The 576,716-nt window shown below is 37.2% G+C and overlaps 34 protein-coding genes, 2 long non-coding RNA genes and 2 other non-coding genes across 56 annotated transcripts in view; 19 read left to right on the forward strand and 19 right to left on the reverse strand.

The window, feature by feature from the left end:
• Positions 1-2,516: 2,516 nt before the first annotated feature.
• Positions 2,517-2,589, reverse strand: Trnak-cuu (transfer RNA lysine (anticodon CUU)). Its single transcript has one exon. It is a non-coding gene; the product is annotated as a tRNA-Lys (tRNA).
• A 671-nt stretch (positions 2,590-3,260) lies between these two features.
• On the forward strand, positions 3,261-19,738 carry LOC143187083 (uncharacterized). 3 transcript variants are annotated; one of them, XM_076391054.1, is made up of 6 exons: positions 3,261-3,382; positions 3,610-3,952; positions 4,084-4,337; positions 4,447-4,512; positions 4,658-10,069; positions 19,429-19,738. In XM_076391054.1, exons 1-6 carry the CDS (start codon positions 3,334-3,336, stop codon positions 19,458-19,460), a joined length of 6,156 nt encoding a protein of 2,051 aa, XP_076247169.1. In that variant the 5' UTR covers positions 3,261-3,333; the 3' UTR covers positions 19,461-19,738. The 3 variants fall into 3 exon arrangements, with proteins under 3 accessions (XP_076247169.1, XP_076247160.1, XP_076247178.1); XM_076391045.1 differs by lacking the exon at positions 19,429-19,738 and adding an exon at positions 19,325-19,428; XM_076391063.1 differs by lacking the exon at positions 19,429-19,738 and adding an exon at positions 19,325-19,428 and having other exon boundaries at positions 3,311-3,524.
• Rexo5 (RNA exonuclease 5) lies at positions 10,744-14,838 on the reverse strand. Its single transcript, XM_076387909.1, has 10 exons — positions 14,631-14,838; positions 13,541-13,716; positions 13,296-13,471; positions 12,984-13,230; positions 12,708-12,906; positions 12,394-12,619; positions 12,188-12,332; positions 11,868-12,118; positions 11,393-11,783; positions 10,744-11,316 (listed from the first exon to the last, which is right to left on the reverse strand). Exons 2-10 carry the CDS (start codon positions 13,667-13,669, stop codon positions 11,023-11,025), a joined length of 2,058 nt encoding a protein of 685 aa, XP_076244024.1. The 5' UTR covers positions 13,670-13,716; positions 14,631-14,838; the 3' UTR covers positions 10,744-11,022.
• A 96-nt stretch (positions 19,739-19,834) lies between the features above and the next one.
• LOC143188173 (uncharacterized) lies at positions 19,835-44,489 on the forward strand. The gene is made up of 9 exons (XM_076392259.1): positions 19,835-20,017; positions 30,493-30,744; positions 40,478-40,711; positions 40,890-41,065; positions 41,205-41,502; positions 41,738-42,241; positions 42,312-42,542; positions 42,968-43,211; positions 43,434-44,489. The coding sequence occupies exons 1-9, from the start codon at positions 19,901-19,903 to the stop codon at positions 43,526-43,528; spliced, it is 2,151 nt and encodes a 716-aa protein (XP_076248374.1). The 5' UTR covers positions 19,835-19,900; the 3' UTR covers positions 43,529-44,489.
• Positions 42,702-42,783, forward strand: Trnal-aag (transfer RNA leucine (anticodon AAG)). Its single transcript has one exon. It is a non-coding gene; the product is annotated as a tRNA-Leu (tRNA).
• Positions 44,490-46,044: 1,555 nt separating the features above from the next.
• On the forward strand, positions 46,045-47,767 carry LOC143186389 (uncharacterized). 4 transcript variants are annotated; one of them, XM_076390076.1, is made up of 5 exons: positions 46,045-46,235; positions 46,319-46,513; positions 46,637-46,816; positions 46,885-47,018; positions 47,138-47,760. In XM_076390076.1, exons 3-5 carry the CDS (start codon positions 46,699-46,701, stop codon positions 47,297-47,299), a joined length of 414 nt encoding a protein of 137 aa, XP_076246191.1. In that variant the 5' UTR covers positions 46,045-46,235; positions 46,319-46,513; positions 46,637-46,698; the 3' UTR covers positions 47,300-47,760. The 4 variants fall into 4 exon arrangements, with proteins under 4 accessions (XP_076246191.1, XP_076246183.1, XP_076246200.1 ...); XM_076390068.1 differs by having other exon boundaries at positions 46,338-46,513; XM_076390085.1 differs by lacking the exon at positions 46,319-46,513 and having other exon boundaries at positions 46,657-46,816; positions 47,138-47,767.
• A 5,201-nt stretch (positions 47,768-52,968) lies between these two features.
• Pip (heparan sulfate 2-O-sulfotransferase pipe) lies at positions 52,969-126,311 on the forward strand. 2 transcript variants are annotated; one of them, XM_076391978.1, is made up of 9 exons: positions 52,969-53,057; positions 53,319-53,551; positions 79,625-79,773; positions 111,277-111,350; positions 122,323-122,529; positions 122,855-122,934; positions 123,239-123,520; positions 124,566-124,720; positions 124,906-126,311. In XM_076391978.1, the coding sequence occupies exons 3-9, from the start codon at positions 79,713-79,715 to the stop codon at positions 125,100-125,102; spliced, it is 1,056 nt and encodes a 351-aa protein (XP_076248093.1). In that variant the 5' UTR covers positions 52,969-53,057; positions 53,319-53,551; positions 79,625-79,712; the 3' UTR covers positions 125,103-126,311. The 2 variants fall into 2 exon arrangements, with proteins under 2 accessions (XP_076248093.1, XP_076248092.1); XM_076391977.1 differs by lacking the exons at positions 52,969-53,057; positions 53,319-53,551 and adding an exon at positions 67,629-68,207.
• Positions 54,959-56,794, reverse strand: LOC143188354 (uncharacterized). The gene has a single exon (XM_076392562.1). The coding sequence runs from the start codon at positions 56,792-56,794 to the stop codon at positions 54,959-54,961; it is 1,836 nt and encodes a 611-aa protein (XP_076248677.1).
• Gbs-76a (Glycogen binding subunit 76A) lies at positions 94,424-199,223 on the reverse strand. 4 transcript variants are annotated; one of them, XR_013003275.1, is made up of 4 exons: positions 199,177-199,223; positions 193,340-193,430; positions 94,985-95,206; positions 94,424-94,689 (listed from the first exon to the last, which is right to left on the reverse strand). XR_013003275.1 is itself a non-coding variant. In XM_076391960.1 (2 exons), the coding sequence occupies exon 2, from the start codon at positions 138,527-138,529 to the stop codon at positions 136,262-136,264; it is 2,268 nt and encodes a 755-aa protein (XP_076248075.1). In that variant the 5' UTR covers positions 138,530-138,631; positions 184,683-185,078; the 3' UTR covers positions 127,717-136,261. The 4 variants fall into 4 exon arrangements, 2 of the variants coding, with proteins under 2 accessions (XP_076248075.1, XP_076248072.1); XR_013003274.1 differs by lacking the exons at positions 193,340-193,430; positions 199,177-199,223 and adding an exon at positions 184,683-185,078; XM_076391960.1 differs by lacking the exons at positions 94,424-94,689; positions 94,985-95,206; positions 193,340-193,430; positions 199,177-199,223 and adding exons at positions 127,717-138,631; positions 184,683-185,078.
• Aln (divergent protein kinase domain 1C) lies at positions 187,180-196,672 on the forward strand. 2 transcript variants are annotated; one of them, XM_076391968.1, is made up of 5 exons: positions 187,180-187,542; positions 187,704-188,449; positions 192,339-192,499; positions 194,423-195,110; positions 195,441-196,672. In XM_076391968.1, the coding sequence occupies exons 2-5, from the start codon at positions 188,300-188,302 to the stop codon at positions 195,669-195,671; spliced, it is 1,230 nt and encodes a 409-aa protein (XP_076248083.1). In that variant the 5' UTR covers positions 187,180-187,542; positions 187,704-188,299; the 3' UTR covers positions 195,672-196,672. The 2 variants fall into 2 exon arrangements, with proteins under 2 accessions (XP_076248083.1, XP_076248086.1); XM_076391971.1 differs by lacking the exon at positions 187,180-187,542 and having other exon boundaries at positions 187,681-188,449.
• Atpsynf (ATP synthase, subunit F) lies at positions 197,504-198,710 on the forward strand. The gene is made up of 4 exons (XM_076391984.1): positions 197,504-197,702; positions 197,781-197,879; positions 198,223-198,339; positions 198,421-198,710. The coding sequence occupies exons 1-4, from the start codon at positions 197,624-197,626 to the stop codon at positions 198,447-198,449; spliced, it is 324 nt and encodes a 107-aa protein (XP_076248099.1). The 5' UTR covers positions 197,504-197,623; the 3' UTR covers positions 198,450-198,710.
• An 860-nt stretch (positions 199,224-200,083) lies between the features above and the next one.
• Positions 200,084-209,080, forward strand: Hel89b (histone acetyltransferase 1). The gene is made up of 15 exons (XM_076386773.1): positions 200,084-200,216; positions 200,779-200,828; positions 201,189-201,436; positions 201,511-201,866; positions 201,953-202,307; positions 202,374-202,996; positions 203,419-204,197; positions 204,268-204,838; positions 205,264-205,561; positions 205,629-205,930; positions 206,015-206,328; positions 206,405-207,155; positions 207,453-207,728; positions 207,802-208,440; positions 208,524-209,080. The coding sequence occupies exons 2-15, from the start codon at positions 200,818-200,820 to the stop codon at positions 208,722-208,724; spliced, it is 5,724 nt and encodes a 1,907-aa protein (XP_076242888.1). The 5' UTR covers positions 200,084-200,216; positions 200,779-200,817; the 3' UTR covers positions 208,725-209,080.
• A 302-nt stretch (positions 209,081-209,382) lies between these two features.
• Agps (alkyldihydroxyacetonephosphate synthase) lies at positions 209,383-218,977 on the reverse strand. The gene is made up of 6 exons (XM_076386787.1): positions 218,780-218,977; positions 218,121-218,210; positions 212,656-212,936; positions 211,310-211,598; positions 210,445-210,754; positions 209,383-210,374 (listed from the first exon to the last, which is right to left on the reverse strand). The coding sequence occupies exons 1-6, from the start codon at positions 218,866-218,868 to the stop codon at positions 209,601-209,603; spliced, it is 1,833 nt and encodes a 610-aa protein (XP_076242902.1). The 5' UTR covers positions 218,869-218,977; the 3' UTR covers positions 209,383-209,600.
• Positions 218,978-219,363: 386 nt separating this feature from the next.
• Vito (nucleolar protein viriato) lies at positions 219,364-221,225 on the forward strand. Of its 2 annotated transcripts, XM_076390636.1 has the most exons (5): positions 219,364-219,614; positions 219,872-220,108; positions 220,198-220,382; positions 220,456-220,561; positions 220,738-221,225. In XM_076390636.1, exons 3-5 carry the CDS (start codon positions 220,291-220,293, stop codon positions 221,215-221,217), a joined length of 678 nt encoding a protein of 225 aa, XP_076246751.1. In that variant the 5' UTR covers positions 219,364-219,614; positions 219,872-220,108; positions 220,198-220,290; the 3' UTR covers positions 221,218-221,225. The 2 variants fall into 2 exon arrangements, with proteins under 2 accessions (XP_076246751.1, XP_076246742.1); XM_076390627.1 differs by having other exon boundaries at positions 219,364-219,925.
• Nthl1 (Nth-like DNA glycosylase 1) lies at positions 221,210-222,861 on the reverse strand. Its single transcript, XM_076390594.1, has 2 exons — positions 221,792-222,861; positions 221,210-221,691 (listed from the first exon to the last, which is right to left on the reverse strand). The coding sequence occupies exons 1-2, from the start codon at positions 222,377-222,379 to the stop codon at positions 221,284-221,286; spliced, it is 996 nt and encodes a 331-aa protein (XP_076246709.1). The 5' UTR covers positions 222,380-222,861; the 3' UTR covers positions 221,210-221,283.
• Positions 222,862-223,061: 200 nt separating this feature from the next.
• Positions 223,062-226,223, reverse strand: LOC143186816 (uncharacterized). 2 transcript variants are annotated; one of them, XM_076390607.1, is made up of 3 exons: positions 225,686-226,223; positions 224,656-224,850; positions 223,062-224,535 (listed from the first exon to the last, which is right to left on the reverse strand). In XM_076390607.1, exons 1-3 carry the CDS (start codon positions 225,935-225,937, stop codon positions 224,299-224,301), a joined length of 684 nt encoding a protein of 227 aa, XP_076246722.1. In that variant the 5' UTR covers positions 225,938-226,223; the 3' UTR covers positions 223,062-224,298. The 2 variants fall into 2 exon arrangements, with proteins under 2 accessions (XP_076246722.1, XP_076246731.1); XM_076390616.1 differs by having other exon boundaries at positions 223,062-224,481; positions 225,686-226,220.
• Positions 226,224-227,252: 1,029 nt separating this feature from the next.
• On the forward strand, positions 227,253-233,264 carry Vps8 (vacuolar protein sorting 8). 2 transcript variants are annotated; one of them, XM_076392383.1, is made up of 15 exons: positions 227,315-227,442; positions 227,787-228,065; positions 228,213-228,506; positions 228,594-228,812; positions 228,881-229,060; positions 229,133-229,378; positions 229,448-229,588; positions 229,653-230,108; positions 230,169-230,914; positions 231,132-231,519; positions 231,589-231,756; positions 231,837-231,984; positions 232,182-232,422; positions 232,514-232,727; positions 232,805-233,264. In XM_076392383.1, exons 1-15 carry the CDS (start codon positions 227,362-227,364, stop codon positions 232,901-232,903), a joined length of 3,900 nt encoding a protein of 1,299 aa, XP_076248498.1. In that variant the 5' UTR covers positions 227,315-227,361; the 3' UTR covers positions 232,904-233,264. The 2 variants fall into 2 exon arrangements, with proteins under 2 accessions (XP_076248499.1, XP_076248498.1); XM_076392384.1 differs by lacking the exons at positions 232,182-232,422; positions 232,514-232,727; positions 232,805-233,264 and having other exon boundaries at positions 227,253-227,442; positions 231,589-231,697; positions 231,837-231,978.
• Positions 233,265-233,375: 111 nt separating this feature from the next.
• Positions 233,376-234,790, reverse strand: LOC143188081 (uncharacterized). Its single transcript, XM_076392136.1, has 4 exons — positions 234,697-234,790; positions 234,159-234,368; positions 233,842-234,060; positions 233,376-233,744 (listed from the first exon to the last, which is right to left on the reverse strand). The coding sequence occupies exons 1-4, from the start codon at positions 234,772-234,774 to the stop codon at positions 233,463-233,465; spliced, it is 789 nt and encodes a 262-aa protein (XP_076248251.1). The 5' UTR covers positions 234,775-234,790; the 3' UTR covers positions 233,376-233,462.
• Positions 234,791-236,942: 2,152 nt separating this feature from the next.
• Positions 236,943-241,594, reverse strand: Scny (ubiquitin specific peptidase 36). Of its 3 annotated transcripts, none has more exons than XM_076392134.1 (8): positions 241,456-241,594; positions 240,015-240,556; positions 239,784-239,891; positions 239,476-239,702; positions 239,003-239,401; positions 237,993-238,915; positions 237,762-237,898; positions 236,943-237,287 (listed from the first exon to the last, which is right to left on the reverse strand). In XM_076392134.1, the coding sequence occupies exons 2-8, from the start codon at positions 240,508-240,510 to the stop codon at positions 236,950-236,952; spliced, it is 2,628 nt and encodes an 875-aa protein (XP_076248249.1). In that variant the 5' UTR covers positions 240,511-240,556; positions 241,456-241,594; the 3' UTR covers positions 236,943-236,949. The 3 variants fall into 3 exon arrangements, with proteins under 3 accessions (XP_076248249.1, XP_076248248.1, XP_076248250.1); XM_076392133.1 differs by having other exon boundaries at positions 237,978-238,915; XM_076392135.1 differs by lacking the exon at positions 241,456-241,594 and having other exon boundaries at positions 237,978-238,915; positions 239,784-239,902; positions 240,015-240,153.
• A 3,546-nt stretch (positions 241,595-245,140) lies between these two features.
• LOC143187617 (uncharacterized) lies at positions 245,141-262,666 on the reverse strand. The gene is made up of 4 exons (XM_076391846.1): positions 262,411-262,666; positions 254,045-254,213; positions 251,139-251,398; positions 245,141-250,459 (listed from the first exon to the last, which is right to left on the reverse strand). The coding sequence occupies exons 2-4, from the start codon at positions 254,210-254,212 to the stop codon at positions 250,360-250,362; spliced, it is 528 nt and encodes a 175-aa protein (XP_076247961.1). The 5' UTR covers position 254,213; positions 262,411-262,666; the 3' UTR covers positions 245,141-250,359.
• A 1,064-nt stretch (positions 262,667-263,730) lies between these two features.
• LOC143184917 (venom serine protease 34-like) lies at positions 263,731-266,038 on the reverse strand. Its single transcript, XM_076387519.1, has 8 exons — positions 265,921-266,038; positions 265,613-265,833; positions 265,292-265,516; positions 265,002-265,200; positions 264,716-264,916; positions 264,487-264,638; positions 264,241-264,394; positions 263,731-264,164 (listed from the first exon to the last, which is right to left on the reverse strand). Exons 1-8 carry the CDS (start codon positions 265,928-265,930, stop codon positions 264,139-264,141), a joined length of 1,188 nt encoding a protein of 395 aa, XP_076243634.1. The 5' UTR covers positions 265,931-266,038; the 3' UTR covers positions 263,731-264,138.
• Positions 266,039-279,281: 13,243 nt separating this feature from the next.
• Positions 279,282-281,940, reverse strand: LOC143186454 (uncharacterized). The gene is made up of 2 exons (XM_076390130.1): positions 281,863-281,940; positions 279,282-279,656 (listed from the first exon to the last, which is right to left on the reverse strand). The coding sequence occupies exons 1-2, from the start codon at positions 281,888-281,890 to the stop codon at positions 279,373-279,375; spliced, it is 312 nt and encodes a 103-aa protein (XP_076246245.1). The 5' UTR covers positions 281,891-281,940; the 3' UTR covers positions 279,282-279,372.
• A 16,671-nt stretch (positions 281,941-298,611) lies between these two features.
• On the reverse strand, positions 298,612-334,762 carry LOC143186448 (uncharacterized). Its single transcript, XM_076390124.1, has 2 exons — positions 334,423-334,762; positions 298,612-300,094 (listed from the first exon to the last, which is right to left on the reverse strand). Exon 2 carries the CDS (start codon positions 300,091-300,093, stop codon positions 299,239-299,241), a length of 855 nt encoding a protein of 284 aa, XP_076246239.1. The 5' UTR covers position 300,094; positions 334,423-334,762; the 3' UTR covers positions 298,612-299,238.
• A 1,272-nt stretch (positions 334,763-336,034) lies between these two features.
• On the forward strand, positions 336,035-339,035 carry Nup75 (nuclear pore complex protein Nup75). The gene is made up of 8 exons (XM_076390099.1): positions 336,035-336,155; positions 336,501-336,927; positions 337,012-337,391; positions 337,471-337,790; positions 337,875-338,092; positions 338,156-338,374; positions 338,455-338,554; positions 338,632-339,035. Exons 1-8 carry the CDS (start codon positions 336,126-336,128, stop codon positions 338,840-338,842), a joined length of 1,905 nt encoding a protein of 634 aa, XP_076246214.1. The 5' UTR covers positions 336,035-336,125; the 3' UTR covers positions 338,843-339,035.
• A 221-nt stretch (positions 339,036-339,256) lies between these two features.
• Positions 339,257-342,157, forward strand: LOC143188495 (protein VAC14 homolog). The gene is made up of 7 exons (XM_076392795.1): positions 339,257-339,431; positions 339,525-339,906; positions 339,973-340,546; positions 340,630-341,201; positions 341,272-341,390; positions 341,491-341,570; positions 341,633-342,157. The coding sequence occupies exons 1-7, from the start codon at positions 339,328-339,330 to the stop codon at positions 341,938-341,940; spliced, it is 2,139 nt and encodes a 712-aa protein (XP_076248910.1). The 5' UTR covers positions 339,257-339,327; the 3' UTR covers positions 341,941-342,157.
• Positions 342,158-342,250: 93 nt separating this feature from the next.
• On the reverse strand, positions 342,251-345,494 carry Ikkepsilon (I-kappaB kinase epsilon). The gene is made up of 4 exons (XM_076392793.1): positions 344,703-345,494; positions 343,302-344,475; positions 343,018-343,219; positions 342,251-342,949 (listed from the first exon to the last, which is right to left on the reverse strand). Exons 1-4 carry the CDS (start codon positions 345,124-345,126, stop codon positions 342,500-342,502), a joined length of 2,250 nt encoding a protein of 749 aa, XP_076248908.1. The 5' UTR covers positions 345,127-345,494; the 3' UTR covers positions 342,251-342,499.
• Positions 345,495-346,265: 771 nt separating this feature from the next.
• On the forward strand, positions 346,266-357,320 carry LOC143188493 (alpha-1-macroglobulin). The gene is made up of 22 exons (XM_076392792.1): positions 346,266-346,459; positions 346,989-347,167; positions 348,270-348,511; positions 348,601-348,717; positions 348,965-349,131; positions 349,463-349,574; positions 349,679-349,912; positions 350,144-350,353; positions 350,468-350,790; positions 351,224-351,576; positions 352,097-352,152; positions 352,220-352,340; positions 352,416-352,563; positions 352,811-353,039; positions 353,130-353,335; positions 353,707-354,059; positions 354,177-354,418; positions 354,554-354,808; positions 355,209-355,601; positions 355,999-356,230; positions 356,749-356,921; positions 357,090-357,320. Exons 1-22 carry the CDS (start codon positions 346,350-346,352, stop codon positions 357,129-357,131), a joined length of 4,497 nt encoding a protein of 1,498 aa, XP_076248907.1. The 5' UTR covers positions 346,266-346,349; the 3' UTR covers positions 357,132-357,320.
• A 103-nt stretch (positions 357,321-357,423) lies between these two features.
• LOC143188496 (uncharacterized) lies at positions 357,424-358,545 on the forward strand. The gene is made up of 3 exons (XR_013003533.1): positions 357,424-357,766; positions 358,270-358,324; positions 358,405-358,545. It is a non-coding gene; the product is annotated as an uncharacterized LOC143188496 (long non-coding RNA).
• Positions 358,546-362,214: 3,669 nt separating this feature from the next.
• On the reverse strand, positions 362,215-369,045 carry LOC143188214 (uncharacterized). Of its 3 annotated transcripts, XM_076392346.1 has the most exons (13): positions 368,189-369,045; positions 366,512-366,573; positions 366,268-366,341; positions 366,060-366,144; positions 365,891-365,982; positions 365,530-365,816; positions 365,154-365,453; positions 364,805-364,933; positions 364,510-364,579; positions 364,138-364,431; positions 363,928-364,067; positions 363,366-363,733; positions 362,215-363,270 (listed from the first exon to the last, which is right to left on the reverse strand). In XM_076392346.1, the coding sequence occupies exons 1-13, from the start codon at positions 368,258-368,260 to the stop codon at positions 362,622-362,624; spliced, it is 2,622 nt and encodes an 873-aa protein (XP_076248461.1). In that variant the 5' UTR covers positions 368,261-369,045; the 3' UTR covers positions 362,215-362,621. The 3 variants fall into 3 exon arrangements, with proteins under 3 accessions (XP_076248461.1, XP_076248463.1, XP_076248462.1); XM_076392348.1 differs by lacking the exon at positions 364,805-364,933; XM_076392347.1 differs by lacking the exon at positions 364,805-364,933 and having other exon boundaries at positions 364,510-364,666.
• A 505-nt stretch (positions 369,046-369,550) lies between these two features.
• On the forward strand, positions 369,551-370,860 carry LOC143188355 (uncharacterized). Its single transcript, XM_076392563.1, has 6 exons — positions 369,551-369,790; positions 369,952-370,097; positions 370,199-370,355; positions 370,431-370,550; positions 370,635-370,797; positions 370,848-370,860. Exons 1-6 carry the CDS (start codon positions 369,553-369,555, stop codon positions 370,858-370,860), a joined length of 837 nt encoding a protein of 278 aa, XP_076248678.1. The 5' UTR covers positions 369,551-369,552.
• Positions 370,861-371,153: 293 nt separating this feature from the next.
• On the forward strand, positions 371,154-373,223 carry Ppat-dpck (Bifunctional Phosphopantetheine adenylyltransferase - Dephospho-CoA kinase). The gene is made up of 5 exons (XM_076389043.1): positions 371,154-371,942; positions 372,006-372,349; positions 372,412-372,666; positions 372,755-372,937; positions 373,021-373,223. Exons 1-5 carry the CDS (start codon positions 371,351-371,353, stop codon positions 373,213-373,215), a joined length of 1,569 nt encoding a protein of 522 aa, XP_076245158.1. The 5' UTR covers positions 371,154-371,350; the 3' UTR covers positions 373,216-373,223.
• Positions 373,224-373,525: 302 nt separating this feature from the next.
• LOC143187945 (intraflagellar transport protein 22 homolog) lies at positions 373,526-374,719 on the reverse strand. Its single transcript, XM_076392044.1, has 4 exons — positions 374,424-374,719; positions 374,112-374,281; positions 373,841-374,040; positions 373,526-373,757 (listed from the first exon to the last, which is right to left on the reverse strand). The coding sequence occupies exons 1-4, from the start codon at positions 374,460-374,462 to the stop codon at positions 373,588-373,590; spliced, it is 579 nt and encodes a 192-aa protein (XP_076248159.1). The 5' UTR covers positions 374,463-374,719; the 3' UTR covers positions 373,526-373,587.
• Positions 374,720-374,794: 75 nt separating this feature from the next.
• LOC143186794 (uncharacterized) lies at positions 374,795-379,838 on the reverse strand. 2 transcript variants are annotated; one of them, XM_076390574.1, is made up of 6 exons: positions 379,587-379,838; positions 379,113-379,159; positions 376,638-377,271; positions 376,092-376,258; positions 375,454-376,003; positions 374,795-375,360 (listed from the first exon to the last, which is right to left on the reverse strand). In XM_076390574.1, the coding sequence occupies exons 1-6, from the start codon at positions 379,624-379,626 to the stop codon at positions 375,245-375,247; spliced, it is 1,554 nt and encodes a 517-aa protein (XP_076246689.1). In that variant the 5' UTR covers positions 379,627-379,838; the 3' UTR covers positions 374,795-375,244. The 2 variants fall into 2 exon arrangements, with proteins under 2 accessions (XP_076246689.1, XP_076246696.1); XM_076390581.1 differs by having other exon boundaries at positions 376,638-377,853; positions 379,587-379,837.
• An 853-nt stretch (positions 379,839-380,691) lies between these two features.
• Positions 380,692-383,114, reverse strand: LOC143186787 (uncharacterized). Its single transcript, XM_076390563.1, has 7 exons — positions 382,948-383,114; positions 382,753-382,878; positions 382,577-382,674; positions 382,274-382,445; positions 381,951-382,204; positions 381,327-381,870; positions 380,692-381,245 (listed from the first exon to the last, which is right to left on the reverse strand). The coding sequence occupies exons 1-7, from the start codon at positions 383,009-383,011 to the stop codon at positions 380,803-380,805; spliced, it is 1,701 nt and encodes a 566-aa protein (XP_076246678.1). The 5' UTR covers positions 383,012-383,114; the 3' UTR covers positions 380,692-380,802.
• A 546-nt stretch (positions 383,115-383,660) lies between these two features.
• On the forward strand, positions 383,661-388,213 carry LOC143186030 (uncharacterized). The gene is made up of 6 exons (XM_076389397.1): positions 383,661-383,847; positions 383,919-384,092; positions 384,163-384,364; positions 384,478-384,673; positions 384,761-384,846; positions 384,916-388,213. Exons 1-6 carry the CDS (start codon positions 383,661-383,663, stop codon positions 387,776-387,778), a joined length of 3,708 nt encoding a protein of 1,235 aa, XP_076245512.1. The 3' UTR covers positions 387,779-388,213.
• Positions 388,214-388,655: 442 nt separating this feature from the next.
• LOC143188454 (UPF0489 protein C5orf22 homolog) lies at positions 388,656-390,135 on the forward strand. The gene is made up of 3 exons (XM_076392721.1): positions 388,656-389,003; positions 389,226-389,371; positions 389,982-390,135. Exons 1-3 carry the CDS (start codon positions 388,941-388,943, stop codon positions 390,133-390,135), a joined length of 363 nt encoding a protein of 120 aa, XP_076248836.1. The 5' UTR covers positions 388,656-388,940.
• Positions 390,136-533,944: 143,809 nt separating this feature from the next.
• LOC143188280 (uncharacterized) lies at positions 533,945-536,974 on the reverse strand. Its single transcript, XM_076392473.1, has 3 exons — positions 536,915-536,974; positions 534,364-534,494; positions 533,945-534,284 (listed from the first exon to the last, which is right to left on the reverse strand). The coding sequence occupies exons 1-3, from the start codon at positions 536,962-536,964 to the stop codon at positions 534,151-534,153; spliced, it is 315 nt and encodes a 104-aa protein (XP_076248588.1). The 5' UTR covers positions 536,965-536,974; the 3' UTR covers positions 533,945-534,150.
• Positions 536,975-575,352: 38,378 nt separating this feature from the next.
• The window catches only part of LOC143188114 (uncharacterized), a 14,310-nt gene continuing 12,946 nt past the window's right edge, over positions 575,353-576,716 (forward strand). The window contains exon 1 of the long non-coding RNA XR_013003483.1: positions 575,353-575,412. This is a non-coding gene — a long non-coding RNA (uncharacterized LOC143188114). The remainder of the gene's footprint in view (positions 575,413-576,716) is intronic.

Consider the following 576,716-nt stretch of genomic DNA (forward strand, 5'->3'; position numbering starts at 1 on the left):
TGTGAAAATACGTGGTAGATACAATTCAATAGTTTACCTGTCCATAAAAAAGGAATTTTTATACATAAACTAAGGAATAATTTTTTTATTTAAGTTTATTTATTGACATGCAAGATTAAACATAAAAGTATTATACTTTTAATAGAAATTCTTTCTTTGAAAATGATTTTAATCCGAAGGCAGAGAAATATGGACAAGTACTCTATGTTAAATTTCAATTATGGCTATCATAAATTCTTACGTTGATAATCTTATGTCAGAATAATTACTGTAGAGTGTTTTCTATTGGCCTATATACTAAGAAAGTAAACTATGATACGTCCTTGATAGCAAGGGTAATAGGATCACCTACCGAGCAGCGACCAAAGTAACCCTCCATTTCACAGCAACCCCCAGCTTGGGTGTCACCATAGTGACACGTTGAAGGACACGTGCGTATAAGGCACGTGTTCTTATTTCGACATGCGTGATAGCCAAATTAGAATATTTGGAAATCTTATTGAAAACACGTAATCAAATCCATTTGAGTCTCAAAATGAGCAGGAAATGAAATTGAAGAAGAAAAGAATCTATGTTGAAGAATTTATACATGTAGCTATCGGTAATTGAATAATAGTAGCAAATAGGAGTACATAGGATGTGCACAATTTCCTGTTTCCTTGTCTTCAGCTGTATTTGGATAATATGAGCAATGTTCGAAACGTCTCGTGAAGATGTAAAACCCTACCTAGAAACTATCGATTCAAGGCCACGTAGACGTACGTCCTAGCGAAATTAGGTCAAGTTACAAGACCCCAGGTTTAGAAGTTGTCCAGGGTCGATGGCACCACCCGAAGTGGAAGACAGAAATAGGTCATTAAAATGTAGGGAGACCTTGAAGCCCTTAATTTTAATACAGCGATATAAACAAAATCGAAAAATTGTACGTTTCACGAATTACACAAGGTATATAGTATTTTTGATTGATGATAAGATTAAAATCAAAATACAATGTATCGGTAAATGTTGAAAGCAAATTTGCAACGCATTAAGGGGATCTATTCGACATCTTATCTATAATCATAAAAGTCATAATCAAATTTATTTGAAAAATTTTAGAAACAGCTGTAGGTGTCGTGATGGAATTCTAAATAAAAATAATCTTCAATTTCTGAAAAGTTTTCCTGACCCTTCGTCATAAGTTTGTGATCGCAGATTCTAATGTTTTGCAACGCGATCCTGTGATTATACATCCTAATATTTTGCAACACGATCAGGCAATAAAAAATCGTGCTGTTTTGCAACATGAGTGGATTTATATTTGACGATAAGGAGGTCATTGTACCTTCGTTAGGAGCACATCATCCAGTATGACCAGCCATTGAGATTCCACTATTGTAAACATTTGTCATACCATTTTTAATGTCTACATATTTTGTTTTCGCCCGTGTTTTCTTTTATGTAACGCAATTTGCATTACGTCAACAACACATTTGAATAATCGAACAATCAGAAAACAAAATATTAACATCCTACAATGGCAAGAATAATACTGCATTGTCACATCAACCGTCTCTGATAAATCATCATTAATTAAAATTTTCAAAATGCTACTCTCTTACAACTTCGCCATTGATTATTTTTCTGAAAATCCGCAAATATGGAGGAGTACACTTATTAACGCATTTCCGTTTCTGTAGACTCTATTATCTAGAAATAAAAGTAAAAATACAAATATTACTTGACCTTAACTGACAGTACAAAAAGTGCATCACTTAACTTTGACACCTTTGACATTTTCGTTATGTTTTAACTCGGACATTTCACTTTTAAAGTGTCGAATACGAAACCACAATTTTCAGTGCACTACACATTTCCATCGCTGAAGAAACTCGACTGATGTCAGTCTTTTCTTAGGGTGTATTGTTTATCAGTTGTATACATTTTCCCGTTTATATCATATGTAAATCACTGAAAACGATAAACGGTGTGAATCATTGAGCTGAGGATCTTTTTTGACATTTACACGGTCCACTTTCCCGTAAGAAACACATTTCGTCAACACACTCTTCAGTTCGAAGTCGACCTTTCACTAAATGTTAGTGATAACTACCACACGAACTAATATACTACTACATTGAACCTATGTTATTTTTTGTAAGAACGTTTTCTTGTGTATTACATGATCAAACTTATTGTTACACATAGAGACATTCATTTTTACTGATCTTCAATCTTTTACTTGTTTTCTAAATTCATATTCTTTTTTTTAATTCTAACAACTAATTTTTAGAAAATAGATAAGCAGGTAATTATTAAGTATTTAAATATATGAACTTACCTTCTTCATTCTGATAAAATACAAATTTCGTATAGGTATAATACTCCTATATTTTGTATTACTAACGTAATTTAGAAGGCTTTTTAAAGTTTATTTCTGTAATGGATTTATTTCTAACAAAAAAACAAAAACCAAATTCTTCACATCTGTTGAAAATTAATTTTAAAATAAAAATATGATTAAGAAAAAAAGAAATCGCCCAACGTGGGGCTCGAACCCACGACCCTGAGATTAAGAGTCTCATGCTCTACCGACTGAGCTAGCCGGGCATCTGGAAACAATTTTAAAGTTGTAATTTTTGAGGTCATCACCATGTACTTACGAAAAGAAAATAATTACATTCTATAAATATATCAGTCGTCAATAATTTGTAAATGTATAGAAACACAAGTATATTACAATATAGCAATATATGAAGCGTCATCTGTGGAAAAATGTACTGTTATACTACAAAGTTTTTTCTTCCTTATTATAAAAATAAAACAGTGTACTTTTTTAAAACAGTATACCTTGTGACATTGATTTAAGGATATTCGAAAAATTCTTTCGTATATTAATTGAATTCTGTTTTTCCAAATCTGAAGGTCCATGAAATTTAATCAATACCTTAAATCGTAATTTCCCGCGCATTTTCTCATAGGACAACTGTTTTGTAGAACTGTTTCTAATCAACACAGAGTTTGATTACCCTACATTAATCATGTCAGACATTCCTGTACTTTTCACAGCAGTCATTGTATGTTTGTCTTCGAATATTTTTAAGAATTCAGTGAATAATTCTTGAACGAATTCAAGAAAATCGAAATCTCGCAAGCAGAACATTGTCGCTTGGTGTCTCTGCCAGCAAGGTTCACGGCGGATGTCTTGCGCGCAATGCAGCAAGGACGTCCAGTGTGTCGTGATTTTGAATTCGGGCGTTAACACGTGTTTATAAGTACGAAGATATCGACTTGCATTTTATTTTTTTTTTCGTGTGTATCACTGCCTGATGCGTGCTTCAAGCGATAGCTAAAATGTCACGGTCCGTAAAAGATTCTGATGAAGAGTTCGAAGTAAAAGCTGGTTTGTATTTTTCGCTTTTTTTAGCGTCGAATATGCGCACGCGGTTCGACTAGTCATTGACTGTGTAACGGCTGATTCTGTATCGAATATTGTAGTTTTATCAACTTTAACACGCGTGACACTGTGCTATTCTTGTTTTAAAGTTACGTCAAGTAAAAAACGTGTATTCGACGAGATCTGAGCGAACGTTCCTTGTTTCATTCTTCATATGTACTGTGTATTTTCAGGTCGTAGGACTCGAAGTCTTGCCGGCTCCCTCGCCCTTGATTCTCCGCTGCGTCGTAGTACACGAATCAAGCCGGCTGTGAAACAAAATGAATCCTCACCTGAATCGCCTTTAAGTGATGCTAGCAGTGTTAGTAATACTCAGTTGAGAGCCACGAGACGACGAACGGCTACCATGGATAATACTACTGCAGCTGAAAAAAGCAGAACCCTAAGGTCCAGAAGAAATTCTGTTGCTTCAGACATGAGTGAAGCTACAGAGGCAGAACTTCTTTCTACACCTACAAAAAAGACTAAAGGCAGTGCTGCTAGCGATCTACTGAGCAAAGCTAGTAATCGAACAAGGTACTTAGAATGAGAACTGGTTCAACAATTATTCTGATTACATTGTGTTTGACATAATTTTGAAAGGAATATACTTTATGCAAAGGCAGGCCTGTATTTAGTAACTGAATACTTTTTTATTATATGATTAGTAAGCGATTTACAAGAGCTGGTTCAGAAGCCAAATCACCACCAACATCTAAACCTAAGACAACACGCAGAACAAGAGCCAGTTCTGCGGAACCAGAAAATATGGAAGTAAAAGGAACACCCACAAGAGTCAGAAGACGAACATCAATGTTACCTTCAGAAGCAACTGTTTTAGAGGAAAAAGAAGAACGTATGAGGATTCCTGTTGTAGCATTAGATCGTACTTTACCTAATCTTGCAGAAGTTAATGAGACAGGTATATTAGGTTTTAGAATACACAATAATTTTGTATCATTTACAAATATATTGTACTAAGTTTTGGACATAACTTGTAATTAACATATTATAAATAAATTAAATATCAGTTTCAGAAGACAAACTTGGTAAAAGTTACAATATAGATGAGAAGAATACAGAAGATACCATATGTGGTAAGTTTAGTTTGTTTTCCTTGTTTGTGTTGTATAATTCTACAAATCTTTATAAAAATTTTGTTTTATTTCTTTTTAAATCATAATAATATTACGTTGTTACATCGTAGTAAAAATAATTAACGTGTATTTACGTTTATAACAGTCAAGGAAGCACATAACAATGCTGCTGACAAGCCTCCTTCAAATACTTTTGAAGATGTTAAAACGAACGTACCCGTTGATGATGAAAAAATAGTGCCAACTATCAATCAAAATGTAGAAAACACTGAAAACTCTGTTGATAGTGTAATGAAAACGGAATCAGCAGCAGGTAACACATCTCAATTAGTTGTTACTCATGCTAATCAGGATGCATCTAAGGAGTTAGGGTTAAAAATTGAAAACTTATTGAATGATTCACTAAAAGAACAAAATGAAGATGTTAATAATAAAGAGAATCAAGAAGTAAATATTATTAGTGATTTGCAAGGTAGGGAAGACACAGCTTCTAGTGTATTACAAAGTCCAAAACCACTATCTTTAAATAATGTAATCGCTACTAAATCTACGAAAGAATCATGTAAATCTATTAATGAAACGAATTTAACGATAAAGCGTCGCCATTCGAAAGAATTGTTAGAGATTGCAGACAATAATGATACTACAAAAGAATGTACTAACGATAATGATGCAGCCAATAATTCAACTACCAAAATAAATACATCAATACATGAAGATGATGGAGATAGCTCTGATACTATGCAAAAATTAACAATAAGTACAGACACAGAATCATTAACTGGAACTCCACACAATGAAAGTTCAGATAAAAATGGTTCACCTATAGAAATGAGTTCAAGTTCAAGCTTAGACAGTAGCATTAAAATTGTAGAATGTACAGAGAATATAAATAAAGTAGACAGTCACGAATCTAGTAACATAGTTGACAAAGAAAAAGAATCAATAGAGGAAACTCGTTTGGAGGACGAATCTAATATAGATATAAATGTCAAAACAGATGTTCCAACTTCAGAATTAAATAAAACTACAGATGAACATGAAAATACTGAGGAAAATAATACAAATAAAATCGATAACAAGGAGAAAGAATCAATACAAGAAAGCGATTTGGATGATGAATGTAATGAAGATTTAAATATGAAATTGGATGTTTCACCTTCACATATAGAGGAAACTACAGATGAATGTAAAAATTCTGAGGAAGATATAAGTAAAACTGATAACAAAGAAAACGAATCAGTACAGGAGAGTAGTTTAGATAATGAATGTAACGAAGATTCAAATGTTAAAATGGATGTTTCAACTTCACATATAAAAGAAACTACAGATGAACATGAAAATGTAGAACAAGATAATACAAGTAAAAATACATCTACAAAGGATGAGCATGAAACAATAGAGGAGAAAGAGAAAATTGATGCAATAAAACAAAAGACTGACATTTGTTCAGAGTCATTGAATGCGTCTTTAGACACAAATAATAAATCCTCCGCTGTTTTAGAAGATGAAACTACTGTAGATAATTTAGCGGGTTTAGAAAAAACGAATAATTTGTCAACTTCTGATAGTACGATACGGCAGTCCTTAGAGAAGGCTTGTACAAGTTCAGAAACTTCTACATCTATTAATAAAAATGAAGATGATGTAAGTGATCCCGTTAAACTTACTCAATCTTCTGCTGTTACAGAGACTCCAGTTGAGGCTTCTGAAGAAGTACCTGAGAAAGAACTGTCAGAAAAAACTTCCACGTTGGATAATTCTTCATCTTTGGAGAAACAAATTGTAGATAAAGCACAGTCACGCAACGAACAAGAAAAGTCTGAAGAAAATGAAGAAGAATGTAAGAAAAATCAGGAGGAGAATATGGAAGTGGATGATAACGATTCAGATACGAATACAGAAAATTTATTTCAAGACATTCCAGCCGACGAATGGAAGGAAAAGAATACTGATATTGATAAAGACTCACTACATTCAATGTCTACGGAACGACTGGAGAATGAAAGCGAAACTGATTGTGATCTTGTTTTAGTCGACAGAGAAGCTTGGTTAGCTGCTGAAAATATAAAAGCAGAAAAGGAAAAAGATGTGTTTGATTATGATTCAGATGATACTGTTTTAATGAAATCGCGAAGAGATTCTTTAAAAGCACAACAAGAAGAAAAATTGATGAATTCATTTAGAGATGAATCAAAGATGAATACCAGTAAAAATAAAACTTTAAATACAAGTAGTAAACGAAAATCTATCCAGCAAAAAGAAATTGAAGACAAGGAAGTTGCAGAAGATGTAGAAGATGTAGATGTAGAAGAAAATGCAGTACAAGCTGTAGAAGATACAAAAGATGTAGCAGAAAGCGTAAAAGGTACAGATTACTCTTCGGATGATGAAAATGCAGAAGAAAAAGACATAAAAAATGTGAGTAAAAGAAAATCCATGACGAAAGAAACTAATGACCAGTCCGTCGTTGAAAAGGAAACCCTATCTACATCACGTAAAAGTATAAAAATACAAGAAAATTTAAATAAATCATCTGCTAATTCATCCTTAAATAAAAGCAATTTATGTGGAGATATTTCAAAAAAACGAAAATCGCTTAATAAATCTGTTCAAAATGTAAATGAAGAACTTGAAAAATCTAATAGGACGGAGTCTGCAAAGAAAAGAAAATCTTTGAATAAATCGAAACTTGAAGAAAATGAAACGGGTGTCAAAGAAAATGCCGAAAATCAGTCTTCAAATAGATCTTCGAAGAAAAGAATAAAACCAAAGCAGCTGGACGCAAATGTAAACCAAATATCTGATAGCGAAACTGAGATATTTAAAGATGATAAAAAGAAGAATAGTTCTATTAAAAAAACATTCCAATCCTTAACAGTAGAAGGGTCAGATTCTGATGTCAATAGAAGTAATGTTGACTCAGAAGATTCACAGGGTGAAAGTGTAACATTACCTAAATTTTTGTTTGGTAGAGTAAGTGATAGTGATACTGATAATGAAAATGAATCTAGCCAAAGTATAGACTCAGACATTGCAAATGAATACAATCTTTCTGGTAAAGACACATTTCAGTTTTCTGATGATGATGTACCAGGAGATGATTGTAGGGCATCAGAAACAGAATCTTCAGATCCAGAAGATGACGGAGCTGATCTCATAGACTTTGTGGTTGATGATGATGAGGTTGAAGAGGAAGAGGAATCTGAAGAAGAGGAGGGTGATGGCATAGAACAAGAAGAATGCGAAGAAGAAAAGAAAGACTTGGAAATAGAAGAAGACGAGAGTGAAGAAGAGAAGGAAGAAATAGAAAATGGAAAGGATAAAAATGTAGAAGAATCAGAGAATGATGAAGATAAAGAAGCGGCAGAAGAACAAGATGAAGAAATGCAGGTGGAGCAAGAAGTAGATGACGTTGAAGAAGAAATAGAAGAAAAAATGACTGAAAAGGAAGAAAACCTAGAAGAAGAAGAACATGTTCAAAAAGCAAATAAATCGTTAGATACTTCTAACAAAAAACGTAAATCAAGAAATTCTATCAATTCTAAACCAGATGCATCTTTGACGGATAAGGGCGAAAAGGAACATAACGTATCAAACATATCTCTTTCAAGTTCTCTTAAAATGAAAAAGCTAAAACAGAAGCGAATGTCTAACGAAGTTACAGATGATATCGAGCAATCATTAAACAAATCTCCAATGATACTTAATAAAAAATTGCAGAAGCTAAATAAATCAATGGAATGTAGTACTCCAAAAGTAAATTCTAAGCAAAAGAGGTTTAGTATCACTTTAAATGCATTAGATGTAACTGATGATATTATAGACGATACACGTTCACAGAAAAAGAAAGTTGATGATACAACATTAAAAATGGAAAATAGTTCGAAGAAATTAAAGAAAATAAAAGATAAAGAAAATCTTATGCATAGAAGTCTTCCATCTGAATTAATTCAATTAGTAGAAAAAACAAATGTTTCAAAACCCATATCTTCTAAAATAACAAATTTAAATAAAACTACAGTGACCCCATATAGTGAATCACCCACAGTAAAACATTTGAGGAAAGATAAATTGAATGACACAGCGCCAGAACTGAAATTAAGTGATAATTTTAAGAAGTTGATGAACAACAGCACAATCATTCAGAAAGAAAATATAGACGAGGAAGGATCGAATTCAGAAGCCACTGAAAAAGTAAATAAATCATTAGAAAAAAAATTGTTGAAAGTAGCTGATAATATATTAAAGACTGATGATCAAAAGAAACGTAAGAGACGGAAGAAGTCAAAAGTAGACAAAACTACTCCCGTTCAGTTTATTGAAGACAATTTGGAAGAAAATACAGATTCGTCAATTACAAAAACGAAACAGAATCGCAGCAATTCTACTGGTACTCCTGATGGGAATGATGAACAGGAAGAAATACCTGTAGACAAGAAAAAGAGGAAGAAGAAAAAGAAGATGCAAGTTGAAGTTACAGAGTCTGTACAGGAAGAGTCACATGAAAATGTTATCGAAACAAAAACAGAAAATAATGATGAAATGTATAATGAGGTAAAAAAGAAGAAAAAGAAAGGTAAGAAGCTTGAACATGACGACGAAATCCAAATATCTATGAAGAAGAAAGCTAAAAAGGAGAAGAAAGATGGAAAACCTCAGGAACTTTCTACTGAAAAATTGCCTAAGAAGAAACAAAAATTGTCTAAAGAAGTTCTTTTGCAAAATGAAGAAATGTCAATAGAAACAGTACCTAAGAAGAAACAAAAATTATTAAAGGATGCCGCTTTCCAAGATACAACTTCAATAGAAACATTACCTAAGAAAAAGAAGAAATTATCAAAAGCTGTTGATGTAGCAAACAAAGAAGATTCGCCTAAGAAATTATCCAAAAAGAAACAAAAATTATCAGCAGAGAATGTTTCAAAAAGTAAAGAAAAATCTGCTCCGGTAACTGATACGTTACAACGATCTAGTAATGTAGTATCAGATTCAGATGAAGGGCCAGAGATAGTGGCATTTTCTAAGGCTCGAGATGAAGCGTTAGAAATGGTGAAACGTGCTTCAGATAGTGTTAAAGCTAGTAAGGAAATAAAGAAGAAAAAACAACAGGAACACGTAGAGAGAATGCTAAAAGAAAAGGAAATTAAAATTCAGAAATTGGAATCTAAGAATTTAGCGAAAAAATCTAATAAATCAGAAGTAGAGAAAAGAAGTATTAAGCGACTGCCTGATGAAATTCTCGAGAACCTGTCAGACGTGCCATCGAATCCACGGAAAAAGAGAAAATTGTCAAAGTCTGATGATCAAATCATACCGTCTCGTTCAATGTTTGATTTAAAGACCAAAGGAACTAAAACTGTACGCGTCGAAGACGATTTTAATTCATTAAGTTCCTATGGTAGCACAACTCAATTTGATATTGTCAATCTTCAGAAGATTAAGAAGAAGAGGAAAGTTCCAGAAATAGCATCGTTTAGACAAAAAATGCTTGCTAGGAATTCTCGTCAACCTGTATCAGCTTACTTGATGTATTTAGAGAAACAAAAAGCATCAGGTAAAGATAAGTTTTGTAATAAACCGTAATAAGCCGTTAAATTTAGTTTATTCATATAACACGACCTATAAGTAGTATAGAATATCGAATTAGATATTACTAAAGAAAGTAATATTATATTTTAAGCCTAAAACAAGTATAACTGTTGGATTATCTTTCTACCTTTTGTTAGTTTTGTGTGTTAATGTATTTGTTTTCAATATATTTTGATAATTTTTATTCTTTTATTGATTCATTACTTACTTGTGCCTATCTTTTGGAACTCAGTGCTTGGGTACACCCACTAATAATTATTATGTTTTTATATCTTATAACTATTCGAAGTATTAAACAGTAATTATTGTAATCTAGTGTTGTAAGTAATGTACATTTTTAAATATGAATTGTTGCTGCATTTTAGTAAATACTGTGGAATCTTTACTAAAGTGGGATAAAATGTTTTTATTATCGTAAGATCGGTGCGTCAAAGTAAAAGTAAGATACAGGATAAAAATAAAGCATTACAGATATCCATTTGTGAATATTTGTGAATCCCAACTTTATTGTTTTTTTATAAGTAATATGTGAATATTTCAAATTATAATAGAAATATACATTTTCATATAAAAAAGAAACATTTAAATATAATTTAAAAATAAAACAAAACAACCTCTAATATTTTCTTCAATTTGGACTCTAGTTCATAATTCTCTAATTTTAAAAAAAAATAGAGCTTATGCACTTTCTGAAATTCTTATTAAATTCATTGATACAGTATAAAAAAACTTTATTAACGATATAATGGTTGTACATTTCTAGCAAATAATCATCGAAATGGAAATTGATTATTGAGTAACAATCTTGTTTTCTAGTTTTGTGTGTTGGCCTGAAATTGGTATTAATATTACTAGAATTATAACATTTTTAAATGATTGTTTCTTAAATGAAATATTAGTGTAGAAATAAGTGTTGTTTCAAGCACGTATTACACAATCTTCAGGTACTTCTCTCTTCAGATTCAGAAAACATGCACCATTTGCTGCGTTGTTTTCTCCCGCGAATACAACACATGCTAAACCATTTACTGCCATATTTTTCCACAGTTTGTGAACCCACTTATTTACAATACGAAAAGTTTTTTCTATTTGATCAGTTTTTAATTTTTCTTCCTCTATTCTCACATGACATAAGGTAAAAGCATGTTCCATTGCTATTTGAGAAGTTCTTATTACAGCTTGTTTATCATTATCCGCAACTACAAGTCGTAGCTGCAATAAAAGTAAAAATTTTTTGTAGAATAAATAGCGGTTAATACGTAAATTTAACAAAAATAAAAATACATACTTGATCATCTTTGCTAAAATTTTTATCATCCATAATATTAATAGAAGGAATTAAATATTTAGAGTATTCATTCATAATTTCTTCATTTCCCACAACTGCAGCTGTTTTTTGGCGCTTCGTTACATGTTTGAAGATCGAAGTAGCATATCTTCGCATTTCTGCTTTCAGTGTTTTATAATCCTTACGTTTTTCTGTTTCCATTTTTAATACTTCCATGTCACATCGACCAAGCAATACGGCGTCTCCATAATCCACGCTATTTGCTAATTTTAATTGTGTTAATTTCAAAGAAGCCTTTGAATCTTCAGTCGAACAATGCCCAGCTTTACTTTCCTGTATTCTCTCCCCGAGAAATTCTCTTGCTAAAGTTTGTAATTTTGTTTTCCTGTATCTGTATCGAACATAAGAAATCATATAGTATTTTGAGAAAATATATTTTTTGATAGCAAAACTAGGATCAGTAATAGGTAATTACCTATCTCCAGTAATATTAAATATTACAGATGTGTCAATAATGTATGGATGCATCATTCTCAACGTATGAAGATCAAAATTTAAACTTTGCCCTACAAGAATAGCATCTGCAGGAAGTAATTTTCGTAAAGTTTGTTGAACGTCGGATAGAGTAGTTGTGACATTATCCAACATTTCTTTTGTTATACCACTGAATCGAGTGAGATAATCTGTGATAGGATTTTCCGGTTTCACCAGACTATCGTAAATAATCTGTGATAAGGATTTAATAGAATTTTTGTATGTATTTATTCATTCCAATAATATTAATTTTATACTTACATTCATGCCTTCATCGACAAGAGATATTCTAGTCAGTTCTAATTCTCCAGAGGTTGTCCTACACATTTCACAGTCCAAACCAAACATCGGAGACTTTGCATTCGCTTCTATATACGCATCCTTTGTCATTACATAGTTTCCATACCTAAACATTAAATATTTAATTATAGTTAACAATAGAAATTTAAGGATACATTAATACTAACTTCTTTGCTAATTCACCCCGTAGCGGTACTGGATAATTTTCTTCAACCATTTGACATAAGGACAGTAGTAACTGTGTTCGAGGAAACTTATCAGTTGTTGGTAGTTCAGGTTCTTGTTTAATAGATTCATTATTAATAGCCGCAGAATGTTGTACCGGGAAAACAGTTCTTAATAATTTTATTACGTCTCCTGTACTTTGCAAAGCAGCTTCTAATGATCCATACTCTGAAAAATAATTTAGTATTTACTTTTACGATTTTTGTTATAACAATTATAGTTATATACAATTCAAGTTATATTAAAACATATGTACGTTTAATTAGTCTATCACTTTGTACCCCAGTCATGGGAACAGCTGCTAGATCTTCTATTACTGATCCTCCATATGCTGCTGGCGTTACTACTTCCACGCGATGTTCCAAATGCGTCGTGATATGCGAAAACATACTTTCATAAGCCATGAAATGATATAAAGAAAGCCCTTCGACAATAAGAACCACGGTATGTGTGACCTTTATAAATGTTCATTTGTCAAATTTAGAACAATTTTCAAGATCCAATCTATATGTTCTTAACATTTCCTATATACCTTATTGTATTTTTCAAGTTGACACCATCTTGTTGGCATGTAAGGCGAATAATGACCGTGTAATGAATATAGTAATAAATGTTGTACATCACTAAGAAAAATAGGAATCCTATTTTCACTTTTACTATTAATAGTTAAACTAGCATTTTCGCCAACTCCTTTTAAACGAAATCGAGGTAACTGTTTTAGTTTCTTTTTGCGTTCCCTTAATTGTTGTTTTAATTTTTTATAGTCATCTTCATTTAATCTGTAATGTAAGAATTATTTAAATACTTAAATAATATATATTACTTTATATCAATTTTTACAAACCTAGGTTTTTTGTTACTAAGAGGATCTGATTGTTCATTAGTTTCCACATCTTCTTGAGTAGAATTTTCTAAGTATGTCTCATTCAGATCTTCATTACATGGTCGTTTACGCTTTGAGCTTTCTTCTGTACAAGTTTCACTACTGTCTGTATCATTTGACTGCTCTGCTTCTTCAGCCTAAAATAATATTCATGCTCAATTAAATTATGGAACTCAGGATATAAACATCTTGTTCACTATACTAACAGCTTTCTTAAGAGCAAGTATTTTTGCTTCTCTATCCTTGTCATTTAATTTAGTAATTTCCAGAAGTGCAGCCATCTTCTTTTTCTTTTTTTCTATTCGTTGTAATTGTTTTGTTGTTAAATTCTTCATGATATTTTCTTTTTATATCTTGTTTTAAAGAAATTACAGTTATATACCTTTGAATATACAGAAAAAGTTTGTGGTTTATGTTTATAAAAAATTTAAATAAACAATATTTAAGACATAAATCTTATTCTTTAGAATAAGTAAGGCAAGAATAAAATATGAATTTAGACTTTTCTTAAATAAAAGAGTATAAATATAAACTTCAAAATGGATAAATTTTTTGACAGAAGCTACAAAGTAAAAAGGCTGTAAAGTTATACAATAAATTTACATCTTTTGAATATAATGGAAAAAGAAGATTATTTATGAGGATTATATAAGAAATATTTAAAATGGAGCATTGAATAAGATTACCTGAAAATTGTAAAAGATGAAAAGAGACTTGTGTTAAATGTAATATTATACAAATATCATACATTTCTGCATATGAAGATAGATGACAGGGTCAGATATAACCCCTAATAAATAAATACATTTGGTTATATGAAAATTCAAAGATTAAGCTCTTGGATTTCATGTGACAAAAGTTTGCAAGGTAATCTTTCAATTTGATTTTTACTATAGTAGTTTATCTATAACCAGTTTTATCGTTTTTCTTTCCATTACTTGGTTACCATCCATTGTTAACTCTAAAAATGCCACTTGATAAATGGCACAGCATATGTTTTGCTCATAATTATATAGAATGTGATTAATAATTATAAAACCCTAGATCTAGAAATACTTAATTCTTTTACTGTTTTAATTAACGAATGTACGTAAAAAAAGTAATAATCGCTTTAAACTGAAAGGCCATACAATCGTTTAAATAACCACAAAGATGAAACTAATTTAGCTATATTTATCGCTTTTAAAAATAGAAAAAAAGGAAATATTCACAATAAAAAATGCATTAAGTTTAGTAAAATTTATATTTTTCGTTCGTTCGTTCGAAGTTCATTAGACGAAATAATGAAAATAGTACCATCATTGATCCTTTAAAGGTTATGTGTTTTCACCCTGTAGTTTCGATACAATAAAAGAATTTATTGTACAACTTCATATAGTAAACACAATGACTGGATATCGTTATTATCAACCTGATTAAAAATAAATGTATTCACTTAAAAAGTTTGAATATTTCTGAATAAAAACACGTAAACAGCATAGTGCACTACAGAACACATGCTGCTTTTCACTCTGGAACTTTGCATCGCTAGAGGTCAGCACATAACATTATAAATATTAAAGGCATGCGTGTTACTTTTAAATTTTGAATCCATACACGTGCATATGAAAATTCAACATTTTTTGCTAAATTTATCAAACTAAAAATTAAATAAGTTGATGAGTTGATATTTCGAAAAAATCCTGTAAACCCCTACAGACAAGTAAAATTCAATTTAATACTTCTGGCTTTTCTTATTCGATATTTTTTGAATCTTTTAAAACATTTTGTAGACTAAGCAATTTTTCATACTTGTATTTAATTCTATATTTTTACTATAGCTTGAGATATAAATTATGTTCCATAATTTAAGATTTTCCCGCGTTGTTAGTTGAAAGGTGCTCCTCAAAATGATTGTATAACAAATTTTTCTATATGATTAATAAAATTCAAATACTCTATTCTTGACCTTGTTTTGCGGTCTAAAAGTATATTACTGGCGGTTATTTGAAATTATATGCTTTGTATCATATGTGTGAGAAATAGACAGCGCGCCTTTCCCTGTTCAGGAGCGTAATGTTTTTGGTTCTTACATATAAATTCGATAATACTTAATAATTCTCTAATTTTCATTTTCTACTTTAATTATTCTCCTAAAGAATATTCACAATAATTAATGATTATTAAAATTTTTGGATATCTTTTCTTTGTAGAAATTTTCTTGAGTAACAATTCAAGTTCCTATTACGAATATAAATTTAAGTAGTTGTAGAAATTTGAATAGCACTGCAAATGAAAGGAACAAAATGTGAATGAACGTACTTCGGGAAATTATTATTGTTATTTGAAATTCTTTCTGGAAACAGATCGTAGATACGTTACTGTCGGAGAAAGCGAGTATTCACAACAGTGACACAAGCATGCACTTACGATACATTATACACGGAGAAGATCAAAAGAATCTAAGCGGCTACGATTATGCGCTTTATGCATCGGCGTGCATTCCCCACCCGCGCGGTGAAAACATATTTTTTCCCTTGAATCTATTTCTTTCTTCGCGAAGTAGCTCGCGGAGTATTACGATGAAGCCTTTTCCTATGGAAGATATTCGATACTTGTTAGGTCTAACAATAACAGTGCCTCAATTGAGTTTTTTGAAATGTTAGAATATTCAAATTCTTGATACCAAAATAATTGAATATTTAACCACTTTTTAGTAATTTGTTTATTAAAACGAAACTAGCTTTATACTGTACAATATTTTACAATTATGTGTTAAAGAAAAGGAAAATTTTCATACGACATGTACATATAAATTTTGATGAAGTAGTAAATAGGTGAAACTTTTATTCTTGCGCTGCTTAATTTATATTGAACTATACATAAGACGTAGCACATCCAATTTGCTTATATTCGTTTCCAATTATTACATGAATTAAGTGGTGATATTCGGTGTTGAAGAAGGCGCGAGTTGTGTAGAATAATTCGTGAACGTGTACTTCCTAGTACGTGTTACTCGTAATCGTATAAGACGACGAATCTAGGATTTACGATGGTCGTGCGATTACTCGCGGGAGTACGTTTCCCACTTTCTCTACCATCGGTTCGTCACAGTTTGTACAGGCATTTACAATCCTTGCTCGTCTTCTCGTTCCTAAACAGTTCGACTGGTTCTGATTGGATGAGCGCCGGCAGAGCTCACTGGGAAATGAAGTGAAAGCATGATGGTTTTTAAATTAATATTTCCTCCCATTTTTTGTTCCATAATATTAGCTCTTGTTTCAGAATCTCTCTTGGGACGCTTGTTTGAAGAATTCGTGTGGCTGAAATGTTTAATTGATTAACTGAAGCAATTTAAGGTACTGCTATTTGCTTTGAATGTACCAAATCTATACGCCTGTGAAACTTGATAATTTTAATCTGATAATTAGATCCGGCAATTAGGTTCTTCACTAACGTTTTATTTAGAAATCGGCTTAGAATGATAGATAAGTAGATTGAGGTGATGATTCTTTTTTCATTCAGTTTTTAGCTTGAATTTTTATTAATTCAATTGATTCTTTGATTGAAGATTTGAAATTATACGCAGCTTCCAAAATATGATAGCAAATTGTAGTTTCTCTGATCATGACCTAACCCAGATTATGCTACACTAGCAAAGTGTTAAATATTAGTTCAGCCGCGCGAATGAAAATCCGTAAATCCTATCGAAGCGAAACTATAGAGATTAACTCGAACATAATAATTGTATTCGAAGCACAATACGTTGCATGAAATGCCAGATACGACGTTTAATCATCGTTCGCCAGTGAAAGAGAGAAGAAAGTGTAAAGATTGTTGTGGTTTGATATGTTTGGCACTTTTGAAAAAACAATCTTCAGCATCGAAGCGTTTAACACGATCAATGAAAGTGAAAGAGAGTCTGCAGTTCAATATACGCTTCACTGTAAATTTCAGTTATGCAATTTCGTTGATTGTCAGCGATATCATCGAATACAGTTGCAGAAGAACAGATATTGATTTCTTAAAAAGATATTCCACCATTAACGGTTTTCTCGTGGATGAAGTAAATATTCCAATACCTGAACTTTGAACACTTCAAATGCTAAGTGTTTCGATATTTAAATTATGAGGTCCCAATAATTGAACATACCCCAATAACTAATTTATGACTCTAGTTTTTGTTTTCAACTGCATTAAAATTGACGTTTGAAATGAAGTAAAATTATCGTCGGTGTTCAGGTACCAGGACACGGTTGGCCATTGGGCCGTTTAAGTGATATATATTACGTAAAAATGAGTGAAGATTAGTAAAAAGTTGAAAGGCTTTATTATCTACTAATCATTATAAATTATATTCGTCTGGGTTTCATATACCAATAAAAGATTATTAACGAGAAGTCGAAAGTTTCTGTAAACATCTTTCTGTCTGTAATTATATAACATAAAATAGAGTGACACTCTGAACGTTTACTCTCACAAAGCAGCTGTTTCCTTCAGCGATATAATTGTTAACAATGTACATAGACGATGTGCATATATACATATAACTATATTGTTGCTATGATTATTATTTTTTCCGATATATCAATCTTCATTAGATTAATATTGCAATTTCAATAAAATGTCAACTTTGTTTACATCATTCCTCTGTTTTGATCGTGAAGTTATAAATGTTCCCTATGTCAACAAATTCCTTAGTTGCTTCGCTACCATCGTGGTGTGCTGATCGTTTCGTTAGAAGGTCCCATGTCCCATGTCCTATACTTCATACACCATACACCATACCCCACATCCCATATCCCATACTCCACACTCTACACATCATATCTCATATCTCATATCCTATTTTCCATTTCCCATATCTCATGTCCCATATCCCATATTCTATATTCCATATTCCATGCCTCATATCTCATACCCTATAACCCATATCCCATATCCCATACCTCACACCCCATATCTTATATCCCTTAATTCATGCCCCAATTGCTTACTGTTTACTCTCTGTTCCATTCTCCTAACTCAAAGCCATCCTCGACAGCTGGCCCTGGAAATCTGAATCGTTTCACCACGCAAAAATTTGCATAATATTCGGACCCATTGACCTCGTAGGATGCTCTGTCAAGCCAAGACAAGAGGCTGTTCAATTAGGAACGTCTTTTAATGAATTAATGATGTGAAATTTCGAAAGCACTCGACCGTTGCTTATGCCACTAAATGGAAGTCGATAAACAAAAGACTTTCAATGCCTCCTATCATTTCTCTCGATGGTCCTCTCTTTATGTTCACTGTCACGCATACGGTACCTATTCCACCATCAACGAACGCTGTAATACGAACTTCCTCGGTTCTCCTGGCTGGTCATTTCCTGCAGACAGGTAACGTTACTTCAACGATAGTCTCTTGTGTACTGTGCTCTGTTCAAGTATCGGAAAGACACATTTTATTAGGTGTCATTGCGTATACTTCTTGAAATGATTTGTCAAAATTTCTTCAAATATCGGGAAACAACGAAAAATGTAGTAGATTTCTGGACAGCATTGCATAATTAGGAAGGATATTTGATTGTCATTATTCCTGACTAATTAATTAGCTGGATATAATACAAAATTCAAGTGGGAATTGGTACAGGAATGTTAAATCGACCGTTTGCAGCAGAAACGTAGTGTTTCGTGTTTTTCTTCCGATTTTATGCACTGGAAATATAGAAAGACTGCTGTAACTCTTCTTTAAATGAGAAGTAAAGGTTCTTCTACACAGTCCTTGCCAAATAACGGTGTGGCGAGAAAGAAATAATTTGTTATTTTTTAGTAATGTACATTCAATTGCAGAGACTTATATATACCTTAAGAATTTTTCAGTAATTTAGAAATTCTCAATCAAACAATAATTCTTAGCTCAACAGAAATCACAAATTTCATCCTAAAGTTATCACCAACCCCGTCTCAAAATTTCCAAAAATCCCTCCAGACAAAACCACAGCTACAATCCTCTAAAACCGTTTCCAGGTACCACATCATCATCCATATCAGACGTACCCTGAAAGCTCGCAAAAGAACGAGAGTAGACAGACAAAAACAAGTCCCCTTCGATTGTCCATTCATTCCGCCAGGTTGTTGCAATTTTACCAAAGCAGAGGATTAGAGGAGCCCATGGCAGTGGAGGGCAAGGGACGAGAAAAACATTGCAAAAGCAATGTTGATGGGAGCAGCGGTGGGATGTTCACGAGCACACGTTTCGGTCTCGCCCACGAACACAGACGCTCGATGGGCGACGGTGTGTGCGGTGTTTAGAAAGTCCGACAACGAGAACACGGTGAGGTACACCTTGGTACCAGAAGACATACCCATCAGAAAGGTGTACCAGATGGTTTACCAGCAACACACCATGGTGGGGGTAGCCCTAAGCTAGCGGTGTCAGACGGTGCCAGACGCTCACTGCTCGTCGGTTCGTCGAGCGATCGACATCGAGTGTGCTCATCGATCGAGAGAGGATTTTTCGACCCCGAGGGACTCTTGAGTACGGGAGGATAAAAGAGAGGTAGTTCGAGGTTCTGTGAAGAAGAAGAAGAAGCTCCAAGGAAAATGGAAAAGGAGCAGCCGGATTCTTTGGCCACCGTGGCTGTCGTCTCGGAGAAGATGTCCCAGCCTCACAGCAATTACGCGCCCAGCGAGGTCTACTCCTCCGCCGAACCGCCACCGGTAAGCACTTTGACCTCTCCAAGTCGAGATGTTCCCGTTAGATCACTGAAGTGGTCTTTTTGTGGGACTACAAAGGATTCGCATTTACGGAGGCGAAAGTTCTCTTGAGACCTTCGATACTCGAGTCTCTTGAATTTTAAGATAGTGTTTGGGTACAGGAAAACTGCTCTCACATTGTTTGAAAATATATACTGTATTGTGTGAGTTAATGTGAACACAGGTTATTTTACTGAAATATTTTGTTGTTTGTAATTAATTAATTCCAGGTGGAATTCTAATTCTATTATGACACTACGTATGGAAATAATATTACTATTTATAAATAGTATTATAGAAATAGCATTAAAGAAATAATATTATGGAAATAGTATTACTATTTTTATGTATTACTACTTTTATTTATTAGTGTTTCTATTTATTCAACTTTTGATATTAATGAGCTTTCGTACTCGTTTCGACATGGAATTAGTTGATATCTGTCATGTATAAAAATTATAAAGAATCACTGTGTTTACATGAATTCATATAATATATAGTATACTGTCAGTTAGTTACAATAAACAAGTGACACAACGAAGAGGAGTAGAGTTTCCAGAATTTCATTTTGTTGCCACATTCACAATGTTATTTTAGAGATTCATGGTCACAGAGTCGCAGGAAATTGGGTCCTGAAACAGAGCTGGTTTCTCCTCTGTAGTGGTATCGAATCTTTGTTCTCGTCAAGAATCGTGTTTGCCTGTTCAATATGTATCATGGTTGGTTGGAAACTATTGTGATAGGACTAGTGTAACTTTGATCACTTTTTCTAGTATTAAGTTTTTCATTTTTTCTGTAGTATGTACACATTTAATATATTTTATGGAGGCTGGAGGAAAAGCTGATTTATTGTTAATTTAGTTTGTTTGAAGATCGGTTGTGAAATTGCTGTTTTCCTAGGAAATATTTTTTTATGAGAGTACTGGTAGTGAGAATCAGTTTGCTGGGATTGAATTCGAGTGTCTTGTGAGCGATTGTCTTGGGAATTGAGATTTTAATTGGCTTTTGTTGTTTTATGCGTGACCTCATTTTTAGTTTTATTCGAGAACAGTCTTTGGAGATGAAACATATTCAATGGAATTTAATACATAAATATTTTGTAAACTGGGAAAGATAATGAGAAGCCTCCACAGTAATATCTTTTTAATTGCGTTAAACCTAATTTTTTAATTTGAATCTAATTATGAAACTAATTCTTTATGTAGCCTATCTCATATAAATAATTCAATAGTTTTTTACATCTCGATGGTTCATCCACTTTGCATAGTTGAGAATATTTTTTTAAATTTTGAAAGTTCAATCTAGAAAATAATTCTCGATGCCGTTTTAAATTAAACAATTTAGTCTCACTTTCAAACTCTCACAAATTTATGTTCATGGAAAATGATCATACAGCTAGTGCGTAAAGTTTAAAAACAATTCCATATGGTGCGTGATTTTAGGACGTGAAATTGTTAGGGCATGAATAACAATCGTACAGTTAATATGACCCTAGTCATGAAAATCATTAACAATTAATTGGAAAATTCCTAGTATTTATTCAGCTCATTTTTCGAATTCGTCGTCTAAATTCATTTACAGTACATATAACGCTATCAATAGAAACATCACATACATATGTTTATTAACGCTGATTGCTTACGAAGGTATGGCAAAGAAAAAAGTAAATATAGGATGAAAATTAACGTTTCTAACATTTCCTCAGAGTAAAGTGGATAATATTATGCAATGCAAATCTTACTGCTTCATAGACTATATTCTGATCGTCAGATGAGATTTTGCGGTCGATACATTTACCGCCATGTAAACCACGATTAGTTGAATCAAACAAGCTTGCGTAAATGTTGAGATTGAATTCAATGAAACGATGTTGCCTGTTTGTTCGTGTGAGAAATTGAGATGTTATTTGTCAAATGATAAAGTTGCAAAGTGTTTGCCAAATGTAAGGATATACTGAAGAGTGAGTGTATGCACTACAAATTGAGAATTTATTAGACATTGCTTCTTTTTATCAAACACTGATATTAAAAATAAGATGAATTGATCTAAAAAAAATTGAAGGATAAATAGAAAGCAGAAATAAATTCAAACTCTCCATATAGTATTATAAACAAGATCACAACTCCAAGTTAGCCACAAATATAGTCATGTAAAGTATTATATTTCACATATCAATGACCCACTGTCAGTTTTCTCTCATCAAAGTCGCCAGCGAGCCAACGAACTTACAATGAAAAGATATTCTATTACGCTATTATAAAAAAACCTCTAATTGCACAAGTATTTCTTATATGGACCGTTTGATCAAAACGAAAGTTAATTATCGAGCAGGAAAAATATAAAAAATTTTCCATTAAGAGGGCAATTATATTGGTTAGTTTTACTGATCACGTGTGCTTCATAAATCGTACTCGGTAGCAGGTAGATCGAGGCATTTCGACACAACGGAAATGATAAAGTAATTTCACGAATAAAATTGTGTTAGTCTCGGAGCCCCACAAATCGAGAGCAGCGTTGTTCGACGCTTTTTTATATAAAAGAGCGCGGAAATCCGTGCAACGCATTTCCGTGAAAGTTCCTAACAGGTTTGATTGCGCGGGGGGTATGCCCCCGTGTACACTTGTTTGTTTGGTTGATCGATTAAAACGCGCGCGTAAAAACGGAAGAAGTCGGGCAGAGGAAAAGTAACCTTGTCGCGTTTTACATCTCGCTATTTCCGCGGGTAAGATTCTTTCGAACTAGATAAGGATAATGAATTTCAGACGAGTTTTAGTAGTGGAGAAAATCACCACACAACATACAGAATAACTACTGCAGTAGAAAGATTGATTTTCCAATTGTGTTTCCATATAGATATGTACATCGAGTTCAAGCCAATAATGAGAGTCAATGATGTCTAGATAATAAAGTGATTATTTTAATTGTACCTTAAATTTATTTGAAACTTAATTTAGAGTTGGTCTCAAACATTTACATATTTTTTACAAATAATAGGATTTTAGAATTAATAAATGTTTTAAATTTATTCCCAGTTTGCTATCAAGTCAGGTATCGTTAAGTTAATCATACAGTTTATTAAAATTTGTTCTGTAATTTCTCGTCAATTTACCACCATCTGTCCTTTTGACATTCATGCAGGCAACATATGCTGGAGTATACAGGAATAATTTGACGTTTAATTATGTCCGTGGGTACAGTTGCGCTAGGAAATCCCTAGAAGAAATGCGTTGCAGTTAGTGGACGCAAATGACAGGAGTCGTAATTCATATTTACCGTACAAACCCACTGCTTGTAGCATCCGTTTCAAGCAGCCGTGAATGCTTTGTCATTGACGAGTAATTTGTAATAACGAGAAAACAGTTAATTCTCGTTGAGGGAAAATTCTGTGGGAACATCTGAATTCGGTCGAGGTATTATAAATGGACCAAAGCCGATTATTTTAATGTTTTACTGGAGACACTACACTGGAAATATTACCCAATTTAATGTTTAATTCGATTATTACATAGTCGAGCACAATGACAGTTCTCATTGAGAACGAGACACTTTAGATTTCGTTTAATAATTCAGTTCAGTCGAAAGACATTACTTTTATTTAGGCACCATTTTGATTAATCGAACTTTCATATTTTGCGAGCGTAACGAGGCATGTCCTGAAAAATCATGCACAACGCAGTTTCATTTTCAGCATCGGCTATGCTTTTTTCTATTCGTTTATTTCATTAAAACCGGAAACTTTCTACTGCTCGTGAGCGCAGGCCTCTCGGTGGTGGAATTAGAAACTTCGATGGAACTGGTCTTTTGTTTCTTTACTGTTGAAAGTCAACACACGAATTTGACGGTTAACAGATTTTCAATGCCGAAAAAAGATTTGGAATGACATCAGTGTCTACTTCGGGAGTATTGCGTAAAGAACGCTTGTCCTTCAGGAATTCAAAAGGAAGAAGGAAATATTTTCAGCAAATAAGAGGCTTTGCTATTTTTTTAACTATTTATCCTTATATTGTATCTATCATTTGTACGATCAACACTACTTAGGAGATTATAGTGATTTAAATAATTGGATTTAAAGAGAAAACTACATTTGATTGGGAATTCCTACTTAGATTATTTATTAGAATTTATAGCTAATGTTATGTCGCTATTAAATTCTGTTTTTTCTATTCATAGTTTCTTCAATTAATAGTATTGTAAAAGGCTATCGACAGTATAAATCACTCTGTTTTCATTGGAAGCAAACACTGAAAGAAGTGTACGGCTAATAGATTTCACTTGGGGTGATTTAAACCGCGTTTCTTTTTCAGTCGAAGCGTGACTAGAATCGCATTATTCAGATGAAACAGAGTCCAAAGGTATCGACATCGTGCATCCCTAGCAGCATTGCATCGTGACAATTACTTATTCTTAGAAAATCAGTAGATATTTCGATTTTATAGTAGCAATTCGAATAGTTGCCAATTTTAATATTTGATCATATTTAAAGTGTTTTTTCTTTCAATATGTTAAACACAACAGTATCTACTATTGTTAAATCGAAATTATAGTGAAAAAAACTGCTTGTAAGCAGCGTAGTCTTAGGACATATCGAGCGTACCGGGAGACTTTAATGCTTGGTTTGAGCGAACAGCTACTGTGCATCGAACTCACCAGGCACACACAGAGTAGATAGTAATCATTTCATAATGCTGCTATTATTTGAATAGTAAGTAATTGAAACTTGAATTTCCTGCAATATTATGTAACATGGTACTTTTCATGATGCGCATATACATATACATTATTTCGATAATGATTCGATGAAAGTTCAGGATTATTGCTTAACAAAATTCTTTTGGTATGCTAACTTGTCCATGTTTTAGAGTAAAGTTTTAGAGTAGGTGCTGGTTCTATTGAAAACTTCATTAGCTTTTTAATTGCTTTTAGGAATATATTTTGATAGATTTTTCATAGAGTATCTGTATGAAAAAAATCATCTCTTAATATCTTCAATACTCGTTATTTTTTCCAAAGTGTAAAATTTGTTCCGTTAAAAACTGGGACAGTCTGTTAGAGTAGAATCTAAATTTATATCGTATATGGAAGAACATTCTAACACGATTGTTTTGATGCTAGTTTTTTTTTGCAGTTATAACTCATTCTCAGCTTCATACGGTGTGAATTAGCGCTCGAGACCAGTTATGTAAGTCGAAGGAAACTCGGGCGTTTCCTTCACGGAAGAACGAAAATAATTTCTAGCATTCTTCCGTAATTTTAATCGCTCTTTTCGGGTAATTATTTAGAGTAGATTCATAGTCTGACGAATAAATTAATTGTGAACCGATTGCATCGCGAAGGAAGAATCGAGGACAATCGCATGTTAACTTTGTTACACAAGTAGTGTTTACATCCTTTGAAATAGTCACCACAATCATTACAATATCACTTGGCATTCTCACATTTCATTCACGCCGAAGCACGTAGGGTTTGAATCGCGGAAGAACGACCATCGTCTCCTCGACTCTTTCTCCATTTTAATTAGCTGCAACGGGCATTTCAAATAAAAACGAAGTCCCGTACGCTTACGTTAACCGAGTCACTCGGCTCGGTTTTTGAACCTCGATTCATTGAACACTGGTACGGTTCTGCTTCTGAGATGTAGAACATTCAATCATAATCATGAGTCATAGCGACGCTTTGAGAATTCCTTGAGGTTATTTTTCTCAGCTCGGGTCAGCTCGTCAACAAGATACTTAAAAAGAGAAAACATGAAGAAATCAGTCAAAGCATTAGCATGTACCATTAATTTCGTCACTAAATTTGAGTGACTCACTATAAGCGTCACGATTACATAGTAGGAACCACAAGACTTCGGGTAATCCCAAACTTTGAACAACGGTGTAGTAATGGCGAACGATGAGTCAGGGCATGTCGAAGAGGACCTAGATAAAAAGTTTAGTCGAGCGGTAATAATAATTTTATAATTCTTTCCTCCCGAGTGCCTGGCAACAGTGCCTGTTTACTTTTGTCTGGCAGATCGAGCAGTCTCGGATGGCCTACTATCTCTCGGAGGCCTCTCACCTTACAGTCGTCCATCCACATCGAGGTCATTACGAATACGTACGAGTACAGTCTCTGTCACAAGCGGCTTGCCCTTTCCAATTAATTTCCAATTAAGCCTGTACACGTAATATCGCTTAGAGTACACCTAACGAGACTTTTTCGTGATGGGAAAATGTTAACTTCAATGAAATTATAGTTTATTTCTATTCGACGTCAGTTCAGGATGAAAATATTCTTCAACCGAAATTCAAACACAAAAACGACAGGTTCAGAATAGTAATTGTCTCTTAGAAATAATTCGTAATAGATCATTTGCAAGTGACATTATTATTTCTTAGATATAATTACTGTTCAGAGTTCAGGAGATGATCTTTAGATGCAATGCAGATCTGATTGGTTCTAGGGACCATCTCTTGAGCTCTGAACAGTACTGTATTGAGCCTGCCATTTCTATACAGGGTGAACAGTTGAATTGGAAACCCTTTGAGTGTTGACAGCATTTATTATAAATGCTGTTAGTATTATAAGTGCTGCCATTACTTATTAAAGGGTCTCCAGTTTAACTGAACACCCTGTATTTAAAATTTATTCAGTAACTTGTCGATTGGTAGCGATGGTAAAGCTAGTGTTATATCGATAGTGACCGCTCCCTAAATCGTACCAATCAGTTCGACTGTTGTAATTCTACTGTTACATGCCTCGGGGAATATGATTCAGTCTTGGAGAATTTATCGAGGCTTTCGTTGTCGCTTCAGTTTTCGATAGATCAAAGACCTCCAAGCAGCGTGCCGCATACTCAAGCAGGTAAAGGTTAAAATAAATCGCCGTGGCATCGAAACACAGGAACCTGAAGTTAATCAGTATGCCAAGTAAATTTCTGTTCGTGTCGATGCACGAGGCTCACGGTGATTTATCTTTATAGTAATTGCTATGTTCTATCGTTATTTTCTTCTTGATTATTCATAAAGCGAGAAGATCTCGTCGGATTAATGTTGCGAATCAATCGCATGAAAATACGTTTTTTAAGTATATCTTTTGGCTGCCAATGCTTTGCTTCGTCAACCAACGATGAAAACATCTAACGAGGTGCATGGTATAATTTATAATTACAATTGATAATGGATACTTACTTGTCAGTCCAGAAAACGATGTCTCAATTTTTTTGAGATATTAATAAATAATATTGAGTTGATTTCTAATACCTTGAAACTCTTAACTGGACTACAGATTTTTATGCAATTTCAAATTTTCATAAACACAGTTAAAGAAATGTAATCTACATAAAAATTTGCTTTATACACTTATAACTTTTTATACACTTAAAATTTCAATAAGTGCATAAAAATTCGCAATCTGTACGTAACTGTAATGAATTGAAACATTAGTATTTTATTTGATAATTTACATGTATCCGTTTATCTCATGTTTACTTTACTAACGTAAACTCACAGCAAAACCAAAAGAGTTTCAAGCTAATTAGACTATCTCAATAACATTAATTATCAATTACTGTCACGTAATTATCGTCGTCATTCGATATTTACAAAAAGTGAGGGTATTAGCGTGACAAGTGGATTCGAAACGAGATCGGAAACACGTTCGCACGAAAGAGTATATTTTTGCGCTGTCTAAGGTGTTCATGGAAACGGGACGAGTACGAGGCGCGAAATAATAGTGTCAAGGTACAGTTATTGAGAGTCAGACTTACTTTATCGGACTTACGTTCGTCTCGTGAGTGGCGGCCACCGATGCATCTCGTGTTACGCGCTCATCTTCGCAGCGATTTAAACGTTTTCGCGCAGATAATGTAAGTACAGCCGAGCAGAGCTGAAGAAATATGTACAACGTTGCTGGCATAATTTCCATGGTCGAGTGCGAGATATCAGATGGAAACGACAACTTCGCCTGCGGTTCGAATGGTGAAACGTATCTATTGCTTTGCCACTTGATAAGAGTGCAAAGAGTAGACCCCGAAAAGAGTTGAAGAAAGTTTGAAGTAGATTCAGTAGAGATAAAGGAAACGAGATGTATGGATAAATATTATTTGGGAATTTGATTTTATTTAGGCTTTGCTTTAGGGATAGATAGAATCTATTTAATATCCACATATGAGTAACTATCTTTTATTTAGTACTTTTGATTAAACATTTTCTAAAAAAATGAAAAATAGTGTCTTGCAAATATCAGAATATTTGTGTAACTTAGATTTTAAGTCATCTAACAAGGGACATCACTTTAGTACCATCTTTCGATTTTGATGAGTCTGCATTAGTCTTTCAAATATTTACGAAAATGTATTTTCCATCTTGATTTTAGGGAGGTTTTCACCCCCTAAATATGAATATCGAATTGAAAAAAAATATGTGTAATATTTTTCGATGCTCTACTCAAATACTAGGTTTCATTAACATATTGACTGCCATGTCACCCATATGTGGCTGACAATTTTTACATGATTGTGAATGACGATAAGTTACTCAAGAATTTTTAATGAAATTAAAGTGCCAATCAACGTGTTAAATTCGAAAGACAACACTAAAGTGATGTTCCTTGTATGTTGCCTTCGTATCCTTCTATAGGAATAAAGGAACATACCTGGTGCTTAGGAAAATGGTGAGACTCTTCGGTTTCGTTTTTCACTTTTTCCCGCGATTACTTCGAAGTAGGAACATAAGTGTACGCGAAAGGAGAGCGTGAAACTACAAAAGACCTCGACTCGGTTGGTTAGCCAGCATGAAGTTCCACGCGTTTACGCGATTACATTCTGCGTGCCCACTGCATTGACCACATTATTCTTTAATGATCCTTCCATGTGTCTTGATCGTACGTGAGCTCATTATCTATGCATGCATGCATACAGAATTTTGTTCTGAATTTTTATCCTTCTGTAAACAAGAGAAAAGACATACCACTGTAAAGTTACATATGTATATTCACAAGTAAGAAGTAAAAAAAATAGTGAGTAGCAATTAGTCATTAAAGTCACTCAATTACAGTTTCGCCACGTTTAGTATAATTCTTCATGTTTATCTATAAATTATTCTATTTACTAAAATTATTTGTAAATAATTTATACATTTACAATAAAAAGTAGAGCTACTTAGAAATAGAATAACTACTGGACAGTTAATTTTAAACTCCTTCGTCAATAACACATGGCGATCGACAGAAATTGCATTTGCAATTGAAACGAGAAACCATTCCATTATTTCATTGAAACGTTTTCACTCTAACTTTTTCTTGCTACAAACAAGGACTGTGTCTATAATAAAGCAGCGTATCATTACATGAAATTAACTTCACGACAAGTATAGTATTCAGATAATTTTATAGCTGAAACAAGCACAACAGAATATGACTCCATAATGGTAAACTTATAGAATATTGTCTAGAAACTTGCGGAGGATTGAAAGGCTAGCCTGACTACCATAAGCCTATCAAAGAACCTTGATGTGAGTGTAGTTAAATTTATGCTACCGGTTGATTTCTACTCAGTGAGATCATCACGGAAGTTAGGCTCAACTATTTCTTTCTTGACTATAGTTACTGATATAATCGTGAAATATGCATCAGATTAACATAAAATGGGAAGGACAAGAATGGGGACGGAAAGCATTGAGTAATTAGTTGCTAAGAAACGCACGTCTTCCGGTACCCATGGAACTAAAACTTTATTTCCTATTAAAGCAGAACTTGAGAAATGATGTCATAAAACTGTACTGTGTTCTTATGTTGGTTTAGTGTAATGTGATGCTAAGGAATACATTTTTTAATGTTTTCAGTACCAACGCTTCGTCTGGAACATGTAAAGTAGAATAGATAAAATAGTCGTTGCATAGAATTTCTAACATAATAATTAAAAATATGAAAGTAGGTGTTTCAAAAATTACGTAAATGCAGGTCTGTGTAACTATTGGAGCGATTGTTTTCATACCATTATTCAGAGAGAATGTGTACCTATTACAGTGGATAATATCAATGATTAAATGTGTGTACATGTGTGGGGGTTGAGTGTTTTCGAGAACAGGTAGTTTATCGAAAGTAGACTTTTTGAAAGCTTAACCTGCCGTGAGAAGATCCATAATTTTAATATATTTAAAAAGAGAGTGAAAAAAGTCCAAGTCACACCTTCAGCTGACCTCTGCAGACACCTTATTCCAATATTCACAAAAAAGTAGGTCTTGTTTGTCTTATCACCACAAGGTGCAAAACTTATCTATGCCACGTCTACGTAACATTAGTTCAACATGAAAACTGGATGTCACAAATGCATACAGTATTCATCGTTGCAAAAACGTTACATAAAAGGCGTGACAGTGGAGTGAGTAAGACCATCTTCAGAAATAAAAATTTGTAAAATCGTAGATCACTTATTTCATGAACAATCTGTTCTGTTTCAGGCATACATGAGGCCGAAAAGCACGGCGGTTCAAATCGCGAGGATCGCGGCCGTCACCTTAGTGACGATGTCCGTGGTCCTTGGAAGCTTCATCCTCGCGGCAGCTTGGGTTCGAGCCAGGGCATCTTGCACCCCCGAAGCGCTCGCTGCGATGCAGGCAGAGTTCAAGCTCCAACAGCAGCAGCAGCAGCAATCAATTGCTTATCAACAGGGTGAATTCTTGAAGCATCTCCAGCCAGAAGCTCTCATCCAAGTAAGTGTCTTTGAAAGAAGAAAATTGGTCGCAGGATTTCGTAAAAATAATTACTAATCATTATTATTACATTTTACGTATTATTATTATTTATTAACAAGTAGGATGAAGTCCCAATAAAGTACGAAAATACGAAGTTAGTATAGGTATAAGAATATCAGTCGAATGTCTAACAGTTGTGTTTACGTAGGTCTACAATATTTTAGATAATAAATTTTTCCAAGAAATTTATATTGATAGAAATATATATACATATTTTATGATTGTAAAGTGCAGTAAATTGTAAAGTCACGCGTATCAATCGATTCTCGAATGTTCTTTCCGCTCGAACGGAGTTGTTTAACTTTATGGTCGAAAGTGGCCGAGAGAAACGCGCCGCGAGAACAGCGTTAATGTGATTATCGCAGACACGCTGAAAGAAGAAGTCAATTTACTTTTCATGGCTGAAAAGGTCAAAGAGATTTAACACTTTGAATTTAAAACAGTCATAAATAAGCACTGATATCACTGGCATATGTACATCTGAGAATTAAGTATATCTATTACAGAGAAGTAGAAAAGATGATCGATTCTTGGGCGGTCCAGAATCGACGAGAATTTGAATTTTAATGCCAGCTTGAAAACCTTCCTTCTATGATGAGACAACTAAGAAGAATTGCTTCTCACGGCACTCGATGGAGAGCATGAATCGTGCTCGATCAATGGTCACACCCTTCTTTATGGTATTTGCCTTGGTATTACCAGCTATAACGAACTACCAACATTTGCTATGATTTATCGCGTAATTTTTCATCTGTAACACCGCGGGACAAGATTCGTGGCTGAGCAATTGCTTTATCGATGAGCCGAGTTTACACGAATCGGTTGTTATCGTGTATCGAATTGTGAGAAGAGACCTAGAATAATCTCCATAACGATCTAATATTAATTAACTGCAAGTTGCTTGAATGTGAGAAACAATTACTTTCTCGTATGAATAGAACCGATTTTCTGCCCCACGAGATAGGAGGATAGTTTGCTACGTGCCCAATTCAGATTCGCGCCTCTCTCTTCTTGCAAAGCTGCACAAGAATGTGCAAACCTCGCTTTGTCTCGATCGTAAACAATTCCACGCTTTCTAGGTTCCTGAGTTTTTGTGCCCAATTCGCTTATTAACGCCTCCCCTCTCGTCGCTTGTCAGTTTTGTAAAACGAGCGTGAAAAAACTTGGAAAGACTTTCTTCGACCCGATAATCTTTCTTTTACAGCTCTGGTCTTATTAATAAAAGCTAAAATTTTCATATTTTTAGTACTTAATTCTGCTGAGAAAGAGATACTGTAATCTCGTCTAGAAAGTAGGATAATTCTAACATTTGAACAAAACAAAGCACTGCAAATTATCCTGATCATTAAACTGCAGATCTTTGCATTTATAGAAAATTTCAATGTGCAAAAGTCTACAGAATCCAAATATGCAACCCTGTACAAAATATCGAAAGTTAAGTAGCTCTGTAATATTTGGAGAGTGAAGCCAGTCTTTAATTAAGTTCCATTTCTCTAATTGTATATACGAAACTAAGAAATTACACAAATATCCGCAGTTTACTGATCGTATTCTTCACTCAGTAATTTGTTTCAAACGAAACTCAATTATTCAGGATACTCGCTTGTCTCAATCTCTCTCCCAGTGATTTCAATGCCAGCACCGATTAATCGTTCTAATCGTAAGGGCGACTTCAGCGACTCGCGTCTGTTACGCGCGCCGCGGCTCGTTCCATGCTCGTAAATCGCGAGCTTTCGAGGAGAAGCCCCTTTGTATGCAAAGGAAAGATGGTACACGGGTACTTATCAGTAGGAAGCGAACGACAATTAATTCTCCATTGAATGGCACGAGCTAAGAGGGGAAGCCATGCCGTGTAGAAGGGAATAAAACGAAGAGAACGAAACGCGCAAAGAAGCCGTGTGCCTCGGTGCTAGGAGCTGCGTTCAAGGAGAACCGCCACAGAGATTACGTAATTCGGGTTACGCTCGTAGATTCACGATCCTAAGTCGAAACAGGAAATCGCCTTTTATCGTCTTTCCATTTACGAATCTTGCTGTCTACTTATTTAGAGAATCGTAAGTTATTCGTTGATCGCTTGGAAATATTTTGTTTTATCTTCGTAAATCTACTTGCTATTCCTTAAAAAACATAGGATGTTGAATATACTCTAGAACACTTATAAATCTTAATAGGTGTTAGAAATTTTAAAGGGTGATTCTACATACAAAAATAAGACGAAAATCAAGATTGATGAAATTGAGTCTGGGGCTTCATTGCAGAGTTGTTAGTTGTTTCAAAAAATTCACGTGAAATGCGTCTGACTTGGGATTTATCTACTGCCAGCGTGTATTAGGCAGATCAGACACAACGAAGTGAGTAGAATAAGTGTCAGACAAATTTCACGCGTATCTGAGGCGTTTTCTCAACATTTAATAACTGAAAACTGAAGTCTAAAACACAATCTTGTCTAACTACATTTTTGTCTTATTTTAGAATTTTTTAAATTTTTTACACCTGTCGTCGAACACTGGTATTTCGTAATCCTTGGAACGTAGACACGTAAAAAGATTTGAAAAGAATGTTACGTATATTCCACTTTTTACCTTTCATGGAGCCCAAGTTAATTCCAGCCTATCTATTACATAAGAAGTGTTTCATTCCGCCATTTGATAATTGAATACTTACATGTTATTGTGATAATTACTTATATAGATTAGAATAACCCGTATGTAACAGAATATCATGACTTTTGTCTCGTTTTAACTTAATAGCTCCTATTCTCTTATTTTTAGTTTGACGTGCTTTGTTAGTCACTTTGCACAATTCCTCGAGGTTAAACATTGAAAAGGAGGTGATTGTTACTAACGCGTGATAAAAAGCACAGGTGTTACCGTATTAAAACGAGGACGGTCTCAGACTAACCAGAGCACGCAGAACCTCCTGTTCACATTCTTCTGGGACAAGGACGACCATCGTTGCTGATTTAAATAAAATGTTGTTGAAAATTTCCAACTAGACTCTTTACTTCTCTCTGGAACTGGTTCAAGTAGGATTTAAATTTAGTCTCAAATTCAAGACCACTTTTTAGGAGTTTCATGTAAAAACGTTAGTAGTAAAAAACACATTTTACATGATTTTTAATAACATTCATCTAGATTATTGTAGAAAGTAATATATGTATATACATAGAATTTCAATACATTATTTATGAGTTGAATAATTAGAATTTTATGACCCACTTGGGACTCATTGATTTTTCCACAGGAATTGGCTAATTGTTGCACTTGCATTGTCAATGTATAATTAATGTAAATGTGTGAAATTGCATGTTGCACATGCATTTATAATAACAGTACCAGAGAAAATATACTCTGATATTCCCATATGAGTAACACGATCTTACAGTTCAACAACATACAATTTTTATTCAGGGTTAAAGAATGAATACTCAAAGCACAATAGCAAATTATATTGTTTACCTACTAATCAGAACTGACTTGAAAACATAATTCAAGTTCTTCATTCGTATATTTAAACTAATAATTCAAAGTTTATGCATCATTAACATCACATAGTATCTACCATAATACACATTTTTCAGAAGTGCAGTATATCAGATTAGCTAGGCTTATTAATAGAAAATAGACGATTCCAGATTAATGAAGGATTTATCGATCATTTATGGCCACTTCTAATGATCGATCGATCTATCGGTCTTCACCGTTACCTGAGGACCGTACGTCGAGCAGGAACACGTTCAATCGCCAGTCATGTCGCGTAAGCCAATCTTACTTTCTATCGATTGCCTTAAGCGAACCGGAAGTGGTACTAAGCTCGCGTTATTTAAACGATCAGTGCGCCTAACGATGACAGGAAGACCGATCTTTCGAATTTCACTATGCATGAAAAGTCGAAGCTTACTTACTAGTCGTAAGTTACTAGTCGTTGCGTGCTAGTTCTTTACTGAGTTCAAATCCACGTACCGTTGTTGCAGTACTTCGAGAAAGGAAAGACTTGTACCTGATAATTAATCGGTCGCGTGTCGAAAGCTGAGCACTTGCCGCGAACATTAACACCCATTCTTTTTTCTCGCTAACAAGTGAAAGTTTGACTCAAGAGACCATACACATTCTCTTCTTCAACAGTAATCCATGGAAGCGTGATCTTTTTCTTTCATCAGTGATCGATCATTTGAAGATTTCCATAAATGCATAAGGATTCAGTCTAGTAATCAGGATGCAAAAAGTGTTGCAAGATGAGCGATTCATTTGTGCGTTTTTTTATTATCTTTGAGGTTTACATCTTTGAGAGCTATCCCGTACTTTTTTCCTCGTTTCTATTATTGAAAGGTGTTCGTTAAAAGAGAATAATGAAAGAATTTCCAGCCAGTCTATGCAACATTACGTTCTTCTTCGCTGTTTTTGAAGGGAATGCATTATGAAACGTTCCGCTGCATGCGACTCGTTCGATTGGAACTAATTTTTGCGTAACGGAGGAAAGAAAATTGCCCAGCATTTACGTACCCTCCCTTGCCAGGGAAAATCATTCCAGAGTCCACTACTTTCTATTGTGTGTCTGATTTCAATTATTTTTTTTTATTCGTGCCAACTTACATCAGAAATTTTACCATAGAAACAGCAGCTATTATTAGACTAATAGTATTTATAGATAGTTTGCAGGTTTTTATGCCATTTCATATATTTATCAATACTGTTAACCCTCCTGTGAAAGGGTGAAACATACTCCTGTTATTACGCGGATAAAGTTCCAGGGATCCGCCATTTTGTCTATACTAATATTTAAAAAATATTTAACAAAATAAATAAAAAATTCTCATCGATCACTCAAACCCAAACCGTGTAGTTAAGAGTTAACCAAATGGAACGTAAATAAAATTTTACTTTATCTTCCAGATACTATAACTTGCACATTATTTTTTACATTTCCTATGTTTCTGAATATTGTATGCATTTTGAACCTTTTTGCACATTTAAAATTTTCATAAATTTGATGCATAAAAATTCACAGTCTACGTTCTATAAAGAAATGATAAAATTGAGTATCTTTAAGATATTTCAATTCATGAGTCACTAAAAATGATTCAAAGTCGACAGTTTCTGTTTGCATTCAGTGTCCTCTCCAGTGAAACGTCGGTTGTGAATGTGTTAATAAAGCATTTAAAGGATGCTGCGCCTGATTTTTGTGGCTCTCGACGGAGAGGCGAGTACCACAATGGAAAGTGGGTTGCTCGTCGTATGCATCAGCGGCAAGGTGAACGTTCTCTAAAAAGATTTTCTCTCCGCGAACTAACTGTATTGTTGCCTCTCCGTGTCTGAGACTCGTCGTTCACATGCTGCATCACCTTGACGGTAGAAACTGCTCCTTATCAACTGTATCAAGAATCCTTTTCGCTCGTTTGTCGCGTTACCACAAAATGGTGCTCTGTGACTGGCTGTGCTCGTCTCCGCGGAGTAGAAAATTCTCCCGCTCTCACGGGAATCTTCTGAATTTCACTTTTCCTTAACGATGATAGATCTCGAGTCGCGGATTTCTTCGTTTGTAATTAGTGGAGAGTGCAGGATACTGCGTGCCTGCAAAGGATCAGAATAAAAAGCCATGAAAACGTTCTTCCTTGAAGTTAGTTCTTTAAAGAGGATGATTAAATGGCTCGAAATTGAAAGACATAAAGAATAGGAAAGTGTGTAGAATACAGACCATCAATTTTCTTTCAATTGAAGTTTCTTTTCAATAAAACTGATTTATCGACCATCAAAGCTGTCTTGTTCAATTTATGGGACAATAAGGTACCTCTTCAGACGAAATAGCTTTCACCAAGTCGTGGTGAAACAATTTACCAGAACAATAGACAAGTAGCATTCAACTGTGTTATAGATATCTGAGAAATTATGTCGCTAGAAGCTATTTTTTTTTCAATATGAAGTTCTTCGCGAACTTACGATAAAAATTAAAAACGTGGAAATATGAAGTAATGAGTTTCTCGAGTTAGAAACATATCACACAACTCAAAAAAATATACTTTCTTGTTACTATTTAAATAATTTGTAATTTACATTTGAAGAGTTCATTGAATAAATTCTATAATTTTGATCTTTAACCAGTAAAATTTGTATAACGAATAGAAGTGCGTTTACTAAACTAACTTATAGATGTAATTAAAAAATTATGTTTTCTAAGTTGTGTCACTTTTGAAATACATTTGTGATATCGTAGGAGGAGCAATAGACAAAGGTGTGCCGACGACTTCCATCTTCCAAGCGACAAAGACAAGCAGATTTACGTCGTTGAGAATGCGTTGTACCCTGCAATATAAGCTTGACAGTGCGTACATCGCCTGACGACGATGATTATCCGTCATAATGGCCCGTTAATTGATAGTCAGGATCCGTAGAGGAGGTTGGCAAGATTTCTAAAGAAAGCCTGTGGGAGCGAACGGTCGTGAGCTCGTCGTCGCGAAATCGCAAATTGCAATATAGACTTCTATATTGTGTGCTGCGCGAGATCCGTTAATTTTCTTTTTCACGTCAATCTCTTTCTGTTTAAGAAATTGAAGTATAGAAAATAAATTAAATAAAATACCTATGAAGTATTCAATAATTTTTGAAAATTTGAATATTTGAATGTTATCTAATATATTGAAATATTTGAAAATTTGAAAATTTAAATACTTGTATATTTGAATATTTTAATATTTGGATATTTGAATATTTGGATATTTGGATATTTGGATATTTGGATATTTGAATATTTGCATATTTGAATATTTGCATATTTGAATATTTGCATATTTGAATATTTGGATATTTGAATATTTGGATATTTGAATATTTGCATATTTGAATATTTGAATATTTGAATATTTGAATATTTGAATATTTGCATATTTGAATATTTGAATATTTGAATATTTGAATATTTCTATATTTGAATATTTGCATATTTGGGTATTTGGATATTTGAATATTTGAATATTTGAATATTTGAATATTTGAATATTTGAATATTTGAATATTTGAATATTTGCATATTTGCATATTTGAATATTATAATATTTGAATATTTGAATTTTTCAATATTTCAAAACCAGATGTCAGCCTATTTTGAAGAAATAAAGAAAATAGTGGGAGTTCTTGCAGTTCCAACTTTTAATAAGTCACCGTTTATGTAATAGAAATCGGAAGTCATTATCGCATTATCGGTCGATATTACAAAACCGATAGTTGTCGAGTAATGACTGCACACCATTATTCGTTCTTAGGCTGTTTTAACTGAAGTTTCCGGGAATTTACTTTCACGCTTGATTTCCATAAAGACTTTACTATTGTGTTTTTACGTCGCGAACACTTTTTAATAAAGTGACAAAAAACCACAAGCAAAACCACCTTCAACTTTCAAGGGGTTCTCGAAGTTTCACTTGCTTTATTTTAGCTTGACGATTATACAGTTTGTCGCTTGTCCACCGCAAAATCTACCGTAATTTCTCAAGTGAAAAGTGCTCAGTCTGTTACGGCACTGTCCGTAGATTTCTTCCTTCTTTCCCTGTTCCCTCAAAATACATGCAGCGCTATCCAAAATGTTATTTAAGCTATTCACAAGCCACAATGATTAACTCTACTTTTTGAATTTTTAAAAATTTTTGTACTAAAGCACTTAATTAGTGCTTACTTTTTTATATTTAAAATAAATGTAAATATGTTTATTTTGTAGAGTTATTGTGGAATATTACAAAGTCTACAGTTCTTTAGACTAACCACGAAGTTCTTATTTGTTTGCCAAATTCGTAGCTGCAGTGTTCCCCTTAGACATAAAATATCACAGATATTCCAGCAGCGTGCAGTGTAATATATGCGTTGCACAAATTGCAAAACACGTTATGCAATTATCCCCGAATTTTTGAGAAGTTCTTACGTGAAACTCGCCTCGACCACTGCATTTGCTAACCCTGCGATGTAACGTGTCTTGTATCTTGCATGAAAACATTCTTTTAATATTTATAACGTAACGAAATGCGTAATGATAACACGAAGTTTTTTACTACAAACCTTTGCCAAGTTGATCATATTAAGGTGAACAGGAAACAGTTTTCAAAAAGGTGAAATAAAATAAGATTAAGTAATAAAACTTACACGACTTGTTTCAATGTTACCATAAACGTTTCAAGGTTTTCTAACTTTCACATTAAAATAGAACATGAAAGAGATTTTATATGTACCTACATATACATACATGATTTTATATGTTTCCTACATGAATTAAACTTTCTAAAGAATCCTCTTCAAATAAAAATCATAAGTACTTTTGTACGTCCAAGAGAAATCATAGATAAAAACGACAAAATGTTTTGAATGAATAAATTCCAACATAGGCTTCAATATTGATTCACTCTTTTTCCCTCGTTATTTCCAATTTTGTCAAGACCACCGAGCCATCTAACTTTAGTCCTGCGCTGGCTGAAACTTTCACGCAAACCAAACACGCGATCGAAGCTGCCCCATGTATCTCCCGATCGTCGGAGGGAAGATCGAAGTCCGTTTGAGCAAGGCTGGAATTGCGAAAACCAGAAGCTGCTCGGTAGCCGAGTCATTCTGGCGGCTGCCTTTCATTACGTTCACCGATATTCTAGAAAGTTGTCACTTCGCCTGAAGTAAACGAACGCGTACGCTGGCATCGTTTGTGCTCGCCAGAGCCTGATGCAACTAACGTTTCTTGCACTATAATGGTTTCCTGTTGACCGATCACAAATTAAGCTCTCGAAAGTACCCACCATCAACTTCCTTCCTATCGCCAATTTCCAAATACGCATTTCGTATCGTTTCCTCATTCCCTGTATCTCGTAATGGCGGCCTAGCCTAGTAGAGATCACGGTTTTCGTATTAAACAGAGTCGATGCACTTAAATGCAATTCACGTGTGTAATTTAAACGTTTCCTCTCTAAAAACTTTGATATCGTTCGAAGGATGTGAAAAAAAATATAAATAGGTATCATTTAAACATCGTTAGGGATATCGCTAACGGAACATATAATGGAGGCTGATCAAGAACCCATGAAACTGCTGGACCAATTGCAGCGGCTGTTAATTGGAGCATATCGCGATAGTGTAATGCCTTGGCTAGCCATTAGCAGCGTTATTGGCGTCGAAGATTAAATATAATTACAACGGGTAATATTTATAACACCCTGCGATAATTGTATCGTATCTTCGCGACGAGTCAGCTTATTTCCTGGTGCGCAAGAGAAATTGGAAAAACGTTGAAGAAGCGATGAGCGAAGCGCTCTTCTCGAATGTTCCTTAAGGCTTTGAAAGCTGGATAAATATCACCACGGCAATCATTCGTTGATGCAACTCGTCTTCCTGGTCGCGACATCAGGTCGCGAGTGAAAGTGAACTCTCCTTATGTTATCGCAGAATAACGCCGACGAAGAACGATAGAAATTGAACACGAGCTAGTCGTAAATTAGAATTATGGATGCAAGCTAAAGTGGAAAGCGGAACAACAGAAGAAAAAGAGTATTTTACTAAATTCAATTTTGGAAGATACTGCTTCTGAGACATTTATACTTCTGGTTACGAGTTAATAGTCCGTATTTTTATAGTAACTCGAGAGTTTAATTCTTTAATGAATTACCTACTTGTTAATATTATTCGTTTATGAAGAAGATTACTGAAGTACTCAAAGAGATGTTCTCGCGTAGGATACCAGCGAGACGAAGGAAGCACAGCAAACTCTGGCTGAGCAAACACCAACGAAGAAGGAGCCTGAGCCAGACACCAAGGACATAAAGATTCAGAAGGAGGATGAGAACAATTCGAAGTCGGACAACGAGAACGGTGACCATGACGACGAGGACGATGACTATGATGACGACGAGTTCCCTCCTGTGCACATTAAACTGCCTCTCCAGTTTGACTTCGATGAAATTGCGGGCGTAAGTTTATTTAATTATTGCAAACTGAGGAATAAATTATGTAAATGATACTTGATAAGCTTCGAATATTTTTTTATATATAATACTACTTGAGGATATTTTATAAAGCAGATCGAATAAAAATAATTGAAGATATTTTATTCGTTATTAAGAGGATTATTATATTGTCCCTTTTTAGACTCTCATTCAAGAAGCACGCAGCAGAGTTTCCTGTGTCGTAGAAAGACGAAGAGCCGACCAAGTAATGGATGGCGCAAACAACAATAATGTAGAAAATGGTACCGATTCTCGTTACCAGAGACTCAGCGGAGAACGCGTTGCCATTTTGTGTGAATCTGGCAATCCTCATCAAGAGTACGTATAATTTTATATCACTATCTTTTTAAGCAACGTTATAAAAAAGTTATTTGAATCTACGAATACTTAGAAAATAAATACTTTTTTATTATTTTGTACACATAAGGAACCTTGCTCAATTGTAATTGCCCTTTAGGCAACAAGAACAAGAGATGCTCACTCCAATCATTATTCCTCTGGGAACCGTCCAAGTACCTCTTCAACCTCAAGAGCAAAACCCAGACTACCATCGGTACCAAGTTCACACCCAGTATCAAGTTCCTGATATGCAGCAATTACCTCTTAGCGACCCACGCGGGCTGAATCACATCCCACCTGGTGTTCTTCCCCCTGAACTGAGAAATATGCCTCAAGTGAACGTAGAGATGAGACCACCGCGAATGGGACCGCAGGCGCCTATGATGGGACCACAGAATCCTGCGATGGGACCACAAGTGAGTCCATGTGTGACTGAAAATAAAAGAAACTACTGGTAGTTTAATTATAGCAATAAATATCAAGTATCACTTTTCCCTTCATAAAAATGTAGATACTATTAACTTAACTAGTTCCCTCACTTGTCGTCAATTAAAAATTTAATTAAAATTTTGTTTTGATTATTAGCTCAATATTAGAAGTAGATCAGTATTAAAAAAAGAAAGATTTCAGTTTCGATTTTAATTTGTTTAGATTGAAGTGCGCCGAATTCCCATCGAAGTGCGTCACTTCCCCATAAACCCACTGAGAGGTATGCGACCACCGATGGCTCAGGAACCACAACAAGTAGGACAAGTGCCCATGATGTTCCAAGCTGAGCAAGCACCTAGCGCCTACGGTCAAGAACAGGGTACACCGATGATGCCTCCTCCAGCACCGCAGCCAGAAGCTCAAGTTCACGAACAAAGAGTCATCTCACATGTGTTGATCCCACAGACCGAACAGCGACCACCTCAAATGCCACCTCAGATGCAGCCTCAGCCTCAGCCACAACCTCAACTTCAGCCACAGCCACAGCCTCAGCCTCAACCTCAACCTCAAGTTCCTGAGAGACCACGCTCTCCCTTCCAAGGAATCCCATTCGAGATCCGACGAATCATTCAGCAGGTGCCTTTGGAAATCAAGAACATCATTCAACACATTACTGGTGAAGCGAGACCAATACCTGTACAGGTACCAGAAGGTGCTCGCCGTGAGGTAATAAGTGTGTTCAATGTAGTTTGATGATGTTAAGTATTAAGACTGTATGAAGTATTTTCATTTCCAGAATGTCCAAGACTTCAAACCGTTCTCGGAAGGGGCACAGCCCATTCCTATAGGACTCCCACTTCCGATAGAGGTTCGAAATCTGTTGGAGCATGGAAATATTGAAGGTCGTCAGCGACCAGATGGTTCCAACGAACAACAGGAAGCTAAACCTTTCCCTGGACCGGAAGATGACAGCGAGGAGGAGCGAAACTTCCCGGTACCACTGGAAATCCGTAACATAATTCACCAGGTAATGATATATTAAAAAAAAATCGATTAGCTAAACTATGTTAAGAAAAAAGAACAGTATATAAATAGAATATGCAATTTCTATATTTCTAATAAAAAGATATTATATGAAAGAAAATGAGAACCACTGCACCGGCAATTTTTCACTAGGATACCAACAGGTAGCGTGGCCGAGCGGTCTAAGGCGCTGGTTTAAGGCACCAGTCTCTTCGGAGGCGTGGGTTCGAATCCCACCGCTGCCAGTTTTTTTTCTTCTTGTTTTCGACTTCATTATGCTATAAGTGTTTCATGCCATGACGTTTATAATAATTTACGTAATGTGTTTTATTATTTTTAATTAGGAGTATTCCTAGTATTTACTCTTATTGAGTTCTTATAACTTTGATAAATTATGATGTGATATTAATAATTGTTTTTCTTTTCCAGGTTGTCGAAGGCAATGGTTTCCCCATGTCAAGAGCTATTCTGCCATTGAGACCTGTGGAATCTTTGGAAATACCTGTGGAGGCTCGCGCTGAAGTTACTGATGGACAATCTTCTGAGCAAGAACAAGAGCAGCGACAGCAAGAACAACAGCCAACTCATATGATGATGCAACAACAACAGCAGCAACATTTGCAGCAACAGCAGCAACAGCAACAAGAACCGGAAGAGGAAAGCCGTCCACACTGTGAGTACTAGAGTTCATTGACTTTCGTATTATTATATTTCATACATATTTCTATGTCTATTCTTATCTGTGACCTTAAAATGCTGATTAGAGTTCACTGAGCTCAAAAAAAATTACGAATGACTATTACCTTGCGCAAAGATAAGTAAAAGTTATCAACAAACAACTTTCTTTACGTCTAGCTAAAAGAATGGAAATGCATATTTCTTTATCTGTTTGCAGACGTGCAGCCACGCTCGGTGCGCTCTATTCCAGAGGCATTCAGCCACCGCCGCGAGAAGCGCGTCCGTCGTTGCGCCTGTGATTGTAATTGTTAATTCCACTTCCATTTCGGATCGAATGTCCCGTGGTCGTGACCAGTCGGAGAGGATGTCCCAGAAAAAAAAGGCGCCACGAAACACGTTTGACGAGTTTCTGTGACCTAAAAGATTATTTCTTCCGAGAAACCCTAAAGCGTGAATTCCTCCTTTGAAATTAATCATCCTTACGAAGCTTGATCCTTAAACCCATGACCAGGTACTAACAAAGCGTAATTCCGTGTTTAATGGAACAGGAGTCAAGAAGATTACAAACGTTTCGTTAGGCTTGTAGTATTATCGCGTGGCTCAGCTAAGCGGTCATATTTTATTTAGATTACTCATGATACGTTGGTGGAAAATAAAATAATAAAAGTGAACTACGTGGCTTGGCCTAACACCATCAGATGCAGAAATTTGAACTGGAAAAAGGAACATTTATAAATAATGGGAAAGGAGTTTCATCGGTAGCAGTGATATCTCTTCAGCTAACAGACGTTCAGTAGAGAGGGTACATTATTTTTTTTTTCTTTGCAGTGATAAACAGCTACATGTAGGGAGAATGAGAAGACGCGTAGGAATGAATCTGTGATCGTTGTTGCAAAAAGATTAGCTTTTTGGATAATTGGAAATAGGCTCACCTATATTTCACGATTACTTAACAGTAATTAACAGTGTATTTTCAACATATTTTCGGTCATCTACGTTTATATTAGTTGGTTTATTAGAGGTGAGAAAATAAAGTTTGAAAATTCTTCTGGAATGCATTAATCCAGTTTCAGGGTGTGTTTGTACTTTACGTTAGTTTGGGTCCTTTATTCGCGGACTCGTTTTCTGACAAACAACTTTGCATCTATCCTAAATTGTTTAAGGTATGGACAGTATATTATTCTGTATTTCTGTATTACACACGTGCATACATATATACCTTCTTTTTCATGACAATTAATAAAGCCACAAAACTATTGATTAGAAGCGGTAATTCATGAATGTGTTCGTTTTATTTTTCAGCTAGCTTTTTAGTCGTTGACAAGTATACATTTAAAGATATTTTTAAGGAGATAGAGGAAAAGAATACAGATATTTACTATGGAAATATTTCAATACGAAACTTTTAATATACAGGTAGAAATCATTTTATTATAGTAATACGATCAAATCGACGATATTTTTATATTATAAATTAGAAATATTAAATCTCTAAACAGTTAAATTCTATAATAATTAAATTAATAAATTCGGTGGTTTACAAGAATATATTGCATAGTATATTTTAATGAGAATGCCAAAGTGTTTAATTTGCATTCATATATGTACCTTTTCCCGCCACTATTGTTGAGTTCGGCCGCCATCTTTATGTTCGAAATGCGCGCGGTGTCATTTCGTTCCCAGACGCGCTGGAGGTCAGACGTCTGAATCTTTCGTCGTATTAAACACGTCTTATTCCTTTCGGTTCCCGATCATTCATAAAGGTACGTGACTTTAATTTTAACATACTGCCACATAATTCAAGGAAAAGTTATTTTAATTTCGATAATTGTAATGAATAATACTTGTTTGAAAAAATGTTGTCACTCTTGTATTGTACAAGTATTCAGCAATATATTGTAGCCAAAAACGTCTTTTACGCTACTACAATTACATAGATTTAACAAATTTTGAATGTCATTTCCATTTTGACATTGTTAGTAATAAAATATAGTTGATATATGCCTGTTTTTTATTCTGATACGTTTCGTAGACTTTCATTATATTTTCCATAGTTTTGAAAGCAAAATAGAAATAGTTTAGGCATATTACTAATTTTCTTTATATTTTGTGTTCTGTGTAATAGATTTTTTATAGAAAACCATAAATTTTGTTTTGTACAGTGATCGTCAGTGGTGACTCCAGTTCGTGCTTTGAGAATCTTTCGCGGTTACTTTGCTGTTTCATACTGTATAATGGGTGACACCGTAGTTTCGCTTGAGGATCTCTCGCGTCAATTATTCTTTCGATTCTCGAAGCTGCGCGCGCAGCCCACTTCGAATGGAATGGCGCAGAAGTGTAGAGCTCGTCGCGAGGTAAGTGTTTAGTATTCTATTTTATTGTGTTACTTAAAGTAACTTTTCTTCGAATTAATATAGAATGAGAATTAGAATTTATGTAACCTATAGAATAAGAAGAATGCTGGAAAGTCTTTTTGATATATTTTACTTTTTAGCGCCGCTTGTGGCTGCTTCTTTAGCGCCCCTTTTGGCTGCTTTAGCGTCCCATGCGACTGCTCTTTTAAAATGTTTAGAATAAGAATTTTGTAGTTATTCATGTTGTGAAAATTTTATTTCTGCGATACACAATTTTTGCTGAAACCGACATGGAATTACCATGAGCGTGAGTTCATCTTAAAAACGTGTAGTGAGCATGAGCAGTGAGCCTATATCGATGATCATTGACACATAGCTTTGTTCACCAACACCACTTCAGTGAATAGTTCGTAAACTCTCCGTTATTCGTGAACAGAGGTCGCTGAGATCAACCTTGAATTTCTATATCGGTAAGGCAGTCGGACTTGGGACACACGAAAGTCCAGAAGGTGATATGTCCACTCGTAAACCTCTCTTGTGATTACGCTCGCTCAACGTTAACAATATTGTGTTATGATTTTGGTTTCCGACGGTGTTTAAGTTTTGAAAGAAATTCGTATCGTTCCCACGTTGTACGAATTAAGGAAACTGCAAATTACTTGAAGGTGAGCTTTCGTGTTCGTGGAATGCGTCATGCCGACTACGGTGACGTAGCACATTTTTTAGATTTCACAGTTCAATTAAAAAGAGAAACGAAATGTTGATAGATCGATCAGAGTTTTAACAGTAACAGAGCAAAGGACGAAGAGTTCCGTATCGTCAATCTGTGTAGGAGTCATTCGCTCGAGATGATGCATTTCGAAGGAGAAAGAGGATCCATGAGATCCTCATCATCACGAAATATTCATTGCTGTCTTGCAACAGCTAGATATAACAGTTCAAAGTAAATCTCTCCTAATTCGTGTTTAAATGATTGTATCTCATATGTTCATGATTCACGCGTCATTTAATTAATGTAACCATTGTTCCTGCAAATTCACATTAAACATGCAAATGATCTTTTTAGTGAGCATAGATATTTCGTAGACCATCCAGTCTGAGCGTACTGTCAACCTGAGTAAACGGGATATGGATGAATTGCAAAATCAGAACAGTCATGAATTGATGCTTTGTAGATACGACAATAGTAACAATAACAGATTAACGGATTATTTAGTATTGGATAATCGTACGGACGATCCACTCAGTAAGCAGTTGTAAAAGGAAGTACAAATTGGATGCGTATAACTAATAAGGAACTATATGTATTTGTAGGTGTGCCAGAAGTTACTATGAATTTAAACGAGAGTTCTGCACAGTTACCGGTTTATCCGGTAGAAGAACCAGAAGAAGATATGTTTGATTATGAAACTGATATATCATTGCAGGATGTAAATACAGAATCTGAGGTAAATTGATTGTTATAGGAAGAGTGATAGTTTAATTATACATGTGTTATGAATTACTCTTTTTGATGCTTATGTAATACAGTTATATTATAGTTACTTTATTATACATCCATTTTTAGGAGCAAGTGGTACCGTCCAGTCAGTTAAGTAGCAGTTATAAATATCCTGAGGAACTTACCATTTCTGATGATGAGGTAGATGAGGGCATATTTGAAGACGAATCAGCATCTGATTTAGTGTTACCGGATGATAACAATATGTATAACTCTCAACCGCCGTGAATTTTTGTTTTGCCGTAGTTGGTGTTTTTTAGAATACCACTATGTGTTGATTCACTACCAACATTTAATGTTATTGAATTTGTCCATCGACCAGAGGTTTATCAAACCTATTTTAAGAAGCTTTGTGATAGTAAAGCTAAAGACTATTGTTCTTTTTTAAATAATTTAAATGGCTCTATAATCTGCAGCCATTGTTGTATTATTTCTACTTAATTTGAAATGAATAATGTGTTCAAAGTTTATTTAATGTTAACATACATTTTATTAAACATTTTATGCAGAAAATGAAACAAGTAAACAACACATTGTGTGATATTTCTTCCACTATGTGTTATATATAGTAAGATTATTTTATGAGCAGTTAACAATCCCATTATGATTATTAAAATTATTTGAATAAAATCCAATGGAGAGGATTTATTTTTAAAATAAATATGTTCAATGATAAACCTTACTGTAGTAACATGAGTATATTGAAGTGAGTAAAAAAATTTTAAAGAATTGACAAGATTAAAATTGTGTTATTTATCCAAAATTTAAATCAAAGTTTATTTTAAAAATAATATTTAAATGTACGTTATAATTATGAGTTTAATTATTACTGTATGTGTAAAGTGACATATTTCAAGTAATTATGTAAAAGAACAGTGGACGTACAAAATAAAATGAAATGTGTGAAATTGTTAACGATGTCAGTCAACGGATTCCGTCCCCTCATTTACACTACTTGTAAGTGGAGTTATATTTTGTTGTGAAATAGTACACGTAATTATTTACATTTATAATCTATGACATTCACCTTTACCATTTTTTAAAAAATGTTTTAACAAAGTGATAACTATATAGATATATAGTTTCGGTAAAAAAAATTATTTAAAAGAGTAAAATTAGACATATAATTATCAGTGTTGCTCATATCTAGGAAGTCACTATTACATAAATATACATATGTTTTACTGGTTACATAATAGTGATAATTTTACTATCTGGAAATAACTTCTTATCAATAACAATATTTTCTTATCTTGATAGTTGCTTTAGAATATTTAATTTTTGAAAATTTTTATATTTTTCATACTTCAAATTTATATCAATATTTAATAGATGTCATTTCCTATTACATATTTTATAAAATATGGAAATAGAAAGTATTTCGTTTCATTTATATATTTTTAAAACTTTTTCTAAAACGAAATGTAAAATAATGGCTTTAGTTAATTTATACAAGCCAAAGCCAATTTTATTTGTGATTTGACCGTCATTTCAACAAATGACAGTAATTTCTGAAATGACTACCTACAATCATTCGGAAAACAGAACACAAATTACAAAGTAAAGAAACCACAAAGATGAATGGAAATAAGAGATCTTTTTGATTGAAAGAATATACCCTCCGATTTCGATTTTAGTTTATTATTGACAATATATATTTTTCATGAAATTGAGTAAAATTTGATAGCGAATTTGATATTGCGTTTCTTTAGAAAGCAGTTTTTCTGTCATTTAACACGCGAACGAGCCTACACAATGTCGCATGGTAGAATTACTTTTGAATTCGTGTCCGAAAGTGAAATTGCATCGTGTCGAGTCGTGTTTCAAATGCTTCTCAGAAATCGTTCTCGACAGTCATGATTAAAGCTTCTCTGCGCAGTATTAATTGGGATATAATTTTAAATTAATAAAGGAGAAATAGAAATACAACAAAATCTGTTGTAAAACTTTATCAAATTTTCTGCACATGTTTACTAATAATATGTTTTGTTTGAAGAAAGTAAGATCAATGAAATTATTTAGTGCCAATTTTGTTAAGATCTACAAAATTAATTATACCACTTATCTTTTAGATAGTTGTGGTTGTAAAAGAAAGATCAAAGTGTGAAACATTATAAGTTTCGCGAGAAGTTATGAAACTTTTTCACCTTATTGCATGCTCAAGGCATGAAAATACTTATTTGTGATTCTTCTGGAAGATGTATACTCTTCAAGTTCTCCACGTAAGACGCGCATGTAAGATTTACGACGTCTCATTAAACTTCATGTTTTACTGGATTTTAATTGCGGTTCTCGCGCGGCTGATTGTATCAACGCTCTTATTGTCTCCGATTAATTACACATAAAAACTCGCATTTTTTTTTCTTTCGCGTAATCCAACACCGAGGTACATGATCGGAGAATGCGGAAATGATTGCGAAATTTCATGTTAGTTTCTTGCTGAAACAAGAAAAGCTGTCTTCGCATTTTGGTACCTAAATACCACACATTTCTCACTAATTTCTATATTGTTCCAAATGATTCAAGATGAGATTTATTTGTTCTAAACAGTTCATTAATATTAAACAATTTAATCGAAGAGATTTCAAGATAATTTATATTAAAAGTGTGTTACAAATGAATATTAAGTAAATTAATACAGAGAAACCTGTGCCGAATAATATAATGAATTATTTAATATTTGGAAACAGGCGAATTTTAGGATGTGGTATCTAAAAATCACTGATTATAATTTCATTTAATTTAGTATGCATGACCCTATTAAAATCAGGTTTTACTGCTGATGGTTTTGTATTATTAGTAGAAATCACAGAAACAGTATTTCTCTTATCAGCATATATATATGCACATAGGAAACAGAAATATAATTTTGATGTTAAGATCTCCAAAATTGTAAAAGTTAGGCATTCATTTAAATATTAAAACTGAATACTCTCAGAAGTTCCGACATACATATTTTGCTTCATGCAAAACAAAGAGCAACAAACCTCAGCTTTATACGAATAAAACGACGTATATTCAAGTTACTAATCAAACCTCGGAAAATTAATAATTATTAGATATGTTTTATTCGTTTTTCAAACCACCAAGCTTTTATAGGGTCATAAAAAGGTCTATTGAATTAAATTCCCAGCGTTCATCGAGGTAGCCACTGAAAGTCCTTTCAAATTTTGAAATCATCTATTTTACGATATATGATGTTCTACACGGAAACCACGAATCGATTCTAGCCCGATCGTGTGACACGAAAGAAATTGAAAAAGACGCTACTCCTTTCGCAAGTGAAACATATATGGGATTTTGTAATGGTATCGTTCGAAATAAATCTAGGAAGTGTGTATTTCATCGGCATGGTGTTCATCGTGCATTACGATCTCGAAAATCGTACAACACGATGTCTGTGTGTAATTCAAGCCTGAGTCCAGTTTTGCTGGTACAGAAATACCGGGCGACAGTTTTGCAAGCAGTTTCGTGTTTCACGTAAAAGGACGACAACTTTCCGTTCTCGATGATGCCTGAACTGCACCCTTCAATTCATTTTACTATTATTTCATGCATATTCATTAAGTTAAAATTAATTGCATGAGCAATCTCTGTGAACGACACGGTCTGACGACTGAGAGTCGGATTCGTATGAAGTTTATAATGCTTTAAAGAGAGTTAATTTGGTGTTAACCCTGAATAATTAAGAATTATTATGCATCGTGTGAAAATCAGAAATCTCTTTATTATATAAAACCATAAGTTCCAGCCTGGAACTTCCAGGAAATAAATCATAGAATTCGATCAGCTACGAATAGTTAAACACTTTGCAATTCTAAGTAGTTAAATATTTGTATAATACATTAGATATTTGTATATTGTATGTATACTGTATTTAAGTTGTTCATTTGGCATGAAGTGAAGCTTGTTTGAATTTTCAGTAATTATCTATCCTGATTGCGAATTTCTTCTGTAGTTCTTCCCCATGTATTCAGTGTTTTAACTCCTTTGAATTGCATATCATTCATTTGTAATCGTATTATTCATCTTGTTCGCGTATGCAAATTTCATATTGTACTACTTCAACGTGAAATGTTCTCTATCCACAAATCAAGGGAAGAACTTTTACTTCACCCACGCGACTAGTGAAAGGATGAAATCATGCGTCCCACGTTTCATTTGCTGAAATTAGACTTGTTTATGTTTCTATGAAGATGTATATTTTGCATGATAGAAAATTCCATTGTGAAAGATTAATATGCGAAATCGACTATTTCGAAGCGTTGAACGTAGTGAGTTCTTAAAACCGGTTCTCATTGACCTAAATCTTCTTCAAAATCCGTGCTCGTAATCTCGATGTTCAATGAAACAATTTTTTATAATCGAAGAGGCAATGAACTGCTCATAGATTAGAAATTTTTTCACAATGTGGATCAGTAGATTTTTGCTCTAATATTTGAAATTGTTTCTGCAACAATTGCATACTTCCTGAGTTAATTTCTTTATTCATTTCACAGTACATGATTTATTCTAGCAACTAATACATTCACAGAACTATAAAACTGTCACCCGCATGTGGGTACCGTTGTTGTCAAATTGATGTTTGAAAATATTTACGACTTCAGTTATATTCAAAATGTCAAATATCTCAGTATTCAAATTTCCTAGTATCATAATCTCGAATTTTCCTTAATTTTCTATTTGCTTCGGTTACTCAATTCCTGTACTTATAACAAAATTGGCTACCTCCTCGCGAATAGCTTCACGTGTACTCGAAAACTAATTATAGTCGAGTACCTCTATATATATATGTTTCCTTCCTCTCCGCTATGTTTTATTTTCTAAAATTTATAACTACCACGCTATCTATGTCGACACACTTAAATATTACCCACTCGTCTAGCATTCAGCATTTTCTGCATTTTTCCCAAGTTCAGCACGCAGGGTAAAAAAATATACCGCAATCAGGATGTATCTCGAAACACCGTTCTAAGTTAAAACAGAGTGCGATATGCTTTCAAAGCTGGTTTTCTCATCACGTTGTGGCAGCGGTTAATAAAGTTCCGAGTAGATATCGACGTGGAAGCGTTTTCTGGCCGCGAACCAAAATCCATTCCCGTCACTCTTGACTTTTACCGCCGCGTGATACTTCTTTCATACACTTTATTCGATACATCGGGTTTTGTGTGCCAGAGAAGACGATTGGTCGAAGACGCATCACCTTGTGATGGTCACGCATGAATCATATGCACGTTCACGAAGAGCAAGGTCGATGAACTCCAGTTTTGGAGCTTTCACCTGGGTTTTCACCTTTTCTCCTCTGAACGTCTGTTGGAGATCTCGTGGCACCCCTTTCCTTATTCTTATTGATGTGTCCAGTAACCTACATTCTCCCTTATAATTTACTTCCCATGAATCTCTTGCACTTTGATCTGTACACGTGATTTGAAAGAGGTTTTTACGGGGCTTGATTGTAAAAGTTCGATTTATCAGATTCGTATGGTTTTGTGGTGGTTATTGTAGGGAAGAATACATGCTTTTAAATCGGTCATCTGCAGGCAGCCGTGACATTGATTACAAGAGATTATAAGACAGGCTTTTCTTCAAATTTTTTTACTTTAGCCACGAAATAGTTGTGGTCAGGCGTAACTTCAAAGAAAAGTGTTACAATGCACCATAGTTAGGTAATCACGAGAGAAACCGCGGTAGATTAGATGTATCTTGATTATGAGTTCCATAGCAAGTGCATTGAAGTTCTATTTTCTTTTCTGTTTGTTTTTCAATTCCTCCTTATATAATTTCTTGTAGGTGTAAATATTTATATAGGTACTCGATCTATATTTAGCAACAACTGAAGATCATTTTTACTAACCAGCTTAACTTTCTTTTCAGGTGATGGGAACTTGAAAACAATTCGGTATAACAGCAGTTGTATTCTTGAAGAAGTGGATGTAATGGGAATAAAATTGAAAAAGGAGAAAGAAAATGATTTTCATTAGAAAAGGTAATTTTTAATACCAGTACTTAACATCAGTTACTTAGCACCAGCTACTCAGAAGCAGGTGAAAAACGAAACCAAAACAAACCGAAGTTTGGTCCACACTATAATCAATTAGCAGTGTTCAAAATTTCGAAAGGAACACCGAATTCCATAACGTCAGTTTGCCAACAGTCTGTCGATTACATAAATCACGTGAAGATGTTTCCCTAGCGAATTATGCCAGCGGTGTATGTCAATATTGAACGTACGTGTTTGTGTTCGCAGATAGATATCGGACGGTAGTCCTGACAGACACACGTTCGATAACCCTGAGAGGTACCGTTGCTAAACCGGAAGTGGAGAACGCGGGTATAGAGTGTCAGTGCCACGAAATTGCTCGGGACCTTCACCACCGACCGAGACACGGCTGGTATGTGAGAATACGCCTCTTTGGCGGCGTTTGAAAGCAAACTATGGGAATGGCACCCTCGGCAATGCCGTTGACAGATTGGAGACAGGTATGTCGATCTTTTCAGTGTCAATTTTCATTTCGTGATGGAATTGTTTCATAGGGATAAAAACTGAGAGAAAATATACTTAGAAATATGGTAATTCCAAGGGATATGGCCTACTTTTTCTCAGTGCGCCACTACATGATAAATACAATTATTACAATAATGCGAATAAAAAAATATATTTCTAAAGGGCAATACATGTAGAATTATAATTTGCATGTATATATGAAAAATAATCTTTGGGTTAAGAAAAAGAAAAAGAAGTTGCATATAGTTACATATGCAAAAGGATAATAGGAAACGAAAATTTAACTATTTTTAAGTTGGTGTAGCTTTTCTGTATCGATACCTTCCAGTACTGGTAATTGTGTAAGTGGTTTAAGTGAAAAGTTTGAAAAATGGAATTTATCACTTATTTGACATTGCACCGATCTAAATTACAAGATAAGTGATAAATTCCATTTTTTCAAACTTTTCACTTAAACCATTTTCTGTACTAACATTTCTATGGCAAATTTGAGCTCTTTTTACCGAGAAAATGAGCGATTCATGATTGTCGCGAAGCGTGTCGATCCATTTAGAATTCAATCGCACTTCAGGGTTCCAAAGTTCGCGTGAAAGTCAAGGCCAGCCAGTCGTAAACCAGGAGACACATAATTTCATTTACCATACGCTACACATACGTGTGTACAGGCACAGTCACGTTCGAAAGAAAGCGAATGGGTAACCAGTTTATGAAAATTATCACGGTTGCTTTCTCGACCGTCTTGAACCCTTTCAAACTGGAAGACGTTCATTGTCTCATAACGAAGACCCTGTAATAAAACGACGCGTCCGTTTCCTTTGGAAACGTCTTTTGCAATTAAGTCAAAATTTATGAACGTTCCATATAACGGGTCTCGTCATTTACTCGTGAATGCTCAGTCATTGTTTGCAAATTAAAACGCATTACTGTTCAAAGGTACAGTTTCCGTTCTCATAAATTTTTTACGATTCAGTCCAGTTTTCCACAATTTTTGTCATTTAAAAGCTCATTGTCAGAGATTAAGTACTCATTTATTTCTCTTAAAAATACAATACTTCTCGTAACAAAACATGCACTTCATAATCGTAAGTGATACACGCAAAGCACTACATACACATGTATACAATACGTATATTTATATACTAGCAACTACGAGGAGAAATTTCCAGTAAAACTACAAAAAAGTATTACAAAACAGAGAAATATAGAAGAGGTAATAAATGAACTATTTATTACCAAAAATGCATATCGAACAATTAGAACAAAGCTGTAGGTAATGCAAATTTAGCTACATAGCTCGTACCCTAATATCAAGCCTATTATTAAAAGCAAACGCATAGATACTTCAGTGTAACACGTTGTTCGATAAGAGAAACGTGGTTTAATTAAATGTTGTCGAATACTCCAGCCTGGATCTCCTCAAGGCAATTATTGCTAATACAGACGAAGTTGTCTTTTTCGATGTTCAGTCCGTAAAGAGCACCGTTCTCCAATCGTACAAAGGGATTGTTCGAGATATCGAGGAAGACTAGGCTCTTCAGATTCCTGCACGAGCCCTTGGGTATCTCTTTGATTTGGTTATTACTCAGCCAGAGACTGAACAACTGAGGTAACCCCTCATAACTGTCGCCATCGATGGTCGTCAGGTTATTCTGGTCTAAGTAGAGCTCTTTAAGGGTCGGTAAATCGAACGTGCCTCGTGGAACACTCGAAATCTTGTTTCTACTTAAAGACAACGTGTTTTTAGGTACTTTGACGAAACTACCCGCCTCGAGACTGTCTATTTCGTTGAACTCGAGGGACAAGTCTTTCAGTGTTTGCGGTAAATAAGCGAACGTCTTGTTGCTGATCTTTCTGAGCTTGTTCCCATCCAAGTTCAGTGATTTCAAGTTCTCCAAGTCGCTCAACACCGGCTGTTCTATTTTCGTCAGATTGTTGTTCGCGATGCTGAGGATTGACAGGGATGTCAGGCCTTTAAAGACGTTGCTCTGAAGGGTCTCGATGTTGTTGTTGTCCAACTTCAAGAGACGCAACGTGTTGAGGTGAGAGAAAGCTTCATTAGGGATCGATGTAATCAGATTGTTGTTCAGTAGGAATATTGTCAATGACGAGGGCAAGCTGGAGACGAAGGAGAGATCGCGCAGTTGGTTGTCGTAGAGGAACAGAAAGGTTAATTGTGTTTTCTGCAGAGCACCTGTCTCGATTTCTGAGATGAAGTTGGAATTCAGCTCTAACCATTTAATGTACGAGTTCTCAATCACCTGACTCTTTACAGACCTAATCTTGTTACGTTCGAGGTTCACCGCGAATAGGTCTGCAGGTAGATCGTTCAGCATCTCCTTGGTAATTTCAGTTATGTCATTGTTCGCCAAGTTCAAAGCGAATATTGGCAAGACTTGTAGCTGGTACCAGCCTTTTTGGAAACCTTTAATGCCCAAATTCCTAAGGTCCAATATTGGACCTATGTTTACCATCGACAGTTCCATGCACGAGCTTCCTTCTGCAATCTCTGTGTCCTCTTCCAAAGGTTCTATCGAAAGAACTATACCATTGGATATGCACAATTTTAGTTTTCTAGCTGCTAGAAATAATTCAATAGTTGGTGAGCGTTGGATCTTCAACGCTGCTTCAAAGTCCGCCTTTATCTTATCCACAGCCTTTCCTTTTTTCCGATACTTCTGCTCAATGCCAGTCGTAGACTCCTTTTGCGGTCGAGAGGAAAGACTGTCGATTAGCTCTTTCGTAGTGTTCTTGAATGCTTGTGTACTAATACCATCGAACATGTTTCCCTTGGTCAAAATCGTCGTTGATTTTGTCAGGCCGCACAGTTTGCCACTGTAAAGGTATTTCATAGGATTGTAAGAAATATCGAGAACTCGAAGTTCCTTTAGCGCATAAAACGGCTCGTTGGTCAGGGAGCCTAGTCTATTATACGACAGATTTAATTCATTTAGATGGCTCAAGTTGGAGAAGATGCTTGCTGGAAGTGTTTTCAAGGAATTGTTTGCTAGGTTTAGAGATCTCAGGTTCGATAGGTAGCATAGGGCATTTTCGTTGATATATCGAATTTCCATATTTGATAAGTCGAGTTCCGAAACTGGGTCGCCTCTGAATTGAACGTTCTTCAGGGTTCCATTCTGAAGGTCTACGATGTAGTTCTCAAGAGTCGATTGCTGTGGAGCGGCTGCTACTAAAGGCAGGAGTAGAATAGATAGCAGCATTGTTAAAACCTGGAAAATAAATCAAGTAAACCTTTCTCAGAGTATTGTTTTCGATACGGAATTTTTAAGAAGAAATAATTTTTATAAGAATTTATTTGTTAACTTCCATTTAAAAAAAATTAAAGTAGTTTTTAATATAAATTTAATATTAGTAGACAAAGAAAATTTAATTTCCCGTATACATAAACTAAATTAATTATTTCATATTAGATTAAACAATATTTTTCTAGAATTATGAGTATCATCCTATTATGCAACAGGCCTTTGCACTATTGAAACAATCACGACACTTCGTGTGTATCTTGAAAGTAACTTGAATCGCGCACCATTTAACCGGTTTTACTACTTTTTGAAATTGGAGCTATTGAAGTTGTGCTTATATAATTTCAATGTTTTTTAACAATTTTTATGACCTTAAGTTGCTTTAACAAGCAGTATTTCTCGTGGAATTTTAATTTTCAAGTCAAGTTTTTGCTAGTAATTTTATTTATTCCTATTACAAATAAAAGATCAGACAATCAATAGAAATACGATTTCCCAGGTAACGTTAACAATTATATCTAACGCTAAAATTATGTCCTTTTAACGAGCAAAGATTCTCAACTGTAACATTCACTTTAATTGAGGCATATAAACAATATTTCATGGATTTCGTTGTTGTCTGAGTTTATATTTAAATTTATAAACATTTATGCATACCTTCTTACGTTTTATAATAATCTATATATTTTTTAGGAGGTATTTTGTTGCTTAGTAATCATTCAGATAGAGAGATTTGGCTGTCGCTACTTTCTTCGGACTGTCTGTCAATGATTTCTTATTCTACTTGGAAAGTCTAATTGAAAGTTTCCAGTTTAAAAGTTTCACAACGAGAAATGTTGATACTTTGAAAGTATTTTTATGACTTATTACAAAAGCAGTAACGTGTTTTAACAAGCTTCTTATTAATTAATACAATACTTCAGGTTCTGATTTAGAACTTAAATGTAATGAAAAAGTTCATATAAACATATATCTTATTTGATCTTGTCCACAAAATATGCAAGGATACTTGAAATCCCAAAACTGGACAAAGGTTTAAAAAAATTCAGGAATCATCAAGGACTATTGGAAGTGTAGTTCTAGCGATGATGAGGCGTCTCCAAACATGAGTTGAAATGCAATATAGTCATTCTGAGCGTCTCCTATGAAGATAACCAGATACTAAATGACAAAACCCAAGACTCGCTATATCTCTTAAATAAGATGAAGTAGGATATATGTATATATGAACTTGTTTCATTATTTTTAAACGCTGAATCAGCTCCTGAAATATTGCCCACTTATTACGGGACACGTTGTATAATTTTATAGAATATTCAGCTTAATAAATTCTACATCTCGGCAAATATTTCCTGCAAAATGAGCCTTCAACTTGGCGAGCTCTCCTCCTAAGTATTCAAACAAGAACACTTCACTAGAAACGCAGTTCTCACAATTCAATCAATATTTTTCAAATAATGGAACGGAAGATTGCTTACCAGTAAGAGGTAATCGACCAAGGATCCTAAAACCACACGGGGCTGGAGACTCAGTGAGACTGTCCAAGTGCCTATTCCTGGCGAGCAACTCGCGACAGGACTCCTAGGGACGGGTTAAGAAAACAGGTCTTGCAAGCCCTTATGTATATTCCGCGTATATTAGGTGTGTTCGAGGGTCTCATGGATTCGTGCACATGTATCACATGAGTGTGTTGCGTCTATTTAGCGGGGGACGCACTAGTGGGAGGATGCGCAATCTCTGGATAAAAAAAGGAAAAAGACGAAGACCAAGCCGTGGGTACGAACTTAGTTAAACTCCCTGGCGGGACTATTAGTGACAAAATCTCCTCACGTATCGACTGCCAGAGAGCAGGAAAAGGAGCTGAGCAAAGCTCTGCATCTCGATCTTCTTGGAAACGAACCCGAGTCTATTATTAATTCGTTCTATTCGAGAAACCATCGGGGTCTTCTGCGACTTCTTCGAAATCACGTTTCTTATCTGCTGTCCATTGTATTGATTTAATTATTGCATTCGATGGGGCTTTCGTTGAGATGAGAGTTTCGGTAGAGTGAACAATAGTTTTAATAGAAAATGAGATCTTCACATTTAAATTTATAAAGTAGTAGTATTTTGCTACACATTTTTTAGGGGGTAGCCTTATTTATAGGTAGTAATAATTCGAGAGATTTGCTTATCACTAGTTTTTTATTATGTCTGTCCATGATTTCTTATTCTACTGGAAAATTCTGATTTGAAAACTCATGGTTCAGAAGTTTTACAACGAGTTTTAAACTATTCTCATGACTTTCACAAATGCAGTAAAGTGTTTTGGAAAGCTTCTTATTAATTATTCAGTTTCATAACTGTAAAAAGATGTTTGGACTAGTTACATCTATTCATACGAAATTATCTGTTAATTTGTCATAAGACGCGATACAGTACATTATTTTACTTTTTATTTTCTTCAGTTCTTCATTTTGTTTTGAAGATTGGTATGATTGCAGTTCCAATCTATAAAAAATCAATCGAACAAGCTGGAAATCTCAAATATTGGGAATATTTAAGGAACAATTGTGAATACAGATATGTTCAAAGACAACGAAGATGTTCCTGGAAGAGGTTATTCATGCATAGCGAGCTCCTGTCCTTTGTTCATCTTCATCGACGTTTATTTGCGTTCACTACGTGTTGTGGTTCGATAAACGGGCCTTCACAGTCGAAAATCCTTTGCCATGAATACGTGATTTTCTGTTCTATGACGGTGTTGGTAAGCCGAACACATTCTTTCAGAATTTCATCACTCACGAAAACTACACATTATACTATAATTAATACAGGTTGGGTCACGAGCAACAGGACCCCTAAATATTTCCATTATTCATCGTCGTATCAAAAAAGTTCTTAAGACAAAGTTTCACTATCTGAAGAGATGATACAGTGATGGGAAAAAAATTTGTCAAGGTCATTTTCTTACGAAATGTCAAGGTCATCAGTATCTTTTTTAAAAAAAAAGTATAAGATTCTATTTAAAAAGATACTATAATCACTTTAGAATCATAAAAAAGTGAGCTGGAAAAATTGTTTTCAATCACTGTATATATCTCTACAAATAGTCAAACTTTGTCTTAAGAACTTTTTTAATACAACGATAAATAACGAAAACATTAAGATATTTGTTTCTCGTGACTCAGTCTGTATACCAGAGACCAGAAAGCAAAGGCAAACATTATCTACTAAAGGAACACAGAAATAACAATTCACAAAAGTAGAATATATCAGCAAATTAGCTAATTTACACAACGCTGATTCATGATTCGAAGCTTTTTTAACTCTGATGAAAAGCCTCGGGTTAGTAGAACCTGCAGCGCCGCTTAGAGAACTCTACGTCTCAGAATTTGCATAGATTAGCTTCGCCTTTAAGACGCTGCGAACATTCATCATCGATCCAGAGGTTAAAGGATCTCTTTGATTTTATAAGTGTTCAGAAATCCTGTCTGTGCTTCACGGAGATTCGACCTTGCCTCTGGCACGTGATTTACTACGAAAGGGTGGATTTAATTCCTCGTATGATGGATTAAACTGCACTCTGAAGATGGTGATCGTGGCGGCAGTGAAGGCAGCCGTAAATTTTCAGCCCGATGTTGTCGCAATTAGTTGGAAATAACTGTACGCACAGCTTTTTTTCCAATTAAGTGCAGCGATTCCGCAAACTCGTTTGTTGGAACTATGGCGAAAATTGTTATTGAGAGGATTCTATGTACGCGTTCTGTTTCAATTTTCGAGCGAGCTTGTGTCGAGCAGTTTTGAAGATCAGTTGTACTAATCGAATAAAAAATTAGTATGCGTAAGTTAAACGTCATAGAGGACTTTCGAGTTACATGGATGGGGTATACGGTAGAGGTAATATGGCTGAGTAAAAGTCAAACCACTGTCAATTGAAAAGTGATTGATATATTTACATTTAATTGGTCACAAAGTAAAAAGAAATTATTTGTGTTTCGTATAGAATAAGTCAGAGTTGTTGAAATCTACAGGTTTCTAATAGGAATTTGAAAAACGTAAGATATGCGAAAATTGGAGGTCTAAAAAGATGTATTTAACATAGTCTACTTAAAAAATATTAACTAATTTATGCATGTATAAGCTATTATGTCATTTTACATGAGTCTTTACTATTTACTGCTATATTAATTTTTTTGGACAAATTTCTTTACTGGAATTATGCTCAAAAAATGATTTTATAATAAAAATATAGAAATAAATACATTTTTAAAATGTCTTATATACATATTGGGCGAACAAAGTCTATTGTATTAGCTCTGCAAATTTCATACCTGTATCTATAGTAAATACTAAATTGAAATGGAAATATTGGAGGCAGCTCATATTACGAACACCCATACTCATAATGTAAAAACGCTATTTTCATTAAGAAACATGTTTGAATTAATCAAACTGCTGAAGTATATTATTAATTACATACTTCTAGTGAATATTCATTTTAAGTTTTGAATTCGTCTTTTCCGAATTTGGTATAAATTTAGCGAGAGGCAATACATTTTTGCACCTAATCAGATTCACTAAACTACTTTCCCTTTGCTAACTCTTACAATTACAATCTTCCAACACATGTTTAAGTACCTAACTCAGTAAACAAGCGATTAGTTTTAGTGCTTAATTCACAAGATATTACAAATGGCCATGTAAGGAACATAAGCTTTAATCGGTACCTTTACTCTAATAGTGTACATTTAAATTAAGAAAGGTAAAATACTTTTTTGTTTAATATTTCAAGTGTGATCAAGCATAGAATATGCATTTTACGTCAGAGAAAAATTTGATAATGAACAAGTGTATAATTGCCACCTTTTCTTTTCGTTAGAGGAAGTTCCATCATTCTAACGTCATACATGTTCATTACTATATACAATTATCGGTCTTCCGTCTAGCAATTTTTATTAGCCACGCTAGTAATCGGCGGTGAACTCGTTAACGGTCCATCCTCGAACCTCACCTTTTCCGCGTGTCATCGTCAATTATCTCTCAGCACGTACTAGCTACCGGTCTTTTATCCACGATTCGAGCAAATGTTCAGATGTTCCCGCGCGATTACAAAGCGATCAGTTATCCGATTAGGTGAATCGTTGTGAAGTGATTCGATGGTAAATATAAAAATCATGTGAGAACGTAAACTGTGACCAACGTGTCATTAGTTAGAAATATGGATGCTAATTAGAAATATCGAACCTATTCTTAATTCTGTCATACTTTTTTCTTTCTTGTGTCAGCCAATATCAATTAGGAACGTCATTAACCAGGATACCGTTTTTACTCTATCATAAAATAATTTTTGTTCTTTAACTTGATTCATAGATCCTCTCGGACACTAAAAAAATCCTATTCAAAATTGTAAAGACTAGTTTGTCGTTAGTTCTCTATCTTCTATGACCATCGATCAGCATGATTTTTTCATAGAAAAATCATTACTAAAGGATTATTAATATTCAACAGGAAGAACAGACAATATCTTTTAACAAATTTATAATATTAGATATAGAAAGTACAACGTACAGTAGTTTAAAAGAGGTATCAAAAGAATACTTTTGCAGTATTCTTGTTTATACTACAAGTATCGGCGGATCCAATGAATTCTATCTGGCTAATTTTCGGATCAATTGGAAAGTTACGACGTGTTGACAATCCATTTCGCCAGTGATTGCTTCCGGTGCACGTTACCCGAGATTCGCAGAAGTATCTTGCATTGCCATTCAATCGAAGCGACCGCCATCCCCGATCGTCTACTAAATCACTGGTCAATTTCAAGGATTCGTTGCCTCTTCGATCACGGCGACGTTGTCGGGCATTTCCTGATGTAACGAGCCCAACGATGCGCTCTTGTCCGGCTCAGGATCGATTATACGTTCGGTTAAGCATGACCGATCGATCGAGCACAGTTGGCGATGGACGGCGTGGATCGTTGAACACCGCTCGATCTGTTCGATCGCGTTAAACGTCAGTCAACAGCCGGCCCCGACCGTTTCTTTCCGCGAACCGAACTGTTCTTATCGCCCCTCTTCTTTGGCGGTCCAACGTTGCGTCGGTGCTTTTTGCGCGGCAGCGAGTGAAAATCGCGGAAATCACGCGTCAGCCGAGGATCGGTGTCTCCTGACACCAGAGAATTGGTTGTCCATTCGATCTTGCTTTCGTTTCCATGGATTTTGTAATCTCGGCCCGAGTGGTCGCGATGCGGTGGCTCGAAACTGGGCGCGGTGCGCAGACGTGTCAGATTGTACAGGCACTTTTTAGTCGCGTACGCGAAACTATTCGAGGGGAGATGGGCGTTTCCGTTTGAGTTTCGAGAATTGAAATCTGTGAACCGAAGGAATAAAAAGGCTAAAAGTTTGAGAGTGGATACTGAGTTATTTGAAAATTCGAGCGTTTCTTTTCAGTTTGAAGGCTTTAAATATTGGATTATGATAAAATTTAAGTATTGGAGTATTTGGAAACGTTGAAACTGAAATATTGAAATGTTACAAGACGTACAGATTTGAAAATTTGAGGATTTAAAAGTTAGAAATTGCTTGCTCTCGTGTATAGGATGTTTCAAAGTTTCAAAATTTATTTGAATTTTTAAATATGGAATATGATAAAATTTAAATATTCGAATATTTAAAAATTTTGAAATTAGAATATTGAAATATTAAAATACATAAAGATTTAAAAATTTGAGAATAAGTGCCATATACTTTGCATCTATCTCCATCCTTCTATCTTGGCTTCAGCATGCAGTTCAGATGCCCCTGCACTGCTTGCTCTGAAGATACAAAACTAAAGTGATTGGGGTATTGTAGTGCGTTCCCCACTTCAGCAAAATTCAAATGATATAGACGTTCTTTCGTTCAGTTGTCGATTTTATTCATTGATTGTAATTGAATTTTCCTAGAGGTGATAGAGGAACATGCATTTGCTGAGTTGGTAACCTGCCATTACGAATAACTGTAACTCAGAGTGAAAATTGTAACTATACTCGGATATTTCTGTAATAATATTACGTAATAGTCACGATGCCTTGAAACTGAATACGATGTAATAACGTGGGAATAGTTCGACACATGATCGAGAAGGACTTCTCGAGAAGGAATCACAGGTGCATACTTTTAATGGAAAGTGTGAGACGTTTATTGATACTTCATGCAAACTTGATATGAATGAAGAAATCGTTAAAACATTAAAGGATATACTATTTCCTTCCACAGCTAAGTTCAAAGTTGGAAGTTTAAAGTCCAAACTTATACTCTCTTATTTCCTCAGAGTATATCAAATTTACTTATAAATGTAGTATCAGGCATACTAAATCTATGTCTTCATCGAATCTAAAGAATCCTAAAATCAGCTATTCCTACCACATAAACCATCTGCTAGTAGCTTGTATCATTATAGCAGTCATCTGCATCTACACTATGATTTGATTTCATTCGATAGCTATTTGTCGAAGGTTCCCTAGCAGATTGGAAGTAAATTCTTCGGCCCCAGGCGGTATTCCTACGATTAATTCGAAATGTTCGTGACTGGATGGGGACTAGTTCTGTTCCTCCGAGGTCGTTGCTCCTTCGAAAACGAAGAGTCCCCTGTGTAGCTGCGAACAACTGAATTCTTCAGTGAATCGTGTTTATTAGTCATTACAAAAGGCAAGGTTCAACTCTCCCCTTGGTGTCTCACGGTATTATCTGGAAAAAAGCTACGCCTGATACCTTCAGACGCGTCGAGTTAATTAAGTTTGCGCGTATGGAAGCGCGTCTAAGATCTGATGCCGCTTGGAACAGGGCTGGGAGTATACGAGAACCTTGCCGACAGTTGAGTCCTAGGAATGTTCCGTGAATATTGTTGTTTAGATAGTTTTATATCCCAGTATGAACGTATTTGTATATCTGCTCTGTTTGAATTAAGCAGATTCTACTTGAATGGTAGGTCTGGTTATATTTAGAATCGATATTTTTCGTGATTGACGAAACTTAATTGATTAAGCTTAGTTAAATAATAATGACTATAGGGATGAATGAAATTGATGTTATTAAATGGATATTTTTATTCATTTTAAAAGTAATTTACTCAAAAAGTCTGTACTTGTACTTTTTAATAATGTTTTAAATTTTAGAATGAAACATTTTTAAAAAGTATAATTTCGTTCGTTCTTTCAATATTGCATCGAAACGAGACTCGGATATTTTATAGGAGTTCATCATTAATAAGTCAATGGGCTGATTTATACTTGGGAAGAATCAGTAATTTTCCAATTACTGGCGAATGAAATTATAGAATTCATTAGTGAATTTCTGTCGAATAATTCAATGCGCTCATTAAATGTTTCTTGGTTAAAAGGTATCTTCCCGTATACCTTTTACTGCTAGCTATATAAAAATCTCAACAAAAAGTAGAAATAAATTGATTCTTACGTTCGTGAAGAACGTCTCAAAAAGAACGCAACCTGTTCAACAGGATACATTTTATAGTCGAAATAAATTTTTTACAGATCCTAAATTTTCTGAATAAATAAATTATGAGCATTTTGCTGCTTTAATAAAAAATTCTGGTATCTTTTCCCACATAGTCGCTAACATAAGTCATAAATAAAATAATACCGAACGATACTCTACTCTATGAGATCTCGTACAGTGTTTATTTTATAATTTCTCGCCACCAACTCAAGTTTATTTTCGTTTAGATCTCAATTTTTCAGCCCATCATCATTATACGCATCGTTCAAGAAAAGAACAGTTATTTAATTTATGCAGCCAAGGATTCTGCTCAGCCACGTTTGCATAATCGTATAACGAATAATTTCATAGGCTGCTAGGCGGCTGACTTTTTAATCAAACGCGATCAATAATCGTGACTGAAACGACTGCTGCAACAGTGGATAATGAGGAAACGACACTCGTGTGTGTATCTGCAATGCCTTAATTATGCACGGCTAAAAACTCACTCTAGGGAATCCATCTGCGATAAAAGCAAAATGCTGCATAATGAAACTATGTTCGATTCTCGGCTCGGCGAGTGAATTATTAAAGACTTTAGCGTTCCGTGCAATCGTCGTCGGTTAAATTCGATTTTAATTACGCGGCCAGCGCGAAAGGATTTCAATTATTGTTCGTCGCTGCTCATCTCGGTCTGGTGCTCGGCTGAATTTTGCATAAATAACGGACACTGCTGCTACGAGCCCTGAATATTTAGGGAACTGAAAAACATTTCGTGGGTATGATTGATCGTTCTTTTTCGAGCAGAGAGCAGAAAACTTTCACATTTCGGGGATAATTATTATATGAGGGAACGCAAACTCGTTTTGTGGCTTTGGGTTCGTGGTGCTCCTGAACTTTGGAAGATTTTAAAGGTAGCGCTACCTGGAAAGTAGTTAATCTGACCGGAGATTGCTTACTGTGGAATATTAATCACTATTTTCGTGGTGCTGATTTTTATTACATTCATCTGTTAGGGTAATGATATTAATGTGGAATATTCTATGATATAAATTAGCATAAAAATTGTACGAAATTTTTAGTTCTGAATAGAAAGCGTAAAAAGTTTTGAACAAAAAATTCGAAATTATTGAGTTGTTTGGAAGATACTTGAGAAAACTCTTCGATAAGTGAAGCAAGCTGTAAAACAAGCGCATGCTGCAGACTTACTGACCTACACTGATTTCTCTTCTTAACGTGCTTTTGAAAATGGGAAAGTGGCCTGAAGGCTTAACATCATTGTCAATGGAGCAATTTCCACAAGGTTACTGCAAGTAAGAAGCATTTCTCGAGGTTGAACATCTACGTTATTAACGTCATATTCATACAGCCATGCATATAGGACTTTAAGTGTAGGTATTCTAGGAACTATTAGTGACAGAGGATTGATGGCTCTTTGTAATAAGAATGGCAATCTGAAGTACATATTCTTTAGGTTGAAAAGAATAATACTGTTAGTAATAGTAGTCTTAAGATCATATCTTTATAAGAAATATACTTTAAAAGGTCTGCTGATAATGTCTACTCAAAAATCTTAAAAATTAAACTCAAAAGTTCCTGCTGCCAATATACCAGATTACAAAAAAGAGTTGAAGAGATTTTCTTCTCAATTTTACAATCAAGGGTGAATATCATAACCAGACTTCGGATTTTTATCCAATTTCATATTTTTATAAACACAGTTAAAGGAATAGGACCTAACTACAATTTTTAAAATATGCAACGTTAGAAATGAGTCAGCAGCCCATCTTAATTTCTTTTCAGATTCCATTGCTAACTGAAGGGAACTCCACGTCTAGATTACTCAATTTAAACCCTTATTGACTGAATCTTTCATCTCATATCTTTTTCATATGATTATTATCCTCTTTTTCTCTCTGCTCTGCATTTCCATTTACCAACGCCTTCGTGACAGCCGTTTTGTAATTTTCTGTATGTATCCCTAAGCTATGCCAAGCCCCTGAAATAAATAAATCTATTCAAAGTTCCTCCTTGGCGGGGTGACCGTGTCAGGAAACGAGCCTGAAGGGTCGTCACGCGACGTCACGGGAACACAGCGTAGAGAAAAAGGAGAGGCTGGAGTCGAACCCAAGTTCGGGGTCGAGCACCTTTTTGCACCCGCGTTCATTTCCAGGAAAGTGGCGCCTTTCTCGCGGCGAAAGAGGTCGGTGGGGAGGCCGTCGCGGCGAATGTGGAGTAGAATCGCATTACGGGCCGGGCTGAGTAACGGAGCGGGCGCGGAGTAGAGCGTATCGCGTGTCGTCTCCTCGTCTCCTCGGCGTTCTCGCGCGGAATCGCCGTGGCTGGCCGCCAGTCGCGTGCTGACCAGCCGACCGTGCGTACGGATCGGTCGTTGCAGCCTGCACCCAACGCCTGTCTCGGCCATCCCCTTGAATCGATGACAGAAAGTCCTCGCGAAGAACCTCGCGAGACGCACACCGTGACCCTTGACCCCTTGCCACCGCGAATCCCATCGGGGACCTCCCGCGAGCCAGCGTGATCGTCCCCGAATTTTTTTGCGACTCGCTCGGCGGAGTCAGCTGGACGCTTGATCTATGGACGGTTGATGAGAGCCGAGGGTTCCTCGGGGTAATGCGCGAGTGAAGGATCGATCGAATTCGAGGAAGCCTGTTGGGGAAGTTTCAGTGATCGATTGGAACGATAACTCCGCGAGAGCACGGTTCACGCGTTGTAAGGAAGGTGCGTGCAACGATCAATCAGCCCTCGTTCCCGCTTGATGAGTCGCGTTCGAACCTCTCGGATCTGAGGATCCGATCTACGCTGAGGTGCCCTTTGTACCACGGAGGATCTGCTTCGTCAGGAAGCACGATGCTGAACGACAGCATGTGGAAGCACAGACGGGTGCCTGTCCCCAAGAGGTGAGTTCATTGGTCTGGTTTTAATTGACGTTGAGGTGGTTTACTCTATCTTTGTAGGCTACTTGTTTCTTATTGACGGAGGATGTGAACGTTTGCTGTTGCTTTTATTGTAACCACAGCATGTGCTGTCTTGTTTGAATTGATATTCTGTTATTAGTACCTTTTGTCGTGTTCGCTCTTTTTTTATGCGAGTTTTACATCGCCTTCACTGTTAGGTTATCAGCGATGCCTTGAGAGGTGTTTTCTGTGTTATTTTGTTAAATAGTTTGGTTTCTTAGGACCATCTATATCTTAGGACCAGCTCCTTGTTCTATTCGAATTCGACTGATTGTCTTGATTCGACTGGATTCCTTCTAGTGCTCCTTTAGTTGCTAAACTAATAACGTATCAATTTAGTGCTTCGTTAATGTCATTTATAATGACTTTCTTATACAGCTTAATATCCTTGCATTTCTTGTTTGGCTGTATCGTTTTGATTTTAATCAACGTTGGAGCTCCTCTTTTATTATTACGGTTGTTATAAGATCAGTCGTCTAGTATCGGCCTTCTTAATAGCCATTCAGAGAAGTTCTTCTGTATTTATTTATCTATCTTGTAAATAATCAACCATAATACTATGTATTTATACCAAGTTCAGTTGCTCTGATTTCATTGAATAACAGGATAAATAGGAAAATAGGATTACGGCGGATGAGATGCGACAAAACATAGTTACGACAGACTTTTGCTAAGTGACACCATAATCCATTAACTGTCATCGTGGTTGACGTCTCAACACATCGTCGGATTTTACAGCTAGACTCTGTCGCGAGTCAAGCGCATTAAACTGGGAATACAGTCGATGAATCGTTGTTCACGTGGATGGAAAGCGTGAGAGCAAGGAGTCTCGTGCCTCAAATCAATTTATCAGGCAGCATTCGATGCGTTAAAATGCTTAACCCTGAAATACCGGCGGAATCGCGGGACGAATGCGTTCTTTGACTATTAGATAAGTGTCTCTGGTATTACAGCGGTGGACATGTGAGATTTATTAGACGTTGGACGAGCTTTCTCCCTCGATAGCCAATGAATTATTAACAACTCGAACGACCTTCCAGTGTGACTCACTAAAGGTGATTTGAACTTGAAAAGTAGTGGGATCGAGTTAACCCTTTGCCTGATAATTAATCCCACTCGTGGGAAAAATCGGATTATGAATGTTTTAGCAGGTATTATTATATTGTATTCGACAGTCTTTTTTCTGCTATTTTATTTAGGGGTAATTAAGGGAATCTTTCCATTTGGGGGAGTCAGATTTAAGTAATTTTTAAAATAGTAAATTTATTGTTGTATTTATTTGGAACAGAAAAATTGAAGAAATCAATTTTTGGATTCCTCTAAATAGAATTACTCGTTTAATTAATTGTTAAGTAGTTTGTAATTTTCCCTTTTATTGAAGCTGACCTGGCTGAGCACGGTCGTAAAAAAGTTACAGACAGAACAAGAGATTTAATGGAAGAAGAATTTAAATAGGAAAGGTGATTGATCGAATCTCTGATAAAATCTACTCAATTCTGTCCATCTCCTTCAATTACCAGTGTATTGATTTTGTAATTTTCTTAGCTGTTAATGTGTGAGTATACACTAATATTCAGTGGTTGATATTGAAATTGATGGATAACTGCTTCCATGTTTTTGTCTAAAATGAAGCTGCAGATTTTCACTTATATAAACATAGAAATACTCAAATTCAAAAAACAAAAATTCAAACTTCATAAAGAATACATTTGATAATTGATGAACAATTCCTGAAGCAGCCTATTGAAACCTAAGCAATTATATATATTTTTTTTTTTTTTCGTTTCACAGTCTATGAACTTGAAGCAGACCCTCGTTATACCTTTCGTGGTTCAACAAATGCATATACGGATTCGCAATTATTTCAGCCATACTGGAACACTTCATTTAATGATGAAGATGAATCGAGGCATTCTTAATATCTACTCGATGAGCAGGATCGATGGAATAGGTTGAAGGTCATTTGACAAGATCTGTGCTGTGGTGGTGAATAAACTGATCAATCACGTTGATTCGTCGCCGAAATAATTCTGCGAATTCTGCAAGAAACGTGATCAACGATTCGTCCATTCTTCTCTGCGGTTCATGCAAATTCGTGGACACTTCCTTCCGCCATGGTATCGAGAACGAACCGTAATAATTGCATCGCGCTTTACAAGGTATTTCCGGTACGATTTTTCGGGGACATCATTAACACAAATTGACAGAATATTTAAAACATTAAACCTACACTAAATTGAAAAAATTTCTAGTTAAAATTACACTAAAAATAGAATTTTTCAATTCGTAGAAATTTTTCGTGTCCTTATATTGCATCGTAATTAGACATAAAAATTGGAAAGAAGGTACAAAAACTTGTCTGTAAATCTCTTGTAGGAAGTACCGTTTTCCTAATTGCCTCGTAATCATCCGTCTTCAGCTACTTTCGATTAAACAGGTTTGCAGTAATTGCTTCTAAAAAGACGTCATTTGGTATCAATCAACGCCGCGATTTGTCGCATTGAACCTAGAGTCGACGATCTTTTGTTTCTTCTCACGAAGGTTATGCCTCTCTCATTAAGGTGAAAATTAAATGAGGTAAAATAGATTAAAACATCGTCTAAATCGCTTACGTATGACTCGTAAGTTGCTGATCTAAAACAGGTTACGTGATATTCATACAGACAGTTTTACGACGACAGGCAGACATTTTAAAGAACGATTCTACATGCTAAAATAAAAAGAAAACGATGATAGATGAAATTGCGTTTTAGACTTCATTTCCGAGTTATTAGTTGTTGAGAAAAACTCAAGATGTCTGACTTGAGGCTTATTCTACTGTCTTCGTCGTGTCTCATGGCAGTAGAATATGTCTTAAGTCAGACACATTTCAGGCGAATTTTACTCGTTTTTGCAACTATTAATAACTCTGAAACGAAGCTTCAAATACAGTTCCATGATTCTTGATTTTGGTTCTATTTTAATATGTATAATAACCTCTTAAAATTTCTGACGCCTTTTGTCGAACACCCTGTATAAAACAATCCTAACGTATTGTACCAAACTATGATCTAAATCTAGTTTCTACTTATGTATTTGTTTCGTTATTCGTGTAATTTTCTCTTTGTTCCACGAAGTTATTCTCTAACTTCGTCCCAGTTAGACGATCACAGGGCGTTTGCTAGCCGAGGTCAATAACCAGAGATCACAGAAGGCGCGCGCGCTTCTTATTAGCGTCGTCGTTTGCGAGAATCGACAGTCGTGCAGTGTATCAGTGTCGTTACAAGGGAAATAATAGTTTCCAATAGCAGTCGTGTTACGAGGCTGTCATTATCGTGAACTCTCACTGACTCGGAGGACGCCACGCGCGGATCCACACTTTCGATCGGCGACTATTCGCCTCTTCGATATTGCTTGCTGGTGAATGCTTCACCGGATATTGTTTTCTAGACTGACATATGATAAGAAGCCAGCTAAACGGTTCTTACAATGGCCCACAAATGATCCACGATGTTTTTGATCATCACACTTCCGTAAAAGGATCGCAATGAAAGGTCCTAAGTGCTTCGAAGCAGTTACAAAAACAGTGGACGAGAATTGTTTAGGATGTTCCATGTTTTATGTAGATACATGCATCAGGTAGAGTCATGTAACACAGTTTATTCATATTTAATTAACGATTAGAGAGTCTAAGCAGCTGTTTGAGAAAACGGTGATTTATCGTGAGTGAAAGAGTGAAGAATGAAGCAAGGTGAAAGTATTAGGTTGAAGATTTTAGGATTAGTGACTTAGACTATTTTTGTGAATGATTAATGCATAGAAATGTGATTCTATGCGATAGAAAGTGGTCTATTCATGCATTTCGTAAATAAGCTGCAAAAATTAAGATCCTATTGAGCTATAAATGACAACAGTCTTTTACAAAAGCAAGCTTTTTGAAAATTTAGAAAATTCTTTCTTTGAAAAAATCTAAATAAATAGGGAAAAACATTCAATTTTATTTTTCATTAATCGATACATTTTTGTTATAAAGGTTAACCAATTAACTATAATTACATTTTACACGTATGCTAAGTACATCTACGAACTTCCTATTTATAATCTATCCCACGTTAATTTTGAATCGCCCTGTACGTTACTATCTACGTCATCGACTGACTACTACCATCACTTACATATTATGATTTTTTTCGCAAGTATCGATGATAATCGCATCTCAAGGTTACGTTCTTACCGATCCACTGCAATTCGTACTGAAATTACGGCAATTTACATAACAGTTCGCAGTGTAATGGTCGAATCCATGTTGAAGACCCGTTCGGTCCGTCAAGTGGAAAGCTGAAAATCGCGTCGTGGCTGAGAGGTTAATAAGAACGTACACCGCGATACGCGGCTTGGAATCCCAAGCAACGGTGTCTCGTTCGCCGAATCGTCGAACGGGGCCTCTAAACGCGGATAATTGCTATATAACTACTTTTTTACGGTGCGTGTTCAAGTTATGTATCGTGCTCGCGTCGAGGTCGGTTGCGTGCTGAAACCGACAGCACCTCTTGCACTTTCGCGGCGGTCCAAGTGATGATCCTATTAAATACACGCGACGCCGCGCTTCCCTTCGCTGAACATCCCTGGCGCCTTTCCGCGGGTTTCCACACGTGGAAAGCGTAATTTCCCTTGCTAAGTGGGCGATTTCTTCTGTCTTCCTTTATGGACACGAAGAAGCGGCAATTAACTGTGAACTGTGCTGATGATCAAACTGCGGATCAGGCTTAAAGAAATGGGACCTGCATCATAAGATCAAATATCGTAACTTGCACTTTGCATTTCAGATTTTATATAGAGTGTTCGAGAGCTGGTGTTAGAAATTTTAAGAGATTATTCTACATGTCAAAGTAAGAAAAATTAAGAATGATGTAATTGTGTTTTGGACTTCGTTTCAGAGTTTTTAATAGTTGTAAAGATGTATGAGGCTCGAGTGATATGTGTCTGACTTGGGATTTATTCTACTGCTGGCGCGCATTAGGTCAGACAGTCGAGCCAGTAGAATAAGTCTCGAATCAGACACACTTCACGCGTACTTTGGGCTTTTTTTCAACAACCAACGACTCAGAAGCAAAGCCTGAAATGCAATTTCATCTACCTATATTTTTTTCTTGTGTTAGCGTGTAAAAGAACCCCTTAGAGTATCGTGTATATTTTTGAATATTATCTACATTCTGTGACTTTTTACAAATTTAAAATTTTCATAAGTGCCTAAAAATCTGTAGTCTAATAATGATAATTCAACTTCAATTATAGGTATTGTATATATATAACTAAAGTAAAATAAGATTCATATTTAAATATCAAATTTAGATTTGAATTTTTATCAAAATTTTATTTCAAATTTTATCTAGCTGATCCACAAGTATCGTCACCATGGTAGGAGAATGTATAGAAATTCTAAGATTACTTTTAAATATCCTCTTGAAGCAGATACCATATTCTTTACGGTTCCTCTTATGTGTAATGGATCACTCGTGGCTACGATAAAACAAGCAGGCTTACATTTCAATGCCTCCACTTGCAGGAACTAGAAAAATGCGGAGATTGCATCGCGTGGACAAAGAATCGCGAGCGCTTGCAGCTCTGCGTGATGCAAATACACGCGCAACACGATGCATCCCCCGTTTCTCTTTCAGCTTTGTTAAAATAACTAATCATGCAAATGCAATGGAGCCTGCTTGAACGACCGCTTTCCTATGCTTGACTGTATTTAACGATGAATGAAACGTGTGAAACACGGTAAGAAATAGCGTCCTTTGTCGTTTCAACGTCTGCGCTCTTTTCTGCTTTTTATGCTGCCTCGCGGCTACGGGGAATGAATCGCGAGTACTTTAAGAATGGTCTTACGACTTTTTCGACGTGTAGAGTGCTCAGGGAAGAAACTCGAGAAATATTTAACACGTTCCATTTTCTAGTGTTCTATATTTTGATTCTTGAAACACACCTTGATGCATACAAAATTCTTCAGAAATTTAGAAACGTTTTAGTGGAGTACAAAATTAAAATTTTCCTTTGTATATTTTAACCCTCAACTAGTATAATTTCAGTATTATAACATAATATACAATACATAATAAATACCTAAATAAAGAATTCCCAGCTTTCAAATTTATTATCGTGTACAAATAAAATCCCGATATTTTACACAATAAAGATTGAAAGTAAGATAGTATAAATGCTCTGACCCCACCATACCAGTCAAGAGTTAACCCAATTGATGATCACAGTGTTTTCTGCTTCTATTTTACTATAATTCTTGAATGAGTTTACTCATTTTACAAACAATTCAGTTATCGAAGACATGGCAAATCCTAACGATCTCCCATAAACGCTCAGTATTGACATAACAGGTCGTCAATAAACGTGCCCACATGTCTGCTCCTCGACAAAGGAACCGTTTCTAGAGAAACCGTTTCGACGTTCAAGCTCGCTGACAATCGAGCTCGAGAGAAATGAACGCGCGTGTCCAGATAAAAGAAAACGAGGAACGAACGGTATCGGACGCGAGACGACGACGCAGTGTCAACGACACATGGACACGGAGGAACCGTAAGGGAGTCGAGGAACGCGATTGTGTCCAAGGTGGAACGCGGGGAGGATATATCGTCTCGCGCATAATGAGGACCTGGTATCTGGAAACCCGATTGCTCCGTATAGTGGGCCCGCATTAATTTTATCCCATTCGAATTTCACGAGCGCTCGGGTAGCGTTTCGATGCGCGAGCGCGCGTGTTGCTGCGCTAAAGAGGTCACAGGGTTAGATTGTCTGATGCTCGAGGGCTGCAACGGGGACTCTAGCTGCGATTAGACGTGTGGCGTTCTTTGTCTTACGTTGCTTCGATTCTTGAACTCGTTACGTTGCTAATGCGATGTATTTGGAGCTCTGAATAGCTTGTGAGTAGACTGCAGTTGCATATGCAAATTCCTGTTTTCACGAACACGAGTAGGGAAGTGGAATCTAACTAAGACGTTGTTTCGATCTTCGAATATAGTAGGTACGTTAATTTAGATTTTGATATTTTGTACATTTCTGTATATTATATGGATACTGTACTTTTTTGCATATTGAAATTTCCCATAAATGCATGAAGATTCACAGTGTACTTTGGACGAAAGCTTCTTAAGTGTGACACTTATTTTGTAACATATTAATCACTGTTATCGTGATAAAGTAGGTACATTAATTTAGATTTTAATTTTTTGTACATTTTTGCATATTACAATTTCCCATACGTGATTAAAGATCCGCAGTCTACTTATGATGGACAGCTTTCTAAATGTGACGCTCATTTTCTAACATATTGGCTACTGCTATCGTAATTCTCTGTCGTATCTACAAAGTTAGTAATTAGCGATTAACGATGAATAATTATAATCACAATCTTACTAGTAATAGAATGATTAATCGAACAAGAGATTTATAAGAGCGCAACATTCTATGTGAAAGACAGTGGACCAATTAACATAGTTCCGCGTGTCAATAAGCAATTTCCGCTGGAGGAAGAAACTCGAACGAGTTTCTGTAATGCTATTTACTGTGTTCATCGAAGCGCACGGTCGTTATGGACTCGAAACGCTCTTCATTTTTAGGGCAAGACTTGTTCGATTATTTTGACGTTTTGTGAGATCAAACCTAATTATGTTCGAATGCGTTACAGAAAAGTATAACTCGAGAAAATTTTTAACACATAAATAACATTGCATAAATGATTCTGCAGTTTGAACATCTGAGGATGGTGGAACATAAGACTAGTAAAAATGATAAAAATCGCAGTAACGAACAGTATAAGTCTAAAAATTCAAAAATATATCGGGTAAAGTAGGTTATTAATAAGAATGCATAAGTTTTTCAGGATGTTACATTTGCCACGGTTTTTAAAAAGAACAATGCCGATAAAAAAATGTTATAGGTACAATATTTTGTGAATATTAATTGTATGTATGTTTACGAATAAAATTCAGAGGCCTTGAATGTCACGGTATTAAATCACGTCTGCAGTCGCCATTTCCGCCCTCCGTGTGCGAATTACTGCAATATAAAGCTCATCATTGCACGCTCACGTGCAATTAACTCGAATTTCATTGTGCCATAGTGTTTTACTGGTCCCGCGACTCTTCGGTAGCGACTTTAATAGTCAACGACGGCGATGAAAATAATTGACTTTAAAAGCCATCGCGTGTCCCGATGGTGCATTCCCCTTAATGAAATTGAGCCCTGCAATATCTGGGTATGAAAAATTCGGCACTTGCGTGAAAATTAATTTCACGTTCCCACAATTGACTTTTTAGAGATTACTTCCTTAGTGGCCTTTATAATCTCTTGCATCAGCAGCTCGAGAGCAGGGACTTCACGATTTTAATAGCAAAATCTTCGAGAACTGAAAATCGTGAGAATATCAGTATTAAAGCAATTCGAAAATACTATTGATTATTTGAGAAAATACTATTCTTTAATTTTCTATATAAAAACTAACGTCGCATTAATTTTATAAATATTCAATAATAATATATTTTAATCACAGACTCTCGGATTAAAAGCTGGGTTAACTAATTAAATGATGAGTTCGAATAGTGTTGGAAGTGACGAAGGTTCTTTTTGCAAACTCTTTTTCTTTCATATCGTACAAATCTATTAATATCTTTTCTCCACTTGTTACCATCACTAATTAGTAAAATACACTTGTGTTCACATGCGTGAGATAAAGGATTACATGAATAATAGCATCTTCAGAATCAAGAATACTGTTTTATAGGGAGTATTAGAGTATTGTTTTATGGCATCTCTCTAGACATATGACTTCCTTCTTAGATCTGTACGCTCTTCAACCAATTTAGCACTTTCGATACGGAAGCACTCAAGGATAGTTAAAAGATACAGTATGCCGGAAAATAATGGTGGAACATCAAAAACAGGGTTACATAATTCCTGAATGAGCATAACTTAACGTTGCACAGATTCCGCCCTGTTTACTCCAAACAAAAAGGATCTTTTTACCCAGACCCGGTTCTGCCGCGCTCAAGGCGTGATATAAGAAATGGTTTACTGGAATTTCCGGTTTCAGTGGCCACATAATTTTGCGTGATAACCATCCAACACTGTTATGCTGCGCGACAGCACTGTCAATGCCCCAACACTTACATCCACGTTAGAGAAAAGTATCGCCCACGGTACTTGGCCAAAGAAACGAGAAACGTGAGCAATTCAACGTTATTATAAAATTAAGATATTAGATTAATTAAAAAATAAGTTTCTACAGATGATCTTCTCTGTTGAAAATTGTCTGCTATTTTTCGTTATTAAAGTAGCAGAAGAGGAAGTAGTTGAAGATGTAGAAAACAGTTGTGGGAATGGACTGCAATTTATAAGAGTGAAAAAAAAAATTTCTGAAAAAATGACCTTCACATTTCCGTAATGTCTTTACGTATGACGCAGCAGGTTTAGTCAGAAAAACATGTCTCCCAAAATAATTTAACTTCGCTGAATAACAGGTTTCTGATGTCGGTGAATGTGGCACTAGGAAATTTTTCGAAAGTATACACGTGCAAAGCATACTTTTTAACACACTTTATGTAACTTTTATACAGCAATATTTTCCTTCAACGATTTTTAGAAAACAGTTACCACTCGTGTTCTAAGAAATTCCTTTTTCGATTTATTCCTCCCATGAATCACGAGCCGAGAATCTCGCTCGACTAAAGTAGAAAAAATAATGGCACAGTGTCTATTCTTCAGAATTTTTATCTCTTCCTCAGGAGACAAACAAATTCCTCCAGGATTTCCCATCTTTCTTATTTCATCCTCAATTTTATACCATCGTACATTCGCATCTTTCGCCGTCGACTTTGGTTTATTCTTTTTCGACGCGAAACGATCAGTATTACTGCTTTAATAACAGTTAATTGCTACAGGAATTAATTGTAGGATGGTTCCGATCGTAATAACGCTTACAGTATTCACGCGCGTGCGAGGACCCTCCACTTTTTCCTTTTTTTCCATAAAGCATGGAACAAAACCTTAGCCGTCTTAATTGCTCGTTCTACAAAGCCGTAAACCGCGCAGCGTGCATAAGGACGGTCAGTTTTCTGCATTTCTCGCTAGGCGCGTCCTTAGAACGCAGTTTTGCACCAGCTGCTAGGATGTCGTCAACGCGACGGTCATTCCGTCACGGTCGACGCAAGATCGCTTCCTCACGGTAAAACCAGGTCGCACGTGAAGCATCTCCGTGAACAGGGTAACCAATTGCGAGACAGATGACTCTGCCATGCCCTGGTTCCTCCGACGCTGTCAACCCACATGGCAGACGACTCGTGACATTTCTGAAGGAGGGGACGAATTTTTTACGATTTGTCAGTTTTCGTTAGATTCTGTCTGCTGAAAATGGATATTTTGTGATCTAGGAACGAATTACATGCTTGTGTCATATCAAAATTGATGGATGAGTTGAGTTGGAGATAGTTGTGTAGCTTTGAGGCAAAATGACTCAATATAATATAAAATATAATATAAAATTTATGTTTTTCAGGAAAATAAAGAGCATTAAAAGAATCTTTTTATTTAAAAATAAAGGTTTAAGAAGACAAGTCTATAAGATATGAACACAGAGTTCTGTATTTTGATTTGGTTCTGTTTGAAGTGTGATATCAAAAACGATTACATTCTTGAGCTCTGTAGTGTTTTTCACATAGTTTATTAATAGCCGATATCCTATTCGCTTTACGATTCGTCACAGATTCGAATTCATCTGATTCCAATCGCACAGCTATGTATGAGATAACCGATTAATTCGAGAATAGATTACAGGAAATTTTATTTTCATTCGTTTATGTTTCTACTGATTTATGGGACAGGTTTGTCCATATTTCTCTGCCCTTTAAGCTACGTTTACATTAGGCAATTTTTGATCGGATAACCGAGTTGGTCAATCTAGAGTCGATCAAAATGATCGTTTTAATTTGATTGAAATTGAATTTACAGGAACAATTTTGATCAAATTCAGATTGAACAACTCGGTTGTCGAACCAAAAGTTACCCAATCTGTTTAAGTATGGAAAACATCAATATCTATTAACAATATTGTACTCCCATTTTGCAGTAAAACAAGATGTAAAATGTTCAAAAATTTCCAAAAATGCAAAAAAATCAATTTTACATTTTTCCACAGCTACTGCCTTTCTGCATAGCTGGACAGTAATGTAAATGCAGCATTAGTAGCTGAATTTGTAGCTTCTACTTTGCTTTATTTTTCATGGGGCAAGGTGTTGGGTAACAATAGGTGTTCAATTAACTAGACCCATTGTATTTTGCAGGAACAAATGTTTCATTACAGTTTTATTTTTCAGGACCATCGAGCTGATCGCTCTCATAGCGATCTCCAGCACCCTTTTCCTCTTCCTGCACACTCGAGAGCTGCACTCGCGTCTACGAAAAATGGAGGTGCGCTTGCAGCCCGGAGAGGACGAGATTTTGTCAGCGAATCAACTCTCGTTCGGTGAGTTCTTCACGGTTTACTCTGCCTCTGTAAACTTTCTCTACGGATGCCACGAAAGAAACCTTTTTCTGAGAGATTTATAGGCCGAAACGCGACACGCACTTGAAATATGTTACCGTTAAACGTTTCAGCTGCACGCGTTTACTGTGTACCCTTGCATTAGGTACACTGTGCCACAGGGTGCTTTATTAGTTCCGTTGCAAGGAAAATTTATGAATCTCCTCGCGACACCAATGAATCGAATTTTTAATGTAAACTTTATTGCTCGGACTGGAATTACGTTTTTCTTAGAAAGGGATCAATTTAAAACCCATCTTCGTTTATATGTTGATATACCAATTTCAGTATCTTTTCGTAGATATCTGTAGAAGGCACTTGTGTTTAAGTTGTTTCTGGTTGAAACAGTCTAAAGCGATTCACTTTTTACAGAGCAGAAAATATTGTAGGAATGTAGGAAGATATGATTGATCCCTGTGAAAGTGAAAGACGATACGTGAAAGGAAGAGTAAATGGATTGCCTGTGGTCAGACGTATTTCTGAATCTGTGTCAGGAGTTTTAAGGGATAATTCTACATTCTAAAATAAGACGAAAGTGAAGATGGAAGAAATTACGTTTCAGACTTCGAATTATTAATTATTGAGGAAACATCTGAAATTTGCGTGAAATGTGTCTGACACGAGACTTATTCTACTGATTTCGCTGTGCTCATCTGACTAATGCACGCCATCAGTAGCATAAGTTCCAAGTCAGACAGATTTCACTTGAATTTCAAACGTTCTTGCAGTAATTAAGAACTCGGAATAGTCTGAAACTCAGCTTTAAACATAACTTCGTCATTTTTGATTTTTGTGCTTTCGTTGATTTTCCATAAACAGTAATCAATTGTGAAGTTAGTAAAAAGATTTCAATGGGGATACAGATTACTCGTGAAATAACTATTCTTTTTCTATAGTAGAATCAAATATCTTTAACTAATTTGTGACAAACGATGTGGACAGTTTCGGGGAACTGTATAGAATCATGGCGATACAATAGGATATGGGTAATTAAACCGGGTCATGAGATGTAACATAAAACGCTAGCTTCAATTAAAACCCTATTAAATTTGCTAAGCTTCACCATCCACCACGATGGAATTGACCCCCTCTCATGGTATATTTGTGATCAGAGAAATTTATGTTGACATACCATTACTATAGATCTTACAAGTCAGACGTGTCTATTTTTTAAATACGGATTTTAATTGGAAATTGTGTTAGGAAATGTTTTGATGAGAGGAGAAAGAAAAAATTTGGATCGAAATATAAAGGTTTATATCTGCTCATTACTTACCTTCATTATATCCAGAAGTAGATATTTCAATATGACTGTTTAATGGTTTCTGAAGAGTATGAGTTATGTAACAACTTTGACAAGTTAAAAAATAATAAAGGATACAGTGGAGTGATTTAGAGAGTATACTCTACCTTCTTGTAATCGAAACATTTCACAAACACCATAATGCATATATAATATGCAACTATGTTTTGTTTAGAATATTAATACAGTATAAATATTACGTAAATATTTTTCGAAAATTATGATATCTTTCGTAAACATTCTTTCATTCACCACTTCATAAGATACAATTTCTACTCACAATATTTCCTCTTCTATAACTCCTTCCACACAAGAACTCTCCCTCACATATCCATCCACACAACAGTAATCAAACACATTTCTCTCAGCAAGGCTGTACCAATAACATACAATTTCCACGAATCCTGCATTAAAAAAATAGAAACTTCCTTTCCATCGCATTACCCATAAGCTTGTACATCTCGTACAAACCCACAATATTTCTTCAAATTTTTTCCAAGCATCTTCTCCTTGCACGCCCACAATTAACGCCTCCGTGCTCAGCACCGAACACCAACGCAGTGCCAGTTGGTTTCAGCATAATTAAGGAGAGAGAGAGAGAGATTTTAGCGAATCACGCGGAAGGAAATTTTTAAATTGACTCAGGGAATAGAGGCACAATGAGTAAACGCACGTACACTGGTCGCCACACGTACACTCGTCTACTCTTGATCTGAGAGGGTTTCGACTTCCCGGTTGAAGAAGGTCAAGGTGTGAGAGTGAACGTAGCAAGTACACGTTCTCGCGTCGTCTGAGCTGCGTTTCGCGTTTCTGCGCCACGCGTGTATATGTATATCATTAGATTATTATCATTCCGTCGGGTAGTATTTCGCGTCGGCGAGATAGGTAACGGTATCGCGGGCCCCTCGTTTGTCTAGAAGACGCTAATTAGCCACCATGGATCCTCCGCGTTCCGGTTCTCCTTGTAACACAGCCACGATTTTCAATCTCTTGCCGCGCATTTCGTAATTGAATTAATCGATGCTCGTCTCCTTGCAATCGCGTATAGATATGCGCGAATCAAGCTGTTGGACCCTGTTGTTGATAACTGTCTGAGAAACGATCGGAACTGGTGGATTGTGGTGTTATTATGATAGCCATAATGCGATCGGGATAATGGTTAATTCGTGAGTGAATTAATCCTCATAATTTTTAGAATTTACTGATGAAATTCACATTTTTGGCGAGAGGACTACAATCATAAAGTAGGGATTAGGGATTGAGATTTCATGGTATTTTATGGTTGACATATAATATTGTACGTGTACATCTAAAAAGTATAAGAAATAAGGAAAACATTTTTTAAATAATAGACATTAAATATTGCAGTTCATATAATATTCATAAACGAATATTCCTCTTTTATTTGTACGGCTACTTCATATGTAGTAAAAGCTGATTTAAAGAAAAGATAAAACTTAAAAATATAATGAGGACTGTGATAAATATGATAAACCGATTGGAACAGGGATCACGAAATTGCTTCGGGTTATAAATATTAATAATGGAATAACTACCACCTGAGACGTTCTCGATGATCTTTCATCGCGATAAGAACTACTGCACAATTTGTCTAATTGGAAATATTCCAAGTACGCGTAGGAAAGTGTAGAGTTCGCGAGGAATATTGAAAATCGAAAGTATAGGATGGAGAGATCCTGATGAATTGATTTTCTCGTCTCCATAAAGGGAATGTGTATGTAGTACACTATTATTCCCTGGAGCATACAGTATGTTTTCTTGTCTGTGAAGTTACTGAAGTTATAAATACTCGTATTTCAAAGTATTTTATTTGTCTAAAATTAAACTTACAAATTGCTAGACAATAATTTTGAAAATTTTATTTGTAGCACTAAGTAACACAAGGTTAAGTCTAACTGAAATTATCAAAGCAAAGAAAATTAATTTCACACCTATTAATATTTTCTCACTTAGTTGTCATTAAAGTAAAGAAATTTTGTAGAAAAGAAGGAAGAAAGTTTTAAGCTTTTGCATTCTAATATTTTTTAGTAAAATAACACAGCATTCAGTGTGTCAAAAGATTTGCATAAACCATTTCACAGCTCATAAATTTGCTTGGTTTGGCTCGAAACTGTAACGATTTCTCCATGTCCTAAATTAAGAGCAAGAACTTGCGAAAGTAAATTAAACGAAAGAATAAGGTAATAAATTAATTGGAAAGGCTATTTTACTGCCCGGAAAGATTGATTTTGAATCCGAAACATTCTTCACAGATAAGGCGGCACGCTTCTCTCCTACGACGCGTCGTGTCTCCCTCGCGACGGATCTTAACTACTCGAATTAGTCGTTCAATTTATAACGACAGTTGTTCCTTCAATTTAGACGTTCGCTTCACAATATTTGCATTTATTCCATTAAAACGTTCTGAATCCTTGTGAAATGAAATTGCTCAAACGTATTCCCATCCACGGAAACTTAGTCGTGAATTCCATTTACCTACATTATTTATTATACTCTCTCTGTTAATTATCCCATAAATCGCGACATTATGTCGTCAGATATTCAAGATTCTCTTAACGAGTATTTTAGAAATTGAAAGTAAAGATTCTATCAGCTAAGTTTTATGGATCATACTCTGCATTTGTAGTTTCCAATTCACTTTTATGTCGCTCTAATTATGCATAATATTTAGCTACCGCCATTAAAATTAGTTTTTGCAGTTGAATTCCTCCCTACATATACTTTTTGCCCTGCTCAGTTAGCAGAAAGCGAAAAGGTATCCTATTCTCCCTGTACAGTGAGTAGCATACAGAAAAAGAATTTCTGATAAATGGTCACGGCAGTTATCCTGTTAATAATTGTTAATTATTCGTATCTGAAGCTGGATCTTAAGAAGTGCGTAAATCATTATTTAACGAGACTGAATTTCACACTTGAACTCCTGCATCAGTGTCTCCATTATACTCCAAGAATTTTCACTATCTTATCCAGCTCTCATTACAGAAATTTCATTACATAGGAAAAGCAAGAACCTGAATTTTAGATTCAAAAAGCAGAATATAGTTTATGAGGCCAAGGTTCCAGAACAGTCTTTTACTTAACAAAAGAAATTGTTTTTTATGAACAACGAATGTTAAGTTTCGCTTAGGGACTTTTATCACACATTAAGGTCTTGCTTCTAGAGAATGGTTGTGTCGCTGCGTTCAAGGAGTTCATATCTCTTGACCTCGTTTCTGGTGTTCCACTTATCAATGAAGGAAGAATTCCTCCTCGCTGTGAACCGAGTGCACGGTGGTCTCATTAAGGACAATCTGAAAAATGGTCTCATGTCGACTGGACTGCGTTATACAAGGTGTCCCAGCATCAGTGATACAACCGAGGAAGGGGTGATTCTACACGAAAAAACAAATCCAAAATAAAGAATAAAATGTTTTCATTTGAGGTTTTGTTATCGAGAAAATCAACTTTGAATGTTCACCGAGTACGCGTGCATTTAAATATGGCTTAGATGAATGAATATCGATACAAGTCATATGTCATTTATATCATTAGTATCAACATGATTTACTGTGTTACTTATCTCTGTTTTTCGATTGAGAGTAAATTTAAATGAAAATAAAGCATGTAATTTACTTAATAAACTTACTTTAGTAATGCAAAAATTGTTGAAAATGTTGCCCATTGTGCTGTATAAATAACTGTACTTTCCGAATTAGATTTGTATGAACACATTCTAATGCATTCTGTACCTTTAATCCTTCGAATGCTAAAATAATCTTCGCTTTTAATTGAGCAAGGTTTAAAATATTCTCCCCATACTCTTTTGTTTTAACACGACTCCATAGATAAAAATCAAAGGTCTTCAAATCAGGAGGTCATATTAACACGAGTTTACAGCAGTGGAAACATAAATAAAAGTCTCTATTAAGATCGACCCATCTAAGTTAAGTACACGCGTACTCGATGAACATTCAAAGTCGATTTTCTCGACAAGGAAGCCTCATATGAAAAAGTGTTATTCTTTATTTTCGATCTGTTTTTTCATAGAATTCACCCCTTTCCTGGTTGTACCACCGATGCTGGACCACCCTGTATATAATTAACAAAGATAGGCTGACGGAAGGCGGCCAGGAAAATGGATTTCCTTATGGTTATCGATTGTACAGCATCTGGTTAATTAATATAGCGCAGGTATCGATGGTGGAAACACGAGAGAGCTAGAATTTGCATTAAATATAAGTTTCACGTCGGATCGAAAGTCCTTGGGTCTGTTTGAGACCAGCTCGTAGTATCGCGAACGCAACGAAGCGCTTCCCATGAATGCGAATTCGCGTTCCGCGTAACGCGATTTCCACTTCCTTCGCATCTAGGATGAATACCAATGCCGCCGAACCAGTTTGGAAAGCGTTTCCTCCACCGTGGGAACAGACGGTTGTCGATTGCATAACTTTACATTAAATTTCAGTCGATCGTAATCGAGACGCGAGAGCAACGGATAGATGGGTTATCTTCGGTCCGAGAGACGAAGATTGCCTATTGCCGTAAAATACAGAGCATCGGACACGCAGAGATCGTCGTAGATGGGGAGATATTGGGGGGAACTTTATGGACCGATAACTCTATTGCACAGTATCTTAGAGATCGTGATGTAGTATCGAGATACATCAATCGATCGCTTGCGTTTAAATATCTAAATTACGTTGGTGGTAGATGTAGTGCGGTCTATTTCAGGTGAGTGGGTGATTTCAGTAGTTAATCAGGTTTTAATTCTTGAATCTTGACGAAATAGGTATTTGTTAACTACTTGCTGAAATCAGTCTTGCAGTGATGCCATTTCTGGACTAATTGGTGGGATGTGATCACTAGATTGACAGTAGAGAAAATTTGAAAGTCTCCATATTTCAAAATTTTTAATTTTTCAAGTTTACATATTTTTAAGCTCTTAATTTTTCAAATTTTCAAATTTTTAAATTTTCAAATATTTAAATTTTCAAATTTTTAAGTTTTCAAATTTTTAAATGTCCAAATATTTAAATTTTCAAATTTTCAAATTTTTCAAATATCCAAATATTCAAACTATAAAATCTCTTGAAAAATTGAAACACACAGGGTAATCTGCCATTTACCAATCAAACGTTTTATATAACTAAGGTTTACTGAAATATCTGTCATTTGCCAGAAACAATAGGACACAGTTGTATTCGATTTGAATGAGAATTCGCAATTAATTCTGCTTTTGACTAGTACTGTACGTCTCCCTCTTGGCTAACTTTTAATACTAGGAAAACGATTGAAACAGCAGAACAGTTCAACTTAAAATAAATTCAAATAATATTTCCCTTCATCAGAACCTGTTCAGGCTGCTCATTACCATGCTGTAACTTTCGCAGAAAAAGCATCCACTTATTAGCAAAAGATCCTCGTCACATCCTTCAACTTACTGGCGAACCTATACGTAGAAACCGGGAAGCCATAAAAACGAGAGCACAGCTTTCATTGTCTTCTAATCACAGAGGGTTGATATCAGCGTTCGCGGTTGCAAGAACGCAAAACAAAGGCAGAAAAAGTGCGCCATAACGCGCAGAGTATTGCAGAGACTCTGGATGTGAAATCTTCAGCCACAGGGCAATGGGACCATTCACCATCGAGAAAAAGAAAACCACGAGCGTCGCCTCTGGTTAAGAAAATAGAAGAGGCCAGTGAATTAACCTGTCACGCTGGTAGTCGTCGGCAAGAAGTGAAAGGAGACGCATCCGTGTGGAAGATCGGGAAAAATAAACGGAATGAAATATTTTGCAAAGGAGAAATGGATTAATCCTTCGGTGCATTTAATCGCTCGCCTTCGATGGAAACGAAAGTTCGTCTGCTTCTCGCGTGGTCGACGGGCGGCTGCAGTCGTGGTGCATCTACGAAGTCGAGGGTGAAAGGAAGATTGGAGACTCCAAGAGGAATACGTTTTCTCGATGAAAATGCTGTTACTTCGATGGGAATTAATGACTATATGCGTGTCGATCTTTGAACTCTAATGACAGCCTCCTCAGTAGTCTGGTGGATTTCTTTATATTCTATCTGCGCACTAGAGACTAAGCTTATTTCAGAGATATGGACACCTAATATCACTTACTCTGTTCAGAATCGTTCTTAATTGAAGGATAATTTCATAACTAATTAATAGACTGCGGATATTTATGCTACTTTACCTTACTTTCATAAACAGAATTTAATTAAAGACCTGTTTCACCCTCGAAATATTATAAAGTATGTTTAACCCTCTCACATTTGATGTTACGTATACTCTATATTGTGTTTTTAGTGCACAAAAATTAGAATTACAATATTTATTGTTAGTATGGTTGCATATGTGCAATATTGGCTCTTGAATAATACTAAACTTAGACTTGAAGTTATCAAATTTTATAGCTTATTTAAACTTGTTTCAACTATTTAATTCCTATTAATAAATAATAAAGAAGACTTTGTTATAGCTTGAAATCGGCCGTATGTGAAAGGATTAAGTTTCAATATTTTGTATGTGTTTGCACATTATATGGATTCTGTACATTTTTGCATACTAAAATTTTCTATAAATGCATAAAGATCAGCAGTCGACTAATTAGTTTCATACGATACGAATGATTCTTTTAATGAATACTAAATTCATTAGTGAAGACATTACAATTAACTTACAATGTCCTAAAGCAGTATTTTCGTAAACGTAAAGGGCTTAGTTTGATTGTTACTAATGCAGCAAGGAATTTGGATTAATCAAAGGACAAGAACGTTTCGTGTGGAGATGGAAATGAAACTGTTACGTTCTATATAAGTACTAATTAGCATTGAAACCATTTCTCCACCTAGACCATCTGAAGTTTCGAGAAACAACGCAAATCTCTCTCAACTGTAATTAAGATCGCAAGCGGAAGACGGAAACAGACGCTACCTTTAATTGTACGCGATCACGTTGATTAAATTTCTGCGATAATTTTAAAGTCAGCGTTACTAAATATTAATCACGTTACATTTAGATCGAAAGGAGAACACGAAGTTAATTACATAATAAATTGATGGAAATCGTCGAAGTGAATTTAATCAGTAAATACAAACACATTCATAGAATTTTATTAGTTCACAGCATGTGAAGTTTATTCAACCTGCTTTTAACATAATTTCCACTTAAAACGAAAATACAATATTGAAATATTTAAAATTATTACTCCTTAATTATCTTCATTTCGTTCAGATAGTTTCCTGATAATTATATTTCAATATGCTTTTCCTAAAGGAAAAGCTTCTAAATGTGAAAGGTTGTAAGATAGTAACAATTTAATTAATCAACGAGGCATTCGATTAATGATGTCGATTTTCTTCGAGCAGAGATGTGCGTCCAATTGAATTTCTTAATGATTTGGTGGGAAACGAAACTAAAGGGAGGGAAATTGCCTGTGAAAGCTATGGTGCAGGTGCAAATCATGACTCAAGAAATCTGCTCTTCATATTTTCGTACTTTCTAGCTGGGATCGAAACTAAAGAAATCGAGGTAACTTTCAACAGAGATTTACCAGTATTTCCGCACGTAATGTCGATCCACTTGCTTCTCTATTAGTAGCGGCAGATTCTACAGGACGTGTTGCGAATTTCCTAGACACGAGAGTCGTATAGGCAGAGAGTAATAGATGTAACACATATAGTTATGCAATAAAAATAGAAAGCAAAAATACATATTTAACTTCTAGGAAATTGCTTAAAAGATATATACCTTCGTGGTTTCGAAATTTAAATTCATCTTTGAGCTAATACTACATTGTCTAACATAACTAAGTCAACAGAGAAAGCTACCTAAATAGGAATTAAGGAATTAAATATATTTTGTTTAACATTGCATTAACTTCTAAGGATAAGTCGTTATTAATGAAATTCTAGGTATCATAATATATCAACATAATATACCATTATATTTGGATTACCTAATCTCAAGGCGTTTAGATGTTACTAACCTACCCTGAAACCACAACAGCTGCTCAAAATGACTATTGACATCAGCGCAGCGTTAAGGTCTCCTAATCACTGACCTGAGCAGCTTTCCTGCGACGTGCAAAGTAATTTATGCGCATGACGTTGTAGTTCTTTGTTTCGTGGTCCTTGGTACTTCCCAAGTACCAAGGATGATAAACAGTATTTTTTATTTCTCAGACAAAGTACCTGAACTTGACACACAGGGAAGGCTTGATCGTTCCGTAATTCCCTGTGATTTGATTCAGCGATCAAGAACCTTGACATGGACTCGTGATTTTGTAATTTAAGAACAACATACTACAGTCGCATTTCGTTAAATTAGTTAAAGTACAACTACCGCGTCGAATAATTTCTTACCGAATCTTTGTGAACCACGATTTACTCTGTCCGCCATTTCTTCTTGCAGACTCTAAATTAATATTTTTTCAACGACTCTAATTCCCATTTTCCGTGAGGATTTCTTATCGGTGTCGACGTTAAAGACACCAGCAAAATTGTGCACACCTGCAGGTGAGCATTCGCGTCCTTCTAATGGCCTATTAGAGGCAACGAAAGTGAAAAGAAGCTGGGAAGAAAGGACAGCGAATAGCTCGAAGTCGGGGTCTCGCGTGAGATGGGTCGAAAAAGATTAACGAGATGCTTTTCATTTCTTCGGTGAAGTTACGTTCGCACCTCTGGTAGTTCGCGATCGTATCGCGGGGCCACAACTCGTAATACGTCCACACGGAATGCGCGCCGTGGCCTTTCCATGGTCAGGATCAAGATCGAGGATGAGCTATGGTATTCCGTTCGCGGTCCCGAATACCATCGAACGCGGAAATGATACCGCGTTTACAGTAACAATTGCTGGTCCCCTGTTTTCTCGTAGTTTTACTATCCCACGAACATCGTTGTCTCCTCTCGATCTCCTGGAAACCAAGAAAACCTACAAAATGTTCATTCCGTCGTGCTTTTCGCTTTGGCTCTTCGATGCTTGAAATTCTTCACTTCTTATCATTGCTCAAAACAGTATATTTAGTTAGGCTGTCTTCGTTTTTAGAGGAACGGTGCATTTATTTGTTGAATACTGTCACAACTGGAATTAATTTTGATTTAGTGAATTAGTAATTTTCTATGATATTAGGGTGTTTCATGCTTATTTTATGAAATGTTATATGAGTCTTAAATTTTTGCAGCACCTTTTGGTAGTTTGTCCAAGTTTATCGAAGATTTATTGAATCAATTTTTTTTGATAATTTTAAAGTTATGATGTTAACTAACTTTAACTGTTAACTAACTAACTATAGTTGAAACTGCAATAAAATGCCTCACAGGTGTTCTATAAATAAATTTAAAAATGAGAATTCTGAGGATTCCAATTACATATCAAGATCTAATTCTTCCAACAGTAAAGGCAGTGACTTTAATATTCGATATTATCACAGAAGTAGGTCGTTGTTTATAGTTTATAACGAATATTCGAGTGGTCTGAGAGATCAGAATAACGCTCGACTGTTATCATTTCTGTTTACTATTATTTGTACGGTAACATAATTCTTAACGTGTCTACATGGAATGCACAACGTGACTTCCTCGTAGTCAAGTTCAAGATCGTGGATACTTTATGGTGTCCTTTCATGGGGGGAGGATCGTAAATACTTCAGCCAAGGGAAAGTATGTACTGCGACATCGATAATTATCAGCGTAACATTTTCTATCTTAAACCTCCTTCGATATTTTATTGTTATTAGTATACATACCTTAACCTGCTATATAATTAACAATTAAATCCTCATAATTCGAGCCTCGCTGCATCACGTTAGCGCGTAATAAACGAAAAATCATTCGGTACTAGCAAATAAAACAACAGAAACAACAAAATCGAGAAGAATTCTAAAATTATAAAACCATCGTCCATAAAAGTGCAAATACCTTCCATACCAAATTGACTCCGTGCAAGTCCTGTAGCTTCCTTATACCAAACCAAGCATTACAAGATAAGAAAAATAGTTACGACTTCGCAGCAAGTAGATTCTCTGCACACAACTTGAAGCTGTTTCACAAACACAGTTATTCCGCGGAACACCCAGTATCTACACATCTAGCGAGCAAAAACGGAGCCAAGATCCCCCAGAAGTTAGGCAAAGAAACAAGGGCACGAAGGATCTCAAGAATCGCTGAGAGTCGCATTGTTCTGTTCTCATAGAGGGAACATCACGCTTGTAGAAACGGACAGCCGCGGCTTTGCAATTCCAAAAGTCTTCTCCGTAGCGGTCTTCCCCCGCGACGGATCAAGATCATGGATGACGGTGGCCTCGGTTCCGCGTGCACCGTCTGACAAACGGCACATGCTCGCGGAAACGGTCCTCCGGCGATTGCTTTGCAATTCCAAGCACTTTCTATTCTGCGTTATCGTCGGAACGGGGCGGCCCAGTTCATAACGCTGCTTGCGTGGAACGTAGCGGGAACTTTTCGCGGTCAAGATCAAGATCGCGATCTCTAGTGAACACAGTGGTTCCGCGTTAGTTGGTCAGGGTTCTGGACCAGATCTGGCAAGCTATCTCGGGGGGTCTGCTTCTAGGCATACACGTCCAGTTTTTCACCAGGAACTGTCAGTCCAGAACTGATAAAGTGGCTACACACGTTCATTTCCAGCCGTTAGGTTTTTATCAGTCCTGCACTGATTGCTGCCTCCCTTCTAACCATTTTTATAGACACTTTTTGTTAAGTTCACACGTTGAACGCCATGCCAGATTCGCATGTTTTGAACAAGGCGTTGCGAAAGTATTTTAGTGGTCAGGCATTCTGGTTAGTAATGATCATCGTGGCGTCATAGATAAAACAGTTTGGTGTCACGTGTGACCAACGTGGCAGTCAATGTGTTAAGGAAGTTTTGGTAGGCCTCGTACTTTTTATATTTATTGAAGTATTATTCGTTTTTAATATTTCATGTTGTTGGTAAAGAACGTGTAACTGTATACATTCTGTTAAGAGTTCAACAGGATTCAGTTTCTTATTAGTTTCTTTACTTATTTCCTTCTTCTTTTCCTGCTTATTCGATGTGAAAATGCAACAAGAAGATGGAATGTGTACACTGCGTGTGCGAGGTTAGGCGTGGACGCAAGCAAACGACACCAGTTACTAAAGATACAGACTTCCTCAGAAAGAAGAAAAAACGTTAATAGAATTTTTGCACTCAAACATAAGTCTTTAAAAAGACACAAGTCTATAAGACAGTATAGCTTTGTGGAGATTAGTCAAGTTACTTGAATTCGATTGACTTGAATGCACGTGATTTGGGGCAATTTGACCAATGTGAATGTGTTATTTTACTTGACTTGAGGTATGCTTTCAAGTTTCAAGTGAAGTCGACATCCTTTCAAGAAATCGTCTTTGGAGCTCGATTTTCAAGTTATTCGTTATTAAAAGAGCACTTATAGCGTGTCTGACTTGGGAACTTATTCTACTGCTAGCGTGCATCAGTCATGTTAGATGCAGCGATGTTAATAGAGTCAATCTTCAGGTCAGACATTTTTTGCAGGCATTTACAAGAATAGTAAGACCCCGATTAGTCAGCTTGACACGACACTAGAACTTCAAGTATCTTTCTGATGGTTAATTTGATTTTTCGTCGTGAATTAATGCAAACGAGAACGCATACAATTCTTATTCGACTAATTCGATGCATGCAATTTTTTGTTTAACGAATTTATATTTGTATGACTGTAAATGACGAAAGATTGTTGGAACTTTAAGAGACCACGTCAAATTAATTAACCGAGATTGTATTAATTACACATGTTCACAGTATCCAGTTCGCCATTATTGTGAGCGTAATAGCGTGTAATACAGGTCCATTATGAAAGTCTGCCAGAAACAGGCTGTTCTCATCCCAATTATTGCTAAAAGGCAGACTTCCGCTTGAATTTTACATTTTCCACTCATCTCAGCATTTGTGCATGACAAATAGAAAAGTGTTAATTCAATATCCACAAGACAAATAATTCATTGTAGTATTGCCATTTTATACGGTTACAAAGAATATTTTATGCACGAATGTTTATTGTCAAACGAATGTACTAAATTCGTAATGACGTGTACTGAAACATTAATTTGTTACATGTTCAATCAGACAATATGTACACAGAATAACTCGATTTTACACCCCTGTAAAGTTACCATCGGTGGAAATTAATGAAATCGTGCTTAACTGGAATCTCTTCCCTTTTAATTAGCGCACGAACAACCTATTAACTAAATAGTAATGTGTGATCAGGGTACATGCTAACAAGCATAAGCCGTGCACTTTGCAACCCATGCTATTAACACGTACAATTACGTTACTACTAGCAATTATATTATACAGAGTGTACTATAAAATTCAGGAAGAGAAGAAAACTTGTATGAACATTTTCCTTCCCTGAAATCGAGTTATAATAATTTTCCTCACATCAAACTTAATACTTTAATATTTTACGAAGTATTATAGCTTTTGAATTGAATTAATACCACTTTAAAATTAATTAAGCTTCACAAATATCTTCCTTTTAATTTGTTTGATTTTTTTCTTGCACTTTGTCACATTATAATCGCTAGATATTCTAGTAGATTATTATTATTTAAGACAGAAATGAAAATTTGTTGAATAAATGATTTTTGACCTGCCTCATAGCTACAGAATTTCCATTGCACCCAATATAACGACAGTACCGCGTTTCTCACGAGGTCTCCTCAATTATCGGCACATTGTTCGCTGTCTGTCGTTACCGGTATTTGTTTTACGATGCCTGAGAGTTCACGGACGCCATCGATACTTCAATGCCTCGTTACAGTTCACTCTTGTCGTTAGTCGAAACCGCTGAACGCGAGCCCGGTGATTAATTAAGGGAACGAGAACCGATTTTCCTCGAGGCTGAAGAAACGAGGAAGTGACTTGGAAGGGCTGTGCTGCGATCTAGGAAGAAGCTGCGCGCTGGCAATCTGATCGAAACCTAATAATTTCGACAACAAGCTGGAAATAGAGCTTCGCCCAGACCCTCTGGAGCCCACAGCAAACTGGGAATTAGATCTCCAGGGCACTTTACGTGCCATCGTTTCGCAAACTTTTTCCCTCGACGAGATGAGGACGTTGCTTGCTAGTGGTCAGCGAAGATAATACACTTGAGTTTTTATTCTGGATGAACTTCGACGAGGAGGCTTAGTTTGAAAGTTAGGGCTTGGGTAGGATTCGGAGAGGCGTAGGATAAGAGCAGAGTTCTGGTAATTGTTAATTGCCTGTTTTTTTAATCATTTATTGCGTGGAGTGCATGACAGTTTCATGAGAGTACATTCCTTTTTTGTAGAAACAGAAGACATTAAGTGGAATAATATACACTGGTTGGAATAGTGTTATAGTAAGAATGGTTTGTAAAAGTATTTGTAAGAAGTAGAAGTTAACGAATAGACGATTAAATAAGTAGCACTCAGTAACAATGGACTGTTCGATAATCATTTTTCGCAGGTACAAATTGTTTCTTTCAATTACTGTGCGCAATGGAACGTAACGAACCATTCTTCATCGTGTTCTTGTGTATGGGTTCGGCCAGCCATGAAAATTACAAACGAAATAATATGAATTATCAGGTGAAATGGTGCTTGACAAGCTATCAAATACTTGGTAATATATTAAATAAATAATATGTTTGCTAAACAACTTAGAAAGTAGATAGAATCTTCTAATAGTATTTTTAAAGTAAGCTATAAGTAGAATAAAACTAAAAACTTATTACGAATGAAAATGGAAAAAATTGAAAGTGAAAAATGTAGTTTCCAAAAATTTATTACTACTTGCATTAAAATTAATTTATGTATTCACATTACCTCCTTTCGAAGAATCACAAACATACGCTTCGTTTGAAACACACACTAACTTAAGATAGCGATTCTTCGTGAAGTACAATAATCGGAGCAGCGGAAAGTAGAACGAAGAAGATGAAAAGCAGAGTTTATTCCTCGAAAGCTCGTCCATTGTTCGCGACAGCATTGTCCCGAGGAAAATGTTCCATTTCCAACCAGTTGTCTTCCAAGCATTTCTTCGTCCACCTGAAAAAAACGAAGAAAAGTGTACGAAATTTATTCCCTTAAAATTTTCAGTCTATAGAAAAGAAATCCTGATATTCATCTCGTTAAAATAGAACAAAAGCATTTCCTGCAAGTTAGTGGTACAAAGTTGCATGAGTGCACGGCGACTGTGATTATGGAAACGAGTTCGATCCTTGATCAAGGAAGCAGCCTATTCATGGAGCAGCTGTAGATAATTGAGGGACTCTCTAATGGTGAATATTGAACGGAAAGTGGCTGGTTAATAAAACGTTTACAACTCTATTAGTAATATCCACTGTTACAAATTGCTTGGATGGCATTGATCAATTATATTCTCCTGTAAGACATGCAATTAAGACTAGTTTTCAAATCAAATTTTATTTAATCGTATCTTGCGTTATGTACATATTGATTATGTGAAATTTAAGGAAAAATGTTATTGACTTATACACTAGCAAGGAATATGAATCTTCTTCCTTTTTATAGACACTTATTTATCAATTAACACCTGTAATTTACAATATTGTGTGAATTAATGTGAAGACAGGTTATTTTAGTAAAATACTTTATTGTTCATAATATTAGTTATAGGTAAGAATACAATATGCTGTGTTGACTGTTTACTAATAAAATGTGTCGTTTTTCAAAGTATGAAGTTACATAAAAATCCACAGACCATGAATGAATTTTTGCACTCCTTTCAAAGTGGCACCAATTAATATCCTTCTCATATAAAAATCCCAAAGAATCCATAGAATACCTTCACACTAACTCCACACAATACTGTATCTTCTCAATAACCAGGTCCACGAAATCTCGAAGATCCCCATAAAACCTAGACTTAAAACTTGAAACCTAGTCGAGCCACAACGAGTTCACTATCTAGCAACATTCTAGTCTGAAAGTAGCCATCCTGAAACGAAGCACAGAAAGCAGACCCAAGGTATATAATGTCCCTCGCACGTAGACATTTCGTAACCCCAGGCTGGATCCGAAGCCGCGTGTACGTCAGCAATTGGAATCAGATCGCCGCGAGCGCTTCCTGAAACCGCCAAAGCCATTAAGGTAACACGACTGGCCGCGGTACGTGGCAACGACAGAGGGCTGAAAAACGCGGTTCGTGATACCCTGGGAGGCAGATCGTGGCTGGGAAGAGGCTGGAAAGATCCCTGGCCCCGCTCGAAGCGGCACGAAGCGTCCTCGGCTGGCGAGCCATGGCTAAGAAGCTCGGACCCGTTCGAGCTTCTTTTCCTTCGCGAGAGCCGTCTGCGCGTGCATATCCTGAAACGAGGCCGATTGACCATTAATTCCCGATACCCCTTCCTCATAGCGGCTCGGGACTGGTAACCGCCTCGCGTCCGCGTATCGTTTTCATCTTCGCGCTTCCGCTGAGGAACGCGTTGCTTCCAGGGCTCTCCCTCGATTTATGGTGTCCACCTCGCCGCGCAGGCTGACCCTGGCTTCGCTTGGCTGGGGATAGGGATGGGATCAAATTCAATACGTGCTGAAGAATCTGAGACAATTTCAATACCCAAGTTTCGTTTCGTAGGTTTTGAAAACTACGACGTAGTCTTTAAAATTATGAATAAAGTATTCATAAAAGGTTCGAGTCTACTTGGTGAAAGTTCAATTGTACTTGAAAATGTCAATACCATTTGTCAAAGTACCTACTTATGAAAGATTTAAATCTATCTCATTTGGATTCAAGGATATTTACAAGTATCTTCTTTTCTTTTTCGAAGTACTCGTGAAGCGTTCGAATCTATGCAGCCAGATTGGAGCTTGCTTACAAGTAGTATATTTAAGTCCATCTCTAGCTGGGAGGAAACGTGCTAACGCAAGCAATAGCAAGAACTCGTTGTCTACTAAGATACGCCGTAGGTAATTTAGAGCGAATGGGAATCGTGTTAATTTCGTGGTGAATATGCTGATGAGGCAGGGGAGAGTGTTCGGGATTGTTGATGACGGTTCTTGAGAGATATTAGAGGAATGGGTTTTTGCAATGCTGGAATGGATAGGGAAAGTGCTGTTTAAGAGGTACGATGCTACTTCTCTATGTGTTTCGCTTCCAGCGGATGAAGGTGATTTTATGGTATGTTTGTGAGAGTTTTGTGAATGGGTATTAGTAGGGAAGGTACAAGATTATGTAAAGTAAGTTACGTTTACTCTGCAGGGGCTGCGGAGAATGTTTAAACATGAGTTTAATCAAAAAGCTAATTATGAGTCTAATATTATTAACCCTTTTCCTCTGTTATAGATATATAGCTATATGTTAATTGAAATCAGAATCTTAAGTACTTTATTTACTGCTGCTAGGAAATTATTATAACACGGAAATAAGGCTGGCAGAATGGGATAGACACCTTCAATTAATGACACTCGTTAAATCAATATTCATCGCTAAGTAAATATACTTTCCATTATGATCGAAGGCATGAGTCTTGCCCATTCTTCTAAAAGTGGGATTTCCTACATACGTCTGACTAAACTAAATTAAAAATGAGTTTTTAAAAATGTTGAAATGCCGAAAAATTTTGTTAAGATTTTCGTTTTTAAAACAAAATATTCCTTTTACAAAACTAAGTCAACACTTCAAGTCTTAAAAGTTTCGAAATCTTACTAAGCCTCGGATTTAAGTTTGGAGAATTCAAAAATTAGGTTCCAACCCATCACTAGTGAAAACCTCGAAACAATAAGAAAATAAATGCAATAGACTAATATGCATATTGAAAGCCGTCGTGTGGGTTTGAACGCTGCGTCAGTCGAGTAAAGAAAATCTCACATTAAATTTGTCGTCCATGAAATACGCATACCCATTTCCAGCTCTTAACGACGCCCATCAGCTTTAAATACTGTTACACGGATATTATACTGGAACGACAATTCAATTTGTTCAGCGTCTCTTGGAAACGATCACTGGCTTAAAGCGTGATAAGGTGTCCGCCAACGAGGATGCTGCTTCTGGTTGGCATTTAGTACAGGGAACGGGCTCTAGTCTATTCGCGGAATCGGAGTGGAACATTGATGCGAACATGCCGACATTGGAACGTAGTAACATTTGTTTTTAAAATTGTTACTGCGGCAATAAGAACATCGTGAAATAAGGTTGAAAGCAATTATGAGACCGAGAAGAACCTGATGAAGAACGCTGTCGGCCGGAATCACGGCAGAGTGGACAGGCTTGAATACTTTTAGATTAACCTAGTTCGAGCTAATAGTCCAAGAATATTCGTATATTTAGACCGACAAGCATTTTCATTGCGAATTTACGTTGAATTTAAAATATGATAATAGAAAACGATGTTCCACGATTTTGAGGTGTTCCTTTTGTTGTAATCTTGATGGACAAATTAGTAGGAAAACATCTCTCGATAAAGTGAAACAGAATTATTAATGTCAGGGGCAGCCAGAGAGTTTGGTGAAGGACACCTTCTCCTCTTGGGTTTTCTTATGTCTACATTGCCACAAGTGAGCACACGTGCTACAATAAATATACACGATATGTGGGTGAAAACTTGAGAAGTGTAAATCGATACTAGTGTATATTAAATTACAATAAACACTTCACTACTGTATACTATTTTATACTACTTAACTTTATTCTGCACTACGTTCAGCTACGAGTATTTTACCCTATAAATTAGTAATCATATTTTAAAAGATCAGAATCGTCAATTTTATTTTAAAAAATGGTCCTCATATTCGTGTTTTCTTGATCAAACCAATATCTTGTTAAAAGATACAATAACAATGTTACTATCTCACGATCTGAAGCAACATCGGTGCTACTTGCAGTCGTTTCAAAGATGCTCCCTCAGTGTTCCACGAAACTGGTACAATCGACGGTTTTTTCCAGGCTTCCCGACGCTCGTAAAAGTCGCTTTACAGTTTTTCCCAGGACTTTGGGCGAGCGTGAACCCTTCGTCCACCCTTTTACGGTTACGCCATTATCCTGGAATCTTGTAAATGTTCAAAGAACGGTCGAAGAAGCTGCAGCGTGTCACGGCGAGACGCCTCGTTACACGGCGGACGGTTCAGGAACAAGTTTCGAGGACTGGATAATTCACGCTGCGAATCGGGAAAGAAACGCACCAGTTGCCGGTAGTTCGTCCTGGTGAAATCGATCTGCTGGCCTGTTGCACTCCATTAATCTTCCTTGAGAAGCGTGGTTCACGGTTCAGTGTCTTCTATGGCAACTAATCTGACAATTAAGGAATTCTTTTGGTACCAGAGTGGTGCATGTGTAATCTAGTTTCTGGTCGCTGACCTCTCTAATCGTGGAGCCACCGACAGATGCAACTTCATTCCAATTGACACGATTTTAATTAGTCTCTGCTATCGAGAACCACCATACCGGTTTAGATTAGTGATATTAATAGAACTCGCCTAATTTCTTAAACACAAACATAGTTGGACATGTAAATTGTCCTGGTGAGAGAGGGTAGTTTAACATGAGGATGCATTTATTATTAAAATATCTAATTTTTGGATAATAATAAAGTGTGCAGGACCTCATGAAATTATTTCTATTTTTTTATATGTTGCATTTAAGACTGGAGTAGAGTAAAGATTTCGTGTTTTGAGTTGATAAAATTGTAGATTCGTGTTTGTATGTAGATGATAATGTGGACATGTGCTGTGGAGGAACAATGTTGTATTGTCCTGGATAGATGATAATCAGATGGAACAATGTTAAGAGAGTGCGATGGGTACAGTAGAACTTCTCACCCGAGTTTCACTACACGTGTTCAAATAGTCAATCATACGTAGTTAAATGTTACAAGTTGATCGCGCGAATTTTCTGCTCTACCTATTTTCATGCTGAGGAAATATCTACATCACGTGCAAACACGATGAGTAAGTGTTGGAAAACAAATGAATGTAGGGTCATTTTGACCCATGATAGTATTTCTATTGCAAACTAGTTTTGGGAAGGAATTACAGTACCGCTCGTAAGTATTCGAACGAATTCAGATATTTAAAAAATTACTTACATAATTGCTTACAATAGACTAACCATTAATTACTGCTAAAAATACAATTACTATAATTACTATATACTTAATTTTAAGACATAATAGAAATACGAAAAAACGAAATAAATATACATCAGTTACTCCAAAGAAACCTATATTTTTCTCAACATGTGATACCATTCGAATATTTATGAGCAGTATTATATATACAGAATAATCAATTTATCTACAAACCCTTCAAGTGTCGACAGCGTTTATTGTACCTGCTATCATCATTACAAGTTCCACCAAAACTCATGAGAGGGATTCCACATAAACTGATCACCCTGTAGAAAACCCCATTTTGAATACCACGCAATTTCTTTCTTTCTAGTTTCCTGTACACCAGATACATAGAACAAGTGTATTTTACACAATTCTTAGAAACAAATTTACTGTCAAACTCGTACTGTCAAAGCACAGAATCAAAGTGCCCCTGCATTCGTCGAGCAAGTGTCAAGCGAGCTTGCTGCTCCAATTTCGGGCAGAGATCGACTCCTCTCGCGCTCTTTCCCAGACCTCATCCTCCTCCTGCGGAAATTCCATCGTGGAAGTCGGGTTAACGCGATATCGGTGCCTCGGTCGCGCACAGACAATGGGGTTCGATACAATTAGCGGGCGAGCCGCTAACGAGCCGCGTCGTACATTGTCCAACGATGTAGGGAATACGCGAACACGGAAACGAAACCGGCCCAGACCTATTACACGTACCCGTGGCCCGCGTCCGATGTAAATTACAGTCATTAAAGTTGGCGCGGTTAACGAGCTACCGTTCGAGGATCCGCGGAGGATCGCCTAATATCGCGCTGCTTTCGCGCTTGTACCTTTGTCCTTTTATAGCGCCCTAGACTCCCTCCTGCCTGGGATCCCCTGACCGAGTTGCGATCGTAAATTCCGCTAATTGCACCGTTTAACGTATTAAAGTTAACGGCGTTTGTTTTTCCCCTTTCGTTACAAGGTGCTTTCAGGGTAACTGGTGGGAGGATGATAGGAAATGGAAGGCTTGGACATATTTAAAGGGGGTATTGTGGTCTAGATTGCGGGGTTTCAAGTGTTCTTTGTATTATTTTTTATTTTGTTTGGTGACATTTTTGGAATAGAATTCTTTGTATATTTTTCGCGTATATTTAAGGAATATACAATTTTTTGAATGTAGAAATATTGAATATTGTAAGAGATACAGCTGGGTGACGCAACTACATATCGCTATTTTCGAATGTCTCCTTGGAGTTTCATATTTTCGTCTATAATTTTTTAAGAAAGCGTAAAAGTTAAACAACGTATGTTCATATAACATTTTTTTCTTATCTCGACTCAGAATGTACTGACAGTCTTGCACTTTAAAGCTAGAACACTCTGTATGTCCTGTTTAATTATACTAAAGTATTTAATTCAAGCTTAAGTAAACAAAGAATTTCTGACTTAAATATTTTACCTATAGACATTGTATTAAACGAAGTAGAATCATGGTTACGCAACAGTGGTTTCTAGAAGAAAAAAGGATTAAAGCCTACGTTGAATAAAATCGACGAAGAAATTGTCAGCCGTGGCTCGACTCGACTCGCGATCAAATGAACGGTATATGGTCAACGAGTTATTCAAGCAAAAAGGTGATCCGCCTGTAAAAACATTACGGAACTGGACGTTTTTGGTCTGTTGGATTAATCTTCTGTGGTCTCCTATCCAGCCTGACCGGACATTTTATTCCCAGATCTTCGTTCTTTCTTGATGCATGACCGCAGAATCGATAATAAGTTTGATTTATTATGCAGTATCGAAGGGTTATAATAGGATAAAACAGAGTTCATTAAGTGGTATTGATATATGTGTATTAAATAACAGTAATTCTTCGAGTCGTGCAGATGACAAAATATTAACATGCAACGAGATCCGTTAACGAGATACGAGGAAATTACATGCTACATCTGTTACGATCTAACGTTACGATGGTAGCGACTACGAGTTTCGTCATTATGCATCCTTCCAGCGTAGAACTGAAAATACCAGTTTGACTGTGAAACCATCGGAAACGATAAGTAACCGAGGAGGAGAAAATTTATTGTGTAACGTGAAGTCGAAATGCAAACAGGAAATTACGGCCAAGCGTTTACTGCTGATCCAACAGGCGGCGGTTAAAGGAATAATGCGATTATCATAACGATGAGAGCATTGTGATTGCGTCGAAGTAAGCAGGCTTATCTCTGTAATAGTGACGTAACAAAGTGAATAGTAGAATCATTTCTCTATTTTATTTACCTTTTAATGCACCCTTTTCATCGTTTGTTTTCAAGAAAATGAGATGTAATGGAAATCTCCAAGGAAATTTCGTTAAAAATGTCCTTCGAAGAAAGAAATTTTCGATCTGGGTCTTCCTACAGCGATAGCTTTGATTTATGCGTTACGATCCGTGGGTAAGAATCGAGCGTGTGCAATAACGGAAAGGAAGCGTCAGTGATAAAAAAGAAATTCGAAAAAGCCGTCGAACAACTTTCGCGAGGTACAGCATCTTATAAATATAGAATATGTAGGTCGCGATCGAGAGGCTACAAGAGATCCACTTACGATGTGAAGGTACTCCGGTGCGTTTCGAGGCATGCAATCGATTCCTGGCGATCTGTGTCAGCTAAGTAGGAAAGGATTCGTGAAATCTCACAGATGGATTTTACGCGTTATCATCCGTGTACATGCATTACATCCTGTATGAAATTATAGGATGAAGAGAATAGAATAGCAATCGAAAAGTTGAAAATGAAAAAACAGTATTAGTAATGAATATTTATAAAAATTGGCAGAAAAAATTGTAGTGATTTATTGCAGTTTAAAATATCCTACACGAAGATGAGATATCATTTTTAAATACAGTGTCTTCAAATAATTTTACAAAGTTATTTTTAACATGTAATTCTTTCGTAATTAAAGAAAGTTTGTTTTTTTTTCTCTCTACATATTAGGTAACCAAGATACTCTGTCGCTTTCGAAATTGAATGGTCGCTTACAGAAGAAGGTTGCTGAACAATCTTCTTAAAAAAGGGTACTTTAATGTGCATTGAAGAACAAAAGGACTTTATTTCAAAAATACAAGCGATCTTATTGTTCCTTCAAGAACAATAGAACTTTCTTGTTTACCTGATAAATAATCAAAAACAAAGATTTAAAAAGTCTTGAAAGATCATCCTCAAGCGACTTCTATATACCACTAACTAAGAAAGTCCTACCATTTTTGACATTAAAAGATCGCTCGCTTATATGTATTATAGTAAAAGCTCTGAGTTTTATAAAACCAAAATGTGTGCAGATTCTTCTTGAAGAAAAATAGTTCAATGTGCATTGGAGAACAAAATTACTTTATTCAAAAAATACAAGCGATTTTATTGTTCCTTCAAGAGCGACAGAACTTGTCTGTCTGGTAAGCAATCAAAGACAATAATTTAAAAAACCTTCAGCAACTTTCCTGTACCACTAACATCGCCAACCAGCATGTTTGCCACTCCAAAGTTAAACGAAATATGACACAGTGATCGTTAACCGCTCACGATCGACCGTTCCCCTTCACTGTTACTTTCCACCGTTCTCCAACGATCAGCGCATCGTCCCGACCCCGTCAACGATTTCACGTGTCCGTTCGATCGTTTCGCGCAAATGGAAAGCAGGAAGTGGTGGTCCGCCAGCACCCCAACCGCCTGGAGGCGTCCACCTCTGGCGGAGATGAAAGTTCCCCCGAGTTCTGCGAGGCGTCACGTGCAATTAGAGCGCAAGATCGTCCCGTGAGAGGAGCGTGGCAGCTGCTCGCGTTGCAACAACCGCGTTCCTGCCTCCCGAGCGGCTCGCTTTCCCAAGTTCTGGGTCACCGGGTCTCCTCTGAGGCGGCTCGAGCCAAAACAAGAGTAAGAGGTCGCCAGGCTGGTCTCGTAAGCTCGAGACCGTGGCAGCGCGGTTCGAACTATCGACGAGCCATTTTTCCATCCCCTCGTTCACCTTTCGACCGATTGACATCGTTCGATGGATCGGTCGGGAGGCTAACGAGCGGGATGTCGAGGAAATGTAGACTAACCTGTCGTGGAATTACAGTCTCTGTGTTGGGATTATTGATAGGAGATATCTGCTTCTTAGAGGATCGATGCTGGTTCGATATGGATTCGAGAAAGCTTTAGTTGCGTGCACTATCGTTTACAGGTTTGGTAAGATCAAAGTGGATCTGTTGTAGATGAGAACAGAAAAGTGGGATTGTTCCTCGATGTAAACTCGTTTGTAAGTTATGAGTTTCTATTGAAGAAAGTAGGGAAACTAACTCATATTGAGAAGTTTTGGTGGAATCTGTGTACACGTGCATAAACAGTAGTTATGATAGAAAGGAAATTTAGCTATACTGTTTTAACCCTTTCGGGTCTAAATTTTGTTGCTGGATCAGAGACACTTTTTTTACTTCTATTTATCAATTATGGTAGAATAAATAAACTTAATATCAAATTTAGTGATTCCAGGTCTTTAAATTTATTAGATATTAGTTGAAGACTATTGGTATATGTAGACAATTCTACTAAAAGCAAATATATTTATTCTTTAGGTTTTGTGCACTAAAAGTCAGTATTATGTATACGTAACATGGAGGATGAAAGAAGAATTCATGTCTCGTTTTCTTCCAAAACATTCAAGCGATTTTACATCAATTCTGTCTACCGATGAAAGCTGAATATTTCCTTAACATCTAGAATTACTGGAATGTGTCAGAGGTAACAGTTAAGATCAGTGAGGTAAAGACCTCGAAGATTCTCAGGAAATCGAAATATCTGGGAACATGTGGAAAGTAAAAGTGAAAACTTCCTACATGAATAAACATGCTACTGAAGGGTCCGTGACTTTCCTGCTAAAAGTAAACTTGAGTCAAGTTTATGTATGCTTGTAAATCTGCTTTCTTTTAAATACTTGGGTAACAATGCACTCATAGCTTTCTACTATACGTTAGCAACACTAGTATTAGCTCTTTATTTGACATTTCTCTAAACCAAGCATGCTTATCCAGCTTGCACCTTCGGTTCTCTTGCAAATATATATAAATGCAGTAAATGTGTGAAAAGATTAGTAAAACACTGTTATTAAAAATATAAATTTTACAATTTTTATGTAATTTTAATTAGGGTACCTATCCATATTTCTGTGTTCCTGGATTAAAATCATTTACAAAAATAGTACCTTTATACATAAACTGAAGAATTTTTTTCGAATTTACTTACTGACATATAAGATTTAAAAAAAGTATTATACTTTCAATAAAAATTCTTTTTTTTTTTTAAACGATTCCAATCAAAGATACAGAAATAGATACAGGCATAGAAATGTGGACGAGTACTGTGGATTAATTGAAAGTACTTTATAATATCTACCTATAAATTTAGATTACTATTTTTCTAACTGAAAGCAGGATAAATATATAAGAGAAGAAAGTTATGATATTTATGTGATATCTTTATTTATTTTAGATAAGATTTTACTTATTTTACTGACATCACTGTTCCTTGCCTGCCTATTGCACACTCGCAGTAGAATATATCTCCAAGTCAGACACGCTTCACGGGCATTAAGAATCCTTAAGAATTAATAACTCGGAAACAGAGACTCAAACACGATTTTGTCATTCTTCATTTTTGTCCTATTTGAATATGTAGAATCACGTTTTCAAATTTTTGACACCTCTTATCGAACATGCTATAGAAATACACGTTATGTTTTCGAATTATGTATTATTTTAAAACCTCGTAATTTTAGCACACCATTAAAAATTGATCCATATTAACGTCGATAGCTTTAGTGTCAAAGACTATTTAATGACTAACTGATCACCGATTCCCGACATAAAAGAAAGGAAGCTCATCATAAAACGTGATTGCTAGCTCCGTCGACCGGTTATTGTTAACGTTCTGACGATTTTCTCTCCGCTGTTCGCTCCAACGATTACTGTTCCTCCTTTCCAGCTCAACCGGAACAATGAGCATTTCCTCTTTTTCGATCTCTGCCGCTTTGAATTCGCGACCGCGTAAAGGCACTTCCCATCGACGTTATGGAAATCCTACGTGCACACATTGTACATATACACGCCCAGCTTGGCCACTCCTGATTAGCATTGAACGAGAACAATACGGAAGCGAGCACTTTGGCGTTTCGTTGTTTGCGATTCTTCCCTTTCAATTGACTGTCCACTAGCTTAAATTGTTTAATTCCTGTTGTTGCCATTGCGAGATACATACTGGGTGGGTGTGACAATTATATGCATTCGTGAATAATTAGGGAGGGTGTGCTGCTATGAGAGGTATTATTGTGGAGAAGGAGAATGTTAAGAACTCTTGGACACCTTCAAAATAATGGAAATGTTGGAAATTTTGGGAACCTTAGGAAGCTCGAACATCTTAAAACCTTGGAAATCTTAAGAATCTTAGAAATCTTGAGAATCTTAAAAATTTTGAAGATCTGTGAGTAACTCAGAATGAAATTACTAGGTAACTATAACCAAGTAGTTTTCAACTGTAATACTGTCTTATGGACTTGTGTCTTCTTTAACACTTATTCTTAAACATATAAATTCTATATTTAAAATCTGAATTAAGAGGAACTCGAATGTTTTAAAAATGTGACACAGGTAGTTTTGCTTTACAGCCACAGATATTTCATAACAGCTCCAATATTAATCCACGTCTTAACGAAACAGATTTTCCTATTACAAGTCTCAACAACGCAATCAAAATCGCTTCAAGTACTTTTCCAAGCAACCTCAGCCCTCTCCTTTCCGATCAGAAAACCAGATTAAAACCATAAAGTCGAACTCCTTCCACAAAAAGCAGCATTCACCGACAATCTGCCACGCTGATCTCATGGACACTGTTTCCATCAAGATGAGCATTTTTTCGAGCAATTTTAGCGAGGCTTCCTGCAACCTACTTCCACGCACGGAGCACATTCTCACCTCCCAACCTTCCATCGAAGGCCATCCAACCAAGCAACAAACGTGCTATTCGCGTCTCACGAGAAGTCCTCTGGAATGCATCACAGACGATGCTAACTATTCCCGTCTCGCGAGATGTCCCCTGGAAAGCATTGCGTGTAATGCATTCCAGAGGACTTCTCGTGAGAAGCGAATAGTACACACAACAGATTACGAGAACGTTATTCCGATCGTGATGATGAATAATCAGCGATCACCGCATGTAGCCACGTTTTTCCAGCCTTGAAGCTCCGCTGTCCCGAGTCATGAATGACGCGAACGAATGCTCGACGCCCACGCTGTGCACCGCTTCGGGGCGAGCATGCTGCGAGCCTATCGCGCGGCTGAATCCGTATCTGTATCACTCACGAAACTTCCTGTCACGATTAAGGTCGAAACCAGACCGCCGATCGAAGCCAGAGGTCGGCCACCGGTGCAGACGTGCAACGAACTTTAATTAGATATAAAGCAACGCGATATTGCCTTGCGCGCACACTGCTCTCGAGGAACTCTAGCACTATCGATTCCAGCTCGACCACGGAGCCGACTGCTGGTGGTCTGTTTTTGGAAAAACTGGGCAGATTTGATTCTCTGCTTGGGGCAGTGGTCACGTGTGGAGAGGTGAGAACCGAGACTTTACGCAAGGTGTTTTAGAAATGTGACAGTGCCTCAGAAGCTAAAATAAGGACAAAATGTTAGGTGAATATATCTGTAACTAAGAGCTAGACTAATCCAAGTCCATTTTTCTCGATGTTCAGTTTTTTACAGGATTCTTCTGCTTTTTCTTCATTCTATTAAAATAACAGGAATTTAATTAAGTTATGTTATCAGTAATAATAAATTTAAAATTTATATTTTTTGTTTATTTTTTATTTAGCTTCTGAAGCATTGACATGTATTTCTGAAGCATCCTGTATATTCTTTACCATCTTGGGGGGATTGAAATAACTGAGGTCTGTAGAATGCATATAAAAATGGATTTAGGATTAGAGGAAAAATAAAGTAGGTAAATTGGATAAGAAATGCTAAGAGGATTTTATAAAGTGATGTGCTATGGAAACGAAACATAAGATTTTAAATTTAGCTTTTATTGACCAATTTAATGGCATCTCTTAATTGCAGGTACCGTGAAAATTACCAAGTAAATATTTACCTAAAGTTCATAAATGAAATAAAAGTGCTCTTTACAAATATTATTAATGAATGAAATTCCATGCATCAATAAATTCCCCCAGATTACACTAATCAAACGAAAGTTATACTTATATTTTTCACACATTTGACAGTAGAAAAAGGAATCAGAAGAGTTTTAAGGCAGGCACCAATGGACCTGTCATGGCTAAGTACCTTGGCACTAAACGAGTTAATATTTCCAATATAGAAATATATTAGCATAAAATGAACGTATAAGATTTAGCTCTTAATCCGATTCGCAGAAGAGATAGACCATGAAATTTCATAGACTGACTTTCACCAATACATACGAAGAATCAGATCGAACGATTTCCAAGGATCTATCGTTAATCGATCTGCTCTGATCTCAGCGCGGTTGCGTCACGAAGCGACGAGGAACATCTCGCGGGCGTGCATTCGAGTCTGGTCATGAACTGGTTCAATCTACTGGAATCGCTAGACGTTCCTATATTAGCTCTACGTGACTGAAACTTTATACCATTATTCATGGAGCATCTTCTGTTTAACTTATGTATAATTTGCATACGAAATATTACAAAGCATTTTAAGTACTGTAAATATATATATTTTTAATATGGGAATTAAATATTAGAATTCCATTAGTGGCCACTGGCTTCCATTCCTTTATTAAGTAGATACTATGTCTTGTCTAATAACAATTGTAATTAAATTCTTCTACAACATGTCTTGCATAGACTGACCAAGGAGCAGCACATACCACGTTGATAAAATTTACTATAAATAATACTAAACTCGAAAAGAAGAAATTCGAAGCATTAGGAATTTCTTTAAAATGTAAGCCTCGGATTATGAAATATTCTATGAATCTATTATCTATTAAATATCAATTTTTCAGACTCGAAATTCAAATTCTTTCGTCACATTTCCTGTATCAGTATCACTGCCGTAATCATACTATCGTTGTCTTCCTCGAACGGTTAATTCAATTAACTATTGAAGGAAGTCGTGGCGTTGTTAAAGATAGCCACCCAATGTGGCCTCAAGGGTTGCTCGTATCTGATTAGGAGATCCCAGATCGTCGATCTCGTTGACCACTTATTAGATCTTCTGGATTTGACCTCAAGCTAATAACTAACCCTCGACATTTCTCCACTTGCAATTAAGCAAGGTCGAAGGACGTGGAACCTGGAATTTGTTATTGTAAAATGAAACGTTTCGGCGATTTTATGACTTAATTAAAGACCGAGTGATATTTCTGATATTTCTGTACCAGAGAATCCTTTCGATCTGCTTTCTCCTTCATTACGTCCGCGATGAGCGTCGATTGAAAATTAACACTTTCTCCTGGCTTGAAATGCCACGAAGTGATGCACTCTTTTTGCAACCTTATATGGGTGCACTTTGGACCTTCTTTTCGACCTTTCACTTTGCGCTCGTTTTTGCTTATTTGATTCGATAATCGATACCTACAATATTTCCGATATTATGTAAGTTATGATGATATCAACAATTTAGTTAAAATTAATTTACCAAATGTTTCAATATTTCTTTTTTAAAGTCGTGATGACATAATCTTTCTTTACAGAATTTAGGATAAGTTTTATCACTCCCTATAGTTCAGCTAACTTGACCACAAAAACCGAGGATCCGCGAGAAAAATTTAATCTTTTATATTTAAGACTGATTTTACACGATTCGTCAAATCGATTTCCTCCACAAAAGAATTTTATATACATTTTAGATACAAAAATTGAAGCATCAATTAAATACTTTGGCACTATAATTTTAAAACATTCAGAAACTGAAATGAATCGCTTTGACCTGTTAATTGCTCCTTATTATACTCCTTCGATTACCACGTAATTTGCACACAGGTGGTCATTCCGCTTAGATAATTGCCAATGGCATGAATCTACATCATCGAAAAAAGAAGCGATTCGAATTCCACCGTAGGAAAGACTTCTGGAAATCCCAGTCTGTGCAGTGCAGTAAATTCATTTTAATCGTTCGTCCAGTGAAATCGTAAAGTCACGGGGGGTCAACGCAAAAAAGTAGATTCGAAAGGAGTTACAGCGAAGATCCAAATTAATCGACGTTCACCAGGAAGAATTCGTTTCATCTCAGCATTTGCACCTGAGCCTTTCTCCTATTAAGGGAAACTCTCATCGACCTTAAAAATCGTTAAACTCCGATTACATTTTTACTCGTGGGAAACATGTTCGGCAAACGGTGCCCTTTAAACTGTTAAATCATACCACGAGATCCTTATAGAGCGAAACGGTGCATACTACGAACGTAGCAAGCAGAATCTATCCTTTAAGCGTTCGGCAGAAGTCTTATAATCGCTGTGACTCGTATTCTCGTGGGGCTTTTTTCCATCGTTTCCTTTCCATTCACAACAGGTGAGAGAGGCTACTTTCTAGGCGTCCAACGACTGCCTGGAAGGCACTCGATTCCGGTCGAAGATCGTTGATCTTGGCCGAGATCCTGACCGACCTCTTAACCCTCGTTCATCTGGACGTCTCATTAACGGAAGTACCACCCTTCTGACGTTTCTGGATTCGGTCCTTCTAGATTATGCTTCGAACAGTTCGAACTAACGTTAATTTAAATCATTCTTTATCACCAATTACCTGTGGGACTTTCAAACGAGCTATAAAGATGATCGTAATTCATATTTCCACAGTGAAAGTGTTAACAGCTTGGAAAAATTATTGTCCAGTATTTAGGTGGAAAGAACGATTTCAGTGAGAGAGAAAACTGTTTTAGTGTGAGATATGTTGACAAGCGACGTTCGATCGTTAGATGCTGATATGTACGAGTATCGCGCAATTTTATATTTTAGATGAACGTAAGCTTTAATCTTTTTAGTGACTTATAAAGTTTTAACCAGTTACTATAATACGACTTCTTGTTTATTGTTACAGAAGGGGTCCAAACAGATTCTAGTCCAAGTGGGAACGTCCATTATCCAAATGGGCATCGAATATTTGGAGTAAAAGTATGTATCTAACAAGTATAAATTTATCTACAAAATAGTATCTCTGCATACAAAAATACATAGAACTCAAGTAAACTTGTTCATAAGTAGAGCACGAATTTTTAAACATTTATGAAAATTTTAAACCTACAAAAATTACAAAGTGCATATAATATTTAAAAATATAGAAAATATGACAAACAAAGTGCAAATTATAGTATTTAACAAATGAAGAAAATTTATATTCAGGTTCCATTTCTTTAACTGTGTTTATAAGAATATGAAATTGCATAAAAATTCGCAGTATGCTCATAAAAAATTTCCTATTATTCTAATTCAGTTTTAGATTTCTAAATTAAGTTGCATACAACATTAACCATTGTACCTTTCGAATATTTATTATTGAACCACTGGTTACCTTCAGCAACTCAAAGTGATGACGAAGAAAGAAGGTTGGGCAGTACTTAACATGTAGCACTCCCAGAAATGATTTAAATGTGATTCACCTTTTGATTCCAAGATTCTCTCCAAACAATATTAATAAACGTGAAACGTCTCTAGCAGTCACTTTCTACTTGCATAATGGATACTTATTTCTGAGTTGGTCGCAGGAATACCGCGCGAGCTCTATTTAATCGAATACCTTGAGTTGATTCCACAATAATTAATACAGCATTAAGTATTTATCGCCCTATCTAATTTCTAGCGATGCCTCATTACTTCCGTCTCTGCGTTTCCATGAAACAATAATCTATTCAAACTCGATTTCTATCAGGAAGCCCGTGGGTCCTATCCGCCTCTTGTGGGAAATTTTCTCGCAGTAAATTTTCCCTGGCATTAATGTTCTTTCATTAATTTTAATTTCTTCTCAAATTTCTGTGCAAAATACTGAAAAATAAAATTAAAAGTGAATTTATAATCTGTCTGCTATATTTAGATTTTCTTATAATTAAGATACATATAATATTATAATTCCTATTAAAATCACCTATATGTATACAGCATTTCAATGAAGTGTAAACCTTTTAATTAACTCACTCGGTTCAAAAATTGAAGAAAATAAAACGTTTAGAAAAAACTGAACCCTACAAAATTTAACCCTCACGTCACTTTTATGTTAATGATAACGTAATAAATATTAGCGGTCTGTTACAACGCCAATAGTAGTCACATAAATATTAATAGGTGTAGTAATTAAGGATTAAAGATCGGAAAATTGCATATTTGAATGCTTGAAGTTACTTTACAGATCGAAAATAGGAAAAACTGATATCCTAAAAAATAAAGATCTACACAGTAAAATACCTCCATACTTAAACCTGTAAAAACTCGAAACCAGGCAAGACGATGAGCTCCACTGAATAATTAGACGCAGAGTCTTCTACAGAAGAAGAAAACGAAACAAGGTGGCGCGTTAAGGAGCAATTAGCATGTTTCCCAGGAAGACTGTTCTCGTTTCGGTATCATTCCTCTCGTTATAATACCACGCGTTAATTAAACGTACCCCGACGTCGAGATTCCTTCGATCTCATCTTTTATTTTTTTCCAAGACCAGGCGCGGTCTTCCTCGCCTTTATTTCTCGCAAAAGAGGGAACGATTTTTTGCAACGTTGACGATGCGTACGCCACGGTCGAGGATTCATCCGCGTAACGAGACAGCAACCAGCCATTACGTTTCGTGAAACGGGTTAATGACAGCTTTATAGAGACGAACGATGCACGGGAGAAATATTTAGTTCGCTTCTTACTGTCAGTACTCTGCTGTCGACACGGTTCGCTGATAATACGGTTCTCGAATCAGGTAATCCTGCAATATCCAAACGGTAACGCGATCTCTACGATTCGACAGGCGTACTCGACTGTTGCCTGGTGTGCTCTGCTAACGATTTCTGACGTGACTCGCGAGACAATCAACGCTTTGACCATAAAGCCTTGTTCAGATCAGTCAAGTTATTTTAATTCGTGTGGCTAGAACGCAAGTGATTTAAAGCCTATCACTAGAGTCAATCACTCGCTCAAATTAGTTAAGTTACTTGAATTGAAGTCACTGGTATTCAGGTAGCTTGATGTCAACTTTCTGTTCACGTAAGTTAAGCTACTTGAATTCAAGTGGTTTGAATTTGGAAGTGACTTGAGGTGTTCTTTCAAGCCTCGAGTGAAGTTGACTGTTCGCGTATTCCTGAACAAAGGTTCCCAAACCTCTTAGCGATTGTTCTTTATCTTCTTTCTAGTATCTTCCAAATACAGCAGTGCACATTTAAATTCCAGCAGAGTCGGGAGTCGGCATTGTAATTCTCGCGTAACAGGTCGAGATTTTGTTCCAGGAAAAAATTCGAGTTCGAGTAGGTCTGGGTTAGGTTGGATTACACTCGCTTTCTACATAATAAGTAGCAGAGCTGGGTCATTGAAATTTAGAAGCAACAGCTCTATTGGAATTGAAGCGTAACGAAATACTATCAAGGTTGCAAACACATTACTGTCACGTCACATGAAATCATGTTACATATCTGTACCTAAAGCCAGAGTAACCCAAGTCCTTTTTTGTTATTTTTCAGTAGAGTCGAAAAACAAATGCAACCACGTATTAATTAACATAGTATTCGAAGTAGTTTATACTACTAAATTTCCTTCACTTACTTAACTAAATTCCTATTATTCTAATAAAACGAAGAGAGAGCAATGAGATCCTGTAAGAAACTTAATTGTGGAAAAAATGAACTTGGGTTACTCTGGCTCTGAGGTACAGATATTATAACAAATTTGTTTTATATTATAGCAAAATAGACCTAAAACAAAGGAGAAATTTTGTCTCACACTATGGATTAACTATAGTTTGTAACGTGAGTTCACGTGACGTGGTAATAGTGTTCACACCCTAATTCCATGTCCTTTACTATCTCATAAAGACAGAGAAATAGGAAAAGGGGACAAGTTCACGTGGCGCTTAAATCAACTTTCTTCGTTCTAAAATTGTAGAATCACATTTTTCAATTAGTATATTTATTCTAGCCGCCTATCGCCATTTCTCACATTCGATTAGTCGACGTCAGAATATCCATTAAACGTGAAATATTACCGTCAGCTGCAATTCACTGAGTTGCATTGACAGAGAAAGGATCGCGAAGACGAGTAACATAAGTAAGACGAGATAATTGCAGTCACTGTGGTTTAGGACCGCGAATGCAATCGGAAGTATCGTACATATCTTTCTGAGGCGTACGCGTTGGAACGCCTGAACAAAATTGATGCATAGAACGGATGTAATTATATCAAATATTTCTACGTATCCACTTGAATTCTTCATTTCTTGCGAATCGTATCAATTCACCAAGATAATTGAATATTTTATACCTGTTCGTGGAAGTGTTGCATGCTTTGCGATTCCTCGAATCTGTTTTTCATAGTAATCGTGATTGATATTTTTAATCTTTTGGTAACTAGAAAATATTAGTAATCATTTAGTAAGTAATTAGTTTTGCGATTATTTTCCCTCAGATCTGGATTAACCGGTAAATTTTGATGTATCTGGCGTAACCAGATCCTGATGATAAGCGAAATACTCGACTCCCTACTATGCGCATTAATATGATATTTCAGGATTCTTTTGCAACAGTGTTCGTCTCGTAATTATAACAAAATTCCATTAGTTTAGTTTAAACGTTATACTATGATACAATTAATTCATTTACGAGGAATGTAATAAAGATGTACATTGTAACTGTTAATATCTGGTATCAATCTTCACATTTCATACAAATACCTTGAAATTAACGTAAATAAATCCCATTCCACTATGCGAGTATTTCATAACAGAATCAATTAAAAATTTAATGAGGCAATTTTTTAAAAGCTCTAACAAAATTTAATAATTATAATACTATAAATAAACTCCCTTCCATCAAAGATAAAATGTTTTATAAATCGATTATTTGAGAAAAATTTGTTAATAACCCTCTTCGTATCATTAGTAAAAGTATGCAAAATAGGTATCTCGCCTACAGTATTGTATAGACGACATTATAGTAACGAGATATGCAATCAAATACTATAATAATTTAAGTAAAATTCACTTGTTATAAACTACAATTACTTTAAAACAGCTTCTAACTAAATTAATTTATATCTTATTTGAATGATCATCTTGCTTTACCTTAAGCCTCACAGTCTTCAATAGTTCTCTACGCCATTCTTCTCTATCTTAAACAAAACGGAAGGCACGACCTGTCCCCATTGTACGACCCACACTACACGAACGCCGATAACTCAATACAGGTCTTCGCACGACCGATCTTCCGTCACGATTAAGCCACGCGCACATTCATCGTTTTCAATCTAGCTTGCTTTTTACCTTGTCGAATTGAATGCTGCTCGTTCTGTGTTAATCGTATGCGAAAGAACCGGAGACCAAGCGCGAGGACTTCGTGTTAAAGGCTGCCACGGAAAACCTGTAATTGGATTAACCGTAAAAACGATCGCGTGGGAATTTCAGATTCACCTGTCGTGCCGCTTCTCGACTACTAGTTTAATATGGAAATTTAGTCGAATCGCTATTGTAGTCTGCGATTAACGATCGCTGCTAACAAATTGGGAAGGTAAACGGAGCGAATAATCCCATCGAAGCGGGAAATATTGGTATCGAGTTGGTGATGATCTTTCTATTACATTGAATGGGGACACTTGCTTCGTGGTGGGATAAATTCGATACTTTTTTAAGAATTTAATTCCTACGTGAAGTTTATTAAAAATTCTATCACAGTGGCAGTGATTTCAAGTTAACACAAATTATATTTAATTCAGTTTTATATTTATTGTGTAATGTTCTACTTCTTCTAGTAGAATAACAGTGATTTTTTATTTATACTATTCGTAATTGTGTAAATTAGTGTTGTGTTATTTGTTACTAGGGAAAGATTGTCAAAATTTACGTGAGATATGTAAAATAAGGAGGAGTCACGTAATAGTTAGTTTCATAATAACCAATATAAATTATGATAAAATTAATCGGTTTAGCGTGAAATGAACTTTCCACTTAAATAAGAGATAAATTTCACTCAATTAATAAACATGACAAGCCAAGTTCAGCGTGCATAGAAATCCGATATTTCACAAGCATAAAGTAATAACCTATTAATAATCGTTTTAGTACCATAAACAAGCTATCTATCAAATTTAATTAAATTACAGTATTCCCACCTCTCGTTATAAGTTCAAGATTCAATGGCTAAAGTGTTTCCAACAGTATCAATATTCTAACACATAATACATCAAGTACAATACTCAAACCTCTTCCCAGAGTTTCACTAAACCCTTTTTGCATAAAGTATAAATTGAAGGACTCGTACATAACTAAACTGACTCTTATCAATTTTTGTCCTCTTTTAGCAGCGCCAAAAAGTATAGTATCTTTCATTGTTGTTCAATTGATTAATGTTCTTTTTAATAAAATATTCATTAGAGTGAACTCTACCCTCCACAATATTTCTCTCATCTGTCTCCATCAATAGCATCATCCTTCCTAAAAAATTCATCGTCCCCCAATTAAGCCACACAGGTCAGACTTAAGAGAGGACCCTCGTGTAACAGATCCAACAATTCCATTTGCATAAATCAATACAATAATATGTCAAAAATAGATCTAATAGGATCGAATTTTAAACTATAAGCATATTGTCATCTTATTGGAAAGATAAATACGTTTTTCTCGATTCCATGCTCTTAGAGGTTTCAGTTCCCTCTCAAAAAACTCAAGAAAAACCATCTACTTTTAGTGTTGCTACACGAGAATCTCTCCTTAATTAGCCGAGATCAGTTACTTAAGTTTAAAATTCATTAACAAGTTCCATCGACGTCGATATCCCAGCACGATTCACGTAGCTGTTCACTATTGTTCTTGTCTGTTCCTCCAAGAAGTACAACGAGGGTCAGATCCACGCAGCGAAGTTATAGTCCATCGAATTTTAAACTATAAGAATTTGAAAACCTTATTGAAAAATCTAAATACATTTTCCTCGACTCCATGCTTTCACAGGATTCAGTTCTGTCTAAAAAAATTCAAGAAAAAGCATCAACTATTACTATTACTACACGAGAATCTCCCTCTTAATTAGCTAAGATCGGTTAGCCAAGTTTAAAATTCATTAACAAGTTCCATCGACGTCGATATCCCAGCACGATTCACGTAGCTGTTCGCTATTGTTCTTATCTGTTCCTCCACGAAGTACAACGGGGGTCAGATCCCCACAGCGAAGTTGTAGTCCATCGAATTTTAACCGTTTGAGTGCCACTAGTCATTATTATTTCCCAATCGATAATTGCCACGCGACGCGATAGCGCGTGTCATATTCTGTTATACTCTATTTTACATTACTAAATTTATTATATTATTATAGTCATGATTGTTTATAAGAAAAAAACAAGTACGTCTACAAACTGTAATATTACTCCAACTTTGTTTTAAATTATCTAAAATTGAATGGTAACAGTAAGTCACGTATCGACAAAAATCGGGCGTGTTGTGATCGTCGAATTCGCAGCCCAGATAGCTGGCACTGTTCGAGCGACAGAGAAGAAACGCAAAATCGCTCCTTGGCACTCAAACGGTTAAACTATAATCATTTCGAGACGTCATTAGAATTTTAGAAGTTTCAGTTCTCTCTCAAGAAATCCAAGAAAAAGCATCTACTTTTCCTGTTGCTACACGAGAATCCTCTCTTAATTGGCCAAGATCATTTGGCCAAGCTTAAAATTCATTACCAAGTTCCATCGATGTCGACGATTCACGTAGCTGCTCGCAATTGTTATCTGTTCCTCCACCAGCACAATAGGGGTCAGATTCACGCGGTTTTACCGTTTCCCAGCGAGCGTTACATGTGTAACGGACGAATCTCGAAGAAGGTCGAGTCATAACGGACGGCTGCTCGGACAACTGGCCTCTGGTTTTCACTCTTTTTCTAGCCTGTTCGCTACGATCGCCGCGGCTCCCCTCGTCGCGCGCCTCTTATCGGCAGCATCGCGCCGCGTCATACCATTTTACATCGATCCCTCGGCGGCGAACGGATCGAGCGGCGAGGCTGCTCTTCCTCGATCGCTCGGACGCGATTTCTCCGCGTGTTTCACGGTGTTCCCATTCCTGTCGCGTCTGCGTCTCGTCCTGCTGTTCCTGGTGCGCTCATTTTTTGCTTCTTTCCGTTTCTGTGACGTCGTTCCTGCGATGGGCGGTCTGGTGTTGCCAGAAAGCTGCTCGAGCGAGTTTCTGGGCAAAAGGGAATAACGATAGGTTATTTAACCCCTTTGGATCTGGTTTTTCAAAAACGAAACATATGAAGGCGAGGCGTGTACATCTTATGTCAGATAGTATGTACACGATGCCTTGGAGACGTCTGTTTTGTGCTCAGTTTACGCCTGAGCGTCTTGCGAGATAATTTGGATATATGAGAAATATCCAACAGTGTACGTTTTAAAGACTTTCGAAATTTATGTCTATAGGATGTCTTAAAGAGTTGTTTGGCGACTTAGAAACGTATAATGTTTTCTGAACGTGTTATAGACGTAATTTGGATGACTTAGAAATTGCCTAATGTAAATGTCGCTTAAGGGTAGTTCGCTCGAAAGTGTATGAAGAATGGAAAGATTTCGTGAATTTTTCTAAAGCTGTAATTCGAACAATTCAGATTGAGGAAAAATAATGGAACAAGCCCTCTTATATTTATTCAACAGTGTTTATAGATGCATCAATTAATTCTATACACATACAATAAACACTGTCTTCATAGCCTTAATTCTTTCAGTATTGAAATTTGAATACATAAATATTTTAGTTGCTAACTGAATGCGAATATTTAACAAAAAAATTTTCCCATAGTCTTGAATTCTATGAATTCTGTGAATTCCGTGAATAGTTCTACTAGTAACATAGTTTGCTCATGATAATGGTAGTGCTAATAAGAATTCACATGACAGGCAATGTATCCAGGTCACTGCAGTATTTCATCAAACTACATGTTTTATAAATTTATAATTTTCTAGGCTTTTAAAAAAAAACATAAGTTTGAGAATATTGAAGTTTACTATTTTTTATTATTTGCTAATAACAGTTAATGATATGCATATACACCAAACATGTTCATTCATCATAAATGGCGAAGTGGATACGTGTATCACGTTACTAATAAATTAACAGAAATTGTGCAGGTATAAATTCTGAATTTCACATATTCGAAACTATCAAATTTGTCAATTTTAGAAGTTGTTTTACGTATTTATTGTGAGTTCAGGATTCTATTCTTTAAACGCTGTTATTTTGCTTTTGATTATACGCGAACAAGTTTTGGATATTGTTGCAACCTTAATAAATGTTTTACACGAATATTCAAATTTCTTGGATGTCAAAACAGTCTGAAGAATAATACCCTTATATTTCAACTTTCGACTCAGATTTCGTTATTGCTCAAAACTTCTGAACACACGATTTATAGCTTCAGATTATGCAGATTATCCTCGTACGACAAATCCATTGTCGTAATCAGCTACAGAACGATTTTAAGTAGAGTATTGAAAGAGATATACGTGCTTTGTACTATATATATAAGACGAAGATACAGGAAAGAATAGGAAATAGAGAAGAAGATGATGAAGCTATTGATGATACATTCACTCCAAATGCTGAAATCAGGTTCTGTAAATATCACAAATATGTTGTCTAGACTCTTATGAAACAGTGTAGTCTAAAGAAGGCTTGCATTCTATCTCGCAATCATAAGATTTATTATAACGCAGTTAGAAATCGAATCGTCAATATTTGAACTTGAAACAGAAGACAAAATATAGCCAATTATTTTAAACGAAAACTGTCTAAAATATTCTCTAAAAAGAAAATTTAGAATCAAAAAATTCTATTTTATATTTTCCACTTACACCATTGACCAAGTGTATAAAACTATTCTGTAACAATGTTGTAAATATTATTTACAGAAACGTTAATAAAATAAAAAATCTACTAATGAAGAAGCTACATGTTCACATTCTTCTTAAAAAGTCGTTTACAAGTTACTGCAAAAAAGTTTAACTTTAATCCTGAATATTCCATTACCATAATACATGGAATCATTCTTGCAATAAAACTTAATGAATAAAAATATGCTTCATGGATACATAGTCCTGCATAGTGATACATTTTTGTTCGTGTAAAAATAGTGTATAATTATAATAGTTCAACTTCGCCAGAAGTAGGTGAAAAAGACGCACACAGGCGAGCAAATAGTTTAAGACAGCACAGAAAAAGATCTCGCAGTGGCTACGATGCGTGAAACCGCGCAATGGATTGTCGGCTCTCGATCTGACCATTTAATCTCTTAAAGACCTCGACCATGAACGCCAGTCTGAATTTATGACATAATTGCTCGCCATTCCGGTTGATTAGTGGCAATGACACCATTAGATTCGCATAACACATTGCAAAGGGCGTAAACGTGAAGAAAAATTCGTGTAATAATTTCAAATTGATGCAATTTCGACATGGGGAATGCATTCGTGGTTCTTTAAATGGTAAAACGATATTTTGTAGTTCTGTAAATAGTTTTACGAGGCGCATGAAATATTTCTAAACAGCTATATCACGCAAAGGAAGAAAAGAGGTAAATTATAGCTACTAATTGTCCAAATCAGGAACGAGAAATAAAGAAAAACTTAATTATGACGGATGTTTATTAGGAAGTAGAGTGTGAAAACAGAAGTAACGAGGATTGTCCAACGGTAGTTTTAAGGTTCTGTTAAGTATAATTCGACAACTCTTGAGAAAATATTGAATTACACTTTTAGATGTCATTAATAACTAAGGATTTATATTAACCAGAACATGCTTAAAAAGAAAAATCAATTAATTTCTAAAGAAAATTTCAACTTGCGCGTTACTTAAAATACAAATGCTGATAAATTCAAATTTCAAGTAAATTTGAATATCAAATAAATCTTCATATCATCGCAATATAATTCAAACGTTTTCAAAGAAAATTTCTACTTACAAATCCTTCTACACACATAGAATACTAAGAAAAGAAAGTCTGCAATTTCCAAGAACCGAGTATCTAATAAATCAATCTTGTAGCACATTCATCAATGCTACAATTGCTTACAAAAGTGACCATGGCAGCTAATCCTTGACAAGAAGGAATTCTCACGGGTTTGCGTTTAGTTATCGAGCAACGATGAGGGTTAAACCGAGAAAGGTTTTCCTCGTAATGTTCAGTATTACCCAGATAACCACGCAGCAAATTACGTCGCGATCCTTTAATACCGCGGAGCACTAAGGAGGAAGATGGGCCGTAACTTTGCGAAGAATTTCAAGAAGGATGGCGGGAAGTGAATGGGAGGGGAATCCGTAATCGAGGAGGAAGCGTGCAAACGCGTGTAGTAATATTGCAATAATATAACATAGTTACAGTGTAATGCCAGAGCCTCGAGACTTTAACAGAAGAAAAAAGAATCGTCTCGATTCGATCCAATTATTTTCCTTCAAGAATGAACGCAGTTCGAACGACTTTATCTTCGAATAAAATTTTGAGTAAATTCTTCCTCGAATAATGTTCCAATAGGAATCACGAAGGAAGTTTCCAGTTGCCAATTCTCGAAAGCATTATGGAAGAAAGAAGAATTTTTGATGTTACGTATGTACGAAGAGTTCTACTCTTCTTACTAGAACACATGTCTGACTATAAACGATCTACTTCTACTTGTGCTCTAATAATTTCACTGCAAACTGCGGTAATAAGAAATTGTATGCAAATTCTATTATTGTCAATAGATGCCTACTTACTTTCTTTCCTTTTAGTCATTTTCATAATATGTCTATTTTTTATATCTAACTTTTGCATAATGTCTCCCATAAAGTTGTAGGATAGGTTATTCAAGGTATTCAATTTATATTACTAATAAAAGGAACGAGCTACTGAAGAAAGGTGTAAGAATGAAAGTTTCAAGAGTACGTATATGATTTCAGTACAAAGAAGAAGAAGTGTTGGACATCGACGCGCTGAATAACACGAAACGAGCTGGCAGACAGGTGTTGTTCTTCAATCGCGTGCCAAAAGTGGGTTCCCAAACATTTATGGAGCTATTGAGGAGGCTGTCAATGAGGAATGGATTCTCGTTCAACAGGGATCGCGTGCAGAGAGTCGAGACGATACGTCTTGCACCTATTGAACAGGTACTGAAACATTCAAGAGAAAGTGTTAACTTCTATTCGTGAATTCAATCAATTGTTAAACCCTCAAGGAACTGTACAGACGATGGACAAGGGGTAATTTTAGACGTTAAAATATTAATGATTACTTCTTGTCAGGGTTTGAAATAAGAAAATAACTACATGTATCTGCAGTTCATTAGTTAATAGATTTTTAGAAATTTCTTTTTCTTCTTTTACTCAAAATTCAGGAAAATTAATTATTTGTTTAGATTCAACGTTAATTTTCAACTAAAATAAAGATAGATGAAGCTATAGCACCTTCTTTTATTAACCATTACTGTTTCAGCTCCAACTTGCCAGGATGGTCAGCGGCTACTCAGAGCCATCCGTATACATAAAACATGTGTGCTTTACCAACTTCACAGAGTAAGTGATTTAAAATTAAGTACTACTGATTTAGATTAGAGCTCTATCAGTAACTATGTAAAGTGAATCATTTACTGGTTAAAGTGTGCTAATATAGGACTGAGATATACAATATTAGCAAAGAATAAATTGGTTTGGATCCAAAAATATTTTCTACAAAAAGGCGAGCAGACTTCAAGTAGTATAGGTCAATCACTGCAAATTCGAAGATTCTGAAGATCTTTCAAAGAGTATCATGAACTTTGCCTATGTCGAGTTATGTCATCTAATTTTTCGAACTCTGACTCGAGATTTTTCTTTCCAGATTTAACCTACCGCAGCCAATTTACATCAACATAGTTCGCGATCCTGTTGAGAGAGTGATATCCTGGTACTATTACGTACGAGCGCCTTGGTATTACGTGGAAAGGAAGCAAATATTTCCCGACCTGCCTTTGCCAGATCCCAACTGGCTGAAGAAGGACTTCGAATCCTGTGTACTTAAGGCGGACCGTGAATGTAGATATCTGGAGGGTGAAATTCACGAAGGGATTGGCGATCATCGCAGACAGACGCTCTTCTTCTGCGGACACAGCGAGAAATGCACGTATGTACCTGTAAAATTGTAATTTCCTGTGCTCGTCTATGGAAAAACCTTGTAAATCGTATCTACCACTTCCGATCGAAAGATTAGAATTAGTTGCTAATTCAACTTATGCTTTATACCTCGGATTTTACTAAAATTTACATATGTAGTAGTCTTTGGCGACGTTTAAAATGTAAGATGTTCAAAAAATGTTTCATTTCTAAAATTTCATAAAATTTGATGTTGATTTTATAGCAGCTGACAAGAGGTACTAGAATTTTCCAAGGATAATTGTACACTGTAATGTAATAAGGAAATTAAGTTGGATTAAATTGAGTCCCCATTTTTTAAATATTAATTGTTTTAAAGGTACGTTTAAATGATCGTAAAATGTGTCTGACTGACAGACTCACTCTACTGATAATGCTACGCTCCATCTAGCTAATACACGCCAGAAGGTGAATGAGTCCGAGTTAGATACATTTCACGCGCATTTAAATGTCTTTAATAAGAGCCAAGCTCATAGCAAAAACGATTAGAATATGTTCCTATTACAAAAATCGTAAAATCTTACAAAGTCTTTTTATTACCAGCTCTTCAATTTATGTTCTCATATCTTCATACTTTCACGATACCTTTTTTCTACCCCACTATCCACAATATTTCTCCCATTCACCCAAATACTCAACCCATCTTTCCCCATCATCAGCATCATCCTCCCTAAAAGATCCTAAAAACCGACCTTTACCAATTTTCGTGTCTTTCTCAACAAAGCAAAAGATACTCCAGCATCTTTCCTCCAGCATACTTACTCAACAGATTATATTTCTTTCTAATAAAGTATTCATCATTTGTCACCTCTAATCTGAAAATATATTCTTTGAAACAAAGTCATAAAGCTTGACGAAAACTGTTTCCATTCTGAATGCCTCAATGAATAACTGAGAAATGAAGCCTCAAACACAATTTTATTCTTTACCTTAATTGCTAATATTACAACTGTTATTACTACTCTAATATTATCTCACTTTTAATTCAACTTTAATTGAACTCTGCTTCCGCAAAGGCCATTCAACACAGTGGGCGCGCTAGAACGAGCAAAGATGGCTGTGGAGAAGCACTACGCCGTAGTTGGCGTGCTGGAGGACGTGAATACCACTCTCACGGTGTTGGAAAATTATATACCCGGATTTTTCCGAGGCGCTACAGACGTCTACTATGGTAATTTTTTTGTTCCACTGTTTATGCATAACTGTTCATCCCGTAAACCTATAATTATAATAGGAAAGTGCTTTGCATACAGACCAGCCTCGACGATAGAATGAGTCACAGAAAAATCGTTAATTAATCCATTATTGACTAGCTTAGAGCGAAACCAGAAAACTCATGGGTTCCCTTTATTTCAGACGAAGTGAACGCGTTCACGAGGATCAACCGGAACTTCTTCAAGCCCCCTGTCAGCGAGGAAGTGAAGGATATGGTGCGAAGTAACTTCACTCGCGAGATAGAATTCTATCAGTTCTGCAAACAGCGACTCTATAAGCAGCTGAGGGCTTTGAAGTTGACGAAGAACACGCCGCCGTCGAGGAGCAACGCTTTGTAACGCTTCGTCGATGAAGGATACGGAAAGTTCCTCAGATTATCGATGCGAGCTACTTCGAGGGAATAGAACAATTGATGAGTACGCTCGATGACGAATCCAGATGATATAGAACATTATGTTTCGTTCACAAGGAGTATTCAACTCTTGTGCACTGTGAACAATTATTAGAATGATTACTCTGTCAATTGACAATGTGTGGCGAATGCATAGAGTCGTTAAGAGCTCATGGATATCGAATGCAATGAGAATATTCATACTGAGCATTTGGCTGTTTGCGTGTAAGCATCGAAGGAAGGTACAGAAAGTACTTGAAGAGTGAGAAACAAATTTTGGAAAGGTAGAAGACGACTCGAGACCACAATATTTCGTTTACAGAGAGTATTCAGTTCTTATGCACTGTGAATAATTATAAGAATGATTACTCTGTCAATTGACACTGTGTGAAGAATACCTAGAGTGGTTAAGTGCTCACGAATAGCGAATGCAATGAGGATATTCGTACTCAGTATTGGGCTGTTTGCATGTGAGCGTCGAAGGAAGGTACAAAAAGAACTCGAAAAAGGAGAAGCTCATTTTGGACAGGTAGAGAAAATGTTAAAGATTGGGAGATCTAATTAGGGAAGTTAGATCATCGGGTTTATCCTGTAGCAAGATTCCTTGCAGAGGATCAGCACAAGGATCGACGTTTTAGTGAACGAATATTCCAATAAGCAATACTAATCGTTACTTACCAGAGCGCGAGCTCTGAATTTAAACACAGGACACTTGTATAAAGTGCAGTCCTTATTTTGTGATTGTTCATCCTATATTATTAACGCGTAATTTAAGGAAGCAGTGACGTAATCGCTAGATAATCGTTAGACCTGTGAATATTCACTATACGAGGCATTAGCTGTATTTATTTATGTCGATGTAAAGCCACCACTTTTAGGTGAAACGCCTCGAGCGTCTGTAAGACACGACGGGGCGTCGTACTTCTTCATTTCTTTCTTTTCCTTTATGATCTGATAATCAATGCGTTGTAAAGACTGACCTAAAAAATGAACACTACTTTGATTGAGGGGTACTTAATATTGTAACAAGACAAAGACACAGGGTAACCGTAGGGTACTGTTTTCCAGGCGACTCCGCCGTTTTTTAACATCGATTTAAGCCGTTTTTTAATGTCCATTTGTTTCCTTTGTTTCGTAATAAACAGCTGCCATTTTCAACTACCATGAGTTTTCTATTTACTCCATCTATTTAAAACGCGCAAGTTTTAAAGTGAAATGTGGACAAATATGTTTTTTTATCTTTGCTACTTATTATTCTGAGATATGAAGTATCTCCAAAGAAACTCCCTTCTTTATCATTCTACTTATACATGTTATTTATTGTGATAGATTATTGTTTAAATCTATATATAAATATAGATTTAAGTTTCGAAAAGTCACGACACTTATGCAATGCAGAACAATGGCAAACACGATACAAGAGTTGTTCTTATTTTAGCGCAGCTAAGAATCCTCTAAAAATACACAGAGGAATCTTGGCCTATCGGAGTGTACGGTTCGTTAGTTCGTTCTCTGTCTTTTTAAGTGTGCTTAAAGTAAGTACCTACAACAAGAAATACTTTTTTAGTCTATGAACTAATAGTTTAACTTTTATTAACGAAACAAAGCTTCTACTTTAATTCTTCGTTGATAAGACTACAACTTTTGCAAGCGCATTCTCTGGAAAGTTTGATCAGTGTGCTGTCTCGAGCGGACAATCTGTACAATTAACGAAAAATTTATTATCAGGAACAAAACATTGTTGATACTGTGCGATTCATGGAATCAGCAAGTCCTTTGCCCTATCAAGTCGATTGATAAACTTAAGGTTCAAAGTGACCTCAGATTACCAGGTCGCAGACACTGATACTAATTAGTGAAATATTTTACATATAAAATTAAAGAACTCCGTACTTTTGAACTTTGCCTTTCAATAATATATAATTTCATTTTACTTAATCACTGCACATAATTATTTGAATAATCTCCATTCTTCATATTCGCTTTTTAATATTTTAGTATTAGTTGAATAAAATAGTTGTTTATTGAATCAGTTATTTCTATAACCCAACGATCTTCATTTCCAATGACCAATTTTAATTGAGAAAAAGGATACCAATATATTGTCGTTTCATATCGTTAGTTTTTCTGCTAGAAATACACAGAGTGTTTTTTAATGGATGTCAAAAATTTCGAAAGAGTGATTCTATATTTAGAAATAAGACAGAAATCAAGAACGACAAAATTGCGATTACAAATTCGTTTCAGAGTTATTAATTATTGAGAAAAGGCTTAAAAATGTGTCTAACTTAGAATATTCATTATTCTACTGGCTTGGCGAATGCAAGTCGGCAGTAGAATAAGTCTTGAGTCAGACATAGGTACATCACGTGTATTTTAGACGTTTTCTTAATAATTAACAACTCTGAAAGAAAGTCTCAACCGCAGATTAATTATTGTTTATTTTCTTCTTAGTTTAGTGTATAGTTTAAACTCGAATAGCCTATGTAATACAAAAATTCAGCAAATGAAAAGCACAAAATTTGCTCTTACAGCTATCCCACAAGGAGAAAAAGAATAAATTATCCATCGGTCTTCCATTTATTGTCTTAATAACATATAGAACATGAGTTACAGATATATTATATACGTCTATTTATACGTATTTAGATACTTCATTCCTCCATCATCATTCACTCCTCGCTACTGCAACTTGTATATCTCCCGAATATCTTAATCGCTACCACCCACGCCGTATTCTCGATCAGTGTATAACAATAAACGCGAAACCTAACCCTAGCTACAGAGAAACATCCAAACGAACAATGAGATTTAAAAAGTATAGTCTCGCCGACGATTTACACTTAACTGGGGAAACAAAAGACGAAGAAGGATAAAGGAAAGGGGAATAATAATCAATCGAACGCTATACGCTGCAAGATCACCGTTACACGACTACAGCCTGTCAATCTTCCGTCTTTCACCCTTTCATTTTTAAATAAAACACTATGCAAATGTCTGATCGTTGTATCAGTCTGACGTAACATTGCCATCTTTCACTCGACACTTGTTCAGAAGTCGGCTCGATCGACTCCATGCTGAACACTTTGAAAGAAAAAAGCTTTAACCGATGAATAATGTTTATGGCGAAATGACAGTGATCTATGCTCGCAGCGACGTATATCTCGTTTTAATGATGCGTTAGCTTATTGATTCAGCGCGTTGAAATCACCGAGGAACGTTAAAAAGTGGAATCAAGAGAGCTAGCCGCTGTAAAGTTCGATTGATAGATATTATTTCTTTAATAACGTAGAGATTGAATTAAAATATGTAGTTATATAACGTGTAAACGACAAACGATTGTTTATGAAGTTGCATAAAAATATATCTACTGTACGCGATTTCTTGAAGCGACGTAAATATAATTGTGAGTCGTTTAAAATTAAAATCCACGGCGCGAGAAATAATTCTTTGTACGAGAAGGATAAATAAATAGGATAATGGTGGATCTTAATCAAATTTTAAAAACGTAAATAGTCGATAAAATAGTGTTGACAATTGTTTTTTAAGTTTACAGAGAAATCTTATACGAATATAACAAATGTATTGATGTAATTATCGTACCGTGGCCTTCGACCGAAAACAAAATCGTGTACATATAGTGATTATTTTATATCAACAACTTACACCGCGTGACACTTAGATTTCTTTTACTCCTGCAATTCAGAATGATATCTGCCGCTAATTAAACAATTGAAATATAAAATATCGGTGACGATAGAACGGAACATTAAAAATATTCAACATATTCTGAAACTATATTCAACGTGTTCTTGATGAGTATTATTATTTCATATTAGGGTATGTCGAGCAAAGGTTTCAAAATAATTTATAATAATGACAAGATGACAAAAGTGTTACCATTATTTTAAATAACTTTGCAAACAACTTCGCCAAAGCACTGATCGCCTGTTTACCTTTTCAATATTCAAATTGGAGTTTCACTATTGAAAAATGAGCTTAAGAACAAGGAACAATGGCCACGAATTGCACAAGTACCACAATAATACATATAAAAATTGAAAGAGAAATAAACAGACGACAACAACGGTGTACAAATAATTCGCAAAAAAACGATTCCTAATTCATCCTGTGGAGCCACTCCGTTTCTAATCGTTATCAGTTTGTCTCACAGCCGAAATTAAACAAAAAAGAAAACAGAAAACGATCAATTTCTCCCGCCAAAAAAAAAAGAACAAATAAAAGTAAAGGAACGGATTGAAAGTGACAATTGTAATAAGTAATAAAAATAGTGTTTGCAATTAAACAAGAACATTTATCGACATCTTCAGAACCTTATTCTTTCTCCATTCATGCAGCCACACAATGACGCACGCGTACACGCACACACTCTCACTTTCTCTCTTGCTCGACTCACTGAATTTTCCTTAACATCGGTTGCACTTTGTGATTCGCATATTCTTTTCTTTTTCTCGTTAAAAACTGCAAAAGGCTCGGTAATTGGACGAAAGCTCACGGCTCTACGGACTAGAGGTGCGATGTATGCTTACGTGTACGTTACATATAAAAATATACTACCATTAAAACTACGATCTTTTTTATCGATTCACGTCTCGAACGTAGAAAACGCGCACTCCCTCGGAGAAAAATAATTTTCTGTTCGTTTCATTCTTTTGTCACGCGAATACAGATATTCCATTTACTGGAAAGACTAGAAGACTCAACGTGTTCGACTCGAGACGAGCTAAAGCAAACTACAAAAATAGAAATTTTAATATCATAACGAATAACAAGTTGTAGATTCGCGAATGACGTCCTCGGCGATTCGTGCTTGGCATTTCAACTTGAATCGAGAAATAAATTTCGCGGCATTTGACCCGAAATGATTTTCAATTGATTACAATTTTACACTAAAATTCGGTTTGTCTATAGAGAGGCTGTTCTGGCCGTAATTCTGATTTATCCTGTTTCCATCTTGGATAATAAAAAAAATTCTTGGATCACAGAATTACATTGGCCCGTTTAAAAACTTGAAGTAAAAAGTTTTTTAAAATATTCTATGTACAAATTCCAAAGCTGTAAAACCTGGCAGTTTCTTATAATCGAATTATTTAATGATTTTTAATTTATAAAATTGTATTATATTTCATGTATAAATTAAATAATATACACGTTTGACCAAAAGTTTGGAATCACTTGCCAATTTCCATTAAAATTACACTGTATTATAAAACTTGTTTACTACTGCTACTAAGAACTAGACTACGATTTTTTATAGTTATTTGAATTTGTACTTTTAATGTGAGAGCTTCGTCTTAATTCACAAGCTGATTCCAAATTTTTGGTTGATATTGTATAAATGAAAAAGAATATAACTAATTACCTAAAACACTAAAAGTGGCAGCAAAAATGCTCTGACTTTCCTCAACTTTGTGCTTCAATTGGCTCTTCGATTATGTTTCTAAAGAGTATGATAAAATCATTTTAGGTCAAACAAATATAAACCAAAAAATATCTTTTTTCCTGTCGAATATGGATGTAGTGACGGGCTAATTATGAAATACAACTACGACGAAAGTTTTTGAATTAATAAAAGTATTACAACCCTCATTATCAATTAATCATTTAATTCCTCAGCTTTTTCAGTTCAGGGCCTTCAAGAATTTCCAACTCCAAAGTGTAATTATCAAAGTGATTTCTCATACCACAATAATTCAATCCCGATAAAAAATTAGGTGCCCATCACTACAAAACGTTTTCAAAGTTTCATGCAAGATGAATTTCTCCAGTGATCGAACGAAGGAAAAAATGGCACGGTGTAAAAATATTTCTACGTCCGAGACCAATGTTTCAGTGTTGTTCTGCGCGTTTTCGAGGTCCTCAGCGACGCGAGACTCCCAGGTAATCTCGCGCGCGAGGATCTGACAATGACTTACGAAACACGAACGAAGATTAACAAAAATAATTCGTCCTCGGTTAGAATTGCTTAGAATTCTTCAAGAGTTGCCACGCGTTGATCTGCCGACGATCTGTGGCAGATTTCGTTGCTTCACGTTCAGGCATGTTTTCCACTAACGATTCAACGCGTATATAATTTTTAATTACTCCTCCTCGATGACACTCTGCGTCGTGGCTGATGCAACGACGAGTATTCCATGGATCGTTAACAATCTTGGACAAAATCGCTCTCGTTTCAGGATCTTCTTTACAGAAGCTGGATATAGTACAGTGTGCTTCAGTGATTTCGTTGTGTGTTTAATTTATTCTTTGGAATATTCAGGAGATTTATGTTAAACAGTGTTTGTTCGAAACAATTTTTAGAATGATGCAGACAATTTTTAACGAGGTAGATTCTTAGAATTTTCAAGCTACTCTTTGTTTTGTACTTTCTGTTCTCCTTTTTTCCTCATCTATTTTTAATCTCATTTTGCATTGTTTCCTTTCTTCTTTTATATTCTACTACTTGGTTTCTTACATTTACCTTTTCTTTTGAATTCTGTTCCTACTTATCTTTTTCCTTCTTTTATTCTCATAAGTATATTTCTTTTTTCTTGTCTAGTTCCTACTAATTTCTTGCTTTTTCCCTGTCATTTACTTCTAATCTCCATCTTTACTTCATTTACATTCTAGTTTTTCCTATCCACCCCCTTTCCAGCTTCATTTTCTTTTTCAACCCTTAAACTTTCTGTCTATATTCCTTCTTTTGCCTTCTTTCTATTCATAGCTCCTTTCTTTTTTATTTCTACAATTTCTTTCTTTTGCTTTCACTCGCTCCTATACTCCTCACTTATTTCTTTCAGTTTGCTTGTATTTTCTCAGTTCCCACATTTATGTACTGTTCATCCCCTCTTCTCCCTCCTTTTTCTCACCTCTCGACTGATTCATTACACTTTCTTTTTTTCCTTTACTCTCTTGGGAGTAAAAACTTGCCCTAATTCCCATCACCCTCATAATATACCTTCTTTTTATTTTCCCCTCTCTCTTTTATATCCCTTTAATTATTTCTTAACTTTTCACTTCATTCGTTCATAAATCCTACTTTTTTCATCTCGAGTTTCCTTTCCTACTCTGCTTACTTACTAAACAAACAAAACACACTTTAATATTTCACTGCAACTTTCGGCGATTACATTTTAAAAATTGTTTTGAACAAAAGAGCAAAATTCGAAGTGAAGTTCATTAAAGAACTTCGAGAAAAATTCTATTAATGTGGATACTATGCTTCCACCATATTTAAGTAACACTATCACTGCTGAAGTAACAAAATCACTGAAACACACTGTTTATGTTAAACATTAGGCTGAAGCTTCCGTAACAGAAATAAAATATCTCAATTCCCCACACAACTGTCTTCATAAATTTCAATAACTTCATCATTTCCAACATGTGAAAGAATATCCTCTGTCGTTAATCAGAATAGTTCACTCTGTTTTATATGCATATATGTGTAAACAGTATAGTATATGGACAGATTAACCGGAAGTCTTTCATTGTCTTCGAACAATGTATAAATATGATGGGCCTCAATAATGGTGGTTACGATGCGCCTATATAACAGTATGTATGTATATCGAAACGATTAAACTGTATGTATTTTTCAGTCAAAGTATAAAATATATCTCGATGGTAGAGGAACACCTTAATAATCTCCACGTTATTGCAACAAGTATCTTCTACAATCTATTATGATTAATATTGATGACGATAAAAAGAAAGAAGAAATAAAAACAGAACGTCTTGTTACAAAATCAATCAGATTGATAAGTAGTCTGTCCCCAAGTTAGCAACGATTTTGTAATATGTACACAGCGAAACAAGATGTATAATAGCAACGTAATGATGCGTCACAGTGTATAAAATTAGAAAAGACACCTGACAAGTGACTTGTATATAAAAAAAAAAAAACATCGAAGACTTCAGACTGAGCATATTCGTAAACGTGAAAAACTGCGTGGATTACGTGAGAAGCTCTGTAAAATATATCAACGATATGTACAATAAACAGTCGTGCACGCGAACGTTTCGAACGATCAACAATCGACACTTTCCCGAAACACACTTGCCATCAATACTGACGTCGCCTATGTACAGAAACTGGCCAAGAGTTTGTAATTCGAGGAAAAGAAAAATTACTCTGTTAAATAGATCATTTCAGTAATAGCAGTAACAGTAACTTTCACCTAAATGTACCTTGTTATTCAGGATAAATAAATAAGAGCATGACCAGATTGAATATCTTGGTAACCAGGAAAACAAGAATCAAGCTTTTCAAATAAAAGTGCTTGGTACCAAAAAGATCGTCAAGATTTGATCAAAAAATTTCTTTATAGAGTCGTTCAGAAGATATAAAGATATTTAAACAAAAAAAGAATTGTTAGGATGCTTAAGGTGGTAATTCGTATTGGTTGACCCTGTATAGCATAATTTAGATAAAAATTTTCCAATGATTCCAAACTTCTGGCCACTACTGTACGTCTCTCACCATGCACCTTGTCATAGAAGCACTCGATGGCAACTATTACAAAATATTCGATTATAGTTCGCAATAGAGGCCCTTGAAACGATCCAGTTCGCGATCGATCCTTTTTAACATTATTGCCTGAGACTAGCCGGGACTTCAACATGTAGGGGTCTGTACAGCAACAGTATACGAAAATAAAGGTTCGATGTTAGGAAAATAGTCAACGTGGAACACTGTTCTGCCATTTCGATCATTGTACCCTACTACTTTCGAGTTTCGATTGCTTCTGTCACTGCACACGCTTTAGTTAGGTATAATTGGTTCGTCATCATTTTGGTCAGTTGCTCGACACTAGACCTAATGGCAAATTTAACTGTTATAGATGGCTGATAAATGTCCCTGATCGCTACCAATCTGATGGGGACTAAACGATCCATCTTCTGTTCTTGATCGATTGGTATTCAACAAAGCTGCCTGATTGGCAAACAATGTGAGCAACCGTGTGCTTGAACCGCTGCCAAACGCTGCGAATATATTGCTTTAAACCTGCCTCTCTTCCACTGTCTCGCTTAATTACTGACATTATAATTACCTCTCTACTATTCGCCTCGGTTCACTGTTCCTCGTGCTGGGGCGGCACAGAGATGGGCAGAATAATAGTACAATAGTAAAAGAACAAAGTTTCCCTATTGTCTGAGGATGTGAGTTCATTATATGGTTGATTGTATGTAATATTATTTGTATAGTGTGTGGTATTAATTGGTGACTCGGAGGGTTGACAGTAGACGCATACATGGTGTTAAAAGAAATTCAGAACGTACAGTAGTATACTTGAGAGCTGAAATAAGAAATGTTTAACTGAGATGATAAAATGCGATTTTTTGGTAGAGTGAGAGTTTGGTATACTGTTTTGATTTTTGCTTCGTGTATTTTATATTTTCTAGGGACATTTAAACGAATTTTTCTACTAATACTGAGACTGATTTTCAAATATATGTTGATTAAACATTTCTTACTTCCTAATATTACGTGTCCCTAAAATCTGTAAATATTTTAACACCCTGTATAAAGGCACCTCACATCCTCGATCATCAGCTATTGTAATACTTAATAAAAATTGTCGTTCTAAAACCATTGCATCCCCAAGTAGTTTCGTCACAGATTCATAAAACGTATAAAATTCACCCTACAGTTGCAATACAAACATATCCGCACCATTGCAATAAATAATAAAAATCTCTGACTTACAAATTACAACACTTCCCTTAAGAAAACTCGATCTACAGTAAAATAAAATATAAATTATACAGATAATATCGTATGTACAAAAATTTCATCAAACACAAATTTAAGGGAGAGTGTTGCAAACCTCACAACAATATTAATATTAGTTTAACATATAAAAGAATTCCGTCGCATTTCTGGCACCCCGTGTTGGTATAAAATACAGGCGAATAAAACTACAAATAACCGAGAACTATCGATACACTGGAGGCCTATACAATAACAGTGCAATTCATCGATCGTATCGATTCTCCTGAACTTCATTTCTGTCGATTGGACTTCAGAAAAAAACAAAACCATCCCCAGCGAACGATATGACTACATGAATATTTTCAAATATATTCGTGAGCGTTTCTATGGATTGATAATTCATGCAATGGCACTGAATCAGATTGGCACAGAATAAACGTTCATATCCAACGAAGAAACGCCCCAAAGACAAGCGTCATCGTCGTCTCCCATCGACAAACACTCTGGTTCCCTCTATCAGAGCAAAAATACAGACACTATCGGTAAACTAATCAAACTTTCGTAAGCACAACAAAATCGGGCACCCAATAGGCTAGGCAAATATGTTTCGGACAAAAAATATCATTCCTTCTGAGACGTCAAAAGTTCAAAAAGTCACTTCGACCGTAAACGAACATAAAAAAAGAAACAAAAAGCCTGCAAGTCTGCTTACTAAAACCAGTGTCCACAACAGTTCATCTCTAAACTTCTCGCAGTTTCAACCCTGTCGAGAGAGTTCAGCATTTATCTGAAGATCCCATGTGTCATCAGTGAACCTCGCGAAACTTTATCATCGTCGGCATAAATTCTGTAAAATTAGGTACTTCCTAGGAACGTGTAAATAATCTTCATATTGTCCTAGACACTTCCGACCCTAAATCCTCTGAATCCTCAATGATCCTCCAGTTCTCACCCCACTTCTAACTTCCAAAAATCAGACCCCTCCCTCTCAGCAACTCGTGTCCTCTTGCGACAGCGTCGTTCATCCTTCGAAGCGTTCACGTCTATCTCGAATATACTTGTGCAAACAAGGAACAACGAACGTGTAAAAAATGTCAGTCTAACAGGCGCGTCAAGTTCCCATCCAGTCCGCTTGAAGGCTCGCCGGGGAATGGCAGGACAGAATAATTGACGCCAGTGTGTGATCCCTACTCTCCGATCCATCTTCCTCCTCCTCGTAGGACAGTTATGTACATGTAGGTACACTTTAGGAACGTTTACGTGTATCCTTAGGCCCTCCCTTCTCTCTGACTCGTCAGCTTTCATCGAGTTCTCCTCAGACTCCTAGCCCTGGCGAAACATCCGTGGCCCCATGCAGCGATCCGCGTGAACACCGACGATCGAAGAACCAATCAATAGAACACAGGCGACCACTCGTGCTGTTGGTTCTCCGACGCGGTGATCGGTATATATCCAACCGTGGAGGACGCAGGCAGACACTGGAAGCAGTAGTTCGCGCCTGCGTTATTGTCCCAGTACTGCTCGCCCTTGCACTGAAACCTGACAGCGAACTCCAACCGCTGACCCACCGCCAGCGTGTGGCAGTAGAGAACGAACGAGAATTTGTCGCTGAATCCATCACAGGAGTTGGGCACGTAAGTGGCCTGGAGGTCGCTGAAGTTTCGCCAGGAGTTCAAGGTGTATCTGATGTGCACCGACTTGTGAAAGTCGAGGTTGATCACGCGCACTGTGCCCTGGATGCACAGGGAGATGGGGTCCTGCACCAGGACGTTCTCGAGACACACTCGGCGCTCGCGGACCAGGTCCAAGAAGTTAGACAAGCCGCCTGGTTGCTGGAACAGGGGCACCAGAGTCCTGTCTAGCTTGCGACAGGGTATCGTACTGCCACGTCTGGAGTCCATGTACCTGTCAGCCCAGGAGTTGCTGGGCACGCTGTTCAAAGGACTGCTGTCCTTCTGGAAGATGTCGTCGTAGGTCAGGTGACTGTAGGCCGAGTTGGGGATCTTTGGGATTTCGTCCAGGAACGTTCGCACGTCGGCTAGGTCCAGACCGAGAACGTCCGCGAATCTGACGATCTTCTTCCTTCCTGGCGTGCCTGGGGGTGTCTTGCCTGTTTTCAGGGAGGAACATCGTCTGATCTTCTGTGGCCTTTCTTCCTCTTCCTCCTCTTCCTCCGTTGCTTCCTGGTTCTCCTGAGCGGGTACGGGAATGTCGTCTTTGACTGTGGGACTGGTCGCGAGCTTCTTCAACAGCAGGCACATTTTTTCTTCCTCGTTGGTGTTTAGTACTGTGCCGTTCTCGATTTGCAGTTTTACCTCGTTCTTCAGCGTCGCCTCGACCACCCTCTCGCCCGAGGGACATTCTAGAGTCAGGGCACCTGGTATGCTCAACATACTGCTGTACGTCGAGTGATCTTCTTCGTTCATAGGCAGATCGTCGACCTTCAAGCTACTGGCACTGCCCGATGGTTGAAGCGTGTCTTTAGGCTTCTCCTCGTCGTATGGAAGGTCCTCTTCGTTCGTGATATCCGAGGAATCAGGAGAGTCTTCTTTCACGAGGTTCTTGGCGTTCTTGATGTCTTCCAGCTTCCCATTCTCCGTGATCCCATTGACGAAGTCCACTTCATCGACGCCTTGGTCGTTCTCGCTTCTCCTGTTCAGATCACAGATTAACGTCCTGGGCCCGTGAAGAGGGATTTCAGAGTCAGAATGCGACTTGGGAAGCCGATTCTGAAGAGTAGTTAAACTGGGACTGATTATGGAGGGAGTCTCTTCTTGCAAAGACATGGTGCTTTCATCAAAGGTGCTCCAAAGGGACTCATGGCTCGCCGAAGTAGTTTCTAGAGAGCTTCTCTCGTTCGAATCTTCCGAGTTACACACCAGCTCGTCCTTCCTGAACTTCTGGTCGCAGAAGTTATTCCTCCTAATAGAGGAACTCGATTCTGACGTGTCCTCAGAATGCTCCGTGTTGGCTTCTAGCCTCCTGCGATACACCACGCCCTTGGTCTTCGTTGGTTCACAACCGTTCGAGAGATTCGAGATGGTCATTTCGCTATCCGAAGTGGTCACAGGATCGAAGTAAACTTCGTTCTTCGCTTTCTCCATATCCGAGGACTCAGGATCAAAATAGATATCAGACGAATCACTGTCTGGGGAGGTTCCCGTGATAGGTGACGCAAACACGCAGCCTGATTCTGGATCGAAGTTAGACAGCATCGTTTTCGACCCATTCGGCGAACAATTACAGGCATCGTGATGGTTCGCCTTGAGGACATGAGGATTCACCAGGAGGTCCGCCACCTCTGCTGCTGTGGCCTCCTCAGCTGGCGAACTGAGTCCATCCTCGATATCTAGGTCGAAGTCGTAGCACAGCTCCGTTTCAGGACTGTGGCGTGGCTGGTGTTGGAGGACGTGGTTGGCTGATGTGCTGTTCATTGTCGGTTTGCTGGCTGAGGACGAACGCAGCCAGGATGTCTCCTTCGGCTTCGAGGGGTCTGAGTTTCGCGAACTGTCTTCGCCACCGAGGGACGTCAGTCGTCGATGAAGGCGTCGCGCGAAGGCCTCCGCTCGACCGCGACAGTTGCTCGAGAAGAGGGAGCTGACCAGGCCACAGGAAGGGCCGCCACTGTGGGCGCTGCCCGCCGAGTCTGTGCTGCCCATCTCGAGGACGGACGAGCCGGATGTCCCGTCGGCGTGCCTGCCCTCCGAGGGCGAGGTCGTACTGTTACCCTGCTCTTCCCGCTCTGGACTTTCCGTGCTCGTCTGGAAAAGAAGAAAATGGATGCTTTAATAGTTTTGGAGGCGATCTTGCGAGGCTTGCGGATCGAGGTTTGTTATCGTCTGAGAGACGACACATCGTGTCTACGTTGTAGCTGATTCTATTTAATGTGTTGTCCATGGTAAGATGGTGTTTATTGGTTTAAGTCAATAAACTTGACTGTTGACATAGTACTTAAGAGTCAAGTTTCAAAGAAACTGATTTAATTATACTTAACTATCTCACGAAATGTACCAGCTATCAGCACATTCTATGTAACACTATCTGTAATTATGTCTGTTTGAGTGGCATATCTTGAAGTACCTAACGATACCTATTAAGATATCCGATGTAATGATGGTTAGTTATCGGTTATTCAAGTAATCGTTTGTTTAGAAATAAATTAATACAAATTAATACTATATTAAAGCATTTTCAGACTGTTCTTCAACTCAGTAAAATGTTTAAATTAATTATTAAAAGATTGAAGATTATATGAATGTTTTTCAAATTTACGTAATTTTTAAAATCGTGTAATGTCTTAATTATTTATTTGAATTTTTGCCACGTTATCAACTGATACTTAGTAAGTTTCAATTCCATACTTCAAGCTTAAAATAACTTTCTTAATACGCCTCCATAACATCCCATATATTCACACTGCCACAGGCGCCACAGGTGCCTGTTATTGCACGTCTGTCACTACTAAACCGATAATACTCTATTTTATTATAATATTAATGTCTGCCTATTTACTTAGAGCAAATTCAAATCCTCAATCCTAGCTTGGACAGTGAAGTGCAATGAACTGCACTAAAAAATTGAAACCCGAACAGTAAATTGTACAATTAAGTATCTGAAAAACTGAAGAATTAAGAAACTAAAAAATTAAAAAATTTACAATCAGTAAAATTAGAACATTAGAAACCAATGAAAATTTTAAACCCAAGGTTACGAAACTCTTGAATTTCTTAAAAACTCACACCTGTACAAGGGTATTAAAAAACTCGATGTCAACAGCTTGATCCAATACACCTGTTTCATCGATATACACACACAGCTTAATCCCAAAATAATGTTCCCAATGTTGAGTCATAGTCACCGCAAAACCTGACCTCATCAGAACTTGAAATTCAATGAAAACTGAGTACCCCACGCTAACAGTATCAAATTAAAAACAGAGTTCAGCCACGGTCATTCGACTACAGTCCACCCTATTGGCGTGCTCGAACCTTAATCTTATACATATAAACGCGATCATCCCCCTATCCAGTATCCACAAGCCACATAAATCGTATTTTCCGCTTGATACACCGCCTCCACGCCGCGGGAATAGTATTACGCGGTTGTTAACGCGCCAGCCGCCGAGCCTGCGAAGGGAAAGACGGGGAAAGAAAAGTCTCCATCGAGCTTAATTTAATCCCGCCTGCGAAAATAGCCGAAGAAACAGCTGCAGGATACGGCGGTGTCGCGTATAAATCGAAACGAATTGGCGGTGGTGGTCGGCGCGTCGCTTTGACGAGGAGGCGAACATCGACAAAAAGGTCGTCAGTGGCTTCATCTATCATAAGACAGTAGAAGAAGGAATAGGCGAGCTGTAACATTATCGGACATTGTGGCAGCTCCTTTGCCACAGCGAACGGTTACTCATGCTGCGTACATTGGAGCACACAATCATATTATTAGCCCCCTCCACCACATCTACAGTTACCGCTCCCATTACAATGTTGTTATTATAATAGCTTCGAATTACGTCCACTGAACGTCGCGCACTGTGTAATACTACACTGTAACATCCTTCGACGAGAATTGCGCGCCTCCATCTATTTATACGCTTCTTAAATCCTGTAAAGAGATTTATGAATCCGTTCGACTAGGGGGTTGAGTTGGTGGTAATGACGCGATTAGGGGGTCCGAGACTGGTGGTTTCTTTGTGAAAAGGGGTATCAATCATGGTGGGAATGATACTCTTACGAGCATATTGATTAGGGAGGGTTTGAGCACCTCGTAACCTTCTATAAATGCTTTGGAGAACAAAAACAGTACTTCCAAGAATTAACATTTTCTTTGCGCAACTGCTTAATTAACTGACGTGTTATAGATGTTAATCCAATGCAAGGATTAATAACAGTGTTTGTAAACAAGATGGCGAAAACGAACTCGCGTTAATGACATGGTGAAGAAATTTGAACACAGATCACAAGGTTGGCCCGTGGCCACAGTGTTAATAGAAGGAGTGAGCACAGGAAATGCGAATGATCGGTCGTCGCAACCTAGGTGTCGAAATTTTGACGCGCAAAATGCATCGTTGCTGCAGCTGCTAACACAAGTCGAAACTAATGGGACAGCGATAACTAAGAGAAACTAGAAATCCTCTAACTCATGAAAATGAAGATACAGAAGTTGAAGGAACACAGTAAATTAAGTAGACATCTCCAATCAAATACGCAAGCTCGACTCATCATTACAAATCAGTTTTTTCAATAATAAAATAATTCAAGAAAAATCACTTACTTATTCAAATTGACGAATACAGATCTAATTACTTGAAAATAATATCCCAATAAAATGAGATACTATATTCTTTAAACAGTCATTCTTCAAAAATCTTGTTTAAGTCAAGCCTGCTTATAATTCTAAACGAAAGGGCAATAGTATTTTTATAGAGCTAGAATATTGAGATTCAATGTTGCAGAAGCATGGACAGAAGGAAAACTCTGACAACTTTCCTTCACAACTTTCCTCCATCCAAACTATCGAAAATAATACTGGCCTCTCACCTTGCACCCAGCACGACTGCTCCTCCGTCGCTCCATGTGCACTCGAAACGCGGGACAGACAATAAAAACAGAGGGAACTTACGCTGGGAAGGCAACGTAGCCGCGAAACGCACACACAAAGACGAAGAGAGGAAGAAGAACGCCCTCGTTTCGCCTTCTGCCTTGCAATCGCAGAGGTCTGGCAATTATTTTTGGCGCCGAGCTCGCCATAGCCGATCATCGAAGGCAATTGGTCAAGAAATGGAGCGTGATGACCGCCGCCTCCATGAATCGATTCGTTTCCAACGATCGCGTCCGTCGATCCTCGATCGAGATACTGATCGAGTCGGTTCGCCCTTCGATCGACGAATCCTAGGGCATTTCGAGTGAAGACTTGGTTCGTCGAGTGGGAAACTGTTTTAGAGAGAGACAAAGGAGGAATAAAGGAAGGATAATTGAGAGTTAATGGGTAATGGGATTTTCTGTCTTCAACTTCGACGAGGAAATGTTTCTGAAATTTATACAGAGCTTCGTGGAAATTGGAACGATATAAATACCGCTGGCAAAGAATCAGTTCTGACACTGCTTTGAACACGCGAGTGAACTGACGACTCTAGCGGCGCGAAAATTCCTAGGATCCTTCGACACGCCTTCAAGCGTGGCGTAGTATGTGCGTGGCGTGACAAGAAAGTACTGAGACTGAGAATCATTCCATATTATAGAATTGGATTTTACTATAGTCCCATCTTTCAAAGAAAAAGTTCCTGCTACTCAATCTCCTTTCCTTAAAATACGTAGATTCTATCTGAAAATTTTCAAATAAGGCACAAATTCAAATTTGTTTAAAATATGACGTATTTTTTTGCTTTACAGGCATGAAATTGTCTCAACTATGACAGTTGTTGGATGGAATAACAGAGATGCCAAAAAAAATGATTGTGCTGGACAATTGACCTCTGACATTCTGGCGCCTATCGTCGACGAAAACAGTTTAATCGTGAGAATGGCTGCACATTTGGGTAGAGCTCTGTTGAGGACGCATACATGTATACAATGAAAAAAAAGGCGATTGTAACGATGGGTGAATTGGATAACCCATGCACGTAATTTCACGTGTCGCGTCACGTTGTATCCGTCTGTCACGGTTCAAGGAAAGCCTAGGTTAACAGTCGTCGGGGTAATTAATTAATCTCTTCAGTGGCTGTTCATTTACGAGCTTAATCTACTGCTGATAGAATGTCTGCAATAGCTGGTGCATTGTCGTGATAACTTCTTTTGTTTCTCTTATAGTGTTATATTGTTCCAATAATTAATATGAACTGTTACATATGTAAGTGCACAATTCATTTAAAATTTAAGAAATTAAACAATTAATCCATTAAGTCTCAAGGTTTGTAGATGCAACATTTTACTTGTTTTTTTTTATTAATTTTTTCTTATAGTGAATTTGTATTACTGAATTCTGTTTCTTCATAGTACTACTGTGAAAAGAAGTCACGTTTTTTGCAAGTCATCCATATTTTTTAATAAATTTTTTCATTTAGTGGACATCAATATAATATCTATTATTTATCATAAAACATTCTTTTTTTATCTCAACAGAATAATATACCTACATATAAAGTCTACATTCATCATATATGTATACATACATTTACGTTTTTCAATAACATTGCGTTGTGTCTTAATGGATTAATGCGATATTAAATCCCACTAAAAAAGAAGAATGTTATTAGTCACCGAGGACACTCATACCAAAATAAGTCGATCTGGAATGTCTAAAATTAACTTGAACGCATGTAATTTAAGAGAACTTCATAAGGCAGAGGATTAAATGCAAGCTAAAGCGCTCTCACAGCGTTGTAGTCTTCAGGCCAACAGCCTAGCAGCCTCCTCTTACGTAATGATTATCTATCGCGCGCGCCTAGACTTCCGATAGACAAGCAGCAGAGTGTGAGTGGGACTACATGCGTGAGGCACAGGGAAACACATGTTTCTGATACGCGATTCGGTGTCGTATCACATTTTTTCCTGAAATCCTCCCGCTGACCTCGAACACCACAGAGAGAAGAGACACTTCGCCTTGCGGCGTAAAAAGAGCACTGACGATGCGACGCCTCGAAGGTGGCGAGATTAATTTACAAAGGAACATAACGCGAAGTGTTACGTGCCGACTTTAGTTGAGAGACTCTCGTTAGCGGATGAATAGAGGATTCAGACGCGTTTGATTTACACTCAGCTCCTTGTGTAGACTTGGAAACGGGAATGCGTGATTGTTACTGGCGAGGCTTGAATATCGCGTTGCTTGTTGGTTTTTTAATGGTCTGAGATATGGAGTTTCGAGACACTTTGTAAGTGGTTTGAAAGTCAGACAGATTTAGAAGTTATTCGGAAAATAGTTAATACTTTCGCTGTTATTACAGCTACTATAATATACTATAATAATTGAAAAAAAGGCTCTACTTCAGAGCCAGCATTTGTTAATGGAATTTTACCATAAACTAGTATAGCTGGGTCACAATATAAATACAAACTTGATTAGGAATATTTAAAAATGAATAGTGAGTGTTGGCAATTCTATGAAAGAAAATGTTTTACTAACTCAAGAATTTTTAGCAGTGCTAATTCGATGGCCAAGGATTGTATTCCTTCACCATATTCGCTGCTGCTTATAGGTGTTCACAGAATTAAGTATACGTTCATCATCTAACCGCTTATAGGCGCCAGCAGTAATTAAAGGCTTAAGCAGTATAGAGGTCGTACACTGCTTTACGTCTTTCAATATGGCAATCAAATGGACACTTTAGCCCTTAATTACATGTGTTCTTTCTTATACCTCTTTCACATACCTTCAGTTATGACTTATAACTAATTAACTTTCGTTTAAAAAATTTGAATGATGTTCAATAATACATAGTAATAATGGGTAATACAGTTACTGAAAAGCTTATGATAAAAATGATCCTATCTACTTTTATCTTTTTCTTGGGAAAGCAATAAAGTGCTGTAGTATTTTTAATCGCTGTTCAAAAGACTAAAGTTTTCTTTAAAACAATATTCTTCACATAATACAAAATATAATAACACACATGTCGTGTGCGACAACAAGTGTCAGAAATTTTAAAGAATGATTCCATAGAACGAAAATCAAGAGTAATAAAATTGTGTTGAAAGCTTCTTTTCAGAGTTATTAATTTCTGAAAAAACGCCTCAAATACACATGTAAGATGTCTGACTCAGTACTCATTCTACTGATTTCACTGTGCCTGACTTGTCTACGTCAGCAGTAGAATGAGTCCCAAGTCAGACACATTTCAAGCGAATTTGAAACATTCTTACAGTAATTAATACCTCTAAAAAGCTCCGATCACAATTTTACCATTCTACGTCCTTCGTCTTACATGTTCCTGTAAAGTCACCTCCAATTAAAACCTTAAGCTTCCTGAAACCTGTTGCTGAACACCTTGTATACATTAAAATGAATTCTCGTTAAAGAAATAATAAAACTCGAGAAGTGTAACTTCTGTAATGGGTACCATTTTTTATACTTTCCTGTCGGGCACCCCATATATTCAACGATCAAAGAGACGATGTCCCTAGTGATCGGTTCGGAAATGATTTCCAGCGATCCATTGCCGACATTCGCGCCCATAATCGTCGGCTTCCTGTGAACAGGCGAACCGCTCGTTTAAACACGCGTAGGACTCGGTGTACGCGTGTACGTGCCCACGCGAGCGGAGAACGTTGCACCTGGATAAAATGAAACGAGACAGGGTACCGTTTATATCTCAGCCTCTGGACGTTCTCCAAAGCGGAATTTAACGACAGCCTCCGCGACGTGATTAGCGAATAATTAAAGCGGGAGATCGAGGGAGGGCGAACGACGACGCGGCAATTCGATATCCCTCGGGGGGTGCTTTGTTTCTAAACGGGTTCCAGGGTAATGAAAATGTGTCTGGGAGGATTAATATAAAGTTTCGTTGATCCCCTTCGTAAAATGGATAAATGGCGTCTGTCATAGAAGATGCTCAGAAGGAAAATTGGGGGTAAATTTTATTTGGTTACCTTCTGTCGCTTCATTTTAAATCTGAGCGTTAAGGGGACAGAATGTTTGAAGAGGAGCAGAGAAGTGAATGATTTGGCTGATTGACTAGGGTCAATAGATTTTTAGGTCTTTGGTCAATAGAGTAAGTATTAAACATGATACATAAGTTTAGCAGGAGATTAGTGAAGCTTATGGACTTAGAATATAGATTCTTAATACGTTGAATGACACGCTATCTAATTTCATGTTCAATAATTACGAGTTATATCGTAATCTACAGTCAATGTGTTAATTTATTATTAGAGTCATGTCAACATATACATTTCAAATTCTTGAAATAAATTACAATTACTGATAGAAACGTTCCAATTCCTGATACATTAAAGGTGTCACAGTGACGCATTATTAGCTGGCGTTTTTTCATTAGACACTAACAGATCACGTCCTAAGAGCGATGCGTAATGATTTGCTAATTAAAAGCCTCGATTTCCATTGGGAGCACAGGTCAAGGTCACAGCAATCTAGTATCATAGTATAATTAATAAGTACGATCGAATGCTACTTTGACATTAATCAGCATTTCCACGTCATCGTATTACTTAAGCTTGGATTATTTTAGTATCTTTTCTTTTTAATATGCTATTTATGATTTATCAAGTTCATGCGAGTCGTACGAAATGTATAAACAATGATTTCTAAATCAGCCGAGTTATTATCATGCCATGACTATATATATTTGAATTTCTAATTATAAATTTGTATAATGATCTCTTATTGTATTCGATTCTAAATTATAGGAAGTAGAGTATGCTAATTAGAGTAAGTATTAAGTAGAATGAGACTATTATATACAGACCTTAAAAAAAGGCTATTCTCCTTGCATTCAAAATTCTTTATTTCTTTAAGTAGAAATTCTTAAAGTAGAATTTAACCAGTTAATTATTTTCCCTATTTTATTTCATCTTAAGTGACACACAATTACACGCAATTATATATAATTCACAACAAGAAGTACAACATATTCTGAAATTTTGAGACACAATTGATCAATAGTAGTTATAACAAATTCGTCCTCGAAATTCATTAACTTTGGTCTGAAATATTTCATGGTCACTAATTTCATCATCAGTCGGACGGACCTCTGAAAATAAAAGCTTTCCCGAATCCTATTCTCGTCGTCCGTCATTGACGCAAAAAGTTTAATCGAAGCAACATCGTAAATCAATACCAACTCAAAGTCGTCTGTTCGAACTAAGTCTGCAAAGGTTTCGTGCATAAATTGCGAATTAAAGCCAGATTAAATTTATCGATATTCAAAAGGTACACGTGCCAGGGCCTCGATAGTACGCTAGACTGTCTCCAGAGCATCTATTCTTGCTCTATTGTAAAGTCACTGTTTTATTTTCGTCCGATCATTCACCGGCACAATTTAAATCGTGACTACTTGACCCACGGAGCTAGGGGCCAGCGTCACAATTTATCGTGACAGATTTATCGCCTTTGCTCCTACAAGGAGACCGAGCCAATCAACGACGCCGAGATCCTGCTCTAATTGATTAGCAACAAATTACGTAGGCCGACGATACACGTACGTGTGTGCACATATGTATGTCTGTATTTAGGCGTGGGCAGAGACGCGAGAAAACGTGCACCCTTCACTTCCACACTTCGTCAGAAACGAGTCGCGAACCAATTATCGCGGGTTCCTGTCGCCTTTTGCGTCGATAATTTTTCTTACGCAGAATTCTTTGTCTCGATGGAAGCAGAGGTGGAATTAGCTCGAAGGGAGAAGACACGATAAAGGTCAGAAGTACGAAAGCATTGCTAACAAGCTTCGAGAATCCAGTAATTGTTTGACAATTGTTCGGGAAACTATATTTAGAGTTTACATAGTAGGACCTCGATATATCGACTCTTAAGTCGACCTTAGTCAGACTCGAGAGTAAAGTACATTTTGATTACAAATTAAGACATTAGAGTAATATATTAAAATACAGTTTAAAAATTAGAACAAAAATTGAGGAATGTTAACCTTATTAAGTGAGTGAAGAGTCATCTTCCATAGTGCAAAAAAAGGTCGTATACAAAGAACTTTGTGCCAGCAGATAATATGAAAATAAATTAGCACTATAAAATAGTCATTAAATTCTTTTTCAGTGCATCTTTTCATGTAACCAAACCTCAGAGAAGATTAAATCACGCAATCTCCTACCTTTAATGAAGAAGCTACGTAATGATAGAATAAAGAGAGTTATTAAGAGCTTCATAAAACAGAAAGCGATTAATTGTTCCCTGAAACACATAAATACGCTTTAATTTATTGGAAATCGTCATGAGAGCTTCCTAATTGAAATTAGTAGTTAAATTAACAACAAAAGAAGTGTTTGTAGTAGAATGAACTGTTTAAAAATTATATTATCTCTTTATAGTCTTTTAACTATGTTAATATAGATAGAATTTATTTTATACTCTTCTAAATACTCTTCAATATAGCCTCATTATGTCATTATTAAATCATCAAATTGTTTCTTCTAATTTTTCATAGTAACCTATAAGTTGTTAATCCCAGACAAATTATCGTCTCAATTATTATCGCGATTATTTGTTACGAGCTTAAGATAAGTCTTATATCGAAAACGTTTTACTAACTAAAAGATAACATTTATAAGACAGCATAATACTCTTGAACGCGTCGACGTTTGTATAATACTTCTCCAAATAATATATCACGAGTAAATCTGTTATCGTTTCTTGTAATCTTGCAAGAATAACTAACCGATAAGAGAAATAACAATAAACCGTCACGTAAAGACAATGTTCAACCAAAGTTAAATAACCAGAAATGGTGTCTTAATAATTATTTATATACTGAATGAATTACCACTTCCTCTATTGCCTCGACATTTTCTATTAAATTAGCACAAGGAAATACAATATCCACCGTAACGAAGCCATCCATAATTAATACTGCGATAAAGATATTTTATCAACTTAACAGATCTCTTTTCTAATTCAAAGGCTTATGCTTACAATTTTTTTTATAATTAAACAGTTCTCACTTTGTCAACCCAATTTAATGTAACAAGTCTCATTTCCTTATTTTATACATTTAATAAAATTCATAATTCAATCTGTCGAATTTGAATTAATATTTTAAATATTGTGTTCCTAAGATGGTTTTAAAAGTTTACCACGATAGAGAACAAATTTCTCCACCTTGAGCTATGCTTCGCTATTCACCATCTGCTGTCTTTTATCTCATATCAAGATATCGACTTCTTGTTCCTTATTAAACCTACACTGAAAGTATTTACATTGTCTCGCGAATGCGCGCCGTGTGCGAAGTTTATTAATCGTTTATCGATGGAGAACTAATTATACAGCGCGTCAATAAGTCATAACTTGGGTTATCGTTATTGCAACCACGTTATTTTTCCGCCTCGTTCCATCGCGAATACATCATCGAGCACTGACCTTACCTCTACCTGCTCGCGGTCTTAGAAAACTCAATCGTTATTATTTTTATATTTCAAAAACTTACTCTTCGTTTATTAACATCCATTTATCGATAATTCGATGAAGAAATTTTCATTAAGCTTTTAGTGCTATTAAATTTCAAGAAGATAAAAATGTAGGTACGTAGAAACATCGATGGATATCCCCATTTACTTTTGTCCAGAGATACGATAATTCCTTTTAGCGTCTTATCAAGCGGTCACGATAAAGGTTGTCACGACACAAAATTGCATTTTGATATCGCGCTAAATATCTGCCGTGTATGGAAGATATCATATGCATCAGATAGGATTATTAAATGATTTGTAATTTCGTAAAATTTCGCGAAGCTTCCACTTGAACTGCACTCAAATGTTAGTGGTGTCTTCCTGCAGGGCGGAAGCATATTTATGCTCTTTGTCTCTTTCAAAAACTGGCATAAGTCGCGAGTTAAATGCCAAGAATATGATATGACCACTTTAACGCATATGTGAGTGAAGTTGGTATTAGAGTCTATAAATTTATAATGTTCTTATTACAGAAACGTTCAGTTATAATTATGAATGATACTGCGACTTATAGTTACGATGTAATATCTGCATTAATTTATCTATTTTCTCAGTATGAACGATTACTAATTTCCAAATTTTGAAATCTTCAAATATTGGAACATATTTAAATTTTCAGATATTCAAAATTTTAAATAATGTAATATTTAAATTTTCAAATATTCAAAATTCTAAATATTCCAATATTTAAATTTTCAAATATTCAATATTTTAAATAATCCAATATTTAAACTTTCAAATACTCCAACGTTCCAAATTTCAAATATTTAAATATTTTGATTACCATAGTATTATATCGTATTACTAATACCACAATTCACGATAAAAGACACACTATGAACAATCCAAAACAAAAACAATGTGTACCTCGTTTTTCACAGATTTACGTCCATTGAATTCAAAGCGCACACGAAATGACTCTTTGAAATTCCTTAGGTCGACTCCATAAAGTCATAGATTCGCGATTATTCGTGTTACCAATTGTTCATAATTCTTCTGCGGAAGAGGAGGGCAGTGAACAAACACCGAGGACAGCGTTAATCGATACAGTTGAATATTCATCAATATGTACTCCTTTGCAAATATTGTAACGCGAGGCCTCGGTGGCGACAAGGCCCGACACATTGCCAAGAATAAATAAAGTCGCAGTTTATATTTAGCCAAGATAGAAATCGTGACGCTGTCTGCGCGTCTCGGGAGATCATTTTGTATTCAGAACTCTACTGCTAGCCATAAAAATCGATTAAGAAACACTGAGGCGCCACTAATGGCCTCGTCTGACAAAAGCAATCTCTTTCTACCTTTGCATTTGAGTAATTTAGAACAGAGTTACTTAAATTACAGTAAGTAATTTGAACAGAAACTCCTATTTAGTTCCTTTAGAATGAAATTAAATAATATACATAATCATTATTAACTAATGTCATCGTAGCAAAATTTCCAGCTACTTATTAAACCTCCATTACACTTGAAAATTATAAATTTCATTGTTTCTATTCGACTAAGAAACTTAAATTAAAATTAACGCGTACCTCTCAAAATGATCATCTGTTCACTATGACCTTCTGATAAATTTGGCAGACCATGATGAAGCAATTAAATAATTTCCATCGCATATAAAACTTGAAGTTCTGAAGTGCTTCAAAGTTACCCTACTCCAAGTACTATTTATAATCTTACATATCATGAATTATCCGCAACACTTAATTCGTTCCACAAAATATTAACTCCTATTCAACCAACACAACACGAAGTTCACTACATCGCGTTTCCCTCTCCTCGACCTCTGCCAATCACTGTTATCAAGGAAACACGATCGTCTTGCGTTAAGTATTCCCTCATTAACCGTAACCTCTAACGCGATGATTCTAAATCACAACTGGTCGAATTCAGCGAGCGAAAAGTTCATTTTCATCGGTCAGTCGGGATGCCTGCCAATTCAGAACATTTTTACTGACAGGATAAAAACAGGATGACATTTCCGCCAGCCACGATATAGGCGCATATCCCCGCGCCTCCTTTGGCAGTCGGTGCGACACGGACGCATATATGCAATCGCGCGTGCACTCTGTAATGCACTTCTTGCGCACTCGACAGTAGCTGTCAATGCAGGCTTGATTGAATGCACACAGAGCGTACGAAGTATTCGCGCACGACCATTGAGAAATCCTCTGTTTATTTATCCTTGTGCCTATAGAGAGTAATATTTTTATTAAGGAAATATGCAGAATATGCAACAGCGATGGAACCTGTTTCCTTTTCTCTCTGTTCTTGCTTCTTGGAACGGCTCAATTAACGGGATATGAGTTTCTTGTGATAACGTGTAGAATGTTTTGTATTTAGAAGGCTTGTCTAAACATTTTAGAAGATTTTTTCATATTTCCCTATTTTACTATTGCATGCCCTTGTCACGTGCTCTGATAACATTTCTAGCAAGTTCAGAGTAGTCGAAGTGATAGTCAAATCAAGCAACGATAATGTAGCACCACCCACGTAATGAATAAAGAGTACTGAACTTCCTTAAAGGTCAGTGACTTCGAAGACAACAAAAGGACTCACTGTGTTAGAATTATCTTAATACCAACATAACAAAATCTTGATATCTTAGGATAATCAAAATATTAAATAATGATTACAAGGAAGTGCATAATAGACTTCATTAAAATGTACTACCTAAAAGTATGCATAAACAATAATAGAATACTTCTCCACATTTTTATGCTTGTATCTAACTAAAATCATTTACTAAAAGAGAACTTTAATGCACAACCTGAAAAATTTCTTCTTCTATTTAAGTTTACTAATTAACATGTAAGATTAAAAATAAAGTAATACGCTTACAATAAATATTCTCTTTCAAAACTGATTTTAATCCCAACGCACAGAAATATGTACCAGTAGGTACCCCAGTACTAATTTCTTCAGTTATTCCAGCGTTCCCAAAGCCCCTCAAATATGTCGCCGTTTCACCTTTGTTAGGTAAATTAAAATACCGTAAGCCGATGAATCTTAAACAGGTAGAACAGACGGAAGTGCAACGAGCTCCATCGACGTTGCACGCCATGGCGTCGAATACCAAGCGTGCCGTTTCTAAGACGGCAGAGAAAGTCGGTGACAAGTTCTGCCACTATCTATTTTTAAAAGCGCACGGGATAAGAACGTTGCAACACGGTCCGAGGAACAAGAGGTGCGCGCGATCGACGAATTAATCAGCCTCTCCATCGCTCCTTGTTTTATTTCGCCTTTTCGACAGGCCCCGTTACGTCCCAATAATATCGAACGTTCCTACGCTAATCTCTCTATTGTCTGATTGACGTTCAATGCGCTATCTATCTTATCTGCGGCGTGCTTGATGTAACAGTCTGTAATATCGAAATTCGCCTCGTCGAGAACCGCGAGACAGGGTACCATTCGAATACCCGCAACCTGTTAACGTGTCTCGTTCATGGAATTTACGATGCTTAGATGTTTATCTGTCTGAACTTGATCGATAGACGTTCGTCAGAAAGAATGAGAGAAAGCTAATTCCGTGTTTGAAGATGGTGGAACATAATGGCCAGGGCGAGGAAGGAACATGTCAGCGGTTAGATATTTTCTGAAGAAGTTGTTGCTGAAGTAGATGCAGTTTTCGTATTGTAGATTGTAGACTAACAAGTGATTGATATAACGAGGAACTCATAGCGAAGGGTATGAATTTGAAGTCGATTCTTGTGATGGTGGGGCGCTTTTCTTCTTTCGCTACTTTAGCGACCTTTTCTTTGTTTAAAGTAAAGCTGGAATGGCGATTCGCCAATTATTACAAATACATGCTACCACATTCGTATGCCCTCTCACGCTCCCATCGCAAATTTCACTGCAAGAAGCAACAGCTCAGAGGCAAAAAGGAAAACTTCCATTAATTTGCATTCCACTCGGCGGAACAACTGGGTGAAACAAGACATCGAGAAGATTGACATAGAATTTCAAGAGGAGGGTTGACATCGAGAAAAACTGCATTCTTAGAGTTATTATCATTTAAATACTAAACAGGTATTGATCTCGAGCACTCGGCAGAGGCGATTACACGTCTTGCAAATCGTCTCACATGAGAGTCTATAACGAGGATTAATTTTCCTTCTGGAGCTTGCGTGGAGAATTCAGAACGCCAGCTGCGATCGCTCAACTCTCGAGAAGAAACGGGGAGACTTATTCGAGGCAGTCGATTGAATAAATCTCCCTTGTATCCACAGAATCTTAACGGAGTAATCGCGGTAGTTATCATTAGATTAATGGGAAATAATTTTGCTACACGGTGGATCTTACTCAGACGCTAGGAGTCTCGATACAGGAAACGATTATGCGGCAAATTAAGGGGTATACTGTCTAGGGACTTCCATGTGCATTTCTTCATAGATGCGACTACGAATGGAATTCGCATATCTGTGATTAGAAAAAACATCAGTGATGAAAGGGTGAATTATTGAAGACGTTCGAGAATTCTCTCGAACGCCGCGAGATCATTAAATTGGAAATAATTCAGATGATTTGTATGATTTGACTACTTAATTATTATTAAAAAAGTTAAAATTATTATTAAAAAAGGTTCTAAGGATTTTGTCGTTACTATAACTCCTAATAGTGTCTCTAAAAGAAATCAATCCTTAATTATTTTTGTAAATAATTATATATCAAGAAAGAACTAAATTTAATAGTACACATCTTATTATGTAAAATTAAATTTTTCAATAAGAAGGTATATGCCCTATTGGGGTCGCAAGTGAATCGATAATCTCGAGAAACCCCTCGAGTCCACTTCCGTACCAAATTGAATTAACCATAAATTCCTCTCTTAAATAATTAATAAATATACACGAAGGAAGGTAATAATAAATCATAGCAAAATTCACGTATTATAATAAATTGGAATTCATAATGTATTTCTAGAAAGTTCATGGAAAAACCAATGTCAATTCAAAAGGACGATTATTCCTTAAGTCATACTTACGAATTAAGAATTGAATGAATAAAATGATGCAAGACACTTAATTTCAGATGAATAGCAAGCTACTGAAGCCTGCATAGAGTGAAAGGACACAAAGTTGTGCCTTCCTGCCATTTAGTACCAGAACGAACAGCTGTTTAATGCTAATTATTTATTCAGAACGAGCAATTCATTAGCTTGGTGGTGCACGTGCTACTACAGAATACACGGATCATACACGATTTACACGCACTCGAAAATTTATCATCGAAACCAGTTCATCGTGTATTGCTATTGCGTGTGTACTGGTTAGATTAAGCTCATCAGATTTACTCGTCAAGATATTAATTATCATTAAATGATCGCCTGATTGAACACACCACTAAATAAACCAGCTCTATGGATTTAAAGCGATATGATAACTAACCCTTCAAACTACTTCAAATTTTGTTCATATCTAAACTTCTAAACATAATCTTTTTACTTTACCTTAAAACTGAAAATATAAATACCAAGTTTACAGATCTATAATTACTAAAACCTACATATATCTCCTGTCGGTCAACTAAATCTCGACCAACAGTTCTGAAACACCCTATACAGAGTACTAAAAAAAAAAGATGAACAAGAGAACACAAAGAATCGAGTATACACTAATAATGACACTAATTATTCCACAGAAAAAAGGAATATTCTTCATTACACGTTCATTCATTTGAAATTTTGTTAACTCTCATTACGAAGCTAGCGCGATGTCAAAGGTCGATACGCAGGCAAGTAATTGCGAGGCAGGTGAGGTGAAATGAAGTTGAAGGTGAGCAACCAGTCGCGGAAGGGGTTAATAATAAGAGTCAACCGGTATCCGGCGTCTTATTACCAAGGGAGATTAGAGGAACGAAGCTGGACGTCAAATATAGTTGCGTTGAGGCTGCGACCAATCATTAATGCCTTCGGACAAAACGTCTCTGCACGTTGTAATTACTTGTACGCAATTTATGATGTTTAAGTACACCGCCGCGACGCTGGAAACTGTTCGTATGCCTACCAAGTGAAGGGAATAATTAATCATTGTTCTCACACGACTGGTATTCCCATATATTCATATGTATATCAATTCGAATCGAGAGAAGGAAAACGCTAGGCTCAATGAAAGTTAATGTTACTATTCCCATGCTCTTAAATATTGATTCGAACATCAAGTCTTCTTAACCCAATATAACTGGATCTAAATGCTGAGTTACTTATAAAATGCAGAAGTCATATAATTTTGCTATTTTAATACCAATTTTGATGACTATCTTAATTCACGTCTGCTGCTTACTAATGTCAGAGCTGCTAAACTCGACGCCACATTGCCAACCTTTATGGATCAATTTAGCTCCAACGATCTTTCGCTTCAGACCATGTCGAGGAAAAATATATTCATCAGTGTCCAAGTATATTCACAGGACACTTTCATCTCGTTTTTTACGATCGAAACTGGGCTATATTAAAAATGACACCATAACTTCCTGGCATCAGTCAACATTTCCGCTTCACATTCGATAAACATTAACGTCCCTGAAATATTCTCGTTGCTGGGTTGACTTATAAATCTTTTACTGCTTTATGAAATCGTTTTCTGGAATACGAAAGTTTCCAGAGGCTGTAATTTCTTCATTTGAGTAGAAATATAAGTCTATGGAAATAAAAGTATTTCAAAGCGACTGGAACAGCCACAAAGAATCTACCAGGACTTAAAACACGAACAGGTGTAAAGCAACCATTTGCACTTTCAAGCTATCACGCAACAACGCATAGTCGCGGCTAAGATAGTCGGGATAGTGTTGCGACTGCCAAGCCGCAGACGATTTTTACAAGGATGTAGGTTAGATAATCGATGCGCCGTCATATCGACGTAACTATTAAAATATCAAGTGGCACAGGAATTCGATCGCCTATAAGCGGAATCTGAAATAGAATTCGTCTCGTCCGACTGATTCGAGAGCCTCAACACTGTTACACCACCGATCAGCTTAGAGTGGTCTGAAAGATGGTATTTTTTGGCCGAAATCCAATTTTTTCCCTTCAGTATTTTCATAAAGCGATATTTTCTTTGGAACGTCAACCCTCGAAGACTCTGTCGTCTAAACATATTGTCTACTATTACTAGATAATTCTGACTGAAAATAACGGTTCAAAGTCAAGAAACATGACGCTTATTCGCAAGGAAAACGACGCGCGAAGATGCTTCCTTTCCGTGACGGTTCAACGAACCGAGGAGAGGTCGATCAAAATTCTGGGAGGCTTTTTTCGAGCGTTAGACACATACGGCCACCTTGACCTACTTCTCCCAATTAAAAATAGCGCGAGGCTGAGAACTCGAAGAGAAGCAGCCTTTGTATTCGCAATACGTGACGCCCCGAGCTTTGCGCAAGGAATAAAAATTGGCGCGCAAGTGAAATAGCAATGCAGAGTGGGAACTTCCGGTTGACGCGACACCCTGCTGGCCGACTCTTCGGAAGTTGTTTCCTTGTTGTGTTCCTTTATGTAACTAGTTGTGCAACATAGTTGCATTATTCGGATACAATGTCTATGTTTTGTTTGCAAGGGACTGTTTACTGTGAAAAAAGAACGAAACAGGAAACAGTTTTATTGTTTCGCATAGGGAGGACTTAATCAATTTCTAAAAAGTGGAAACAATACTAAATTGTGGATGTGAGTTTCATTTTCATGTGAAAGTGTTAATTGGCTATTGAGATACTTTGTGTATTATATAGAGTATATAATAATAGATGTGAATAAATTTAAGGGTTAATTCTACGTGGTAAAACAAGACGAAAATGAAGAATGGTGAAATTGAGTTTGAAGCTTTGTTTCTGTGATATTAATTGTTGAAAGGACGCCTGAAGTCTGACTAGACTCGTTCTACTGTCTCATTCTACTAACGTCGCGGTCTGGCCAGGCTATTGCCGCACGTCAGTAAAATAAGTCCCCGCGTGAGACACAGGTCAGACAGATTTTCTGGGTTCTTTAAGAATTAATATTAGCTATAAAAATTAACTTTACATAATGTTTCTTTAGCCTTAAACTAAACTTATATTTAATAAACAAAAGTTAATACCTACAGTAATACATTTTTTTATTTATACCTGTACTTCAATTTATTATATCATTTAAGATACATCAAATTTATCTTAATAAATGTATATAGTTACAGAATGTCTACCTCAAGGACGCGCGTGAATGCCTTCAGCCTTGTCAGTTGATTATATCATAGCAGTCATGATCACTTCCGCGATACGAATTGAATCATATTATTCACTCAATTGTTCGCGAGAGAAAACTAAATAACAAACGTTGACCCGTGGTGATAAGCGAACGAAACATAAAAACGTTCGTGATTATATACAATTCATCCATAATTTATATATTTCATTTAATTAAGAATTTAATTATCTTGATGATACGTATTAATCTATCACTGTGACTGAAGAAAAGCAAACAAGAAACTGAATGCTTGATCGACCTTCCTAGGCGATTAACACTTGCAAACTTAAGAATAGGCATGATTATTCACTTCAAATATTATTTAGTTAATAGTGGTGACTAGCAAATTCTATATAAGACATCAAATTAACGAGTTTTTAAATATTCAAATATTCGTATTCATTTTGACGACTTCTATAAATTGGCAAAGACTCATTAAACAGCATGCATTACACTTGAATTTACACTTTCCCTTCATCAACCATATGCCTCAAATATCCCCAAACGCCGAAAATTTAATAACTGTTAATTACACTGCCCGGATAGTGCTCCTTATCGGAACGCTATCACGTTCCAAATATCGACCTTCTCGATGGCAAGAGCGAATGGATCGTAATTAACGCGTTAATTACTGGAAACTGATATCATCTGTTGGAACGTAAGCAATCGGGTTATTGTGAATCGCGACGCGATAACCTCGTGCATGTGTTTCCCTTTAATAAATTCGATCGTCGGGGAACAAAAGGAATCGCTGTGTCGAACAGCACAATGACTCCTAGAACGAATATGTTTCACGCGACGTGAACGATTCAACGCCTATGAAAATGCAGGGAGGAGAAAAACGCGTTCGCAATATCGGGGTGTTATAATTAGCAGATGCTGAAGACCCGTTCTGCAACTTCGATTACGTATCCATTGGCTTTCAACTTATCACGCTGCCACCAAATGCCCGCCGAACGTTCAAACGCTGTATTTTAAGAACCGAGTTTTCTGAACAGGATCATCCACTAAATTTAGGGACATGGTAAATTCGTAAATTTAAATGCAATAAAGCGATCGCCTGCTTGGAAGGTTTTACGATTAGCTTTCTCCTACTTAAGAAATGGTTTTTTATAATTGCATCGTCCTTAGACTATTGTGATTCACATGTGCAAAATAACAATCGTCCACTCCAAACTGGATACTGCTCAATTGTCTTTATCTAGCCACTTGTTAATCGCATAGTTCAATGTATGCCAAGGCTGCAAGACTGATAATAGCGTTCGACGTTAGCATGTCGAAACATACGCAACGATATTCTGCATAAAATAGTACACTGATAGATATTTCTCCAACAGAGGTTGCAATCTGATAAACAGTATCTCGTTTGCATCGCTATTCTTCTCGATGGTCATCGAGAGGATCGCTATACCCACTGCGAGAACCTCACAACTGTAGACTGCGAACATTTCAGCAAAAATGAGAATAGATAAGCAGATAGAATGAAGAATAATCATCGTTTAATCATGAGAGGTTTAACAAATAAGATAAGTCCCTCTTTTGGACAATATTATTCAGGAAAATAATATTAAACAAATCGGAAGATAATCAACATACTCCAAGAAATACTCCAATAAATTAATCTTCAAATTAATTTATAAAAGTTTAAAGTTTACAAGTTCACAAGATTTCAAACTGCAATGCTTAAATTTTCAAGTCTTTTAAATCTCAAAGTCCTTTTAATCATTCCAAATCTTCAATTTCAATTTTAGGAACAGAATCACTTAACAAAAAATCTAAAACCTCTAACACGATATACGTACACCTACATAGTATTCATATATAACATTCAAATCGCCTACATCTTATACCTACATCACCCACAAATTCACCCTTCCGTTTACCCACGAATACAACAACTTACCCCAACCCCAGAATCCCTCGCGAAACCCGAGCACCGATCTCAATTCCCAAAACCACAGTTTCGCTTAACCCTCTTAGACTCACGATAACGATCTATCTTTATCCGAATCGTTACCCAAATCCTAAAGGAGTTAAAGTGCCCTAACAAAAATCACTTCCCCTCAGATTACCATCGAAAGCAGTCAAAAAGGGGATCTCAATTACCAAGATCCGTGCACAATAGTAATCCAAGCCTCGAAGAGAAGTGGATCAAAGCGGCTCGAGCAGGGGGTAAAAAACAGGGGTGGTGCAGTAACAGGTATGCATAGCCATCGCGGCGAGGAGAAGAGGTACGTTCCGGGGCAGCCAAGCCTTTGGAGGATAATTTATTTAAACGACGGCCTATCTACACGTCTATCGGGTTGCTAGTCTCGCGGCGGTGCGCTGATAAATCTCTCTTTCTCCTTGGGCCCGCGGCGTGTCCCGTGCTCTTCCCCGACTGGACAAGAGAAAGGGGAAGATGGTGGGCACGTATGCTAGAGAGAGCTTGTTAGTAACTTCAGCAAAGTGCCGGGCGCAACGGCCGTTTTGTTTCCCCGTTTCGTAGCCAGGGCCTGGCCGATAAGCCAAGTTTCGCTCAACGACCCGGACGGCCGCGAGGAGAGGACCTCGACGTGCACGTGAGAAGCGGGGATCGCTGAACCACGAAGAAATCCGGGTGCCATACGTCTTCCCTGGAGATTAGATCGCCATATCCGCCGTGACTCGATGCAACAACGCGGGATTTTCGATAATAAAACGACGGGATTGCGATCGTTAATCTGAAAAAGGAACCGGTTACCGTTACCCCCGTGCGTTCTCGGCTCCTCTCGCTCTTGATTTTTAAATGAGCTTACCCTCGCCGAAGGGACACTGAATGAATCCTCGATGGAATGCGCGCCGCGACGGAGGCGACCCATCGCCTAGTGTGATCGTTTCGAAGTTTCAAGATTTTAATATTTCAAAACTTCAATGGGTACTTGAAAATATGACGATTTGAATATTTCATGATTTCGTAATTATAGAATTTTTAATATTTGTAACGAGCAACTGTGATGGGAGTTATGAAAGTTGTCTAAGTCGAAGATATAGAAAAATTGAATTTTTCGTTTATTCTGTAATGTAAATTGATGCAAGTTTAGATAAGGGATGACAGAATTAGTTAATAGAGCATTCTAAGGGCCAGTGTACATGAACGATATCTTAATGCATGATCTCGCTGCGATTATATATTTTTCTATGTTTTCTTAATCACAAACAACGAAGATAGACATACGATCGCAACGAGATCGTGCGTCAAAATATCGCTCGTGTGTATTAGCCCTTAATTAGCTATATGAATAAGTTTCACAAGTTATACTGAAACTTTTACAAGCTCCTTTAACCATTTACTTTGCTTACAATTGTAACTATAAACAACCCATAATGTTTATGCTTCAATATTATCATGAAGAAAACGCCCCGTATTATGCTCAAAGCCTCGTATCTATGAGAAATGTTAATGCTCACCGTGATAAGTTAAACTTTTCCAAAGGGTCATTATTCTTCTTTGCACACTATCTGTTGATATGATGAATACTTTCTGTACAGCATACACTGCATGTTTCTAGAATTGTGCAATCGATAGCGCTTACTTTTTAAAAATAACTATTAAACAAGGTCTACAGCAATCCAGTAAAAAAACAACCAATGATTAACTTGTTTTAGTTGAATTTGTATCGCGTTTTTAACTATTACATAAAAGAAACAAGTCGTCACGTTTACCATCGAGCAGACACTAGAAAAAAAAAACGTGCAAAGCACGAGACGATAGGATAACTCGAGAGATTTGTATTCGTAAGAATGCAAGGATAATGTAGCGATAAAGTTTGTTATGGGTTTCAGGAGGAACCATCAGAGAGACACGCTTAAGGCGGGATTGAGATAGCCATTTCATTACTGTTCCTTTGTTTCGACCCGAATCACGTGAAATTATTAATACCCAATCGTATGAGCCGACAATAAACAAGCTTATCGCCTCGATTTTCCATATTTAATTACTCGGCATGAATGAAGCGCCGTCGCGCCGCATGTATGAATATAAATCTGTTAGCAGCTAATTATCTTTGCCTCCAGCGTTGCAATACTTGCTCGAAAATATTACATTGAGACTTGTGTTCATTCATTATCGTTTCTAATAGAAGAATTCAACCATCGCTTGTTAACACTTTCACGCTCAATATTGCTCACAAAAACTATAATAAACAATTAATGTATTCAGTTTTGGTGGAGTTGCGTAAATGTAACATTGGTCCTCGAGTAGCTCTAAACCAAAAGACTTAAAATCATCCAATTTCATGTGAAGCTTATTTAAGCTATTATTATTAATAAATGGTAAATGGTAAATACAGTCGCAAATGAATCTGCACCCTATCGCCAACCACTGCTCTCGAAGAAAAGAATTTATTCATTCACTGTTAGCTTTCGAACGATGACTAACAACCATATGGAAAATTCTATGAATACATAATCGCGTTACTTCGAATGTAATTCAAGACTCTCCGAAAGAGAACCTGTTTTCATCGGATCCACTCATGACATTGGCTTTTATTGGTTGCTCGACAGGAAATGAAATGTCGAAATTTATGCCACCAAAGTTTGTTTCAATCGTAGTTAATTTAAAATACTGGATGTTACTCACACTATTAGAACAAGTATACAATTTTCAAATGAAAAGAATGATGATAACATTAGTCTTGGAAGATGCTTGATTATTATTATTATGTACAAATGCATTATTGCGTCGATAAAACGTGCACCTCGCCGCGATGCAATTCGGTTCGATCGCGGTTGCAACTCTACTCTCAGGTTCATGATATTTTCGGTGTCAAGGTGTTCCAGGAGGCGCACACCGTCTTGTCCTGGCCTTCGTTTTGCGATGAAACGTTAATTCATTCATGGCACGCACCGCGGGGGGAATAACCTGGGCAACCACAGGTTTACCATCGAAAAATCCCAACCGATCAATTACTTCGACGAATGCTCTCGCACGAAGAGCTGCACGTGGTGCAGGTCAATGAAGAAGCATAAACAGACGTGGATTCAACAGTGATTTCTTAACATCCGTAGAATGAACAACTTTGCATTGTAAATGAAAATCTGTGTTCTAAATGAAACGGAGTGGAATTTGAATTTATTTTTGTTCAAACGAATGTTTTGATAAAGATTTAGAAACTTGAATAAATATTTGAAAGGAGATGTAACCAGATATACTTTTGACTTGAGATTTCTTTGACTAAATTTGCTTAATGTTCCGTGAATCTAAAATAGATTACTTAAGAATAAACAATTATTTCATGTGACTTTGTTTTGAATTCTGAACGAATATAAAGTAAAATCCTATTTTCAAATAAATTCAGCAGTAAAAAAGTGTTTTGAATTTCAAGTAAATATACCCCTGAAGATTCAATACATAGTTTCTTCTTCAAAAATAAAATTAAAATAGAGGTATCAGTCTTCAAATAAACATTTGAAAAAGAAATTAAATTCAGAAAAAAAAAGAGACAGAATAATTAGAGTGTGTGAGTAACGCGCAACGATGCGACGCAGAGAAAACGCTGAAAGTCATACGTGATACCGATACGGAGCAAACTAAATATAAATGTGGTTGTTATTAGATATGTGGTTTAATTTCAGAACAAATAAACTTATCTGCAGCTTTTTCGATATACCGCGATAAGACGGCGAATGCCAATGTAAATGAGCGTAGCCGAATGTGTCGCTGTACGATAGCATTCGCCAGCTGAATTATAGCAAATTGATAATAATCCACGAACCACTTCGCTCCGAAAAATTCATTTCACTGTTAACGCGTATCGCTGGTTACATAAAGGCACCAACTTTTTCGACTACGAATTATCAGGTCAATTATCGGTCACATAAAAATAACGCGTTATAATATGGTGTTTCATAACAAAAATATCAACTTATTCTTTGAACCTCGCTTAAATAAATATATACTTGAAATTATAATTAAAAATAAAATGTATAGACTTACCAGAAGATTGAAAAAAGTTATATCGAGAAATTTACATTTTAAGAAATAGGAATACTTCTGACAGTAATGATTTCCAAAGCTGAAATTTCATTTATCGTGTAATAATACTTGTACTCAAGTATTTTTATAATATAGTTTGAAATATAAAGTTGCAGACTTCTTGAAGGAAAATTCAAGAACCGAGATAGTCTTCATATCAAGCAGGATGATATACGCATTATTTTTACATAACCGATGCGAAATGCGTTAACATTATGCAAATTTTTGAAAAAAGTATTGTATCCTTCGCGTTACGCAACTTAATTGAAAATAATTATTGTTTATTCACCATTGTATGTCCATTCATCTGCTCCGTCGGCGTTTTCGACTCGTAAGTCGTTGAAGCTTCTTCCGTGTGTGTCATGATCATTTTTGCTTTTCATAAAGAGAACGAAACTACCCTCGTTGATGATTCCCCGTACGCTGTCCAATACGCTTCACGCATCTTCAGTTTCACATTTTCGGAAGCAAGCTTTGACCTGAATATTTTTATTCATCAGTTATTATTTAAAACCTTGAAGAATAATAATTCTTCGATTCTTCTGTACTCCAAAAGCAAAAAGCATTCAATTTACACGAAACAGTGCCATATCTTTGCGAGAATTCATTCTTTTTCCAAAATAATGATCGATTTCGCGCAAGATCGATCACTTGACTTATCGTTCTTACAAGAAGTTGACGAGGATACGGTTCAAAATTGTGCAAACGTCATTGCATTCCCTTCGCGTGAAGTTTGTTAAAATAAACCTCGACACAATTTATAGTGCACAGCAGACAAAGTAGATTCCACTTATTTTCAGCTGCTCCAGTTCCTTCGGTTGTTACAGTTTCTCAAATGAGACACCTTCTAACAAAAGCAGTCACAAAGAGCTGCTATCTTTCCCTGAACCCCACACGGTTCTAGCTTCTGTTCCCTTGTGTTCAGTTCATAAATAATTCCTCTTCCCCCTTCTGTTCATAGAGTTATCAACTCTTTTAATTCCTCACAACGTTGCAATTTTTTAAAGAAACTTCGCTCACAAATCACTTTTCCACTTCATATATTATATTTATCTTCTACTCTCTTCATAAATTCAAGTACAGTTCTTCTAAATTTGATTATTAGCGCCTGTTAATAGAATTTCTTCAGCAATGATCACAGATACCTTGATTCAGAGGTTACAATTATTTCCTACAGCTTTCAAATCGCTCAAGCGCAACTCCATTTCATAGAATTATCATCTCCTCCAATTTCCCCATAAAGCAGTACCAAAACATTAAACAAAATTCTGTGAAAAATAATCACAACTGTCTTCAAACATTCAAACTAAATTTCACAAAATCATCAGCTCCTCCAATCCCAAGTGCTGCAACAACAAACTTCACAAAGTCCTCCGAAGAGTAATCACAAGTCTTCGAGACATTCCCCTATCTCCAGTCAGCCCAACTGCATCCGAAGACAAAACACCACTGTCCCTCGTTTCTCTTCATAACTTGCCCGCTTCTCTTTCCGTTGGAAACCACCATCAACTCAACCAGTCAGTCTCTCTCTTCGCTTCCCGCGCGTCAGGAGTTCGAAGCCAGAAGAGCCCTTCACCCGATCAATTTTTCTCTGTCAATGTCCACCGTGTAAAATGATTTCCTCGAGCCAAACAGGTGCGCAACGAAGCTTCGCCAACGAGTTTGTTTAGCGGGACCAAAACGATTTCTTCTCTCAGAGGCGACGTGTTTGACCGACGATTTCGAGCGAAACTCCACTTTCGTGGCGCCTGTTGTTGTTATACCGGTTAACGAGAGACTCCCGATCGATTTAAGGCTGGGTAGGAGGCGTGAGGGGAGACGGGAGGATTTTTCGGGAAAACGTAGGAGCAGCAGCGGAGCAAAGACAGAAAAGGAGCCGGCGCGACCGGCCGGCTTACACACACTGACTTCTGACTGGTCGAGCTAGTAGGTGACTCCAGGGACCCCTTCCATAACGCATAGCAACTGCTCGTAAGACGACTGATAAGTTCTTGCATTCTGTTAGAATCGACAGATCGTCCTGGCCGCCGCCGTGATCGGCTGCTAGCTGGGCTGCGTGCGTTCAGGACACTTTCAGAGAAAGATAGAGCATAGGATAAATCAGATTGGTTTCTTTGAGATTGCTGGACGTAGAATTTCAATTTAGGTCTTCTACAGTTAAAAAAAATCTATTTTGTAGCTTATGTTATTTTCAATTTTCATGTTCATAGTACTTGTTAGAGCTAGCGATAAGATATACTAAAATTGATTTTTTTAACTGTATGAAGACATAAGTAAAAAATGGAGTTCTTAAGTGGATAAATGCTTTTGTTTTTTATATAAGGAAAGAGATTAATCCTTTTCTTCATATGGTTTGGTACTTATTAAAATGTCGCCAAGTGGCTGATGTTTCGTGAATTCTAGGTTTAGGGTTTTTTAAGTATTTGAACATTTCGACCTAGATTAGAAATCAAGATTAATATCTACTGATATTTTTTGACTTTAGGACAATACAGATTAGAACACACTGATTTATTTTTTGGAGTACTTATTTTATATTCTGTCACTGTCTGTGACAAGTACTATGAACATGAAAATTGGAAATAACAGCTAAAAGACGCTGATTTATTATTATTCAGCGACTTAAAATTTATTTACAAGGAGTTATATTCAAGAGTCATTTATTTATTCATACTTTTACGCTAACGTATTTTTCATATTAACTCCACGCTTCACTGAGGTTTACCATGAAGGCACAAGGCACTAAATAAAATCGTCGATTTATTAACGAAAATAATGATTAGAATTTCGCTGTGCAGCGGTTCACGAACTAGTCCAGCACCAAGCGGTTCGCGAAATGGAATCAGTTCGACGCGCGTCGTCGATCAGCCGTAAATCAACCGGTGGATGCAATATTATTAAATTATGCGCGCGGTTTGCTCGATTCCTGCTATTAAGGAGTGGATCCTCTATCGATCTTATCGCGCGGTTTCATCGATCTTATCGCGACAGTACGAAACGCCTACGCGCTCGTAATCACGGCTTAACTGTACGCGACCTACGCCAACACGTATAATGTAGCAGACCTAGGCAACCTCGTTTTTCACTGGAGATAAAGAGAGAAAGCCAGAGCAGGCTCGCGCTGAAAATAATGAAATGAGGCGTAAATGCAGCCCGCAGAGCTCCTGCCCTGCCCCCTGGCCCGCAACGCTGATCCATAAAAGGATCGCGCGAGATTGATCGATACTTCGAGACGAGCGGAAGCGTTAGAAACGCGGCGTGGATTCGATTGAATCTTCTGGGGGAACGAGATGTCAACTCGAGAAGATATCAAAGTGCGTTAATGGTTTGTTTAAAAGTCGGAAGTAGGAGATAAGGAAATGGAACAAATATGAATTGTTGATGAAGTGGAGACGTATGATCTTTGGAATATTATGGGCTTCTTATCGATTTTAAAACGATTTATGGGTAAATGGCAGAATCAGGAATTGCTTCACCGTAGTTTTTTCTTAGTTCATGAACGCAATGGGTTATTTGTTGAATAGTGTCTCAGTCATTGATCTTTGGTCTAAATAAGTTTATGATAAAATTGTAGTAAACAATACTGGGTAAACATTTAACGTCAAATTCAGTCACGTTATGTGCTTTCCATGGGGAAATTAGAAAAACCTAATGTTATGAATATTAACAATCTATTAAATTTACAAAATTAGTTTCATTTTTGTACATGGAAACTAATTAGTATTTATTTGCATAATAGATTTGCTTTCATTTGATCCTACATTAAGAGGATAAACTGTGCAAAAGGAGTTCAATTCTGTTTTAATTCACTTCTATAAGAATTAAGATTTAAAGAAATTAATTCAGTTACATGGATCACCTTGATCATGAACGAAAATACTGAAGTGAAGTAAGCGATGAAATTTCCGCATAAATAATAATAACAGAAACAACAATTTTGCTAAAAAACTGTTTCAGGGACATCTGAACCTTATCATGACTACTGAAAGATAAGAAGTGACTTAAACAGTGTAGATAATGTCACGAGATGTGAGAACGAAAATACGAAACAGCAATAAAAATCCATACTTTTCTAAGCAGAAATGTGAAGCTGAAACTCTATCTAACATAAGTGACGATATTCTCAGTCTGATTTTCCTTCGTTAGTAGCTAAATTAATGAACGTTAGAGTCATTAATATTCATTGAGCTTGATTTTCTGGTCAATTTCCTCCCAGATTTACTCTAATTGAGCCTCTCTTCACAATGCCCAACCTAACAGCAATAATCGGAAAAAAGCAAGGGTAATAAAATGTTTGACCATTAACAAAAGTTCGAGAAAAATCATTGTATTTATCACCAATAGCAGCTTTATAAAACTTTATTGTTGTTTGCTCATCTGTCTGCCATGTGAAATAGTTCAAAGTCTAATTACATTTTCCACGTACTTATAGCTTACTACAGACAATAAACTGTTATGCAAAAGCTATTACTTACGAACGAAAAATTATGGTAGGTCGGGATAAAGTCAGACTTCTCCGTGTTGCAATCTCTGAGTGCTAAAATATATTAAACGTCCATCGATGATACGGGTCTTTCTACAATGAAATGGAAGCTTTATCGATCACACCTCTACGTAAAAAGAGCTGACTTACAATGGCGAGGAGATCCTAGGAAACAAATAGACGCATTGACCTAGATAAGACTCCAAGAAGTGGCGGTATTCTTAGGCGCTCGAGTGGGCGCCAAATATCTTTAAAATTGGCAAACAGTGAATCTGGATACATTTACATATTTAAGTGCTGATATAATGTGCTATGGGCTATTTGACTATTTTAATATCTGATTACCTAAATTTTTAACTATTCGATAATTAAAATGTTTGAATAGGTAGTTAAAAGCTTGAAAATTTAAGAGTTCTAAAATTGAAAAATTTGATACCTTGAATATTTCAAAATTTGAAGATTTGAAAATTTGAGAATGTGAAGATTTAAAAATTTGAAAATTCGAAATTTAAAAAATTGCATATTCTAGAAAATCGAAAGTATATAAACGTTAAATCTCTCATGCTTAAGAAACACAACAAGTGAAGACATAACTAACGTAACTATTACTGAACCCATTCATCATTCCCTCGACATTCTCTCAACGTTCTCCAAACATCACTTTCAACCTTCTCGTTATTTTTCGTGCTTCCAATACCAGACACATAAAAATCTCTTCAGGAAAACGAATTTCAGAGAAACCAGGAACGCGAGAGGCAGAATACAGAACCCAGCTTGAAAGCTGGGAGAACAGGGGACGTACCCCCGTGAGACGCGAGAAACTCTATCGCAGTCGTAAGACGTCGAGATATTGTTGCACGCTGTTCGTCACATGAACAGCGCGTGTTGTGGGTGCCCGGTGAGCAAGAAGGATACCGCGAGAGAAGCAATAAAGATAATTCGTGTCGGGTGAGCGTGGAGACGGTGTACGCGCGAATATCGTGCAGAGACTGGTCTCGGAACGACGACATAAACCGTCGACGAACTCCATGCACCCACGAACCGCGTCTCGCCAGTTTATTTTCACGCTTATAATGCGTGTCATCGATGGTATGGACCATTCGCAGCAGCCGCGACATTCGAAGGACACGATTCGCGGGGGCTTGTTTGTCAGGGATTGGCAAACCGATGTGTTCGGTGATAAACGATGCAGTTAATACTGTTTGAGAGTACTTGGGTGGTAGATATGTTCTTTGGTGGAGGGTCTAGGTCTGGGAACCTTGAGAGAGCACATAAGCGATGACGAATGACGCTGTTAATACCGTCTGTGACTTTCTAATGGAGAATATGTACATTTGAAACAATGTCTAGGGTGAATATAAAAACCTTGGGTAAGGATATTAGCGATAAAGAAAAGTTTAATTAATATTGTTTGAGTTTGTGGGTGGTAGATCATGACGATAGATAAAGTAGTTATACAAAGTACCGATGAAGTACATGTTTACAACCAGAGGTTCGAGTAAGTGTGGGAACTTTGCCATAGAATACAAATGTTGACAAACGAAGCTGTGAATACTTCTTGTAGCTTCTACTCTATTTAGATTAAGTATTAGGGACTGTCGCATAGCTCACAGAGTCTCTCACATTTAACGTGATTTTCACACAGTTTGAATAGTTAAATTCTGTGAAAATTCACTAAAATACTTTCCAGTATATATCTTAAGATCATAAAATTCTAATGTTAAAGAAAAAATTAGAGAACATTTTTACTTGCAGTTGTGTTGCAATGCAGTAACAGAAATCAATATTTTGCTAGAGTCATAAAAAACCCTAATATACCATTCCAGAGTTAATATTGTGTAGAAATTTCTGGGGGAAAGATATGTGGGTTTTGAAAACGTCTAGGTCAAGTCTGAGAACCTTGGAAGAGACCTCTAAGTAGATGACCCCGTGTAACAGATCAGACAAACCCTCTCTCCAAACCACTGTATTTCATTTGAGAACTCCGTGTTCGTTTAATCCGCGGAAGTTAAGCAAACATTGCAGCTTCGAAATCTCTACGTTCCATCCTCCGAAATGATCAATGTGTCGCCAGGAATAGAAGTATACAACCAAAGAAAATTGCACGCGCGACAAGGCCACAACGAGAAAGCCTGCTCATCGTAGATACGGACGACACGATGTATCTGAAATTCATGCATAAACTGCATGGACAGATGGCTCGCCATCCCGAGACAAAGACCCGTCGTCGATAGTCATATAAATTATTACCACGCTCTACGAGCTATAAATACTAGTTCCCGGTTAGCTACAAGTGTTTCCGCAATATGTCTTCGCTCCTGTAACAGGGAGATGTCTCGTGGTGTTTCTGGACAACGAGCATTATAGGGGGAAAGTGCTGGCACGAATGAGGTACACCATTTACTCGTTATAGGATCACGATCCACTGACGACGAGCTTTCAGCGGAGGACATGTTTCTCAACTTGAGCGTTAACATAGCAGGAAACATTCATAGGAAAATTCAGTAACTTCAATATTATTTCTCCATGGCAAGGAACATTAAATTTTCAAGTTTTGGAATCTTTAGATTTTCGAATAAATTAAAATACAAGTTTTTAAATTTTCAAATATTTAAAATATAAATTTTGGATTTTTTACATTTCAAATATTCGAAGCATTCAAATTTTCAAAACTTCAAATATGCAGAACTTCGACCTTTTAATACAGATAGAACCAAGTCAAATCTTAACTGTCGTGAACTGTAGATCTGACGTCTCAGTGCGATTTTTTGCTACGCGATTCGGGGCTCGCGAGCCCCCGTGGGTTATCTACACAGAGTAATTGGCAAAAATGATTCAATCTATATAACGAGTAAATAAAGGGACAATCTTTAATCACTTTTCGGTGTCTTTTTTTTGCTTGTAATCGTTACTCAGCATTTTTTGATTTATATGATTTATTTTTTTATTTACATTCCAAGAAGATTTGTTAAGTCATACTTGTACCGCAGATGAGATATAAGATGAACTCAACGTCCAATGTAAATTTTGAACGCGATTTACGAACTCGCGAGCCCCCTTGGGTTATCGATTCGAAATGGATAAGAACGACAAAATATTGAAAACTATGGCAATAAAAAACAGAAATATCAAGATCGTCCTTAATCGCTCTTAGTCTCTTGTTGCTTCAATTTTTAAGTCCATTTTCTTCCAGTATGTCAACAAGTGACGAATTTCAGGTTTATTAACTTTATAGACGTGGATAATCAAGTTAAATGATTCACAGCTATTTGATAAAATTTTTTATTGCAACACTAACTTTCATATGGTCCTAAGACTTATCCGTACCTCTTCTGTGGTGCTAATAACAAACATTCATTACTGCAGAGCTGTACATATTTTTAAATCAAATAATCGAAGTGTCAATGGCCCCCTACCGATAACCTGCTCTATCGAATACAGATAAATTACAGCAATGATTTGCTTGCTAAGCAACATGTGCTGCGCTGATGTGTGATGCTCGAATTATCTAATATTAAAGGTCCACATATGAGAAAATGCATTCTATGGCAAAACAGTCTACAAATAACGAAGTACGTATGTCAGATATAAAAAAGATAAATTATTGCTGTGGTCACGTTTAGGATTTAATCTTTTTCTCAATTATATTCTTCTCAAGCGTACATTACACTTACACTTTCTAAAGACTCTTCAATTATTTAAAGAAATTAATAAAAACTTACTTTACAGACAGCTATAATCGTTGAGCAAATTAATATGGCAGTCATAAATTAATATTTTCTTTCATTCTTTTTAAATCATATCTCGAACATACAACTGAAATGGAACTCAAATTATATGTTTCAACAGAGCAGCTAAATGTTTTATTGTTTGATTTTAAAACCTTCAATTCACGATCATGCATCATAGTGTTCGGCAGATCAGAATTATTAGTCTCTTTTAATGGGTTCGTTCACCTTCTGCACATTGTTGCAAGACCTTCGCCGCTGATACGACCCTGAGATATACTTCTACAGGGTGGATCACGCAACTGGTTCTTATGTTAAGAATGCAAAAGACACACAGTGCATGTTAGGTTGAAAATAAAAAAAAATATAGTGGTCCAGAAAAAACTGAATTATAATCATATGACCTAACTTCATAAGAAATTTAATTTTCTAATAATTAATACGCCTTTAACAATATTAGAAACGTCGTTGAAATATTCACTATCTAAAGACTGCACTTTATCTTTGTACACAATACTTCATATATACTTCTTTTTAGGTCTGATGGTTATCTTCACGTCGCGTCTTGTACCATGCTTTCATGTCTCGTAGACGTACTGAAATTAGATAAACTCGCCTACAATCTGATGCACTGTTCTACAGTAGCACCTTCCAGTAACCATCCCACATATCACAAAAGCATTAAATCTACTGACAACCTTAAAAGTTAAGTAACAAATAAACGCATATGTATAATATATTCCATAATTACGACAAATTATACATCATTACATGTTACAAATATTATAATAAACTTCATTAAATTCTGCTCCTTCGTAAACAGAATGTAGCACCAAGAATTTTCTTAATAAAGTTGTCTGACGACATACTTTCCCTTTCCCCTTAGCCTTCATAATCCTTTCCTTATTTTCAACGCAAAATCCAGATTCCATCCAAGTGTCACGACCCACCCTGTACATTCAAGTACGTACCATCGTCCACATTACGGGACGTTTATTTTCGCGAGAGATACAGGGCCCCCTGAAACTCGGCGTGGCTGAAATACGATGCGTTACGCACGATAATGCGTCTTAAGAGAGCAACGAGATTTTTCTCCCTTTTCGCCGCGGAACCACACCCTCCGTCGTTCGAGCGCACATACCGGGTGTCCCCGTGAGCGCAACAAAGTAATTGCGACCGCGGTGGCCGATCACAGGCGCACGCGCGCATTAATAAGAGGCACGGCGACGTAAGCCGCGGGGAAAAATACGATTGGCCATTGAACTCGATGTGTACCTCGTGTTTCTACCCAGGATCGGTCTTTGCTTTATTTCCCTCCTCGTTTTTTTTTTTCTCTCATTCTCGGCGAGCTGCAACCACTCCCTCGACTGTGACGCGCGAATCAAGTTTTAGAATCCTTGCGACTGTCTGCTTCAGATAGCACGCGACGTCTCGAAGAGGTCTATTTTATGACTAACTTATGCCTGAGCGTCCTACGACATCATTTGGACGTCTTAAAGACGCCTACTTTTTGTCTGAATGTCTTACAGAGGTAATCTAGACGTTTTTGAGAGGTCTTATGTGTGACTTTTAGGGTGTCCTAAGGACATACTGATTTGTAACTTCGAACATGTTAGAGATATCTTTTGGATACTTTTAGGACTTTACTAAGTGTCTTTAAAAAGGTTTTTAAGGCGTCTCTGTGCTGCATGGGGTATAATCGCGCAAGAAGTGTCTCAATTTATGGCAAACGTGTTTGCTGATCAAATAGTTCGTAATTTCTTCTGCTTCTCTGCTTCCTTTAATTCCAAGGCGTACTATTAGTTGAATTGGCCATACGTTTATGCTAGAGCACCTGATACTTTCTAGTTGGCTATACATCGCGAGGCAACGTCACGCACGATCGTATGACACGCGGCGCAACTTGTCGATTTTTCCCCTGGAAATTGTTTAACTCCGATCTCGTGTCGGTTGTTTGAGGTATTCGTCCTGTTTGAACGACTAGCGGCAATGCATGGACGAGACGTGATGCGTGGAGCTCGCGTGCGCCTCACCCCGAGGAATGCTTTTTTTCCTGGCAGTTTAGAGGAAACGACTAAGTTTAACGTTGATACATGACATGTGTTAAACTACAGTTGTCGCTTTTTTTTTTGCTAGATAACCTTAGAACAAGTGTGACTAAAGACTCGATCAGACTAGTCAAGTTACTTGAATTCAGGCCACTTGTAAGTTACCTAAATTCAAGTGAGGTAGTATATTCAATCAACGTGTGCTTCAAAGCAAGGAAAAGCTGAGAGGACCTCACTTTTACTTTAAGCTTGAAAAGGGGTTTCAAGACAAGTAGAATTACACGTTCACACTATTCAAATTGCCTCAAATCACTTGCATATTCAAGTCACAGAAGAAAAAAGGAGTCTATTAGATAAGATAAGTTAGAAGTATCACTTGCTCCACTTTATTGGTTGTTGAAGGTGTGAAATAAATATCCCAGTAGCTGATCGATATCACTAATTTTATTCAATTTTATGCTTAAATTTTAATGTACTTAATAAAACAAAAAAATAGTATTAAAAAGTCATAAAATACTATACTTGGCTAAAGGGACGCAGTTCAAGTGTCAAAATATGTAATCTTTAAGTTGTCCATTTATTGGTACACTTATCATCTTAAACATCCACGTACTGAGGCATTTACCTCATGAGGACAGAAGCTTTGATATAAAGAAAAAAGTGATAATATGGAATCCTCGAGCTAAATTGGAACTTTCCATACAAAAAGGTAACATGTGTGCTATCTGCTTCCTCTGCTCATGGTCCCCCACAAATGAAACGCCTAATATTCCCTAATGTTCCCTTCAGAGTGACGGGCACGCCAAGACGTTCAACAGGGGCCAAAATCCGACGGTGAGCGACCGAAGGAAGCCACGGTTAATTTCGCATGCCAACATCGGAAGAGTCAGCCGTAACCAGAAGTCATTGCCCGTTACAGCCTCCGTCGGCCCAGCGACGTCTCTACGCACGTGCACGCGCGAGTACGTGCGCGCTCACGGGCGTACGCACACATGAACGAGCGAAACGATCAGCCCTCGGTCCCGCCAACGTCACGGGAACATACCGTGCCCTTGTAATTGCTATTACTTACGAGGATCACCCGGTCGCCATAAATAACGAAAAATTAACTCGTCGACGATACGCCGCGAGGAAAACTATAAGTGAAACACAACGAGTGTTTCGCTTAATTGGCGCAACTGGATGGCACGCAATTAATTACGAATCCTGTGTGGACCCATTGGCTAACGATAATTGAGAACGGGGGTGAGATTCATGGCGATGGGTATAAAGAACATACCTGGAACCTGTATCTGGTGTTTGCTCGTTCGACATTTTTGCTCGACTCTGTTGGATACGAGAGCTACTTCTGCTCTGTTTAACTGGAGGAAAATTGATGAAAATTGAGAACTTGATATATAATGGGTACACATATTTGAGTACAACTGTTTGTCAAATATTTTACGTCGATTCACGGAAGGAGTTGTTTATGTCTATAGTATAGAAGGGGTTGCTTAATTTAGATTATTCGAACCCTTTCAGGAAAGCAGGAATATTAATCCAGTCCTAATGAAGTTAATTATATTAAGACCCCCGAACATTTATGCTGAGAAGTTCTAAAACTGATCCCATTTAGAGCAAAGTGCTTTCGACCACTTTCGTAGCTCTTTCTCTGTTCCTGCAAGATCTATTTCTAGTGCTAGCAAAAGGTCGTCAGCTTGCTACGAGCATCGACACACAGTGATACGTGAGCACTCGTAAAGCTGAGGGGGAAGCAAATTAGTCGTGAACGAAATCTAATAAAATGAGAAGAGGATCGACAGATACTGCGGCATAGACCAGCACGAAACATGTAGCTCATAAGAGAGATTAGTGTACATGGTACTAACTTGGCTCGTCAAAGGCTAATTGAGTACAGTCTCTGAATAAGCATACGGGTAATTAGGCGTAGTTAACTACCTTGTTACTTTTACGGATCAGTAAGCGCGCGGTCACTTTGTAGGTGGAAGTTATTGAATAAAAAAAAAGCACACTAACAAGTGTTTCAACATTTTGACCTTAGTTAACCTCTTGAGAAATTTTAAAGCCGAATAGAATAATTGTATTTCATTTTGTAAATGTATTCATTTAAAATATACTTAAACCAAAATCAAAAATAACAAATAATAGGGAATTTCGGGGAATATCTATCCCCCCAAGAGTTTTCAATATATCTATTATAATTATTTATGAATTCAAGATAGACTAAACATACACATGCGTATGTTTCCTTTAAGAGGTTTAATTTAAATTAAAAAAAAATATTAGTTATTATAAACATAAAGTATTGACAAATTTTCAATGCAGAGAAGAATCAGTCAAATATTCCAAAAATATGTAATAATTTTTATTATTTTAATAAAAGAACTGAACTTGATAACATTTTCATACCTCATTAGTCCTATAATATCAATTCACTAGATTCTTCACGATCTTGAATGTATTTCAATCAACCTTCAATGAACCGAAAAATAGCAACACTTCACTCATACTTCAAATCGTTTAAATGCTATGAACTTTCGTATAATTTTATACCAAAGTCATTCACTTTTCTAACATTCTATCTTTCCAAAAATAAATATTTACATTTACAATTCACCAAATCATTCACCCACGTCAGACACAAATAATCCAAAAGCAAATTAAAACTGACCCATACAAACGAATCCATCGTTTCGAACAACTTCAGGAAACGATCATTAACTAGGCGAAACACAATCCCATATAAGAACATTATTGGACACAGCTCGGCGTAGGACTAGACGAGATAAGTGGAATCTGCACGCTGTCGAACCCCCAGCTGTTCTATCCTGCGTAGACAAAGCCTGGAGTTGTGGGAGGAGCTTGCGCCTCAGGGTGACTTTCAAGAACTAGAATCCAGCCAGCAGGTTGGATCGAACGCGCAACCCTCTGGTTCAAGGTGACCTTCGCTGACTTAATCGCGTCCGCCATGTGGAGGGGAAAAAGGCACACTATCAGAAAATATCCTATGATTGATAACACGAGTTCAAATGACTAAACACAATTAAATGGCTCTCCTGGAATACATGGATTCGCAATTTTAATAACAAGATATTCATGAGTGATATTTTATCAGTTCTGCAATTAGATTTTGGTGTTAGCTTTATCATGCAGTCTAATGGATTATTAGTTAACAGTTGCGCTTAATGGATTATTAAATAATGGATACCCCAGCCTTTTCACAACTGTTCAAACATGACGCGAGACATTCCTCTGATTTGAAAGTCACCAGACTCTATACTTCAATCCATAGGTACCCATAGGAAGCCAAGCCATAATTTTCGCGTGGCAACTTGAAAAAGTCAACACCTCGTGCAAACATCAGAAGAGTCACACTACCCTGCTAAAAGTACGAAATCAATTACCCAATGTCCCCACAGTTCCCGCTGTAGGCTTCGAGGTCAAACTAATCGGGAGTTCGGGAATCAACTCTTTCGTGGCTCGCGTGAAAGAGCGATTTCATTCGCTAGAAACCCGACAAATTGCATCCCATTTCCCTCGGTGGACTCACCTGGACGCGTCCACGTAACGAATCGCGCGATTTAAAGGTCGACGAAAGGCTGACACGATCAATCGGAAGGACGTGACGTTGGATCGAGGTCGTCGTTCGCGCTTTCTTCCACGCTTCGCCCTCGACGAACGTGAGCGTGAACTCACGCAGAAGGGGGTTCAGAGGTCGAAGGAAAAAGAGAGAGGCCACCACGACGATTCGAGCGCGAAGATCAAAGACCGACGCTTGCTCCTTTTTGCGCGTCGACAACCTGAAGACGCTAAGAGGGATTCCGCCGGGAGATCTAACACACCTGGTCGTAGGTCGTGACCCACGGGGCAAGATGCAGGGTCGAATTTTATTCTTGATTACCGACGTCCTACGATATCGTGTTACTGCCATCCTAGGCTCTGTGTACCGACAGGCCTGGCCGAACAGTTGCAGGGAAATTGGATACTCGATGAAGCTCTGGGCTCAGTGTTTCTCAAAGTCGACGTCATTGCCATCTTGAGGACGTTTCAATTGTATGGGGATGGAACGAAGAAGTCAAAATTATCTGACTCTTCTCTAAATTATTTGTATTATTTGTATTTCTTGTTTATGAAATGTATCGTCACTTTAGATCAAAACTATGATAAATCCTAGGACTTTTTTATTCAAGAGGAATATTTTTTCAGAACTGAATTCAAATAGAGACTCCTAAAAAATTGTAGTCTACACCCTGTCAGATCAACATAAATTGTATAAGAAGAAAATTTAATTTTTTTTACTTTGTGTAAAAATAAAATTGATTAGTATTTGTGCTTTTTGCACCTAAAAGGATGGTAGTCTAAAAATGTTTGAGAAACATTGCTCTAACTTAGTGAAAATAGAACTAACGGAAACTACATAGATCTAGACTCGACATTTTGTTATTCGCGCTATTAAGTTACTAAGAAAGATTCACGAAATCGCAGTGGACCAAAGTATACACTGTGATCTAGGAATGGAATCTCTAGATGAATTTAATTGGTTATTCGAGAAGCTTCGTGTTTGGAAGGCTGTACGAAGTATCCAGTTATAAATGCCATTCAAAGTAACATTTGAACTTGGTGACAACTATGTGCGAAATATATTATATTTGTTTTTTAAGTTTCGGCAAACTTTGCACCAAAGCAAAAATTGCAATCAACCTTATGCAGAATTATTTAATGTAATATACATAAGTTCGTAATGTTTATCGCAGTCTGGACACGATAGAATGATGTCAGCGCAGTGTTTTTTTAATTAAAAGTCATCGCGTCCGTTATCGGCGTCAGTTTTCAATTTATTATTCCATGTTGCTTACATATTTTTCAACTTTCGGCTGATAATTACGTCGATCAAGGACTTTAAAATAAACATGTTTGTGTTTGTTAAATACTTTTTCAATGGCAGTATGTTTGGTGAATAATTGCAATAATTACATTAATTGTATAATACAAAATAGCTCGATATTTAGCTCAGTGATTATACAAGAGGACGTTCGTTTCGGAGCCCAGTTAAGGTTTTCGAATAAAATTCGGATCTATTATATAAAGATGTTCATTGTTAAATTGATTAGCTGCCACTTACAGCGACACATAGTGATTGTCCCATTATCAATTTCATAGCAATGAGTCTTTCCATTTTTTGAGAACATGGATCGATTACACGTGACGATATTAGTCTTATGTAGTACGATCAAAACAATGAAAATTTTACGTGTATATAACTAGCTTAAAATTCCCAATTAGAAACTCCTTTTTAAATATTAATTGCCTAATTTTGTAAACCCTCATGAAGCAATCAATCACTATTACTCTTATTACTTATCTATCTCTACTTATATTATTTATTATTCAGATAATTATTACTTTAATATATATGACTGAAGTTTGCAAATTATTGTTGCTAAAGCTAAATATCATTTAAAATTGCCCAATCAATATTTTGTTGTAAAATCACAAACGCGGAAAAACTTTTACAGAGGAATGTCTACCGTATTTTCTAACGCTTCAATCAATATGTCAAAGGAGACATTCCCACGCAGCAAAGGCGTTTGAGGAAATTTGTAACTCCGGCATCGTAACCCCTTTTAATATAGGGTTCTCGTTAGAGAGCTAATGAACGACCAGACTGCACACAAGCAACGTCGAGGTAGATTAGCCGCTCATTCGCGGCTGAACATCAATTACACTTTTTTGAGCAACCTGTAAAACAGGTGTGAGGGATCATACGAAGGTCTTGGTATCAAGGAAGCCCATTCTTCTGAGGCAAACTTCGTTAACCTCTCAAATTATCAGGCTGGGTTCATGAAGATCGCGGGGCGTGATTAAATACGGACTTTAATGTAAGCTATAAATTATTTGTGATATAAGAAAACGACCGTGTAGAAGCATTAAATGCCAAAAGCTAACATTTTCTCACAGTTAAGTTTTACTACATACCTGCCACTTTTCTCTACGTTAAATAAGCAATAATAAAAATGTATACTAAGTTACAAGGTGTATAGATCAATTCTGTTATCTCATTTGTTGCTGCTCTCAATTTCGATCCAAAATTATTTTCAGTGAAGTTAATAATAAATTAGAAAAACATTTCCAATCAACAAATAATTTGTTTAATAGTTATTTATTGACGATGTCGAAATAAGTTACGATTTAACTACAACCACTTGTTGCAACTACAAATCACTGTCTTCTTAAGCGACTAATTTACTATTCAAATTCAGACTGTCCTCGCTTCTCAGCGAATCACAAAATTAAATTAAAGAGTTACCGCGATCGATCAGCGGAATACAATTAAGAGACCAATCGATTGGTATTTAGTGAACGCTATCAACAAGCATATACGATTGATTGTACGTATAGCAACGCGAACCTATCACGCGTTCAACACATGCCGATCATACGACACGGAGATATTTCAAAATGGTAGAACTAAAATTTGTCTATCTGCAATCTTTCATAGCTGCCAGCACGTAAGAATCTTCTTCAACGAACACAGTAAGAAGGCTCGAGAAGGTGCTTCAGCTTTTTGTGAATAAAATCAATACATACACAATACACATACAAATCAACGTGAAAAGAATACATAAAATCCCAAACCAAACATCATTTCTTAGTTAAAAAAATCTGACCCAAAATGTTCCTAGATGATAAAAGGAAAAACCCTATTGAAATGTTATTATTAACTGCACAGAAAATAATATAATTCCTAGAGAAATGCTTATCTATAAACTATTGTGCCACTATGTAGACCAAACTGTCGGTTAATAAATAAAGACTCAAGAAAAGATAACGTATTTGTATCAACAAACGATCTCTAAACAACGACAAGACGCTAGGCGCGTGAACATCCGCAACGAAGGCAGCAATCTCGTGAGGAAAATCCCGATGGCTAATCGGAGTGGCCGAGAATAGCGGTAACAATGCTATCTTCTGTTATTTAAACGATCGAAGTGCACATACACGCGAGGAAACGACACGTGGTCGATACATGGCACAATACCACTGTACACGAATGAATACGCATTTAATTGCGACTTGATAGTGGAAACAGAAGGGAAAATCCTCAGACTTGGCAAAAGCATTGATTGATTTCCATATTTCCGTTTATATGCAAGCAAACTAATCAATCGCCCCATATCTAATGAAACTCAATAAGTATTGGCATTTTATGTGTATACAATTTTCCACTACAGTTAGAGTTATTCGAATACAATTTAAAAAAAAAAATAATTCTCCTTAGAATTAAAAATATGAGTAAAATACATTATTTGTGAATGATAAAATTAAATTACACCCAAATGAAAAATTATTTCAAGAAAAATATAAATACGAGTACGAGGCTGATCATAACATACGCATTCTACTGGCTACAAAATCGCGCTGTGGAACGTGTTACTAATAATTGTCTGAAATATACAACTAAAATTAAATGTGAGAAGAATTAAACAAGAATTGTATTAAAAGACTAATATACAATTTTCACAGAAAATGTATCATGAACTTCAAATATTTGCTACGAATTAAATTCAAACTATATGAAATAAATAATGAAACAAGGTCTTTAGGAATTAATTTCAAGAAACATTGAATTTAGGAAAAATTATCAAAATCTTGTTCGTTTCTGTATAATTAATTCATATCGTTAAATTTATGACAGATAAATAAATGAAATTCCAGTGATTAATCAAGCATGATTTCAGCACTAAGTTTCTAGGTCGTTTGTATTTGTATAGTTGTTGTTACTTGTCACAGCAATCAATACCGAATGGATTGAATCGCAGATGATTAAAAGAACAAAGTTTGCCAGGACAAAAAGTCATATGACATTTCCTGCTATCAGTTACATTAATTTCTTCGACACTCGAGAAAGCTCCTGTGTCGAAACACAATACGCACGTTAACACTTATAAGAGACTGTAACGCGATACGAATCTGGAGCACTCTATTAACACGGGCTCTTTCGACCGCATTCAGAATTGGATCAAGTGCGCGTAAGTACATATAACTAGAGTAAATCCTAACAACTGACCCCCACGAAAATCATATGGAAAGTGGGGCGACTAATCTTTCCCGAGAAAAATTTTACTGAACTGTAAGTCACTCGATTCGACACACTGATAAGGTCTCGTATTTGTTGTCAATAATTTTGTCGAGAAGTTTCTGCTCAAAGAAGGGAAACTGTTGCGATGGAGAACGACAAATCTGAGAGCGAATGGTGCGAGCGATTAGACAAGCTATCGAAAGCAGTAGAGTTCGAGTGTAGCTTCGATCTGTCTGCTTTCTTACGATTCGAGAACATCGAACGCGGTTAATTTTACCAGAAATCACGGGACACGAGACGCTCGAAAATACAATTGATTCAGACGGTCACGTTACCAGATATGCCAAGTTTATGGTAAATACGGAGAGCGTTGTGATTCACTCCGCTTTCGAAAAACACCGATTCACTCGCTCAACCATTCTTTCGTTGACCCTCCATAACCCAATCTGTTCTTTGCTATTGGAGATAAAACTACAGAATAGATAAATAGTAAATATTTCTCATTGAACATACACTGATAACTGAATTACAATTTATCAAATATTCTATTAAAAAAAGCGGGTTTGTTCAACACTTTTGTAAGTCATTGTAATAATTCAAATATTCAAACATTCAAATATTCAAACATTCAAATATTCAAATATTCAAATATTCAAATATTCAAATATTCAAATATTCAAATATTCAAATATTCAAATATTCAAATATTCAAATATTCAAATATTCAAATATTCAAATATTCAAATATTCAAATATTCAAATATTCAAATATTCAAATATTCAAATATTCAAATATTCAAATATTCAAATATTCAAATATTCAAATATTCAAATATTCAAATATTCAAATATTCAAATATTCAAATATTCAAATATTCAAATATTCAAATATTCAAATATTCAAATATTCAAATATTCAAATATTCAAATATTCAAATATTCAAATATTCAAATATTCAAATATTCAAATATTCAAATATTCAAATATAAATTAAAGCAGAATGTGCTAAAAAAACTCAAAAATTCTATAAAATTATATACTCACATTGCTTCATATGTTAAAGTCTTACATTTAAAAAATGTTTAGCTATAGTGTAGGGTAAGAATACCAATTACTGTACGTTGACCGATTGATTACCCTGTCCCCCTTTTTATTTTCATATATAATACAAAACATTTAGGTACGTCTTTTTAATGAAATCAAATCTTTTCAATCTGAAACTGCTACTATTTGTTACATGTGGAAATAAAATAGGAGCACAGCAATTGGTCAACATACAGTAATTGGTACCATTGCTCCACGTGTATGCGCAACTTTGAAATCACATTGTGATAACAATCAACCATACTCAACTTAATTTGATCCTTGATGTCAAATTAACACAATGGTAATGAATTAGTACCTATAATAAAAGCATAAATAAAGTTAAACGGGTAGTCTCTTTTATATAAAATAAAGAACATTTTAGATACACTTTTCACATTGGTCACAAATAACAAAGCGATGTGCAGGGCACCCTTCCAGAGTAAGACGACTATAAAATTAACACCAGGGACAGATGAGGGTTAAACAGAGTTCTATTTTCATTGGACACTTTTTGACTAAACGTTTGATAATGGTAGAAATTTTACTTAAAGAAAAGTCCTCGATGACACAGTCACCAAAGATAATTGTTACGTAACAGGAAAATAATAGTGCGCGCGAAAATATACATCCGATTCAATCACGTGCGCGTTCCTTACGTTGGTATTTATAGTCTCGCCCCTGCGATGTGACGTGTTTTTATGCGTGGTACGTATATTACGAAAACGTCAAGGAATATGGGGAGCAAAATTTCAATGAAAGTGGATTTGGTTGAAATCATTGATATCTGTTGTACATGACGTCACAAGATTATCACACAAGAATATCATACACTAACCTTGCTACCAACATAAATTACTGAACACTTTCAATATCACGTGATGTCCTTCAAATCCTGACTTTTAATGAATAAATTTACAGACAATATTTTTACTAAAACCTGAAGTCTTAAGGAAAAATGTGAGATAATTTATTTTCCTTTTCAAATACAATATAGGCAGTATATTATATATGGTTTCCTATGATAAATCTCAAAACAATTGACAACCTCTGAAAAATCACTTCAAAAAGCAATCAAAAATTAAACTAAAAATAATAAATAATACTGATTCCTCCGCTGACATTTAATCCCCCATCGCTGACGCAAGAATCACTCACTACATCGAGGACGCTCAAAACAAGATCAACCACTCCTTACGAAAACACAACCAACCAATAATCATAAACCTCTATCTCCAAATGTTATTAAATCAAATTTTTTAAACCAGCTCCTCGTCATCGACTTAGAATCGCTTGAAATTTTTGAGTTAGTGACATATTTTCCTTCACAGAGTTGAACATGTTTCGCAATTTAATGAAGAAACAGGTTGAAACCTTTAACAAGGCTAGCAATATAAACCTTATTCTTCTTTATAACATTCCTGTTATTCCCTCACAGATATTAATTTTTCGTTAACTAAGTCTTTCACAACAGAAGTCCCAATACATACAAATAAAATATTAATCCACCAACACAAAGATAATTTTTCAATTAAAATCAACATTTCTGTATCACCTACTGCTCAGTAAAGAATAAACGCTCCAAAACTAAGCAGTAATAAATTACCAACCCCGCACACTCAACCCCACCCACGTCAAATAACTCAAACAGCCAAGAATAATCTGCCATTTATCTGACATTTGCAAGTGCTCCTACTTCACCAACCAAAGTCTCCGTCCCCGTCCAACCCCAAAATCAAATCTCAAATCACGCTCACCAGAGACTTCAGCCTCCACTGTCCCACTTTCATCACAGAACCCACTCTCCCAAACAATCTTCACATTAAATCACCAGAAACTCGCCCTTCGCGCCACCTCGAACCCACCGCATCCGCTGCCACCAGCGATCACACGCTCCCCCTCCGACGGTCATCTCATTCCAAGCACGCTCACTCGAGCATCAATAATCAAAGCTCGGCGAAATTAAGGTTAAAGTCCTCGGCGTCGTTCCACCCCCAATGCGCAGGTACGCGAGCCTCGTGGTGGGTAAACAAACAATCTATCGGGCAGCGGGGCCACTCACCTACTTGCCAGACGATCCTTTCGCTGCCCCTTCCAGAGGGTCGAAAGCGGGATGCACCCTCGTGACACGGTCCGAGGTCGCGGGTCCTCCTACCACAAGCACCGACGCTGGGACGTCGCCCACACGGAGGGGCACGCGATGGGGCACGCGATGGGGCACGCGATGGGGCACGCGATGGGGCACACTTTTCCTCGAGGGAGCCCGCGGACCGAGGTACCGGTCGGGTGGAGCGCGTCGGCGATGTGCGTCGCAACGCTCGCGGCGACGTGACGAGAGGTCCGCGTAGCCGTGCGTACGTCCGGCGTAAAAATGACGAGGACGGGCGTCGCGCTGCACGATCGCCGGCACAAGGGCGTCGAAGGTCGCAGCTGCGCGCCGAGCAGCGGCATGCAGGTGCGTCCCTCTTTCGCGATACGCGCGACCGCGCGCGATTTGGAAACTGCCCACGAATTCGCGCGACCGCGAGGCCCGCGGACGCATCGCGCTCTAACCACGACCGAGCTGACTGGCTGGCGGAGCCAGGGAGGGGAAAGGTTCAATTGGGGACTGGGTTTAAACATAGCCGCGGGATACCGCCGCTGTCACGTACCTCGGGATTCTGCTGCTTTAGGGACGCTGCTTTGCGAGCTGCTCGATTTTAGGGGTTTGCAGTTTAACGCGTTGAGGTCTAAAATTGCGTAAATGCAACATTATTGAAAGGTTTGGATTTGTAGGTTTTATATATTGTGAATCTTGTTCATTATTTTGCAGGGATGAAAGAGACATTTTAGGATAATAGGCACTGTATAGATGCTCACTAAATGAAGAAAATCCATGGCTTATATGTTACTGGGATACTCTAGTGCTATAAATACTTCAATTTTTTCTGTTCTTAAAACGATCTACAGTTTTGATCAGAGAGGAGAAATATGAAGCTAATGCCTCATATTCCCTTTCATAACAGTAACATGAAAAAATAGAATTCAATAACAAATTCAGAATGAAATGATACGTTTACGCAATTTTGGGGCCTAATGCGTTAAGGGTCGGAATGGTTTCTTTCAAATTTAACGTTGTTCCTAGTAAATTTGCGATGTAAGTGAAAGAGACGTAAATTCTCATCTCTGATCCGAAGGTACTGATTGCAGAAAGACGTAAATGTTCTTCACCTGTTGTTAAAGGGTTAAGAATTTTTTTTAGAATAATGTCCACATAATTTTGTTTTTATATAGATTATTTAGACGATCATAATTTTTATGAGAAGACAAGTGGAAATAGGCAACCCCTCCAGAATATAGCGCACATAATTCTGCTTTTATGTGGATTGATTAAGCAACCTTAATTTTTAGGAGATAGTAGAGAAATGGAGTGAACAGAATCAGTTCTTAGATCTCTACATCATGTTTGAAATGCCCCTTCTTTTCCCACGTGAAATGCGCTTTTTGTTCCTTTCAGGTTCTATTAAACACGAAATTGACTTAACGATATCTTACCATCGACTAAATTTGTCGATGTTTAGATGTGAAAAGATCAATTGTCCATCTATCTCTAAGCGTTCACATACTTTTGCGACCTCTCTGTAACGCATGTTTGGAATAAATATTGTATATATGCACTGTGCACGAGATCAAATTATCTTCTATTTCTATCTCTACAATACTGACACGATATCTTACTCCATTTATAAAAAACTAAGTTTAACCACGTATATTATTTCCTTTTTTTTCTAACTTCCCTTGACACATTTACACCTACTATCTTATATAGTAACAAACTATGCAAATAATAAATTAAACTCCTCATATTACATCAGAATTACAACGAATATTGTATAAGATATTGTACAGAATATCTTAATTCAAGAAACGTCATAAATTAAAAGGTTGAATGGAATGTAATATAAAGAAATTGATTCATCGTTTTCATAATTTTTTATTTTTATGGAACTAAGTAACCAACGTAACTATGCTACGACGGTGAATCAAAGGAGGCAGCACCAGCCGGGGCGTCCAATTAAAAGCTCACTTTATTCGCGGCAAGTCTACACGCTCGTAAAAGCCTAGCATGCATGTGCATGATGATGACGATGATGCATCAGGAAAAAATTCAATAGCTGGGACTGATGGAGCAGTTAGCAGCAAGACGCCGCGCGTGAACACAAAACTTTCGTTGAGCAAGCTTTCAAATTCAATTTATGATATGTGTGAGTGCGTGCAAACTTCTTTCGAGTAATGCAACGCGATTCAATTAAATCCTATAGCAGTTATAGAGTTACGTAATCACTAATTACGGAAATACAGTGAAATAAGTGTTCGTGGTACCGACAAAATTCTCTTTTGTTTTCTGTTTGTTACTGAAAAAGTGAATAGCATTTCCAAAATTAATTGTGATAAACTCTGTGAAAAATATTTGTGAAACTATGAGACTTTTTGAAAGCTGAGTGAGAATTGTGATTATTAACAATTACGAGTATCAGGATGCTTTGTTTAATTAAACTTCACCTGGTAGAATTTTATTTTATTTTACTTTCGTCTAATAATAACATATTCATAAAAATATTAAAATGAAAACACTCCAGTGTAGAGCAAACAGAAGGAATATTCACTTGATACACAGTTCACTATGTATCAGAGTTTTCCATCCATCAGTAACCTCTGGTGTGCCAAGATTAGCACACGTGCCACTGACTAGCTACCTCAGACACTTCTCAGAAGATTCTCCTGGAATCTCAACTTCCTAAAATCTAACTTATAACATTTATATCATAATTTGCTCTTGAAAAATGCAAACTGAATAACGAACTTTACATAACAAAAATATATCAAACAACATTATACAGTGTGTCTAGTTCAAACAAGCATACTCAATCATTTTAAATCTGGTGAGTAAGTTCTTTTATATAAAGATTCTAAAAAATTGTATAATAAACATAATAAATCTCTTCAAAAATAATGGATGAACTGGTATACAGAAATTATAAAGTACTGAACATACGAGATATAGTATCTCTCGACATAAAATATATTATTCATTACAACACAGACACGTGGAACAACATAAACCAATACTCCCCAAAACATCTCTACGATCCCAAGCACCAACACACTTCACATCCTCGCAGAACCAGTCTCATCGAAAAGGTAAAAGGTTAAGAGCCCAAAAAACCTGAACTGTGTACACCCAACCCCGCAACATCGTATCAAGCCCCCGATCTCGTCAGCGAAACGACGACAAATTCGAATTCGACCGTCTCGATTGCACGCGGGCCTGCGCAGGGGCCGTCAGCGGCGAGATTCGCCGCGAGGGGCGCAGCGTCGCGACGCCTCGCGTGTGCCGCAGATTATGCCGCATTGGCACAACGGTACGGCACCGCTCGGTCGGCGAAGCGCGTCGCGACGAGCCTCGGCCAGCTTGCGGATGAGTCGATCACGAAATTAAACCCAAAAGCGAGAGACACGATGCGCCGCCGCGGACGTCGACGGCGATCATCCAGGGACCCGTGAACGCGAGCCAGCTCGGTGGCGACATCGACGTCGAGGAAGGGAAAAAAAAAAAAAAGAAAGAACACTCGTGGAAACGTACGTCCTTGAACGTTCACGGTGGTGGGCTTACCTGAGGAGATTGAGGCCCGCAGGACCATGAACGTCCGACGGTTGCCCGGTTTCATGTACCACTACAAAGTGGCCACGATCTTCCTCTTCACGGCGCTCCTGTTCGTCGTCTACTTGCTGCTCCACTGGGGTATTATGTGCACGAACCTCGAGGCCTGGCGACACGTATCCAACGTGGTGAGTAGCCCCCTCGCGAGATCTAGCGTTCACGCACAATGACACGGAGAGAAACGCGTTTCACATTGCCCTTCGACGCACGCCGTGCGTAACACGCTGCGAGAGGATCACACGCGAGACACGGGGTTGAGCGCGCCGAGGGTTTGGTACGAGGGTAGAGAAAGAAGGGAAGGAGACGCACGCGCCCTCACGACCTGCACGAAACGGACTGGGTCCCGTGCCAATTTCGCGATCCTGCCTGCCTGACCGAAAGTCGGACGAGAACTGTGCGTAGTCTTGTGTTTACGAACCCAACGACCGCAGGTTTGTTGTGATTGTGAGGGTAAAGGACACCGATTTTTCGACGTTTGCGGTTGCCGACTCGCTTCGATAGGACATTGTTCTCGGATCGGATAGGCAGATGGTCTGTTTACTTTTCGATGCTTCCTGTCGAGTTTTAGTCGATTGGAGGTTTCTCCAATAGGAGGCCTCTCTATTGTTAGATGGGGGCTTAGGGAGTCCTTGGGTATCGCGGGTTTATATTTTATCCGAGGCTTTAGAGCTGTGACTATAAGGCGAAATGATCTACGTAACGTTTTCGAAAAATTTAAGTTAAAAAAGACCCAATTGAGATCTAGAATATAGAATTTATATTTTCAGAAAGAGGAAAAGACACTTAAAGATGAAGGTTTAGTACTGAAATTGAAAACTTTAAACGCTGATATCTCGAAAACAAAAATATGTGACTTAGGACATTTTGCCTTGCAACCACAGATATACGATCCGGATTCTTTTGGAATATGAGTTGTGGAGTTGTAAATGAGAATGTATGTAATGATGATTGAGTCATTCTGATGTGTTATTAGTTTGTACAGAAGGTTGTAGAGTTAGCTATTTGTCATGACAATTCTGCGTGAAGAGTGCTTGTAGTGGATATTATGCAGTGAATATTCACGTGTCATAACTATTAAAGTGCTATAAGGCAAATAATACAAAAAATTATGGAAGAATATTATTGGAAAATTTCTACAAAATTAGATTTCTTATTGTGAGAATTTGGTTTGTAATAGGATAATGGAATACATTGAAATTTGCCAGAGTCTTAATATTTTATGGTTTCATTTCATAAGTTACAATTTCTATTTTCAAATATCATCTATGATTTGTTTTATTCTTTCATCATTACTTAAAATTTTTAATGAATTTTATTTCTGCCCTATAAAAACTAGTAGCCACAACAAATGTTCTTAAATGCAGTTCGGGTCTTCATCCTCTTACCGCGAGTGGATTAACATTCCTCACGCAAGATATCTACAACTAATCATTAAACTTGTACTTATAACGAAGCAAAACAGCTTAGGGTATTACAAAGGAATTTTTGTCTTACTACTGTCCCAGAAAAATTGAACACAATAGAAAACAAAATTCACAAATATTCAACAAATAATGCCCACTATAAGTGGGCATAATACAAGTACTTTCCACAAGCAAAGAGGAACATAATACTCTCCACTACTCTCTAACACTTTTTACAATAACATACTAATTTAATCTACATTTCAATAGAATTTAATTTTAAAATATATCCAATAATTCCCCCATTTATTCTCAAACTTGCATCGACATTTCAATGCATCAAATAATTTCTTAGTTACAATCACTGGAAAGTCTCATCCACTAATACAGCTTAAGAGATTATCGTTCTTTCGCTGATTATAAGTGGATTAACATACCCTCTCTGATAAATAAAAATCCACTGATTGTGGTTATAAATTCGATTTATCGGGATCAGCTGCATCAAGGTACACAGGGGAGCTGTATTGAATGCCAGCTTAGTGTCGCTACTCATTACATTCAAGCCACACTATCGTGCTAGAATATTAAGAACGACACCATTTACGTAATGCATTATCCAACACGCACACGAGGTCGCGAAAAAAAAACGCTACTGGATGCTCTTCATGCAAAATTATCACTCTTTAATGCTTCTCAGTTTGCAACATTGTTGACAAATTAAAGAAAGTCGTAAATACTGGTAGACTACACTGAATACTATAGATATAGAATCATTAGTCACAACAGTAGTCATAGTATTTTATATTCAATAAACCTAAATCATATTATGCAAAAATTTCGTGATCCTATATTTGGAAATATTCATAGTACAAAGCAAAAAAACATATTAAACGCTTGAAATTGTTGTCACTCCAGTTTGACTAATGGTATTCCTCACAAAAATTATTTCAATTGAGGAAGTATTTATAAACATTGGAAAATTATATAGCTAAAGAAGAATAACATTCTAAGAATAAGAGTAAAGTTATGTTCAAATCATTCACAATGGCGCCATGTTTGAACCTCCTACAAACCTCTATCTCTTGTACCTTAATCAGCGCACAATTGAAGTCTTTGGAAAAATCACGAATCTAAATCGTTTTTCAGCCGATAATGTATGTGTCCCAGATAAGTAGATGGCTTTTGAGAGGTACATTCGATAAGCTACTCGGATGTTACCGTGTTTAAAGGCGCGTGACACGCATGTTATGGAGGCCGACTCTACACGAGAAATCCTCTCATCATGGCAGTCACGTCGACTAAAAATACCGTGTGCATGGTTCGCCGTGTATGTACGGATCCAGACGTGTACGCACGCACGCAAACGATCTACATGCGGGAATATACGCGTGCTGTACGGTAACGCGACCACCACCCACGCAACAAGAGAATAATTCACTTTTATTGCTCTCATTCCAGCGATGCTCGAACATCTACGGATCGAACGTAAATGTTTCACGACATGGCTGAACAGTCCACCCACGAAATTCCTTTCCTTCCAATTAATATACACACATGCATATATTTATATTTTTTTCTCTCTACCATCGTATTTTTCAGAGGAAATACAAATACAAGAAGAATTCGAATGTTTGCCACTTCTAGGAAGTGATACTTAATTCTGTGTTCATCTTTTGGAGTAGATCCAGACAGTGTAGCATCAGTCAAGATCAGAAGTGAAGAATAAAGTAATCCTGGAAACTTTTTTGTATACAAGATGTTTTTGAATTATAGTGTCCAAAATAAAGTTTTTTATGTAGGGTGTATTGTATAAAATAGTATAGCTCTAGAAGAAGTTTATCCTGCTTTCAACTAAAGTTATACAATTGAATGTTTAATGAACGCGCGAAATTAATATTCTCTTTAAATGATCATAATACGATGAAGGAGACATTTTATGGTGTCACGATCGACATGTACTCTTAAACGAATTTCACGATGTAAGTTATATCCTTGTCATGGGCTTCCTTTCTGTTGAGCCTGATTGCGAATGCCTTGAAAGTTCGTTCATGAATGGACAATTTATCGAGTATCTTTGCCCTACACGAGCATTCACTGAGAACACAAATGTAGGGCAACTGGTACTTAAATTGAAAAATATCGACCCTCGACACAGTGAGTGATACTTGACAATATCAATAACTATGGAAGAAATCTGACCCGGCCAGAACAATAATTTTAATCTTAATAACGAAATTTTGAGCGGTGATCTAAAACATAAAATAGTGCTTGTCTTTCATAATAAGAGTTCAGATGCATAAATATGCTTTACAGTGGCAACTAACCCGTTCTCTAAACTCTTCTATGCCTTTATTCTATGTCTTTATGGAGAAACCCCCTACAAAATATCTAGTCACAATAACTTTCCCTCATCCTGGAAGGAATTTTACAATAAAATGAGTAACGAGATATGTAAAGTTACGCACCCACACGTGCAAAAGAAATTCGTAATACATACGAATACTATAGAAATTCAACCATCTTAAACTGAAACTCTACCATCTCCTCTATAAGCATTTTCCTTTCATGCTTGGCACAATATCCTCACAGTACCTGATCATAATTTTCATTTCAGTGCAGTACGCACAGAAAGGGAGCTGCAATTGGAATCTTATGCGATCCTCTATGCGCCGAAAGGGGAATTCATTCGCTCGCGTGCGAAACTCTGCACGCTGGCAAAGAAGCTGTCTTCTCTGCACACTGGGAAACAACTCGTCTCGTATTCAAGGCTTCCAGGTTCGTTCCTTTCGCAATACGTACTATCCAAAATAATTGGAAGAACACCCTCTGGGTTACATTCAATTCTGGAGAGTAAGGGTCCTTCCCAACGAGATACTCAGCAATGTACACTTACAGAGAGTATCATACTTCATGAGCAATAATAAGACTCAGACGGAGCAACCAAGCGTCTGGCCACTGTACCTTAGAGGTTCTTCCTTCTAAGGTGCCTATAAATTAGGGGACAAGTCACGGAATGCTTGTCGCGCTAATGTATAAGCACCTTTGTAATGTTACAAGTCAAAATACACAAGAATAGTTAATGACTAATCAGAGTCCATATAGTTGTTAGAATAAGAAATAAATTCATTTGTAATTAAAACTATTGATCTTATAGCCATTATAAAATGCACTAATATCAGTCATCTAATTTATAATTTGTGAAATTGTAGAAATCCTTCATGTAATAAAAATCTATAAGTCACAATTTATAACTTGTAGATTCGCTGATATTATTAATTTATCAATTATCGTACAAAAAACCACTGCTAGTCACAGTGATAAACTAGTAAAAAAATCCATACACATTTAGTACATTAATTTTCGAATTAATGTACTAAACATGACTATTAGTCATGTTATTTAGTAAAAATGAACAAATTATTTGAAATACTAAATTATGATGATTCATAACAAATGCACCAATATGAATATATATATACAATATTATAATATAGATCGTTCAATTAACAGCATAATAATTATTTAACCATAAACATTTGTTAAAATATGTAATATTCTGTACTCACGTTAGTTTCCTGCCCAGTCAATTCATTACACAGTAAATATAATATGTACCTTGCATTGATAAAAATTCGTTTCAAGTTCCTCTGAATACAAAATGTAAGAGATAGATCAAGTCTTCCGTTTTCCAATTCTCTCTCTGCACCTGGAAAATAAAAATATTATACATTACATTTTATACACTTTTTTTCTTGACTTAATATGCACATAAGAAATTGTCTTCAAATAAAGATTCTAGAAAATCCATTGTAATCGATAAATAACAATGTAAATGAATTTATTTCGTGTCATCATTCTACAGGTGAAATTATATTATGTTTGCTAGCTTGTGCATTAATTCTTAAAACTATATACAACAATTAAAATTACATGCATTACCGTACAATTTACTTGACAAGAAGTTCTGCCAATAATTCTCTGCTTTAGAGCTTCCTCCATCGCACAATAAACAAATTTTTTACACGAAAACACACAAAACCGAAACACTAAAGCTTCGAAAATATAAGTTAAATTAAATAACGAAGAATTAAACGTTTGTTCTTTGGAAAAACAAATAAAAACTAGGAGACGCTCTCGACACTTGAAGAGTGACGAGGAAACAGAAATGACCGTGCATGCGCAGTAGTAGTCACGTGACTAAGGACATGCGCAGAAACAATCACGTGACTAGGTGCATGCGCAGTAACAATCACGTAACTACAATTCAAATGTCTGTATTTTTTCAAATTTAAATAAATACCATTTCATTGTAAAATAACGTGATAATATTTAATGACCACTGAAAATATAAATTCTTTATATAAATTGAATAACAATTTCTTAAATTGACATGTACTAAAAATATGAGCAACAGTGCACACAGAGAAAACATCTGCACTATAAAAAATATTTTATTTGGGACCCTGAAAAAATACATTCCTTGCAGTATACTGATCTCCCGATACCATTGAAATTGCATGTAAAATATTTGTTATGTCATCATAATTAGAAAAAGGGACACTTAGGTAACCTTACTTAAGTGGACCACCCTGCATTACAGTAGAGTAACAAGAATCAGTATTTTGCTAGCCTATGAAAGATCTCAGTGTGCTATTCCAGGGTTAAGCTTCCACGAGTCTTTGGCTTTCTCAATTTCAGAACGAAGACTCCAGCAGAGCAATTCGAGTCGTTGTTCTGGACAGACGCGTCAGGCACGAAGCACTACCCATCTGAAACGGACTTCGCCGGCATGATCAAGGATCTCGTCGTTAGCAAACTGAACGTGACGCTGTCGCAGCATCAATTAGAGAGGCTGGCGCGGCTACGTACGCACCGTGTCGAAACCGAGCCCCGAAGACGACAGCTCGAGATGGAGAATCTTTGGCCGTTGCTGCAGGAGAACGAGTACCTGATGAGCATCCTCTACGAGGACAAGGACATTTTTCCTCAGCTGATTGGCACGTGCGGGACGTTCTACGCTGTCGAGTACGTGCGACCGATCGAAACGCCCACGACGGTGCTCGCGTTGTCTGATTCGAAGCCAGAATGGGCGAAACGGCTAAAGCTGGCCGTGATGATCCTGGACCTGCTCGAAGAACTCGATTCGAACTTCCCTGAGCCGATTCATCTCTGCGACGTGAAGATAAACCATTTCGGGCTGCCCCTGGGCGGGCAAAAACTCAAGTTCCTCGATCTGGACGCTGTGTTCCCCAAAACGATTATCAGCCGTATTACGGCAGATAGGAAGAGCTGTGAGAAGCACGAGGACTGCGACTACTTCGACTGTAGATCGATCTGCTCGAAGGATAAGCACTGCGAATCACCAGTCATGAACAATAATTTACAGGTAATTTTTGGAGTCGATTTAGTAGCTTTATACTTTGACCCGCGAGGAGAACTCCCTGAGCGCAATGCTCAGTTTTTAATGAGTTCTTGCCAATTTATAAGACATGCCAAACCGAGCATGCCTGATAGCCAGTGTTGAGTCCTTGTGGACAACAATTTATGAAATATTAATTAAAATAGTTGCATGTGCCTTTTTTTGAAGAAAAGTAAAGTTATAAATAATAAGGAACCATTCTATCCACTGCTGAATTAATGAAGTCGATTGATATAACGATTACTGCATTCAAACAGAACTCACGCAGCTATTATGTAATAATTTATGGGGTTTCAGATTATATGCGAGAAGATATTCCTCGGCTGGACTCTCTCAGGGACTCTCATAATTCCGGGACTACTCATGTCCGAGCACACTACCAGCACACTGGCAGTAATGTTGCGACACTGCGCAAACCCAGGCAACGACATCGAACATTTGCCACGTGCTGCAGTGCCAGACAGTCTGAAGATGCGATTGTACAATATGCTACACGAAATGGAACAAGAGGTTGCAGCTTCTGTGTAGAGACTTTTTTAAACTGAGTAGAATGAGATCACGGTTTATTTACAGAGTGTCTCATTTTAATTTGCTCATGAATACGCTTCAAAAATGATGTAATAAATTGCTGTGAGGCTATCCAAAATCCACTGCAATAGAAATTAATATATATAAATCACATTAGTATTATACATATGGCGAAATATAATTAAATATTAAAAAATATAATATTTAATATTATGTTGATAGATACTGTCTCATTTTATATTTTAGTAATACAAGGGTATGGAAAGACATAGAATTTCAGTAAAACTGAAATCTATTATCGTTTGAATAGTTTTTAGCGATATGTTATAAGTTAAAATGAGACACCCTATACATAAACGAATCAATCTTCCACAATCAAATATCGCGGCTTAATTTATAATCATCTCTGCCTTGCAAATTTGTTTACGTACATTTTGGACGAATAGGGTAAATAAAATCTCATGCACAATTTGAGGGATTTAAATTCCTTGCATCGAATACATGCGACGAAACTGTATCGAGGGCTTTGTAACTTTCTATAAATTTGAGAAAGAGAAACGACTAAACTTTATACTGTAAAGATACTATAGGGAAATAAGTGACCATTAGAGGCTAGTGATAGTAATAAGGATTGAAGTTCTAAAAAAAGAAATCATTATTAGCAACGAGCACAAATACGAACTACTACATGACTTAATTGCAATCATACTTTAAGTTCACCTGATACGCTTAATTAGAAGGCAAAGGCATTAAAATAATTTTAGCAGAACGCGAAATTTACGAAACGTAAATAATGATAGATACTTATATAATTTAATATTGTATCATTAAAAATATTATTATTAAATTTCATCTGTTTCCTTTATTCTATTAGAATTTTGGAATTTGTAGTATAATATAATAATAGGTTCTAAATTTAATCGTTAAAACTAAAAGTAATTAGAAAAACAAATTTAGAATCTGAAATTTTCTTGAAATTTAAACAATTCAGAAATAGATACAATAAAATATTTTCAGCAACAATAAGTGATTTCTATTGTTCCATATATTATTTCTTCCATTATTTTTAAATAAATAATCATTGTCTTGAATTACACTTAGATATCTAATAAAACTTAAAAATTCAGGAAATATAATTACGAATCATTTTTACTTAATTATTAATCATTTTCAATTATACCGTACAGCTAATAAAGTTTTGGGAAACTTTAAAAATCAGAAAATATAGCTATTATTAATTTAACCCTTTGTTTTATCACATTTCAATAAAAATTGTAATAAAGCAAGGATTTAACTACATTGAATATTACAACTGTAATATGTTAATAGAATTGTAAAAGACAGGGTACATAATTAGCGACTTTAATTTAACCATAATGTAATTTTAATAGATATACAGAGTATATACCCTGTATACATTGTTTCATAAAACAAATAAATTTTTTTAATCGAAAAATTTAAACGTACCATAATCATTTAAAAAAAATATTCTTACCTTACAAATAAGAATTTTTCTATACTCACAATCAGATAGTCCCTCAATTATTTATCCTAAATGTATTATTAATATTATTGCTACTACTGCCACTATAACTTTAGCTAGACCAAGGACTAATAAATATGCATATGAATTAAAAAACCTTAGTATCACTGACTCCACTCAGATGGCGAATAATGTTTATGCTCAAAGATAGCGCGGTTCAAGTACTCACAGAATCTCCCTACAGTGGAAAGTCGTATACCAACATAAAAAGATCAATGGTATTAAGGCACTGCAATCCGTGTAGTATAGGGACTTTTTTCGCAAAACGTTGCGTATTCTGTTCCTGAAGTGACCCGAAGTAATCTCCGAATGGCACCGATTCTCCATTGATATACGTGCCGACTGAGATTCGATTATTTCTTAATAGCATTCAGTCTTTTCCTATTGTCGTCCCTTTATTGCGTTAAAAATGGCTTGGGGTGAGTATCCTGTGGATTACGATCCAGCAAAACACGGTCCCTACGATCCTTCTCGGTATTATGGAAAACGTAAGTTATACCACCTTGTCTTCTTACTAGTCCTTCCATTGGAAATTAATTAATTACAAGTAAAATATTCATTTATAGCTGACACACCATTCGGTGAAGTGAAACTGGGTGAAATTGGTTCGTGGATGGGAAGACGCAATAAAGGGATCAGTCCATTCATGGGATTGTTTTCCCGAGGTACATATTATCTCTGACAAAGTAGCCATGTTATAGCTCAAAAATTGCATAACAACTGCCTCATTTTATAGTCTCTCATCTCAGTAATATTGTTACACAGTTTAAGTATTTTTCTGTGCTTTGATAAAAAACATTTGAACTGTTTCATTTTTGTTTGTTCCAAATTCATAGAAAATTATTTATATTAATTTGTTTATAATTCTCATACATTGGCACATTAAGTTTCTCAGGTATTTCTATGGAAGAATTGAAATTTATGGTTGTTCTTTTATTCTATTGTAGAACATTCATAACGTATAAATATTGAAGTATTATTTAATATGAAATTGTGAATAAATTATAGCTTTCTGGCGCTGGCAAATGAAATACGTACAACCTAAGAAGACAGGCGTTGCTCCAGTTTTCCAAGTTGCTGTTGGAGCATCAATATTCTTTTATATCCTCAATTACTTCCGTATTAGTAAGTTGTTTGTCTTTAAATTAATAATTTTTCATTATATTATGATAAAACACTTTAAAATTGTTTGTTTCAATTTTTTAGGAGGCCACAGGCATTATAAATATCATTAAATGTTATAGAAGATACATTCAGTCAAAATAGATCATCATTGATATACGCATTAGTTAATTTAAACAAAATTTTAAATACTTGTAAAATTAAATAAATATCTTTCAAATATGTAATTGGGTATAATATTGTTTAAACATTTTCAATGATATTTTCACTGGTTATATGAATCTGTTGTGTTAGTATCATAAAACACTTACTTTTATGAATAATTAAGAAAATACATTTGTTGCAAAATATACAAACTATAATTTACTATTAAAGTTATCTGTACTTTCTGTTAACCCCCCATCAAGTACTTTAACTCAGTTTTTGTACCTTATACTTTTACTTGAAAAATGAATTGAGTTATGAACAAAAATAATTTTTGTTATAATATGTAACTAACTTACACTGAATGTTAAAACAATAACATAAGCTTTTCACAAAAGCTCATAATAATAATAATTTGGTTTACCATCAAGTTGGGATAAACAAGAAGGTAATGTAAATATTTCATTACGTGAACTTAGTACAACAATAAACTTCGCAACTTCTCAAACAAGAAAAAGAATGAACTTTTTAAAGACGTTAAAATGGAAAATTAGAATATATTTCGAGAAATGCTGAATGCATGGTAAGTCCAAATGTTTTAAATTTCTGTGTTATAAACTTCATTCATTGCTATAATACCAAATAAATTAAAAATATACTAAATTTATATATAATATAATGTAAAAGTCTACTTACAGCGACACAATAAACTCCAGAAATAGTATAATTTCTATGCTTCAAATTATTGCGTCGAACGTGAGTCGATTCAAATAACCCAAATATCTTACAATGGCGCGAAATTCAAATTCTCATTTTACAGAAGTACCTGTCACATATTTAAATTACATTTTATTTACATTCTTAGATAAAAATACGGCATTCGTGTTATCTTTCACATATTTTTATAAAACTTTAACGAATACAAATATACTCCAAAAAATGTAGAGAATTGTATACAATATTATTATAGTAACATACACGTGATTATCCACGATTCTACCATATTATTGTTCTAAATATTTCAAAGTTAAGAACTCTTTTATACAAAGCAACCAGTAAAAATTTCAAATACTCCAAAAATAAATTGTAATTAATGTACAAGTTAGAGAAGTGTGTGCCTATAAAATTATAAATCACATTTCAAAATATATCATTCACACTAACGAATCATGACGATCGTATCATAAGCAAACCATAGTACGAACTCATTTTCAAGTGACGCGCAGAATGTCGATAAATTTGATTGTACAAACAATTGAAAGCCATACCGGTCAGAGAAAACAAGAAGATGGAACAGACAATCCTAAGGTCGTAGCAACGCATTCACACTCAACACCTCTTCGCGTACTGCAAATTAATTCTGGAGCGGGCGATGCATCCGGTAAGTATGTGTACGCGGCATAAATTCGCCCAATGCACGAAGTGTGCGCAATTTGATGCGATCATTGCACGAAGAGCATCTTGATTGGTCGATCGATCGGTGAGACGCGTGCGATCCGCCAATGAGAGCAAAATCGGGGGACAAAAGTCAGGTTCCCCTGCAATATGGCTGTCAGTATAAATTTGATGCTTGTAACATGCGTTCCTCTCCGAAAAATTTGACAAATAGTCCGCCTATCTGTCCGCTTTTTCGAAATGTACATCGTAATGTAATTTTTGAGGAATCTGTACAGTGGGAAACGGCTATGCGGGTCGGCTGAACCATTACGATCGGGCACATAGTATTTCGAAATCAGGTATGTTTAGGCGCACTATTTATTTATGAGCGTACTGCGTTTGTACGCAACATCCCCTACGTTAACGTATTTCGTCGGATCTTTTTAATTAAAATTCGTTAGACTGCACCGAAGTCCCGCGGTACACATGCCATCGAGTCCCTGGACCGATTGGAAAGCGCGTCTTCACAGATGTCATCTATCAACTCCGCCTCGTCAACTTAACTGCGGCAAACTTTCGTTGGAGTTGACAATTGTACCATATCACGTGTGTCGTTGTCCCTTTTCGAAACGAACGAATAATAAATGACCCGGAGACCCCTACACTGTTTCCTCTGTTCTGTTTTTCTCTCACACAGCTGGAGAATTCAGTACTCTTGTTACCGATCTCCTGTGTCTAATTTCGCGATAAAAGCACATTATGAGTGATACACTGACTGCTGTTTCTGAAGCAGTCTTATGGAGATACTTATTATCATTCCCTGTGGAGATTGGGATAAATGTATTATGGTTTAAAAGTACTATTGATTTTGATAGTGTCTGTGGAAAGATATATATGTATATACTTTTATTTTTGTTTCAGGTATTCACAGCTGTTCATTGATCAATAACATATGCAAACATGACATCAAGGTAAATCGCTGATAATTAATTAGTTGAATTATAAATAATTATTTAGAGAATGATATAAATATTTGTGCAGATGTGATATTTTTAATGGCACAGGCATTAAATATTGGTTCAAAAAAGCATAAAATATCACTGTTATGTTAACAAACTGATATAAAGATTTTATTTTATACAATATGCAGTGAATGCTAAATAATGTTATGTATTATTTATAGCTTTCTTAAATTTTAAATATGTATACTTAAGATGATTTTAGTTTCATAAAATTAGTTAAGAGAATATAAAATATAATTATAATAAAATAGGTGTTAATTGTATCAGTAATAATGAATTGTGTACATTTATAAAAAATTATTTCCACAGACTAGATAGATTGTTTATACTGCTGGAAACAGGAACAAATGCAGTAACTAAAAGAGCTGCTGCACAACAATTAGGAGAAGCACAGAGATTACATCCGCATGATTTACATCATCTATTAGCAAGAGTTTCCACACTCTTAAAGTCTCCACAATGGGACACGAGGGTTTCAGCTGCACAAGCTGTGCAAGCAATACTTGCTCAAGTTCCTACCTGGGATCCGCATCATATTAAAAAGGAAGCACATGCAGGTGATTAATTCCTTCTGTTATTATTATAATTTAATGCGTTGAACTACAAATTTATGCACCTTCTTTGTTGCTAGATGGAGAAACAAGAAAACATGTACCAAATAATAGATTAAATTTAGAAGACTTTGACATGGAAAAAGTCTTAGCACGTAGCTCACATCTCACTGGGTCAGAAGGCAGCGAGTATGATTTAATTGCTACTGATGGAGAACAAATGCCACTTCCTAATCAAGAGGAAAAACTTGCTGCTAAATTAGGATTTCATCCACGTTTAATGGGCGTTGATACATCAGAGTTGTTCACTGCTGAAGATCTTACACCAGTAGCTTTACCACCTACCTCGAACACACAGGCTAAAATATCTGTTGGTGAAACTCTGAAAGAACCCGGCGGACTTAGTAGACGTGAAATGAATAGAGCTAAACGTAAGGTAATATATAACATCTTCATGCCAACTCCTTTTAAATATAGTAAATTGTGAATGAAAAATGTTCATGCATTATTTTACAAATACAGGCACGACAGTCAGTATCGAAACAACGTTCACGAGAACCAGAAGATCATCGCGGCACGGACGATTATCAGAATAATTCGAATGTCCAATCTCCTATTAACAGTACAGGAGAAATACTAAATAAAAAAATAAAATTGGAAGAAGTAATCTCATCAGAGATGAACCTCAACTGCAATGCACAGACTGAGTCGACAAACGGAGTACCAGATAGTACTGGTTGTTGGCCAGATTCTGTAATAGATTGGCCTCTAGAATCATTCGCAGAGAGTCTTTGTCAAGATTTATTTAGTCAGAAATGGGAAGTGAGGCATGGAGCTGCGACTGCTTTACGAGAACTTGTAAAACTTCATGGAAAAGGTATTAAAAGTAACTATTAACAGCAATATAATAGTAGTATTCAATTTTGATTGGTATCCAATATAGGCGCAGGTAAATCAAGAGATCAAACTGCAGAGGAAATGGAAGAAAGCCACTATCAATGGATTATCGATGCTGCTCTGCGGTTATTATGTGTCCTAGGATTAGATAGATTTGGAGATTTTGTTTCTGACCAAGTTGTTGCGCCTGTACGAGAAACATGTGCTCAAGCGCTAGGGTCTCTCTTGCTACTAGTGCCAAATCAAAAGAACAATGGGAATAAAAATAAGGGTATTATAGGAATACTTTCAGTAATGCTAAAACTTTTAGAACATGACGAGTGGGAAGCAAGGCACGGTGCATTACTTGCACTGAAGTATTTACTCGCCGTACGAGACGACCTATTAGATGACATATTACCAAGGGTTTTTCCAGCCACTATGAAAGGTCTTTCTGACCCTGTTGACGATGTAGGCGCTGCCGCCGCTAGCGCATTGATACCAGTTGCATCTGCTCTACCGCGATTATTAGAACCATCAGAATTAGAAGCAATTGTAATTCGTCTGTGGGAACTGTTGCGTGAACAAGATGATCTAGCAGCAGCATGCAATAGTTTCATGGGGCTACTAGCTGCTATACTTTCACTACCTATAGCTCGCTCTTGTCTTACACCTCAGCCATTGTCACAGGTAATTGACAAATAACAGTTCGGTACTTTTGTTTTAATACCGCGTATCATTTTTAACGAAATTTGAGTTTTGAGTGTTTCTACATTTATTTTTGATTCTGCATCAAATCATTTTAACAAAAAAATTACTTACAAGTTTAATTTACCATTAGCTGAAACTACGTATTAGATTTACTTGTTTTTAATTTCTAATAGTTAATAGTTAGCTTAAAAAGTAGCTGCTAGCTATTGTATTATTAGCCACAAAAGCTCTTCATATAAAAGTATTCCATGTAACTATATAAAATATAAAGCTTTTCTTTGCTCTCCTGTAAAATTTCCTTTTTGTCGAATACGTAATATTAAAATGAAGGTATCGAATTGCTATTATCGCTAATATTTCTCATTTATTATTGAGTCTGACACAAAATAATTCAATTATAGGTTTTACCACGGTTATGGCCATTTCTTAGTCATTCTAGTTCGAGCGTACGCAAAGCCACCTTACAAACGCTGCAAACATTAACCGGAGATGACGGTGCTAATAATGAAAATAAGAAAGAACGATGGGGCGAAGGGGGCGCACTCGTATTACAAGAAGCTCTCCGTCATGTTTTCCAACGCGTATTGATCGAACACGTAACTGCCATACAAGACGTAGCTGAACGTGTTTGGGAAAATCTAGTCGTACAAAGCGATCTCGAATTGTTGTTGCACGCAGCGTGCCCTCTTGTCAGCACATGGCTCTGTCTTGCTATGCAACCAGAACACGTGCCATTTAACCCGAACTTACTTATGGCAATAAGCACTCTTAATAAAGGAACCAAGAGTAACCAAGTGATCGGCACTTGCGATGGACAATCAGATCCCAGTAACAACGGAGGGAATAACGCTGCAAGTGGAAACGTAAAGTCAGTATCTGAACTGAAAGTGTATATCGGTGGAATAGAGACTGTGGCGCAGAACATAAGGAAATCAAACGTAGTACAAGCTCGTTGTAGAGCCGCGCGAATGCTAGGGTTACTATCCCATTACGTAGTACAACCAGCACCAGGTGTTATTTACACACCGGACATACCTAGTCCTGCACTTTGTTACGCTAAAGTATTACTAGCGCACTTGAACTCGCGTTCCGCGTTGCAACGCACCGTCGCTGGGTTAACGATGTCTCACTGGGCGACCGTGAACGACATGAAACCGCCCGCGATACCGGATATTCTCAGGTATACAAATGAATCTTTTAACCTTATTCATATATAGCGCAATTATAATAATATTGTATTTGCTTAAAAGGGACAAACTCTTGGGGTGTTTAAACGAATGTGTATACTATGATGAGATCGCCGCATCTTTCACTCGGCTATTACACGACAGTCGTGATTACATTGCCACTCTCAAACATTATAAATTACCTATTCCTATCGCAATAGATGCATCGGGAGTAATGACGCTCGATCAAATTGCAAATCTTGCTGGGAAACCGATTTCAGAGCTTTGTGTCATGGGCAATGCAACTGGCTCCAGTGGACCGGGTGGAAACATTGGCGGCAGCCCCAGCACGATTAAACTGAAACCAAAGTTGATAGAGAGTTTAGAGGAGCGACGAAAAGCGTTGGAAGTCGGCGCCGCTGACACGGCAGCGCAGCAGCTTTCTTACAATGTTATGTCGATGGCGGCGCTGGCTGGCGCGGCCACGATGTTGCATTGTCTACCTCCGTCGCCACAACCACTTAATCCATTGGTGAAACCGCTGATGGAGGCTATTAAACGCGAAGAGAACGAAGAGTTACAAAAATTAGCTGCAAAGCATTTGTCGTACCTAGTTGACCTTTGTGTAGATAGAAAACCCTCTCCTAATGCAAAGGTATGCAAGAGGAAAATAGTTTCATATAAAAAAATTGGATATAATAAACATCGCCTTAGAGATGAATCTGTACATTCATTCTCGGGAAAAGAGTTTAAAGATTCCTCTAAAATGTGTCTGTAGATTCGTCTCTAAAAGCGTTTTGTTTAGGCTGTGGACCTTCATGCACTTATGGGAAATTTTAGTGTGCAAGAAAGGACTTAATCCAAGTGATGTGGAAAAATGTAGAAATAATCGAAAGATAAATACATTTTATAATATTTAAAGGATTAAATAAGTATTTATATAGGTTCTGTTTCCCTAATTCTATGTATAAAAATAGGAATTTGCATAAACATCCGCAGTCTAGTTATGATTATTATTTCTGTCTATTCTATAGATGTAACAATTCTTATAAATGATTGCATAAAAATTTCATGTCGTAGATATCGACCAATTTATGTACATTCCTATGCTCCGACTCTGAATTTACGCCTCGTGTAAGTGGCGATGCAGACGCCGCGGATCTTTTTGACGGAATTCTTACTTTAAGCAATAGACAGAAACATGCTGAAAGAGTGGCTTATAATCGAGGGGCAAACAGTGGAATCGGAGGTGGAAGAGGACCTGGTAGGCCACCTGCGACAGAAATCCCACTAGAAGAATTACTAGCTTGTGAAGAACCTGAAGCCAAAGCCGCCAGAACGCGTCGGCGTGGAGCTACTTTGGCACTTACAGCTATTGGTTTGTAAAAAACAATACAAATAAAATAACTACCATTACAAATCCTTTATAATACACATTTTTATAGCTACTCTTTTCGGTGATCAATTACCTACACGTTTACCATACCTCTGGGAATTAATATTACCAAGTATATTACGAGAGGAAGAAAAAATTACTGGTTGTGAAAATACTCAAGAGGAAGTAAATCAATTAATTTTTGGTTTACAAGTTTTAGAAATTATGGCTTCAAGCCTAGATAAAGCTTTATTACCCCCTGCTCTGGAATGTCTTTCATGCTTATGTAAATTATTGGCTCATCCATATAAAGCTGTTAGACACATGGCAGCGAGATGTATTGCCGTGTTAGCGACATTGGATACAGAAAAAGTAATATTTTCAATAGAATCTATTAAAATAAGATACATACTTAATATTTTACAAAATGAGTAATCACTCAACAATTTTTTGTAGGTTATAGTACATATGACGCGAAGTGTAATACCATTATTGGAAGTAACCGGTGGAGAAAAATTATATTCAACAACAGTAACAGCACCAACTGAAGTAGATTCTATAAGGCAAGGGGCAGCTGAAGCTTTAACTTGCCTTGTCGAGAGTTTAGGTGTTAACATAGTCCCTTATGCTGTACTTTTTATGGTTCCTTTACTGGGACGTATGAGCGATCAAAATCAAGCTGTGAGATTAGCCTGCAGTGCCACGTTTGCAACACTCGTACAACTTTTACCTCTTGATCCTGGTGCAATTTCGTGTCCGCCAGATTTAGTGTAAGTAAATCTAATTTCTTGAAAACTTCGTGTAATTATGTTTTTCGGTGTGATACAATTGGAGATTTTTTTCCAGAGAGAAGAAAGCTCAAGAACGACGGTTCTTAGAACAACTTCTAAATCCACGCAGTATTCCAGACACAGAATTGCCAATTCCTGTAGCCGCGGAATTGCGTTCTTATCAACGTCAAGGCTTAAACTGGCTCAACTTTTTGAATCGTTACCGACTTCATGGTGTCCTGTGTGACGATATGGGTCTTGGAAAGACGTTACAAACTCTCTGCATACTAGCTTTAGATCATCATCGTAACCCTCATGCTCCACCAAGTTTAGTAGTATGTCCACCAACGTTAACTGGACATTGGGTATACGAGGCAGAAAAATTCTTCGAACCTAAAGATCTTTTAGTCTTACAATACGCTGGTACACCTCCCGAACGTGAGAAACTACGACCAAAGGTCACTTACCATAGGCTGATCGTTGCTAGTTACGACATAGTGCGAAAAGATATCGATTACTTCGAGACACGTCAGTGGAATTACTGTGTGCTCGACGAAGGTCATGTTATAAAAAATGGGAAGACGAAAAGTGCAAAAGCGACCAAACGATTGCACGCCAATCACAGGCTCATATTGTCAGGAACTCCTGTACAGAATGACGTGCTTGAACTGTGGTCCTTGTTCGACTTTTTAATGCCAGGTTTTCTGGGCACTGAAAAACAATTCGCAGCAAAATACTCACGTCCAATTCTAGCATGCAGAGAACCGAAAGCTGGACCAAAAGAACAGGAGGCGGGTGCTTTGGCTATGGAAGCATTACATAGACAGGTAATACTCATTTTTCATTTCTTAGTGCATTTTTAAGATACAATTCTACTAAAACAACACTAGACAACATTGTTGTACACATTATTACTTAATTCTTCAAGGACATTTTCGTCTGTAGAAACATTATGCAAATGACAATTCTATCTCATTAGAAAGCTTGTATTTTTTTAGTTAAACTGTATATATATATTTTACAATTGGAAAATGATTTAAAGAAATTCTACTGTATCTTTACTTCTAACCTCTCTTTAAGATGTTTAGGAATTATATCAAATAATATAATGTATTTCGGTATAGGTTCTACCATTTCTACTTAGACGGAACAAAGAGGACGTTCTTCAAGATTTACCACCCAAAATCACACAAGATTATTACTGTGATTTATCACCTCTACAGCGTACATTATACGAAGATTTTCGTACACGACATTCTGCTACTTTGTTGTCTGCGTCCTGTACTTCATCTTCGAACGATCCGCAAGGAGGTCACGTGTTCGAAGCATTACGATATCTACGTAATGTTTGTAATCATCCTAAATTGGTTCTAAATCCAAAGCACCCGTTATATCAGACGGTTGGTATTATATTTATATTAAAATTACTTGCTCATGATATCAATCCAACAACATTTATATTACTTAATCCAGGTATCCAACACATTGAAACAACAAAAGAGTACATTAGCCGACATAGAGCATGGAGCTAAATTACCTGCCTTGAAACAGTTACTGTTGGATTGTGGTATAGGACAGCCGCAACAGCAACAAAATCGCAATTCCGTGGCCACTAGCGGCACGCCAGATAACCAACCGCCACAGCAGCAACAGTTAGTGAGCCAACATCGAGCTCTGATCTTCTGCCAATTAAAAGCAATGCTGGATATCGTGGAGAAGGATCTTCTACGGACACATCTACCGACAGTTACATATCTTCGATTAGATGGAAGTATACCAGCAACGCAAAGGCATTCCGTGGTAGCACGTTTCAATGCTGATCCATCGATAGATGTTCTTTTATTGACAACACAAGTCGGTGGTCTTGGACTGAATTTAACTGGCGCAGATACTGTTATATTCGTGGAGCATGACTGGAATCCTATGAAAGATCTTCAGGCGATGGATCGAGCGCATCGTATAGGACAGAAGAAGGTAGTTAATGTGTATAGATTGATCACGAGGTCAACAGTGGAAGAAAAAATCATGGGACTTCAGAAATTTAAACTTCTTACTGCAAATACTGTGATTTCGACGGAGAATGCGTCCCTGGAAACAATGGCCACCGATCAGGTAACTTGTATACATTATCGTGTGAAAACTACAAATAAAAATCTGTTAACTTTTGGTAAAACTTTACTTATGATTTCTTACAGTTATTGGACTTGTTTTCGTTAGACAATGGGAAAGGAAAGAAATCAGATGCACAGGATGATACAATGTCGAAAATTGCTGGTGTTCCTGGTATTAGTCGGTCTGTCCTAGAAATTCTTCCCGAATTATGGGAACAACAGCAGTATGACGACGAATATGATTTTGATTCATTTTTATCAACTTTGAAGTCTGACAACCAGTGAACTCTTATCAATTATATGTCAGTATCATTTGAATTACATGATAATCTAGCAATGTTTATACGTATTTAGAAATTGATCAAATTGAGTGAGCGAGGCACTTAAAATTGTTACTTCGATTTACGAAGAAAAAAAAAAAAAGAGTACAAACAATTTATATTTTTAAGAAAATACTCTTATTCAGTCACAAATCCACAAATGTAAAAAAAATTGTCGAAACTTTTAAGAATTAAAAAATTGTTGAGATTCGAATAATACTCAGAGTGATTTGAAAGTACAATATCTGTAGCCAGTATAGTGACTGTTATGTAAAAAGTCATAAAAATGTTCTTTCTAAATACGAAGGTATTAATATAAATTAAAATGGTAATTTCAAGTGTCTCGCCCTGTATATTACTAAGTGAACTCACGCAGATCAAATTCAGTTAACAACAAAAGAATCTATGACCCTAATTTAATGGACTGAAACTAATGAATATTCTTTTAGTAGAATCATGTAAGAAAATGTACGAATACTTATTGAAAAGATTCTGATAAATAAGTTGCGGATTATATCGATTAAGTATCATAAGTAAGCGAGTTTTGTTTATTTATAATAACTTATAAAAATGTCGATACAATTACAATTCCGTATTTGTACCAAATGACACCACGGTGCATGTTTTATTTATATATATATATATATTATATATTATACTAGTTTCTCTTTTTTAAACACCATTTCTATGCCATTAATGATGTTTCAGTAAAATGGCAATGTCAGCTGTCTTTATTCACTACTGAATTTCTTTTCAACAGGTGCCACCTGTCGTATTATATGATTCCCAGTATTGACCATATTTCAAACTATCACAATGTTGTCTCATTTGCATTTAAAGTTCATAGCTTCGATATACAGTGTGGATCCAAGTTCCCAGCTGCAAACACATTATGTGGATCTAAATGAGCTTTAGCTGCCCTGTACAAGGACACTCCTGCTTCCCCAACAGCGTCTGAATAGAAACAAGAACGTAGTTTGCCTACACCATGGTGGTGAGACAGAGAACCACCATTAGCAAGAATTTCTTCACGAGCCATATGTTCGATCATTTCGTATGTATTAACAGGGTCTTCAAGCTCCGAGTAATTGAACGCCATATAAAAGTACACGCAACAACCTTCGTCGTAAGTTTGCGTGATGCGACAGGAGATAAAATAATTCTTGATGCCGCGTAAACAGCATTCTCTGACGACACGCGATTTCACGTTCCTGCATAATGATAAAGTTCGATTCCAGGAAACTGAAGTTTCAAAGGACTCGGCCAAGACAAAGAAATCTAAACCAAGATCTCTAATATAAGCTATGACGAAGGTTAAAACATAACCTCGTTCGCCGTTTGTTTCTCCAGCGGGTACACCATTATGTTTCTTTGCAATGCTATAAATTTTTTGTTCCTGTGCCGCAACCTCAGCCGCCACGTCGCCTTCGAATAACAACGTGGCGACACATATTTGGTCCCATTTAAAACGTTTTATCCTTGTGATATAGGCTTGCTTCAACCCTTGCAAGATCAAACCACCCCAACCTGTTCCAGGTCGTAGAACTTGACCAAACTGAAACTGTTCATTGTCCATTAAACGTATACTGGCTGGTTGGCATCGTTCCTTGGCTATCTGTTTGTGAGTATGAGGAATTAATAATTTTTTACGCTGTTTAGTAAAGTAACTGGTAATAATAATTTACCTGACGTAATGCCGCTACACCGGTTTGGAAATTCGGGAAAACTATGCTACCGTATTTGATTACTTTTGGTATTGGCCTAATCTTCAAAACTACTTCGGTGACGACGCCTAAAGTCCCTTCACTTCCGAGAATTATATGGTCAAAGTCGGGACCACAAGAGGCTCGAGGCACCATTATACCTCTTTCCAATGTTATTTCAGGATCTTCCGTTCTACCAGTGACCATCCTAATTCGTACGACTAGATCCTCAATGTTTCCATAGCGGTTCTTCTTCATACCACTAGCCCTCGTCGCGACCCAGCCACCTAAACTGTTCTTTCAAAAAATAGGGACGATTATGCCAGTAATAGTTAACTAATTCACGATATTTTATATAATTCTGTGTCCCTTAATAAATGAGTAATGCTTTAGGGATTGACTCAGCACTTAAAAATAATGAAGAGTTCACATGAACATGTCTTACTCGACCTTGTTTACGAGATATGTGGGAAGTTAATAAGTGTTGAAATACTTTGACATAAGATTGACGAGGGTCTCAACAAATTCAAGGAACATTAAGGAGTATTGGAAGAGTAGTCACATGAATGACAAGACGTCACCAGGCATATGTCGAAATGCAAAGTATTCATTTTAAGCATCTTCTGAGAAGGTAATCAGATACGAAATAAACTTGCTATATCTCGTACACAAGGTGAAATAAGATATGTGTTTATATGAACTTCTATTCATTTATTTTAGGTACTGAATTAGACCCTGAAAAATTACCCACTTATTATGGGAGACCCTGTATATGATGATGACAAGAATAATTTAGTAAATTAGGCTTGTTCTTTAAGAGGGTTGTATTTAATATGATATTATGTACCTAGAAAACTCGTAAGAATCAGGTTCATGACCAGAAGTCAGACCTTGAAGACGAAGCTGTTTTTCAAGATCCTGACCAATGATACCAGATTCGCAACAAGCAATTAAATTTTCTCTGTCTATCCATAATATTCTATTCATCTGTGAAGTGTCCAGTAAAATGATTGTTCGTCGCTCATTCGTTGGACAAGCCGCAGCGCCACTGACGCTTGTTCCACCTCCAAATGGAATACACACTGATCCGTATCGAGCGCATAGTTTAATTATTTTGACAACATCCTCATGGCACTCTAGGAACAGATTACAGAACTGCTGATAGTAAAATCTTAGTACTTGAAAAAATCACTACAATATAAACCATAATCTTATTGAGTGCACACAATACTCGTGAAGCTAGATTATTATTCATTAAAATAATAAGAGAATAAAAATACTCAAATACAATAAAAGGTATTAATAACTATGTGATATTTGCATATAACTTATGAATGTACTACATCATCAGAATGAGTAGTGATTGCCTTGTTCGAATGAATTCAATCCTCAATAAAATATGGACAATGAATTAAACATTGAGGAAGAATATTATGTTAAGTATACAGTGTTTCCTTTACATCTGCAATTTAATTAATTATCCCAAATTACTTAAACATGACAACTATAATTTTAAAAAACAGTGTCGAAAAAATACATCAGTAAAAATTAATTTCAGACTTCAAATTTAATTTTAAAAATGACAGTATACCTTATTGGGTATCTGCATAGCAGTCATATTATAACTCTTAATGTGCTGTATTTATAATTCTCAAAATTTATATAGCAAGCATTTAAATACTGCCCGTCAGCTTTATAAATAGTGATCATAAAAATTCTACAAAGGTACATAATTATCGACTCCAGCATAGTTACTTCTTATGATTCTCAAATTTAATCACTGAAATGTAAATTAAAAAACAAACATCGTTGCTTCCTTCTGTGCGATTTTCTACTTCGTTAGTTGACCCAACTCATTCATATCTCATTCACAACTCGTGTATTCGTATATACATACGTCTTTCAGAAATTACATGATGCATCTAAGTCAAGGTTCGAGAACTCCCACCACAACTTTAGTCGATAATTCTATAGAGTTAAAACTCCAGCCGAACAATACAGGCATAAAAAACAATAAATAAAGAACAGTACTAATAAAACTGTACTTAAGCAATAACTAGAATCTATGTCATGTACAGAGTGTTTCAAAATAAACTGGTCCATGAAGTAATCGTTGTTAAAACAGGGTAAGGAAACACTTTCAAAACAGATCTTAAATTATAAGTATTAACATAGTTTTAATGCATGACTTACTTGGCCAGAGGATTATGTCTGGTATGCGCTTGAACATTCCATGTCTCAGAGTAAAAATTTCTCGCAACGTGTGACCGTGGGCTCTGACCAACCGATCGATACCTTTCATCGAATATTCAATTTTTAATTCCTGAATCGCCTCTAATAGATCCGGCGATATAACCGGTTCTGGTAAATTTGTGGGTATCGGTTGAGGTGGAAGTTGCTTCTCCAATTTCACGTTAAATGTATCCTGAACCCATTGAGTGAAATACGGAAGTTCCGAGCCCCCAATTGGATATCTGCGAAGAAAACATCCCTTGAAATTGCTCAGTGATGCTGAAGACAAAAATGACCCAGTTACGGATGCCTTAAGTGTAATAACTAGGAAGTGAATTGTAAATTCAAGCTTTTCATTTAATGGCTACAATCCAAAATATACTGTATTTTTATTGACTGTTTTCTGTGACTGAATTAACGCTGCTTATACTAAATTTGGAAATAATATTATACGTCGTAAATTCAAATTAAGCCATGGAGAAACACATTAACATTAATGCGTGTCACGTTCAACTTGTGAAAAATTTAATTTGAATGTTATTTTTTAACATTTTTTACGACACAAATTCTCCTTAAAGAGGGTCGTTAAATAATTCATTTGTAAAGGTTTGCCTGTGCTTTATCGCTAGTCTGGTACATATTTTCTTAAGGTTGCAGCAAATAGAAACGCATAAAATACTGCTATATATTACGTATTTTATAATTATATATTTTTAACAGGGAAAAAGTGTAAGGTAATTCAAATAAAGTATTTTCATGTTACACGTATGGTGTTTAATCAGCATATCTTATCGTTGCGATTACTAAGCTAATCATTTGCTTCCTCGGGACTAGCCATAGTTACAATATATTAGTATATGGTACTCATTGAATTTTGTCACCAAAGTAGATAAAATAGGACTCAAAACAAATCTAACTATCAAAGGCAATATTATTTTTATGATTATTCAGTTCTGTGTATTTACCACGTGGAAATTAATTTAAATATAAAAATAGTATAAGAAATTAAAGCTCTATAATACAAATCGTAGCTACACGAGTTTACCATAACATTATAATCGTTTAAAATTAGTACTTTCTGAAGCGTAATCTGAAATTCAACAAAGAGACATTTAACATATCCTGGAGAAAAAAGTAGACTACAGTGAATCTATTAAATAAAAAAAAGTCTTCGACAGAAAATTATGCGAGACGGAAACGTCCAGCTGGAGTGGTCCAGCAGCGCGGCGCCCCTTTCGAAATTAACACTTTCGGCTTCATCCGTGTCTCCAGTTCGTTCGCGCTCATTAGAATTCATTTACGGTGCCGAGACACACGGAGATTACACTGTGTCAAATTTACCAAGGCTGACAAGCATAACGAAGATGGAATGCCTCGCCTGTCCGAAAAGATGTTGGCATGACAGAAGAATTAATAATTAATATCGATCTCAAATATCGACCTGAGTATAAATTAGGTCTAGATTTATTGCCACGACTATAAACCAGTCTAGGATCAAAACATTATCAAGTGTTGTTTAGTATATTTCACTAAGGTTTTATGGATCCTCTGTTACCAAAGAGGGTGCAGTTATTCATTACATTTTTCATAACAGCAATTGTCGCGTTCCTGGCGAACTCGTTACCTAATTTTACTGCATATGTGAGATACCCTCCACTTATTTAGGGCCCTAGGCTCTATGAAACGAGAGGCATTTATGCAAGTTAACAGAAAATTAGTGAGAATAATAGTCCGCCTTCAAAAGCAGTGGTGTGTTTTAATTATTTCAGGGACCAAATGCGGGTGTAACTTAAATTTTTATTTGTATAGTGAAATCTAGAGTTCTAAGTACGGAAATTCTTTGAGTGCGTCATGAATAATATTGTATATAGATTGTATTATTCAAAATTTATTATTTTTATACTAAAAAAGGAGTTTGAAAAAGTACAATAAATCCTGATAAAAACTGTGAATTTAAGCTGCACTTTAAATGAGAAGTGTTTCTTTTTTTAAGAGTGACATTATAATTTGTAACTTTATTTATGCGTCATCTTATACATATAAACTTGCACAATTTCAGCCATAAGAAATCTTTACTCAAAAATAAATAAAATATGTTCACCAATTCATAAATTTCACTACTGGTTAAGAAGCATTCAAGAAAAAAACAGACAAAAAATATGAAGTATTTCAAAGATATTATAGTGTGAGTTAAAAGCATATGCACACCTTAAAATATGATGCTTCTAAAGTTCAAATCTGCACCTTGAATTCTGTTTTTTTTTTAATCTGTCATAAATTTTTGCATGAATTATCGCGCGAATTTAAATTGATCTGTTGCATATCCAAAATTCTTTACTAATTTTATGCAAAGTGCATTATACGCTGAAATTTAAAAATTCATATATTCATATGGTGTCCTTACTTTCTTGTATCCCACTGCTAATTAATACTATCATACTATTATCAGAACCTGTTTCAATTTACACGCGTAATCAAAACTTGCTTTCGTTCACACATTTCGTAATATAAAAGCGATTTATTATTCATAATGCTCTAAACGCAATACTGAAACACGTTTTTTCTTCATAATCGAGAAAAGTAGAGACAAAATTCTCGCTAACTTAACTTTTTCTGCTATAGCTACTAAATAAACATATTCATTTTTTTAAAATTGTCAAAACTGCTACTGCGAAATGATAAAGTATAATTCATTTTCATAATTAAAATATGCAATTGTCCTTAACATTCTTTTGCTGTTGATCAATGCATATATTTGGCCATTATTGCCACACTATTTTCAGTATTTTTGCAAAACCAATTACAACAGAAAACCAAAGTATTTCAAAGTACAATAATGTTATCTTCAAATTAAAATAGAGAATGGAAAATAATACTTCATTTTAAAATAAAATGTCTCCTGCTCAACGGAAATCGAATGAGCATGCAACAGGCTTACGTATAGTGCGATGAATGCAACATACACTCGTGCATACTGAGAATGCTAATTTCTTTTTATGACAAATCTTTGGCAATGTAAATGCCAATCAACACCGATTAAATTTTCTCTCCCTTAATTTAACTACTCATTCTCTGATTTGAAGCTATTTTCAATGAATTAATTATACCTGAACAAAGAATAATAAAAGAAAAGACAAAAGAACCATCATAAAAACTTTTAATGAGTTTCTTTTAATATTTCATTAAATTTCGTTTTTTTCTTTTCACGATATTTGCATCATATTTGAATGAAGCATGAAAATTACACAAATCGATACTCTTCGCAAACCATGAAAAGTAAAGTTAACAAATCATCAAATGACCTCAACTTACAAGAACTTATCTTCGATGCAGTCTTGTGTCGACTTGCATAATACTGTGTATTTTAATTTTCAAAGTAGTGTTTGCAATAGAGGATCTTTGAACATGCATTTTTATACTACGAAGAATCTAAAAATACGGTTTCGTAAGAATTCATTGCCTACATGGCTAATGGTATTATTTGTTTGGTTTAGAGCTTAAATAAATCTTAGCTTTAACGCAATCGAACCACTCCATGAATACTGGAAGACATTATTACGAAAAAAATCTTTTAAGTATACTACGTGATGCAACTGCAGTTCAATATTTTTGCAGCAATAGAAAACTGTTAAATATAAATTCAATTAATTCTGACGTGATTTTGCAACGTAAGAACATAATTTTTTCCTTCTCTTACTGTGGAGGTAAATAATTTGTTTTACTTCCCCAGTACGATCGAATTCAAGTTGAAACTTTTGATTGTTCAAATTTTTAATTTACATATTGTCAAAATTCTTTCATGTACTTATTTCAATTTTCTAAATTTCAACTCTTAGAAATCTGTATTTGAACTTTCAATAAGCCTAACTCAGTATGGTAAGGATTGATACTTTACACACATTTTATTACGGATAAGTAAGCATTCTAGAAAATAACTCCACTTAAATAATACACTATATTATAATAATAATATAGTATTAATATAATTAATAAAATAATAAACTATTTTCCACCTAAATATTTGAGGTATTTACGAGGACATAAAAAATTATTTAAAGTACTGTAAACTGTTCGAAAGTGTTAAATGGTCAAACGTAATTGTAGGAAATGTTAATTACCAATTAAATTATTATAATTAATAATTATTACAAATACGAAAAAGTAAAAGATAAAAGAAGAGTACAAAATTAACAAGCAATTTCAGTTAACTAATCATAGACTTTAACTCATTTGCATTATTTACAGATATGCATATACGCGCGATTTTCCTGGTCATTATCACCAGAGCAAATATATACGCGCATTCATACTGAGTAAAAAATACAATAAGGCAGAAAATGTCAGTACCATTTAATTTAATAAAAAAAAATTTGATGATAAAAGCATAGTTTTCATCGTATCGTATGATACAAGTGGATTACACACTAAGAGAGTAGAGATCTGTCGTGAACAAACAAAATACTATTGTCGTAATCGCCTGCAATTTCTTAGAGTTCCCATGTGAGCGCGGCAATTAAATATATAGAAAGAGCAAATGGTATCTTCAGGTATGTCCCCATTTGAGAATTTCGTACGACAATTACTACTCTCAAATTGTGTATCCATCTCAAACAGTAACTCTCAAAGACAGTGTCCACGGAAGCAACTCACGATTCTCAAGTGGACATGTAGCTTTATGAGTTCTGGTTACATCTGGAAAAAGTTCATTCATACCACTTAAACTTACATCAAGAACTTCAATGAATCAACTTTTACCGTCGAGTATAATTGGGCAATGAATTAAAAAGATTCTGCATTTCTTTAAGAAAGTTCTTTTTAAAAATGCAGCTTTTGAAAATAATTGAATAACTTTTGAAGCAAAATTTAAAATGTAGATTGTTTATGAATCACGCGATATTTATCATTCAACTGTAAATTTATGTAAATAGAAATAGCATTTTTTTAAAACCTGCTTCAATGTAATACGAATATTTAAAGTATTTAAAAATTATTAAGATAAAAGTTATTAATATAGTATCCGAGTTTCTTGTTCATTCTTTGTAAGAAAGTAGAAAAAACATAGGATTCGCTTTCAAAAAATATCGATGGCTAAGAGCACTCATAAAACGACCTCCAGAAACATTTCTCTCTTATCATTTTATTCTCTTCTTTGAACAGTTTACTATGCTCTAAACAGTTTCTTCATACACCCACGAACACCAAAGACATTTACGTGAAATAGGTAAACCCATTTACGTGATCCATCCTACAGAAATATAAAAAGTACATCAAATTCTTCATACTTTCAACTTTCTCCCTGACCACCCTCCCTCAATTCAAAAATCACAGAACACCTTCCTTCAGTCAACAAAAACACAGAACTTATCAAAAAACCGCCACTCATAAATAAATACCTAAATACACGCATGCAGTTGTAAAAGACATACCTGTTGCCAGTGAACTCAAGTATTTGCTTTTCATTGACTCGGAACTCCGAATCCTTGTATCCCCAGCCATTCCACTTCAACAACTCCTGCCTTTAAACGTTCGAAAAAGAAAAATACGGTTATTCCACGTAGAACGACAACATTTAACAATAACAAAGAAAACTACTTCAAACGCAATTAAACAAACAGGCTCGAACTCGCCACACGTTCGGCGCGCAATTCTCGCACCACGTGACCGATCGGAACAGCCAATCGGCAAAAGGAGTAACAACTCGACGCACGACTATCTAGTGAGCGGAATCGATTTTTATGGGAAAACTACGAATCGTCAGAAAAGTTTCAATAACTCTCCAACACTTCCCCGTGGTTATTGCCGCGCGAACAGACAGCGCATAGGATCGCGCGATTATCACCGAGCTGGAGGGAAAAAATCCTATCGATTTTCTCGTCTCTCAATGGTAGAACAGCGCGAAGGGTGCTCCAGCTTCGGCACATCTGCCGATGAGTCAGCTGGTGCTCGCTCGAGGCGTGGCTACAAATATAATTTAAGGCACGCACGTGCTCGACCGTGTCGCGAGTATTTTCGCGAGCGCTGTCTCGGCCCGTGGTCGGATTCCGCGCGTCGCGACGCGAGCAAGAGATCGACGTGAAGCACTGACCTTTCCTTCGGCACGACACTCTCGAACCAGGTCGGCCCGTTTAAATGGTCCACGTCCTCCGCGGTCCCTTTCCTCGTGGTAGTCGACATGCCCTTAATTGACTGCGCCGCGAAGGGCCTAACCTTTCGACACCGCACAACACACGGCCTGTATGTTCCTGCTGACGAGCGCGCGCCTTCGCGGCACTGCGTTGACTATCGACACGCGCACCGGCGTACCAAATTTAAATCAATAGAGCCCCCGCCCTAAGGCCGCCCGCCCACCGATGGATCTCCTTCACGTGAAAGGGACCAATCGCTTATGACCGACACAGCATTCCCTCGTCGTAAATGACGAACGATCTCCACCTACTAACCGGCTGCAGAGCCGACTCACCGCGATCAGCGTTCTTTGCTCGCATGTCCCCTGATGCACGCTCGCTCACGTCGCGCCGGGTTGAGGGATTCTTTCCATGAAAGGGATTTCCCGCGCGCATGCGCCACTAGGCGAGGGACTCGTGCTCGCGATATCGGCGTTGCATAGTTACATTCAATCCGGTTCACTCGAGTAATTACGTATCTGTGGTATGGGGCGAGACAGCGTGGGCCACGTACCTATACATTTTCTGATCTCGAGGTGTTGACACTCGAAATTTGGAATTTTTTTATGCGAATGAGTTACTGTTATGTCGCGTGAATACATGTTTATATTGTAGCAAATTTGTTTTATGTTATAGCAAAATAGGTTTAAAGCAGAGAACCTCGGTTTATAGTATGGATTTGGTGGGATTTGGTTAGTCTGTAACATGAATTCACGTACGCGACAGTAATGTGTTCACAGCCTAATTGTCTTATAGGTATTTTTTATGGTTTAAGGGAGATAGTCCTTTAGGGCTGCTGCCTGACATTCAGCTGGAGCTGCTGTTTAATATTGCTGAAGCTGTGTACACCGTGTTGCATAGTGTATACAGTTTTAACAGTCTTAGCTAACTTTCAGACTGCAGCCTAGATTGAACACGAGCTAATCTGCTTGTGTCAAAGATATAACCAATGTAACTTCCATTTCGATTCTTGAGTGTCTTTTTAATATGTGACTTATGTTGTTTCACTTTAGAGACAAAATCACAGATATTTGGCTTTAATTGGACGATGAATAGTTTGGATGCAGGTATCGAATGACATGGTCATTGGGATCGAGTTATTTCAAAAGAATTTAATGAGGGGATATTGAAATTTCTTGGCAATTAAATTGTATGATTTTTAAGCGGAATTAAATATGTACATATGTCTTCAAGATATTTAAATATGATTTAATAAGTCACTAATAAATGAAGTGATACTTATTTTGTGGGTACTTTTTATTCGGAAATTTAAATTTTATTCATAAATTTTTTCCAAATCGTTATAAATATTTAAACTTTGTTATGTATGCGTTTCTAGTGCATGAGTTCAGAGTACACCCACGCATGCAGATTCGTATATAAACATAACCTAAAGTAATATCAATCACGTGGATAAGACGTTAAGTGCAAAATGCAGCGGAGATTACTCAATGTAAATAGGGTACCTGGCCAACCAAAAAAACGCAGAAAAATTACGCTCGTATTTGATGAGAAGAAAAGACGGTAATTATATTAGTCAATTGTTGAGGTTAAAAAGGTTATGAGCAATGTAAACATTTTATACTTTTAAACACAGAGAATTTTTGAAAGGATTTCGTAAGAGAAAATTAGAGCGTCGGAAGAAAGCCCAAGAGGAGTTGCAGAAGCAATTAAAGGAAGAACGAAAAAGAATCAAACATGAGGTAAATATCTACAACACGACAGAAAAAGAGGGGTTAAGGTTAAGGATATACAGCACTAAAAAGAAAAGAATAAAAATAAAAATTTAACAAATTAATACATTAAACTTTATTCATGCTATATGAATTACAAAATTCTGCTTTCAATTATTCATTTGTAATAATGGAACATATTTTAGGCAAAAGAACAATACAAAAAATTATTATCACATCGTGATATTCCTGAAATTCAAGAATTATTGTCCCAGCAAGAATATGAAACAGAAGGGCACACTATTAGCATATTAGAGTTAAATGTTGCAGATCTTGCAGAAAAAAATGCAATGATTGGTGAAAATAGAGGTATTACTGAAGAAGATGATAAAGATGAAGAAAAAAGTGATGACAATTCTGAAGATGAAGAAATTGTTGGAATGTCATTAAATGAAAAGAAACAAGTTTCAAAGCAGCCAGAAGATCAGCAGATTACAAGTAAGAAAGAATTAAAAAAAAGAGTTAAAAAAGCTGCATTAGAACAAGTGAAAAAGAGTAAAGCATTTCAAAAGAAGCAACAGTTAGAACGTCAGAAGAATAAAAAAGAAAGCAAAAGAAAACTCAAGAGACTAGAAATCGCTCAGAAACGTGGTGGGAAGTTTAAAAAAAAGAAATCAAGTCGCTAAATTCTTTGAATTTTGTTTTCTAAATATTGTAAATAAATACAGTTTATAATGAAAGTTCTTAAATAATTATTTCTTCTTCTTTGCTCCATCTTTCCCAGCAGATGGACATATATCTTTATTGAGGCATTCACTACATTTAGGAAATCTTGGTACACAGATCTCTTGCCCAAATCCAACAAGTAAATGATTCACTTCACTCCATTGATCTCTTGGAAGCCATTCTTCCAATGCAACCCTTGTCTCCTCTGGGGTTTTTGTTGGTTTCTTTACCCATCCTATTCTGTTACAAATACGGTGCACATGAGTATCCACACCAATTCCAGAAACTTCACCCCATGCTATTTGCATACAGATATGAGCCATCTTTGGTCCTACTCCAGGTAGTTCACACAGTTCCTTTATTGTTTTTGGTATATCACTTTCATATTTATCCATTAAAATTACAGATGTTCTCTTAATATATTCCACCTTTCTCTGCAAACAAATTTTATTAAATACTTTTATTCAAATCTTTCTCTCTTCCATAAACTGCATAAAATGACATAAAATCTCATAAACACAATATAAACCATACCTTATAAAACCCTACTGGATATATAAGCTTCCCAAGAACATCATCTGGTGTGGCTGCTAGCACATCTGGAGTACAGCCATAAGTGTTTAATCTTTGCATAGCTGCATGTGTAACTTGGTCCTTAGTCTGACTACTCAGCATTAATGCAACTAACGATTGAAATCTAGAAACTTTGGCACTGGCTTTGGGATCAGCACATTTATGACAACCCATTTCATCTACAGGTGCTGTTCTATGTTTCCTCATTTCTTTAATATACTCTAAAGTAGTTTCCCAATTTGGTGGCATCCAATTATTTCCCTCTGTCTTAATCTCTTTCTTTATGTCTACATTCTCTGAATTTTCAACTTTTACCTCAAAATTCTTCGTATCGTTCGCATCTTCTGTTTCCTCACACTTTATTTTTACCGGTGTGCGCCTTTTCCTTTCTGGCTTCTTTGGCGATATGTTTTCTTCTTTAAAATATTTCGATGTATCTGATGAATCTGTATCGCTGGATTTATTTGCAGATCGTAAAGATCTCGGTGTCGTAAGAGTATCAAGTTTTAATTTCTTGCTCATCTTCAATGTATTATAGTATAACAGCATATAAACTTAAGTCCTTCTTGCGGTAATAATGCACGCAATAGATGTGACAGTTGACATATTTCAAAGGTAACATAACCTTCCGCGTCTTCTTTATTGTTTACTCGACTATGGCGTAATAATTTTTTACTTAAACGCAAAATTGTATAAATTTATAAATGTGTATTTACATGCTATATAGTAGCATTACTGGAAAATGTCAGTAAAGTAAACGAAAGTTTGAAGGTATCATGCAATCTGCGCATGTGCACAGAAGTAATGGCAAAACTTAAAATTCGTAGTCTTTCGTGTGTTTACTACTGTATTTTATTCAGAATACGGATAAATGAAATAAATAAAATAATATTATAGAAATCATATCTTTTACAGAAAAAAAATGTAATCGGGAAGGTCTACGTGTTGTTTTTCAATTGTTTATTTTTTTTACATAATGAGAATACTTACATAAACAAATTCATAAATCATTAGCTAACATAATATGGATTTCACATAAATCATTAAAAAACTAATGACATTACATATAACGTCATTTTATGATAGCATTGAATCCAGACAAAGCTTTCAGAAAATTTTCTGAATTTTTGCTTAAAAATATATTTGCTTATAAGTTCTTCTTAAGAAATAACATAATCGTGCTTTTTTACGAGTGTTATGTTTTATTCGATTTATATAACTTATGAAACGTTAAAACTAAATGATATTATTTGTAAACAATATATTTTTATATACGATGAAAATTGGTCTTTTATCGTAAATGTATTTTTAAATAAAATTATACATATGCATAAATAAAAATTTGTTACTTAAAAAGATTTCGATAATCTTTTTAAATTTGTAGCTGATGATCAAAACATTCTGACCACGTTTTATCTTATATATACAGAATATTACACAGTCTCAATAGATATAAGAAAAATTGGTAAAACAGAGTCCAAAATTTCATTAAAAAGATAAAATATTTGTATTATAAAAACGTACTTGTATTATAAGGAGCATACGTGTTAATTAAGTTGTATACAATTTGGTGTATTAATTATAAAATAACAAAAAATATAAAATGGACAAAGTGATGTAACAAAAATTGTGCAGTGCATTCCCTTCACTGCTCCATATCATACCCATTCCACCTTAATTTTACCTTGTATCATAATTTATGTATGTTATCCTAATATATACATGTTTATTTATTTTGTTAGTCCACCCATGTCTTTATAGCCCATTCTCCTTCATATACATATACGTGAGCAAATGCTTTGTTATGAATATTGTCAGTCACACTTAATGCTGTCATTATATTTGATTTGGACAGAATAATATAAAATATCACTTGTTTATACATGCATCATGATTGGTCTTTTCTTTAAGGCCAATACCATACTAGTACAATCCACTATCATACCAACAACACTGGTATTGGTATTTACTACCAAGCATGCTATGCATTTAAATGATAAAGAAAATCATTTTTTGAAAAATAGTTCATATTATATTTTAAACCATTTCACTTGACCACTTCTCATATCTGGATCCAATGCTTATCTAACATATCACCAATAATAATGGACGGAGTGGAGGAATGCATAAATAAAAGCAATGGATTAACATATAGGACTAAAATAAGTACGATAATTGAGACCTTATACTAGTACTTGTGCTTGTATCCTATAGAAATTAAATGTTGTAGTTTAGTAACTTTGCTCAGGCAAAAAAAAAAATAATTTGAATAACGATATTACATAATTGATATCTATTAATGTTGCTATTGGAGAAAATCAACAGGGTAAAATGCTTTTCTGTGTGGGCAAATCAGTTCTATGGCAAAATGGCAAAAACTGCGATTCAGGTTGGTTTGCATAAAATAAAAACAATGTCCATATCGTGTGTTCTTACTACACATCGATGTATGTAGTTAACTTCTGTACTCAACCTGAAATCTGATTAGCAATGGTATTAGGGCCGATAGAGACAGTCGGAGGGATCGTAGAATCTTGCATCAGTGTACGCGTTTCTTCCTCTTGATCGGAAAGCGGTATCGCTGGAGTATCATGGGAACTGGACTGCTTCAACTTCAATTGGCTCGGCAGCTCCGTGAGTACTGGCCCGTACTGCGAAGTGGAACCCACCAGCAAGTCAGTCGATGGATTCAAACCGCCCAACATCTTTCCTCATAGCAACGCGTATATAAGATAAAGAAACGAACGTACGAGCCAGAGCATGGATGGCTTCCCATAAATAAAACCAAACTCAAAATATAGTGTTATTAAAAATGTCTTGCCTACCTGACCACTACTTCCAACTATTCCACCTCTTGGAGATTTTCCACGACGGAAGAAGCGAAGCCAGGCCCAGATGAAACCCAACAGAAGTCCCACCAACATCATACCCGCACCTAAGGCTATAGAACTTTTCGCAGCATCTTCAACGTGTTCTTCTACATTCGTTGCAGATGTTGCCGGATGGTCATTCACCTTTATCTATAATTATTTTTTATTTTAAGAATATATATTATGTAATACACAAACATGACTATTTTTTTATTTATATTATATTTTTTATACAGGGAGTTTCAAAACATGCAAGCAAAATTTCAGAGGTATAGTTTTAGTTATCTTATTTCTGAATTACAACTACTTTTGTATAATACCAATTGAACATCTTTTTTATTTTAGTGCGCTCAAATTTATACTCACATGTTTTAGAAAACCTTATAAGCTTGTACACCATATGTTCAAGTTTTATTATTTACAGTGACTTTTATTTAAAAAAGAAACTAATTACTAATAAAATAAAATGTTAATTATAGTCTAACATTATCTCTAAGAGAATATAACAATAAATTTCACAAATTAATACATTAAGAAAAGTAAAATAAAAAAGCAATATTAGTTACTGATGTTATTGAAAAGTAATTATAAATTTATTAATACACCAATATTATTATTATTACAGTATACTGCTATCTTTATCACTAAGGAAAATCCTTTTAGCTCCAAAATTTCCAAATCTTGTATCAGTATTGATAAAAGCTAATACATGTCACAATTTGAAAAAAAAAGAAATAAATACATGTTAAATAAACTAAATGAATACTGTAATCTATTTTTATCCTATGTATTAATAACAGAAGCAAACCTGTTATTGTCTCCCTTAAACAAACATATACAAATTAATGTTTCTATAATACTCTTTTTCTATTTTTATGTATAAAATATACAGACACAGTCTAACCAGTGAACCCTGGAACACGTTGCATCTTGCATGCAGTAAAGATATTCATATTGAAAAGTTATTTAACAGTTTTTAAGTTACCTCTATTTTGTTTTCTCCTGTTGTGTCATCCGATACTAAACTGACCAGCATCGTCGTCAGGCCAGCAACGAAAAACGACAAAGAGACCGAAAATAATACCCATTCGAACCATTTCCTGGAGCTCAGTTTATGTCTGGATATGATCCTCCAGAAACCACTTCTCAAACCGCCGCCACCTCCAGCACCGTCACCTCCGCTATCGTACGTGTAACCCACTGTCGTGGGTTGATAAACAGCACCGCTGTCTGGCATATCCTCTCGCGATATATACGCAATTTTCACGGTTCCTCGTGCCTGACAAAGGGCACTTCACACACACTCGTTAAAACTGTTACTTAAGATCGCTTGATCAGAAACGGGCAAAAGGTGATATTGCCCGATAACGTGGTTCAACAGATTGTCAATGTGTCAGCTTTAGCAAACGTTTGCAATTACTTCTAGGCTTCTGTATACTACACTGCAAACTCAATTTTTCACTGTCCCAACGCTATATACATATATTCGCAATGCAGATACAACGTGCACGTATGACGTACGGACACTACGACGTCACGTATCACCCGCTGAGAGTGCCATAGATACCATGGATTAAAGTTATACGAGTGATATTAAGAGATTCGAATGTATCTACCTTTTCCGCGAATGTTACTGATCGCTCGAGCCGTGTGGTGGCACTACTATCTATCTCATCGAGGCGTTAACACGCATACGAGCGCGTATGATAAGAAATAAAAAATATATATATTAACTGTTTGATTGCAAGGATGATATGATTACACAAGGTGAATCATGATAATCTTTAAAAATAATCATGTATGTACTAAATTATCAGTTGTTTTAGCTATGTTGCAGATAAAACTTATCCTTTTTCAAGGGGATGTCCCTTTTTAAGGGTTCGTCAAGGCTGATCAGTAATCGAATTGTCCTCTGGTCACGTCTGGTGATCCTCAAAGGACTGATTAAAGAACCACAGCAAACTGCTCCTAAACTGGAAATAAATACATGCATACGTAATACAGGTTCATGGGAACACTATACTCTTTTTTTACGTTTTTTTCTGTCTACTATTATTTTAGGCGCAAATAATTCTCAACCAATCGCTATCTTGTTTGATCACTCCTTTTAGGATTACTAGTCAGGGCAATCCAAGGGTTACACCAAAGGTTAATCCAAGAACTCAGTTGCAGTGTTCAACACCTGTTGTTGAACACCTTGTATATCATCCCGACCAGAGAAGGGGATTTTCTATAAAATAATCATTACAGCAAGAATTTCTGCTATACCTATTGTTAACAACAATTGTCGTAATGTTAATATTTTTCTTGTATAGTAAGGGAGTTCATCCGCCCTCCGAGCATTGGACACAAAAATACATTGACCTGTAGATTTAATGGTTTAAACTTTGTATATTTTATAATTTCCCGCTGCACGATGAGGTAGTACTATATTTTGCAATATAAGATGACTAACAACTATTTCCTGATACTTTCTACCAAATTTTTATCTCATATCTGTGACTACAGTATCGGGTCTGTTTTCTAAGCCCGTGTAGAGCACCCTGTATATGATAGAATTACATATGCATATGTATAGTATGTACGTGTACACTTTGATATTCTAACGAGAAGCCGCTATATTTACGCGTATCAGCTGTGGAATGACAGGTAGGATAAAAAATGGCTGAGAATGGATTGGGGTCAAATGCTGGATCTCAAGAGTACCTTGCAACAGAAGTTATTAATTTAGATATCGAAGAGGTAATTAAATAATGTGATCACGCTGATACTTTAACTTGCAGACTTTATAGTTTTCAGTGTTTAGGTTATGTTCTTGTAGTTAATTTAACCGATTATTATTTGCTTTATGTTTATCATGATATACTATTAAAATAGTGTAACTATCATATTAAATATTTTTATGTCAATATTAAAATTTGTGTTTAGATTCTTATACACTTTCTACTTATGTATACCTTAAGTTTTTCATGTAGGTGTATAATTAAATTTGTCTTTATCATATGCAATTAGTATCATGTATAATTGAATTTATCAGTTCTCACTACTAAGGCTGTTAAAATTTACATCGGATTTGTCTATGTTAGTTGGACAACACAGAATATGCTATACCTGCTGTGGAAGAATTACCATCCTTAGAGAGTATATTGACAGAACCTGATTGTGCATCACTATCAGGAACAGAAGATGAATTTGGTTTAGCACCAGGAGAAAAACTAGGTAGCAGTGAAACAACAAGTGTTGGAAGTCATTTGTCATTAAACTCTCTTAATAAATCTAATAAAACGTCACAATCAACATCTTCTGGTGCTATTTTGAGACATGTTATACTCAAGGGAATATCTGCTCAAATTGTATCAGCAAGTGTAAGTTCATAGCCAAAAAATATTTAATACTTGAAATATTATAATTTGTATTTTACTTTATATATTTATGTATACTATATAAATTCTGTAAATGCATTTAACATTTAAAAGATTGTGGTATCTAAGTAAAAAATGATATTTATATAGGAAAAAGTCAATGCTGGTTTAGCAAGTGCTGTTGCTGCTGGAGGAAATATGTTAGTAGTTGGTACCAGTCATGGTTTGGTATTAGGTTTTGATTCTTCACAAACTCTAAGATGGTGTGATCAAGAAGCAAGGCATCAAGGATCTGTCTCTGCATTATGTTTCAATCATGATGGAAGCAGAATACTAGCTGGTTTTGCTAGAGGGCACATACTAATGATAGACAGTTCTAATGGAAAAGTATTAAGAACACTTACTGATGTTCACCCTCTTGACACAGCTGTGTTACATGTTAAAGTAAGATTCATATCCTTATATATTATATTACTGTTTAATTCATAATTATGTTACTTTCTTTATACTAACAGGACATTTTCTTTGCAGTTCACAGATTCACCAAAAGTAGCACTGTGTAGTGACAGTGGTGGATCAGTTTTTGAATTAAACTTCACAAGAGTTATGGGAGTCCGAGGTTGTGATAGCAGATGTTTATTTAGTGGATCAAAAGGTGAAGTGTGTACATTGGAACCTTTATTATTGAACCACCTGCCATCACATCCCTTGAAAAATTATACATTAGTAGCAATGGCAACGTTATCAAGGGTTTGTTATTTTGTAAAAGAAATTCTAAGGTGATGTCCAATATGTACATTGTACTTTAAATGTTTCAGGTAATAGTAGTTTGCATAAGGCCAAGAATGCGTGTTGTATTAACTCACGCTTTATCTGGTGCTCCTATAGCACCTCCACAATTATCCTGGCAACTTGTTGTTATACAAGCAGCAGATGCTTCTCGTGTAATTGACCCAGTTTTGGCTCTTGCAAGAGATGATGTAGTACACTTTTATCAAGTATGAATTTTACATAATTTTATGTATTATTTTATCATTGAAAAAGATATATTAATTGAATTTTTTTATTAGGTTTGCACTGAAGCTGGTTCAAGAGTAAAATTATCTCCTCTAAGAAGGATGACCCTACCATACACAATAAGTAATTTACGATGGTTAAATCCAAGATCATTAGCAGTATTGGATACTCAAGAGAGATTGCATCTAATAGATGTCAGAGCACAGGATAATTTGGAAACTTTAGACATGAGTCGTGTTGGTATTTCATATGCATCTAGCCATTTTAAAGGTTTATCCACGGGTGGAAATGTTTCAAAGGTACGTATCAGTTAAATAGTTAGTCTAATAGTAATTTAATTAAGATTATAATATTATTTTTAAAACTAGGCAATGGCATTGGCGGGTGAACGAGCATGCTACAATACTGTAGTGACATTCGGTACTCAACTTTTACTCTTGGGAACAAAAAGTTTACACGTAGTTTGTATAAGAACATGGACGGAACGACTAAGACACTTGACAATGCAGGTATGTACTCTAATAAGCGAAATAGGGTCGTAACTGCATAAAACATTATTCTTCATCATTCCAGAAAAGATTTCCAGAAGCACTAGCTTTAGGACTTTCTTTCTATCAAGATAAAGGTAAAGCAGTTGTCGGTCTCCGTGGTTCCAAGCATCGTCGTAAACAAATAGCTCGTGAAAAAGTTTGTCAAGTATTGATTCAATACATGGAAGAATTGAATCGTTCCCCTGCAGATGAAAGTGCAGATTCCGAAATAGTTATAACTTGTGTAGATTATTGTATACAATTAGAAAATACAGAATTATTGTTTGGAAAATTATGGGACCTAGTTTCGGAATCCGAAGGATTAAAAGCCAGTTATCTGCACGCTCTTGAAAGTCCTTTGCTAGACGGTAGTTTGCGATCTCGATTACCACCATTCATTGCTCAACAATTAGTTACTCTTTACGATCAGGAGGAAAAAGTGGACTCACTTCAAGCGATTATAGTACTGCTGGATGTTGATTGCTTAGATATTCATCAAGTAAGTAAATAAATTTTATTTTATTAAATAAGAAGAAAGTAATTTGGAAAAACTCTACAGGTAACAACGATTTGTCGTCAACGAAGTCTTTGGGAAGCTTTAATACATCTTCAAACGACAGCGTTAGGTGATTTCACTGCTCCGATTCATCAATTAGTGCCGATTTTACAAAGCCTGTTAAAAAATTCAAAAGATTCGTTAACTCGAGATAGCATACAGCTTGGCAATGCGATTCTGGTATATGCTAGCTGCTGTCTCGCTGGTCGTGGTTTTCCGAGAGACGAACTTCCTGAAGGAAAGTCTCAAAGAGCAAAAACGGATGTATTGAGAGCTCTACTTTCACAGCATTCGAGCTTGGCTAACGATACAGAAAGACAGTATCCATATCTAAGGACTTTATTGCAATTTGATGCAAAAGGGTTCCTTGACGTGATAGCAATTGCTTTTCAAGAACCAGAATTCACTTCAGAAATGGGTCTAAGGCAACGTCAGAGACTCATAGATATACTATTGACCATTGTTATGCCTAGCACACCACTTAGTCCAAGAAATACAGATTATATTACTGATGAACAAAGGAATTTAGTTTTAATATTTATAGCTAATGAAATTGCGGAAAATACGGTTAGCTTAGAACCTAGTATGTTAAATAAAATGATAGAAATACTCTGTACTGACTCAAGTGTGAGATCATCAAAAGAACTTAAGACTGATAAAGAGAACGCGATACTAGGATTATTGCGTTCCAAAAAACTACGAAATATATCCGATAATACTTTACTTAACTTGGCAGAGAGAGCTAACTTGTAAGTATACATTTGAATATACTTAAATCACTGAATAAAATAAAGCTACTTAATTTGTCACCCTCGATATTATTCAAGTTTATATTCATCGACTGTATTTACAAATAAACTGTTACAGTGTAAATTGTTTAATAATGTGTTCCAAGAAATTGTATAGCATTATTAATATTAATAGCATCATACGTAGTAACTTGTATCGCAGTATATAATGTTACAGTATGCGAGTTGCGGAACTCCTCTACAGTGCCAGAGAAGATTGGACTGCAGTTTGTAAATGTATGATACTGCATTCAGCCAGACATCATGACATTTGGCCCTGGCTGAAACACCTTCCTGCAAATTCATTGCAAGCAGTTGTAATGGCTAATGCTTCAGCATTAGTGGAAATCAATGCCAATCAATTTGCTCTGCTCATAGCGACACATATGCAAAATAAAGTTGACGAAATTTTACAAAAATTAGAGAGTACTCCAAACTTGCAATACAATCTGTTAGAAACATTGTATCAAATAGTTCAATATAAAGAAGAAGATATAACGTTAGAACTCACAACCGAATTATTAGAAAAATATTTGGAATTAATGTGTGAATTGCAGCCAGAACGTGTAAGTAAAAAATTGAATTACATCAAAATTATAAGCTATATTAATTCTAACTTTATTTTTTAAATTTAGGTAGTTGATCACGTTCAAGGAACTCATGGTTGTAGATTGGATGAAGCACTGAAGATAGTTCAGAAAGCAAATCATAAAGATGCTGAAGCAGTTATGCTAGAAAAGTTGGGTAACTATCAAGATGCGTTTGATATTCTTTTGAAAGAATTTCAAAATAATCTGGAACTGGTAAATTTATTTTACAAATTAATATAGCGATATAATTATAGGCGGTTGATTTACGTAAATTTAATAAACTTTTCTTTCAGTATTGCCAGGATAAAGTGTCAGAAAATGGTCCGATACATGCTGCAATACAGTTAGCGGGAATGTGCAGACGATCTGCTGGAAATCTAGATTGGATGCCGCTTGTAGAAACAATTCTTCGCACACATTCAAATAGTAATGATGAAAAAGGTAAATTTAAAAGCGGTATATTTATACTGTAGGGATTATTTTAATTTCGAACAAAATATAAAAAAATTCTTTTTGTTTACTAAGTATTAATACTAAATACTTTTTTCCCCAATCTATAATTGTTCACTTTTTAGTAATGGTAGTATATTTTCACGTTGTTTATAGAACATACATTAATTATTTTCAATGCATTGCAGTTGAAAAACTGAGTGGCAAATTACTAAGGATTGTATTAGAATTTCTTAGCGGTACAACAGCACTGTCAACTGTATTAGAACAAATATTAAAACATCCTTTAGCGACAAGCGGAACAATAGGTGACATAAGACAATTATTATCTGGGGTACTTACACATTCTCGATATGAACAAACTTTAGTGGAAACAACTGCGCGTCTGGTCAGTTTGGAGCTTCATAAGGCACTGAAAAAATCGTTAAAGTAATTTTGATAATTCATTTAACACAATAATTAATATTTGTATTAATATTGTATATTAATTATTTGTATACTAACTTCATATTTCCTTTAGGGAGGCAGGAAGAGGTTGTGCCAGTTTGTCAATTTTTTGTTCTATATGCAGACATTTGTTATCACAATGTGCAGACTACGCAGTAATTTTCAGTTGTGGGCATGGCTTTCATTCAGAATGCCTTGGAGAACCTAGGTCATGTTATAAGTGTCTGAATACAAAGGGGTGGGCACCCCTTGTTACGAATGTCATGCATACTACTCAACCATTTCGTGTAAGTAATTTTGTTTTTAAAGAAGAGTTCAAGGTATTGCTATAAATGAGTAAACTTAAAGTAGAATTATTTTACAGGAGCATAAACAAATTTTACCACCAGAATTTATGCGCCATAGAGATCTTTCTCTAAGACTTGCACCACCTACTTTACCAGATCTTGAGGGTATTTTTTAATCTAGTCTTTCGATATTAAAATTCAATATCACCTTTCTCAGTGGCATATAGCATTCTAATCATGAAAATGACTGCAGAATCTTCTATATTACACTGGATCTCTTACATTCATTCCATGAACATGATATTGTTTTATTCTACTTTGCATAAAAAAGTAGATAATAATTTTTAACAGAAGTCACTTTTATATATTTGTGAAGATATATCACTTTATCATACTTCTTCCACGTTATTAAACCTTTCATATTTAAATCATTCTTCTGCTTAGCAAGATTCAACTATCGTATGTTTGTATATTGTAAAGTAATATACTTGTATTGTGTATAGTATTGATAAGGACTTGTGTATTTTTATTGCTGTAAATTCTATTTGCCCAAATTGCAGCATGTTGCCAAATATCAGTCATTAAGAAAATAAAAATATCAATTATATAAATAGATATTCTTATTTGCTGTTAATATACACATTATCCCAGTCATAATAATTTATTTTGAAGATATTTAAATAATAAACATTTTTAAACTAATAGGAATACATATATACATGTATATTCTGAACGTTATGGCGGATAATTGGGACAAACAGTTTTACGCTTAACATTTTTAATAATAAAAACAGGTTTCTTGGGCATGTTTTCTGTTAAAATATAATTAGGATCTATATATTCGTGACCTAATAATTCGCCTGTTAAAAGCTTCGCGACTAACGTAAAGATACTTAAATCTGATAAAAATGATTTTTTCATAGGTAGTAAATTAATATTAGAAACATATTTGTCCACCATAGATTCTAACTTTATAATCTGTGGAGTAACATTTGACACGAATAGATATTGCTGTAACTGTAATTTGAGAACAAAATATTCAACTATTATTTTATTGATTATTCATTTTATATTTCACGGTTTGTATTGGTATAAAATTAAGTAATTCTTTTACCTTCTTATCGCACTTCTCTAAACTATTGATAAGTTCTTCACTCTCAGTAATTAATTCATATCCCCTTAATATGTATTCTTGACCATAAGTAAATTCACGAATTTGTAATGATACTTTCAATAAAATTACTTCCTTTTTTACTTTGTCCAGTAACAATGATAATGGCACTCCATGTAATGTTCTACTAGCCATTCGGATTTTAGAATATTTTTCATATATCTGTATACATATATGATTCAATAACTTTTTATGATTCTTCAACTATATCTTCAGCTTAAAGCATCTGATATTTCAAAAATGAAAAAACAAAATGTTACCTGTCTATTCATGGTAGTCCACGAATTTGAAATTTGATCAGCAAATTGTTTTATTTCATTTCCATCTGGATAACGAGCTTCAGCTAAGCTCCATAAGGAATCAAGTTTATCAGCAAGACTATGTGATACATTATTGAACCAAGTAAGCTTAGCTTCCAATTCATGATTGATTCTTAAATTATAATGATTTTCTATTTTTAAGATCGTTACCTAAATAAACGTTGATAGTTTTGTGTTTTGGTGCTCTCTTTATTTACATTACTTTTTTTTAAATTTTTTCAAATAAATATTAATGCACTTTTTTATATTTTTTTTAATATCCATGAATCATGGCTATCAAATTTATTTTGTACAATTCACTTTAACTCCTTCATGCTGAGTAATTAAAAAACCCATCTCGAAGACAGCATACAATCAATTTTCGTTACAATTATGCAGTACTGTTATATTTATAAAATTAATATATATAAAGAGAAATATAGGAAATTCACGTGAATATGTTCTGAGCATGAAAGGGTTAAATCACTTAAATACTCACATTTTTCTCGAGCGTATTTATCAGTTCATTTTGAGGAGGTTCTTTTTTAATTAAGTGTTCCATCGAGGATGACGACATAATTCATAAATGTACGGGATTACCCTCGTAAATTATAAACACATACTATTTGTCGAGATTATAACATTAATAAAATGCTAAAATATATTACGTGCATCTATAAATTTTACATTTTACTTTCGCTCGGAAAATGCGATAGTCTTTTCTTTTCAACGTGTAAATGAGTCCTGTTACTATGGATTATTTACCGTCTATTTTTATGTTTTTTCCATATCGATATTCGGAATATCGTTTAAATGACGTTTCTCTTTCATTTTTTTTTTATTCGAGATACTTGGTACATAAATTAAATCTGGCGTTTATCGCTGCTTCTTCGCTGTACTGTTGATACCCACATACATGTATCTACAATATCAAGCAGTACCAATTTTATGATAGACCAAGCCTCGTTGTTTTGAACGATATACGAATTTGAACGTGCAAAGACCATAATTATCCTACCTCAGCGAATGCAGTAACATCGTGCTTATCATAAGGTTATATCATGGTAATTATATTTACCGCAATATCAAGCTAATATGATTATTCAATTGCGACTAATATTTAATATACAAGTCCAGCATATGCATGTTACAAATCCATGTACCTTTCGAAACGACGAATCTGGGAATCACAAGCATATAATAATCACCAGATCTTAACGTATGTTCGTCTCTTCTTTTGGCTAGTGTTTAATTTGCATAGAATGATATAACGAAGTATCGTATGTAACGAAACAGGCAGAACAGCCAGCTTCCGTATAGTTGGCTTAACAAATTATTTATGGCTTTTGCAATTTTCTTTTTAATGCTCTATGAAAAGTCCATAATATTAAAATCCTACCCTTATCTACGCAATTTACAATTTCTTTTTAACTAGTATTTCAATAACTTGGTATTATTATTGTTGTTATTATTATTTATAATTATCCTTAAACACGCTTCATCCGATTATGCACATTCTCGCAATCGCTCTGGAATTATTTTCATACGTATATATGTATAATATATATAAAAAAAATTCAATTCACGTATATTCACAGGTATGCACATTCACCATGTCTCTTCAGAGAAGTTATTCAATTACCGGTTTATCATTTTCATAAATGTTTCTTTTTTGTAAGCGACGACGAAGAGCATTTTTCCTGACACTGATACTCAACCAGGGTTTACACTTTTAATTAAACTTGTTTAATTGCAACTCGAAGAGGGAGCAGTATCTTTATTAATCAAAACAAAGGACGGATTATTATGTTATGAAGAACGAAAGATGTTCTCCGACATAAAATTTTGAAGATATCCTATTGTTTGAAATTTTATTTGCACAAATTTAAAACTTTTCTTTTATTACTAATCACATATATATATATTTTGCTGTCTGTTTCTCTCTCTCTCTTTTTTTGTTTATGCGACAATGTATGGGTACTCTTCACCAGATAATTTCGATAAATAATTAACAGTACACTAACTGTGACGTGTGTCTTATTCGCAGTTTATAATTTAGCAATAGTATTGATGCTTATGCAACACAAGTAATGTAAGAGTAGCATAAAATAATTGTTAAAAGTTTTTGTATAATATGAAAATGTTAAATTATTTTACAAATAACATATTCAATTGCGTAATTCAAATTAAATAACAAGAATCATAATTTTATGTCCATAAACTTAGGCGTAAAAGATTTACCTAAAAAGTTTGTCAAACTCTTAGCAATATACTGTTTAAAGATTATTAATGTAACTTTTAAATATCGCACATCCATACATTTCTCCACTGCTACACGTACAAATCTAAATTAATAACGCGCATATTATAGCGCAATTTCATAACAAGTTTTATCTCGTTCATTCTGAACACAAGATGGGCAGAGCTGGCGATACTCATCCCCCATGTACTGTGTAATACAATTCCACATACATGTGTGAGCTACAAGCCATGATAAAGTACATCAAGACTCTGTCAGGAACATGCAAGGCTGTTACGATGCAGTTTGTAGCGAATCATTGCAACAAATGTTGAACAAATAGTTTCAACATTAATTATCTAAATCAACATTGCTGCTTTAGTATTTCAGTTTCAACTGTATTAACATATCGAAAAGATATTAATTCGCGTCAGCAATTGAGAACTAACGAAGTCTTTCGACGAGAGACCCCGCTTTTGAACGTTTTTGCAATAAGATTTTTCTATTTATATTTTATCCTCGTTGCCAATGTGCTCGAGAATGATTATGGTATCTATAATGTGGAGGTCTGTAGTTTCTACCGTACCGCGGTCGAGCATGACTGGAAGTGTTATAATAATGCCTCCGGTAATAACTACCTTCAGATCGGTTCCATATTTTGCTATTTTGATACTCTTGGAAAGGATTATACCCTGTACTACTTTCCTCGTATGTTCGATGGTCCTTTACTTTTTTCACTCGACCTCGATCTATTTCCTCTTCATCCGGATTAAAATGACGTTTGCGTTCTTCCCGTCTGTCGTTATCGACTTCTCGGTCTAAATGCGTCCTATTGCCGTTCCAATTTGTAACTGTAAATACACAAACATATCATTTATATGACATTTTCCTTTATAATAATTTATATATGCATATGTAAGCTTCTAAAATAAGAATGTCTTTACACATTTTTAATTAATAATAGTTATTTAATGATAGACACCTAATACTTGACACAATTTTTTCAATGGATTATACAATAATTCTAATTCAACAGAAGTACACTTTCACTTCACAAAGATTTTGATACGATTTTGAATATTCAAATACATTTATCTTAATATATTATCGAACGTATGAATTTTTCATTTGGGTTTTAGATGGGACTTTGGATTTTCGGAGATTTGAGTCAATGCGAGCTTTTGTTTCTTGTACGTTTAACTTAGTGTTTTGTACGGTATTGTTTAATTTAGAACGCATAGACACACGATGAGTGGATGAAGATTTTGGGGGAAGAGGAGCTGGGTTCAATGGATTCTTCAACAAAATTTTTTTGCTGTACTGACCCGAAGAACTGCCGTAACCACGATGAGACATCTTTAATAAATGTGAAACTGTATCAGAGCGGTTCGTTCCATTGAAATCTCTCACAGCTGCAGCACTGGGCGTTGTGTTACTTTGGTTATTTTTATTGACCTCTTCCCTAGAGAAGCAGTGCAAATTACAAAATTTAATTATTATAATTAAAATATTATAGCGTACAATCATTGAACATGACTTACTTATCTGTAACTGACCATCCATTAGGTGCTGCAGTTGACGTAGGGGAAAATGTGTCTTTTGAAACTTCCCAACCTTTCATACTGCTACTCGCAGCTTTCGTAATTACTTTTTCATCTTGTCCTAGTTTAACTTTTACAGACTGATGCCATTTGTTTTTGCTATTGTTATTCTCTGTCCTACCATTTGTTTCTGATTTGCCATTTTGATATTTTGCCGGGCTAGTAATAGTACTACAACCAGAACCATTTTGTGTTTTTGTACATTGCACTACGTTATTAGTTTGATTTTGTGTTGTGTTACTGCCATTTGTCTTTGACGAAGTCTTTTGTATATCTTTAATACTAAGAACCGTTTTAGGTGAACTACTTTTCACCAGAGGATTTTTCTGTGTGCCATTAGCGGCATTAGCAGAAACATTTGGTTTCGGTGGGGCAGTTATATTTGTGTTGCTTTTTAATGTTCCGACTAAATTCGTCTCTTCCTCTTCGCTGGATCCGTCATAAGGAACTAAACTATTCCCATTTAAAATTTTTCCATTTTTAATATGCATAATTAGTCTTGGTTGAGATTTGTCCTGTAATTTTTGCGGTAACTGTGGCCCGATAAAGTTCGCGGTTTTCTGTGTAGAAAACTGAATTCCCGTATTTTTGTTTTGTGAGGTTACTGAATGTGTCTCTGTAGTAGTTATCACATCTTTGCTAGTTGATGTACCATTAACTGAGCCATTCAACGAAAGCAGTCCAGATGTCGATGCTTTAGGGCTCAATGTCTTGCTCAGAGGACTTCCAGGCGAAGGTAAAGTATTGTTTACAGTCAAAGTACCATTTAGTTTAACAGTCTGTTGATTTTGAACCTGAGATTGCGTCTGCTGCTCCATTTCGAAGATCATTATGTATGCATTTGTACTCAATACATTGCTCAAATTAATTGGACGAACCTGCGTGAACGATGAAAGGATATTAACCTGACAGTATATGAATATAAATATAAATACAAATTTGTGAACATTAATGCTAATACATACGCAAGAATCGTCGAAGGAATAATATTGGCCCGTCGAAACTTTGGCAACTGCTGTGTAATGCCCACAATTTACCGATGGACCCATGTGTGTAACTATCGACATAAGTTTGTATGTTAATGGCTGTGTAGGTTCTCCTGGCTCCCTCCAAAGATAAGGACCCATATCTATGGTCTGTTTAAAGCCTATATGCTTAGATATTTTGCCCCCTAAAACACTGAACCTCTTCAGCTGTACACAAAGCACTTTGGGGGGTCGTTCTAAGCTAAACTGTTTTGTGGCAGGAACTCTTCTTTTACAAGCTTCGCATTTATAATCATTGTTATCTAACTGCTCGCGACTAAAGTAACTAGTTAATGCTTCATCCAGAGTGCTCGCTTTACGTATGTCCACCAATAAATCCTATTGAAATTTAGAAATATATTTAGCTTCTGTAAAGTATTTCATGTACTATTTTACTCTTATTTTATATCTACCTGAAAATGTTGAAATGTGGTAGAAACATGCCGACATTGTAGGCACTTTACTTCAGTACGAATATAGCCACCAAAAATTTGATTAATAGGAGTTGTTTCTTTAGAATAACTGTCTAACTTGCTGGCTTTGTGTCTTGCTAAATAAGCTTTTTCCATACCCTCCAGTAAATAACGTAAAAACTCATGAGCATCTTCTTGCTGCCCTGGCACCATGGTTCGACAAATGACTAGTAAAATGAAAGAATGATGTATGAAAAGTATAACATTTAATAACAAATTTTCAAAATTATATAACACTTAATACTTACGCTTTAATTTATTATATATATAGAAAGGCTTAATGGCGCATCCAGATTTCTGATGACTAAACTGTAAAGTCTTGGCCACTGCACATGTAAGGCACTCTCCACCTCCATCTAAAATTAACCTATTATCAAAATACGATACAAAACTTTGGAATTATAATTTGAATCTCATTTTGATCATTTATAGAATGTATAGTCTGAACTATTAAAGGAATACAAACTTAGAGAACTTACCGTTCTGTTCGCATTTTGATGTGTCGTGTGAGTCTGACAACAACCAATTAACAAGCGCCGGTACATGAAACAGTGCTTGAAGAGTGCTATTTAAATAACAAGTGTTTCCAACATTATACATGCCAGCCCCAACTGGGAATGTACCCTTCCATCCCAGACAGACTTTTTTGGGGGAATATAAAGTAACAGTAGGTTCTGGTAAACTGGGTCCTTTAGTCGTTTTCTCAGTTTTCTTTATATAAGTTGTGCCATCTTTTACTTTGTCATCTGCACTCTCTGAGTTTGGTAAGCTTAATACAATATATTTGGCTTTAAGTTGATCCAAAATCGTTGTTTGGTAATCTTCCACTTCCTTATATTGAATTTCTGATTGAAGGATTCTAGAAGCGCTACTAACTAAACTTGTTGATAAATCTTCAGATGTTTTCTGCTGGCTTGTCTCCAAAGAATGGCGAAGCGTAGCCGCAACAGGGTCACAAATGCTTACAGCAGGCATTGTTACTTATTTTATTTTGTAACAAAATTTTCCTTATTTGTTCTCCCTGTCAAAATGTAGAAAAAATAATTTAAATATTTTAAAAAATAAACACAACATCAAACAGCATACGAAATATTTCAAAATTAACAAAACCAATAAATATATTCCTACAAAATTACAATTTTCTTTTTTCGTATCTTAGTCCACTCAACGTTTAATCCAACGAAAAACCCGACGTGTCAGATTACACAAAACTTTTCTCTTCCCCGCAAAATACATAAATAACACAAACTTCGAGAACAAAATAAATAATTTCCTTGTTAAATGTACAAAAGACCTACGTCATTCAGGTACAATAAAACGACCCGTTTGCTGCACAAATTTTCCGGATAATCGCCCCAAGATAAACAAAACTTCTCACAACATAACAGCCGTACGTTTTTCTTTTCCTCGCTCAAAGTACGTACATAACTACAGATGTACAGGCATTTCGCGGATGTAGAAGTGAAAGGGTTAATTTCGTCGCTAATATATTTATGGGCACACTATTAATCCACAAAATAACGTATCGATGCACGAATCATGCGGCACGGAAACGAAAAGCATCGATTATCCGGAACTTTTCCCCCTCGATCGCGCGATATCCCACTAAAGCTGTAACAGAGTGCACCAAAAGCACGCGGCGTGCAATAGATACCGCGCGAACGGGCTCATTGTTTACCTTCTCCTCGTGATTACATACATTACAGCGTGTAGAAACGATTTTTATCGGCACCAGCGTGACACATATCGCGCGCTGTACGATACTCGCCGATCGCGACCGCGTAGAATCACAATGCTATCGATTTATTCGAAATTCCACGCGTTCACGGTGCCTCAGAACGGTTACCGGATGAGTTGAACCGAGGGCGCGTGTCTCTCCGGCCACGAGCCATTTTTTCCCGCGTAGTTCATCGCACTTACCCAACGTGTCGTTCAGTCGTGTAAAATAGTCACGTTAATTTCACTAAGGAACACCATTAAAAATACCACGTATCGATGCAACGCAACATTTTTCGAATTATTAGTTTCGGGCACGCGAAATCAAGACCCATCCTCTACCGCGACGTCGGCCATTTGCAATTACATCGGTGGCCATTAAACTTTTTCCGTTGGGTTCTATGATCCCGTCGGGGGCGCCCGAAAGATAAGGCCTGGTTTCCATCGTCGACGTTATCGCGAGCCTCGTCGGGGTCTCTAGACTCCGTTTAGTTTTCCTCGATTCAGGTTCTTGTAGTAAACATCGTGCATTTATGTCTAAATAATTGTTACAGACAAGTATGACGGAATAAATTTGTATAACGTTCGATTGTATAAATTGTATTTTGTACAGGAGGATGCGTGGCTTGAATGTTGTTGTTGAAAGTCAACGAGTTTGATGTAAACTGAATTCTTATTAAAAGAATCTCGAGTTAGCGACTCGTTTTTATTTTTATTTTAGAAATATACATTTTATAAGGAAAGTAGAGGAATAGATCAATGGAACATTGATTTTATTTATTTCCCCGTGGGTCTCATTCTCGTAGCAACCTCCACGTGGTGAAATCTGAGCAATCGGTTCTGTTCCAGCTAGCTAATATGGCTGCGAACTGTTAATAGATATAAGATTGTAATTATAAAATGAGTTGCACTTATGACTGTTATTAAACTATCCTATACCTAGTCAGTGGTTCAGCTACTCACGATAAATAGTGTAATTTTAATAGTTCTCATTCGCTTTGAAGACTGTGGATCGTCCTTTCTCTGGTCATTTAATATATAATCGTTATACAATACAAATTTTCAATATAATTCTCTATTACGATTATAATACAATGATATAATGAAATAATAATTATAGTTTCTAGTTTTTTTTTATTATGGTATGTATGCACATACAATTATTATGATTTATTACGATTTTTACTGTTTTTTAGATTTTTCTTATTATTTTCATGAAAAACATGAATATTTCAAGTTTTTTTTATTGTTTGAAACGTGTTCATGGTTCGTACCAGTTAATTTTAATTCCTACCGCTTGTAGTGCTGTAATCTTATCTAAGGTATTAGTTTGTACGATCTTCACTAGATGGCAATACTGATTCAGTGTCAGGATCGTATTATATGAAGCCAGTGCCATTTCATGTTAAATTAATTAAATTTATAACATATCTTCAATTGAAATCTTAGATTTGTAATTTACTTTAAACTAAAGACAGTGATTTAACAATTTTATCGTGGAAAATAATTCACAACAATCTAAGCTGTTAAATAACAATGTTTGTTGCTTAATGTGCTCAGCTCAGCTTCCACAATTTCTGCTATTGACAATTACTAGAACCATAGTGTTTGTTGTAATAGTGTCTTTATTAATCGCTATCGATAATCTTTGCTTACAAAATATACAGATTAACATAACTTCCAAGCGACAAGATAATAATATTCCCGATAAAATATCTTTAATGTATAATAGCCATTAGTAGCAGCTTTAACACGTTTACGATGGCGAAAGGGAACATCGGTATTCAATTATTTTTACTTTCTCTGATTTGAATATTTTTAACACTTCGTGCAGTTACCTGTTCTCTATTAATCGTTTGAAAAAGAATTCGAAAATCTGTTTGAAACATGCGCGTACTAAAAGTAACGATCGTACCATGTAATCGATCAGGATCTGTTTACACGAAGGCGATGAAACTGATCGATCAATGTTTGCATTCTTAATTGTACATTAGGACATCTATGTTGTTCCTCGGATACTCTCTGGCAGTGATAAAACAGACTAAAACTTTTCGCATCGAAAAGTTTGCTTTATCCCAGTTGGTTCTTGAGAGCCACTTTTACTAAATAACTAATCATAATTGTTTGGCTATATACTACAGAACAGAGGAGAAATTCACTGAACAGAAAAAGGAAACAGTAATGGTAAACTATGTACTTTTTAGAGTGCACTGAGGAATACATGATTCTTAATCCTTTTGTTCTGTTTCGATATAGGGCGACCTGAGAAGATCATTGGCTCAATTTCCTTGTTTTCAGCGATCACGTTCGATCACACTGGATTCCACCTGCTATTGGCGTGACTGAAGGATCTGCGATTCCAGCAAGGTGAGTGTTGAAATTTATGATCGTATAGAACGATATGTCGTAAAAGGTTCACATTAAGGAAACAACGTCTTATGAATCTTTACTGGGCATATAACGATGAAAAATTACGCCATCGTGAACGTTTTACCATTACTCCGTAGACATTATCGTGATACCTCTAGTTTTAAGCTTATCGATAGAACTTTCTCGATTACGTGTACTAACCGGCAATACGATAGTGTATTCGTGCCGTTACAAAACTTTTTCTTGCATTAAGCCGTTTATTATTCCTTTTTGTAATAAATTCTTGTAACCTGTAGCGTCTCGTTAATCCGTGTCCGATAAAATCAAATTTCGCGGCAAAATTAGAACATGAATCGCGCATGCGTATTAAACTCGATGGACCGAATGAACAGAAAAATGAACGGATCGATTTTAATTAAACTTCCGCGAATGAAAAATAGTTTTCACAATGGGAAAGTAACTCTTAGAACAGAGAAAGTAAATCTTATCAGACACGAATTATAAACCGTCCACCAGTAATTCTAATCGAAATTCGTTTCAAGTTCAACGCGATCTCAACGTGACATCCCGCTTGATCGTTAAACGGCTACCTATTCAATAATATTAATGATCATAATAATAAGAATAATAATCTTTACGGTCATCGAACGTTCCCGATGACCAACGAAAAGTCACCACTTGCGCGTCCTTTGAACTCAATCTATCCACCTGTTTCTTTTATCACTTCGTCCATCCGATATGAACTCTAATATTATTTACAAGTACTCGGCGTGATACCATGGTGTTCTATGGAGTGAGCCGGAGATGCACGCGCAACATGTCCCTCAGTTCCTTCCTCTAGCGTTTGATAAGCGACGAAAATAAGAGATTTTGATATTAATAACAGAGACGAGTTGTGTGATGAATAATTATCGGCATTCGACGGCAGAGACGATCTCATAGAGCACCATTATAAAAACCCTTACTTTCTAAGTGTGTGCGTTGAATGACTTAACATTAAAGCTGGATATACAAAGTGCAACGAGGACGTTCCTTTATTGTAATAATATGTAACGAAGATAAATATGAAAAAATCGTGGACTGGATTATGTTGTTTCACATTATTCGTTTATTATGAAATATTAATAAAAAAATCATTTACATACTATTAAATTATTATCTACTGTGATAAACTATTCGGTATTGCGAAAATAGATGAAAATTAATTGTAGAAATCGTGGAACTTAATATATATATGCTAATTGTTATTGATTTTGGAAGAGAAATATGATATTCGACGATAGGAAAGAGAAAGACAGTGCACTTTAAGAATCTTCATTCGTGCACAGTGCACTTTTTCCCTCGTTGCACCTTGTCCAGAATTCCATATTAAATACTACCGTGGGAGCAATATCTTGGGGAGAAATGCAATGTATCTGAAAATATCGAAGCATCACTGAATGGAAAATCAATGAATCTCAAACGATGACACGAATTTTAATTTTGACTAAAACTCCGTCGTCCTTTCGCGAAATGAACATTCAGAAACAGAAAGAGAATCGCAAATGCATAGTACACGCAATGATTTCCCCCAAAAATATTTCCGTCGCAGTTTCCTTACCTATGTAAGAGTTATGTCGCATTCGAAAATAATTGCTTGCTCGCCTAGAAACGTATCCGTACTATTCCTCGTCAAAACTATACTCGTCTTCGCTAAATCTTCCTAAAATATAAGGGAAGCGGACATTTTATAAATTAAGGCAAACGTCTCTCACTGTAGAAGGAAATCTCAGCGAATGTGGGATGTCGTTCGGCAATAAACGAATGTTCAATGATTGCGTTCAGCTTAGCGTGGTTTCACACAATCCTTCTTTCCCTTCTCTCGGCTGTGTACACTAATGGCAATGAAAAAATAGTTGTCTACGTATCATTTGTTCATCAGATATGTTTCCCATGAAATTCTTTGCTCGTTGCGGAGAATAGGAGAAACTGTGACTCGTTTAATCCTCAACCACAGAGTTTAGTAGCGTCTGTTGGTGTACAAGAGTCTATGTCATTCAGCAGTCAGAAAGACACGGAATCTTTAAATATTGCAAAAATTGACAATTTCGTCGATATCTGTTTGACTAAATAAGTGATTTTTCTATTATCTCGAAATTTTTTATCTGAATACTGCTATCTCCCTATTACTCCAGATATATCAGGCTCTACTGTATCTACTTAAATTTGGTTACTATTCTGCTACATTAATTTTCTCCATATTTGCAAAAGCTACTATTTAAATCCAAGAAATATGTAAGTTAGTAGAGGAACTAAGCAAGGCAATGGGGGTATCCTTAACAGTGGCCTCGAGCAGCCAGTTGATTTCGTTCTGACTATAATTAAACATGTTCTAAAATAATAGTATGATCCAGGTTGATCTAATGTCAGCAGTTGAGGATTAGAAGGAGCTTGATTTCGAAGCTATATTCTCTGTCTGTGAACCATACACAAAAGTCAGCAAGCGCGAACATTTACTCCAGAATCAAGTGGAAATGAACTTAATCTACGTCGTACTCGCGTATCTACACACGCTCTATGTTTCCTTACTTTAAGTTACGAGTAGTTTTATCATTTAGTTTACCCTACTACCATTATTATTATTCTTAGCGATCATTGGGAACGGAATATAGTGTTGCCGCGAGATTCTGGCGCAAAAATGAAACCGATTTAAGCTACGTCTTCGGGGTCGACTCGTTTGATGAAAGAAAGGAGAATGCTACTTAAACGTTTACACCGTAAGCGTGAATTCGTCGTTCTTGCATTAGGAGAGAATACTATGCGTATTATTATCGTTAGCCATCGATGAGAAAATCGGTAGAAATTTCGAACGAGAGATATTTACGATGATCGTGCGATTGAATTCATCTACTGTGCTCAGTTGGTGGTAGTTAACACTTTGACAGCGATAGGTTTATATAAAATCATGCGTCTTTCAAAGTGGCACTGTCTTACTAACACCTTCTCTTTACTACTTCATTTCCTGTGCACTATAGTTATCTAGTACACGTGGATGTGTGAATTTGAAATGCTCAAAATAATTTAAACTCTTAAATGTATATTTGAGCACAGATTCATAGTATTCAAAATTAAGCTTATACCATATTATGATGGAATTATTGCGGTTTCATTGTGAAATATGATTTATTATGGTAGTGTAAAGTTCATTGATGTATAATTTTTATATAGAACATAAAAAGTTGAGTTAACATGAGTACTATAATCCCACCATGTAAACTAAGGATTAAATTAGGAGATACTTTCAAATCAAATGTCATTTTTAATGTTGCATTTTTTATGCTTTAGAAGAAGTACGACAGACAGATATCTCATACAAAAAGAGAGAAGAAATACTTTATACAATATCTTATCAATTTCTCGTCAATAATTCACCATCCACTGAGCACATGTCGCGAATCCAACTGCCACATATGAACTATGTCCTATATCCATGATAGGAAATGTAATATGATTCTAACAGCCTTTCTGGGATCGGTATAATCAACTTCCTCGAGCAATCATTCTTAGACTTGACGACCTCATCCCCCCTTCGAGAGCCTCGTTCCATGTCTTCTTCAACTTCGACACACGAACGAGCATCCTTAACGTCTATGAGCTAAGCCTAAACATCGATTTATGTTTCGTAACATGAAGCACATCGTTATAATATTTATCCCTCCCCATATATGTTTCAATATTCGTGGCCTGGTCGACCCATTGCGACGCGTCCTCGACCACGAGTTCCCGACCGTCGGATGGACAGGGGCCACGAATTGTCCTTTGACCGCGCGCAGAACAGGAAGAAACATCATCATTCTGCGCGATGTTTCGCCTCGTGCCTCGCTCGGAAGATGATCCATTTTTACACTTTTCATCACTCTGACATCCTCTATGATAACTGACATAATGTATCGAGGAGAAATCTCTGACGAGAATACGATGAACCGCGAAATGTCTTCCGCTCGAACGATGCCAAAAAATATTGTGTCTCGCAAAAATGAAGAAATCGGTGTCCCGAAGCGATGTAAACGTCTCGGTCTAAGCACAACCACAGCCCCCTTGTACCTAGACACGTCCCCCTCAGAATGATTCACCGATTAAAAAGGTATACATACGTGTGTGTATATATAATATGAATATCGCAAACCTTTCATCTCGCTTTGTTCCTTAATTCACCTCATATCAATCATAAAAATATTTTATTAAATATATCGTCGCTCGTTAGACTCCCTATCTTATTAGAACGTTCACGAATATCTCGGTTAAGTTCGGCTCGGTGTCCGTCTTAAGCTACCCAAAAACGTGCTTCTTAAATACGCCATGTACAGTTACGTTATCAACCGTTTTCCTCCACCTTTTCGACGGCGTATCTCATCGAACACAGACAGTATTGACAAGACGTTCTCCGTGGTAATTTTGCAGGAACTCGTTAGACGATATCGAGTGGGAACGGGGTGTCCTAAGTAGTCAGTCGTCTCGTGTGTCTTTCAGGGGTGACAAAGAAGTCTATGCTCGGAATAAGTGTGAACGCGAAACTTTTCACGGGATTACCAATAATCGATGAAGATGGGCGACAGATTCCCGTTCTTTATCGTCGCTAGTTGAAGACGGTTCGATGAAAGAGTTTCCGAGTCGTTCGTTAATCCCTCTTCTTCCAGAGATGAACGGCCAACCGCTTCCACCGTGCGAGATCCACGCTTCTCTATCGAACCATCGACTCTCCTCTCGACAGCTCGCCGTTCTAAGTCTCTTTTTGTACGGCTTCAAGATATGTGCGAGTACATGGTGCGGTGATAGATACTTTGGTGTAGGTGGTTTCTTAGTCGCTTAAATGTATTTGCCAGCGAGTGACCGAGCCCGAAGGCTCGACTAAAGATAGCTAGCGCGAACATCCACAGGGTGTCTTTTGACAAGGCCGCTCCAAGCTAGTCGAATTCACGAGTACACGAAATTTGCTTACCCTCTTACAGCGAAGACGACCAAGTAATCAAGCTTATCGTAGTGATCGGAATCAGGCGTGTGCAACTCGTTGCTCCTCGGAGCAGTTCTCGACGAGCAGAGTTGATCTACTGTCCCAGATAAGGGTTGAAAGAATCTTGAAATTAGAAGAAAGATTATCTTCGAATTTCACATGGATCGCAAAACGTTTTAATTGCATCCAGATCTTCGATATCAAAGGCCAAAATTGATCAATTTATCTCTTACGTGTTCCAATGAATTAATCCCATAATACAAGATTACACTATTATTACGATAATTTTCTCACTTTGCTCTATAATTCATTAGATTACATTGCTGTTGGTGTTCTCAGCTCTGCTCGTGAGAGCGCTGTTGCTCTCGAGAGCCCAGTAAAACAGGCCTGACCTAAACGTTTCATACAAAAGGCTCGATACAATTTTTCTTTCTAAATTCGTAATAAGGATAGAACGTACGTCAGACTTGTTTGTTGGCGATTTGAACACAATTAAGTCTCGAACGAAATTGCTTTTTTGGTCTCCCGTGATAACCAATGTCCCGAACAGTCGAAAACACTCGGTTAGCCATTGAAGCAGCCTTCGGGTGACAATATCGATTCGCTTTGATTCTTCTCCTCCTTTTCCAATAGGATAGGATCTACACGAAGAACTATATAGACGCCTCGACGATAAACTTCTCGTTTGCTCGAGAAAAGGCGGATATCCTCTATCGTGAGAACCGATATTCTCGATTTTAAAGTGGTACTTATTCGTTAGACCTACTTAAGGTGCGCGAAGACTGAGCTGACAAACGTAATCCGCGTGCATGGCCTGATTTCATGGTTTCGGATATCGATGAAGAGCGATCATGGAGTCGATTCGTCTATACTTAAGTTTACGACTTCTCCCTACCCAGAGTCGCGGACAATCGTTGCAAACGTGCATGCATTGCTCCGAAAATGAAATGAAGTCTGGCACGTGCGCGTGCTCAAAGAAAGACCCTGAAGTGAATCGATAGTTGGTTGTAAAAAGGCAGCCAATTAATCGTTAATTAGGTCCCTTTTTTCTCGCCACCAAATCTCTCTCGTCGTTCGCTCTTGCCCATTCGGTTCAAGAGACTTGGTTCGCAAGCACTCTGACTGGGTCAATCGATTTGCAAAGAGAATCGTCTAAGATTTCAGGCTTAGATCCAATGTGTTCGGAGTTGGCGATCTCCTCGAACATCGTCCAGATTTTTTTCGAGGATTCACGTAATACGAGTGCCTTTCGAACGTTTCAAGAAGGTGTTCTTGCTTTTTTTCGCGAGAGTCGGACTCGACGAAGGTACCAATCGATGGAACTCCATTGTTCGCAGACAATTCGATTGCTCGAGTGCTTACCAAGTGAAAGAGCAACGTTGTCCTTTTATCGGTGACAATTCGCTCGATCGACTTTGGGGTACCGGCTGACACGAAGCTAAAGGCAGCGTGCAATCTTCGAAGAAAGAAACTTGCTCTTGCGCCGCGTGCACCAATAGTTGAAATTCATTATTCTGCGTATGTGGGTGTGTGTGTACGTGATAGTGTGACAGTGTTCATTTTCCATTTTTTGTTCTCCCTAAAAAACGAGGCTGACGGTACGCCAGTTTTTAAACCAGACTGTGTTCACGAGAGTCGTAACGATGCGTGTAGAGAATGGATGAGCTAGTCCCTGGCGACGTCGATGATGATGGCGTGTTCGAGCACGGTGGAGACGATGATTGGGCCTTCTTCGAGGCCGACAGTACCTAGGTATTGTGGCCCTGTTTGCGGATTTTACTCTCCAGGGCGGAGGTCGATCGGCCGACGAGGTCCTCCAGTTCGTCGGGCGTCAGCACTGTGAAGTCTCTGCTCGAAAAATGGAATTTTTATGAAGGGTTGTTCGTCTTCTAAAATGTCGGACGTTTGTACAGTATTCTTTGGTATAATGGTAGCAAAACTTGGAACATTTTAAAACTGCATATACTCTGTATAATTCATTGCTTTATGTTTTTTGTTACTTATACATATTCATATGTATAGCGAACCACGTAATTAGGGCAAAATGTAAATTTTTCTCGTTTCTTCATATCTTTTTGAGGCAGAAGAAAATATATATGTGGAACAAGTTGTATCTCTTTTTCTATCTTTTTGGAAGTATGGAACCGTAGCTAAAAGGATGTTAATAAAAAACCCTGTGGTCTAAATTTCCACCAAACTGCTTATTTCACAAGCAGGATAAACATATATAATAAATATCTACTTTAGTATAGCTAAATGTGGCTAAATATTTATTTGAACGTTTTAAAATTTTTATGCATTTTCGTACAAAGAGTGCATCTTTGTGCATCGACTCCTACGCCTTGTGATATAAAAAAGCAATAACCCCAAAAATCCATCGTAAAAGTTCTCTTTTTCTATACAGTCTTGTACTTTAAAAATTTTAATTTCATTCTCGACTTATTTTTCATAATTTTTTCATTTTTTTCGATTTGAAATAAATAATAGAGGCAAAGTTTTCATCGAATGATAAAATACTTTTTCTTACCTATGCTGAGCTAGCAGCATGTCTATGCTAGTTACACTCCTTTGATGAGTTCCATCCTTCTGGGATGCCTTTTGTTTCTTGATGCATAGACCTCTAAGCATCGCGAGGAACACTCCAACAACTAGCAAACTGCTTCCGACGACGATGAGGGAGGTCGAGTTTTGTGCAGCTTCCGCTCCAGGTGCAAGTTGCACCAAACCTACTACTAACACCACTGCGCCAAGCAGCAACGATCCAACTACCACGTGCAAAGTGTTGACCTATAAAAAAAAAATTGAGAATTGTCGTTTAACAGTAATTTTCACTATTTATCGTCTATAAGTATTATTTTATCTTCAGAAATATACGAGATTTTTTATCATAAAGTCGTTCTCTCTTCTTTAAAAGGGCTTCATAAATTTCACTCTCAACTAATTTGTACTCTAACGAAATTGCTTTAAACGTGAAGGAAGAACATGTTTATAGTCGAGGGAGCGGAAACTATGCTATACGTATGGCGATATCGACTTTCAAGGCCCAACGCAGTAGATTTTAATTAAAGCATAGACTTCCTTGAATTACATCGTTTTCAGTTAGCAGGCGAATGTAAATTTAGTTTCCACCCACGCGTTGCACTCCGCTGGAACACCAAAACTCTGGTGGTTACTTTATTTTATAAGAATTACGAAATTTCCGTTATTTGTTCAGCTTCATCATGGTTGTTCCTTCATTCTCTTCATCAACGACCTATTCCGAGTGAAATGTATTTACCATCAACATTTCTGTAGACTTTTCACACTTACATGGTCAATTAACTTATAGTATAACATTTTTATAACTCCTCTATGAAGTTCTTATTAGTTTGAATAGTTCTAATTAAAACAAATTTATATATGACGTGTTGAGGGCATGTCTGACCACAGACGATCTCATTCTCCTTACGCTTACAGTTTTACTTAACAGTATTGGAATATCTAACATTTTCTAATATATTAAACTATGTTTTCGCTGTACTTTGGTGTTTCCAAATAGTTTAAAAAAATTTTAGGCAATTTTAAAAAGACAATGGAAACATAACATAACACAAAAATTAATAGTCAGAATATTCAGTATTATAAAATTAATAGTAAAAACACGACGCAGATGTGCTTTATCATAATGCTATTCCTGCATCTTACCTCTAATCATAGTAAACTCCATATTTTTAGTTTCCCTAGAAATCCACTAAAAACTTTAAATACTTAAAAAAAACTAAATACATAAAAAACCTCCATGAAGTAAAGATCAACGAAAATATTCGTTCAAAACTCGATAAACAGATTCATGGAGACTCCCACCTAGGGACTTAGCAAAAGTTCCCTACATCATCGTTGAACGAAGGGTTGTGTGTTGATAAACAGGAAGATTGTTAAAGTATAAAAAGATGGTTACTAAGTATAGTTGGCAGTTGAGGAAGAAATGTCCATGAAATTTTACGAGGGAACGAACATGGAGGTGGTTGGATGCGAAAATAAATTCCAAACAGGAGAACGTGCTTTATCATCTACTAACAGACTACGTCGAACTGAACGCCCACGAGTTTTGAATGACGTCACTACCCGATGCACCGGTCGCATCCGAGAAATTCCATTTTCATCCGGCCAATCTGCGAAGGCGACCCTGTCTGAACACGCTGTATCGGGTTTTCAAACGAATAATTATGCGATGGAAGAGCCGCGGATTAATTCATGCGTTTTCTACGTACGCGGGGGCGCAAGATTTCATCGAGTGCTGAGCACATTAATGCACTCGAACGAGCTGGATTGTGGAGATTAACCCTTGTTGACATATATTTTGATTACACCTTGAAAATGTATCGTTCGATGCAAATTGGATTAACTTGATTGACGAGTGGAATTATGTGGAATACTCATCGTTTAGTGAGTCGATGATTGTCTTACAACTAGAGAAAAAGCAGGCGTTATGTGGCAAACATACTCTTCTACATGGTATTGTAGAATTTTATACTACTTCTCCTCATATTTGAAAATTTGAAAATTTGAAGATTTGAAAATTTGAAAATTTGAAGATTTGAAAATTTGAAAATTTGAAGATTTGAAAATTTAAAGATTTGAAGAGTTGAATATTTGAAAATTTGAAAGGCATGATTGTAGTTGCAGGATATTTCAGTTTAAAAATAAAATACTAATGTTTATGTGAATGCCTAACGGGGCAGAATAATATCAGTGATTATGAGAGTTTGAATTTTGGCTACCATGATTTTTTATCAATTTTATCAGCTTCTGTATATTTTTTAAACTATCATTGCTAGTATAAGGAATTTCAGTAAGCCTAAATACTGTATTATAACTTTTCAAAAATGTATGTAAAATACTGTAAAATTTCAAAAACAGACGTCCTAAGAATTTATAAAATTCCAACAATGGACTGCTCATAAAATTTCTTGAAACTTGTAAAATTGTAGTTCTTTCCGAGCCGCGATTATTTCTAATTTTTTAATAAATTTTTCATCCCAGAATTAGTGATATTTTTCCTAATATTATCTAATTTACACAATGGTCATTGATACTGTGGCTACAAACTATAAACCACGAGATTTTAAGCACAGCATTTAAGCTCATCCCACAGTGCACATCCGATAGATGGACTATGTTTCTTTTAAACGCATTGTTTCAACCTTCACCTTTCGGAGTCTGGTAGAAAATAACGGACCTTGTGAACATACTATACGATATACTGTTAGATTCTTTGTATGTACTTTCTTTGCTCAAGTGGTATCGATCGTCATCTTTATCTGTGAGGTGTACCAGACTTCTAGGTACGTCGCATAAATTTGTCATTGGTGGGAATTATTTTTGTCTCAATATCCAAAAGTAGATTTTTTACTGCAACTGACGAGCTTACAAAATCGATTTATTATATCTTACCTTGCCGCAGAAGTAGTATTCTGGTGGTTCTTTGTCGACCAACGCCAACACTGCTTCGCTCTCTGCTAGTGGACTTCCAGGTTGACTGCTTGCCACTCTGGCGCCCTTTTCTTGGTAATAAGTTTTGTGGAAGACCTTCACTGAAGGCACCGGCAACGCCGTAATCATTCTGAAACACGATACGAAAATACGTTAGTGAAATATTATTGCTGGTACCCTTTGACACCCCTTTTAATATTATTTTTATTAAGTACCTTGTATCATTTTCACGCTCTGGTATATTTTTGGACAATGCACAAATTTATTGCATTCATTTTTTATTATTTGATTCCGACTGCTACTGTATTAGCATCCTTACTCATAGGTCTCTCCCCCAAACTAATTCTATTTGCATACAATATTTCTTGTATATCTATCTTTTGCTTATAGTTGCACCAGTGATTAAATATTTCTGTCAAGATTCGTTCAGCGGGAATACTTTTTCAAAGAACGATTTAACTTCTGCTCTCCAACTAGAAATTCCAATGTACTGAGCTATTACGGAATAAAAGAGAAGGTACTAGAAACTTGTAGCAAATTGAATCGTTCAATCAACAACATGAATTTCACGCATGAATTCATTCACGAATTCTATCACGAAGTCAAACTTTTGTAATTTAAATTTCTTTTCCTGTGAGATACGTAGGGTTCTTGTGAACTCGAAAGTACGTGTCCAACAACTTTAAAACGAACAATGGTCGCCTCAAATTGTATGTCGCTTTGTTCAGACAGTCCTAGCTATAGAGAAGCAATAAAAGTACAGGAGGACTTCCCATTTAATCGCTATCTACCTCGATTCCTTGTTTCTTAAGTCTTGGATGCCTTTCGCTAAGCTAGACTTCTGAAAGCAATGGAGATCCTCTCTAAACTTTAATTCAAGGAGACCTTGTACTTTGTTGGTTAATGAAAAAGATCTTTTTTGTGTACAAATATATGTTTTTTAAACACTAAACTATTAAGATAAAGTCGGACAGACTTCGCGTGATACATTCTTATTATTCTTCCATTTGATTGTGGAAGACTTGGTAACATATGTCACACCCAGCTTCTATACATGTTGTATAGTTATATAACAATTAGCATCAAGTGCCACACTCGCTCAAAAATATCACCTGTTCCTCGAATAATCTCAAATCCATTCTGTATTCTTTCCTGTAGTTCGTACATATTATCTATTTGCATTGAATACACAATAGATTTTAAACAGCCCTAAAAGTAAAAATCTAATGAGTTGAGGTCAGGAGACCCTGGTTGCCACGCAGTGGGTCCTATGTTTTGACTTACGAAGGTGTTGTTTATGTCTGATTTTTACATATTAAAGAATGTATGTTAGTAGCGTGTACTGATGCAGGTGATGGACACTTTCGAACATGTTCTTTAATCGTTCATCACTCGAAAAATAAAGTATGTAGGATATATGTTCATACGACATTTCTGACTTATTTTAATGTGTAGATTTAGCTCCAGAAATATTGACACGCATTTCTGAAACACCCTGTATTTTAGCGACGATCGTATTTCAGACGTTCTCTTAGCTCTGCGTACACACGTCAACCTTCCCGTCTAATGGAACCTCTTTCCCATTTCCGTGTTTCTTCACCAACATCCGACAACTCCCTGTCGATTTGAGACCAGGGGACACTCGTGTGTTGCCATGGCTCGACGGTGAAATGGCAATGGAGGCGACCCTACCACTTCGATCTCAAAGATAGGCGAGGAGGGAAGGTGTCCTTGGCTTTAATTTCCCGATCGCGACGAACATCCCTTTTTCCACCGCGTTCCCACAGACAAAGAAGCCGATCGTGTCGCGTTTCCAGGTCAACAACTGAGCCCTGCTTCGCTCAACATGTGGCTCCATTGTCCTTTCCACCTTTCATACCTTCGAAACTCGAGATCGCCGGATTTTATCCTCGCCCCACTTCGATCGATCGACGAAGGGTGGTTGCATCCACGGCTGATATTAATGGGAACATGTGTCTTCAGCGTATCGACTAATGATCATGTCCTTGGCACAGCTATGAACGCCTTAGCGTGGAAGTCTCGCTGTGCTTTCCTTTTTTTTTTCTCTCCAGTGGAGTAATTCACAGGATTGAGATGGCGAAATTTGATTTACTCGCCTTCTACAAGATGCTAGGTTCTGTCTTACTGATCTCAGATTTCTCTTCAATCTTGCGACATTCAAGGCAGTTGCGAAGCTAGAATGTCTTTCAATATTGATTATTGATTTGTTGTTGAAATCAGTTGACAAGCTATTCAGGTTATTTTTCTTGTAATTTTATGGGTGAAATGGTAATGATAACTCAGAATATAGGATCTAATTGGAGTTTATGTGAATAGATCATTTCTTCAATAGACTAAGATAGGATTTGAATGTCATGTTTAGAGCATTTACTGATATTTTATGATAATATATAATAATGTTACAACTAAAAGTCTACTAAAATTGGTAAACTGAAATACTTGCCAAATTCTGTACATAAAATTATTTCTCATGATGAAGTAATAGCGATTTATTACACCACTCCACTATAATATTGGCACTTCACCAAGATAAAATTAACCCTCAACTGTACGATGTTGATATAATAATGTAATATATTACAGAGTTAACACTACTTCTAAAACCTCATTTTAAAAATTCCTGTCTGTTACTCTATCTCTTAAATCAACAAGTAACTAAAACAAAATCCAGGCCTAACTCTCACTCATATTCCTGCGAAATTCTTCATTCAAAATTATCTGTGAAACCAACTTGCATAGAGTTCGTATTTTGTCCTAGATCCCTTCACGTAACAAGTACCAATAGCCTAGATTTGCTTGAGAATGATGCTAATAAAACTTCTTCTACTGAAAGTTACCTCTAGAATCTACCTATAGCCCATTATATGCTCTCCCAAATCAGTCTGTGTAACAACTGGATACAACAATGTTATAGCATTAATGTACAGCGGTTCGCGATGATTGTAGAGGGTAGCAATGATATTGATGGTGGTGCTGGTGGCGGTGGTGGTGGTGGAAATGCTGGTGCTGGTGGCCTAGATACGCTCTTGGGGCCGACGGCCGTTGCACCTCGGTTATCGAACAGCAGAGCATGCACAGGGTGCAGTTGCGCCGCTAGAAAACTATTACAGACCCGTTTTTGGCGTCCTATTTGATTCCTTCTCTGAATCGGGTGGTCGACTTTAGCACGATAGACAAGATACTTCAACTTTTCAGTAGACAGTAATAATTTAACAAATCTGAACCTTATATAAATTTTGTAATACACTAATAATATATTCTATTTCTTTCGTAACAGTGTGCGAATTAAACGTCAAGGTTTTAGAGGATTATTACTATTTAATTCTTTAAAATTACATTGTGCTATAATAGTTATTTTAACAAAGTAATTTTTAAACTTCTTGTTCTTTGATGCTATAGTCAGTTATCTATATTCTCAATGTTGCAAATTCTGTCTTCTGTGCGTAAAGTCTGCATAGTTTTTGTAGACTTTTTCGTCGCGCCCTTTTGGTAACGAATTTTCGTACAACGGTTGCTTTATCTCTAGCAGCGAATGAAGTAGACCCTCGTATTTCATTGTTAATCTTATGAAAAGTATAATTCCGCACGTGTTAATGACAAACACGATCTCGCGTGCTCACGGTTACGTTCGCGAAGGACGGGAGATGAACGACACGCGATCCGACGTGCACGTATCCGCCGCTTGTATTACCATGCGTTATACAAGCAGGGTATTCGACCGCACACGAATTCCCGGGCGCAATTTATACGCTGGACAGGCAGAAAGGATCCATGGAACCGTGTCTGACAATTACGTCTGTTTATTTGAGGGTATTTTCTACTTACAATTTGAAAAAATCAGTTTCTCTTTTCATGTGTCTTAAAATTATAAAATTCGAGAACCTATCTTTACAATATTATGTTCAAATTCAGAAAATTAACAAAATTATAATTTTTGAGAGAGTATCGTCGTTGAATTAGTCAAAGGAGACATAAAATTTGTTAAAACCTATTTAGCATTTGCTACGACACCCAATGTAACTAAAGTGAGGAACAACTAGTTCTTACATATAAGAAATTATTGCACGTAAAGACGACTAATTAAGAGTAATAAAAAAAGATTCAAGAACCAGTGCTTCAAATAACGCTCCAAACTTAGCCACGCAAAAAGAAACGTACGAACTAAAACGAAAATGTTTCCTGCTCCTCTGGAAGAGGTTCCCGCAGAAACCGCAGAGCTGCACATCAAAAGGAAAAATCAGAGAACCAGTGCTCTAATTTATGCCTTGTACCGCTATTACTTAAACCATTTCGTCTCTACACTACGGCTAACGAACATTCGGCGATAAATGAATGCAGTCACAATAACTCCAGTGCTCCAGCTAAAGGTTAATACAATTTCGTGAGCTTATGCACCAGAATGGGTTCGAGTCACTTCCACCCAGCATGCCTCGATAATTAAAACGAGGGCACAGAAGAAATCACAAAGACGCAGGGCTTCGAGACCTAGATTCGGTTCAACGTATCGCGAAACGAAGGTCCTCTACGTGCAACGTCCAGGTTACATCCCCTCCCAACCTCCCCCGCGAGGCGATCCGTCAATGGTCGCGATTCGAATCTACCTCGCGGTGCCGAAGGAAATCTCAAGGCCGCTAATTGTCACGGACCACCCCTCCGCCCGTTCGATTTCCTTCCTCGCCGACAGAGGGTGGAGGGGGGGGACTGGAGACGGATAGAATCGTACGAGTTTTGCAACGAGTCGGTTACGTGCACCGCGAAGGGGTAACCTTTATTGCTCGGAAAGGCGTAAAGTGGGACAGTGGCCTGATTCCAGGTGTCATGGCTGCAGCTGCATGTGCAGCCGACTACAGGCGGAACGGGGTATAGGCGCGCGAGCGTGCAACCAGTATGCAACGTTCCCCGCGCGTCTTGGACAGACGCCAAAAAGCTCGCGGGAATTCTCGCGGAAGCGAAGAAAAGGTAAGGGAGGAAACGTCGGATTAATATTTGCGCGTAACGCGAGCAGAGCACAGTGGACTCGCCTGTGTGTCCGCGACCCCCGCCGCGAGCCGACCCAGTTCTCGACCCGCTCGGTGAAAGCGAACCTTCGCGAGGGATCATTCTCTTTCGGCCTGGATCGAGACTAAACGATCGCCAGATAAAGGCCTCGAAACGGGGGGACGAGAGATAAGGGTTGAAGATACAGGGGGTCAGACACTACTTTGCCTAAAGGCGAGAGTTCACACATGCGATTGTTTATCATCGGGGATACTGAAACTGGAAACAATGTCCGAATGCATAAGATGGTTTTTAATGGGCACGTGATCTACTGTGGTTTTGTTTTTAATCTGTCTGAGAGCCTGGTCACATGAGCATTAATGCAAGGTGTCCACGCTCAAGCAGGTCACCTAAATATCTCCTCTGTTTTTAATAACCCAAAGATCGTCCATGTCATAATTTGAATTGTTTCGATGGATAAATATCATGGAAGAACAATCTTTTGTGTAGGATCTTCCTGTATACTCTTTTCAAATTTCATGTTATTAAAAAGCGAAGAGCTATTTAGGTGGCCTGCTTTAGCTTGGACACCCTGTATAATAGACGTTACGACATCTGTCGCATGTCTTACCTTATTTTCTTAGTTGAAAATAATAAAGACATAAGATAATCGTTCGTCAACGGTCGTCTGACTAGGCTCCTAAGCTAAACTCTCCGACCAGTCCAGTAGAAAATTTCTAAAGGTCCATATAGACTGGAATACAATTTCTAAAATCACACGATAGCAGCCAGTTTGTACCAGTCTGTATGCAATATAAGATATTTTGGCTACTAGGACTAATCACAGGTCTGAAACACGTGGAGCCAATCGTAGGTTATACTACTGGCAATGCACCTGCACCAGAGCTCAAGGTATTTTTTGGCCCATCGGATGCAAGCCTCAGGGTAACCTGCACCGCTCTATCGAGGAAACTGTTTATATTCGGAAAAAGGTTTCACAGCCCCTCGAGACCGACGACGTAAATAATTAGAGGACAGATCGATAATCAATCTCATGCATGAGGTGGCCATCGATCCCAGGGGGGAATTGGATTAACAGGACACCGGCGAAGAACTTTCGAGCAGAAATCGGTAAATAGATCAGCCCCGATGATAAACAAGCCTTTTACGTGTCCAGCCATACGATAAAATGTTGTGTTATCGGAAGCACGGCCGCGGCTTGCGCATTGTTTCGCTCGACGGCTCGTATTTTCGGCTCGTGGAAATTGGAACGAGACCCGAGCTCTGCCTTCGAATGTCGTGTCGCTGCTCGCACGAATCCGTCGACGATCGCGCGCAGTAAGTCACAGGCGAAGGCCGACGACCCTCCACCATGTTTTTTCTCCACAGAATTTCCAGCGACTGTCTAATTGAGGTAGCCATGGGAGGCGCAGTCTGGACGATAAAACGAAATAGCTGGGCAAGTATTTATGTAAATACGGGGGCTTGCATGCGCCATGCAAGTCGGTTTTATCGAGGGTGGCACGACACCAAGGTGATTCACCCTTTCGCGGAAGGTACCAATGCGCGAGGGGGGGTGTTACGTACCGTGGCGCGAAAATGAGAGAAATTGGTTGCGCGAAATGCGCTAGCAACTTCAAGTTTGAGATAGAAACTGTTTTCTGATAGGCGAGCCTTTTTCTATGATTCCTCTGGCTCACAGAATCTCTTTGACGTTCACTGTTTCCTCTACGACCAATAAGATTGCTCCCCAGTTTTTAGAAGTATAGTTTCTTGGTTATCAATATGTTTCTTTGTAAATCAAATATACCTATAGATAAAAAAGGTAAACCAGATTTTAGTACTGAAAAATTTAGATGATTACTCTTATCTGAGGTAGCCAAAACACATTGGTATATTCAAGATGGTGCAATTTCTATGGCCATTACTGTATTTCCCCTTCCAACATCCGCCTTTGATGTCGCAGCAAACGCGATTACACGAAAGCTCGAGGCTTCTTCCTCCCCGTCGTGCGTCACTTCCTTCTGTCGCGACTAGATTCTTCGAAGGAGTTAGGTATCTCGGATCTCGCGGGCCTCGAATCACCGAGACCTAATTATCGACCGCTCTAGACGTCGGGATCCTCATAAACGGCCAACAGCATTGATTTATGAACATGTCCCCCGTGGAGAGATTCCTCGTACGTTGACTCACGATCGCCAGTCGCGCTAAAACAGTCGCAACTTCGGCTGGCTCTGTTCCAGCACCTATACAGTCCCTTTCTGATGGATTTGGTAATCGAGGTCAGTGTACCCCTTTCGTTTGTCTGCGCCTATTTGCGGAGCGATTTTAATGCGTGTTGCTTCCAGCGACGAGAGACTGGTCCTTCAGCAAAATTTAATGAGCGGAATTTTAGTCTGGAGTTGCACGACACGAATTTCAAATAGTATTGTTACGGTTTTTTTATGGTTTCTGGTCTGTGGTTTCGTTAACGAAGGAGTTTTTTTAGATCTTTTAAAAGCTCGACTGTCTGGGATTAGAGAGTTACGCAGTTTCAGGTAAAGAAGCTGGTGCAATCTAAAGGAAACACAGTCGAGGCAGGTAATGGTGGATCATTACGCGAGCTCCTCGTTATTTCGACTTAGCTTCGCTTAACGCTAGCTTCGTCGTTAGACCAGCGCGGTCCTCGCGTTTCTCTGAAGTAGGGAACGAAGCTAATCACTCTGTGCTGCACACTACACACCGAGATGATCGCGATGAAAACAGTTCTACAAATAGTTCATTAAAATCTCGAGAATCGATAAATGGGTCACTGTAGGTCGTCGGGCGATATCTCACGTATCCACGATGAGTATTCGACCGTCAACTGGGTCATTCGACTGTGGCAAAAAGGGGAGCAGAATATAATCGAAAAGCTGCAGCTATCGATTTATGCCGATTCATGTGATAATCGATTGTCATGCCTTTGTTTACCAACATAACTACTTATCTCAGAGAACGAACTCAAATCTAAAAACAGAAGCAGAAAAGACACCTATATTTACTGGTAAAGCTACTGCATGAACTCAAAATTCGGTTCCCCAAACAAATCCCTACTATGACCATCTCACAGTCCATATAACTACATGAACCTCTCCCTAGGACTGGGTAGAAAATTTTCCACGGAATCAGCCAAAAATCGTCACTTCGCTCAACGACGCCTACGATCGCTTGTTGACACTGCGCTTCACCCAAGACAGCCCGACGAACGGTCCGATTCCGCAACTATTTATCACTCCTCGAACCTCGGCGACCATACCCGAACCCTACCACGCTTCACACCTGACGATAGCCGCGTACACGTAACTTACTTTGCGCTGGCTGCTTCCGACGAGCGTCCGTGAAAATCCGCGTCGAATCTCGGCGACGAGAACGTCGGGAACGTCGAGGTGTACTAGGCAGCTGAGGATTCGTTTTCACTCGCAGCGAAACATCGAGCTAGAGCCCGAGTGGATGTGCACCGCGGACCGAGTCTCGCTCCGTGAGATCGCTTCGACGGGGTGGTGGTCCCGCGAATACTGAGCCTCCGGAGCTTCGTATCCCGGTCGATAAACCACCCTCCAGGCCACCCACTCTCGCTAAGGGTACGGTCACACCTGCACTCACGTGGCTACCTGGACCGCGTGCGTTCACACGACTCGTCGTCGTCACCTCGCGCACACCTTTAACCTTTCCTGTTCGTTACACCGGTGCAGCAGCAGCTGCGACCTGGCGGGGTCGAATCAGACGGGATTCCTGCCTTCGAAGCGCGTTTTCGAAGGAACGCGAGAGACTCGTGCAGCGGCGTTCGCGATCAGCGCTCTTTGTTTGCGTTTCGGTTCGTCTGTTCGCGATGTTTGACATTTAGTTGGTCGCCGCCTCCACAAGCTCGCGCATCGTCTGTTTGGTTCCCCTTGTTTGCACACGATGCTGCTGATGTTTATTATGCGGCCGACCCCGTAAATGGAACCAAACGATGCCCCGCTGACTGCTATCACCCGCCCACGGTGTGTTCGCCGCGTGCAATTTTGCGTTATACGCAACAAGTATATGTGGGAATTTTTCAGGCTGAGGTTTCTTTGGGATGAGGTTCGAGGGAGCCTTGGGATATGGGTTACGTGGAGGTTTATATGGGGATTGGGGGATTTTGTGCGGAATATGGGATGTACAAGGTATTCTATAACTGGTGGGATAAGTAGATAGTGATTCTTCATGAAGAAGTAAATCAAAAATGTGGAATAAAGTATTTTGATAACTTGCTTGATTTCTGAGAAAATTGAGCTTGAATTATGATTGCGTGCAAGTGTACCGAAGTACAGTATGGGTGCTTGAAGGGTTCACGGGGTGAAGGGAACACTCACGGTCTGATCATTGACTGTCTCTACGGGAAGCTGGAAGCACTCCCCTTTCCCTGTTCACCTCTCAAATACCCAGAGTGCACTTCGGTGCACTTGTCCTCGGTTAGAATTCAAAGCCAATTTTCTCGAATACGAAGCATGACATCAAAATATTTTATTATATACTTTTGACTTATTTTTCTATATAGAATCATATCTTTTTCGCTTGTGCCACCAGTTCTGACACATCCTGCGTAGGGTGTTCGACGACGAGTGTCAGAAATTTTAAGGGATGATTCTACATAACAACAGAAGTCGAAAATGAAGATAAATTTTAAATTTTAGACTACATTTTCAAGTTATTAATTATTGAGAAAATGCCTAAAATATAAGTGAAACGTGTCGGACTTGAGACTTATACTACTGACTTCGATGTGTTTGATTTGGCTAGTATATGTCGACAGTAGAATAAGTTCCATATCAGACACATTTCACGCGAATTATAGACGTTTTTGCAACAATTAGTAACTTTTTTTTGCTACATGAAAAATGAAACAGTCCTACCGAGTACGACACTTTTCATCATGAGAACAATAAATTAGCTCGTGAAGAATGTAACGTGTGTCAGCAAAATAAATGGTGCAATGAGTTGAACGTTATCTGTATCGCGTCGAATCGAGTCGAGTCGAGATGAGCCAAGCCAAGATCATCAGGTGCGTTATTTTATTCGGCTGCGCAGTATCTGGTGCCTGAAAGAGAAACAGGACCGTGGCGATTATGTGAACGTAGCTTTGATATTCTTTATCGAATCGCGCAAGGTCGTACCTGGAGTTACCGAAACGATCCAATTCACGTAACTGCTGACACGAGTCTGGACACTTTGAACCAATGCGCAATTTATGCCATAACTGATAATTCCTATAAGTACTAATCGTCTAGTGACAGGATTCTGCCATAAAACTGGTCCACCGCTGTCCATCTGTAAATAAGACGCAAAGAGAAGCGATGGCAATAAATACTTGAATACATTTTCATTCGAATTTGAACAGTATGAAGAAACACCAGATTTACCTGACACGCATCTTTTCCTGGGGCGTACGTACAAAGTTGGTTCCTATTTAAATTGCGATAAATTTCCGAGCACTCTTCATTCGTAATCACGTTCACTGTGGCCTCTTGTAAGGTATCTGATTTAGCACCTGCAAACTCTGTCGTTCCCCAACCTAGTTTTGAAAATAATTCTTCTTTCAAATATACCAAGTTAACCATATGTTTTGCACACTCAACCAGATTTACTAACCCAATATTGTTGCATAGTCGCCGGCAAAAGTATCTTGCGAATGTCGGAAAGGTAGACAAGCTGGGCCAACCGCGTTACTGTAGCTTATAGTTCCATTTATCTGTGCAACGGCTATGTCGTATGAATAACTCATTTTGTTGTAATTTGGATGAACAACAACTCGACTTATTCGGTATAACGCTGTGGCATTCGTGTCTTTGCCTGAGTATCAGAATCATGAGCAATTACACAGTTGAAGGTGAGGTCTAAAGAAAATTATTCCACGAAAGCATTGGTCAGTGCTTACCTGTTGAAGGATCGTGTTCACCAACCACCACGCCCAATATGTCAATTGATCTTTCTCCGAAACAATGTGCTGCTGTTACTACATATGTAGGAGATATTATGGTACAGCCGCAATAAATTTCTCGTAGTACAGAATCAACGAGACCACACATCATGGGATACTCATTCACCCCTGTTTCCTTGCCACCGACGATTCTGGTCTAAGAACAATCGATATGATACGAAACTTCTTCTATGACTACTCTGTAGGACAAGCAATTTCATCTCATTAACTAAGCCTCGAATACTTACTGGATTCTTCCATCCGCACCGACAATTTTCGTCGGTGTTTAAAGGATTTTCAATCAATTTCGCTGCGCATAAAAATCGACCACCAGTCGACGAGGCAGGCGATGACAGTGATATGGTCATCGTGTCTCCCTCCGATTCTAAGCTGAATGACCCATTGCCGCAATACCGATGCGTTGTATTTGGGCTAACTTGAACGAGGAGCACATCCTGATTACAGTTGTAACTCTGCAAACATCATATTTCAATCTACATTTTCTTCTTTTCTCTCCAACTGTTTCCTCTTCTTATCGCCACTGCACAATATGGTGACTTTGTACTTACCCATGGTATCTGCAACGTGCATGTCACGTTAACACGGTAGTTGCTTTTCAAGACCCATGTGCACCATTGTGCGCCTCTATATGAAGACGGATACTCCCTGTTATAAACGTAATACGTATTACCAGCAACTATTTCTTCATAATAATTACATCCTGTGTTTGCAGCGTCGCCGAACTTGAGAAAGCTCGTAAGCAAGTAAACGAATAATAATAATAGCGGCACTGTGAAAAGAAGAAATGATTGAGTGGTTGAACTTCTCTATTAATATTCTGCCCGAAATTATTTGATTATCTATTTTGTGTCTATACCTTTCGTCATAACGCAGTGTGTGCAGCGGTGTTTGTAAAAATGAAGGTACGCTTAAACCGCCAAGAAATTTAGTTCGACACTTCGACAGAGAGGCGCACAATTTTCGTAGAAACACACGTGACGATCTGATGTGTATTCGCACGAATTTCGCGGTTTTTATGCGTACCGCGAAGACAAGCCAAAGTCACGACTGACAATTTTACAGGTGCTATCAGGCAGTCTTATCTAAGGTAGTTTTAACCTCGAGGATGAAAGCATATGTATCTACGGTAACAAGTCCCAATAGTAAGTAGTACTCGTACTCGTACTTACTCCAATAGTAAGTAGTACTCGTAAATGAAATTACAAGGTGCAGATGATACCTATTCGTTCATTTTTCAGGTGTTTGCGTAGCCTGTTTCTCAAGCCTTGATCAATGTTAATTACTTTAATTGGGCATTTTAGGAGTTAGCGAATTACAGTTTTTCATTCGATGTATACGTGAGATACTCGTGAAGTCGCTATCTTTTGTTTAGATAGAAGCACGCAAATTCTATTTAGCCGTCATGGTAAAGCCAATATATAATTATGATTTCAAAGAATTGTGTCGCAATGAAAAATTCTTGCCACCGTTTGCGTCTTGTTATCGCAAAGATATATATCTAAATCATTATATCATAGTCAGTGTTATCGTGCATATGCTGATCCTTTAAAAAATATTTCAGTGAAAATCTACCGTATATAAACGGTGTTATACATATTAATTTCTTATTGTTCTTACTGTTCTCGTGTTTTTTTTTCTCTATCTTGAATAGCGAACACGTAGTTTTTAGTATAATAATATTAATTACGAATCTTTTAAGGAAATAGCCCTTATATAATTTGAAATGAATTCGAGGCCGTTTAAAATTGCTTCGATGCACAATGTAATTTTTCAAACGCGCAAACACTAACAGGCCTAATTATTTTTATTTTATCACAAATTATGTTTAATATGTACGAGTTTTTAATATACCTACTCGAACGCATATTTTTCCTACTTTTTAAATGCAGCTTTAAAATGTCATGAAAAATTGTGTTCAAGTGAAAAGGAATGAAGTGCTCAGAAAACAAGTTTATTCAAAGTTCAATATAAAAAAAATAACTTTGAAAGACAATTGTAATCAGCACTTAATCTGTTCTGACCTGGAAATTTTATCTTAGAGATAGATAAATACGTGAAATAACGAGAAAAGAAGTAAAAAAGTAAACCACGAGTGGGAGGATACGCGCCATCTACCGCGCATTTTAAATACGTTACTACGTCAGCTGTAGTCAGCTGTTGTCATGACAATGGAGTGGAATACAAACCTGATAGTGCGTGACAGTGGGAAGAACGCACACATGAAGGAAGGACGTTTATTTATTGTTAAATTAGTAATAACTTTGTTAAAGAAAGTCAATCGAAATTTCTGCATCTTCAAACATTTCGAATATTTGTGATGGAACGATTGTTTGATCTTTCGTATTACTTTGAAATTTGCAAACAGGAAAAAGTAAGAACGATAATGACCAATTATGATAGTGTCGTTAAATAAAAACAAGGAAAACTAAGTTTTTTCTCGTAAGAAACATATCGTTATAATTTGTTATTTATAATTTTCTTGCGATATTTAATCCGTCTGTTTATCATTTGCAATACAATTGTAGAAGAGCATCAGTTGCAAAAGGTAATCTGGAAACAATTCACAAACCAGTATCTCTAACGTCAGACATACTTACAAGGTACCTGGTGCTCATAAAGATCCAATGGATTGTATTACCGATGATTGTGTCGGTATCAGTGGAATGAGTCCCCTAGCTATGCAAATGATACAAAATTTTTCTCTGTACCAATATTCCTTCGCCTGTACGTTGCGATGTATGTCCCACGTGGATATTTTACATCGTTATCGTACCTTTAACCTTTCTTCTCAACCAGTGACATTTTTAAGGGAGAAACGATACATCTGAGACTGCTTCTTGCTACTTAGGTGCCATCGTCTCGTCTTGCTCCTTTCAATCTTTGTTTACGCGACATAAAAACCAGCGATCTTAATTTCGTTCTCACCAAAGTCTGCAACTTTTCATTATACTGCAGAAATGTCACTGTGACCTTAGCAATTTTTTAAAGACCTCAAAGGGATGCGGACTATAAGCATAAAAGGGTGAAACTTCTGAGAAACCCTTAATGAGCAGTGATGAAGGGAATTATTAAGGAAGGATATTCATTTTTCAAAACTAGAAACTAAAATTTACTGTGATCTCTCAATAAATATAGATTGTAATTAAAGAAGTAAATAATTTCATTGTGTTATTATTATGTTTACTGTTGATATAACAGTATTTGTGAAACATGTAAATTTAACGATACTTGTGGCGTCAACCAAGGACGAGACATTTCTGGTTTCCTAGTTTCCTATTTTCCTTGAACAAGATCTAAAATTTTCCTACAGAGAAACATACGGTGAACACGTTTCATGCCCGTCCTGACCTAAGACGCAGATTTTACATTGTTCGTCGTATTCAGTAGGTGATTATTTTTAGAATGCACAGCGTATAGGTGTTACGCTATCGATAAAATATCGACGAGACCTTCTCCGCAAGGTTAACCGTCTCCACGACGGAGCTTAACGCGATGCGCTAGAGGGCGATAATTAATTTCCTAATTAACCTTGCAAAATTACCAATAATAACGTTTTGTTTAACGAGGACCCTCACTGATGCTCGAATCCTTATTCAAGAATTATACAACCAACGACTCTTAAAGGGTTACTTGTGAGGGAGATCCTTTGATGATAAAATCAGATAACGTATTTATTAATTACCTGCTTCTCGATTCTTAAGAAACGGGATTAATCTCTACGTTGTTTCCCCAAAGCTACTGTCGACCTCCTGTTAAGCCGAGGCACTGATAAGATATCAGATCTTGACAGAAGATTGCCAAACATTGCTATGAGAAAAAAGCAGTTGTAGAAATAGTAGTAATTACTATAATAATTTTTCATTAAACTTTGACAAATTTTGCTATGATTATAAGTATTCGTAGTTATTAGGCATAACCAAATGAGTCAAATTTCTAAAGAATTTTTAAAGAGTTTATGTTACTTGAGGTCTACAAAGTAGAATAGGTGTTTTTAACAAAGGAAGATTAAATTACGCACATGTTTTAGTATTAGTTAGTATTAGTATCTATAGCTATCTTTTGATTATTGAAAATAATTAAGACAAATATTTGACCCTTCATTTGTTACATGTTAAGAGCAACTTTAATTGATACAAAGAGATTTCTCAGAATACATTAATTATTGAATCGATTTTGTATGGAATAGTGACTTTCAAAGCAGCCAAAGGCAAATTACCACAAAATTCAATCTTGTTATAGCTATTAAACCCGGAAACTAAACTTTCCAGGTATATATACAGAACATTTGACCTTGCTAACGAGTGGGCAATTAAAAGTTGATGATTACGTTGTCATATACGAATTAACTACTTGGCAGTTAAATAAATTACCATCATTGAGCTACTAATTATTAATTCTTTCTAAACCGGCTAAGTGGTCGCTAAATTATTGAATTTTCAGAAAATTTGAATCTTAAGAATTTTTGAGATTTTTAATTCATAATTTTTAACCGAATCTCTACTCGAAACGTTAATTCCCTTTTCTTGCTGAATTCAATAACGCAGCAAGTCTGCTCCGAACACAATTCACGCCACGAGACTTGCGTTATAAGCCAAGGGGTTAAGGACACGTTGACAATTATATTACCATGAATGGAGTACTTACTATGGCAAGAAATCGTTATCACAAAGTAGTTACCAAATAGTGACTTTTAACGCAGCTGTAGGTAAAATGAAAGTTCATCTATCTATAGTAAAGCTAGTAAATTAAGAGATCTCACATTTTTTGCTAACAGTACGTACCACCCCCACGAGGAAATTGTCCCAAATAAGCAACATAAAAGTTTTAAAAAAAGGGAAAAGAAAATTTCTAAGTAATTCTGTCTTCGTCGAATCTGAAATTCTTTAACCATCTGAAATTTCATAGATTCAGCCACGGGGCTGATCACGTCGACGGTAGTCATATCGAATTTTACTCCTTCTCACGCAACTCTTCGATTTATTTACACGGGTGGTGTGCATTGTGCATGTGAGTCTGTTCAAATTAGGAGTAATACTCCTGGAAACTGCGGCGCTAGGAAGAAATAACTGGCTGCCGACTAATTAGGACGGGATCGATGATACTAAGAATCATTTCGAGTGCCTTCCATTCATAGAATCGATTGTTCCTTGGAACCGAGACTAGAGTCTCCTTTGGAGCAAGTACTGAGAATGAAATGAGTCATGTTCGTGGAAATGTTATTGCAACAGACTCCGTGGAAATGTGTAATGAGATACAATATCTAAATAAGATCAGTAGAAATATTTGCGCAGAGGGTACCAAAAATGATAATAACGATCTCGTAAATAGCTTAAGTAAGCTTCTAAACTTAATATTTATATCGAAAGCCTGAAAATATGGTGACTCACAGATTCGTCCATATGTGTACAAAATATCAATTAATTTTCATATTTAACTCTCGTTAGTTAAGCTTTTGTATTTAACACTTTTGTATTTAATTTCTTTTGTGAATAAATTCATGGCTTCCTGTATTTGTCTTCTGGGGATATAGCAATTTTTAGAAACGTAGGGTATAGCAATCTTAAAAATTGTTTGTACCAACTTACAGAAGCACCGTCATAAATGGAACGACTCCATTGTTAGTGAAAACGTTTTATTAAACTCTGAAAGTTACAATAGCGGTAGAGTTTTTTCTGTTATTCACGATGTTTTTTTGTTTACTGTAGGATCACATATACGATTACAGTACTGAGGCCCTCCATGCGCAATAATTACGATGTGTTTCCCCGCAAACTTTAAGTTTCGTCGTAAGTTCGTGGGTTGCATTTTCATCTGTATCGAAATAAATGATTCAGTCTTTTTTAAATTATTTGTTGAGGTCGGGAGAACAATATCGATAGAAGAATTGCGTACAGTTATTTGACATAAAAAAAATGTCCACGACTTTAAAATTTTTAAATATACTCTAAGTGAACGTTTCTTGAAACTAATAAGTTAAACTAATTACCTAAAGATTGAACAAAATCCTGCGCAGAATAACACGCACGATTTCAATACATTAACGAGATAATAATTAGATAGAAGTATATTATTCATAGAATTATTGAAAAATTACTTTGATAACGTAATGTAGTATATTAATTAAATAATCCTACTCAAATGTCCTTGTCTGTTCTTGAACAAGACTTCACTATTTTTCAACCACTTCGTTTCAACAGTATTTTATCTTTTTATTATGTTTCATTTTAATTCCCATTCTTGCTCACGTCACTCTGCGCGTTTCTCCAGTGTATTCGAAATTCTATCAACAGTTATCAAGAACGTTCTATCACGGCGGACACGAAAATGAACACGTACGAAATTACGGCGAGAGCTCTGATGCGACAAGAAAAACGATCGTGTCGTTCGTGCATGCGAAGTCCCTGTTATCAAGTAATTTCGGGGCCGTGTGCGATAAGAAGGTTCCACGATATAATTGTAACCCGCACGAACGTATATAACTCTTTTTTCATGCGACACGTGCGTATGGCTCTGTGTGTAAACGTACAACAAATACCGGAGAAATAGCATACGTATTATATGTATATATGTATATATTCTCGTATAATATATATATAAGTATGTACGTGTGTTTCAGGTAAGTATTAAAAGATCTTTCAACGAGCGTTTTATCTCCCTCTCTCTCTCTTTCTCTCACTCCCTCGCACACAGGCACACACACTCTCAAGATGAAAGGTTCCGTCTCTATCTTTTCTTTTTTTTCTTTCACTTGCAATTGGTTACGAATCGTTTAATGTTCGATCCCGCGAGGGACACTTTGATCCCCTCGGGACGAAAATAGGAGAGCTATTCACGCGCGAACGTAGCCTTTGACCTCTCGCGAGTTCGTTAATTCCGCCGCGGTTTCGGCGTTTCCCGAAAGAACCACGGAGAGCGTCGTACGACAGAGGCGAGTATATATTATAAAATATAACGTACTTTTTAAAAGCTACAAGATCACATAATCTCACGAGAAATAGAGTTCTGAACGTTGTGCATGGCGAACGTTGCTTACACCGTCCCCTCTTCGTCGACCCTTAATTAATAGTTCCTAAAGTACACCGACGAGTATTGGTGCGGGGTACCTCGGACCACCGTGGAAAAGAAAGTAGCGGAGTCCCTCGTTAATTGCAACGCCTCTGTCCCCGGATAATTGTCCGAGCTATACGAGGTCACTCAGAACTGGTGGTGCAAAAGGTTAAGCCAAAATTTTACATGAAAAAATAAATCAGAAATATAGAATGATATTTTTTTACTATGCTTAGCTCCTAAAAAAACTGACTTAAACAATTTAACCGAGGACGAGTGTATCAAAGTACAGTTTTAGGTATTTGTGGGGTAAACAGAGAGAGGGGAATGTTTCTGACTTACAGTAGAGAAAGTCAATGGTCAGACCGTGAATGCTCCCCTTACTCTGTGTTCCCTTTAATCCCTCTAATCCCTTCAATCCATCATAATTCAAATTCAATTCTCTCTGAAACGAAGACAATATGTATTAAGAAATTTTATTCTATATTTTTGCCTTATTCTTTCGAATAGAATCGCTAGGTTTCCACTTATACTATCAGTTTTGATACACTCTGTATTATACTTGGTATCAGACATGTAGAACTCGATATTTTCACCAGTATCTATTTTATTTTTATTTTTCTTGCCTATCTCTCTCGATAAATGCGTCCTGATGGAACCTCTTATATTGCAGTTAACGTGAGACTACTGTATTTCGTCTGTGCAACGTAATTGCGAGACGAAGTGATCATGTTGGTAGGGTCAGACGCAAAGGAAATCTTAGAGCTAGACACGCGTTATTTTTATTGCTCTCGCTAGTTAGAACTTCCGGTGTCCGAGGTATTCCGGTAGGCTCGATTATAATAATTTTGTTAGACTAAATTCTTTTTCCTTCTTCCTCGTTATTATCTAGAAGAATGTTAACGCAGTTCTCTTATGTACTAGTAAGTAATCTTAGCTTATGAATCGAACGGCGCTACTATGTAGTTTACGTGATAGAAACGCACGGTAGAACGCAAGTAGAATATCAAATATATAGATTAGTTAAATTAAATTAGTTAATTAAGAGATTAGTATAAATTAATGGTACACAAGACTGAGGTTAAGAGGTTCAGTAGACAGTGAAATATAAGGTGTTGCATAAAATGTGGACAAACTTTTTTGAGAAGTTAATTTAGTGCATGAAAATTGTAAAGAAAAATAATGAACTGATGCAATTTCTTAATATATTTAGAAAATAAGTCATTCTTTAAATGAAATATATTATTGATATCCAATGAGAAGAATAAACACAGATATTTTTAAAATTCTTCCTACAATCAGTATTACTTAATTTTTTGTTTTCATATATTGAAGTTAGATTAAATTAAATTAGATCCGCATTTTATAAAACACCTTCTAGAATAAAAAAAAAGAATTAATTGTAACACAGTGAAAGGAAATGAATTCCAAAGGAAACATGCAACTATATCTCAATCGTGAAACTCTTTCCACAAGAAACAAACGAACTTGCAAAACCTTGCAAAAAGGATAATCATAATAAACAATCTATCCCAGTTGTAGATCGCGTAGAAACCCTAGAAATGTTCAATGTCCTTGTTTTATAAAATAGTTCGGCGCAGTTAATGGCAATTCGCGTGTAAAACATGAAAACTTTCAACGCTCAATTCAGGAATTATTGCGGAGAAGCAACGAACCGCAAATAAGCGTAGTCTCTATAGTCAGAGTTTGATATTATTCGAATCAGTTTTCATTAGAATAAACAATTATTCGTGATCCACGAATAATCCATCTTTTGTGTCACTTTTATGGAATATTATTCGTAGCAGAATTTACTCAAATAAAAGTTGATTCAAATAATGCCTAACTCTGCCTACAGTAATCGTGGATTCGATTCATCGCGTTTAACGTGGACGATGACTCCATGAAAACAGTAGAAAAATTCAGGGTTCTTGCACGTTAGAAAAGTCGCATTTAGAATTTAAAACGGTCTATCAGCGAGCCTAAATTACGAAACTATTTACACAGATCGTTTAAACGGAAGGTCGAGCTGTATACGCGTGCTGCTCTCTTTTTCGCTGCGCTTAGGTCTATTGGCTTACATTTCTATAGATAACAGATACGTCTTTAAATTAAACTCGTGTCCAGTTGTCGCTATGTTAGACTGTGTGTGTATACATGTACTTTTTTTGTTTATATGCATGAGATTTATATATTTATATATCACTGCACTAAGTGAGCAAGAATAAACTCGGAGACTGAATTCCTAGAGTTTCTTCTTTCTTCACCTAGTGCTACTCGCTTGTAAAATACCTTATAACTGTTCATATATATAGGTGTAACATTTTGTAATAATTTTAAGTGGACCCTTAACGGTAGTCGAACGTGAACGCCTGTGTATCGAGAAGAGTTCCTTGTTAACGAATATACCCGTATCGTTTCGACTGTTAATTATTAGTAAAATCATTAAGGTATCGAGTTTCTAATATCTATACATATATTTCAAAAGTATTGAAATATTGTGCTAAGAAAAAAGATTTATATGCAATGTTTAGTCATTAAAATGACGAATAGGAAGAGTATTTCAAATTATTTTAGAATAAGTAGTGAAGTTCCACTTTAAGTAGACATTTTCACACTTTTTACTAACATTTGTCACAATCAGTAAATCTCAGAATTATTAAAAAGAATTGCTTAAGTCAATATAATTAAATAAAATGCACACTAGTTTGAAATAATTTGTATGAATTACCTATGGTCTATAAATATTCAATCAGCTACTGAAGAACACACATAAGAATACACTTCACTATCGTATCACTTAAAGTCTGATTTCATAGCAACAAATTTTCTTCAGAGTGCGTCCTTTCATTTGAAGTGTTGGAACAGTACTGAATGAACGAACTTGTTGTCTGGGGAAAGGTGACTACTTTGAAATTCAGAACACAGAAAAATTTGGAGTAGGTCAATAAAATCGTGGCAAGACGGTCAGTCAATGGGAGTCAGGTACATTATTTCAGCCATTTTTGTGTAACATTTATGGCATGGTCCTCTTACTCAGTAATCCTGCTTGTTTTTCTAACATTTTTTAATTTTTTTTTTTTACTAATTACCTTCGTAATTATTCTATGCTTGTACATTTTTGTAGACGTAATGAAAACGATAAAGATACAATGACAAGTTGATTTTTTTGTAATTTTTTTATGTATTTTGAATTTTAACTTTATTAAGTTGAGATCACAACGTCTACAATTTTTGGATTTTATTTAGTGTGAGTAATTTCCATGTTCTATTTCATTTTGTATTTATTGGGCCATGCACTCATGATTTTTCCGATTTTATCTTGATTTAAACTCTAATTAATATTGTTATGAAAAAATTAAGCAATATAACATATTTGAAAAATGACACTATGTGTAACAAATTTTTAACTTATTTACGAATTTTCTGTATTTTGTGATAAATGGACTGCAATAAATTCACGCTGACTTGAATATCTTAATTTGCATTTCACACTGATAAAGACGAAAAAAAAAGTGAAAACTGTACTTGATTCTACTTATACATGTCACATTTATAACTCTACACGTTTTCTACATTCGAAGAAATGTAATGTTATGAAACTTTCAAAGTTGGTTAATTTTAAAAGATAACTACTCATGTACGTTTCTTTGTAAGATTTTCAATGCTATCCACAAATGAATTAATACTGGAAAAATCTTCTCGACACACAGGCACAGAAGAATTTGTAACTGTTTTTTTTTTAAGTATAAATATTGCAGTGTAAATAGATAATTTAAATATTTGTTACCCGAAAGACACATCTAGATCGCATTTACGTTGCGTCATAAAATTTTTAGAAACGCTAAGCTACAGTTTCTTTTTCCCGAAAATTTTCTTCGAAAAAAAATAACATCGAAGTTAAGTGCAGGTGCTAAGAATTACATTTATAGATGAAGTGTAATTATTCATAGCGACGCTCGTCTTATCTTTCTTTCATCTAGCCATCACTCATTCTGTCTATACATCTTTCCTTAATTTTCTTTTCTGTTTTAAAGCCGTACCTGACGTTTTACAAAATTTATGCTGAACACCAATAGAAGAGTGTCAGACAAGTAAGGAAGTCTTTTGAGATCGAGTTTACAGAAGAAACCAAATGCTCAGTTATCTAACGATCGTCTCCACACGCAATACTTTTTTATATCACATAATAATACACTTCTGTATATTGAAAAATTACAAATTATATCATCGAACGATTTCTGTGAACGTCTAATTGGTCGTGACAAAAATTTATCAATAATGGTAATGATATATACAAGAAATCAATTTAATGATTTTTGTACAGAATATTAAGGGTTTCATCAAAGTTTCACGCATCTTCGTTTAAACTTTATGAAATAATCATAATATATTTTGATAGGCCTTTAGACTCGTAATTGGCTGAGATAAAATATCTTGCAAAGATGCAAGATACATTATTATTACAATCAAAAGTTTGGATACATCTGAATGTGAAATTTGTTGAGCGTTCCTTCATTCTTACTCAGGTTTTGATACTAGGAATAAAAAGGGAACATTTCTTATATCATAAGATAAGTTAACAGATTAAAATACAGTAGAATAAATGAGCTATTCAAAATATGGAAGTTGCAAAGTACTTTCAATGTATTCTTGAGCAGCGTTAATAACTTTAAGTTATCTAATTAAGTTAATACTTCTAAATTAAATTTAGTACATTTCAGAGTAGAGGTATTCAAACTTTTGAATACTGAAACTTATTAAAAATCTTAAACTACATTTCGGCGATCAACAAGTAAAATCTGAAGCGTTAAAAGAATTTTAGTAAAAAGTAGATAGCCTATTTATAAATTACACGTTCATAAATAAAAAAGTTAATACTTAGACTACGAAGACGCTGAAACTATTTTTTCAGTTGTTCAATAATCTTACGAAAATGTTTGTGTATTCGACAAAAATCGTACCTAATCGAAAGACTGAGAGGTAACAACGAAAATTTTTACTCGAGGCCTTTGCTCACTCGAAGTATATCACCACCTCGATTCTCAAGAGCGTGTCCTTTTGAACAAGGTTCCATTAATTTCTCGATATCGAAATTACTTCACGTCGCAAAGTAGAAAAACGACTAACGCGAGAGTTGAGTGTCCGTTTCTTTCGTAGACACATTTGAAGTTTAGGTTGTTTAAAATTATAATTAAAATCCATGATCTGTAACAAGAATCTTGTGCCCTTTATCAGTGATAGATATGTTTAACAATATTCGATACTAGGCCCGTTAAATGAACAGAATTTAACGAGGGACATCAGTGTTGGACAATGTGGACAGCGGCGATCTCAGAAATTCAAAAAGTGTCTACGAAGATTTCGTCGTACAACTATCGAGATACTAGGCCAATCTTGATTGGACTTCTAACATTGTAACATCGTATCCTATTTTATAGTTTGTTTCGTTAACACACACCAAGTTATAGAAGAAGATAGTAGTTTAGAAAGCAGGATGTTTTAGATACTATATTATAACTACTTCACTTGCTATAGTAAACGCAACGAAATTGCTTAGAACTTGTTACTCTCTCAGATTGGCACGTGAAATCATACTCAACATCCTTCAATGGCTTTACTATCGAATTCGACAGCACTTGGTAATCCCAATTCCTTTCATTCTCTGTTCATCTTCAGTTTTCAGCACAACCGACTTTCTACTCTTCCATTTTTCAGCGAAAATTTAGACGCTATATTTACTAACTTTTCTGCTTTAATATATTCGTGCGAAAGAACGTTTCGAGTTACAGTGGGAATGAAATTTGTTGACTACACAAGACTACTGTAATTATGTATTTTTCCAAACCTTCATCACTCTTCGTTGTTATTCATTTTACCGTCTTTTATTATTTCCTTCATTATTTTTTGACCCTTAACTGGTATATACACTGGGGTCACAGCATTTATACTAATTCAGTTTTCAATATTTAATGCAAAAAATATCCATGAGTGGCTTACAGAGACTGAAAATTCGTCAATTTTTTCTAGGTCGTTATAAATTATTTTTCTAGTGGAAATGCAGTGACTCAGTTTATATTAGCATCATAACTGAAAGTTCATACCTCTAGTATTTTCAGACAGAAAATAATTACCTCTAAAAGCAGCAGTAATATTTAAATATAACCTTTTGAGTACCTCATATCATGCAGGCACACTGACAAAGTGAATACTCAAAAGGGCACAAAAGTGGTCCTGAGCCGTCAATTAAATCCATTCCCATCGTAATCGCATGAGAAATATACATTTAACATACCTAGTCTATAATATATATAACACGTTTTTTTGTACAGAGTTTTCTTTGCTTTTTGAAAAGAAGAAAGTCTTTCATAGTGATAACGAACTGTTTTTCGATTGCGTGCAGGGTGTTCGGCGGGAAGCTTTCATCCTCGTTCGGTACCTCTTCAATTTCGGTATCATGGAAGAACAATGATCATCGCTTTCCTCCATTAAAAAAAAAAGAATCTCCAACAATAATCGTTTATCTTTCCATCATCAATATGTTTATTGTAACGTAACGACAGAGCTCAGTTCAGAATTTTCTCGACACCGAATCCCCTGAATCGACTACAGACTCTGCTCGAAAACGATTTCCTCAAGAATCCCATGCGAATGTTAATTTTCAGCCTCGCGATCGCGATAAAGAGACTCCAAAAGACGATTACCCGTAGAAAGTGTTCCACCGTTTTCCTTTCCCCCTTCCCACGACTCGTATCGACAAACCAGTCGTGTCCGAGACGTTTTCCGTGTACGAGTCATATCAGCAGCTGATAAGCTGTTATCGTGCCCGGACTGAGAATCTCGAGCACCCCGCAAACAAGATAGAAAAGTGCACTTTCCTCAGCGACGCTTCCAAGCTGAGTACATGGTTACGCATTACACGTTCACGATATATGTATAATATATGTATATATATATATATAGCATGTATATGTATATAAGTATATAGATATAGAAAGTTACAAAAGATAAAAGAATCGAGTATAATGTACACGTACAGACTGTCCCAGAGAAGAGACGACATTTTTCTCTATCCATCTCCCCCCTCCCTCTCTCAATGAGTTACCTCGTTTCATATTTCGACAGCACACTCTCTATTATTCGCGATCTTACTAATTTTGGTCTGCAAGCGCCGAGAAGTTTCATCCTTCCAGCGAGTGTTACTTTCATCGCCGACCAACTGGTCCCGATCAACTGGCCAGTTGATCGCTAGACTCGGTCATTAGGCTTCGTCGGACTGGGAGCCCTGGGAGCTGCGTTTCTTCTTGTGATTGCCGTGATGGTCGTGATGGTGATGGTGGCGGTGCTGATGCTGATGGTGGTGCTCGGGGTGCATCAGGGCGTCGGTTTCCGGCTGATTCTGGTGGCTCGCCAGGAGGTCCAGGGTGCCTCTCGGAAGTGCAGGTTGATCGTTGGCTGGGGGCGGAAGTGGCGTTGCCGCTGGCGACTCGCTCGGCAGAGGTACACAGTGCAGGACGTAGCATCTCACCGCTGCTAGGATGATACCTGAAAATTGGGACGATTCAGTTGAATTCTGACGCGGTGGCTTGATATCACTTAGGGCTTGCTAAATGTCTGCAACGTGTGGCTACTTTTTATGCCCCAGATAATGGTCTGTGAAAAGAGACGCTTGGATCATCTGTGACCTATATTACAGAGATTTTAGTTGCGTTTTTTGGGTGCGTGAAAGCAGAAAATTTAGAGAATTTGAATATTGAAAATTTTGTAATTTGTAATATTTCAATATTTGAAAATTTGAGCTTCGAAATTGAAGCTTTGAAGTTAGAATATTTAAATATTTGGAAATTTGAACGTTTAAATATTGATAAAATTGAAAATTTCTATAATTAAATATTAGAATAGTAGAAAATTGAAGTATTTCAATAGTACAAGGTTTTAATATTGAAATTTTTGAATATTTAGATATTGAAGTATTTGAAAATTGAGAACCATAAATATAGTAGAAAATATCAATTATATTATGTATAAACAATTTAGTTTCTGTCCAGATATAAGAATAACTTGAATTGCTTGGAAAAAATTTCCTTCAATGAATTTAAATAACGTCTGACTAAAGGTTGAGCGTAACTACTGTCGCATCTTATGATGCACGTGTAATAAGAGAACTCTTTTTTCTTGTAATTGTTTTAAAATCTTTATAATTTTCAAAGTAGTATTATTAAATTGAACAAGTGTGTATTTTATACTATGAATACCATTATTTTTTAATTTAGTATCATTGTGTTTCTTAGTGAGTGATCTACTTTTCGAAGTCCTTAAATGAAAGCAATCTGAAACCTGTTATTTTAATTAAGAGATCCGAGTTTATTAATGTCAACCATATTTTCACAGAGTTAATAATTTCTGGCGGTTTCAGTGGTTGACTTCTAATAAGTTTACTCCATGAAACTATATGTGAAATTTATTTGGCAAATTTTGTACAGGAGAGTAATACGACCTCGCAATAATATAGGATAATTAATGTCTAAAATAGTTCGCAAATGGAACTCTAAATGATTCAACACTTTACGAGCCATTTGTACTTCTGTTTACGACCAAGGCTACGTGTTGATTGTATCGATGCACATGAATTTAATTAACTAAGTTCAATGAACATGTAAATGCTTTGAAGCTTTTTGCATTCAAAGTTAATCTTCATGGGGAACTTCTTGTGAAGTAATGATAATATCTATTGAATGGATAATAGAAAACTTCTTATCACACAGGATAGGAATACAAGTTGTTAGAAAAACTTCTGAATATTCTGATGAATTTGATAAAACTTTATGGCATAAGTTTCATATGAAATTTCTTATTTTATATATTTCTTGTCCTCGTTTGTTTAAAATTTCAAGTTTATTCATGATGGAAGAATTCTGATTTTATATAAAATGTATGTATTAGAAATTTTAAAGGGTGATTCCACATGTTAAAATAAGACATAAGTAAAAAGTGGTGAAACTATCTTTGAAACTTCGTTTTCGAAATATTAATTGTTGAAAGAATACATAACTTACACGATGAAATGCGTCTGACTAAATTTATATCGCTGTCTTATTCTACTAATATCGTTGTTTTCGGTTGCCTAAAGATGAGTCCAAGTAGAATAAGTTTCCAAGTCAGACACACTTTACGCACATTTTAGGTAGACCTTCAACTTGAAAAAGAAGCCTCAAATACCATTTTATTTTCATTTTTAATCTTACTTTGGCTCGCAGAATTATTCTTGAAAATTTCTGACACCTGCTGTCGAACACTCTGTATGAGTATCGTATAAAATAGTATTTGATGATATTTTTACTATATTCATTTCCCATTATTTTACATAAAATAATTTTGAATAACTGATATATGAAATATCACACATATTTAGAAAAATATTGTCAAAGATTTTCTCCGTGGTTAATCTAAAGACTAACCCACCGCTTTCGTTCTTACTGCTACGAAAAGTGACTGTAACTTCGTTACAGTGAATGAATAGCTCGAAGCAATACGATTAGCTCATAAAGACGAGAAATGTCTCTGAAGACGATAAATGTCTTTTCAAGCTACATCCTTGGACGTAGCCTCAAACTTTTCGCAATCAGTGAATAAACAGAAAATTAGTCAGACTTGTGTTCAAAGCGAAACAAGTGAAAAAAGAAATTGGAAAAATGTACATGTTTTAAAATTAAGAAAATAAGATTTCTATGTGTGGTCTCATTTCTATTACCAAACAATGTACTTTCATCTTCACACATATCCCAGGAAAAAGTGAAACGATGAATTTCTTGACCTACTACTGCGTGAGTATTTGCCCAGTTCGCGGGTCATTCTGGCAAAGTTTCAGAATTTCCTTGACGCTGGTTCGTGGACTGTAAAAAATGAGCTCACCGAGGAGTAGCAGAATAGTTCCTGCTACCAGTAGAGCGAGCCTATGGTCGGTGGTCGTTGCACCTGGGGCGAGTTGCACTAGACCAACAACCAGCACCACTGCGCCCAACAATAGGCACATCACCACCGCGTGCAGCCCGGATATCTGTGAATGACAATGCTCTCGTTAAATAATTTTCCATCTCCAATGTCTGACGCAAACTATCCCGAAGCGATGTACTACTGAAAGAATGCATTAACCCATAATTTTGACCTAAACGTTCACTAGAAAAGATATACACAGTTTCTCTGTAACACTTTTGACGTTTCTATGCCAATTTAGTTTGATTTAATGGATTTTAGGGATTTAGAAAATCAAATGTTTCTTTTGTAATAAATATACTTCTAATTATAATAAAGATTTTATATAAAATATTGAAAGTTTGAAATGGTGTACGTTCTTTCTTCTTGGCTTCAAAAAAAGAATTAATTGATTAAACAAAAGACTCTAAAAACATAAGCGGAAAAATATGAAAAATACTAAAAATTATTACACGCAACTTCATGTTAAAGTAAACCATGAACTACATAATGTGATACACCACACATTTTTATTTCTCTTCTATTGCTCTTATGTTTCATCCTAGCATTTCTTCTAACAGAGCTAATTTTATTCCAAAAGATTGGTTTCATTCTCTCAAAATAAATACCTCGACATTTTCGAAGTGTTTCAGCTTCTATTTACCCCCTAGAGCCCTAGCTATTTCTTAGCAGCGATAAAGAAGGAAATTAAATTTACATGTAGCTATATTGCTATGGTGGAAAGCAAAGCGTTAACGAGTTCTTCCAATCTGTCGTGTTCGTTAAAATCAATAGATAGCAGCGTTAGGTTAACCGACAGCCGTTCTTGCGGTGTCCACTAAGGCAAAGAATTACCTTGCCGCAGAGATATATCTCGGGTAAAGGCTCCAGGTGGCTGTTGTGGCCATGGGGGCTGGGGGTGGGAGGCGAGCCTTGAGGCGGCGGCATCCATTGGCCTCCCAGGTAAAGCTGACTAGGACGTTTTAGCCTTTTTTCCTGTCGTTTGCGCTCGTGGCGTACTGCCACCGCTGGCATCGCACCGATCATCCTGCAAAACAACCACGCACAGTGTCAGCAAGCGGAAACGTCAAAATATTTTGCACACTCTCCATCGAAAACATCGTCACTTTAAGGTACTTGTATGCATCTTTACGACGCATTTTTCCGTCATTTCAAGGGGATCTAGAAAATGTGTTTTCGTTTCGCTGGTGCAAGACTAAAGAGAAACTGTACTATAGGGAATGTCCAACAACAGGTGGCAAAAATTTGATGAGGTGATTCTGTGGACTAAAATAAGACGAAGATTAAGGGTGACGAAATTGCGTTTAGGGCTTCCTTTTTGAGTTATTACTTGTTGAGGGAATGTAAAATGTCTGAATATTGGTCTCATTCTACTGGCAGCGTTGCGCGTGACCTGAATAATGAACGCTAAGAGTAGAATAAGTCTTCAAGTCAGACACGTCTTACGTACACTTTAGGTGCATCTATTCGTCGTTCTTAATTTTTGTCCTATTTTTGTATGCACAATCATTTCTTAACACTTTTAGTATCTTTTGTTAAATACTCTCTACAGCAGCTCATAAATTTATTTATGTGTTTAGGGTATTAAATCATTGTAATTTCCTCAATTTTAACACAAAATATATGATATCTCGAGATTTTGAGCACACAGATTTTGAGTAAACAAATTTCTTGGCTTAGTTTTTTGTAGTAGGTACGATAGTATCTGACGCATATCAGTTAATCAGTTCGCCCTAATTTCCAAAGTTTACACGAGATTTTAGCCACGTTTATCTTTCATTTCTGGTACATAAAAATGCTATATCATATTTCGAGGGGGTAAATGGTGATAACAGCAGGGATTAATTTACATCCGTTTCTTGTATACTTGATAATCTAATAGCTCTATCTTTAGGAAGCGATCCAATATCAGCCACGAACTATACACCACCTTTTTATGCCCTTGTTAATTTAATTTATCTAAATCTATCGTATGGTCACCATTAACCATTATAAATAATATACTTAAAGGTAATACATAATTTGTGAATTCCCCTTCATTGAGTTTTAATCGTACAAATTTAATTACGTTACGAAAATAATGTAATATTATATTAAATCAAATCTTTTACTTCTTGAATAACTTACAACACGATACAATGGCTTTTATGCAGTAAAATATACATTTTGTTTTTATACTTTTTATTTTATTAATGGACTCGGTAGCTTATTATTTAAATATTTAATGTCAAGGATTTCAATAAATAAATCTAATAATTAAAAATAGTAAATGTCCTATGAAATCCTTATTGAACATGTTAATTGTTTTTGAAACATCATTTCATTTAATGTCCAAGTAGAATGTTTTATCCATGTTCGGATACTGGTGCAATCTGGGTATTTCTTTTTCATTAAAATTTTGTTGAAACTCAACATTTCACCATGATAATTGTAGACACTCCAATTCGCTTAATGCAACAGATAATAATAATAGAAGCGTAAAGTTTCAACAAATTATACTTAACGACTATGCTCAATGTATTCAGCACGTTGTAATTGATGGATGAAATCGTCAGTAGAATAGTCTGCAAATTGTCAGACGCTATTCACTGTAAGCAATTAAGGAGAAATTAGAGAATACTTCCATTTCGTTTTTACGCACCAGGAATTAGCGTCATATTCTTATCAATTCTAAATACTGGTACTATTATTTTCATATTGTAAAATACATTCACAGGTAGTTAAAGACAATAACAATATTTCTGTTCGCTTCGAGTAGTATGTAATAAAGTATAAAATTTCTGTAAATTTTACTAAACTGGAATAATTATGCTATTAGATAAAACAATAATGTCACATGTTCTTGAAAAATTACGACTTACCTTTTAAATGATATTGACGAATATAAAATTCATATAAATCTGCCAAAGCCAGACTTCAGTATTAGCAATTATACTCTTTTCATCGATCAATTGTTCCCATTCCGCCACCAAATATGCTGAGTAAATAAATGTATTTAATGAAATGATTTAAATTAAAGCTGAAAATACTTTAGCTATTGATTTATGCATAAGCTGATATAGTTTAAAATGTATGAATATCTTTAAGAAATATAGGGTTTCGAGATTAACAAAGTTATATAATTAACGTTATACATAAATACATACTCGAGAACCTATTAGGGTGTAGAATAAATTACAAAGATTAATAAAACAAAAGCCAATTAAAAAGTTAATTAATGGATGTATAAGATAGTAATAAATGCGAGCAAATCGATAAAGCGGTCGGGAGTTTGAGTATAATTTTCAGCACAATTCTGTTATAAATATCCAAGTCACGTTCAATAACCATTTTAATGTAAAAACTAAAAACGCTATGCTCTTCTCGTAATCCTCCATGACTATTTTTCTTGCTCATCAATAATAAATATTCATAACACTTAAATCACAAATATCATCATAAATAACTGAATAAAATAAACGTAATTTAAAGCTTTCTTTCACCTATCGAGAACGGTACAGTTGTCAGTTAATTCTTCATAAACCCACGCAGTCACAGATCCTTTCCAAAACAGACTAAAAACAATCAAGGAAGAATAATTACACACTAAAGATAATTATAAATATATATAGAAATAAAGAATAATTACACACTAAAGGTTTATTTAAATTTTCTCCCATAATGTACAATAATTCATTATTTCTTGATTGCTCAAGAAAACTCCTCATGTAATCCCAAACAATATTTTATTCCTCCAATGTTCAATTAAAACGAATGTAAATTACTCTATTAATGCTCTTCAGTTAAAGAAACAAATCTCCCTTCTCAAACCTCGCAGATTTTATCATACGCCATTAGCAAAGCCATTTATCCTTACTCTACTTCATAGTTTTAACAAAGTGCATGCATCCAAGGACCATTTTCATAGCCGCCAGTTCTTCGACTTCGTTTCACCGGAAAAGAAGGCTAAGATCACACGTAAAATCGAGGATAATTGCCGCGGTGAGCATCGTGGTCGATTTTTACAGAACCATTGGTGAACAATGCAGAAATGGCGGCTGTACTTTCGGCGAGTTCGTGAACCAGGAGATGCTATGAACTTTGGTGACCCCAGGTGACCCCGTCGGTCGATACGTCACTACATCCACCCTCTTCAACCCCCTGGGCTACCCAGCTAACTCGAACGTACCCGAGTTCCATGGGGTTGTGCGGGGATCGACGGTAAAAGCGAGCCAGAGATGTTTTAATCGCTCTCGTCTACCTTCCCCATTACCCAAGATGATCCTAAGACCCAGCTTACCGCTCTCAAGCAGATCTAACTGTTATTCTAACGAATTTTACTTTGAATAATGTTCGAATAAAAATTGAAAATGGTGTAAATTATTCATTGGAAGCGATTCACTTCTTTGGTCGAATTAATTTTACTTTTTACTCGAATGAAAATTCGTTTCAAGAGCGTCCAATTCTGTTAAGGATATTTCTGTGAATAGGTTCCCCAAGAATGCATTTTCTTTTATTGAAACGTTTAATTTTCTATGTCGTCTTCAGATGTTATACCGTGAAAGTAGACGTTTAGAGCGTGGGGAATACATGTTACAGACATTTTGTGGGTGACTGGGTTCACATTGTAGAAAATAAGAAATATTTATCTTCCAATGATTTATAAGATGAGTTATGTAAGCTGTGTTGAATTCTATAGAATACTTTAGACTCAGATGTCTCAATGAAAGGTTTCTGTTGTAGTTTAAGATAAATTATTTTTGGCATATACTTACAGCTTCTTTTATGTTCAGGTTTCATTTTAACAACTTCTGAAAGAAAATTGTGCTTCTTTATCTTGTATATTTAGGGCTGTATAAGAAATGCTAGGAATGAAAACACAATACTGACCTACTTCAAGCATATATATACTATCAATATTTGTAGCAGAAATTCTGAATCTCTGGATCAAATATTTCTTCAGAAATGTGGACCCTAAGTGGTTGAAACAGGTGGAATACTATCAGCTATATATGTATGTATATATTCTATGTATTGTATACAAGCAAACAGTATTATACCTAGCAATATTAAAAGTTACTATTTGCTACATATCAAGTAGTTATTAAGTATGCCTAGAAAGGATATTAGTGAACATCAATTTTAATTTTTAAGTTTCATAGATTCTTTAAGTTCTGGTATGACTATAAAAACAAGCTAGGCAAACTTGATTTATATTATCCTAATGAACTCAGCATACTTGAAGAATATTAAAAGAATTTCCAACCTCAGACTACTAATAGTACATCTTTTACTGGACAATATGGCAAAATTCATAAAATCATTTTGTGATCAATTTTTTCGTTCATTACTTGTCAAACAATTAATTAAACAAGATTTTGGCGTTTTTTCTAAAAGGTTTTTCAAAAAGCCGTGTAATTCAATAAATTTAGCAGTACTACTAGAGTGCTCAGTGAAAATTTGATTAAAATCGTCGTAATGGTTTGGGAAACTGGGTCATGGAGTATGGCAATTTTCAATTATTCATATAAAGTTAAAGCTTGTTAACAAACCGAAGTATAGGTTGAAAATGATTCAATAGTGAAGCTATATTATTACCTGAATATTTATTGTGCATTTACGTATAAATTCTTCCCAGTTTAGGACATCCCATATTTTTGAACAGATGACGTCTGTTGAATAGCGAAAAGCGCGAGGATGAGGAAGAACCTAGTATTAAAGAAATAAATTGGTTCCGCCCGACTGAATTTGAATTTTAGTCTTTCAGTAGATCTTCTGAATCGGTTCCTCGTAAACTGTAGCCACACGTGGCTTCCTGCAGAGATTCTTTTACCCTCTTTTTTTCTTTGTGGCGCCTGCATTTGCCCATAATGCGACTTAATGCAATAAAAGAGTACGAGCCCTGGAGAGTCGATTTTTTAATGCTTTCCATTCCAGCATTTCTTGCAAAATGTTTCTCGCTAAGCACGTTAATGGGAATTTTCAGTAGAGATTAAAAATTAAAAAAGAAATAATTTGTTGAGTCTGTTATAGCAAAGAAAATGTGCAAAGTATTGCACGATTTTTACATCTCCACAGAATGAGTACTTATATGTTAGAAAAGCAATTTGAGATTAGAAAATAATTATTAGTTTGAAAATATTATTACTATTATAAGTGTTGTTACAGTTATTGTACTAAAATGGAATGGCAGAGGTACAAAGCAGAAATATTTTTCTATTTTGAATCGTGAAATGTCAAAAGGTTCTTTCAGTTCGTGTCACTTTAATGCTGACTAATGATCCATAAATTCTATGAATATTTTAAATAATCATCCTCCTATAAATACAGCTTTTTTTCACAATTTCTCATTTTCGATTAACAGATTCCGTGTATCGACTAGCTTCAATTTTTTATTAAAGTTACTCTTAAAATATCTCTAAAAATAACTATTTTCTCGTCAAAATGACACAATACTTTTTTAAAAAATACGAACTCCTGTTAAGATAATGCTATTCTATTGTATTTTTAGATTGCACATGTATCTATAGATATGCACATAAAAATAGTATTGAAAAACATTTTTACAGAGTTCTCAATTTTTTAAAATTATTTTCGCGTAGATGAATTTCTCGCGTTAGCTCGTACAATATTTTTTTTACTGTAAAGCGTTTAAATTAATACACACGATATTTAAAAAAATCTATTTCCAGTGTGTGCAAATATTTGTCACTATATGAGGAATTCTGTACTAAAGTGACATTTAATCCAATGTCTCTCATAAAACGCGCGATAAAACATAAGAATGTAAAAGACACAGCTTCGTACTCGTTGCTTCCAGTTATAAACTTTGACGTTAAAGAACGAACGTTTCCAAGCGACGCAACGTCATATTGAGAATATAAAATCGCGAAGAAGAAACACAATGCTCCCCAGGATTTGAAGAGTAATAAAGCCCTAGCTAGTGAATCGAGCAGCTTTACGTCCAGGTCGTTGAATTAGTCTCATTGCAGAGTACTCGACTAGCAAAAGATCCAACATGCGACGCGTAGGTCACGTAAAATAATCAAAATTCCATTTTCAATTTCTATCGTACAAGAAGTGTCCTTTACAAATCTGATACAATAGTATCAATTTCTTGAGGCTTGTAAAATCGTGTGTATTGAAATAGTCATCTTTTTCTTATTGGTTTTTGATATTGGAATGATTGGAGAAAAAATAGTTTCTTAAAAATGTTTATGATATGGAAAATAAAAGTTTTGAGTTTATTAATACTATGATATTCAAATACAAAGATAATAAGATATCTTTTAATTTCCTTGTCTTACGATTAGTTAAAGTTTTCTATTACTGAAGAGTTCAGGAGAATATACCTACTTTATAGACAGACTCTAAATCGTTGATAGTAGACAAGTGTTTGTCGTATAAAAAATACTGAATGGAAATGTCAAAATCTGTACAATATTGAAGGAAAGAAGTCAATATTGTAGGTAAAAGAAGAATGTAATTTTGCACAGGTGTTCGAAGGTTGTAGGATCCAATAGGCAATAGAAATATTGGTGACACATATCTTCAAAAACATTATTTTATGATAGTTTTCTCAATATTTCTACTTCTAAATTAACATGAAATTTCCTCTAGGAATTTTGGTAATGGAAGTTTTACTGCATCGTCCTCGATCGTGTTAGGAACATGTCAGAGGGCTGACTGAAAGGATAGCAAGGTATCGATAATATCGAACCGAGGAACGGGTGTAAACAACAATTATCTCGCTATTAAGTCTCCAAATAACTCAACGTTTGAAATTATATCGCGGAACTATACCTTGATTGTCAATTTAATCGATCAATAAATAGTCTTTAACTTAAACGAGGATTAAAAATATTTCTACTATAAAAATATTCCTAATTTTAATTGGTTTTATATGTTCTGAATACATATTTTAATTATTGAAAATGGATACATTTTGTAAGAAACAAAAAAGGCCTTTTCATTTCAACTATCAGTAACATTATTTATCACTATTTTACTGATTTGTTTGAAACGCTTAAATATCATAAAAATAAAATGTTTGCATTAATGCTAATAGCATTAGAGGAAACACTTCCTGTAATCTTAAATTATAATTATAATCTCATCAGCTAGGAACATAAATTTCACACATACTACTAGTTCCAGATTTACGTAAGTGAAATTAGTGTCCCAAATAAGAGTAATAATATCTTATTTTCTCATTATAGTCCTTCACATAGTAACCAGAAACAAAACGATAAAATAGTTGTAATGTTATCTTATTACATTTCAAAAATTCTGTAAAAAAGTATGAACGATAAAAACGCAGGTTTAAGATTGTCTATCACTTATCAGGGAACATTGACGCAGAAAGAATGTAGAAAGAACAGCCAAGTTAAAAAGACTGGAGCGTTTCATAAAGATTTATTCTCGAAAAAGTCGTGCAATCAGGTGTATATAAGTGGTACAATAGAGAAACGGCATAAGAAAGCTTATTAATTCCTATTTATAATAGTTGCGGTAATACGTATTGCAATAATGTATGCAAGAGCTATAATTATAGTTATAACAATGATAAAGATCGTCAACGCTCACCTCAGCCATACTCTTCTCCTTATCTCATATCTTAAAATCCTAGAGCTTGTACATACAATAAGATTACGCTTTAAATTACTTGTTCAAAGGGTTTCTGACTCTTTCTTCGATCTTGCTGTCCATTCTCACATCATCGAGGAAAGAAAAGGTCGAAATTACTCGCTTCCCTTAACACCTAGAATTTCATCGTCCTCCCCATCGTTTCGTATTCACCAAAAATTTCATTTTCGATACAAGAGATGACTTCTCACGTAAACTTTCAAAATTTACGGTCGAACAAGGAAACGACGCGCAGAGACTTCCCTCTTCAGCGAATCGACAGACTTCTTACTACTACGAAATTCCGACTCCGAGTTCGCTAGGGAATTCGTTATCTTCTGTTAAGCCTTTTCTTCGCGTGAAATTCTGCCATCTTTCTCTACCCTTTCCAGAACCGCATCGAATCGATAGTCCTGCGAACCTACGCGAGTCTATCACCCTCCCGATGGGATCTATCCTCTGTATAGGAGGCACGTGGATTGTTCCTTATCATCGACTTTCGTGGAATGTCACGCGCAGAAAAATGGAGCGAGGATGCAGAGATGGGTCGCCATAGTCGGGGTGAACTTCAGCGAAATAGTAGGGTTTTAAAAATAAATTACGAGTCTCAGCGTTTCGTGAGTTGTTTTTCTCTTTTCGTATCTATTCTTCTGCTTTTTTTCACCGATTCAATTTTTCGAGTGGCAAAATACTAAAAATGAGGAAACGGCCTGCATTCGATGACCTAGAGTAGCTAATTGTTTTCGATCCGACTATAGCTGCTCGAAACGCGAATTATAAGCGTCGATATGGGAGTCGCCACCCACACAGCAGTCGCGTGTATTCCTTAATTAGCCCTCGATTGCTTTCCCCGCGACTCTCGAACTCGCAATAGCGAAGGAAAAATAGTCGAGCGAATTCCGCGAGTCTTAATGGAATTTCCTTTTACGGAATGCTTCGCGTTCGAGGCTCTCTTCGAGCGAGAACATCAACGCCAGTTGCTTCTTCACTTTTTTGGAGCGGAAAAAGAACCAGGATAATATTCCAACGTGAACTTTCAGATGAAATATTACAACTAGATAACTGGAGACATATTAATGAAGTGTTAAGAAGAAAATGAATTGCAAAATAGTAGGTTAAAGATGCAATTATTATTTAATTATACGCAATTTTCTGTTACACCAGGTCGTTGCTGTTTGAATTATATTTAATATTATGGAAATTGAAATTGAATGTTAATTAAGTACCGCTAATTCAAATTTGACTCTTCGTAGTGAAAAATTTGTAATAATATCTAAATTACGGTTATGGATCGTTGTACGAAGCAGTATCAATTATTTGAAATTAATGAATTGATGTATTCATATCTTGATAATGTTCTGTTTGTACGCTGTAGATAATTAGAGGTTCAATGTGCCCTTTATTATTAGTTTCTAACGACGATTGACATCGACATTGCAAGAGATATGAGCAGAGTTCAATACAATTGCTAATAAAGATAACGATCAATGCAGTAACATGGACAAATCGAATTCTTGTTCGTGAGAGTAATCATAATTATATTTATAATTAAGTCGAAACATTTTTAGAAGAAGAAGAGATTTTATTTAATAGAATCCACTATACTAGTAAGAATATTAACTGCCATTTTTATGGATTATTTTATGGATGGATTTGTTACAGTTTAAAATAGTATACAATAAAAATTATTTATTTTTATTGCATTTGGATATTAATACGAAAGGGTAAAATGAACTGTCTTAAAATTGAGATTGTTAATTCTTTGTTAAACACAGATATAATACTATTTTCCAGCATTGCATTAGTTTTATCATTATAATATTGTAACAGGACTAATATTTTACAAGCTAAGTATTTCTGAAATATTATTTCTCCTGTTATTACATTGTTCCCATAAAAAAGCAAATTAACAAGAAACAAGAGTCTCAATTTGAGACACAAAAGTGTTATAAATCTTTCGTTTTCACGTATAGAATATTTTTAACTCGATGCCTCCTCGAAGGACCCTCATCCGCAATGTAAAATTGTCTTTTTTAAAGCTTTAAAGCTTTCACACTCTACAAGTGTGCGCAAGGTATTATATTAAAGTAATTGTACCACTTATCTTAACGTATTTCTATACCCCAAAATCAATGTGCCAAGTAACCCCTTCGCCCTTATGGATGAGTAGATACAGGTCTATATATATATATAATATATATATAATATATTCTTAACAGGAAATCTGTCGTGCATTAAAAATCCATGTTATAATATACAGCAATAAAAAAGTTACAACTGGTACAATATAGAATAAGTTCACCTTTAGAGAAGATAGATAGATCTTTAAATAATAATAACATGAGAGAATTATATGTAGAAGTACCTATAAGTATGATTAAAGTTAATCTGCGCTTTCAGCCTTTCAGTTTCGAAGGAATGGAAGAAGTAAAGCAAGTAATCGTTCGATTCATTCGTAAACTAATACATGAATACAGTAATGTAATCCGTGTAGAAAGATCTTCATTAATGAAGATTTCAAATCTTATGGTGATCTTGTCATTTAAATTATTATCGTCAAATTTGTAGAATAAGTTACAATTATACAAATGTAATGCCTGCTACTATCGTCTTAAGCAGCGTTGGACATGATTGTCCGCTTCGTTTCTTAAGAGTAAAATATATATTGTATATAAAACAAAGAAATTTCCATTTGTACAGACAATGTACAATGAGCAACTTCAATATTCAAGACACACTGAAACCACTCAGCGTTAAGCTATTATATTTCATGGGGCATTCAATGATACTATAGAATGATGTCTGAATATTAAAGCTACTGACTCTATACATTTACAAAGGTAATTACAATTTGCAATATTAAGAAGGCGATTCTTTGCGACGAAATGAGTCACAATTGTATAACAAAATATAATGTATTGTTTCGAAAGGAAAAAACTCTATGAGAAAAGTTCATCTCACAGCTTTGACTAACTTTTTCACAAGGAATTATTTCCTGCTTGATTCTATTAACAACTGTAGCCTTCGTGCGAGTTCCTTGATCGACAAGTAGCATAAGCCCAGCACTTTTCCTCATCTAAACTCCAGCTTTCTGTTCCTTCGTTACGAGGCGTCACAGAAAAATTCATTTGTCACGAGATCAAGCGAAGGGGCTTACGTCTTGGCAACCAAACAACCCACACAAGTAAACGATAAAATCGAAAAGAAAATGAACCTGTCGAATCGATCCAATTCTCACCGCCATAGCTGTCCAAACGCCACAGAATCGTGAACGAAAAAGGAGCCCGTTCCCTTCAACACCGAAAAGCTACAACAGGGACACGAAACACATCGCAAAAGGCACTTTCACTCAACATTCAGTCAGAACCAAATCGCCTCGCTCTTCTTTTCGTCGTTCTTGAGCACGCCTAAACCGACTTGCGTCCAACTAACGACGACACTGTCTCTCTCGTTCGCTCTCCCTTTCTCTCAGTTTTGCAAGAGCATACAAAAATTTGGAGTTGCGCGAAGTGCGAAAAGTGAGGACACCGTTTCACTTCCTTCACTCCTCTGTCGTTACCTCTCTCTGGTTCTCGATTTCGTTCCCTTCTTTCGCGCGATAATGACTACACGGTGTCCCAATTTAAAAAAGGTAGAGATGTATAATAATAATAATATATATATGTACAGAGTAAGATTCTTCGAAAGAACATTATTCACGTTTCCTCTTGGTATGAGTTTAATTAATTCTTCATTGGATCACAGAATGGTAGCGCCCGAGCGTGGCAATTTTTTTTTTCTTCCAAGATACTCGAAAACGACCTGGGACGCGAGAACACGTCGCGATCGACGCGAGACTTTGGTGAATTTTTTATTCGAGGATCTTCGTGAAAGACCATTATCAGGGCAAGTTCCCAACGCGCTGGGGGTTGCATCGCGGAAAGGGTGTCTGGGTCGTTTTCGAAGATCCCGCCGTCTAAAGCTAGCATATGTAATTAAATACCCAATGTATTATAAAATGGAATATAGCATATTAAAATTACGTACTATCTTAATGGTACTGCGCTATCAGTCACTGAACGTCGATCGTGTTCGGAGCAAGAGGCTCTTGGAACAAGTGGAACTGCCGTGTCTAATCGTAAATGCAACGCGTACGAGTTCAAAACGCATTCACACGAATGCGTCTGTTCGGAGATTGTGTGTTATCAGACCTGGACGTTATTTCAGTAAGATTACCTTCAATAATTACGTTACTCGATGAATAAGTATCTTTCGAATAGTTGTACGCTAGTTTATTCGAGTGACTGAATGATTTTTATTTTATTTATGTTAGTGTTTCGTTAGGTATTTAGTGATATTTTAATGTTGTTTTTATCTTTGATTTTACTGTACAGAGCTTAACATTCATTCAAAGATATTTCTTTTAAATGATCAGAGATTATTATTTATGAGAACTTGTAAAGCAAAATTGTTTATTCGATTTTTAGAGAAGATAGAATTAATAAAATAATTCAAGAGCTTCGTTATTCTAAGTCTTATTTCTTATTTCTCATTTGAAATGACTTATGTCCAGATCTGTATATTCTTATGTAATCGAATTAAATTTTAAATTACATTAGTATCGTGAACGAAATCGAAAGATACTCATGCCTGCATCTAGATGCAATTTTCAATTTCATAATATATTTTATAAATGGACTTCGTTCAGTATTTAGAATGAACACAAATTTCAACGAAGTAAATTAACTTACATCTACGTGACAACTTTTTTGAAGAAGTACAAATCTAAGTGTATCTTAAATGAAGTGTAACATATGTAGGTAAAATTGTAGAAAAAAAACACAAAATAAAGTGTAAAAAACATAACTTCAATAATTAACAAAAAATTAAGGAATGATATAAACAAGTATATCTTACTCTTAAATAATGCAAAGTTTTAACATATTAAGTTTTCATAAAACTAAAAATCACTCTAGATCCACAGCACTCTAGCAATACATATCACTTATCCTTTAAAATATTTCTCTCGATGAAAAATTGTATTTAAACTTCTTACTCCTCAGCGCATCCCTCACAAACTATTCTGAGATCAAGTTTAAGGAAGTTAAAGAGTTACAAACTACTCTAAACTAAATACCTCTCTAAAGAAACTCGAAACGCAACGTACCATCGACATACAAAATCCAATTGTCAAATGAAATCCGTACCCCTATTCGATTTCTATCTTCTATCCCAAATGAACTAACTTGATAATCTACGGACCAAAACTGATCAGAGCTACGTGACTACGCGAGACAGAGTCTGGTAAATCGTACAATGAAGGACAGTTACAAGTGCAATGACTGATAATCAGACCCGCGTTATCGAGACCAATCTCCCAAAACGTTAGAGGACATCATCGGTATATTGTGCATCTCCTAAAGACGCGTGGTCCAGACATCGGGTCCGTCTTGCTTTGCAGTAGATATATTTAAATGGTAATGAGTATGTTGGCGTTGTAAACGTTGTAAACGTTCCTCTCGTTCAGTATCCTTAAACGTCTATGCTATATATACTAATAGATGATTAATCGATGAATTAACTACCGATATCCCGCGACACGTTAACCACGCGGTTCCTACCCCTCTCGTCTCGCCTCCCTCACTCACCCTTGATCTTAAAACTGTCTACCTGCCCTCCCGAAATAATTTAATCTTGGTCCTTGAGTGCATTTTTTTTTTTTACACGTGAGCGTGTGTTCCTTAAGTCGACTCTAATCAACCATGCGAGCCATCCTATCTCTTGGACTTCGAGAATCAAACGGCCCACTGAGCTCCACCTTCCGCTCTGGTATTTCTCTTCGCCAGGAGAACCTCTTCCACGCGCGGACCATAAATCCTTCCGCGTTATCGGGAACGCCAGAGTCTCACGGCTCGGCTGACTGGAATATCCACGAAATACAGAGGTGTCCAGTTATAGTCACGCCAGGGGCATCCGCGCGAATGACTCGCGTGCACATCGATTCCCTTCCGTTTGCTTTCGTTGCTATACATATGGACGTTAGCTGGTCACAGTGTTTTATGTTAGTATACAATTCGAGCCACTCGAGTGAAGCGCGATGTGAAGAGGGGGATGGAGGAGACCCTCTTGCGAACAGTACCGAAATAGGTACTACTGGTCGAGTTAAAAATTTCTTTACTTTCTTGGTGCAAGCGATAAGAAGGTCGATGCTGGTTCGCTTAGTCGTTCTCGATGTATCGTGGTCGCTGCTGTTTTCGAGCACTTTCTGGGAGAGAATTTACCTCTGTGGTGTTCGATTAAGAGAGTTCATTAAGTGCAACGACTAGTTTGTAATGAGTTCTTTTTAAATTTGTAGATTTTCAAATTTTTTAAATTCAAATATTTAAACAATTGAATATTCAAATGTTCAAATATTCAAATACTCAAGTTCCATAATTTCAAATTTCCTGATCTTCAATTTTTCAATTATTTAAACATGCAAATTTTAAATACCTCAGTCTCTTTAATATGATTCAAAAATTACTATAATGGAAATTTCTTCAAACCTTTCAAAAAGATACAGACCAACTTTAAACCACGAACTACGTTATGAACTGAGAATTCTACAGACTTCTACAATCTGGCAGAGTTTCATTAAAAATTGTTCGTTACACTTAGAGAACTCACTCCGTAAAAATAGACTCGTGAACTCATCGCCTACATTTTCCGAGATACTGCGAGATACGAACCACAGAATTCGGCTAAACGAAGCCGTGAAAGGAGCTTATACACCTGGAAAGAGTAACAGTTACGTGGGAGCCCTATTCGACGGCAGTGTCGAGTACTTTCGATCGACGTAACTACAACCAGGCATCTCTGTATCTTCCTGATAGGGTCGGGGTAGCGCGCGAATATTCGGCCAGTCTCGCGACTGGATCGATTTCTTATACCTACTTCGTGCGGTCTTAACGAGGCTTAAAACCTGGTAAGAACTTCCCTTAACTTTCCTAAAAGTTGTCCTTAAGAAAATGTCACCCTATGAAAGCTTCAATGGACGAAAAGTTTAATCGTTTCCTCGTGGGGATTCTCGCGCCGACTGACGCAGCTTTCCTTGAATCCTGATACGATTTTCTGCCTCCTCAGCACGAATTCTGCGAGCTCAAAGCGAACTGCGACGATCTGGCGGCTGACGATGCGTCGAAGAAGATACTTTCTCTTCGTCACAGGGAACGCACACGCGTCGAACTCGCGATTGTCGTGATATCGAAAGCCTGTATGTGTGTCGTTGCATTTTGTCAATACTGATCGTCGGTTTGCGCTGAATCGTGTGACAACTTTACAGGTTTAGATGCGACTGAAATTGTCGAGACCTGGTGCTGTGAAATTTTGCTCGATTGTGAAAGTATGGTAGAGCGAGATTTCAGTTCTGTGATTTTGCGAGGAAGTTGGTTCTTTGGAGGCAGACTTTATATGACGTTACTGTAAGAAATGATGTTCAATAATTAATCTGTAGTGGAACGTAAATATTGTAATTGTAAAGTTGTATGATATTAAGTTATACTTTAGTGAATGGAATTTAAAATACAATAGTTTAAAGGAATGGCTGTTTTGCTCAATATTAGATAATTGTTATTTTTTATTGCAACGTTAAAATTTGCTCAACTCTGGCTATCAACTATTGAGACTGAAATTTCCTCTTATATGTTGTTAAATTCTTGTCTGTGATCAACCACATGCACAAAAGGACATCTTTCTTTCACATATAGTATTACCATCATTGCAAAACTTCTTAACTGGAAGTTCCTTAGAATTATGTCCAAGAAGAAACGCTGACTGGACGAAATATTCGAATCCAGTTCTCTCAGAAACTCAAAAATGAACAGAAACAAATTAAGAATGAACTCACTAATTATAAAAATAAATTTTTGAGCCAGTAGCACTACAATACCTTATTTAATTCCATAATGAGAGAAAGTTAAGACAAATTACTAACCAATACTTAATACAGAAGAATTACTGCGAACAAAGCCTTGGTCCCTCAAACACTCAACCACCCTCTTTCGTACTCTGGTCCTTTCCTCGCCACCACTCATCAAAACTAACCAAACTTACCCCCAAATCACCAGTGAAATCCCTACCACTAAATAATTTCAAAGCAACCCTCGAAATTCCAGCCCACAGGATCTCGACAACTCCTAAAGACTATCAAAGATTCAAGCTCGAAGTTTCATCTTAGCTCTTACAGCAGTAGGTAACGAAGATATGGAAAATCGCTAGCAGGATAGTAGAACATTTCAAGTCGAAATACAGTCTCCTCTGTCTTCCTCTCACATCGAGTAACATTCTCGAATGATTTCTGAGCAAATTCCTGTCGCCTCCCAACGTCCTCCACTGTAGACGTGACTGATCCATCCGTGGACCAACCGACGAGAAAATGTGAAAAAGGTAGAAATCACACCGGATCCAATTATACAAAATCCTCTTCGTCGTAAAAGTCTGCCGAAATTTGCTCCCCTGTGAGACCTCCTCGTTCCCACTTCTTAGTCGAGACGACGAGCCTTCCCCAGCACCTCTAGATCCTGGACACATAGAGGGGTCGATGCGCCTGCTGGGGGTTCCCATTCTGCTTCGAGTGGCGAGGGTTCTGCAGCAGCTCCCTAGTTTCGCTCGGCGATCCAGGGCTTAAGCTATTAGTCGTCGACGTCTCCACGCGATCGCTGATCTCCTCCGTGATCTGCTCCAGGTACAGGGACGATGGGACACCCTGGTGATCCCCGTTCATCACAGGCGGCGGTGAGTAAGCTGGCGGAGGACTCCTAGGCGGCGATCCAGAGTTCTTCTCGTTCTGTGCTTCTATGTTCGCCTCCTGCTGCATCTGCCTCGCTCTTCTGGCGTGTTTAGTAGTCAACCCTCCCGTCTCTACGTCCCTCTCCAGCCTGTGTCCCGATCTGGACCTGGTCAGCTGCCTCTGCACGTACTCCTCCAGGTCGTTCTCCTCCTTCTTGGCGATCACTCGGTTCAGGATTATCAGGAAGATCCCGACGAATATGGCGAAGAGACCAATGGCGACCAGCTCGTTCCACCAGCCCCCAGAGGCCTTGGTGCCCCACTGGGCCAGGTCCCCAGGCAGCAGGCCGCTCATCAGCAGGAAGGCGCCCAGGACCAGGAAGACCACGCCGATGTGGAGCATCCCCACCGATGTGACCACCTTCGTGTCCAGCATGCCCTGGCCGGCACCGCGATTTGCATGTCCGGTTTTGTGGTGTCTCGGGTGGTGGTCCAAGGAGCCCGTCGATGCCCTCGGCGACGTCAGCCCGCTCTCCCCCGATTGCGCGCTATAACGACGCTCGCGGGCACGACGCTGCTCGTCCCGACGCTTTCTCTGACGCTTGATGGCCAGCGCCGAGTGCAATCCAACCGCGTGCATCCTGCAACACCGGAAAGACAACCCTCGCTCAGTCAATCTCGCTCTACAGCTCTCTACGAGTATTACCGTGGCTCTCTACTCTTGCCTTTTTTGTTTTTTTTTAAATCGTTTCGTTCGTACGATTTGACTTTCGTCTGCTTTGACTGTGAATGCAGGCGGTACAGGGCGATTCTAGATAAGGGGACTGTGACTTCTGTTCTTGGAAGTTGAAGGAAGCTTGTGGAGTTTGGTGGTCTTTGGTTTTGCGTGATTGCACTTGGTTCTGTGAGACGCAGTGATTGGTTGGTACAGTGACTCCTGTTAATGTTTCAGTTTTGCTGTAATTTGGATTTCTAAATTTTGTGGTTTGAACGTATTCGTAACCAGCAAGAAAAATGTATTAGCTAAGAAAAATGTATTATTTTAGAAGTAGTTTAATGAATTAAGTTTGAAAAATATCTGGATATTTATGTAACATTAAAATTTGCTCTTACATGGTTTTTAAGATTTATAAATGTCACTATAATACTGTGACATGTTATTGATATTTTTGTTGTTAGATTTATATCTATTCAAATTATACAGCTTCGCTTAAGGAGTCACTGTACACGTGCCAGATGCAACTGAATTATTATACCCAATGGAATTGTATGTTTTTATACGTGGAGCTTTCTAAAGAAATGGTTTGAAAATTTGCAGGCTTTTGGTATTCAGTAGATTAAATCAGAGCTATGTATTCTAAGATGACTTACTTAAGAATTCATTTTCACTGTACACTTTTAAATGAATTAATTATTACAAGTCTGCAAATCTTTGAACCATTCTTTCTTAATACTTTCTACTTATTCTGGATAAAGAAGCAATAAGGTATAAATAATGAAAATTTAATATTTCAAGAGATGCTTCATATTTTACTTCAGAAAATTATTTTATTACTGTAAGTATTTATATCTGCTACTCTTATAGTCTAAATACATTTTTTAACAATAATTACTAAGCAATAATTATTTAGCAATAATTATTTCTAAATCTTCCAAAAAAAAAGTTAAACAGTTACTGTACGAAATTCACTTTCAGTCATGAAATTGAAGATATCTCATTAAATTATTAATTCTTGAATATTTATACCTTAGTGTCCTCATATGCATATCGGATAACCACAAGAAGTAATTCATGTAAAACAGCATACAATTCAGTCAAAGAAACTAATGCAATTCCATCTGGTATTTCGAGTGCATCATTGCATCTATCGAAGCAAGTACTATCACAGAATATAAAACATACTTTTGTATATTCCACCAACTTCCTTCACCTTCACGTAGAAAAGAGCCACAGTCTCTCCCAGTTTCCAGAATCGTCCTGTCGAGACGAGCATTGTCTGACGACTGCTTGGTTTTGTAGATGAAAAAGATTTGAAAAGTAGGATCTTAAACTTCAAGCACTAAAAATGACTTCTCATCTAATCTTGCTATCTAATTTCGCTACATTAGTCATTCTATGCGTTCAGTCACATGCAACAGGCCAAAATCTATGCCAAAATGGCCTTTCCTGTTTTTCGGGGGCAAAAAATGATCATTCTACTAGCAAAGCAAAGACTATTATTTGGATTGAAAGCACTCTTTATTTCCAATTCGCGAGAATTTACTAATTCATTTAAACAATGCTCGTCTCTAATGGACGTCTATTTTCTTTGGGATTCGTCGAAAGTTCGTAATTCTAAAAGGCTGTACAGGGTTCGCTCACAGGGTTCACAGGATGCACTGCGATAGAATCGCGCGTTAATTTGCTTTAATACGCTAATGAATTACCGAAAGGCTGCCCATTGGTGTCCTCGAACCTGTGAAAACTTCTTCTTCGACGTTATGCGTAATCGTCCTCGACGCCGCGAAGCTTAGCGACGCGACGTGGAAAGAGGAAACGAGATTAACACTTCATTTCGAGATCTCTAAAAAAGAGTGTCTCTTCAGATGAATAGAGAAATGTGAAAGCAACCAAATTCGGTCACTCGAGTCTCACTGGATGTATGAAGACGACTCGTGTACTGAATGCTGTAGGTCAGAAGTTCTATTATCTGCACGGTTTAATTATTCTATTATATCTCGTTTCCTTGTTCCTTTTCTTTGTGCGTAGAATGCATATTTCATGCATGTTCCACTTGCAACTAAGAACGTAATTAATTGGAAGGGTTATTAATAAACTATCCTTAATGTTAAAATAAGTAGAATTCTGCAGAGGATTTATGATACATTGGCGTAAATAGGTGAAATGGTGTGCACATATTTATGCACACAGAAATAGGGTTTCAAATGTCTCTATTCAATGTATGTTGAATACTGAAAAGAGGGATACAACATTCATGTATTTCAGCTTGTTCTAATTTTTTTCTGCAGTATGCACTATATACAACCATCACCAGTAATGACTACGTACAAATTTTGTTGTTTGTGAGCAACTGTAAGTATCTACGCAAAGTTGCAATTAAATATTGAACTATTGATGTGCTACGACTCTAAGATTTCTAATAACTACAAGTATGAAATGTGTCTGATTTGGAACTTATTCTACTGCTAGCGCGCATTAGTCAGATCAGACTCAGTGAAATCAGTAGAAAAAGTTTCTAAGTCAGACACATTTCACGCATATTCTAAACATTATATTTTACCAATGGAAAACTTGAAAACGAAGCCTGGAATATAATTTTCTGTATCTTCATTTTCGTCTTATTTTAGCATGTAGCATGTGTAAATTTCACTAAAATAAAATAAATAGCATCTAAACGTATAATACCATACAAATTGGAATCTGACTAATTATCTTCATTTCTAATGAAAATTGTTAAAAAATTATGAATTAAATCTTCCATTAAGCTATTTTAAAGTAAAGTTCTCTAATTCATCATAAACTAACTGAATCTATTTGGGCTCTTGATGAAGCTGACCCACGACGTGTAATTAGAAATTGGAATTAGTCTAACTCTGAAGTATGGACCTAAGCTTCCGACTGGAAACCAGGCAATTTATACAGCGACGTTCACCTGACAAATACAAATGAGGGAAAGTTCCTAGGATAAAAGTTTTGAATCGACACTATTACTACAAGCTGGCGGCGAAGAAGTGTAAGAAGTTGACAGAATACAAGTGAACATAAATTACGCGGCAAGATATGTGGTAACTTTTTTCGAATTTAATGAAACCACTGTGCAACGCCGAGGAGGAACACATAATATATTATTGTACCATTTTAGTGAGTTTGTACTAGCTGAGTGTACATAAAAATTAAAAAACAGATTGCTGTAATATAAAATAAAATGAAAGAAAACCACTACAAGTAAAATTTTTTCTCTGTCAGAATATTATATTTGTATAAAACATAATCGTATTTTGAAAGACTTTGTGAAGTATAAAAGTGATTTATCGCAGCCTTTACTATCCTCCTGACACAATCGCGATGATTACGTGAAATAAAAATAAATTTGATAACCTGATGTATTAGTTATTACCTTGCGGGAGATCGAGTTGGAGGGTTAAAAAGCATTTTTAATATTAACTTTACGACGTTCTCTGCTTCATCATAATGCGTTTATGGTTGCTTTTAAGATCGTAAACGGTAGGTGCATTTAAAAAGTATCCTACTCAATAATTTCCATACTCAATTTTGTATGTGGAAGAAAATAAAAGCCATATATATATCTTTAAACCAGAGCATTTCTCTGAATTATAGAATTTCCAAATAATCCAAATATTTCAAATATTAAACGTTCAAATACTCAACTACCTACATAAATATTTCAAATATTTAAAGACTTCGTATATTCCAATATCTACAATTTCAAAGCAATCAAACTGCACAAAACAGTAGGACACATGGAACAGCGTAAATTGTTAATATCTACTCCTGAAAGAGAGTACATATATACGAGCATATTCGCTTAGACATACTCCACAAACTTTCGAAAACTGATTAGTGAGCATCACACTTGGGAAACTCTGTTCATCAAACGCCCAGTTTTCAATGCTCCATTCGTATGCCTAATTTGAAACAAAATCAGGGCACGCCAACCAAGCGATTCCTTGTTCTATCGCTTTCAGAATCACAGCGCAATATATTCCACGCTTTTTTGCTTTCTGTCGAGTGTGCCGACAGTTCTCTCATTTCACGGAGAGCTTCGTGGAAATTCGGCAATGCTCGCTCTCCCTTCACGGGTCAGACACGAGCCACTGTAATCCACCCCTTCTCGGGGCTAAACAGGAAAAGTTGGTCTCGTTTTCTAACCGCCTCGGCTGACTGCAATTTTTCTTATCAACTGCACGCTGAAGCAGCAATAACTTTCTCCTAAGGGTATATTATGGACTAGACGCACATTTTTTGAGGCCTCTTTGAGAATTTTTTTTTTAAGAAATCAGAAGAGAGTTCTGTACTACATTTTCGTGCATACGTTTCTTAATATTTAGTGCATGTAAATTATTTATTTCAAGCGAAAATAATAAAAATTGTACAATGTCACTGGTGGACATGGTTTCAGACGTTCTGCTAATCTGAAACAACCGAGTAAATAAGCATCTTCTTTAGTATAGATGCGACTATGATGTGAATCAGAACTTTTAAAAAATCTTAATTGCATCTAATTCTTTTAATGTGCTGAAGACGAGAAAGTGGCTAAAAAATTTGGAACTCAGGCTTTGAGGTACTGCTATACGTTTAATTTTCAAGATTTCTACTTCATTTTGCAGCTGCATCCATATTAACGAAGATGCTTATTTCAGATTTACAGAACGACTGAAATTACATTCACCACTGACGTTGAGAGAAATCGTACAAAGACACATATCTCGTATAATTTGTATTATTTTCGTTTGAAAAAAAGAATTCACATACACTAAATACTAGTAAACGCATGCGCAAAAGCGTAGCACAGAACAGTCTTCCAATTTCCTAAAAAAATGTCCAACAGGGCTCTAAAAAAATATGCGTCTGGACCAGGATAGCTCTTTAATACATTCTTAGGCCACGAAATGGCATTTCTTCCCCTCTTCTTCAAGGAGATCCCCTTCAGTCAGGAGCCAGAGAAGAACGTGTCCCCGTTTCCTCGCGCAAAATCCCCCAGTGTTGTCGGTTCTCTAATGGAGCTTCGACAATGCTTTTCCCTGGGCTTTCACGAGATGTGTACCCAGCTACATCAGGATTCTCGTAAACCACGTTGCATCCTTACACACGCCCCTGGATCATCCGACTTACTTCATTCCGATATTTAAGGATGAATCGATGCGGCTGCTAATGGCGCAAGAGTAACCGCTTTCCGTGGAACGAGAGCATTCTTTAATGAAATGGAATTCCTTCTTGGAAATCGTACTGTAATTTTCTTTTGATGAAAGTGCTGCTCGCTGCTCGCTTGTGGTTGCTCGTATTACGTATTGAATTTGATGTTTGCACGGGACAGGGGGTAATAGCTGCGCAATGGAGGGAACGCTTCTAAAGAGGAAGTTAAAGACGGAAAATGAGATATTGTATGGGTTCAAGTGTTTTCATACGTTTTATGTGCTTTTGACTGAGAGGATTAAATTATTAAGTTTGTGCAGAGTTTATTTGGAAAATTTAATCGCTCTGTTAATTCGATGAAGAGAAATTGTGAAAGGGAGAAAATGAAAGTGGGGAAAATTGAAAAAGTGAAGGAGTTTTGTTTTTCTTGTGTTTCTTTTTGTAATAAAATGCATGGAATTGATGTGTGAAGTTCTTTAAAGTAGTTTGATATTTTTGCATAGTTTTACTTTTGAAAAATTTCTCTTGTATGGAGCTTCAGTTTTGAAAAGAGAGAATGAATTGAAAACATAATGCATAGCAGAAATGACTCGGTGAGTTGAAGAACAGTACGAGCCCAGAAACCTCATTTTGAGATATATGATCCCAACGTATGGTTCTGTGCATTTTACGTATCTAGATCTCAGAGTCAGAGTATTCTGTATTAAATCTTCTTGTTTTCTATATAATTTAATGCACTTTGACTCTGGGGTCAGATATACTTTCAAGATTATTTAAAAATGTCTAACTTTTGACTCACTGTTCTTCAACTCACCATTGCGTGTGATTCAAACAAAAAACCAATACATTCAAGTCTCTTTATCCCTTTCTACTCTTATATCGAATGTGATTCGAATCAGTATCCCCACAGATACTCCTATATCCACTCACCCTCGACATTCTAAAATCGTCTTAGATCTATAGCTAGTTATTGGATTTCTATCAAATTTCTAAAAAATCTCATTCTGTCTAAAATTTAAAATAAAACTGAGAGTGTAAAAGGTTAATCGATCACCTCCGTGTCCCCCATCTCCCACGCTGAAGCAACTAAACAAGAACTAGTACCTGTCGACAGTTCGATAAGAGTTTAGCGACAAGCTCGCTTGCAAAACGATTCCCATGCACGAACGAGACCTAATCGTAAGACTAAAAGAGGGGCTACTGATTTCACGGACCCCCTGTGTCGCGTTGCTCGAGTCGATTGTTTCGACTGAAAGTTTCCTTTATCAGCGAGCCGTCGCGTCGGTGAACTATGCTCGAACGCGCGCCCAGGTTTATATTTACCATCGATGGTAAGCCGAATGTAGGTCGAGCTCTGGTACGAAAGGGTATAGGCTCACCCTGCACGAGACCAGACAGCTTGCTTATCGTTAAGATTTTTATCTTCGACCCTTTATTGTCTATCGTAAACAACGCCTAGTTCCTCTATGATGCCCGCTGATCCGTATCTTCCACTGAAGCGTTTGACTGCCACGCATGAATCGCACGCGGATTCCGTGACGTTTAATTAAAGGAGAAGTCGCTTCATTTGTGTACAGCATCGAGTGTTTTGCATGCTGGTCAGAGTGGCGTATTATTCCAGCAAATCTACGCGAATGAAACCTGGAATGGGAATTCATTTGAACCCATTTTCTGAGTGTTTATGGACAGAGTGGATTATTTGCGAACTGTGAATTATTTTCTGATTGAATGAATGTTTATTGAATTATGTATATCATGTATGTATGTTTATTGAGAGAGTTTGTAATGGTTGAGATGAATTTGTTGTGTTTATTGGAGTAAGTTTACATGTAAAGTGTTTTTTCTTATGATTTACTATAATTAATATGATATATTTTATTTTTTATAGAGAATTTTCTTTTTGTTGAGTGTGATTATGTTCATTGTGATGAGACAATTTGTTTTTAGAGTTGACAACTTGAGAATGGTAAATTATATCCATGAAAATAAGGGTGTGACACGTAACTGTCACGTCACGTGAAATCATGTTACAGATTATAGCAAATTTATAGTGTGAGCTGAGGTTATTCCTTTGTTTTAGACCTATTTTGCTATAATATGAAACAAATTTGCTGTAACATGTAACTTGATTTCACGCGACGTGATAATAGTGTGTACGCACCCTAAATTACATTCTTCACTGCTTCACTAAAGAGTGAAAAAAATTTAGTGTTATCTGGTAACTTAACTCAATAATATAATCTGTATACCAACTATGTTCTATGTAGATCAGGTTTCAAGGATATTAATTTCTGTCGTCGTAATTTGATTCTTAAGACGAAATTCTAATAGTAATTATCAACATGAACTGTGCGTTAATTACTTGTACTTTTAGAATTACGTTACGCGACGAGCTGGTGCATGGAAAACGCTATATTTAAACACCTTGCATAGACTGCTTAATAGCATTATCGATCTTTCGACTTTAATTAATCGTTAAAGTCGGAGCGAAGTAACTTCAAGTACTTCATTATTTTCTTGTACGATTAGAACCACGTGTCCAAAGAGGACAGTTCATTAAAAGTTGGACGAACCTTGTTAACATTTGCAAATAGCACATCCCTAAACTTAATCTGTTTATCCATTCTATTTAGTATTAATAATATCTTCGAAAGACTTTTTGTACTGTGTTTCTTACAAAAGCATTTATTCTGACCTCATTCCTTAAATAATTGGACAATAGAAAATTATTTTTACACCGTCTCGGCTCATGCAAATTCTATGTTCATCGAAAATATTAAAAACATTTTGTCCATCATTAGACATTATAGAATCGAGGATTGCAACAGCCGCAATAGACGTTTTCATTGAATATATTTTATTTCCTTTATCGATCGAAATATTCAGGAGTCTCTTGTTATTAAAATATGTAGATCAGCCTGGCGCATAAATCGTCCCAGACCATATTCCATCTTCCTCCTCAAGCGCGGCTCCTTTCAACGTGAATGTTAAAAAATTGCAGCCTTCGTCGTCGCTCCAATTACCTCCCAAGAACTCCGACAAGCGACACGCAAAAATTGTGTATCTTTGTGAGAGTAATTTAAGACGTTTGTGCCCACTCGTGTCTACCCTCTGAATTAAAAAGCCTTCAGACACGGAACGACGCTGGAAAGTAAGGCGTCTCGTTGTTTCTTAGGCAAATATCCACTTTTTGCCTCGAGACACCAGTTCGTTATGAAATGAGGTAACAAGTGATCCACAGAATGTAGATCAAGAGTGCTTAAACTGTTTTCGTTAGAATTAAAAAAAAGTTATAATGAATTATTGGCCTCATTCATAGAAGAAAGTGACAAAAATGAGTAATAGTTTCAACTGATTAATTCTGTATAAGCTATAGGAAGATCATGAAAAATATTTATGTTAACATATATCTGTAGTTCTAAAGTAAAACGACCTATACCACATTTTCAAAAAATTCGAGTTGAGGCCTGAATTCAGATCTGAAATAAGAAAGAATTTTTTCACTGAAGAATAGGGGTTGAAGAACACACAAGGCTGAATACGACAGTACTGAAGTTGAAAATTTCATATACCAACATGTCGAAAACAAGAACATATAACTTAGGTAATTGTGCCTTAGAATCACAGATATTAGGTAACTTCGAATGTTCAATTATGCACTGTTTGAAATTTTGCTTATCCAGAATGCTTATAAAGCAGCCACAGCCATGACACTTGTAACAATGTATAACTTGGGCAGCAGACGTTTAGGTTCCAGGGTTTTGAACTTTAAAGGAATTTACAAGCGAGCTTTAACCATATGGAAAATTGGCGAACTTCATGACCCACTTTCTCTAAAACTATTGAAGCGTTTTCAATTAAATTTTCACTGAATATTCTATACTAGTACGAATGAATTAAATACACATTGTTTTTTAATGTTTTTAGAAAAATCTTACATGATGATTGAACAAGATAATGAATCATTATTTTCTTCTGTAAATGTACGTATAATCGTATAATACCTTAACTTAGTATGTCCAATCATTTCTTAGAATTTTCCATTAAAAATTTCATAAACTTTACTTTTCTTAGATATTCACCTAAAAAAATAAATCGAAATTTTCTTTAAGAACCAGCGATAATTCATTCGTTAAAAATTTTGTTGATGATGGTAACATTATCTTGATGTTACAATTAGTGTATACAGACAACGTGACAATTATTATTTTATAAACATTTTATTTTAATATTTCAGGCAATACTAAATAGTGTACAATTAAAACTTTAATTTTATTATTTTATTATTTTTATACATTGCAATTTAATTTTGACTTCTCTTGTATCTCTTGCGCAAAGAATGGGCCATAGTTCAAATCAAAATAGGGGGTTCTGTCACACTCTGAATTACATCCGTGAAACTTCCATTTCGTGGAACTGAATTTAAACACACAATCCATTGTAAGACAGACTTGTCTAACATCATGACTCAATGGTCCATTCTCTTTTGTTATCTTTCCCAACAAAATTCCATTCGCCTTACATCTATCTCTACAGACTTAACGCATTACAGCAGCATGGAATTTGCTTGGATCTTATAAAGACGAGTACAAGTCACGAAAATTTAACAAACAAGTTCTTCTCACTTTAACTAAATTAAGTCGTCATTTGCTGGACCTAGATCTAAACCCAGTTCTAATCTATAAAACTATTTAAAGAAATTTCATTCTCTTCCTCTATCTCGACAAATTCAATTTACTTCAATCAACTCGATCCACAGGACACCTGCAATACCGAACAAAAAAAGGCTAAAAAATTGCTTCCACCTGTTCCAACGAATAGCCTTCTTCAGTAAGAACGTACTTCTTCAAACACTTTTCATCCTCAGCGCAGCTAAACCACCTCATCAATCAAGCTACTTTTCTTTAACCTTCTGGGAAGAAAAGAGCCGTCGTCTTAAAGCAGCACTGGTAGCGTCACCCTCTTAAGTGTTTTCACTTAATAGCTTCAGCCTAGATGACACGTTCAACACTATTCTATGTTTCAGGATTTTGATTTCTGATCAATTTTTGATTGACAATTCTATCAACTTCACAAATGAATTAAACTGTACAGTCATAGATTGAAGACTCCTATGTCGAGATTTTTATATTTCAGTTTTCTTCTTCCTCTTTCCTCGTTCCATTTTCGCATTCCAGACAAATAACTAATTTTCACTATCCTTATTTACTTTATTTAATTAAAATATTACGACACGTTCAACTATCAAAATGATACAAATGTAATATATTTATTTATTTATTCTTATACGGCTAATAACTCATTAATAGACGAAGAAATTTACAATGACAAACGCCGCTCGCTATGTGGAAAAAATAAAAATATTAAATGTATTTGATAGCATTATACTTAAAAGAGACAGTTGAGGACGCGAAAAAATCGAATATGACAAAACAAGAATTTGCATTGCTACATATACGAATTGTAGGATCTACATTTCCCATTTTGGTTTCTCCAATATTCGGTAGAAAGAGACGTGTGTATCTAATAGACAATAATGGAGCGTAAGAGTTTATTAAACGTAGATCGGAGCAATTAATCTTTCCACTTATTATTTTATAGAGAAGTACCGCGCCATTAATTGTTCTTCTGGATTCAAGTAGGAGCAGTTTTAATCTCGTTAAGATGAGAATGTAATTACGATCAGTCAAGTTCATTCTTTGCCCTAGCCTGTAAGACGCATATCAGAGGAGTTTGTGCTGCACTCCTTCAATTAAGGTAAATGTCCCTATATCTAAACTCCTGTATTTTAGATGTCAAATGTTGAAATAAGTAACCAACCTAAAACTGTATAAAACTGTGTAACCCAATCCTTTAATTACAAGGTCCCAGAAACTAAGAATACTATCTTATGACACTAGTTCTCATGATTAATTAGGTATCCTTACCAAATTAGAATTGAAGATTAAAACCGAACAAAATTAACATTAATATTTAGACATCGAGACCTGCTCAACTCCTGAAACATTTACCCTAGACATTTGTATTTCATTCGAACATTTTCAATGCAACATCTTCCACAGTGATACAGACTTGAACGTAGCATCCTGGCGACTCAAGAAGCCTCAGAAAAGCAAAGATCAATGTTTCCAGAGTGTCCAAGAGTAAGCGAGTCGTAGAATCCTTATTTCCATCCCGCCGACACGCAACCCCCTGGAATCATTAGACTTTCAATGAGATCGTGCCAGGCCCGCGGATCGCCGGGGACACGAAGATGACAAAGGAGGGACGCGTTTCCTCGGCGCCGACGGATATTCCCCGATGGTTTCGCGATCACGACGCGCGGGACGCAGAATCGTTTCCTCCATGGCCGATCAATAAACCATCCCCTTTTGCGGAACGCAAACGCAAAGTACACGTCGTCGGACAGTGGAGTACGTGCAACCGGGTCACACATGTGCACGTGCATCGGTGCGTGAGCACGCAGAGTACGTGGGCAGGCTGGGCGCCACGATGGCCTGTTAGTCCTGAAAGAGGAACATTAACGGCCGGGTCGCCTTATTATGACCTTAATTCCTTGTAAGGAATGTCGAGACCGTGGGGAGCGTGCTTCGACAAATCTTCATTTATGAAGGACGTGTTTCTTCTTCTCTTCGTTTCCTCATATCGACCGTGTCTAGCGCTGGTCGTTCCAACGAAGACGCCAGTGCTTGGGATTTTATTTTTTACGAGACACGCTTTAACGCAGCACTTTTTATGTTGTAGTATTTAGGAGTTGTACATGGCTAAATATGAGGCAATTTTGAAATAGTCGTTTGGTAGTGTGCACTTTTCGGTAGATCTACGAGATGTTAATAATTGAAGTTCATATGTAAAATAATTTGAGAATTTGAATATTTGAGAATTTGAATGTTGGAAAATTTGAATACTTGAAAATTTGAGAATTTGAAATTCGAAAATTTGAAAGTTTGAAATTTGAAAATTTGAAATTTAAATATTTGAAAATTTTAATTTGAAATTAGAATTTAGAAAATTTGAACTTTTAATTGTTACAAAGACACATCATTCTCTATACCAAGTCATACTGAATTTAATTTTGACTAGAAATAAATATTTTTGCAGTCAACAAATTAATTCTTAAACAGACCAGCCGTAAACTAAAGTATTATTTCTTTTGGCCTCTATGTCAGACTGAAAAACTGGAAAATAGTTCGAGTCTCAAAGATACACTGAAGCGCCTTGAAAAGCTATAACTCTCGAACTTTGAACATGGAAATCAGTTTGAAAATTGATAGAGATTTGTCCCACATTTGAAATACGCGCGGTACTGGAGACGCACGAGGCGTGTGCAAGTGTAGCGCCAGTGGTGTCTGTCGGTCGTAATTTGTTTTCTGTCTGTTAGATTCGATTGCGTAGTTCTGAACGATACAGCGTGTATTAACATACGATGTAAAGTCGAAGTGAATAAATATATTTTGTTTATTGATCCACAAAATCACCATCAAGGTTATGGGCCCAGGCAATGATTCCACTGCGCAAAAATCAGGGCAAGTGAGTACGAAGTAAAGAAAGATTACCCACGTGAAAAGGGCTATATAAGTAAGGTTATGTTCGTACAACCACGTGCTTGATAGACGAACGAGTGAAAGTAAAAACGCAATGGCTAATTCGAGTCAGATCGTGGATCGAATTGATAAATTAAACGGAAACAATTATCGTTCGTGGAAATACAACACAAAAATGGCTTTAGTTCAACGCGAATTGTGGCAACACGTAACCGGCGAAGCTGGTCAGCCGCCGGCAGACAATGCAGAGGCGAGAGAAAGATTTAACCGAAAAGAAGAGAAAGCTTTGGCCACGATAGCACTTAGCATCGAACCAGAACACCAGATTCATATTATGGACTGCGAAAAGCCATCTGAGGCTTGGCAAACTTTGGCGAAAGTCTTTGAGCCAAAATCCCGGCCAAGAATACTACAGCTTAAGAAACAAATGGTCTCAATAAAACTTGAGACAGATGAAACCATGACGTCATATCTATCAAGAATGAAAATATGCAGCGACAGCCTGAAGGAGGCTGGTTACGACATAAGTGATGACGATTTGGCATATTCGATGCTGTGCGGTTTGCCAGACAGTTATGAGGGAATTGTGATGGCATTGGCAAACCTTGATGACGAGAAATTCAAGTCATCAGAAGTAAAAGGAATGCTACTTAGCGAGTACGAGAGGAGGACAGCGAAGGAGTCTACGGATACAGAAAAACGGAAGGAAGCATACCACCAGGTTAAGGGAACGTCGCATAAGCAGATTGAACAGAAGAAGGACGAAAGGAAGTGCTTCGCCTGCGGAAAACAAGGACACATTGCTACCAACTGTAGGTTAAAAGATAAAAATAAAAGGGCGAATTGGAAAAGTGGTACGTCGAGTCAATGTAAGTACAAAGATGCGTTCTTGCTAGAATTAAATAATGTACAGCTTGATAATTCATGGTTAGTAGACAGTGGTGCGACACATCACATATGCAAAAACAAAAGCTGGTTTAGTAATTATAAACCTATAGTAGATGAAACCATTTACTCAGCGGATAGCAGTGCGCAAAATAGTTTAAAGGCAGTAGGTATTGGCGACATTGACATAGAAACCTACGTAGGCAATAAGACGTTCAGTATTACATTGTATAATGTGTATTATGTTCCTAATGTGAGAAGAAATTTGTTATCTGCGTCACAAATAGAGAGTAGGCAGAAAAGACTGATTATAGATAATCATAAGTTACAAATATTAAATAAAAGGACTAATATGATAGTGGGGGAGGCCATTTGCAAGAATGGGTTATACATAGTTAGAGCTAAGGTCATTAGAAATAGTTCAAATCCAGCTGAGACACATATTACTTGCAATAATAAATTGAATGATAGTGATAAATGGCATAGAAGGTTCTGTCATGTGAACGTGGGAAATATTAATGAGCTATCTAGTAAGGATTTGGTTAGAGGACTAGAAAAGGTAAAAATCAAGGATGTCCATTGTGATGGTTGTAGTGTAGGAAAATCTACAAAAGCACCTTGTAGAAACATAGGGATTAGACAGACGAAGAATGTATTAGAACTAATCCACTCAGACTTATGTGGACCTTTACCTGTAAAGTCAATAGGGGGCTCGAGGTACTTTCTCACAATCACGGATGATTACTCAAGAAAAGTAACAGTCTATTGTTTAAAAACTAAAGATGAAGTAATGAGCTACATACAAAGATATATTGTTAGAGTAGAGAGAGAGACAGATAGAAAGGTAAAAAGAATAAGAACAGATAATGGTCTAGAATTCTGTAATAAAGATATGACTACATTTCTTGACAGTTTGGGAATAAAGCATGAGCGCTCGAACGCGTATACTCCACAGATGAATGGGGTAGCAGAACGAGTCAATAGGACGTTGCTTGATCTTGTGCGTGCAATGCTGAAAACAGCAAAATTACCTGATAAGTTCTGGGCGGAAGCTTTATTAACCGCATGCTATATTAAAAATAGAACAATACATGCAGCAATTGGCAATAATGTTCCAGAAGGCATATGGACTGGAAATAAACCAAGCGTAAAGCACATAAGGATTTTTGGATGTTTAGCGTATGTGCACCTTCCAAAGCATGGCAAACTCAACTCGAGGGCAAAAGAGTGCATATTTGTAGGCTATTCGAATCAGACTAGAGGATATAGATTATGGGATTCATCAAAAGATGATATTATACATTCAAAACATGTAGAGTTTGTGGAGGAGATATGTGGATTCGATTATATTTACAGGAAGAACACATATGAGGCAGTAAGTGACTTCGGGGAAACTATAGTTGATACAAGGAATGAAGCAGAATTAGAAAAGGTAGAAGAAGATACAGAACCAGGTGAAGACAAAAATACGAGTAACTCGTTAACGAACGAAACTCAGGAAGTGGAATATAACAATGAAAAGACTGATGTTGATTACGATGCTAGTTTCCAAGAAGTACCCTATAAGGAAACACCTATTCGCACTGGGCGACGGGGAAAGGTAGTGAGAAATCCTTGGGGCTGTAAAGGTAAGCCTAAGAACGTAGAGATCAACCTAGCTGAGGTAATAGAACCATTAACGTTTGAACATGCGATGTCTTTACCTCAATGCGAGGAGTGGAAAGTAGCCATGGATGAGGAACTTCAAAGTTTAGAGAATAGGGATACTTGGGAAATTGTTGATAAAGTCGAACACATGCAATGTATTGGAAGCAAATGGGTTTATAAAGTTAAGACAGACCCGGCAGGAAACATCATTAGATATAAAGCGAGGTTAGTAGCACAGGGCTTCGGTCAGAAAAAGAACGTAGACTATTTTGAATCTTATGCCCCAGTCGCAAGTATTTCAACAATTAGATTGTTACTAGCAATGTCCATGTGTCAAGGTTGGAAAGTACACCATTTAGATGTTAAGTGCGCATACCTATACGGAGAGTTAACCGAAGAGATTTACATGAGATTGCCGCCAGGATATAATGGTTTAGATACCAAAGTGGCGAAATTGAAGAAACCAATTTATGGATTGAAACAATCGGGTCGGAATTGGAACAATGCAATCGATATGTTTCTAGTCGAAAATGGTTTCCAAAGATTAGTAAGTAATAATTGCGTATACACGTATTGTGATCTTATACTAACTATTTACGTAGATGACATTGTATTGTTTAGTAAAAATGCGAGTACATTAGAAAAGGTGAAAGTACTATTAATGTCAAAGTATGAAATAAGAGATTTAGGTTTAGCATCTTATTTACTAGGAATAAGTATAAGTTACACTACTAACCAAACCATGAAATTATCGCAAGAGCTGTACATACAAAAACTGTTAGACGAGTATAATGTGATAGAATGTAAAACCACTAACACGCCAATTGAATTGGGTTTAAAATTATCAAAGTTTCATGGTCCTTCAAGCGAAGCAGAAAAGGACGAGATGAAAAATGTCCCGTATAGACAACTAGTCGGATCGTTGATGTATATAGCGTTAGCGACTCGGCCGGATATAATGTATGCGGCGTCGAAATTAGCGCAATTTGTGTCGAATCCCGGTAAGATACATTGGGTGCAAGCGAAAAGAGTGTTAAAATACTTGTATACTACTAAAACGAAAGCTTTAACGTATAGTCAGGGAAGTAATGATATAGAAATATACAGCGATGCAGATTGGGCAACTGATGTTGACGATAGGCATTCATATAGTGGCATGGTAGTATTTTTGGGAGGTAACCCAATTTCTTGGAAATCCAGTAAACAGAAATCCATATCCACTTCAACTATGGAAGCGGAATATGTTGCGTTAGAAAATGCTGTAAAAGAGGCAATATGGATGAACATGATGTTCAAAGAATTACGGTCATTGAAAAAATTAGATATTCCTCGTGAACCATACATTGTTAGGTGCGATAATAGATCAGCTATAGATTTTACCCATAATAGAGTAGAAAGATCAAGATCAAAACATATAGATATAGCGTATCACATAACCAGGGAAAAGTATGAGGAAGGGTTAATAAAACTAAAATATGTCGCGAGCAGTGATAATGTTGCGGATATACTTACAAAGGCATTGCCTCATAACATAGTATGTATTCATTCAAACAGATTAAGATTGTATGAGAGTTGTGCTTACGAGAGTTAAATGTGTGACAAAAGTGGGGGAATGATAGAGATTTGTCCCACATTTGAAATACGCGCGGTACTGGAGACGCACGAGGCGTGTGCAAGTGTAGCGCCAGTGGTGTCTGTCGGTCGTAATTTGTTTTCTGTCTGTTAGATTCGATTGCGTAGTTCTGAACGATACAGCGTGTATTAACATACGATGTAAAGTCGAAGTGAATAAATATATTTTGTTTATTGATCCACAAAATCACCATCAAAAATCTTGCACTCATGCGAGAGAAGAATGAAGATTTAGAAGTCAGAAATTCTATGTTCGTAGTTTATACTTCTGACATGTTTGATTTACCGAGTCGACTGATTTACCCAACTTTTACTCTCACTTGCTTTTCTCACCTCCACAATTGAAATATCTGTAATTCTCTCTGCACTTACTATATTGAATATATTAAATTTACTGTCCTCTAGGAACAAATTTTAACTACAGAGATGTAAATACAGTCCTACACAATTTCTTCATACAGAAAACATCTGTCAATACAATTCCACTTTATTAAAAATAATATCCTTTAACAAAATTTTAAATCATAATTTGGAGAATCCCATTCCTTCTAATTTATTCACTTCTCAACTTACTGTACCCTTAAGTAATGAATAACTCCCTTTGACATCTATCCTTTTTTATATTGTACAGATTTATTTTTTGATGATAAAAACTCAATCTAAATAAATAAATACTATTCGATATTTCATGTATTAGATATTATTCATCGTCAATAAAACAATTCTTTCAAAGAATTAAATAATATTTTATCACCTTTCTCTATTTATATGTTCCAAGATTTGACAGTAATATTCGAATTCTGTTTCCATAAACTGTCATTTAAACAACTCCCACGTTTTGTGAAATTGAAAGCCCTAGCAGTGAATCTTTGATAAATATGATGGATGCAATCACTCGTTTACGAAAAGATACGCCGACAGGTACAATTTACGAGATGTCGACGGGAGGACTCAACCGACATCCTTTGACGATTGTCTTTAATTTTCCACTTTTCTCGCCTTTTATCATTTTTATGCTCCCCTGATATCTCCTTTCATAGCTCCCATTAATTTCTTGTTTGCCTCTGCTTAACACTTGCCACGCTTCCAGGATGTTTCTCCTTTTTCAATCTTTCTGCCCATTCCTCTTCCCTCTCCCCCTCTGATTCTGCGTTATTTCAGTTCACTTTTTATAGGAAACGCCGCACCGTATCGATTTATCGGCACCAATAAAGTGTAATAGGGTTATTCGCTTTTAATCGATTTCCATGCTTCATTTTACGACGAAAGGCAGCGGGAGGAGAAAAAACGTCGAATTGAAAAAACAAAGAACGCGACGTAAAAGATGGACTACCAAACACTATCTTTTTATAGAGAGAGTGACGTCTTAAGTTCATTTGAAGAAAATGTTCGATAATTCATTCCTCTGGAACAAAATTCAATTTTCTTATGCAAAGGGAGAACACGTTGCTCTGGGAAACAGAAGTTGACAACGTGAAAGAAACATATCTGCTGTGGTTTTATTTACTGGCTGGCGTTATCCCTGAGGATAACTGGCGAAAAAAAATTGAGTGACATCCGAGTAAAACGAGATTTGCCTCGGGAAAATCGAGGAGTGAGCGACGAAATTCATTCAGTCGGAAAATTCGGGCATAGGTCGGTGCTTGCGAACCCCTATGACAGATCGATCATTCTCTGGGCTCTCCTCTGTTTGTTCATATCCCATTTGCCCCACAACAATGGCTGATCATCATTCCTTTCGATATTAAATGTTTAAGGAGGAGAACATCACTCTGTCAGTTACAAAAAAGTCGAACAACTTTCTTTCTATCTTTTTCTGAATTGATTTTTCTGATTGATCTGCGTAAAAACTAATTACCATCGTTTTTACATTAATGTATAATTGTATTAAATGGATTACTAGGCGAATTTCCTAATCTACTGGAGGAAAGCGTAGAAATATGAGATACTCTTTTTATTTTATGACCTAGAAAGTCTCAGCATGGCTGCAACTAAAAAATATTGATGGTTAACTTCAGAAAATTTCATGTGACATGTAAAGATAAATATCGTGAATCTTACAGAACATTTGAATGTTTTATTTTTCCTAAATAAGAGGTAAATGCACGAAAAAAATGGAAAATAGTATTCAAAGAGCCATATGTAAATGCATGGAAAGGAATTTTAGCCTTCTTTCAGTTGCGAAATCTAATTTGAGGTCGAGTATCGCTCGAGTGAGACGAATTAATATGGATTTTACATCTCTCGGAACAGACACAGCGACGTTGGTTTCATGCAAACGTTCCCCTTCGACCTCATTACCACTCTCTTTTAATTCATTAACCTCGGGTTTCTGTTCACCGAACACTGGATGTAGTTTGAAACATTTGTGAGCTTCGAAACAAGCACAAATATTCATACTTTTGTTAATATTATTCTAACATTGTGTGTGCAGCTCTGTAGAGAACCTTATATTACGAGTTAATTTTAACTCGAAATGAAAGGTTAAATGAAACATAAGTTGAAAGCAGTAAAAATTTAAATAGCGAAAATTCTAGTACAGTATTTCCTATTGGATAATACCTACAAACTAATTAAAGTTTGAAAAGTTCAAAGGCTTAAGATAATTCTCATCGAAAATTGTAGGTCACTTGTACAAGCAAATCCTATAAAATATAAAAGTGTACTAAATATAAAAAATTACAAGATACAACGTCAATAGTATGATGTTGAATATAAATGACCAGTAATTAATAAACAGGAATAGAAAGTTTCCAAGAAAATTTTACTAGCGATCTATGACTAGAAGGTAAGAGCATTGCAACACGCAAGTGATAGTGGATCGTATGTAGTCAGACGCATTTCCAACTGGCAGTTACTGAAATTCTTTTTCTGCGACAATTTATATGTACAATATTTTAAAGAAAAATTAATTATATTATTAATAATTACTTTAAAACCATGGAAGATTATTAGAAAATAATATTTAATAATAAAATATTCACTGAAATTGAATACAAACTTCATTTAAAATTCTGAAGTTGCAGGGCTGAGATTCGTTTACTCTTTCAAAAAGAATATAAATTGTATTATTCATAAATATGAAAAGCTTCTATTATACTACAAAATTCAACAAAAGAAATTTATATTCATGTTATCAATACGTTCCTAATAAATTACTTTCGACAGAGTTGATAAAGCACTCCATTGCTTGATTTTTTTATTCAGTTAGCTTTACATTCCAAAGAAACGTATGCAAATAGAACGTATAATGTTTATAAGTCCAATTGTCTGTTCTCTCTCAAAACGCTGAAATACCCTCAAGCTTTCCTTTCGCGCTGACTTTTACCTCAAACTAATATTACACATTTTCTTTACTCACAGAAAAATGCATCAACTTGTGGAACACTAACGTCAAAATTTAATCTACATATTTCATCAAATTTCATATCAACAGATTTCCCAATACCCACCACATACAAATATCATTTCCTTTTCGTTTCACATTGATACAACTTTATCGAATGAGAAGTTATGACATAAAAGCTCCACTTTTAAATTCAAAAGCAATTCTACTATACAATGAAGCTTGGCATTATTCGATTTAAATTTTATTCGAATCAAATCCCCAATAAGTTTTTTAGATGAATATTTGAATAAAAATAATGAAATTTTTTATTCAAATAAATTTTGATTCGCTAATTCACAAGTTCACATTACTTAGAAATAATTCAGTTCATTCCTAATTTTTACTTAAACATTATTCGAGGCAGTATGTTCGAATAAAAATCAATCCGAATGATGCTCGATTCTGATTAGCAGATGAAAGATGGTGAGAATATCAGAGTTAATCGACAGGAATAACGCAACTGCAATATATTTGAGAGAAGCTACTCTGTTCACGAAGGCAATGCATTGTTTCCTTATCTTCTTTCGATTGTTCATCGTACAACGGCCCTCGGTTGCCCTGCTAATGTAATTAAAGATTAAACCAAATTTACAGAATGGAGATTAGCGTCGTTGCATCGCCATGAAATCGGCTGTAAAGGCTGCGAGCGAGCCTATTCATCAAGTGCCACGCCCGGAAATGAGCAGGGATCACATAACGTTGTACGATGCACACTGCACTGCATATGCAGCACTACTAACATGGATTAGTACTGCTACTATTTTTAACCTTTTAAGGGGCAACCTGTGCCAGAACAGAAGACTCCGAGTTCGATGAAAGAATTTTCTACAAATTTTTTCTCTCAACCGTTTCCCATTTCTTCATTCAACATTTTATTTAAATACGTTTTTTTTCAAAAGTGAAGGAATAAAATTGTTACAAAAATCGAACATGCTAGTTTAATTGGAAGATGTAAGTCATATTTATTAAAAATTTGAATTTATTTTTCCTCTCAGGTTTAGAAGATAGCATCTGAATCTTTAGATGTAGGATGAAAGGAACTTCTCTTCCCAGAGCAATAATATGATAAGGTACAAGTGTCTGATATAGGATCGAAAAGTGAGTAGTTCGAAAATAGATTGCGACGGAAATAATCACAGATTACTGAATTATAGGTTTTCTTTTTATACTTCTCTAAATTTTGCACCACTTCTCTTTCAGAAATATGTGCTCCTTTAACCTGTTTTACATTTCAACAGAAAACCAGACGTGCGATCAGTAACACTGGTTCAATCAAAATTTATTTATGATAAATTAGAGTCGTTTAATTTAAGATCTGTGTATAATCGATTATACTGATTGTAAGCATCGACCACGTATTTCAAACAAACAGAGACTTCTATTTCTTGCTTTCTATTTATGAATATTGGAAATGTTTCTTGTATTGTTGAATCAGGAATTTTCAAGCAATACAATTTTCATTTCTTCGAAGGTGGGAGCTTGTAGGAAGAAGCTTTTAATTACATTTTCTACGTACAACGCTTCTCTTTTCAGCTGCATACACTTTTTAAGCTTTAAATAAGAAAATTGAATATTATATTCAACGCTATATAAAAACATGCTATATAAAACAGTGAAAAGAATTCATGCTCATATCATTTTAATTTAATTCAATGAAACTTAATTTCCAAGAAGTAGAATAATTCATCAAAGGACTTGGAACTCGACTTAAAACAATTTTTAATCTAATTTTTAATACAACTGATTTCATTTATTTATTCTCACAGTAAAGATGTGTTGTAATATATATGTTTACATGGACAGAATTCTTAAGCTGAAAACTGACAAAGATATCATGTCCACGCCACAAACCCAACTGCTCCCTCAATCTGTATGTACCAACGATTCTTACTGTCAGATAGGTTGAAAATGACGCGTGAACGAGTTGTGACTTAGTTGCGAAATGTCACGTTTGTAATTCAAGAACCCTTTGTAAACGCTGCTTATCCCTGAGTATGCGTCGCGACGAATGGCTTCGTTTCCCGTCAAGAAGCTTTACGGCCGAGCAATATTGATAATCTGTCCCGTCTAATCTCGGTTTAACCGTTAATTAAGTTAGAAGCTCCGCTGGAATTGCTTTCGACGATGGACAACGTGTAACCTTGCTTCTTACCCCTAATCATTTGTCATACTTTAACATGGAATATATTACGACATAGATTTTCAACAGTTTTCAGTTTTGTATTTAATTCTAATATTCAATAGTCTACATCTTGTTATTCCTGTTTATAGTTTCAACTTGCAACTGCTATATACAAGCTCCGTGTCGAATTTTCAAAATTTGTTAAAGTAGGACAATGTTAATTAAGTAGAGCCCTTTGTATGCTATAATGAGAGGAAACCTTGTAATAATGTATCTGCTAATCAAGCTATTAAATTTTTTTGGTGAAAATTGCAAGAGAAAGACAGCACTTTTGAATAAACCGTATCGTTAGTTGCTTATTTTAATTATATTTTTGCTCGCTAACATGTCTGGAACTTCATTAGGGTGTGTAGAAAAGCACCACACGTTTCGTAAACAATTACTGTAAACTGAAATTAGCAATGATTGCTCTGGGCAACTGTGCTCTCGCATTGATTAAAATTACCCTCGCGAGGCAGTCTGTTTGTGAACACACAATCGATCGCGACCAGTGTCATGTGACAATAACGTGAAAGTTAAAACGCCTTTTTACGATAGTTGCCCTGCACTTATTGGCTCTTTCTCTAGCTGCTTTGAATAATAGAATTTCTCAGCCATCAACCGTTTCTTAAATATGTGTCATTTATGTGCTGAATCGGTGCACATAAAGTCGCAATTTTTAATGGTGAAAATAATCAAAATAATTGTTATCCACTTTAATTGCAAGATAGTTCGCAACATTTCCTTGTTAATGACCATTAAGAGGCAAATTTAGTAATGAGTTATCGAGGACTAAATATATTTTAAAAAAACTATATTGATTAAGTTTGTCTTATTTAGCAGAAATAAAATATTTTTAGGTGGTTCTTTCATAAATAATAAGTACTTACAAAAAACTCAAATATAATCTCCTTTACAATTTTTGCACTTTTGAAAATACTTAGTCAAAAAATTACAGCAGTCATGGCAAAGTTATAGTAAAAGAAAGTACCTACAATATTTCTTTTCTATACTCTTTGTAACTCACAGCTGGCAAACTTATAGAGGTTTTCGTTTCTGAGGTCAACCCATCCACTGACAACTAACTCTTATATTGTAAAGAAGTAGAAGAAGAAAACTAAAAATCCTCGTTTGTCCTAAGTCTATACCGAGTATTAAACCCTATTCCTCGAACGTAAAATATTCTGCAAGATACTTCTGGTGCACATCTTGCACACAATTTAACGCCACAGGAACATACTCGACACGTACATACAAAGGCATAGCAATAGCCATAATTTCCATTAGCGCGTGAGCGTCGTAAAAATGACAAAACGGAGGATGATATATTTTGGTCTAGCATGAAACAAACTGTTTACATCGTTCAACACAGTCGCGTTAAATTAAACGCATGACCAGGGAGCAATTTTATTTTTACGTTCGATCTGTTTCTTGGTAGGCGAGGCAGTCCGCCAAGCAATTTCCTCTCTTGAACAAACAAGCAATAGAAGAGGATCGTAGCTAACGCGAACAACAAGTCTAAACTTATGCATGGAATCATTAATCGCGGGACACGTTCGCTGTTGGAAGGACAGGATGACTGTAAATGAAATTTCGAGCGTGATAACGTTTACCTTGATAACGCAGAGGACAACAAAATTCATGTATCAAATATGAATGGCGTTTCATTAACAAACGTCAAAAATGTTCCCGCGACAATCGAGGGCGTACAGTCGTGGTTTTTCCACGAGCGTGACGTGCTACCAAGTTTACCTGTCAATCGTAAATCGTGAAGATTAATCATTTCCTGACTGACTAGGAGCGCCTGCAAAATAACAGGGAATCGTTATGCGTTGTAAGCTATGAAACTAGTGAAAGGGAGAGAAACTGAAAACGCTGAAGTTTTAAAAATAAATTTTTTTGAAAATTGTAGACTGATTGTTACTTTGATTCTATTTGCTTTTTAGTTTTTAGGAAAGGTAGCACGTCTAACAGATTCGTTCATGTTAGAAACGAAAATATCTACCATTTATTTTGTTGCACTACACTTAAAAAAGAATAAATAGGGGAATAATTTTGTACATAAAGAGAAGTACAAAATTTGTAATTAAATTTATGTAGAAAATGAAGTTTGTAGGCTTATGAAGCTTCAGTGGAATTCAGTAGAATTTTGCTGACATGTCTGCCTATGCTATTTCATTCTACTTGTCGATTACTACAGTAAGTAGTATAACACACTAAAAGAGGTAAAAAATCTGTAATAAAATTTATCCAGAAAGTAGATTCTGAAGGTTTGTTAAACATTCGTGAAATTCAGTAGAATTTGTCTGACGTGGTCGACTATAATATCTCATTCTACTTGCCTCGTATTGCAGTAAGTAGTATAAGACAGTATTAAATCGGACTTCGTTCTACATCCAGTATAAACACCTTAAAAAAACTAACAAAAAAAGTGTAGATTTGTTTACAACATATATCTATTATAAAAGAGGAGATATTATATTAACATTTCAACATATTGTCTAAAACCAGAAAAATTTTGTCGAGAGTTGCCTAACCACCATGCCACATAAAATTTGTTATTGAAGTTCAAGATTTATCAGCTCAAATACCATCACAAAAGGCAAATGTTGTTCACCATTAGAAACCATAAATAATAAAAAATAATTGTCATATTTCGTTCCATTCGATGTTACAAGCTCAGTGCCACCTGTTCATTAAAAACACAAGCTACAAAAACAGACGAAGAGAGAATATATTCGAAGTGTCATCAATCGGGAATACTTGCTGACTCGACAGCACTCGACCATTCTGATCGCATTCGACCATCAGAGCCTCGACCTATAGCGAGAGGATCGGGTCTAAAGGGCGCAACAAGCGACAGCTCGCGTAAAACCATCGATTACAACTTGTTTGCTGGCGAACGGGCATATTCACACGAGGCTTCTAGGGAACTATCAAACAACAACGGCTGACAAGGGGAGGACACGGCGAGAAGAAACTTTTGAGCTGCCGCAGCGAGGCTAAGAGGAACGAGAGTCTTGGGGAGGGGCAGAGAGGGTTGAGAACTGTTGCTTCCAGTTCACGAAAGATTGCCAGAGAGATAACACTGAGAACTGAGCCTAACACTTGGGCATTGTTTACTGTATACTGTTTGTCGTTGAATTTGTCATTTAATATGGCTGATCTAAGGTAAATGACACAATATTTAGATGTTTAAGATGTTCAATGACCCAGTCAGTGGACAACTTAAAATTACATGTCTCGATACCTGAATTGCATTTCAGTAAGTAAATATACTGTTTTATGACATTATTTCTTTCTTTTTTTTTATTATTAGGCATATTAGAATTTAAGTTTAAAATTAAGTAAAATAAGCGTTAGTGTCCAGGTGCTAGGACATGGTCTGCGATTGGATTATTTATTTTATTACACTGTTACAAGTTATTGAATTTTGCAATGTAGCTAATGTGTATACCAGAATGAAGAATATATTTTTTGTTGTAACTAAAGATTGAAATCTGTGCTGAACTTTTATGGATCAACGCTGACCAAAAATGAATACATTTCTGTAAACTGACTGTTAGATATTGAAAAATTGGAAACTTATATTATAATATATTATGTCACTAATTTACAAATACTTTTGCTTATTCTAAAATTCTCAAATAAATTTTTCTAACAGATCTTCTTTAGATGGTACCAACGTTTGCATAATAATTACAGATGGATGAAGGAAATGTGGAATGATGATGATATACGAGGCAAATCCCCCTGCGGATATCCGTAAAGAAAAATCGACTCTAATCGATTAATAAGCAGCCTCCCTTGCGATGATATTTCAATTTCACTTAAGGGAACTTCAGTTGCTAAGAAGTTAAAACTTTATTCAAGGGAAGTAGGTTCGATACGACGCTCACTGTACCGTGTTATGGTCAAATCGAACTTTAACGCCTTGAAAATGAATTATTGCGTAGATATCGCCCAGTTTTTCCTACTTTCCTTCTTGTATTTATTTCTCTTTTTATCGTTCGGCATAGGCACTTCAGTTCACCTTTCATAAAAGGCTTATTATGTGAAGGAACTTCTGTTTTTATATAGATCTTTGGACATTAAAATACGCAATAAAACTGTGCTCAGATTCGAAGAAAAATGAATATTAATATTAACAATAATATACAAGATGTTCTGCATTTTTTCGTTCAAGCTTCAGCAATATCTTCCACGAACAAAAGTAAGACTAAAATGTTATACAACAAAAAGTCCATAAGTGCTTTATTAAGAAGTTATAATAAAAATATAAAATATGAAAAATATTATAATATTATTTCTCTCAATAAAAATAAGACGAGATACATAATGTTCATGTTAAGTAATATGCACACTGTGCACTACGAACGTGGTGATTTTAACTTCGTTTTGCCTTGTGAGCAGATAGAGAAAATACTCGTGGCATTTTCAAAACTATGATCCATTCACAAGGCAAAATGAAACTAACATCACTACGTTCGTTGTGCACAGTGAGCCTTTGTACAGACTCAATTGTATAAGAACAGTAAACATGTGCTAATCTACATATTTATGTTACTTAATATAAACATTACGTATCTCGTCTTATCCTTATTGAGAGAAATAGCATTGTAAAATTTTTTTTATACTTCATATTCTTGTCATAATTTCAATAACAAAAGTGCAATGAAAATCAGTTCATACGAGTTTAATTTGCCTAATCTGAGGCAAAGAACCTTCAGAAGTCGCCTTAACTAGGGATCTAATCTGGAGTCACATAATCCATAGCTATTTTAATTCGAACTAATCCTGGCAATTAATCTGTTAATTACCGTATTCATTGCCTCCCTTTTTTTAAGTCACTGTTACTGTTACTTCATAGGTATCTCGAGTGTCTAACGATGGACAGAATTCTTTATAGTCTCTACACACGATTTTTATCATTGTGATAAGCTTTAATGAACTAGTGCATGAAAAGGATAATACGAGATAACAAATAAAATTATGGAAGTGTAATGGACGTCCACGATTCATCAATATTCATCGGTGTATGCGTTATCCCTTGAAACCAAATTACGTAGCCGTAAATCTGATTATATCGAGCTTAATTTCACGCATTATTCATGTGAAAATCGGGATAGCCTCGTATCTAGCCTGATCTTTCATTGAAAATGTGGTATCACTTTGCTCATCGTGATTAGAGTAAATGGGACCAGATGTGGCGATAAAATAAACTACAAAAAAAAATGTACCCATAGTTTTTCATATTTCTACCTTCTACTAAACAGCAATATGCAACACTGTCCATAAAACACCACATGTTTCTCTCCCATGAAATTAAAAAGTTTCATCCTTAATGAAAAAAAAACTACTGGCTAACCCAAGAGCCCCTATAGCCACACGAAGATGCTTGATAGCGACGAACGTAAATCGAAGGACGATCGTATACCTCGTCCGTCTTCCACACAGCATAATGGCAAGCGAAAAGCACTGGCACATGGCCAACCTCGAAATCACGAAAAATGAGTACTCGTAAAGATTTGCATAACAGTCCGAGAACGTTGCCTGTCGACAGAAGACGAAACGTGCTCAGAACTGGGTCTCCGTCTTCGAAGACTCGAATAAACTCTGGGACAGGAAGAAAGGAATCGAATTATTGCTAAAAAAAAAGGAAAAAAAAGACACGTAGCCTCGATGGAAAACAAGCTCGCGCATGTGGAAGGCCAATGATTTGTTGTCCCGTGCTAAAAACGGATTCCCGCCAATATTCTCTGCACGCGCGAGACCTTCTGCACGGTTCTGATTTCTTTTTACGAGGTGCCGCGCACTTTACAACCGAGCGCTGTACCGTTCGTGGAAGTCGAAATAGTGAAGCTTCCCGATTTCGCAGCGGAGCTTTGTCGACTCATCAGAACTGACTACCCTTGCGTAAAGGGTGATTGCAGCGAACGAAATGGACCGTGCTCATGTTTTTTCGAAGTAGTTCAGTCGGTCGGGTTGGTAATATTAGCAGAGTGCATCTTTTCGTTTTTTGTGAATAATTTTTTGTGTGGAAATGGCGAGGAAAATGGTTCGTTTAATACCGACTGCGAATTGCACTGCATGCAAATTTAAATATTTATGCAGGATGTTCGAAGGAATTTTAAGGAGTGATTCTACTATATGCTAAATTAAGGCGAAAATGGAGAATGACTGAATTCCGTTTGAGGCTCCGTTTCTGAGTTATTAATTGTGAAAGGTACATCTAGAATACACGAGAGTTGTGTCGGATTTAGAGCTTATTCTACTGTCGGCATGCAGTAGATCAGACACAGCGATATTAGTAGAATGGGTTCTCTAGTCAGACACATTTCACGCGTATTTTAGACGTTTATTCAGGAAATAATAACTTAGAAACGATGCTTGCAAACATAATTTTGATATTCTTGATTTTCCTTGTACTCGATCTCAAAATTCGAAGTCAGTTTCCTCGAAAACGAAGCATGATATCAAAAATTTGTATTCTACGCTTTCGTCTTAGTTTTTAATATAGAATCATAAATTCTGAGAAGCCCTGTATTTCTTTCTCTTCGTACACATCTACTTTCTGTCGCAATAAAAATAGAACAATGATAAATCATAGTCAGATTCGAGCCATTCCATTGAAATAGTCCACCCAATATGCACGAGTAGGTCCAGAGAAAATGTCACACTCCTATTGTGAGCAGGACATAGGGTATTCGCGCCCAATATTCAACGTGTTCAACATTCTTTCTATAAATTTTGCACCAGGAATGGGGGCAAGATTTTATCAAACGCTCAGCGAACGCTTAATCTCGTAATTATGCGTATTTGCGCGGATCGTGTAATTTCCTTCGTATGAATATTCGTATCGTGTACACGGACCGAATGTGGGTCATGCGAATAACCTTTCGAACTGGCAGCTAGCGTCATGGTCCTTCAAAATCGATTCCACCACCATTAAGAGCGGATGAACCGAGTTAGAGTCCAATATCTTGGAACTCAGGTGCAGGGAGCTTTAATTATCAATAGTTCATAACAGATTTTGTAACAAATAGGACAACTATGTGAGTGGACTGAATTCACGGGTAAAATTACAAATTACTAGGTAGACGACCAGGTAGTTTGGTATATCCGTAATTCAATTGTGTGTACGAGTATTTTGTCCTTCGTAACTTATTTAACAATTTGCACGCCTCTGTATTATCACCCCTTCGTCAGGTTACTGTGACGCAACAGAGTTCGAATTGTCCAGCAGTAAATACATTATAATACGTGCCCTGCAAAGCCTCGACTATTCAAACAAGCAATGCACCCTATTCCTCTCTAGAATGAACCGTTTAGTTTGCTTTACAAAACATTTAAAACTCGGCACGTTTTACATTGCACATTATACATAAAAGCTACTCACGGTGCACTCGATATACAATGCCCGACTATATCGCATTCAAGGTATTTTCAGGCCCGTTTCTTTGACTGCTGGATTCATCGCTCCCTTGCATCAGCGCGGTGTATTTTACAAAGCAAGATACAGACGAGATTCCCAGTCGACAAAGGGCATGCCATTTAATCAAGCAAGACTGGAAGACTATATACGTGGCATGGTTCAAATCTCGGTATTATTTGAACGAAATTGTACCGAGATGATTATTCAAATAATGAATCAAGTTGCGTGATTCATCGTTATTTTCGAATAATTAATTCTGCGTTAAATTAAAGGCTGCAAATGATCTTACCTTTAATTACAATTTTCTTAAGTAGTTACTACAATTACTTTTTATTGTATTTTGTATTGAAACATTTGATAGTATCTTGCAAATATTTTCTAATTGTATGACTAATTACGTGGAAAAGTAGACATCAATTTTGGCATTGAACTTCTTTGAATTCACTCATAAATTTAATATACAAATTAACAATTCCATTCATCTGAATCACCTTGCCTAATACTGAACTATCGTCGTCAACTTTCATGGAGAAATTCTTTTTATTTTTGCTATGATAGTTTTATCCTAATGTCATATAGATACTCGAAATCAGAATAGCAACGATTGCAAGTGCTGTTAAGGACAATTTTTCAAACTGAAAATCACCTGTTAGATTCTTTGAAACAGTTATCTAAAGCGAACAATTATTCTTTGGTCTTGTCGCAAAGCAAGATCGCCTGTTATCTTGAAAGCACAAATAACGAAGTAGCTTGAACATTTCATTATTTTCAATGTTATTTTTCTCAAGTTCTTAAAACAAACCAAACTAATGTCAGAAATAACTTCAATGACTTCAGTCGCTAATAACCACAAGAAGTTGATGTGATTTAAAACACAAAGAGGGAAAAAAGAAGAATGTTATTTTTCATTTGTTTTTTCAAAGAATTTTTACCCAGCTCTGATGTAGTTAAAAGCAGCGGAAATACATCAAGAAGAAGGTACAGGAGAAGCTAATACAATGTGTACTGAACACTCGACTTTCGACACTGTGCGTTTCTTCTTTTCACCAGGGTGAGAGCTTTGTTTACAGAAACCAGTCGCCAATTATCTCTGTTGCGTTCAACCAAAATTCCCTAATGTCTCTCATAGAAGTGTAAAAGTACTTCTTACTTTTATATCTGATTCTCAATAGAAGAGTAATTAGCTACTGCAATTAATGATCTGTCAAATGTTTATATCCAGGCGGTTCGTAAATATTTGCCCACTTCCCTGAGCAATATTTACTTTCCTGCCAAGTCGACGAGAAATAAGACTGTAACAAACTACCTCTTCATTCTTTGATTTACTTTTATCTGCGTTTTTTCATTTCTTTGCATTATTAGCTTTTTCATTGTTTTCTTGAAATCTATTATTACAAGAGGAGGTTTTAAATAATTATGGGATATAAGAGGAACTGTGCTATTATCTTAGTTTATACAGTTGTAGTACTATTCAGTATTATACCTACTGTTTAAAATTTATTCAGAATATTCCAACTATTGTAAATAATATGTTATTTTATGCTTCAAAATAAATAATTATTTAGTGATACCTTTATAGAAGTATTATTTCTTATTTTAGTATTTTTTACTTTGTAAGAAAAGATATAAGAGCGTTCAGTTCTAACGAAAAATTTAAAAAAGTTTACGAGCTTTATGCACCCCTGCATTTTAATTGCATTCTTTCTCTGTGCAAAAAATAAATGGAAGAAAACTCGTGGAAATCCTTCTAGGAAGTTCTACAGTTCGTTAGAAATAGGATTCCAAACTTTAAAGGAAGCATTAAACAAAGAAAAATAAAAAATACGTAACCTACGTGAGCCTGAAAATGGATCTGTGCAGTGTAGAGTGTAATTTCTGCCTCACAGATGGTAAACAATTTATTTTTAACCAGATATTCAATGAATAAAGACTTTTTTTGAGAAATTAAAAAAAAATTAATAACAGATTCTCATAGTTAATGAAGAACCAAAATACAACAATTCAGTTGATTCGATTAGTCAATAATAACATCTTGCACTTCACATACAAGTGGACAAAAAATTGCTAAATTAAAAGAACAATAAACAATCAATGCGTACCATTCACTGCTTCTATAACGATAAATTATACTTCACGCTTGAAATACATTTTTGTATCGATGTTAGTTGTTATTTCTACTCCTATCTTTCTGTATCGTGATCTTTCAACAGCTAATATTTAAAAGTTTTTTCAATTCTCTATATCTGCAATAGTTTAATCGAACAAAAGAATCATTAATCCTCATGACAGCTCTGATGTTTCGAAAACATGTAAAATGCTTTTGTTATTCTCGTTCTCCCCTTACAGTCGCCGACCTAGCCGAGTGTTTACGTTCACATATCCAAAAATCGATTGGATCCTTAGCCTGCCTCCTTTGGGGCTCATGCAAAAAAGGCTCGCATAACAGAAAAAAACTGAGAAGAGGGAGGGTGCACATTTTCTGGATGGTAGGTAATCGCAACCCTCTACTGAACTAGGGTCGTATTCATGTCTCTTTTTAGTATTGATAGTGGTATAACGTAAAATGTAAAGAAATGTAAATTTTGCAAAAAAACTCAATTTCTAATTCCAGAGTTCATCACAAGCATAATGGTCTGTATGCTGTCGCTTCGTCTGTGTATGACATATTGGTTCTACTTCAAGTTTGCTTGAATTCACGTTTTATGTTGCATGTTTCAAAATATTGCCATTTTTTAATTCAGATTTTTTAGAGTAAGTGCAAGTTAGATCTCAGCATCTCGCAAACTTAAGATAAGCGAATTTTCAGTCGTTAGACGTTGATACCATCTATGTAAACACAAGCAAACAAAATATGAACCGTAACGAGACTTTTTATGCTACTTTTGTATTCTGTACACGTGTACTTGGTGACTTCTCGAACTCGTAAACGAAGAATCGTTTAAAAAAACTTTTGCTCTGTACTGTCGACCTAGTTTATCATAAGAAAGGTATTATGTGCCTTGTGTATCATTCATAACGAAACACCGTGCACAATATTCTAGAATTTTTCAGATAAAATATATTTCTTTAACAAACAATACTCTTTTCATTACCTCGTGCATATTTATTAGATATTGGTGACATACAAATTTTGAGTTTTTAAAAATCAAGAAATGCTTTTCGTAACTTTTGAAATATTGAACACTGCAATGACTACTCTATTAATTTACATTTATTTTTACCCTGAGAGCTTATGTTTTTTGGAGTTACTAATACATGTACGTATAGTTTATTTTTTTTTTTATATCAAAGAACGTTCGTTCATTATTTTTTTCGATAATACTATTTTTCAGAGCTTACATAAATTCTCCCCTTAAAGGACTCAATGAAATAATACTTTAAGAAATATAAACAAGATTTTCTAACTTTAGTTTCCATCACCCCAAAAGAATCCCATTGCTATGTCCGATCTCTTTATTCTTTTTGCGCATTCATTCAATTGGAATGCACAAACGTAACCTGTTGCGAGAACCCAAGTCATAGTACACGAATATCACTGTATACAAACGCCCAACTTGTCGACCAATTTGACCTCCAATCGACTAGCAAACGAAAAACATCGACAGCAAGCATTATATCCAACACTGAGAAATTCGTCTAACTGATACGTTAACCAATAACAGTTTTGCAATTGTTAAACAATAATCATTGAAATATAATAAACTCCTACATATTTTTCTTGTAAATTATTAATAAAAGGACTTCTTCTCTTTAAATAAAATTTTCATTTTTCAAAAAGCCACCAAATGTTATAACATTTGTGCTAAAATTATCGTTCTTTCCATCTAGACGTAATTCTAAAACAAATACATTTTTAACTGACCCTAATAAAACAAGCTTGTCAATTAAATTCTTATACTAAAAATGAAACAATCGTTCTACCATAAATAAAAAGAAAAAGAAATATAAACCAAAACCAAAGGCATTAAAATAAGCAATGCCTCCATATTCTACTTCGTAATTCCACCCCCCAACGAAATGTGAAAGGGGAGGCCAACGACATACTGCGTCGCACGTAGTGAACCCACGCAGACAGAATTCTGCGCAAATCACCGTCAGTTACCACTAACAATCCCCAATTAACGATAAAAACGTCGCTCACTCACCATAATTAATCCTCCGCTTATCCATTCACCCACAGCATTAAATACGAAAACCCATAACCAAATTACATCATCCCCAGAAACCGAACGAGACCCTCTACCACAGTACAATTCAACGAAGACTGCTTCAATCCTTTTATCTACCTCAAGAAGCAAGTAAAGGAAGCCGGTAAGGAGCCAAAATTCCAGGCGACTCCAACTCTCCCCCTCCCGCAGCTAATAAAAGAAAAAAGAGGAAAATAATCTCAGCCTCCACGTACCTGATTGTTGTCGAGTTTCAAGCGTTCACGGAACAAGCTGCTGCCCTCGCCGCCGCTTCACGCCATGGATCTCCCCTTCCAAGACGCTGCACTCGCGACGCACGCCACGGGGAACGATCTCTCGCCTCCTCCCCCGCCGTCTGAGCCCTGTGTTTCCAGCGAACCGATCCACTCTCGATAATTACATCTTCGCGGAACCGAACAGTCTTGCTCGTAACCTCCCCTCGTGGAGAACTCGAAAATCTCTCTCCTTGAACTCTAGACTGCGGACTGTCCTCTTAGTCCTTAGTCCTCTCTCTCTCCCCTGCGTCCGGTTCCAGCGTTCGACGAGGCGCGCACGCTCCACTACGAAAGCTCGACGACGAGTGAAAGCCCGAGCCAGCGGGAAGCACGGGCGACCGAGCCAGGACGCGCCTTTCGCGCGCACTGCGCAAGCTCGGGGGCATTGCGTGCGGTGGCTGGCCGCTGATGGGTCGCGTTAAGGGTCGTCTCTCCTCGGCTACCGTCGCCCGCCAATGGTGAACGCGACCCCTTCGAGCGACGCTGCACGCAGAGAGGGTGGGTCGCGCGCGGCGTGTTGTGGTTACAGGTGAGAGGGGGAGATGGCAAAGGTGAACGATACTGCGCCGACTGTGCGCGTCGGGGCTTCTTGGATATTTCGTTTCTTTTATGGGGCTTGGAGCTGGTGGATATGATGTTTCTAGATTGCACGCGAGACCTTGGTGACGTGTTTCATGTCCATTTTATGTCTGAACGTTTTGGGATATAAGTTGGATGTTTTGGAAGTATCCGATAGCGTACGTTTTGAAGCTTGAGAAATTTATGTTCGTGAGAATCTTAATGACACACTATATGGGCGTTCTAACGACTTACGCTTTTGGATGTTTTATGGACGTAATTTGGATGTCTTTAAAACATCCTATGAATGCTTTTTAAGGTGTTCTAAAGACACTGATTTGTAATTTCGGACGTTTCAAAGACGTCTTTTGGAGATTTTTTGGACTTTCCTGGATATCTTCGAGATGTTTGTGATTATGTGGGTCTGCAATTGGGTGGAAGGTTCATTGGTTTTGAGAAAATGTCCCATAAAACACAGAGATATCTGAAAAACGTCTTAAAGGTATCCAGTAAAGCCCTAAAAATGTCCAAAAGACGTCTTTAAGGCGTCCAAATTATATCGTAAGACGTCCAAGCATAAAATGGACATAGTATGCACTATACTACGGGTTTATTTAGGAAAATTCTTCTGAATAATTCTTCAATCGTGAATTTAGAAAACACGAGCTTTATAATGATGTAATTTTTATTACTCACTGTACAGTGGTTTTCTAGACAAAAATATGCTGGTATTGAAGGGTGAAGGGTCATGCGGAATGATGAATTGAAGTACTGACATTTATCTTTAATATTTGTCGTGAAATTGTTTAATATTTGTAAATAAAATTGATTTCTGTAATACTTGCATGTAGTTTAAATTTTGAATATTATTTTCGATACTATCGATAGAGTTCACAGAACATCTTTACGATTACTCGCGCAATATCGATTACTTCACAATCGAATTCATAGGTATCGAAAGCACAGTGCATTTAATTTGCGGGAAAAACATACAAGATAGTTAATCACGAATGTAAAACTAATGTGAACGTTATTATAAAATAACAAGTGCTTCTAACGACAGATTTTTTATTATACTGTCAAATATGGATGAAATCGACAGGCCACCAATTATAGTGAGTAATAAAATTTCACTAAACCTATTTCATCAAACACGCTTTGAATTCATACCTAACCTACATTTGTATTACTCAATTTATTAAATGCATTCAAATTCTTCTGCTACTTAAAATATAGCATAATTAAAAAAATGATTTCGTAATATTTATTAAACTTATTCTAATATATAAATTTTTCGTAGAAATTTGAATGTAGATAATGTAATATTTTAAATACTAAAATATACAATACAATTATAAAACAGTGCAAGAACAATATAAGATTATACAATTCATTTTTTACTTGAATGTTGTGAATGTAAAAGATATATTAATATTAATATTTATACTTTTAATTTATAGGATATTGCAAATATTCCCAAAAATGCAGGAATTGCTGCCAGTTGGGTAAATAGTAACAAAGTCTGTATATATAACAGTAAAAAATTGGATGAAAGACATCATGAGAAATATAACTCAACAATACATATTTTAAAGCCAGAAGTAATTTTATTCTCTCCACAATTACGTAAACTTGTGAATGAAAGTAATGGTGTATTTTTATCCATTCAAAAATTGAAATCATTTTCTGGAGATGTTAGGCCAGAACTTTTGAAACACAGTAAACAGTATCGTTCTACATTAAGGGCATGTATAGAAAGCTTACAAGACATACTTGGAAAATCATTATCTGATAAAAAAGAATCCTTAGAAAATTTCCTGACCATTTTTTATCAAATAGAATGCATATGGCATTTAACTGAAATTCTTTATATAGATGTAGTACCAGGTAAGATATTAATATTTAGAAATAAAAAGTATATCAAATATAATAAGTAAATAATATATTAAAAACATGGTATTTTACGCATAGGTGAAGTAGTTTTACCACAATTGCTAGAATGGATTAAATTTCATTTTCCATCCAGAGAAAGCATGGCAAGAAATATTTTAGACCAAAAGACAATTGGTGCTGATTTATCATATGCAACTTATTGGGAAGCAGTGATAGGTTGTGCATTACATGGGAAACTAGATTTAGTACGGGCTCTATTAGCATTACATAGTAAAGCAGATCATCCTGCATTTGTAATGGCCGAAAATATTCTTAAAATAATACCTGTATATAATGTATATGGTGGTTACTCCATAAATGAATTTATGATGCGCTGGAAACATTGGCAATTAGAACTATCCATGAATTTGAATAGTAAAGCTTTTTCTACTGACACTAATCTAGAAATGCTTATGAAGGTACTTATACTGCTATTAAATATATAAACAGAGTAAGATAGTATTATACATTTTAAATTTCTAAAAACATTTAATACAGTTAATTGCAGGAGAACAAGATGTATTATGGCAATATGCATCATACACAGATGCCTGGTATGAATTGTTGGCAGCAAAATTGTTTTATTCATCCCCATGTTGCAAACAGCCTGAACTCTCACATCAAGCAAACAGTATTTCTAAAAGATGGCACGCTAACAGACCTTCTGATAATGCTATACGTGCTTTAATGGAGAGTGATTTGCATCAACTTATTAAAGAAGTACAATACATGGGTGATAATGGATGGTTTGCAGCCCATTTAGTGGATTTGCTTTATACTTGTGGAAAACTTAAGATTTTAGACAAAGATCAAATTGAGTAAGTAATTCAATATAAGGGTAAGTGAAAGCCAAGTTTAACTACATAGAAATAAAATTAAAATAATTTGTACTATTGTATCAGAGTCACTAGTCAACTTCATGAATCTTTAATATTGGAATATGGTAACACATTGATGGGACATCACTCTTTGTGGCAATGTGGAGCAAGTTATTTGATACATTGTCCAAAACAAGGTTTATCTAGACTAGAAATATTGCTACAGTCATTACCAATGGGATCAGAAGCACGAGTGAATAAGATCATAGACATAGCACGTGATAATAAGATGGATCATATTGGTTAGTGCAATTTTTTTATTCACAAGTATTAGAAAACATTAAATATTTATAAACTTTGTTCAGTTACTAGCATATGTAAAATCCAAGGACTGAAATGTATGAAGCAAGGAAGACTTGGGAATGCGCTTGCATGGTCATTAAAAGCACAGGATAGTGGTTTCATAACATATATTGCTGATCAATTTCTGAAACAGTATGCAGAAAATGGAAAATTGGAATGTCGTGACCTGTTAGAAAATTTGGGTTTTTGTATGATGGCAAGTGATAGACTGACATTTCTAGGTAATTTGATTAAAATTCGTTTTAAATACAATTTAATTTTTAATACAAACTCAATTATTTGTATTGCATTTTGAAACCAGGAAAATACTGCGAGTTTCATCAAATGTACGGAATCGGAGAATTTAAGGAAGCAGCAAGTTTACTAGTGTCCCTTTTAGTATCAAATTTAACACCAAAATAGTAAGTACAAATAAGTATACATAGATATTCATACAATTAAAAGAGAAAGAAATTTCACAGTGAAATTTTTATTTCAGCTTTTGGTCGATCCTTTTATCAGATGCAATTCCATTATTGGAAGCTAAAGATGTAATTCTGTCTTCCAGCGATTGCTTCGAACTATTGCGTTGCGTAGAAGCGCATGGAGATGACCAAAAATTTCAGGATGAAATTGAAATCTTCCGACTAGCCGTCGCTAGAAATTTAGCTCGGGCCTTAAGCCTTGAAGGCTGTCAAGCACAACATTAGAGAATTAACTGTCATTTATTATATAAAAGTTTTCTAATTTTTTAATAAAGAATTTTCGTGTCACATAATTTCCACCCTCTCATCACTTACAACTTAACATCCATAACATTCCCAAAGAAAATAATTAAGGATAATAAATAAGAGTACTCTCGAAAATAGCGGGTGTCTAGGCGTAGTCCAAAATTTTAGAATAACTTCTGTCTTTACAAAGATTTTGTACCTCTCACAGTATATTTTTAATAAAAATACTGGTAAGCAAAGATTATATTAGTTAAATATGTATTTCTCAACTAAAATTGAAAATAGTAAGGTATGTGAGATAAAAGTAATTTAGATAAGTCTATCTTGGCGTCATTGATGATAATACGCGTGCGTTAAAGTTGATATTTGTTGGGAGGTGAAAGAGGGAAATAAGACAGCTGTCACTTTCGTCGATAAGATTCTAATTCATTTAATTTTTGGAATTCTAAACGTGACATCAGAAAATGATGTCGGAAAGAGATTATGGACCTCTCAGCGCGGCTTGTGTGCGTTCTCTTAATGATAAACTTTATGAAAAACGAAAGGCAGCTGCCTTAGAAATAGAAAAGTAAGGTTATAAATTTTGTTTACCGATACCTCTAATCATATTTATTTGCAATGTTTTAGCTTACTATTGTGTGTTATTTATATATTATTTCAGAATGGTAAAGGAATTTTCTGCGCATAATAACACGGTACAGATAAAACGACTTTTAAAAGTACTAGGTCAAGATTTAGCCACTTCACAAAATCCACATACGCGTAAAGGTGGTTTAATTGGACTGGCAGCTATGGCAGTAGGTTTAGGAAAAGACACTGGCCAATATATAGAAGATCTAATTCATCCTATCTTGGCTTGTTTCTGTGACTCAGATTTGCGTGTAAGATATTATGCTTGTGAAAGTTTGTACAATGTGGTAAAAGTAGCAAGGGGCGCAGTATTGCCACAATTTACAGATATTTTTGCAGCACTAAGTAAATTAGCATGTGATTCAGAACAAAGTGTAAAGAATGCAACTGAACTGCTTGATAGATTAATGAAGGTAATTGAAATTTGGTGTTCGTGTAGAAAAATATAGTGAAGGTATCTTATACGGCTGTGGTTTTAGGATATTGTAACAGAGAGTGGGCTCTTTGATTTAGTTGGATTTATGCCATTACTAAGAGAACGCATTTATACCAAAAATCCATTTGGTAGGCAATTCGTAATAGCATGGGTGTCTGTTTTGGATGCTGTACCTAATATGGACTTTATCATATTTCTACCTGAAATTCTTGATGGTTTATTTAAAATATTAGAAGATCCTACACCAGAAATTAAAAAAGTTACAGATACTGTCCTTGGTGAATTTTTACGTAATATAAAATCTAATCCTGAAAGGGTAGATTTTCCTGCAATGATAAATATTTTAATTACACATGCACAGAGTACAGATGAATTATTACAATTAACTGCAATTACATGGATTAAGGAATTTGTACAATTATCAGGACCCCTTATGCTTCCCTATATGTCTGGTATTCTTATAGCAGTCTTACCCTGTCTAGCATATGATGGAGATACTAGAAAAAGTATTAAAGAAACTGCAACACAAGTAAATACAAGCTTAATGAAGTTGATAACTATGGAAAATACACAAATTGTAAATAATAAGTCTGAAAAAGATGCTCAAATTCAACAAGGTAAGTTATATTTGCATAGAATGCTCAAAATATCGTAATTTATTTAGGAAACAAAAATGATAAAAAGTTGATTTCACTTCTAGATTCTAGTCAACACTGTTCCTTAGCAGAAAGTTTAGATTTATCCAGTGTTGTTGAAGTATTAATTAAACATTTAATGTATATGTCTGTACAAACGAAAGTTGCTGTTTTAAAGTGGATTCACCATCTATTCACAAACATTCCACACAAAATTTTTAATCATATTGAAAATCTATTCCCGATTCTAATGAAGTCCTTAAGCGATAACTCTGATGAAGTAGTACAACAAACATTAGTTGTAATGGCTGAAATAATTAGTTCAAAGTCTCCCGAAGCAGCGGCAACAGATTCAAATAGCGAAATGCAAAACAAGTACTTCACGAAATTTATTGTGAATTTATTAAGACTTTTCTCGACTGACAGACATTTACTGGAAGAAAGAGGAGCATTTATTATTAGAGAATTATGTGTGTTGTTAAGTGCTGAAGATATTTACAAAACGTTAGCAAAGATATTGCTAGAGGAACCAAACTTAAATTTTGCGTGTACAATGATACAAACATTAAATGTTATATTATTAACAAGTTCAGAGTTATTTGATTTACGAAATAAACTTAAAGATTTAGATTCTTTAGTAAGTATTTTTATATTCTTTATATTATAAAAGTATTATATTATTTCTTTAATGCTACATATGATTACAGGAAAGTTGTGAATTATTCAAATGTTTATATGTGTCTTGGTGTCACAATCCTGTTGCAACTGTAGCATTGTGCCTTTTATCCCAACACTATGGACATGCGTGTAATATCATTAGGTCATTGTATCCTTTCTACCCATATACAATATTGTATTTTATATTTTTTAATATTGACTTTATATATATTTTCCTTACTATTTAACTAAAAATTTAAATAATATAGTGAAAATATAGAAGTTACTGTAGAATTCCTCATAGAAATAGACAAATTGGTACAATTGATCGAGTCTCCAATATTTACTTGTAAGTACAATATATAATTTACATTAAAACTGAGTACTCTTTAAATAGGAATATTTTTTTAGACTTAAGATTACAACTCTTAGAGCGAGAACAGAATGATGCTTTAGTATATGCGCTTTACGGCTTGTTGATGATCCTTCCTCAGAGTGAAGCATACGCAACGTTACAAAGACGTTTGGCAGCAATTCCTCCGACAACAAAAGCAATACCAAAAATAGCGTCAAATACTCCAAGATCTTTTAAAGACTCATTTGACTTTTCTGAATTACTAGAACACTTTCATACTGTTCAGGAACAACATAAACAACAAAAACGTAATCAGCGATTAACAAGTTTAATAGAAAAAAATACGAACCATACGGATATGTAAATAACATTTTAATTAATTTATACGAAAGTAAACTGATATATGTAAAGATTTATACCTTTTTATTATGTGAATATACCTATAAAAGAAAATGCTAATTATTTTTTTCATCATAAATTATTACAGATGAAATAATATCAGTGGACTTATTTGCTAACACTTGTATATAAAATAATATATTTTTTATTGCATTACTGAATGTTAAATATCTTAAACAACTTTCTTTTTTATTATTACCTGCTTTGTATATACATTATAGATACACAAAAACATGAAATATGACTATTTACAATATCCAAGTGTTCATAATATGTACGATGTTTATATAACTAAAGAAAAAGGCTTTTTACACCATATGCTCTATTCAAATAAATGTTTTCATTCGAAAAGAATATCATATTATAAAATTGTTTGATTATGATATTCTTTTCACATCAAATAATTTACCTAAGAATACTGTACATTGTTTATGTTTCTTACATTACTAATTTTTGAAACTGTACATGGCAGTCTTATTCTCATAAATATAAAAAATAACTAATAAAAATCATAACATAAATTGCTAAAGCGATGTGTATTCTGAATCATCTGTATCCTCTACAGTCACTTGACAGTTGTCAAGTGTTGATAAACGATTAAGGTAGTCTATAAGCCGACCATTTTTATACAAGATTTTTGCAATACGTTCTTGCATGTCGCAAATATTTTTCCATTTCTGCGTACTTTCTTGGGCAGGCAAATTGGTTTTCTCTACAGTTTTCAATTTTCCTGGCAGTCTATCTACTAAATGCAAGAAATTCTCGTAACGTTCCTCACTTTCTTGAGATAGACGATATGAATACGTCTCCAATACATGTTCATAATTATCTATATCTTTATCTAAAATCTGAGTTTTCAGGAAGACTGTTTGTGCCATTTTGTACCAATCAGCGACACATTCAGCTCGACTTATCATCGAAGGAATACAAAATGTTTCAAGGAGATTTTTTAATCTCTGACCCGTTTCTGTAACCTAAGAGAAAATACGACAAAAATAAAGAGAAAAATTAATAAATATTGAATATTATGGATTTAAAATACCTTTATTCGTTCCAGCACATGAAATTGTTCATCATTATAGGTGAGACTACGAGTAGCTCTATCTCTTAATAAATGTTGCCAACCATCTCGTAAACGATCGACCAAAGTTGTTGCTTTTTGACTTGCTTTATTAGCCCATGGACACCACAATCCGCGGATAATAATATCCCATTCATTATGTAAACTTCCTTCCTTAACATATCTGTATTTGAAACCATGTATATAATTTCATGTAAATTGATCAAAATAAGAAAATAAATAAATAAGATGCACAATATGATTACCTTTGATGAAGTTGTACTACTGCAGGAGCTAATTCAGTTAGAAGTTCTTTGCTTTTAGAATCCAATTCTTTTTTCCAATTTTTTATTTCTAAACTATTCTGATTACCCAATTTCCTGGATATTTGTCTAGCAAGGTTTTCACTCCTTTCCACTGCTATTGCTGTACCTTCTACAGCTTTTGTGAATTCTCTTGAATGTTGACATCTTTCTAATAATCTTGTGAGTTCTGTTGAAACAAGCCCACTGAAAGCCTCTATGGCATCCTGTGACAATTTACTGCATAGCACCAGTTTGTCAATCCTTCTTTTACAAACATATCCAACTGAACATGCTGCCTTTGCTTGACTTGCATCATTTTCTACGGACACCAAATTTGCAAACAATGGAAATTTAGGTAATTCTGCATCTACTGGCAAAACTACATTGTTATTTTCTTTGGAAAATAACATCAATGGCTTTTCCTCTGATGTAGTTGGATAGCCTTTCCCTGGAGTTGATTCCTCAATAATGTTTGTTAAAAATGTATCTCCAAAAAGAAGCATTTGAGAATTTGGTGGAATGTCAGTTTGATCTTGAATATGAACTTGAAGTGCCATCAATTTTTCTTCAGGATGCAAGAATATTTTTATCAAGCTACCTTTATGTATATTAAATATATGTACACGTTTTCTGCAAAGAGTGTCTGTAACTTCTGTAAAAAATCGATCAAAACTCCATATTTTCTGAGGATCAACTTCCAACAAGCCAGCTAATAATGGAGTTACAATTTTTTTTAAACCAACACTTAACTGACAATTTTGTGGTAGTTCTCTGCCCCACTCAATTGGTCCATTTTCTGAAGTCTGTACACCTGATATAACACCAGAGGCTTTCTTTGTGGTAATATAAAACATTGTTTCTTTATTTCTACGTCCACCAAATGGCCTAAAGGGTAAATTTCCTGTAGCTACATGGTACAATGTCACACCTATGGACCATAAATCTACAGTTGCTCCAAATGTTTTTCCCACAGGTTTCCGTAAAACTGCTCGTTCATATATATCTGGATGTAAATATTCCTCAGTTCCATACAGAGATACAAATTGTTGATCTTCTTGTAATTCTCTAGCAGCACCAAAGTCAGTAAGTTTATAGATCGTACTACCATCATCAGCAATAAATTTCATGATGTTACCTTAAGAAACACGACAATAATGTACAAAATAATCCAGGTAATTGAACCAAGCTATAGCTCTGTTCCAAGTGAAGTTTATAAAAAAATTATACACAAGAAGTCATAAAATTTCATTTAAAAACAAGTGCAACTTTTCTTAAAACAAAACTATGGCCTGATTACAAGAGTCATCTTGTATTATTCCATAATAATGTATGCAATCTTACAGAAAGTAAATGTTACAATACCTGGTTTCAAATCTCTATGAACTAAATTATTGTCACGTAAATGTTTCATTCCTGCAGTTAAATGTTCTAAGACTAACAAGAACTCGCTCTCCGCAAGACCATAGGTATTCTCTGGATCGTCCAAAATATTGAAAAGACTGCCTCCTGTACAGAGTTCCATGACGATCACAGTGCCACGGCCTTCTTGTTCCTCTTCAATTGCCAATAACTGAACAATATTCTCATGATTTACTTTTTTAAGGACTTCAAATTCTCGCATCTGTACGTCATGTGGACGCATATGACTCAATTGATTGAACGTCTTAACCGCGACAGGTTCTCCATTACTTTTGTTCACTCCTTGAAAAACTGCCCCAGTGGCACCTTTTCCAAGAACACTGGTTGTACACCAGACGAAATTCGCGGATCCACGCAGGAAAGACATTTTATACTGTGTGACAAACGACACAGGTTTCGTATTTTTGTCAATTTGACAAGTGGTTTAACCTCCTGCACAGCTGATAAATTTCAATAATACTCGTTCGCGCGAATTTCCATATATTAAAGTATATTTAAACTTTCTAATGTTTCGAATTAAGCCAAGTCATTTCGTAACGCGTTACATGAAAATTTATGCGAACAGCTACTGTTCCATACTCCGCATCATCACTAATGCGTAACGCACACTTGTGTTCGTATGTAAACTTTCGAATAGATCATGATCCATTTTACACAGGAGCGTAACGATATTTCAAAGTACCCAATTTTATTTCTACCAATTACGAGTTTCACAAATTTCCAATGTATAAACAGTAACAATGTTGATTATAGAGTAAATGGAATATTCCAGTCATTTCTGCTACAAGAAACGAAAACAAAACAAAACATTCTTGAGTTATTCTGAGAATGTTCGCTGTTTCAAGCCTCTCACTTCGAAACAACATAAGTTCATTATAATTAAACATTTTTATTTCCGACAATTTCGGAAATTATTTTAATTAAAAATGTTCAATTATAATAAAGTTGTGCTGTTTTAAGTTGTGTGGTTTAAAAGTATAGAAACTTGCAAGATGACTCAAAACAAGCAACATTTAAAGAGGTTTTTGTAAAAAGTGGTCAATAATAAGAGATAACAATTTTAAAGGATGATTCTATATGCTAAAATAAGACAAAAATCAAGAATGCTAAAATTCCATTTGAGGTCCTATTTTCGAGTTATTAACTGCTACATTCTTACGCTATGTCTGACGCGAGGACTTACCTATTCTACTGCGAGCGCGTTAGCTAGGTCAGGTGCAGGAGCGTTAATGCCGTAGTCGTCTACTTAAATTGAAAATGTTCAATTATTCACTCAATTATTCTTCCTAAATTTTAAATGAGAATTTAAATGTTCCCAATGGAATGACATAATTTTCTTATCAAAGTTAAGAAGTAGTCGAAAATATCTCATAAAATCGACAACTGAATGAAAGAAGGCTCGTCACACTTGAATTTTGCTGAAGTGGGGGACGAACGAGCATTCGTTCGCTTGGTTTAAACGCACCATTACAGATAACAGAGGGTTAATAAGAGGGAGCCAATGGATATCGCACGAACAGTCTGCGCGCAGTGTAGATACAGCATGTAGAACAAAGTTTCTTGAAAATAACTGTCAAGAATAGTGTGAACATGCGGGGATTATTTATAATGAGCAAACTGGTACTTTTGGTGCTGCTTGTTTGTTCAGAACCATTTTTACAATTGTGCGATGGCAAATCGATAGCTCAGAACACTCATCGGTAATTGATAATTAATAATTAAATTGTTCACTGTGAAACTAACGTCAAACATTCTATTAAATAACAGACAATTAAAAATTTAAAAGAAAAAAGTAAAATATACAAGCAATTAAAACGTACATAAATAAACATACAATGTAATAAACACATATTACTATGAATTAGAGAATGATTATACTTTTAATTATACAGGGTATTCGACGACAAGTGTCACAAATTTTAAGGGGTCTAAAAATATAATAAATATTGCAAGTCTTTCACATGGTCCAATGTTTCTTGGTTCTAAACTCACGACATATTTATGTCAAGTTTAGGACTAATCCAGACGAGAGATTTTTCGATAGTCGAAAATAACGAAGACAGGTTTCAAACTTGACATTAATATACCACGTGTTTATAGGGAAGAAACATTGCGCCACGTGAATAGCTTGCAACTCTAGATGTTTGAGAATGTGTTTGATAGTAGATCGTTTCGAGGAGCAAATCTATGCTAATTGTCGAATCTGTTTTAATTCTGCTTTATTTTTAGGGGATATGTGTTTACGATACCGCAGGTATTGCTAGCTGATGAAACCGCGGATATCTGTGTGTCCCTGCATAATCTAGAGCCTCCAGTCAATATTACCCTAACTCTGTCGTGCCCATTCTTCACTGACACTATTTTAATTACGGAACCACTGGCTGAGACCAGCACCGTAGTGGAAACAGGTGAACTGAACTTTCATGTGAATACATTTTAAAGCAATTAAAATTTTTCGCTAAAACAGGATAAAGTGAACGTAAAACGATATTCCCTTAATGCATTTGTTAACAGGTTTCATTAAAATTGTTTAAACATTTCATTATAGAAAAGCAACAGGTATGTTAAGTTTTCCATTATTGTAGCTCTGTTTCCAGTTTCAATTTCGAATTTTGGAGCACATTTATCCATTTGATGGAAATTGTAGCGATACGTAGGACCGAACTTGTTAAATTGTTAACATTTAAGAAATTTATAGTCATTGGCCCTGATAAATGTTACTGTTTCTGATTTCTTTATTTTTCATACTTTCGATGTAAAAGCTCCAGTCTCGATATTTTCGTCCCGTGTTGGGCTCTTAAATTTGTTGAAAGCAAATCGTAAATTGAAATTGTCACTTCCTGCGAGGGAACTGAATTGGTTGATTGACTCTCTCTATGGAGGGGAAATAAGCAATCACTCAAATACATGGGAAGCTCTATTACACTGTTCTGCCCAGACCGAAACAACGAACATTGGTCGTTAAATTCGATCAAGATCCTCATCTTTAACCCCTCGAGCGTTATGCTTTATCGCTGAAAGTGTACTCTACAGTTAAATGAATTTTTCGCCACTAGGGTATACACATATGTGTCATAATCAATATGCAAAATTAGCGTATACGTTATAAGCATCATAGAAAACAAATTTTGACAATTTTGACAACTTAGACAATCTATACATAAAATTCTGTTTAGTCTGTAATCTACCTTCAGTTATACCGACAATATTGTCCATCGTGTGGGCCTAGGCTAAAAAACACGTGAAATGTGTCTGACTTGGAGACTCATTCTACTTACACCACTGCGCCTAACTTAGGTAATGCACACCCCAAGTCAGACACATTTCACGCGTACTTTGAGTATCTTTAACAGTCAATAACAAGAAAACAAAGTCATAAATGGAATTTTCTAAATATTTGACAACAATTTGGAAATAGTACATGAAATATTTTCGATATTATAATTCTTTTCTACTTCGTTCTTTGAAAGTTCTCTAAGATTTCTACTAATCATGAATCTTTTTCGACAGGTATACAAACGTGTTTAGAATTAGTAATACCAGCAACGCTATGTATGTACGCGGAATTACAACTGAAAGTCATTGCTGAAAAGAACGACTACGAATCGGTAGTAACATCGCAACAGATCGTTATCAAGCATGATACTTTCATGGCTTTCGTGGAAACTGACAAACCAGTTTATAAACCAGGCCAAGACGTTAATATCAGACTTCTTTTACTGAAGTACGATTTGAAACCATGGAAGAAAACGGTAATAACTTTCGATTGCTTTTGATCGATGACTGAAGACAGTAATTCAATCACGTGATATCTTTTATCCGGCTGATCATTTGTTAATAGATTCCAAGAATTTGGATTGAAAATCCATCACGAATAAGAGTAGCGCAATGGACAAACGTGAGTACGGAACATGGCATGGCACAGTTGTCGTTTCCGCTCTCCGCGGAATCAACTACGGTAAATGTTTAAATGGACCCATAAGGGCATGTATTTTTGTTTAAAAAATGAATGGATAGTGAAGAATAGAAACTTATAAAAACGAATAAAATGTAAATAGGAATTCTTAAATATTCATTACTAAGGAGAGCATGGACAGTAGAAAAAGATTTTGATACATATAAATGACGAAAAGATTCTTGCAAAGATGTTCACTAATTGAATACTTAAGATAAGCAACAAAAATAAATTTCTTTTTCTGCGACAGGGAACTTGGTCTATAGAATTGGAGAAAAATAGCATGTATCCTATGTTGGTTCACATGACTACGTTTAAAGTAGAAAAATATGTTCTACCAAGATTCGAATTAACAATAGACTTACCGAAGTTTATCCTGGCAGACACTAATATTATCTCGTCGACCATTTGTGCCAAGTATTGTCACAGCTTTACTATATTGTCTTTGTATATAATACTGTAGAACTTTTCTTTGCTTAAACTTTGCTTATAACACTCGATCTTCGTACTTAAACAATTTTTGTAAGTGATACCGCATTTATATGGGACATAAAAACCAAGGCTGGAAAGTTTTGCAGACTAATATAGTCCTGAGAACTAATCAAATCACTAAAATAATTAGCATACGTTTATTATCTACTTATTAGAGCGAATAAAGTTCTACTGTATTTCCAAATATCAGTACATTTTAACCACATTCTATGGCATTATCGTTTTAATAAAGATAATATAACAAACAAAATTACAGATATAGTTATGATAAAGCTGTTAAAGGTACTCTACGTTTGATGGTACTTAACGATAGCAAGGTGAGGTCCATTTCTTCTCAAAATCGCAGAGAAACAAGTTATGAGAAAGAGGTAAGATATTTTATTATAGATCTCAAGGTAGTCGAAAGTCTGGACAATAGAGAACGCTATACTAACTACTGACCAAATTTCTTAATAAAGAACGTGCTTTTCAGGTGAATTCGCTAAGCGGATGCGTCGAATTTGTATTTGCAGCCTCGTCCTTAGGCTTAGGGAATTTCACAGAAAGACCCGATACCATCATTCTGAAAGCGTATTTCACAGAAGCTAAAACTGGAGTAGTAGAAACCACCATTAGGGAGACGAAAGTAGTGCACCAAGCTTTGAAATTACAATTCAGTCCGTACTCATCTAAATATTTCAAGCCTGGCCTGCCTTATTATGGAAAGGTGAGTCTTCTACACAGTATCATCGTGATTATGAGACAAAATGATAAAAGTCACGCTTTGAATTCGACCTGTCTTAATTGACGCCTAAAGCATACAATCGATACTTTTTAACAGATGGAGAAGAAAAGAAATTTTTATATAAACAGAGTACAAGATTTCCTTGTTTTAAGTTCACAAGTGTCCCTAATACTTTTTGGAATTATTTTGTGAAACGATATTTCTGTCCAACAGTTACGAGTGCTAAAGCCAGATGGCAGTCCAGCTCCTTCCGAAAAAATTCAAATTTGCTTGATAATCGAGGGAGAATGTGATATCTTTAAATCGGATACGGATGGCTTCATCGATTTCGTCGTTCGACAGGTCCTTCAAACCACACTGCAGATCAACGCCACCGCTATTGAGTACCGTAAAAAATTGTATTCACCAGCTGTAGCCTGGAAGGTGAGAGTAATTGAATAGACTACTTTATGCATTAAAAGCATATTGTTCAGGTTGTTCGATGCTTTTAGTAGAATAACTGACTAAATAGATTTCTTTTTCCCTGGACTTCATTAGGTATTGATGTATCAACCTACTGCATACTTTCGTGTAAATAAATGGAATTCTCCATCCAATAGTTACTTGACAATATCTAAAGGACAACAACCCATCGTATGTGGTGAAAAGTACACTTTCAACGTGACATTCACAGTGCCTCCAAACGAGGATTCCGAACCAATCAACTTTTATTATTCCATCATTTCAAAAGGAAACTTTTTGACATACAATCACGTGCAATTTAAACCCGATTATAATACAATACTAAATTTTTCGGAATTCCATAAGCTGCTTGGTCCTAAGTCTACAGATAATATATCTGGAATCCCTATTGTCCACAGGTATTTATTATAAATTCATTTGTTTTTACTGATGCTTTGTGTTCGATTCTCGATGTCTGCTATGTCTATAAAGTAAATCTCAATGTCTGAGAACCGATTGTACAAATCGTGATTCTAAAAAGAGAAAATAAGTCGAAAACATTGAAAAGTATTTGTTAATATTGTACTTTGTTTTTAAAAATGTTTTCGACGTGGTTAATACGAATTAGCAGTAGAATAAGTCTTTGCATCAGACACATTAAGCGTTTCTTCAATAATTAATATTTTGGAAATGAAGCCTCATTTTGATATGCAGAATCACCACTTCAAATTTCTGACACGTGTAATCGAACACACCTATTTTGCCTTTGTTAAGTAGCACTTATTTAATAATAGGAAATAATTCACATTTAATGATAATAATAAATAAATTATGTTATTTTTAATGGCACAGATTTCCATTGAGTATAAATATTACGCCAAGCATGGCTGCCATCTCTGAACTGCTTTTGTATTACGTACGACCCGATGGCGAGGTTGTTGCAACCACGTACAAAATCGAGGTTGGTCACTGTTTTGCGAACAATGTGAAGACTGCATGGCAGCCGGATGTTCGAGTACCAGGCGCGGGTGCCTCTTATCATGTGGAGGCTGCGCCTTGGTCCCTTTGCGCTATTTCTGCTGTTGATAAATCAATCCTTTTCTTGGACACAAAGAAGAGCAATCTGGTCGCTGCTGATAAAATATTCCATCGATTAGAAGAAATCCATTTGGAACTAGAAGAACCGCCAGCAGTGGACTGTGATTGTATGTTTTTAGTTATTTCTAGCGTTGGTATTTCCTAGTTTCTCGTAATATTAACTATTTTTATTAATATTTCCTAATATTAACTATTGTATCCTAACTTACTGTAGCCATCAACCAGCTTGAAATCAAAACATAGGACGTTCGACGTCAGGTGTCAGAAATTTTAAGAAGTGACCCAACATGTCCAAATAGGACGAAAATCAAGAATGACGAAATGTGTCTGGTTTGAGACTTATTCTACTGTCGATGTCCACTAACCAGATCAGACACAGTAAAATCAGTAGAATAAGTCTCAAGTCAGACACGCTTCACATGTATTTTAAGCATCTTTTAAACAATGAATAACTCGAAGACGAAGCCTAAACCGCAATTTCCTCTACCTTTATTTTCATTTTCTCTATGGACACTAGTCGAACACCCTGCTTAACTTATGTACTTCGATACAATGCGCGAGGTTTACAATTAATGCAACTTCGTGTGAAACATACACGACGCTTAATGTCACGTTTTAAATTTATAGCGACGAGAGAATCTACTAGTTTTGGGGATTTTATAGACACTAGGCAAGCTTTTAAAGTAAGAATTTTTAAAGTAAGAATTTTGCAATTAATGAACTTTATTTCATCATTTTTCTATCTTGTAGGATTTTGGAGTGATCGTAATAAGCGATTTAAAATTAGATGCACAAAATTGCATGCCGACGACGAAGTTGCCATATGTGGCAGAAGAAACGTCTCGTACCGTTTTCGCGGGAAGATCGTTTGGTAAGTGCATTTTAACTAGCTGATATATTCATTTGCATTTTATAAATATTACTAACGCTTTACTGTTTCTTACAGCCCTCTCTCAAGCGGCCTTCCCACTAATGTCGGTAGATTATATGTCCATGATGGTCAATCCGCCATACTTTATACCATCACTTGATCAAGTTACAACCACTCGAACCTATTTCCCTGAAACATGGCTATGGGAATTAGTTCTCACCGGGTAAGAGACAACCATTTTTTAATCCTGTAATCGAACCTTTGTCTTAGACGGTCGCGATCGTGTGATACTTATCACACTAGATCAAAATTTAAAAAACTAAGCGTCTCCAAACATATGTGCACGTGAATTTTTTCATTGTCTTAGTGTCTAGAATCTACCCTCCAAAAAGTCCCATATGTTTGGAAAGACCTTGTATATCTAGAATATTTAGATGCTGAATAGTTACACGTTGTAATGCCCTTCATAGGAAAGAAGGAAAAGCAACGATAGAACGCGCGCTCCCACACACCATCACCGACTGGGTCACTTACACGTCGTGTATTTCACCAGAGCATGGTTTTGGAATCGCTCCACCGACCACCATAACAGCGTTCCAGCCCTTCTTCCTTGACTACACTTTACCCTACAGCGTAAAACGAAGAGAACTGTTGCGCCTGAAAGTCTCCCTTTTCAATTACATGGAATACAGTTTGCCTGTAAGATGCACATAGAATGACATTCGTGGAACGACTCTGTCCAATAACTCGAGGAATTGCGTTCTAACATAAGCCCTGATTGGTGTACAGGTAATAATCAAGCTAGAAGATGCACCTGGGCTTGATCTACATTCAACACAATCTTCAGTTTCGTTTTGCGTGAAGCCACGCGATAGTGTTGTTCACGAATACATCTTGAGCCCTCGTGTTTTCGGGGAAGTTAATATAACAGTTTCTGCTTCTATTGACTCGCAGTATGCTAACTACTGTGGACCACAGATCCTAGTGTACACACAGTAAGAATGTATTCATTTGTTGTGCATATGCAAGGAATTCGACAACAGGTGGGAGATAATTTAACGATTGTATATGAGAAAATAAGACAAAAATTGAGAGTGACGAAATTGTAATCGTCTGAACCCTAGATACTACAGATTTAAATGAAAAGCTCGGGAAACCCAGGTGCCCCTCCAATCTTCTACATAACGATAACTAAGCGGCCAAACTAAAATATCAATTTCATCGTTCTTGCATTTAACATCCATCTCAGTATTTTCTCTAGTACATCATCCCTTAAATTTTCTCTCATCCATTATTGAATTTTCTACATTTGTAAATTATACGATTATTTCGTAAATTAATTTAAACTTTAAATTCTGTCTTTAAGGGATGTCATCGTGAAACCGATCCTTATTATACCAGAAGGTTTCCCAGTAGATGTAACCAACTCTACGTTAATGTGTTCGAGAAGCTTCGATGAATACGATTCCTCTACAGAATGGGAGATACAATTGCCCGAAAACGTGGTGCCAGGGAGCGGCAAAGCGTATATAAACTTGATAGGGAACATTTTAGGTCCGGTTTTTGAAAATTTGAACAGTCTTGTACGGATACCAGTAGGCTGTGGAGAGCAAAATATGGTACTTCTGGTGCCCAATATTCACGTGATAAAATATCTAGATGCCGCGCAGATCCAAAATCCTGCACTCAGAGCGAAAGCGATTAAGAACATAGAGAGAGGTATGTTTCTGTGATATTTTTCATTAGGACGAAACTTCTTAAACTGTGCTTCGAATTAAGACATTTTGAAAATTAAATGGCCTCCATTATTTTATCGTCTTTTAATATTGAACGAAGGATATCAGAGAGAGCTGGATTATAGACATCTGGATGGATCCTATTCAGCCTTTGGAATGGATTTGTCGCGCTCTGGTTCTATATGGTTGACCGCGTTTGTACTGAAATCATTTTCACAAGCCCGAAACTTGATTGCCATTGACGAAAATGATCTGACAATGACTGCTGAGTGGATCGTGCAGAAGCAGTTTGAGGACGGTTGCTTCCCTATTATTGGCACCGTTTTTCTTAAACAGATGAAGGTTCGTCAAAATTGACATAAATATTGAACTGTTTATGTTCATTCTGACATGGGATTCAATTAGGAAAAACATATTTAAATCGATAAAAAATTTCAAACTTTAATACTGATTGCTGAATGCCTGTTTGTGTTACAGGGAGGTCTCCGAGAAGACGACAGTTCGTTAGCATTGACAGCATATATTTTAATCGCTTTGCTCGAATCTAAGGTCCCTTTGGCGCCGTCTGTTGTTGAATCAGGCATAAAATGCATGATAAGAGGAATTCATAAAACTACAGTTAACGACGCATATTACTTGGTTCTTTTCGCATACGCAATGGCTTTGCACAAGGACAATACACAAAGCCAAATAGTTATGGAAAGACTTATAACGTACGCTTCGAGGAAAAAGGTATGAACAAACTGTATCTTTTTATGAGTAATATAAAATAACTGTGAAACCAAACGAAAACTCAAACGCTGACTGTGAGATCGACATTTGAGTTTATACAGGGTGTTTCCAAATATATGGGATATTTTTGGAGGGTAGCTTTTAGACACAAAAACAATGAAAAAGGTTTATGCGCACGTATTCCTGAAGACGCTCAGTTTTCTATTTATAGGTATATTTCGTATATATTTTGTGCCATATGTTTAGAAATACCCTATATTTGAGTTTCTTTTTCACCTAAGAAGGTCGGTCTTCAAATGGTTTCGTTCGTACAACAAATTTAGTACTGATGCTATTGTAAAATAAGAAATTAGAATTCTGATATCAATTTTATCTAAATAACATAGAACTTGCATCCTAGAGCCTGCTTTGGTGGGAACACAAATCTAATCCATCGTTAAGTTTGAGCATCGAGATAACAGCGTATGCTGTTCTTACGCTAGTGAAATTGGGCGGTGAAGAAAACATGCTTCGCGCTTCGGAAGCTGTTCAGTGGTTGTCAAGTCAACGAAACGCCAATGGCGGTTTCATATCTACCCAGGACACAGTTGTTGGTTTAGAAGCTCTCACAGCGTACGCTGCTGCCACAAATAACAATAACACTGAATTGTTTATTACGGTGACGGCGGAAGAAATACGAGAATCACATACAATAGTTAGCGATAATTGTACGGTTCTCACACAGATTCCTTTGCCGACTTTACCAACTAAGGTTCAAATTAGGGTCAATGGCGAGGGCTGCGTTTTGGTTCAGGTAAACCAATGGTCTATTGTTATTTAATGACATTCAGTCTTGAACGTTCCTCTTTAATTTTATGGCCCCTCCTTTTGCGATTTACACTACTTATTTTTAACTTCAGTTGTGTTGCAAGTTATTCATAAGTAGTGACGCCTGTTAGTTTTACAGAGACAAATTATAGTTTATGATTTAAACATTCTCACGACAATGATATCTTCTCATGTTCCCATTCGACGGTAAGAACATTCTTTAGTCTGAGAACTAGAGTTTCCCGTTTCCAAAATACTGTCTTATATAAAATTAATCTTTTTTGAATTGTGTATTATCCGCTTTGAAATCGTAGAATGATCATTGATTAAAATTCAAGTATTTTTTAAGCCAGAAATACAAGCTACATTATATTTTCATTTAGAGTAACGTAAAATACAATGTGGAGCATGTTGCTAGTTCAGAGGCATTCGATCTAACAGTGCACTCGAAATCTGTGCCCCCCGTGAACGAATGTTCAATGCAAGAGATCACAATGTGTGCACGGTATTTGGCAGACGAGGAAAGTAACATGGCTCTAATCGAAATAGGAATGATAAGTGGATATGTGCCGATCAGATCAAGTCTAATTGCATTATTAGTAGACCCATTATCAAGTAAGTCCATTAATTCTGTACAGGCTATGATAATCGTTTACAGCCAAAATTATTTAATTCTATAATGAGTGAATGTGAATTTTAAGATGTGATCCTACATGACAACATAGAATGAAAATCAAGAATGACAAAATTGTGTCTGAGGCTTCGTTTCTGGGTTATCAATTGGTAAGAAAACCCTTGAACATGCGTGAAATGTGTCTGACTTCAGACTTTACTATACTACTGACGTCCACTAGTCAGATCATACACAGCGAAATCAGTGGAATAAGTCCCAAGTCAGACACATTTCACAAGTATTATAGACATTTTCTCAATAATTAATAACTCTGAAAAGAGGCCACAAACGCATTTTTATCATTTTTTAATTTTCGTCTTATCTTAGCGCGTAGAGTCACCCCTTAAAATATCTGACACCTGTTTCGAATATCTGATATAAAACTCAAAACTGCAGTTAAATCTAAGCATACGACTGTAAAGAAATCGTATCGAAATCAACTGTATAATGACGTTTGTAGAGGTGAAACGTTTCGAAGAGGATCACGGCGTCGTTACCCTGTATTTCGACAAATTAACCAATGAAAAAGTCTGCGTTTCGTTTCAAGTAGAAAGGGAAGTGATTGTCGATCGTCTCAAACCGGAGAATGTGAAGCTCTATGATTACTATAACCGAGAATTCACGATACTAAAGGTAAATTTAAATGGCACTAAGAAGTATCAGGCTTGGGCAAGTTTTATTTGAAATAAAGTATAAATCTTTTTAAATACAAAATAAAAAATGATTTTACAATGCCCAAGCCTGACAAGTACTACTGCAAATCTTAGAACGACAGGCCTCTAACGAACAGTAAACTTTCAGAGCTACAGTTTTCCAGCAGTTTGTAGCAGCGCAGCAGACTAAAGAAGAAGATTACGATTAAATAGTTACACAAACTATTGAGGTCCATTTTAATTGAAACGAGCTTGTCTAGAATTTATAAATACTCTTGTCTATGTGACTGATTAGGTAAAAAAACTGTTAACTGGCAGTTATCAGTCACTCTTCAGCTTCATTAAATAAAAACCTTTATATTTTCGAAGATAAACTCTATGAATTCACTTGTAATTATTTTAGCGATTAACATCTCGAAATTCTGTTTTATTTCTGCAAGTCTTGCTATATACTCCCCTGATCAATTGAATATACGCAAGAGGTTCTACAATAATCTATTAATAATTTATATAATAGTAGTAATAAATGTACGTACATGCATCCAAATGAGGTAAGTTTGATTAGCTCCATTGTTAGAAATAGAAAGTGATCTAAAAGTCGATTCCGAAGAAGCCTCAAACGATGGAGACAATTTTACGGCCCTTGGCAGAGTTTTTAGAGAATCTCTTCGTTGATCATTCAATGGAAACTTCGGGTAATATGGAAAGGCTGATTCCAGTTTACGAGCAGCCGGATAAATTACACTATAAAGAGGAAGACGCCATTGCTACCAGTGGACTCCCTGATCTGGCGCCAACTTCTGCGATAGATGAAATATTTCACAGGTATAAACGAATAATGTCTTCTTTACTATGCACAATTTCACTACATGAATAAATATTTAAAAGATACAAACCTTTCCAATAATTTAAGTGTTTAAAGTATTTCAACCATTTTAATCCTTATTTGGTATCGTAGGTGTTATTTAATAATAATTCAACTTCAATTTTTTGGTATGTAAAATATCACTCCATAACTGACGATCACATTAGAAATTCTTTTAAAACACGTTCCCAATCGACGGTTCTGGGATAAGTGTTGTGGGATTCATCACAGTCCCCTTTCTAGAAGACACTGCCTTCCCCACTCCATAGCAAGATCCTCCTGCTTACCATCTCCAAACACTCGCTCTTTTTTCAAACAGTCCCACAACACCCTCTAGTTGGAAGGCCCAGCGTAACCATTAGCCATCGCCCACCAATGGGACTGTTTTGTTTACTTTGACATGCGAAACATAAAAGTTGAAAAGTGTTGTAATCAGAATGTACAAAATAACGAACTCTTCTAGGAAGATCCTGGCGACCGATTAAAGAGCACGACGAACGACGAACAACACTTATCGTGTAAGTGAATGTATTTTACAATCTACACAACAGTTACATGTTACAATCATTATGTTCACAATTACATTTCTTTAATTTAGCTTCAACGAGAGTGAAAGAACCTTGCCCTATATGGCGCCGATAAGTTGCCATCGAATATCAGCGATGTATATTGCTCGACGAGCAGCGCGGTCAAAGTGGCGATCAGAGGATTTCGTACAGTGGATTCGCACGCGTCCCGAATCATTCAACGTGCTTCTAACATTCTGTTCTTCAGAAATTTGAATTGTTCCTGCGCCCCGCTAGATTCCCATACGTACTTACGAACCGTTAAATACAGTATCCCCTCGTTATAAGCTCTATCTCTCATACGCTCGTTTCTTCGACAAAAGTGATCCGTATAAACTGGCCTCGGTAAGGTATCTTCTGTTACAAGTTAGTCTCGATGAGATACGAGCCTAGAGCGAGAGGACACTGTACGCGTCATGACACTACATCGATAATAAACCATCCATCATATCGTTACATACAACACGTACATCATCTTACAATATTTTCTTTTCCCCTTTATTTGTATTTCTTATAAAAAAATATCTTCTTGCAGATGGAAGTTTCGCGTTAATAATGAGCAAGGACGTTGACATTGGTGCCATCAGTGACCACGTACTGATACTGAATGACTCGTTTTACACATGTAAAATGACGATGAACAGCATGGACGAGCCTGCTGAAATAACAGAGGCTCGATCCGTTTGTTCAAATCAAAAGGATAATTAATCCTCTCACTTGAATTTACTTTGAAAGATAGAACGCCGATTCGTATTTTACGAAATTCCAGAGAAGCAGGCGATTAAGGAATTTCATTTTTATCACTCCCAGAGACCTCATCGAAAAATTGGCCTCCCACCTGTGAAAACTTCGACCATATAGATATGCTATTCGCAAACTTCGCGCAGGGTATATACATTATCTTCTTCCTTTTTTTATCTACAAGTATGTTTATCAATTATATAACTAATGGTAAGGATAAGCTAACGGGTGGTACACATATGATAATGTAAAAAAATTATCACCCTCATTGCAAATGAATTTGTTACCAAATAATTTCTCTTTTTAAATATCTCTATCCTCTCTCTTTCTCTCGCACAGTCTCTTTCACACTCTTTTTTTTTTTACTATGGAATCGATGAAATTGTAAATAAAGCAATTATCTTCTTCGACGTAATAGATCGGTCAGCTTACTTTCATCTATAACTGTTTCGACAATGTGAACAACAACACGCAAGAAAGCGGATATATATTGTTTTTTTGTTGCAATTTTATTCATTATCTTCATGTCTGACCTCTACTGAAATAGTTATTACAAATTAAGAATCACCTTTTTTTTTAAACTGTACTACTATTAAATATTATTTTGTTACAGTGGATTTATGAATATTTATTTATTATTACGCCTCCTTCCTTCGTTTTTTATTTATTGTTACGCATTAAGTGTTTGTCAATTAATGCTGACTTGAATTTATAACGAATCGTACGTGTAACTCTACACGGAGCAATGTTGGATAATATTCGCGATTACTTTTTGATTACTCTTACTATCTTACTACGAACACCATCTGTTTTCAGCATTAAATATATCAAATCGTATTATCATTGTCGTCGTCATTATTATCGTCATCGTCATCATCGTTATCATTATCTCTGGAAGTATTATTATATTTATTCACGTTGTAAACAGTAAAATGTTTGCTCGAAATAAATAAAGAACTATTCGTTATTATTCAATAGAAGCTAATCTCGTCGCGACGCTTTGCTAAAGTAAATGCAAAATCTAACTGCATCAGGAATGAAAAGGAACGTTTGAACGTTTATGAATTGGCAGTAGCATTTCTCAGTTCAGTCGGCGCCGTTTGAGATATTTCAAATATCTATATTCAAATATATTATATATGTATATAATATATAATATATATTATACTTATCATTTGTAACAGGTATTTTGTTCTCTGCTTATAGGTATTCGATCATGAAAGGTAGCAATACATTATTCGCGCGAATAAATAATACGATACACATAGATATACTGGAATTTTATCGCGATTCGATTAACTTAAAGAGAAAAGGGGATGAATATGATTAACAATACTTTGTTACATTAGGATTCGTTAGTCGCAGAAATTCGTTTAGTACGCGCTAGAGGTGTATTTGTCGAAGTCATCATATTGTAACGCTTAATCGATTTCTTTTCTTTCGCCAATCATTTTTGCGACCAAAACACACCCGTACAATGCTTATTTTTAACAGTTGCCGAATATTGGAACAGCATTGCCCAGGCAGAACAACATGTTGATCCAATACATATTAAGAATATCAGTAATACATTTGGCAGTAGATACTCGAGGAATAATAAATACACATGTTCTAGGATATAATGACGATATTCCTAACAATTTGAATGAAAGAAATACAATCGTCATTTTAAGGTACTCATAAAATCATTAAATACATCTAGCTCACTACTCTCTCTCTTTCTACATCCTCTATTTCATCTATTTTAAAGTTCGTAAAGCTTTTCGTCTATATTTGAATATATTTCGTGAAAACTTCTAGAAATATTAATCCTTATAAAGCTTTTCTCAACAATTAAACCTTTCTTTTCCTTTCACTTGACCTCCTTATTAATTGCTAACACTTTCTGTCTTTCTAAAGAAACTAATAAAACGAAACTATAAAATAGCGACAGTAAGACAGTTAAATAATATGATAATATACTGCCAATGATCTTATATGGCCAAATGGATTTAGGCCTACTAATATCCAAAGCTGTAGAAAAGATGTATCTATAAAGTCATTATATTTCTTCCACCCAGAATAATAATATTATAAAAAAATATTATGTATAACTATACTACTTAATACAAAAAAATCCAGTGATACAAAAATTCTGATATGTAGTATCAATATGTTTGGAAATTAAATCTCTGTCCGCATATTCTAAATGCAAATTCACTGGTATATTAATAAACACGAATGTACTATAGTTTCATAACTAAGATTCACTTGGAATATATTGTACTGGCCTAGTAGAAAATAATCGATATGGAAAAAACAAAATTAATTGTTATTAAAACAGAAAAATGGATTGTTACTGAAACAGAATAACAATACTATAATGAAAGTACAATCGATATCGATCAATGTAGATCGAAATAAATAGGACCAGTATAAAAACTAACTTTAAAATTACTCGTTCCACCTGGGCAGTAATATGTACTTATATTACTCATGTTCGATTTTGTTGTACCATGTATAATAATATCACTTTCTAACATATGTCAAATGATCAGAAAATGTTTCTAAAGGATATATAGTTATCGAAAATGACAAGAATTAAAGACAGTACGAAATAAAAAATAATTCTGCTTGTGCGCTCCATACAAAAATGAAAGACACATAATATAGGAAAAATTAATGACTATTATATAAAATAACAATATATTAAGACACCAGCTCTATATTAAATTATACGCAGATTTTGTATTTATTACCATTACTAGTAAAGTATAAAGCATTCAATCATTTACTAAAATATTAATTAAATCAGTCAGGTTTACCGCAATACTGGCAAGCATCGGGCATTAGTAGTGTTAAATGTCAACTCAAACCAAGCAGAGTTAAGATATATATATTAATATATATATGTGTGTTATATATATTACTAATATATTGTCCATATATTTTTAGTAATATATTAGTAATATATATGCATGTGCTACTTTATTACACTTTTATAAATATATATATATATATATATATATATATATATTTACTATCTTTAATTATCAGATACTACAATGTAATAAGATCAGACTCTAATGAAATAATAATTGATAAGTTATTTCCATCTTTGTTCAAATTTAATTTATATGTTATTATACACTAAAGCATATCGTATATGTTAAGGATGGATTTAATATAGAGCCTCCTGCCTTTCTTACGCAATTTTAATGAAATTAACGACAGTATTTAACGGATTCGTGTAAAACGATTCGATTTGCCTTTTTCTTTTATTTTAACGTTAATACACTAAAGTGTAATGAAATCAGTCTATACAGATTCCAAACTTATTATCCAATGGACGTTCATAAATGCACATGTTACAAACATCGCCTGACAAATGTCACATTTACTTCGTGACATAAAACGCGTCTATTGGATTCCAATAACGATTGTTGTGATTATCACAATGATCGCCAGTGAAACACAGATGCATCAAAGATTATAGAAGGAACTTACGTGAACATTAGTATTATATTATTCAATATATTTTAGGTGCTGAACGATCGTTAATGGGACCACTAGTTTTTCTTAAGGAAGTGCCCCTTCGAATCTGATCCATGAGAGAGTCCCTAACTTGCAAAGGATCCATAATGGGAACGCGACTACCCATGATACGTCTAACACTTGCCGATTTACTCGACATATTCCCTTGTAGAGTTTGCTGTTGCTGTGCAAGCTTAGCGTTTAAAGTTTCAAGAAAACCAGACGGCGTTTTGGAATTTTTATTTGTCTGCTGTTCAACGGAATGCTTTCTCGCGGATTTAGGACTATTGGCATTATTGCCACTTGTGGCATTATTACCTGTACTGTTAATAAGCTTAGCACTTAAAACCGCCATAAAACTCTGACCAACTCCCCCTGGACCTTGCCCTTGAATATTTACATTCGTGTTGATCGTGGTCATTTGCGTGCTAGCAGATCCACGTTCTTGGGAAGCCGAACGAATCGCTGCGCATGAACGTTCGACGGAAGATCGAGTTACTTGTAACACAGTGTTATGTTGCAATGTAGCAGACGAGCTGTTATGCGACTGCGTCTGCCCCGTAGCCTTACGCAAGAGGGAAGGGCTAGCAGGGGTGTGACGCAGTTCTGTAAGGGTCCTTACTGTTTCCGACACGGAGACAGATCTGCAATACGAAATATATATTGCATTAAGACAATGTTCTGGGTGTCGCTTAAGGGGTTTTCGTTTCAGTAGGAGTTAAAAAGAATTATCTCCTACCGCTGAGGAGTAGGGCTGGCTGTGGGCGAAGAGCCTTCTAATAAAAATGCTGGCGGTGGAGGAAGGTTTTCAGCCTCGTCGCAAGTATTATCGGTACGCTCCTCATTAGAACCAGACGAAGGAGTATTGAATGTGGCAGTTATGATAGTAGACGTGCGTCTTGTCGGCGGAGGAGGTTTGCTTGCTTGTTGCATAGATCCTCTACGAACCGTCAATGTGGACGCAGCACCAGGTACATTCCAAGCATTCTCATTCTGATTCTGAAGCGAATGAGAATGCGGTATGGTAGTTTGACTACCGTATCCACTACTAGATTCAACGCTAGATTCTGACGTTTGACTTCCACCATCTTTTTCTGCACCTTCAGTCTGTAATTATTCATTAATATAAATGTTCGCAACAGTAAACTTTCCGATAATACTGTAAAATAGGGTCCCCATGTTTTTTTTTTAAATTGGGATATTTCTAAATTTCTACTTAAAAAACCTGGGACATTTTGTAAAAAAATGGGACACGTTATAAATTAAGAAAATGAACTACTATAAAAACATTTAAGATGTACCTTCTCAGCCCCCGGCGCTGTTAATGATGCGGGTGGTGGAGGCAACGGCAGCTGCATCTCCTGAGCACGGCTTGCGGCTAGATTTGCTAATTCGTGCATGTTCACATACATTGGTTGCTGAAGTTGATGTGTTGCTAACTCTGTATCAGATCACATCATCACACATTACATCTTAAACATTAAAATAATCACCGAAAGTATAATACATACCTTTCGCTAAATGTGCTGGAAGCGGTAATTTGGGTTTGCCTCGAGGACTTCCAGGAGGTTCATTCTTCACTGGAACTGTCGGCCGTTCTAAACTAGAACATCTATTCGGTATAGGAGGACGATTACTACCATTACTTCTACGCAACTGTACTCTAGACCCTTGTTGATTCGAGGAAGAACATGAAGAGGAAGAAGAAACTGGAGAAGCGGGTTGACTATGGCAACAGCCACTATTGTCTGGAGCTTGGAATGTGTAAACGCTGAGTGCTGGTCTTTGATGTCCTTTTTCATAAGCTAAAATAAATGATAATAAGATATTAAAGAGAATGAATGACATCATTCTTAATACAACACGAGTAGTAATATCCTTACCAGAAGAGATCGTATGAGGTCGTTCGTTGATCGTATTCTGATTTTGTCTGTCATACTGAACTGATGTTTCCTGTAAGTCAGGCCAAGTAGCAGTGGTTACAGGTCTTGTTGTAGTACTACCAGTATTTTGATTATTTTGAGAAGACACATTCGATACCTACGACAACACAGTTCAACTTCAGCTACACGACAGACACATTCATATTCGGGAAGTAAAAAATTCTATTTGTTGTTGAAAGTGAAAAGAAAGTGATAAAATGCTATAGCAAGCAGCTAATTTCTATCACGACCTTACCTGATGTTCGGAAATAGGTTGCGTATACAGTGTATCCTGAGAAGTGAAGCCTGAATCACGGGAACTACCATTTGCCAAGTGGCGCAGAGTCATCATACCACTGATGCTGGAGGGCCTGACACCGACAGGCTACAACGAGTACAACATCGACTACCACATACACTAAAGCAGATGCCGAACGGCAATCATGCTGTAATCTACAAGCAACTATTTCACATGGTGTACGGCTGGTGCGTAAATAATAAAATCTAATGTGCCATGCATTATGACGGCTAACATTCTGAGTACAATGACTAGCCAGACAGAAAAGAAATTTAATATCATCTTTGCGTGTTTATGAAATTTTCACCTGGGAAAGTGATCTATGCCAAGGATGTCCAGATGGGCTCGGATGACTTTTGCAAGAACCGCTGCTGCTACTAGTTAATGAACTGATCGAACACATCGAACTTTTCCTTGATCCAAGAGACAAAGAAGGACTGGAAGGAGGCGTAGCGAGTGACCATTGTGTAACATCGCAACCTTTTATATCCGTTATTACTTGTTCAGACGCAGGTGGTAGATGATGCGGGGAAGCTGCATGTCGTTGCAACTGATCAGAAACTTCTTGTAGGTGCGTCAGTTCCATTAGCATTGCAATTTCCTCATCCTACGTGTTTTGTAGATATTGTTAAAGCTATCATTTAAAAGTTATATGGTTTGATTATTACAATCATTTTACTAACAAGTACTGGCTTCAAAAATCTGGCAAGAAGACAAAATCTGCCTCTTTCCTCAAGCAGGGCTGCGCGAACGGCTCTTCTTTCTGTTTCTTCTAAACTTAAGCGTTTTTCTTGAACAACGGCCGCAGACGATTCTAGCATACGGGTTAATTCAACATCTCCTAATGCAGATCCATGACATTGCACTTGTGCTTGTACATGTAGATGTTGTCCCTTACGAGCCTTTTTCTTTTGTAATCGTAATGTATCAGTAGATCGTTTTTTTAATTCTGCTCTCGCTTTTTTGTATTCTGAAATTAATACAATTTTATACATAGTAATTTTATACATAGAATTATACACAGAAATAATATATTCTATTTACCTTTGGCATGTTCCTTATCTAAATTTATTAAAGATTTTTTCCAATCTTCTAATTTTTCTTGAAGAGGCAACACTAAGCAATCCATAATAGCACTAACAGAAAAATGTATAAGTAGAAATATAATTAATAAAAAATAAGTGCAGATAACATAAAATAGAAAGATAATTACCTGGTAAAGGATTTCATACGTGTTTCAACTGCTTTGTGTCTAAGACATATCCGAGTTAAAGCAGTTCCAATTTCTTTTGTTGCACCTTGATTTAAGCATTATTCAATTTTAGTTATTTCTATAGTACTATGTAAATATTTAAACATTCAAACAAACTAATGGAAATATTATACAGAAAAGTAACTCAAGTGGAATCATTTGTAATTACCTCTTGCATTAGTTGCAGCATCAGCAATTTTTTGAAATGTTTCAAGATATGCAGAAACAGCTAAAATAGCAGCCCTAAAGAAAGATAGAAATAATGATATAATTACAATAATTTAAACATACATTTTTAATAAATTAAAAGTTTTAGTTCAATTATTTTTTTTTTCTCTTTTAAATAGTTAATATTACTATATAATCTACTAATAAAATAAGTACAAACGTGCTACAAGTGAAACAATTATTACCTTAAACATGAATGTAATTTTGTTGCTTTTGAAATTAAGTCTTCCCATAATGGTGCTCCATTCTAAAAATAAAAATTTCTTAATTTACAGTTCTACTTCTGCAGCTGTTGATTTTGTAAATCATGTAAATATCATTGCTTTGTTCCGATATTTTTTATTATTTCTTTTAACTATAAGTTATAATATAAATTCATAGAAATAAAACAGTATTATAGATACAGTATTATAGATACTGTTTTATTATTATTATAGATAGATAAGAATATTATCATATACGCCTACCTATTTTTTCCATTACATATTTCCACAACGTAGTTATGAAATTGAATACTTTTATAACTGTTGTGTTAACATGACATAAAAACACTTGCATATAAATCATTACAAACAATGTTTAATCTTTGTAATTTCTTAACATTACATATTAAAACCCTTTAATGTTACATATTTTAAAGCAAAGAAAAATTTTCCTAATAATTAACGGTCTATCTTATTTTTAAACTTAATTATATCTTCTTATAACTGAAATAAAATATTTTTTATTTACACTATTAAATATTTTATTCAAGTCAATTTATTTGGAATACATGTACATGTATTTCTACTACATAGTCATTTATAATTATGTTTTTCTTATAAATTAAGTTGAGAAAACTTTCATTTGTGAAAACAAGTAGATAAATAATATTAATAAAGATAAAATTTTCCAAATATAGTATAAAAACTTTGGTATGTATTTTTGAAGTATCACACACTTAAAGATAAAAAATTATTTCAAATCTGTATCTCAAATAAATAAAGTTATGACTAATATGCTCACACAAGTTCAAAACCAAGATTAGTTAAAATTAGAAGTACAAATATTTGGTAGACTAAAACTTAATGACGAATCTGTTTTAAGTTTCACACTGTGGTGTCAAGGATCTAAACCAGAGCTAGAGCTAGTTTATTAGTTAAAGTGCAGATACCAAGAACATGCAACTGATTCTGAATTGTACATGAACTTTTAAATATGATTTTCAATTTGAACAAACTTCCATCATAAAAATATAAGTTTGTTTATGTTTTTCTATATAATACCTAACATTTGCAATTCATCCACCATTCTAAAATATTAAACTAACATACACTACAATTACATATTACAAACATTCAAATAAAATCACATTACTCATTAAATTCCTCCATCACAACTTGAAATACTATTTTATCCGCGTCGATACGAACTTCAGCAACACCCGTTACTCAAAACAACGTTAAAAACGTTTTCTTCCTCAACATCACCTAACATCCTCTGACATGCAAAAACGAAACAAACATTTCGACGCTCTAAAAACATGTAAATTAGCTCTTGCCCTCGTTCTATGGTATTAAAGTATCTCAATGGTTTCGTAGAACAGCTCTCGGAACGGGGGCATCGTTAACAAAGTTTACAAGTGCAACAAGGGGAGCGAGGGAACAAAAGAAAGGGAAAACCGCACGATATTTTCAGCAAAGTGCGTGGGGAACAGTTAAACAGCGTCAACAAGATATGCATCGACAACGCGCCTTCGCCTGCATCGTAAATTGTGCAACGGTATAAAGGCATACAAAAAACAATGAACAGGAAGAAAACGCGGTCGAATCACAGGTTCGGTTAACGTATCGGGCACCAAACGGCGTCGCGGTATTACTTACCTTCATGTCAGTGATAATCTGTTGAAAGAGGCCACCCAGAGCACTGCACTCTCTCTCAATTGTTGCATCCATCTTTGACTACTCGAAATTGTTTTGTCACTTGGCCTCGATAAAGTTCTTCCGCATCGGCAGATCGTGGAAACGTTTCACTTCTTGTCATCCGTATGGACGGGTACAGAATAATTTCCCTGGGAGCATCGGCGATACGTGTAACTCGCCATTTTCGTGCACGATAATAGACGACACTTTCGAGTCACACACGGAGGAAGGCAAACACGGCCAGATCTATCCTTACGCGTGAACTCTGCCCCCGTGCACGCCAGGATCGTTTTTAGACAGGCTGATTGGCAAGCGAAGGAAAGACAGTCAATGGTACGCGGGGCAATCGCGGCGACCCGAGAGAATCGTAAACACCGATCAGCTTCGCGTAAAAGGATTGTAAACACTAAGGACGGGGGCTTCGAAACAACGCACTCATCGCGACGATCAAGTATGGCTCGCGTCTGCGTCGATTCTGTTTTCGTATAGTAATATCCGAGTATCCGTGGGTGCCCCCCTACGGCGACCCCGTTCCAGAACTTCAAATTGAGGATTCGGGGTATATCTAATCGTTACTCAGGCTAAGGGTTCTCTCTTTCTCTCTCTCTCTTTCTTTCTCTACCCCTTTGACGATCACTTCCGGAGTGTCGACTGTTGAAAGAGGACATCCTGCATCGTCGCTCGCTTCTTCTGATTGGTTATTCGACGCACGGCTATGGGGAAATATGTTTGCTAGGTTGCGATACTCGACCTATCTAATGCAATGGCGTGAAGATAGCGTTGGGATAGGATTGAGAGGGAATTTTCAAAGAAATAGAGTAAAATGGTATGAATTAGGAATGAAATACCCTGTGCCTGATTATGTGAACTTTAGCTAAGTTTCGTTCGAGTCACCATCATGCAGCATTCCAGTTACATAAATGAACGAATAATAATTATAGTCTTAAGCGTTTGGAAATGTTACTTAAAGAAAATATAAACGATTTGTAATGTGTTTGGAAACATTGAATGGAAACAGTTCGTATTTATACTATTTTTAGAAGAATAGATTGAATTTCCTTTATTTTTAGTATATATTTATGATATTTAAAGTTCTTTACGTTCCTGTATAATATTATACTACATATACAATATAATATTATGTAATTGAATCTCAATGCATCATAACTATGGAGTATATTTCTCGAAATTAAGCCCAATACCTATTCAAACTGATTCGGATTTCAAATATTCCCGGAACTATTTAATTTTAGCTCCTACCACTTGTAGCGTTGCAACAAGGTAAGAAGGAATAGTAGGTGGTAGTTTTACTGTATACTTTGTTCATGCTGTTACTAATCTTTGAAAAAGCTCTTTCCTCAGATTATTCGAAAAGTATTAGAAGCAAAAGAAGACATTCAAGAAAACTAGCCATGGATCTTGAAATGAAACATGATGAATCTTTCTGTAATATATTGCTGAAATATCTTGGAAATTTAATTGAAATATCTCCTAATATTTTTAAATTCGTTGCTGTTGCCGGCTTCATCGCAGTTGTTTCTTATATGTTCTACTCTATTCATGGTAGATATTATATTTTCAAATTTTAAATTTCTTCCCACAGACTCTATATTCGTTACACTTTTATCAATTAAATAATCATGAATCTTATTTTTATGTTTAAAATATACTATAACTGTAGTTTAATACATTCTAAATTTTATACTTTTTTAACCGACTTACAGAACAGCGTTTCAAAAAACTTACGCTCGAAACAAAACACAATGTAATAGGAATGCAAGATATTAAAAATTATAATCGCGCGTTTATTCGACATCGAAGCATAATTAGTCATAAAGAAATGTTGCGTAATTTGGAATACGCGGCTGAAGTAAAGGAGTTTTTGATTTTAGGATAATATATTACATGATAATGTTCTTATATTATTATTTTGTCTTTTGATATATTTAGAAAATATTTGTATATTTTTAGAAATGTTATGACAAGTTTTATGCACTGAAATGCATTGACATAATAGTTTATTGTCCACAATTACTGAATGTGCAGTCTCCTCTTAATGGAGTAACACCTTTCCACCGTATTTGTTTTCATGGTGGTGCACATTTGGTAGCATTTGCCTTAGCAAAAGGTACATACATACATATTCTACATTATTTTCTAATATATGCATATTAATCTATATGTATGTATTAAATAAGTATAGGTGCAGATCCTTTTATCACTACAATAACAGGAGAAAATGCATTATGTATGGCTGTTTATTATTTCCTTAATAATCCAAAAGAATATGATTTTTCATTTCTTAACACTCTCAAAACCTCAGGTTGGCCATAACAAAAACAATATTTCATAATTATAATTTCAATAGTCATCATTTTATGTATAATATTGTTTCTCTTTTGTGTAGGATGCCCATTTGGCCTTAGAAATAAATGGTACAATGTATTACTAAAAATGGCGCATCATAATAATAACATAAAACTAATGCAATGGTTAATTTTACATAAAAATGTTTCACCTCATAAAATCTCAAGATGCTTATCTATGCCACCAATATTGAAGAATTACAAGTTTAATTAATAAATTAAATATATTTTTTAATTATATTTTTAATGTATAGGATTTATTTTTAATGTATAATATAGCTTTTTATATATTAATTGTATAAGATTTGTGTACTAGATAAAATGTAAATTAAAATAGCAATTATAATTATTGTAATTACTATTATATTATAATAACTAAGTTGTCTGAAGTATTGTAATGAGATAACTTTGTTAACATCAATTTTTATTATATCTAAAGATCATAATAAAATAATAATTAAAATTAAAATGTTGTCTTATGTTGTTGAAAACGAAATACTATATCGTTCTACAAATATCAAGAGCCTCTTATGACGTGTAAAGATGTGTCAAATGTCGACTGGAAATGACGACTATGAAAGTTTTATTTACATTGATAAGAAAAATATCTATTCTTTGAATATAAATTATTACATAATGCAGCTCGTAATCGATTTACGAAAACATTGACGTACGAAGTATAATGCATAATAAGCAGCATTATTTCCTGGAACTGTCGTCAAAACGGAAGGTTAAAAGTTGAGTAATTTATTATACAATGGCAAACACTGGACTATTAGTTTTAACAAATCCAACGAAAGTGTCAAAATTGTTACCAATTATTAAGAAACATGTATTAAAAACATTATACATTCAGTATTTTCCAGAGAAAAATACTTTTCTGTCAGGAAATTACACGTTTACGAAATCTCAATGGAGAACAACGCGGTACGCTCAAACCATTTCCAATATTTACATTAACACGTCTGCAATATCCTCACGACTTGATGTCCGAGTTCTACTTACGAGTATAAAAAATCCTGCCCTATCGATAATTAATACTAAAAAGCCTGTAGAAGTTGTAATTTTTGATCAAATCTATAGTAAAAAGGAAGCTGATACATTTATACAAGACTGTTTAGCTAATACTTCTATGGGCTGTAATTTTGTTACTCTTAATGATGATCAAAAGGTGGAGAAAATGGATGATACAATGCCTTGTGTAGAAGAAGAAAAAATTTACAAAAATGTAGTGCTTGGTGGTACATTTGATCGTATACATAACGGTCATAAAATATTTCTAAGCGAAGCTGTGCTACGTTGCACAGAAAAACTTACAGTTGGAGTGACTGATACAAATATGTTACATGGTAAGATTTTGATTAAATACAAAAACTATTAATATATTACTTAAATTCTAATTAAATTTGTAGGAAAACTATTATGGGAATTGATAGAACCTTGTTCTAATAGAATTCAGAATATTATAGATTTTCTAGAAGATATAGATTCCACATTAGAATACAATGTTGTTCCAATAAATGACATGTATGGTCCAACCAAGGATGATCCAACATTTGAAATGATAGTAGTTAGTGAAGAAACAAAACGTGGTGGTATTAAAATAAATGAAGTACGCAAGGAAAGGAACCTGAGTCAATTAGATATTCATGTTGTGAAATTGGTGACAGATGAGAATCATAGAGAACATGAAGAAAGTAAAATTAGTTCTAGCAATAGCAGAATACGATTATTAGGAACACGACTTCGAGCACCTGTACGTGTTTGCTATCTAAATATTTATTCAATGAAGAAGTTATAATTTTTTTGTTCTTCTAGAGAATTAATGATAAACCATTAAGGCCTTACATTATTGGTTTAACTGGTGGTATAGCAAGTGGAAAGTCATCAGTAGCTAATAAATTGGAAAAATTAGGTGCAGGTCTTGTAAACTGTGATAAAATAGCTCATGATTTGTATCTACCTGGTAACACTTGTTTTGATGTAATACTTAAACACTTTGGACCAACTATCTTGAGATCTGATGGATTTATTGATAGAAAAGCCCTTGGAAATATAGTGTTTCATGATAATGTAAATTTATGTTATTTCACACTATTCTTACAGCTATACATTGTTTTTATCTTTTATTTTGTATATAAAAATATCAATTTATTTTTAGACACAGTTACAAAGGTTAAATGAACTTGTTTGGCCTCTGATATTGGATGAAACAAAAAAACAAATAAATGATCTTTATGCTAAAGGATTTGATATAATTGTAATGGAGGCAGCTGTTTTAATTCAAGCTAAGTGGCAAAATGCATGCCACGAAATTTGGACTTGCATCATTCCACAAGAAGAAGTAAGTCTATAAGAATAACTGTGATTTCTTACATTTAGTAAAGTATAGTGAAGTTACTAAATATAATAACATGCAATTCTTAGGCTGTAAAACGAGTAACAGAAAGAAATGGATTAACTGAAGATGAAGCAAAATTAAGAATTCAAGTTCAACCAACTAATGTAGAACAAGTTAATGAAGCTACTGTTGTTATATGTACTCTGTGGAGTCATAATGTTACTGAGGAACAAGTGCAAAAAGCATGGAATGAATTAATGACATTTTTAAATAAACAATAATAATTGTATATTATCAGTAATATTTAATTAAACCATGATTCTAGTTATATTCTTTATATAACATTGAATGAATTATAAGTATGTATATAATTATATATGCACTGTAAATTACTTGTTTGTTAAAAGTCAATGTTATTAAGCATTTTTTTTTAAATGCATAGTAATTATATAATTTCGTTTTCCACTTATAGTGTATATATATAAATTTATTACAAAAATGTTCAATATATATCAAATAAAAATAAGAAAGATGGGGTAAAAAGAAGCAATTAGTTAATGTTTTTAATAAAATGTTAATCTTTTAATTCTGGTATGTAATATATCGTTTATAATACTGTTAAAATTTTATATATCATATAGAATTAAATTATATTACTTACTAAATAATATATTATCGCTTAAAATATTTTTTTCTTCTTGATCTATATAATTATGCATTTTAGTAACTATTGTGCTAATAAACGAAGAAAAGTCAGATTTAAGTTTATTTCCACCACTTTCTATATTACATTTTACATGAGATACATTCACAAATGTTGAAGCTATAATAATAAAAGAATAAAAGTATATATTTAAACTAAGTATTAAGAATACTAAATATTTTAAACACATAATTAATACTTACAAATACTTTTTGATATTTCTGGATTTTTTTTCTCGGGATCATAACAAAATATTACACATTTATCTGGACCCAACTTTGTTTGATTAATAAAATAATCATATGCTTGTTGAATTTCCTTTAAACAATCGTTTGATTTTTCACTGTATACAAGTATTACACCATGTAAATCTTTCCTTATAGCTGGCCAACAATTTTCGAATCTAAAAGATTTACAATTAAGTATGTTCCATCTTTTTCATTGTTTTTAGATAAATAAAATATCAATATATACTTGTGATCCCCACTACAATCCCATAACTGAATATCTTTCCTGATATTTTTGTTATTTAAATTTATATTTTGTACTTCGAATTCTAGTATGCGAACACCATGAGTTGGATAATAATCGTAAGGTATTTCAGTAGCATCGGCCAGAAAATTTGATATCGTCGTTTTACCACTCTAAAACATAGTCCTATATAAGGCCCTTTAAATATGAGAATTTAATTTAAAAAATGTATCTATATATTTTAATTCCAAACTTATATAAATAATGAACAATGAACATTTGTACTCCACTATACCTTCACATGTAAAACATTACCTTAACAGGTCCTATAACTACTATTTTTAATGGTTGCATATTTCTACTGTACTTCAGCTTTATATAAGCGTCTTACTACTGACTTGAATGTTTAGAAACTTGTTACTATAACAACCACTTACTCACTTCTATAGTCTTTGTAGTAAGGTACAAACACTGTAGATACAAGTATGAGTATAGAATGAAATTAATATGGAAAGCTAGGTAATAGAAAGAGCATAATGTGTGTAAGAGTAAAATTTTTTTAATAACACTTTTATTAAGACGGATATGTGTAAGTTGTGATCACTTGTGACACTGACCAATTTAAGTTTATATTAGGTTTAGCAGGATAATAGTAAAATAATTTCATAATATTCAAGGTATAATAATTAAGTCTAAAGATCGATTTATTGTAAATACAAATTAAATACATATATAAAAACATACAGTTGTTTTCATAAAAGAAATACAATGATCATGCTGATATAGTGTATCTGTTATAATATTTATGATTCTGTTTTTATTAGTATTATAACACAGAAGTCTTTAAAGAGAATACTTTTGTAAACCTTGTAAATGTAAGATGGTCAATATCATACATTAAGATAATTAAGATCATACATTTTATGTATGTCTAAATTAATTCTATGTATTCGTAAGCATATTTTGAGAAATTGTCATAATATTACTATATTTTCAGAATATTTTTGCAACACTGGAATAATCAATTTCGTAATTAAATCATGAATTAATGTCAAATTCAATTTAATTAAAATTAATAACGAGATTTTAGTGTCGTAATTTACAAATTATAATCATTATATCCATAAATAACTTTTTCAAATCATTGCTTCTTCCTGCATCATTGGTTTAGTTTCATCTGGATAAGTCAAACCATACAAAGCTAAAAGCGCAGATTTTGCAGCGATTTTCTTGGCATCTTTCTTATTTTTCGCTGTAATATGATATATATAAATATTTGATAAAGTATTTATGAACATGTAAAATTAATTAGAAATTAGTATTTCTAGAAAAAATGTATTGTTACCTGTTCCTGTGTATTCAATACCATCAATATCTACAGCAAGAGTAAACATTGTGTTAGGTGGATTACCAACACGGTTTAATTCTACATATGTTAAGCCTGGTCTCATTTGATTCAATAACATTACAGGATGTATATTTGTAGCATTTGGTGGGAGTTCTTTTTGAACTGGAGTTTTCTGAACATTAGGGATCTCTCTTTTAATTCCTTTAACAGGTGATGGTAATCCTGGTCTTGGAACTGGAACTGATGTTCCTTGATTGTGCCATTCAAGGAAAAGTTTATACAATGCAAAACTAGCTAAAGAACTCCATGGAATTTCATCACTTTCGTCTGGAGTAGTATCCATTGGTGTTCCAGTTTCTTCTGGAGCTTCAGTATTAGATGACTCTATGGATTGATTTGCTTGTCCGTCTGTTTCAGCATCAATACGTGCTTTCATAGACGCTGATGTCATTTTTTCAAGTAATAGCGCTTTCAATGCATTCTCAGCAGCATTTTGTCGTGCAAGTGGTTTAGATAATCCTTGTCCAACATATGTTTTACCATCAAGCTATTTTGATTTAAATTATATTAGTAATTATTTAACAATACTTATGTCCTGTTAAAAAAATATATATAATATGTATTATATTAAATACCTCAGCATGCACAAGGTAAAGAGAATTTGGCATTCCTTGAGTTTCAGGAAATGTGAATTGCACTCCAGCTTTCATTTCATTTAATACCATAATTGCATTTTTTGGTTGTAAAGTTTTCCTTAAGCGTTGGTTTAACCGTAATCGCTTCAGTCTCTTATTTACTTTAACTAAATCCACAAATTTTGTTAAATTTATGGAACTACAGATTAATTTATCAATTTGATTTTATATTAAATCAGAAAGTAACTCTTTACAATGATTATTAAAAGTGCTGCAGCTCAACAGAAATTTTCTGGAGCACATAGCATTTGTTTTAATCTTCAAATTTGCGCAGTGAATTATCATCATTTTAATATTAATTATTAATAATACTATCACTCATAACTATTTCAAAAACCATTTTTCCCAATTTTGTAATAATTTGTTATAGTAATATTAGAAATTTGATACAAGAATATAATATACTTTTTAAAGGAATTTTTTTACTTAATTTTAAGAAAATACAATAATAAAAGAATATATAATTAATGAAATAAGAATACTTACATCCAGGTGCTTTGCGTCTCCACTTTGGTTGTGGTTCTTGCATTTCAACATCACCTTGGTCAGACATTTCTTTATCATTTTTTACTTCAGCAGTATTATTATTTGCTGGTGGTATAGGAGTAGAAGTAGCTATTATAGAAGGTGGTGGAATAGGGACTGGTGTTTGAGGAGATGGAACAGGATTATTCTGAACAGGTGGTGCAGATTGTGGTTGACTATGAGATGTTTGTTTCAAAATTGGCTTCAATCGTTGAGGTTGAGGTTGAGTTTGGGGTTGAGGCTGAGATTGTGGTTGTGATTGCGGTTGAGCTTGAGCTTGGGAAACAGGTTGAGATTGAAGTTGAGGTTGAACTTGGGGAGAATTCATAGCAGGTTGTTGAACTTGTTTAATTTGTTGTTGAGTTGGTGGTTGTTGCTGTGGTTGTTGTTGTTGTGGTTGTTGTTGTTGCTGCTGCTGCTGTTGTGGTTGTTGCTGTTGTTGAGGTTTCCCTTGTTGCATGGTCCTTGACATTTGTTGTTGCATTTGCTGTTGTTGCTGTTGTGGTTTAAATTGCGAATTTTGTGCATTTCCTTGCTTGTAATTGCCTTGCTGATTACCAGGTTGTGAGCCTTGATACCCTCCTTGTTGGTTGTACTGTAAAAACAGGGTGGGTCGCCGCTACACAAGGAACCTCTACGGTTGTGCTATCCCACCAAGGTCTAGCATCGTATATGCACTCAGAAGCAGTCTAATGCTACCCCCATAACTGATGCCAAGTTTTCCTTATAGCCAATATTTTTTTTACTTATAACTGAGCCGAGGTTATACATAGTTGAAAATATAAAAGAATATGTACAACAGTGCATAAAAAACAATTTAAAATTGAATTTGAAGATTATTTCCTATGTAACTTACATCAGATTTATATAGCTGTATATAATATTTGGAAAAAAGAAGAACATTTTTTATTATAGACAAAGTAAGAATCTAAAATAATAAGTTTTATTCTAGTTATCAAATTTTAAAAATATTATGAAAAATAAAATAAATTCCTATTTTATTGGGTATGCAGTGACTGGTCAGAATTATAAACATCATTGTAATTTTCATGTTTTAAACATCAGTTCAGTATGTTATCAAAAATATGGCCTATGGTAGGCTATGCTATGTGGGTAACTGACGAACTAGTCCCTGGCTGAATAGACCTCCTCGGTATTGTTGTATAGCTACTAGTTCCTGCATTGCAGGGGAGGGGAAAGTAGGGACCACTAATTAGTACATGCAAATGGATGAAACATTGGAAACAACAAATGGAATAACTACATAGTTTCATTATATGGAATAAGATATTGTTCAAAATCTTTTCCATTTCTTTTTTTCTTCTTTCTTTAATGTTAATATCATTAATAAGAAAACAAAAAAGAAAAAAAAATAGTCGCAATTAATTATTTTAAAGACAAATATTGAAAAGTCATTATTATTATAAAATCAGCAAAGAAATAATGAAAATTGAACTTTTACACCTACAAAGTGTATTTGTATAAATAAATAACTATAAAGTAACATCTTATGTTAAAGAAAACTTTAAAATGAAAATATTTTTATCATAGAAATGTTTAATTCTAGAGTGTTACATGCTTCCATAAACACTCTAATATGTGCAATTATATTGTATACCAAAAGAAATATGTAATTAGTTAATACCTTATTAAAATATATACATATGCTCATATATATGAAACACTTTGTAATAGGCTTCTGGTATACATACCAAATGATATTGTAATATAAGAATGAATCTTTAATATATTTTGGTATACGTACCAGAATATTACCAAAAAATGCTTCCACTATTTGCACTTGTATACTGGAATCTTTTCTGTATCTATATATGTATATTTATTGAACATATATTATATAATAAAAACACTAATATTTATGTAACAATTACATCTGATGTTACAAGAAACATTGCAAAGTATGCAGCAAGTAACAAATTTATAATTTATGAATTTGTTACTATTTGTTTAATAATACTTATAACTTCTTTGTTATATAATTGAGAAACTGAAATCTTTCTCATATATTACTGAGAAACAGTTTGTTCTGAAATACCTGGTCTATAAAATACTGAATAAATGAATATATTAGATTAAAATTCTATTAGTGTTTTATTAATGTTAGCAATGCATTTAAAACATATTGAAATGTTTATATATTACTGATGAATGAAAGTATTGTAATTGTTTTTTCATTAATAGATTTAACGCTCACACATTTTTTGGTACACAAGCTTATATACCTATATGAATTTGGACACATGTAAAATAATTTTGTATATTGGAATAAAGAAGCTACTATGTATTTAAATACTTTGTATCTAATTGCAACTACAAGAATTACTGATACAAAACTACAGTTGTTTCCCAATATGTGTCTAAATCACTGATAAAATATTATTGCATTAAAACTGTTGTTAGAACAAGGAAACTTACAGTGTTTTGACCTGGGTAGCCTACATTTGGATTATTTTGGTTTCTTGCTGAAAATATAAATAAAGAAATTATTAACATTAAATAGTAAATTAAATACACATGAAGAAGTTCATGTATCATAGGGTCAAAGACATTTAAGATAAATAAATTTATGTATTTGATAAGTATATTTTACGAAATAAATAAAAAAATGATTGCATATAAAAATTAAAGAAACTTATAAAATTATTCTAAAATATGGTATTCGCGATATATTTATGAAATTATTCTTTTTCTAGTTGGTATTTAATTTAATTGTGTCGAAATGATATCTATTTGAGGACGCCATTCTTCATAAGCCGGTATATATAATATTGATTATTTTTCTATGGGAGTTATGTACACATCCGTAAATATAAGACATATGTTTTTTTTATAAAATGTGACAAACTTTAAAATCCAACTTTCAATTTAAAGGCATTTAAAGTAACTTACCATTGGCATAGCCTTGATTTTGTCTACTTCTCGTATACATATTGATCGTTATCTTTTAGTTAAATCACTTTGGATAGAAATAACTTTAAAATATCAAAGCGCATACAGTACTCTTCTGTATTACACTTAACTTTAAAATATACAATGTTCTTGTTTTTACTAAACCACGGATACGACTTCAGTCTACTGTGTTCACAAAAATGAGAAGCGGATTAGCTAGCCGGATTACTTTCTCGTTACAAAGAAGAAGGAAATGACGTTGTTTATCGTTGTCGGAAGTGGAAGATCTACCATATTGGTCATCCAGCGCATGCTTTGTGTACGATTCATGGCCAAAACTCGAAATGTTACTACATAATTAAATTACAATTATCTTCTTTATAGTCTTTCAAAAAGAGGAATAATAATTATATCTTGTCATTCTAAAAACATACCAAAGGATTTTTACATTTTATAATTTCAGTTTTACTATTTATACATACTCTTTTGAAATGATTAAATTAAATTATAAAAGATATTATTATTAATTTATTATAGCTGAAATATTTTTTGCAACAAATAAATATTTGAAATAAATACAAACAATGATATAACACGATTTTAATCAAATGAATTCAAATAATTATACAGGATGTTCCAAAATATGTCGGCGTAACTTTTAGGATGAATTCAGTACAAAAATAACAAAAGTTTCATATGAGCGTATACCTGAATAAGATTTAGCTAATACTTGACTGTTTTGAACGGATAAGGTCTATGATACAACATTTAGAAGACTGTATTAAATTGAAGTCGAAAGTTAATCAACTGTATTAATGCAAAAATAGTTGAGATCACATGTTTTGAAACATCCTGTATAAAATAAATAATCAAGTATACAATTGTTCCTTTTGTATAGTTACTATAAATGCTATGTATTATTTAAAACAATAATTTATATCCGTACTGTCGCAAATATGATGTATAAACATTTGATCATCAGTAGTAAAAATTGATACAATGATAATAAAAATAAATAAAAAAAGATATCATTTCACAATTTACTACTTAAATATAGTTTATATAGGTCTATTTATAAGGCCCGAAATTCATAAAACTATAGGACTTTGAATGAAGGAATTTATATTAGTTGTTTGTTTATAGCAATAATCATAGCAACATATTTTACAGGATTTAATTATTTGCTATCTTAATAAAATTGCGTTACAATACAAGCTTAAAGTAATCCTTCCATTTCTTGCATAAACTGCATGTAAGCATCATCTTTAGTTTTAGGTTGAGTCGTTCGTAATGGTTGTGCTTCTGGTATTCTTTCTGTGAGCCTAGATAAAGTACTTGGTTTCTTCTTGTCGTCTCTCTTCACACGAAGAGAAGTAGGCAAGAATCTCGTCACATCAGCAGCCAAATTTCTAATTTGCGGTTTTGCTTCAATAGTTGTAGTACTTTTTCCATCTTTATCCTTCCTATTAATCAGCTGTGGTGCAGCAGAAAGAACATTGGGAGTTTTGGGTTGTGGTCCTGCTCCAGTCTGTGTTTGCATTTGAGGATTTCCTATATTTGTCATATTTGATAGATTTGGCATTTGCATCTGTGGAGGAGGCATTCTAGGCATACTTGGTGGACCAGGTCTCAACATTCTTGGCATCCCTGGTGGAGGGCCTAAATAGCGATTAAAGTTTTTGTAAAAGAGCAGATTTAATGATAAAGATGTTACTAACGTATATATTATATTATTCTTACCAGGAGGTAATCGAAGTCCAATACGAGGTGGTGGAGGAGGAGGCATTCTCAAATGTAATGGTGGGGGTGGTGGTCTATACATTAAAGGATGAGGTGGCATTCCCATAGGAGGCATTGTATGAGGTTGTGTATGTTGAGAATGAGAATGTGAAGATGTGTGTTGGTTGTGATTTGAAGAATGGTCAGATGCTCCTGGAGGCTCTAGCTCTTCCTCTTCTGTTTTATTATTACTAGATTTATTATTAGATTTTGTATTAGATTCATTTTCTGCCTCCAGTAAGGATAATCGATTATTTAAATCTTGAGCTCGCTCGGTTTCTCGCTTTTTATGTACAACTTCCATTTCCCGCATAAATTGATCTATATCTTGTCCTGCCATAGCCAACATTTTCTGTTGTAAAGTTGTTGGTTTTACTTTGGACATATCTCTTTCTTTTTCCTTTTCTTTATCCATGTCTTTTTCTTTATTATCTGATTCTTGCTTGTTTTCTTCTTTATCGTCTGCAAATCGAATCGTTCTCGATTTTGGTAGTGAGTCTTTAACCTGTGCAAAAATTACATTAGTAGAATTATTCATTAATAATTATTCATTAATATATATATAAAATAGTTGCAGGTACCAACCTTTTCAGATACATCTTCATCATCACTTGATAAATCTGGAGGAGGATATGGTGGTACACCAGGTGGTTCTTTATTAGGTGCTAATGTAGGTACTGATGGAGAGTTTGCATATGCACTTGTTTTTTTTAATATACTTGGTGGTATAGGTATATTCATGAGCGGATGGTGTTGTGGTATATAGTGGGGATGAGGAGGGTACATGTGCGATGGTGGTTGTGGCATATCAGGCAAAGGAATTTGCGAGGTTAATGAACCTGGAAAAATATTTTCTTATTTGAGATGAATGAAATATTATAAGCAACGTTATAAAAATTAAAATATACCTGAATACATTCTGGATACATCATTACCAGCAGATGGCAAAGGAATTTCATCAACTTGTACTTGCTGTGCATGTCTCACAGCTTCAAAATATGAAACTAAATCTATCCTTCTACGTTCATATTGTATCAATTGTTCTTTTAATTCAGCCCATTTCTCCTGATCATCTTTTGCCTATTAGCATAAAAAGAATAGTAAATTACATGTATAAGTAATATTGTAGAAAATATTAATTTTCTACATTGATTCAATCTTACCAATAATTTTTGAAAGAAATTTATTGTCAATATATTCAAAATACTTACATACATTTTTAATACACGATCTAAGGTTTCCTTTAGCTTTTTCCTTTTATCTTTCAATACTTTTTCATTAAGAGGTGGAGGCTGCATGACATTGTACTCTGAAAGTTAAATATACATTACATAATTTTAATAAGAATGATTAATCAATGAATAAAAAAAATAAATTTCATATTAACCCATTTGATCTATCTTCTCCATTTCTTCGATAATCTGGGCAGGGTCTTTTCCTTTTAAAACAGCTGCACGTACTAATTGTCTTTGTTTCTTATTTTTCTTTAATTCCTTTTTACGTGCTTCCTTACCTGTAATAAATATATTAATGAAAAATATTTATTCAAGATGTTTATTACTTGGTTATGTTATTTACTAACGTGCTTGATCAGTGGGATTCATATATTTCCCACTTTTCGTGGTGTTTATTGAACGTCGACCCATATTTTCTTTTTTAAATTAACACTATACTGCTTAAGATATATATTTTATACTCTACTTTCAGAAATTTTATGTCAAACCAATCATTATTTACATTTCTCGTTACTATAAATTGGCCATTGATTCGTAGAACCTAGTATAGCCTGTGCTGCCAGACCACTTGGTCTTAAACTGTGTGACTATTTGAGTTGAGCCATTTTTAAGAATAATCTATGTGCACCACCTAAGTGGAGTTAGTGATACTAAGTTTTAGCTCCAGTTTGCAACAGTAATCCTAAGTTGTTGATTGGATAAGAATTAAAGTGAGCAACGAATAGAATTTTATAGACATTTTTATTGTGAATATCAGCTTTATGTATACAAAATACATATGATTTATGCGAAGACGGAACATGAAATGCAAAACTAAAAAGCCGGTGCATCAATAACTTTGTGTATTGTTTGAAAGTAAGTTTATATTTTCTCATTAATTACGTGAGCGATTTCTTTCTAATTTTATATTAGAAATGTGTTTATAATAACATATGATAGAATTGTATGAATTATTAGTTTATATATTTTAAAATACACAATTTTGAAAGTTACAGAATACATGAATTTTAGATAGTGTTTTAAAATTTTTGTTTCAGGTATATATAACTGTTTCCAAACAATGTCTCATATTAATGCACATGATATATACAAGAAACCACGTACGAAAGATATTAAAATACAGGAAGATGTTACATTCTTCCAAATGGGATTTTCTCAAAAGATATTGGATGGATTATCTATTTGTGGTTTTCAAAAACCTTCTCCTATACAGTTGAAAGCTATTCCATTAGGACGATGTGGATTTGGTATGTGAGACTATTTCTTTTTCAATATAATTTTATTCATGTAAACTAATATATTTATACATTAATTACAGATTTAATAATGCGTGCCAAGTCAGGAACAGGTAAAACTTTGGTGTTTTGTGTAATAGCCCTTGAAATGATTGATGTACAGGTAGCATCTACACAAGTATTAATATTAGCACCTACTAGAGAAATTGCTGTACAAATTTCACAGGTTTGTTCATCTTTAGGCTGTGAAGTAAAAGGTAAATTATTTATAGTTATTTGATGAAATTCTTTTCTTTTCAGACAGCTAAAATTATTTTATTATTTCAGACTTAAAAATTGAGGTATTCATAGGTGGGACGGCTATAGAAGCCGATAAAAAGAAAGCAAATGGTTGTCACGTAGCTGTTGGAGCACCAGGTCGAATTAAACATTTAATCGATAAAGGATTTTTGAAAGTTGATAATGTCAGATTATTTGTACTTGATGAAGCAGACAAATTGATGGAAACTAGTTTTCAGAAAGACATTAAGTTAGTATAATAATAGTATTATACAAAGCTTTTTGGAAGTAATGGTCAAGATATAAATGACTAATTTTAATAGAGTATTAAATAAAGTATTAAAGATATTTTAAAATTTTCAGTTACATCTTTTCAAAACTGCCATTAAGTAAACAAGTTATAGCATCCAGTGCAACTTATCCAGGAGATTTGGAAGCTTTTTTACAAACGTACATGTGTTCTCCAGTTTTGACATCACCAGATAATGATGGCCCAATACTTATTGGACTTCGACAGTTCGTAGCAGTTGTCCCTTTTCATCCAAATACTATGAAACAGGTTTGATTTGTATTTCATATATTATGTAAATGTCTGTACATTTAAATTTTTACATTATACATTTTTTATGTATATTTGATATTTTAGGTCCAAATAAAAGTAGACGAATTAATAAAAATATTTAATAAGGTTCCATTCAAACAAAGCTTGGTCTTTTCCAATTATCAGACAAGGTAAATATATATATTTATATTTTTGCCAAACATGACATTTATATTTAAAATAATTTCTTCTAATTTTAGGGCTCAATCAGTGTGTAACAAAGTTAATTCTATGGGATTCACAGCAACTTATATTGCTGGCAATCAAGACATGACAAAAAGACTCGAAGCTATTAATAAATTAAAATCCTTTAAATGTAGAATAATGTTAACAACTGATTTAACTGCAAGAGGTATAGATGCAGATAACGTAAATCTAGTTATAAATCTCGATATACCAACAGATGCAGCTACATATTTACACAGAATAGGAAGAGCAGGTCGTTATGGATCTTATGGTATTTCTATAACAATAATTGCGGAAAATGAGCTTGAAACATTTAAACAGCTATTATTTTCTGTTGGTGGTTTAAGCTTTTATGTATTGAAAGTTCCATTAGATTATTCAAATGATATTTGGTCTACCCCTAGTACAAACTTTGAAAAAATTTACGCAAAATCTTCTGATCCTGTAAATGAAAACCAATCTGAAATTGATACAATTATTAAAGACATTAATAACTCTGCTGTAACAGATTCCAACATAAAAACAGGAAATAAAAATGTAGAAAATAATGAAGCATTTGATATGGTAAATAAAAAAAGTATAAATAATACACAATCACTGAATGTAGAAGAACTCGAAGGTTGTACAGTAAAAAATGTCAATATCTTTTGTAAAGATTTTTCAAAATTAAAAAATTTATTCAATTTAAATAGCAAAATAGAAATTAGGTCTTTATTTGAAAAAAGTTCTGATACAACAAATGAACCACAATGCCTTGAAGAAATTAAAAAGAAAGCAATAGTTACAGACTCATATGATTCATCTAAACCAAAAGTGATACATACATTTATACTAGATTACTTGTCTGCTAATCCTTCCAATTGGGAAAAAACTAATAAAAATGTCGTGTTTGAGGTTGATTTATCAAATGTCCAACAAGATAATTTATCTGATTATAGTATTGAAAATATCGAATATGTGAATTACAATTCCTATAACAAAAATTCAGAAGAGTCAACAGGATCTAAGTGTACAAATGGTGATTCACATTCTGAAAATGCTATATCTGCAGATGCAGGATTAACACAGGATAATCAACATACAGGAGATAATGCCAGTGCAACTAGTAACTCAGAAATGGATTCAACTATAATGCATGATTGTACAGATGCATCTATTTTAGAAGAGTTGAATCGATGTCTTTCCGAATATACAACAAATGTTGGTGAATATGAAAACAGTTTACCCTCAAATGATGAGGAAATATTATTAAAACAAGCGTCTGCTTGGAAGAAGAAACTTAATTTCGAAATTAAGTTATTAGATGATACATTAGAAATTATGAAGAAGTCATTTCAAAAATTGATATATCAAAACCATATTGATAAATTAAAAACATTCTACAAAATACAAAAACAAGCTCTTATGTGCATTTTTCCAGAAGTACGGAATGATGATGAAATAAACGATACTTACACCTATATTGGATGTACAATAAATGAAAATTTCATAGATATGTATAAGGAAATAGAAGATTTTAAAAGTTCTCACCGAAAATCTAAATCAAAATTTGATATGTACTTTCCATATCCTATTAAAGAAGATTCATACATGCCAAATCTTATGATATCAGACTTAGATAATGAAAGTTATTGCAATGCATTACAATATTTAAAGTCAAATCCTTATCCTAGAGAAAAGCTGTTACAAATGATCAATTTCACGGCGTTTATTAATGAAACTAAAAAGCTTAACATTCTAAAAAAATTAGAAGATCAAGAAGGAATGTCATTTGATGAATTATTGTCAATGATAAAAACTGAATTATTAGACAATGAGTCAGATGAAAATAAATCTACAGAATACAATAATGATTTATCACAAGTTATTAAAGACACTCAAATTGAAAGTATTGAGGCTGCTGATATTCATAACATGCAGGATACAATTGAAAAAGAAAACGTAACAGATGACGACAAATTGGAAAAAAGTAATAAATATAGTTCTTCTAATGATTCTAATATCTCAGTGTCAACAGAGCCTATTAAGAATGATCGTATAAGCAACCAAGGACACGTGTGTTATGAAAAACATAATTCACACAGAAACATGTCAAGTACTTTATCCAGTGAGAGTGATAATTTTAATGATTGTAAGTTTAATGAAAACAGACATGTCAAAATTAAAACTCATAGACAGAGAAGGAATAAAACGCAAAGACATAATAATACGTCTGTTAAAGGAAGAGAAAAAGCTTCACATAAATTTACAACAGTTTATACAAATAACATTCCCTATAATCATGCTGCTGTATCATACGATAATACTAATGTACTTCAAAGGCAGTGTAAATCAGAAATTCAATCAAATACATTATTAGATCCTATAACAAACTATTCCAACACATTATCTTTAAAAACAAAATCGAACTCATATAAAAATTATAGACATAATTTACAGGAGTCATACAGAAATAACGAATCTCAAACTTCTGATTCTCTTTCTGAACATTATAAAGGTAAAAAGCAAATTTTCCGGGAATCTACTTTCACAGTTTCGAAGTCTAATACTTCGCAAAGATCCCTAAATAATAAAGGGATATCAGATTCAATCAAACCTTTTAGTACCGATTATTTGCGACAATGCAAACAGAGAAAACAGCCTGAATGCACACATTCTCATACTACTTCTAAATATGTACATAATGTTCCTTTTATACCCCAAGTGGAAAACTCAGCGCATTATCTTCCGAATGCTAATACGAATAATTTTCATAATTCTCGATTTAAAAATGTTAATAAAAGTGAAATGGAAATTGAGCAATTTTTAACATCGTTAAGAGCTGAAACTGATCGCTTACATTTAGAACTCTATATGTCGCAAATGCTTCATGGTTGAACAAAAAATGATTGAAGTTGGTACTATTGGTACACGTTTAAAATTTAGAACATGTTTATACGAACTGTACAGCATTAAGTGGTTCTGAATTTAATTTTTATACGATACATTTGTGATTAATCGATGGAGAATCGTGAATGACATAATATAAGGTAATATATCTTCATAAATGATGTAAATTGTATAAATACGAATTTCATGCGTAACAGTAAATATTCGTTAACCAATTATGTATGGTTGTGTTCGCGTTAGTAATTGATACTGTTAATTTTAAGCCAGATTGTGAAGAATTCTGTACAGACATAATTAAGTACGCATACAAATAGTATATTTAAAATAAAACTAATTTCTTACGATGTACTTTATACGCGGCAAAAAGTTATGTTACTTTGTAATAAAAAGCTTTACAGAACAAGTTGCATAAAACCATTTTTAGCATCGTACGTATATTAAAATTTGTATGTATTGATCCTAACTTCTTCAAATACAGATAAAAAAATAAATTTAAAAATTCAAGTAATAGTTTTCGCATAATCATAATGTAGTAATCGTAAAGTACTAGTGGTATAAAAATTGTACTATACTCGAAATAGTTAAGACGTAGTAAGGCATTTATATATACATAAAGAGATTCTGTTTTTATGTTTTTCTTTATTACGCAAAGAAAAGTGGTATCAGGTAATTGCTTTTTATTTCGATTCAGAATATTGAGTAAAATCGTTTCTTTATTGCCTGCAATAAACTACGACAAACTTGTCACTCAGTAACATTGTATCGAGCTGTGATTTGTTTAACATTCGCGCTACATCGAGATAGCAAATGATTTGATTTATTTGAACGTCATGCCGGCTGCGAGTTAAGGGGATCAGGTTTCTATGGCGTTTCTTTGAGGGGAGCGAGACGAAAAAAAAGCCACCTTACGAAACTCGTCTCGTGAGAATTTGGGGTACGCGTTCGTTGTGTCCGTCCTTTATTCGCAAAATAATCGTTTGAGCAGCCCGCCTAGTATACTTCAGTCGGTCACCACGTGCTTTCGCGTGAAGGAGTCTTAATCGTTGTTCGCGAGTCTCGTGTCGTGTTAATTAGTGATATCTATCGATCTTATTTTCCCGTGAATTGCGTTCGTTCGTGATTGTGCGTTTCGGTGCGCGGCGCGAAGAACATGTCGTTCCCCAGGAAATATTTCAAGAGGGTCCCGATTTACGTGGCCGAGGGGCACGACGAGGTGAGCTCTCGCGAATGATCGGCGTCCTCCTAGTTTGTTTACATCGTAACTCGCTTCGCTCGAAGCTTCCGCCTTAATACGCTAGGGGCGCTGAGAGCGCTGCGACCACCGATGACGTCACGGTCACGTGACCAGAAGCGTTGAAATTGGAATCGCGGGCGCATCGAGTTTAAGCGCTTTCAATATTTTGAAAGTTACTGCTAATTATCTCTGTTTTATTAGGTTCTACCGTTTATTTATCGTTGCGTTGGGTCCAAGCATCTTCCGTTTGAAGGAAATACGTTTATACATTTGGATTCTCATCCAGATATGCTTATACCAAAATCGATGCCTGCGAATACAGTATGGGACAAAAATCAGCTATTCAGGTAATTATGTTTTGGTAATCATGCAATTTTATTGGAGAGATTTTATTGGATTATGGATATACAAGCAGTTGAGATGTGTGTCATTTCGTTATTTGTATGTATGTACATATATATTGCTTTCGACTAATGGTACCTGGTACCAATGGTCCGCCATTTTGATAGCAAAAAAGAGATGGTTAAAAATGCTGGTTAATCAATAGTCAAGTACAGTGGTTAGTGGTATTTCAGATGATGTACATACATACATATATATTAAACGATCTAATACATTAAAAACAAATATGGTAATGATGAATACTATGGCATCAGCTAATTAATATCACATATTAATTTCATTATTGTGTAATAGTTAATAAATAATGAGTAATGCGAAATAAGGAGACACTAATTTATATACACACGTATATCACATTATTCAGTTTATAAGAAACAAGTCATTTGTTTCGTTTTTTGAATTATAGAAATGTAATACTAGTAATTTGCAATTATTATTAGTAATTTTTAACTATTTTTATCATAAAGCTTAGTAAACATGTGATTTAATGGCTTTTAAATATTTTCTGAAAGAATATTATTGTTAAAATGCTAAATTACGTATGATTTTCCACAGTGAAATTAGCATCGAGAATTGGATTTTACCTGCCGCGTATGCTGGGCACTTTAAACACCTGATCTGGGTGAAACCACCTTGGGCGAATCAGATGGCGGATGGCATGACAACCTTCTTCATCGGCAAGCACAAGGACAGCGGATTAATAAGGTAAGTCCATAACGCATTATTTTATTTTCATCGTACGTCAAGCTGGACATGTAGCTGTCCAGATATATTTACTTAAATATTCACAAAGTAATTATGGTTGTTAACAACCATCGCGATGCATTTGTGAATAAGTAAGTGTTGACAATGTATATGAATTGATCATTGTAACATTATCACCTGTAGATTTTGGTAGTCATAAAAAATTATTTAATTAATGTTATATCATCAATACTTAACTATTGGAGCAATGATAGTTTTTGGAGCACTTAGAAAAATATATGTAACATTTTTGTTTCTCTAGAAAAGTCTCTAGAACAATGTGTCCAATTTATTGTAATATTTAGTTTTACAAGATATTTTTTAGGGTATTTTTAGTAATATACATGTAAACTAAAAATAGAGTATTTTTAAAATTAGAAGTAAAATTATCAGAGTGTGGGTAAAAGAGACATGCCGTTTATTAAAAATTAAATTAATTATTAAAATGTTTTAGCTGGTTCATTTCTAAATAGTTAATATTTAATAGTTCATAGTTACTCTGTCTACTTACTCTAAAACGGCTATCATTGCTTCAGTAACTGATAAATAGGAAAGAAGATTTATGAGGATCCTTGACGAATCATAAATCATGCTTTCGAAAGGAAACCCATACATCTTTAATTATAACGTGCTCATAGAATTCTCGATTCGTAAATTATACGAGCAGTTATAAACCATGCGTTGGTAAGAAGGCTTTCGCGATTTTTCATTCGCGAAAAGGGCAACGCAGTTAATCGTCTACTCCCGCGAGTAGCCGATTAGCATACACGAACACGCCACTTCGTGTACATTTAGGATAACCGTGGCATAATGTTACATGTGTCCTCTGATACCGAGACAAGCATCAGGAAATTGTCGACAGGTGGTACCAACTTCGGTAGTACCTGGGGCATTGCATCTTACTTTGGTAGTAGCGTGATCTCAATTTATGCGACAACACTCGTTCAGTATAAAACAATGTGATTAATTGAATCATCAGCATTAACAATACGTTAGTGTGCACAGTGGATTGTCGTTAAACATTAAAATGCAAACTAGCACCCAAGGGTTTTAATACGATAGGTCCCTTGTTTATCATGAAATAGTGTTCAAGGAAAGAAAGGACACTTTTGGATATTTTCTTGTACATATAAAAAAATGTTTATTATTTTATGTGGTTAATTGAGAAAGAAATATGTTTTTATATTGTGTTATGAAATATGTTTCATGTTGTTTTTTTTCAGTATGTACTAAAATATTTTTTATATTTAATTTTCTTATATCTTTACAGTGTAAAAGTGTTTAACTAGTAGAAAAAAGGCAAGTTGAACTCCGTACACATGAGTACCCATTGGTCTCAGACTATTTATTTATTATTAATCCTTTTTACACAACTCGTCTTACTTCTATTATTACTTCCATTAAAGTGAAATAGTTTTTATCTTTCATCAACAAAAGACATAGCATCAAAAGTTAACATTCCTAACTGCCTATAACTCTATTTCATTCTTAACTAATACTCAATCGGGAGATAGTCTACGAGCTCTCCCCCTTCCTTAGAAGATGCATAGCGTATCCCAAATCTGTCCTTCGCAAAATCCGATATCGGTCCATTTCTCCCCTCAAGGATTTCCAGAGTCACATGTTTCTTCGTGCCTCTATGAATCCTCTGTTGAATGAGGACAGACAGAATTTGGCTCCTCTGTCGAACACCACGGACACCCTGGATATCAGTTTTCACGATTGGACGATGGTACACGCGTGCAGCGATGAAAAGTTGTCACAGTCGGTTAATCTGTTGGGAAGGGGTAGGACTCGGTCGACAAGATGAGGGTGCGCGTGAGGGGCAAGAGGAGGAAGGGATGGGGTAAAGAAGGGTAAAAGGAAAAAGGCGGGTAAAGTAGCAAAGGGAAGCCGACACGGTGCATCGCGGCGATATCTGCCAAGAAACTGGTGGCCGTGATGTAGCGCTCCGCCGGGACTTGAGTTATGTTTCTCGAATTACCGTGGATATATGTCCGTGCACCGTGAGTGAAGCACGCGAATTATGCCGTTGTCGAGACTCCTCTTCTCTCTGTATCTCGCGACGTTACCGCTAATTCTTTATCCAAGGGATCTTTCGATCGTATCAGTTGCTTAGGATTCTAGATTCAAAACCACGGTACGGATGCAAGATAGATCTATCATTTGAAGTCTCGCGAATTCCCTCGAGCTGGCGGTTTCGAGTGGAATGAGATTGTAAGACTGTTTAATTTAATTTAATTATAGGATAGATCTATGATATTCGTAGATAACATAATTTGAATGTTTGAAGTTAGAGCAAGGTATGATGCAGTAACTTGTTATGTTATAGATGATAAGGAGAACTGATCAATAGATTCATCTACATTATTAGGATTTCTAAAAATTCTATTGAAATAATTACCTATACACTTTATACAAAGTTTGACAAGACCTCGTAAGCAATAAAGGATGTTTTTATTGTTTCTAAGCAATGAATTAGATAATGTAGAAACCTTATTTTATAGAATTCTCATTATAAAATAGAGTAGGACAAGTTCATGATACAGAACTGATTTCAAAACTTCAAATGGGGATAGATCAAAGGTACTTGTAACCAGAGCTATTATTTACTGATATACATACATAGAGAAACATATTTCTAAATTCACATTTAAAGCTTTGATCAAAAAGAGCACAAGCAGTAGAAGTTGCCATTCATGGAACAGACTCTATTAAAGACTCCAATCTCTCTTCAACCGGACTATAAAGAACCAGTACATAATCTACTTAGAACTTCCTCTTTCACTAATCATCGAATACATTATTTATCCAAACGCTCATTATCAACATTCACGCGAGAGTTATACTGAGTCTCGAGATCCCTAAGAATATCAGCGAGGAAGTACATCAAGTAGCATTAAGATCGCAGGTACGTCTAAAATTCATTAAACCTGTCGCGAGTTAGTAAATCGAGTAATTACCTTGTCCGTATAAAAAACATTTAATTCCAAGTCGGAGCTAGCGGTCCCGTTGGAATTCACTTATTGACTGTAAAAGGCAGTCACCAACGGGTGGACATTTAAGTACTACTCCGTATAGTTCGATAAAAACATATTCATCCTAGCGCTTTAATGGTATCGGTCGTTGCTTTCTTTTGCGGCGGTTTCCCCTGGCAAAGGACGAAGCGGTTATACGTGTCGGTCAGTGTAAAAGCCATTAAAAAAGAAGACGCGCTTAGCATGCAAAAAACCACGGAGCAACGAAAGTCCCTATCGTGCATCCTGCGTCCAGTCGATGCAAATCGATCGCTCCCGATCGGCACCTGCGCGTGGGTACACGCGATTACGTATGTATAACTTCGACGAAAAGTGGTCGATGGCGTCATATTTTAGATCTTATCAGCGGCGATATTCTACCCACGGCTCCCCCCACCGATCAAGCCACCAGCCAATTATTAGTAATTGGCAAATTTTTGTCCCCTGCCGTAATTCACTTTAATGGGTTACGCATACCTAATGTTCCGGGATTCTGGCTCGCCATATCGTGTGCTTAACCATTTGCTCTCTGTGGCGAGAGTTGCAAGTTTCGTTTTTTCTTCATTAGACTGTCATTTACTACCCAGATGTACCTTTTTGTTGTCGGAGTGAAATGTAATACCCTCTCTGAACAAGTTGTAGCATCTCTGGGGGATACTTTGCTATTCATGTTTGTATCATAGTTCTATTTTATGTCGTCTTCAGTTCGGAAGAATTTATAGTCGTTAAACGTTTATGAAAGGGAAGTTAGAGGTGTCAAAACTCATACAACGTCTTAGGCAGATTAGACAATGGCTAAATTAAAAAATCGTACGATTAAATTCGTGTATTTACTCAGAACTTTTTTTCGGTTTTCCGTTGCCTTTATGCGTCGGTGACTCCTTTTTTCATCGTCAAGAAAAGATCTACAAGGAGCACGGTTGTCGGGGTTCGCGACAATGGACAATGGCGCAATAATCTACAATAGAGATCCGCTTGGAGATTCCATGCCCAATGAATAGGGCCTCTAGGACAATCATCTCGTAAACTCGGCTTCCTTGCACGCCCCTCCAGTCCGTGGCTTGTTCTCCTGTTCCGTATTTCACGTTTTGTGGTTCCACGGGCGAATGGATCTGAATCACCTACTTATGCAAAAGTGTCGAGTAAGGAAGTCTTTTCCGTGTTTCGTAGAATAACTTTGCTATTTTGCTATTTTGTCTATGGTTACCCGGTCAGTGTGCTTTCGTTTTGTGTCATAGTGCGTGCAAAATTTGTATAAAAACGAAAATTCTGATGTAGAAATACTTCAACCTTTATTCAACACAGTAGCTGTGTTTTTAAAGTTTAAAAAGGTCCAGGAAACTTCGTAGCGACACTTAATATACAGAGCTGGTACAGCTGTATTTGGAAAAAATGTGGATCTATAGGGTTACAGTAGAGTAGTAGATAGAAGTACAGAGTACAGATGTAGCGTAATATTGGTCAAACTAATCACAACTACTAACTGAATGAACGTATTCTTTATCAACAGAAAATTACTTCTATGTCAAAATATATCTCGAGTGCAATCTTAGTAAGACAGTAGTACCTAGGACACCCTGTATGTCTTCCAAAACTCACCTCAGCTCACCTCTTCGTATCAAACCTAAAAAGGCAATGTCCATTACAACCCATTCAGCTGCCAATACGCGCAATCCCCTATACTTTTCCTAACGGTCACAAGCTTTCCACAGAAAGGCTAACGACAGTTTTCGGTATGCCTGGAACGTGATTCGCCATGATACCACTTACGCAACGGGTCCCTTTCTGCCTTGCGTCCGTTCAGGGTATAATACCAGGTCCACGACGGATCCTGAGCATTCCTCGAATTTCTGGAAAAACAGCCTCTCGATGTCGCGGAATACGCGATCGACGTAACGCGTCCCCATACCAAGTAGCAAATACTTGTCGTTGAGACCCGACTCGCGTCCCGGTTCTTTGAATACCGGTATGGTAGTGGCGCGCCGAGATTTTCACCTGGTGTCTTAATCGCATAACTTGTTCTCGGTAACGCAAGCGCGGCTTATATTTCCTGCTTTTTTTTTTCCGCGGGAACGTTTATCACCGCATCAGGAACGCCACGGTGGAAAGTTCACGGGTTGTGGAGCACAAATTGCTCCTCGCCACGCCGTTTTCAGCTGGCTTTGCCCTTTGTCGTCCCCACGTGGCCACGCACTGATTTGAATTATTTTATGGGTTACATGTATTTCGAAACGGATAATTGCCCGGCGGAAATGACGAAATTGACACGGGGAGTTAATTTTAATTAGATTTCCGTGGGGCCTCGGCATTGTCTCGCCGGGCTCGTGTTACTGATAAACGTGTCATTACGGTGGCTGTTTTCTGAAATATTTAACGGGTTCGGAGTCCCGAGTTCTCGGGTTTTCTTCTTCGATTACGATCAACCAGGTACGAGTAACAGTGGTATCTTTATGTTCCATCTGGCTGTTTCGTCGAATACTTTATCATACACTGATCTCTGCGTACTGGATACGGTATGCGGTTTCTGAACGTAGGAAAGCTCTGTGGCTACTTGAAACGCATTATTTTTTGGAGATAAACTATATTCGTCATTTGAGCAGAGTTAAGGTTACTTACTAAGGTTTTACTAATAGATAACCTGTTATTAAAAATATGAATACAGTAAGCGCTATAAACGAAAACAGTAAACAGAAAACTGAGATACAGGCCTATTAATCTATTAAAAATAGAAGCGAGTGGTTAAAAAGATTGGAAAAGACATGAACAGTATTGGCATGTATACATATTCTGTTATAGAGATTGAAGTAACCATGCAGTGTACGATGATATTCAATACGTAATAATTCAGAACGGCGTAATAGTAATGTTCATTTTATGGAAAATATTAATTTTTGAAAATTATTCTTTATTGGATCAATCTCTCAATTTCAATTATTGGGTCGCCCTTTTCTGGTCGAAGGATATAAAAACCCCTGGAGGACGACGTATATTTTATTCGCTTTGAAATTTCTGGAGGGTGCACATTGTCTTGGTGATTCTATGGAGGGATTCCCTGATCTGGCTTTGGTCTACCCTTGGTCTGGTCCAACATGGTCCTGGACCAGTCTAATTGTAAGAGGTAGACCGTGAAGGTGATCCAGGGAGTCTTTTCAAAGGGTCGCTAGGATGTTCCGCCCCCACGAGAGTTCCGAAGCAGGTTCGCTTCAATTCTTGGACTACTCCACGATGATATTAAATTACTGAAGTAATTTTTAGGAAAAGAAAAATACATGATGTCACTTAAAAAACATAAAACGATTCCAGCTTTCGATAAAAAAATTCTTCCGAAAATTGTCTCTACACGAGTGAATTGTTTACTCGATACCACTAAAGAAAAATATAGCGAGCAGTGCATGCATCTCAATTTTCTGTAAACCTTTTCCAGCAATTACCCACATCCAACTGTTTCTCGCCCCATCTATTTGTTTAAAGCCTGCTCCATTCACAGCAGGAAGCACAGCAAACCATTCTTCTACCTCCAAAGACGTCAAGTAACCCGCCGCCAAGAATGCCACGTTCCTCGTCACCTCTCATGACACGCCTTCCCCGTGGTGCGCTTTAAAGGAAATTATCGGTCGTCGGCTCCAGAAACGGGTTCAGTTCGGACCTAGTAAGTCCGTATCCCTTACGACCCGTTCTCGTATCGCGTTCCAATTATTTTCCACGGCGGTTGGTATCCACCTCCATCAGCCAGGTCCATCCATCATCGTTAGCGGTGCTGTACAGAAACGAAGAAGTGTATTTCGAGAAACGGAGGGCCGATAGGTCGCGGAATGGTAACAGCTATTCTCGTGGCGGCAGGGGCGGCGTAATCAGCGGCGTGGTATAAAAGGGTGTAGCTTTAAAGAGCGCGCTGGAGGTGATGGCAGGTCAGGGACGGGGAAGGTGGCACAAGAACACGTCTCTCGAGTCGCAGGAGCGTGAGCGCCAGTTGGCATATCACGATCGTCGTCAGGTTGCTCTGCACATATCGCTGGTTCTTAGCGAAAAGAACAAAAGGGGCCGCCACGGCGGTGGACCAATTGCAAGCGTGTTCGCGGCACGATTCGACCCCAAAGAATTAGCATCGACCCGCGGGGATCGTGTTCCCGATCGCGGTCCTTTTACTATTTCTCCCCTTGGTCCACGGTCCTTCCCTGATTGATTCGTCGTCGCTGGCTCGTAATTCATTGTTAGCCATGTTACGCCGACGCGAATCTGCCGTTCGACGTTGCCCTGATTGTTTAGCGTTGGTTGAAGGACTTCGAGGCTTGGCCAACGAGGAAAAGGTCCTCTGTAACAGAGTTACTCCTTTGTATGAACTCGCTTAATCGCGATCGCAGGGTCGATACTGGATGCGAGATCTTATCTTAACATTTTACGTACCCTTTCGCAGCGAGATGAATTTTGTACAAGGATTCTGAATCTGTTACACTTTTGTTTAGGAAAATGGTATATTGATAAGTTTAGGGCTCTTGTAGATGTGATTAGGTTTTCTTTGTTGGAAGTTTCATTCTAGGAATGAAGCGATTTTTGTAGATAATTTTATTCACTCTGGGACACCATTATATTTCTTTTAATTTCATCTTATGTATCGTGTTGTCGTTGTAGAGTTATCAATTACAGAGAAAACGCCTACAATTCGCGTGAAATGTGTCTGGATTATGAGTTATTCTACTACCAACGAACACTAGCAGTTAGACTTACTCAGTAGATTAAGTCCCAAGTCAGACACATTTTACGTGAATTGTAGTCGTTTTTTCAGCAATTAATAACTCTGAAACAAAGCCTTAAACGCAATTTTATTATTCTCCATTTTCGTTCTATTTTGACATATAGAATCACGCTTTAAACTTTCTGACACTTACCGACCACCCATACCTGTTTTTAAACCGTATAAATTCTGGTCCACGCTACGCAATGTATGGTAATTAAACACTAATTAGGCCTATGGTTAACTTTAAAGAGACACGATGTGATGGATGTACATTAGGGTAATTAAACTTGAATATTTAACATCGTTTGTCAGTACACTTCTCCGTCTCGTTTAATCGGAATTTAGCGAGTACGCGCGTGCTTAGCCTGTCTCGTTGCGAGATCACGGTTGAAAAACTCGACTGTAAAAAGTTCAGCGCGGCAGCTTGAATGACAATTAGAGCAGGATCGGATGGAATTTAGGCCGACGGGTCCGAACGGGCACGCACGCTTAGCCGGAAGCCTATTAAGCTGGAATTTCATAATGGGGGAGTGCCTGTTGACTATAGTTTCGATGAGTTATGCAACTTTCGCTCGTTACGGTGAACAATCGGGCCTGTGTCTAACACGTACCCGAATTATCTGTATCATCTGGACCTTATAGATAATTAAAATGTATATTTTATAGTGCTAGTAAAAAATTTGGAATCGTTGATATGGTACCAATCATACCAATTTCGTTGGTAATATTTATTATTATTGTGTTTCTTCTTTATTTATTTCACTGGGAATACTTTTCAGTTCCTTAGTGTATTATAGGTACATATATTTAAGTCATTATGTATACTTAATATTTTTTTATTTGCGATTTTTTTTGTCGAGGAAGTTTAATCGGAATGTATTAATTGAGTAATATTAGTCAATATTATTACTGATAATTAATGTCGAAACGAGGGTGCATAAGCAGGAATGATGACTATTAATAAACAAATATTTGAGTAAATGTAACGAAAATTAATTATTCGTGAACAACGAATAGAGTATGTGGCTGAACATGTACTGTACATATTCTACTGCGCGATCTTGTAATGAGTAGAATATGTTATACGTTCAGTCTGATATTTTCGTTCGTGTATTTATTTGAACAATTTTTCCAATATTTAATGAAATAAACGATTATTTAAATAACACTGAACTTTGCATGTACAGTAGATTATACTTGCATTATACATTACTCAATTTTCCAAAAACTTAGCTATTCATTAATTAAGCCGAACAATGGTGCAATAAAACTTCAGAGAATCTTCTGACTCTAAAACACCTCAGAACTCTTGTGCCGATCCAACAGTTAACTACAACAAGCATCGGTGAAAATTGCATAATTCTTCTTCATCTCCCTCAGGTCGAAACGACACGACTTTTTACCATCTTTCGCGAGGCATATAATAAGCAGATCCCCCGATTACTCGCGTACCGAAAAGTGCGCAGGAAGCGCAGACGTGCGCGTTTCAGAATGCGAAAAATAATTATGCGTAATTGACGTTGGCGGATATGCGCGTGCAAGGAGAGTCCCTGCTTGATCTCTTCGAGCTCCAAGCAGATGTTAGTTAAGTAGGGTCGTGTTATGCGCTACACGAAACTTTCGTAAACGTGAACCGAAGACATTACTGGACACGTTGAATGCAAAACAATAATACGTAAGTCCACGTTGCAACGTGCATTGCGCAAGTGGCCTCGCGTTTCCTCCCCCAATTACGTTCGACTCTTGGTATTATACGTACGTCCGCGCGAGTCGTTTTTAGATTCTTGGACAGAGATACCTCCATAGCCGGGAGGTCTGATCTGGATGATGATGATGATGATGATGGTGATGGTGATGGGGATTGCGATCATGACGGACGGTAAGTACATCTGTCCCTGAAGTGTGCTTGCCAGAATTAAGTTGTGTTTACGGTGTGAATGATATCTTGGCGAAGGCACAGGGACGTGGATGTCGGAAATAAAAAGTTGAAATAAGCAACTGGAGTAATTGTGGCCGCGGAAAGGCTGTAATTGAAGAATGCATCCTGTGCAGCACATTTCATTACACACATAACATATTTAACTGAGAAAGACTTAGAGAAAAAAAAGATGCACCCTGAGGGAATATTTCCTTGTTTCGAGAGTTTCGACTTACTTTTTTTCAGGATAATTCGTGCAAGATTAGTCCTCTCAACTTTATTAAAATGAAATGTGTACAATATTGACAGTTCTTTAACTTTTTAAAATAACTTGTAACTATTTAGAATAACCTGCCAGATTTTTAACAGTCGCCTTGTTTCTCTTTATTGAAACAAAACAGAAAGGGATAGGTTCTTAGTGTCCCCTTTTGAAAGTGTCTTCTGAGTGTTCTTTTTCAATGTTGCATAATCAACTTCGCTCCTTCTAAAGCTTTTTATTTCATACTCTTTTCATATTCTAATTCCATTTAATCTCGTCACACTATGCTTGTATAACAGATCCAATCCAAAGGGTGTATAGTGTATATCCTTCACAGTGTCCGAGGTCTGTGAATGACAGTGCGTAACGCTTGACCGCGGCTCGGCGCTCGATCCCACGTAAAAATGTCCAGAAAATGTTCCTTGCCCCACGTGCTGGTTGACTGGTTACGATTTGTTGTATGCACGTTCAAGAATGTCACGTTACAACGAGTCCACAATCCGACTTGGAACGGGGTCGCTTTGTCAGAGGCAGCCTTGCAAGGCTGATACCGCGTCAATATGCCCACGCAGAGAACAGTTATTTTCGCTCGTGCCCGAGAAAAATCTCTTCCAACCGCGGGAATGCTCGCGGACAGAGACAGAAGGGAAAATACGTGGCATTCGATCGCGCGAACAGGGACCTGGGCAACGTCGTTTTTACGGTTTCCATGCTACGGAAGCGAAGTACTTACATATCGACGTTCGTTCGCGTCCGTGTGGTTAGCTCTAGTCACGATCGGTCCATATTTAAATACCACCCGGCCGTACTCGACCCTTGCGCCATTATTTCATCAACCAGATGCGTAATAAAATTCGCTGTCGGGCAGCAGCATGGAGCTGGAACGGGGCATTGTGCAATATCGTTGTTCCTTGCAGAGCATCGTAAATCTGGAACTCGACCAACTGTTTGAAAGTTCGAACTACTATGCGTGTACGTACTTTGCCGCGGGAAGCAACCAATCGATTTTTCTTTCTTTCCTGGCTCTTTACGTGTCAGGGGTGAGGGTGTTCGTTATGGACAACTTTGTGAGGGGTGTTCTAATTGGCGAACAGAGAAAGATGTGGTCTTTAGACATGTTTTTGGAGGGATGTTTTAGGTTGAGAAATTTGAGATTTTTAAATAAATTTGTAGAATGTGTTTTATGTATTTTAATATTTTTTTGAGTGAGTTGAACAGTACAAGTTCGAAATTAGTCATTTTCAAATAATCTGAAAATTATATCTAGAATTCAGACTAAAAATGTAAGTCGTAAAGAAAACAAGTGGACTTAATACACTCTGACTCTATGGTTCAGATACGTAAAATGCACAGATTTACATATTGGGATCAGATATCTTAGTTTCCAAACTTGTGCAGTTCTTCCACTCATTCCGTTAGTCCCCAATATTTGAATTTTACTTGAATATTTGAATTTCGCTTGAAATGAGAAATTTCAAACAAATTTTCATCTAATAAGAGTACAATTATTTGCTTACATGTTCTTCAATCTTTTCTGACTCTAAAGTCTCTAGCACACATATTACCTCTTTTTGCAACAACTTCACCATGTCAATTCTTCTTACAGCACCCGCACGTAGGCAGCTACTCCTAGAGCAATTTTCCTCGATCGATGCCACCCAGATCTGCTCGATATTTCTCCCCCTGTTAGCGACATTAAACACACAGTAGATCGATGTTACCGCCGTACCGCGGATATTTTCAAGCACGACCGTCGTTCCCTCAGCGACGACGAAATTATACGGCGGATTATCTGGTCGCTTCGTTGTCGGCGCGGTCGCTGAAAGCGAACGCACGCCGGTTTTTGATCTCACCGCGACGATTTGTACCCGCGATCCACGCAAGAAGAACGTGCCCCGTTCTCCGCGGGGCCCAGTCGAAGGGGAGGAGGCCCGTCTCCCCTGTCTCTCTCCTCCGCCCGCTTTTTCTTCCGTTCCACACGGTGGGGGAGGGAGGACAGAAGGGAAAGAGGGGGAGAGCGAATCCGTGGGTAAGATCTGCTGCCGTCTCTCAGCCGTTGACAAATAGTCGTCGTGGTCTTTTCCACGTATATAGAGAGTCAGGAGAGTCCCGAGGACTTCTGGCGTGGTTGCACGCTCGCTCCCGCCATGGGCTTTGGCGATTTCTTTTTCACCCTCCTCTGCCGCGTTTCACCATGCGCATAATTGCCGGTGGGTGTCTCGCGTGAAATGCAGCTGCGCGCATGCACATTCAGACGTCCGTCAAGACGGGGACGTTCGCTCGGCCGTTCGTTGGGTGCGTTCGTACGTTCGTTCGTGCGTAGGCAGCCGATGGGACGATGCCAGGGGATAAGATCGGCCCTCGGGCCCGGTGATCCTACCTTTTTTTTTTTTTCCCCGATCTCCGATCGGATCGCAGGAAGAAAGATACCGGCCGAATTGTAAATTCATAATTTCCTGGCGGTGTATCGCGTTTCTCGTTAACTACCGCCCGTAATCAGTCCGGCAGTCGGAGTCCTGTAAGTAAGCGTGTCGCTCCAAATTATTCCCGCCGAGTGAATCGGGCTGCGCTCGTGTCCTGCTCGGATACCTGCTCCCCCGTTTCTGCTGTTGTGTCCTTGCCAGGCTTCTGGAACTTCAAATCAATTTCGACGGCTGAGCGACGCGTTTTCGCAATTCTGACGAACGCGCGCGACGAAATTCTCTGTCGAGATTGTATCGGTTGTCTGGTCACCAGGGAACGCGTAACGTATGCATGTATTTGTCTTTCGTATCTAGTCGCTTAACGCTTTGACTGATCGGTTGTGCTTGCTCCTGTATTTTTTAACAGGTTCGCTGTTTTGTCTTGGATACGAATTGATATGTATTTCTACTTGGTTCTGTGGAACGTTTCGTTGAGGTAGATCTTAGCTACTATGCTAGTCGAATGAGGGTTCCTTCATAAATGACAAATGTACAAGTGGTATGGTAGGGCATAAATTATATTAATAATTTTTAGCACTATTTAGATGTATTAAAGTAAAATACTGGTATAACTCGATAACTATGTGATAAGTCTATTCCATATAATATAATAGCTTCTTATAATCCAAATTAAGTCTGCTCAAAACTTAAACGAAATTATAAATTTATGTCTTCCTAAGGACTATCTTCAATTGAATTTTAAATGATATTCGTTAGTATATAACACAGGTAATAAAATTCAATGAGCAGTGAATGTTTTAACGTACCTATCACATAAATTACAATGAATTTATTGTAGCAGCTAATGTGATTAGAAAAAATTTGGATTTCCTTTCAGTCAAAGGAAATCAAGTAGATGCATCTCAAAGTCCAGGTATCAGTAGTTATGTATCAGTAATTAGCAGTCCCACAATTTTTATGAGCCATTCGTTCCGAACTTTCACTTCCACCTCAGACAAGCACAGACGTCAGCGCACCTCCCTTCGAAATGCTTTTAAAAGTCGCCACATTTTAAACGGCTGTTATCCATTAACGTCTTTGGCGAGGGAGCGCATAGAAAGTGAAAGCGAGCGCATCGTTGATAGAGTCGACCAGCCATAACTCACGTCTGATCGCGTCCAGGCGTTTGGCGCAAGGCACGCGTATAGTCGACAGTGGTGGTGGCCGAGCTGGTGGTTGTGCCCTGCTATCTCCACTATATAATAAATTCACCGTGGCTTTGGATGATATACGATCGTCCTCTCGTTGCGAGTGTATTAGTCCGCGCTGTAAATCTTGAATTCTTTCTGGACGTGGCTCGTTGCGCGTTGCATGTGAAATGGGGGAAAACCGCAACGCGTAAGGAGAGAAAATGGTGTCGAGAACGTGGCGTGTATGAGGGAGCAAGGGGACAGACAGAGATAGGGATCGATCGAGATGGATACAAAGACTGGGGAAAGAGAGAGATTCGGTTTCTTCGCCATAAAATTTGTTATAAAAATTCCTATTGAACGGGGTACGAGAAGTCGCCACCTCTTATTTATCGCCATAAATCGTCAGCTTATTCGATGATCTTCGTTCTACAACAATCTTGCAATTTCAAGGGTTGCGTATTTAATTTTTCGAGATACTGTGGTCAACAAGCTCGTGTTCTCAGAGTTTAAGGCACAATGATGTGGTCACTTAGGGAGGACTCCTTTTTTACGGAGCAGATACCTTGAAAAGATCTTCTTCGAAGTTTTGAAGTGGAATTTTTCAAGCGAAGCCATTAGTAGCTGACAGTGCACGAAATCAAGGCTGAGAGTAAGGTTATTAAGGGCTGCAGTGGAAGATTTATATTTTCGAGGTTTCAGAGTTAAGATGATCGTTTGATTGATTGGAAAGTGGACAATTACGCGTACTTTTTGTATCGATATCGTTAAAAGTATTATTTGCTCGTTGGTGTCTAGTAATACCGAATTTCTCAGTATCTTCAAAGAGACTAAAATGAAAAGATACACTTGAATTCCTCGAATTATTCCTCGTAATTGATTCCGAAAGATGTAATTTATCTGATGTTTAGCCTGAGTTACATTGTAATGCATTTCATAAAGTCACAAATCTTCGAAGCCACGAGTGCACCAATTAGTATTATTAGAACTCTATTTCCAGCGCTGGCTAGTGGACAGAGAATTATCGCATAAACAAGTCTTGAATCTTTCTGAAACGAGTCGGCACGTGATTATTTAAAACCGCCAAGTACTGGTTCAACTAGTTAAGAAGATATTGTTCGTATCGTCGGGATGTTCGTTAATTTGTCGATAATTTATATGTTTGTTTCTAGGCTGGAAGGGTCTGTTAATGCCCGGTTAAATATAATTCAGACGACCGAGCGATAACTCTTCATCAAGTATGTGGAAAATTATCCGTATCTTGTTTCATCTGTGCAGATTTGGATACTAATATTTCCCAGATGTCGCGACATTCATACATCGTTTCCTAGAAACGAATCTTGCTGCAGTTACATTCTTGGACTCTCCCGTAGCGACAGGCTGGCTTCCTGAGTTATTGCTAGCGCATCGATCCGAGTTTTCACTTTAAATCTCACCCGGAAACATCCGTAGCGATGGACGTCCAAGTCTCTAGGTTGGAATAGAGCGAACACCTGCTAGAATAATTTGAATATTAACCAGTTCAGTGACAGGAATCTTTGAATGCCTCGAATACCCTTGTGTATCACTTGAAATGAAAAATGCTTCAGAATCTTGAGAAAATTTTTGAAAGGTTGAAAGTGTTGAGAAAGTAGACTTATTCAGTCCTCCTTTGATGAGATTGGAATTTCTAACAAGTGGATTAAGAAATATTATAAATGAGATTGTTAGTCATTGACTACAATTATTGAGAAAAAAAATGTATCACCATGTGAGTTAGATAATAAGGAGATCTTAATTAAACATGATACGAGTATTAGAATAAAGATAACTATGTTGAAAGTTAGAGCTTTGAAGCTACGACAGAGTTTAGAAATCAAACTTGTGATAGATAGTGTTCGAATATTTCTAAAAGTCACAGTGCTAAATAAAGTTCAATTGGACGTGCTTTTAGACCCTCGCTAGGTATCCACAGCGTTTCACATTGCTTACTTGTGATCGCTGTGCAGGTTCTTCATTATGCGTTTGTCTTACTTACGCACTAGTTGTAATTTACAGCTGCAGCGTACCGAAGTTTTCTCGTGAACTACCCCTGAAGAGCTCTCGCTCGTAAACTCTGACGAGCACGGCGCTTTTAGATCTCGGAACATATTTGGAATCATGCTAGCCGCAAGAAAGGAAAATTGCTCATTGTTTCAGATTTTACCCTTTCTTGCCACTTTTAACTTACTACCTGTCGGCTCCGAGGCTGGATACGTCTGGCTCTTTTATGGATGTATGAGTTAGAGTTATTACTGGCGAAGCAAGGTTTTTGCTGCTGCTGCCATTTCTTCGCGCAGGAAATCGAGATTAATGTTATTGGACTGTGCAGAGTATTCTTCTTCTGCGCTCTGTGGCTCTTTGTACTTTACAATTTTTCACGCATGGCTTCAACTTTGAAGGTTCTATTGAGAGGAATTTTGTAATATGAAGTGTAGGTTATTTGATATTTCAATAGGATGATATTCGATTTCTAAAAAACATAGAACAAGATTGATTTCAGAATTCTAGAAAATTCAGATTTCTAGTTAGTCTTAAAATAACAAATATCAGTCAAGACGAAATTTCCCAGTTTTATACTCTAATTGAACTACTTACAGAAATTTTTTTAAGTACCACAAATTAGAAGAACATAATTACGAATTAAAGCAAATCGAAAAGCCACATATCAAGGGCTTACCGTACTTAATTAATATAAAAAATTGTACATTCAATACATCTGAACGTGTAATTCCCCCTTCATTATACTCTTCCAGCTCGCCAACAGATTTCATCACCCATAAATTCCATGATCGATTATCAGACCGCTGCTTAAACACGTTGTTACTCTCCGAAGGATAGGTACTTTGTGCTCAACGTGTAATGAGCATCTGATTAAACCACGAAAGCACCGATCCCATTAAATTTTAATTTTCGAGCACACTCGATCGAACGGCGTCAATTATCCTTCCGTCTCGATCGTTTCCACGAACCAGGGCAAGGTGGTTCCAATCGCGCACCCTCGACGCTGAAGAAGCAGCGGAAACCGCAATCTCTTCGTTCTGCTTCTTTCTTCGAATCAATCCCATCGGCTAACCCCGTTATCTCCCTTGATACCGTATCATAATTAACGACTAATTACTGCCAACTGGTTATTTAATAGAGTTAGAACCTTTTTCGCCCCTGGTTCGAGGAGTCAACGCGGATCAACTATGGAAGCGCTCTGTTTAGAACGTTAATTAGTCGCGCTCGGCTCGACCTTCGGTGTACCTTGTTAATTATCGTTCGAGCGATCTTCTGGACCTATTCAACCTTCGTGGCTCCTCGAAAGGCAGCGCCGTAGACAGGCTAGACGAGGGTAAACACACTGGGGACATATTTATTTCATCGCCGCTGCTTGGATCCTTTTCTCCCACGGTAACGCATCCGACGAGTTTGCCTTCCATTTTCGCGTGGAGCCACCGTTAAGCCGGTGTTAATCGACAGTGCTGGCAATTAACTGTTGACGTATCGTTTCTTGCGGTGAATGCGAGAATCGATCAGCGTTGGCTGGAATGGGCTCCCTCGACGCGGGGTTCACGGTTGCGTGAGAGGTGGTCGGCGAGGAACGCTGTGATTGTCGCTTATGCTTTGCGCGTTCGTAGGACCTTACGCAATACGTAACAATTAGATAGTCACGAGGAATGTTTCGTATGGGAACGTATGCAGTATTCCCTTTTATTCGTGTGTGCTATTTAGAAGTTTGTTCAGTTAGCACAATCTCGGGTAGCAATCTGATGGTCGGTGACTTCACATTTGGAGTTTGACCTGTTGAGGGAATACAATGGTTTTGGGTGGTATTTAGTGTGGGCTGATTATGTGAAAGTGTGTCGATTGTAGTGGCTTCTGTTGAACAATTTTTTCTTATATTTCTGAGTTTGGTAGTTCTGCATTTCAGTTGTAGTGGAATTTCGAGTAATCGAGTGTCGAATATTCGAAATTTCTGTTATTTGGAATTGCATGTGTTGGGTGTAATGGAAATAAGAGTATAGTAGGACATCGTTTAAGAATAAAATAGTGAAGTAATAGTAGTTTACTGAAGAAAATAAAGCTATAAAAGCTTGAAAGAAGACAGAACCAATTGACACGGAACCAAAAAATGGTTGATAAGTGTCATCTGTATTTACTGTCTTGACCTCGCTTTGGTAGCAAAAGAGCTCTGCCATCTCTATTAAACGTGAATACGGCTGTCACACTTAAAGACTGCTCCCAATTGAGCAACTCGTATAGTTTCAGTAGTGTGAGTCAGCTGAGGACCTGGGATCGCTAGCTTCTGTGTTGAAAAATGTGCTTTTTGGGGGATCCATCCGTGGAAGTACGTCTCAACCCCTGAGGGGAAATAATAAGAGCGACAAATTTCCTTTTATGTAGGAAATCGAGCAAGTTTACCACTGGTTACAGATTCACGAATAAAAATCTGAGACTGCAATTATAATCTGTATTTTACTTTGTAACTGCAGTTTTAAAAATTAAAAATATTTTCTTACATTTTCTTGGTCTTTTAAATATTCTAACTATTTATTAACAATTATTGAGTCACCCTATACAATTTCTAACTCATTCCTCAAGTTATGTCTACATGCTTTGAAACACTCAGTGCTGTCTAAATTAACATAAACAACACAAGAAGCAAATAACTTCCTCAAATCGATTCACATCCCTTTCGTGCCCATCTAAATTCCAATCCACTGTTTACCATTGAATATTCCTCATATCGTAAAACAAATATTTAGAATCATCGCCAGAACCGGCTGAAATATTCTCCATGCATTATCAATAATATTTAATCAATGTGCTTGCATAAACTCGATCTGGACTTTCGTTTCCTCCACTCACCGACCACGCAACGATCTTGCAGGCATGTTCGAATAGGCGTTCGGCTGCATAGAGGCACTCAGTTTATTATTCTTCCTTCTCCGAAGAGGCATGAGGCCTGCCTGTTCGGAGAGAAAATTTAACTCGTAAGAGCTTTCCTAGCAGCGTACGTGGGCGAGTGTGTGCCGAAGATGGTCCGACGAGGCGAATCGTCGGGGCTTAGGCAAACAATTCAGCTTATCCCGTGAATCAATGCTCATCCTTGAGAACGTTCATCGACGGTAGCCAGGATATTCGGGGAAAAAACGAATGTTACTTGAGAAAGTAAACGGCCACGCGTTTAGCGAGCGGGTGCTAAACCGTTCGCGACACGAGTATTCGATTAACCCTATGAACTCTGTCCACTGGCGGAAAAAGACAGTCGAATATCTTCTTATTTGGATTTCGCCTTTCTCGTTACCATTTTTCTCGCGCTACTGGTAATAAACCCTACGAGGCGTTGCCATTGTGGTCGAATAACCTGTTGAGTAGCTTCTGTTAGCTTTGAGATTCTAATTGACCTAGGTGCTCATTCTTGCTTCTATTTTTAAATATTTCAAATTTTCCATTTTTTATACAAATGAAGAATTCACAACAAAAATAGCTCTTATCAACTCTTACGATTTTTTTTTTAATAAGATAGGGACATATTATAATAATCAATAATCAGATTCACAATATAATGGAATCTGTCTTATCAAAAACGCAGCAGGTGTACTACAATGAATATTTTGTTAAAAAGAATATTAATATCAATCAATTAAACAAGAATCAGAGGTGGTACAGTATCTATCCAGTTCTCCTAAAAAGAGACAAGAATTGATAAAGGTCGCTGTATTGTGAGCTCTTCAACTGTTCTACCCAGCAGAAGGCTGACCCAACATACTTCGCTGTAGAAGAATTTGACCATATGAGACGATTATCCTGCACGATTTCCTGGATTTCTATCCGCTCCCGATCTCGTCTCGCAGCGGAAGGTTAGAACAAGATCGGCATGTTTTCGCGAGCTCGCGAGGCGTTCGCATAAAAACAGAGAGCAACTCCTTTTAGACGTAACTCAGTCGCTTTGGTAACGAATGTAGTCCCTCTATAACTCGCGCTCTTCTTGTCATTAGTGTGTGTTTTTAATGAAAATTAGAAGCGACTCAATCTGTATTCCGATCGTCCCGTAAAAGGTCAGTCGGCACTACTTTAAATGAAGCGACAAGAAAAACTTTACCATCTGTCGCAGTGCCGCGGCAAAAAGGATAGAACGTTGCTCTTTGACTGTCATCGGGTTTTTCTGTTCGCGAAACAGTGCCTGTTTTTCCCAGTCGGGTCCTACCGCACGCTGTCGGGCCATATTCGACACGCGAACGAGTTCGTCTCGTTTCTTTTCACCACATTAGCCTTTTCCGCGGCCCCGAGCCGCGGTTTTTCCGTAGCCACGGAATCGCTCGAACCTGCCAGCTGATTATACAAACGAGCAGAGGCCCCCGTGTGCCTCTGCGTGCCTCCCGTACGTTCAAATCGAATCGGACGTTGACGAATCGACTCGCGCCTTTTGCAGAACATCTGGTATTTATCACCGTGCCATCCAGCACGCGACAACTCGCTCGGTGATTAATTAAACGAAAAATCACGTTAATTGATTGTCCTACTGGAACATATCCCGTGCTTTCTCTAATCTGATGAGGCTTTTGCTCCCTAACTCGTTAAATGAATGTAGGTATTAATGCTCTTAAACGAGCGAGGAAATAAGGTCGAAGATAAAGGCTGTGATACTGATCGTGCATACGGTGATTTCAGTTCTGTTGGTCAATATCTTTTTATAGGTTTTCGTATATGTTAGTATTTAGTAGTACTGTGGTCAATTTTGTAGATATTTGTGCCATCAAAACAGAAACAAATTTTACTAGCCTAGCATTATGATTTTTAAGATCTCATGTTAACACTTGTGCAACTTCTAAGTTCAATATTATTAAAATAATTCAATAGTTAAAACGATAAATAGTGTATAGTTTGGCAAGTCTAGGTTTGCTGGTCACATTTGTCAATTATTGTCAATTATTGATATCTTATCAACTGTTGTATTTCTACACTTTCACAGATGTTCTACTGTGTACTGCATTCTTCATCTGTAAGAGTGTAGAAATAAAACAAGTGACAAGCTCTCAAAAATTAACAACAATCGACAAAGGTGACTGACAAAACTAGATTTTTCAAACTATAGATAAATGTCACTGAATATTTCAACAATAATCGATTTTACACTTTACCAATAAACAAATTTAGCACTATAGGTTTCTCCATTTATTCCACATCAATTTCACGAAACAAAACATCCTCTTGTCTTTCCTTTGTTCGTCGAACCAGTTTACAAACAGCGGTCAGATAATTGGTGTCTGTTCGCGGTGCAAGTCTCTTCGGGTTTTGAGGGAACAAAAGGTGTGACGTAAAAAATATCATAACGACGATCGGTGGTCCTTCTTTTTCGCGTCTCGGGACCGACAGTTGCCACCTGTCGGAGGTTTTCGCCGATCCGTTCGAGACACGGCCAGGCAGAAAACATTGCGATAAAAGCGCCGCGCCAAATACGGCCGAGTCGTCTGGGACATAAAGCTTGTTTTGAGGAATCATTAGAGGTGAAATAAAATGCGGTACGCTGGCCATGCTGCTACCGTGTCCGGTTCGAACAGGCACGTATATAGCCTTATGGCATCGGTACCTTCCACGGCTGTCCAGAGATAAATGTGTCCCTTCTCGGCGCAAACATCGCGTAAATACGGCATTCGGTTCATAACGTTTTACTGTTTCATCCATTGTGCTTCGAATTAATTACGTATTTCTAGTGCATTCATAAAGCTTCGTCAAAATAGCGTGTCACTTTCTTAGGAATTTAAAAATAAGTGGAAATATGAATTCTTGTTGGGAAATTATTTACAGTTTAAACAGAATTTTTCAATTAAGTATTGAAGATTGTGTTTATTAAATGGCATCGAAGTTAAAATTTATGATGATGTACTATTTATATTTGAAAAGTATGAATTAAATGTCAGTTGATGAGATTAACTTGTGTGGATTAAGGTGTGATCCATGGTACTAAATTTATAGTGGATACGATTATATTGTTTAACGATCTTAGAAATTATAGCCTATAGAATTGTAAAGAATAACAAGAGTATGGTATATTTCTTGAATTTGTAGACTTGTATTACAGTCAGCGTTATGCTTTAAACGCTTAAGTGGAAATGGAAAGTGGTAGACAGACACGCCGTGCAAGCCGTATTCGCTTCAGTCGTATGCTTACATACAATTAATTGATGTGTTTAACTGGTTAATCCGAGTTGACAGACAAATTTACTATGTGTAATTAAATTTTAATTATTTTTAAACGTGTAATTTTACATGCATATTGTATTGAAAAGTCTGCAGTACAAAATGTTGCAACTGAAATAAGATAATGTAAAGCATGCATCAAGATAAATTCATTCGATATACGTATGAAATACTATAAAGTGTATAATATATTATAAAATAACTACTTTAATTATAATCGAAGATGCAATAATGTCAATCAGTGATGAACTCAATACTGTAACTCGTATGCATTAAGTTAAGGCAATATGAAGATAACATTAAACGAATAAACAACTTGATGGCACTGGAAGCTTTCAATTACTTCTTTCCTGGCTTACGAATGTCGATCGTGTTATCAGATCAAACTTCCAAAGAAAGTGTACGCTCTACATTAATTATACGCTATAAATATAATAACGAGAGACAGTTGACAAAAATCGCTTGAGGTTCGAACCGCTAACGATCTCAAAGACGATCGCCGATACTATGTTATGCGTGACGCGTTTCGGTCTGTTGATATGCCAGTCGATAAGAATCGCGACAACAGTTACCCATGCTCGAATTCAGATGGTTTGTCGTTTAGCCAAAGATCCGATATCCTTGCTAGCTAATTGTGTCTAATTAGTGTCACCTGTTGCAGAGATAGAAAATGCTGCAAACAGAATGATCGATATTTTTCTTAATTACATTTTAGTGATGAATTGAACTTTATTCATCGGGCTTCATTATCTGACATATTTTTCGATTTGGTGATATATGTACTTTTCTACATGCAAACTATATTTTTTTAATTATGTGTTCATTTTGGAACACAGTTTTGCAAGGGTAGAAAAATTAGAAAATTTGTCAATTTTATTTCATTTTAATTTAAAATTAACTAGCTTCCTTTTTCACTAAGAATGTATCTAGTGTATTTATAATGGTATATTTAAGATTCATTGAAAACAAATTATATCATTTCGTGTATAGTACATGTCACACATGATATAACATATGTTCTCATTTTTCGTCAATTTTAATTTTCATCTGATATGATACTAGCAATTATGAATAGTATAATTAAAATGTCATTCGTTAGTGAAAAAATACACCAGAACTGTATGAAACTAAAGACTTTTTTTCTCGTCACTGTAACTTCTCACGCACGACCATCCAATCTTTCTTCATCACCGAGATCAATCGTGCAGTCTCTCAAAATTCTTTCTTTTTCGGTAGCACTCCGTATATGTTCAGCAAAGTACATCTGTTCTCTTCCTTTGATGCTGCTATTTACATAAACCGACACACGTATCAATGAAATATGATGTGAATCGTGGCCCCATAAAAGGTTAATATAAAAAGTAGTTCGCGTGGACCATCGACATTCACACCTGTCGTTTTTCCTCTATCCACGTTTCAGTCACGTAGGGCGCGTAAAGAAGGTTCATCGAGGTGCGTCGCGAGTTTCACGGTGTCTTGTGGCCACGAAAAATCGTCAGATCGTGCCATAAAATCACGTTGGCATTTATTGCCCGCGCGTCTTGCTCAGGCCGCGCGCTGAGTCCATTTGTAAAACAAATGCGAACTCGTTTCTGGGCTCGTTGCCGCCTAAGGTTGCCGCTCATTGTCCCTCGTCCCTTTCACGATCGGCAGCTCGCAAAAATTGAACGCGCATATCCACGCGGTTTACGATCATCTACAAATCGTTCAACGAAACTCCTCTCTCCCCGCAGCATCGAGGAATGGCACTGCTTTGCATACATGAAGACGTCACTCGCGTTGTTTTGATGGAGCCCAGCGAAACAATTCTCCCCCCTAGTGGAGGCAATCGAGGCTTCTCGCTTTGGCTATTACTCCCAGATGGAACGAGGCTTGTTTTCGCCAACATTTGCATAGCACTGTCGTGTTAACCTTTTTCTTAATGCACTTAACAAGGCAGTGAAATTTCCGAAACGCTTTGCTAGTACTAGTAGTTATCGCTTGGTGACCAGTTTACTGTTATTAGTGCTTCTTTTTACTATCTGCAATTTTTTATTACATTTGCACTCTTCTGATACTGTGTTTGTTTATTATTTTATACTTTGAACAACTTGGACTGTAATCTGAGTGTATGGGGATATTTTTGGTGAATGATGGGTAATACGCAGTTGCCACTTTTTTATCAATTTTATCGATTTCAGAAGATGTAGATACTGTTTTAGTACTTTTTATAACTCAATTAGAAATCTTAAGCTTACTGTTCTTAGTTGTTAAATACATGTTACAGAAGATAACACTGTCACCCGTATGACAACAGTTAAACTACTTAATCCTACAATAAGTAGTATAAGTCTATGATGAACGCCCCAAATTTATTTTCGTGTTCTCTCAATATTTTCTGTACATTATTCTAACTTCCAATTCTTTTTCTTCTTCTGAGAATAACTATATCTCTCACATCACACAATTCATGAACCTGCATAAGTACTACACATACCCCAATTACTAAAAAGAAATCAATCAAAGAAAGGATCCAAGCATCAATTACAAAATTTCAGACCAACACTTCAATAAGCTTCACCTTCCCCTATAATTGAGTCATCGCGTAGGAGTAACATTTCACGTGGATGTCCTTGCATTGGCACCCATGGTTCAATCGAGGGAACAAAAGTTCAGGCGAATGTGTTCATTTGCTGGTGGTCGCGTGTTAACACAGATTTTCACGTTCGTACATTATTCAAAAACACTAGTGGGCCTATTTTTCCTTCATTTAGCGCAAGACACCGAGCGGCTGGAGATACTAGTTCCCAGCACGAGACGGCCATTTATTATCGGAGACAAAGGTTACTCTCGCGAGCCGACAATGGTTGTAAGTGCGCGCTTCCAATGGCCGTCGAAGACAATGCCTGAAGTCGGCTTAATGTCAGAAGGGCGAGCGATGCATAATTTATTAAGCCGGCCCTCGTTTCGCGCCGCGAACGCTTCGACATCGTCCGAGAGCTGTCTGCATCGTTACCAGCCATGGCAGATTAACCAAAGGTTGACATTGTCTGCCTCATGTCACTTTGTGTACATAATTTGTGACTCGAATGCAGTACCCTTTGGGAACCTCGCGCTCTGGAGTCACTGAGGAATTGTTTCGTTGACGAATATTGGGAGCAAGTAGATTTCTTTTCTGCTGCTTTGTTCTTTATATTCTAAAGAGAGCTCGTACAGTGTTGGGAGAAATTCGGAGGAATATTTCGAATGGAATTTTATTCCCGAGAATTTGTTGCATTAGGTAATATTTATTTGATTTGTGGGTTCTATTTGGGCTAATGTTCAAATAATTGTTGAATCTCACTATTAAGTAGAATGAACCGGAAAATAGTATTCGAAGTTTATCGTTTTTAGTTGTGGCACGATAATTTCAAGTAATGAATATCTGTTAATTGTTCAGAGAAATTAAAGGTAAACGTCGATTTGAAGTGAAAAAAGACTAACAGTACAGTGTTTTGTCGTTATAAATTTCTAGTTCAGCATGAGTAATAAATTTATACAAAAAAGGAAGCTGCGTTACAGGAATGAAGCTGAAGTAGTGATCACGTTGTGATTATTTGAAATTATTATGTCTCGAACAAATTAATTTGTTCCGCCACATAGGTATCGTAGAACTAATATTTCTTATTAAAAAGTCAATATAATATTTTGTGTTTCACGGGTCTGTAATAAAACGGGAAATTTCACGGGCTTACAGACCGGGTATTACGATTATTGTATAAAAAAGGAAGGGTGAGCAAAGAGTTCTCATAAAACCGAGATAAAAGTGAATTAATGACCCGTTTTGTCAAGCCAGACGGAGGAACAATAATCGTCATCGTTTAATTTTGCGAAAGGGGTCGGGGCGGCTTCTAGCGCAAACATTGAATCCTCGTAAAGCTTTTCTGAAAGTCAGTGAACGGGACGAGTTGTTAAGCAAAACCCGCGACAGGCCGCAAATTAATTAAGGTGGTCACAATTAACAGTAATGAAAGGGAATGTTTCAACTACCTCGTTTTTAAGAATCCGGCTTCTGGCTGGGCACGTTCCTTAATCGCAATTAACCGACTGCGAAAGTAATTAAGACTGAGGACCGTCGCCAGTGAACGTAGAAATGAAGAAAAGGTTCGGTCGTGACAAAAAAAGGAAAAAAAAAAGAAAAGAAAAGAAAAAAAAAGGGGGAAAAAAAGAAATGAATAAGACGGCCGTCCGCAGGGACTCTGTAATTAAGGTGTCTTAATTGGACGCTTTCGCCTGCCAATTATCCTCGAGGGAATCTCGAGGACTAGCACGCCTGTTAACCCTATCACTGGAAGTGGGTCATTCCGTTCGATGAATAACCAATGAATGATCGGATATTATGCAGATTATTATCTATATACGACAACTTTCCTCATTTCTTGCGTCCTTTGAATTAAATCAAGATTCAAGTGCAGACAGGATTCGTATCCTAATACAATATCAAGTTTTATAATTCCTACAAGTTTTCTAGTCGCTTTATTACTGTGGCGTCTGATTAAAATGATTTTATAGTGAGCACAATATCTGTATACCTCCTCAGTTTTCATATAATAACATTACAGTAGCTTTTTATTTGAAACATGATATCCATCTAGAACACTCAATACTATATCATATAATTTGAAAAAAATTGTATACTGATATACTATGTTTTATATAATGTTACTGCACAAAAACTGGACTAGCAAACACGCTTTTGAGTCTCTGTATTTCGTTCTGTGTGGTCCTCACGATTCACTAATTTTGAAGGAATAACTAAGATTGGAATGCGGAGCTAATGTTGCCGTATCTAACGCCTTCGCTGACAATGAGTGTTTCAGATAGGCTGAAATGGCAGTTCACACCGTGACAGTGGGTCTGTGACATTTTACATGTACACCGTAGATAGAAGTCGACAGTAAAATGTGGGTGGTTCGGCTCGCGATATTTACTCGGCGTGTTATAGCTATCAGATAAAATCCTGTCTGCAATTACATCACCGAAGAAACACACGCGGCCATCCCCGTTCTCGTAAAACACGCCTGCTAATCGTTATATTCGCTCTTTTCGAGACCGAGTTCCGCTTTAATTGCAAGGGGCCGACGTTAATTTACCGTAGGTACGCGGGAGCAGCTGAATCTTTCGTGCCTCGCCACTAAATGCTTCCACGGCACTACCTACGTGTTGTTCTCGAGGTATCGCAACTCGTTGATGGTTTTCTGCAAGGGTGCATCCTCTGGAAGGTGCCTTCTTTAAATTTACTGTACAGATATTTTTTTATCGGGATATGAATCTTCCTCCTTTGAGCATTTGCTGGGGAAATTAATTTGTGCATTGGGTGGAGCTTATGACCAATTACAGAGTCATTTAACCGAGAATAGTATTATAAATGAGCAGTAGAGTAAAATTAATTGTTTTTAGGCAAAATTGAAATTGGCGAAGCTAGCAAGTTTGAGACTTGCTCTTTGTTGGTATACTGACGGGTGAAAGTAATTATAAAATACAAACGAAAATGTTAGAAATAGAATAGTAGTAAGAAGGGATAAATTAAATTATACTGTAGCTAGGATAATTCAAGAGATTTCGTACTAGAAAAATTGATTAAATTTTTATGAATAATCTGCGTATTTAATTACTTTACTTTTCTTTAACTAACTTACTTTCAAGTAGAAGAATCCAGAGTGACTCAAACAAGTACTTGTATATCCACTTTCTGTGCAATAACTTGATTTAAACAATCGATATTAGAAGGAAATATCTTTTCATTATTAACTACTTATTAAAATGACTCCCACTGCGCATCCCATCAATACCTTAGCTTCAAAAACAAGTCCTCCCTCTTCGAATCTTTTATGAGCCGGCCAGCAGTTATCTGACAAATCTCATCCTGGGAGGATCCTCTTCTCTCGTCCTATCACTCGCATCAGTTTCTCCTCGGCTCTGAATAAAAAGGAGGGCGGGGGTCGCGAGGAAACGATATTTTCAGCGAGCACCGAGCCCATCATCGCGATCACCGAAACAGGTCGTTCAACCCCCGAAAACAGAAGCGAGGACGCATCGTAGCCTCTGCAAAACGAGAGACACAAGTTCGCACGCCTAAATGGCCTGGCCCCTAATTAAACGATAAACTATGGCTGGCCGGAAATATCGTGGATCCGGTGAAGGAGCCAGCGTCGAGATAAATCCCCTCTCGGCCCAGATTTGCATTCTTTTATTGCCCCTCGCCGGACACGCCAAACAAAGCATAAACGTCCTATCGACTGGCGGACTTCGTTACACGTCAGAGTTATGGCTTCCTTCCTCAAAATCTGCGCCACGTTCTCTCCTCTCCTTTTTTTTTTTTTCCATTTTGTCAACGATCTTATCGTTCTAGTCGTATCCTCATTTGACTCGGTAATTTATACCCGATCGCTTGTATCGTTCGCCACACAACACTAACAGTCGGGATTAGCATATAAAGCGACGCGCGCGAGTTTTCGTGCATGTTTTCCACCTGGACATTCGTTCGGTAAAAGTCACGTCGGGGTGGAAGGGGGAGGGACTTTTCCTCGCGAAACGCTCTCCTCCCGCTGTACTTAATTGCATCCTCCCTCGCCTTCCATCGAAACGAATCTGGAAGGTCCTTTGTACACGATGACTATCTGGATTCATTACCTCGTACAAAATACGAGATTAATTGCCGCGATACTTTTTTCTCGCGCTCGGAACACCGGACACCCCCCACCCCTGTGCTCCCCGCGGCTCTATTCATTGTCTACGCGAGCGGTGGCGATATCGAATCGAGCGAATACCGAGCGTACAGCCTGTTCCAGCTCGACGATCGCTGGCTCGACGATGACGATCTCCTCATCCGACGATCCACGGGAAAGATGTCCTTCGCGAGGCGCACCTGCCTCTTTAGGATCTTATTTCGCGATATCAGATCGTCTTTCTGCAGCGCCAATAATTAACTACTAGTACACGAATGGAGGCGTGTGTACGTGCCGCGGGGGGAATCGTGGGTACATCGGCAACGTATTTTTTCGATACGATCTTTAATGTGGTGGAAAAAAGGGACCTTCAAGGCGGTTTCCTCGGTTTTAAAATTTCTAATTTATAGATTTCGGTTCGACGCTGAGTCTCCGCTCTGTACACCCTAGACGCGGATAAATGGAAATTCTGATGGGAGATTTGCAGACGGGAAATATTAACTGAATTAGAATATTCGAATGAGAGTCACGTATACAGCAGAGGATTTTTAGTCATGTTTATGTATATCTTTGGATATAAATGTTTTTATTAATTTTACGTGGCAAGGGGTGTATGGCAGGCGGTTTTATGCTTTGGTGTGCTGGGATAAAGATGATAAATGGAAGTGTGTTTCAGTATCTAGTTTATATTTTAAGATTTATTACGCTGGGAAGCGTTTTCAAGAGAGTCTCGGTATCGTTTTAATTACCGTGTTAGAATACATCGCGTTGCGCGTAAAGAGAGTCGGTTTTCATGTCAGTTTCAGAGCGCATCACAGCAGGTGTCAGTTATATGTAGGTACGTTGAAAGGTAGGGCAGTTCGTAATTGTATATCTATTAATATTTTACGAGTTAACAAGGAAAAACTAATTGAATATGTGAACACTTAAGTATACATCATTATATTTTATAATGGTCGAGAATTTAAGATTTCATGCTGTATTTTCCTCACTATTGCCGACTGCGGATTAGCTTTCTTTCCTGATAGTATTACAAATAAATTCTTTCGCGGAAAGGTTTTTATTCTGTGTTAATGCCTGAAGATGTTCTGAAAATAAACATAGGTACCTATAAATAGAGGTTATTGATTACTTAATCTGTTAGTAATCTCACTGAAATTATGTGATATCCTGGATTATTCTTCCAAAAATAGGGAAATTGAGAATTTATCTTAGTATAAAATAAATATTAGATTAAGATAAATTATGTATTATATTCTCTTTTGTTATTTATGAAATTAGATGTTAGCCACGAGGCATTTTGTAATTGAGTATTATTTATAGTTTCTAGCTAAAATAGGAGAACGAAATAACTGTACTTAATAACTTAGGTATGAGGATTATCTCAATACTATTTTATCAATTTTAGTTTACTTATCGTACTATAGCTCGATGTCCACACAATTTGATGACTCATTTGCATATTTTATACCTCATCCTCCTTATCATCATAGCTTCACGGATTAGTGCTTTAACATTCTATTCTGGCGTTCATCATTTCTCGAGTCTTCCCACATGCTGAGTTCCTTGTACGTTTTACTGTTTCTATTAAAATTCTCCTGTCGGAACATTTAAATGAAAATATAGCATAGATGGTTTCGCCAGCCTCGTTACATCAGATAGGTAAACAGTATAGTAACCATCACTCTCTCTTTAGATTAAGAATATTTCTACAGTTACGTAAGGAAGCTCATTTGAAAAAATATTTTTTTCAACAAAAGCTGTATTATAAATTAATTCTAATATTGAGAACGAAGGAATTGCAGTAAATGCAATAACGCACCACTGCGCTATATACATATATTCCCACTTCATTAAACTCCAAACTGCATAATCAAATCGCCATTCACATATTCAAAAATCTAAAGCACTACATCCAATTTGGGACAAGAATACGAATAAACCCAGGAATAAATAACGAAATCGTGAAATTCCAGAGATCACGTGTGAAGAATTTACCAGCGATGAGGAGGCGAGGAGTACCGACCTTCATAGATCGCAGTAAGGAAGATGATAAGAAGGGAGGCAGAATGGCGGCGAAGGAAACGGCAATTTATCGAGAGAAGCTGCTGGCTCTAATATGCCTTAATAGATATCCTATCGGCTGATTGAGGTACTTGACGTATGCTAGCGCAACCCTAAATGCCGTGGCGCGCAGCTCGGCCCTCAGAGCCAGGGTCGGCGAATGCGCAGTATTAGAGGCCCCGGCGCACAATTTTATTGCGCAGTAAATGCAGGTATAAGGCGCGACTTTTAAATTCACTTAGCCGCGGCGCGGAATTAAAACGCAAACTTTACTGCACCCGACCGGTTCTCTGTCCCGCTTTGCATCCCCAGTCGTTACCCTCGCCCCGGGGTGAGCTCGAGAGGAGCGGTTCGCATGGTAGCAGTCTGGAAAAGGAGGAGCGCAGCTTCTGTGCGCGTGAAATGATTTGTGTCGGAGACATGAGTGGTTCGTTGAATCGTGGGATCGCAAAGTGCTACTTTAAAGTAGCATTGCGTGGTTGGGCTGTTACGATCGTGAATACTTTGTTGGTAGTTGATGGTAGGCTAATGACGCCTATTTACCGAGCACTTTGCATTTTAGAAACTGAAGCTTCTACTTCTTTGTGCTCTGGGATTCGTAACTGCTTCATTTTATGACATTAAGCTATCGATTTAGTGATGCAAAGTAGGCGGATAAATGAGCCGAGCGGTAGATCGTACAAAATAAAGCGATTAAATGGAAAATAGCGTTTTATAATAATATGTTGCAGTAAGTACTGCAATTTAGTTTATGTAACTACTTCGATAAATAAATTGCAACGATGTGATATATGTAGGTATCTACTTAGTATTTGGACCTGAAGTGTCTACCATAAATTAGAGCAAGGAAGTTAAGGAGTGATTTAATTTTCGATAAGGTTACGTAGTTAGACATGAGCCAAAATGATCATGAGCAGAGGCATAATTCTCATCTTGATGAGTTGTGCGTTTCAGTTTGCTCCTGGTACAGTTACTTCATTCAGACTTCTGATTATAATGTCATCAGCTGGCTAATAAAAAATTAAGTGATATTCTTGAGATAAATAAAATATTCTATCTCTACTCATTAATCTTGAGTAAAGCAAGAAGTATCATGTTACTGTTATCCGTTGTACCAACTTAATAGACGTGTAGGTATAATATGTACAGTCTCTCCATTTAATTTACACATGTATTATGATATCACCGTCGAATCCCTCCCATAACATTTAACAAATTTTTTCAATATTTTTAATAACTCAGTCGTTAATACTTATGCAATACTTATAGTAGTCATACAATTTGCACCACCTTAAAAATATTAATATCTTCGGTTCAACTCTCACGTGAGCAGTAACTGTCCGTGTTCTGGGGCATTAAAATGTAATAATAAATCAAACCTGTAGATAAGAGCGGTAAATCAGATTTATAAAATACTTTAGCGCTCCTATTACTACTACGTTTGCAAAGTATTCACGTATTCAACAAACTCTATTTTTAAGGTGCAGTAGAATTTTATTGCTCGCTACTGTACTCTAAATCACTTGTCAGAATGGATTCGCAATGATCCCACCATATCATGTTACAATACTGACACCACAGCAACAAAAACATAACTGCCCGTACGACGGTCGCGTATCTCTTTGCCCTTTTTCCAACGAGCGCATTTAATTACAGAAACGTCTCCTTAGCGACCTAATAACGCGATCTCGCGTTACCGATCATTAATCAACGCTGAACGTCGCGGAAGCCCGACAATAAAGCGCCATTCAGCATGATCCGCAAGAACCGCGGAGGACCGAGAAGAAAATGGTAACAGCTTATTTAAATACGCTTTATCCCGCTCAGCTATTGGTCGTAAATTTTCGCGATCCCTTTATTCTTCCGGTTTCATAAGCGGGCACGAGATGAATTTATGAATGCGCGTAGGCAATACGTTACAAGCACGTCTAATAAATATCAAACCTCTTCATTTACCTGTCCAGCCGCGATATACTTACAGACGTCGGGAGATACAGGCCGACGATCGGTCCTAGAACAATGGCGTGAACGCTGGAGTCGCGCGTTACGCAAACGCGGCACGAATTTCGCAATTCGCGTTACTTGCCGCTCGCAGCCGCGGATTTGTGGGTGGAGTGAGTCGAGCGCGCGCGCGTACCGCTGCTGTCGAGATGTGTGCGCCTTCATGAGAAAATGGCAGATCCGTATCGCGTTGGAAGGCCTGCAGAAACCGCCGGCAGTTTCGTGGGTTACTTACGAGCCACGGTTTTACTCAGGTCGTAGAAACGTCGCAACGCGAGCCCTCGTACGAAATAACACGACGCCGCTCCTGGCTTCTTCGCCCACGAGACTTATTTTTCAGTGTTAACATCAATCTGCCATTCGCCTGGTAATGTCGGCTACGTGGGCGATGCCATTCGCAGGGGCCCATAGGCGCCGGAATGCTTGGCGATCCTCTGTTGATTCGACTGTTATTGCGCTGAAACGATCCTGGATGGACTCTATGCACGGAAGCTAAGAGTAAACCTTGTTTCCGGGAGTCGACGATACTGTTTCAGCTGATATTGCCGACGATGGCACTGACGATGAATCAGTCTTTAGGGGCGATATTGTCGAGGGTTTTCTGGTGGTATGACAGTTGTAGGGGCATTGGGAGGACTTTGTGCGTCTAGGAATATTTACCTTTTATTTGTGCCGTTTTTGTAGCGTCCGGGGCACTTCGTCTTATATGAGGTTATTATATTGTTGTTATATGAGAATACATTGTTAGGAGATTTAGTTTATGTAGGATCATTTTTGTCAGTAGAGAATGGGTTACCAGAATGAGTTACTTGCTTACACTGTTTTGTGTGTTAAGATTTAGAATGGTAAAGTATTCATATTGTCTTGGTGTGAGCATTTACCCTGAGCGTTTCTTGAATTTCTCTTATTTATGTCTACTTATACTTTTTATTTTTCTTACCTTTGATGATTTAAAAATAGTTCACTAAATTAAAAACCAATTTTACAAAGTCCCTCTAGAAATTGGGAGTTTACATAGTTTTCACTTTGCTTATTGAGTGTTGTCTCTACACTATAAGTGTCATAGTATCTACCCTGAAATCTTTTACAATGCCATCCTATCTATGTCATATAACAGACCTTATTTTTAGATCATCACGTGAACCCATGTCCCATAAGCTCAATTATTCATCTTTCTGTTATTGATGCTCATCCTCAATAATCTCTAGAAACACCACATCATATTCCAAAGTCTCTCTAATTTACTAATATTCTTTTACAAGCTCTTCTTAAACCGTCAGATAGGTATATTCAAATCATCATAGAATCAAGTATGATCATTTTTCATGGACAGGATACATCTCAAGTACCTTAAACTTAATTTACTCTATCGTGATATTTTACTTTACAGTAACACGCGAGTACGAAACGTAAATGATCCATTCGTTTCATCCGCTCTAAGTCTTGCAACTCTCACAGAGTCCTGGCCAGAGACTGTAATGGAAGACGCAGTATCCTGTTCCGATGTTTGCTATAATCGTCGAACGCTTCGCACCAGGTGTTCGACGAGTTCATAATAATCACTGACTATTTTGCCAGTGGAAATCAATTAAATGTTATGAGTCTACCCGCGGTGAGGAACGGTATCGCGATGGTATCGAGTTTTAATCCGGTTCCATTTGTCGGTAGACGGAGATCTTCATTGACGATGGAAGATCGTCCCTGACGATGTTCGCGCGGTAAAGAAGGGTGCAACAAGAATGTAACGACAGCGGAAACAACAGGAAGTCGTATAAAGCGAGGTTCTTGAATGGTGGTCGTAAGCCCGCGAAATTCTTGGCGTAGGCAGATAAACGTTGCGCTTATTTTACTATCGAGATAACTCGCTCCACGAGCGATGCAAGTGGGTTTAATGCGAGAAGCTTTATTACGAGTGTCATGACTTTTTTCTAGTCTGCGTTGAGGAAGAGTATGTTCAATTACTGAAAGAATATCCTTCGAACGATAGGAAAGTGAATCGTCAAAGAGAGAAACAAAATTATATTAAGCTGCGTTTACATTAGGCAACTGTAAAATTGTCGTTTCGACTTGGTTAAAATTGAGTTTACACGGATAGCTTTGATCATCTTCAGGTTGAACAACTCGGTTGTCCGATCAAAAGTTGCCTAATGTACACGTGGCATTAAAGGAACCTGTCGAATGCATTTCAAAATGATTTTAAAATTCAAATTGGAATACGCCAAGTGCATTTCCAGAAACCACTCGAGTAATGTAAACATTCTGACAAGTTCAGATAATTGAACTCATTGTCAGATTTAGTCAAGAAATCATCACTTTCTCTTAAGGACCTAACAATTTGCTCATCTTACTGACATACTATTACCCATCATTCAGATTCAGTTGGCGTCTTATTAAAATAGAGATAAACGATTTCTGAGTCATAATTACTACCATGTATACGCTTTAAGGCGGTTTAGGTCATTACACAGTACGAGGAGGCACGATTACTTCCAGCTTAGTAGTTATTTCCAAGTTTCTCAGCGGCATGGTCGAAAACCACAGCGTCGTAGATTATGGTTTCATTAAGTAAAAGGCAGAGCGAAATAAGTTCGCGATTACACGGCGAGGCCGATGAATTTTTTATGAAGCGCGCGCCTCTCAGTTCTTTTGCGGTCGTGTAATCATCCCTCGATACATAATCAATAACCGATAGGCAGCGGGAAATCGCCCAGCCCCCATAGCTGGGGCCAATGATCGCTGCTCCACCCACGCAATCAAACAGTCACGGTGCTTCCGTGATTTCGCTGACGTGCGCTTCCCATGCGAAATTTTTTCATTGTGCTGTTGCACGATGATGCTGGGTACCGATGAATGCGCTACCATATCCATCAGGATCGTTGCCCCTCGGTCGCTCGTCGCGTTTTATTGCAGCCTGCCAGTAGCCAATTGTGAAACAGTGATTTGCGAACTGCCCTCGAGATGGACACACTTTTGGTTTACTATGTGTACCTGAAATGCTATTCGATGATTGTTCCTCTGATTCTCGATTTTATTGTGCCTGTTAATGGTTCTTTGTAAACTACTGAATTATTCATTAGCGATACAGTTGTTCTAATTTTTATGTGTTACATATGTGCATATTATTGGGATTAATACATAGAGTCTAGGTATTACTTTGAATATTAGATTTTCTTGAGATTCTTTTAGAAATTAATAGTCAAAGTGGTCAGCTTATATGTGAAATCATTTTTTGGGGGGAAGCTTCTGAAATGCAAGTAATCTGACTTTGTGAATAATTCGAATACCTAGCAAGCATAGGGTTTGTAAATTTCATGTTACAATCTTATGACTCACGAGCATATAAAATGTTTATATCTGGCGATCTTTTCGCGAAAATAAAACTCATACGAATTTCTCGATGTCGAAACAGTCTCCTATGAATTCTACTTGTGTGGCAAGAGGAGATCGTGCGCACACAGAGTACGAATTAGCTATTTGCTACGGTATCGCGTTCCTTCGGCACTTTAACCTCCTCATTCTTTTGCCTGCCAGGCATACATAAGTTCTTGCCCCAGAAATCACAGTACTTTAGTCCTGCCAGGTTTATATTATCGAAATTGCTAGCGAATGTTTTTACTGTACGGCCAAATACTAACAATCTTCTACGCTACGGTGATGTACGCGACAACAACACAAATTCGATATCGGTGATTCGAGATTTCTGAATAAGACGTTGACTGACAAGCTGTACTCTAGAATTTGTATCAGATCTCGTCCAGTGGTTTTCTCTTGAAACACATTACTTTTACTCAATCATTTCACAATTAAAAATATTCAAAAATAAATACTACGAATCTTGTAATTTTAAATTCTGAAGAAACAACACTTCATACGAATCCAATACATTTTTTCTCGCTGACCAAAAATAAATTCCTCTCCAATTATCAAGACCACGGACCCCAAGAAACATTCCTCGCTAAAACCTGAAACAGGTGATGCCCGAGGTTTCGCTTAAAGAAACCTGGTATAGGACTCCTACGCGGTATGAACTCTGTTCTGGCACTCTTTCTCAGCGTTGACGAAGAATAGGTAGCGCGAAGAATAAGAAGTGGACGTGGCTGGGCCAGGGAATAAAGGAGGAAGTGTAGAGGGTAGCGTGAGCAAAAAGGAAATGGCACGGAACAAAGAACAAAAGTGGGCGAATTCCCGGTCGCTCGAGATAAAGAGGAGGACCTGGAAGGTGGACCGAGGGAATAAGAAGAAGCAGAAGCAGCAGAAGCAACAACAGCAGCAGCAGCAGCAGCAGCAGCAGCAGCAGCAGCAGCAGTAGAAGAAGAAGAAGAAGAAAGCCGGTGCTCGGCTTGGTCCGGGAGATATTCGCCGACTAATTGAATTTACGAGCTCGCCGAGCAACCGACGTGGGTCGTGCCGGTCTTTGGGCCAGATTCAGTGTCGGTACACCGCCATTAGTGGCCGCTCCTCCTGATTCCTCCAGTATTCCACAACGATAATCGTAAGTTCCGCGATCATACGACAAACAGCCGAAAACTTCGTCGCGTATACGTGACCGTGATATTTGATACGATACCAGGTGTTCGCCTTTGGTGCCATTATGCTACCGTTGGATTTCTGTGCTTCTGCTGGCGATCCTAGTCGCCATGCCGATCTACCATTACGCTGGGAAGCCCACGGATCGTACACATGTACGAAAGATTTCGCTAGAAGGGGGCCGAGTTACCGCGAACACCCCGATGACGAGATCACAAAGGCTACTGTGCTTCTTTCGCCTTGGAAGTTATTGTTTCGTGACCACCCAGTCGGAAAGTGGAATCTTTTGTTCGAATGATATTTCCTTTCTGACGCGATGAAAGGAATCGTCGTATGTCTCAGTGTCGATTGAAGTTTCTGGGAGGGAGTGAGGTCTGATCGGATTGGAATCTTCTTTTCTTTCGAGGAGAAATAATGAAAATGATTCTTATAGGATGTTTTAAATGAAGAAGTCAATATTGGGGGAGTTTATAATATTGGTCATTTTGAAAAAAATGATTCTCAGTGATATTCAATTTTTACGTAATTGAAGATGTTGTCAATATAAAAGAAGTATATGTGTTATTCCTTATTATATAATAACTATCATACGACAATAATGTTACAGTATTTTTGTAGGATCATTATAGGATCACTGCAACTCCATTAAACTTGTAAACTGTTTAAAAGATATCTTCTTCTATCGAGTATGAAAAATTGAGTTTTCACCAGCGGAATTTTTTCTTGTTAATTAAAACTCGTAAAAAATGAATAAAATTCGGTGACTTTATTCCTACATTTATTTAAAATACACACAATGTACTTCATATCTCATTTTCAGAATGACCTCTACTATAACCCATGAAAATATTCACTTTTCCACGTAAAAGATTCCATATACAGGGTGATCAATTTAACTGGAAACCCCCTAATAAGTGTTGGCAGCACTCACAATATTAACAGCACTTACAATAAATGTTGCCAACACTTATTAGAGGGTTTCCAGTTAAACTGATCGCCCTGTAGATTAGTCTAATTCGTGGCTGTGTACTTCGACTGAGATCATGCACCGTGACTCACTATAAAAGCTGAACGGGTTAAGGATCTCATGTCCATCATGCTTTATCGCGTGAATATCACAATCCGCTTGAAAATTTTATTTCCATCTTGTGCTCGCGTGCTTCGAACGATGCTGTGTGTTTCTTGAGAATTTTTTCTCCTGTCCATGCCTTTTTGCGATACGTAAGTTGGCCGGCCCCTGGTCGCCGAGCAGATCGGTTCAATGGAAAGGAACCGGTCCCCGTTTGTTCGTGAACTCGCACCGACAACCGGTATAACTAACCTCCCTTAACGGCCAACGTGTGAGAGCGCAAAGTCGAAGAAAAAAAGTGCTATAGGCCACTAGTACTCGCCTCCACACCTCAGCGTTCTTAATCTATTTTCACTTAAATATTTCTTTTCTTTCGCAATCTTCGATGAAACTGTTCTAAAATAGAATGAATGGACTAATACTTTGTAGAAAGCAGAAATATTATATGAAGGAGATTCATCGACTTTTTACGAAACAATTGAAATTTATTTTTTAGGAGGTAGTATTTGAGAGATCTATTTAGAGGTCCTAGAGAAAAGTGTAAGTTTTGTTGCACTTGCATGTGCAACAAATGCATGTTTTAAAGAACATTGTAGTAGGTGAATCTTAGATTATGTTGTATATCGAAAGAAAAACCGAATTCTTTGTGAAGAGAAACAATTTTTGATTCAAAAATACGTACAAGTATTAGGCTGATGTCTGACATGCACATTCTACTGATTATAAGTTCGTTCAGTAGAATATGTCCCGTGTTCAGTCAGACACTTTCGTTGAGCAACAAAGGTAGATTCGAAAACGCTAAAATCCCAGGTTCATTAAGAACTCTCATGTAAGGTCTTAAAACGATAATATCGAAGCATTTTTCTTCTCTCCTCCGGCAGTATCAGTGCACAAGTTTTCGCAAAAACAAACCCAACTTATATCTCGTTTCCTCATAATCTCCATCCAAGTAATTACTTTCCCAGTAATTCTCGCGGTCGTCAGGAACACCAGAAAGATGCAACAAGGGAAGCCTAGCGGAACACCATTTAAAACCCGCGTATCGTTTCATCCGTCCTCCGTCGACCGAGAAAGGTCGGAACATCTTCCTCTATAAAAAGATGCCCAGATTGCGTCCGACTCGTTGTTAACGACCGTGTAGAAACAAAATTGCTGTCCCGGTAATGGGCACGGTTCCGTCCGTGGTTTCATCGCGGCGAGATTTCGAGGACGACGGTCGCGCGCGGTGCACGCGACTGTAAAAGGTAAAGGAAGAAGAAAGCGGTGAAAGCTCGCGCACCGCGGAGGCGTTTGTCGAACAAAACGCCGCCGCTTTTAACACTTTTCTCCAACTGGCTCAAAGCCCGATTCTCTCTCGCTTTATCCCTCCGTCTTTCTCCCCTTTCACCCTCGTTCCTCCCCTTTTTTTCTCTTCTTTTCCCTCCTTTTTTTTTCTTTTTTTTTTTTTCGACAATACAACTCTTGAAATCGCAACGTGACTCGTTTCGGGGACGGCGTGCACGCGTTCTCTCCTCTCGTCGCTTTATCCTCTTTTCCTCTGCGCCTTTTGTCCCGACGCTTCCCCGACGCTGAAACCGCGACTTCAACCGTCGCGTTTCGCGAACAGAAGGAAAAAAATAGAGGGAAAAGAGTGACCCAACGGTCGTTAAACGCTCGCGTTAATGTTAATAATGATAATGGACCGGCGAGATTAAGAGAGCGCGCGAGAAGAAGAGGGAAAGAGAGGAGCCCCAGGGGAGAAACTGACGCCGCAGACGGGTTCGCTGCTGTTTCCTCTGGTGTTGCATAATTAGAGAAAACGTTATTACGCCACCAATTACTGGAGCTTTCGGCCCGCCACGAAAATTAATTAACGCGCCACGATGCCGCGCGAGAAGCGGAAAGCCTGTTATGTTCTTTGTGCACGCTTTTCTTCGAGGGTGTGCGAGCGGACGGAAGCTGAGGGAAGTGTACTCTTACGAGGATACTTTTTTTTCTTTTGTGTCCTTTTTTGATTCGTTTTGATCGTACTTGCTGTTCGCGACTTTTATTCATCTTTGATGCTTCTTTGGAATTTAAGGAGATTTTTCGGTAGGACGTTTTATAGACTGTACTTTAAGTGTGAATAATTCGCCTCTCTTCTCATAGAAGTTCTGTTGACTATGAATCTTGTAATTTCTTATGTTTTCTGCATCGTTTTCGTCGATTGAAGCTAGAAGTTCTTGGGACATCGCCGAAATTACAGAGACACTGACCTAAAACTTACAGAAGGAAGTCTTTTTCTCTAAAGATAACATTTCTCGCGTAGCTTTTTGAGAAGAAATTTTTCTGTAGCAAAAGTTTCAAGCGTTCGTGAAGGACTCAATAGAATCTACTGAAAGGATAATACTGCAGGAGGACAAAGGTCCCTTTCACGTCTTTCAAAGCTTTTGCTACTCGCTTAATGACTAAGTAAGAATTTATAAGCACGTAAATAATAGTGATAGTCCGCTGAACGCGAGTATCAAGCCGTACGACAGATGCACCATTCAAGATTTGAAGAGATCTCAAGCGCTCGGAGGTCTTTATAAGCAAGAGGCTACAGAGGTAACGATCCCTTTAGGTATTGAATTTTCAAAGGAGCTTGGTCAGATATCGATACGTCAGAGGAGGAAAGAAAGAGAAAAGTTCTATTCAAAAGTTCTTTATGATAAAGGTAAATATACGTAAAGGAAAAATGTGTACGTAGTGTGTAATGATCAGCAATTAGCATGACGAGTGCTTCGAGATCTACGCGTTGGGAACATTTGCGTATTATTTACATTAGAAGGTAATGGGAACCCTTTGATCTTCGAACGGTACCTAGAGATCCGTGTTTCCATATACGTGAATACTTGCGTAATTAGAATTTTAATTTACGAAGAAACGCACGTATCCTTTTCAATAGGTTCTGTTCCTTAAATGCATTCGTTAAAGCGAAACTTTTATGCAAGCAAGGTAATTATATAGTACTGAACTTTTAAATAAGAAATGCCTGACATGATTAATGAATTACTGTCTTTATCTGTATCTTAAATTAAAGTTGACAACCTTATACTGTTACTTTGAAATTTAGATAATTATATATGCTTCGAAATAATTAGCAAACAGCATACAATTTAGCAAAATTCTTCTATCAAGTTTTTATATTTAGATATGAGTTTTTATTTTCAGCATCATATTCTGATGAAGCATAGCAGTAGAAATTTCATATGAAATATTAAAAACATTAACAAATTTTTGACTTGCTTGTTTCGTAGGTACCTTTTCAAATAAGTCTAAATTAAATGCAATCAGGAACATGTCAGTAGATAATGATTTTCAAAATTCTGCTTAAACCTACAAAATTATAAATAACATAATCGTGTTCTAATTTCAAATCTCTAGTGAACGTGTTCTAAAATTATTGTCCTCCAAAAATGAAAAAGTTAGCGATTCATATATGATACAGACGTACATGTTTCACTTCCACGCTCACAGAAAAACCACCGTCGTGCTCTGATCAAAGAGCTGTACGTGACTGAAGATCTGAAAAGCTCTTAACCACTGTTGACAATGTCAGTTTTTCTGAAACGATAGCTTTCTCGCGGTGACAAGTATTTTTATGCATGTTGGTCGCGAATAAGGTTCTGCCAAGACAGTTGGCGCGCACGACACGTCCAAGTAGTGGGTACGAACGCGAACTCCAGACGTGTCGAGGATCGAGATGATATCAACACGAGTTGGCGCCAACCTTCGGTCTACGACACATTCCTTCCTGTTTGCCATGGTACATGAATCATACAGGGCAGGCGGACGTGTATCAAGCAACACCAGGCTTCATCTACCAATAGTCTTAATTGTAGCTTAACAGCTTTATCGTTTGCTTTGTTTCATAATTATACAGTATTTTCTTCACTCACTTAGATTTTTTATTTCTCTGATAAGAATACTAGTAGATTTCTTTTACTAAGTTTTAATTAGGAGCTTTTTTCTCCTTTATGATTTAGAGGCTGTCGTTAGTAAACTTCCTTGTCGAATTCGCGAGGGAATAGATGATTCTGTTTTAAATGCAATTAATAGATCAGAGAAAATAGAAAGAATGAAAATTTGAGAATGTTGATATTTAGGTAGCAGAAATTTTGGATGTTTAAATCTTGAAGTATTTGACAGTTTGAGTCTTTAAATACAGGAAAATCTGAATATTTAAATATTTAAAAATTTGAATATTTAAATAATTCAAAATTAGAATATTTAAATTTGAAAATTAGTTAATAGTTCGAATCAGAAATAGATTTATATTTTCCTTCAGTGCGTCGATTAAATCATATCTATATAAGAATTAATGTATAAGAAAATATTTCAATTAGTCTAACAGTCTTTTTGTCCATGTCAGTGTCCAAAACCTGAGAGTCACTGAAGTGAAGAGTATCAAAGCGTTCAGTCTCCAATGATCCTTCAGCTTCGCAATATTTCCTCATAGACAATCAATCTTCACGATCCACCTCGAAGACAAAAGACATCCACAGCGTGTAATCGTAGCTCATTTGCCTCCTTTATTCGGTCGCTTTTTGTCGCTCAGCTCAGAATCGTCAGTTTTCTGCGCAGTATTTTCCCCATAACCGAAGGAATATTCTGTCGGAACTTCGAAATAATTGGATCGGCACAATTAGGGAATGCACCCTTTCACCGAGCCTCTTTCCACGCTTTATCTGGACTCCGGACGCTTCTTTGTCCCGTTGGTTCAGTCAGCATCGAAGCAAAGGGACACTTCTGCCCCCTACCCTAATGGAGTCGGACGCTTCTTGTTCCGAATGTGCTGGCTCAGCAATGTCAATAAAATTTAACAAGCTTCCCATTTACCATTTGCGGAATCTTCAGCGCGCGCTTCGCGTTTTCTTTTCCTCCTTTCCCTTCTCCGCTCAAAGGATAATCACTTTTATTGTCCCGCCTTCCTCTTCGACCCTTCCTCCGCGTCTCAGCTCTACTTCCTGTTTCGTCGTTCCACCTCTCTATCTTTCTTTCTTTCTTCTTTTTTCGTTGGCGTCGAGAACGATGACACTGTTATTTCAGAAATTCCTCGGGTCGGATATTGGCACTGTAGAGGAGAAAAATTAACAGTTCAAGCGAATAAAGGGGGTGTCTTTTCAGAGTTAAATGTTGCTTCCGTTCGAAGTTACGGCATCGTGTGTTACTTCGCGACGAACAGCCAGTAGATACGAACACGTCCTCTAGCAATCGTAACTTCGCTGAAAATTTATTATCCCCCTTATATAATTTCCACGTTTCTACTTAAGTAGTAGTAGAAGTATGCACCAGCTGTACTTGCCGGAGGTAATTAGTCTGTCGGTTCTTTTTTATCGGGCGACGTTGCAATTATCGTTGCGATCGTGCCCCTAGTGTCCATTTTTGTGGGAAACGCTGGCGAAGAACGGGATAGGCTATTCCTGAAAAACGATTTAATCAACAGCGAGACAGACGCGGAACGAACTATATAACTTACACTGACTGCTCATTTTACTGTCGGGAGGCGTAAATCTTTCTTTATCTTGAGTACCTTGGTTCGGGGGCATTATGAAGCCACCGTGTTGCAAATTTTTGAGACTACTGCTAATTGAAATTTTAATTAACGAAGAAACGTGTCTATATGTTAGAATATGTATATAGAAGTTTTCATTTTAGTTGAGATAAAGATCAGAACAGGGTGTTCGACGACAAGTGTCACAAATTTTAAGAAGTGATTATGCATGTCAAAATAGGACAATAATCAGCTATCAATAATCAATAATCTGTTTCTGAGTTAATAATTGATGCCAAAGTGACTAAAATTCGAGTTAAGTTTGTCTGACTTGGGACTTATTCTACTGTAGATGTGCATCAGACCAGTCGCAGCAAAGTAAGGAGAATAAGTCTCGAGTCAGACAAATATCAGATGTTTTTAGTATTTCATGCTCTTTTAAAAGTGAAAACGAATTGTTGTATTTCATTTTTTAAAGCTATGACTAACGTTCAGTGTTAACTACTGTCCAATATTAAATACACTTACATTATTCATAATGAAATAAAGTTGATCCATCGTTTCGACCACATTGCATACGATGACACCAAGGTGTCATGTTCCTCGCGCGTGTTTACACGCGTACCATCGGCATGCTTGGTACGAGTTCGCTCCTCTCGCGGCGAAAGAAACGCGAGAAAACGCTCGCACCCGTCGATCCGCGGATCGCTAATCGGTCCGTTCGCGAAACCAGTTTCTCCGAGTTCGCTTCGGGGACATCTTCTTAGGCGGATGCTACCATCGTTCGCCACCGTGGCGTCCACCTCTACCCAATTATTGACCCGTCAGACGCATCAGAGGAACGGCGGATGGCAGCGACTCGCGTTCGTTTCGTTCCATTCGAACGATCCACCTTTCTTATACACGAGGAAATCGAAGCCGAACGAATCGATTCGATCTGTTCGGCGCGAACAGCTGGCTGAATTGCTTATTGATGTCGACGCAAGAAGCACGGTGTATAGTTAGGATTCTCGGTTGTTAATTTTCTTCTGGGAAAATGCTGACATTGTGGACAGGAATGAGACAAAAATACGATGCAAGAAGCGTGTTTGATAGTTGGAATTCTTGGTTGCTTTGTTTCGGTTTGCGAGATCGTCGTGCTGTAAATGGATACTGAGAAAAATGAGGGTGGGAGACGATTATATGAAACGTTGTGAACCCTAAAATGGTTAAACGTAATGATACACAATTTGAAGTTTTTACTTGTTAAAAGTTTCTAAAATCGGTTAATGGATTAAGAGCTCGTTTTCATCCCATCAGAAGCGTAACTAAACGTAAATGGGACAATAGAAATAGCATCCAATTTGTAGCGAGTAACTACTGACAACAGGTATATCTATATACTTCTCCCTTTCCTATTACGAAAAGCCTAGAATTCCAAGAAACAATTCCACCGTGGAAACGAAGTTATTTAATCTCTGAATGAAATCACCTAAAAATTTCGCACTTTACGATCGAACATTATCCTTCATCGAACCGTCCAGTCACCTGGGACAGAAGTATTTCATGAAAAAGAACTTAATAGCTCAATTTACGAGAGGCGAATCGTTACCAAGTGATCGCAATTTTCAGTTGCTATTACGCTGAGGGAAAGAATACTCGTTTGGAGCGTTTCTCTGCGGTTACCAGTGGCGTTGATCGGAATAGACGCATTAATCATTCGTGTCCCTCAAAGGAACCAATCAGGCCGCGCTTGTTGCGCGTGGTTTCAATTAAACATGGTAAATTGCAGCGCGCTTCATTTACAATTAACCGCGGCTTCTTAAGGTCGGCTGCCGGTGACTGAGTTACACATACGCAATCAACGCTCATAATCACTGCCCACGGTACCTGGTATCCCGTTAATGAGCTCTACGTACTGTTACTTCATCAACTTCTCATCGTAATTGTAAATGGGCCCTTAATCCTCTGGTATCGCGGCTGAAGCAGCCGCCGGCGCGCTCCCACTTGCTCGTCTCTCTACTAACAAGAATTTTTAATGAAAACACTTGTGCCTTGGCAACACGTCTGCTTGTAGTCTAAGGTAATGTTTCATTTCAGTCGTTAACGTCCCGCCCTCTTCGCCTGATCATTTGTGGACATATCAATTCGTTAATTGTCGATGATAAGGCCTCTCGTAATCATTCATCATTGGATTAATCGATTGAATCGTGCTAATGTATGTTATTGCCTTTCAGGCGCCTGAAACTTCTTTTCGTTGTTTCTCAGTGGCTCTCTTTCGCGACTCTTTTTGTTTAGGACCTGAGTGAAATTTAAAGAGGGGATTCCTGTTTTGCGTCGTAAGAATTTTTATGTGTTTATTAGTTGGTGAGTAGGTACTTATATTTTTTTAGGAACATGTTAATATATTTCCAAGTCGACTTGTCTTAAATTGTATTAAGTAAGTGCTTTTTTTGAAGCATATATTTTAGGTTTAATGAGTTAATCGTGACTATGAATTAAATTTTAGGTACCTTGATAAGTAGGTTCAGACTGGTGACTGATCAGACTTCTATAAGTATATTTCAAACTTCCATAATACCCTTAAAAAACCACAAACATTTTCAAAATCACCTCTCAACTCTCAAAATAGCAAAGATGAAATCACACAAAAGACAATCTAGCGCACAGGGGCGAGCCCCTTAATGACAAGACTGGATAGAAAACGTTACATACACCACAGATGTACGAACCATTTTCCACGCAAATGCTTCACAAGTCACGACTTCACTAAAAAGTAGAATTAACCTCATCGCTCAATCATACGGGAGAACCAAAGGAACCCATCAAATGCAGGACTGTCACCACCGCAGGGTAGTGAACACCTCCAGCAACAGATGCAATTCGAAACTTGCAATTTCCTACATCAATGGAACCGGTGGATTCAGCGAACTATCTAACCGTACCCTAAGCGTATCCTATAAAGGTGTTATTTTCCTTTTTATCCCGCGACATGTTCCATTAAGCTCGAGCTTTCTTTCTTACGGCATCGACAAGGAGGCAGAGGCGCGTTTGAGGCTGGCTTCAGAGGGCACGTAAGTACTCCGAGTACTCATCGGCACGTACGTGAGCGTATGTTGGCACGTACGTGCCGTTAAGAAACTTCCTTTCCCGGATTGCTGGCCTGCTGTCACGTGCAAACCATCCTGGCCAACATTGTTACATTCTCGTTGCATTCTTTCGCCGAATCCGCGGCTCCTCGAACGCTTCGTCGAAGGATATTCCCCCGACGGACAGTGTTACGAAAGGGGGAGAGACAAAGAGAGAGGAATCGCTACGTGTTCCTGATTTTATCGGGGCACGGACAGGAAAAAGTTCGGTGCAGAAGAATTCTACCGTGGCAAGCGGCGTTCACGGATAGAAGTGCAGATGCTCGCCGCGAAATCCGCCGATCGTTTGCAATCCGTGGACCCTAAACACCGCGAATCATTCGCAGTTATCTCGCTACAGGATCGCGGAAGCTAGATTCGCGTAAATACTGACCACGCGTGCTTGATAAGCCATTAGCGGGAACACCTGATGCTGAGGCTTCGTTGCTTGACTTGGTACATGTCTTGCGTATACTTTCATTCCCTATGCACGGAAGTTTTGAACTCTTGAACTTTTAAATTTTTGAATTGTTGAATTTTTAAATTTATGAATTTTTGAATTTTTGAATTTCCAGATTTTTAAGTTATTCAGTTCTTCCGTTACCGAATTTTTAAATTTTCATTTTATGAAGTTGTCAAATTTTCGACGTGCGAATTTATCAAATTTTTTAATTTTCATGGTATCGAATCATCAGATCTAGAGACATGAAGGATACCCTCATTTTTCAAAATTACAACAAGAAAGAAGAGATTAGATTGTTCATATCCGTTACTTAAAAGACCTATTATCTTCTTAATGGAGCTGTCTATGTAGCGAACACATTCTTTCTTCTCAAAGTTAACATATGCAAACAACTGTTGCATACAAATTGTCTGATTTACCAAATACGACCAGCCTCATTTACACGCAATCGTAGGTATTCACAATTAAAAGAAGAAACACAATATACTATAATTATTTAGGCCTATTCCTAACAGAAACAAAAACTGCTCAATTAGATCCTAACATCAAGTAGCTCACAAATTTGTTCACGGTGAATTATTAAGTACACGCTAGAATTCCAAGGATGTTTTACTTTTTCTGTCGAATGAACAGATGAAACAAAAATAATTCATAATTAATAGATCCAACCCAGGTGAATGAAACTGTAACTAACTATATTCCTCTTCGATTGGATTATTATAATTATATTCCTTCATCTTCTGAGCAACATTCCCGAATGTTTATCTTCTACAAGCACCGATACAGAAATAATTGAAAAGTCTTTGATAGAAATCGTGTGTCAGAATGGCGATCGCAACACGAAGTATCTCTCGCTGCGACGCGTTATTAAATGAGCCAGTCCTGTCGAGAGACAAAGGACGATTAATTAGAACGGGCGTATCATTAAATTACACGCTGTCGCGTAGCTGGTTACGGACGTATCTCCATATTTCAAAGTGGTCCGATAGTTAGCTACGATGCCTTGCACCATCGGCGTACCTATCCACGTCTAAAGTGCGCCCTCTCATTATAAGGTAGCTCCACTTATCTCGATGACGCAGCTCTCTTTTTTAATCGACCACTAACCGATCGATCGACTCGCGCGAATCACGGTAGAACACTTTGTGACTAGGTAGCCGGTCATCGACGCCTCGCGCTCCAGCAATTTGTTTAATCAGCGCCCGTAGATTAATGACCGTCGGGTCAACTCTCCTCACTTTTGTTCTCCTTCCTCCTCCATCTGCTCCCCCCTCCATTCGCGAGTGAAATTACTGATTTACGATTACATTTATTACGTCAATCTTTCACGCGTAATTGCCGATTCCGGGGATAACGAGCCCGTGGAACTTTTACTACGCGAAAATTCCTTGGCGGCATCGAAATTAGGTAGTTATGAGGCTCTCGTGTAAAGTGTAACTAAATGAAGCTTTCAGGTTTTTCTTATCGGCCTATGAGTATCGTAGTGTTTGTAAAGGCACTGCGTTTCTGAGACTAACAAGCGATTAGAGAATGTTACTGATGAAGGAATGCGTGTCTGCGGGTTCTTCGGCTGCTGATGACGATTATCCTTTTGAGAGGTTTTTAGAAGCTTTTTTGATGAATTTTTGCATCCATACTAATGGAGCCTTTTATATCTTGTGTTTCATAGGAGAATATGCTCGTATTATTTTTAAGATACATGTTGTTTTTCTGATAATAATTCTTACTATGATAGTCATTCTACGTGTGACAGGCATTCATGACCTTTACCTTGGCAAAGAAGTGTTTCCAAGCCTATGTTTAGAAGAGTAACATATGCTACCAAATTGGAACCACCTACCTCAATATTATCTTCTATATTTCTGAACTCCATTACTACCTACGTCCACTTCACTTACTTTCCTAAAAGTAAGACAATAAGTGCTGAAAGATGGCAATAAAACTAGTAACAGGAAATGAGAGAAATCTAAAAACCAGGTCCCAACAAGTCTTTAGCAAGTACCGATCCACAATCTCTGAGACTCTTCACCCAGCATCCATGCTGTCGTTACGAGCAAAATGAGCGACCGTCAAGAATGCGTTCGCTTCCAGCGAAATGGAAACACATTGTCGGTACCCCGTAGTTTCTTGCATTCAGAAATACTTCCTACATACGATTGGATATCACCAGGCCGCAGACCGCACAACGGCCGCGATAATAATTCCCGTATCGGATAATAGGTCGATTTAGCAAAGGACCTGCCACCCGTGCCACAGTAGCGTAATAGATAACGCGATACGAAATGATAACGGGGGACACACGGCAATAATTTAGCCGCCCCTTATAGCACCGTAACCGCGTACCGTTTATTACTATCGCCCCGTTTATCTTGCGAACGAGAAGCCCGCGGACTTATCGTTTCAGAAACGTTCCTACTGCCGACGGAGAGATCCTATCTGTCTCGCGAACTCCTTTTTTTTCCCTCCCCCTTCCTCCCCGTTTCCTTGAACCGCCTCTACTGTGCAACCGATTCTTTCTTCGAATCTTTTATCCGGTATATTTATGCGCGATCATGGTTATTGTTGCGTTTCCAGGTGGCAGCGCCGTATCTAAGTCCACGGGATTTTTCCTCGCAGCGATAATGCAAAAGGTCTGTCGAAGAACTAACGAGACTGATAGCGTAGAAATCTGTGTCGTCAAGTTATCTACCAATCGACCATATCTCCTTCAAAGTGGTTCCCTTGGGAAGCCATGGGCTAGACGGGATGTTCTTACTCGTAGATGCAGTGCTGAGAGACTTTAGCCGACAGTGGCTGGAGTTGGTCGGTTAGGGGCTTTCGAATATTGTTTAGAGCTCTCCAATGGCGATCTTTATGTTGGTTTTTTAGTTTTGGAGGAGGTAATTGTTACATGGCTTTGGATCAGAGGAGTAGGAAGACTGTGGGGCTATGAGTAGTTTTTGGTCAGAAATTTGTTTACTCAGAGTGCAGTGTAACAGTGAATTTATGAATCGAAAATTAGAATGCCAGGTTTGAATGATTTTCTCTGAATAGTTCGACGTTAGTATTGTATGTACAAATTGTGTCAGTAAAAAATACACGCACACAAATAGGTAGCAGCATGAATGATTTCAAATAATATTTCTGTTTTTCATTTCAAATGCGTACTTACTCCTTCAAGTTGTGTTACTTTTGAAATACATCTACGATACAATTTAATTTATTCTTACACAGTATTGTCATCTTTTCTAATAAATCAGTCTAGCAACTTTTGTGGCAGATCACGTATCTAAGGCAATTTGTATTTTAAACAGACAGTTATGTTGGGTATATCTATCCGTGAGTCTCATCCTAAAATATGCTAGTTGGTTTACATGGAATTCCGATGTCCTGCAACATGTACGTACGTTCACGAAATGGTTACGAGCTTGCTCGTCGAGCCGACGGACGCTGACGTTCGTCAGGTATCGACGACTGAATCGAACACCTGATTAGCAATTAAATTGCTGGTGTAAGGGGACGCAGAATTATCTATGAACACATGATCGTATGGTGAGTCAGGTGCGAAGTATTCTATTATAATTTTTAGTCACGCGAGCGTGGCGAAATTCTCGAGTCGGGGAATTCAATAAATTCGCCGGATGTTCCTGGATATAAATCACTGCACAGTTTTTTTCGCTGTAAAGTGTTATTGCTCAGAAAGCTGATTCGAGGGGGGAAAGTCGGGTTAGGATTGAAGTAGTTGTCTGTGGTAAGTGTAATGTTACGTAGAAATAGGAATGGATTGAGATTGCTATTGGTTGACCGATGATTGAATTTTGAATTTTGATAGAGTATTGCGCTATCTTTCATTTTTATAGTTTTTTAGTTTGCGAGAGGAATCGTCATCTTATACGTACACTTTTCCTAACAGTTTCTATTCAATATATCATTTCCAAGGTAATGTTTGCCTTTTATTGGGATTATAAATCATCATTTTTTTTTCTTAACTATAATAAAATTGATTCTTATCTGAGGATATTAATAGATTATTTTCATTGTATTTATTAGAATGATTTTTTATTTCATTTTATTATCCAATAGACGTATAGTCAATTTTACGCATATCAAGTTAATATCATTCATTATAGCTTTTATGAATCGATTCTGTTTTCCTTAGGCCTAAATTGCGGATCCGTCGGAAGCTATTCGCATGTGATTGATGTGATTCATTATTGAATCCTGCTTCAAAATTATGTTTAACGTAGCAGCCAATGCTGACAAACATCAACTAATGTGTTTCTTCAAATTTTGCCTTCTCTAAATTGAGTTTCATTTGCGTCTACGAATAAAACGGTACAGCATCTAATACATAGTGCTACACAGCGTAAAAAGTGCCTAGAATTCAATCAATAACTTTATTTGCAATAGTCTGCAATTTAAGTTGAATTTAAATGCTTCTTATTATCGTTTGTTGTAGAATTCTCTATTGTTCTTCTAGTAAAAAAAAATTATAGGCATATCTACGAAAATGTAACTTATTCTGCTGAAGACGAAATAACGAGAGTTATGCTCCCCGTGAATAATGTATATGTATATGTCACCGTATTTTTGTGTGAGTAGAGAAGTGATTCGGTAGTATATCGTATTTTACGTAATTCATGAACAATAAATAAGGGTATCTATCTGTCATTTATGACCGTATGCCACGAGATTCTTCGCGTAGAATAGCTTCCATAATCCATTCGCAGGTAAAACCATGAAGTTTGCATGCAGAAGCAAGAATAACTCACTTCTACGATAATGGACAAACTTTACTCGGACAAGTATGCCTTGTAGTTTAGCCGTGCTATGTGCTACTTGTCATTCCCAAGAGTTTCCTACCAAGTTTCTTCATTTAATTATCAGTCATTTACATTAAGACACAGGTTTTTATGTCTCCATTAGCAGTTTTAGGATGTTGTCACTGAAAATTATTGATATTGTTATGGTGCTCGTTTCGTACTTGGAATTATATATTATTAAGGTACTATAAGTTATACGAAGTCTGCAGAAATATATATGATACATAATACTGTTGGATTTCCGGGTGAGAAGCTCCATAGACCGATTATACTTTAAAATATAATACATTTCGGTGACGGTTCTATTTACAACCCTGGTTACAACTAAATATTAAACTAATTGATGTGACGACACGTAGTAAGTGTAAGTGGGATATACAAATGTGGGATGAATGAGTTTGAGTTTGATCTAAATGTTAGTGTAGAGTGTAGTAGAATTTAGTTTTAATGTCTAAGGATCTGCTTTTATGTAGACTACTGAGTATAGTAGGAAGAGGATGACCAGAATTCTTAGATAACTCTGAGTAAGAACGATGAATTTGTACTTTGGTACAGAAAGTGAAAGTAAGAGTGACCAGAAGTGCTCATCAATGACGCAGAGCTAACAGAATGTTAGTTATCCAGCAATACATTATCACTTAAAATTATTACTCTCAAATACTGTAACATGGCTCGACTTCTAAAAAAAGCGAACACCTTGCAATTAAAAACCGCAAAGAAGCCTAAAAGGATACCACAGCAGAAAAGCACTTCAATAAAACCAGACTTAATCTCAGTTTCCCCGAACCGTGCCTCTAAGAAGTCGCCATTAAATCAATTTATCGACTCCCAGCGTCTCCCCTTGCAAATAATTCTCATCGAGAAATTAACCGATCCTATCCATTCCTGAACGTTACATTGTAGCAATCGGTCCTGTCCCCCGCGGTGTCACGTTTTGCACGCGAGACGATTCGTGCGTGCACACGCGACTCGTCGCCAAAGCAGGGCGCATCCTTCAGGTAGCCTCGTGTTTGCTCAAGTACGTCCCTACTGGCTCGGCATCGGTATCATTACTCGTAGCGGTAGGTGGGCCAAACGGCGAGCCAGCCGTGGCTGCTTCCATTTGCCGTCTAACCCGAGCAGAGAGAGCCAATCCATCACGATGAACGCAATCAGCAGCTGCTCCATCTCGGCCCGTTGCGTGTACCATCGTCGATGGTTTTTAGGCTGCCGCGGTGGCCGTCGTCGTTATCGATATCATTACACGAGCCCTAGGTGGCCGACGCGGGCATCTAGATCTAGGAATCGAGCGACAGGGAACGCTCCTCGCCTGCTTTTCTTGCGATCGCTCTCGCAGCTTCTCGCAATCCATCATACCATGGATGCATGCAATCATCGACTACGCTCCGCGAACGCGGCTCCTCTCTGTTATTTCCTTTCCCCCTGGGCTCCCATCCGCCCCACCATCGCCCGCCAAATGCATCCATTTCGTTCCCCGGCCATTTTCAAATCGTCTCATTTCCGTTCTGTAACGACATCAAGCGCCGCCGCGTGTCTTTCCTGCCTCACGGACGCAGGAGGAGCAGGTTCTTCTGTCCCGGCTACCCGGAAGCTCTTACGATTATGAAATGAACGGAACACGCGATTCGATCGTAGAATTATCGGACGATGCACGTTCGACCGCATCTTTATGGCCATCGGTGGGCAGTTCGCAGCGCTGGTGTAATTTGGAACAGAAATGTTTGACGTTAAATGTTTGCCCTTTCCGGGTTCGATATTTCTTCTTGATATTCGGGGTTCCGGTTGCACACTCGTAAGGAGAAACTACCTGTTCGTTTAACAAAGTTTTTATTCGACTGCTGGTGTCAGATGGGATCAAGGATCAAGCACAATGTTTTTGTGCTGCTACTGTAGATTCATTATCGGTGGAATTTGTTGGTTCTGCCGGGTTAAATTTCGATGGGTAATTGGAAAGTATTTTATGGGTGTGATATGAAATTTCTTTTGTTTTTATTTTTTGATTTGGTTATCGCGTGTTTATATTATTTATGACTGTAAAAATATAGAGAGAATATGTATTTCATTATGACAAGCCTATGGATCGAATTGCACGATTTGTAATATTGGCTTCTGATAAAAGGCTTGGTAGTATCACAAAAATTCTATTCTATAAATATACTATCAAAGATCCAGTTTCTGAGTTTAAGTCCAGTTTAAGAGTAAGAAGTATGATTTTTTTAACGTATTCACGAAAAATTAATCAAATCCAAAAAATTGTTTATTAGCCATATAAATCTTTGTGTGATCTTCAATTCATTATAGAAAAAAGTGCGAAAGTAACAATAATAATTAAATCATAATTTAGTTCTTAAAGTAAACCATGTAAAGCATTAGTTGATCACTTAAACTATGTCTCACTACCAACTATTAAATTTCACATATAAGTATCAAAATGGGTAACAATTATTTACTAATTCTTTGGAACAAATTTTTATGAAAATAAATTTCATATATGTATCTAAATACGAAACTGATCAGAAATTGCATTCTGACGAACAACTGAGTCCTTGACGGTGGTAGCATTGTACAGTATCTAAAAAGTTCACAATTTTTCAATTCAGTAATCCCCTTAAATTATCCACAAATATTTATTGAATTACTACAAATGTGTACTATAATCCAACCGTACTAATTAAGGGTTAATCAAGCAGTTTCCATACATTACTTAAAGAAGCAAACGTGTTGCTCACTATGTGCCCATACATTCGGGTGGCCATAAACTCAGTGCACAAACAGTCCAAATAAAACAGAATGTTCATCAAATACCAATAATAGCAATTTCACGCAATTCCATGCACTCTTCAACAAATCTGGTTCTTCCTGTATCCTCCGTCCAAACGACCTCATAATACGAGATCCATCTGGATGAAGCGATAAAACGGTAGGAAATTTCAGGCGCGAGCCGTGTTTATCCGACGCGTTAGCTCGTTTCGCGCGAATTTCCTCTTCCTGCCTACCAAAGATGCTGCTGCTGTTGTCACGCGAAATCGTAGCGGAGCGATCGAGCCGCTCGGAAGAGGATTGCCTTGAAAGTTTTGCATGCGGGGGTACAGGAACCGGGAACCAGGAACCAGGAACTGTGCGAGAGACCGGCTTGACTGGTCCCAGGTACTCTTCTATGTGGATGTATGTGCAGGTACGCGTTAATACATCAGCGAAACGGGACGCCCGTGTTCGCCTCACCTTACGTAATCCATTGGGAGTGGCGTGTACCACCTATTCGATCTCACTCGAGGATATTATTTGAGGAAAGATCGCGCTGTTCTCTGTAACTTTGTTGCTTGTTCGTTTGACTTCGCTAATCGTACGTACATTCAGCTACAAGCGGAGTTGGGCGTTACACTAGTCTTAATCAATTTTTGTGAAGATATTCTGCTTTGAAATTGCTTGCGATCAAATTTAGGAGCGAGCTGGATTATTTGGAAATAGTGGATCAATTTTTGTTTGACTGAAATTTTATTTTGTATCTACTGTGGGATCTTGAAAATAGGGAGTCTTGATAACTTGAGTACTTATTTAGGTTTATATATCTTTTATGCATATTTCGTGACCAAGGGATTTTAAAATATGTACATCGATTCTGGGTTCAGTGAAACTATTCTTCATTAAATTCTTTCTTTACTTTAGAATACATATATCTTTTCTTTCATTAATTTTCATTAGAGATGTTTATTAGCATCGTTTGGAATTGTGAGAATTGAAATTTTTCATAATCGTGTGAATAAGATTGTTATTCACAAATGGATACTAAAGTTGCTGAAGTGTTAAGTAGCTTTATTTAAAATACTGTAGGAATTTGTGTGCCCTTATTCTTCTCTGAGTTAGCTCCACCTTATTATACCTACTAGATTGAGTCAAGACTCCAACATATCCCTTAATTTTCTCAAAAACTGTATATACACAATTCCCAAATTTTCTTCCACAAAGAATCTATTTTCTCAGGACGTGTACATCGTCCACAGCGAAAGGTTTAACACTAGACTTTTTATCCTCGAAATACAAGCGAGTGCTTTAGAGTTACGTGTGGGATGGGCAGACACGTTCACCAAGCAGCGGCTGTTTAGATAGGTTTTCCGTAATTCACGCGCGGCTCTTATGCAAATATCTATAAAAGTCTGACTACTAGTGCTAAACTGTCGTTGGTTATTCGCTGCTTAAAATATAAGTACTTGCCTCGTTGTAATCGTCGCGTTACGAGGACTTTAAAGATCATGAAGGAAGTTATTTTCAAGGGGCGTCCGACATATGGTATGTTTGCACACGGCTGCGTTTAAACGTTCGCTTTACAGCGCACGCTGTTTCATGCATCAGCGCAGTAACGTTTCCTAATCTCTCCTGGTGATTTTAAATTCTAATGCCACGAACGGACAGCTACTTTGTTCGACGGCCGTTCAAACATTTCTAATTTGATTAATTCATTCGAAGAGGCTCGCTCGCCGAGTGGCCATTACCGAAGACACTTCCGGGAGAGACACGGCCAGCGAAAGAAGGAACGTGAATTTAATGTTTCTCGTTAATTCGTTAACGCAGGGAGATTGTTATCGGCTCGTAAATCGTTGGTGTACGAGCTACGTCTGATACGGCAGATATTGATGTTGTAATAGGACATTATTCTCAGACGACGACTGAATCCTAGCTGCTGTGGTGATTTTAACTGCGACACTCCGCATTCCGTGTATTCTGTGGATAATCGTTTTCAATTCCCCGTTGTCAGCCCTGTTATACGATCAGGTTAACATATAAAATTACAGTTACACGCGAGGTTTATTGGCGTTTTACCACGTTCGTACGATTATAAAATATTGCTGCGAGATTCAGTTTTTGCAGGTTAAAATTTCAGTTATGGATTGGATTATTTTTGGAGTTGGAGAAACTGAAGCACAGGAGTGAAAGTGTATTGGCTATTCTTTCTTGGGATACCAATTATGCTATTTTTCGTACCACGATGTAAAATTATTTTCAGTCACAATGGTTCCTATTCTATAAAGTTCACTGCTTTTATTTTTGGTTTACTTTTAAAATTAAGTTACACATTTTGGATCAGGATACTATTCACGAATTTGTGTTTCATCCATTATATAGAATGGAATATTTAGAGGCAGTGCATTAATTAAGAATTTGCATTTAGAACAGTGAATGCATTAAACCTGTTCGCATCGTTACTGTTAATAGGAATATTTAATGTTCTTCGTATCATGGTTGCAAGACGTTGTGAATATAATTATGTGTAAACTATAATATATTGTGCTATTTTTCATGAAACTACATCATTTTCACATACAATATTCTCAGAAGATTTGTAGCATATACTTAACGGTATAAATTTTAAATACAAGTTAGTATCTAAAAAATTAAAAATTTAATTAATAGTTCTCTTATCATCAAAGATATTACATAAAATTGTCCAATTTTTCCTCACTCTCTTATTATATCGTTTATGTATGGATACCGATATTTTAAAATTTAGTTCAATATTTTTAATACACACCCAACTATGTACCACCAGATTTACGAAACCATATAGGTACACTTCAGAAACAGAAGGATTTAGTACATCTATCGTTATGAATACAAAAATAGATTTCGTATCGTCTCACTGTATCACCCTGTAGAATTGTACAGCAGCACCATATAGTCTATTTCTTCAATAATCGGTTCGTCCAGGAACAAAAAGGCTCGTTTGCGTGTCAGAAGGTAACTTTAGCGTCATACGTGCAACGATTCATCATGTTCCTGCTCGCACTGACGTAGGTGCCATAACTAGGTCATATATCTTTGCTACTACATAGTACGCAGGTTCCTAAACTTCTTTCCATCAGGAATCCTTCATGATTTATCGCTCCACGGAAGTTTCGACACGCTAATTAACCGACGGCACCCGCGAGTTTTTGTCGCGGCAAGGAGTCACGTGAGCATAAACGTCAAAGCTTTTGGGTAAAAAGTATCAAGTTCGCAGTAGTTGCTAATAACCCTGCTTGTTCTCCGTTTATAATGCATGTTATTGCAAGCTTTCGTGGAAATCGTTCCTCGACATAAAAGAGAGACTACCTTTTTTCCTTCTAACTTGGCAAGGGATTCAAGATCGCTGAAGCGCGTAGCACTTATCTGGGGCTGTAAAAATGCTTAATTAACATGGTCACGTGAACTAACTCTGCTGGAGTGAATTGCAATTTTCTGCTCCAGTATTGTTATTAACGTAGCGATAATCGTGTGTTTGCTGTGCCTATTTGCTGAAATGGGTGCATACTGAAGACTGCTGTCATATCTGTATTTATCACATGGATGGTGATAATCTTTTGTTATCATGCAATTGTATAGCCATTGTAAAATTGCAGTGGCACTCCTTTTTGCTTGCACGGAACGAGTTTTAATGTGAAAAGTAGTACAGGTGTATTTTAGAAGTAAGATAACTAAGTAGTACCTACATTAAACGATGTCTGATTAACGACTGATTCTACTTAATTCTTCCATAATGGGATAAGTTAAAAAACGTTTTAATATACGAGTTTCTTTATGCTTCAACTTTTTTTTATTCGTTTCAGTAACAAAATATAAAACAGAAAAGTAGAAATTTTTGAAAGATAGACAAATTATAATCGTTTATATATTAATAGACATCTATTTATGGGAATTTAAGTATCTTCAAATGCCACCTTGCCTAATTTTTCACCTACTACATTTAGAATTACATGAACGGTTGTATATTTTTGTTTCTCATTATCGATGGTATCCACAAATACCCACGTACACAATTTATTTTTATTATTCCCCGTATTGCTCAAAATATCGTCACGATAATCTATTCACACCACATAAATTGAACATTTACCAAGAATCCCCGATCGCCAGCCTTCCAATTATTTTGAATGGCATATTAACGCTACACGGAAAATATTTCTTCCTTTCACGCACGTCACCGGTGACACCGTACTTATAACACGACGATTTTCGGTGGTCGAGCCAGCAATCGACACTCGGGTTATCGCCTACTCATGAATAAAACAGTAATATTCTTACCGAAGGGAAAATGGGATACAGACGGACAGGTGTGGAGAAGTTGACCCTGCCTCTCACTTATCTTAATTGTCAATTAAGTTTTGAGTCGCGTGTACTGGCTAATGACACGCCCACTCACCTCGATATTGTCCCCGTCGACGTCGCCGTCGTTCTCTTAGAGCGTCGGCCAGTCCAGGTCGACGCCGTCTCGATTACGTATTCCGAACGTCTTAATTAGTACGACGTGTAATTAGTTGGGTGCAACGTATCTATCAGCCGATCCAGGTTCGATCTAACCCAGTCACGGGGCCTTTTGTCCTCGTCGCTTCCACTCGAATAAATTTCGCCCTCGAGGTGGTTCACGCGCATCCTGGGCTCATTTTTATCGCTCGAAGTCGTGGCGAATGAACAATGTCCCCGTGACAGAGTCGTGTTACACGCTCTTTGTGTTTCGAGCTCGAAATGAGCAATTGCGAAATGGAAGTTTTTGTGCTCGTCTGTATATGCATGAGGGTCATTTCCATGCTAACGAGCGACTTTTTAATTATATCTGCCGGCGGGATTCATGGGACTCCGTGGACTCCAGCCTCGTTCGTCCAAGAGCACATTGTTTGCTAATTTATGGTAACAGCGTATTTGGAGGTGGAGCGGCGGAGGCGTCGCTGTGATAGTTTTCATTTCGGGTGTTTGAGTGACTAAGTAGCTGCTTCAGGTATTTGAGAATTTATTTGAAATTGAGATCGAGTGAGATTCATTTTTGCGATGTGAGTTAAGTATTTAATTATCTATTTAAATAATATACTAACTGGAATAGTAATGATGAGTTGATTAGGTATTTGACTTGTTTAAGTTTCAAGAAATGGAGTTGCTTGATTGGTTGACTTGAATTCAAGATTTTTAAAGACAAATTAACCTGAATGTTTTCAAGTTTGTCAATTGATCTCAATCGAATAAAAAACACTCATAATGCGAAAAATTCTAAACACGAAAATTTGTTAATTCAGTCCATAAAGAATACAAATACGTTTCTCTTAAAAAAGAAAGTAAAATTAAATTAATTATACCTAAACATGAATCATTTAAATATTTACGTTAGTTGCTATAATAGTTTTTTATCTATTTATTAATTTTGTGATTTCCTCGTACAAATGTGCATGTAAATAGGTATAATTATTCACATAATATACGAGACTATCTATACTACCTATTATATAGTCTAACAAATTACGCAAAAAAGAAAATTATTTAAAAGTTGAAAAGAATCTTTATATCCTCTCTACAGACTCACCGAGTGCCTGTTAAAGAATTTGGATTTTAAGTGAAGTACGCGATCGCGACAAATTAAGTACCTGTGGATCGTGACATTTATGGCTGTTCCACGATTCCATTATTCAGGGTAGGTTATTATTACGTAGACGGCTCGTTATGCTGTTCAAACGTGTGTCGCCAAAGGGACCTCTCCTTTTCCTACTCGACGACCGTTCCTTTTCTTCGTCTGCCTCTTTCTTCTCTCTTTGTCCGGCTCGATTCAAAGGTGTCGTGCTTAAAAGGAAGCGTCGAGTTGTCTTGGAGGATCTTCTTACAATTCCTTCTACCTTCCTTCCTCTCTTTGACTCCCTCCGCTGGACTCTCCCAGCAGCCTTGTACCGAGAAATTCAATTCAAGAAGGAATGTTCATTAAATTTTATACGTGTGCGCACCGGCGACATAAAAGTCGCCCGGTGATCTCGAATATTTCCCCGAGTCCCCATCTTAGGGAAATATTTGCATATCTTTCGCGTAATCCGTGCATACATTTCGTCCCTGAAAGAGACGCTATTTCTTTCGCGACGGCACGCGGATAAACTTCTTTTACTCGGAAGGAGGTCCGCGGAAGACCCTGTGCGCCTTAATTGGAGAAAGGAAGCTGGAACAGCCCAGTTTAGACGAGTTTCCGGGGCAAAGGTAAAAATGATCGTTGGGCAAAAAAGCTAGCAAAGGAATCACCAGAAGTTTATACACTTTATATTCCTGCACGGCAACGAGCCCAAGTCAAGTGTAGCCGCACGTCGATACTGTACCCTCTGCATAATCCACCTTTGCTCTCCTACACCCTCAATGCGCCAGCCTTAAAGGAGGTACTTTTCAAGGTTATCCAGCTGCCTTCTCATCCCACCCGAAGAAGCATCAGCCGAGTGTCCTCCTCTCTCTGCCAGAGGGTTTCCAGCCGGTAGTTGCCATGCCAACCAGACCAGGCTTTCCCTGTTTCTCCCTCTGTATATAATACACATATATACCTCCCTCTCTCTCCCTCGTTTCACCCCAGCGTTCGCTCCTAATGGAGGGATCGAGGGTGGCAAGTGCGCCCTCGTCGGAAGATCTTCAAAAGGAAGAAAACGTGATTTCAGGAGCGCCATTCGTTCGGCCCCGAAACACTAGGTGGTAGAGAGTCTGGTGGTGTGAGGGGGACGGCGGGGCGGCGGGGTGGCGGGTCAGGGGGTGGCTGGTCGAGGCAGGCCAGGAATGAATACCCGGTCGAAGAATCGAAACGAGGTAGGACGGGCGTTGCTATGCCGACGAATTATCATTTTCGCCCCCGTGCACCCCAAAAAGGGAGTCGCACCCTCTCCAGCGCGTACCTGACTCCGCCCCGTCGTGCCCCGGTATGGATTTTTTCTCGGTCGGCGTCCACTTGAGAGCGGCGCGACGCCCGAATTTTTTTCCCCCCTCGGCGCACGAGAGGATCACCCTCTCTTGAGCGCGCGCCCACCGACGACCTTTTGTCGCCGGTTTTTCGCCTCCCTTTTGTCGTTACGGACGGTTGGCACGACGACGCCCGTCACCGTCGACGCCGTCGCTACTCGTCGCCGACGCGACGCCCGTCAGACCCGCCGCGCCTCCACCACCCTTCGCCCACGGATCTCTCAAGGGCTCCAGCTGCTCGGCTGATCTTTCGACGGCGTCGAGATCTGCGATTCAAGATGAATCTTTAAGCAGCCGCGACGAAATGTCTTTGCTTTATGAAAAAGTTCACGTTCACTCATTGACGCCGATCGGGCTCCAGAGGCGATAGGGGCGGGGGCTCCCAGCGATCCCTGAACGCGGCTCGAGGGCTTCTCTGCCGAAGACGGCGCCGCGCGAACGTCTCCGATCAATTAATTCAAATGAATGGTAGAGGAAAATGGTTTTTGTTTGTACCGGTTCGACGATGTTTGCTGAAACGTGGCGAATTGGTCTGCCCTTTTGCGAGGGGTTCTTGAATCTGTTGGGACGCTAATGAACTGAAAATGTCACTTTCGGTTTCGTATTCGGGGATTACAGGATGTAGTCATGAAGTATAGAGGATGGGATATGAGTTTGTTAACACCTTTGTGGGAATATAATTTTTTTAATGTTCCTACATCAGATACTGTAAAATCTTAGAATATCTACTTTAAAATTCACAGGCTCCAGATGTCTCTGCAAATTCAGATTTTGTTCAGTACAAGAAAGTAAATGGAACCTAATCAGTTTACTTCACCTTCTAAAGATTTTAAATGTATACTTTAAATTGAATATCTTAAACTTCTCTTAAACACTTAAATATTCGCTATTTCTTCATAAAATACTGTAACCGAGATCTCCACTTCAGATTTTGCTTAAATTCACCCCAAAGCCTTCATTTGCCATTTTTCCCACCTCCACTACAAAATAATTAAGCCTCGCAGAAAATCGTATCGCAAGGACCTCAAAACTAATTGCGACGTCGAAGGTTCACGAAATTTCTCAAGGGCCCTCAGGTAGCCAAAAAATACGAGACCTCGGATTTATTAAAAGCGCGACAGCCCAGCGGAGGGACATTTTCATCATGACAGCGTTCCAATTCCCGTCCCGTTTCGATCTGAATTATTCACTCTGTACAAGCGAGAGCGCAGTCGGAATCGAAGGTGAGGTTTCCAGCTGAGTCCACAGAGATAATTAAGAGCGTTAGAGGCTCGAAACGCTCGCGCTGGTCGGAAGAATGGTTGCGCAGAAGAATGACTAAGTTTCTCTCTTTTTTTAATTTCTACCAGGGGGAGAAAGGGGAGGGGGAGGAGCTGGAGGAGGAGGGGGACAGAAGGAGGAGGAGGAGGAGGGAGAAATCCCGACGGGCACCCGGCGAATTTCTATTCCGCGTCAGTAAAACCGGCTTCGATTACGGTTAATTAATGAATGTTCTAACGAGTGCTCGTGTCTGGAACGGTGGCTCGGCGAAAGGGGCAGCCGAGTGTTCTCGAGTTAATTTCTATGGGGATTTCAGCGGATCGATATGAGCTTTCCGTGCTTGTGTGCGCGCGCGTGTTCGGGCTGATTCAGCCGCGGACTCCTCCGTATTGTGGCTACGTAACCAGCGTCTGCGATCTCTGGAACCTTCCTAAAAACGGATATGATGAAAAGAAACTCGCGGAGGTTACGTTAACCCTGACGCGAAAGATAATTGCGCTGTATTGCGAGTTATCGTGGCGAAAATCTGAATACTTGGGCAGTGGGTAAAACTACGAACGTGAATAATTTAGGACGGGGCGTTTCGAAGAGTTAAAGATTGTACTTCGGTTGTAGAACACGGAGGGCTAGGGAATGTGAGCTTGTTTCTTAGCTTACGTGCAAGAACTTTAGTTTGCAAGGGGTTGTTCTACAAAAGTTACTCCGTTTTGTGTTTTATATATAGAACTTGGGCTATTTGAAAAGGTAGATTATATTGGAGAAACAGTTCTCATGAATTTAACTATTGCAGTCTATTAACTCTTTTACTGAAGTCACTTTAGTAATGAGTAAAGTTAGCAGGGTAAGTTTTTAAGTTGTACCTATACAGGGCATCCTAGAACTGATAGTACCACATCTCCATAGGTAGTTAGATACTACACTATAACATACCTTTTTCCATTAATGTTAGTATCTCTAATATCTCTAATAAAAGCCATTTTCCACGACCCAAACTGGTTTACCCTCTCAACCACCTCCTATCTTTCCCTCAGCCTCAATAACTCCAAAAATTCCCAACACCCATCAGCCCCTATCTACTCAACCAAACACGCAGAACAGCCGTCCAGGTCGTGACCTCATCAGACATGAAAGCGACCATCGCATCACCCTGAACACACTTACGTCCTCCCTCTGACGTTCGGGCATTGCGCCGAAAATCGACGTCCAACTGGAATCGCCAGCCGTCACCCCGATCACGTCGGATCCCGTGAAATCCTGCGTGCACGCACACCCACAATGGCCCCGCGAAGTGTGCGCAGGTATATAATCGCCGACACAGTGGAAGACGAGTGGTGCTCGTAGGGTCAAGGGTCCTTCCACGGGTACGCCATGCCCCATGGGGTCGCTGTGGGTATTCTCGCCTCCACCCCCCGGGTGGAAAACAGCCCCTAGGATCCTTGACACGTGCTCGTGGGGAGCAGCAGACGGGGTTGGAGTGGAGGTGGAGGAGGGAGGGCGAGGACGAGGGTAGGAGCCTCGGTCGGCCATGATGCAGGGGGGTGTGCCCAGGGGTGTAGCCAGCAGGCTGATCTCCATGACAACCTCGTTCTACCCCGACCGACCGGAAGCGAAAGTGGCGCGAGGCGGTGCCCCGCCAGGCCGCCAACCGGAAGTCGAGGCAACCGGAAGCCGAGCTGTGGCGATGGGAGCCGAAAGGAGAAAGAGGAGGGAGGGAGGTAGCATGGTCGAGTGGCAAAAAATGAGGAAGAAAGATGTGATCCCCTGTTGATATACCTACGGTCGTACGCACCCTACCGTGACGCCGGATGATCGATGACGATGTCGGCCACGCATGCACACCGACGGGGACGAGGAAACTCGTATATGCGACCGTCTACGATCTATCTACACCGTGGACACTAGAATTGCAAGTATGTACGTGTGCCTGTCCGCGCGATGCTGTATCCTATGTTGCTGGGTGTACTGCATCGGGCACTGTATATCGCGTTTTTCTATCTATGGACTGCGCTCATTCGACGGGTTTAATCGTAGGTTTTGCAGAAGTGTATCAGCGTGGATGGTGTTGTCTTGGTAAGGGCTCGCGTTTGGTACTGTTGGGCGTTTGGAGAATGTTGGAAGCTCGTTTCTGAAGGGGCGTTTCCACGTGACAGTGGAACTTACGACTTTTGTCGTCGTGACACTGTGCGATAACGTAATGGCTTTAGGCTTTACTGTCGCGTCTGGTTTTCACGGTGAGGGAAGTCAAATATTTTGCTGGAAATATGAAGATTTGTTTGGGATCTTTATCGTATTGTTGTGTAAATGTAAATTTATGAAGACCATCTAGTTATTATTCCTACGTAGTCTATTCATTAGTTTTATTAGTTTCGTTTAAGAAGTAACTCATTCTGAATTTCATAGTCTGAAATTGCCTCTTTAACCGTTTATACAGTAATTTAGATAAATCGTGGCGCTTGGTTTTACCATTTTCAGTTAAAATTTATGCGTTAATACGCTTCAGTGCGCTGCGGGATCTTTATCTGGCTTTCATATAATTGTTTCCTATATTAATTTTATGTTATTGTTCTCGCTAAGAATAGAACATTCACTATTATCTGGTCTAAGATCATTGATGAAAATCTTAATAGTATTCGTCTGGAAAATACAGCTAGTCTTCGACAGACAGATAAGACGTACCACTTTGCTAATAGTGCACCTGATGTATTAGATTAGTTGCGATCTATCTACAATAAAACGTTAGCGTATTAGCATTGAAATTATTTCTTTAAGATATTTATTACTGTGGGTCGACTGAAACCCAAGAATCCAGCACAACTGTACTCCAGATGTATTTGTGGTCATTAAGAATCACCGTTAATAACAATATGAACATGATGATGAGTCCAAGAATACCTAGCAATCTTTCAAACTGTTATTATGCAAATAGCCAACTTCACATAAACTTTGCACACTTTGCAGTCCTATAGTCTAAAGAGTTCTGGTCTTCTTGATGACTTCATTATTATTATTAGTTATATTATTATTAGTAGTAGACTAGAGACGAAAATTTACATCTTTCTGCAAACAACACCTTTGAACTGGAGATGACAATTTACATGTGTTTCACTTATAAGTGTTAATACTCAAATAATTTCACAAAAATGAATTAAGATAAATGTTCCAGTATTTAAGCATGCCCTAATACCTAAACACTCACGTTAATTTTATTCAATTCTAGGCTTAAATTCTACTGTATTACGTAACCTAGTTAAAAATAAAAATTAGTATCAAAGAATAGTATTCTGATTTTCTGGAACCTCATAATTAAGATATGACATCTTAAGCTTTTAAGTAGTGGAACATTTACCTCAGAACTTAGATCTCGGAACAATCACACTATCACTTCTTGTAATATCGCAACAGATAACCCAACTCTGCTTGCAGCATAGCAACACAGTGTCCTCTCCCCCAGCGTCAAATAAAAATAAAAACACCTGTTCCCGCGTTAAAAGCACATCTCTTCTATCAGCCATCGATACCATTCGCGTGTTCTTCGCCCCATCCTGGCGCGAACTTCGCGATATCACGTCGATATCTCTGCTCCTGGTCGAGTCGCGAGCCAGGGACCTCTTCTCAGCGGCACGCGTAAATATCCTGGTGCTTGGTCAGACAGGAGGAACAGTATCGCAGGTAACGGTACGCGGGCCTTGTCTGCACGCAACTCTGCACGTGCAGCGGCCGCTGCATACGCAGAGTGCATACACCGTGCGCTAAATTATTTTACAGCTCGTAAAGTTGGAGCAACGAATACATCGGCTGTTAACGAGAGAGTCGCATCTATCAAGATAATGATTACGATCTGCGGGACGGCAGATCGCGGAGCTTTCCTTCAAGGAAATAACTTCGGGCCACTTTCGCGGATAAACGGAGATTAGCTCGCCTAAGGATGACTGAAGGCTCTGTAGCCTTTCATTGGGGTCGCCGTAATTTCGCTGAATTACGAAAAATCAGTCAGGAATTTACGAGCTGCCCCACGCGTATTACGCTCTTAATGGACGAATTTGCTTTTCGGTTTATGCGCGCGGATCTTTGACGGTTTTAGAGGCTGCATTCTTGTCGGTCGTTTTTCTGCGAAGGAATCCATGTAATGGGGGTTGTTAAAGAGAAATGTGATTGGCGGTATTAAGAGCGTAAATTATGGGTTCCGATGTTTTGTTCTATTTCAGTACTTCTTGAATATTTTGTGTGGTCTTGGGGGTGGCTGAAGGTGTTTCATGTCCGCGGGATTATTTGTGGGGAAGATAAATTTTAATGAATATGTAAGTGAAATTTGTTGAGAATTTCCATTTGGAGTACTTAAAGTTAGCTTGGATGGGTTTCGAGTAACATTATTTCAAATGTTAAGTACAGGAATGTATTATTTCATAGTTATAGAATATTTGGCTGACTGTTTGACATATTCTACTGCAGGATTTTATAATCTATATCTAAGAGTTCGACTAACCCAAGACATTTTTTTATTATTAAGTTTTGTACAGTATCTATCTCCCTTATGTTCATTTTATTAAAATCTAATAGAAGTATATCCTAGTTATATTAAAAATAAATGCAATTTAATGGTAGGTATAAACTACTTCAAATACTGCATTAAGAAATAGGCGATTACATTTTTTCTGTTCTTCTAATAAGTAATAAAAAAGGACTTAGATGAGATTGGTTCCAAGGTACAAGTGTATTACATATATTTATTCAACTTTCATTGGAATAACATTTAAAACAAATTCTTTTTGGTATACAAAACTATTCCTTCAACACAAATAGATAATTCATGTTACCTGTAATTTCTATTCCAACGTCGCTCAAGGGAGAACATATTGAAAAAATATCTAATTGTATTCTCAACTTCCGATATTTAACTTCTGAACCAGACCAAAAACCCTGTACTTATTCCATCCAATTATCCTAATCTCGTTATCCGCCATTAAACTATTTTATCGCGTCAAATGGAACATTAATCCCATCATTTTACACGTTGCGTTCAGCGTCCGCTGATTCCCAACCCAAAAAATCCCTCTGCAAGGTGGAGCACGCGAGACTGAACGCATGTTTACACGAACTATATAACACGGCGCACGGGGAACAGTAATAACAGTAATTTCAGCAGGTCCGTCGTTATTGGTAATAATAACTAGTGCTTCTCGTTGGTATAACTTATAAAATTCACGGCAACGTAGCTAAACGCGAGCCGTTCTTCGCGCTTTTAACAACGCGGACGCTTTGTTGCGCCCCGCAACAGACGCGCTCCGTCTCTGTCCCTCTTTCACCCTGCTCTCCCTCGCGGCCACAAGTCGGCCGGGCCTTTCAAGAAATATTGCTTTCCCGTCGCATAATTCTAGAAGCCCATTGTGCATGAAAGTTGCATTCACTGCTCCGTGGCGGTTCCTCGCGGTCGGTAATTAAGTCGTAAAAACCAAGAGCATATAATTATTAAATTAAGTAACACAGTCGTACTCTCAGCGCCCTTTTCCACTCTCCACGACCATTTCTCTCGCCCTCTTTCTCTCTATTTACTCTCTCTCTCTCTCTCTCTCTTCCCCCTCGTCTGTGTGTCCCACCCCATGGTCGCCTGCGCGAATGGAGAGGACCTCTATCCCTGGGCAGAAAATCGGACCGAAGGGCGCGGGAAAAGGGCGCAAAGGGGGACAGGGCGAGGGGGGGAGAGTTTTTCGAGGTGGTGCTCGATCGATTGGGCACGCCCAGTCGGCCATTTTCGTAGCAATTAACGAATTCGTAATTAATTAATGCACCCTCCTCTCTGTTCCCTCCGAGCCACCGCTGCCTGTCCGTGGTTCCCTTTCAATGCGTACGCAGGGGGAGCGAACAGGGAGGAGGGGAAGAAAGTTTTTACGCGTTTAGCGCTTTCATGCGTTGAAACGCGCGTACGAGTCCACGTTCAATGCGTATTTTCGTTGCGAGCACACCACCCGACTCGAGACCAGACCGACGATTTCGCTTCGTAAATTAAATTTTAATTAACGCCGGTCGCGAGCACTGATCCAGCGAAATCAAAGCGGAACGAGAAATATCGTGCCTGTAAACGGAATGTGTCGGCACGTGAAACACGTTTCGTTGTTGGATTTTTGCACCGGTGGCCCCTCGCTATTGATAATTTGCGCGAACTTTATGGCGTGGACGAGAACCATCGGGCGGAAGCCGAATGCAATTGGGCTAAATTGGAATTGAAGGTTATCGATTGGATCGAATCGGCAGATCAATGGTCGAGCTCTGGGATGGGTTCTGATTGTGCGGCCTCGATACGTCTGCAAAGACAGTTATTTTATTGCAGCACGCATGATGACACGTATGAGTCCCTTTTTTTTTTTTAATGTTTTTAACTGATGGTTTGTGTACGATAGAATTGGTTTTTAGTAAAAAGAAGTCAAATTGTGAGTAGAATTGGGTCTTTGAATAGTTTGTACTGTATCTATAAGTAGATAAGGACTGTCTTAGGTCAGACATAGATGATACAGTAGAGATAACTGTAACTCGCATAAATATTAATTATGTAAGAGGAAATGAATATCGAAAAGAGTTACAATATCTGTTGTTAATAATGAATAATTATTGCAAAGTATGATTTTAAATTTGAAAAGTTGTTTAATAGATTTGACTGTAATATAAGTAATGTTTGAGTTTTGTAATGAGAAAATTTCCTACGTATAAAATTTAATAACCTTTATCAGTGGTACATATGTATTTCATTGAATTACAAATAGGAAAGATTTTTATCTGCCGTATAAAATGAAAATAAATCCTCAAATAAAAATTTAATATTTTTATGTATCATTAATGAAAATAATTATTATGAAATTCAACTGAAGCAAGATTAAAACAAATTCTGAACAATATTATCTTAAAATCAGTAGAATTTATTGCACAGTAAAATGTATCCACGGAAGTCGTCTGCAAAAGAGATGAAACTGAAATATATGTTTTGAAAACAATAGAATATCATGAATAATTAGGAAAGAATTCGCTGATTATATCTATTAAGAAAATATCTACAATTCAGTAAAAGGAAGGAATGTTACTTTGTATGTAATCGTATCTGAATTTATAACATGATGTAGCTTCCTTCGAGTAAAACAAAGTCTCGAAATTTTAGGATAAAAGGAACGCAAAAAAATTTAGCTGAAAGTCGTTACTCTTATTTTTTTTTTACACGTTTGTTCTCGTAGTAGTTTATTACACCATCAGAAGAGAAAAATGGCGCAAAAAATAGCGGTGAGGCAAGGAAAAATAGCGATATGAGTCGCCATTAACTTTAATGGCCGCGGCCACGTGTGAATCGCGATTAAGCTCGCGAATATAAATTGATCGAGCATTTCATATTAAACTCGATTTCGTATAAATGAGATAGGAACGTACGATCGGTGTAGGGTACCAGCAAGTATGATATAATAACGTAGCATGTCTAAAAGTCGTTACAGAAATGCATAATAATTTAGCAAGTCTCGTTTCTCTTTTTAGAACGTACACACTGGGGAAGGAATTTCAAATGTATTAAATGGATGTTAGATAGTTAATGGAATTCAAGTATTCACTGCAAAATCACGTAAATTGAAAATTGAAACCTCTTATTTTCTGAAGTGAAACTTCATACGTTCTTTTAATCAGATAAAGAAATATCAAAGTGTCAGTTGTATAAAAATATTGTAGAATATTAAAAGCAATAGAACATATTAAAATTGAGTAACCAAAAATGTAAGAAAGAATAAAGTGTGTACCTTCACTAATTGAGTATTAATGAGCAGGTATATCAATTGAAATTAGTGTGCCTCTCATAATCTGTATACCTAATGATGCGAAGTGCAGTTGCAAAGTTCTAATTTCCATAATGCACTACCTGTGCGCGCGTTCATGCGTGCCCTGTTCATCCAAAGCACCATATTTCTCGCGAATCAGTCACTGTCGGCGTTAATTAAATTCATTTTGCAGAAAAAATCGCAGTCGCTGAACTGTGCTCAGCGGGATCTTTAATTATTTCGAGTACTCTAACTATATTTTCTTAATGAGAAGACATTTTGAGTCATAAAATTCAAATACTGGAAACCTTTAATGACAAAATCGTCATGTTTTACAATAGTAAAACTAATTACCTGGAAGTTTAAATTAAAGAAAAATTATGGTGAAATTTCATAGGTAAAGTTATGAACACAGATTGTTAGGAATACTCTTAAGAAATTGCGACAGAAATAAAAAGAAATAAAATAGACTATGCAGATAGTATTAAACTGATAATTACATTGATTACATGAAACCCCTAAACATGTGCTTTGTAACTCCGAGAAGCTACTTTGAACTAGCCTTCATAGTTAATTTAAGTTGTGACTACCCTTGAATCACTCTATCCATCAACCCAACAAACACTCAGTTTCCTCCACCTCCAGCTTCACCGCGTTTTAAAATTCGCAAACTTTATACTACCTCCGCCATCCGATTTATTACCATCTCCTTCCCTCAAAAATCGCTCCTCATCGCGCGAACCCCCGCGGAACTCGCTTGTTAATTGCGAGCGACGAGGAGGCGCAAGAAGAAGCGATATACAACGCGGCAGCGTGATCGATATCTCCGCGATAATCCTGATGTTAGGTCAGCACGCCGAAGAATTCTCCTCGCGGTCGAGTATTTCATTATCTCGTCGCACTCGTGAACGCACGAGCGGAGGATGCGAGGGGGATGAACGTGGCTCGCTCGGAGGTCGTGGAACGCGTGCCCTCAGCGACACGAAAGGGAAGTCCACGTGTTCGACGAGTCCGCCTTAATTAAAGGTTCCCCGTAGGAACTTCATTTATTGGTGAACTCTGAGCGAGGCTGCCACGCTGGATACACAGGCCAGCGTCAGGCCTCGTCGGGGAAAGAGGCGAGAATGGAAGGTGGAGAAAGGGAACGAACGAAGGAGAGAAACTCGGGTCTATGGGGAATCGGGGGAGAGAGGTTGCGCGAGGTGGACGAGAGTTATAATCATTGGGGTCGGGGTCCGTCTGGCAGCCACCTTTGAACGAGCCTACGAAAGGTTGGTCACTTCAGGAAGTGAGGAATCGTGAGGACCGCGGAGGGGCTGATCCGCTCCTAGACTTTCTCGTTTATTTGAATTACTTGCCTTTGCAGTCCAGACGATCCATCTATGCCTCTCGGATTTATAGAATGGACTGCGGTTTCAATATTGAGGATTGACGAATATGTCGTGGATTTATGGTCTGAAGTGTTAAGCTGCGTTTACAGTAGGCAACTTTTCGGTTGAGACTTCGAGCTGACTAACTTCAAATCAATTAAGATTGTTCATGTAAACGCAATTTTATTATTTTTTATTATTTAATGCAATAAAAACAAAGTGTCTCTCCGCAGGTATACAAATTTAATATGTTGAATGAATTTCTGTTATATTAAATACATACACATGCTAATAATATATAAACATACTTGCCTGAAATATGAATGAAATAGCCTGAAACAAGGAAATGCTTTCCTTATGCCTTTCTCTTCTCTAAGCCAAAAGTTCGTTAATGGAAACGTAGCTTTATGAAACTAGGTATACCAAGCAAACCTGAGGTCTGAGCACATAATCTCTGCACTGTGTCCTCAAGCTTGCCTGGTATACCAATGAACCTGGTGTGATTAGTAAACAGGTTACAAAGCAGCACAATAATCCCGTTAGACCAACTACGTTATCCTTCATTAAAAGCTATAGTTCCTCGCTAACGCGAACCCATATATTTTCATTCACCAACATTTATCTTCCATCCTCTATAGAAACTCCCGCTACAATTCTATTCAAAAATTTGACCCCATGAAAGGAGTGCAAACTCGATTAACGAAAGCCGACAGTTCGCCAGCAGACAAAAATCCATAATTGGTCGTCGTTTTTACCCAGCACGAAATGTAGCGCCTAGCTGTCGCGAGTATCGAACGTCTAATAACAAGCTGGCGGCGCAAGGAAGGCGGGCAGAACTGATACGAGCGATTAGATCGCGCGTACGGCTGAGAATCGATTTGTTCGAAAAGTAAAAAGTCCGTTAGGAGTAATGCTATCATCGATCAAGTTGCAGCGACGTTCGACAGAGGCGAGGCAACGAGCTGGCGCGGCCACGCGACGGCGAAAAGAAAGCGGCCGATTTACATTTTAATTGAACAAACGAAGCGAAATGATTTATCTCGCGACGAGCTCGCGGTTCTTGTCGCGTCGCGTACCTATCGATGATCCCGGGACAGAAAATTAAATCAAACGAAACGAATTGGTCGCGGACGATCTACGATACGAGATAAACGTGCGCCCATTCCCTCTTCCTGTTGCGTCTAATTGCTTTGTTAATTTACGAATTTTTGCCGACGGCACGAACGCACGACGGCAAGGAACTGGTGGCGGACTGGCGCGATTCTCGTTTCCCGGTAATTGGACACGTGCGTTAACCAGCGAACGAGGACAAATAATCGAGCGGAAGTCGTCTGTTCGCCGGCTAATTGCGGAACAAGAATCAAACGAGAGTTATTGCGATTCGTAGAACGAGAAAGGGGATTTTTGCATGCGTGCCCATAGGTTCCACGATTAAGGACTCCTCCCCCCCTTTTTGTTCGCCGCGCCGCAGCCGCGGAAATTCGTTATCCCGAAGCGCGCGTTCGCCAAGAAATATTGCGTTACGCGCGGTGATTAATCGCGTACCTGTCGGTAATTAATTTATCCGCGGTCATATCAGGAAACAACGAGCGAAACTGAGCCCTTCGAATTACGAATCGTGCACGACGATCTACGCGGCCACGATGTACGCCACCTACAATGGCATTCCGAAGACAAATTGGACTTCTTGTCGGTGCTATGTGGTTTGCGCTATTACCGATAGCCGTTTTGATAATGATACTCCTTTTTGTGCTGGGCGGGACGAACGTGCGGTATGTAACGTGCTTGAATCTACACGAATAAGGGAGTGGTTCGAGGAAGCTATGGAGCGACTTCGTTTCTGAGATTTTGCTTGCTTCTTTGGGGGTCGGAGAGAGGGAGCAGGGAAATTATTACGATTTGTCTTCAGCACTATTAAGGTTCTTTAATATTATTAGTATGTATTTAAAATTCCTACATGATGATGAAAAAAATTGAATTTCCGCAATTAATCTTATGGGATATGCCTTTAATAAATATTAATTATTTCAAATAGAATCCATTCGCGAGTGTTAGCCCGTACTATAATTAGCATTTCGATTTTTCTATATGCGATAGGTAATATTATTTTCAATTTACACCAATTTCATTATAAACTCTTTTACGACCTGGAGTATAATCTGTAAGATACTATCTACTCCAAACACCCAAAGACTCAAAGAGCTTTATTTATGTCTCAAGTACTATCTCGAACATCATATTACCTCATTTCATTACCATTTCATTTGAATACCGCTATTTCACCCCAGCAAATAATTCCATAGAATAACATCTATGTATCTCCGACAAGGAGGTCCTAAAAATGTCAAATAAATGCCTCGACGGAAATATTTCAATTACACGTTGACGCTGATCTGAGACCGTACTCTAACGATCGGAATGTTCCCGTTTAACGCTCATTCTTCTACGCCTACACTGCGCTGGCCCGCTTATCGCGAGCCGCGACTTCAGTTTCTAATAAAGCAACGAAGTTAACGACAATTAACCGATCGCTATTTTATCAAAACGCGATCTACAGCGAACAACGTCCAGCGAGTCGGCGTTTGTCGGCTAAATTGGCCCAGCTATTACGTTATCGGCACTGGGGACAGTATCTGTCAGGTATCAATGAAATTGGTACGAAAGGCACGCGGACACGCGCTGGCTCGGCCTGAATATTTGTCACGGCCGATAATCGCACCTGGCCGATCCTTACAATTCGCCAAGCTTGCTCGATCCCGAAGAATTTTCGCTCGTTTGATCTGATTAGCCGCGAATGCCGCAGGAAAATTCTTCCTCTCCTCTTTTGTCCTCTTAAGCCGCGATAAGAGGGGAAAGCTCGTAGCCCTCGTCAGCGTTTACGATTCCTGCGAGATCCAGCGCTTATCCGTGACATTCTATGCGCTTATATGTAGCTCGATTTATTGCGAATTATCTTGCAGGAAGTAACGCGTCCGTTGCCTCGCAGAATGCTCTGAGAGATTGGGCTTAACCTGTCGGATACATTGCTGAGGATTTTTTTTTCTGGTTGGTATGCGATCCTTGGCAGGCATTAACCTTGAATTCTTAGTGCTTTCTGATAAGTAATCTTGATTGTAAGTGGAGTGGGCTTACTGTGTATGATGCACAGTGGGTTCTGCAGTTTTATTCTTAGTACGTAGGGTAATTTGATTAGGTACTTTAGAGATTTTTAGAATATTTTGTTTTTAATATACCTATTGAGGTAGTATCTAACGTTAGTAGACTATTGATTACATGGTAGTACCTTAATCTTTAATTGGTATGGTACAATTTCAGTAATTATATTTAGTAACTCAATCTTTTATGATGTACAACATATCTATGTTTAAGCTGTTGAAGTTATGGAACATAAAAATTGTGGATTTTCTGTGCACTACTATAAATCACTTTTCAGAGTCATAGTAGTGGCAATAAAATTTCATTATTAATTTTTAAAATAATATTCCATTTTTCCTCACGATTAGAGTGCCCAAAATATAATGTTTATTTTCAGATGAATTTTTTGAAGAATGTTATACCTTAGAAATTTAGAAGTTTCAGGTGTTCAAGTATTCAAATCATTAAATATTCACATTTGCAAATACTTGAGTATGTGTTCAAGTTTCAAGAAAAAAAGGAACATAAGTCATTATTACCTACATTAATTAATTTCATGAATGTGAGTTCTATATTCCGTAAGCTCGTTGTCAGCAACGTTTCGCAAAACTATGCCAAATAAAAACTAACCAGTGCAGTTATTACTTAACCATGTTCCTCGGTATTTAATTAATAGCTTGTACGACGATATATTACCAATAACAATAAAGAACTGATTCGCTCAAAGAAGTTCCAAAAATGTAATATTGAACGCCTCGAAAAACACTAACTTGTAGTTTGACATTTCTCATGATTTATATCAGGTTTTACGTTTCACTGTCCAGTTTTTGCAATCACGGTTGCCCAATACCGCGTACAAAACGAGACTGCACAAAAAGCAGGAAACCGTGCGCATTGGAAGAAACTCTGCGATAACTTAGTCACGTATTTAAGGATCTGACGCTTATTGAACATTAAAAGGCAGCAGTAATTTATAGCGTGACCCGTTGCGCAGGATTCTCTCCGTAATTCGAACTCGAGGAATAAGTAACGAACAGATCGGCATAAATTGCAGGCCCACGAAAAAGATTCGCGGCTATAATTGCGAATCGAGATCGCCCAAGGCTCTGTCATCGATTCTCTACATACCATCGGTCACAATATTTGCCAGCGCCGTCTGCATTCCCCAACGCGCTCCGTCGAATCCGCGGTATCTAGCGTACGCGTTCTCATTAATTGGATTCTCGGTGTGGGGCCAGAGGTCGTACGCAGGCAATTCATTACGAGCCAGCGTCTCACGTTGACTCCTTTATTATTAATTAGTAACCGCAACGTCTTCATCCGACCGTCCCTTCAATTATACGTTACGATCGGCGCCCCGAAGACGAATTATCCTCGTAAATCGCGCCATTATCGCGGCGCTAGCGACTCGGGGAAATAATTAGCCATAAATTGTTCCATCGCCGATGCCGGCACCTGACTTTCTTCCGCCTGGGTTCGACGCGTCGCCTAATCTCCCGGCGCGCGGAAAAGAACGCGGCAGGCTCGTTAGCCTAACCGTAGAATACCTCGGCGAAGGTGGCACCACGGGTTAAGCCGCGTAAGCGTGCCAAGGCGTGATCTATCGCTCGACAAAGCGTGTCTCGCGTCGTTGGCTTTATTGTCAACGCACGGCGTAGCCCCAAGATTAATGTTTCGTGCTGTTTAGACCGCGGCTTTGCACCTGGCCGAGAGACACTGGATGATACTGGCGGGAGAGCTTCGTGTCTTTGCGGGGCGAACGTGAAAGACCGATCGTACAGTAATTTACGGGACTATAAACCTCGCGGGTATTGTCCGTGTACGCGAGGACGCGAATTTAAGCTGCCATCGGGTCGTATGGTTATTAACGGTACACCTTTGCCAATTGAAATCCTCTTTGATGGGACTGTTCGTTTGAATGGGTTTCTAGTCGACGCGATGCCAGCGCTAGCGCTAAGCCTGTTTTACGTACGTGAATTGGCGGGGAAGCTGTAAAAGCAGGAATGGGAAGAAAAAGTACGGAGAGCCTTCTTTTGGGTTTAACTGCCTAGCTTTGATGGAATGCTGGTGTGCTGTGAAAGCGACGGGAGCGGAATTTGGTTTACAGATTTATGTACGTAATGGGGTGACTTTGGAACTAGTGAATTGGTTAACAGTTCTTTAGTGTTTGATTCATCATCGATATTTGTCAATCGATGTAGTACTTAGACTGATGAAAGATATTGTGGTAACAGTAGAAGTTTTAGTTCTACGCTATTGAATTTTCTTTAGTTTGGGCCTTAAGTCGACTATAGTCACAAATAACTTATCTGAAGTTCAGAAGGAGTTAGATGTCCTCATACTCAAACGCTTAAGTTGTCAAATGTCCCAGTAATTGAGCAATCTAGAAGTGTATCTATATCCCCATGTTAGAATTATGACATCCCAGTAATTGAGTAGCTATACTATTTTATGGCAGACATTTTTATTTTTAATTATAGTAAAATTTCAAAAAATTTCAAATTGGTATTAGACTCCAGGTACTGGAACATGGTCGACTATTGGGTCATTTACCTTACAACAATTTTTTCCAATTATATTATCCAGATCATAAGGAGAGGATTTAAAGTCTTTCAACATTCAGTTTCTGTTAAGAGCCAATCTACTCCAAAACAGAAATATTCTTCAAATTACCGCTAAATTGACTCACACCTGGAATGCCTTCTTACAGGTTCATTAACTATTTGCTAGTCTTCCAATAATTTCTCGCCAACTTTTTTGCAGTCACATTTTTCTTTTTTTCATAAACAACTACCAAGTTCCCATGCTCAGGAATTCGACATGGGAACGGACAATCTTCCTTTTCTCACCTCGAATCGATAATCCTTAACAGTCAGTTAAAAGCCTTCACCAGACGTACGGTTATAGTGTTCTTCGTGAAAGTGATTCCTAGGATTCGATTTCCTACATTCGCGAGCGATATTTGCCATTTGGACAACGACTAGCTGGGAGGTTGCGACTCGAATATTTCCACGGTCGTTGGCAACTTTCATTCGACCACATAAATCCTCCTTCAAGCACAGCGAGTACTTACGTGATTATTCTTAAAAGCACGTGAGAGAGTTCAACTTGGACTGATTCGATGTAAGCATTCGGACAGGGAAGACTTCGTCCTCGGAGCGAACGTGCATAATGGCCGCCGGCTGGTCGCGCCTCGCGAATTATCATAAAATACGAAAAGGCAGTGGTTATTTATGATATTGGTCCACATTGACTAAGGAAATTACTATTGGCCGTAAACCAGCCTCGGTTCTTGCCGGCCCTTTACGATCACAGAGCTTTGCACTTTAGTTAGATCACGCTGAGAACTTTATATGGCCGTATCGGTGATGGTCTTTCTCTACTAACGATGGCTTAAGTTCCACTGAGAAAAAGGATAAGCTTTTTTGTCACTGTAGTTCTCTTTTAGCATCAAGATTGAACTGACCGTGAAATTGATCCATTTCTTATTTCTTTTATACAAGAAAGTGAAGAGTGAATTAGGAAGTATCATCAGCCGGTTTTGTTAGATTTTAGAACAGATGAGGCTATTTAAGAATACATCTCACGTTGGAAAGCTCAACCTCGAAGTTGAAGTAGGAAATACGTTTTCATATATAATTTGAATTTCCTTTACGTCATCTTATTGCTCATAAAGAGCCACTCATTTTGTATATTTACCATTTCTTCTACTTGTATTAATTTTCGAGATATTTACGAAACTACTTTCCCCCAATTTTGGGGATGGTTTTCACCCCTTAAACATGAATATCAACAGCAAGAAAAAATACCTGTCTGATATTTCTCTACTCGTATATCAAGTTTCATAAAAATCCGACGCAAGGATGGCACTGAAGTGATGTTCCTTGTGAGTTCAAGCCAGCCACCTTGGTGGCAGCTAATCATAGGGATAAAATCCCCGCTACACATCGGTCCACGAAATTAGTATCTACTATTTCCAATTTATAGACCGCGGCGCGGTAACATATCACTATTACCAACGCACCGATATATCACCGCGGGTACAACGCAATCTGTACCACATCCGCATTGTACGGCGACAGAAACCGCGTTGTAAAATATCCGCTGTGCCGCGCGAGTGTTCCGTATCCTCGGCCTATAATAAAGATATCAGAGGTTGCTGTTCGTTCTCGTTCCCAGTCCTCGTCGTTCGACTGGGGACAGAACAGGCACGTCAACGCACCAGCCGGTTCGTCCTTTACGAAATCTACGAGCGCAATATCTCCGCGGTTGCAACTGTTTCGGCCGCAGGTGACCGAGCCTGGAATTTTCTGCTCGCGCGTAATCGCAGCTCGTAAACGTCCGACCTGATTTAACTGCTTTCGCCGCAGCCACCGTCCGTTTTCCACCTAATCACGCGATAGACTCCTTGATCTCGCCCCTCTTCTTCCTCTTCTCTTACGGCTGGCCGAGCGTCGTCCTAGCGTCGAACCTAGACGACGCGAGTTGACTACTGTGCCCGAGCCTGGGGTCGGCCTTTTCACGTCACTTTGATGGGTAGGGTGGACTTGCGAACTGGTTCCTTTGGGAAATGAGAATTCATGGGAATGGGAGTTATTGTACTGTTTTGAGATGGTCTCAATCGGTGAATTGACTCTTTCTGGATTGCGGGGTGGAGTGGAGATGGATGATGGTTGAAGAATTTGTAGGCTTAGGGTCCGTGGGTTTTTAGAAATTGAATAGAGGATACTTGCTACGGTGAAATGAAATGAAAGAGCGTTTAAGTGGCTACTCAATTTTAATGAAAAATATTTTTGTCTTCGTATTTTTTTCTATTCTTTTAAGTATTCTTCGATGTTAGTTCTCTTCTTATTTTTTAAAAAGTACATTCGATTAAATAACGTTCAGAGTATTAGATTGTAGGTGCTACACTTTGAAATGTTCATTTAAATTACCTCTCTTTCAAAAAATACGTCAGGCTATCATAGTTACTCATTCAGACCAAAAATTGACCAGGAGAATGTTTCAAGGCGAAACTGATCACGAGGGTTCTATTTGCCAAAATCAATAGAATAGACCTAGGTTTAACAAATGGGTCAGTCTGACCACGGTTCGACTGCATTATCATGATTAATTTTAAACCAGAATTCGGCTTGAAAGGTCACTGCATACATTAATGCCTATTATGTAAACCTTCGGTTCGATTCATCCTCGTAACGAGGGACTATTGTTTGTTTGTTATTGTCCTTGTTCAAGGTAACGATACAATTGATTCTATGAAAATTTGGTGACCACGCTATTCCTCCTGTCTACGTCCTCGACGCTTTTGTGAATTTGACACGAATTCTTGACATGACCTTCGAACACGATCTAGTTTTGGCATCAATGTCCCTTCTTTGATACTATTTTTTATGTTGTGTGATCGTGAGAAGAAACGGTTAAACGGTTTTACTTCGCTTGGTTCTTGTAGATTTATGTCTCATTTTTTTCGTTTCAGAATAAAATATTATCTTGAAGAGATTTACTTGGTTTTAACATGAAATAAACTAGAAGTATCTAATAGTTTATTAGGTACTAATCTAATATAATAATTTATTATTATGACCATTATATTGCATTATCTGAAATCATTTTGCTCAAGTTTGATGAGGAAATGCCCAAGTACGTCGTAAGAAATCGAGATAAATCAATGTTATATTGTCTTGCGATTTCTTGTTCCTTAGTTTTATAGATGCAAAAACCAATAATAGCAAAAGTTTTTTATTAATGTCATATTTTATAGAGAACTTAAAAAATTCGTATTCCACCTTACAAGATTCGATAAACTGGATTCTGTTTGTTGTTACGTTATGCTACCATTCAAGCGTTTGTATAATAGCGTCGTAAAGTCCATTTTATCGCGTCTGTTTCTTTAATTGTTGTCTTATAGCTTCGTTCACGGTGCTTCATTGATAACCGTATACGACGTTGCAATAATTGACCTTTTACTTCAAGAAATTTACACGTGATAAATATAGAATGCGTCATATACTTATTAGAGCCTGACATATTTCTTTGGTGACGTTATGCTTGACAAAATAACGTAATATATTCTTAATATATTCCTGGTCGTTTAAATTTCTTGCGTGCTACGCGGGTGAGAAATAAGGGTCATATGGCAACGTAAATTTCAATCTTCTTTGCTCGTTTGTATATACGTAATGTGTTCATACTTCATACTATTACAGTCGTTACACTGCTGGTCAAATGTTTGGACTCACATATCAATTTTTATTAAAGTCATGATATACGGTAAAGTTTCTCTTGCGTTGAAGTTATGGCTTTTAGAAATAATTAAAAAATCTTCAATTTATGCCATTAAACTTGTTAATCGAATCATTGTTGTGTATATCTAAAAGAAACTAAAGGAAAACTGAAAATAAAATTATAGTCGATTAATAGTTAACTACTAGTCATAATCAAGCAATAGTCACACTAATAAAATACTTCCCCATTGATTATTAGATCTATAAAATTTTCCACTTCCAATAAATAGATCTTGAATATTGGATCTGCCTATTCTTCCTGTCAAAAAGAAATAGTCTTCACTAAAATATAAATCCATAAATTGAATGCAAAGCGAAATCACTCTGAAGTTTAATCTATCACCAATCTCACTAATTCCAACTCATCAGAAAACCACACATCTTGTTCAAAACACTTGCCCCCAAAAACCAACGCACTTCTAAATATTCTCCCTTCCATTGGTAGCACCTCGTCACAGTTTCTCATGAAAAACTAATTATTAAAATAAGTAGGCACTCATCTCTAAGAGCTTTTTACGCCCAAGTGAGAAGTCGCACATTTTTCCATTAACGTAGAATGCAACAAAAAACGTCAAAAAAAAAAAAAACGAATTTTCCTTTTCGTCGAGGTACTCCTTTCAATGAATATTCCCCGTTCGTGAATAAATCCCAAGGCAGGGGGTTGAGAGGCAAGAAATCTCCAGTATTTCCAGCGACGTGAAGGCTGGGCGCGTTGAACGCGTCAGTAGATACGCAAGCGGAGTGAAAGGATGAGAGTTAAGATCGGTGTCCTTGCCTCTCGGAACGGAAACCGTTTGCCCGGATAGATTACAAATCTCGGGCTCTTTGATACACACGATTGTTGCCGATCGACAATCTCGAGATTGTGATCCCTCGGCTTGCTCAGCGTCGGATTCTTTTGCCGCGATGTTGTTAACTGCCTGTCTGAAGCCGGGGGTGAAATTATTCTTCGGAGCGCGGTGGAGTGGCGGAGCGTCGTTAAAGTCTCGCAAGAAAATGCTAAATAGGTCTTTGAACCGGGCATAAACGAGCTGTAGAGATCCGATAACAGTCCTTAAGTTAGAGCCGTGAAGTGGACGCGCGGATGCGAGAAATCGTCCCGTTGCCGTGCACTTTTTTACTTTTATCTTTAAGTGGACGATGCCACGGTGAAAAAAGGTCGCATCGAGGCGGCATGTATTATAAAACGCTGTTTCAACGCTCGCCGATCCCCCGATTTGCATCCTCGGCGCTTTCGAGCGGCACAGCGAGCTGCTTCTTTAACGAAGTCATTGTACCTTTAGGCGCGAGTAAAACAAGCTTCCTTCGAGATTTATTCTTCTCCGCTTGCGCTAGGAGTGACGCTGTAAAGAATGATCGCGAAGGCAAGGTGTGAGATGATTCGCGTGTTCAGTACAGGTTTATTGTACCATGGACTGTGTGTCTACATTGTGTTAAATTAGGTTTAGAGAGGAAAGTTGTATGATTTGTTTGAAATTGAGAAAGAAAAATATTGTATAAGATTATGTGGAAGCATTCAGCGATACTTATTACTGTCTTCTTGTTTGTTTCAGGTATGGCTAGAATCTTTTGCTGTAGCTTCTGATAGAAATGAATCGGGTTTCTAAGTAATACTTTAGTTCATTGAAATGTAGTAATCGAAGATTTGGTAAGTTCGAATCATTTTTGTATATCGTATTTAGTAGTGAATTATTTATTTAGTATTTCTTATCAGTTGTACAGATAGCATAGCATTGCATAGTTTTCAGAATTGATTATTTAAAAATTATTGATATTTCCTGATAAAGTCGATATCTGAATTGGCATGATGCGAATTTCCATACATATTAATCCTACGAAATTCGAGGTGTTAGACACATTGAATTTAATCACTGATTAAACAAATTTTATGATCCTACCTTTGATTTCTTAGGGTTAAATTTATTTTATACCTCGTTCTTGGCAGAAACAATGAATTATGTAGGTATTTGTGGCTATGAAGTTTACGTAATCACTTTTTCTGAATAAAGATTTAAGACCATATTGACTTCTAATTGTGACAGCAGTTAAAGTAAGTAGGTTTTATTTTCTTAAATAAATATTCCCGTCTAATTTTAGCGTTACCGATTTTTACAATCAGTCAGCACCTGATTATTTGTAGCCTATTCACATTTACTGTTGGAAATTCCTCATAAAAATTCTTGACTACATTATAAATTAATGCCTAATTCGCTAGAAAATAAACAACAAATAAAAACGAAGGAACCTGTACGTTTATGATCAGGGGATAAATATTTAAATAGACACTACAGCGTTAGAAAAATCTTCATAGCAGTCGAGAGTTCACGACTCATCCAAATATTAACTTAGCTCGGCTGCAAGTGCAGTATAATTTTCATGGTAAGTGGAAACACAGGCCAATCCATGACCCCGCGATAAACTACGAAATTATTCGAATGCTAGGCCTAGGTAATGCATAAGAATCTCAATGATATGGAGAAATCACTTGGCCAACTGGATCCCTTGGAGCGAAGCGACTCTGGGTGTTTCGGTGCAGGCCAGCAACGCCATTCATATTTTATCTTGGTTTATTTATGCACTTTCAGTGACGTAGAGACGTCGTAAAGTCAGCAGCGGTTTAATGGGCGGCATCCGAACCGCGATTATTTAATAACGGCCCTATAATTAGTATCCAACAGTTCAGTGACATTATATCGAGATATTTTATCTCGTTAGATTTTATGGGTCGGATACCGGGCTGGGTACGTAAAAATAACAGCTGTTAGGTATTAAAAGCGGAATAACCCCGATATATGCACGGGAATGCGCGTGCACGCGTGTTATCCTATATTTTGTTACTCATGGTCAGCTTTTATACCGACACTTTTTTTTTCTCTCTCCACGTTTTATCGTCCAATAAAACTTGCGAGCGACGGCCACGCTAGACGCGCTACGTCTTGTCCTCGTCGCTGTCCAACTCGCGATGATTCTCTGTTTCTCACGACCATCCCGTTTTATCATCTATAATAACCGTTTATAGACATACGGCCCGGAATAGTTGGAGGGAATTATGCAAAACTCTCGGTGGAAGATGGAAATTGTTGATAAGTCTTTTATACGCGTTGTAAATGGGGCAAGTCTTTCTGATACGATCCTATCAGAGATGGTATTCCTTACTTTAAAATTTGCAGGGAGGATTTTATTAATGTTGGAAGAGAGATCGAGTCTAGATGTTATGGAAGTTGAATTGGCGATGTTCTAGGATTTCGTAGTGAATGTTATCAGGAAGAATTCGTGAGAATTTCTATAGGGTGATAGAAATCACCCTCTGTCCTATACATTCTATATACTATAGGGTGATAGTATTACGTAGTACATATTTTCAGTGTAAAATGTTAGTTTTTGACAGAGTTAAGGCTCAATAGATAGGTGCTATGCAGATTTATTGGAAGTGCATTGACCTTTAAATAACACGGTGGTTGTAGCGTTTACATTGATTCAGCTTTTAATATTTAGAGATTGATGAATTAAGAGACTGAATTTTTTGTGTATTATTGTAAATAATTTTTTGTATTAAAATAGTAGCTAATGATTCCATCGTATTATGTTATAGTACTGTTATCATATCAGCTGTTTATCGTAATGAAATATTAAGAGAAATTAACAGCCTTAATTAATGACGAGATGATCGTATAAATTCGTATCTTCATTCAAGTCTATTAAGGTATCTATTTAGTGTTTTCCAGTTCTGCAACATACCTACTGAAGTATTACAGTCGTTTATTTTCGCAAATTATCTAAATACAGAAAGTTAAGTCAGTAACAAACTCCCAACTCTTCATATTCAATTTTCTTCAACTCAGTCTTAACAAAAACCTAACAAAAACCAGAATAATTTTTATAAAACTAGATTATCCAAGCTCCCAACTCTTCATATTCAATTTTCCCCAAAATCTAGTTTCAACAAATACAGATAGCAACCACACTATTGTAGTTTTGCTGTACGTACCTTCTTGCTACTCACTATCAGTCACGTTGTATCCTACAAAATCTGAAATAATCGATTCATTCCGATCGTTACAAAACATCCACTTCATCAGTCTGCGGTTGTGTACCTGGAACACCGTCAGGAAATAAATTCCAGCTAAGTTGTCCATAGAAGTGGGCGCTAGGACCGGGCATCGGCACAAAACGCGGCTCGTCTCGAAGGGGAACAATGGGAACGGCTAGAAATCGCTCATTGTGCCCGCGAACCGGCAAAAATAATCACGTGAAAGACTGCGAGGACGGACGGAAGGACGGACAATGAACGGGCACGTATTGCTCGGCTGCCACTCGTGCTTCGCAAACGGTTTCCTGGACTCAAACGCTCATTCGCCTCGCTTATTTGTGCTCTTATGGCATCGCCATTCTCTCTTGCTAACTCGAGTTCCTGTCGCTGTGGGCGAGCTCCTCGCGAAAAAAATTGTTTCACCAGGTTATCACTGGGCGAACTGAGCAGATGGCCGCGAACTGAATTCAGTAGAACATGGCCGTCGCTTCGGTCTGGCTTCGACTACGTGGTATCTACTTTTAAGGGGATTGTGTGGGACAAAGAATGACACAGTCTTGTAGAGAGCTGATACGAATTTTTGTCTCCAGTTTTGTGAGCTTTTATTGTAGACTGTTGCTCTGTCTTCAAAGTGTTGAATTGTAAAAATATGAAAGAGTACTTTCACCTGAGAATTGCTTCAATTTTATTCGATTTTAGGCTTAAATGTATTAGGTATACTTAATTGAAAATATAAACTAGTGTCGTAAAATAGTGTCTTCAGTTTCTGGGATCTTGTAATTAATGTATTGGGATACACAGTTCTAAGTTTTTTTAGTTACTGAGATATTAAGTCACTTATTTGCTCCAATAAGAACCTGTTTTCCCAAAACATTTATTTTAAATTAAAGTGTTATAGAAATGTTCGTGTAAGCATGTAATGTAATATTCGAAAACAGCATGAAGACATTTGAAACTCCCTATCGAATTCAAAGTAAAATAAGACTCCACGATTTCTATAATTGATGATCATCCTGAATCTGCGAGTCACTGTATCTTGATTACGAGTTCATGGTTGTCCCCTTTAGTTTTGCGTCGGCTGAGACCCCGCAATATTAATTACGAGAACAATTTTTTTCAAACTGCCGATAATTTGCAAAGCATACCGAACAGGATTCTCTTCGGAGCAAAACAAGTAGTCATCGTTTCGCTCGATCGTCTCAGTTGGTTAGCCAATGTCGATCCCTATGCGACAGAATGATGGGTCTCGAGATCGAATCGATCATCCGTCTGTGTATCCTCTCTAATCTTTGAGTGACGGTATTGGTACGACGCACATAATCACTTGATGGATGCAATTAGGTATGGTAATTGTGAATCTCGCTTCGATTGAGAGAAATTCGATTTCTTTCGCGTGCCTCTTCCTCTCCGATCGCTGATCGTTCCCTCGATTACAGTGGTCGTCTAAATTGGATTACACATTTTAAAACGCAGCCGGGATTCTTCTTCTTTGCATGCATTGACAGATATTCCATCAATCTTGCCTCGGTTGAGGTCCTTAATTATTGACTGCGCCAGCGTAGGGTTCTTTCTTTCGATTTGCGTTGGTCATTCGTGGAAAGGCTTTCTGAGTCTTCATCGAACGTACATCTGGATTCCTTTTAGCTTCTTTTACTTTGCTGGATTATTAATTAACCTCTGCAATGTATAAGTTATTGATTTTTATTATTGACCAGACAGAGCGAGTAATGGCTTACTGTCAAATAAATGCTTCCAAGTTATAGTTCATTATTTATATTGAACGTTGTATTGAGTCGTGAACTAGTATTGACAAGTACTTTATTATGACAAATTGTGTAGATTCTAGATATTGTATTCATGGAAAATAATTTAGTACATATTACAAATAATACAATGCTCTTTAACTTTTTTGTTACTTTTGAACTCTTATTTATTGTGAGTACTAATTTTAGAAAAAGCAATAAGCTTCAGAATTTATAAAAAAGAATGTGCAAGACACATTAACTCCTATATTTTCAAGATTTATAATCCATTACGTGAAAGGTTTTCGTCCACCTTGTTCCTCGATCAAAGAAGACTCGAAGCCTTGTTCGTATTTCAAATTCGCAGGGGATCTACAAGAATCTATAGTTGGAAAGTCGTGAGGTCCGCCGTTTGCATGCTTTTCGATAGATCGCTGGAAACGATAGCAGCAGAAAATCGTGAGGTTGCGAAGCCGCGAACGATGTTTGATCCGCGTCAATGCAAAGTCCGAAGGTTTTTCGTAGCTTCGCAGATTATCGATAGAACGCGAATCTCGATGCATACGAGACGCTTCTACGAAAGAGGTAGCGGCGACGTTTAAGTCACGACTTCTGTTCACCGTGGCTTGGGATCATTAGAATCTTTCGATATTTTCATCGATCAGACAGGCCATTGGCTCTATGGAAATATCGTTTCTTCGCAAAGATTCCAGTGAGTTATTGTTTAATCCTCTCTCCTTCCTTCTGTTCTTCACCTCTTGCTCGCGGAGCTTACGTTCAAAGAGATTCCTTGTGCCGCTGATCTTTCCTTGAGGTCATCTGGAAATCATGTTGCAGTAGGTCGCCGAGTTCCTTCTTAGGTTGTATCAATGATGTTGCTCTGTAGGGTGGGACAAAATATAAAAACAGAATTCTTTCCTGTCTTTGACTTCTAATGGCGGAGAAGGTCTGAATTTAATTAAAAAATTTTGTCAGATACAGCAAGCCACTTGAAAATTATTACTCCTTTGAACTGCGGAGTTTCATGCAATTTCTTATGTTTAGAAACACAGTTAAAGAAGTGGAACCTAAATAAAAATTTGTCTCATCTTTCAAATGCCTTAATTTTCACTCTGTTCTTCATCTTTTTTATCTGTATTAATGTTATACACAGTTAATAGCTTTGTATACACTTCAAGCTTCCATAAATGCATACAGATTCGCAGTCTGCTTGTGAGTCACGGAAAATAAGACCTAAAAGAAATCTAGCATCGGTCATAACATTTACCTCTCTGGAACAGACAGACATAGCGATACCATCACGTGTTACCTATAGAAGTATCTAGAGCGTTAAAACAGGCAACCGGTATCATGCATTAACTCTCCATTTATTCCGTGTGTTTAAGAATTGTCTTCGGCCAGCAGTTTCAAAAGTTCCATCAGAACCCAATTCCATCGACAAGCGTGACCGACGTCCATTAAATGGTCGTCAAGTACGATTCCCCGAGTCACGGTGTATTCACCCTCAGTTGAACCTGTCCGAGTCCATCGATTCGACTCGATCGAGAGCAGCCAGGCCTTCCTAAAAAAAAAGGGAGGAAACGAAATGTAGCGAAATGGGGAAGGAGATCGGTGGGGGAAAAAAGGAGCAGGCGATCGGGCTGTCCATGAATATGGGCTTCGGGCCTGCAGGCACGATGTTCTCGTTTTCATGGCGGGCCAGGTGTGGGAGTGACCGACGGAGATACTCGGCTCGATAAGGCGATCGATGGTTGGACAATACCGCGACGGCGTCGATGAAATCGTAAGCGAGCCTGTCCTCTGATCGCTTGTGCGATAGATGACCCGAATCGTTAAGGGCTTCTGTTCCCCCTGCGCGATGCAGACGGTGCAAACCAGTTGCGATTAACACTTGCACTGGCCACAGCGTTGCGTAATCTTGGCCAAGCTGCGTGTTACTTTGGGGACAGTGGTGGTTTTGAGGTCTGGGTTGGGGATGTACTTCAACACTTTAAGCGTCGTATCGTTTATAGTAGTGGACAAAAGTTTAAGACCAGTAGGGTAAGACATTGTTAATAAGTATTTGAATTGCTGTAACTTCGTGATAAGAATTTCTATGGTCATTTCAGAGGGTGAATTCTGTATTTTTATAGTTCTAGATTGAATTTTCTTGAAGATGTTTCTACACTAGAAAGCAAGCAGGAAAGGGAAAGTGGGTTTTTTCTAAGATGTAAAAATTCAAACGTTCCTAATTTTTGTAACAAATTTTCCTGTAATTTAAGTTACTATGAATTTGTAGACTGAAGTCTCGATTTTACAATGAGTGTTTTACCAGTTGATGTAGGATTTTTAGTTGCAGTTTTATTCTATTTTGAATGATAAGTGTTTTATCGATACAATAATATACAAACTAAATGAGAACACGCAGGATTCAAGTCCAAGTTAGTTATAATAAGTAGAATAAAAATTAATTTTTATTTTACACATTTCAATGTCAGTAATACATTTCACTCAAAGTGGAATAGAACAATAAAAAATTGTAAATTGCTCTAGAAAGGAGAGTTTTGCATTAAATGGCGATCTTTTAAAAAATCAAATAATTAACCATATGTACAGAAATATTCACGTTTCAATATATGCAGGTCCATCAATGCAAAATTTCTTCAACTATAACTACGTGAATATAGAATTATTGTAGGATTTGTATGAACCTCAATTAATAATCAGAGATGCATAATGTGTATTAGGGTTTCAACTCTAAACTGCAAAGTATCTTAATCAGCAATTCATGGACTATGGTTGTTCATTGCGAACCTCCGATTTCTATAAAGACCAATCAACACTGTATTCTTTAGAGTCCTATACAAGGCTTATATATATTTTCAAAGTATTAATACGAATCATAAATTCTTACTCACAGTTCAGTACTGTTCATTCTAAAAGAACTCGTATAATATGCTTATTGAAATCATTAAGTAACGAAGTGGATAGAAAACGCAGTTAACATTACTGAAATGAAGTAGTTAGTCCGTAAAATAAGACGGTGTAACGTAATAGCTCATAACTCACCATAGTACCTATTTCAATCGAGACTTCATATACCAGGGTTGTCCACTAGAAACCCTCCGATTTCTATAGATTCTAATCAGCAATGCATACTCCAGGGTTATGCATCCAGAGATTCAATTCTTCAGACCACTTCAAGCAGTAGTTCATGCACTGGGGTCGTGTATTGTGATCTACAGCCACGATATACCACAATCAGCAGCGCATGATTTGGGTTCGTGCATGGAGGAACATAGCTTCAGGGTGCTCCAATCAGCAGTGGTACTTAGTTCCAACTTCTCGCAGAATTTCAAACACTTTCAACCTCTCTCCCACGAATCTCATAAATACAACCCACCGCGCTAATCTGCAGACCGTTTCCCAGTCCCGAAAAATTCCCACCAAAAAAAAGGAGAGAATCGACCGCTGCTGTCGTTAATCAAACATATCCCAGACAAACCTGCGAATCCGTGCAGCTAATTCCAAGAATGTTCACTCGAAAATATTGCCCGCGAGGGTCAGAATGACGTAGAGCTCCGCTCGCCATGCGAACGCGAGGAAACGTGTGTGGTGGTTAGCCACAAAGAAACGTAGAATGTTGTACATCGAACACGCGATAAGGATAAGGAGGAATGAATCGGTCGACAGGTGTGAGAGAGAGGGTCCCGCGGGAAAGTACGAATAAAGGCGAAGGGAGAAGGTGAACGACGTGGGTTCGGTGCACAATTAACGGGTTTTCGATTGGCGGCTTGCTCTTCGATAACCGCGATCGAATTGACGTTGTACGTTACAAGGGAACTTAGGAATTCCGATAACGCGCGGCACGGTATGCAGGCCGTATGCCAAATCGCTTCGAGCATGCACGCAGCCTGCCCTGACCTCCGGAATTTATATTTTCTTTGGCCGTCGTTCGATGAACACTGAGCTACCGCAGGCCGCCAGAGGAACAGTTTCATCGATTCAAATTGCGTGCCTGTTACGCGTCCGGCGCACTTTGCCAGCCGTTCATTTTCGCGTTAATAGCCGCGATTTGGGTTTGCATCTGGATCTCGTGCGGATGCCTTCGGTTTTCTCGTGCCACGGATGCCCGAGTTGCATAAGAATGAATACTTTCGCGTCGAGGGGATTTATGCGGTACTTGGCTGTTGGAGAAAGTATTTTTGGAAATACTGCTTGGGAATGGCTGCTTGGCGCTGCTCTGAGGTGATTTGATGAGCGTTCGGTATTTATTTTAATTAGTGTCGGTTTAGCTTGTGCCTATTTAATTGGGAGACTTTGCTTCTTGTGTTTTCTTTTGAGTACATTTGAGTTATGATTGTACTGTAGATGTTTATGCATATTCCTATTTTCATGCTCAGGATTAGAATAATGGAGTCTAATGAAAGCCTTGTTTCACTCTTCGAATATTATAAACCGTGTTTATCTTTGGATCGTTTTGTATTCTTGTGTATCTATGTATAGATTCTATATTTTATGTAACTCCAACATGGGTCACCAGTGATAGCACAGGCCATTTTAAAATTGATAATCTAATAATCTAATTTTTATTTATCTGAAACAAGATATGAAACAAAAGACAAAAAATCATGAAATTCCCATGGAAATCATGGAAATCATGGACCATCGTTGTTGTAACTAAATATCGATTACAGCCTCAACAGAATTTCATATATCGATTATTTTCTTATCTATTAGATAAAAAAAGAAGGATGTCCGTAATCGGCAAACAGACAGAATTGCCAGTCGTGTACGCCTGTACTAATGAACCATTAACTAAAATTCCAAGGCTTTAAATTAGAAGCACTGATTAACGATCAGGACAAATTAAAAAGTCGATGAACCACTTAAATTTCACAACTGCCGCGGCAATACTAAAAAAGAAATCAGCCAAGACTGCAGCAGTCATCAAGAGCCTTCGCAATACCAGATGTCCCGCAGGGTGATGGTTCCGTTCACCCGAGAGCTCAGTTAATTCATTTACCTCCTACTTGCTCGCAGCGAACGTGTACGCACCTGTGAAACGTGTGTTTAAAAAAAAGGCCCCGAACACGCACTTTCCTGGACTATTCCCGCGCTGTACCGTGTTCGCCATGCATACTTCACCAGTTCACGGGGACTTACTGCTACGTCCGTGCATTTAGGGCCACTTAAATCGGGCAGGTGCGTCGCGGCTGTAATAAATGGGAGCATCGCTGTGGGCAGAAGTGTTATACGTCTCGATACGTGGCCAGGGCACGTTGACGAATTGGAACCGCGTCGCGAGAAACTTACGCGACCAGTTGGAAAAATGCGAGCGGAATGGCGAAGGGCCACCGCGGAATTCGCTGTATTATTCATCAGCTTGGAAACGATTCAGCGCGCGAGCCGTTTCCGCGGGCTGAAGCCAGCCGTGTTTTCGCGTTTCTGCGGGCCTCGTGGCAAAACTCCTGCGACTCGGATCGTTTATTTTTGCTGGGAAATGATATATCGAGTCGCGTGTAATAAACTCGGGGAAAGAAAACACGTTCGATTGCGAGGGGACAGAGAGCCTGGTAAAAAGGCACGGTTCCAGTAAATTAATGGAAAAATATTCAAGGTGAATGTAGTTCTGCAAGAAATGGCAAAGGGTATAACAGAATTCGAAGTGGACTCTGTTTTATTGGCGGTGTGGTTTCAGCAGCTCTAATATCTAATGTTGGAGATTGAAAATTAACAGGACAAGGTTTTGTTATTGGTAGATTCTGTCTATTGTGCTCTATTTTCTTTGTCAAAGAGTGGCGACTTTATTTATGATTATGTGTAATATTAAGATTAAGGTGGAACGAGAAAACTAAAATTGTTAAAAATGATTTCTTTTTAGTCTTGTGGTTTAAACTTGTAAGACATATTGCTAAATACGAAAACCATTCTTGCAGCGTTGCAAGAATCGTGAAATTATACTTCTTTTCATAATATTCATTTAAACAATATTTTTAATAATATCTAACAACTTTTGAATATAAAGAGGGTTTGTTAGTTAAAAGATAGCTTTCTTTAATATTGAAGTCACAGTGCATAGCTTGATGAAACTAGTAAATATATTCTCTGTAATAAAGATTTATGGTTCATGTGAGAACTTTAATCGTTAATAAAGTATAAGCATCAGTTGTTTAAATATCGTCCAATAAAGAGGAGTACCTAGTATAAAATACATTAGTATCTACATTTTATTGTGCAATAGCTTGTCTTCTGCGGATTTTTTCCTACTTAGTGCACTTTGTGCAACATATTAAATACAAACACCGTTGGAAATAGAATTTCAATGGCTTATATTAGTGCTTATGAATAATGCAGGAAAGAATTTTTATGCTTTTCTCTTTACGCAAATAAAACTCAACTATTAGGTTGATGCATATAATGATGTAGTGTGTAAGGTATTCATTTTTAATGAATATCTGCAGAAGCCTAAAGAGATAAAAATTCTATATATTTTGCATATGAAATTATATTTTTAAAAAAGAAACCTATTGGAAGATAATTCTCTGCAATGAAATGAAAATTGAAAACCTTGACTTATGAATACTTTCCTTGGAATGGTACGATATCTAAATTTGTCATATAGTTTTTCCTCCACTGAATACCTCAATTATATTTGAACTAATACACTAGCAAGGAAAATAGAGACATTCACTATCAATAACCGAGATAACTTCGAAACGTAATATAAACCGTATCACGAGCAATCATCATTCGAAACCACTGGCTTGTTCCATTCCAGAAAACCAGGGTTTTAAGAGAGAGCCAGAACTCCTCACAATTATTCGCAACTATCATGTGTCATTACGACTTAACGTTCCGAAGTATACTCTCGAAGTATCGTGCTCGTAATTACAGGAATTACATCGCATTCCCTCCAACTTCGTTATCTGGCTAATTGCATAACAGTTCAGAGAGCACACAATGGAACTGTTATCCCGATAACAAGAAGTCAGTTCGTTCGACGACAGCTGATTAGCGTGAACGACTTTCCCTGGAGAAAACGTGGATGGCCGAAATCTCCTCGTCCTATCGAAGGCTCCTTTATTTCCTTGTAGCACGCGCGCTTCCCCCGCGGGCGATCGTCTTACAGATCTTGTCAATCACTGTGGCAGCAGTTGTATCAATTGCTAGATAAATCGACTGGCTTGCCGCGAATAAGCGTGATGTCTTTTCGCGCCATGGAAACATCAGATAACGTTACAACTGGTAATTAGAAAAATTTACAAGTCTTCTTTCTTCTGACGCAACCGCGACCAAGCACAATGTTGCACGTTTTAAAACGCATTTGCAATGTTACTACCGATAGCACGATATACGTGTACGTAATTACGCCGAGCTGTTATCGTCAGTCTGCAACTCGATACGCGCACTGTGCATCACGAGTTACGCTGTTTGCCCACCTTGCTCGTGCAACCTTGCTTTCCGCCTCCCCTGATCGTGATATCTTCGGTAATGGATTTAATTCCGTCATTATAAATGGGCTCGTTAAACGTGAAATATTTACTCTGTTCTCATGATTTGTAAGCAATTAGGTCGGCTCGTTTCACTCGCTTCTTAAGCTTTCGTACGGCGAATTTACCGGAATCGAGGTGGCTGTATGCTTAGAAGGCTGGGGGTCAACGATCAGATGATATTGATATTGATCGTTTATCGCGATCCTCTCGTAGCATTGTTTAGCTGCACTCACAAAAGAGACAGAAGTGAAGGTAGAAGTTAAGCTAGGTATATTTAAGTGAAGTTTTTGTAAGTCAAGATTTTTTTATTTATTTCAAAATTTTTCGTGAGCTCTACATAGGCATAATAGTAACAGTAATTAAAGGGTTTGGTCAACTTGGTTAACAGGATAAAAATCAGATTAACTAGAACTAGATCTAGATCACTGTATCTGAAAGAGTCAACTTTTTATTCCATTAATCAAGAGGAATTAATGTTTACCTAACTAGACATGACTATACTTATACTGCTCTGTATTACCACTTTAAAAAATATTATACAAATTTCCTTCATAACGAGGCTAAACCATAAAACCTGATTTAAAGAAACTTATGACTGAAATTACGTCAATAATTAAAACACACTCCATAACTGTCTGACATACAAATTACCTACCACTCAAGAATAATTAACGTTCTTCATTACATGCAATTTATCGGTGTTTATCAATATCATTATCATTAGCGATACCTCTAAACCGAAAGGAATATTCTTAGAAGCTTGTTGAAAAACGAACCCGCAACCCAGTGGAGTAGATGCTCCTTTCTTCCTCTTCCTCTCTCTCGTTGCACACGAACATCGTAAAAATTAATAACCGAAACAGTGGCGTTACACGCGGTACGTGGACACCGTGGTCCGCGAGTCCTATCGTTTTTGCGATCTCTGTCGATCGTGTTGGTTTAAACTTGCAAACGAGAACAAGATAAGTCGTTGTTTTTGCCGCGGCAAATCATAGGGTGTTCCCTGGGCAAAAAGGAACGCCGGCGCATTAATTCGTCCGAAAATTAAATGTCGTACAGTAACGACGACGGCTCGATCGTAAAGATCTATACGTGTTTTCGAGTGGCGGGTAATTTAATTGCTACGACAGATAGTATCGAAGGGATTGCGCGCGTGACTTTTTAGGGCGTGCTTTTCGCGATTAAACTGCAACATGAAAGTATAATTAACCGAAAGGAGAGAGATTTCATTCGAGCTATTAATATGGAGAAGCGGCTAAACAATATCAATTATATTTCGCGTGGGGAGCCGCCGCGTGAAATTAAAACTTAGATACATCATTAAGGCTAGCCGCATTACCGATTAATTCGATTATATTTTATAATTCCTGAGTGATACCGGCTTAATAGTATGAAGTTCTTCCGCTTTCAACTGAAGTATCGTGATCAGATCATTGTGGCTCGAGACGCGTTGCATGTTTATGGCTGAACCTTATTCTGCTTTGAGAAATGCACGATTAATTAGTCCAATTGGATACCAAGGAAATGATATATTGTGTAGGATACTTGTTAGAACTTTCAACATACCCTGCCGAATAAACAATTAAAAGCTACTGTTTATTTCTGTTGCAACTTAGTATGTCTGTGTATTTAATGCAGTTAAACGTGTTCTTCAAAGACCTTTTGAATATTCCGTTTCAACATAAACTTCTATTTCAACATACACTTAATGCTTATAATTGTTCTTACAAGTATTTCCCATTCAGAGGCTTGAACCAGCTGCATTGTTAATTTAAGGGGAATAAATTGAACCTAAAAGGACTGCAACCCGTTGAACTTTACAGATTCAAGATATCAACAATACAAGCAAGTGTTGCACACAGGCCACGATACATAAGTGCATCACGCTCTGCATGTAATCACCTTTCCCAAACAGAATGGAAAACATATCCGTATCTCCATCAAGCTAGGCTTCCAGACCTACCCTAACTACCCAGACAATGTTTACGCGAGGCCTGCCTCTAAATCCAGCATTCTTTTTATTCGATTATCCCGTGGCATAATTCTGATTAGATCGGCGAAAGCAATGCTGGCATAATTAAACGCGTCGTTACGTAACGGATTTCCATAAAATGAGCAACGATAAGCGACCACGTCGGTGCACGTAGACAAAAGGTTTCCCATGCGAGGTAGTTGGTTTTTCAACCGTTAGCCAGATAGACAGAAACACTTCCACTTCCTCCGACTGACAATGGAAGGCTTTCAGCCGCGAGTGTGCCGGATAATTCATGTCGAGATGAGCAATTAAGACCTAACCCGCGCGCGTACTTACGCCTCTAATTATTCTGCTCGATGCATGCACGCGGGGCCATCGGCCACTATCAGCAGAGATGAGGAAGGGATCGCGACAGGTACGGCGGCGGGCAAAGGAAAGTTTAAATGGTAAGCGAAACGACACTGTGATTTTGCGAAACGGAAGTATGAGACACCTACATCAGTTTACATTAAGTAGGAAGTGATTAAGTGAAGTTTTATTACACTGAAGTTGCGGAAGATTTATTTAGTGATCGCTTGGATTTGTTTATATAATAATATTTGTATATGAGACACTTAGTAAGCATTTTTTGTGGCTGTATTTTAATAGCTTTTTGGGGAATAATGACAAGGTGATCTGTTCTGTGCAAAGAGGGTGTGCATCTCTATTTAAGAAAATAATGTAATTATTGAATGCACATGCATTATTCTATTTCCATATTTTTTCTCGACGACATTGGTAATGGAGTTATGATTCGTAATAGTTGCATGGATCACTCTATATCGTGTACAGGGTGACTCATTTGAAGTTTCGCATTTTATTAGCACTTAAACTAATTAAAGAAAATATTTTAAAAAAACGTACACCTAGAAGATATTTGTGGCCATTAAGATGTCTTCCTCGAAGCAAGGTGTTTTATTTAAAACATTTTGTGAAACGAGTTATAGTGTAGGAGATAATTACGTGTGAAACTTCAAATGGGTCACTCCTGTATGGTTTATACAAACTTCAGTTTGAAACTTTCTTTTACCTATCACTGTAGTATATTAACTACTGTCACAGGCGGTGACTCACAACGTTTATTACCTGCTAATTGCTTTACTGAAAGGTGGAACAGAATAATTTCCCCGAGGCTCCCTTGGCGTAACGTATCTGATAGCGCTAGAAGGAAAAATGGAAAGCTCGTAAATAATTGTCTAATAAGCAACATTGAACACTGCAGGAGCCCTTGCTCCTTTTGACCTGGCCACCTCGGTATCTTGCATCTTCGTTGTATTACAGTATCCTCGACGGAGACTTGATTGCTCATAATACTCTGTCGTATATGAATTTTTCATAGTTTCAGGTGGCGAAAGGTTAATCTTGCCACGCGTGAACATTGTTGGCCTTAATTAGCCAACTTGGAACACAGGAAATGCAAAGGGAACATGATATATTATTATCAGGTTTTTATTAAACATGTTTACAAAAGTATGCCATATATCACTACGTAAAAACCTACAAAATTTCAAATTTAACAACCTTCAAATTCTTTACATTCAAACATTTAAGTATTAAAAATTTCGCAACTTTCTGTATTTTAAAACTTCAAACCTATACCACTTATCCATTCAGAATCTTTCAGTTTCTCAAGATCAAGAATATCTATTCTCCATATCTATACTAATTTCTAGTCTCTAAAAAGAGACAGAGCACACGTGCGCAAATACTAGAATAAAACAGAAGATATAAAATAGAACATACCCTCGAGAAGTAGAAAATATTCACCAGCAACTTCTTTCATATTTCCACACAGCATTCCCTCTTTTCCAATTACTCCGCGTATGAAGGCACAGCCTGTACTAATTTCCACGCAGCAGAATAGTCGTGGAACGATTTTTACCAAAGGATGATTAATTACAGTTAGCCTAAGGGACACGGCGTTGAATTGCTTCACGATCAGTATTTTTATCCGTCTCAAGTCGCCACTGGGAGCCGTTTCCCTGTTGCAATTCATTTGATCCGCTAGCCGGACACCGTGACCGAGGCAATACCGGAAACATGAATTACCTGAAATCCATTTTACTTGACTGCTCGGTGTTTCCTCTGTGAAAGGCTCGTTTCCCGTTTTACGTGTATTATCGATCGCCCTCCGGTGAACGGGACGAAAAAAATCGGAGCTTGCGAAAGCGTGAAGGGAGGAAGGCTCGGCAAACTAGGACGACATTGTTAATGAGATTTCGAAGCGGCTTTTCAGAATATGAAAGCAGCCATTAGTACTTATGATTTTTTACACCTCTAAACAATTATCAAAATTGGATAAAATGTGTAGTTATTAGCTTAATATAGGTGTTCGTTCCAAGTAATTTTTAGTAAAAAAGATCCTATTGTTAGGAAAATACTTCCAGAAAGAGGGCTATTTGGGGTACACTGTCACCACCTATGACTTTTCGAAAATTCTACTTGCATTATTTTATTATTTTTAAATAGATGAGCTCAGTTTGTTTCATTTTTTTGTAATTTTCTTAGTTTTTGAGAATTTTGACAGAATAGATTTTTCATCTCCAAATTTGAGGGCTGTTTTCACCCCTCGAACATGAATATAGATAGCTATAAAAAAATACGTGTCTAATATTTTTCGATATTTTACATGTATACTAAGTTTTATTAAGATCTCAGAATTTATGCTGAGTAATGTCTCTTGTTAATAAAGTGATTAAAATTGATAGGTCCCCTAATTAACAGAAAATTGCTGTCATTCTGATTACTTGACTTATAATATAGAATTTTAAACTGTAAATTTTTAATCAACCATTTATTCGTTTTTGCCATTTTTCCATTACACTCCATTAGGAATTATTATTATATTAGAAAAATTGAAAGATAGTACGGATCCTTTGCTACCAAAAAACGATAAATAATATTCTCCTACTTATTTTCGGACCAAGTTAAATAAATTACCTTGTATGACGTGGCAATCAGCTTACTTCATCAGAAGAAATAGTTCGGTAGCCTGCCATGTCTTTAACGCAAGGCAGCTTAAAAATCGAAATAGACAAGAATGTGTATAAAAAGAAGCTGTAACCAGAGCTGATATAGCGTTGCCAAATGCAGTTTAATTTACGGCGGCTTGATGCGTAGTGTCGTTTTACCTGCATATCTTTTTCCCCGGTTTCACCCGCAATGTTCATCGTTGCCATTGTGTGCCATTCGTGGTTGCAGAGAATGGATTATGTAAATACGCTTTGAAGGATTGTAGGCAGCGGCCGGTCGATAAATCACCGGGTAAATCATAAGCGTGCGCTCTCTCGCTATATGGAAATTCGCGAAGAAAACGAATTCCTCTTTTGTCTACTTGCGCGCCGAGGTGAATTTCAATGGACGGCATAATGAGACCGATTCATCATAATTTTATGCGAGCCTACGGAGAGAAAGCTCTTATTGTTGCCGTGGACATGATATATCTCGGCGTCGATATCGCGTAACGAATTGGCCGATTGATATCGGTGTCTGAAAATTGCGGCTAATCGGGAATAATGGAATTTATTATCGATATGAAGTAACTGACTCTGTGAACTCCTTCAGTCATTGTAGATCGAGATATATACTCTCTTTTGTATTGCAACAATTTTCATTTTTCTTTGCCTACTGTTCTTTCAGTTGGTCTATAAAAATTGATGATTGATCATAATTTAGTGCACAGTATCGTTTCATCAATTGGAAAGTTGAAAGAAGCTTGTGATTTTAGATGCACTAGCTTAAGGCAAGTTTATAGAGGAAAAAACTTGAGGAAAAATAATTTTCTTAAGAAATTTGTTAAGATTACTTATTTTGAGAGGATTCTTATTTTTCTTCTTTGGAAAATACATAACCAAATAAGCAGCATGCACTACCCCTTCCAACGCCATTTTGATTATTTCTGCTTAAATTTAAGTTACATTTGAATCCAAATAACTTGACTTCTGTGAACATAAACTTGACACCAAGCTACATGAATACAACTGCCTTGAATTCAAGTAACTTGATCAATCTAAACAAGGCTTATGGCTTTCTTTATTTTCCTACAGTGCACTGAGGTAAATCACTGCAGCTGACCTTAAGCTGGGTCTACACCAGCGAACAATTCGCAAAGAATATTTGCAATCAGTTCGAGTACTTTCCATCACCCTTATTCGATTTTTCCACGAACACCAGGAACAGTATACGAACAGACGATTTCTAGGAAACTTAATTTCCATACTGTTCGCGAACAGTTCGCGAACTCTGTTGCATTCGCACCTTTAGGTGTCTCCTATTCCCACCCCCTCTTCCATCCCCATTGAAAACATCGGAAACAACTGAAACCCAGCGTTCAGCGATACTTGTTGAACGACCGCGGTTAGGAGTCAGTGTTCCTAATTCGCGGCGAGTAAATGGCAACCGGGCGGGATTATTTACTGTTTCTACCACTGCCGCGGGAGATTGGAGCTAACGATTGTGAAAGCTGGATACGTCGGACGGGCGTGCTCGTCGAAAGTTCTAAACGCGTGTTAGGCACGCACAATTTCTCGAGTGGCGCAGGGCAATTCGTTCGTGTACGCGTTCGCGCGGTAATTTATCGATTCCACTGATAGGCGTTTTGTGTTTATGTCACTGTCGAGCCGCGCCGCGTAATTGCCGCGTTTAAGTTAAAGCGCGGCCGATAGAATTTTTCAGCTGGCGCTACTAGATCATTTTTTTCCATGGCCGGGAAACGTTTCCGTAATTGTAGCGGGGAAAACGTGCTCGATTTATGGCCACCGCTACATGTTACAAAGTACGCGCTCGGTTGACGTTGAGAGAAGCCCGCTGCCTAGGCTTCACTGTTCGCGGTAATTTCATTGCCAGTCGTTTCGAATGGAATTGCTGACCAATTGAAAGTAAAATGCTCGGGAGATGGATCGGTGCAGGTTTTCGATGATTCGCTTTGGGGAATGCTTGTAACATGAAAGGGTAAATAATGTATTTCGAAGTGAATTATTGAGAGGTGAGGCAATTAAGAGTTGTCAACTGGTATAGCGAGATGCTGAAGTAACGAGTGTAGTAGAATTGTAAAGGTACTGGTGTATAGATCAATGCATTTTTCAATTATTTTTTGCCTGATGTTTGAGGGACTTGATGCAGTTTTTACGATGTTCATGTGGTTGTTTGAAGACTGAAAATTTGTCTTTTGCACGACGTAGTTGGTTCTTTTTTAGCATTTCTGTGAATGTCACTGAGTGATTTTTAGGTTTCTTGAGATACCTAAGTTATAAGAAATGTACTAAAAAAGGTTGGAGGAAACTTTGTACAGACTTTTATTATTTATTTTTAAATATTCTATCTTCAAGAAATTGAATATTTCTAATGTACGCTCTCTTTTATTGCTGTTATAATGAATGATTTATCACAAGCATGAACAGTGTAACAGTCTGCAAGATAAGTAAGCTTGGTACCAACTTTCAATCGTTCAGTATGCAGCTGATACGCATCTTCCTGTAGCTAGTGGTTCCGTCGAAAAGCCAATCTGTCTTTTCAATCTCTGTCCGAGCAATTCAACCAGCTCCATCATCGTGTCTGTTGTAATTTCACGTCTCGTTAGGTTAATGAAGAATTAACCTGTTAACTGGGTCAACTCTTAATCAGAGACGCCTGCAGTACTTGCAAATGTGCATTAGCAGTTTGACTGTTGTGTCACCTGTATCTGGATGACAGTCTTATTTACATGTTTATGAATCATGTTAACAAGATTCTTCAGCAGAGGATGTTAAAATAAAAAAAGAGCGCCATAAAAATTCAATTAAAAATAATTGCATTCAAGATAATACTCAATATGCAAATCTTGATAGAACTTACACGAAACACAATGTTTTACAATCTGTAAGGAAAGGTGATTATATCTCAGCTTGATTAGCAAATTTTGTGAGGCTGAAAAAGAATTGACTTGCTAATATTAAAACTAATTTACTACTTTTCTGTAATTACTTTCCATCTGTGTATTTCTACGTATATTATTTAATTCATGGAAAATAATTTACATTTTCTAACTTCGATCAAAATTCCCGATCAGTCTGAGAGATTGAATAAGTATTATATTTATGTGTGGCATGATAGTACGTATTATCATGTATTATATTTTCTACGAGTTTTATTATCAAATTTTGATCACAAATTAATTCTTCCCATTGAATGCAGGTAATTTACAAATACTAAATTATCTCATTTTCCTTAATTAACAATTTATTGAAACTTTGTCTTTTTATCGGGATTTTGTATTTTAATAAAAATATATACAACGAGTCAGGAGAATAAATAATCCCTGGCTTCCTGCTACGAAAAATCGTCAAGTTGTTCGCACATACAACGTTCCACGACTGGTTGCTCGTTTTACGCGAATATTCAAAGTGCTACGCCCAAGACAGCCATTAACGGTCCTTGTTACTGCTAAATAATGAAATCGCTGGGTTATAAAATAATTTGTTTATTGTTCAATCGCCGTGGCGGCTGTTCCTTCGAGGCCCACGCCTTTCCTTGCTGCGCGAGGAAGCGAGACGCAAATTGCCACGAGATCGACAACGCGCAGAGGCATCGTAAAGTTTTTATTTCTCGTTTAACGTCCCCAAAACCTGTGCAACCTTTTTTCGTCTCTGAACACACGTTTCGCGAGGAACCAAGAGGCTTGGAGGTTTCGGAAAATTAATGTATCACAAACTGTCGTTAAATCGAGAATCCAGCTGTTTGATGTCGAATACTGATGCGCCTATAAATGTTGATGGCAATTAACATTTGCATTTATGTCGCTAATTAACATTTGGGGCGTATCGAAGTGGCTACGTGGGTTTGTATTAAGAGCCCACAGTAGCTTCTTAAAAGAAGCTTCATTAGCCTTAAGTTTAGAAGTTTCATCGTCCAATAATTAGTCCTAAAAACCTGAATTTAGTGTGCATTCAATATTTTTATTTATGATTATAATTCTTTAGAATGAAATTAAATGTAATATAACGACTTGAGGTACATAAAATATTACAAATTATTTTTTTAGAGAATTATTTAAGTAAGTATACATTAGGTATTTCTTGGCAGGTGAAGATGCACAGTAATTAACGTGCGTATAAGTGTTCATTATATTAATATTATAGCGAGGTAACTTTTAAACATTTTCAAACATTGAAATATTCAAATTTCAAATTTTTCAAATATTCAAATATTCAAATATTCAAATATTCAAATATTCAAATATTCAAAGATTGAAACATTCAAATATTCAAATATTCAAATATTCAAATATTCAAATATTCAAATATTCAAATATTCAAATATTCAAATATTCAAATGTTCAAACGTTCAAACGTTCAAAGTTCAAATGTTCAAATATTCAAATATTCAAATACTCAAATTTTCAAATATTCAAATATTCAAATATTCAAATATTCAAATACTCAAATAGTGAAACATTCCGATACACAGTCTTAAAAATTCTCAAACCTGTATATATCTAAATCCTCATGCATTTACTCAATACCACCTAGCAAAATTCCGTCAAGATCAAAGGGGCCAGAAAAGTGGAGCACCTGTGACTGTCGCAATAAAGTATCACTTAAGACATTTTAACGAACACACTTGTACAAACTGAAGCTAAGCAAATCTACGAGCACTAAAACAGTGGAATGTGTCACAATATATCACCCACTGTAAAAATATTATATCACATTCCCCTCACGTCTGCGCGAGGCTCGTCCAGACCGCATACGCAACGCGTCGATCGCGTAACAGTAGCCGCGTTTCTCCGAAGGGGGCAAATCTCGGATTCGATCTCTAAATCAACCGATACACCGTTATCAAAGGACGATAAAGTTTACCAGCGTTATTTATTCCTCGCCACTGAACAATAATCCACGGACAAATGGCGCGGAGATTTGCATTTCCCGTATTCGGAAACGTATCAATTATCGGACTGTCCGCCGCGAAACAAGCTCGCGGCGAGGCGATTTTTCAGCAGCGAACTAGTTTCATGCGTGCATTAACAGGAGACACAGGTGCTCGTGGCGTTGTAACAAGTGACGGGCAAAAAATTTACACACTGGGTGGTAAAATCGGTGTCCAGTTTTTCGAACGACCAGAGTAAAATCCCGAATAATCGGTCACCGATACAAATTGCCACTTATCGCGGGTGCTCCTGTTCTCGAACTATTCACGCCGATATTTTATTCTCGTAATAACGAAATCGACGTTTTATCTGCGCGGGCTCGCTATAAATGCCAGGGAATCCAAGGGACTACGTAATGCAGTTTTAACACGGTGACAATGAAAAGTTGCGAATGATAAATGTCACTGGGACCACATGGCGCATTGAAACTGCGTTTGTCGGGCTTATCCCTAACTTAACTGAGTTAAGAAGAGTTTACAGGTGATACACTTTCGCGATCTTCCGTTTTTATTGTCGCCAGCTAAGAGGTACCCGCCATTTTCGTCGGGGCATTCGGTTCGATGAATATCAATTTATTCCTGTAGGAAATATAATATTTCTGAGTTATGAATGTTAGCAGTGCAGTACGTAAATAATCGTTCGACGATATTGTGCAAGAGGGAAGCTTTAATAGAATGGCAAAGTTATTCTCCGAGCCGTGAGTTTACGTTTTATGGAGGATTTGCATTCGAAATTATGCAACGCTCTTCCCCTACGCGCATGTCCTCTAGTATGCAAATATTATAGGCGTCTGTCAATGTAAATATTATCTTCAGTTGTCAATAAACGTATTTCTCTTATCGAATATAATTAAGATGCATATTCGTGCACAAGCATGAAGTGTACAGCGTAGATAATAAAGTGGGAAGCAGGTTTTGCAACGGTGTTTGATCCTTTGGCATGCTGCAGATAGAAATTTCGCAACGAGGGTCTCTTCTATGTCTTTCAGTTCTTCACGATCGAATTTTGTATCTCTATTTTATTTCTTTATCCTTTTTCTTAGTTTATTTTATATTGTTTCATTCTGTGAAGAATTCTTTCGAAATGTTCATTGCATCTTCAATGACGTAATAGAACTGCAGATTTTTATTACTGCTGGGAAAGGGAGATTGTAGTGTGTAGCAGAAGAACCATAAGCTGTGAGATTATTATATCTATATGTTATGATATGTGTTTTTAGTATGGAGGTGTATGATTGTGGATACGTTTTTTGGAACAGCATGCAAAATTATTTGGGAGGAGTTAGGGGATTCTGTTCCAGGAATTGGAATATTTGTCTATTTCAATATATGAAAATTGCAAATTTGAATATTTGAAAGGTTTTTAATTTTGAAACTGTAAAATTTGAATATTTTACTAACTAAAGATATGAAAATTTTAAACTTTTAATGTTTCAAATATTTGAGAATTGAAAGATTTGAATGTTTGAAAGTTCGTGTACTTTACTACTTGAAGATGCAAGAATATTTTAATTTAAAATTGAAAATTTAAGTATTTGTAGATTTTAATATTTAAAAATCTGAAAATGTAATCATCTGAAAAAAATAATTTCTACTCACATAGTTATTTACAATGTTATACTTAAATATGAAGTACTTAGACCAAGTTATTCCAAAGAACAAATTACCTGCTTTAGGTACAATTAAATTCTACTTAAATGAAAATCAAATTTAGTAACATACTTTTCAATAACCTCTAGTAGCCATTAAAATTCAATATCAGAACAAACTCTTTTCAAGCATCCTCCAAAGTGGGAATATCCTCATTCTTATTAATAAACATCATCTCTTCTACGATGTCGGGTTCCAACTACCCATATACGACGTCCAAATAATTAGGTAATAGAGTTAATAAAAGATTTACGACATAATCGTAAAATCTTTTCTTAAAAGGGAAATTGAACTCGTATGACCATTTGTTCTAGAGCAAGACGCTAGAGCACAGCAAGGTGGAATAGACCTTTCTGTTTCGTCATACCAGTTACATAACGTCCGCGGTGTCCACCGATGCGGGCCACTTATTCTCGCCTTGCCTTCGCACAAAATCCTCGGCCAGCGATCGTAAAAACTTAACTGTCGTTTATATTTTACGTTTACGAGCTGAAATTGCGCCAGTCCGCCTGTACAGCCGGCGTGCATATTAAATTGGTTCGACGCACCGACGCACGATCATAGCCTCGAAACGGTCTCGACCCTGCTAATGAGTTAGGAGACCCGGAATATCTCGTCTCGTTTCACGCTTCCTACGTATCGGCGTTGAAAGGAACGACCATAAAGATTAGATACGTTTCTTTTCCTTCGAACTTTTAATTACGCCAGTAGCTATACTGAGCGTGAAATGGCTGTGAGAAAGCGAGATAAGTTGACCACAATATGCTGCGAATCCTCGTTCAGGTTATCGATGGGGCTCGAGAATTATTTTACTCGCGTTTATAGGAGTTGGGAGAGGTAACTACTTTATTTTGGAATAGTTTAGCTTACATAGAAGAGTGAATCTTGGGTGTTAGGAATTTTTAATTAATCTGGAATGGACGTTTAAAGATCGACTGTTTCGAGTTAATTAAATCGAGGATTTGAGATTTAATCAGTTTTGCGAGTTTGGTTGTTAATTGAGAAGATGAACAAAAGTGTCGATGGAAAAGCGGAAATGGTCGAAGTTTTGAAAATTCTAAGAAAGGAGGAAATCACTCGATCGAATTGTTTTTATGCGATTGAAACTTGTATTTCATTCTTTGCTCATTAGATAACATTATAAAAGAAGTGTAGCAGCAGTAGCAGTATGAATAGCTAGGCCCCAGAACTAATTTAATCAGACGGAACGATGTCGATAAAAACCTCCTGATTTCTGGGTCACAAGAAGAAAATCATTCTTGTTAATTAAAGGTAACGGAAAAAGTATTACGTTACTAATAGGTGGCAACTGGTGAAGGAGGAAACATACTCATTATCGCATACTCATAAAAAAATTTTAATTAAAATAACGATTGCCTGTACTGAAACTTTTAACCCTACATTTCTTATTTAATCAAATCTTTTTAGACGCATATGTCAATTTTTGTAACGAACTCATTTTGCAGTTCGGTCAATTTGCTGCTATTAAAATTAAGTTATTTTGCAAGTTGATATTATAGTCTGTAATTTTCTATAGTATCTAATTAGTAAAAAATTTCCTACTTGAATAATGAAAGATAATTACTAATTCTCGACAAAAAAGTCACCAATATTTTCCCATCAGCTAGACAGCTGTTTTCTCTAAAATTCACTTAACTACATTATGAAACAGCAATATCGTTTGCTTTCAGTTTTCAATTCCAACATCCGCAGACAGTAAAATATATAATGCTGATTTATCGTACAGCTAATATGTAACATCTAATTCGTGTTTCCCTTCTAATCCCCGTAAATTTACGCGCAAGGTTTATTAATGCACTACCGATAAGAAAAATCCCACGATGATTTACTCACGCGCTACACGTGACCTGACTCTCGCTGCGTTAATGGCTTGACCACTACGCAGCTCTGCCAGTTATCTGTTATCCCCTGTTAACTTATGTTGCATCAAGCCATTGATTTTTCCTGAGCCCAGGGTAAAATTAATTAATTATCCCGCGGTGATTAATCTGAGCGCGAACACGTTGTTATTTCGTGTCACAGCGGGACATCTATTCGCGAGTCCACGCAGAAGGATAGCGCGTTGTCGCTCAGAGACGACAAGAATTATGGCGTGAATATGACCGACACGAGAGAAATCGCTCGCCTCTCTTCGATCAAGAGAAAGAAAATCCGCGGGAAGCTTAGAAAATATCTTACTCAAAATGTGTGAACCTTCCTGACCGATTGCCTTTCAGCTCGAGTCCCGCGCGAGGATAGCTCGCTAGTAGAAAGTGACGGCAAATGTCAGACGTATATGTTTTCTCCTTCGAGCGGCTCGAGAGACGCCTCGCGTTTTCGGCGTCTCATAGTGATCGATTTGAGAGATCTAGGTGGAGAAATTCAAGGTATCGATCTTGTTCAAGTGCTATAATAATTAATGAAATATTTAGCACTACTACTAGAGCAGTAAAAATTATCAGCATACTCGTTCTATTTCTTGTAAACGTTATTCTTTCTCACTTATTGTTGAACGAGGCTAAAGAAATATGTAAATAAACGATACTTCTGTGAACTATATACTATTTCAAAAATTTGCAATTTTGGTACATTTATCTACTTCAATTATTTAAATTGGCCACTGTGTGTCCCTCTCCCTTCCACATACATCAGTCACATGTTTAAAAAATTGATCTCATGGCTTCAATGAACTTTATAAAATAGAATTTATATTCTTTATTCCTGACAGAAGCAGATTGCACTTAAATTAAAGTCCAGTACTCTAAACTGTGAAGGTCTTAAAAATTGAAATATGTTACTTATGTCATTTTCCTTTACAACTACAAAGCTGTATATCTCGAAAATAAAAATAAGTGGCTTATGCTGTCTTGCTTTCCAGCCACAGAAGTATCGTATCAAAGGATGCTCAATACATCACGAGAGCCCATCAAGCCGATTCATATCGGTGTTCACGTGAAACGCTTTCTCAAGCGACTGTTCATTTTTTGTTTCAGGTAAGCGTAGAGTGAAACCGCACACAATGCTGCTTCTTGACTTAAAACGACGACTCCACTGGTGACCGTTTATGGGATTGTCCATTATTGGTAGCAGGTGACTGCCATGCAACTTCCTCAATGACTGTCCATCATTGGGGGAAGTATGTAGGTCAGCCGCGAAGTTAATTCCCGATGACGATAGTAAGTGATAAATTTTAACGCTCTACGCCATTCATCGTCCCCTTAAAGTTACGCGCGTTCGTTGGCGTAGAGTAGTCGAAGTGTTGAGTCGGGGTTTTATCTGAGATGCAATTCCTTTCTAACAGTGTTTAGTATGTTGGCTCCCAGAGGACCTACGGCTATGTCATGAAATTCTAACACGATGCATTAATAGATAGAGTTGTCCAAGTACTTCAGATTCGTATCGTGAAACGTGGTTCACCACATGAGTTAGTGTGTATTTGGTTATTTATGTTTTTCATTGTGAGAAGTAATATTCATAAATTTGCGATAAATGCAAATAAAAGAGAAGTATATTGTAACTATTTAGGCTTAGCGAACTAAAAGACATAGTTAGTATTTAAATTACATGTATTATTGTACAAGTAGAAGTCGCCAAGGCGCTCTTTGAACCCTCGAATTGCTTCCAATGGGTGTGAACATATTAAAAGGATATTAACGCAGCGCAAGAACGAAAATTTGTAAGTCGAGCAGAATATTGCGGCGATACGTGATTAATAACAAGTGAAGAAAAAAGTGGCAATTTTATTAATGGAAACGTCACATACGTAACGAGTAATAAGCATTCAAGAAAGAAAGATTGCTGTAACATATACTCGTAAATGACAGACTTCCATCGGAAGATAATTATGTACGTTTTTATTAGTTGCTTCGTATATTACCAACCGAAGCTGAGTGAAAAATTGATGCACGGTACCCTTCACGTTTAATTTCTCAGCTCTCGGGCAACTACCGTCCGATGTCAGATGTTTTATAAATTTTCACAAGTTTTCTCTTTGATTACCTTCCACGCTTGTATTTAAATGACTCTTAAATGATATCTACAAATTATACCTTATCACGTTTTAAATTGACGAGGAAAATTTCGAATTACACAATTGAGTAATGGTCAAACCAGCATATTGAAAGTAAAAGTGCGAATAAGAGTTTTAAATACTTTGGTAATATTTGAAATGCAAAATTATAAGGTGGACAGTGAATTGTGGAACTGATGGACACAAAAACTTGTTTCACTTTTCAAATACTATAATTTCTACTCTATCTTTCGTACCTTCTATTATATGCCTTCTATAATTTCTTACACATTTCAAGTTTCTAGAAATGCATAAAAATCCCTAGTCCAATTACAAGTAATCTCAAATCTACTATACTCCCTGACCAGAACAACCCTGGCAGCAATGCAGATCCATTACTCCCAGGGCTCTCCTCGTCAGCAGACCACTATATCTATTAAAAGATACTCTGCACAACTAAAATCGAAACTGTCTTTACTCGTGATAATTCTCTCCCAGCAGTGTCATATACAATTTCATAAAATAATCAAAAGATATTATCACCAGCAATATTCGAACGATTTTAATGCAGTAAACGATTACCTATTCTTAACCTTCCACGCCACAGACAAAATTTCACTTGTTCCAAACGTTTCCTCAAAAGTCCACGTCCCTTTTACAGCCTTTCTCAGCGAGAACTCTCTCAATAAGAAAATCGTTCGATCAGAGCAGAAACGGTCCGCGTTCCGAACATCTTCATCGAGCGTGTTCTCGGTGGAAGATCAGCAAGCAGGATAACACGAGATCCGTATCAGAGTTCGCCGCGCATTCCAGCGGGCTGTTACAAGCGTTGGGACATCGAAAACGCCGCCTTTAACCCGGCTCTGCGCTCGCTGGAATCCGTCCAGCAACAAACGTGACGAAAGCAGCGCGCCACGAATACGGAATCCGTCGACTTTTCGTCCTCCATTCCACCGTCAAACCGTGACGGAGGTTCCTCTCTGACAGCGGCGCTACACAGCCCAGGGAGACGTGGATGGTCGAATTAGGAACGAGAACGCTGGTTAACGAGCACAAAAACGACCCCGAACTCTTCGTGTCCCTCCTCTTTGTGTCTTGCGCATTTTCGTCTATTTACGGGCGCAGTGATTTCTCTTTACTACTCGCGTGTCTATCTTCCAAGTCGCGCGAATGAGATTGAGGAGAGATGGTTGTGGTAAGGGTTGCTTTTGATGGTTCTCGGCTGACTGAGGAGTTGTGTATGTTATGGGGGTTGGATGAGGGCGTTTGAAGTCTTCGTATTTTTTAGCGAATATTAGAATTGGGAGAGATTAAAATATACAAAAAAATAAGTATTACATTGAAAAGTATATTGACTGCAGATTTATAGTATTTCGTTATTATTGAATATTGTTCCAGGTTTGAAGTGATTTAAGCTTCTAACAATATGGAAGTAAGTAAGTAGGTATTAGAGGGTAGTACAATATTAGGAGAACTTGGGGAATGTGGTGATACTTAACATGTTCATTTTTTTCAGTTCTATCAAAATCTAGACAAATTCTATTCGAATTAAAGACAACAGATCACAGTTTCAAATAATGAATCGTTTAAAATATTTTATTATTTTCATTCTAGCAATAGCTTAAGAGAAGTAATTTTATTTTAATTTCAATTTTGTTTTAATTATTCGAGACAAATAATCGTGTTTCAGAGTTGCACAAATATCTTTGTGTATTAATAATATTTCAAATAGAATTTACTACTTTAAATATGACAAAGTCCAGCCTGCAGCACATTTTATGCTGTTTAAAAACTACATACTTCGAATCTTGAAAGGAGAGACCCACGTAAGCTCTCGTGTCAGTAAGTCTGCGTGCCTTCATTCATGGCGCGCGTGACAGTTCTTTCACACAGTCCCAGACAATGTGACCGATCTGTTGCAGAAGTCGCAATAAAATTATCGCACGTCTGAATCGCGGCGTAGCGTTTTGAGGAGTGATTAATTACCCAGGGGCAATCGCTCGCGTGCGACCGAGTGCTTTGATAACGCTGCTACGTTTAAAGCGCCTTGTATCGATCTAGCCTTCCTCGAAGCATTACTGCGACTGAGAATAGACAGGTGCCTCGGGCTATGAAGATTCCTGAGCGAATGATAAATGCTCTTAAAACTGATATTGACGATAATACAACACTACGATGCAACTTCATGATAGCACGACTCTTGACGAGTGCAAGTATGTAGGTCGTGGAGTCCTGACCGATGACTGACGAGTCTCTTTGATTGACTAGCGATGAATGACGGAGTACAGCTGTTGTGGAGTTTTACGAGCATTGAATTCTTGTACGGGTTGAGTAGTTGTACGCATCTCCTTGCTTACATGATTCTACGATGTTCTTTCAATCTACTCGAAGAGGCATTTCGCTGAACATTAATTCTCTAATAGCAAGCAATCTTTCAAAACTGTGATACGTGAAGAGTACACTCAATCAAATAATATTTACCGAGTAGGTACTCTCTAAGGTGGAACGAAATATAGCAGTAGAATTTTTGTTTATTGGTTTTTGCAATTTGATAAAAGGTGCCTTCTATTGGGTCGTGTCATGTGAAATTTTGGAAATGCAATAGGTAGTTTTGAAGTAAAGTTACAGCTATTTCCAGCAGATTATCATATTTAGTGTCTCTTAGAATTATTTTTAATTCTAGGAGTGAAACACTTCATAGCTGAGAAGGGGTGATTACAATTTTTCAAGAATTCATTGAACCAAAAACTTGAAGCTTTTATAAAATTAAGGCACAGAGTATTTGAGAGTAGGGGTCAGAAATTTTAAGGAGTGATTCTACACGCTAAAATAAGACAAAAAGATATGATAAAAATGGTTCTGTACCCTAGTTTCCGAATTATTGAGTGTCGAGAAAATTCTTAAAATTCTAATGAAATGTGTCTGACTCGGGACTTATTCTACTGATTTCATTAACTCACACAACGACCATTATTATAGTACGATATTTAAGGCATGAAAGTCTAAACTTAGATGACAAATTTTTGAGCTGCTGCACGTTAAGACAAGATGCTGCATTCCAGAAACAGGCAATAAACCCTACATAATTGCTGTTAATCTTTTAGGTCGACTGGCCTAAGAGGCGAGCCAAAGCGAGAGACTTTCTATATTCCCACCGCCCTTAAATCTGCATGATGTGGACGTGTTCCAGAGTTTCTCGCGCTCTTCGAGCTCGAATTTGCGTTCCTAGTATCTAGCGTTGATTTACTGCTTTCCCGTGGCCCCAGCACTTAGCGGGTTCTAAAGAGCATTCTGAAGAGTTGGGGAACATGAAGCCTCTTCAATAGGAGAAATATGACTGGGATCGTCGTGGACTTGCCTTTCGTTTTATAATAACCGATACATCGACAGCTGGTGTCCTCGGCGAATTCGCAAAGCTTTCTAGGTTGTTATCGGTCTTAAATCTGAGAGCTGTCGATGCACCCGAGCGTTTCTCGTCGCCTCTCAGCTCGAATTTGCTTCATTTCGTAGGCATCGTTGATTTACTGCTTTCTCATGGCTCGTAACGCCTCTCGGCGTATCAGAAATTGCCAAGAAACTTGTGGCCGCTTCAATATGCAGAATATATTATAATTCCTGCGAATTTGCTTCCCATTTTACGATTCTTGACGCTGTTGATAGCTGATGTCTTCGTTGAATTCATGGAGGTGCAAATGTGGTAAATTATAAATGCTTCGTAATGTGGAATCGATATGCGTGAAGCCTATCGTTCCATGAAGGTGGCGTTCGTATTCTTGGGGTCGTTAGTGGATAGAATATTCCTGACCAAGAAACGGTCGTAAAAAATGATCTTCCTCCCTTCTGTCGAAAATCTCTAACATAATTTGATGCAAGAAGCTTTTACTTCTGAAGCAACTCGTTGAACAGATCGGTTGAATCATCTCACGAAAATCTATATTTTCCCCTCAGCCCAGAAAAATCACAGCTACGAAAGGTGAAAGGGCACGCAAGGGACGTTAAACCTATCCGCGTAAGTACGCACGCGTCGTCGCTGGCTCGTGTGTATGACGCGTTTAGAATTTCAAAAGAATATCATAGCGTCTCGTAGGTTGCAAGCGACGAGCGTATGAGAAACGATCGAGCGCTCGAGGGAAGAGGAAAGGATTCTTCTGCCAGATTTGCGAGGATAAGTGAGAATATTCGAACATGGTTGAGAAAAGTGTCAAATAACTTCTCGAAGGATGGGCACACTTCCTCCATATAAATAATCTTCTTAGAGGCAAGGGAGAGGAGTAGGGGGTGCATACGAGAGTTCATATATATTTTCGCCAATATAAATATGCCCATGGCGGGGAGTAAATAATATCTCGCGAGGAGAAATATTCGTGGGCACGAGTATGGGCAGTGAAAGATGCGACACTTAGCCCACGGGGACCAAGATCGAGGATTCTCGGTGCCGCTCGGCGATCTCGGGTGACTTGGACCGCGGAAGTGCATCGTATTTATGAGAAAGACCTCGCCTACTAACGGTCATTTAGCAACGGTCCTGCGTAGAAGTTTCATTTAGCGAATTTATTCGACGTTAATAAATTTACGATGTGCCAGCGCCTCTCCCTTGGACTATCGACGTAGAGGGAACCGCTAAATGCACTTGACCTGCTCCTCGTATCGATTAGCGGCACTTGAAAATGGTGGAGGTTAAACAAAAATATTACATACGATATATACAGGGTGCTTCAGAAATAAATATCAATATTTCAAATGCTGAATCTACATGCTAAGAGAAGCAAAAAATGTTATATGAACATATGTCTTATATACCTTAGTACTTGAGTTATGGATGATTAAAGAAAATGTTTAAAGCTTTCAACTATTTTTGTTGCAGCCTAATTAATTAGGGATCTGTTTTACAGATATTCATTTAGTACTGGAGTTAGATGAGAATCTAAAATACTTGTATCTATATGAGACGCTTGAAAAATTTACTAAATTGGTATCTAGAGAAACTCTACAAGCTCTAAAAATTAGCATGATAAATATGTCGAGACACAACTGACTGCTTTGGCTGCAAATCTGCTCTCTCAATAATTATTCCTGATTTTCTAAACCTGATAATTAACACTTCAATTCAGAGCACAAGCACAGCACTTATAGGTAATATTAACATCACTTTAACATTGTTTAGAAATCGCAATAAGGAGTAGTTACTTCTACAGTAAATTTCTGTCGTTTGCATTCGACATTACAAAAATGTAAAATTGATTGATGAAGGAAAATATACGATTTTTCAGTTTTAGAAAGTGATTTATGCTGCGCCTCGCAGTAGGCTGAAATTAAACAATTTTCCTCGATACGTTTAACGAGCCTCTTTCACCGAGACCTAAGCTCATTGTTAACATAAATTTCCATCGAGGTGAAATCTTGTAAATAAACACGTGCATAATTCAACCCATCTTTACAAGGATGTTTCTTAGAACCCGTGGCATTCTTACCAGATGTTCCGAAGTCAGCGTCCATAAAATTTATCGTTGCTAATAAAATTACAATTCAACGGTGTTGCACGATGTCTCATGGAGACAAGGCATTCCAATCAAATGTCCGCGACTTTCGTCGGACGTCGGGCATAAATTTCTGTTCCCATTCACAATCACAAACGCTCGTGAAAATAACTTATTACATGTCGCCTATCGCTTCACAATAGAAACGCTACTCTCTAGGAACATCGATAGGAAGAGTTATGCCCGTGTACGCTCGGCTTAGAATGTTAGATAAACTTTTTGACAACAGATGCATCTTCCAGCGGAGATTGCGCGAGGAATTATTTCTGTCTGCTAGAAGAGAATAGGTAGTATCCTTTTACTATCCCCCTAAAGACATTAAACGCTGGAATTATTGAAGCTTATAAATTGGGGTAAAAATTTGGAGTCTAAATGGCTTGAAGAGCATCATAGAAGAATCTTTTTTAGCTCTATTATAAGGCGAAATATGTCAATCACCTTTTGTATCTTTTTCTCTTTTTTTCTTCTGAATATTTACTATGCCTACTTATAGTAGAAGTAAAAATAATAGAAAAGTACCAATTTTCTAAGTATTTTGAATCTCCTAAAATTTCAATCATTATCAACAATTATAATTCTGAGATATTCTTCGTAAAAGATTTGGAACTTAAAAATGATACTCAATTTTCTACGATTTAATTATCCTTAGTTATTGTTACTAGTAACCGTGTATGCACATGGAGTTGATGCAACGTTAATATGCACCAGCAGAAAAGAAAAGAAGTTATGAACCTAAGAGGATCATTATCTGTATAATAAATTAAAATTGATTTTTAAACCCTTACAAACGTCAATGTCTCTTTAAAAAAAGAACCAAGACAACCTTCCATCATGAAACCCAAGGGAACTCGTACATTTCACCCAGACCACTTAACAGGCCCATCAATTCAATATATTATCAACGTAATAAACCGCTATCGTAATAACAGTGTATATTTCTCTTGGTGAAAGTTTCGTTTCGCCATAGATCGGCGAGATAAACGGTATCACTTGGCCAATAAACGTGTCAAATAAATGACGCCTTCGAATTACGCTTTCAAAACGTTCAATTCTACGATGACTTCACCATAACCAGACCGCGCCATTAATTATTCACGAATCCTCAGGTCGAGAGCGCGCTTCCTTCGTCCGAGTAATTAATTAAGAAGGCCGCTTCGAAATTATTTATATCTGGGCATCAGTCGCGTGCGAGAGTGGCATCGAAAATCCTTTCTTCGTGTTCGATTCACGAACATTTTACGGAAACTAAACGTAAGATCGTCCGAATCCCCGCGGCAATTCATCATAGAGATCTATAGCGAGATTGCCTGGCCAGTGAGTTTATTTCACGCGATCCTCCCGAACGTTATCTGCCTATTACGAATACGGAATCATTACCGTGAAGCCAGCGCTGAAATCCCGCGGGTACTTTTTCGAAGGCGATGCGCATTAAGTTATCAGGGAATTCAAATTAAACTGTGCTTCGCGTTTTACGAGCTCGCGGAGAGCGACGAGGGTGATAAAGGGTCGAACGGAGTGAGGACGAATGGCGAGATAGCGTGGAGCAAAGGCAAACGGTGGAAGTTAATTTTGCTTCGATGCGGAATCGTATCAGGAATTATTTAACACCTGTGCTGACCAAAGATATTTCACTTGGACGATTTAACAACCAGCGTGGAGAGTGAGACACTTTACCACTTAAATGGTGCATGGTTTTGAGAATAATTTCGTGTGAATTCATTTGAGAAGAGTTATGGTTATAACTTCCCGTGTTGATGGTGTTGAATGCAGATGCAATGTTACTTTTGGCATTGATAAGAATATTTTGCTAGTATTAGTTTACATATTACAAAATATTACATCTGAATTTTTAGAAGCTCGACTATTCAGACTTCAAATATCTAACTTTTTAAATTTTAAATTTGAAAATTGAAATGTTTGAACATTTGAAAATTTTAGTATCTAAATATTTAAATGGTTGAGTATTTGAATATTTAAAAATTTGAAAATTTGAAAATTTGAAAATTTGAAAATTTGAAAATTTGAAAACCTGTGAATCTGGATATTTGAAAATGTAAATACTTAAACCTGTTAAGTCGTTCGTGTTAAGAGAACAAAATAACTGTTAAGGGTTTTTACACTAACTAAGGTGTTATTACACTTACACATCCATGATCCATATACAGCACAGTTATTCCCACATAAAAGCGTGAAAATCATAATCATGAAACTCCATACAAAAAGCTACTTGAATAATCACCTGTTTCATTAATTATCAGAACAGCCTCCATTTAGCCATTTTTCAAAAGGGCTAATTTCACCGCATAAAATATTGTCAACCGTACCGTAAAATCTGCAAGAACCTCGAGCCCCCAGTGGCAAGTTAATAGAGAGTGGTACTTAAAACAAGATTGCATAAAAGGCATGTCGCATCTTTAGGAATTTCACGGTCCAGCGCAGCGTTGGATCGAATCAGCTCGCAACAGTGGGCAAACCTGATGCTGTTGCTGCATAAGAAATATAGTTGTACTCATAGGAGCATGCAAGGCGTAATGACTACACGTGAAACTGGGTATCATCGTGGATAGGTAGGTCGCTTGGCTAATTACACGTAATTATCGTTACGAGAGGGTCGCGGTTGACTGGAAGAAGTAGAAACGTCAAGGATGTACAGACCACGCAAGGAAAGATAAAGGACCAAGGCAGAAGGAGGTCGCTACCGAAATGATTCGAACTGAGGGACAGGCGGTTGTTAGCTGGCTAGCGCCTGTAGAATCGCTGCGCTCTTTTTGCTGCGCGTGGCGGAGAATTTAAGGCCACGAGAGACGCGAGAATTCGAGCGAGGAGATAATTAACGGTGACGAATGGAAGGATCTTAAACGGATGTTTAGTGTGTGTCGGCCGTTTGCTTTGGGAGAGGCACAATGACCAGCGGCCGATGGAAATCACTGCAAATTACGAGGAGCGATTGGTATTTGTTCCTCGTCGCGGTTCTTTGAGCTTGCTACAAGGTGCTTCGTCTCGAATCGAGCCTGAACTCGAGGTAACGAGGCGTTGTTTCGAATGCTTCATTGTTTCTCCTTCCTACGTCTGCGTTGAGGAATTTTGCCCAGTGTGCTGGGGAAAAGCAGACGCCAAAGTGTAATTAGGTGAGTTGCGTTGTAGCACTTTTTATTAAAACGAGGAGCTACATGTAGGTCGATTTAAAGCATAAAAGAGGGCTTTTGAGAAAGGCATAAGGATATAAACTAAAGCTACATACGCAAGTACATTTCCATTAGACAGCTTTTAGTTGGTCAACCACGTTGGTCAACCTGAAATTGATCAAAGTTAACTGTGTAAACCTACGTGTACACCTACCTTGAAATCTAAGTTGAAACAACAGTTTTGATCGACTTTAAATTAATCAACTCGATTGCTCGATCAAAAGTTGCCTAATGCAAACGTAGCTTAACAAAAGCAGCTTCTTTCAACTGCTCATTTGCCATCTGGATTAACTCCACAAAACAAAAACATTTATATTTATCTGAAACATGAAAAAAGCTAAGTATCAATCAATTGCTTTAGCACTAGAATTGATATGATTCAGAAAGTCTAATTAATAAAAAAGACTTCAGCTTGTGAATAGCTCAACTCACCTACTACATATATGAGTTAGTAATTACTGTTCACTTTTCTAAGGAAGTAAACTCTAGATTATAGTGAAACCTCTTATCGAGTAAGTGCACCTTTACTCCCCAACGAGGAAGTCAGCGAACGGAAGCATTCAATTATTGAATTTACAATTCAATATTTCAAGCCTATCGTTGCTCATTCAGCCGTCGTCTTCGCCTACGCGCATTGCCGTAAATATTCAAGCCCTTGATTGTTTTAATATTCGAAACGGCTGTACGTGTCTCAGGCCCATCGCTAATTGCGGCTACCCGCAAAAACCGATCGCGTGCAGGACAGGGGTACGGCAAAGAAAACGACGCGATCATCGTTGCGGCTGGATGCTGGCTGCCGCGTACCCCGAGACACACTTGAGAACGAGGCTTAATGATCGAGGCACTGTCGTTGATTTACGCACTGCGGCACACGCTGCAGCAGCTTTGTCTTCCGGGATCGGCTCGTTAATAAAACTCTCCGTAATAGAAGGCTTCGTCACGCTGGCCCACCGCGGCCACCAGACGGCCATCGCGGTCGTCTGTTTTATTATTGAAAACCGCCGTAAAGCTGCGCGTAGATAACATTCCGCGAGCGTACTGACATCGACAGGGACAGCAGCGGCGGTAGAGGACGACGGTGAACAACGCCGGGGTCATCGGCGGGGAACGATAAGACGAAGTGCGCGCCTGCGGCGCCGACAGTGATGCGGCTGGAATTTTAAATTTGTCGCACATCGGCATGGGCAACACGTGAACCGGTATTAAACACCGCTAATCGATTATCTGCCAATTGGAAGATCGATCAGCGAGCACCGTAACCGGTCGCAGGATGTTGCCGAGATATTGACGGACACTAAAGGATTCGCGGTAGGAAGACGTTCGTCTCTATAGCGAATCACTGGCGAAGCGTTTTGCGGAGATCTACCATCGATCACTGGCGATGTTGAATTGATGACTGTGAACAGATGAGAGTGAGGATTTTTTAGAGGAGCTCGTGGAAGACGGGGATTGTGGATGGGAAATCGGTGGGACCTCTTTGATCCTTGCAGGGGACGTCATTTGTAATTCCTGAGGTGCAGAAATTCTGCTTGAATAACAGTTATCTATACATAGTTGAAACGAATGTTGTTGAAGTGTTTAATAATAGAAATGTGTGTTTAACTTAAGCTTTAAGACTAGTATTATATTGCACATCCGAAATATGACTTCGTGAAGATAAGACAGATGTAAGTTTCGGTCGTAGGTCAAGCGCCCAGGAACGGTTCAGAAATGGTACTAGTTTCTGGAAACCTTAGAACAGCAATAGTTGGAACTATTTCTTCGTCTCACGTAATCCTTGACTTAAAAAATTCAAACTGAAATTGCTGTTGCAAAAATTGATTTTAAAAGCAAGTTTCTTATATCCCTCAAGCTTCTAACTGCTCTATGTCGCGAGCTTCTATCAAAACAGTATATTTGTAGGAAGCACCATACACCTGCTATTAGATACGGACCTTTCCATCTAACTTTTGTTTACTGTCAACCGAAGTCCCCCGCGCCAGAGGAATCGAGATAATCGAACATTTGATTAAACGTTGTTCGGTGAAGCGGTGCCCAGGTAATGGAGGTTCCCGAGTAAATTGATTAATGACTCTCCGTTTTAAGCCGGGCACCCGATTACAGCCCACGATGCCGTCACTATAGCGGGCCCAGATAAAGTTATTAACGAGACGAATAATTTAGGGGTAGGACGTAATGGCGGTCGTGTACCTCGGGCATCCTCGACTGCTCCATATTTGTCTTGCACTTTCCATCGACAGTTAGCCGGCGACGCATTAATGGAGAAATTGCACCTGGAGGATGCGAGAGCCGCCCATATATGTAGCACGAGGGCGAATTAGCATTCGATATTGCCGCCCGATAACGGGATAACCGTCTCACAGTCGTGGACGTTGCTCTCCGTGTTTGATTTCACTAACGCGTGAAAAAGGGCTGGCTCTGGCCCTTCAGGACGAAAAAACTATCCCCTATACGTCGAGTCCTCGTCGCAGCTGCCGAACGATCCACATTCCGTGGTTTTACACGGTAGCACGTCGTAGGTTAGCCCTAAACGAGGCGGCGACCCATCCACGTGCACCCCGCACGATCTGCTTGGGTCGTGGAAAAAAATGAAAGTCATGTTTCCTCGGACCTCGGTGTCCGTTTCACCTCGTTACTTAAACGAGGTGTCCGAGAATTTTTATGCGCTTTTGAAGAGAACCAAGCTGCACGACCCTCGCACGCTCCTGTTTTTCACGTTTAGAAGTGTGCAGAGGGACGGTCCTCTAACAGCTTGCGCCTCGACGTGGATTAAATTGATTTCACGATTTCGTGGTGGTGTTGCAAGGTACTGACTTTGGTCTCTTGGTTGAGTGGGTTTGTGAATGTGGATAGGGGAATTTTTATGTGGTTTTGTTGGTTAGAATATAAAAGAGAAGCAGTGTTATTTGTTAGTTAATAGGCTGGAGCGATATGTAAAGATAGATTTTTGTACTGCTTGTGATATCTAAAGCTGGCCAAAATAATTACCTTTTTTAAGGTAATATGATCAGCTTTTCAAAATTTGTTCGACACATTATTTTAGGTTTCATAAGAGCTCAAAAATGACTGTTTCATTGATCTTTAAAATATTTGTTATACTTACATTTCTTCTTAATTCTATCACTTTACTTACCGAAAGCCTGGTAGTAGCCTTATAATAGGATTTACCAGTAGATAAAGTGTTATGGAGATTCAGTGAATTGTAAGACTTACAAATCCCTTATAAACGGGCATTTCTTCGAAGGAAGCAATGGCCACTTTTCAAGATTCCAATCTCCAATAAAATCCAACACCTGCAGTAGAGTCAGTTCAAAACGATCATCCTCAATTCTGATAGTCAACGAAGTGCCCTAGCTCCGTCAGCTAACTGGCTGAGCATTATCTAGTGGTCAGCCTAGCATAGAGATATTTTAATAACGTGGTGTCGACGCGCATGGGCAATTGGTGTATCTTCCGCGAGGATCTTCGTCCACAGCCGGCGATCAAATAAGTATTTATAGAAACCTGTCCCTTATAGGGGTGTAGGCTTTTTATCTCGGGCAACCTGGAGACACGGAAGGTCGTTCCTCGGAGGATCGGACGATATGAATCGGTCGCTTGGTTTCGACATAATTAAAGCAACAAATTCTGGAATAGCCAGAGGCGCGATGGCGTCTGATGTCCATGCGGCTCATATCGCGCGGTGATCGGTCTTCCTGATGGATCGGTACAGGTGCGCGACTCGATATGGGACTGTAGGTGCCATGGATCCACCCCGCTCCGTAGTGACCAATTTAAACGATCTAGATGGAGAAATTATCGATTTTTTGGAACGATACGAAATCTATTGAATTCTTGAAATGGACGTTGTGAATTAGACATCTAATTTTAGTAAAATCGTCTTAGTTGTTAATAGGAAGTAGAGGTAATGAGTATCTGTGGTTAGAAGATGAAAAAGATTTGAACTAAAGCTACAGAGTGATTAAAATTTGTGTTTCTAAGGTAGGAAGATTAGATTAAAGGAATTATCTATTTCTATTTTTTGTCATTTGATTTTGCTTGTGTGTGTTTATATTACTCATTAAAGACATAAAAATATGAAAGAAGTAAAGTAATAAAAAAAATTCCATGAGTATGATTCTTAATAAACTTGTCCACCTAGATCGTTTAAATTGGCCATTGCACGCTCCCTCGGTTTTATTTCGATCCAATACGTATGAACCTTCGAATAATTCACGATGTCGACGAGTAATCGTGGGTAATTATTGGGTAAACGCCAACGATTCAGTTAACACCAATTTCACTCGACGACGCGCGCTGAGAGTACCACTGCGACGTCGACTCTCTCTGTTCCTGCAGTGAACTCGTCGACGTGCAGTGGAAACGGAACCTAACGAGCCTCTTGTCTCGATTCAGCTTCTTTTGTCGATCGACCATGGTCTCGTCGAGCTGAAGACGTTGCCCCAGAGCTGTTTCGTAACGTCGCTTAGGTAATGGGGTCGACTTTGAAGGGTTAATTGGGATAATTATGGCACTCGAGCGGTGTTGCGATTGCTCGAGAATTTTTCTGGTTTTCTGGTTTGGTAACACTGTACTGTTTTGATATTCTGCATCGTGGATCTTGCTAGTCATCAAATTTCAAAACAATTGTGTATGTATTTTATAAAATACACTATAGTCGATTATAGTTGATATTCCAAATAAAATTTGACATTATCTAAAAGATATTTTGTGATCGATGTTACCTATAGATAATATCGAAGACGCACAGTAGTTGCCAGCGGATTAATGAACAAAATTATTAATGAAGAATGTATGGTACTATACGTGAAATAGTCAGTGTTCACATAGTAGATATATAAACGAATAATTATTCCAGAAATACTGAATAACTTTCGATCCAGATACATGGAGACTTCAATTTCACTCTCCATAAACTTGAAATCGATATTAGATAGTTGCCTCTGGCAAGCAAACTCCTGTTGACGTGTTATGTACCTACCATCGCATGCAATCGTTGCACCGAATTGCATTCACACTTGGAGAGCCATACAATTATCAGTTCACGACAGGATGCTTGTGTTTACGGATAATCGAGCACGAATTGTCGCAGGTGAGCTCTCGTGCTATTCTAACTCCTTTCATAGTTGTCAGTTTTCAATTATACCCCTGTTGATCTAGATTATCATCACCTTTCGCCGACGATCCCAAAGACTATCATTTAAACCTGGGCGATCTATAAGGGACTGCGGTCGTTTCGATCGTATAAGGATCTATGCTCGCCCTTGGCCGATCGTTGGTCAATGGGATCGTCAAGGATCAAAGAACGAAGATCGATATCGTGATCGAAAGAAAGGGTAGAGGCCTGACCACGGTCCCCAATTTCTGACCCTGTCAATCAAGGGTCACGCGAGCGTTGTTTGACGACACGAGATCGCGTTCATGATCGACGAAGGACTTTTATTAAAAATTCGATCGCCACGCCTGCCTGGCCTGCAGATGCACGCAACCACGTGGACGAACAGCGGTGACAGGAAAGGCGACACGATCAAAAATTGTAATCGAGAGATGGCCCCGTTTAGCGGACCAGCCAGATCCCTGCAAGGAGATTAAATCGATAGCGTCTGTCGTGTGCACACGTCAGTTAAAAGCAATGAAAGAAAGATCAGATATTTAAACATTTTACACTTTACACAGAAGTCGTTTTTGAATCTATTGTTCTGTGTGGCTGGAAATTTCTTCTTTCTCGAACTTTACTGCTATTTATTATCTAATGCTCTATTCATTTGAAATAATAGTTTAATGATGCTATATTGATATTTAATGATAGCCTACTTCGTATTTTCAAATTATTGAATCCAACAAATCTTTCAAAAACGATATACCTTCGAAAAGCAAAAAAGAGAAACTTCTTCAGAAACATTCATATAAGTATTAATTTATTTTATTTATTGAGAGTTCTCATAAAATCCCAACACTTTCCTATAAAATCATACCTCTAATAACATTTGATGTCTCACGAGCTACCCAATAACCAATAATCCCCGACCGTCGTGTTATTAAAAATAAGAACAAAATGCGTGCGCGTTGACACGAAGGGTTTCGCGAACAAGAAAGAGGGATAATGACGGTGCTCCACCATACTGAAGTACAGGGCAGTCATGGTTTTCAAGAAAAGGTTTCGCTGCTGGTCGAAGAATGGTCCCATGGATATCGCAATGCGTGTTCAGGTGCCCCAATAATAAGTGCTTCTCGCGACACACCGTAAATTTTCACTGTCAATACTCCGTGCACCTGGCACTGTGGGCAATCTTAACAAGATCGTCTCGACGTTTCTTTCATTTCGAGCCTCCTCTGCATAAACCCTTATATTACTCCATCAGTCGATCGGAAGTTCCAAACCGCGGAGTTTATAGGGATCATTTGGGAGCGGAGCAAATTATCGAAAGACACTTTCATATATCTTTGTTCCATTATTTCTGAAGGCTGATATTTGTCGCTTTTGATTATTTCAGGGACTTTATGTAACACATTGAGAAAGGGGAGACACGGACTTATGGTCTGTATTTTATTGGCCAATCGTTACGAAATTTATAATTTAAATTAGAATTCTATCCACAGAGATGTGTCGTGAATTGATTATTTAGGGATGACATAGAAACTGCCTCGAATAGCGGGTAATTCGTGATAATGTATTCAGAATCGAAAGGTGTATTTATATTTCTCTGAAAGCCTACTTCGTTTAGTAGCGATTTGCATAATTTTTAATAAATTTCTTCACGAGTGAAACGTATTGCTCGTGGTATCATTACAGAACACGTTCAAAGAAACACACAAAGCTTAAAACTTCAGCGATTCCTCACTGCAGGTTAAAGGCCAGCAATTAAATGGTTGCTCTTTCATTCCAAATTACAGTATCCCCGTTTTCACGCAGTATATAATTCAGTCAAATTATGCCACCTACTGTAACAATCTCACATCATAATTCAGCGAGGAGGTTCGAGGGTTGGGGCCACCAACGCTGTACTTAGTTCTAATATTTCATCCGTAAGGCATACCACAGCCTGATTGCATAATTACTCTTAATCGAGCTGGATTCTCTTCTTCTTTTTCCCGTGGACGTTCCATGGACCACGGTTGCTCGAACGACGCTATTTACAACGTTTTAAGACTACGTGGCTCTCTCTGAAGGGCGTGACAGTATCCGTCATTTCCGGTGACCGAGCATTTCGCTTGATCCATTATATTTTTCATCTCTCGTAAATGCACCGAAGTCGTCTGTCCTCCCGAGTGATGTTTCCTTGATTATAGCTGCTGCGGGACAGCGGCGATGATAAATCGTTTGCAATCGAAACCGAGGCCCAGATGACGATCGTGATCATTGCTTGGACGTACGCTCTCCTCTGATTGCGACTCTCATTATCCCGAGAATGTCTGAAAAGTCTCAGTAATTCATGGCTGTTTTTACTTGACAGTTTGGTGTGTCACTATTTTGTTTGATCGGTCAGAGATACTTTATAGATATCTGGTTCTCGTCTTGTTTCCGTGGTACATTGGTGGATCTTAGTTTTATTAATGATTATTGGGAATGTTTTTATTAATATGCAGAGCCTTAAAGAGGAAAGAAAATCTTGTGATAGATTTATTTGATCTTATACTTGAATTTAGAATGAGAAAAAAGTGAATGAAGATTAAAAATTAGAGCGTTCATGGGTGGATGCGATGGTTTTATTAATGTTTACTTAAATGCTAATAAAGAGAGTGGAGTAGGATATATACAAAACAGGGATAAAATAAGGGTCAAATTTAAAATTTGGACAAGACTTACCAGTGGTCAAGGATGGCCGATGGTCAAGGATGACCAATGGTCAAGGATGACCGATGGTCAAGGATGACCGATGGTCAAGGATGACCGATGGTCAAGCATGACCAATGGTCAAGTTGTCCACTGGTCGGTGCAGTCCATGGGGCACGGGGTGGTGGCTGACCAGAGGTCAGGGCAGTCCAGGAACCAGATTGGTTCAGGGTCCAAGAAGTCCTTTTCAAGGATCGCCAGGACGATCTGAACCCTTTGGAGATCCCGGAGCAAGTGAGAAATTCGTCGTCCTCCAAGGATATTTATACCTTTTTGACCAAGGAAGAGGGGATAAATGAATTAAGTTCTTCGGCTGATTGAATTGGGACTTTAATCAAACAAACAATAATATGAGAAAAATAAATATTTCTGATAAAGTGGCTTCATTTACATTATATTTCTAACAATTTATGTTACATTTTTTGTTAACTTTAAAATTATTTCTCCATGTTAATATTTTAATTCCACGTGTTATAGAATCATTCTTCAACTTCTGGCGTCAAAATATCACTAAAAAACACGGGAAATTAATTATCAAGTTTTGACATTACACTATACTTTTTATTATAAATTGCTGCTTTTAGGTACAGACACTTCGGTCTTAATTGTTAAATAATGATTAACACCACTTTAATTGTTAATCAGAAATTAAATTACATTTATGAGGATAAGATCTGCGTTCGTAACAGCTTCATAGGAGGAAACAGTTGGGTGCTATATAACGATTACACGTCATCACTTCGCGAGGCGCGAATGAATATCTGATTGTGTGCTATGATTAATACTTTCTTAGTTTTATGTATGTTTGACCACAAGATCGTCGCTGTTGATAAATCAGCGGATATAACGTACTGTCGTGATGTTTAATATCCTTGAAGTTTCGTTGCCTTGCCAGCTACGTAACCTGAGCTGATCCTAAGAAAGTCAACGTTACCATCACTGACAAGTTAGTGCCCACACTCTTCGGGGTTGTTGAGTATATTCTTGTATTTCCTTAACAATCTTTGAATTTCTGGATAGTATTCATGATTTAATAGGTATTATTTATTAAGAAAAATTTATTTTATCATGAATTGACTCATTTGGTGCATTAATTCACTCCTTGAAAATGTCTATTTCCAAATCTGTCTTGCCAGATATATTTCAATCAAATCAAGAGAGAAAATAATCATTTAAAATATTACTCATATTAGAAATTTCTCCATAACACAGAAAATTCGTTCTGCACCTTCCAAAATCTCTATTAGAACTTGCCATCAGTTTTACGATATTAAGAAAATTGTTCATTTTAATATTTATATTTGGTGTTAGAAGCGCCAAAGCTCCATTCTTATTGAACGGTACCCTAGTGCCTGAAACCATCGTCAACTGTGCAAGTTGCTCTCAGTGTATGCACTTAGCCTTTTCATCTCGCTCTTTCCTGCGGCTAGGTAACCGAAAGGAGTAAAGGAGCGTGGGACTGGAGAAAACGTGTTTCCCCCGCGTGTTCTACATGCAGATTCCCATAAACCAAAGCGTACGCATTTTAACGCTGTTTATTAACTCGATAGGAGAGCGTGCCTTTAATGATCCGCGAGCGTGCTCTAAGCAAATAGGAGGTACCCTTCAGTTATCTACGCTGCACCGTTTTTCACGATTTTCCTTTGCTTTTCAACTGACTAGCTTTCAAAGCTCGGAAACTAAAAAACATAATTAGGTTTTGGAAACCTGTAGAAAACATTTGAAAATTTAGATATTGGAAATTTGTCAAGCCAGAAAGTTGAAAATGTGTATTTTAAAATATTTGAGGAGGTCAGTTACTGCAAGCTTTGAAGATTTGAAGATTTAAATACCTATCTGGATATTTGAGAATTTGAAAATTAGAAAATTCAAATATTTGAGACTTTGAAAATTTAAATATTCAAATATTTGATCATTTGTAAATTTAAAAATTCAATTACTTAAGAATTTCAAAATTTAAAAGTTCAAATATTTGAAGATTTGAAAATTTCCAGCAGTGCAACTCTTTCTTTTTGCTCTTTTTAACGTCTTCCTTAGCTACTGACATCCATATGCATTCTGTCTCGCCATATTTATCATCTATCTTATTGCTAAAAAATTTTTACCAGCTTCAACATATTTTCTCGTAGTCCTTGAGCAACTGTGATTATACCAGCCTCTAACAATTTATTGCTCATTGCCTAACCAGGAAGCCTGTAGAAATTCGTGCAGATTCGGATAAGCCTGATGAATCTTGGGCTCCTCTGTTGAATCAGGGCGGAGTAAAGGCAAAATGAAGCATTTGTAATCCAAGTAACGTCGATGGGAATTCCTGGTTTGGTCGAAGTCGCGGCCCGCGTAATAGCAACACGGTAGTCATCCTCCTTAACTTAAATCACGTCCGCATACACGCGACTCACTGCATCCCCGTCGTCGTTCGCAACAAGCAGCTCCTTAGCCGGGCATAATGGCACAATAAATTACGCCACTTTGTGAACGCAGTTAAAGCCACTATTATACTCCAGTGCCATAACTAGCCGGAAGAAATAGAAACGGTCGTATATCACAGGACTTGTGATAAAAATATTCTTATTCGATAGCATATTTTCGATTATTGACAGGGGTTTGAAAAGATTACAGCGACCTGCACTGTCTAACTATGGAGAAAAGCAGTATCTGCTGAAAATATTTTACTGCCATTTTGCACTAAAACAAGATGCAAAATGTTGAAAATTATCCAAAGATACAACAATTTTAATTGTACATTTTTTTGTAGGTATTACCTTTCTCCATAGGGCAGTGTATTATTGTTATATTTTTGAGGATTGGGTGAATCTAGGGAAGGGTTGAAAGTACATTTCAATCGTTGACCGCTACTACTTGCTGCAAATTTTTATGAGGAATTGCATAGAGATTCTAATATTTGAGAAAGGTATTCGATTACTTTTAGTAATTTCATATTTCTCATAGTATGTGCAGTGCCACACCTGAAAATTGTATTTCAATATTTTCACAATTCGAGAAACCTGTGACTATGTACAAATGTAGGAGAAGACTAGGAGTGTCTAACATAAAGTGCTTATATCCTACATTATCTTAATAACAGCCTTCTGCAATACCTTCATATCACACTTCATACTATACACTTCTGCTCACCACGCTAAAAATACCAGAAACTCCAAAATTAGTCTATCAACACCATTGAGCAAATTCAATCCAACTGCTCCAAAATATCCTCCTAACTGACTCACCTTAAGGACAAGTCCCAGTGGCTCTCACTCGCTTCAGAAAGTGGCAATCGAAAAGGTAGTGGTGATTCGCTGGAACCGTCTGTTTGTAGTGGGGACGCAACGAGAGGGGAGATCCTCGGATGGGCACGAATAATGGCGCGACATATTACGCCATTTTGTAAAAGGGGGCCTTGAAGAGCGCGAACTCGCAATGCAACGGTGGGTCGTGGTCTCGCCCTCTCTTTCTATCCTTTTTTCCAGGCGCTGATCGTGTGGGTGCGCCAGGTAGGTAATGTCGTAAATGGGTTGAGTCGCGCTTAATGTGCCGCCGCTGGGATAACCATCGATGCATTAGAGAAGATGACTTCATTCGCGCCCGCGCGTAGTAGCTGCGCGGCCTTTCGTCAGACTCGTTCCGCGGTAAGTGGCCGCGGGAATGATAATGACAATGAGGACGAAGACGATGATGATCACGATGATGCCGTGCACGATTCGTTGCTATTATTTCGCTGTCCAGACCACGTCTGGTTACGCATGGAGCCTCTGCGCTCATTGTTCTTGATCTTGAGCCTCGAGTCCCGATTCTTTCCTCTTTTGTGGTAACTGATGGAGTTTCTTCCTTTCTGCGTTGTTTTCCTTTTGGTTGAAAAGTGTTCAGTGATGGGATTTGTGTCTTGTCAGGGCTGAGAATTTTTTCGTTTTTAAACTCTTTCTTTCTTAAACTATTTAACGATTGCAAGGAAATACATATTTATGTTTCGAGGACTTTGGATGACAAATATGTGTTTCATGAGGATATTTTAACATTTTTAAGACATTCTCAGCATTGGCAATTTATGGACTTAAATGAGATGTTGATATGGATTTATACGTTGCCATGTGGCTACTTGGGGAAAGAAGAGGTTAAGAGTATTTAATATTTCGTTGACTTATGTATCATTACTAAGAAAATTCTGTGCCTTATAATAGTAGGTATAAGTCCTCCCTTGAGGAAACTATCCCAAGTCGAAAACAGAAAATCCCCGAGAAGAATAAAAAGAAAATTTCTGTTTGCAAAACTATTCATCGTACACATAGTGGTAATTCAAACGATCCTCTTAATTTCACATAAACCCCAAGTTCCCAAGTGTCCACAAACCTCATCACCCCAAAACACTCCCAAAAATTCCCAAAAGCACAATATCATAATCACTCATTACCAAACTATTAACCCCTCCATAAAAGCCGACTAAATGGTCCCAAAGCCCGTCTCCAAACAAGCATTGAACCGTAGCTCCGCGTTTCCACTCCCCCGCAAACAATACCAAACCCAGCGTCGCTCGTCTTTCACCCGTCTAATCATAATCCCAGGCAAACACAGCGACTGCCACAAAACGGCCTCTCGTCGGCTAGAAGCTCGCTCGCTCCGTTCGGTCCATTCTCCCGCGGCATATCGTTCTCCAACTTAATTTAACCGCGAAACGCCTTTCGCCGTCCGTAATTATGTCGAAACAATGGCGTCGGGGTCGCGCGGCGTTTCGGGGGCGGCGTGGAGAGGACGATGGCTGGCGGTGCTCGTGCCGCTGGAAAATCGGCACAAAAGCCACGGTTCTCCGACGTGGTTCGAGAAAGCAACGATAATTAACCATTCACCGTGCACACCAGCGCGGAAACAATAACGTGGCGAATGTCATTTGCCACGGAAGCTGTCCTCGCGTTGCCTGGTTTCCATGGGTGGGCGCATCGCGCCATCAGCGTCGCGCCAACCGCTCCCGAAGGTGTCTCGTCGGCATTCAGTCGGCGTCGGTGCAGCTGCGACCAGCCGGGCCTGACGGGATGCACGCTGCAACCAGGCGCATTAGCGTGATTACAATTACGCCACGGCGGCTAAGTAGCGAGGCCAGCATCGCTCCTCTGGCAACCCCCGCTCGGCCAGACGCTCCAAGGGCGCGACGAGAGCCGAACATTCATATCCCGCGAGTTGCCGCCGAAAGGATTACCTATTGCATTTTGTTCTCGCCGAGTGTAGCAGAGGGACAGGGGAACGCTGGATCCTGGGGAGGGGGGAGGGGAATGAGAGGTGCAATCAAGCAGTTCGCAGAGAGAGGAATAAAAGACAGATGGGGATTGTCGAATGGGGGGGTGAAAGAGAGCAGAGGGCGAGGGAAACAGAGGTGACGACGAGAGGAGAGGTAATCAACTGGAGGAGTCGGAGGAGTAGGTGGCTTTATTGTTTTTGTGCAGAGTTCGGCCGCCACGCGTGTCGGGTATGAAGATGGAGGAGGGGAATGTTGCTGTGCTGTAATTTGGATGTGAGAGGCGATGTTAGGAGTTTTTTTGAATGATGGAGTTTTGATCGTGTTGGGAATTGTGAGGTCGAGGAGCGTGGGATAGTCCATGTATCTATACTGTATTAAATATGGTAGCTTTGGCTTATAAGTTATCATGCACAATTGAATTGATGAATTGAAGATCAGTGCAAGTTCAGAACTAGCCATTTTCAAATAATCTCGAAAATAGTATATCTGAACCCTGAAGCCAAAGAGCATTAAGTCACGCCAAAAACAAATAGTGTTAATGTATAGTTTAGCTCTAGGATCCAGATATATAAAATGCACAGAACTACATTTTGGGACTAAGTATCTCAAAATCTGCTTCTTGAACTTGTACTGCTATCTAATTTACTGATTCAATTCTGTATAAGAAATTCCATGTTTAATCCTCTGCAGGGGAGCTTGCGAATTTTTCATACATTTTAAATTTCTCATATAATTACACGAAAGAAAGCTAAGGTTCCTTGTATGTATCTAAATTGAATAACACTGTTCCATAAAAGGGAAGAAAATATTCTATAGAGTTTATCGAGCGAGACGACTGTCAATGCTTGCAAAGTTGAATATTCGAATTAATTATTGTATTTCCGCAGCGATGTGAGACTTTTTCACTCCTCCGCCGACGGTCTTGCGACATCACAAAATGTTGCAATGCGTTTTAATTGCAATGCATGCTAAAGCGATGGTACTTTGACTCGTTAAAACCTGTTGCGATTCACGCGACATGATAAATCGTTCTAGCTCTACGTATATTTGCATATAAGTTGCTCCTCGTTTCGTTTCTGTCACTGATAAATTTGTTGACTGCGCGTCTTTGTTGTTTTTGAGTTCTTGAAGAGAGTAATGTCTGGTTAGTTGCATGGTGCACCCTAAGGTGCAAAGTACTGTCAGGGTTTTGCAATTTGCATCCGTTCGTCTTTGAGAATTTTGTTATTTGGTATCCGAAAATTTATTAACTTGCATATAAACTATAATACAGCGGTTTTGAATACAGCTATTAATAAAGTTCTTCCAGTAACAGAATATTAGTAGAAAGCTGGTCATCCAATAGTTTTTAACATAAAACTAATAATTACATATAAGTTCCTGTAGATATTAAATATTGTGAACACAATCAAGGCCTCCGTTTAAAAAATACAATTTTTAGAATTTAATGTAAAAATATTGGAAATACTACAATTTATTTTTCTATTATCAAAATCTTTTCTTTTTCCTAATTTTCGTATATTTATTTGCGAAAACAGCATATAAATAAACTCATGGATCACCTGTGTACCTACAATTTACGTACCCTCTGAGCATTGTTTTCTTCGGATTCACCTAGTCTCGGAACGATAACTCTCCCAACCCCCAGCGCTTCCACGCGCATCCTTAAACGCTCGTTAATACCGCGGAACTTCAGAAATTTACGCTGAGCAGTACAATCGCGGCCGACCGTTAATCAGTTGGTCCGCGAGGAAGCGTAACTCGGCGTAATTACCCGGGACACAATAGTAGTCGGTAGTGGATCTCTTTGTAACTGTTCCGACTCCGTCCCCGCCGATTCGTCGCGAGCATCCCCTCTTCACCCGCGCAATTAAGTTCGTTGTCTTGGCCGTCCATTTCCATATTTTCTTTCCCATCGCGTGCTTGGAAAGAAAGGGCGTCGCGTCCCGCTCGATCCTGGGAGCGAGTGACGGCGGGGCAACGGAACCGAGCGAATCTCCGCTCGCGAATCGTTTCTTGCGTAGCGCGTTTAATGAGCTATCACGATGCCGCAGGGACCCCGGGAATAAATTATTCCGCGCTCGAACGCTCTGGTGGAATAGTTTGTGTCGGTCAGATTACCTTTCAGATAACTTAACATTCCGATATTTACGCTCCTATAAAGCGCGTCACGATGATACCACCTTTTTGTCCATTGATGTGGGTAGCGTGTAGGGTTTGATGGCTCGTTCTGGACAATGTTGCTAAGCACTGTATGGGAGATGTTAGGTGGGATCGGGAATGAAGGGGGATGAAGATGCAAATCTTAAGTGTCTTTTGTTTTTTATTGTGGATGTTTAGTTGCAGTAGAAGATATCGATCATATTTAGTGAAAATGTCTGCTGTCTGAAGAGAATAGATTTGGGTTAGGTTAAGTGATTCCATTATTAATATATTAGAGATGCAGGCCTTCCTTTGAGTTCTAAATTATTTTGTACTGTTACATTTACTCTCTTCAGGTATTTCAAATCCTGTTTCACTATTTCTATGCAATATAACTCGATTAAATCGAACACACTTCTCTGTCCAATTCTCAAAAAAAAAAAAAGAAGAAAGAACACTGCAATCATTTATCTTACAAACAACCAACATTCTAACATTTTTCTATTGTACCTGAGCAAAGACCATGCCGCGAAGACTGCGTATGTACCAGAGGTTTAATTAAAAAGCAAATGAGCTTATAAAAAAAGCAAAATTAAGAGCAAAAGCAAGAAGAACGCGAACGGCCTTTATACGGTGTTAGATTCTTTCATTAAATGGATACTGGCGCGTATATACGCGTGTGCAATTAACGTTCATTAGATACAGGGGCCAAGAGAATGCGAGGAATTGCGTTAACGAAGAAGAACCAAGGGGTCAGGGAAATTGTAAATAAAATATAAGGAGCCGAGTAAATTGTCCGTTGGAACGTAGCCGTGGAATGCAGAAATTTCTGTGTTCTTCGTGGCTTTGGCAAGAAAGGGGGCCCTTTAACCGCATCGGATTATCGCGCGCGGCGAACACGCCTTCTTCGATCATTCTTCCATCCGTTCCTTCGTCGAACGTTGTAGCCCCTTAATCGTCGCTCATACATCGCCTCGTTGGTTCTTCCCGTGGGGAAACTGGCGAGGATCTTCCGCGAACTCCCTCTTTCTGGATAACAGATATTCCGGGAACGGGGAGGAAATGAGACATTGTCATCTTGTTTTACCCAGTATTGTTAGCTTTGAGAAACCTGCGGCGAGAGAGGCTCGTTAGCGAACGTGGGGTTCGGAGAGTATAAAGGAGTAGTAAAATGAATTATTGACACGTTTCTCAACGCGTTAACTGTTAACTGACGTTACAGTTATTTGAGATTTTAGTAGGGGTTGCAGAGTAGCTTCAACTTTAAAGAAAGTCAGTTTTTGGAACTTCATTTAGTTGTTCTATGATACTTTGTTTTATTGAAGATGTGTCCAGTGTGAGAGTTTAATTATTATTCTTTCATTAAATTTTAGTTTAAAATAATTTTAGTTTCAACTCGTTAAGCTAATTAAATATTGTGTGTTTTGTAGATTTGTTTGGCTTTAATTAGTTATTTTATCAGTTGCTTTTTTGTGAATGATTGCTTCAATTTATGCAGGATGTTCAACAGCAGGTGCCAGAAATTTCAAGGTGTGATTGTATATCTCAGGATAGGACGGCAATCAAGAATGATAAAAGCTTCCTTTCAAGGTTACTAATTATTGAGAAAACACCTGACATGCACGGGAAGTATGTCTGACTTGGGACTTATTCTACTGACTTCGCTGTAGCTGACCAAGCTAGCGTGGCTGGCGCACATCGGTAGTAGAATGAGTCCCTAGTCAGACATATTTCATGCGTGTCTTAAACGTTTCCTCAACACTTAATAACTTTAAAACGAAGCCTCAAAGGCATTTTTATTATTCTTGATTTTCATCTTATTTTACCGTATAGAATCATTCTTTGAAATTTCTGACACTTATCATCGAATACTCTCTAGGTATATCACTTGAATTTAGCTTCTCCAATTTTATTCTTTTCAAACTTTCCTATATTTGTTTGCTGATCTAACTCTAAAATTATTTTCTGAAAAAAACCACAATTTGCATCTGCTTTGCATTTGCTGATTCTAACTTCAGAGGTATCGACGATTCAAGGCTCATTTCCAATGATTCTATTGAAAGTTACCTAGGCTGGATAAGAGGTTCCATGAAAGCAGGAAAGCAGACGAAAAGGAGAAGAGAAGGCTCTCACCTTTTCGCGGCATTTCAACGTTATCACACTCCATTAAGGTCATTTCGTAGCAAGCAACGCCATTTCGCGCAGCCACTCAACGAACACACGGATGTCATGTCTCATTTTACTTTCTGTGAACGTAGCTCGTTGAACGCGCATCGAAAGCGTTTTACCAGCCTTCCGCAAGACTTCCTTCTTTGTGTTCTCCAATGTACTGAGTAATTTCTACTTTATTGTATGTATATTGATTTCGGTTAGCAACCACGCATCGTTGCTTATCAATTTCCGTTCCGTTGAAACTCAACCAAATGTATCCTGTTGCCTAGTTTAATATTTATGGTATGACTAGCAGCGTGGACTTCCATGTGACGCACTAGGGTTTCTTCAAGACTGACATTGGTGTGGGAATTTGTACATTCTAAGTCAAATTGAAGTGGTAGTAGATTGCAGTAGATTTACAATAAAATTTTCAGAATTTGGATAGACAAAAGTTTCTTTGCTGAATGGTTATCATTGATAATTAATATCTTTGGGTTTGTTCCATTTATAGCTTTTGTATGAACTTAGTTTGTGTGGCTCCAAGATGGTCCTGAAATAGTAAATACATATTTACAATTTAGATTGAATATTTGAATACTTAATAATTTGAGATCTGTACCTTCTCAAAAAATTCAAGTAAATCTTTCAACTTAAATCAAGAGCAATCTAGATTTTTAAATAAATATTATTCTACATTTCAGTGGAATTTTCAATCCAGTCTTACTTACTAGTTAAATCAAACACAATATAGTTTCTCAAGGAAACAACGCTTTCGTATTCCAAGCAACCTTTAAATTATATCTGGTAGCCCAGTAGGATCCAATTTGATGCTTAGAATAGTCTCTGGTCGACGAAAGATCGGTTTGCAAGGAGGCACCAATTAGATACAGCTTCGTACACATTCATAATCGTGGTAACGTATCATTGGACATGTGCCACTTAATCGCACACTTGCCAACGCGAGGTTCCGCAAGGAACTCCGCAACAAATTGCCCCGTGCATCAGAATCCTGCGTTATTCACCGTCACGAGGCGGATAAGAGGATAAGACGTCGAGGAGGAGGGTTCCATCAATCGCCATCACGATCAGTGATTACAAATTCCCCGTCATAATTCTCCTCGGGTAGCGGTAAGAAAATTACAAGCGGAAGTCAGGCGACTCGAGGGACATCGAGGTGTCCTGCGAGTGCACCGTGAACGGATGTGTCGTGGATCTGCGCTCTATCTTCAGCGTCTGGTCAATTAATAGAGAGTATCTCGTGTAAGTGTCGCCAAGATATTCCTGGATTTATCTTAAAATATAGAGAGTGGCGTGTTAAACAAAAGCTGAACAATGTTTAAGTACGTGTAATTGTATTACATCAGGATCTTATTGGCACTTTTGGAATATAAGAATGTTAGCTTTTGGATCCCAAATGAAACTAGAATTAATATGTTTTTGGACTATATACAGATACTTTGATGAATCAAATCTCAAATTTTGTTAGTCTTTTTTGTTCCAATCTGAGAAAATTACATCGATTTAAATTTGTAGCTGAAAAGTAAAATGATCAAAGTCACATGTTTTTGCTTTCAAGATATTGGCGTTTGAAGTTTTCAACTTCAGTACTGTCTTATGGAGTTATGTCTTTTTGAACTCTCATTTTTAAGTGAAAAAGTTGTTTTAATGCCCGTTCTGCTTTCAATTTTTTAAGTATGTGACATACAGCCCCGCTCATAAGTGTTCGAACGATTTCAGAAATTTGAAAAACTATAGATTTATTGATAGCAACCGATATTATTGCTTAGACTAACCATTATTTACTGCTAAAAAAACAATTACTGTAATTATTATATACTTAATTTTAAGATATAATAAAAAAACGAAACAAATGTAAAGAATATACATCAGCCACTAAAGAAACCTATATTTTTCTTAACATGTAACAGGGTTCGAATACTTCTGAGCAGCACTGTAGGTTGTTTTGCCATGCAGCTACAGAAATATAGTTTGATAGTTCAGCCCTCAGGCTATCGAGGATCCGATATATCAGGCTACAGTCCATCGTCCTCGTCGCGTTGTCTAGGCGAACCTGCCACAGGTGGCTCTATTCGAGTGAAGAAAGACGTGTCGTGGCCGTGGTTAAAGTTCGAACACAATGGGGACGTCGTAATGCACGTCGACAGACACCTGGATTCCAGCGAGGCGGTTGCTCGCCGCGACTGAGGAATGGTGTAAACTAGGATTCCATCGTGTACTTTATGGAGATACGAGTTAACGACACTGGATGGAGCGTACGCCATTAGCGTGGCACGATGAAAAAACTCGCGTCGAGAAAAAAGAGGAAGATGTTACGTGGTTCGAGTTAATTGGCATCCAAGTCGCGTTGTCGTGAACATGATTCTATCGTGGGGAGGCTGAGGATGACGGCTTGATCAGATCAGCCCGATTGGGAAAGGTGAAAATTGTTGCGACTTGTAGGCGTCGATCTTTGTGATGCATGGGGCATAGGCTTTCTTGCTTTCTTCTTTTGATTTTAAGTCACTGTGTTCATAGTTATTTCTTGTAGTTATTTTGCTGTGGTCTTGGTCCAATTCTTCTATGATAGAAAACTGTGTTCAAACAAGACTTATTTGATGTGTTTTGTGAGCATGTGAATTATGTTACCTATAGTCGTATAATCGGTCTGTCATGATCTACGTATTATACGTATAGTGACTCATGAATTTATTCATGAAGAGTCATTAAATTCACATACTTCGGGTTTCTAGGCATATTATATTCAAATTAGAAATTCTAGTCATGAGTTAAGCGTAGAACTTGGAAATTAGAGAATTAAAAAGGAACACACTGCGAGTCCTTAAAATAATGTATAAATATGTGTATCTTTCTATGCCTAAAACTAATAATAATTACTTTAGATACAATCTGTCTGAGTAGATACTGCTTTTCAGAGTATAGCAAAGTTCCTATGAGTGACTTCTCAGTGCTTCAAATTACTGTTTAATAGCTATTTTACTTTAAAGCTATATCACTTAGAAAATGATCCGAGAAAAAGGAGATTCTTTATTTCAATTTCCAGCTATTAACTGTTTATTAGTTTATCTGAATTCCTTCGTGGTCTAAACAGACTTCTACTACTTAGAAGTCATCGAGCACATTGTCGTGATATTAGTCCATATTTCACGTCGTAACGTTTGCAAATTCCACGCGAGGTTCCATAGCGTGCTCACGTGCGCATTTATTCGTCCTCGAACAGATTCTACATACTCTTGAAAATATTTACGCGTACTTACGTGCCAACTCTGAAGCCCGCCAACAATGACTCTCGGCATTTGACTTGCTAATAGGTCCTTACCTCGACACTGTAATATGTTTACGCTACGGTAAATTGACGTGCTATTACCCTGGATCATAATCGTTGGGGAAACATTTTCTAAATTGCGTGCGCGTAAGCGCATTCGTGTTTAATGTCGTGCACAAGACTCGTAAGAAGCGTAATGCGACTCCGTGCAAACGCACGTTCCACCGCTTGCTATTCCTATCTGAAAATAGCAAAGAAAATTGCAATCCCTTGTCGTTTCTTTCCTCGTTAACGGACACCATGGTTGTCGCTGCAAATTAACATTATTGCGTGCTGCATTTCGATTCGGGCAATCATTGTGATTATCTCATTCAGATACTAAACAGTAAATTCATATTTATTGACGTTTTGTTGGGTCTTATAAGTGGAATGTGCTGCATTGAAGATCTAATTGAAACAGGCATTACAGTAACTTGCTGAGATTAATGTCTTATTATGTACGTTTACACTGTTATATGCTGAACAGTGAAGTAGAAGACGAAACAAATAAATAAAGAAATATAAATCAACCAAAAATAGAAATGTTAATAATAGAAAGTTGAAAACTAAAAACAGAAAGCTACAGCTACTTATAAGTACACTTATGTAAATTGAAAATTTTGTTATTTTCATAGATACTATCTATATGTAAATATACATAGATATTCTTTACACTTTATCAGAATTGTTCTATTTCAAAATTCAAAGCTTAAAGAGTTAAGCTAATTTCAATCTGAACGAAAACTAAATATACTTTTTTGCAGTACTTACTAAACCTTAAAAGTATCTATGAAACACCTGACACCTTTCTCGCTAATTACAGCACTCCTAAAGGTACAATAATACTCATTTTAGGAAACACTGGATTAATATATTACTAAAACTCTTTTTTCTCCAAAAAGTGTCACAGTGAAACTTCTCTACAAACCCTACTACAGCAGCAATCATTTATTTATATAAATACCATATTCATTTCACTATTTAATGTCTCCTGGCACACATCAACGTCCAATTTTCGCGGTATATCGGCACCGAAGTTCATCAAATGGAAAACCTTTCTCGCTTTCGAAACCAATCATCACGCGCGAAACTGCCAATTCGCCTTTTAATTATCGTTCGCGCGCCTAATGGACCAATAATCAAACGGCGCTGTTATGTGGCTCGTTATTATGGATTAAGGAGTCAGATCGCAGAATACTCGAGCGCCTCGCTGCACGCCACGAGCGATTTGCCTGAATGGAACGGCGGCTGGCACGCTCCATATTGTTCCAGTCACGCGTTCTCAAGCACCGTCGATCCTAGATGATCGATCAATTACTGGAGCTCGATTCGGGTGTGCAGCGAGTGCAAGTTAACTAACGCCGCGCGAAATTGCCAATACCTGGTGGAAAAGGCGAAAAAGCGTTTGCAGTGGAATGACTTTAAAGGTAGGAGCACACTAATAGCGCGTCACGTGAAAACACATGATTTTTAGATTTCTCAGCTGGCTCCACAGCACGACGTTCTTTTCTTGTTTAAAATCTACTTTGCTATAATATGAATTGAATGTAATGCTAATTGAACCGCCGAGACCAAAGTGATTAACTCCACTTTCATGAATTTTCTTACATTTTAGTGTCAAAGCACTAGATGGATACTCGATTTTATATTTAAAACGAATATAAATATTTTTGTTTTGTGGAGTTAATCGATTCGACAAACGAGCAGCTCAATTATGAAAGTTAATCAACATCTACGACAGAAGTACTTATTTGATTCCCTATTCGACTCACAATCGAAAAAGAAGAACTGCTAAGAAGATAATAGCTGAAGTAAAAGACACGTGAGTCTAGGTAAATGATCCTCGAATTGGGAGCCCTTCTGGATTCCCATTCGCGTGAGCCAGCCGCCAGGTCGAATAGCAAAAGTCGCGATTGCGTGTCTAGGATCGATTATACGAGGTATCGGTTGTAAATTCCAAGAACCGCGAGATAAATCACTGTGGCGCGAGGTTTACGCCCGTGCGTGTAAACAGGCGCGCGCTGCCGCGGTCAACGATGCACAGGCCTCATCCTCGTGCCACGAGGGAATATTTTGCTCATAGGTAACCTCTTGCGGTCCTGCCGTGCCTGCTAGTTGAAGCCATTGTCGGACGTTGTGGTCCGTGCGATACTGAACACGTCGAGACTCTGGGCATAAATTTTGTTGCGCTTTGAGTCGCTCGAAGGTTGCTTGGAATATTTGCAATGTTTGGAATACTTCGTATTATGTAAATGTTGCATGAGATTGCTGATAGACTTTTTTGTTTGTTCTCTACATTGAGGAGTTTTCTATGTTCAGAATGGTTAAAATGTCTGTCTGCTTACTTTACATCGAAGTTCATTGGTATACGTACTGAGCAAACTTATACATACTGATGCACTATGCATCTTCTATTTTTTCTTGTAAGATCTCTTGTACGATACGTCATGTAAGACACTGGCTGAAATACTGACACCTCTTTCACAGTGATGGATAGTTGGTAATGTACAGGATGAATCACGTAACTATTATAATGTACACTGTTTTACTACACTATCTGGCTTAAAATATTAAAACTGTGGTTGCAATCATGTACCAATACACAATTCCTCCATTGTTTTGCTTTTGAAAAATCAGGTCTGAAGAGATTGAAAAAAGTCACAGATCCATGAAGAATAAGGAAGGATCAAATAAAATAATGGATAATCTTCCTTCGTACTAGAAAGCTGTAAAGGTTGAAAAAGCTTCACGTGAAGGTGTTGAAGAATTGCCTGATTCATTGTAAAAGCTGTTGCTCTGATTGCAAACGGAGTCTTTTCTAAAGAAGCTCTAAAGAGCCTTACTCTGTGTCGAAGGCAACTGTCAAAAATTGAGCCGTGTCGAGGCGCGTCGCCCTTTTTTTCAGCCGCCTCATAAACTGCGGTGATTTTTATCGCCGCTAACTTTCGCGAGTTGCTTCTTCGCTCCCGGTGCAATGCTCGGCTCGAAGAATCACCTGGCGTAATGCGCTCGCTCGTAAAATTTTAAACGCGCAATTACGACGGTAACTTTCGTCTGGACCGATGGAAACGTTTGAATGCGTTGCGTATGAGAAGACGCTAGTATGGCAGCTTGTGAGGAGGTTGGCAATTTGAAACAGTAGACAGTGAGTAATTGTGATTAATGGACTTTTATTACTGTCGTGGTGGTTTTTGAAGATAGACGTAGTTTTGTCACATGCTTATTAACATGTTTGCTTAGTCTTCGTTGATATTAAACGTGCCTAGTATTGGTAAATAATTAATAATTGTTATACTCGTTCTTATTATTTTGATGCATTTAATGTTGAAGATGATACAGAGTTTGAATGCACGAAGTAGAAACTGATGATGAAGATTTAGTGAGAATTTAGAGAAAAACTTGAAAAACTGTTTTTTAATCAAAATTTATATTTATATAATAGATAGATGAATAAATTTATATTTATATAGTAGAAGCTTTGTTAAATTTTGTGGAACGTAGATTCAGAGACTACTACTAAACAGAGCACTCTTTCATCCGACGGCAAAGGAACTTAGAAGTGACGCTTTTTAAAAATGCATTATCTTGTGTTCATTTATATATTGTGTTTCATTTATGAAACAAATGTGCCATATGTGGCTTCGATACTGTCGACTTATTTTCTAGAAAGTTTAGTTTCAATTTTCTTCTTTCTGTAGCTTTTACATTTTAATCAGTCACTTAACTTTTTTTCTTCGATGCTTATCGTGATTTCTACAATCTTCGAATCTTTAAATATAGTTAATGGCAACATCAGTTTTTACTAAATAATTTTTTAAAGTTTAGCTGCTTTAAAAATACGAAAAAGAAGAGGAGATTCGTATTTATTTTAACGATGTTAAATCTTAAAGCAGTCGATTGAACTGACAGTATTTACATAACTTTTTAATAATTTTTAAAGAATACCTGCATAATAATTTACACAATTAATTTAAATGAATATAAATCAATGTTTATCATTTAGTTTCACTATGTTAAAAAGAAAGAAGGTTCCTTTATCATCATACAAAGCTCTTTCTCACAAAACTGAGGTCTGGTACAACCATGAGTTGCTCCACAGGCAAATAGCTGAAAGCAAATACCCGACTTCGAATTTGATGATAAGTATCAGCGTACCGTTTATGATAACAGCCACTCCCTTACAGTGGTTGCTTATCAGTTATCAGGCTTATCACAGAAACTACTGCCTTATCGTCAGAGAACGGAAAGAGAAGGAATTCAAGCTTTCACTGTTTCCCTCCCTTCTTATTTGGCGCTGAGCTCGATATGCACTGCTTAGCAGGTGGTTCCCTCTGCGGCAAAATATCGTACTCGCCGTCGTCCTGATGCCTGTATCCTGGATGTCCTTTTACCCTTCCTCCTAGCAGGAACGATCGATTTTTTTTTACATAAAAATAATGATATACTCATTTCGTATTTTCGAGGAGATGTGAACTCACCAGAAAGATAATATTGTCCTATGAGAAAGCTTGGAAGGAGACAGATTTTATTTTCGAATTGAAAAGTCCTTGCTAGCTCGAAGGATATCACGACAGGGATCTTCTTTTCCATCAGGATGCGCCTCCTGATCCTGTTTAATTGCGCGGTTCAATCAAAAATTGAATAAGACGAGGATGAAGAGAAAGGAAGAGTCAATTGCAGTGTATGAAACAGTTTTCTTAGCCTTGATTCCTTTCTGCCAATTCAGTTTGCAAACTTAAAAATTCTACAATGTTAGATATACCAATTTTTGTATAAATAATTTTTAACACCAATTTGATGCTAATAAAGTCATTAAGTTGTAGGATTTGTCAAATTAGGATTCAACATGAAGTATAAAACAAGACAAATGATTCCATTTGGATGTAAGCTTAGCAGAGACAAAATATGCCAATGTTGAGCTTCCAGAATTCTTTGACTACTCTCAATGCTAAAAGAAACATAGTACCAGAAGTGAAAAGATACAAATGATTACCTAAACATTTAACAAAATCACAGAATTCTAGTATTTAGCAATTTAGGGTGCAAGAAAAACCATAAAAGGAGGTACACAATTCTGTCTAAATACAATTCTAACATAGACAAAATTCTACAAAGCAGAGCCTGCAAAGATCACATCGCTTAGAAAGAGAAAATTCACTCCAAAAAATCCCTTGAACCCGACCCAAACACCACTGAACTCAATACGTACAAGTCTAATCAGCTCTACCTAACAATCGATATAAGTCTCAATAATCTCCCATCACGTTCCATTATACCTCCATACAAGGGTCATCAACTGTTCCTCAACCGTAATGAGACAAACAACGTTGCACCAGGGGACACTCCACATTTTCCACCCGTGATGGAAAACGCGACAGAAGCGGTGCTCGACAATCGGGCAGGAAAGAAGAGAAAGAAGGGCAGGGCGGTGGGAGAGGCGAGGAGAAGTGGCTCTGGGGGGAACCAGGGACTGCAAATTATTTCGTGAAGTGCCATTAATAGCGACGTAATAGCTAGAATAGCAGGCGCATAACGATACGCGAGTTGGTAGGCGCGCAACCGTTGTCGCGTGTGCGAGCGTGTGCGCGCCACCGACGGATACCAAATGTTGCTGACGACTAGAACAAAACGGAGGGAAATAAGAAGAAAGAGAGCGCGGAGCAACCCTGGTCTCGTTCATTGTAACCAATAATTACCTTGTCTACGTGCTCTGTGCGTGGTCGTATTGTAATTAAACAAAGGAGGCTTGCGCGTGTGTGGTGCAACCGTTGGCGCTACGGTTAGCCTCTGGAGTCCCTTTCACGCTAAATGCACTAGGTATGCACCCCGACAGGCTGTCAGGACGCCGTTTGGTGAATTGTGAAAAGAATAGTTCGACGTGTTGCTTCCGTGTTCGAGCGCCAGCGATGTCTTTGGACTTTTTATCTTAAATTTTGTTATCCTACTCTAGGATATCTTATCCTAGATATTGTTAAATGGCTGTTAAGAGACGTGAATGAAAATTTTGTTTATTTTGGATTATGTAATTTTTCGTGTCATTGAAGTCTTGAATATTTGAGGATCCTTATTGGGAATGTTATTTGGTCATACGTATTGTTCGAATAAAATAATTTTTACATAGAACTCTGGAGCCTCCATTGGCTTTAAAAATGCAATTGAGTCATGATTGTTCTTATAGTAAGTGATGATATTTACATTGAATTAGTTTTTTGGTTTTTATGTAATAAAAAAATTGAAATATGTTTATGATGGTCTTGAGTAGAGACACTCTAAAGTAGGTAATGTTTTATGTTCTTCTATTAGGCTTTAGAATAGATGTCATCATGTTTTACCTAATGGTGCCTTTAGACTAAGCGATCGAATGTTCATTCTTCTCCAAGTTCAGCAAAATTCCAATTATTACTACTGAACAAAATCGACAAATGAATGAACGAATACTCGTGTCACTAGAATTTTGCTAAAATAGGAGAAGAACGAGCATTCGCTCGCTTGGTCTAAGTACACCGTGAGACATAATTTTAAGATTCCATACTCGACTTCCTTCCTCTTAGTCTACGTCAGGGCCCCACTCAAATGTCATCATTTGCATCTTATATTTCTGTTTAAGTGCTGCTAAAGTAACTTTGTCAGACATTACGGTAGTCATTTGTGTCTTTTCACTTCTGAAATGACATTCAACTCAGGATACAGAGACTCCTGCACGCTTCTTCCTTCGCCTCTGTGTTAGACCTGCATTCAAATGTACTCGTTCGCGCTGTTTTATGGCCCGTGTCAAGTCTAACTTCACCCTAGAATTCCTTTTGCTTTGTTCGACGCTATCTATGTTAAGCTTCTTCTCAGGTGAAGACCAGCGTCGTTCCACGTCCTACGTCGACTTCAACCGAATCGATTCTAAACTCTGCCGATTAATCTCCACTTTTTATCTCTATTGACACTGCGCAGACTGGGCTCGTTCAGAACACTTGTTTCGCGGAAGTTCATCCAGATGATGGGCTACGAAGGAAAAATCGTACGATGCGAATAGATTACCTTGCAAATATGAGCCTCGTCGTACTTGCGCTCGTCCGTGCGTGTTCCATGCGACCAGGCGTGTCGTTATCATTGTCTTCGCAATGCAAACTGCGGCCACGGAACCATTAACGCGCATATGCTTATCATGCGTTTCCGCTCGTGCGTGCGCGTCCACGTACGAGCCATTCCCCCCGCCAGAGGAATACTAAATAACGACGAGCCTCGTTTTTAAACTTTACCCACATCCCCAGTACACGCCGATGTATCTAACTTTTGCGAAATGTTATCGTACATTGAATATCAAGTCATGGGAAGCTAGATCAATGTCACCTGGCGTGTTACTATCTCGCCATTAGCACTTATTTCGTAGTCGCCAGTTTTCTTGGTACACCTTGGGTATAGTTGATAATACCTGTGGTGGGTGTAGCATATTAATTTAGTTTTCAATATTTGGTATAGTTTTGTGATAGAAAAATCGAAATGTCTGACAATGTGAGTGGTATTAGAGTTATACTGTAGTTGTAACTTGTATAGAGTAATTTTTGTAAATCTAGTAGATGTGTATAAAATCACTATCCTGTTATACATACAATTGGCACTGTGTGCCAGAAGTTTGGAATAATTTTCTAAGTTAAGGAAATTACTTGTTGAGACATATATAATAATTTTATATTATATTAAAATGAAATAGATTGTAATAATTATTGGAAGTATTAATTTTGAGTCAAAGAATCTTATTTAAACGAGAATTAACAAGGGATATAAATTCTTTTAGCTGATAATGTATACTGAATGAAAGACTAACGATAAAATTTTTCAAATGTAGAAAATTGATAAGATTTCAGGTAATTGAAAAGAGGACTTACCTATGTCATTTGAGAATCCATAAAGGAGTAGATTAAAAGGTCGATAGTGGTTGGTAATAAATATCTTCTAAAAGGTGTGTATCTTCTAAAGTAATAAATATCTTCTAAAGGCGTGTCTTCGACACAGAATCGCGTCTTGGGCTGATCGGAAAAACGGTCGATTCGAATCAGTAAAATATATCCCTTTCGGCTGTAAGTGCAAGCTTGAACATAAACTCGCACGACACGCGAATAAAATCGCCTCGTAACCCGAGGGCCAGCGCGCGGAGCCACCACTTAAGCGGATACTGAAATAGTGGCCCCGAGGCTGCTTCCGGCTAACGATCGCCCTCACCGACGGTGAATTGCCACCGTCGATTCGACGAAAAACGCGATTCTCACGGACCCCGCCATTGTCAATCTGCGCGATTATTGCGTCACGCTGGGTTTTCTTCTCCTCCACTTCTTTTTTTTTTCCTTCAAACGGGGGGATCTAGTCGCGCTGAAGGGAATTCACGTTTTAGCTTAGTTTAGAATTACCTGTGATGGTAACACTAGTATCCTGTGCACCGCTTCCTAACCCTGCGGGATCACGTTTCCTGTGGTTTCGAAAACGTAGTTTTCTTGAGAAGTATTCAGGTGCATTATTGTACGCTGATCGCTTCGTGGCTTGTCATTTTTCTAGGATATTTGGCTTTAGTTTAACACTTGTGAGGTCTGGGTGGTTAGCTTGGCTGAAGGTTGATACAGTGATGGTGTCAAAGCTGGAAACGTATCGGTGCTGGTACTGTTGAATGATATGAACGGTGAAGAAGGTTCTTTGCTTTGGTATTTAATAAAGACGGTGGATTTACATTATTTCTCTTGATCGGAACTATCTTCAAAATTATTTTTAGAAGATCTGAATTGAAGAATACAATAAGGTGGTAAAGAGTGCATAAAGTGTTACGAACTGTTCGTAAAAAGGAAACAGTCCTATTTCAGAAAGAAGTAGACTCGCATTTTCTGCATCACTGCACTTATGACAAACCTGAAGACGTGGAAGAACAGACCTGCCTCTGCCATTCTCCTTGCCTCTACAGTTTTTCACCTGAAAGCCAGATCAGCTGAAGCTAATAGCTCAACTCAAGTCAGACCTCAACTCAAAGGTAGTAGGACTCTATCTACGTACATCAGGCTACAAAAACTGAATCCTGTAACCTCCTTCAAATACAGTATCAAGAAATACCTAAGCCTTCTCATCTTTCTGTTCTAACAAATAACAAAACGAGTCTGGCACTGAGCTACAAAATTATTCCCTCCTTGTAACTAACCTCAACTTACAACCTGACCTCGTATAGCTCAGTCTACATGTAGAACCCCAGCTGAATCAGTCAGACGAGACGCAATCGGGATCGAAAATTTCGACTCGCGATTATGCTGTCGTCCTCGCGTCCCGGCGATTTTTTCGCCGCGAAGGAAGGAGGGAAAGGAGAGATCAAAAGGTGGACAAGCTGCGGGAGAAGAAGAAGCATCGTCGTGAGGAGTGCCAGACTAAATTACCCGGACGTGCCCGCGCAGATAAGGCTCCCTGTGTACGCGCATAATGCGCTACGTAATGTGCAGTCCACAGGCAACCACCGCCAGCCTCCCTCTGCCCCTCGACTCGTCGCTTCGTCCTCTTCCTCCTTCCTCGCTATCGCGCTCGGAGGAAGAGGCAGGAACCTATGTATGCACCTACGTATGCAGTCTGTGTGCTCAGAGGCTGGGCACATATTGACCGATACGTACCGCCGGTAGCAAGATAAACAGTTCTCTCTCCATCTGCTTTCTCTCCTCCTCTCTTCCTCTTTCCCTCTTCCGTTCGCCTGCCTCTGGATCAACCTCGCTGATGCCGCCGCGCCTTCTTTCCGCTATCCTCCGCTGCCCTTCGATTTTTCGTTACTTCCCCTCGTCTGGCTTGCTGCTCTCTTCTGTTCGTACCTTTGTCGATGGCTTTCTGTGCGCAGTTCTGGGTGGGAATTTGGGATTTCGTGTTTGGAGTTTGGTTTTCGGTGATTCGGTATTTTTCAGCGGTGAGTAGGGGAGAGTGGGTGGTGGATAAGGTTTGGAGAGATGTAGTGTTGTAAATGATGTACTAAGTAGAAATATCTGTTTACAAATAATTACTATTTATTAATAGTAATAAATATTAATTATTAATGATAACAAGGTGGTATGATTTTCTCGATACTAAACAACTTTCGTTTGAAATATTTTTTCATGTAATAAGTAATTTACAAGAAAATTGATGTAGTACAGTTACATAAGTTACTCTGTATAAATTAACTCCTAATCTCATAACTCCAAAAGCACTTATATGTATATATATATCACCCATTTGCTGAAACAGTAAGATAACTCAAAAATCATGATTCTCCAGAAAACGAGATAATATCGTCATTTCCCGCAAGAACCATTCTTTTTATTTACTTATTAATAATTCAAAATCAGAAAATTTTCAAATATTGTGATTTTTTCAGCAAATGAGCAATATGTAAAGAACCCTTCTTCGTTATCTCGCAATACCACAGCTCAATCAACTCAAATGAAAGTTTACCGCAAGGATAGCCAGCACACGCTCCAAATAGTTCCACGAATCGATTCTTTGGACGAAGTGCTCGCGAGCGTGACGAACAAGAAGTCGGAAGGATGAGATGTATTGCTATGGACAATTCCATCTTGCGATTCCAGCAACCTTTGTCCGATTCGCAGAAGGATAATCGTGGCTCGCGACGCGGATGACTTGCAGCGAATGACGAGTCGGATGTGTCCTGGCACATTGTGCACAGTTGCGTAACAAAAGGACCGAGAGAGGAGACGCGTCGCGATCCGATTGATTTTTGAATGATACTGCAGTTGTATTGTCACGGCTCCGTTGTTCGTTTCAATTACTTGCTGATCGATGCTGGAGGGCGTAATTAGCCTCATTTTCAGTTGCAATATATCGGCTTTCTTTTCTTCATGGTTCACAGTTGCGGAGAACACGGTCGATATGGGGATTCAGCGAAATTTCATCCAAGTAGAATGTGACGTTGTTGGCCAGACGTGGCCATTCCACAGGAATCCACCTATTCTCGAATAACTCGGTGACTAAAAGACAAAGAAATGAGTGATCAAGAAATATGATAGAAGAATATTTAGATTATCGTCCCTTTGTGAAATTCGTTCTAAAATCTAGTGGGCATATGACCTAGTAACACTATAGCAAAAATCGCTACAATTAAGGGTGCATAAGTGTAGTTGCAAATACCCATAATTAATGCTCAGGTATATAAACGCAATGAAGTTACCTATCCTCAATTATCGTCCTCTCTGACGTAAAAAACTTTCCATTCTATACACTTTGCTTCATCTATATTCGTACACCCTCTGCATCAAACCACGCCACAGAGCAACACTAGCTGAGCACGAAGAAGTACCTCAAGCACCTCGCAAAGAAGAGCAAGTAGCTACTGCGATTGCCACCGATTGCTCACATTGATATACCTTGATTACAACGTGATCGCCAGGATCCTCCCTTTCGTCTTCCTTCGATACCAACGCCTGCAGGGAACGAGTATCCCTACAGATCGCAGCACAAGTTAGAAATGGAAATGCAGGGTTGTGATTTGTGATTAAATAAACTTTTGTGCCTGGAATAGGCAGTGTTTCGAGCGGCAGCATCGGGCAAGATAAGTGGCAGGATCGAGCGTATAGGTGATTTGCACTTTGGCTGGACGACGAACCGTGTAACGCGTGTACGTCCCCCGTGTAACGAGACGAACGAGTGGTCAGCGCGGGGTGGTTGGCTGTAATTACGCTTCCCGATCGAGATATCGATTACGTTTACAATAGCAATTTAATCGAGCCGCGCTATCTTTGGAGGAGCCCAGGCGAGCCTAACCGCCAGCCGTGCTGGCTCTTAATGCCGATCATTTGCATTTCGCTGGGACACGACGCTGGATCCCGCTTATCATCGCGGCACGGAAAATTACGCGCGTTGCTGGCCCGCGTAAGTTGGCATTGTAATTAGCCCGATGCCTGATTAAGATGTCGATTGTACAACAGCAACCGTGTGATAGCGGACGACGAGTTGATTCCATGAAAGATAGGCGGGGATACGCTCTGTTCTATATACTGATGGAAATGAACGTGGAAAATGAAAAAGTGACTTGGCAGGAAGACTGCGAATGATATTGTAATTATGTTGACAGCCGTGTCTGCTTTGCCTTAGGGTGGAGAAAAATTGAAGCGAAAACTGGGTGTTGGGAAATGTATAATTAAAGGGAGTTATGGGTTTGTTTGTAATTATTGTGAATGGGTTAAGTAATTCTTTAGGTCATAAGAAATAGTAGAAGAAAGGTGATGATGGCTTAGTTAAATTAGAGTGTGAAAAATGGTGGCAAACTAGATGCACAACAGATATAGGACTCGAGTACCTGAGTTGCACTTGAGTATTTGAGGTTCACTCGAGTAGTTGAGTTCCATTCGAGTACTTGATATCTATTAGAGTATCTAAGCTCTATCGAAGTATTTGAGGTCCATTAGAGTACCTGAGGTCCGCTGAAGTAGGTATCTGAGGTCCACTCAAGTAGATACTTGAAGTCCATTCGAGTACTTGAGGAGCACCTGGATACCTGAGGCCTACCTAAATATACGAAAATTTGGATATCTGAAAAGTTGAGTACTTTTAGATTCGAGTAGATAAATAGGTACTAATGTCCTATAGATTTCGTGTATAGGTACATGAAATATAAAAAAGGTCCTTAAAGAACCTAAAGGAAATTGCGTATAATATACTATAGCTTTTGTATTTCAATATTCAAATTTAATATTATCCAAATATCAAAGGAAGCAGCAGCTTCTCATGCAGCCACGAACCATAAAAGAAAACGAATATATTTTTACCTATTCAGGTAAATACATTGCAATAGTAAAAAAAAAACGCAAAAGCATGCTCACGGAAGCGCTTGCATAGCAATAAACAAATACACTCTCTCGAGATTACCCAGCCGTCAGTTAATTATTGGTCCGGTTAGCAAACACTTGCGTTACATCGCGATCGAGTTTAATGAATTTTCGCTGTAAAACGCGTCCCTCGTACGGAAAAAACTGAAACGGTAATGGGGGAGTAATTATAATAACACTACGCTTATAATGCCCACGATTCCGGGAAAGCAGCCTGATAATACGCGAGCGTGGCTCCTCGCTCCCGCCGCCGCGTTACGCACCCACACACGCCGTAATTGCGTTCCTTTCCGTGCATTAATTCGCGATACGCGCGTTTATACGTGTACGCGAGCGTGCCACTGAAATTTCGTTTAAAAAGGGCTCATTGTTTGCTGGCGAGACGGGGTACAGTGGGGGGATTTACGAACGCTCAGCAACGCACAGCAACGCGCAGCAACAATGATCACGGGACGGACTCCAATTAACGAGCCGATACTTTTGATAACGCATACTTCGCGTTTTCCTGTATCGTTATTCAGCCCAGTATCGTTGACCCGCCAATTTTTTCCCTTGCCCGCGTATTTTTCTGCCTTTTCTACTCCTCCGCGCGGCCTTTCTCCTCGTTTTCTGCCTTGCCGAGGCATAATTACGTTATTCGGTCGAAGCTTTGCTCGCGGTGCAATCGGTTTCGCTCGCGTGTGCTGGACGTATTAATTTTCGTGCATTCCCAACGAGGACACCTGCTCCCGCAATAATTCAGTTCTGTATGGGTACGAGGGAGGCCGTGTCGAATTATAGAAATTCGTTCGGAGATTCCTTTCCTAAATAGCGAACGCGTTCCAAATGATAATGGGTTGGTAGTAGCTCTTGAGTAGGTGGAGAGAATTAGGTATCCCAATTTGGGATATTTGTGTCCTGTGTTCTTTTAAATTTTGTAACGATCTTAAAAATGTAAATTTGATTTTTCCTTTTTTAGGGGTTTTGTGTTCAGTTTTTATGTCCATACTTTGTCTTGTTTATAATCAGTATTTTGAGTTTCTTTAATCTGTGAATTATTTACTTATCCTAGGGCGCAATTTTAGGAACACGGTTTAAACATTCAAACATTCAAGAAGATGTAGAAATTAATATCTGAGCTTTCATGTTAGGACCTTTCATGGTCTAGAATCTAGAAAAATGAAATAACCCCAGGAAATGATTCTTTCTTCACACTTAGTATTTCTTTTCCTCCTTTCGCTGAGCACGTAGACAGGTAATTTAAAACTTCAAATTTACTGAATTCTCCCTCCCTCAACCACACTCGAACGTGTGTACAAAAGGACCGAACGAAGTGAAATATAGAACTGAAATTGTGTAATAATAAATTACATACCAGTGTCGATAGGACGTCTTTAACATGACTCTCGGAAATTGACTCTTCGAGGACGAGCATATTTTTTCATACGTCTAATGCATGTGGCATATACCATACCACAGATCTATTTAAAAGAATTTTTCAGTACCCTTACAATAATCATAAAACTGTGTACGAACCTTTTTATCGATTACCAGATTACTATGCTATTTAATAATTCCTTGTACTTACCTTTTTTATTTCCTTCGTTAATCTCACGCAGGTAACCCTATCCAAGCAACAATGCACACTCACTTCAGATCTATTTCTACTCTTATATTTGTGTACGTGTGACCTACGTCTTGATCCAGTGTGATGCAAATAGTGGCAAATCGCGGCTAGGCTATCGCACTGTCTCGATTTAAATCTGAAAAGTCCTGCTTATGGTTTCGTTCGAACTAGAATTAGCATGAGAAAGGCAAACGTGCTTCTTTGAGAAGGGAAATAGGAGCTTTTTCGTGATAGATGCTTGAGACCGTGGGACTGGAGATCATTTTAATCGGGATTATTGGGGGACTTAGTTTGTATTAAGTTCTTGACGTTGAGAAGTTCGAGAGTAATGTAAAGGATACTTTTGCATTGAGTTTTACTACTGTAGTAGGTATATACATAATATGCAAATGGAACTGCCCCTTCATCATTGCAGTCCCTTCATTCGTATTCTCATTAAAATGTTGATTTTCTACTTATTTAGGTTTTATATTATTCTCACCTGGAAAAGAGTATGAAATAATTAATAGGAAAATCTGTAATATCTATGTCTAGTAAATTTATATCCTGTTCAGTAAATTACACAGTGAAGTTACGTAAAGTTTCTGGAACTGTTTTTGCTTTAATTTCTAGTTGAGAACATCAGATTTCACGATAATCGAGAGTGTTACATGTTTGCTTACAAATTACTTGGAGAGGTTAGAGCTGGTTGAAATTACGAGTGTGAAACGTGAATGACAGGTGGTTGCCACAACTTCATTATTCACGTGTAAAGTATAATTATATGTAGCATCTCATTAAATCGAAGAAGATAGCCATGAAGTATAGTGAACGTGTAATGTAGATCTGCTTGTATAATATTCGCTTTAATAAGTTCTCATCGCTATGGAAATACAGGAAAATGAATTCTTAAGTGGAAAATTAAAATCAATGTGAAAGAAATAGCAGAATAACAAGGCTTGTATAAGTCATAGAGTTAGGCTCAAGAAATTAAAGTCAAATAAATGAAGATTATCTTTTTAAGTTTTGAGTAAATAAGTAAGTAGGTAATTACGTAACTTCCTAAGACACACTTTATTCTAAAGAGAAGACAAGAATTGAAGACGCAACTTCTTCTAAAGAAAAGACAGAAAATAACCAATTACAAGTTTCAGAGAAGATTAAGATAATCATTTTTACCAACAGAAAACAGTTACTATTTCCAAATACTTTTTATTCAAATTATTACTCAGAAACACAAGTAAACGCCCAAAGCCATCCTCGTTTCCCTGCAAACTGGCCTCAAGAACAGACGATCAAAAATAACTATAACCATCGATTACAAGCATTAAACTCTCCTCACAAGTTTTCCACTCTAGATTATAAACTACCACTGAAATCACTGTTCGCGTACCCAGATAAGCAAACAAGTCCCCGCAGCATCTCCCATGGAAGATTATCAAGAGCAGAAAATTGAAATTATCAATGCCTACGAACACCAATTACAAGCATTAGGGTACCGATAGCAGATCAAGAAAGCAGCCTTCCACGATCGCGAGAGATTACATAAATTACACACGTACAAAGGTGAATCACTGTTTCGATATTTAGATAATCAGACGGCTGGGCTGTTATAGCCAAGGGCAGGTAGAACACAGCCGCTCGGACGTGCATCCCCGCCGGCTCATGATTAATATAAATGCAGGGAACTAACGAACCATAACGACGTTGATGCCTGACAGGCGGAAACAGAATTTTCTGCGTTCACATTGTCTGTGACATTCCCGCACTTCAGCCACGGTGTGCGTTACCCACCTCCTGAACGTTGTCCCTAACCGTGTACCCGGCCTGTCACGCGCATAATGCCGCAACTTTAGCATTAATGTCTCACGGGCCAGGTATATGTTCTCGCATAGTTAGCGGCGGTTTTTATGCACCACGCCGAGGAAAACGGTCGAAAGGCCTCCCTCTCTCTGTCAGGGGTTGCGCAATAACTTTTTCACCCCAGTGTCTCTCGTCTGCACCTTGTCCGATAGAAGAACACCCCGAGCTTCTCTCCCAGAACCCCTTCCTTCTCATTTGCATGTCGAGAGAGGACGAATATATTCGTGGGTATCGATAGGACCTATGCGTCGCGGACCGTGGCTGTCCTCGGAGACTTTCTCAGGCTTCCTCTGGTTTCGCGAGAGACGAGAAAAAAACTATCGTCCTGAAGGTATAGTAATTTGAATTTTTTGGGTATGTGGAGAAGGGTGAAGAGCGCAGTGCAGGGGAAGGAAAGGGTTGGGCGAAGGCTGTGCTTCAAGCAGAGTTATTCAAGTCTTTACAGTTTCAATTTTTTAGAAATGTAATTCTCAGATGTTCGTGTAGTTGAATATTCAAATTTTCAAGTTTCAATGTTTTTAAATATTTGAATATTTACCTATGTATGCAAATATTTAAATATTCAAGTACCTACTTATTCAAATCTTCAAACTCTTAATTTTTCAAATTCAGAAATCCACATTTTCAAATATCTAGGTCTTCGAATATTCTAATACAGAAGTGTTTTAATTCTAAGTTTCTAAAATTTTAAAAACTTTGTCACTTCTTTGAACTTTTCAATTTCCCTACGCCCTCCCAGACAGCTTCCTATTAAACCAGTTATCATCCTGAACGCTCAATAATTCGAATCTTCGAGGGTACAGGAGAATGAAGGATGCAACAGTGTAAGAGAAAGAGGCAGAGGTTGGGCAAAGGTTGTGTCCCGCGATTCACGGATCTGTTGAATAATTGTGATTTGCGAGGCCAAGGAAGTCGGTTGGAGAAGCGAATGATCGTGAAGTAAATGAAGATAGCGCATTGTGCTCCGTAACGGTGCAAGGATTACGGAACGCTCTCTCGTTTGTTTGCCATATTAATCATCGTCACGCGGCGGACCGCTGCGTTCGGTTTATGAGGATATATCGCGACGCGTGGGTAAACGTGGCGTTATTCGCGCGTGCCGCGGTGAAACAAGGCGACTGGCGATCATTGAAACCGTACGTTGTGGCGATAATCGGTAACGGGTTCGTTGCTTATGTTGCTTTTGCTGTAGGTGTAACGATACATCGACAGTACAGCTGAATGTAAAATAGAATGAGGTCAGTTGGTTGAAAATGTTCGCTTGAATACTGTATCTATGTGATTTCGAATCAGTGATTTACAGTAAGAGGCTTAAGAGTTGTATTTGTTAGAAGAGTAGCTTGAAAAGGAAGATCCAAAGCTGATAATGATAAATTTGTCATGGAAGGATGTAGCTCAAATATGATTCGATGCAAATTACAGAGATACTTGGTAACATGCTTAGTGGGTTTGCATACGAAACTACATCATAGAATTTTACTTAGTATAGTTTATATATTGCAATAATGCAGAAGTGTCCAAATACTTATTCACAGTAGGGTATATGTAAATTCATTTGAACAGTGCACAAGAGTAAATCAGTCTCATAAATACCAATGGCCTCTACAGTCTTCAAACACACCACGAACATCGCGCAGTTTCAATCGTAATCCACCAGTCAACTCCTAAGCACGGTTGTCCCTGGCATAGAAGGGAACACCTCTGAGTCGCATCTAATCCCGAGAATGAAGTAACCAACGCAAAGCGAGCACTGTACAGGATATAATCTCCTCCTACCTATCTGAAACTAGGCATAATACCGGCGATTATGTCAATAGAACCGCGCGCTCATCGCCTCCAGAGAAGAATCTTTAAAGACATCTCGCGTGATCGGCGATTACTATCGTTACACTGTAATATCGCGTCGTCATTATACCCATTACCGCAATCGATGCCCGAGTAATCGATCATGGACCATTAGATCGCGACCAAGCCTACAGGATCCGTTCCTGAATGCACCTTATGTTTGAGGGCGTGTGCGAGGAGGCGCGTCGCTTTCAGCGGCGAAAATAAAAGGACCGAAGGTGAAAAGGAAGTAGCCACGCTTCCACAAATCCGTTTAATACCTGTACAACCCTGTTGGCACGCCGCAGACTTTGATTTCGAGGAGGCGCGTTAACTTTTCAAGTCTCCCTCGTCCTTACCCTCGCGATCGACAATGCGTTGCTCGCGACGACAATCGAGCCTTCCTTGCAAACACAGAAGGAGCTGGCTCTTTCAGGTCGTCAATGAAATATACGATTACGTGTGCCCGTGGCGCAGAGGTCGAGTGGGGATCAATAGATCACCGATCGAGAGCACTGGGACAGGCTGAATGGCATTGGCGTGTCACTTCGATTCGGAAAGGGGGACCGACGCAGGTTCTACTGGCGAGGGCTCGTTAAACCCCCAAGGGCGGCCTCCTGTAACCCCTTCTCAGGTTGTCCAGGTGGAAGGCTGCCTCCAAGATCGTGTACTCGATCAGTTTCCCGCCGGAGTGTCACGAATAGCTCTCGAATCGTCGCAAATTCTGTGCCTCGCGAGTTAACATGGGACTTATTTCACGAGAGGAATTATTGGGTTTACGTGAGCTTTGGATTTCTGGTGAAAATATTAGAATCTTGTGGTTTTAAAGTTTCTTGAGTTTGCTTTATTTCTAAGTGTTTCAAGCGGTTTGCACTTTGAGGCCAAGTCTCTTGTTTTAAATGGTGTTAACATAATGTGGTTCGAAGTTATGATGAAGTTTCATACTTCTGGGTGACTGTGGATCACCTTCTCACGGAATTTCTTGCTCCTGAATTACTAGCGACAAAACTGCTTTTATAACATTGTTAAAACTACCACTTCTAAAAACTCTAGTTCACAAATTCTTGGACATCAATTACTCGAAAAATTAAAATGCAAATCAATCACGAATTAAATTAGAAGGAAATACTTAATCTGATCGTTGGCTCAAGAGACAGTGATGAAGGAATCCTGTTCCCTTGGAAAAATACTACCCTATTCAATCGTTCCACGAAGGAACGATCTCTGTTCTCCACAAGAAGGTGTTCGAAGGTGTATTGCCGACACCGGTAGTTACCGTTCGATCGCTTATCGATCGGCGTAAATAGACGTGGATTAGCTCTAACGAGCTCCTAAGCAAATAAACCGACGCTGCCAGTCAGCACCGGAAAAGCCTTACTCGGTGAGGATTGAGTTACTAACCAAACGCCAGGATCAACCTAGCCTGTCATGGCTGACCTATGAACGCAACATAAGATCTTCTTTACATGGAACGAGGAAAAAGCGCAATATATTCGATACATCGTGTTTCTAAAGATAATTCTTCACGAAAATTGAGTAATAAATACAGAGTATTAAAGAAATCATTTTTCAATACTATAGAGGTGATTTCTTGCGAGAAAGTAATAAGAAGTATTATAAATGTGCAAATTTGTAACAGATTACACTGGTTTCTTGGAAGACTGTAAGAGACATTGCCAGTACCTACCAGAATGTTATACAGAAAAGGAATGTACCAAAATCCCAAGAAATCCGAAAAAAACTCGAGCAAGATAAAACAGCTGCAAGCCTACTATAAATCTTCTCCGGACACCTCGAAATTCATCTTTCACCTCGGAATCGGTTGAAACTCTCCCATCGTATCGTGGGTAACCAGAACACCATCAAGAGCAGAAAAAGCAAGGCAACAACACGAAGGCACATTAAAAGCCACCGAGGGAGGTCGATGTCCCTGGAAACGGGCATCGGGGACCAGGATAACTGGTTGAAATTAAATCTCCATTAGGCGGAACGTATGAATTATGAAGACGTAAGGATGACTCCGGCGGTGGAAGGAAAAAAGGAAGATGGTTCCGAGGGTGGAGGTGGAGACGGAGGACGCAACACAGGATTCGCGTGTAAGCGTCCCAGGGGTGCGCACGCGCGGCAGAAATGCAGCAACGTCTACGAGAATGCACAGGGAGCATCGAGCTGACCGCACAGGCGAATGGAGTGAGTAGAATAGCGGCTCGTTGCATAATAAGCGGATGATTTATGCGATCGCTGGCGAGATGCACGACGTTGGGCTGACAGTGTCGTTGCAAAACCAACGTTCTCCCCTGGACCAGGTTCTACAACGACGCCTACCGTCGTCCCAGGCCGCCGCTGCCTACGATGCTCGACAAAATGCGCTGCACGTAGGTTAAAGACTGGCACTCGGTCGCCGCAGCTACTTTGCTACTTTGTTCCTCCCTTTCCTCTTTCGACTGCCAGACACTCGCAGTTCCCTGCCGGACGAACGGCATCGATGCTGCCGGCGATACGACGTTTGCATTTATAGCGGCGCCGCTTTCAGTTATGCGACTCTCGCTGACATAAATCCGACGATCACGATCGCTCGGCCAAGGGAATAGGAATACTGATGATGTCCCGTCTTGCCTGAAGAACTGGTCGCCGCTCTATCGTTCAACTATTTGCTGGGCCCTTCGTTGAACGCGCTCTCTTCCGTCCCCTGTGCTGGACGAATGTTGGACTGGTATACGTTCACCTGCAGCTACTTTGTTTTTCACGGGGTCTCTCGGTTAAGATTCAAGCGATCGTGTCCTCGCTGGGAACATTAGTCGTGATCGTACGGGTCAGTATGACGGGCAACCGCAAGTCGTAAATTGGGCAGGTGTACATGTTCGGGGAGATGGCTCAGAGTGGATGGCTCGGTGTTTTTAGACAGTTCTGGAGGTATTGTCGAAGGAGGCCTTCGAGACGGTTTTAAGTGTTCTTTTCAGGTAGATGAAGATCAGTTTTGGTTATGGATTATGAGGAGGAGATGTTAGAAGATTTGATTACTCTATGGAGATTTCGGAATTTTCAAGTTTTTATGTTTTCGAATTCTGAGAAAGTTCTTCAGCTTCCAAATTCTCGAATTCTCAAAATTTCAAAGTCTCAAGTTGTATAATTCTCAAGTTTTACAACTACCAAATTCTCAAAATCTCTAATTTTTAAATTCTCAACTTCTCAATTTCTCCAGTTTCCAAATACTCCAACTCTCTACTTGCTAAATCCTCAAGTATTTAAATATTTGATTCTACAGATACGAGTCAGGTTGTTTAACTTAAAAATATTCAAATATAATATACCTATCCTAATAATATCGTATCAGCTGGAACAGAAATCCTTATCTCGTATACCCAATCATTTTACAAAGTAAAATTTCATTGCAATATTTATGTCAGTCACATCTCAAGTATTCAATAGTAACACACAATTCTATTACAGCAACAGCGAAGTCAAATTGTCTTCCATTTACTTCAATTTGTACCAGCGCTCATAAATTAGCTTTATCTAAGGTTTTACAAGCTTGGACCAGTGTTGCAGCGTTTGCCTATTCACTTCAGATATTGTATTATACTTCGGTTTGTCATTCAATGCTATCCTGAGGTTTCCTCGTTCTCTAGGCGAACATAGAAATGCCCACGCAGCGCATTCAAGCTGGAACACTTCAAAAGTGTGAATTTCGCTTTATCCTCGTCCCTTTCCGTCTGTATCGAACACGACTCGCGATCTACAATTTTCAATCTCGCCGTGCTACCTACGTGTGTACACGCCAACCAGGGACAACAGGCTTTCAGGCTTTTGCACACGTGCAGCGGCAAAGCGTGCCGCGCGAGGCGCTCGTGGGCGTGCGTTTGCGATTTGATGCCAGCGCGATTCGTTATTGCACCTTCAATAGAAGCTTCTTTCGCAGAGAAATATTCGTGAACTTATATCGACGCGCATGACATCGGATCGCGGGTTAATTGGACACGCGAATAAGAATCTATGACAAAAAGAAGATGTAAGGAACATGAAGGTTACACATACCGAATCCTTGCTAGAAGGATGTAGTCGTCTAACGATTAAAAATTGCTGTTTGATAAATCCACCTGGATTAATATTTCAACAATTTTTCTTTCTCGCGAGATATGACTACACTCTTAAGTGTGATGTATTCATGGCATCTATAATTAAATTGCAGATCTCTATGCATTTATGAGTGCATTAATACTCCTTTCACTTATTTCTCCTCAGAAACGTTTCCTCTGCAGAAACTTGTATAACTTCAACATTCTCGTTCGCAGTCGTTCGAGGCTCGATCTCTGTTTTCGATATTAATTAGTCCAGCGTCTGTTCTCTCGGCAGAATTAACGCAATGATACCTGTCCCTTTTTCTCGCGGGTGCACCGCGATCGCGTGGGCGTGCAGGGGATCGCGGGGAACCTGGCTTGATCGTACACGCACGTGCGTTCGCGCGCAATTTATCACGGAGATCGAGAGAGATGCCCCGGAGCAGGGCTTGTCGACGAGATAACGAGGAACTCTGTTTCACGGAAATCTTAGGCATCTTTATGGTACCCTTCACTCAGCACTTCTACTCTGAGACGGTAACAACGACGTCAGCGGGTATACATTTCGTAGCTCGTAGGATAGAGAAACGAGAAATATCATTCGCCGGAGTGGATTCGTTTGCAGGCAACCGTGGTTCCTTGCGCTCGACGCTCCGATGAGTCGGTTTCCCCCCGCGAGACACGTGAACGTTTTCGAGGCGAATTTCGCCGTCGCGTCGACCTCGTCTCGAAAATGCTGGCCCTTTAGTCGCGAGTCTTAATATCTTCTCATCTAGAATTTTTGGGGATGGGTATTCATCGAGCACCTTTCCAGTAGCTATAATTTAATTTGTTTATTGGGGATAGAGGATGAGGTATAGGATGAATGATATTCAGTCAGAACTTGAAGTTACTCACTAATTGGTTTTGGAAACTAGAATAGTCGAAATAGAATTTGTATGTCTGTTATTGTATATTGGAGTTTTGAACATTTAAGCTTTCAACTCTTTGAATTTTCAATTTTTCAAGGACTCAAATTTTCTGTCTTTCAGAAATTCAAACTTTTGAATATTCATTTACTAGAATATTCAGATCCTCAAATTTTCAGTTTTTTATAAATTCAAATATTCAGATTTTCAAATATTTATGTAGGTACTGGAATTTTAAAATATGCAACTGCTCAAATTTTGTCAGTTGCAGTCGCAAATAGTCGCACTACTTACGGAAACCGATTCTCCCGAAAGTCGACACGACTAACGCGGAAGATAGGTGGAGAGTACAGAGGTAGTTTGTCGAGCTGGCGGTCGATGTCTCAAGGAACACGCGGCGCTTGGTCTTTAACGAGGCGCATTAACCGCACGAGGGTGCTCGTTAGCATTGTGATATGTTCTTTCACGTGTCCGCGGATGCGCCGAGAGAAATGAGAGAAGGCGCGACGGGGCACGGCGTACACGCGCAGATTTGTTTTTAAGCTCGGTTAAATGGCCATTGCTTTTTGTCCCGGCTCCAGAGAGATTACCGAGCATGCAACTCGCGACTCTGTAACAAGGAGCCCCCTTGAATGCGCCACGCCAGTTCCCGCGCCGAACGTCTCAATCGGTCGTTCGCGAGGACCACGCGGAGGAATGTCCAACCGTTCGATTTTAGCCCGCGACAGGTCGAGGAATCTGGGGACACGTTTAACGATAGAACGTTCCTCGCGATTCGTCTATCGAACATCTCCAGTAATGATACTCGTCGTTCGACGGGAGAGTCTTTAGGGCGCAACGAATCGCATTCTTATCGTGACGTCGTCACGAGCTGTGAACGTTTCGCCGCTCCTCGAGACGTCCTTACACCTTCATTGCTAGGGAAATGCGCATCGTCTTGCCTGCTCGCTCGATAATCGCTTACTTGGAACACGACTCGACGTGGAGGCGACTCCCTTGCAGTCTGCATTTAAAGAAGGGTACAGGATCCACTGGGAGCATTCATAAACGATCTCGAGACATTCTTCGCGCCTCTGTTTATCGAAGACTCCCCTAACGATCTACCGCGGTCGAATACACGCATACGTTGGTTTCTCTTGGAATCAGCTGCCAGGCGAGCTTGCTACCATGATTGTCGAACGTTTCCGATGAGTCAATCGTCAGACCTGTTTATTGGCTCTAATTTGACGAGAGCCATTAGTGGAATCGATGCCACAGTGAATACGTAGTGCATGGTGATTCAAGAATTGGAGCAAATGGTGCTGAATGCTTGATGTCTTCCTTTGCCACTGTTGGAGCAGTTTTTTGTTCAGTTTGTTGCTTGCGCGATGCTGGAATGTAATTTCGATAATAATGAGCGGTGTTTATTGTTAATAAAGCAATCTTGAGAAGGAGAGTGTGGCGACTTGGGTGCAGATTGAGAGATGGGGTTCGAAGGATCCTCGACGCTTTTTTCGTAGCTTCTGTGGAACATTCAACGCTGCTTGCTCTATTTAAGAGGAGCATTCTGGGAAATGTTTCTGATCTCTTAAGGAATGAGTTCGTTGACCACTCGAACCATTGTTTGAGTCCCTTTTTGCCGGGCAGTTGTATCGGTCGATTCTGCTTGGTGGCCAGCCAGTGTGGGACTAGTTGCTGTGTTTGTTGGTAGTTATTCAAATGATGAGAGAAGAAATTGTGTTTTCAGGAGAAGAGGTTGAGATTCAGTTTTGTTATTTTATAGCGTTCTTTAACTGTATTTTATTGTAAGCTATAAATAAAATTGTCTTCATTAATGGAAACTTTCTAGCAAGTAACCAAACTATTAATAGGAGAATAGTGATTTATAGGAAAAATAGAAAAGTGGATCATTTTTCGATTCACACTCGGTACACTATTTTCTTTCTTTCTATTACATTATTATTAAACTATTTCACCATCCTAAATACTTAATAAATATTTTCAAACCACGTTCTAAAATAATTTTAATATTTCAAAATATAATTTATTATTGTTTCCAGTTCCAAAGCCTGCGCGAAAATTACAGTTTCGATACACTCTCGAAATTTCGTACCGCCTATGGCTTTTACGATCCGCGATATATCGAAAAGCAGGAAAGTGAGCGACATGTGTTCCAATTTAGAAGACTCCTTTTGTACGTAGAGGCTCTACCGTCGTTGCCGTAAGACCACATGGAAATTGCGAATTTCCTGTGTAATCACGTGGTACATTAAATCATTCCCGGTCCTACTTGTTACATTATTATGCTAATGATTGTAGCCAATTCTTTCGTTCGTTCCCATGTCACGTCCAAGCAGACCTAAAATTTCGATGGCCATGCCGTAATCGTACTGAAAGTCAGTTCCGTTTTTCAGCTGGCATTCTATGCAATCGTTTCTACGTGTGACAAGGTGTTTTCATATAAAGTGTACACACATAGTCAAAGTAATTATAAAATTACGCGTGTAGAACAGTAAAATAAATATGTATAATGCTTCTGTTACTTTGGACACAATTCCATAAAATTTCAGATACTTAATTATTTAATTTCTCAAATATTCTCTGAAAAGCTACAATTCTGCCATGGTACTCAACGTCACACAGTTACAGAATTATAGCTTCATCGCCTCTTGAACTCAAATACAAATTTTTTGCTACGTATCATCTAAATATTTATGCTTGAAATGCACCTCAAAGAAGTAAAAAAACTTGACTTTTCTAAGTGGGAATGGCCCCTTAAAATTCTAAGCATATCATTCGAGCTCGTTTTACACTGTCAAATTTACCCTCATCTGTCAGCGAGTTGAATGCCTCCCGGTACCTGATTGACCGCGCTCCTTTGGCAGCGATCCTACGCTGCCACTGTATTCATACTTCACGAACGATCCCTCGGTGTATGCGCGCTCGTGTCCGTGTGGCCGCGAACTGAACAGTGCTCTGGTTGCATTGCACGCGACACGAGCGTGATTCACGTAACCCACTCCTTTATAACCTGTTTGGTACAGGTCCCGCATCTTCGTTCGTGCTTATTGTGCCCCGGTAAACCTATCGTCGCGCTACGTAACTACCGCACACGAAGACAGGACATTCTGCTTCTTTTTATTTCTTTATTCGACGCATGAACAGCCTGAATCAATGGATTCGGAGAATGAATTTCATTTCTTCGTCTTCATTTCTTCGTCTCCTTTCCTTCGGCTTGCATTATAGCCAGGCGAAGTTATCGCTTCTGATGACTTCAGGTTTGTCTGGAATGTTTATGCAACGAGTGTCTTTCTGTGAACTGAGAAGTTCAAGGATGCATTTACTGCTTCGTTATTTCTTCTTTTACGTATGTGAATTTTTGATTTTGCAGATTTGAGATTTGAATTTTTTCGATGGATTGACTTGTTATTTTAGTGCTAAGAGTCAGGGGGTATAGGTAATTATTGAGTAGAAATCTGTGACTGTGTGAGGGGGTGAAAGGAAAAGGAAGGTGTTAGATGGTAAAATGCTTCAGAGTCACAGGGTGTTTTAGAATATATCAATTTTATTACGGTTATGATTAAAATTTGCTGTTAAGGGTTTTTGGTTTGATATCAGGCTTTTGTAGAAATAATGTGAATTTTTGGAGAGAATAAAATTTAACTTTATCTCAATATTTCAGTCATTAGTAATCTTCTCCACAAAAGATTATTAAATACTCACATTCGAAGTCTAAATATATCTGTTTTCTTACATTGAAGCTGAGCAGGGTATGCAAAAGTTAAACAAAAACTGGAAATGATGCAGATGAAGAAGGTTTAGAATAATAGTTTTCCTGATTAATTAATTCTCTGAACTTGTAAGTTCTTTGACAGAGCACCTTGTCTTCAGTTTCACTATCTGAATACTAATTCCAAACGTTATTCTCAGTAAAGAAACATATATACTCTGCAGTTGTTGAGATAAGCAATGAATATTCTAATTACTTCATGCTGTGTCATTTTTGCTCGCTCTCATTAGTTTTTCAATTAGCTGATCAGGCTCATTATATTCGCATTTCAAGTTTCAACTGAAGCGAATAATCTTTGCTCCCTTTTTAGTATTCCGATACTGTTTACGTTCTCTGTATTACATTCTGGCATTGTTTGCGTCCTCCCTTCCGTTCTCTTTATAAATTCCTTAAATATTCGATGTCCTGAGCAACCCGGTCCTCGATCCTCGAGTTGAAGGGTCGAAGCCACGGTGATTCAGTTGTTTCTTGCCTCCGTGATCGGTCGATTCTTACCAAACCGGTCTTGCAACGGGTCCTGGACCATCGGCGAGGATGTAAAGGAGTGAGTTACGGCAAGAAAAGAAAAAGATACCTTCGAACTTGGCTTGACGTCACAGTGGAGGTCAATATCGCCTTGCGGAGTTGGAGTAGAAGCATTACGACATCGTATATGTAGCACAAACAAAATCATTTGCTTTTTATACTGATACATGACTGCTTCCTCATCAAATCGACTGAAATTGTTCACTACCTCAAGTGTTATCAAGATAATTACAAGATTTGATCTAATTTCCATAGAATTCTTAGCGAAATTCTAAACATTTCTAGGATCCAGTTTCCTCCATATTTATCAAGTCAGGTTCTCCACAATTCCTCGAAATCATCTGCATCTGAATAACCTGAAATCTGGAATCACAGAAAGAATCTTGGAATTAAACTTATTATTGAATTTTTAATTAATTCTACAAAACGAACGTACTATAATAAATAATAAAACCTGTAGTCAGGATTATGCCAAAGAATTTGCAAACACTATCATTTGCAGTAGTACAACCAAATCTTTAGGAACAGGTATATTTCAAGCATGATCATACTCAGAGGAATTACTGACAATTAATACAGCAAGTAAAAAGAATTCTAACTCCAGCGTCTTTCTTGCGACAGACTTCACCTAGCGCTCTCGAAATTCCGTGAGCCCTTTCCCCTTGATTCCTACCTTCGCTGTTCAATTTAATGGCGTAGGCGTACAGCGTAATGGCGCGCGATTCCAAATTATCGGATCGTTCCACGTCCTCGACAGCCCTTTGATCTGTAGACTCGTTACACTGGCAAGTTCGTTGTCCTACTTTCAACCCTCTCCTCAGGGCGCTTCCGACTCTCTTCTGGTCCAGCCCTTACCCTGCTGGATCCTCAACAAGAGGGAGAGCAAGAGGGGCGATGGGACGGGGGCGAAAAGAGGAAGAGGGACCAGCGGCGGGGGAGGTGTGGTGAGACGAGCCACCACCCCCACGATCAATACGGTAATGATGCCCCGCGCCGCGATGTTACTATGCTAAGCGATTCGCTGTTTTATGCCCGCGAATATGCTGCACTCTCCGAATCTTCGGCCTCTTTGAACTCGATTCTTCAGCTTCCCTTATCGCCATTCTCACCGCAGTCGTTTTCTCGCTTCTTCGATCGCACTCGTGACAATGGCGGCGATGTGGCATTAGGAGCGTTGTCCTTCGATTTCTCAGGGTTATGGTGCTCGAGGGAGCTGGAGATGAAAATAGTTAGCTCTTTACTGACCAACTATGGACAAAGGCAGTGTCTACAGAGAAATGTGAAATTGAGATTTTTGCATTTTTGGATAATTTTGAACATTTTGGGTCCTGTTTTAGTACAAAATAGAAGTAGAATATTGTTAGTAGATATTGTTTTTCTTTATAGTTAGTCAGTTTAGGATTTTTGTAGGTATCTACACGTGTCTTTTTTTTTTTTTTTTTTGATTTTCAATACTTTACTTTATAGAGGTCTAGTTTAACTTTACAGTGTCAAAAGTTCGATCTTAATCTATTAGTAAATTTTACTATTACCTCTTGAAAATTCTGTAGTTTATGTAATCAAGGTGTTTCCTTATTTTGAGGAATCTTGGGTAGTGTCATTGCAGGGTAATTGTGATTGAGGACCATTGCCTTCACTTCCGTTTCAATTATTTATACCGCGTGCTAGGCGTGAGAGGATCTACGAGATTCTAATCGTCTACTGGAGAGTGCATCGTGCATTTGGGATAACGATGCCTGATGAATTCAAAGGAGTAGCATTGTAATAGTCTTTCTTATCATGCAAAACGAAAGATTACGAAGTGTGTGAATTTACTTATATAATCTGCTGTTTGTATTAATTAATTGTAGCTTAACAAAATTGTATTTTTTAATTTTGAGAAGTTTAGAAATCACTAGCAAGTAATATTTTTAACATTTTCTTCAGCTTTTATTAATTTTTGAAATATTGAAGCACATGTTCTTCACCTCCAACTTGACAAGTTATAAATATTTTCTCTTATTCTACTTATATTCTAAATTTCAGTAGAATAAGGAGACTGTTATATAAATTATGCCCTTGAGAAACTTAGATTAGCTTCTCGAGAAACCAAATATTGCAAAACTAATATATTTATAATAGAAGATTCAGATAAAATTAACGTTTCTCCTCAGGTGACAAAAGCCTAAACTCAGATTCTACACTTTTTCTTGCCAAGCAGATGACACTTCATTCACCAAACATGCAAATGAAGTAGCGAGCTAACTTCATCACCGAAAAATTGGTCCGTCAAAAGGGTAGAATCTGATCACCATTCCCAAAGACTCTATATTAACGCTACTTTCACACTTGCCAGCCCAGCTTCGAGCCAACATTCGCCTACCTAGCCCAATTTCAAATTTCCAGGGCCAAAGGTTGCAAGACTATCGTGTGCTTAGGTGGTCGCTCTGCTCTTCTGGCGAACGATAAAGCGTCTCCTTTTTACAGGCAATGAGGCGAAAAATTACTGACCTCCGCCCTTCCTCTGGCGCCAGCCCTGGGAGTCACCTAGGTCGGTGCACCCCTCATACGATTTTCCAATAACTCGTTTACTAGCTGGCTCCCTTCCTCCTCTACTCCAGACTCTTCGGCAGTCTCATCACGTCACCCTCCAATCGCTGACACGACGTCTATATACCGTCGTCCCTCGAAGTGAAATATTTTCTTGGCGCGCTTTAAACGCCACCCCTTGGCAAAATGGGAATGGAAGTACCGTTTATGTGAGGAAAATCTAGCCTCTCCTGGGTTACCTGTTAATGACCTGAGGATACTGGGATTTTTAGAGATGCTTGAGGGTTGTAAAATAGAACTTTGATACTATTTACCTTTTTAATATGAAAGCAAAGAATTAAGGGTGTGTATACGTTATCTAATGAAAGAGATTTTCTCTGGGTTTGGGGATGTTTTGGATCTATTTGTATTTTCTAGAGGAATATTCATTAACTGTCCAAATGTTAATTTATCTCTTAATTTATCTATTTTGAATATTGAGATACTGGAAAATTTCAATACTTAAATATTCAGATATTTAGATATAGAAATATTTGATATTTCTAATATTAAAACACTGTGGTATATGAAAGTTTGAATATTTAAATAGTGGGATATTTAAAAAATTTACAGCTAAAATATTTGCAAGTTTGATTACTTAAATATCAGGTTATTTTAAAATATAAATGTTTGAACATAGAAATATCAACCACTTCTAATATCTAAATATTACGATACTAAAAGCTGTCAATATTTAAACACTGGAGTATTAACAAAATTCAATATTAGAATATCAAACAAACTCATCTCTCCCTCAGTCCCGTCTCAAATCCCCGACGTCCCATTCCAACATCGACAATCCACAAATCATCCCCTCCAATCGCGTCAACACAGCCTCCACCTTTCCCTCTCTTTAATTTCTTCGGCTTGAATCCTTGGTCCATCCTGACGGAAGGTCACGGCCGCGAGGAGCAGGCTCGAAGTGGGTCTGGGGCACAGGGCAGAGGGAAAGAGATGCACAGAGCACGTTGAAGGAAGAGCACGCGACAAGCCCGAGAGAGGGGGGGAGGGAAAGTAGTTCCAGTTAATTTTCTGGTGGCTCACCTTCATCGAGCCGCGTCGCGTAGAAAGGCAGCGTAGGCAGGGGATGCGAGAGGACGGCTCGGGGGGTAGTTCGAGGGGGTAGAGGACGAAGGGTGATTAGCAGCGTCCGCATGCGCCGTGGCTCGGTGTTCTCGCAGTGGCAGCAGCCAGCAGCTAAGACCAGGGGCGACCCGGAGCCCCCCTTTTCGTTCGGCGGGGGGATGGCCGAGGAAGGGACCGTTAAGGGGGGGAGTGGTGTCGACGGGGGTAGGAGAAGGAGGAAGCAAATTAATACGGGCGAGCAAGAGGGTCCAACTAACGAACGAACCGACGCCAAGTCTAGTGCCGACCAGCGCCGCGACGCCTTGCAATCCTCTCCCTGTGTCTTTCCTCTTCAACTCATCGTTGTCGTTTTCGTCGTCGTAGTCGCCGTCCCCACGTCATTGCTCGTCATTCCCGCTTGGTCCAGCTCCCGTAAACGAGACGCGTCGCTTGAACAGTGAGAGAGGGTAGTGTGTACGGGGCGCAGTAGATCAATCGTAGGAGAGGCTGGCGGTCCCTAGGAGGTATCGTTTGGCCCGAGGTGGTGCCACAAGGTGAAGTGTGAACGTGGCTTAACGGCCGTGGTAACGGTGATACTGGCCGTGACAGTGAAGGATGGCAGTCGCCTTTGCTTTTACTCCTTTTTTTCGTCTCGCGCGCTCTATGTACGTACAAGTGGCTGCACGTAATTCGGACATGGCCGATGGGAGATTCGTAAGGGTGGTTCTTGCAGACGCCTCGACGGTGTGATCCGTATTGCTGATTCGTTACCATTGCTTTTGGATCTGGTGATTGTTTTTCATGACACTGGCCGATTTCTGCACGTGTCTATTTTTGATCACCCTTTTGGTGCTTGTCGGAGACGAAATTTCTTCATTGGTATTTTTAGTGTTTTGTAGTTGCATTTAGATTGAGATATATGGTGACTTCGTTGACTGAAATTTAGAAGATTTATTGAGATACGCCTTCAGATTATTTCAGAACGGAGAATTTTGGAATTTCTTCATTGAAATGTTTGAATAAGTACTTCGAATTTAGCCAGTTTGTTTGGGAGTAAAAGATATAATTAATTAGGGACTACTTTACATAACTGACTCTCTCTTTACTATTAATTTCACTTACAACATTTAAGTTTTATCTAAAAAATGTTATTTGTACAGAGATTAAGAGTCTACCATAGTCTACATTATTGATTTGCCCTATTATCAAGTTTCATTCGACAACTGCAGTTCTATTTTCTATTTCCAACCCTTAGCTGCCTGATAAAATCATATTCTGCTAACCCATCTTTATATATTCAGTATGAGAAACATTCACGAATAACTTATTAAAATCATAATCCGGAAGGCATAAATTTTGTAGTTACTACCATAAATTATTTTTCATAATGAAGTCACAGTGTCCCTTTTATTCTATAACAATGACATCGTACCAGGTGAGACTTGCGGCTGTCTCACATCTCCAGAAGGTGTGAAACGAACAGACACAAACAGAGAGCTGCATAAATTACTCGAAGGCAAAGGGTGAAATGTAAATTGCTGACTCCACTTATCGCGTTCAGCGATTAACAGTCGAATTTTTAGCAGAGTCCCGAGGTGTCTACGCTCTCATTAGATAGCGAGAGGTTAGCGTCGCCGCGACTGGCGATGAACGCGATCGAGCGTCGGTAGGTTCAGCGAGGCGAACGATTAACTCGGTGTTAATTAGTCGATCCCTCGCCTCGATAGCGTGATTAACGCCGGTCTGCCCTTTGCAGTGGCCTGGCCCCGCCCCGAACAATGTATTTCCTTCTTCGAGCACCGCCATTTTGCCGGTTTACACCTCCCAAGATCGCAATCGTGGCTAACTTCCGCGTGGTCACATGAGAATTCCCGCCACGACCGACCAAAGAGAGGGGAAAAAGAACGACGATGATTGCACGATTACTTTGCGTTCTTATTCCATTGGAACAATTCATACGAACCACGCAAACGGTATCATAAGCGTTGTTCATTCGTGTCTTCTTGACTACGTTCGTTAGTAGACACGATTTGCTATGTCTTAATATGATAAGTATCCTTTTAGCTGGAGTGAATTTTAGGTATTGTAGTTTCCTTGATAGACGTGTAATTCAGAGGGCTTGGATTTCATTTTAGTAGACACTACCTTCACTGTCTTATATATTAGATTTGCCAGTTTCAGGGATACATTTTTGGTGCAATTATTATCTCCTTAACGCATATGGTAAATGTTAATTTTTGGTTCTGTATTTTGGGTTAAGGTACTAAGATACTTAAACTCCTAATTCGTCAGAGGAGGTTCTATGCATATATCATAGTATGATTTTTTTCTAAAATTGTAGAGACTTTACAGTCTAAAGTATAGGCTACAGTCTAAGGAGACTTTGGAATCGAGACAACAATCGAGAAACGTAAAACAAAAAGTAACCATCATCCCTCCAACTACCCCAACTTTATCTACGAGTCCAATAATGTACAAACACTCACTGGACGACCATTATCGAACAACTTCCTAATCCACTTTGCATCACGAAGCCAAATACTAAGCAAAGATTCTCCCAGAAGCCAAGACTCGAACATCCAGCAGCCTCGCCCCCGACTCTTCGCCCCAACAGTCGAAAATGTTCTTCGGCAAGCGTCAGTCAGCGTCTTGTAGGCAGAGAGGGCCCTACACTCCCTACAGTCTCATTTTAATTAAACGAAATTCCGCGTGCAACAAAGGGCGGCAAGCCAGCCGGATAATTCGAAAGGGCAGATACGTGCTTCCTGGTTGGTCGGGTTTATAGAGGCGAGTGGCAGCGGTGGCCGATGGTGGTGGCGTCTGCGAAGGAGGAGGGTGCAGGAGGATGGAACCGGTTCTAGGTTTTCCCCGGGGTAACTAGGTGGTGAAGAGAGATGGGAAAAGATGACAGGGTGAGCGAACCTCGGGGGAGGGAGAGAGGGAGAGATAGAGATAGAGAGACAGAAGGGTGAGGAGGGAAGAGGAGAGGCAGAGAGGAAGAAAGAAAAGGGGAAAAAGAGAGCGCGGAAGAATGGTGGCATCGCGGAGCGAGGGAGAGGCCGGAGAGAGATCGATAAAAGGAGTGTCGGCATGAGAATGGGGCAGAAAGAACACGAGGGTGGCCCTTGCCCTAAACGAGCGCTTTAAACGGGTCAACGTGGAGTAAGAAATGCTCGTGCACGACACGTGAACGATCAACAGGGGAAACTCTTCTTAGTATCTGTATTTAATTGCTGCTAGTCCAAGCTGCTTTGGTATCTACCAACAAGTGTAAGACCATTCAGGGAGTGTTTAGATGCAAAGTATGAAACTCGAGAAGGGTCAGTAACTCGGTTAGGAGTTGAAAAATTCCTTATTAAAATACTGAGATATTTGAAAATTTGGAAATTTGAATATTTGAACATTTGAATGTTTGAATATTTGAATATTTAAATATTTAAATATTTGAATTTTCTTGAATTTTCTTGAATATACTTGAATATTTGAATATAATAAATTCTTTGAATCTATTCATTCACTAATACATATTCCTCCGTTCTAAAGATTGTACGATGAGTTTACAGCGACACGTCTGATTTATAGCCTTTCCTGTGCTCATCACGGAGAATATGATTAAGCTGGTAATCAAACGTGGAGAGTCTATCGAATTCTTTTACAGGGGACGTTATCGAGGGAAAAGTGATTAGATTCTACTTGCGTCTCGACGCAATAGCTATTTCAGACAGCATAGAACAGCAGGTGTGTAATCTTTATAGTTGCTTACTCGCGATCATCAGCACCGACTATGATTGCATCATTACGGTCTAACGTCGTTGGAACGACGAATTCCTCGGTCATTAAATTCTCCTCTATTCATTAACGTCGCTTAAATAAATTTATTGTAGTTTAAAACGAGGTGATCACTTTCTACCCATAAATCTGTTCATTCCCGAGGGTGTTAGTTGATCCTCTTTACATTTGAAGTATCCTTTATGCAACTGTTAAGATCATGGTACCACGCTACGGAGGCTCCGTGTTGCATGAAAGATAGGGTTTTATGTCTTTGGTTGTCATGCACTAACTTTGTCAGCATGTTTCATAAAAAGGCTCTTAATTATCTCAAGATAAAGTCTGTATTCTACGTACTAACATGGAATTCACAAGAAGGATAAAAGGAAAAAGAATCGTGGAACTGTTTTCTAATAGGAATACAGACTTTTAATATTTTCTTTTTTTAGTCAGAGTTTTATCAATTTTGTATCTCTTAATTTTTTTCTAGTCATGAGGTAAAACATTTATCATGTTTTGTATTAAAATGACATTCATGACTACAATATTATTCCACTTTGCAGTAGAACATACTAAGCGATCAACCTAACACCTTTCTCACTTACTATTTTTATTCCACTAAATCTTCGTTCAAATAAAAAATTACACATCCCTTATTCACCAATTATATATTTTATTCATAATGTGATTCAAACTTTCTCTAAAACGATTCAGAAAGGTGTATTTGAATAAGAATTACTTGCACTACAACATACACTAGACTTGTGTTCTGCTTTCGAATATTGACATAAGCTCGAAAGATAAAGCGAATCGACAGACTGAGCCTGGCTCTAGAGAATATACAGGCTTCTTCGAAATTTCATCCCGAGGGAGTTGAATTGAATCGAAACTCTGACGCGACGCGTCGGGGTCACGGTGTATTCGACGAGTTCTATAAAACAAGGGAAGATCTGCGAGAGGAAGGATAATCCTTGCAGCCGGATTATTCGGGATTTTTCTTCGCTGTAGGGTAAAAAGGAACGAGTAGGACGCAGCTTGGGTAGTTTCTCCTGAGGAGGCTTCGTTTTCCTGCCAACCCCCACTGATATATTGCTCGCTCGTTCCCCCTTTTTACTCCTTTTCCGTTTCCGTCTTCCACTCCCTGCATTATCCATCCACCGTGTACAATGTGTAGGCTGGAGGAGCTCGCGCACTTTACATCAACCGTTCGCACCTGTGGAAACGGTTTTCTTTGCTGAAATTAAAATATGGATGAGTTTTCAGGGCTAATGTATACGTTGTTATTTTAGGCTTCTGGTGGAGCACTGTGCACAGTGTTGCTGGTGGTTCGGAGAATATTTGTGAATTGTGTTTGCCAGTGATATCCTTAGGAGAAAAATGGAGTAATCCTTTTCATTCACTGGAAATAGGACAACAGAATTTTATCCTGTACCTGTGTTGCCTCTATTGAAGTAAAAATATTCAGTTTCCTTCACCTTCTTCATTTCTTTCTTTAGAATTTTATCTGTTTGTTCAAGTTTGAAGCAATGGTGCGTTGCTTAGCACCTGTAATTTATTAACAAATATATCGTTAATATGAGTAAGCTCATATCGAGTCATAAATTAGTCGAATACTCAAAATACAGAAGGTACGAGTAGCAGTGCACTAATGCAACAAAAGATTGTATAAACAATGTTAGTCTGTTATCACAGATAATATATCAGGGCATCTGAAATACGATATAAAATCCAGAAGAAATTTAACAAATTAATTCATCATTTAATACTAATCTCACTGTTGGGTATATACACAAAATGTGTCCCTCGCAAAAATCTGGCTTTAATGAACATTGCACGTATTCCGCTGGCTCAACATTGCCACTCGTATCTTGTCACGAGTACCATAGCCCGAGACGCAGATTCATCCACGAGATTTTACGTCCACGAGGCAGCGAGGGACCCTCTTCAGACGTATCCCCTCTCGGTTTATAATATCATACACCGACTCCGAAATAATGCCTCCACCATCCCGTGCCCTCGCTGCTCCGACCTCCTCCTCGTCGTCCTCATCTATCAACAGTTTTCTTTTCCCTTCCCTTCACCCCTTCCCACGGCGCACGCTTTTCCGGGCAAGATTTATGAAATGGTACTTTGTACAGTTCCATTTTAGCGTACGCCTCGATTTACTCGCCCGGGGGTAAGGCCGTGTCTCTGACGTCGTCTTATTTCGAAAGTTTCTCAGAGAATCTACAACGCGGTGACACCCGCGTGGGAGAGATGTTTCAAAGAAAATGAAAACTCTGGGACGCGTGTCTCGTGAAATCCCTCGCGAGCAAGGCGATAGGATCACGTTTGCGCGATGCTGGCTGATATTGAGAGGAAGATAAGATCGAAATACTCGCGATGCTTCGATCAGGAGAGTTCTGAGTTTTTGTTGTTACAGCTTGGATCTTGCAGAAATGTTGAGCGAGTTACGAGTTTTAATTGACGAACTTTGAAAGTGTCCGGGGGTTTAGAAAGAAGGTTTGTTATCGCTTCGTTTTCGAGGAATACAGATGTAGATGAAGTGAGAGAGTATTTTATTGGAAATAAGATAGTATAGAGTAGGAAATAGTAAAGAATTCATTTTTTTCATATTTGTTGATGGGTTGGGGAGGTTGAAATGTTCAGAATGTCATCAGTTTTTGGAATTAGTGTTTTAATATTGATATAGGATACCTGAATTGTATTTTTTTATATTGCATTTAATTTCTTAATATTCCTAGTGATAATAGTCTTATTTGGAAATCTTTGAAGATTCAAATATAAATTCATAGAAATATTCATAGTGTTGAACATTAAGCAGGACTGTGTTACAGTACACACTATATATCTATAATCTGATGTTGGGAAATATAGGAATCAGTAGAAAAAGCAGATAATTCGTAGGAGAAAAAGGAGCTCATACGACACTATGTGGCGTCCGACGCTGACGATCTAAATCTACTTACTTGGACATATCGCGCTCAGCGAAAGAACTGTCTAAAATAAAAAACATAAAATTCCTGAAAACCAAACAAAGCAAATATCTATTCCCATAGTTAATACTATTAAACAGTTAACTAAATAATTAATAATATGAATATAATTATTAATAAATTACAATTTACTGAAAAGTAAATTATTTAGAAATATGAATGGTAACAAATCTTTCCTTCAAAATAAAATCTATGCAATCAAAATGGAAATTTCAGATTCTTGCCTTGTGGCAATCTCGACGCAAGAAAAATCCTACACATAGCAAGGTCTTGAACGAAGAAACGATAGGGCAGGGCGATCCACGTCCATGCGCACGGCATGCGTGGCACGCATGGCAAACGCTTCGCTTCTGGGGTTGGTCGAGAGAAAAGGGAGCACACGTAAGACGTTTCCGTGCGTGGATGCGTGGAAAGGTCGAGACCGTGGATCCACGCGGCTGAAAGAATTCCAGGAGTGATTTCAGCGCACCCTCTCGCCACACCCAGATCCACCCCCCAGAGAAGTCACATCCATCAAGACGGAATCTTGATTTCCAAAGCCACCCTACTGCGACTGGTTGCCTTTCCGCTCTCGTCCGGGCGTTTCTTCTCTTTCAAAATGCCCCGCCTCGCGTGACCTGCCGTCTAAACGGCCTCGCTTCCGTCTCGCCAAGTGTTGCAACCCCAGAAGTCACGTCTCGCGATTACTGCCTGCCAGATGGAATCCGTTCGCTCGAAAACGTCCTTTCCTTAGCAACCAGTTCGACGGACCTGGGATCTTTCACGCCTTCTCAAATAGTATTGTTACTATGGAGATTATTGGAGCATGGAGAAAGACAGTGTCGAGTCAGGCGACAGGTAGCGATGGGAGTTCGAATCTCAACTTCGAAGCGACTCGAAGTTCTTCAAGAGTGTGAACATTCTAATCACTTCGAATAGGATTTGAAGCTTAGAATTCTTGAAAGATAACTCAAGTCTTTTAAATTTTTTGTAATACTTTGTGTTGATAGTATTGCTTGGAAAAAGATACCTATTGGAAATGCTTCTAAGGTTTTGAATTGTTAACCATTTTTCATGATTTATTGAATCTTCAAAAATTTCTGAGACTATTAAGACTTTCAAGAGATTTAAGCTTCGAAACATGTTTGAAGTGAATTTTTCGTCACACGTACAGATTCGAAGTGATTCGAAATGTTTCAGTTGCCAGCACTAGTGACAGGGTAGAATAAACGAATATACTGTTGAGTCAAGTAGGTAGAGTCAGAGAGGATGATTGGCAGATACATGCAGCGATGTTGTGAAGCACAGAGGGTGGTGATAGTGACTTTTTGAGTATTTTATGACTGAGTCAAAAGAGGGGATTTAGATATTTAGAAAATTGAATAACACCTACTTACTTATGGCTTTAATGCACAGTGACAGAAGTCACATTTTCAAGAAAGTAGAGTTTGTGCCTCAATTGAAGTCCACAACACAGATTTTATATTTTTAATAAAAAGTAAGTAAGTAAGTTCACTATAATTGAGATTTAAGATTTCCAACGTTCAAAAATAAAAATATGTGCCTTATACTGTTTCGTCCTACAGCCACAGATACATCCAAGAAAGTAGCTAGTCGCCAGAAATACTTAATCGCCGATAAACGTCGTCGTAAAGAATCGATAGAAAGGAGTACGAGGCGTTTAACGTTAATAAAAGGCACGCACGCATACGACGTTCTATAAAAGACGATCGTTGAGCCATAGCTAGGCGTTGCTTTTGCTGAGATATCTTAAATAACCACGTGGATGCTATTACGCAGACAGCACGACGCTTTATAGTCTATAACTATCGATTTTACCTGAGTCATTAATTAAACATCGTCGATAACCTTCTCTTTCGTAAACGTACTGTTCTTTTACTTTTCCTTTTCTTTTTCTCACCTTTTTAATGAAAGAAGATTCGACTTTCCGCGAAGATTGATCGCTAGCAAGATTAAGATGGAAAGCGACGATTCGTTATCCGGATGATGTTTCTGCCAGATGACGGATAAATGTGACTTTCTGAAAGGGAAAGTGGTGTATCTCCTTTTCTGTAAAAATCCATTATTGAATCTTTCATCTAAGAGCGAACGTTAAATGTCTTACGACAACCAATCAACGAGAATAACATTTAATGACATTTACTATCGAAAAAAATTTAACCCTTAATCATTCAGATGGAATCTTAATGACTCTTGATTCGATTCTAGAAACTTAATTACCAACTAATTATGGGTAAAATTTTTGGCATTTAAATCTTTCTCATATATCATCGAATATTATTCAAACTTCTATAGACACACTTAGGTAGCCATGGAAACAATTTCCACAAAAATACGACAGTAATTAATTTTAAATAGTTATAGAAGTTTAAATAGTTATTAATAATAATTTCTTTCTCTACCAGGTGTCAGTTGTGTCTACTAAAAATTTCATGATATATGTACGTGTGTATTAAATATCAACATGCTATCTCTCTCTTATCAAAGGCAGTTGCGAAGCTGGTGAAACTTAGAAATAAAATTCCTAACGAACATGACTCATACGAAGGAAGTCTTAAACTTTAATGACATTTAGTACCTCCATAAAAGGATTCTGCATGTTATGCCACGTCATTTGCATTCAAACACCACGTCACTGACAAGACAAGCTCAAATTTCAAAGTTGTCGTTGCTAATTATAAAATTGAAATAATAAAAAATGGTAAAAGTGCAAAGACCAATCAGAATAAAATCCAATCGGTCATCAATTACATGTTCTTCCTGGTTCTTGTAGTTTCTCAGGCTTAATAGATTTCTTGGCTCGAGTTTCATCTTTCTAAACGTCTAGAGGCCATTTGGTTAGATGGAACACAAGAAAGGTGAGGCAAGGGGGAAAGTAGCCTGGTGCACAGCATGAGACTCATATTTATCATTAGCTCGCTGGTAGCCACGGGTAATTAAAGCCCCTCCTTGCGCTGTGACCCAGATATTAATTAGGCATTCGTGGACATGTATCGTGACGCTTGTCCTCCACCCTTCCACTGATAAATGCTTGGTAGTTCGTGGTTGGACTGCGAAATTTGCTTGTCGTTTTGGTAGATCTAAGTGGGAGATCAGCTACCCGTGAATTTTGGAGATCATTACATCTCGTTTCTTCTTCTTGCTTCTGCTGATGAACACCAAAAGTAGCTGCGGTGCAATTTAACAGAATCGCGTATTTATTGCATTTTGTTAATTTAGCGGCTTGAAAAGTTAGTATCGAAGCCGGCGCAATAATGAATGTCAAACAGTTCTCCATTAAACTTTACACAACAACCATTTCCCCAGCGGAACGATCCAGAAAGTGAGCCAACAAATTGACCCATCAAACTCTCGCTGCCTCGATTCGTCGAAAATACCCGCTCCCAATCAACAAACATTCTCCGACCACAAATTACGCTCAGGCTTTATTGGCATACGCCGAGCCTGATGCTAATTGAACGTTGGTGTACGCGCGTGTCGCAGCCTCGTGTTCCTCATCGTCGTCTTTCAGCGTGGCCGTGGCGACACCGCCATTAATTTGCCCCGTGTGCACGCACGAAAAATACGAAACGTGCGAGTAAAGCACACACGCGCCTCGACGCGCGTGCGAAGGTATCGCGCTGGCGGCAGGTGCGCGCGTTTTCTGCAGTTTATCAAGCGTCACGTTTTTCTCTAGCCGCGCGGGAGCATCGGGGACGCGAGAGTCGAAACATAATTTTACATAAAATTAATTAAGTCGACGGGGACGCGGGCTCGTAAATAATCGCGCCTCTTCTTTCGCTGAATTTATTCGGCCGAACGTCCTCGCGGCGGGCATTCGTAAACAGCCGCGAGCGGGCGCGACGAAAACCGCGGCGGAATGAAATATGAATTTGCCCGCGCCACCTGATCGCATCTTCGGACGTGCGCACGGTTGCCAGGCTCGATGCTATGCTTAAGGATGAGCGACGTCACATCTCCACTCTATATAAATTTGCGACATCGTATCATACGTATTTATATTGTATTTTTTATGTAGATACTTGCATATTGAATTTCATTGCCTTTTATTTTGAATGTCTTTGTATATTAAATTCCCTTTTATACTTCAAATGTTGGGTTTGCAGGATGATCGGTTTAATTATAAACCTTCCGAGTGTTGGCAGCATTTATTACAAATGTTGTTAGAATTGTAAGTGCTGCTATATACTTTCATACATGTGCATAATTATTCTACTAAATCATCAACCTTTCTTATCAGCCATTTTATTCATATTTTTTGAAACACTTCATATAGTATTAAGCATATATGAAAGTACAAAACTAATGCTTGTAGCTTGAAGTATAAAAGCGAATGTATTATTAACAATACAGAAGACAATGAAATCCAATATACATATATATGTATATATATGAAAAATACAGTGTCATGATGTCACGAATGTAGAGTGACAGTAGGGCTATGACGTCACTCATCCCTAGACGTAGGGTCAAGTCTGGCAACCATGCGTGTGCACGCGAGGGAAAGCAGGGGCGCGGAATTATCGCGGCCGAATCGGCAAGAGGACCCGTCCGAGGGGTGGTAATTCCTGGATTTATCGTCCCGCGAAATTTAAAGTGGATCGTCGGCAGTGGTCGTCCTAAGACGCCTCTCCTCCACCTCGACTTCATTTATTTCGCCTCCGCGTGACTCTCGCCGCAAGATAAGCGTGTCTTCTTTATTTCGACTCCTTCTTGCTACCCTTCCCCCCCGCGCCCCTTACTACTCGGTTCCTTTTTCAGTCCTTGTCCTCTTTTTCTTCTCGCCTCCACCTGTCGCGCCTCTTAGCGAAATTTCACCGGCTTATCTTCAGGGACGTTCTTCCGCCTGGCGATGAAGCACCGTCGCGGCACGTACGCAATTTTATCAGACGTGGATCGCGACAAATTTGCAGGCAGCAGGGCTCGGTCTCTATTGCGCGATTCGATGGCCTGTGAGTCCAGGCGAGGACATAGTTCTCTATGGGCATTGTTACCGGGGATTCGTATCTGCCTGATTTATTGCTTCTGATACATGGGCTGGTGTCGTTTGTCTGCCTCCGTGGAGATGAAGCATCGACGGGACGCCGATTAATTGAATTTTTTAGCGAATCCTGCTTGGCGCGGGTGGATAGGAAAACATGCGTTCGTTGAGAGGGGGTCTGTCGAGGATTGATCAAATGTTGAACTCACTTTGTGTAAAGCTTTTGGTGCTTGTTGGAGTTGGACAGGGTGGTGCTAGCTTATTTGTAGGCTATTTTGTTATCTGAGTATGTTTAGTTTTGGGGATGGAAGGGCTCAATGGGAAACAGGCATAGATGTGGTATATTAGTATATATATTAGAGATTTGAGGCTTTTACTGCTTGGCATCATAGAATTCTCATTGTTGAAGCTTTTGGGTGTAAACCGTGTCCAGTAGGAAGAGATTTCCCGACGTTCTGCTAGAATTGCAGCTGGCTTCTTCAGGGAGTCGAAAGACATATTGAAAGTTTCAGAATACTACAATGAGAATTGTAGTGTATATATGTTTATAGGAAAAGAAGTTTTAGGAAGAAGAATTTTCTTAGGAAATTTGGAACTGGATTATGCTTAATGAGTTTCACTGGCAGTGGTAACTGAATTATATGATAAATATGCCAACTACTATGAAATCTTATTTGATGCCTTATTATATCATTATCAGAATTAAGTATCGTATAATTAAAAATTTTAAACCTATCTAATAAAGAAGCAGTACTTGCATACATATTATAGTATTAAAATCTGATGAAATTAAGACGTGAAATTGCATTCAAATTGTATTGCAGACAATTTTACAAAATTCTTAATTTACATACTGTACACTTATTAAGTTTCTTTTTTAAATTTATTAAAGTATTTAACGTCACATCCACTTTGCGGTTTTTAGTCACTACAATAAAAATCTGCTAAATGTTATTTACAGTTTATCACGCCCTATCATCTATGGATGGATCCAGTATTTTCTTTGCCTCAAGTATTCATTTTTCTCAGTAAATTTGTTTCGCGTAATTAAAGGCATTATTACGTGTGTGTGCACGCTTCCTCGCCGCCCGTTTCCCTGATTTTCCCTGTTCGGGGGACACGCTCGTTAGTCGATTCGTTGGCCAATACAAGTGCAGGTCGTTGAAGGGAAAGAGAATGGGTAAAAAAGCCTCTGACGAGGTAATTATCGGCCGTCGTCTAGGGCCACCTTGCGATCGGTGCACGTGGACGCGCCTCCACGGATGCATTCTTGCACTCTGTTGCACCGCTAACAACGACCGCTACAAATTACAGTTTTCAAGCTGGAACGATGGCTGGCTTTGCATAAAAAATTATACGCCGTTTCGGAAGTAGGCTGCTTCCGGTCTCCTTGACGAGCCATCGCGTTTGGTGCACAGCTTGGACCCGCCTTTATGGCGGTGCGTGCATTTCTACTCGTAAACAATTTTTGTCTCTCATTAGGAGACACAGTAAAGGCTCGTTCAGAGATGGAAATTGACTGGTTTTCCATGATTTTCCCGCTGCATGAACGCAACAGATAGTCGCTCGAACAGTTTTCTCAGTTTACAATTATAGGAATTACGACCAGGACGTCACGGTGATTAAGGTGACGTCGTGAACGGAGTGAACTGAACGAGGAAATTACGGTTTAAATGGTAGCAGGCTGGGCGTTAAAGGAATTAATAATCTGGGGGCGACTGCTGACTCTTGTGAAATCGTGTGTGTCGAAAGTGAAACGCTGGGTGAGTTTAATGGGCTTTGGCAGGGGATTACGAATTACGATTGCGGTAAAAGAGAGTATGGTCGTGTGTGGTTTCTTTATTGAACTGTTGGTTTATTGGGTCATTGGTGTCTTTTTCATTTTGTTTGCGATGGAAGAATGGACAAAAGTTTAGAATTTATGATTTTAGTACTCCACGAGATTAAAATTCTACCTGTCTGACTAGTTGTACTTCAGTATCACTTCTTTTCGTCTAAAACTGACACTTTTCAAGAATCGTCTGAAAATCGAAATAAACAGCGTAAGGATTAACTCATACAGGTACTTATTATTTACTTCCCTGGTAATACAATCTACTCACTAAAATGAACAAAAATAGTTATCTGCCGCGTGGTTTAACATCCCCAATAAATTACAAGCAATGAAGTTAGCAAAGGAAATAAATTAATACTCAAAGGTTTAAATCTTTCTCGTGACGTCGGAAAATATCACGTGGGGCCAGAAAACGTTTAAACCTGAATCAAAAAAGAAGATACAATGTCTATAAGCAGAGCCATTTCCTTGGGCAGAGTGCAGCCAGTGGCCTGTAAGTGCCAATAAATTCATAAGGTTACAGGCGGAGCAGAAGTGTGTAAATGTCGAATTGAATCTCTGAACCCCTAAACGAGGGCTCGAAGTCCCGACTTCTAAGGTCCACGGATGCCGTCAGCGCAACAAACGTCCCAGTTTCTCGTCTGTCCGTCATTAAACACGGGCGACCATGGGTCTACCGCGATGTAATAAATATAGACGAATGGAAATGGAGATCATATGCATGTGCGTCTGGTGGCACCGAGCACAGCCTCCCCGAAGACGCTTTGATCTATTCCTAGTACGGCAGCACTTCGTCCACCTACAGAATTTACGAAACCGTCCCCCTGTGCCTCGTAAGCTGGACTTCCAAATGATCGTAAATCATTGCCTTCTGCCCTAAACCGACGCTAACGGGTCCATAAACTTGCCTGCAACTATATCCATCCAGTGTGAGGGCAGAAGAAGCGAAATGTCTAACAGTAAGTGGAGAGACTCGACTCTGTACAGAATCGTTTGTTTAATTGTTGCGGAAGTTATATAATTTTGTCTAATGATGGAACATGTGTATATATCGTTGGTGAAACAATTGGTGGTCTATTCGGGTCGTGAAGTTTTGTAATTTTTGGTTCAGTTTTGTGCTTTTCGTGTTATGTGATTTTCATCGGTATATGTGGAAATTTTAAGAGTATACATGATTAATATAACAGGTCATTGTGTACTTAAACGAGGGGATTTTTATTTCCCTTAGTTTAGAAAATAATTTCAGACTTTTAAGTGTGTTAGTGAATATATTTTTTATGCTTTATCTTCATTTAGTTTAGTTGAGAATAGACATTGGAAGTTTGATAAATTGAAGAACAATAGATCTACGTACTTTTATTTATTCATAGAAAATAGATTAAAGAAATACCATTTAGTAATAGAAAACTAATTTTTCTTCAGATAAGATACTATGCACATACATTGGAACTGCATTAAATTGGCAATTATTAAAATTATAGCTGTAGTTCGTGACCACTTCATCAACCGAAAGAGTACTTTTAGATAAAGTTAATAACCTGTGAAGTTAACATGTTACTTGTTACGATATTGAAAATAAATTCTCAAGAAAGCTTGAAAAGAAGCAATTTGAATATCAATGTATGTCTCAAAATGAATACTGTAATGTAGCTATGCTTCCAATATGAAAGAATATGATAATATAAAATACATATTTCATACTTAATGTCAGAAAATTACTTGGTCGGTGCAAGCTACACGACATTTAGGAGAAAGTCTCACGTTCTTACATACTGTCAATAAATTTCGCCTAATAACTGAATTCAATTTCGTGAGCAGTGTCAAGTATCAGATTCAGCACCTGCTATCACTCTGGATACGTCTGAATTTATGAGTCATTTCGCGAAACACCGTACATAAATTTTTCCATGAATTCAGTTTCCTTCGTCCAAAATAAAAAATACTTTCCATCTACATTGCAGTACCTGCTATAAAATATGTTTTATAGCTGAATGAACAGCATGCGATGTCTTTCTTAATCGTTTTACGTTACCTTCTTTTTGGAGTAACGTAGCATAAAAATAGTCCCATTTACGAAAATTGTCTTCCATACGTAGTGATATAATGGGCGCAATTTTGCAACCTACTAGCCATTATTAATCAATATTTAAATTACGTCAGCTCTCGTTACACGTTCAACACGCTAATCGTTCTACGGAACTTGTTTCGTTATGAAGGATCAATCAAGTTGCACCTTGGTTGCAACTCGATCGCTTTATAACCG

This window comes from Calliopsis andreniformis, chromosome 2 (genome assembly GCF_051401765.1).
Source record: "Calliopsis andreniformis isolate RMS-2024a chromosome 2, iyCalAndr_principal, whole genome shotgun sequence".
In the NCBI taxonomy this organism is placed as follows: domain Eukaryota; kingdom Metazoa; phylum Arthropoda; class Insecta; order Hymenoptera; family Andrenidae; genus Calliopsis; species Calliopsis andreniformis.

Bases quoted from the DNA above. Each gene is read 5' to 3' on its own strand.
- Nup75 (XM_076390099.1), top strand. From the start codon at position 336,126: ATGGATGAAATCGACAGGCCACCAATTATA. The intron at 337,392-337,470 runs GTACTTATACTG...CATTTAATACAG, and splicing joins ATCTAGAAATGCTTATGAAG to TTAATTGCAGGAGAACAAGA. The intron at 338,555-338,631 runs GTAAGTACAAAT...TTTTTATTTCAG, and splicing joins TCAAATTTAACACCAAAATA to CTTTTGGTCGATCCTTTTAT.
- Ppat-dpck (XM_076389043.1), top strand. From the start codon at position 371,351: ATGGCAAACACTGGACTATTAGTTTTAACAAATCCAACGAAAGTGTCA. The intron at 371,943-372,005 runs GTAAGATTTTGA...TTAAATTTGTAG, and splicing joins TGATACAAATATGTTACATG to GAAAACTATTATGGGAATTG. The intron at 372,667-372,754 runs GTAAATTTATGT...ATTTATTTTTAG, and splicing joins ATATAGTGTTTCATGATAAT to ACACAGTTACAAAGGTTAAA.
- Agps (XM_076386787.1), bottom strand. From the start codon at position 218,868: ATGTCGACTACCACGAGGAAAGGGACCGCGGAGGACGTGGACCATTTA. The intron at 211,599-212,655 runs GTAAGTCATGCA...ATCTGTTCCTAG, and splicing joins AGACATAATCCTCTGGCCAA to AGTGCCATGAGGATGTTGTC. The intron at 210,755-211,309 runs GTACATAATATC...TTGAAAGAACAG, and splicing joins GATTCTTACGAGTTTTCTAG to TTTAGGTGGCTGGGTCGCGA.
- LOC143187617 (XM_076391846.1), bottom strand. From the start codon at position 254,212: ATGATTACGGCGTTGCCGGTGCCTTCAGTGAAGGTCTTCCACAAAACT. The intron at 251,399-254,044 runs GTAAGATATAAT...TTTTTTTTATAG, and splicing joins AATACTACTTCTGCGGCAAG to GTCAACACTTTGCACGTGGT. The intron at 250,460-251,138 runs GTAAGAAAAAGT...TTTTTCGAGCAG, and splicing joins ATGCTGCTAGCTCAGCATAG to AGACTTCACAGTGCTGACGC.
- LOC143188280 (XM_076392473.1), bottom strand. From the start codon at position 536,964: ATGGAACACGCACGGACGAGCGCAAGTACGACGAGGCTCATATTTGCA. The intron at 534,495-536,914 runs GTAATCTATTCG...GCAATTAAACAG, and splicing joins ACGAGGCTCATATTTGCAAG to GATCAGGAGGCGCATCCTGA. The intron at 534,285-534,363 runs GTGAGTTCACAT...CGTTCCTGCTAG, and splicing joins AGGACAATATTATCTTTCTG to GAGGAAGGGTAAAAGGACAT.
- LOC143188081 (XM_076392136.1), bottom strand. From the start codon at position 234,774: ATGTCGTCATCCTCGATGGAACACTTAATTAAAAAAGAACCTCCTCAA. The intron at 234,369-234,696 runs GTGAGTATTTAA...ACGTTTATTTAG, and splicing joins TAAATACGCTCGAGAAAAAT to GTAACGATCTTAAAAATAGA. The intron at 233,745-233,841 runs GTAAAAGAATTA...CTCAAATTACAG, and splicing joins TAGAGAAGTGCGATAAGAAG to TTACAGCAATATCTATTCGT.
- LOC143186030 (XM_076389397.1), top strand. From the start codon at position 383,661: ATGTCTCATATTAATGCACATGATATATACAAGAAACCACGTACGAAA. The intron at 383,848-383,918 runs GTATGTGAGACT...CATTAATTACAG, and splicing joins ATTAGGACGATGTGGATTTG to ATTTAATAATGCGTGCCAAG. The intron at 384,674-384,760 runs GTTTGATTTGTA...TTGATATTTTAG, and splicing joins ATCCAAATACTATGAAACAG to GTCCAAATAAAAGTAGACGA.
- LOC143188493 (XM_076392792.1), top strand. From the start codon at position 346,350: ATGCGGGGATTATTTATAATGAGCAAACTGGTACTTTTGGTGCTGCTT. The intron at 348,512-348,600 runs GTAATAACTTTC...ATTTGTTAATAG, and splicing joins TGAAACCATGGAAGAAAACG to ATTCCAAGAATTTGGATTGA. The intron at 349,913-350,143 runs GTGAGTCTTCTA...TCTGTCCAACAG, and splicing joins GCCTGCCTTATTATGGAAAG to TTACGAGTGCTAAAGCCAGA.
- LOC143188495 (XM_076392795.1), top strand. From the start codon at position 339,328: ATGATGTCGGAAAGAGATTATGGACCTCTCAGCGCGGCTTGTGTGCGT. The intron at 339,432-339,524 runs GTAAGGTTATAA...ATATTATTTCAG, and splicing joins GCTGCCTTAGAAATAGAAAA to AATGGTAAAGGAATTTTCTG. The intron at 341,202-341,271 runs GTAAGTATTTTT...ATATGATTACAG, and splicing joins TTAAAGATTTAGATTCTTTA to GAAAGTTGTGAATTATTCAA.
- LOC143188454 (XM_076392721.1), top strand. From the start codon at position 388,941: ATGTCGTTCCCCAGGAAATATTTCAAGAGGGTCCCGATTTACGTGGCC. The intron at 389,004-389,225 runs GTGAGCTCTCGC...CTGTTTTATTAG, and splicing joins TGGCCGAGGGGCACGACGAG to GTTCTACCGTTTATTTATCG. The intron at 389,372-389,981 runs GTAATTATGTTT...GATTTTCCACAG, and splicing joins GACAAAAATCAGCTATTCAG to TGAAATTAGCATCGAGAATT.
- LOC143188173 (XM_076392259.1), top strand. From the start codon at position 19,901: ATGGAAAAGGAGCAGCCGGATTCTTTGGCCACCGTGGCTGTCGTCTCG. The intron at 42,242-42,311 runs GTAATAAGTGTG...TTTCATTTCCAG, and splicing joins CAGAAGGTGCTCGCCGTGAG to AATGTCCAAGACTTCAAACC. The intron at 43,212-43,433 runs GTGAGTACTAGA...ATCTGTTTGCAG, and splicing joins AGAGGAAAGCCGTCCACACT to ACGTGCAGCCACGCTCGGTG.
- LOC143187945 (XM_076392044.1), bottom strand. From the start codon at position 374,462: ATGCAACCATTAAAAATAGTAGTTATAGGACCTGTTAAG. The intron at 374,282-374,423 runs GTAATGTTTTAC...ACTATGTTTTAG, and splicing joins TAGTTATAGGACCTGTTAAG to AGTGGTAAAACGACGATATC. The intron at 374,041-374,111 runs GTATATATTGAT...TAAATCTTTTAG, and splicing joins GATTGTAGTGGGGATCACAA to ATTCGAAAATTGTTGGCCAG.
- Gbs-76a (XM_076391957.1), bottom strand. From the start codon at position 184,410: ATGAAAGTGGGACAGTGGAGGCTGAAGTCTCTG. The intron at 138,632-184,377 runs GTGAGCGTGATT...CTTCTTTTCCAG, and splicing joins AGTGGAGGCTGAAGTCTCTG to ACGAGCACGGAAAGTCCAGA.
- LOC143186794 (XM_076390574.1), bottom strand. From the start codon at position 379,626: ATGTATACGAGAAGTAGACAAAATCAAGGCTATGCCAATG. The intron at 376,259-376,637 runs GTAAGTATTCTT...TTGTGGATTTAG, and splicing joins GAGACGCAAAGCACCTGGAT to TTAAAGTAAATAAGAGACTG. The intron at 376,004-376,091 runs GTATTTAATATA...AAATCAAAATAG, and splicing joins TTTACCTTGTGCATGCTGAG to CTTGATGGTAAAACATATGT.
- LOC143186787 (XM_076390563.1), bottom strand. From the start codon at position 383,011: ATGGGTCGACGTTCAATAAACACCACGAAAAGTGGGAAATATATGAAT. The intron at 382,879-382,947 runs GTTAGTAAATAA...TATTTATTACAG, and splicing joins GAATCCCACTGATCAAGCAC to GTAAGGAAGCACGTAAAAAG. The intron at 382,446-382,576 runs GTAAGTATTTTG...TTATGCTAATAG, and splicing joins ATCGTGTATTAAAAATGTAT to GCAAAAGATGATCAGGAGAA.
- LOC143186454 (XM_076390130.1), bottom strand. From the start codon at position 281,890: ATGTGTGAAGATGAAAGTACATTGTTTG. The intron at 279,657-281,862 runs GTAATAGAAATG...CCCAATTTTCAG, and splicing joins AGATGAAAGTACATTGTTTG to GTATCATCCTAGCAGCGGTG.
- LOC143186448 (XM_076390124.1), bottom strand. From the start codon at position 300,093: ATGCACGCGGTTGGATTGCACTCGGCGCTGGCCATCAAGCGTCAGAGA.
- LOC143188354 (XM_076392562.1), bottom strand. From the start codon at position 56,794: ATGCTGCTATCTATTCTACTCCTGCCTTTAGTAGCAGCCGCTCCACAG.
- Pip (XM_076391977.1), top strand. From the start codon at position 68,158: ATGCTGAACGACAGCATGTGGAAGCACAGACGGGTGCCTGTCCCCAAG. The intron at 79,774-111,276 runs GTGAGTTCTTCA...TTATTGTTACAG, and splicing joins AGCGAATCAACTCTCGTTCG to AAGGGGTCCAAACAGATTCT. The intron at 111,351-122,322 runs GTATGTATCTAA...ATATGATTTCAG, and splicing joins ATCGAATATTTGGAGTAAAA to TACAAAGAAGAAGAAGTGTT.
- Vps8 (XM_076392383.1), top strand. From the start codon at position 227,362: ATGGCTGAGAATGGATTGGGGTCAAATGCTGGATCTCAAGAGTACCTT. The intron at 230,109-230,168 runs GTAAGTAAATAA...AAAACTCTACAG, and splicing joins ATTGCTTAGATATTCATCAA to GTAACAACGATTTGTCGTCA. The intron at 231,985-232,181 runs GTAAATTTAAAA...AATGCATTGCAG, and splicing joins AAATAGTAATGATGAAAAAG to TTGAAAAACTGAGTGGCAAA.
- Aln (XM_076391968.1), top strand. From the start codon at position 188,300: ATGAACGTCCGACGGTTGCCCGGTTTCATGTACCACTACAAAGTGGCC. The intron at 188,450-192,338 runs GTGAGTAGCCCC...TTTTCATTTCAG, and splicing joins GGCGACACGTATCCAACGTG to TGCAGTACGCACAGAAAGGG. The intron at 192,500-194,422 runs GTTCGTTCCTTT...TCTCAATTTCAG, and splicing joins CTCGTATTCAAGGCTTCCAG to AACGAAGACTCCAGCAGAGC.
- Scny (XM_076392133.1), bottom strand. From the start codon at position 240,510: ATGCCTGCTGTAAGCATTTGTGACCCTGTTGCGGCTACGCTTCGCCAT. The intron at 239,892-240,014 runs GTAAGTTCTCTA...GGTTAATTTTAG, and splicing joins ATCAAAATGCGAACAGAACG to ATGGAGGTGGAGAGTGCCTT. The intron at 237,288-237,761 runs GTCAGTACAGCA...GTGTATTTACAG, and splicing joins TGGTTACGGCAGTTCTTCGG to TTACAAATTGGAACGGCAAT.
- LOC143188214 (XM_076392346.1), bottom strand. From the start codon at position 368,260: ATGGATGCAACAATTGAGAGAGAGTGCAGTGCTCTGGGTGGCCTCTTT. The intron at 364,580-364,804 runs GTAAGGTCGTGA...CCTGACTTACAG, and splicing joins AACCTATTTCCGAACATCAG to GAAACATCAGTTCAGTATGA. The intron at 363,734-363,927 runs GTACATCTTAAA...GAATAATTACAG, and splicing joins CAGCGCCGGGGGCTGAGAAG to ACTGAAGGTGCAGAAAAAGA.
- Nthl1 (XM_076390594.1), bottom strand. From the start codon at position 222,379: ATGCTGTTATACTATAATACATTGAAGATGAGCAAGAAATTAAAACTT. The intron at 221,692-221,791 runs GTATGGTTTATA...ATTTGTTTGCAG, and splicing joins ATCCAGTAGGGTTTTATAAG to AGAAAGGTGGAATATATTAA.
- LOC143186816 (XM_076390607.1), bottom strand. From the start codon at position 225,937: ATGCCAGACAGCGGTGCTGTTTATCAACCCACGACAGTGGGTTACACG. The intron at 224,851-225,685 runs GTAACTTAAAAA...AAATAATTATAG, and splicing joins CAGGAGAAAACAAAATAGAG to ATAAAGGTGAATGACCATCC. The intron at 224,536-224,655 runs GTAGGCAAGACA...CTATGAGGAAAG, and splicing joins TAGTTGGAAGTAGTGGTCAG to ATGTTGGGCGGTTTGAATCC.
- Atpsynf (XM_076391984.1), top strand. From the start codon at position 197,624: ATGGCTTGGGGTGAGTATCCTGTGGATTACGATCCAGCAAAACACGGT. The intron at 197,703-197,780 runs GTAAGTTATACC...ATTCATTTATAG, and splicing joins TTCTCGGTATTATGGAAAAC to CTGACACACCATTCGGTGAA. The intron at 197,880-198,222 runs GTACATATTATC...AATAAATTATAG, and splicing joins CATGGGATTGTTTTCCCGAG to CTTTCTGGCGCTGGCAAATG.
- LOC143184917 (XM_076387519.1), bottom strand. The intron at 265,517-265,612 runs GTAAGTACAAAG...TGATGTTTGCAG, and splicing joins GCACGTTGCAGATACCATGG to AGTTACAACTGTAATCAGGA. The intron at 264,639-264,715 runs GTTAGTAAATCT...TTTCAAAACTAG, and splicing joins CGACTATGCAACAATATTGG to GTTGGGGAACGACAGAGTTT.
- LOC143188355 (XM_076392563.1), top strand. From the start codon at position 369,553: ATGCTGTTACTAATCTTTGAAAAAGCTCTTTCCTCAGATTATTCGAAA. The intron at 369,791-369,951 runs GTAGATATTATA...ACCGACTTACAG, and splicing joins TATGTTCTACTCTATTCATG to AACAGCGTTTCAAAAAACTT. The intron at 370,356-370,430 runs GTACATACATAC...AAATAAGTATAG, and splicing joins AGCATTTGCCTTAGCAAAAG to GTGCAGATCCTTTTATCACT.
- LOC143187083 (XM_076391045.1), top strand. From the start codon at position 3,334: ATGTCACGGTCCGTAAAAGATTCTGATGAAGAGTTCGAAGTAAAAGCT. The intron at 3,383-3,609 runs GTTTGTATTTTT...GTGTATTTTCAG, and splicing joins AGAGTTCGAAGTAAAAGCTG to GTCGTAGGACTCGAAGTCTT. The intron at 4,513-4,657 runs GTAAGTTTAGTT...CGTTTATAACAG, and splicing joins TACAGAAGATACCATATGTG to TCAAGGAAGCACATAACAAT.
- Hel89b (XM_076386773.1), top strand. The intron at 202,308-202,373 runs GTATTAAAAGTA...TATCCAATATAG, and splicing joins TGTAAAACTTCATGGAAAAG to GCGCAGGTAAATCAAGAGAT. The intron at 208,441-208,523 runs GTAACTTGTATA...GATTTCTTACAG, and splicing joins AAACAATGGCCACCGATCAG to TTATTGGACTTGTTTTCGTT.
- Ikkepsilon (XM_076392793.1), bottom strand. From the start codon at position 345,126: ATGTCTTTCCTGCGTGGATCCGCGAATTTCGTCTGGTGTACAACCAGT. The intron at 344,476-344,702 runs GTATTGTAACAT...GTGTTTCTTAAG, and splicing joins TCATAGAGATTTGAAACCAG to GTAACATCATGAAATTTATT. The intron at 342,950-343,017 runs GTATTTTAAATC...ATTTTCTCTTAG, and splicing joins ATGTGCTGGAACGAATAAAG to GTTACAGAAACGGGTCAGAG.
- LOC143186389 (XM_076390085.1), top strand. From the start codon at position 46,699: ATGGATGAATTGCAAAATCAGAACAGTCATGAATTGATGCTTTGTAGA. The intron at 46,817-46,884 runs GTAAGCAGTTGT...ATGTATTTGTAG, and splicing joins TCGTACGGACGATCCACTCA to GTGTGCCAGAAGTTACTATG. The intron at 47,019-47,137 runs GTAAATTGATTG...ATCCATTTTTAG, and splicing joins ATGTAAATACAGAATCTGAG to GAGCAAGTGGTACCGTCCAG.
- Rexo5 (XM_076387909.1), bottom strand. From the start codon at position 13,669: ATGAAGAATTTAACAACAAAACAATTACAACGAATAGAAAAAAAGAAA. The intron at 12,907-12,983 runs GTATATAGGAAA...ACATTTATAAAG, and splicing joins AACTTGAAAAATACAATAAG to GTCACACATACCGTGGTTCT. The intron at 12,333-12,393 runs GTTAGTATTAAT...TTTAATGTTTAG, and splicing joins CGGGGTGAATTAGCAAAGAA to GTATGGAAACTATGTAATGA.
- Vito (XM_076390627.1), top strand. From the start codon at position 220,291: ATGCAGCGGAGATTACTCAATGTAAATAGGGTACCTGGCCAACCAAAA. The intron at 220,383-220,455 runs GTAATTATATTA...TTTTAAACACAG, and splicing joins TTTGATGAGAAGAAAAGACG to AGAATTTTTGAAAGGATTTC. The intron at 220,562-220,737 runs GTAAATATCTAC...AACATATTTTAG, and splicing joins GAAAAAGAATCAAACATGAG to GCAAAAGAACAATACAAAAA.